Here is a 576716-nt window from a genome sequence, read left to right on the forward strand (position 1 = left end):
TGCCCTTCTCACTTCCTGAATGTTCGCTTCCTGGTTTTAAAGGTTTTCTATCTTTGAATTAAATTATTCTAGAACTATGCATTTTAATGTGGATGACTTTCTTTTCTTTACCTTTTGTGTGCCTCCAGCAGAGAATGTAGGTTCTACCTTTCCGATGTGCGACTCACTAACTTTGGACAAGTGATAGCTTCTCACATCTTCAACTTCACCGTCCATCGGTCAAGAACAGTACCTGTTCCTCCACCTGCACAGGGTGTCTGTGGAAATTCGGTCACGTAGCCGGGAGAACACACTTCCGGGGACCGGGGCTTGTGCTGCCGGCTGGCAGCAGAATGTCTCCAGCCCTTTCTCGGGTTCCGTTCCATTTCCTCCCACTGTTTTGCTTTTCTCATCCCTCACTTCATTTATTTGACACACCAGTAAAGAAGGGGTTCCACTAAAAACGAATGAGTTTTCCACCAAACTATACCACGGAAATTTATTTTTTTAGCTCTAATCATTGTAAATGGAACATTTTTAGAACAAGATTATTCATATCCAACTCTTTAAACTTAGTTTATTAAGTAGAATTTCTGTTTCCTTGATGATTTAGGACTTTCGTCACTCTAAATATACAATGCCTCTCCCCCAAGAGACTGTTGTCCATCACTCCACGTGGCCACCTGTACCGCCTCAATTACTTGTATACAAATCTGTTGGTGTACCTCTTCCTACCACCTAACCTAGGTTTTGTGGTCTTTCTCCCCAAATAATCCTTAGTCCCTGGAAGGCATCATTTTCCTAGAATTCTATGTCATAGTTCCTAGCACTATGAATTATTTAAGCCATAATGTAGTATGAGCTTGATAAGCGTTATTTGAATTGATAAAATTTAGGGATTACCAGAGAAATTATTCATCTCTAGGAGGGAAGGAAGAAAAAGGGTCCTTCCCACAAACCTGTTGCTTAACATACCTTTAATCTTCACAACAACTGGATGGAGAATGTAGTCTTGGTATGTCCATTTTAGAAATGAGGCCAGTGAGGTTCAGATAACTCCAATACCTGCCCGAGATCACACAGTTACTAGCAGAAGACATGTAACTTGAATCTGAACCTGTTTTATGCCAAAGTCCATCCTCTTCCTGCCACACCACATACACTCACTCTGACATGGAATGGGCTGCCTGCTTTTTGGTTTGAGATGATGTTCATAGGCTTTTACAATTTTTCTGCCCCTCCCTCAAAGTCACTTGTCACCTCTTTGCGACCATTTATAACATACCCTCTCCCACCCAGTATTTTGCTGTTCTGGTCTGTAATCAGCCTAGAAAATACTAACCATACTTGTTAGACTTGTTTAGAAATAAAAATTCTCAGTAACAACATAAGGAAATGAAGACAAATGGTATTCAAGCTGCACACTTGACCCCAACAGAACAGCAGTAGCTTCCTGGAGTGCCGGGTTGAGGCAATACCCAGGCTCGGCAGGAACGAGGACCCACAGGGAGTAGCAATGTCTGGCAGAGTTAAGAGAAGGGAAAGTGGTGCCACACTTCTGGGGCCTGGGGAGTTTTCAATGAGTAAATTGCAGGAAGGTTATTGTGTGGTCTTGGCACCGTCCATCTACATTCTCAAATGTGCTTTTGCTAACTCCTTTGTTCTTAGCTAGAGTCTATATAGTCAAGGAGGCTAGACAAATGACTTTTGGATGACTAAAATGTTAAGGATGGCCTTTTCTTCTCTCTCCCCCTTTAGTTTATTTTTCTTGGCCCATGCTCTGTGGTTGAGGTCTTCAGTTGGGCACCACCACCAACATCACCCACTGGCTTTATCTAAGTCACTGAAAACACATAAGGCTAAACAGATACAAATCTCCAGTATAGATTAGACAACCCCAGGTAAGTAAATTGACAAAGAACCAAATGACTACAGTCAGCATAAGGGATGTTTTTCCAGGAATATTAAGTGTGTGAAGATTTAAGCATACATGGTACCCCGACACCCACGGGACTACTGATACCAATTCTGAATACCACCCCTGCATCATTCTTTTCCACTGTCTGCAAGAGCTAGTGATGTTTCTTGGCCTCCTTGGCTACCATTTCTATCTTGGTTACCACTACTGCCCCATGTACATTCTCTTTCTTGCTTTCCCTTTCTCTCTGCCTTTCTTATTTCTTATCTTGTTGGATCTCTGTCATGTCATCTGAGCTTCTTGGCTTCTACATGAAATGACTGACCTTTTAAATACATCATGACCAAGTCAGAAGATTTCTTCCCTCCTGATTGGAGAACGAATCAAGCATAGCTCATCCACTGTAACCTTCATCCTTAACTACACTTGAAATGTGCAAAACTCACGGTTATTTCTTTTTGCAAGATCCATGTTCTTTTTGTCCTTTTGTATCTGACACTATTTCTGGTGCTCAAACACTAGACTCTGGATAACTGAGGTTGTGTTGCCCTCTATGAAGCCCACCTGCTCGAAGTCACTTTGTTGTTCCACACATGCGAGTCAGTGTATGCGTACATAATCCCTCCCAAGGGGTACCCAGTTAAGGCTCAACTCCCAAGTGGCCAACTCTAACAGTTTCCTTTCTCTCCCACTCTTCAACATATGCCTCAAAGGAAGGGAGATTTTTCTCATTAGAGCAGTAACCTCAATTCTACCAGAAGTGATTTATTTAAATCATTTGCCAAATTCCTTATGGCAAAACGTAGTGGGGTTTGGTCCAAATATTAATATTTCCTGATAGTGAAATTTGCTAGAGAATCATCCTAAAAATATGATTGCTCATGTTTTATCATCACTAGGAGATCCAAGTAATCAAGTGGAATCCTAATGAACATTATCATGTCACTATTCTGAGACCAAAATTACTGATGCTGCAAGTTTAATTAAACAGAATTGTGAAGGAAAGAAAAAATAACAGAAAAATAGGATCTGTCTAGTAAGAGTAAGGTTTTATTTTTATTTTATTGTGGTGGTTGTTATGTCACATACAAAGTTTTCTTTACTTATGCTTACCTATTGAAGAGAACCAACAGGAAAGAAGGGGAACTGGAAAATATATTGGTGAGGGGTGCCTGGGTGGCTCAGTCAGTTAAGTTTCTGACTCCCGACTCTTGATTTTGGCTCAGGGTATGATCTCAGTGTCCTGGGATCGAGCCCCACATCAGGCTCCATGCTCAGCAGGGAGTCTGCTTGTGATTCTCTCTCTCCCTCTTCCTCCGCCCTTCCTCGCCCACTCTCTTACTATCCCTCTCTCTAAAAGATAAATAAATAAATAAATCTTTAAAAAATATATATATTCGTGAAAGAAGGTTATTCATGGTATAAAAATGTCCAATATGGTATCTACTAGCCACATGTGGCTATTGAATACTCAAAATGTGGTTAACCGAATTTGAGATGTGCTAAAAGTGTAAAAAACTACATGGTATTTTGAGGACTTGGCAGGAAACAAAAGCATGTAAACTATCATGTTAATATCTTTTTGTATTGGTTACAAATTGAAAAGATAGTGTTTGGGGTACATCAATTTAAAGAAAAGCTATCATTAAAATTATTTTCACCTGTTTCTTTTAAAATGGCTAGTAAAAAATTTTAAATTATGTATATGGCTTACATTTGTGGCTCACATTACATTGTTTTTAGGCAGCACTTTAATAAGGTTTTATCTACTGGGATTAGGTTCAACCACAAGTAACAGAAAACTCCAAAATAACATGGGATTACCAAGATAAATGCGTATTGATTCCTTACACAATAGAACAAAGGTAGACAAGGCTGATAGGGCCTCTCCATATTCATCAGAGACTTGGCTTCCTTTTATCTTTATGTTAGGATATGAGAAGCATGTGGCCTCATGGTCCAAGATGGCGGCTAAAGCTCTAACCAGCATAACCACATTCCAGCCAACAGGAAGAAAAAGGAACCCAATAAAAACACCTTCCATGTGCAGCCTTCTAAAACCATTTTCTATTAGGTACCCTGATAAGTGAGAACCCACATTGGTCAAGATACTGGCACCCCTGCAAAATTTTGGAGGAAATCTAACCACTGTGATCTGGTACCATTTTAGTCATGAGGTCACCCACAAACATAAACAAAGAGCTGTACAGTGTAGTCTTTACTCCTAACATTCAAATATGCAGCTAAAAATCAGGAGTTATTTTTAGGATGACCATGTGTCCTAGTTAGCCAGAAAGCCTATTTTGTGTGTGTTGTCCTGGCACAATTATTAATAGCTCCCCCTTTCTCTCTCTCAAGTGTCCTAGTTTGGATGATAAATTATATGGTCACCCTTGTTATATTACCAAGAAGAAAAGAAAAAAACAGATGATGAGGTAGACAATTCAGTATTTGCTAGAGATTCTTGAGGAATCACTATAGAAATTCTTGGCAGTTGGGTGTTCCCTCAGTCCACCTCACGATTGCCCTGAAACTGTGCTTGTGGAGATTATTTGTGACCTCGTTGATAAATTAAAGGACGTTTGTCACTATTGTCTATTCATTGAGATATTCGTGACTTCATGTACTGAGCATTGTTTATCTGGGGACACAGAGATAAAATAGCATTTAAGACTCTTAGTTCTCATCCTCTTAAACCCATCTCCTATTACAGTGGAGTAATAGAAGTCTGAATTGTCTGGAATCTGGAACTATTGTTTTTCCTGCTGGATATCTGTTAAGTCTCTTTCTTTTTCTGGTTCCAGAATATTCTAGTCCCTTGTTTCCCAACATGTCTCCGATATATCACTAGTGCTTCAAGAAAGTGTCCTAGTCATAAATCGGAGGGGGAGCAAAGCATGAGAGACTGTGAACTCTGAGAAACAAAGTGAGGGTTTGGGAGGGGAGGGGGATGGGGGGAAGGGTGAGCCTGGTGGTGGGTATTAAGGAGCACTAGGTGTGGTGCATAACAATGAATCTTGGAACACTGAAAAAAGATAAAATTAAATTAAAAATGAAAGAAAGTGCCCTAGTCAAATTATATTTGCAAGTGCAGTGTGCTTAGAACCTCACAATGTATATTAGCATATTAAAAGCTCTGAGAAGTACTGCAATAGAAATTCCTTTTTAAATCTTGGAACTTGAACTTATTCTAGGGTTAACACCTGCTAATAGCTGATATAACATCTCTTTGGCACTGCTCTGTTAGTCCCAAAAATATGAAGTTGTTATAAATCTCTATCCATAGCTCCTCCCTCTACATTCAGCCTCCTGATGCTCACATTTGGGTTTTGTTTTTGTTTTTGTTTTTTTAATTTGTTTTTTTTTAAGATTTTATTTATTCATTTGACAGATGGAGGTCACAAGTAGGCAGAGAGGAAGGCAGAGAGAGAGGAGGAAGCAGGCTTCTGGCCGAGCAGAGAGCCTGATGTGGGGCTCGATCCCAGGAAGCTGGGAATGTGACCTGAGGTGAAGGCAGAGGCTTTAACCCACTGAGCCACCCAGGTGCCCCCACATTTGTTTTCTAAGAAGATGACAACCTGTATTTACCTCATTCCCCACACAAATTAAATGGGCATCTCTACTTGAGTAGAACCTCACTATCTCAAACTTCATTGTCTTGAACTTTATGACCTAAAATTTGAATTTGCTTTTGGTCCAAAATCACGTCTCCGTTCACACGCGTCAAGTTTTGGAGTAATACTGCCTGTACTAGATTTTCTGTTTCTTTTGTTGGTTGTTTCTTTGTTTTGGTTAGGTTTGGTTTTGGCAAGGATTGGTGTAGGAGTTTTGGAGCAGGCTGAATGGTCTTGTAACTTCATTCCAACTTCTGGAAAAAGTTCCTTTTTTGTGCAGTGTCGGTGAGATATTGTGCATTGCCAACGGCTCCTGGCAGTCTAGGCTTGAGCAACGTGGCCTGGGCTTTGCCAGTGAGCCTCGCACTGGGGACTTTGAATCTTGAGTTATCAGAACAGAGAAACATGGGGAAAAAAAAAAGAAGAACAGAGAAATACGAATGGTTACAATTCACTGACAGTGTAGCGGCAGTGATATCAGCACTGTTCCTTGACAACTGTGGCCCTGTCTTCGTCACGGCAGATGACTCTGATGCCTCCTAAAGTTTGACAACCACTGCATCAGGTTGTTCTTATTTATCAGCTGTTCCAGGAAGATTTCATTATTATCCTGTCCAAGACTTACTCTTCCTTTTCTAGAGTCTTATAACCCTTAAATCTCTATCAGTTGCTGAACCTATGCTATGTTGTTTTGCCAATACTTAAGTAGGTCCCTTACTTCTAAAACTAGGTTCTAAGCATCTGGAAGGCAAGATATAAATCACCATGACTTATCTAAAGTAATAACTCACTAAGGAATACATGAATATTTACAAATGACAAATTAATGACACCTGATATGTGAACAAATTAATTGCACCTGATATGTGAACGTTTCTATTTTCTAGAAAATAAACTTTAAATTAGTTCATCTCTATTCGAGAACTTCTAACACAATGATTCTCAAATTTGCTGTATTTTTTTTTATTTTTAAAGATTTTATTTATTTATTTATTTATTTGAGAGAGAATGAGGTGGGGGGAGGAGAGGGACAAGCAGACTCCCTGCTGAGTGCCCAGCCCCATGCTCCATTCTTAGCTCAGTCCCAGGACCCTGAGATCATCACCTGAGCCGAAGCCAAAAGTCAGATGCCTAGCCCACTGAGCCACCCATGTGCCCCCCCAAATCTGCAATATTTTAAAATCACTTAGAAAGTTATAACAAATACATATACTCAAGTTACAACTTCCAAGAATCTTATTTAATTGATTTGGGGTGCACCGATCTGGTCATTGTGATTCTCAAAAGTTCCTAAAAGATTCTGTTACAAGCAAGGTTGTGTTTCTGATTCTGATATTCAAGGTGTGGCTCAAACACCAGAAGCAACAGTTCACCTGGAGCTTCAGACAACAGTGCAACAAGATTCCCAGATGATTCCTATGTACGTTAAAGTATAAGAAGCACTTGGTCTAGAGCAGTAATGGCCAATAGAAACATAAGCCTGAGATATTGTGATTTATAAGAAATACATATTTGGTCATTCAAATGACCAAAATACATTTATCTGTATTTGGTCTTTGTCCACAGTTTCTGGCTGATAGATCCCACAACCATTGGCATTTCCTTGGCATTTCTAAGCAATAAGAGCAATGGGAGCATATTTTGTTATAATATGTGGTCTCTTGTCCTCAGTTCCTGAAATCCCTTCAGGCCTGTAAAGGTGAAATGGATGTCTTGTTACTCATAATAAGTTCTTTTCCAGAACAACTGGGTTTATATTAATGAGATGATTTGGGAAAACACCTACGAATGAAGGTTGGTTGCAGGAGAACTTCCAGTCTGACTGGATGATTTTTAGGGAAGGGAGATGGACTGTAGGTTGAATCAGTCACCATTGGCCAAAGATTTCATCAATCACACCCATGGAATAAATGCCTGTGTAATTAAGCCATCATACAAACCCAAGGGGAGGAGATTCAGGGAGGGTTTTCAGTTTGAAGAACCAGAATGTGCCACCTTGCCAGGCCCCAAACTCCACAGGGAGAGAAGCTCCTTCATTCGGGACTTTGACCTATGTATTTCTTCACCTTACTATTGATTTTTATCTTTCGATATCCTTTGCAACCAGTAATCTAGTGAGTTAATGGGTTTCCTGAGCTCTGTAAGATACCCTAACAAATTAATCAAACCTAAGAAAGGGATAGTGGAAACTTCTGATTTTTACAGCCAGTCAAGCACAGGTAACAAGGCAGGTTTGTGATGGGCATCTCAAGGGGATAGGGAGCAAGACAGTCTTGTGGGACTGACCCTAACCTGTGGAGTCTGATGCTTGCTACCTTTGAGTAGATAGTGTCATAACTGCATTGAATTGTAAGACCCCCAACTGGTGTCTTGAGAATTATTTGTTGGTATGGGGGAACCTCCCCCCCCCCACACACAACATACACACTTTAGAACTGGGTGCAGAACCCTTTTAAAGTCGTATCTGTAATTTCAGATCTTCTAGTAGCCATATTAGAAAAGCTTTCAAAAAGGAAAAAATAATTTTAAGAGTACATTTTCTATAATCCAACATATCTAAAATATTATCACTTCAGTAATTAATGTAAAATTTTCACTAAACTATTTTATAGGGCTTTTTTTTTCACTAAATTCCACTTAGTTTCCACTAAATTTAAAATTTCCACTAAGTTTAAATTTTTTTCCACTAAATCCAAGCGTATTTTACAATTTTAGCATGTCTCCAGTCAGTCCAGCCACATTTCAAGTGCTTCCAACCCACTTGTGGCTAATGGCTACCATGCTGAACAGTGCAGGTCTAGAGCTCATTCACTTTTCCATCTCTAACACCAACTACAGTTTGCCTTACAAGAGCTTCACGCTATAGTCAAAGGACCTTTCCAGGGTCCATCAATCCATTCACTTTCCTGTCTTCACAGTGCTGTCCCCAAAAGTCCTTCCTCTTCTCCCTCCTGGTCTAGGTTCTACCTTTTTTCCTTTTCTTTCTTTCTTTCTTTTTTTAATCTTTAAACCCAGTCCAGATCTATCGTTTCTGAGCAAAACCTTCTTAAAATGATTCCGGATTACACTGGTTAGTTTCTGCTCTAGGTTTTATAGGGTAAGAATTTACCTTCTTACCTACTAATGAAGATGGCAAAAGATGATTTTAGAAAACTAAATATGGGCTGCAATTAGAATTGGAAAACAACGATAAAAATAAAACACAGACCTCAGAAAGTTGATATTGGAAAACAATTTCCCAGTTGGGAGGAACAAACTTCCTAGGAGTGCTAAATCAAGCCACAGATTCTTCTCTGGGAAATCTTTCGCAGTTACTCTCGCATATCATTCCCCACCCCATACTACTAGAAATAAATGACTCATGCTCTACCTGAAGCGGAGACTCAGATGAAAGCAACAACTCCTCTTAATTGCTCCAAAACTGAACTGAGACAAAGATGAACTATTCAAAAATGACTTTATTAATAGTCTCAAAGAATAAAGCAAATCTATCAGAGTACAATGAATTTTGATAATATGACTTGTAAAAGTTAGCCTGTTTTCGGTAAGAGCAAGAACACCCCCTTCCCATGGGACAAGGATGGGGACTCAGGAGAGATCCTGCTAAGTTCCTCCCTTCCTTGCTCCTTTTCTTTCTCCACATAGTGAACACGATCTTTAGCCTACAAGCCTAGCACTTCCTAGACATCTTGATTTCTCTTGGCCTAGACCTGTACTATCCAATATGATAGCAATTCACTATACTGGCTATCGAAAACTTGAAATGTGGCCAACCAAACTGGGATGGACTGTAAGGGTAAAGAACATACCAGATTTTAAGACTGAGTACATGTATGAATTCACCAGTGCTATTGTAAAACATCACCATAAACCAAGTGGCATCAAACACCCATTTATTCTCTCACATGTCCGGGATGGAGAAGTTGTGGTGCAGCGTGGGTCAGACGAACTCCCTGCTTAGGGTCTCATAAAAGGCCAAAATCAAAGCATCAATAGGTCTGTATTCTTCTCTGGAGATGAATCTGCTTCCAGGAGCATTCCGATTGTTGGCCAGATTCAGTTCCTTAGGGTTGTAGGGGCGGGTCTCATTTCCTTCCTGGCTGTTAGAGAAGAGCCTCTTCCAGCTCCTGAAGACCCCCTGCATTCCTTGCCCCATTAGTCCTCTTCCATCTCTACACCAACCAGGGCATGCTTCTCATGATTTCAATTTCTCCAACTTCTTTTTCACCTCTTTTCTGGCTTTTAAGAATTCTTGTGATTAGATTGGCTCCACCCCAACAATCCTGGATAATCTCCCTATTTTAAAGTCTGTAAACTTGATTACCTCTGCAAAGTCCCCTTTGCTATGTTAATATAACATATTCACAGGTTCCAGAGATTAGAGCATGGGAGCCATTCTGCCTATCATAATTCAAGAAAAAAAAAAGTGGGGGGATATTTCATTAATACTTTTTATATTTCTCATATGTTGAAATTGCAGTATTTTAGATATTGAAGTTTAAATAAAATGTTATTGAAATTAATTTCACCTGTTTCTTTTTTACTTTTGAAACTATAGTATATTTGAAATTGCATGTATGGCTTGCATGCTGCCTTACATCAAACTTCTATTGGCCAGCACTAGTCTAAACCTAGAGAGAGGTTAAGTCCTCTTTACCATCTTCATAGACTGTGACCTGTTCTGTGGACTACCTCTTCCATAAGAAATGCTTCCCGGGATGCCTGGGTGGCTCAGTCAGTTGACTGGCTGCCTTATGCTCCAATCCTGGAGTCCGGAATCAAGCCCCCCATTGCACTGGGCTCCCTGCTCAGTGGGGAGTTTGCTTCTCCCTCTGCTCCTCACCATGCTTTCATCCCCTCTCTTTCTCTCAAATACATTTAAAAAAAAATCTTTAAAAAGAAGGAAGGAAATGCTTCCCTTACAATCATGTATGACCTTGCACTTTCAGAATTCTAACTACTTAAACATAAAATAGTGCAAAGCAAAAATCACAACTTTCATACAAGAGATACTCAAGTAGGGTGATAGAGTATGGAGATGCGGGTACAAGGGCTTATTTCCATATAAGGGAAGGACCCCAGGCCAAGCTGGACCTATAACCCTGGTGATTTCTGAGCTTGCCCCATGAGGGTAAGCTTTTATTCATCTTTTCATTTCTGGTTGTGGGCACATAGAGGGGTTCTTTGAGTGAATATTTGCTAATCCAGCTGAATCTAGATGTCAGCGATTGGCTAGTTAAAAGGGGGAAAAAAAGATGGGTTTTGGAAAATAGGTCAGCTATCCTCTCTTTCCTAATAATGACTAATACTTCCATGCTTTAACTGAGAGGATCAGCCTCCATTTAAACTATAAGCTGAACAATACTTAACGTTGCATCTTATGAGACAAGAGAGTGTGATGATGTTCAGAAAAAAAAAAAAAACCTCCTTTACCACATGATCACTCTAATTAACTGTTTTCATTATTGTGTGCTTCATTTGGCATTGGCCACGAAACCAAACCAGAATCTATGACTGTTTTCAAAATTGCATTTTAAAAAGCTTTTTTTGGATGTGCCACTTTGTCCGGTGTTTAGTTCTGATTTAACACAGTGCCAAAATGTTACTAGTGAATATGTGAGACCCCAACCACCCACCTCTGCACTTCATCTAGCCAGCAGGAAGCCCAGGATATCTGTGGGAGCTGAAGAGCAGCACAGAAAAAAGTGCAAATACCCCAATCTAATCCTCCAACCACAGGCAAGGTGAAAAACCTTCTCAGAGCTTTGCTTCTCAGTCTCTGGATCTGTAGCTGCTCCCAGTCCCAGGTGTGATCCTGCACAAGCTAGGTAAAATCACTTGACAATCTCGCCATCCAGTCCGCCCATCAGCTACTGAGCCAAGGATCCTCTGAGGACAGGCTTGCTGAGAAGCATAGGCTGCTGAGTGTTCCTCTCCTGCCAGACATAAACCCAAAGCAAGACAGAATTATGAGAAACCAGATTCATCTCACCCCATTGTCCTCCTCAGTCATCTTCCTGGCATGAAAGAAAAAGAAAGGCTGAATACCAATATAAAGATAATATAAACATTTTAAATAAAGTTTACTAATTGAAAGGACGGATAGATGAAGTGAGGCATTCTTCAAAATCTATTGTCATGCCTTTGTGGACTTTATTGCTTATCAGCATTTTTCCCCCTCAAGAAAAACAGAACAGCAACATTTGTTCAGAGAAAAAGCCAATTGTGTTGCTTCCTTTCTTATTACTTTTATTGTTTGAGGTTTCTTTTAGACTAGAATGTGGCATTGTGATTTTGAGATGGGGGAAAAAAAACAATCCCTTGTCTTTCAAACATAAGAATGTGATTGTATGCTATTGTTGCCAACAATGAGCTAAAGAGGTTAATGGATCACATAGCTGGCAAACAGCCATTTTTCCTCCCGCTCAATATATTAAACAATATACATTCTGTTGTTGCTGCTGAGCTTATGATTTTGTCCAAGTAGTTAGTAAATAACTTTACTTACATCTAAGTTATCTCTTTCTAGAACTCAGCAGCTTTGTCCTTCAGGCTGTATCCTGAAATTTAAACAAAGTGCACTTTGAGGTCTGAGCTCAGGAGCTTTAACAGTGATAGTAAGTCTGGGAAAGGGGGTGGGTTGGCTGTTCAGTGAGAATCTAAAAATATTGTGCCTTGTGAATTGCATCAGACCTTTCATTTTCAGATTGCCTGAATTAACAGAGTGAAATTACCATAATAAAAAGAAATGGATACTGGAGAAAGCACCGCTGTTCTTTCTAGTGTTGTTGCCAGTTATCATTCTGGCAGACCTCTAATTAAACGAACAATCCTCTCTACTGACCCCAGGTTGACTCAACTTTGCATTCTGTGACTGTCATTTGAAAACAGACAAGCCATCAGAACCAATAAAGTGATTCTCAACTAGGACTTTTTTGTGTTTCATTTGTACTATGCAATTAGCAAGAGATCTAACGCCTCAGTGGCCAAAGAAAGTGGGGGGGGGGATTTATTTTTGAAAGGAAACTTCAGAGAGAAGAAACTTTATCAATAAAAAAGGTATTAGTCTTCCGGGGACTTTTGGTTGGGTGGCCACAGGCACTGCGGGAGCGTACTAGAGTTGAGAGAAAAGCAGCAACACACTAGTTTGAGATCAGGTAGGATCCTTTCGATCTGGCAAGGAGCACAGTAAATAGCACCTAGAGTTCCCTAGCCGCTGTGTTGCTGGGTGCCAGGGGTAGGAGGGTCGCAGGCTGAGTTGGGAAGGCGAGTATGCCTCTAGGGTTTGGGATTTGGACTCGAAAAAAGGCTGAGCGGCGATCTCTGCTTCCCAGCTAGGCGGTGATCGCCCCCTGTGACTCCCGATGCACACAGCAGTCTGAGATCGGCCGCTCCCGCCGCCAGACCCGTCACAGCTTCCAGCTTTCTTGCCTGGCAACCTGGAGCCACACACGAGCTCCCTGGACACCTGTGTGTCCCAAGCTCCGCGTCTAGACCCCTTACTCCCAGAGAGACCGGTCTCAGCTCCTCAGGCACTGGGTCCTTCCGACTTCTAAGTTGCCAGGTTCTGTCACCTTGGTCACTTTCGTAGGTTCCCCAAGCTTCGACCTCAGTCGGCGGGGGAGCCCCGCGCGTCCTCCTCCCCACCGCCCTACTGGCCCGCGGCTCCGACGCCTGGGTGGGACGGGCGGCGGCTCAGCCGCAGGACCAGGGCCGCGGTGTAAATCCTCTCCTCCCGCTTCTCCGCCTAAGCCCTCCCCTCCGCCTGCAGCAAGCTGCTCGGCTGTGTGCGCCGCTCTCTCGGTTGAAGACACCTGCGCTTCCTTCCCCACCCTTCTCCGCCCCTTTCGCTGCGGTTTCTCACCGCCTTTGGGAGCTCGGGAGCGCCTGCTGGAGGAGGAGCAGGGGGAGGAGGCGGAGGGCGAGGAGTAGGGGCGGGGTGGGTGGGGAGAGAGCCGGGAGGGTGTGGACTGGCAGCCACTCTGCAGCTGGTCGCCGGGGACGGGGTTCCTCCCGCGCGCCCGAGTGATGGAGGGGAAGAGATTTGCTTAGACACACACACGCGCACACAGCTGGGCACGTCTCCGGGAGGCAGCTGCCGGCTCGGGCGCGCCGGGGGCCGGGCGGCGGCCGTGACAGCGCCAGCCGCCGGGAGCGGGGCTCCCGCACCGCTTGGCACCGGCGGCTCCGAGACCCAGGAAGGGAAGATCCCAGCTGCACTGACTGTTGCTCTTTTGGGCAGGTCCGGAGGGAGCAGGCTACCGGAGGAGCTGTCACAGAGGACACCGGAGGCTCTCCCCTCGGCGCTCGGAGTCCGGGGCCGCGCCGGTGCCCGCGTGGGGCGAGGAGGATGCGCACCTCCTCCCGCAGAGCCGCTGCGGGCCCGGGCACTGCGTGGACTCGGGCTCCGGCGGCTGTCCGTGCCGTGCCTGCGCCGCGGGAGCGCGCCCTGCCGCACCTGGTTCCAGCTTCCCGGGGAAGTGCAGGCAACGCGCCCTAAACTCCACTACTTCTCGCCCGCTTCCTCCCCCTTCCGGCTCCCCGCCTGGGACCTCGCCGCCGCCGCCGCCGCCGCCTGCTTGTGGGGCCCGCCCGCCTCTTACTCTCACGCGCGCACGCAGAGCGCGGTCGCTCGCTCCCTTTCACGCCGCCTCGCTCACCGCGGAGCCGGAGCCCGGGCTTCCGAAACTCCTGGACCCACTGACGCCGGGACTGAGGGAGCCGACCCCCGGCCCGGCGCGACCCTGCGCCCGCGCCCGCCGCCGCGCCCCGGACGGAGGTGAGCTGGTCCGCTGCCCGCCTCGCGGCGGGGAGGGGCTCGGGCGCAGCGGGCTGGGAGCTTGTAGATTTGGGGAGGAAACGGCCAGGGAGGGGACTCGCCCAAAGGAGACCTCCCAGTGGTGCCAGACGAAAGCACTTTTGGGGGCGCGGTTCTCCTAGGCGCTGCCTGGGGTAGACTTTTGAGACGTTCCCTAGGGCTCGGGGTTAAACTAGCGCGAGACGGGAAACGGCGGGGTGATTCCCGGGGTAAATTTGGAGAGTCGTCGGTGACAGTCAGTCAGTCTCTCAGCCGGCGCTGGGCGCTGCGCTCTGGGCTCTCTTTGAGGAAGAAAGGAAGGAAACACGCGTTAACTGCGCTCCGCAGAGTTTGGGGGCTCGCGCCCAGCCACTTCCCGGGGTGGCTGTGGGGCTGTCCCTTGGAGACGGCTCTGGGGACTTGGGGGGCTGTGAAGCCCGACGGAGGGCGGGCAGTGGCTCAGTTCACTTGCGGCTCTGGTGCGTTCTTTTCCCTAGCCGACTCCCATCCCTCGCCACCCCAGTCCCCCCGCAACCCTTTCCAAACACCCACCCCCCAAAACACACACGCGCGCGCGCGCGAGCTGTATGCAGTCGAGGGGACGCTCAGATTATTAAGAGGTGCGCGAGGTCTCGGTGGCTTCTGACTGCAGCGCAGGGACTCCTGCTCTTCGGACTTAGGCGTTCGCCTCGGTTTAGGGAAGCGGGGAAGGAGCGCCCAGACTCTCGTGGACGCCTCTACCTGGCGGTTCCAGGTACACATCGAGCAACCCTCAACTCCGGAGTCACTTCACCCTGGTGGACTCCGTTCTCCCGCTTTCCTCCTTGAGTGCTTTCAGGGCGCCCACCCAAGAGAACTGCCCCGATCCGTGGTTACCCCAGTGTTCAGCCGGTGGGTCGCTCTCTCTCTCTGCCCCCCTCCTTTTTTCCCTCCCCACCTCTCCTACTTTCCCTCCCTCCCTCCTAATACCGCCTTCTTCTTGGAAAACATTGGTCCCTTAAGGGGCGGTTTAATATTTGCAAAGTGCTTTATATCATATTACTTCGTGGATACATTTAATTGCACTGTAACCCTTCTCTGATTTATGTAAACTTAGTCTGATAAATAGCATACAGGGTCAGGTTAAGGGGTGAGCAAGGGTGGGTGGTGGTTCTTTCCGTAAAGGTGCTCCTTTCTCAACAGATTTGCCAGGAGTGCTTCAAGGGCGGTGCATCTGAAAGCTTTGCCTAGGAGTTGTGACAGATTTGAGGGCTTTGGACAAATGTATCCATTACAGTTTATTTCAAATTTGTTCAGTTTCTATTTCAAAGAAAAAGTTGAAGATTAGAAAAGAGATTACAAATTTGGGTATCAAACTATTTTAAAAAATGTTTTTATTGATGTCAATTATGTTGTAGCAGATTTTTTTTTTTTTTAATGACCTTAGTGGTTTTTCCAAATGAAGCTCTTAAAAGGAGACAGGAAAACAATACTACTTACCTTCCTCCCTTTGTTTGTTTACAAAGGGTCCCTGCTTGAAGTGGCTGAGTGAGCAGCAGAGTGGGATTTTTCACTTTTGGAGTGTGAAGTCGATCACCAGTGTACTGAGGGAGATGCCGGAAGATACTGCACACAATAAACATAATGATGGAAGGAAACTGCTGTTTAAATTTAACTACCTCTAGGGCAGAGTCTCAACAGTGACATTGAAAACTGCTCTCATCCCTTCCAAATTACTCTGGACAATTTTAGAAATAATTCTTTTTTTCAATTAGTAAAATGCATAGAAACATTGTTAATAATGTGAAATATTTTCAAATAGATGCCTAAATCGGGTTACATGGGAAATTGGGAGCATGTTATTTAATGGAGTTTCACAGAAGTACTAGGATCATGGTTTTTTAGCCTAAGCCAGACCTCATGGTTAGATTTTTAATATTGGGAGTTGCTGCCTTTTTGACATCTTTTGTGAGGAAGTGCTCCTTACAGTGTTTTGATTATGCTTTCATCATTGTCCTTACCATTTTGCAGGCATACACAGATGTTTTTGAATGAATAACCTTGTTACTCGCTGAATTTTCACTCATTCAAAAAGTATTTATTGAGCTCAGGAGCACACACACATGTGCAAAGCTAAGCTGGATGTTATTTTAAATAACAAGGAAGGATTTTCGGTAGAGGCAGGATGCTTACTCCTACACTGTGTAAAAAGAACTGCAAAGCAGTGGCTTACTTAGGGAAGAAGCATCTTGCCCAAAGTAGGTGGTCAACAAAGAGTTGTTGACTCAAAAATGATGCACAATGTTCTCAAGCCAACTTTGCTTTCACCCTAAATTCCACCATTATTCCTAACCCACCACATCATTTAGATATGACTCAACTTCAGAAAATTGATGCTGACTTTAATCTTCTTGCTCTTTGTCTGAATACTTTGGAGAAACATAACTATCCATGCACTGCTCTGGCTTTCTGTGTATGATTTCTGTGGAGCCCTGCCAGATCTGCATATGTCATTAGTATTCATTTATGAGTAAATGCAAATGTTCCTGTTGCATTGAAAAAGTGAACTCAAATTCATAGAACACAGCAAATATTTTGCTCCATTTCTCCTCTCTGTTTTTATAGTCTCAGAAACAGTAACAGCTCTTAAAAATGCAATCATCTGTCAAAGAACAGGTTAATAAAAAAAAAAAGAAGGTTATTTAAGATTGTTTAGAAAAAGGAAAACATCTATGGAAATTTTAGTTGAGGAGAATTTTCTTTGGCTCTCTTGACATGTCTGGCAGGATGGTCTTTTATTTTAGGGACGTTCATTCATGAATGAAATAACTCTCAAGATAACTTCCTAGTAAAGGGAGCTGGCAGAGGAGGGAATGCTTGCTAAAAATGATGCTAACAACTCTGGGAATAGAGTGTGAGCAGTACCACTAGGTTTGTGCCACTGAAATTATGTGAATCCTTGTATATTTTATTGGTCTTTATATGCATGGCTTTTTTTGGATTTCTTTGTAGTACTTTATTCAGATACTTTCACATTTTGCAGTTAGTGCAATCAAGTGAGGAGTTATTGTTTGGTAATGGAATTATAGTTTGTTTTCAGGAAAGATAAGTGGTTTGAAAGAAGAGAAGAAGTTGAGTTAAGAGACTAATTATTCATACCCCAGATTTATCTTCATTCAGGGTTTGTCCTTTTTTAATAGGGAGGGGGACTTCAAAAGTGAAATAACTAAACTTCTGACCTAAACTGCTACTATTTAGAAAAAACCTTACATTTTACTTCTTCTGCAAATTTAATATGAATTCTTTGAAACCAGCACGGGTGTAACTTTTCCCCTGCCAGAATCTACTTTAGTTATTGATAAATTTTGCTCACTCTAAAATCAGTATTTGTTTCTGGGAGTCACAATGTTATCTTAACCTTTACAGCAGAAGGACAATTAAAGCAAGTTATTTATAACTGCAATTAAAAATCACTGATCTAAGTCAGAGCAGCTAACACTTAACAAAAGTAGAAGCAAAAGATTATACCTGGAGATTAACATAAGGTATAGGCAGGATAAATGGACCTCTGTAGATCTCCTATGCAAGTTCCAATATCATGTCTTAATTAACATTTGGTACAATGGATTATTTTCCATTTTCTTGAAAAGTTTTATGAAAGAAAAGTATGTCAGTTTAAGAAATGGCTGAAGAGTTGGTTTGCCCATTTTGCCTAGATTGTGCATGGGAGGCGGGGAAGTTTTATATGTGTACACGTATGCTTTTGGAAACATACATGCATATATACTCATATATACATATGGAGTTTATCTTTATATATTGATTTATGTTTCTGTATATTTATGTGCTTTGTCAAATGACTTCAGATATAGGAAGAGAATCTCTTTTGTGGCATACGTAGTTTGTGAAGTCAGCATCATCTTGAAAATGGTACTTACAAATACTCAGATTCTTCGATGTTAAAAATTGGAGCGTATTCAACTTTTTTGAATGATTTATTTAAGAAGCTCTTATCATAATGTTTAATACGTGCCAGCCACTGTCCAAAGAACTCTCCTGGTACTAACTCACTTAATTCTGTGGCCACCCTGCTCTCCCCAGTTTGACAGAGGAAACTAAGTACGTAAAGTGGGTCTGCTTCTCATCCCCATTGAGAAGGTGAGGAAAGTGAGGTGCAGGGGGCCTCAGGAAATGCCTCCAGTGCACAGCTCCTACATGGCAGAGGCAGCACTCAAGGCCAGGCCGGCCACTACACTGTGCCACTGCTCTTGAACAGATATTTTTTTTTTTTTTTACTTAAATAAGGGGCCAAGTAGGGAGCAAGTCAAGTTGTAAAACAAACACATTCTAGCAACTGAGATTGATGACAATTATCAACCTTGAGTGAATTCTTAAGGAATTCATGTGGAAGGCAGTTGTCATAAAGCACCCACATAACCTGGGCCAGAGCAATAGCAGAGCAGGGCTATAACTTAATGTAGTTTTTAATGGACTCAATAATTTTCTTAGGTTCAGCTACTTTTGAATTAGGTAACTTAAGAACTGGTGCCATATTTAAGTAGTTTTAATAGCTCAGAGGATCTGGTACTGAATGTTTTATGCTTCCCATAATATCCTTATAATGTGAACTTCTTGTGTAGAGGTCAATGGTATGGGTTACTGTATGGTACTTGCCAAAGGAAGCAAAGTTTTTTATGAAGGTGTGAAATGAGACTTAATCTGTTCTGATGCACAGGATATACAAGTAGACATTCAATTAATGTTGACCACGTGAATTGAAACAGGGTATTCTACAAGTTGCTAGTCCAGAGGTTAAAAAAAACAAAAACAAAAACAAAAACAACCTTTTATTGCATAGTTGCAAGACTGTGATTTAATATTGAATAGACTTTTTCCTTCGTCATGATCTCAGGACATTACTGTGTATGAAACCCTGTGGAAGAATAATCTTTATGAGACTGAATGGCCCGAGATAGGAAGATGGCATAAGGACGGTGAAATAATAACTCATTAAAATATTTAAATTTAGAAGTTGACAAAAGGAAAACTGCCATAATTATACCCTTTATTAAAAAAAAACATATAAGACATAACGAGCATTAAGTAGTAGGATCTTTACACTGCGAATGAGGTAGCAGAACTGTCCTATCATAAATATTAACAATCTTACTTAACGTCTAGTTTGGAGAACTATTTATGAACATATTACCATGTCACTGTGATCTCTCTACTGTAGCGAACGCAAGTCAATGAAAAAAATCACAATGTTTCTGAATGTGCCTCAACATACATAAGGCATTTATTATAGTATAAGTACGGGAGTCCCACAGAGCTGGCTGAATTAGAAGTCCCTGCTTCATGGTTTATTAGCTGTGGGATCTTGGGCAAATGACTTAACCTTTCTATTTCTAGTAGTATTCTTTTTTTTTTTTTTTTAAAGATTTTATTTTTATTTATTTATTTGAGAGAGAGATCACAGGTAGATAGAGAGGCAGGCAGAGAGAGAGAGAGGGAAGCAGGCTTCCCGCCGAGCAGAGAGCCCGATGCGGGACTCGATCCCAGGACCTGAGATCATGACCTGAGCCGAAGGCAGCGGCTTAACCCACTGAGCCACCCAGGTGCCCCTCTAGTAGTATTCTTTTATATGGTTATGGAAATACCAATTCTAGATTTCCATATGATAGTATATGTAAAATGACTAGCATAGAGTCTCATACACGGTAAAGATTTAGGAAATAGTAATTGGTATTATGGTTATGATCATCACCTTTAACATCACCATAACATCACAGATGTTTAAGCATAATAGGCACATTATTCTGTATTTATCTGTTTATATGTATGTGTATTTTGTATGTTTGAATTGGTTGTTCTTCATTGTAAAAAAAAAAAAACATAGTTTCTATGAATTCTCTTACTGTTGAGGGAAAGGTAGAAAGAGAAGAAATTTGTGTGTCAGACTGGTTCTAAATAAAAGCCTGTATCAGGCACAGAAATTACAAGGCGGCTTTTGGGACAACTACTTCACTATTTTTTTCTTGCTGGACCCAGCTATACATTTTCACACAATTCTTTGGAAGATAGAACTTCTTCAACAGATACAGTTAATGGGGAAGAACAAAAGCCATTGAAAAGCATTGCAATATTTATATTTATCTTTATATCCAGTCCGAGTTGAAGTATTAGGATAAACAGAAATTTCTTTCACTTTTATACTTTCTTTTTTTTTTTTAAGATTTTATTTATTTATTTGACAGACAGATATCACAAGTAGGCAGAGAGGCAAGCAGAGAGAGAAAGGGGGAAGCAGGTTCCCTGCTGAGCAGAGAGCCCGAGCAGAGAGCCCAATGTGGGGCTCGATCCCAGGACCCTGAGATCATAACCTGAGCTGAAGGCAGAGGCTTTAACCCACTGAGCCACCCAGGCGCCCCTATACTTTCTTTTTTATAGTTTTATACCATATAGAATTTGTGGTTTAAAGTAAAAAGCTGTTTTCTAACTCTGGTCATTAGACTTGAGTAATTTAATTTAAAAGGTTGAGTTCAGTTTTATTCTTAAATTTTTTTTTTTAAGGTTTGTTTATTTGAGAGAGTGAGCGAGAACATGTGTGTGCATGCAGTGGGGCCCAAGGCAGAAGGATAGGGAGAGAGAGTGACTTTCAGGAAAATTCCCTGGTGAGCAGGAGACCAACAGACATAGGGCTCCATCCCTGGACCCGGAGATTGTGATCTGAGCTGAAACCAGGAGTCGGATGCTTAACCAACTGAGCCACCCAGGCATCCCATTGTTGTTTTTGTACCTTATTTAATTCAGATAGTTATCTGTCTCTAAAGCTTAGAAACTAATTTTCCCTTCATGTTTAGTTTGTCCTAATGAATATACCTATTTACCTCTTTATCTTTGGAAAAATAATAAATGATAATAGATAACAATTAATATTTACTATGTACCAAGCATTGTATAGGTCTGAACACATTTCATTCCTAGAAAGTGTTCAATAGGATATATGTTATCAGTATTTCCATTTCACAGATGAGAATATTGAGGCCCAGAGAAGTTCTAGAGCTGGAGGAGTGGAGCCCTGATCCAAACGCATGCCATCTGGCCTAGAGCGCTCACATGTGCCCACACCAACAGACTTCTCAGTAGCATTGAGCCCCAGAGCACCATCCCTGGATTTCTGGCCGTTGAAACTTATGCCTCCCTATTTCCCTGTGTTTTTCCTGCAATAAAAGAGGGATTTATTTTTAATAAAGTTTAATTTCTTGGCTTTGTCCTATCACACTGCTTTCCAGTGTCTATGCAACAGCCACTAAAGCAAAGAATGAGACCATATTAATTTTTAGTAAACTGTTGGATCTATTTTTAAATAGATTTAAATAGGTCTGCCAAGATCCTGCTAAATAGTTGCATCCGTGCTCTGTGTGCATTGATAGGGAACTGATACTCCATGCTACTGGAATTTCTTCATCTGGTGAGCCAGCTGCCTGTAGGCTGAACTTCCTAATTGCCTTACTTTTTCTGAGCTGAATGAAATAGTATAGTATCTAGGGCATTGGAAATGGGCTTTCTTCCCAGGACACAGTGTGGAGAAGTAGAAAGTCTTGAGACTGGGGAGCCACAGGGTTCCTGCAGATGTGGATGGTTCCTTTCTTTTAAGAATAGCCAGAAAAGATCCAGAGATCGACCATTCCACTATGCACCTGACTAAGTGCTTCTGAAGGGGAGGGATTATGCTGGGTTGGGTTATTGTTATCTTTATTTCCATGGTGTTTGCCACATGGTGAAATGGGGCAGACACAGGGCTTCTTCCTTTGGGCATTTCAGAACCTAGAAAACAGAGATGAGGGGTCCGGGCAGTGGGGCCGTGGGAGAGAGAAAACAAAACCGATGGGGGATGCATGAGGGATGATGGGCCAGTGTATAGATTGGTAGCTAGTGGGAGTCCTTCTTTCCACTTCATATTTATTCAGGTGTGGCTCTGGTTCTCTTCCCTCCATCTGCACTAAATGTGCAGTGCCCACTTCACCCTGATACCTAACTTTTTAAAGTGAAGAACATTATTGCCAGTTGTCCCGATAGCAGGATCCCGCATACTAGAAAATCCTAATAAATATCAGCTGTAATTATTGCCTGATTTTCTTCTGAACTTTAGGATAAAGTTCAAACTAGTTCAACACTCAAAGCTCTGTTTTTTGTTCAGTCGGGTGTTTATCTTATTCTCATACCCTGTCCACTCCGAGATGGGTGAGTGGGCAATGAAGGGTTACTATAGCAGCATTTCATTTTGGAATTGTTGAATTTTTTTTTTTTTAAGATTTTATTTTTTTATTTGACACAGAGAGGGAGAGAGAGAGCAAGTGAACAAGCAGGTGGAGTGGCAGGCAGAAGCAGGCTTCCTGCTTAGCAGAGACCAGGACATAGGACCCAAACAGGACCCTGGGATCATGACCTGAGCTGAAGGCAGATGCTTAACTGAGTGCCCCAGGCACCCTGGAAGTGCTGAATTCTATAAATACTAGCATCCCTTGAATAAGGAATTCCCAACAATAGGATCCAGGACTTGGAAATTTGTATGCACCATTACTTTCTTAATGTGACCTCTTGTCAAGTAGTGTTTATTATTTTGCTCATTGATGGCATTATTTATCCGGACACTCAAGAAAAGTGAGAAACCAAGAAGAATAGTTATAAGAATCATAGTAGGAATACAGGCACCTGGGGATCATCTTGTAATGCTCCTTCTTCTCCTCCAGTCTGTCACCAAGACATGCCAACTTGGCCTCCTGAACGCCTGCCTTTCCCAACGGCCCCAGTGGGCCTGCCTCAGTTCAGTCAGAACTTTTCATCTGAACCAGCCTCCTCACCAATCAGGTTCCTACTCCTTGTCAGGCTTTCTGCAGTTTTTCCCAAAGGCAAACCTGATCATGTCATCCCCCTGCTTAACCTGCAGCGTCTTTGCTTTTAGGGTAAATTTTGGACGAGTTCAACGTTCAAAGATCTTACTCTTCCAGAGTCCCAGCCTGGGTCTTCTCTCCCCTTTACTTCAACATGAAGTCCCTGCAATTTGGAGACTCCGGGGAATGGATAGAGCGTGCTCGTTCCCACACCGTCCTCTTGCACACACCACCCATCTGCCCAGAGTGCTCTCTACTTATCTACCTTCTCTTCCTCCCCGCTTCTTACTGTTTCCTTACTCTCTTCCTTCTTGCAGCCCACCCACCCCCACACAAACCAGGATGGGCTGGCTTTCTAGCATAAGTCTCTATACAGATCATCCTCCTCAAGTGTTGACTTGTCCGTTAGTGGCCTCCCCACATGCACGTGTGTTCACTCCCTCCACCGCAGTCAGTATCTGTATCTCAGTGCCTAGCATAGTGTCTGGAATATAGGCAGCACTAAATACATTTTTTAATTGGAGAAATCATCATCATCTCCTTCCCTCTTTCTTGATTTCTTCCACCTTTTTCTTACTCACTGCCTTACTTGATTTATTTTAGTACGCACTTACTGAGCAATGACTGTGTAACAGGCAGTGGGTTGGATGCTGAAGAGGTCAGTAACTCAGTCCTTACTCTCAAGGAATTTGCAAGTCCACGAGCAAATCCAGCTGGTAAACAAACAGGTGGTGTTTGGTGTGCTAGATGATGGAGAGAAGATACAGTGAGGACCCGGCATGAGGAAGAAGGTCCCTTCTGCCTGAGATCAAGGAAAACTTGCTTCCCACCTCCGTCCCATTTCCCCTCTTCTCCAGTGTTCTCAGTGTCCCTAAGTAGGCATCCATCTAGCAAGACTACTACTTTTGAGAAGTAGATTTAGGTCTCTCCATTTTTCCAATAATGGTCTATAGAGAACCAGGCAGCTTTAATTTTTATTTTCTTTCTATAAGACTAAGAATCTTCATGAAGTTCCATAATAGTCCATGAGCTCATTTTTGAGTTTTTCTTTTCTTTTCAAATTCTTTTAAATATATTTAATAATCGTATTATTTATTAATGATTTTTTCCTATAAAGCAAGATACTTTATGTTTAACCAATTATGAGTACCTACGTAATGTGAGATAAAAATTTCTCTTCTAAGATTTGAAATGAACATGAAATTAAATTCTTTCACTGTGACCAAATGGAAAACTCCATAAAGCCAAAAAATTAGCTGATAGCATATGATAACCACATTAGCATCTTACCTAGTTCTAAAAAACCAGAAATGGCTTTTTGACCAGTATATATATATGTATGTATATATGTGTGTGTGTAGGTATACACACACACACACACACACACACACACACATTTTTTTTGGAGTGGGCACAGAGGAAGGGGAGAAAGAGAGAATCTCAAGCATGCCCAGCACGAACCCAACGTGGGACTCGATCTCACAACCCTGAGATCATGACCTGAGTTGAAATCAAGAGTTGGACACTTAACTGACTGAGCCACCGAGGTGCCCCTCAACATATTTAATAGGAAACATTTTTAGATGTGTGTAGCTATTCCCCTGGTGAGTAACCAAATGTGCAAATAGAATAAGATTCCCTTCAAAAATACAAATATAACATTACCTTCAAAAGCATAACATAAAATATAATACACTATTCTCTAAAAATATCGATGCATATAATATAGTATTTAAGCTTTTTTAACTGACTTCTTTTAATATGGTATTATTTCTAAAATTAAAAACAAAAACAATATTAAATGTTACATTATTTGCTTCCCTGAAGTACATAAAAGGATTAACTGACATTCCCTGGTTGTAGAGACATTACATTCCCACTGTATGCCATAAAGCTGGAGAAAACCAGGTGCAATATAAAAGTAGAACCATGTTTGCTTTCAGTGATAGATTTACTTTGAAATTTTTATACTGTTGTAAGAATTTAACTATATTCTGTTTTAAACGTTACCTTGGCTAAGAGTATGTATTGTGTGCACATGCATGTATGTGGTATTCATTATGTTACCATGATAATATTCACACTAACTCATATGTGTGTACATATATCTGCATATATGTACACATACACAATAGTATATATACATACGTACATGTACACACACACACAACTTGATTACCAAATAATTCTGTTGCCTTGATAAAGGATACAATTTTACTCTTTCGCAAGTGTGAGGTTCTCCAGGTCCTCATTCCAGTACAATAACAATCAGCCATTTTTGGTCTGCAGGTGGTTGCCTAAATACATGTTCCAAAATATGTTTGAAGAGAAAATGTCAGAAAAACCGAATAAAGACGTATAATTGTTCTAAGAAGATGACCACAGAATTTACCATCCAAGCTGGGATACTTTCGAAAGCTAAACAAATATACTAATAATTATGCCGAGAGAGAGGGCTATTATAAGATGCCTACCTGTGGTTGCCCTGATGCTGCTATCCTGCGTCCAGTGAACTTACCATCTAGGGTAGACCGGCCCTGGGAGCCTGGGCCTGTGCCGTCATGGTTTACCCAGCACAGGGCTAGGGCACGCATTCTGACAGCATGTTACAGTGTTTGTGCTGGCGATTCCTCGAAATGAGAAGTGCGCTCGAAGAGGACTTTTTCTTCTTCAAGCAGACAGTCCAGTAGGTCTTAGCTCCTCGAGTTGGCAAAAGGGAGCCTGATATAGGAGGGAGTGTAGGCAGAGAAGGAAATGAGTTCTTTGTATGTGTGTTGCCGGGGGAACCTGTGGATGCTTACGTGAGGACAGAAGGCCCGTGTTCTCCCCGTTCCGTCATCACCAGTCTGCGGGTAGGGAGCATACCTCTGGCCCTGTTGTCTAAAACTTGCCACCACATATCCTCACTGGCTTCAGCCAGCTGGAGTGGGAAGCAAGTAACAATACCGTGATAATGGTGCTAAATCATCACTCGTGCGTTTGGCCGCTGTTTCTTGAGCACCTACTATATTCCAGGAATGTGTCGGCTGACTCAAAGACTTAGTTTGGCATATGACAGGTTGTTTAAGGATGGAGTGCAATTGTCATAGGAACCCATAAAAGCCAAAAGGTTTCAGAGGTCTCACCACAGTCCTTGTTTATCTTACTGGTTTTTCCCTTTGAATGAACCCTATTTCTTAAGGAGTTGAGTATCTATGTAGTGTGTTCTTTCTTCGATTGAGATGCTGATCACTTGACTTTTTAACATTTGGTTTCTTAGAAATATCTGGAGTAGCCTGTGTATTCTGAAGAAAGGAGGTAAGAATGTATGCCATGGAAAAGGGAGAATTTATTCTATTCCCACTGGACCGTGCATCCTCTACCCAAAGGAGGAAGGAGACCCAGGAAAAAAAAACACAATTTAGTGTCTTTTGCCTCCTATATTTCAAAAATACATTCTACTGGTTTTGCTTTTGCTCATTCTTTTCCACTGGGAAAGCTTTTTTTCTTCTTTTTCCCCTGTCTGGGATGAACAACCCAGTTATTAACTGTATTTAAATAATGTGCTGTATGCAGAAGAGTAGCTGCCAAATTCGTTGGGACCTATAACAAGGTAATTAATTATCCGGTAACACAAGGACTATTGGAGTGTTGGATATAAAACAGATGGTGGGAGAAGAAGGATGAGGCCGTCAGGATGCCGTGGGGGGTGTGATAAGTCTTTGAGCCTGTGTGGGGTAAAGCCACTTGTGCGCCAAGCCCCCTCGTTCTCCCTGCTGTGTGTTTCCCCATGGATCTTTCCACCACCCCATGCCTTCTCTCCTTCAGACCCCAGCTTCCCGTTCCCGCTGCCCCCACATCCATTTTCAATGTGAGGGGAAGAAAGGGGAGGTGAGGGTAGATGATCTTCTCCCTTTGGACCCTGGACACGATGCCAGCATCTGTGGCAGCTCCGGTACCTGTCCCACGCAGGGAGTTGGGCTGCCCTTACCTTTGTCCTGACGCTGCTTATAGACAGACAGATACAGAGCATTAAAGAGCTTTAGGCTCATTTCAAAGTCAGCTCAGATAAATTAGTATCACAAGCAAAAGCCATGACTTTTTTCATTTGTAAATTTTGAAGATGTAAACTGAAGTCAAACATTTTCCCAGAGAAAACCTTGTGGAGGGGCGCCTGGGTGGCTCAGTGGATTAAGCCGCTGCCTTCGGCTCAGGTCATGATCTCAGGGTCCTGGGATCGAGCCCCGCATCGGGCTCTCTGCTCCACAGGGAGCCTGCTTCCTCCTCTCTCTCTGCCTGCCTCTCTGCCTACTTGTGATCTCTCTCTGTCAAATAAATAAATAAAATCTTTAAAAAACAAAACAAAACAAAAAAAAACCTTGTGGAATATCATTGAAAAAAAATATAGAAGAAATAGTTACTATCCTCATTCACCTTGCAAAGTGGTATTCCTCTAATACATTTGTGAGAATTAGAAGGTACATTTAAACTGAACTCTACTGGATGGTAGAGATGATAGTGACTTCGCTATTGATGTTTTTCTTACAGATTACCATCATGATGTATTTTTAACTCTGAAAGTCATAGTACTTGTTGGTATTACAGAAGGGTGACATTTAGATTTCAGATATGAAAGGAACTATTTAATTGCAAACTTTATTACTCACGTGCTAAAGAAATACAGAATGACCCATTGAAGGTATTTTGACAATAAAGTTACTCATTCATCACAAAAACAGTGAGTTTCTGATCTGGGGAAGTCAGCAGTCACCTTGCCTATCCCACCCTCTCAATATCAAGCCCATCTTTTATCATTTAAAGTAGAGCTCCCTAAAATAGATTACACTGACAAGTAGTAATTACTGACAGCTGCATTTAATTAGCAAAGCAGATTCCTGCTCCTGACAATAAAGTATTATTACACGTTTAGCATTAGCACTGGCAATAGAAGAGGTGACTTTGCTAACACAGAGCTGGGAGACCTGTTTTCTTTATTTAAAAATACACACACACACACACAGTTTGGCTGGAATTGAGCTTGTGCTACCTGGGAGTGTCTGTGGTTACAAAAAGAAAAACAGCAACTGCAAAAGTGCTTTAAAAACAACAACAACCCGAAACCAGGCAGGTTGTAGAAGGAGTAAGAAGCAGTCTAGTCCCAACCACTGGCTCCCAGTCTGGAATAGCGTGTCATTGTTTGCGTCTGGGTTGGTGTGTATGTCTGGGAGTGGGCGAAGGCGTTCGGATGTCAGAGATAGACATAGAATTAATCCATGTAAATTAGTAATTTCTGATTACATTAAGACCCGGGTGTGTTTCTTTCTTTTCTTCTTAACCCGATACACAGCTCTAGCTTGTAGAGTATTTGAAAAGTATAGGCGATCAAATTCTGGGTTTTATTTACACTCTGGATTTTAAAGTTGACTGCACTTTCCATCCATCCTTCTGATCATATAGGCTTGTGTTTTATCTTTTACTCTCCCTGTTATTTCGCTGCCACTGCCCTGTCTTGCTCTCACCTGGAATTCTTACTAAGAACTTAGAAGGGTGAGACTCCAAACACTGCAGTAGGTTGTCAGTCTCTTGTACAGTACCACCTTCCCGACCTCACTAGTCCACACTGGAGAGCTGACTTCTGCTGGTGTTGAGGAGGACCCTGGAGAGCACCAGAACAAGTGCTCCTTGACTTTAATGACTTGTGCTGGTTTCATTATTTAAACTATCACTCGGGATGTAAACAGATGAGCTCATTGTGTTATTATCAGCAGAAACCAGTCCCAGGACATAACATATTTTCTCCCATTTGTGGAACCCAATTCTGAAAGTTGCTGGAGGTCCCAAGTCTGAAGTAAAAAGTGTGATGTTGCGTGTCTGGAAGGTGTTTTTTTATGAAATGGCCCAGTATGTTTCTACAATGCTGCTTTAAGTTATCTGGATGGCATTTATTTTTTTACGTTGTAAAAATAGACCCAGCATAATTTACTGCCATCTTGTAACTTGCCACTATAAATGCTATATTCCTAAAAACTTATGTATCCATGGCAATAAGAGGAAAAATGAATATGAATCAAGGGATCCTAAATTGATCCTCAAAAAAACTTCCATCCACAAACTGGTAGCAGACTTCCCAAACTTAATCTTTCTGGTTTTTCCTCCTCTCTCCCACTCACCCTCTAGTGGACATGAACTAAAGAATTGGGGGGGGGGGGCGGGGGGCGGCTGCAGCTAGAACAAGACAGTCTGCAGTGAGGTAAACAATGGGGATTGCACAAAGAATGGGGCCAAACCACTAGTTTGATACTTACCAATATGCACAAGAACACTGTGATCGCAGACTGTGTTCACATCCCCAGACTGGGCACTGGACCATCTTTGTTCACTAACACTACTTATTCTAACTAACAAAAGTATTTAAAAGAAAAAAAAAAAAAAAACAACCAAGAAAACTCAGGAGCCTATCTCTGTTTCAAGGGGATTTTGCAAAAAGTAAATTCTAAGAAGAAGCATTTGTGTGGATACTAAATATAGCTATGTAAGTGAGCATTTAGTTCAGACCCATTATGAGTTATTTTGATTATTAAACTGCAAAACTTCACTAACATTCTAAATTTAAAGCCCTACTGAATCTTGTAATATATTGGCATTTAAGTCCTATTAAGAATAGAGGTTTATTTTTATTTTGTGCTTTAGAAACCAACCAAGAATAGAGGATTATTCACTGAAAACAGTTTATCGGATTCAAGGACATTGACTGAAAAGAAGTATTGTGATCGTTGAAATTGCGTATGTTTGACAACTCAATGTTTCAACTATAAAACTTTCTAAAATTAGATCTATAAAATTGGAAACTCTACTGTGCATCTGCTCTAATTACTGTGCTAGTTCATAAATTAGTACTGAGGAATAAACGCTCAAATATTCTCTTTTAAGGATATCTTTGACTTTAAAATTGTCATTACTCAGAAACCCATATTCAGTCATTAGGCAGATACTTATTGAGGGCCTACTGTGTGCCATAGAGATGAACAAAACATAGTCTTCAGCCTTCATGGAGTCAGGTGAGAAAGCAAATTATTACACTACAATTAAGTTAAGACTAATTCATTGTCATTTCTTCCCTCCTATCAACTAGAATGTAAACTCCACTGACAACAAGAATTTTTATTCATCAGTCTGCCCTAAGTATGCCAGAATATTGCCTGGCACATAGTGGGTGCTCAATAAATACTTATTGAATGAAATCATAGTTATAGGAGATACTAAAGAAGAAGAGTAGAGGAACAAAAGGGAAAGGAGTAAGAAAGTACTAGTACTACCCTTGGGAAGTCAACCTTAAACTCAGTCTAGAAGCTCTAAATGGAAAATCATTTGAGTAAGTTTATAGGGACCTTACATACGTACTTAAAGGTGAGTGGGCTTTTTTTTTTTTCTTTTCATTTTGTTTTTATTGTTTTTTTTTCTTTGTGTCTTGAGACACGCCTAACATTCAAAGAAATACTACTTTGATAGCTAAAATCATAAACAAGCAATTTGAATCTTGGGAATCAGCAAAAAAAAAAACTCCTTGAGACCTTTCTTTCCATCCTTTTGTGGTATTTCACATGCACAACAGCCATATCTGAAAATCTATCTTCCTTCTCTTCTAACTCGTACTGAAACCATACTCTAGAACTAACCCACCTTGACAAAGAAATAACACTTTCATCATGTTTCTGTCCCACCATATTGTTGAGCCAGGTCCCCTAATGTCTATCAAAATTGATCTAGGGTACACATTTTTAAACTGAAACAGACTTTGTTATAAAGCCTAGGTTACGTTGTGGTTTAAATAGGTTCTTATTTTAACCATTGATCCATTGTACCGAGATAACCAACCCCATCAAGTTGACTTGTAGAATCCTTTCTGCTCCAAGCAATATGGACTGCAGTGGGATCATAAATCATCTGCAGAGGCTAAATTTAGTAAACCATTCATTCAGAAAGTGGAAGATTGGGCTGATGCATTCAAGGTTCATTCCCTACTGCAAGGCAACCCAAGGTTTGTTTTTTGGTTTTTTTTTTTTAAATCTTTGTTTAAATGTTTCTTTCTCCACATTATTGGCCTGGAACCCAGTGTAGACATTTCCTGAATATATAACAATCATTTCCTAGTTTCACAATACTTCATTGACTAGTCATATGACTAAAGTTGTCCTGTGCTCTAATGCTGCTTACGTTGGATGAGACACATTATCCGCAATTGGAATCACTGGAAAGCATAAGAGTGGTGATCCCATAGATTGGTATAAGTGAACAGAGGCTATAATGGGGGTTTGCTCAGGTGTGCAGATCTATTCCTGATCCATTTGAATGTACTTGAATACGTTGACTAAAAGTCTTCTTTCGAAATGTCACCAGACCAAGAGACTACTGGTAGACTCTGAGCATCCCAGTTGTCTCAACAATTGGAATAGGCTTTGGCTGGAGCAGGCAAAGGACACAAAAATAAGCCAATACCTGACAAACGATGCCTAAAATGCACAAAGAGATAGTTTTCCATGAAATACCCTCATTTTTTTCCTAAGAGAATTTATGTTGATGGGCAGATATCTGTAAGAAACTCGGGAGAATACTGAGCCTACATGATTAAATAATTTGGGGGGAAGGGTGTTCATTTTTTAAAACTGGGAGTCAAAGCCATCAAACTAATGTTGCATCAAAATGTTTTAGGTCCAAGGATTTTGTTCTATTGTGCTGTGATTAAATGTCAAAAGTCATGTGTAAATGATGAATAAAAGTGATGAGATGAAACCAGAAACCTATCCATGTTAGGAACCACTTGCCCCTCCAGGGCCAAGTTAGAAATGAAGGTTTTCAGAAAAGACATTCGAGGGAACACAGGTATAACTCTCTACCCTTGATCCAGAATCTTAGAAGCTTTTTGATTTTTCTCACCCAGGAATTTTATTGGGTGTCTCTGATACCAGGTAGCTGTTGTCTAAAGGGAACCAGAATGGGTAGGCATTTCAAGAAGGCATATTTTATGTGCAGTAATGACTATAGCAATGCACAGTAACTCTTCTATTAGGTGGGCTTTATCTCCTATAAACTCCTTGTTCTTCTGCTCTTCAAAACTCACACTTTCAGGACCTAAGAAAGGACAGGAAGAAGGCAGCGCTCCCCAGTGCTCCTGATTGAGTCCTCTCTATATGTCTTCGTTAAATCTCACCTCCTGGCTCAGCATCCCTTCAAAACAGCCTTCTAGATCTCATTAGCCCTAATATTAATATTGTCTTATTCTTCTGAGAACATTTGAAAATATCTTCTGTCCCAAATTAAGGTCCAAAGCCTGAAACCAGTTCTCCTTAATTTACCCTAAGCCCACCTGTAGCTTTGGACTCTGGATAATTTTGTATACTTTAGCTTTCTATTCATTGTGTAGACTTAATGTACAGAAGCAATAAGATTTGTGTTGCTTGAGCAGCCATCGTGTGCCACATCCTATATTAGACTCTTAACATGCATTCTCTGTTACCTTCACAATAACCCCAAAAGGTCTTTCATATTCCACTTTTTTTTTTGCCATTTTTTTTATTTGTTTATTTTCAGTGTAACAGTGTTCATTGTTTTTGCACCACACCCAGTGCTCCATGCAGTACGTGCCCTCCCTATTACCCACCACCTGGTTCCTCAACCTCCCACTCCTCCCCCCCTCCCCCCGCCCCTTCAAAACCCTCTGGTTGTTTTTCAGAGTCCATAGTCTCTCATGGTTCATCTCCCCTTCCAGTTTCCTTCAACTCCCTCTCCTCTCCATTTCCCCATGTCCACCGTGTTCTTTGTTATGCTCCACAAATAAGTGAGACCATATGATACTTGACTCTCTCTCCTTGACTTATTTCGCTCAGCATAATCTCTTCCAGTCCCGTCCATGTTGCTACAAAAGTTGGGTATTCATCCTTTCTGATGGAGGCATAATACTCCATCATGTATATGTACCACATCTTCCTTATCCATTCATCCGTTGAAGGGCATCTTGGTTCTTTCCACAGTTTGGCGACCGTGGCCATTGCTGCAATAAACATTGGGGTACAGATGGCTCTTCTTTTCACTACATCTGTATCTTTGGGGTAAATACCCAGCAGTGCAATTGCAGGGTCATAGGGAAGCTTTATTCTTAATTTCTTGAGGAATCTCCACACTGTTCTCCAAAGTGGCTGCACCAACTTGCATTCCCACCAACAGTGGAAGAGGGTTCCCCTTTCTCCACATCCTCTCCAACACACGTTGTTTCCTGCCTTGCTAATTTTGGCCATTCTAACTGGTGTCAGGTGGTATCTCAATGTGGTTTTAATTTGAATCTCCCTGATGGCTAGTGATTATGAACATTTTTTCATGTGTCTGATAGCCATTTGTATGTCTTCATTGGAGAAGTGTCTGTTCATATCTTCTGCCCATTTTTTGGACAGCGATATGTAGAAGAATGAAACTCGACCATTCTCTTACACCGTACACAAAGATAAACTCGAAATGGATAAAAGACCTCAACGTGAGACAGGAATCCATCAGAATACTAGAGGAGAACATAGGCAGTAACCTCTTCGATATCAGTCACAGCAACTTCTTTGAAGATATGTCTCCAAAGGCAAAGGAAACAAAAGCGAAAATGAACTTTGGGGACTTCATCAAGATCAAAAGCTTCTGCGCAGCAAAGGAAACAGTCGACAAAACAAAGAGGCAACCCACGGAATGGGAGAAGATATTTGCAAATGACAGTACAGACAAAAGGTTGATATCCAGGATCTACAAAGAACTCCTCAAACTCAACACACACAAAACAGATAATCATATCAAAAAATGGGCAGAACATATTCCACTTTTATAGAACGGGAATATCACCTTAAGTTGAATTGCTCAGAGTTGAGCAGCTAGGAAGAGGTAGAGATAGGAATTGAACTCCTGTCTGTATGAAAACTGCTTGGATTTCTGAAGATAAAATTTAAGTATTCCTGTTCTATTGGTACTTACTAACAATTGAATGATTTTTACCTGTACCCCCTTTACACACTTAATAGTCATCCAAATGGATGTCCTTAACCCTTTTATATGTATCATTATGTATGCATCATTATTTATCATTAAATATGTTCTTTTTCTCTAATCCCAACAACAGTCCTGCTTTATAGTTTTTTCCCCCTTGTACCTTCTAGGTAAAAGAGCTCCCCTTCATGCTGGTATATGACCTCTTATCTACATGTGTTAGTCAGGAGTAGACTAGTTTGTGCTGAGGTAATAAATCATACCAATTTCACACGTTGAACATTCATTTTTCCCTCCCACCACATTTCCGTTGCAGGCTGGAGGGCTCTGCTCCAAGGGGGTTGGATGCACTCTGGGACCTGGGCTGTCAGAGCACCATCTGTGAGGACCATTGCTGATCTTTTAATGCAGGGAAAAGAGATCACTGTGGAGGACGTGCTGGCTCTAGAAGCATTCCCCTAGAAGAGACACAAGTCCCTTGTATTCAAGTTGTTGGCCAGATCAATACCTATGGCCAACTCTGACATGAATGAGGCAAAAAAAAATACCACTCTCCCCAAGGAAGGAGAAGCAAATATTTGGCAAGCTTTATACTATCTATGGCATTAGCTATCAATGCTTGCCGTTTCTCAAAACTATGGGATATCTAGTCTTTTTAGTGGGTAAGTAGAAGCAAAACAAAACAAAACCTTCAGAGAGATTGAGACGTGTAGAAGGCAAGAAGAGAAATGTCTGCAAGGAATTTTCTCACGGGCTATCTCAGCAGCTTCTACAGAAATGACCTTCAGGATTCCTGTCCTTTCACAAATAGGTTTCTTCGCATTATTACTTTTGCTAAAATGGATTTGAGTCATTATCAATAGGGAATTTATATGCTTCACTGTTGCCTTTTGAATTTAGAATATATATTTAGAATTTGGAATCGTTTTCTCTGATGTCAGTTCTGTGGCTGATTTTTTTAATGTGTTATATGAGCAAATGTAGATTGTAACTATAAACACAGTGCAAGGGAAAAGTGGGCCCATCTGTCTTTTTCAAACTTGATTAGGGAAGGTTGTGCAGATAATACTTTTAGTGTGGTCTTAAAATTAAGGTTAAGTTTCTTTGAAATTAGTTGACTACCATAGATTTATTCACTTTGAGGGGTAGGATAAATCGAATTGAAAATCTATGCACATTCCCAAAGACACATTATGTTGCTACTTTAAAATGACGTTTATTTCTTCGTACCACAAGAAATACATTTGCAAGTATAGAGAGCTTTCCTTCTCAGACTTTGGTGGTAGAAATCTTGAAGTGGCTAGCAATTCTATTAGAAATTTTGGAATGGTTGGGGCGCCTGGGTGGCTCAGTGGGTTAAAGCCTCTGCCTTAGGCTCAGGTCATGATCCCAGGGTCCTGGGATCGAGCCCCCCGTCGGGCTCTCTGCTTGGTGGGGAGCCTGCTTCCTCCTCTCTCTCTGCCTGCCTCTCTCCCTACTTGTGATCTCTACCTGTCAAATAAATAAATAAATAAATCTTTAAAATAAATAAATTAAATATTTTTTAAAAATTTTGGAATGGCTAACAATTCTGTTACTAACAAGCATTGCACGTGATATCAGGGAATAGTCTATGTACTATTATTAAGCACTGTATAAATGAAAAAAGTTTTATTACATTAATCTAAATGGCATGGAGAAAAGTAAATTCAGTAGTGACTACAAGAAAAGAGTGCCTTTCTCATTTGTTGTAAGTCTGATTTTAAAAATTAATCTGAAAGACTGTTCTGTTAAGTCACAAATTTATTAAATTATTAAGTGACCAGCAAGTACCAGGCTAGTCTTGTTTTTCTCCAGCTCCCATCACCACGGGAAATATCTAAATGCCAGACAATCAAATAAGTAGTCAGATGCTGGGTTAATTGAGAAAGACTGGGAAAAGCCTTTAGTGGCTCTGTTGAAAAACTTTAAAGGAAAAGAAAACAGGAAATTCCAGGTGTATTTATGAAGCGGCTAATAGATCTTGACCTACAGAGAGCAGGAAACTGCAGAGGTCAGGCTGTTGTAGTTCCTGTGCTGGACCCTTTATGTTTTCAGTCTCCACAGTGCTCCTGGGTGGGAGTGGAAGGTTCCACAAAAAGGGAAAAAAAGAGGCTGCTAGCAGTTGGGTAGCTTGCCTGAAGTTTCTCTTAGTACATCCATGGAGTCAAAGTTCATCAAATTCATACGTCTATTCATTCCTTCAACAAATGCTTATTGACTACTTTCTAGGCTCTATTCTAGGTCCCGAGAATACTGCAGTGCCCAAGAGAAAAATCATCCTGTCCTAACGGAGTTGGTATTTCCACAATATTAATGGTTTTCTCTTTTGCTTGTTGCTATTGGAATGTTGTGGGATTTTTTTTTTTTTTTCAAATATTATGTGACCCTTTTCTCCTACACATAAGGCAGATGAAAGTAAAACTATTCTGTTGAACATGAGGATAAGGGACTGGGAGCCCTACCAGATCAGTGCCTCCCTTTCGTCCTTCCTCATGTCACACATACCTACTTAGAAAGTCCCCATGCCTTGAGATGGCTACCCCAGCAGGGCAGGTATCAGGGAGGGATGAAGGAAAAGGGTCCAGATGCTGAGGAAGCCTAAGTACTGGACTGAAAGAATAATCTTATGACATCATCGAATTGGTATTGGAATGAGTTTATTGGCAAGTGGTGGGCAGGATAAACTTGAGGGAATTAATGCAAGGCGAGAAGACCCAGTGGGAGGCTAGTTCGCTAGTCTGCCTGAACTAGTGAGATAGTGGTGGACGCTGGGTAGATTCGGAAGGATTTAGAGATGTAATGGATCAGCATATAAAGACTGATTTCGTGCATTACAGAGACATAGATTTGAGGGCAGCGTATAGGTTTAGGAATTAAGAGAAACCAGGTACACATAGCCTATGCTTAGCAGTCTGTAACTGTGGTCACATTCCTAATTTGACCAGAGCCTCAGTTTTCTCATCTGGAAAATGGGTATAATAAAACCTGTCTAACTGTGAATTAAAGATAATGCATATAAAGTCCCAAGAAAAATGCATTTGCCTACAAAGTACCTTTCCATCACCCAGCAATTTTTGTAAGATTTTTAGGAATGTCTTTTCTGTAGTCAAGAACAAGTTCTGTTATCTTTATTATTACTATTATTATCACGACCACCACTTCTTCCTCTCTAATAAAAGATTGGATGCAGTAAAGAACGGATTAAATCTGATGTGCCAGCTATTATTATGAAGAGTCAAAGAGATACGATTCTCATCCTGATTGGGATAATGGTGGAGCCATTAACAAAAAATTAGAATCAGGTGCTTACTGACATACATGTGTGCAAAGGAACTGAAGGAAGTGTGTTATTGCAATGCTTATGTAGTGACAAAGGCTGGAAAAACCTGAATTTCTATCATTAAAGGATGATCAAATAAATTATGCTCTATTCATACAATAGAAAACTCTTCAAAAATACTATAAAAATATGTAATGATTTCCAATACAGCTTTAAAGTATAAAAGGGTGTACACTCTCTCAAAGAATAACATTTAGCTTTCCCACATGATATTTATATTCAGGGTACTGAAAAAAGAGAAAAAGTAGAATAAACAATGAGCAAATGACATTGTTTTTTAACTAAGGCTTTTGAAGTGGCCTTCACAAAATATCAACATGGTCCAAACCATGGGTAAACTTTGAAAATAATAGCGAGAGCTGGTAACCAGAAGCTATACTCTATGAGTCAAATTTACAAAAAAACTTGAAGGGAAAGATCATTTTCTTAAGCATTATTTATCTATGGAATCACTCCTAGCAGTTAACATCTTTGAAGTCAAAAGAAAGGAGTTGATCTAACTCATACGTGTTGCATAATGGTGCGTGCAAATTGAATAATCCAAAAGAAATGTGTTAAGTTTAAGGAAATTAAACAGATTGAGTTCTCACTTTCTCTAAGAGCTTAGAATATATAACATCTTTAAAGACATACAAATACACATGTATCACATTTAATAGAATGTGCATAAACAAAGTTAAATGCGTATTTAAAATAAGTACTGTGGATGGTCACTGATTTAGGGGTTTTTTTGTTTGTGTTTTGCAAGCAAGTGTAATAAAGCAAAACAAAAAGACTATAGGATATATATATAGATATATATATAGATAGATAGATATATAGATAATAGGAAATGCCTAGGGGCGCCTGGGTGGCTCAGTGGGTTAAGCCTCTGCTTTCGGCTCAGGTCATGATCCCAGGGTTCTGAGATCAAGCCCCGCATCGGGCTCTCTGCTTGGCATGGAGCCTGCTTCCTCCTCTCTCTCTGCCTGCCTCTCTGTCTATTTGTGATCTCTGTCTGTCAAGTAAATAAATAAAATAAAATCTTAAAAAAAAAAGATAATAGGAAATGCCTAAATCTTGTTTCTCCTTGAGTTGATAGGAGCTGATAAAAGGGATGTTTTAGTCATTCTTAGAAAAAGATTATGGAGTTATAGTAGCTAACAGATACTGAGCACTTGCTGGGTCCAAGCATGATGCTGAGTGATTTACATGTTAGTTAAATCCTCATAACAACTTGATGTGGTAAGTGCTTCTATTTCCCCCAAGTGGTTCATTTACTTGCCCAACATCCCACAGGTAATAAGAGGTCAAGTGGGCATTTGAACCCAAGTCGACTGACACCAGATCTCTTACTTGTAACTAAGGTGCTGGATTCTCTAAACTGATGGTGCGACCTCCACGAGGCAGAGTGGTAGGATTTAGTTAGGTATGCAGAGCTAGAGGAAAAACCATTCAAGAGAACGGATTTGGGTATAGAAACAGGAAATAATGAGGTGCAGTTCGGTGGGCAGGTTCAGTGACCTATATTTTATTATTAAAATTTTGCTCAGGACAGCTATTTATTGTCTGGCAGTTATTATTATTTTTTTAATCTGCTTAGAGAGTCTGAGATTAGATTCCTGAGAGTGAGTGCGTGAGGGGAAAAAAACCTAAAAATTTGAACAGTGCAGTGATGGTAGATAGATAAATTATAAAAGCGATGCACATGGTTTTTGAAATCAATGAAGAAGAGATTGAAGTTGAGTTAAAGCATGGCTAAGAGTTTTTGCTAAGAAAATATGCACAATGCTTTTGGCTAGAGTAGTCCTTGCATTTTTTCCTAATTTCCTAATTGGTCACCTTATATTATGGGCCAGCCATGAAGTGGGCAGAATGTAGTTTACTCTCCAGGATGGGGAGTCATGATAGTGAGGTGTTAAATGGTGGAGATTAATGAGCCTTGGCAGATCAGGGTAGGGGAGCTTGGGTGGCATCTGCTCTCATGGCAGTGGGTTTAGCTCTCTCCAGTTATATGTGTAAGAGCTGATAGTTCAGACTTTCAAGTGGAGAGAAACTTCCTTCTTCTAAAACTGTATTCTGATTCCCCCACCCTCCAGCCCTCCTCTAGCCCCCATTATCCCTCTGTGGTTCCTTCATAGCCTTTGGACAACTTGTGAATTTTTGGTTGACCTGTGTTGGTGTCATTCTCCAAACAAACAAGCTCTGCAAGGACAGGCCCCATGTCACTTTCGGTCCCGAGTAGGTAGATGCATAATCTACCCCTGTTGGTCCTCTGTGAATATCTGCTGAGTGAACAGGTGGATGCATGAAATGTCTTTTCCATTATACTGGAATAATCAAAAACATCGCTTTATCTTACTCAGATATCATATCTATAGGTATTGCCCCAACCCTGAAGAAACAGTATTTTTCTAATTGTGTGTGTGTGTGTGTGTGTGTGTTTAAGATTTTATTTATTTATTTGACAGAGAGATAACAAGTAGGCAGAGAGGCAGGCAGGGGCCGGGGGGTCGGGGGGAGCAGGTCCCTGCTGAGCAGAGAGCCCAATGTGGGGCTCAGTTCCAGGACCCTAAGATCATGACCTGAGCCAAAAGACAGAGGCTTAAGCCACTGAGCCATCCAGGTGCCCCTATAATTGTGGTTTTGAGACTATTTTAGGGGCACCTGGGTGGCTCAGTGGGTTGGGCCTCTCCCTTCGGCTCAGGTCATGATCTCAGGGTCCTGAGATCGAGTCCCACATCTGGCTCTCTGCTCGGCAGGGAGCCTGCTTCCCCTCTCTCTGCCTGTCTTGTGATCTCTTTATGTCTGTTCAAATAAACAAATAAAAATCTTTAAAAAAAAAAAGGTCTATTTTAGAATTCCTTTGCGTTTCTGTTATCACTTTCTTTCTGGAGGGAGATCAGTAACTGGAACTACATGCTTCAGTTTACCCCAAGTGTGTTAAAGATTATTCTTGTGAGTAATGCCGGTTGAAGAGATTACTTGGAGAGGGAGATGTCACTTCTGCATACGAATGTGACACATCCTAAGGGCATTTCTTCAAGATTGACCTATGTGTTTTTACCAAAATGAAAATAAAATTATTTACATTCTTAGAATGCCTTAGCTTTTACAGAGATATTGGACATGAATTCCTCATTTGCCATTTCTACATTTTAAAGAAACCATGAATCAGGGAAATTAAATTACTTGCCCAAAGTCACCTCACTAATAATTGGAAAATCTAAGATGTTAAAGCGGATCATGGAATCAGACTTCAGCAAATTTCCCATTAAAACACACTGGAATAACTTGCTTTTGCAAGAAAAATCTCATTTTATTCCTCAAACTAGCTGTGTAACTGCTATGCAACTATTTCATTGCATTAGAACTAAATAAACAAAAAACCCAGTAACTCATGAAGTCACACCATCAGCTTTTTCTTATAAACCAATCTAAAATAGGAGCATATAAAATAATCTAACACATTTTTTATCTTCTCTAAAATATATATAAAAAAAAAATTCTTGCCTTTAAAAGCTTAGAAGTAACTGGTGCTGATGATTCCGTGACCTTGTTCATCGAGGAGAGCTTTATTTTTTTCCAGCAGCATTAACTACAGAACGCGTAAGTAATATTTATGGTGAATTTCTGTTAGCCAAATAATATAAATATTTGCTATGCATAATGTGGATTACTCTTACTCTGAGATCATCTGCTTTTATTATTATTTTTTCTTTTTGAATCAAGTTTTCACTTGAATACTTTTGGATATTTCTGGAATCATCTCCCTCTTCTCTACATTCCTGGTCCCCTTGGAATTAAAAAATCATCAATTTGATTTCAGTGCTCATCTGATATGTGACAGAATAAACAATACTGGATGTGTTCCAGGCCCACATTACATTTAATGCCATCCCTCCTCCAACAGATGGCCAATGCGGTGTGCGTTTTATGAGCATCCTTAGATCGGGGCTGCTTCCTGCATCATTGGCTTGTTGCAACTGGTAGCGATATGGTTGGAAGAGTTACTTCCAAAAGCAGATGACATTATGGTATAATTTATACAAATAATTATCTGTACACAGGCAAACTACTAAACTACAAAAAGTAATGTCTTTTGCCTTGAAAAAAAGGTGGAGTTATGGAAGGTCCTTGGGCACTGATGGCCCAACTCACTTTATATAACAATAAATTCAGTAATTGTTGATAGAAAAAAGTCCCATGCCTGCTTCCCATTTCTCTTGATGGCACTGCGGGGTTAGATTGCAGCGTGAATGAAAAGATGGTATGTTTTCAAAGCCTTGGCAGCCTGCAGTGACCTTCAGGAGAAATGAAATGCTCTGCTGGCTAGAGAAACAATTGAGCCGAAACCAGTGAGGCGCAGAAAACTCAGAGATAGACTTCCCAAATTAAAAGCTGTTAGCAACAGCCCAGACAAGAAGAGGGAGAAAATAATATTCTGTAAGGTGATTTTATGCAGAGATTTAAAAATGGGGGAGAAAACGAAGTGCAAATAAGAGTAAGTTTGTTTTTCATGTGCTAAAGAGCTTAGCATCCCCACGTTATCTAGATCATGGGCATATATAAGTCTAACCTGTTGAAAAGCGTGCAGAGAAAGAAAAGTCAGACCTTGTCATAAAACAGCATGAAAGAATTAGTAGCGGTCGTAATATTTTACAATCAAATTGTTTTCTCTGCATTTCTAAGCCACAGAGTATCAGTCAATGGACCACATATTTGTAGAAGCTGTTTGGCATATTTCTTATGAAATAGGAATACTAAATAAGTTGACTAAACCTGCTGGATGGTTAAGTTCTATGATTATTTGTGATTTATTTCTATTTTTTGAAAATGATTGTAACAAAGTTTCTGATAGCTTGTTGAAAAACTAAATCAGCTCCATAAATGCGTGTCTAGGATAGGTGGAAGACTAAAACTATCTTTCTTTTATATTCGTAGGGGATAAAGGGAGCTGTTGTGGACAATAAATAGAGAGCTGTGCCATATTATAATATTATGTGCAGCGGTTCCATTAATGCTTATACAGAATGCAAAATAGGTAGGAAATAACCCTAACCATGTTTGCATATTCTACACATGAAAATTTATATGCACAAATAAAAATGCTCTTATACCTACAAATGATCTATTGTTCATATATTGTCCGAGCCACATAGTATAGTTGTTAATTTTGCATGATTATTTGTTGTTTTAATTACAATGAAACCCAAAAGTGGGGAAAGGTGGAGTATAATAACATGAAATTAAGAATATCTTAATTTTAATCTTACTTGCAAAAGCTACACTTGTAAAATGTCTTGCAACTCTGAGAATCTCTTTCTGTGCTCATTATTTTTCAATGGTGAGCACTTATTCATTCCTCTTCACTGTTAGTGACCTACATTATATCTATGCCAAGCCTTCAATCTAAAATTTATGAGTGCTCAGCACAAATAAAAAAAAAAAATGGAGTTGTAAGCTTTCATGTTCACTTACTGTTTATCTTTGAAGAAAACTCATGTATATGAAAATTAAAAAGGGAAAGGATACTCACAGAGTTATTTTAGTATATCTTAATCTTTTTTTATCATATTCACTTAAAAATTTGATGAAGACTTTGTCTTTTCTCTAGGGAAAAAAGAGCATGCACACAAAAAATTTGTGTTGAATTTCAGAGGATTTTCCAACTCTATGAATTTCCAGGGACTCCTGGGACCCATGAAAGCAAATAAAAAGCTCACTTTATTTTTCTAGGAAATTACTCAAAATACTAATTTTTTTTTCCCTTTTCAGTTGAGACACATACGTGTGGACTTAAGCTAGTAAAATTGCTCTGTATCCAACTGCAGCAAGGCCATCTTGCTGAAATTAATCTATCTAATTGACTCAATTTAGGGATCATTTTTGTCTGCCTCTAAGGCAGTAGTTCTCCAACTACACCCTGGAGAAGGAATGTCAGCATCCCCTGAGAGCTCCATAGAAATGCACATTCCTGGGGCATCACCCCTGACTTACTGCATCAGAAACTTGGGGTAGGATCTAGCAATTCCCTTCCAGGCAATTCTGATGCAAGCTGCAGCTTATAAACCACTAGTCTAAAGAATTTCCTTATTTCTAATCTTCATAGCCAAGCATCTATTTTAAATTCCTTGATTGATACATAATTACATACAATAAAACGCACACAATTTAAGTGTGCATTTGGTGAGTTTTGACAAATCAATGGACTCATTATCCACCACTGCAATTAAGATACCATTTTTCCCCATCTCCCTAGCAAGTTCCCCCATGTTCCTTGCCAGGTAATCCCTGTCATCTTCTCCCCAGCAAGTTATTAATCTGATTTTTACCACTATTCATTAGTGTTGCCTATTCTAGAACTTCATATAAATGAAATCATACAATCCATATTTCCTCCACATAACTAAAAAAAATTTTCATCCAAGTTGCCTGGTGTATCAGCTCATTTCTTTTTATGCTGGGTAGTCTATTGTATGGATATACCACAATTACGTTTGTCCATTGGTCTATTGTTGGACGCTTGGGTTGTTTCCAGTTTATAGGGTTATTACAAATAAGGATGCTATAAACATTTTTTAACATGTATGTTTGTGGATGTATTTTTATTTATCATGGGTAAATAATACCTAGAAATGGAATTGACACCATGGTCACTGTATGGTTAATTTTATGAAACTGCCAACCTATTTTCCAGTGTGGTTGCGCTCCCATCGGATTAGAGTTTCAGTTGTTTTATCACATCATCATTAAGAGTTAGTATTGCCAGCTTTTTGTCTTATTTTTTTTTTTTTAATGGTTGGCCTGCTAATGACTATAAAGTGGTCTCTCACTGTGGTTTTAAATTTCATTTCCCTGATGACTTATGTTGAGCATCTTTTCATGTGTTTATTGGCTGTGAGTATATCTTATTTGATGAAGTGAATTCTTTCGGCCATTTTTAAGTGGGTTGATTTTCTTGTATTATTTAGTGTTCATATTTTTTTTCCTTTTTTCTTTTTTGCTTCTGGATATAGGTCATTTATCATGACACATATTAGAAGTATTTTCTTCCAGTCTGTGGCTTGCCTTCTTATTTTCTTTCTCTCTCTCTCTTTTTTTTTTTTTAAAGATTTTACTTATTCATTTGACAGAGAGAGATCACAAGTAGGCAGAGAGGCAGGCAGAGAGAGAGGGGGAAGCAGGCAACCCCTGAGCAGAAAAACCTACACAGTACTAGATCCCAGGACCCTGAGATCATGACCTGAGCCGAAGGCAGAGGCTTAACCCACTGAGCCACCCAGGCACCCTCCTTCTTATTTTCTTAATGATATCTTTTCAATACGAGAAATTCTAATTTTGACAAAGTCCAATTTATCAATTTTATCTTTTAAATTTTGTATATACTGTGTCTGGTCTAAGAAATCTTTGTCTCAAGGATCTTGTCCTGTGTTTTATTGTAGCAATTTCATAATTTTGGCTTTTGTATTTATAAATCATCCTGAATGTAATTTGTGTATGGTGTGAGGAACAGATCAAGGATCTTTTCCTTTCCCTCCAACTTGGCTATCTGGTTGTTTCAATGCATTTGTTAAAACTTGAGACAAATATCTGTTTGTTTGTTTGTTTGTTTTAATATTTTATTTTTTACTTGAGAGAGAAAGAGCAGGAGAGGGAGACCATGAGCAGGGTAGAGGCAGAGGGAGACCATGAAGGGGGGAGAGGCAGAGGGAGAGGAAGAAGTAGACTCCCTGCTGACCAATGTGGCGCTGGATGTGGGGCTCCAGCCCAGGACCTCAGGATCATGACCTGAGCCAAGGACAAATCCTTAACCAACTGCGCCACCCAAGTGCCCCGAAAAATATTTGTTTTTAACTTGAAAATAGTTTGCATTACCTTTCTTTTGAAAGCTTAAGACTCTTCTCCATTATTGTACATTTTTGCCCGAGGGTCCATTGGATAATGTTAGTTTGTAAACATTTTAACAAGAGGGTTCCTGGCTGGCCCAGTGGGAAGAGCATGTGACTTGATCTTGGGATCGTGAGTTCAAGCCCTATGTTGGGTGTACAGATTACTAAAAATAAATAAATAAATAAACCTATTAACAAGAGACCCAACTATTTCTGAGAAATTTAGTATTAGCCTAAATATTAGTTTGGCTCAAATTCACCTAGAGCAGGGAAAAGACAAAAATGTTCTATATAGAACCCTTCCTCATTGGAAAGGTAGATATAAAAGTAGCAGATAATGTGTTAATGGAGGACATTACTCAAGTAGCAAATTGGAAATACTACAGATTTTCAAAGCAGAATGCTGAATTGAAAGTAAAATGACTTACATGATGAAATACCAAGTAAATTATTCATTGGTTCAGTAATGACCAGAGAAAAATGTTTTGCTTAAGCTTTTTTCCCCAGTGGCAGCAATTTTTAAAATAGCTTTGTTTTTTTAATATTATAATAGAGACATAAGTTTATTCATAAAAAAGGGAAATTATAGAAAAGCATAAAGAGTAATTTAAATAAACAATAGTTCTTCTAGTGAGAAGTAACCAATCTTAACATATTGGTGTTCTATAGAACTACAAAGATAAAAATAGCAACCTAGGTATCATTTTTTTCCTTAAGATATTATAGATCCCTTTATGTCTTAGTAAATGAAGGTTAGAATTCTGTAAGATTCTATTATTTGGAAGTTCTATATCTTGGTGAACTATTTCTCTATAAATGTTTTTGCTGTTTTCTTTTTGAGTTTTGTTATTATAAACACTGCTGTGATTAATAGCCTAGTATGTATAATTTTGCATACTTGTCTAATTGTTTTATAAGGTAGTATTTATTTCAGTGAATAAAATTGGTTGTTGTGTTTCTTTGTTTATTTAATGTATTTCTTGAGCCTGAATATTTACTCTTGAGGACTTCAATGATAATCAGCATATTCAACTTACTGGAACATTTACAACTGAAACTAAAACCAGAAACTTGCCAAACTGTATTTGTGTTTTGTGGGGAATTTGAGGCCTTAAGTGAATTTATATATGTAGAAATAGGTGAAAAATTCACCAAACATTCCTATCATTGAAAATTGTGGGGAATATAATGTCATTAAATGAACATATATTAATCAATTCTTTATTGTATACAAGATGCTATTTAGATGGAAGTGGGCTGGGTGGAAAAAAAGATTTCATGGGTACCTAAGAGGAGAAAATGAACTTTGGTGAGCAAATAAAATAATGTCTTCCATAACAGGCATTTTTAAAGTTTCTGAAGCCTTTTATAATACAACTGAATTTGACAGCTTAAAATGCCATTTTAGGAGGAGTTCTTTAATCTAGAGTCCTTAAGTAACTTTAATTATTTGATTTCTTAGCTCCGGGAGACAAAAATCTAGGGTTCTAAATTTCTTTTGATACAAACTATGTCTCACTGATCATTAGCATACAGTGAAGGCAGATATTTCCTTCATCTACTGAACAGTTATTACAGATATTACAGAACAGATGTTATACTAAGCACCCTGGAGGACCTTGGCACCTGCCTGGGAATTTAAAAGTTGAAAGATATTTTAGATATAAGAATATTAGTCTGGATTTTAAGTCTAAGTCTTCTATAGAGACTATAACTTTAATGGTTTCCCCCAGCATTCCATTATGGGTTCACCATGTGAACCCTTTCTGCTGTGACATGTGAGAGGAAACAAGTTCATCGCCATATTCCGTGGACTCATCCATCTTTTTCTCTGCACATGACCCTTACGACCTTGATGAAAGGCATGTTCAAAAGTATAAATAAGTATAAAGAAGATCTTTTTCTTTAGATATGCTTTATGTTTATGAAGTAGAAATTGGAAAAGAGCCCTGGCAGGCAATATTTAGTGCCGACTTAATTCTCTGCTCAAAATGTGAAACAATCTTGGCCCAAAGACAAATGTAGGATGGTATTTTTCAGTGTTTTAGGTCTCGTATAAAAATAAAAATGTTTAACACAAAAGGCTATTTCAATGCTTTTAACCTGGGGTTACTATTTAATTCATTACATTGGGTGGGTATATTGGAAAAAAGTATTATCGATATGCTTTATTGACAAATAAACACCCAAATCGTAAGAAGTTTTCACCTATTACTGCTTCAATCTATGTCTTGGATAACTCTGTTTGTACTTTATTCAAGTTTCAGTTATTTTTAGCATACCACACTTTTAGGGATTTCATGTCCCCTGGTTCTTGCGTGTACTCTCTGAAAAGATTTCTTTAGTGTGGTCAATGAAACCATCTTCAACAGCATCCCCTAGGTTTCTTATAAAGAGCCAGCTTCTTTGGCTTTACCTTTTCTAAATCCGAATCTCTGGATGAGGAACTCGTGTCTTCTGTAATGTTAACCGCATCCTGGGTGAATGGGACATTAATAGCAATATTTGTTTACTTATTTATTTGTTTATTTAGCCTATCCATGTTTATAGCAGCCTTATCACAATGGCCAAGAGGTGGAAAGAACCCAGTGTTCATGGGCTGATGAATAGACAAAGAAAATGTGGTACATACATATAATGTAGGCTTGTTCACATTGGGACGTATAAAGCAAGGAAAGCCCATCACATGCTACCACATGGGTAACCTTGAGAGTACACTAAGGGAAAGAAGAGAATAAAAAGAGAAAATACTGTACGATTCCATTAATATAACGTTCCTAGAGTCGTCAGTTTCATAGAAAGAGCTGAATGCTGGATGCCAGTGCCTGGAGAAGGGAAACAGAACGTCCAACAAATACCGAGTCATGGGAATAACAGTGAGCTGGTTAAATCTGGAGACAAACCATTGTGATCCTCCGCACAGGTCCTTTGGGTTGCAAATGCTCTTTTAGCCAATAATACTGGTGGCGACAAAAAGAGTAGCACTATTTTTTACTTGCTAGCCATGGCCAGAGAATGTGGAAACATACTTTACCATCTTCAGTCATTGCCCAAATCTACAAGCCATTAGCTTTCCTGTTTAATGGTTGAGTCCACTAATTCGCAGGAAGTAAATTTGCTGCGTCTTGCTCAGTTTGGAAGCCAGTAGGTCTAGCTTAGGTATGACGGTGTATGAACACGTGAGACGGCATTTGTTGTTCTGAGCAAATTATCTTTTTAAAAAAGTCAAAGAACAAGAAGAAGAGCACTGGAGAGAGAGATGAAGAAACTAGCTTGAGGATCATCCCACGGAAGAATTCAGTTGAGTCAGAAACTGAGATGCGAGCAGAGAACCGCACTGTCAGCCACTTCTGTTCCATCTCACCTGTCCCCACCTGCAGCCGCCCGGAATGAGAGCCTCCCTTGTTACTTTCCAGTTCCTACACCATCATGCCTTAGCCACACCCACTGGCTTCCACACTGAACAAGACCGAGCAAGTTTCTCACTTTCTGCAAGTTAGTTGACTCAGCTGTTAAATTCGGCACTTTAAAGAGCAGTGCTTTGTGGGGCTGGTTCTCCTTTCTGCCTCCTACTTGCCCGTTAACATGATTCCCAGTCTGGAGGGAAGAACGCCCTTTACTGGTTTCACACTGTCTAACTGTCCGAGAACACCGGGTTATCAAGGTCAGCTGTGCCACAACTCTTGGGGAGCAGGAATATGTGTGTATAGATAAGGGTTTTTCCATCTCTGGGAAGCTGTCAGAGAAGCACCTCACCTACCATTTTATTCTCTTACGTCTCCTTCCCCGGGTCTTACTTCCTGGGACCATGTTCTGGGGCAATTCAGAGGGTCTGAGGCATTGCATAGTCACAACTCTAGTTAACAGTGAAAAAGCTATAGTCTCATACGTAAATGTTTAGTTCGCTGGATTACTTCCTGCTAGGCAAGTGAGTCAAACAAGGGCAAGAATAGCAAGAGACTTGTGCTTTAAATAGAATTTAATAAAATTCAGTGTACTTGGGGCACTTGGGTGGCTCAGTATTTAAGCCTCTGCCTTTGGCTCAGGTCATGATCTCAGGGTCCTGGGATCGAGTCCCATGTCGGACTCTCTGCTCAGCAGGGAGCCTGCTTCCCGCTCTCTTTCTGCCTGCCTCTCTGCCTACTTGTGATCTGTCTCTCTGTCTGTCGAATAAATAAATTAAAAATCTTAAAAATAAATAAATTCAATGTATTCTTAAGATATTCCTATGTTTATTATTACATAATTCTTCAAAATTTAAAAATTTGTAGTAGGCATTTACTATGATCATTTTTTCTATATTATTCTTGGAATAAAGAATATTTCTTATTTCTTCTCTGCAAGAAATGTCAGTGTCTAAAAATTTTCTTTTCAAATTAATGTATCTGCTTTCTAAGGCAATCATTTCTAAGTTCATTATATGACTCAGCTCATTAAATTTTTGACATCAGTCTTAATATTGCACATGGAATAATAACTGTTATAAATTAGAGTAATGTGGTATATAGTGATATAGTCAGAACTCTCAAACCACTTCAGTCAAAACCAACATGAAACTGGGAAATAAGAATATCTTTAAAAATAAATTTAAGTTCATCTCACGTTGGTATTAATTAAAATAGTATTCCAAATTTTCTTAGATATGTTGCTATCAATATTTTATTATCTATTAAAAGAAAGCAAATCACATCCCACTAGAAAATGCCAATTCATCTGCTTTTTAAATTTAAATGCAAATTATTTCCACCCGTTACCTTTATATTGAGAGAAGTCAAAGTAGAAATTACATATGTTATGCATTACTTTACACAGACTTCAATATCAAAATTATTTTTATCACTGTTCTCCAAAAACTTATTTCAGACCAACATCAATGAATCCAATTTTTATCCTAGTTTCTATATTACATTTTAATACAATAAAATTCTCAGACATTTATAAGAAGTTTTATGATAGTTCTTAGAAATCTCTATGTAATTTTCAATAGATTACTATGTGAAAAAAAAATGTAAGTGTACTCCGATAGATATATTCTGAATGTGGCATTCTGTGTTGCTCTCATAAGGGAGAGGAAAGTGTTTTTTATATATACCACTGGTATAATGAGTAATGACCTTGAGGATGTCCTAGCACACCTACACTGGGGAATGTCATGGGCCATAGTATAATAAGATTTTAGCAACCAAATTTTGGGATTTCCTCTCAGTACCCACAAAGCCTGGAAACTGCAGTTTGACAACAAAAAGCTGTGGCCTTCTATATCAACAGTAAAGGAGGTCCAATCCACATTTCGCAACTAATGACGTGGGAGGTCTTGCTTGAGAAGAATGTAATAAGATGCTCACGCTGCTCCTGTTAATGCAATTACACGAATTTCCCCCACGAGCCTCCACCAGATGCTGCTACGTCAGAATTGTGCTAGTAAGAACAGAGTTTCAAGAGGAATAAGGATATATTGAAATGGAAATAGACCCAAAGAAGCCATCTTACGTTCTCATGTGTGTTCCTTAAGTAGGGGATAGGCGTTTAGCACTTACAGCTTCTGTTGGTGATTGAGATTCTTAGCTAAATCAGAAATAGGTAGGATTTCCTACATTTCTCACTTTAGTGTGTTAAACTTGTTGGGTTCCTGGATTATAAAGCACTTAATAGTCTTCCACTGGTTTAACTTGGTTACCCAAATAGCATCTCTCAAATATAGCTATTTATGTAGTAACTACACCTGTGTCCGAGAGAGCACACGACACCTATCTCCTTTGTTTTCCTAACCTGTGAAATGTTGAAAATGTTTTTTAGTCTCTACTCATATTGATGGATAACAGTTCACAGCTAGAATATAGAAACAGAACACTCTGTTGAAAAATTATTACAAACATCATGTCAGGCACTAAAACACCAATATATTTCAATAATGCTGTAATACAGACTTAGCCCTGAGATTTATTCTAGGTCAAAACTATACAGTGTTTGTAATTTCATGATAAAACTCTGCCTCTGGAAAGTCCATATACTACTCATGACAGAAGTTTTACCTTAAACGGTCCCTGAATGAACCAGAAGGAAAAAAAAAAAAGTTAAACATTTCACCCTTAAAGAAAATGGGGGGGGGGGGTGTTGCATATTTTTTAAAAATCATAATTGTTTAAGAAATATATTTAGACTAAAAATCTCAGAAATTAATGTCCCTTCTTAGGGACAAAATGCAGTGGGAATTGCATAGGAACTGTGTGGCCTTGATTGAAACACTTTGACTTCCTAAGCTTAAATGTTTATTTCTGTGAATTTGATAAGCCAACCAGTTGATCTCTCAATTGCAGCATTATAGTCCCATGTATTGTATACTTCCTGGTTCTCAAGCCGTGATTGGTGGACTGCTGGGATCCTCAAGTCACTGTCAGGGAGTCTCTGAGGTCAAAACTTTCCATGATATGAAGGTGTTCCTTGTCCTTTTCACTGTACTGACATTTGTACTGATGGTACAACAGTCAGTGGGGAGTAATATTTCTGAGGCTTTAGCACACATCAGGGCAGTACCACGCAGCTGGCTAGTCTCCACTACCACACACTCACATTAAGAGATTAAGAGGGGGAGGCAGCTTTACTTAAGAATGTCCTTGATGAAGCAGCCGAAATTGTTAGTTATATTAAATCTCAGCCCTTGAGTATGGTTTTAATAGCTTGCGTGGCAAAATGGGAGTATGCATAAAGCTCTTCTGCTGCCTATCAGAGTACAAAAGGTTGTCTTAGGGGAATCTCATGTGGATTGTTTGATTTGCTAAACCAGCCACATTTTCCATGGAACATCGAGTTGACTTCAAAGAATGGCAGACAAACTACAGTTATTCATGTTTGGGTATTTCATAGCCATTTTCTCAAAAACCAACAAGATTCAATTAGGCTGCCACTTCAAAGAAAACAATTGACAGTACTTATAGCCAATGAAAAAAAAATTCAAGCTTTCAAGCAAAAGTACTGGAAAACTTGTATGTGTTGCTATTAGTGTGACAGCTTCCCAATTGGTAAAGGCTTCTCTGATGAAATAAGTGGTTATTTTTTGACAGTGAGATATGTCAACATTTGGTAGATATACAGAATTCAGTGCAATATTTTCCAAAAGACCAGTGTATAATGTTAAAATTTATGCCTGGTTAAAGGACTCAGGACATTCAGAGTGAAACATAGACCTATTTTTTTTGGAGGAGAGTGCAAAAGTTTGTTGATAAGGTTTGTGATTCCACAATCCAACTACATTTTAAGAACTATTACTTGTCAAGTTTTGGTGTAGTATTAAAAGAAAATGCCCACAATTACCTGAGAATGCTATGTGAGGCCTTATAGATAAGGTAGTTGGAATGGGAAGGAGTAATATATATATATAATTTTTATTTATATATATTTATATATATAATATATATTTTATAGAAATAACATAAATATAAATGTATTTATACTAATTTATATATAATTTTATATATTACAAATGTACATATTACAAATGTACATATACAATGTATATGTATATTACAAATATACATATACAATGTATATGTATATTACAAATATACATATACAATGTATATGTATATTACAAATATACATATTTGTATTTATACAAATGTATATTTATATAATTTATACAAATTTATACATATTTGTAATATATATGTTGTATATTACAAAGATGTATTAATAAAACTATATATACAAATATATATATTTGTAAAAATGTATAATAGCAAATCTCTTCATACAATTTTTTGAGCATACTTATCTTTTTTAAGAACGTTATTTACATTAACATTTAATGAGTTTATTATTTTTAAGTGAATATTTTCTTAAATCTCAGTTTTGATTCCTAATCTGGTAAATAGTGATATATATAATATGCATAAACAAAATTATCTGAGACCGCAAAGTTTAATAATTAACATAAACCATTAAGGCTGGCGTGGGGTAAGCTAGTCAAATCTAGAAGAGAGCTAAAATAGTCATTCTTTAGCCACTAGAGGGAGCTTTTATTTTATATAAATGTATAGTGTATAGGCATTAAACATTTACATGAAAAATAAATGCAAAAATTCTAGAATTGCAGCACTTAATATATACAACACAGAGCGTTGTGAGAAACCCCAGTTTTTGTGCTTTATTTCTACAGTAGCTGCTTCAACAAAGTGGAAGGATTTTTTTTTCTATAGCCAGAAGTTTTTCTATGCTGAGTATGCTTGAGAAAATTATGTTTACATTGAAGTAGACATTTAAGAAAACATCATGAAGTCTTAGTATATGATACCATATGGTTAGAAGTCATTAATTTCATTCCTCTTTCTAACTACTTCCTTATAAATAGCAGGAGTTGATGTGGTGCTTTCTTCTCACTGACCTTTGAGTAATTGCTAGTTGAGTGTAGGTCAGTCAGAAATACTCCTGACATATTGTATTTCTCCCAGAGACATCTGTATCAGTTACAGGGAAATGACGATGCATACGGAAGCAATGACTAAGTTCTGAATGATTTATTTCTTCTCTGGGGTTCACATAGAATCACACTGCAATTGCACAGTCATTCCTGTGGTGTTATGAACTCTCCTTCAATGACATCTATTTTTTACAATAATATTTATTATTTTTCTTTGTCTTCCCGAAGTCTCGGTATGGAGAACCACATTCTAATTCTTAAGAGATGGGTACAGGCATAACGAAAACCTGCTGGATAACTTTTGTAGGTATTTTAGAAATAATTGCGTGCAGTATTGCTTGTATTTAATAAGTAATCTTCAGTGCTCAGTGGTATGGTATAACTAAAGCTAGGTACATCCACATTTGCAGCAGCTGTGGTCTTCCAGATTCCCTGGAATTTTTTTCAGGTAAGGTATAATGTGCCCTGATACGGACAAAGGTGACGAAGTCCCTCGCAAGAAAAATTATTTTCATTTGGTACTTTTTTCTTCTTACAGAATGTCTTCATGTGTTCATTCAAGCCAGTGGTTCTTAATATATTGAGGTTTTTATGAAAAGAAAAAGAACAGAAAGAAAGAAAACTTTTAAAATCAGGTGAATGCTATGATCCCTCTGCCCCCAAAAATATGCAGTCACAAAATGCTAATTTTTTGCATATAATCTTGAAGGTTTTTAGATCTCCCAAAGTCCACAAGAAACCCCAGCTAAGAATTCTTGTTTAAATCAATAGGAAATCAGGGGCACCTGGGTAGCTCAGTCATTAAGCATCTGCCTTCTGCTCAGGTTATGATCCTAGGGTCCTGGGACTGAGCCCCACATTGGGCTCCTTGGTCAGCAGGAAGCCTGCTTCTCCCTCTCCCTCTTCCTATACTCGTGTTCCTTTTCTCGCTGTCTCTCTCTCTGTGTCAAATAAATAAATAAAATCTTTTTAAAAAATCAGTAGAAAATCAGCGAATATAGAATGTGATTGGTTTTATTTGTTTTGAGCGGGGAGGACAAGTATCTGGGACTAATAAGCATTAATCATCTTATTTATGTTGGAATCATTAAAAAGATCTTTGGATAGCCTGAAATACTTTTAGTAAAGTCTTCATAACTTATCTCTATTAAAAATGTTACAAAAGCTAGAGCTGAAAGCTGTTAAGACACCTGGTAACTCCACAATGCAGAAGGTCCACTCTGAGTTTTTTTCACAGATTTAAGAAAGTGACATTTTTAGAAAAGCCAAATTGAGTCAATCTTGGTTTTAACAACTTAAACTTTTCTGAGTGATTTAGAGCACACAGTTTCCAGGAACTAAATTGGTCTCGAGAATTAATCAGGAATAAACTATACAAGTTTAAGTTATATAAAGTATACTTATATAAAGTAAGCTTAGAACATTTTAAATACAGGCAAACCTAAATAGTAACATTAAAGTTCTTAATCCATATTCTCTCTGCAGCATTTTCACTTAGTTGAGAAAGGATTGGCATAATATATTGAAACTGTGAATAATGAAGACATAAATGATAACACTAGGAGATAAAGGATCAAAGATGCCCCCTAAGGATCCTATAAGAATGAAAAAGATGAGAGAGAAGAGTAGAAAATAACTTTTGTTCAGTAATTCCTGGCAGGTGTTGATAGTAAAAACTTACTCAGAAAATGGAATACTCATTTTTTTTTTCAAGAAAACAGACCCCAAATTTCTGCTCCCTGAACTTTTTATAAGGAATTTTCATTGTTCTTCATAGCTTTCTGGATGCCTTCACTTCTTTAACCTTGTATCTCTATATCTGAATTATTGCCATCAGTTTCATTAAGTAGCTGATGATTGATAGTTTAATTTTGTTTATATCATGGATATAGCTACAGTAAGGAAATGCAACAAGATAGGTAAATTCTATCATTAATAAATTTAAGCATGACCTTCCCTTAGTATTTCACATGTGCGGCTATGTTCCAGTGATCATGAAATAATTTTCTATGACTTTCAGCAACTTGAGGTGGTTGTTACCTTGATTCTGCTTTTTGAAGGTCATATTGATTGAAATAAGTGATTTTTCTGTCTCTGTCATGACTAATTGGTCCTAACAAATGTATTTAGGGGTATCTAGGGTCAGCACACAAAACTAAAGCATATCTCCTTTATACCTAAGGTTTGTAGGCTGCCATTTGGCAAGAATAATTTAACAACTTCCTGAGTAACTTCAAATATTTGCAAATCTTGGAGAGAAGAACGGCAGACAGTATGATTTGCAGCTTGGAGAGCAAGTGTAGTGAGTCATCAATGATATTCAAAGCCAACAAAGATCTGATGAATGCGTGCTGTGGTTTTAACATTGGAAATCAACGGTCAATTATCCAAAAGGCTATTTTTTCCTTAAAAAGCCTCTTTTAAGCCCTTGGTTGCCCTTCGATTCTTCTAAACTTGGCAGGCATATTTACGTGGTGATGACGAGCAGATAGTGGTGCATAGCAGGGCTGTGCCATGGTCCTGGGAGACCAATCCTTTTCTCTTAGAGAAACTGGTAAAATAGCCAAGGGCTCTGCCCTATGTCCAGGTTCAGGGGAGGGATGATAAGAGCTAAGGAGAGTATCAGTGTCGCCAAAATTGGGTTCAGGTCAAGGATCCAGCCCCAGGTAGAGAAATATCTTTAGTAAAGGCCAAAGTGAAGGTTTCTTAGGAAACCAAAGATTTACCGTATTTGGGAAAGAATGTGGGGTCAGGAGCCATGGTGCTGAGACAACAGGGAGAAAATTATGGCTTATTTGGGATATAGATGCCTTAAATGCACTCTAGTATCTAGGACACTGAGGCTGAATGCAGACCTTATTTACTGCTGGCAATGGGGCTTCTCAAAGTATGTATGCCTTGTTTGGCATTTACTCAGGTGAGCCGGGGCTACAGATTTTTGACAGTGGCTCTGTGACTGAAAAGACAAGGACCTCTTTTACCTAGGACACTTGAGCTTCCCAAGGGATGTTCATGTGTCCTGTGCCTGATCTTTAGAAATCAGTTAACTTCTCATGGAAAAAACAACAAAGATGTCAAGATGGTTTGTACTTATGCACATCATGCTAAAAATGAACTTACTAACAGATACAACTTTTTTTTTTGCAGAATCAACTCTTGAAGAAACCTGCTCATTATTTTTTAAAAACAACTTTTCCCGAGAAAGCATTGCTGTATCATAAAATCCATCCATTTGAAGTGTCAGTTTAAGTGGTTTTTAGTATATTCAGTGCTCTGCTCCCATTAAAGTCAATCCCATCCTCCTTTCCCTAACCCACCAGCCCTAGGCAACTACTAATCTATTTTCTGTCTATATAGATTTGTTTGTTCTGGACATTTCATACAAATGGAAGCATGTAATATGTGGTCTTTTATGACTAGCTTCTTTCACTCAGCATAATGTTTCAAAGTTCATCCGTGTGGTAGCACATATCCACATTTCATTCGTTTTTACTGCTGAATAATATTCTGTTTTATAAATATACCATTTTATTTATACATTCATCAGTTTTTTGGTATTAGGGTGGTTTCCACTTTCTGACTATTATGACTATCGTCTCTATGAATATTCATGTACTGGTTTGTGTATGGGCATGTGTTTTCATTTCTCTGGGGTACATACTTAGGAATGGAATTGTTATAGTAACTCTGTGTTTAATGTTTTAGGGCATTGCTAAATTGTTTTCCAAAGTACCTGTGCCATTTTATAATCCCACTGGTAACATATGAGGTCACCATTTCTATACATCATTGCTAACAGTTGTCCTCTGTCTTGTTTGTTTTTGGCCATCCTACTGGGGATAAAGTAGTATCTCATGGGTTCGAATTGCATTTTTTAAATTAATAATAATTTTGGGCATCTTTTCATGTGCTTTTTGGCCACTTATAGGTCTTTTGGGAGAGACATCTCTTCAAATCTTTAGACCATTTTAAAATTGGGGTATTTTTTATTATAATTTACTGTATATTTCTATTGTACTTTAAGCTGGTCTTCATATACTCTGATGCAAGTTCCTTTTTCAGATATATGATTTGCTTATTTTTTTCTGTGAGTTATAGTTTTACTCTCTCTCTCTCTTTTTTTTAAAGATTTATTTATTTATTTCTTTGACTGACAGAGGTCACAAGTAGGCAGAGAGGCAGGCAGAGAGAGAGAGACAGGGAAGCAGGCTCCCTGCTGAGCAGAGAGCCCGATGCAGGGCTCGATCCCAGGACTCTGGTATCATGACCTGAGCTGAAGGCAGAGGATTTAACCCACTGAGCCACCGAGGCGCCCCTAGTTTTACCCTCTTGATGATGTTCTTTGAAACACAATATAGTTTTTAATTCTGATTAAGTCCAATGTTTCTATTTTTTTTCTTTTATCACGTGCTTTTGGTAGCATACCTCAGAAACTACTGCCTAAAGCTACTGGTAATTTCTGTGTGTTAAGTCATTTTATATATGAAGTCATTTTCTATATTAACCCTTAGATTTTTAGCCTTGCATTATTTTACATTTTGCCACATTGTTGGCTATCGTTACCAGCAGATAATGACCATTTTTCTGGTGTTGGGTCATGGGAGTGGGAACAATATTCAGGAAGTGCATTTTTTTAGTGATCAGTTATTTCCTCGTGGTCACTGGCACTGAACTTGGAAAAGAACAGGGAAAAGCACAAAACATGTATTTCTTTCTTTGCCCCATTTAGAAATGTTAGTAGGCAGAATATGTTTCTCATCACTCTTGATAGATTTTAATTAATACCGAATAACCTTGAATGACCACAAACTACGTTATTACCAGAAAATTCAGCCATATCCCCCCAGATCATGTTGTTGGATACCATTATCTTGTAGGGAACAAAACTGTGTCCTCTGGGGTCACACTTCAAGGATGAATCCTGAGTCTCTTACTTATTAGCTGTGTGAGTTTGGGCAAGTTATAGCATGGTGTTTGAACTCTCATCCATAAAACGGTCATGACAATAGTTTCTACCTTGTAGAGTTGTGAGGACTAAATGAGATACAGGTTAACCAATTTGAACAGTGTCTGACATGTAATCTTTGCCCATTAGCGTTAAGTGGCAGTGATGATGTTACAGAATTGGTGTATCTGTGAAAAATTGACCAGAACAAATTCCGATACATCCTCTGTACTGCTGTTGAAATATTTCAGACAGAATGAAATATAACCTGAAAATATGAACAGCGCTAGGGGTGCACAGCTAAAACAGAAAGTTGTAATGCTCACTCATCTATTTTCTGTGTTTTTTAAAGAGTGTTTTGTCTTACGAGAATAAATTAAATCTTCTAATAGTAAGGAAATTGCCTCCATCAATCTTTGTTGTTTAATTTGTTTGAATTCTGAGCATTAAAATAACTCATTAATTAATCAGTTTTCTTGTACCCTAATGCTTTATGGCAATCCAAGATTTCTCAACTACTTTCAGTTGTTACAAATATACTAATACTTTATATATGACTGTCACAGGGGAGTTGGGTGTTCCATTATTGCATAAGGGGAAAGCCTTTATTTTATTTTATTTGAGAGAGAGAGAGAAAAAAGAGGGGGAGAAGCAGAGGGAGAGAGTGTCAGGTAGACTCTGCAGTCAGCCCAGAGCCCGATGTGGGGCTCAGTATCACAACCTTGAGATCAAGAACGAAGGCAAAACCAACAGCTGGACACTTAACTGAATGAGCCAGTCAGGTGCCCCAAGAGGAGAGCCTTTTTAAAACAATCCTATTAACTCCTTTTGTAGGGAAGATAATGCAGAGAAAAATTAATGTCAGTGTTCATAAAAGTGTGTTCCAGTTACCATTCCCAAAATAATGTGTCAGATCCCTTTGTATTCATTATCCTTATTACTCATTCTGGCAGTTTCAATTACACTGTCACTATTTTGTGAGATTAACTATTTTCTAGTACAAATACTGGGGTAGATGCTTTGTCTCCCAGTTAGACCGCCAGTCCCTGGAGGAAGGCACTAGCCCGACTTACTCTGTATTCCTAGTTTCTAACATGGTGCTTTGTTTATAGAAAGTATTCTATAGATTCCTACAGAACCACACAATTTTAAGATTTTTTTTTTTTAAAGATTTATTTATTTGACAGATAGAGATTACAAGTAGGCAGAGAGGCAGGCAGAGAGAGAAAGAGGAGGAAGCAGGCTCCCGGCTAAGCAGAGAACCTGATGCGGGGCTCGATCCCAGGACCCTGGGATCATGACCTGAGCCGAAGGCAGAGGCTTAACCCACTGAGCCACCCAGGCACCCCGCAATTTTAAAGCTCCAAGAGAAAGGCGTTTATTCAGAATGGGGTAAATTATATTATAGAGTATTACCATAATGTCTGGAAAAGAACGTGCTAACTATACACTGAGAGAACCAGTAAAAGTCTTGAAAGACACTTTTCCCCAGGAGCCCTACTTCCATTCCTTCCTCTGCAGCTTTAGTCTGGTTTCTTCTCCTCTTAGTTGTGTTGCTAACACACAGGTGCCTAAGGAGACTCTTGGCTTGAGAGCCCTTCCAGGGTGTCTCCACAGTACCTTGAACTTCCTCATTGCAGCACTATTCTCAGTTTTATAAGTGCTTATTTATTTATTTAAGATTTTTTTATTTATTTTTTGACAGAGAGAGAGAGAGATCACAAGTAGGCAGAGAGGCAGGCAGAGAGGAGGGGGAAGCAGGCTCCCTGCTGAGAAGAGAGCCCGATGCGGGGCTCGATCCCAGGACCCTGAGATGATGACCTGAGCCGAAGGCAGTGGCTTAACCCACTGAGCCACCCGGGCGCCCCTATAAGTGCTTATTTAATTGCCGGTTTCACCCTCTAAACCAGAGTCTGTGGAGGAAGGAAACCATTTTTGCCCTCTGCTGGTCATTGTGTTCTTCATGAGTGTCTAGCATGTAGAGGTGCCTGGTACAGAGTAATTCTTCAGGTTCTTGCCGAACGATTGAAGTAATTAGTCAGCGTCTAACTCTGCCACTGACTGGTTGTGTGGGCTTGGGGAAGTCAGGAGCCTCTCCAGGTCCAAGTTCATCGACCTCTAAAGTGATGGGGTTGGGCTTGATCAGAGTTGGAAATCAGGTGGTCTACTTGCTAATTCTGACCCAGAACAGCGGTTTTTTTTTTTTGTTTGTTTGTTTGTTTTGTTTTGTTTTGTTTTTAATTTCTCTCTTCTGTTCATTCGTTTCAGAGAACATGCCCTCCCATTTCGCCACACCCCCAAGGCATTTCAGCTTTTACCCTCCTGCCCCTGTAACCTGACCAGCTCCTGAGACATTCAAAATTGCCACCCCTGACCAGGGGACCATCTGTATGATCTAAAATCTGTATGACTCTAAAATTTTGATTCCATGATGTTTAGAAGAAATATGCAATTTCACCCTTCAGCCTGCATGTACTTGTCACAAGGAGCTTTTATTTACATTGCTTTGTTTTCTGGAGTGTCTTTTATTTTGGCTCTTTCCACCTGGGAACGCTTATGGATTCCAAAGCTTCTAAATCTTTGCTGTTCGCTCTGTTCTTTACTTCAACAGAAGTAATTATATGTATTTGTGTCTTCTCTCTGGATATTTTTATAGCACCACGCAAGGGAATTATCTTTGGGATGATAATGTTACTGCGGGAAAAAAAAATTACCTTCAAGAATAGATATGTGAATTTTAGAAGTTCCCTGTTGTTCATTTGACATGTATCAATTCTCTATTTTTCCTATGGATGACACCCTTATCTCTGTGCTTGTTACAGAGGTATATGAACACATTACAATTCTGAACGTGAACAGTCATATGTACAGACATGTGTACGTATGAACAAATTGCCATAGTAATTATTGTATCTAATTTTAAAAGAATTTCAATAATAATAATTTCATGTAATTAGCTATCCCTTAGGGTTATTTTTTCATCAGAGCAAAAGCAAATATAAAAACTGCAGATAATCCTCAGTGAATCTTTGCAGGATGTCTGGTTCACAGAGGTGTCCTTCTCTACATACTGCTGCTGAGTAGAATGAGGTCTGTTTGACCTGTACCCCTAGCTGCTAAAAATCGAGTAGAACGTAACAGGCTTCTGCTGAGTAAAAACATTAATGTAGCAGAGTAGTTTACAGATGGTAAGATGGACTGCTTTTAGTTTTGCTCTCAAAAAATATATAAGAAATCTATTTTTTTTTTTCCCATACTGAACAGAGCAGCAGACATTACATTGAGAAATATGTGGCCATTTGGCCTACTATTACTGCCTCTTTTAGAACATTCTGCATGGTTAGCTGCTTGGAGCATAGATTCACAATAGAAGCAACTTTCAAATCTAATAGAAACCCGTGGGACATACACGTGGGACTGTTCAAATAATTGAACTCCCTTCCACTTATGACTATCTTATTTGCCACTTGGCACAGGCCTGGAGATTGTACAAGCTGTGAAGGAGCCACTTGGATATGGTCTGGCGGTCCCCAAGCAATCATTCTAGCTTCCGTCACAGTAGACCTAGTTTATAGAGCACTAAGGAACACCGTCCTTAAGAATATTAAGGAAATAATTGCTCATACGTGAGTTCTGAGTAGTTTCCTTCCCTCCTGTATATTTTTCATGCTCATACACTGTTATTCTCAACGTGGTTATCTCAGGTGTTAGGATATTTATGGTCACTGGCTAAAAAGGACCTTATTCTATGACAGTTTGATGTTTAAAGCAGCGGTAGCTAGCCTTGGATTAAGTGTTTCTGCTCAGGAGAAGTTTTACTTACCTGATATGTCAGCAAATGTAGCAGAGTTAAATATTACAATAGTCAATACAGTTATTCTCTGTATTTGGCCAAATTCCCCTTGTCCTACTTCAAGCACCTAATCTGTCATGGGAGAAGGGAACTTAAGTTTTGAGGATTTATTCTGTGCCCGACAGTGCCTGTGACGGATGGCTACTCACTTAGGAACTTACTACCTTATGGATAAAAAGTTTTTGATTCATAAAAATGTCAGATTTGATGAAGGGGCGTTGCAAAAGGTTAATTATGATTCATATCCACTTTCCATCCATCTATTAATATATTTTACCTTATTTCCTTATGTTGTGAAGTATGTGTATGTGTGTGTGTCTGTGTGTGTGAGAAAACAAGAAAGAGGAAGTGAGAGGTGAGCGTGAGTACATACTCTTTCAGGATAATTCTTGTGCTTGGATGTAATTTAGTTCTGTTTTCAGGTACCTTGGGTTTAGAAAGAGTTCCTGGTGCCTTATTAATTAGTATGTAAATGATTATTTGTGAGATAATTATCTGTGTCCGCCATTAGTATGTAAATAATTATCTGTGAGATTAAGTTTCTCCATCCCGTAAGAAAACTATAATCCTTTAACACACAGACATGCTCACCGTCAGGTATTAGTTCAAAATTAAGAAAAAAGGAAAGATAAATAGAAGAATTAGACATTTAATCTTTGCAGGAATTTCCAAAAGGCTTTTTCACGTATTTCAGCCAGCATGATTGGACCATAATCAGTGAGTTAATAGTGCATAATCTTAAAACTATTTCAGAGTCATGAAGAAAGCTCTTTCTTTATCAGAAATGTATGTCTTTAAATAGATTAGATGTGGCGGAAAAGTTTCTATACCTTCAAACTTAGCAAGGTTAATTTTAGGAGTTCAAAGAGACATATCTAAAACTATTTCGTCCAGCTTTTTATCAACAGCTAGAGTGCTTACTGTGCATGCCAGCCAAATGTAGCAAGGCTCTGCTTGAATACTTCAAAGACAAGTTTGTAATATGGTCAAGTGTAAGCATGGTGCTGATTCTAATTTGCAGGGGTTTTTTCTGTATTGAGCTAAGGTCCACTTCCACGTGCCAGCGCTTTCCCCCCTAATGCTATCTCCTGGGCACGGGGAGCATTTGTCCCACTTGCAAACTGCCTTTCCCATGACTGCCTCTCCCTCCGTTCCCTCTCCATGACATACGATTGAGATCCAATGACAGCCTGGTCCTCTTTCTGGATGAAGATTCCCATCCAACTCTTTCCATAGTTTAAAATCTCTCCACAAGTTTGCGTCAAGCTTCGTAGAAGAGATGTTTGCCCTCATTGTTCTTGCTTCTTCACTTTAAATTCACTCCAGAAAGTGCCACAGTCTGGTTTCTTCTTTGCCTGAATTCTGCTGAAAAGTTCCTCTGTGGGGTTATTGATGATCTCCTGAGCACCAAATCCTGAATGTATTTAAGTCTCTCTGCCGTCTCTAGCCCTGTTGATTCCTGGAGGCTCTTCCTGCTTGTGAGGTCCTAAAAGTTCCTCTTCCATTTCCTCCTGCTTCTGACTGCATCACTTCAGGCTCCTTCATGAGTTCACCTTTTAAAGGTTAGGAGTTGTTTTCCAACATGGCATCCGTCATCTCTTCATGTTGTACACATACAGAGCAGTTCTATCTGCTGCACAGGTCATGGTCCATAGCCCGAGGTGTCACAAAACCATGTCACCAAGTTAGGTCTTGCTCCTAACTTTTGTAACTCAATTGCCCCATGAACTGCTTTCACTTAGGACCTCCTCATTCCTTGCCTGTTTTTCCACATCAATCTCCTGATTGTTCTTTATGTCCAATCCATGTCCTCATGATGGCAAGAGGTTCCAGAGCTTTCTGAAACAAAAACCAGTCAGCATCTGGAGTAGAAGATTTCAAGGACTCTTTTTTGTCTGGTGAGTACTTTTCAAACTCCTTAGTTTAGTGTATGAGGCGCTTCATGACTTGTTATTTCTCCAGTGTAACCTAAAGTCACTTTCCACCTTAAAGGGGAATTTCAGTCCCAGAGAATTCACTTCTGCTTCCTAAGCCCTTGAAGCTCTTTCTCACCTCTGGACCATATGCAGCTTCTTCTGCCTGAAACCCCCTTCTTTCAGGCACCTCTTACACAGCTCAGAGATCCCATTCCACTTGCCTCATGGTTTATTCTTCCAAGAACTCATTTAAACACCTCTTTGGTATGTTCCTGGAGTCCCAGTATATTCAGCATTTACCACACTGTGATTACCACCAAACTGTGAACTTAAGAGAGGAGTATGTCTTATGTGTATAACTCCCAACACTTTATAAAATAGGTTTTGCTCCTTAATTTAGGCCTATTCTTTCAGTCACTCAGTGAATTTTTTTTTTTTTTGAAATCTACTAAATTCTGTAATCGATGCTTGGCATATACTGATAAGCAAGATAAAAATGGACTAGCCCTAATGAAACTTAACAAACAACTGAACAGCCTCTTTATCCTTTTTAAAGATTGTTTATTCATCCCCTGTTCCCATATGCCAGGATCATTTAAAATCTTGATCTTGCTATAAACCACATTAGCTAGTCTCTCTGTGTTTTGTGCAGGTTTGTTCTATAGAACAAACTTGGGGTAGTTTGGGGTAGTAGGGACCTACTTCATGCTAACATGCATCTACTTTCATTCTCAAAGTAATTCTAAGAAATATTGTCAGTACTGTTAGCTCTTTGTGCGTGTGAGAAAATAGAAGCTTGCAGAATGTAAATCCCAGACTTGTCAAACCCAGAGTTTCAAACCCAGAGTTTCAAACCCAGACTTTCAAACCCAGAGCCCAAGAGCTTTACACTAAGCTGATCAAGAGGCTCTTTGTGTCTTCATTAAAAGCACTGGTAACAAATGGTGAATAAGAAAGAACTGAACTCTGAGCCCCCAGGGCTGATATTACAGATCTCCTTCCTAGTGACACCATACATTTATCAGACATTCCTGTCAATCTCCCTCTTAGGCAGCTCACCTTCCTTCATTCTGTCCACAAGAACGCTACAAAGGGCTCATGAAATGCCTTGCAGAAATCAGTATCCACCTCATCCAACGGCACTGCCTTTATCTATAAATCCAGTGCCCTCATCAAAGGGGGAAATGGGCCCAACACCAGGTTTCAAAAATATCTGTCCAATGAATGACTGACTTGACTTTCTTTCCTGTTCTTTGCATTATATCCACTAATGGCTTGGATCTACATAAATGCTTAGTGCAATTACCCTGTGGCAGAGCAGGTGGGACTGAGCCCCGCTACTAAAATGTATCAGTCAACCTTGCCTTGAACGGTGTGGTCTGAGAAGAGCCCGTTCACCAGAGGACAGAAAGAACTGCACCTGCAAAGAGGCCGAGTAGGGCTGATTCCCCAGAACAGGGCCCTGTTAGGTTCCTATCTGAAAGGGCAATCAGGAAGAATAGTGGGAAGAATTTTTTTTTTTCCCTTTTTATTTATTTTTTTTTCAGCGTAACAGTATTCATTCTTTTTGCACAACACCCAGTGCTCCATGCAAAACGTGCCCTCCCCATCACCCACCACCTGTTCCCCCAACCTCCCACCCCTGACCCTTCAAAACGGGAAGAATTTTTTAAATAATGGATTATTTACAACCTATTTTGGACAGTTTCCGCCATGGAGGTTAATGGTTTCTCTTTAAAAGAAAAAAAAATGAGTCACACAACTTGTAAAAAATACTATCTCCCTTTTTTTTTTTTAACTTTCTTAGGCGGATGTGACAGTACCAATACAAATGGCACCTAGTAATTGTGAAGTTGTAACTTTAGAAATAAAAAATGCATTCCCAATGAGCCTATGTTTCAAAAGAAAAATTTAGCATCGACTTTGATATACCATCTGGTATTCAAATCACTTTGAAAAAAAATTATTCATAGTAGTGTGAATTCTCCTAGGACAAGGCTGATGAGGAATAGGAGGGTGTGGAACTGAACAACCCTGAAGAAAATAAAATCCCTTTTGGCATTACCTCCATCTGTGTGATCTCTGTCGGGAGTCCAGTTTTAGGCTGATCCTGTTCAGAAGGGGCATAACTTACAGAAGAAATTTCAGAATAGGGCTTCTTCAGGTTTATTTATTTTTTATTATTGTTATTGTTGTTATTATTATTTACCTTGCTCCCTTTAAGCACTCTGAATTCTCCCTTCAAATCTAATTGACTACTGGTTATTCTGAGACTCCAAGAAAGAACAATGAATTGAACCACTGGACTTCTTCAGCCGGCAATACTGAAGGCAATAGCCATTTCATTTGGCACAGGGCACACTTTTGAAAACCCATCCTACAGAGTTCTCTGTGTCTTTTGAAAGATTACATTAGGGGCGCTGGGTAGTTCATTTGGTTAAGTGACTGCCTTCACCTCAGGCCATGATCCCAGGGTCTTAGGATCGAGCCCCACATTGGGCTCTTTGCTCAGCAGGGAGCCTGCTGCTCCCTCTCCCTCTACCTGCTTTTCCTTCTGCCTACCGCTCCCCCGGCTTGTGTGCTCTCTCCCGTGCTCACTCTCTCCTCTCTCTCTCTCTCTCTGATAGATAAATAAATAGAATCTTTTAAAAAAATAAATCAAAAGTTGCATTAACATATTAATTAGATTCTAAAAATATAATTACAGTTGAAGTTAAAAAAAAAACCCTGTGTATAATTTAACCTCTCTATAGTTTGACCATTTTCAAATAGTACATAAGTATGAAACTTATAGAAAAATGCCATCTATCATGGTACTATACTTCATTCACTCCTGAGGACAGAGAATACTTGTATAAGTTGATGTAGTCTTTTAGGCTTCCTTGTGTATCACTGTTATACAGAACGTGCGTATCACTGTTATAAAGAACATTCATCCCTTTTGTTTTCTGTTTGACATACAGTACTTGCTACCATACTGCCCACTGGACATTTTGTGCTTAAGTAACAACTGTTGTGGTCAAGAGAGTTACTTGAATGTAAGATGCTTAACTTTGATTTCAAAGTTCATAGGAAGAAAGTTTGGAAAATTGAAAGTAGGCCTTGTTTACTCTTTCTGATTTCAATTCTGTCCTTCTCTTAGGTAATGATACAAAGTATACAATTTGTACTTGTAGAACATGTTTGCAGATTCTTCCTGAGAATGAGATATATGACAAGTATAAATGTCCTCAGCTGACAAACTGAAACAAGGTTATGAATGGCTCAGGGTTTCATTATCTACAGATTTATAAGGAAACCAGCCTCCTGGAGTCGTTCCTCTACCGCTTACCTAAGAGGGAAACAAGATGCCACGAGCAGGGAAGAATTGTGGTGAATTAACTGCATCAGTGCTTACTCACTTGGGGCCATTTAAAAATAGGAAGAGGAAGGGGTGCCTGGCTGGCTCAGTTCATAGAGCATGTGACACTTGATTTCAGGGCTGTAAATTCAAGACCCATGTTGGGTGCACTTGAAAATAAAACCTTAAAAAAAATTGCTCAAAAATAGTAAGAAGATAATTGTTTGGTATCTTTCAATTTTAGGTCTTCAATTTTTAAAATAAATACCCAGAGTTAGTTGTTCTTATAGACATATAATATTTTCATGTTTCTTGGACTTACTGTCTACTTTGCTAATTTGGAAGCAGTTGCAGCATTTTTTTCCTACTCAAGGAAGATTTTATAAATAGTACTGATGGGTATCCAATATGTGTTATTTTTTAAATGGTGACTGAATTGTCTTTATACATGGAGTATATTTTTAGTGTAAAAATGACAATGCTGTATTATGATACTTTCCATGAAGTAGATTTTAAAATGTGCATATTCCAGGCTGAAACATACAAGATAACATGAAACAGAGAAACTCAGTCAATGGTTAAACATACTAGGCATCTGGAATATGAAGTTCACAAAGTACAGCCTGTGTTCTTAGGGAACTATGGATCTGTGCTATCAGAGCAAGTTAGGATGATTAATTAGTAGCTGACTAGGTCAGGGAAAAGCCCCAGGGTTAGGGCAATGACCTCCATCACTGGACAAAATACTTTTATTTAAATCCTTGGGTACAGGCTACATCTAATATCCCAATTGTTTTGGGGGATGGCAACCAAAAACAAGTGAAAATTCTGGAGAAGCATGGGGCTAGAAATAGTGTAGGTGCCCTCTTCTCCATGAAGTCTTTAGCAGTCTGTCCAGGTAAAGATCATTTATTCACTTGAACCCACAAAGCTCTTGGGTCTTTTGTTATATGTCTATGTATCTATATCTGTATATCCTTGTATCTGTTTGTCTGTCTGTCTCTGCAGGCCCCCTCAGGGCTCGAAGAGCAAGTGTGTCAAGAGACAGGAAGTGAATGATACCAGTTAGTCTTTTTCATTAGAGAAAGACAAGGTTTCAAAGAAAAAAAATTTTTTTTGTTAAGCCCTTAAATGTCCCTGTCTGCCTGCCTACCATGCCAATACACTTGGTGATATTTTTAGAACCACATTAAATTCTAAATATAATATAGTAGGGGTGGTTGATGGGACTTTCAATATATATAAAACAAAATAAAATATAGTATTGCATTGATTTTCTGATTTGCACTGTGGAGAAACACACCCAAGGAATTTTGCCACTCAGTAATTGCCTTTTGGTTACCTCCCTTAAGGAGTCTGTTTTTAGGGGTACCTGGGTGGCTCAATATGTTTAGTGCTAACCCTTGATTTCAGCTCAGGTCATGATCTCAGGGTTGTGAAATCATGCCCCATTGGCTCTGCACCACGGTGGAGCCTGCTTAAGATTCCCTCTCTCCCTCTGAACTCCCCCTTCTCTCTTGGCGAGGGGGATACACACACACACACACACACACACACACACACACACACACACACACATATATATGTATATATATTTATTTCTACAGTACATTGTTAATGGAGGAAAGGATTATTTTATTGAATGCTTTTTACCTGTTGCTTTCACTGGCATTATACATCACCTGCAGATATTTTCTTATAATTTAATGGATTAACTATGTATGTGCACTTGGCATATTATGTGTTTATAGAAATAGGTACAATAATTTCAGAATTTTTTAAAGCTACCCAGGAATAACTCATTTCTTCGTATTTATAGTGCATATGTAAGCATATATGTGTATGTTAAAATAACATCATCACACATGACTAGTTTGAGTAGGATAAAATTTCAAGGACTATTCCCTCCAAAGCTTTAAGGTGGGAGAAGATAAGAAACTGGACGAAGGGGAAATTTTCATCTTACTGCAGTGTATCACACAATTAGGTACTTTATGGGGGATTTTATGTCTCCTACTAAAATAGTCAGCATTGGACATTTTCAGAAATAGGATATTGGACTGATCAGATCATTGGTCAGTTTTGCTATGGTAATTTTTGTTTGCCTAAAGAGGGTGATGTTTGCTTGATTTGAAGACATGTCAGAAAAGAGAGAGCATCCTTTGTTTGGGCTAGCAACAGACATACTACAATATTTCTTACTTGTCAGTATGCTTCTTTTCCAAGTGCCCTGGTAGGTGATACTTAATGATGTGAGAAGAGGTTCATAGTATGTTACATGGACAAAAAACAGATTATAAAACAGTGTATAAATTCCATTTCCTATTTATACACACAGAGAAAAGCTCTATGTAGCAGAATTGTGGCTATGATCACAGTCTTTGGCATAGTTCAGAGGGAGGACCCAGTTTCAAATCCAGCTTCTCCACTTTTCAAACATGGAACCGTTGACCCTGAGCAAATTATTAAACATCTCTGTGCCTTAATTTCCTCATTTGCAAAATGGAGATACTGATTTTATATAATCTGTTCTAAATTATATATTTTATTTATTATATATTTATAATTTTATATGAATTATTTATTTTGTATTTAATTAAATTATATATTATATTTCATAATATATAATATATATTTAAACATTTTTTATTTTATGGATATAAGGCTGATGCAGAGTAAGTGCTCAATGTAGTTAAAATTATATTATTATTAATGTATAATATTAATAGTGCTTATCTCTGGATAATTGGGCTTAAACAGTTTTTATTTCTTCATTATAATTATATTCTCTAAATTCTCTAAAATGCACACGAATAAAGGCTAAATATGTTGTTTAAATGAGAGTTAAAAAAAGGCTAGTACAATAATTTATATTAGAAATCTTTAAGCATGACTCCAGTCATCTTTAATATCTTCTAAACAGAAACTACTGTTTCAGGCTAGTTGTTATTCCCTTTTTATCTTCTTCTTAGTGCATTAAAATTGGAATGTTACTAAGTTACTAAGATTTTAACAGCTCTGTAAAAATAAAGGTAATAGACAAAATGTAAGTAGTTTTTCTTCTCAATGTGTTATTTATAATAATATTAAGACAGACTTTTTATCATTTGTTATAACTTTTTAAGTTTCTTTCCAAAGTTATATTTTTCATTGAAAGTGAATCACAAGAAAATATGAAAAGCAAAGTTGTATGCTTGAGGAAAAAGAGTTTAGTAAGTCACTGTTTGAAATTCCAGGTTAGTCTATAAAAAGGAAGGATGGAAATTAACAATTTATCTTAGACATTTAATTGGGAAGAGGAACAAGCTTCTTCCCAGCAGAACTTAACATGCCCTATTTGCTCTCTTTTTATTTTATTATACAAATTAATCAATATAGTATGATATACTTGGCTAATAACCATTCAGATATTTACTAGCCAATCTCTCTTACAATGTAAAACTGGCATATGTATGAAAATGATGGGCAAATAGAATATTCTAGCATTTTAGAGAATGAGTCATGTAATAGCATGTATAGTTTAACTTGAGCTGCAGACCAATTTGAATTTTTGTCTTACGGGTATTTTTTCTCTCTTTTACCTCTTAATTTAATTTGATAAAATTTAGTAATTTTTCCCTCAAGTCTGCTGCTTGAGTGTGTCTATGAATGTGCGTGTATGTGCACATCACAGAAAAACACCTTGAAGATTTACTTTTTACTTCTACAAAAGAAGTTTATTCAGGCTGTAAACTCTTAGTATGGAATTTTGCTTTCCACCATTGATTATGGAAAATGTTACAGAGTTTTTTAACACTAACATTAAAGGAATTTCAGCTCTTTTTTTTCTTTTGCTCCAGTAGTAATAGCCCCAGATTTTAGGAGCTGAAAAATTCAGTGCCCCTTGGGTAATTGTTGAGGAGGTAACACAGTAGAAAGCTGATCACAGAATTTTCTGCTTCTAAGTTGTGACTGAGACTAGATGTCTTGGCTCAGGCTAGCTTTTCGACGCTTAGCACAGTTCTTTGGTAATGAATGATTTCACAACTGGTTTCTCATCATAAAAGAGGACACACTTAAAGAAGAGAAAACATTAAAAATATATGACTTGCAACAACTCTGCAATTAGCACGCAAAATACTGCCTTTGTAAAGTAATGGTTCAACATAGTGTAAAGGCTCCTGGAGTGTAACATCTTGAATGGATTTGTCAATGAAGAATTCATTGTTAATGTGACAGATGGAGTTGATATAGATTTGGTGTTAAACTTTAAAATTCTTTAATAAGTTGTAAGTTTCTCTTACATGGTGGGCCCAGCATTTTCTAGATAATGTTGTATGAGCACAGAATCCTTTTGTTATCACCTTTAAGGGTGGGTTTACACTTTTTGTTTTGTTTTTCTTGGCATTGAGTGTTTAAGACCAGGTTCCTGGTCAGTACCAAGGCAGACAATAATTAACTTCCAGGATTAGACGTGCAGAGAGAGAGATCATCCCCAAAGGCAGAATTGGTTGGGTCCTCATCAGCTTTTCCAATCCCAGAGACACATGCAGTATTATTTTAAGTAAGTTCTTGCTGTCTGTGTTTTCTGCCTAAATATTCCACCTGCTGCTGAAAACAACTGGGGCATCTTTTTGAAGAAATGATCCTTTTTTTTTTTTTTTTAAATCCTGAAACAGTTTCAGAGTGCATTTCTCAGGACAGGCAACAACCTGCACAAACTCTCTGGCTCATTCACTAGAGGACTTGTGAAGCTCTTTAGGAATTTTCAGGGAGTGTATTTTTCTTTACTACCTTCTTTTCCTTTTCCCCTAAAAACAGACTCAGTGTGTACAAAAGGGAGAGAATCCCATGGTTCTGTATCATAAACCCAGTAACTTTTTTTTTTTTAAAGATTTTATTTATTTATTTGACAGACAGAGATCACAAGCAGGCAGAGAGGCAGGCAGAGAGGGGAGGAAGCAGGCTCCCCGCTGAGCAGAGAGCCCGATGTGGGGCTCTATCCCAGGACTTTAGGATCATGACCTGAGCCGAAGGCAGAGGCTTTCACCTACTGAGCCACCCAGGCGCCCCTCAGTAACTTCTTTTTGTGAGCATACAGATGTAGGAAAAAGGCTTCTACAACATATTCAGCTGAATGAGTTGGAGTATAAACCAAAGCTGGTGTTTCTCACATTACATGAAAAACATAATAGCAAAGACATCTTAATTTATATATTACTTAAGAGTTAAAAAAAAAAAAACTTTCCTGAATATAATCCTATTTAATTTTTGTAGTTTCTCAAATAGTGTTTATATTGTGATTCCTATTTCATAGATGAGAAAATTAAACCTCCAAGAGGACTTGCAGGTGGTGAATGATGAACCAAGCCTGGAAATCACCCTTAAAACAAGGATACCATATAGGGCGCCTGGGTGGCTCAGTGGGTTAAGCCACTGCCTTCGGCTCAGGTCATGATCTCAGGGTCCTGGGATCGAGTCCCGCATCGGGCTCTCTGCTCGTCAGGGAGCCTGCTTCCTCCTCTCTCGCTGCCTGCCTCTCTGCCTGCTTGTGATCTCTCTCTGTCAAATAAATAAATAAAAATCTAAAAAAAAAAAAAAAACCAAGGATACCGTATATCTAATCTTTTTTTTTTCACTTTTTTTAAATTTCTTTTCAGCTTAACAGTATTCATTGTTTTTGCACCACACCCAGTGCTCCATGCAATATGTGCCCTCGCTCCCTATATCTAATCTTGATGCTGACTTTGTTTACAAAGAAGTCACAGTGACAACTCAAATCCGGACTAAACTTTAGAAGAGAGGAAAATTAGGGTTGGTATTTTAATAAGCAAAACCTTTTGCATTAATCAAAGACCGAATCTAGAATTTCATGTCAAAACAGCATTTGTATATATTAACTCGTAGCTTCAGCAGGAAAGATCGAGAATTCTCCTATTGCTTCTATTTTAGGAGTAAAACCACATTAACAGCTTAATTTGAGAAGTATATTTAAAAGCCCTGGAATTCTGACTAACATATTACATAAAACGTATCCCTGTTCCTAAAGGGGGTTAAGGAATGAAGCTTTATCCTCGTGAAACTTTTCGTGGAGAGATTCTTTTTCTTGTGACTTCACACGAGTGGTCTGTAAGAGATTAGCGGTAGCAAGTTCCATGAGTCACTCAGTGCTAAGGGTTCCCTGGTTCTTGCCTTCCATGATGGGAGCAAAGGGAATGAGAAAGGAGAGGAAAAGGAGGGAGGAGAGGAGAGAGAGAGGAAAAGAAAGCAAGCAAATCTGTAAGGAGAGAACGGTTCCAGGTGCGCCTCAGTGGGCCAAACCGAGCGTTCAGTACAGTGTATTAACATGGGCTTGAATAATTCAAATTTTGAGACCACAGGAAGAGGCTTTCCAGTGGGAGGGAAAGGCACCATAATTAAAGCTTCCCTGGCACATGGAAGCAGCTGTATCTTCCGGCCGACCGAGAAAATTGGACATGGCCTAATAGCCTAAGAGAACAGGGAGGCTGTGATGCAGCATTGTTTGCGAAGTGTTAGGTTTATTTTGGTGTTCTCCAGTTATAAAGTCAATTCTCTGGATACCAGCGTCTTTTACATATTAATGGCCTAACCCTTGGCATCTGGCAAGAATGCAGGATTCAACTCTTGAGACTGCTTGAAAAAGGAAGAGTGAGTTCAAAGACGCCAGTGGCCACGTATTAACATTTTTGAAAGCTGAGCTTTCAAAATAAACAAGAAGGCGGGATTTTTAAAGTATCAATATGCAATTCATTTTAGAAAGAGTATTTCTTCTCTTAATGTCTTCACATAAGGTACTCAGAGGTTTCAAAATGTTTATACACGCACGTACATACACAAGCATATAGTTGCTGAATATGCTGTTTTAAAAATAAAGATTATTTCTGTTATATACATTCCTTCCCATAACAAATCTAAACTTCCACCTCAACTCACTCGTTTAAAGCATTCAAGAATTTGAATGTTGATTTTAATTTATCCAAATGCCATGCTTCATCAGCACCTTGTTTGGGTTTTTTGTTGTTTTTTGTTTTGTTTTGTTTTGTTTTGTGTGTAGAAAGGGCCTATTTTTCCCCTCTAGTGCACTTCCTATTTGTAATTTCCTGTCCTCTGCCAGTGTCTTCAGCAAAGGAGGCTAATTGTCATGCTTGTTTTCTGGGGGTTGAATGCTGCACAGGGCCTATCTGAAATAAACAATTCAGTGAATTCCTGGAGGCCTTGCCAGACTGAGAAAAGCTAACATATTGTGGCATTCCCTTGGGGACTTCACACCATGTCTAGGCTAAAGAAGGTGGAAAAAAGAGGGGAGCGGAGATATCTTCTGTTTCCTCTTTCCCTTGCTGACAGCAGAGTTAAAAGCTTACCTCTTCCTTCACATTTGATTTCCCACTCCCCCACTCTCCTGACCGCCAGTGCACCTGAGAGCTCTTCTCCGGGTGGCTACAGGGGATTGGAAAACAGAAATGAAAGCAAGGAAGCTGAAGTCCACTGCTCCAGGGAGAAAAGAAGTTTATTTTTATCAAGCAATGTAAAAGCTGGCCAGAAAGCTTCTGTGTGTAGCCTTTCAGAGAAGGTTTTCATTACTTTCAGGACAACTTAAAACTTTCGTGATAAAACTGCATTATACGGGACTATCATTCCGAGAATTGGATCCAACACCATAGGACTCTATTAGCATACTTTGTAAAGTATAACTTCTATTTTAATTGAGGGGCCGTGTTATCCCTGTTAGTAGCTGTCTCAGTTTGACTGCTGACTGAAGATGGGGTAGTATAAAAGTAAGTGAAACACCCAGCTTCATTGGAAGTAGGGCCATGGCAGTGATGATGTGATTTGTTCCTTGGAGAAATGGTCCGCCCTATCTTAGCATACATTTCTTAGTCTGAATTTCCAAATTAGATGATACCTGACCTCTCATTTTCATGCTGAAAGTCTGTTCCTAAGAAGAACTTTGCCAAACCAATCAGACGACTGCCTTCCTGTGAGCATCACAAAGGGCCTCGGCATGTAACCACAGACCCATTGACCTGAAACTCCCACATTTACAGATTGCATTGTTAGTCTGATGAAGATGAGATGTTTTCTGACTTAATACTTACCAGTTTTTATGATTCCTAAAGGCTCTGTTTACAGCCGAAGGTGTCCTATTTTCCTTTTAGTGCTGAATTGTGAATAAGCAGATCAGATTGGCTTCAAAGACATACAAATGGAAATCAGATCTCTGAAGGCTCATCCTAAAGGCACGAGATGGAGTGTAATATTTACTGCCTTCAAAAATATCATACTTTGTACTTTTTGCAAATAATGGTAATGGAATAAACTTTAAATACGCCGTTTACAATGTGGAAGACAGAAGATGCAGGCAGAAATAATTTAATAATTTAACATTCAGAAAACTCCATGACAATGCAACTAGAAATGAGTCTGATTTGAGTCCAGTTTTACTAAATGGATTTGGATAACGTCCCCTGGCCCTGACTCCCTTCCCAGTAATGCACCCTGGGACCCCCTCCCTCTTCCTGGTGTAGGGGCAGCTAGCTCCCAAAAGTCAACTGTGACCGAAGTCTCCTTGGATCTGTTGAAAGGCTCCATATGCTGAGCCAGAGTCTCCTTTGAGACTCAGCTCACCATACCTCTGTTAAATCTTCCCAACTCCCTTGGTTACCTAATGTTGACCTGTATCATTACCTATATCCTGTGTATAGCATCCTGTTGCCCTCAGGAACAAGGGAAGAATCCTTAGTCTGAAGGTTAAAAGGCCCTTCCTGGGCTGGCCTCTGCTTGAGTTGCCTCAACTTTCTACCCTCCCTGCTCCATTCACCTCAAACAACTTTCCCCTTGCCCTGTCTTCATGTTCTCTTTCCTTCTGTGTGGAATACATTCTCCAACATCTAGCTCTTCCTCTGTCTCTCATGCACACACACATTTTTTTCCCTAGAGAACTCCCACTCTCCTCAGGGCTCTCATAGATATCATTTGCCTGAGAAGCCCTCCTGGACCAGTCGGGCTGCCCTTCTATACACTTTTCTAGTTTCAGGGCCGTGAGATTCTACTTTGGTCCTGCTTATCATTCTGAATTATCATTGCCTAAGTTATCATTACAAATTATCATCCCACTGTGTGGGAACTCTACCCTAGCTACTCCCTAATCTACCTGAGACTAAGGACCAGGATTTATTCACCACGGTGTACCTAACCACTTTCCCCAGTGTCTGGTACATAGTAATTTCTCATTAAATACTTGTTGAATGAATGAGAAAGCTGGAGTCAGCTTGTTGCAACTGTCTCCCAACGGAAAGGTGGCCCCCCTGCTCCCACCAGACCACTGCCCCACTTCAGGAGACATTTCCTATTCCTGAATCCTGCTCTGTCCCATCTCTTCAAGGTAAATTCTGCCACACAAGGCTATGCCTTGCCCATCACGAAGAGGTTCTCAGAAAGCAATGAAATGAGAACAGTAATCAAAATGTGGAAGCTGCCCAAAATGGAGACCACCCCCTTTTGGTGTTTTTATCATTTAAATCTATCTGCAATTGCAACAAAAATCTGGGACAGCTGAGTTACACTCCATCACTGACAGTCTACATTTAGAACCTTGTATAACACACAAGCACAGAGTCCACCTATTTTTTCCCTAAATAGAAAGAACAGGTTACAAAGTTGAAATTATGCGTCTGTTGCACTACCTCATATCACAATTTGCTGCTCCTTCTTTTCCCATGTTCCATGTTAAAAACAAGCACGACTTTCAGGCCATTTCCTGAACCTGTACTTCCCCATTTTAAAATCACTGCATATATACGCCTGCTTTTAGTTCAACACTGATACACGCCCAGCACACGCATCTCAGTATTGACATTGATGCTGATTTTTCTTGCTAAGAAATATGGATTTGGAATAATCCTGAAGTTTTAGCTCCAGATTTTCTTTGTCTAATTATGAAACTAAAGAAATAGATGATTTCTTGTCATTAGAATCTGTCTGGTGTTGATTACCCATCCTGTGGTGCACTGCCTGTTTCTCTAAATGGAATTGATGCAGTAAAGCAGAAACAGAATGAAAAGAAGTTATTCTTGTTGTAGGGCTCGAGTCTTTATTAAGCTTTGGAGGTTTTCCTGAGTGCTGAATTCTTGATAAACTGATCTTGTTAGCTGCATTCTGTCATTTGATGTGGAGAACACATTTCCATCTGGTTTTCAAGAAGGACCCTTTGAGATCTGCATGTGTGTATGAAGTTTTATGCGAAGAGAAAAGTATGTTTTTCTAGCTTTTGTCCTTTAAATGTAGATTCACTCAGAGGTTCTTATCCCTGCCTGTCTATTTCATCTCTACCTCAACTGTGTGTTTTTTCCTGCCCTCTCTGCCAACAGCCTTTACCATTCCAGTGAAAAATGGTACTCAGGAATCTGAATACAGCTGATGAACAATTAAAATGTTGGCCATTTGTTGTAAGAGTTTATGGTCTCATACTTTATGGGATTTTTTTTAAAGAATGCTGAAATATTGGTATTTTTAAAACGAATATAAAAAGGCCTCACATTCCTCCCAAGTAGTTAAATTCACCTCAATTTTTATTTTGAGTTTGTTTTATTTTACTATATATCAGGGAGAGATTTTTTTCCGTTCACTTTGGCTCAAACCTTGTAAGGCTGTTGAGTTCGTAAGCAAAATTATGCAGAAAACGCAACCCTTAGGCAGAGAAATTAGTAATAATGACAAGAAAAAGAATAATGCTTTAAATTGCCCATATTCAAATTCAAGAAGTAGAACTGAACAGCAAGGATTGCTATTGATTTTGATGTATTTTTTTATTACAGCACGGTGTGCATTTACGGAGCTATATAAATCTCCTAAGAATAATTGAGGAGCACATGTAAACCTGCCCCCTTTCCCCTCTGGGTCTCCTCCCTCCTGACTTAACCCCAGAGTCGGGAAGCAGCTGTCAGTCATGGGTGGCTGTGTTTGATCATCATTTGTTTCTCCTGCTAACCTGCCTGCCTGGGAGCCTATCCCCTGTGGCCTTAACCAAAATTAAGAAATGAGAGCCTCGATGCTGTCTCATCACTGATAATTAGGGTGACCTTTTCATGTTTGGGGGATTTAAAAATATATTTTAAAACATGAGAGTGGGAAAAAAAAAAAAAAGGTTTGTTCTTCTGTAATTAAAACTGTTACCTGGGCATGGCAGCCCTTAATGAAAGCTTCTTTGCCCCGGCAGGGATATAGAAATAAACTCCTGGAACTAACCCTTTTAAAACATCCTTGAATAATGTCCGCATTTGGCTTTTCCTGAAGTCAGTGAAATTTCCACATACGTACTCAAGCATGGAGCAGTTTAGAATGAATTCCCTTATCAAGAACTGTTCCCTCGTTCCTTTGCCTATGAGACATTTTGTGCAGCTAACATCCTAACCCAGGAATGTATCCGTTTATTCAGCAGATAGAAATGATAAAATTGCAACACCAGAAAGGAAAGGGAAATAAAAAAAACCTCTGAGATTTGCATTTATACAAATAGGGTTTTATTATTGTTCTAATTACTGTTACTCTTTCTATAACTGCTGGTGTAAGCAGCTGGGTATTTCCTATTGGAAAGAAGCAAAAGAAACATAATTCATTTCTCCCTTTTTCCTAGATCTGTTTATTACTTATCTACTATTGACAGTCAATACTCTTATTGATAATGTAACCCAAGAGAGCCATCTGGGTTACAGAATTTTTTAAAAGAGTTAAATCAAGAATTAAAAATTGATTATATATCATCCTTATTAGGGATGGAAGGACTTCTGCAAATATTTGCAACTTCCAGTTGAAAACTGTGAATCTTGTGGATTTCTTTGTATCTTTCTACTCGGTATTAAAACAAAATAGAACACCAAAAACATTCTGACTATCTACTTTCCCTTGACATAAAGGAAAATCAAATTGGGGGGAAAAAAAGCCCAAATAGATCTCTCTGATGTTCATTCTTTGCCACATGGACCCCTCCCTTTAGAGGGTAGCTCCTTTAACTGGAGATTTGTCCTAATGCAGCCAAAGGATCATAATGTCTTCCAACAATGTCTAAACTAACCCATACTGAACATCAATCCATTCCATTACTTCCTTATCTAAATAGAGGGATAGACAAAGAACAAGTGCTTCCTCCAAAGTGAGCTAAGTGCATCACATCAGAAGGAGGGAACAAATGCGTGTGCTTAGAAAATAGGCCTTTTTGTGCCCGTTAGACCCCAATCTTAGCTGTGGAAATTGCCCTATATTTTATGAAATTTGGGCTAAGTAGAAGAAACTTGAAAAAGTAGCGCTGGGGCACCTGGGTGGCTCAATGGGTTAAGCCTCTGCCTTCGGCTCAGGTCATGATCTCAGGGTCTTGGGATTGAGCCCTGCTGTGGGCTCTCTTGCTTCCTCCTCTCTCTCTGCCTACCTCTCTGCCTACTTGTGATCTCTCTCTCTGTCAAATAAATAAAATCTTAAAAAAAAAAAAAATAGTAGTGCTGAGGTCATTTGAGGTGTTTCACCTTGGGAGATTTTTTTCTTCCCTCTTTACCCTCACAGCTTTTGAAGATTTAGCTGGGGCAGATCATGGGCTCATTTACCCAAATGGAATTTGTACTAATACAGAAAGAGTGCTTTTTGCCCTTTAATGGCCTGCCAGAAGGGCACCCTTGTCTTGCATAAATGCATAAGTTACCCATCGGTTAAGATGGTACCGAACCCTTATTCTGTCACCGTGCCAATATTTAAACATGAATTCATTCAACTAACAGATACATATGGAACATTCTACATGTGGGGCATTAATTGTTAACATGACTTGCATCACAGCATACCATAGGATGGCCAAGGAAATGAGGACCCGGTAGGTCTACAGTTCTGATCCCAGCTCTGTCACTTTTGAGATGTGTAGTCTTCAGAAAATTGCTTAATTTCTCTATCTTTTGGTTTTGTAAGAGTACTGCAGTAACCGTGATAGGATGGAGGGTCTCCAGTCCCCCAGTCTGCCCTCTCTGCTACCTTTTCTTTCTTTTTGGTGATCTACCTTCCTAACCCTGTGAATTTTTGACTAGTCAGTAAATAATTCTCAGAAATAGTTTTCAGATGGTTATGGCATTATAACAATGGCCCAAAGCAAGGGCCATGGAAACAGGAAAGATGCCCAACCTGAGCTTCCACTAACGTTGAAAACTGATATCTAACCCAAAACCACAGATTCTTCTCTAGCCCAGAAGTCAGCAAACTATGGTCTTTGGGTCAGAGACCTGGAACCAGGTTTTATAAAACCATTTATCTTTTAAATAGTTGAAAAAAAATCAAAAGAAAAAGAACATATTGTGACACATGAAAACTATATGAAATTCAAATTTCAGTGTCTATAATAAGTAAAGACTTATTGGAACACAGCCAAACTTGTTTGTTCACGTAGGGGCTGTGGCTGCTTCCGTGCTCCAATGGCAGAGATGACTAGTTGCTGCAGAGTCCAGACAGTGACAAAACCTGAAGTATTTACTGTCTGGCCTTTTACAGAAAAAGTTTGCTGACACCTACCCTACTCTGTCAAAACCCTGACCTTGCTTCAGTTGGGAGCCACCTGGTTGTCATGGGCTCCCCATGTCCATGTGATGACAAAAGCATTCTCCCCCACGTGACTCAGTGAAATCATTCTCCTCAGTTTCTGTAACGTATTGTAAGCATCAGGTATCTGCAAGAGGGTGTTAAAGTTTAGTAGCATTATATAAGGCACTTGAGAGAACACTAGGCACAAAGAGACAATGTAAACTACGACTGTTGTTATTCTGATTTATTTATATAATTATATAAATATTGATTTGAAACACATTATGTGTAGTTCTGTACCCTTGTAGTCAGGGGACCAGTAGGTACAAAGATAACTCTGACACTTTCAAGGAGCTTCTACTTAAAAACATGGCTAATGAATAACAACAGATGGAAAGTAGAAGAGAGTATATAAAAGAGAGTATATAAAAAAATAGAGAATTGCAGATAAACTCATGAGACCTAGAAGGTAAGAGGAGAGGAAAGGTGAGATCAGGGAACTATTAGAAGGATCTATTTGAGCCGATCTTGTCCTTCATGGTGCTGCAACCACTCCCAAGGGCATAGTCTAAACCTTCTCATTACCAGTTGCTGCGTCCCTTTCATAATCCCATTTTCAAGTATTGCACCCCCAACTACTACCTGTCTTTCCATCTTGCCCCCTTTATTGTTCCATCTCCAGCAACTCACAGGAACCTACAATCTATTGATCCGCTATCTTCCCACTACCCCTCACCCTTAGCACAGCTTTAGTTCCCTCCTACCAGCTTAACTGTGTAGTCCTTCATTAAAATGACTCCCTTGCTTATACCCTCAAATCCATCAGTAACTAAATCCAGTGACATCTATGGGGGACTGCTCCCTCGCAGCCGAGCATTTCTGAAGAAAAACACACAGCCGTGCTGACTGGTCTCACTTTTAATTCATGATCCTTAACCTCAAGGGGTCATTAATGGTGCCCAGCAGCTGTGCTGTATTTTCTAGTCCATCCACCACCCTCCCTTCTGAAACCTCCACACATCCTCCATACTGTCTCTCAGCTGCTCTCCTTGCTTCTTATTTCATTAAAAATGGTAACAATCAGAAGAGAATTTCCAAAGAGTTCCACCAACAGAACCACCTGCTGCCAGCCTCTCTGCCCACATTCTCTGTTCCCCCATTACTCTGAGTGAACCCCCATGATCCTATCTGAGCCCACTGTTTGATCCCTTGATCCGATCCCTTGTACTTATTCATAAGCGCTGCTCTACCAATTCTCCCATCCTTATCCTGCACCATCAAAATGGCCTCTACTAGATCATTCCTACATGTGTAAACATATTGTTATTTCTCCCATATTTAATTTGTTTTTTCTTCACCCTACCTTCCATCTGGCTACAATCTAGATTTTCTGCTCTCCTTTAGGGCAGAACTTCTCCAAACAGTTGTCAGTACTCTATCTCCAGTTCTTCTCTCCTCTCTTGGAACCTCTCCAGTCAAGCTTTTGCCACATTGCTCCCCTGAAGCTGCTCTTTCAAGATCACCAGTAACTCCGTGTTGCACACACAGTGGTCAGTTCTCATTCTTCATCCAACTTGACCTTTCAGCATTTGACGCAGTTAATCCATTTTTCTTGGGAATGTTTTTTGTTTGTACTTGGCTTTCAGGAGACCATATTTTCTTAGGTTTCCGTCTCCCTCACTGGCTACTCTTTCTCAGTCTTGCTCATTCTCCATCATGTCCCCAGCCACTTAATCTGAAGTGCTCAGACATCAGACTCCAACTGTTTTCTCCTTTGATGTTTTTTTGCAGTCTTATGGCTTTAAATACCATCAATTTAGGATGATAATTCCCACCCAGACCTAGACTCAGGTAAAACAGATTGTACCACTTAGATTCTAATAACTAGGTCAAATTTAAAGATCCAAAAGGAATCCTGATTTTTCTATTAGTTCTCTATCAGCATTTTTTCCCATTTCAGTAGATGGTGATGTCATTCTTCTACTTACCCGACAGAAATGTCTTTCTCTCATCCTCCATATCTAAGCCATTAGGGTCACCTGTTGACACCATCTTCAAAATATATCTAACCACTTCACTCCTTCTCTGCCGTTATTACCTTTGTTCTTAATGCAGTGTTCTCTCACCTGCATTATTTCAATATCCTTCCTTTGCCCTTATTCCACTGTAGTTAATTCTCAGTGCAGCAGTCCTTTAAACCTTAAGTTTGACCATGTCACTACTCTTCTCAGAATCCTCTGATCGCTGGCCATTTTGCTTAGAGTAAACCTCAGATCCTTGCTGTAACTTGCAAGGCTGCTCTCACCCCTCTCCAACTCCTAGTAAGTCTCTGTACTTTCTCCAACTCTTAGTTCATGCCACCTTACAAGTCCTAAAATTCACATTGTGAGGCTTTTGCACTTGCTGTTTCCTGTACCTGGAATGTTCTTCCCACAGGCATCTAAATGCCCTTCTCCTTCTCTTTATTTGGCTTGTTGATCATATGTCATTCTGGTAATTGCACTATCCTATGGATTCTCCCAAGGGAGTCCCAGAGGTCCCTGTGGAAGTCCTACATGGATCCGTGGCTGAAAGCCGGGCTCTGGGTGAAACCCCCTGAGGCTTAGCAGTGAGTGATTACTATGGGGTAGAGAATGGAACAGCACTGCGGAGACTTTGATTTTCCATTCTAGCCATGTTAATACCTTCTTCACATCCTGTTAACATCCTCAACATCTGAAGCAAGACAAGAAAGGCCATACTTTTATATTTAGGATCATACCCTGCTCTTCAAAGCTTAAAAGCAGACGTGATGAGATTCAAAAGGAAGATGCTTCAAAGTTAAGTCTTGTCCAGATACAGGGCATAGAAAAACACCTTGAGCTTTCTACAGATCAGCTGTACACAGTGCCAAGGTGATCAGCCAATAATTTAACTGCATGCTAGAACAAGATCAACACTCCTCGGAGAGAGAAAACAGCCTCTAGAACTTCTCTCTTTTATCATGTCCCATATTTAGTAAACCAAAATTACTATGTGTGTTAGGGAACAGGCAAATGTGGCCTGTGGTAAAAAAGGAGAAGAAAAAAACTAAACAAAACAAAAACAAGAATGATTGAATAGAAACCTAACTCCTGATGACCCAGATATAGAGTTTATCAGACAAAGACTTTTAAGAACCTATGGTAGGGCACCTGGGTGGTTCAGCTGGTTAAGCACCCTGCTCTTGATTTCAGCTCAGGTCGTGATCTCTGTCTTCTGGGATCAAGTGCCCTGCATCATTCTCAATGCTCAGAGGGGAGTCCTCTTGAGGATTCTATCGTCCCTCTCCTTCTGCCCCTACCCTTGCGTGTGCTCTCTCTCTCTCTCTCTTTCTGTCCCCCAAATAAATATTAAAAAAAAGAAGCTATGATAAATATGTTCAAAAAATTAAAATATATTCAAGAAATATGGCATTAGTATGCATTCAAAATATGATTGGTCCAGTGGCTCACCAGAATTATCTGTGATCTAACACTCTGATATTTTCCTGCTTTTTTTTAATATGTTGGGAACCATTGATAGGCCACCAGGAAAGGTGGGAGATTGGGGAAAGGGAGGGCTTAACAGAACAAGGTCTTCTTATGAACAGGTGGGAATCAGTTGAGAGTGGAAAGTGTAGGATTCATCTTAGAAGGTGAGTAGTGAATTCTTCCTCTGAAGTGAGAGAAAAAGAGGAAAGTGACAAAAGATGTCTCTGAAGATAAATGTTCAGTTTAAGGTAGAAGACTACTTGGGACCTTGTACTGAATATGTACATTGCCTCCTGTTCTAGAGGAGGATATTATCTGCAGACAGTGAAGGGGCAAAATTTAGTGAAACTGAAAAAGAAAATTAGAATACAACTCAAGGAAAAGAGACAATGAGTCAGCAATATGTTAATTAGATTTTTGCTTTAATTTAAAGTTATAATTGGTTTTTTAAATATAAAATGTATGCATGTTAAAGTTAAGCCTCTCAAAGACCTGGATTAATTATATTTATAATTTAGATTATCTGTTCATCCAGGGAAATTATATTAAGAGCTATTTTACTTCTGTAGCTCTTTACCAGTTTAACTACTAATTTATTCTTTGTATACATCATCTCCCATATTTTATTTTAAGAGCTCTAAAAATTCTAGCAGAAGGGCACCAGGAAATGGCAGGCACTGGTGAGGAAATTTCCACTGTGAATTGTATTGAATGATAACCTCTGAGATTCCTTTCTGATTCTAATATTCTTCAATGAATTGTTTTAATAAGGCTACTTGGAACTCTTTTTCCTTAAATGCAGTATCTCAACTAAAATATATTCAATTTTTCTAATCCCAACTTTCTTTGTGATCATTGTTAATTCTTAACAACCCATTCTTGTTCATCTTGTTTAGATGTCATTTATATGGTTAACTCTTTCTCCCATCTAATGAGCATAAGCTTTTTAACTTCATGTTTAAGGATAAAAATGTTATGATAGAATCAAAGTTAAAATCTGAGAGCAGGGGCAAGCCTTAAAAATCAAACAGACTTCAACATTTTTCAGGAAGAAAAACTAAGATACAGACAGGCTAAGTGATTTGCCCAGGCTCCCACTGTATAGAACTTCCTTGGTCCCCATCTCTGTTGTGCATGAGGTCTCTTGCCTGTTTGTTAATTTAAGTGAATTTTTCTGCATCTGTTTAATTTCAAATATCTGATTTATTTCAGTACTGCAGGGATCGTGTTAGATGACCAAGAGCATGCATCAAATCGAACCAAGTGAAATTTTATAATTCAGCCTAGAAATTTAATTTATTTTAGCAGTTTCTTCTGAACACAAAGTCTAAAGATTGTTAAATAGACTTTAAAAACGTTTCTTAGATTTTTACTGAGAAAGTAATCAATAGAATCATAATGCTTTTAAATATTGGTGTAGATAAAATGTTTTCATTTGCAACAGACTAATTAACTCACTGATTTTATCATTATAACTTGACTTCTATTAGCAAAATGGCCACAGTCTGCCTCGTTAAGTGGCATTTGGGAAGTGCATCTTGTTTTTTGTTTTTGTTTTTGGGTTTTTTTTTTTTTTTTTGGTTTATTAATTTAGAATACAAGAGTCTTCAGCCTCATGTCAACTTTTCCTGACACGGTCTGCAGACCACACTGGTGCCAGACAGCTGTGGTGCCACCGTAGCAAATCTGATTAGAACTCAAACACTAAATAGTTTTTGGTTAAGCTGGATCAATATTAGAACTAGAAGAGGCCATTTGAGCATGAGCCCAGCGTTTTCTCCTTTCCTTGATTGACCATGGAAGTACAGATGATGGCCCAAAGTGACGGGACTGCCAGGTAAATATTAAGGTCATTATCAGGCCAATGAAAGGTTATGTGGCCATGTATGAGTCACTGTAGCCCTCTGGGTCTTGGTTTTGTCATCTGTAAACCGAGGGAATCAAATTCTATGATCTCTAAGGATCTCCCAGTCTAAAATTATATTAATGAACCTATAGTAGCCCCCGGGGTGTACTGATAACCAGAAATTATATGGAAAGCCGCCAAACAGCACACATAGCTAAATGGATTCTCATATATTTCATTATTATTTAATCTTCTTCTTTCTAAGGTTTCCAGCCTTGTTCTAATCACTGGAGAAAATTGAGTATGTGGGGAATAAGCTCAGGACGCCATATGGTGGAACTGAAAGGGAATATGACTGTTACTTTCTAAATTCATTGAGTGCAATGGTTTTTCTAATTTTATGGCTTAACCTTTGGGGATTCAATGAAAATTCTAAACTGTCCTTCCAAGAAATCACATAACCACTTGAATTTTGCTTTACCAGAAGCTCATGGATCCCTCTAGAGCCATCCATGTCTGCTTCCTTTGATTTGTCCCTGTTTTGATGCGTAGTATATAAATAATGGAATTTTTAGAGCAGTATCATGATGTGATAGAGCATGAGCTTTGGAATTGGACTTCCAAGCTCTGTTCCACAGAGCTGTGAGATACTAGATAAGATGGTTAATTACAGTGAGTCTATTTTCACCTATAAAATAGGAGGATAACTCCTTCTTCACAGGATTTGAGTTATAGAAGATAATAATAACATTGCCTAACACCATGATTGAAACACATGCCTGTGTTTCTATCCTCAATGCCTTACTCCCTCCTTAAATTATTTGAGCTAAAGTGTTATCAGTGGAGAATAAAATAATCCTTATCACACTAATAACTTTTTAACTACTGCCTTCAGTACTTGTTACCCAAATGAACGACTACAGTTGACCACTGAACAATATAGAGCTTAAGAGCATTAACCCCCATGCAGTCAAAATTCCACTCATAACTCTTGACTCCCCTAAAACTTAACTACTAATAGTCTACTGATGACCAGAAGCCTTACTGGAAACATAAACAGTTGGTTAACTGTATATTCTGTATATTATATGTATTATATACTATGTTCTTGAAGTAGAGAAAAGAAAATATTAAAATCATAAGGAAGAGAAGATACATTTGCAGTACTGTATTTTTTGAAAAGAGTTTGCATACACGTGGACATGCATAGTTCAAATCTGTTATTCTAGGTTCAACCATAATTGCATGCAATGGCCTAATCTCCAATTTCTGAATTGTCACTTGACAAAAAACTACCTGTGGGCATCCCTTAGTTTATACTTTGGGAAAAGGAAAATAATTGGTCAGAACAAAGCTTATGTTGTTTCAAGACAGTTTCTTTTTGTTTTTGTGTTAGAATGAAATTTGGGGCGGGTGGGGAGGGGATTGACAAAGGGTGAGAGAGAATCTTAAACAGGCTCCGCAGCCAGCGTGGAACCTGACTTGGGGCTCGATCTCACAACCCTGAGATCATAATCTGAACCGAAATCAAGAGTCAGACTGTTAACTGACTGAGCCTGCCAGGCACCCCTAGAATGAAATGTTTTTTAAAAAAGCTTTGAAGTGTTGCTTATAAAAATGTTAGGGAATTCAAACTGTTTCCATCCTTCCTATTTATTTTCTATTCCCCTGAGCATTGAGGAAGAGCAGCAAGGGCAGAAAGAAGCTGGGGCTGATCGGAACAGGCTTCCCTCTTTATCCTTTTCTCCATGAGTACTTCTCACTCCGAGAATAAGAACACATTCCATGTCAAATCCTTGCCTAGAGCATTGAGTGAGCCCACACATCTGGTTTGTGGGGGAGTGGAAAGCTGCATACAATGGCATTGAAGGCTACCTGAAAACTTGGAGGTGGTGTAAGTATCTGAACCACCCACAGACAACACTCAAGGTCAAAGAAGCAGGAGACCTCCTTCTCTCCCCCCAAATATAGTGACCGTGATTGAGGAAAGTGGACATTCATGATTGATTGTCTGGTAGAAAACTCAGGACCTGTATGTGTTTGCAAACTTAATGCTGTGTGTCTGTACACAAGGAGAGATGATGAAGTTCTGTGAAGTAGATATTTTTTTTTCCCTATTCATTAAATAAATGTGTCTGTAGAGACATGTATCATGAGAACTGGAGAAGGGGTGGTAAGTAATACACATAGTTCCAGGAGAGATGTCCAAGAAAGCCACATTTTCCGGAACTCTGAAGGAATACACTGAGATGGACCCTGACCAGAAGAGAAATTGCTTGTTCTGCCCAGCTTTATTTCCCACCATGCTACCTCCCAGGTCCTTGGGAATCCTCTGGTCTAATGGCGGCTTGGCCTCATTGGCTGTTTGGTTAGTTCTGTTGGTTCTCTAGATTGAGCAATTTGTTTCTTTGGTCAAACCCCTCCCTAATAAAAATAAATAAGTAATTAAATCTCCTGGCTCCAGAAGCTAGAATTACATCTGCTGCCCTGTTTCTAGAAAGGGGGTCTTTCCCTTGTCTTCTGTAGGTATCACTCTCTGCTCTGTCCTGTGGGATTGGGTGTCTGCTTCACTCTCCCTCACCTCAAGGCCCAGAGCCCCACCCTGAACGCAGTGCTTTCCGGACACTCTATTCTCAATATCCTGTATAACGGTGGGAAAGGGTGGGTGGTAAATTCATCTTAACTCTAGCTGTACATTACCCTTTGTTCTTCGGTGCTTATTGTTATGGAAAAGTAGAGACGACCCCATCTCAAGTTTTTAATCTTCCTAACAAAGCTGCTAGCTTAAGAGCAAATTTATCCCCTTTAAAAATAGTGCCAGTGCCTTTCTTACTGAGGTAGATAGCTGGATCATTATTGTAAGAATGACTTCATCATACTCATTTTTATTGCTTCCATTCTTATAATTATGAAATTATCCCCCAATGAATCTTCAGTTATTTAATTTTTTTCACTCTGCATCACACTTGCCATTTTTGAAATTTTGTGTCAAGATACACATGACTGTGGCTTTGGACCCAGGCTGCCATTTTTGTATAGAGGCAAGACAATGAAAATGAAAATAAGATTTGGGAGAGAGTGTTTTCTATAGACATGAGAACAACAGATACCAAAAAGTACATCTAGTAGGCAACTAGACATGTTTTTTGCAATTGAAACTGAATTTTCCCCCAGTTTATTTTAACTTTGAACTAATATTTGAGTATTGGGTATGGACAAGAAGCTTTGCTTGACCAAATACTTTAATAATTTCAAATATAGATTTTTTTTGTGTGTATCCTTTTGATAGCTTTTGATTAAAAAGATTGGAGCAAACATTTTCTTTGAGAAAAGCTAGTACTTGTGACCCATCAAATGTTCTTGGTGATGTGTCTGTGATGCAGAAAATACTGGACATGAATATTGACAAATTACTGTTCTCAAATCTGAATGATAAGTATCACTGTTGTTTTCTATTCCTCATAATTTTATGTACTTATGAGAATTTTTGGAAAGAAAACCCACACATTGCATTGTTAAAGGAAAATGACAATCAATAATTGTTTTTCTTACCTCTCTCATGAACAGACTTGACTTGTATATAGTTAGCTAATGCTTCTCCATTTAACTTAATTAAATAAGTTAATACTTAGGAAAATTTTGACTCCATTTATTTTAAAAAAATAACTATTAAACTCTTTTAGGTTCAATTTCTTACTAACCACTTTCTAATTTATGAACCTTATCCCTGAATTCAAGCCTTTTTCCTTTAGGCAAAGTTAGGGCATCAACAAACATGAGAGAAGGGATATTTCAGGTAAGTGAATTCACTGATACCTGAGATATTAAACACTTGTCTTTCCAATGGATAGCAATGGTGCCACCTTGGAGCTTGCTTTCTGCCTTCAAGATTGACAATGACTGTGGAATAAGGCAGAGTCCAAAGACGACAATTGGTTTCATCTCTAATCCATCCTCACAGTTTCCAATGAACTTGAGAGACTACCAGATGAAAATATGCATTTTTTATTTTGTTACTAATGTCAGAATAGTATCAATAAGCTGTCTCTTTATTCATTGGTCCCAACATAATATCAACATGGTCAGTCCTCTTATATTTTTCTACACAGCTCTCTTTTCAGTCTCCTTGACAATATTAAACCTGCACTTACCCCAGCCATCACATCCCAAATATGTTTTTCATCAGTGCCTATGTAGACAACCTTATTTCTTCAAAAAGAAAGTCAATTCTCCTTTATCTCCAACCCTTTCCTCTGTACTGATTCCTTCAAATCAATAGTTTAATATGGTTAAACCTTATTTGTGAATAGGGAGGGAGAGGAAGGATTAGGATATGACCAAGGTATGTGGATATGGCAGCTAGTAGTTGACAATGGCATTAACCTAAAGAATAGAAGATAGAAAGCAAATCTGAAAGTGAAGTGAGTGTGATGAGTTCAGATAGGGATCCTTAAGTACCCACGGGATATGTAGGTGAAGGTACCCATCAAGTGATTGAATATAAAGTCTATTTGCCAAACTTAGAATTAGGTTGAATGCATGTGCCACTGACTTATAAATAATAGTTTGCCCATAAGACTAAAAGAAATCACTTAGGGAGAGGATATAAAATGAGAAGAAATATGAACCAGAGATGGTATCCTGAAATATGCAAAGAATAGGAGGGCAGGGAAGAGATGTCCCCACAAAAGGTTAGAAGATACACTCAGGATAGATAAGAACCAGGAGAGACAGGTGTCACGAAAGTTGAGGAGCAAAGGGAGTAAGTGGTCCATCATGTTAACTGTATCTAGTATGATGAGAATTGGTCTGAAGGACATTGGTGACCTTGGCGAGAGATATGGCCAAGACTTTGGCCAGAAAAGTCAATGCTTTTGCTAGAACCCATTACCTTTTACTTCCTTAAAAAATCACCTCCTTTGTCTTTCTCATCGCTCTCCTTCAGTTCAGCTTTTCCTCTACTAGATCATCTCTATCAACGTGAGCTGACATCTCCAAACTTGACTCAGACTCTCCCTCCAGCAACTTCTCTCTGTTCCACTCTTACAACCTTACTACTTGAAAAAAGTCTTTATGCACGCTAAATCCACCATTTGCAATCCAGTTCACTTATTAACCCACTCCAGGCTGAATTCTGCAACATCACTACCCTAGCCTTCTACTTGAAAGAACTGCTTTGGTTGAGGTCTCCGGTGGTCTTCAGACAGCCAAAACCTATGGACATTTTTTAGGCCTCTCAGCAGAATCACATGTCATCAACCACTTTCTCCATTTGATACATTCTCTTTTACTGTGACACTACATTCTTTCTGCATTCTTCCTGCCTTAATAATAGTTTTTGCCTTGTTTTTCTTTGTTTTTCTTTTTCTCCCTTTGCCCAACTTTCCAGTGTTACATTTCCCCCAGATTCTATCCTGGACCCATTTCTCCTTGTTTTCTAAACTCTCCTCATAGGCACTCCCTTCTGTTCCCGAACTTTAAATATCTCTCATGGGCTGCACCTCTCAGATTGAGATCACCAGCCTACGCTTATCACTGAACATCTGATAACACACCTACTAAATGCAATGAAAAACATGAAAAACTCTTACAGTAGTAAAGTAGTAAAAAGAATGAAGAAAAAAAATACCACATGAGGAAACTGAGAGACAGAAAAATGTTAAAATGGCCAATAAATACATGAAAATATGTTCAACCTCATTAGTAGTAAAAATCAAGTTAAAACTCGATTCCATAGAGCAAATGAAAGTGAGTTATAATAGGTATTATTATAATAAGTAATGATGAAATGGACATTTTCATATAACATGGATGAGGAATAATACGGTACATTTAGAAATGCAGTTTATAAATATGCATCAAAATGCAGATTATTCTTGTCCTTTGATACAACATTACCACTTCTAGAAATGCATCCTGAAATAATTCCACAAATGCATGATATATAGACAGTGTTCTTCATCACAGAGTTTATAAGAGCAAAGGTCTGGAAGCAATCTAAATACCAATCAATAAAGAATGAGTTAAGTAAATTATGTATTATCTGTATGTGAGATTGCCGTATAATAATATGGCTCTTTTTATTTTTAGAAAAAGAGCAATAGTGGGGCGCCTGGGTGGCTCAGTGGGTTAAGGCCTCTGCCTTCGGCCCAGGTCATGATCTCAGGGTCCTGGGATCGAGTCCCGCGTCGTGCTCTCTGCTTGGCAGGGAGCCTGCTTTCCTCCTCTCTCCCTCTCTGTCTGCCTCTCTGCCTACTTGTGATTTCTCTCTGTCAAATAAATAAATTAATCTTTAAAAAAAAAAAAGAAAAAAGCAATAGTATATTAAGTAAAAAGCAGTTTTCAAAATAATATTAGTATTATGATTCTTTTAAAGAATATTTGTTTAGACATCCCTAAAAGAATCTGGAAAGAGACCCAGTGTAATATTGATAGTCTTTTTGGGTTGTGTTATTAAAAAAACCCTTTATATTCTTCTTTATGTGTTTCAGAGATTTTTGCACAATAGAAATTAGTAACTATAACATGTTATTAGCTTTTACCTCCTTAATTATAAAAATCTATCTCCCTGCAAATGAATATGGGTGTTACTCTTTAGTTCTTAATTACTGTTTTTTTACATTTCAGCTTTATTGAAGTATAATTAACATATAAAATTATAAGATATTAGAATGTATATCATTGTGGTTTGTTGTATGTATACATTGTGAAAGAATTCCCCCATCTATTTAATTAATACATCCATCACCAGATAGATGATAGATAGAGATATTTAATTCTACTCTCTTAGCAAGTTTCAGTTATGCAATACAGTGTTATCAACTGTAGTTACCACATTTTAATTAGATCTTCAGATGCTATTTATCTTTTTTTTTTTTTTAAAGATTTTATTTATTTGACAGATAGAGATCACAAGTAGAGAGAGAGGCAGGCAGAGAGAGAGGAGGAGGAAGCAGGCCGATGCAGGACTCGATCCCAGGACCCTGGGATCATGACCTGAGCGAAAGGCAGAGGCTTTAACCCACTGAGCCACCCAGGCGCCCCAGATGCTATTTATCTTATAAAGGAAAGTTTATACCGTTTACCAACCTCTCTGTATTTTTCCCACCCCCTGCCAGCTCTGGCAACCACTTTTCTACTCTCTGTTTGTAGGAGTTTGGTTTTGTTGTTGTTGTTGTTTGTTTGTTTGTTTTTTAAGATTCCATGTGTAGGTGATACTGCCCAGTATTCCCCCCCACCCTTTCTGGCTTATTTCACTTAGTTCATTACTTTTGACACTTGCTGTCTATGGGGTGGGAAGGAGACTATCTCTCCATAATCCATGTTCTGTGACCAGTTTTGCAAGTTGGCTAGGGGTGCTGTGCCCCCACACTCCATTAGTCCATCCCTAACGCAGTCAGGGCACTGTGGGTTTTGTGGCCCAGTAAACACTTTTATGGAAAAAAATCCAAACAAACAACCCTACTACACACAACTTCATTTTGAGACTTTCGTTATCAGCAAGTGTTTTCACTTTTCTTTTTCTGTTAGAAACCAGTGGTAGACACTTTAAAAGAAATGAGATTCCATCTAAAACAAGGTTGGCAAAAAGCTACCTGAAAATAACAAATCCCAAAGCTTTGAAGATTAGGAGATATGTTAGAAGTTCAAATAGCTTTTTTCTTATCTGGAGAATTGGTAATTCACTGTTTAACTAGCTAAGAAGAATGTTTTTAAACTAGATTTAATGAGAAAAAGAGAGTATATAAAATAAGAGTTCAAAGCATACTGAAATCTTTTTCTTTCCAAGTCTTTTTTATCTGTTTTTGACTATTAAGATGGAGGTAATAATTGTCTGAATTATAGTGATTAATAAAGATCTTGACGTATTTTACTAAAAAGTATGTCTAATAGGCCCATGGTCCTGAAAAATGATTCTAATTTAGATAATTGTTAAATACTTACCTACTAGAAAAAATATATATATTGTTTGAATATTTTGTAAAAATCTCAGTCACCTACAGCCCAACAGAAATATCCATTTTTTCACTCTTTATTTCCATACCTCCACTGGTGATAATTAAAAGAAAGCAAACTTACATAAGGCATTTACTGGAAACAATAACAACCTGATACCATTAAATATTCATTTGATCTCCTACACTCTCTACATTTTCAGCAATGCTACAAATAATATTCTGGTTATATTCATAGGCATAGTAAAATCTTTAGTTATCAAAGGATGATTACTTATATTTAGCATATTTTGAAAGGAGAAAGGTATTTTTGATAGCATTTCCCCAACGAAAACTTACCCGACAAAAAGAGATTCCTGAATCACTGTCAACCTGAAAATATAATAGTTTACCATCTCCTGTGCTTTCCAAGTATTGGAGTTTTCATATTCCTTGACTTTCATCCTCATTGTCAAGTAACTGCTGTTTTGCTCTTTCAGTCATTTTTAAGGTGAAGATATGTTTATGTTATGAAAAAATTAAATGTATTTGAGATATTAAAATACTGTTGCTTTTCATCTTAAAAGTGAGAGGAAACGTATTGGCACAACTTAATCAAAAATATGTGTGATGAGATAGTTTTAGAAGACATGATAGTAAACTGCTCCAGACACAAGAAACAGAGTTATTGAGTCTTAGAGCAGAGTTTTGTAGTTTGATTCATAGATCACATCTCATGGAAAGATTCTGTATGTGATCTGTGACCCAATGTTCTTAGAAATAATCTACAAAACAGGATGGTATAAAACAGACATTTTAAGTCTTTGCTTTCTTGTAAGGATCAGAAATACATTATATCCACTTAGTGGAATTTTATTAAAAGCAATATTCATTTTCTAGAGAAAGAAATTTCTGATAGGGAAATAATTGTATGAGGAGAGAACGTATAATAAACAATAAGTTCTATGAGGACGAAAAGTGTCTTCTCATTTTAACATCATGCCTGTACTACAGTTCTCACTAGCTGCAGGCCCAGTGAATGAATGTAGAGGCAGAAACACTTTCCTGCAGCGTTTGGACAAGGTTAGGAACCCTGGGAAAGGGAGAGGGAAGCTTTATCTTCTCCTTTACTTGAAAAGACCACTTGGTTAACAGATTTTATTTGAATTCCTGCCATGTGCAAACAGAAGGGTCTGTGGGGGCACAAAACTCCGAGAGATACACTTTGGCCTCATGGAATTAGTAGTCTGTGAGAGGAGACATGAGGCATATTTATAAAAAGCTGGCATTATAATGATGCCACGTGAGTATTAAAAGAATTATGTAAATAGTCATTAAATTTACTATATAGGGGCGCCTGGGTGGCTCAGTGGATTAAGCCGCTGCCTTCGGCTCAGGTCATGATCTCAGGGTCCTGGGATCGAGCCCCGCATCGGGCTCTCTGCTCCGCAGGGAGCCTGCTTCCTCCTCTCTCTCTCTCTGCCTTCCTCTCTGCCTACTTGTGATCTCTCTCTCTGTCAAATAAATAAATAAAAATCTTAAAAAAAAAAAAAATTTACTATATAGAAGTAGAGACTGACGGAAAAAGCAACCATGTTATCAATTATAGATACAGAGACGCATTCCCAAAAATGCTGCATGAGATGATTAATTGCTCATGTTTTTACTGCGTATAGGAAATGATTCTTATGTGACCTAGAACTGATGGCTAATTAGTCAATAACATATAGTAGTCGATCTGTGAAGGCTACTGAGGAGAATCTGGGAAGATGCAGGCTAATTTAAAGGTTCAAAGCAATGATAACAAGAACAGTAATATTAATAGTTAATGTCATCCTGCCAACGGATCAGACACTGTGATGTGACCCAGGCACGAACTACACAGTGAGAACATACCCTTACTGTCTCCAGATGAGATTCTGAGCCATAAAGGAATGAAGTTTCTTGCCTATAGCCTTGCCGTAAATATTTGTTTCTCACATCATCTCCACTTTAGACCCCGTGCCTTTATTAGTTTTATTGTCTCTACGATTTCATATAACAAGGACCCGGTGATTCGTTTGGAATCAAAGAGCCTTATCAAAGAGAAATCAATGTGGGTAGAACAGATCAGAGGCAAGAAGATCAAAAGTAGGAACCCCAGGCAGTTAAAGGAATATAGCAAGAGGTCACGACAGCCAACAGCTTTTAAATTGGGAAAATTGGGGCCCCTGGGTGACTCAGTGGGTTAAAGCCTCTGCCTTCAGCTCAGGTCATGATCCTAGGGTCCTGGGATCAAACCTTGCATCGGGCTCTCTGCTCGGCAGGGAGACTGCTTTCCCCTCTCTCTCTGTCTGCCTTTCTGCCTACTTGTGATCTCTGTCTGTCAAATAAATAAATAAATAAACCTTAAAAAAAAAATAATAAATTGGGGAAAACTGTCTGCCAGCAAGGACTGGGAGCCAGGGCAAGGAACCTGGGGAAACAGGGCTTCAATTACAGTCATAGGGCACTGGAAGTGTTCCCTGTCCCTAGATGTCCCCCCTACTGCCAAGGCTTGAGAACAAAACCCTGCATCTCACCCCTATACCCATGGCACAGCTACACCACCTTCCTCATTTTCCCTTCTTCCCTTTGACCTCCACCTCCCCTCAAACTCTTCATACAACATTGGGTGTCCTTGCTAGTGTTTGTCCCGTGCTGCTAATCATGCTGCCAGTGATGGTGGGCAGTTAAATGGAATCTTTTTTTTTTTTTCTTTTTAACCAGAATTCAAATTTTTGTGGAACTGGTTGGCACCCAGGATTTCAGCAGGGAATCTTGAGCCTTAAAGGTCTGAGTCAGGAGAGGAATCTTTATACACTGCCCCAGGGTCAAATCAGCTCTGCAAAGGAGGCTCCATGTGGGTGAAGGCAGTCATCCCCACACCATCTTTTACTTGTGAATAAGGAAAGACGGCTGGGAACCTCTCCATTTAATAGCTCATTGTTAAATTTATTGGAAGACAGACTCAAGATCGTTGTGTTTGGATTTGAAGTTCATAGTAACTTATTATTTATTTGTTTATTTATTTATTTGACAGAGCAAGACATAGCAAGAGAGGGAACACAAGCCAAGGGAGCAGTAGAGGGAGAAGCAGGCTTCCCGCTGAGCAGGGAGCCCGATGTAGGGCTCGATCCCAGGACCCTGGGATCACGACCTGAGCCAAAGGCAGACGCTTAACGACTGAGCTGCCCAGGCGCCCCTGAAGTTATAATAACTTATTTAAAAGAAATTCATATGTAAGACCTATACCAATAAAGAGATTAAAGATAAGCACAGAACATGGACCCAAGTTATTTAGTATCCAAAGGCTTGATAACAGAGATACAGGTTGCCTCAACCACATTCCTGTAAGTTTCCTGTCAGTTTTCACTCATTCCTGAGTTTCGTGTAGACTGTTACCTGACAGAAGCGGAGGTGTGTGAGCCACACTGTAAACCCGGAATCCCTGGGTTCAAATCCTCCCTCTGCCCTTTCCAAGCTACTCGACCTCCTTAAGACTCAGGGTCCTCATATGTAAATAGGGATGATAATAATAGTACCTACACCAAAGGGGTATCATATGGAGTAAATGAGTTATTTGTCAAGAGCTTAGAATAGTACCTAGCATTATCTAGCATGTTTTTTTTTTTTTTCAAAAATTTTTCTATTTTCCTAGGTCAAAACCTGTGATATGCCTTGACTTCTCGCTTTCCTCAGCCCACTGCCTCCATTCAACAGTCTCTGTCAATTCTACCCCCTAAACAGAACCTGACCCGGTCTACTTCTCTCTCTAGAAGAGACGCTACACTCCTCAACGTCGCTTGTCTTAGGATGGCTTTCTCCCTGGGCTCCGTCACCTCAGCCTAGCACCCCTGCCCCTCTGAATGCCAATCGACAAACTCAGGTGTGCAGTAGAGAGTACCCAGTTTTCCACAGCCCAGTATCATTACTGTTCTGAAACCACATTGAGCCTGCCAGGACGGTAAGAAATGGAAACACACTCATTTGGGAGGTTCAGGGTCTTCCACAGTCTCATACCATCTGGTGGGGGAGGAACAAACAGGGATTGTGTCCTTGCACCACAGTGACGGCCATGAGGCGCCCACTGCAGTGGTGAGTGTTGTTCTGCAGGCTCTGCTCCGTCCTTGCCACTCCTGGCCGGAGAAGTCTTTCCCAGCCTGCCTGTCCTGCCCCTCCATCTTCTCCAAGCAGACATTCTTTTTGTGGGGTGTTGCCTCTTCCCTAGGTAGTCTTTGTGAAGAGGACCAGTTTTCCATGACACAGAGCTCAAACCCTGTCTTCTCACTCTGGTCACCTTTTCCTCTCTTTCTTCTCTCCCTCTCGTCCACGGGACTGCCTTTCTTCTTCACATTTGTATTCAAAATATTTTGCCTGCGCCTCCACATTCTCTTCCTGTGACCTATGTCACACAGTCTCCCAACTGCCCCAAGGCAATTTTGGATCAGAAGAACCGAAGAGAACATTTCTGTTTCTCACCTTGCCATATGCCTCCCCTAAGGCAACGAGCAGAAGGTCTGCTCTCTGCTTACATGGAGAGAAAAAGAACTCCAGGGAGAGAGAATAGGTGGATACTTCAAATACCGTCTCACTGCACATTGCATATGCTGAACCACGGAGACTGGCTGCGAGACCCAAAGCACGAATTCAGTCATGTCATTACCCTGTAGGAACATGTCCGGTGGCTTCTAATTGTGTGGTGTTTTATGCCTAAACTTACAGACCTGGCTTTCCCGTTTGGACAAGTTCGCACAGGCCCGCTACCTTTTCCTCTTTCCTTTCCTATCACTCCCTCCCTCTTCCCCAGGGTCGGCCCATATTAAACTTTTATCCCTTGTGAGAAGAGATATGCCAGCTCCTTAGATTTAAGCTACAGCATTTGAATGTGTTTATACTTGAAAGTCCACCCACCCCAGACAAAATGGAACAAAACTCAGGAGGAGATGACTATTCTCTGGATGTTTGTTGAGCCATACAAGTATATGTGGCTCTTGAGCACTTGAAATATGCTACAGTCTGGGGGTGCCTGGGTGGCTCAGTGGGTTAGAGCCTCTGCCTTCTGCTCAGGTCATGATCCCAGGGTCCTGGGATTGAGCCCCGTATCGGGCTGTCTGCTCAGCAGGGAGTCTGCTTCCCTTCCTCTCTCTCTGCCTCTCTGCCTACTTGTAATCTCTGCCTGTCAAATAAATAAATAAAATCTTAAAAAAAAAAAAAAAAAGAAAAAGAAATATGCCACAGTCTGAATGGAAATGTGCTCTAACTTCAGGTTCCCAGGACTTAGTACCTAAAAAATCCAAAATATCTCATGAGTAACTTTTTTTTTTTTAAGATTTTATTTATTTATTTGACAGGCAGAGAGGCAGGCAGAGAGAAAGGAAGGGAAGCAGGCTCCCTGCTGAGCAGAGAGCCTGATGCGGGGCTCGATCCCGGGACCCTGAGATTATGACCTGAGCCGCAGGCAAGGTTTAACCCACTGAGCCACCCGGTGCCCCAATGAGTAACATTTTATGCTGAGCACAAGTTGAAATGATAGTATTTTGGATACATTGGGTTAAATAAAATAGATTATTAAAATTAGTTTCACCTGTTTCTTTTTACTTGTTTTTAATCAGGCTGTTGGAAAATTTAAAATTGCATCTGTGGCTCACTTGCCTTATATTTATCTTGACTCTGCTCTAGATTGTGACATGATGGAGAACAGCCTAGAATACGGAAGCTTATAAAGAGAGGATAGAGATTCTGCTCCCATCTTACCTGCTGAAGATCCAAAGATAATGGTGCTTTGACACACCTCAGACAGGGTCAACCTTAAGTTGGAGTGACTTTATAGGTGGATTACATTCTTTCCAAAAGAAAGCCCCCCCTTTCCATTTCTAAATATTTAGCTCACAAACTCACAGCATTCTAAAATTTTGATTAAGAATTCTATGTGTCCCTGCAATTACCGTCAAAAAATACAGTTTTCTCTTGCAGTCATCTAGAACTTACACTCATCCCCTTCCACAGGTGTTCAGGAAACGCATAAGGAAATAGTAATAACCCAGCTTTGACTCCCATGAATTCTATGCTCCTAGTCTCTGATGTGTGGCTTCCCTTCTGTGGGTCACTATAATTTCACACTCAGGCAGTCAGCTGAGGGAGGAACAGGACCACCTTAACCAACAGCTAATGAAAAATCCTCAGGGGTAAACTTGCACAAAATTGAATCAATGTATTAACTCTCAAACCTCTGCAAGTTGGCCAAGAAGCATATATATAAGAAATAATATGCACAAAGGCACAGAGAGACTCATAGTATTGGAACAGAGATGGATTTCCCAGAAACAATCTGAGCAACCCTTTGTCTTACAAATAAAGGATGTAAGATCTGGGGTAGTTAAATGAATTGTCAGTTAGGGGCAAAGCCGGAATTAGGTGCTAAGTATTCTTCTAGGTACTGAGATACAGCAGATACCAGTTACAGTGTCTTCCTGTTAAAACAACCCAATAGAAAGTTGGTTTGAAGAATGAAGGAAGGGCGTCAGGCTCACTCAGTCGGTGGAGTGTGACTCTTGATCTCAGGGCTGTAGGTTCAAGTCTTACGTTGGGTGTAGAATTACTCAAGAATAAAATCTTAAAAAAAAGAAAAAGACTAAAGGAAGTTCAGTGTCATGTAATGAGAATTCAGGCTGGCTTCAGGCAACTCTTGACTCATCTGAATTCACTGGGATCACTGTTTCTAGTTCTCGGTGCCACTTCCTTCGTTGTTGGCTCCATTATGGGAGCCTTTTCCATTACTGTCACAATGTAACAATCGGCAGTTTCTGAGGTTATGGGCTTTTGGGTACAAATCTAACACAAAAGAGAGTCCACTTTGCTTTTAGGATTAAAAACCGAAACAACTGAAAAATAAAGACTAGCCACTTGGAATTGATTCTCACAGCTCTGATTACCCAAGTTGGATCCTGTACTCAACCCTGAATCAATTAGTGTGGCCTGGAGATGGGATACTCTGACTGGCTTAAGCCAAACAGGGACCACTTCCAGAGTCAAGAATGGTGTCCAATCCATCCAAAATACATGCTGAGAATTTCGAGGTACTGTTAGGAAGAGGAAATGGGAAAATGATACTGGGAAGCAAACAAAATTTTAATAATCTGTTCGTTCAAGTGCTCGCAGTGGAGAGTTTTCTGATACCACTAAAATCCCCAGCCCTTTCCCTCTGACTGCAAGCAGAGTTAGTCCTCTTTTTTGCCTATTGTACATCTTGGGCTCACATACGAGATTTCATTTGAAGAAAGTGCTTCACTACTGAAATGCAGTTTTAAAACCACTTTCCCACATTAGTGCTACTGCAGTGGCAAAGTTACTCCCTTTTATACTTTTTGTACCTTACTCTTCTCTGATTCGAGAACTTATCCCTATTGCCATCATCCTCTTCCAGTGCTAACAGAATGGAATCAGAATGTCATGAAGGCATTTCTTGGAACCTTGGTCTTAATGCTGAAAATTCCATTTAACAGGCTCTCATCTCATGCTTCTGATATTTTACTGATAGTAGTCATTTCATAGACATTCTTTGCATTCCCTGCTCCATTTATTTACTCAAAACACTTGAGAAATATTTCTACCTCTCTAACACTTCTAAACACTCAACTTTAAGGTCATGAGTAAGCAGGTGAGATTCTCAACAGATGAGAGAATCTCCCAATGAGTTCCACTAATGTAGATACTAGGCAAATATATTATATGGCTGTCTTTCCAATAATCCACTTACTATCTTATATACCTTATAGTTTGAAATTAACACTTAAAGTAACAACAAGCCAAACTTAAACCCAAGAGAAGGCAAAAATGTCCCTTCCTTCATGCTAACGTTGACATTAAGTTTGTTATGATCATGTACTTGGTGAATTCTTATCTTTTTCTGCTAAATTTTTATCTCCTTCATCATCTAGTCAATGAAATGCAAAATGGAAAATATATTGCGTTCATTGTTTGTTTTGAAAGGATTCACATCTTAACATCATATTTATTTGTATTTAGTTTAGTTCCATCCCATTTCATCAAAATGATGTATTTGAATTATAAAAAAATTTATCCCTGGGGCACCTAGAGGGCTTAGTCACTTACGCATCAGTTCTGGTTGTGGGATTGAGCCCCGCGCTGTGCTCCCTGATCAGTGGGGAGTCTGCTTGAGATTCCCTCTCTCCCTCTCTCTCCCTCTCTCTCTGCTCTTCCCTCCACTTGGACACACTCTCTCTCTCAAATAAGTAAATTGATCTTCAAAAAAATACTTATTATCCCTAAAAAAATATTTTCTGAAAAGCATTTAGAGAATTCAGAATACTTCCCAAATTTCAGTCTTAAACAATGAATAATATTTCTATCCTAAGTTTTTGTGGAACGTACTATTATATAAATAATATGATTTCCTCACAAATTGAATAAGAATCATTAAAATCAGTGAGGATATAAAAATATTTCAGATTCATATGGATTTATTTTTATGTTAGTTATCTTTGTTTTTTATGGGGTACAGTATCCCCCTACAAATTTTCTAGAATACACTCTGTGGGAAATTTGTGTACATGGAATTTGGGGAAGTGTTTGAGAACAACGGCTCTAAGGAATTGAAGGAAGCAGAATTGGACAAAGGGTGACAACAGAGACCCCAGGTTGTCATGAGAGCTCTTAACCTAGATGGGTCCTCAGAGTTGTCCTAAATTGAGGGACGGGTCTTGGCCTTTGTATCCCATGTTGACCAGTCACTGGATATAAACCAGCTCTTGGGGAGGAAACATAACTTGGGTTGGGCAGTTGCCTTTAGTCAAGAGCAATACTAGGAGAAGGGTGCACCTCTGAGCTGCCTACAGTCAATACTCTTAGAAATTGAGGTAATGAAGACTTCAGTTCTGAAGGGGGCATTCACTTACTCTATGGTGCCCTCACCCTCATTGCCAAAAAGGAGCTTTAAGGAGTAGAACAACAAGAATATATTTAAAGAGTGACAAGGACTTCTGTTGCTGTTTTATACCTTGTTCACCCCTCAAACAAATTATTTCTTGTCACTTTGAATGCATGATTGAATAAAGTAAAAGGCGTTTGTTGATACAATGAAAGTACAAGTAATAGATGGTTGATAGAAGAAGAAAAACGTGTAAGAGTTTCCCTTGGGCCTCAAAGGTTAATTATTGATTAGCATGTATGTGCTAAAAGAATATTAATAAAAAAGCATAGGCGCAAGGCAGTAAATTTCTACAAGTTGACTTTTTTTTGGATATGTAATATATTTCTTAGGTAGGGAGGAAAGAGTAAATCACAAGGAAATTATTTCATGCATTTCACTGATTAAATGGGCTAGTCTTGACAAGACTCTGAAAAGCTGGGCAGCACTTTTTTTTTTTTTAATATATTTATTTATTTAACAAGGAGAGGACAAATAGGCGGAGAGGCAGGTAGAGAGAGAGGAAGGGAAAGCAGGCTCCCGCTGAGCAGAGAGCCCGACGTGGGCTTGATCCCAGGACCCTGAGATCATTCCCTGAGCCGAAGGCAGAGGTTTAACCCACTGAGCCACCCAGGTGCCCCAGCACTTTTGCTCTCAGCAGGGACCACCGAAAGTATCACAGACGTGCTCACATAGCATATACACAGAAAAACATTAAAAAACAAATCAGAGTAGATGTAAGATTGAATAAGCAATACTTTCAGCGAAAAACTTCTGTTTTGAGGCGGAAACAGCTGATAGTATGCTGCGGGCAATCCTTGCTTGGCACCGAACCGTTTTAACTGAAATTTGTGCATATCAGAGCTGTGGAAAGTGAGGATTGTCATGAGTTGTGTTATTATTCAGGTATGGCAATTTTTATTTTCCTACAAATTTGGTCCTTTTCAAAACTTTCTAAAAGTTTATTTATTTAAGTTATGATCCTTGCACCCGTGTGGGCCTCAAACTCACAGACCCTAGATCAAGAGTTTCATGCTCTTCCAACTGAGCGAGTCAGGTCCCCCAAAATATTTTTAAACTGTCTGAATCATTAGACATTAGCTTCATGAAAGAAGAGGCTCTTATTTTATCCCTATTTTTTATCCCTATTTACTGTATTATTTTATCCCTATTTACCCACTATTTTATCGTTACAGCCTAACACAGTTCCTGGCCCCATAGCAGGTGTTCAGTAAGTATTTGATGAATGCATGAACCACCAACCAGATGAAATAGTGCATAGCAATCTAGGGACCGTACAGTCTTTCCTCGGGCTGTCTGGTAAATATCTGAGTCATTTGCTGGGTGAATCTTGAAGAGCCAACAGAACTTTCTATAGTAAACTCTTAGTGCTTGCTTTCTTCCCTTTTTTTTTTTTTAAGATTTTATTCTTTATTTGACAGATAGAAATCATAAGTAGGCAGAGAGGCAGGCAGAAAGAGAGAGGAGGAAGCAGGCTCCCTGTCGAGCAGAGAGCCAGATGTGGGGCTTGATCCCAGGACCCTGAGACCATGACCTGAGCTGAAGACAGAGTCTTTAACCCACTGAGCCACCCAGGCACCCCTAGTGCTTTCTTTCTTTCTTTCTTTCTTTTTTTATTTGTTTATTTTCAGCGTAACAGTGTTCATTGTTTTTGCACCACACCCAGTGCTCCATGCAGTACGTGCCCTCCCTATTACCCACCACCTGGTTCCTCAACCTCCCACCCCCCCCCCCTTCCCGCCCCTTTAAAGCCCTCTGGTTGTTTTTCAGAGTCCATAGTCTCTCATGCTTCATCTCCCCTTCCAGTTTCCCTCAGCTCCCTCTCCTCTCCATCTCCCCATGCTTGCTTGCTTTCTTATGTAGAGATGCAGTTTTCATAGCAATCATTCATACTGTGGTATTCTAACCAAAGATTAGTTGCCCTTTCATTTTCAACTATTCACTGTGTATCTGGTTCCTAAAAAGGTCAGCATCTATATAAATATGTAATCGGTAAGACCCGTAGTGACTATTTCATATATGATTGTTTGTGAATACAACAAGCTTGGGGTTTTAGGTTTTTGTTTTTTGCTTTTAATTTAAGTAAACTCTACACCCAACATGGTGCTCAAACTCATGACCCTGAGATCGAGAGTTGCACGCTCTTCCAGGAGAACCATCCAGGTGCCCCAAGGTTAGGCTTTTAAATTCAGTTAGGAAAATAATTTTCTGTTCACTTCAAAAGAAAATAATAAAAATTAAAGTTTCTAACTCAGCTTCATGTTCACAGGCTATGCAATCCAGTATACAAAATAGAAAAAAATACAGATATTACATAAAGGATAGAAGTGCAAAATGGGATGGAGCAATGTTCAAGGACACTGGAAAAACTGAAGAATGATTAGAAAACAAAGTTTCTTCAATTTATTTTTAACTATCAAAATTTTAAACACGAGACAGTTTCTTTATAAAATATGTTCCAATATTTTGGAATCACTAAATTTGTATATTACAAACTGTTTATAGAAACTTTTATGCTTTCTTCAAAACTATACTTCTGTCCATCATTCCTTATTTTTCAGACTCAACTCAGAACTCAAGTTTCCTACTTTTCTTAGATGTACCTCTTGTTCTTGGTTTTTCTCTCTCTCATTTCTTTTTCTTTTTCTTTTTTTTTTTTTAAGATCTTATTTATTTGACAGACAGAGATCACAAGTAGGCAGAGAGAGGAAGGGAAGCAAGCTCCCTGCTGAACAGAGAGCCTGATGCAGGGTTTGATCCCAAGAACCTGGAATTATGACCTGAGCCAAAGGCAGAGGCTTTAATGCACTAAGCCACCCAGATGCCCCTCTCTCTCTCATTTCTGATGAAGGTACACAGTTTTGTTTTCATCAATAAGGAACAAGTAAGAAATAACCTAATAACATTGGTGGCTACTGGGGTAACTCTCTTTGCGTGAATTGCTGGTACTCTCGATTCAAACTGACACCATTACAAAATGACAGAGCACTCTTCCCAAGGTCCTATATGCCAAATTCATGACCATGGAAAAACTACTGTATTGAAGCAAGACTAACAATAGTAGAATGCTACCCTTAGGGTGGTATTTGGAAAGAAGAGAAAATAATAATCCACAGTTGTGTGAATTACCAATTCTGTGTTGGAGGCCAAGAAATAAAAGAACACATGACTCTATTTTAGGTAGGAACTCTGATTAAAAAGAAAAGAAAATTAGAAAAGACAATGTTGTTGAGTCTGTTCTTACTATTCTTATTCCCATGACAACAATAAATGAAAGCAGGCTGTAGTAGAAGATTGGAGTTCACTTTTTTAAAAAATTTATTTATTTATTTATTTTCAGCGTAACAGTATTCATTGTTTTTGCACCACACCCAGTGCTCCATGCAATAGGTGCCCTCCCTATCACCCACCACCTGGTTCCCCAACCTCCTACCCCCTGCCCCTTCAAAACCCTCAGGTTGTTTTTCAGAGTCCATAGTCTCTCATGGTTCATCTCCCCTTCCAATTTCCCTCAACTCCCTTCTCCTCTCCATCTCCCCATGTCCTCCATGTTCTTTGTTATGCTCCACAAATAAGTGAAACCATAGGATACTTGACTCTCTCTCCTTGACTTATTTCGCTCAGCATAATCTCTTCCAGTCCCATCCATGTTGCTACAAAAGTTGGGTATTCATCCTTTCTGATGGAGGCATAATACTCCATCATGTATATGTACCACATCTTCCTTATCCATTCGTCCGTTGTAGGGCATCTTGGTTCTTTCCACAGTTTGGCGACCGTGGCCATTGCTGCTATAAACGTTGGGGTACAGATGGCTCTTCTTCTCACTACATCTGTATCTTTGGGGTAAATACCCAGCAGTGCAATTGTAGGGTCATAGGGAAGCTCTGTTTTTAATTTCTTGAAGAATCTCCACACTGTTCTCCAAAGTGGCTGCACCAACTTGCATTCCCACCAACAGTGTAAGAGGGTTCCCCTTTCTCCACATCCTCTCCAACACGCGTTGTTTCCTGTCTTGCTAATTTTGGCCATTCTAACTGCTGTAAGGTGATATCTCAATGTGGTTTTAATTTGAATCTTCCTGATGGCTAGTGATGATGAGCATTTTTTCATGTGTCTGATAGCCATTTGTATGTCTTCATTGGAGAAGTGTCTGTTCATATCTTCTGCCCATTTTTTGAATGATTATCTGTTTTGTGTGTGTTGAGTTTGAGGAGTTCTTTATAAATCCTGGATATCAACCTTTTGTCTGTACTGTCATTTGCAAATATCTTCTCCCATTCCATGGGTTGCCTTTTTGTTTTGTTGACTGTTTCCTTTGCTGTGCAGAAGCATTTGATCTTGATGAAGTCCCAAAAGTTCATTTTCGCTTTTGTTTCCTTTGCCTTTGGAGATATATCTTGAAAGAAGTTGCTGTGGCTGATATTGAAGAGGTTACTGCCTATGTTCTCCTCTAGGATTCTGATGGATTCCTGTCTCACGTTGAGGTCTTTTATCCATTTCGAGCTTATCTTTGTGTACGGTGTAAGAGAATGGTCGAGTGTCATTCTTCTACATATAGCTGTCCAGTTTTCCCAGCACCATTTATTGAAGAGACTGTCTTTTTTCCATTGTATTTTTTTTCCTGTTTTGTCGAAGATTATTTGACCCTAGAGTTGAGGGTCCATATCTGGGCCCTCTACTCTGTTCCACTGGTCTATGTGTCTGTTTTTATGCCAGTACCACGCTGTCTTGGTGATCACAGCTTTGTAGTAAAGCTTGAAATCAGGTAACATGATGCTGCCAGTTTTGTTTTTGTTTTTCAGCATTTCCTTAGAAATTCGGGGTCTCTTCTGATTCCATACAAATTTTAGGATTATTTGCTCCAGCTCTTTGAAAAATACCCGTGGAATTTTGATCGGAATGGCATTAAAAGTATAGATTGCTCTAGGCAGTATAGACATTTTAACAATGTTTATTCTTCCGATCCAAGAGCTTGAAACGGTCTTCCATCTTTTTGTGTCTTCTTCAATTTCTTTCATGAGTGTTGTGTAGTTCCTCAAGTACAGATCCTTTACCTCTTTGGTTAGGTTTATTCCCAGGTATCTTATGGTTCTTGGTGCTATAGTAAATGGAATCAATTCTCTAATTTCCCTTTCTGTATTTTCATTGTTAGTGTATAAGAAAGCCACTGATTTCTGTACATTGACTTTGTATCCTGCCACATTACTGAATTGCTGTATGAGTTCTAGTAGTTTGGGGGTGGAGTTTTTGGGGTTTTCCATATAAAGAATCATGTCATCTGCGAAGAGAGAGAGTTTGACTTCTTCATTGCCAATTTGGATACATTTTATTTCTCTTTGTTGTCTGATTGCCATTGCTAGGACTTCTAATACTCTGTTGAACAAGAGTGGTGATAGTGGGCATCCTTGTTGTGTTCCTGATCTCAACGGGAAGACTGCAAGCTTTTTCCCATTGAGGATGATATTTGCTGTGGGTCTTTCATAGATAGATTTTATGAAGTTCAGGAATGTTCCCTCTATCCCTATACTTTGAAGCGTTTTCATCAGGAACGGATGCTGGTTTTTGTCAAATGCTTTTTCTGCATCAATTGAGAGGACCATGTGGTTCTTCTCTCTTCTCTTATTGATTTGTTCTATCACATTGATTGATTTGCGAATGTTGAACCAACCTTGCAACCCAGGGATGAATCCCACCTGGTCATGGTGGATAATCTTTTTAATGTGCTGCTGGATCCTGTTTGCTAGGATCTTGTTGAGAATCTTAGCTGAATCTGCTGCTACTGACTTTGGAGCACAGTTCAGGGATACAGGTCAACTTTTACAATGACTATAAGCCAAACTTTGAATTTTCACAAAGAAAATATTGTGCTCAACATTTCAACTAACATTTTTGTCTAAGCAATGCGATAGACATTTTAATATTCACTGTCTTACTTAATTTTGAAGACAACCTATGGACTATATTATGGAATATATTATTATCTCTATGGTATAAATCAAGTAAATGAGTTTTGGATGGTCCAGCTAGGCAGCTAGTAAGCGATATGGGAAGTGACTACTGCTAGGCTATGTGTTCTCCTACTCTCCCTGCCACGTTATGACTCCATTCTATGTTAAACTTTTTGTACAAGACCATCATTGGCAGAAGCTGTGATCCTCAGAAGCCAGTTTCAGAGAAGTGCTATTATTTTTTTAAAAACGAATTAATTGACTCGGGTTTTCTACTTACACTGTCAAATCATGGAAGCAACAGAACCTGTAGGAGCATTTGTTAAAACTTCCTTTCCTTGGGGCGCCTGGGTGGCTCAGCGGGTTAGAGCCTCTTCCTTCGGCTCAGGTCATGATCCCAGGGTCCTGGGATCGAGCCCTGCATCGGGCTCTCTGCTTGGCTGGGAGCCTGCTTCCTCCTCTCTCTCTCTCTCTGCCTGCCTCTCTGCCTACTTGCCTACTTGTAATCTCTATCTGTCAAATAAATAAATCTTTAAAAAACAAAAACAAAAAAAAAAAAACTTCCTTTCCTTTTCTAACCATGTCCCTTAAACCTCACTTTCTCTGAGTCCTCTCAGTTAAAACTTCTTCATAAAACCTTCTGCCATCCCTGGTCTTCTGCAGCTTTTTGTGTTTACGAAAAAGACACAGTTCTCCTAATCTTCCCCTTCTATATTTCTACCCATAATTTCAATTCTCTATCACTGTCAGCTTTCGTACTGATCATCGCAGAAGCCCAAAGAACCCAAGAACCCATCACACACTAGCTAGTAGGACCTTCCCAGGAGCATGCTGAGGGGAGGGTATGAGTGACTCGAGTGGACAGCCTGTACCAACTTCAACAAAAGCAGTGAGATAAAACAAAGCTGGGAGTACTCATATATTAACAGCTTTTCCCTAACAACAACAACAACAACAACAAAAAAACACAAAAAAAACCAAAACAAACAAACAAAAAAAACCACCTGGGAACAACCATAGGAGAGACCTCTTTAACAAATCCACTCTTTGCTTAGAAAAATAAGAATTATGTTGTGCTATTCAGTTCCACCTGAGTTTTAGCATTCCTGTTGAAGCTTCCCTTAAAGCTTTCCTTGATAACCAGTGAGTTATACCTCTGGGATGAATTTGTCCCTCTGGGATGAATTTGTCCAGCTTCTTCTAGAATGTCTTCTCTAGTTCTCATACTTGCTGTCACATCCAAAAATATTTTATCTGAGAAGTTAGAGAGAGGGGGATTTTCAAGTATGAGCTTCAGGTTTCCAGTATGAATTATCATATTAAAAAATGAAAGAACTGAGCTTTTATGAAGATTACAATTCTGTAGCAGTTAGGTATTTCAGAAGAGGCTGGATAAAACCACAAGATCTTGGCAGCATATAAAAAAAAAGTAAGCACGTACCTATCTCATGGGTCTGTGAGTCATTTGGAGTTGGCTAATCTAGGCCATGCTGGGCTGGGTGGCTATGATGATCTCAGCTGTTTGCTCCTGTGGCTTGGAATCAGCTGGGATTAGCCCAGGCTCTACTGGGGCAGCTTAGTTCTGTTCTCCATGCCTCCCATCCTCTTCCTGCCTGGGCAAGTTCTCACCGCGGTAGCAGAAGCACCAAAGAGCAAAGTCAATAGAGCGAGCATTGTTCAAGCCTTTGGTCACATCACATGCTCTCTAATGTTTCATTGATCAAAACAAGTCAAACGACCAAACCCAAAGACAGGGAGTAGGAAGAGACATTCTATGTCCTTATCAGGAGAGATTACAAAGGCACGTAGCAATGTACATGGATGCTGGAAGAGGTGAAGGCTTGGTGATGTTGATAAAGTCTATTTATCATTTATAAAAACCTGTTTTTCTTGAGTATCATTCTATGAAAAGCTGGGTAGTGTTCATTCTGGTAGTGTTAGCTCTAGATGAAGGCACCTTCCATTCATTCAAACATGCGTTCACTCATTGTTCAGTTATCGTGTAACACAGAGTTCTTTACACAAGTGCTATCTAATAGAAATATATTGTGGTCAATTTTCTAGTACCCACCTTTAAATAGGTAAGAATAAACAGGCAAAAATATATTTAATAATATATTTTAGTAAAATATATCTAAAATAGAAACATTTGACATGTAATCAACGTTGAAGTTAAGATATTTTATGTTCTTTTCCTTTTCCACAAAATCCTCAAAATCCAGTGTGTATTTCTTACAGCACATCTCAGTTTGGACTAGTTTTATTTCAAGTACTAAAGCTGCAAGTGACTAGTAAAGCTACAGACTATGTATTGAACTTGATGCTGAGGATACAAGATACAAGGACACAAGAAAGATACATGGATCTTTCAATCTAGAAAGGAGAATTAATATAAATGATGTCACCATTTTCTATCTTTCTGAGAAGCTCACATTTTAACTGACTGTTTTGGGGATATGACTATGTTTATACCCCTTGGATCTGGTCATGCCTCTATGTGGCAGTTTTTTCCCTATTCTAATAGTTCTCTATTCCACATCCTCAAACAATCTCCTTAGCCTAGTTTAGTTGGAGATATTTCAACATGCCTTTTTAAAATCTCTTATGAAAAGTCATCATTGTGCTTCAAAGTCTGGTCAAAAAAAAAAAAAAAGAAATATGTGGCTTTTTGCAAAATCAATATAGTGAAGGGATATTACCTGAGATCTTATTACTAGGTGGATAAATTTCCACATTATGACTCTACCTGATAAGAGCTGAGAATCCTTCATGATAGAAAAGTTGAATGGAAAAGTTATCTTTCTCAGTGGATATCTGCTTTAAAAAAAAATTAATAAGAAAAACTGGGTGGTTGTAGAGAGAATGTATAATAAAAGTAGATAAAAAAGGAAAACATTGCTTCAGAAGTAGTACAAGAAATAACAGAGGCAGAGCCTGGAGAAAATGAGAAGGACAGAAAAAGGAAACATTAATAGTGTTTATCTGTTCTTGACCCGATTAAGTATATAACTGCCTATAAGAACATTTTGACTTTTCCACACTAAAGTGTCCAAGCAAAGTTTATCAAAGAGGGTAATTTTTAGAAAGTAGTTATTGTCTTTTGAAGTTGTAGATAAAGGACCTGGCAAGAATAGGGAGATAAGATATTTTCTTCGTAGTTTACAACAGTCTGATATTTCTTTAAATATTTAGGCGTAACTCAAAGAACTAAAAGAGGTCTCTTCCAACTGCTACAGATCACCTCGTGATTTCTTTTCTCTTTTTTAATCCCATTCTGCTTATTACATGTCTTTTCAGTGATGATTCATGATTTTGATTATGTAGCCCATTGATATCCAAACCATTCTGGGTAGATGCCCTCATGCCTCTTTGTTCCTCTGGCAACATTGCAGGTCCTAGTGACGTTACTTGGCATAATGTTCTTGGGCAACCCAGGGCACCTTTGACTTTCATCAGTGATGTGATCAATACTTGTGTCCAAAAAGCAAGTGTCTTGGGTAGTTTGGGGTGATGATGCAGGGATTTTAAGCTCTGAGATGCTCTTTTCATAAGATATGACTGAAAACTACAGTATGGTCTGTGTTTTCATACTAGACACTTTAGAAAATGACTATAATTACATAGAGAAGGGAGTCCAGATTACATGGTGGGCTTTTTTTACACTTTAAATTACAAAAATATATTTGTGAGTCTGCTCCCGTTTTTCGTGAAGCATTTAAATTAGAACAACAACATTGTCTTATGTTTAGTGACAAAGGATGATTTCAATAATTGCAAGAAATATTTTTCATCACCAGTAGATGTCTACCGATGTATCTCCTCCCCGTTCCCCCCACATCTGACATTCTTGCTTTTAACATTGAAATATTGTGTGTCGTTTCTTTTCATTGTGATATTTTCAGATGGGAATTAAAAATAAATTGAAAAAAGCCATGCCTAGTAAACTTGGATGCCAAATTAGTGATTTATGAATTGGTGGTTTATGAATGGGGGGGGAAAAAAGGGCAACTCTAATGGGATGTACATCATGAGGTGGTACATCATGACCTCCCCCAGGTCAGAAAGTATGCAGGGACTTTGATTAGAATGAAAGAATAGGAAGCTGGTATCAGAGACATCATCATTAATTCAAACACAGAGAACGGAAGAGCTCCTAAGGTCACTTCAGTAAAGAATTAAAAAAAAAAAAAGTTGCTGGTGGAATGGGGAGTAAAGTAAGGACAGGGTGTGTGTGTGCATGTGTAAAAGTTTGAGAATTGACTTGAAACAATTTAATGAATTCAGAAAATAAAGTTGTCTGCTTGCAAATTAAGAATATTTATATTCTCATGGCTTAAAACAAAGAAGGCACACCATAACTATTTATTGGATGAACAAATGAATGTCATCCACTTAAATACATTTTAGTGACCGTGGTTTTACTTTTTTCTAGATATTAAATGCCTACGCCCAGAAAAGAGATCTAATAATTGGACAGCCTTTCAGATATGACCATTAGCATTCTGTCGCTACTGTCATTTCTCAGACAGGAAGGAGTCCCACCAACAGCAGAAATAGAGGCCTGAGCTGAATATAGGTGGCAAAATAGGGCCATGGTTCTCCTATCCTGGTTTCAAACCATAATTCCAGCCCCTTAACTGTGGCCTGAGAAGTACAAATGAGAGGAGATGAAGGTCTAATTCATATATCCTTATTATTTATACTGTATATCCCTCCCTCCCTAATGAAATCCCATGCCAGTTTTAGGTTCAGAGACATTCTGGATCTTCCTTTAGCAAACCCAAGCCACTGACATTTTCCTAGGAAAGATCTTTTCCAATCATCATATAAACGTAAGGTCTACATTTAAGATGTGGGAGAGTTTTACTCATCCAGTAAACAATCATCAAGCATCTTCTTTCTTGAAATAGATTTGTCTCCTTTAATTAGACCAATCCTCAGTATTTCTGTAGCAGTGAACTTTGTTTCCTCCATCATGATTATCTTTCCAAAGTTGCTAAGATATGATAAAAAGCTGAGAATTCAAAAGTCTGTATATAATTCTATATGTATATGTATTCTATGAGAAGCTGGCACAATATTAGAAAGTTTATATTCTGACAGCACTTAACGTTTTATTTCTCTGCTTCTCTTTCCTCTAACTACCTTCCCTGTTAATTAATACTTTATCTGATTGGCATGCAGGGTATTAATTGAAAATCTAGAGCTCAATAATGTAGAAAATGACCATCAGACTAGAAATGAGAGTTCAGATTAAGAAACAAATTTCCAAGTATGTGCATGTGTTCGTATGTGCACACACTCTTTTTTTTAAAAAAGATTTTATTTATTTATTTGACAGACAAAGATCACAAGTAGGCAGAGAAGCAGGCAGAGAGAGAGGGGGAAGCAGGCTCCCCGCCAAGCAGAGAGCCCAATGCAGGGCTCGATCTCAGGACCCCGAGATCATGACCTGAGCTGAAGGCAGAGGCTTTAACCACTGAGCCACCCAGGTGCCCCTGTGCACACACTCTTGCACCAGCATATATAGAAGGGACTTTCCCAGAAATTCCAGAATAATAAACTTTGGGCACTGGAGTTGCTTAGAAGGTTTACATTCAGTGATTCTCAACTGAGGTTGCATATTACAGTCCCCTGAGGAATTTACAAGACTCCTTTTTCCCACCTCAGAACAATTGACCCAGCTTCTTGAGGATGGGCCCTGCACATGGGTATTTTTTTTAAAAATCCATGTATGTTCGAATATGCAGCCAAGGTTTAAAAACCCCTGGTTTGGTCAGACCTCTTTTCATGTGGATAGACAAAATAAAAACCCTTTAGGTAGGAACTGTGTATGTCAGGTCATTAGAGACCGGATTAAAAGCCACATAACCAACGCCCATTTCAGAGAGATTTCCATAATAATCCAGCATTCATATCTTGTTAGTTTGGACTTGTTGGAACTTTCCCTTGAGAGCATTAACAGAAGGAATCATGCTTCTTAATTTTTTCCCCCTAAATACACTTGAGAAAAAAACCCACCATGCTGTGCAGTAGTATAAATTAACATATGAATTTCCTTTATTTCTCAGTGTCATTGACCTTGCCTTCCAACAAAAATATGTTAGTCTTTGATTGCTGTGAAGATTTTTGGAACACATTTATAACTTCCATTTTTTACAAGGCTGGAAGATATCTCAAATCATTTTAGCATAGGTAGACCCATTTTTAAACTTATCATATAAAGTATGTGTAGTTCACTTCCCAAGAAACATTCTAAGAGAACAGCACTGATAACATGGCTCATAGTTAGCAGGGTTAAGATAGAGATAGTTAAACATTTTCCTGTTCTTTGACATCTCTCTTTTCTGTATGGATATATCTGTTGAGCCCATCAAAGTCTAAAATATTTCAATTCCGCATAAAATTGCAGTACCAATTGTTATATGGCATATATTTTATATTGTGGAAAGATGGAAAAGCATATCTAAATGCATCATGCCTCTACTCAGAAGTAATGCAAATATCTTCTGTCTTGCCAGTTCTAGAAATAAATGAAAATGATAGTAGATAAAGACTAGATACATTTTTCTCTTCTGCACTCATGGAAAATCTTATGTGCAGTGATCATCATCATGCATTAAGCATCTGCTGTAAGCCAGACATTCTACTATGGGCAGAGGAATGTGGACGGCATCATCTATGCCCTCAACTCCTATCAATCAAAAGCAAGTAAATAAATACAGTTTAAAGTAGGAGGGAGGAAAGAATAAACATTTGACTAAGAAAAAACTTGTAAGTACAATATATTCAACAAATTATGAGTAGAGCTATGTACATGCACACAATTTTCAACTTATTATGTCTCCAATATTTACCTAATTAGATAGACTGAACATGTATGTCTGTGTCTGTTGTAAATTGTATATGATTTATACTAATTACCACCATAGTACAAGGAATTCATGAATAACAGGTTTTTTAATGATCACTTTTTTAAAAGACCTGAAAAAATGCCCATGGCAGAGGCACAGACTGAAGAAGATGCGTGTGTTAGAAGGAGCAGGACAGATGGCAGCTTATCATGAACCCCGGGATGCGCTTGGGGCATTTACCACCACTCACAATCTGAATTTCCTCATTATCAGCCTGAGAGTTACACTCAAGGAAATGACATCATTCTGGTCAGACGTCCAGGGGAATGAACTACCTGAACCACTCCACTATTGTGTCCAAAATATTGGTGTCCTTTGTGCTTTTCTTCTGCAGTGCCTCTTTCTGACCTGGCAGTCATAGGGGGAGCTCACCAGTAAACATGGATGGTTGTGAGAGAGATGCAATTCAGATCAAATGGAAGTCTGATGTTAGTCACCGTACAGTATGTCATTAGTTTTTGACGTAGTGTCCATGATTCATTGTTTGCCTATGTCACCCAGTGCTCCAGGCAATACGTACCAACTTGCATTCCCACCAACAGTGTAAGAGGGTTCCCCTGTTTCCACAGCCTCTCCAACATTTGTTGTTTCTTGTCTTGTTAGTTTTTGCCATTCTAACTGGTGTAAGGTGGTATCTCAAATGTGGTTTTGATTTGAATTTCCCTTATGGCTAATGATGTTGAACAATTTTTCATGTGTCTGTTAGCCATTTGTCTTCTTCTTCTTCTTCTTCTTCTTCTTCTTCTTCTTTTTTGAAGATTTTATTTATTTATTTGACACATAGGCAGAGCGGCAGGCAGAAGAAGAGGGAGAAGCAGGCTGTCCACTGAGCAGGCAGCCTGATGTGGGGCTTAATCCCAGGACCCTGGGATCATGACCTGAGCCAAAGGCAGCTGCTTAACCAACTGAGCCAACCAGGTGCTCCAGCCACTTGTCTGCTTTGCAGAAGTGCCTGTTAATGTGTTCTGCCCATTTTTTTACTTGATTGTTTTTCAGGTGTTGAGTTTGAGAAGTTCTTTACAGATCTTGGATACCAGCCCTTTATCTGTATCCTTTGTGTCGTTTGCAAGTATCTTCTCCCCTTCCATGAGTTGTCTCTTTGTTTTGTTGACTGCTTCCTTTGCTGTGCAGAAGATTTTATCTTGATGAAGTCCCAAAAGTTCATTTTTGCTCTTGTTTCCCTTGCCTTTGGAGATGTGTTTTGAAAGAAGTTGCTGTGGCTGATGTCGAAAAGGTTGCTGCATATGTTATCCTCTCAGTTTTTGATGGATTCTTGTCTCACTCATCCATTTAGAGTTTATTTTTGTGTATGGTGTAAGAGAATGGTTAGTTTCATTCTTCTATATGTAGCTGTCCAGTTTTCCCAGCACCAGTTATTGAGGAGACTGTCTTTTTTTCCATTGGATACTTTTTTCCTGATTTGTCAAAGATTATTTGACCATAGAGTTGAGGGTCCCTATCTGGGCTCTCTTTTCTGTTCCATTGATCTATGTGTCTGTTTTTATGCTAGTACAATGTTTCTTAGTGACCACAGATTTATAATGTAGCTTGAAATCAGGCAACATGATGCCTCCAACTTTGTTTCTCTTTTCAACATTTCCTTGGGGATTAGTGGTCTTTTCTCGTTCCAAAGAAATTTTAGGCTTTTTTGTTCCAGCACTTTGAAAAATGTCATTTGTATTTTGATTGTGATTATGTTGAAAGTATAGATTGCTCTGGGCAGCATAGACATTTTAACAATGTTTATTTTTCTAATCCATGAACATGGAATGTTTTTCCATCTTTTTGTGTCTTCTTCAATTTCCTTCATAAATATTCTGTAGTTTCTAGAGTATAGATCCTTTACCTCTTTGGTTAGGTTTATTCCAAGGTATCTTAGATCATCTAAGCAGAAAATCAACAAAGAAACAAGAGCTTTGAATGACACACTGAGCCAGCTGGACCGCGTAGATATATATAGAACGTTCCACCCTAAAACAACAAACACACATGGAACTTTCTCCAGAATAGACCACATACTGGATCACAAATCAGGTCCAAGTGATATCAAAAGATTGAGATTATTCCCTGTATATTCTCAGACCATAATGCTTTGAAACTGGAAGTCAATCACAAGAAAAAATTTGGAAGAAATTCAAACACTTGGAAGCTGAAGACCATCCTGCTTAAGAATGTTTGGTTCAACCAGGAAATCAAAGAACTTTAACAATTCATGGAAACCAAGGAGAATGAAAACACATCAGTCCAAAATCTATTGGATACTGCAAAGATGGTCCTAAGGGGGAAATACTTAGCCATCCAACCCTCACTCAAAAAAAATAGAAAAGTCCTGAATATACAAATTAACTTTACACCTTAAAGAACTGGAGAAAGAACAACAAATAAAGCCTAAGCCAGGCATAAGAAGAGAAATAATTAAGATTAGAACAAAGATCAATGAATTAGAAACTAGAAATACAGTAGAACAGATCAAAACTAGAAGCTGGTTCTTTGAAAGAATCAGTAAGATTGATAAACCACTGGCCAGACCTATCCAAAAGAAAAGAGAAAGGACCCAAATTAATAAAATTATGAATGAAAAGGGAGAGATCATGAGTAACACTATGAAAATAGAAACAATTATTAAAGAAATTATTATCAACAACTATATGCCAATAAGTTAAGCAACCTGGAAGAAATGGATGCCTTCCTGGAAACCTATAAACTACCAAGACTGAAACAGGAAGAAATTAACAACCTGAATAGACCAATAACCAGTAATGAGATTGAAGCAGTGATCAAAAAGCTCCCAAAAAAATCAGAGTCCAGGAAGTGATGGATTCCCTGGGGGAATTCTACCAAACATTCAAAGAAGGGTAATACCTATTCTTCTGAAGCTGTTTCAAAAAATAAAAATAGAAGGAAAACTTCCAAACTCATTCTATGAGACCAGCATTGCCTTGATCCCAAAACCAAGCAAAGAACCCATCAAGGAAGAGAATTACAGACAAATATCCCTGATGAATATGGATGCCAAAATTCTCAACAAGACCCTAATTAATAGGATCAAATATTATATTGAAAGGATTATCCATCAAGACCAGGTGAGATGTATCCCTGACATCCAAGGGTAGTTCAACATTCACAAATCAATCAATGTGACAGTACACATATAATAAGAGAAGAGACAAGAAACACATGGTCCTCCCAATTGATCCGGAAAAAGCATTTGACAAAATACAACATCCTTTCCTGATTAAAACTCTTCAGAGTATAGGGATAGAGGGACTATTCCTCAATTTCATAAAAACATCTATGAAAGGCCCACAGCAAATATAATTCTCATTGAGGAAAAGCTGAGAGCCTTTCCCTTAAGATCAGGAAATGACAAGGATGCCCACTCTTGCCCTGTTGTTCAACATAGTACTAGAAGTCCTAGCAACAGCAATCAGACAAGAAATAAAATGTATTCAAATTGGCAAAGAAGAAGTCAAACTCTCTCTCTTCATGGATGACATGATACTTTATGTGGAAACCCCAAAAGACTCCACTCCCAAACTACTAGAACTCATATTGCAATTCAGTAATGTGGCAGGATACAAAACCAATGCACAAAAATCAGTTGCTTTCCTGTGACTAACAGTGTGACTGTAGAAAGAGAAATTAAGGGATCAATTCCATTTATAATAGTACTAAAAACCTTGATCAACACTGCAACTCCTGATTCCTGGATTTTCTCTCCTTTACTCTCAAAGCTAGTGATGCCCAAACCATATTCCACAAAACTCTAGCATGCTGTGTAAGAATTGTTTTATGGGAGATGAATCTTCTCAAAAAGAAAACATTTTTACTGTCATCTAGCCATCCTCCTCCCTATTATAATACAATTATAGCTTCTCTGATCATATTACAGTTCTTTCTCCTTATAATGTCATTATTTCCAGATCTCCTTAGTGGAGGATTAGGAGTTTCCAAACTCTTCAGTCACTCTTCTTTTTTTTTGTTTGTTTAGTTGGTTTTTGTTTATTTATTTATTTTTTATTTTTTTATAAACATATAATGTATTTTTATCCCCAGAGGTACAGGTCTGTGAATCGCCAGGTTTACACACTTCACAGAACTCACCATAGCACATACGCTCCCAATGTCCATAACCCCACCCCCTTCTCCCTCCTCCCCTCCCCCCAGCAACTCTCAGTTTGTTTTGTGAGATGAAGAGTCACTTATGGTTTGTCTCCCTCCTGATCCCATCTTGTTTCATTTATTCTTCTCCTACCCCCCAAACCCCCCATTTGCTTCTTGACTTCCTCTTATCAGGGAGATCATATGATAGTTGTCTTTCTCTGATTGACTTATTTCACTAAGCATGATACCCTCTAGTTCCATCCACGTCGTCGCAAATAGCAAGATTTCATTTCTTTTGATGGCTGTGTAATATTCCATTGTGTATATATACCACATCTTCTTTATCCATTCATCTGTTGATGGACATCTAGGTTCTTTCCATAGTTTGGCTATTGTAGACATTGCTGCTATAAACATTCAGGTGCATGTGCCCCTTCAGATCACTACATTTGTATCTTTAGGGTAATCGTCAATCACTTATTGAGAACATCACAGCTGGTTGATCATCTTGGGATGATCACGGATGTCTTATATGTGGCTTTTACTTGTTTAATTTTCCTTGCTGTTATGGGGGTTCTAATCTTTGAGCTAGAGGTAGGTAAATAAACCTTTTTGCATTTTCATGCAAGAGTGAAAGGAAAACCTACATAAAGTATGCATAAATGGGCAATCTCATATTTTTTTAAGCACTCTAACAAACATCTTTATTCCATGTGTTTTTAAAAATTATACTACAGCAGTATAGAAAGACAATGACATCCTTTGGCCATCTCATACTCTTAACAGAAGAATCTATTTAAAAAAAATACAAAAGGCTTGTACTATAATTTTAGAACATGTATCAGTTTTCATGCAAAAGGACAAATCTAGTCAATCAATAAAGAAATGAACAAATAAGATGGAAATGTTTCTCAAGTGAAATACTTCACAGTTGAAAATCATTATTCCTTTATACAGGAAAGCAGTGAGCATAAGGTTCTCTCTTTCCATCATATAGTTAAGCTCACTTTTTATTTATTAAAGAGGAGCAAAATAAACAGTGCCACTTCAGCCTGTCCCTTGGGACTTCGGTTACAGGAAAAAAAAAAAAAAATCATGTCTGTACCCTGGTAGCATTTCTTATTTTGCTTGAAAAGCAGTTAAATATTAAATCATGAATCACTGCTTTCCTAAAATATCTTTTAATACCCTATAGGAAAAACTGTAAACTATCCTGCTCTCTGATTTTTTAGGACAACTATTTGTAGTCATTCTCAAAATGCATTCCATGAAGAATATTTCCTTTTCTTCTATTTCTTTCTTTTTTTAATATTTTTTACAAACTTCCTAAGAGATTCAATATCCTGAGAAAACTGGAAGATACTTATAACTGAACAACAGACCTATAGAAACCCAAAGGCAATTATCTCTTGTATAAATATCCCTTAGGCAAACTTCAACTAATTTTTAAGAAACAGGTCAATTCTGCTCAAGAATTTTTTTTCAGGTAGAAAATTCATATTGTCTACTCTTTTATGTCCTGGACTTTCCTCCTTCTAGATCCCCTCAATCCTAATTTTGTTTATCATTCCCTAACTTGGAAAACATTATCTAGCCACAGCTAATAGATCAGAAGCTTTGAGAAGCATGCATCCCTGTCTTCCTGTTTCATTGCTTTTGGGTTGCTCATGTGTATTCTCATTTTAGGCTACCCTATGAAATATTTCTCTTATTTTGGGTATTATCAGTTTATAACATAGTCTAAAATTTCATACCTATCTTTGAATCTCTGAAATTGTTTTTGCATTTTCACGTAAATATCCAATAACTAAGAATTAATTTGTACTTGTCGTAACTATTTTTCAAAATTAGTCTTGATTTCAGCTGTTAATTATTTAAAGTATCAAATTTTTGCGTGTATTTTTCAAAGGTAAAGACTTCTAAAGAAAAATATAAAATATTTGAAGAAATGACAGTGAAAATTGCAAACATGATATTTGAATACTTGTCCACATAACTCAGGGCTTATGTGAAGATTTTCCATGTGATTCAGAAGATCAGGTCCTTTCTAATTAATCTGCGCAAATTCCATAGAATTGTGATCAGAAGCAAGTTTTCTATTTTTCACTTCCATTATTCGCACATAATAAATTTTCCCTTATTCATTTTTAATATTATAGAAAAGTGATAAGTATCCATTGTGTGAGAGGATAAACTTCAACCTTTTTAAAAGGAATCAAGGTAGAAATATCTATAGCAATGTAATTGAATACTTTCTGAATCCCTCCTACTCACATAGCATTCTGCTGTAGGTTACAGAGAAACATGACACTTCTTATCGTCAGTGTACTTATAAGTAATACAGAAAATAAAATATACAAGAAAAAATAACAGTGTGGTTCATGGTTTAAGAGTTACGCAAAGTAATTATCCATTTAACAAATATTTATTGTTGTGCTAAGTGTTGGGTTTTTAAAAACATGAGTGTATTTAAAAACAGAAATGGTCACTGTCTTCCAGGGATATGAGGCCGGAGAGTTAGGTAGGGATTGGGTGATATGGCCTTGTTCTTTACCCTAAGAACAGTGGGAAGGCATTGAAGGTTTTTAAACAAGGGATTGATACTCCACTGTGTAATTTTAAAACATCACTTTAAATACCCCAAAGAGAAAATATTGGAGGGAAACAAAATGTGAGATGGGAGAAAGAAAAAAACCTAAGCAGCATTCCGGGCAACAATATCTTAGCGGTGGTGGTGATGGTGGTGGAGCAAGAGAGAGAATTTGGAGGTGATATAAAAAGAAAATGGACAAAGTAGGTAGATTTGAGAACTAGGAAATAAATCAAAAGGGCTTGATGATCAAATCCTGGGGCTGAAGGAGAAAAGAAGAATCAAATCTACTCTGAGTCTGTTTTAAAATGTTGAAGATCTTGGTTTTTGGCTTCTCCAATTGATGTTGATGATGCTATTTAAAAAAAAAAATAGGGAAACTAGAGGAAGCTGTTCTTGAGAGAAAGGTTTTTATGGATTTGGTTATGGATGGATTCGGTTTGCAGAGCCTTCAAGACATCTAAGTTGAGATGTCATCTAGTCAGTTAGAAATAAAAGTCTGGAGATAAAGAGGGGAAAAAATGTTAAGCTAAAGATTTGAGAGTCATAATGAAATGATAGCATCATATATCTTGGTGAGTGCTCTTATTAGTACATACAATGAAAAATAAAGTGGTTTACAGTAGGGTTCTCTCACTATGAATTAGAAAAACCTGGAAATGTATCATGGAGGAAGAGGGCTTGATCTCCTTAAAGAAAGAATAGAAATAAGAGAGAAGTAAATATGATTGAAATGGCAGAGCTGCAAAAACATAAATATATTGCAAAGTTCTTTTTGGTTGCACGTAACAGAGGATACCAACCCAGATTGGCTTAATAATAATAATTTTTTTTAAAGATTTTATTTATTTATTTGACAGAGAGAGATCACAAGTAGGCAGAGAGGCAGGCAGAGAGAGTGAGAGGGAAGCAGGCTTCCTGCCGAGCAGAGAGCCCGATGTGGGACTCGATCCCAGGACCCCGAGATCATGACCTGAGCCGAAGGCAGCGGCTTAAACCACTGAGCCACCCAGGCGCCCAATAATAATAATTTTTTAAGAAGAGTCTATAAATTCACACATAGCTGAGAAGTTCAGAGTATTCTACCCACAAGCAAAACTCTGTCCAAGGGTGAAACAACATGCTCTGATCCAGCTCCTCTTTTTCTATTTCTCAGCTGTTTGTTTGGTGTTGACATAAATTCCGGCAAGTTCTCTCATGGTCCCAAGATGGTTGCCAGTAGTTCCAAATGTTCAATGATCACACGCTTATGTCCAGCAAGAAAAGCGAAAGTTGTTTTTTACATAATAGGTCAGAGAAGACCCCAGAATGGAGATTATTAACCTCTTAAGGTCATGTGCTTATTCCTAATATTGTTGGTAACGATTGAGACACATAGATTATCTTAAGCTGCTTAGGGTGCACCTCTGCAGTGAAGACATATTCTCCTACTGAACCATGTGGAGTGTTAGGGAAGGAAGATAGGAAATCTAGATGAATCTGTATTTTACTATTAATTTAATCTATATTATGGGGAGACTTAAATGCCAATTTAAGGAGCTTGGACTTAATCCAATAGACCAAAAGGAGCTCTTATATTTTGAATGGAAGAGGGATCTGAAGAAATGTTTTAAGGAGCTAAATCTTAAAGTAATTATAGGACATCCTGGAATGTTTAAGAATAAAAAAGAAGAGAATCTGTTAAAGAGTCTACAGCAATAATCTAATAAAGAGATAGTAAAAGCTCAGACTGCGACTGAGTAAGAAATATTGTTGAAAAGAAGTAATGAAGTGTTAGATGAAACAGTATTTCAAACAAAGAATCCATAGGACGTCACAAGATAATAAGAATGAATTTTTTGATGGAATTTCAAACTCTTCCACTGAGATTTCAACTAGTGTGATAGCTTTGGCACTGAAACAAAGATGAGATCTTTTTATTATCCATGATACCGGACCCTCTTCCTCCAAACCCAGCTCTAGACTAGGCTTTCCGTTTCATTTTGGACTAATTAGTTACCATGATCCTGTGACCCATTATTCCCCACAAGTACAGCTTTCCTAGATAAAAAAGGAGGCAAATTCCAACCTTAACCAGCCTAATGAAGACTGTCCTTGCTCCACAGAATGAGAACTTGCAGATAATCGTGTGAAAAGATAGAAACCACTTCAATTATAGCAGTGGCATTTACTTTTTAACAAATGTATTTTCCACACTTTGTCAACCTGCAATGATTCTGTTAGCAAGCAACAGAAAACCCAGTAGTGTAAAACAAATAGAATTCTAGAAGAAACAGTAGTGTTGGTTCAGCTGCTCATCAACAGAAGACCTATATCTTTGCATTTTTCTGGGTGTTCATTGTGTTTTACATCATGATGATAAGATGACTGCTCTACCTGCAAATATCACATCCTTATCATTCAAGGCAAGCAGTTATGTGAAATAAGAGGGACAGGAATCGCTCATCAGTAAAGCAAATGTTTTTATTTAAATTCAGTTGGCTAACATAAAGTACATCATTAGTTTCAGATGTAGAGTTCAGTAATTCTTCAGTTGCATATGCTACCAATGCATGTGCCCTCCTTATGCCCATCATCCAGTTAGCCCATCCCTCCACCCACTTCCCCTCCAGCAGCCCTCAGTTTGTTTCCTATAGTTAAGAATCTCTCAGGGTTTGTTTCCCTCTCTGATAAAGCAAATTTTTCCCTGGATTTTTTACCCAGCATACTCCTTCTAGTTAATGGGCCAGAATGGAATCAGGTAACCATTCTTAGCAGTAGGGGGACTGGAAAAGTGAACCTTTTATTTGATTTTCTGTTCTCTATTTGTGAGACATAGCAACAAGGAAGAAAGTTGGGAATGGTGTCTGGGTGGCCGAACAGTAATGTCGTCTATGAAAAACTTGTTTTGTAGTGTACTCTGTGCTTACATGTGTATTACGCTCTTGTCACTGCGCATTTGACTTTGTATTTATCTGTATATGTTGCTTTCTCTACTCTTTAGGAGAATATTTGCACTGTCAATTCCAGTTTTAAAATGAGATGTTTTAGTCTCTTTTTCCATTAGCCCCTACCAATGTCTGCTTAACTTATTTAACAAACTGCTAGAATTTTGGTTTCCCTGAGGAGGCAACATATATTGACGAGAAAGATATTATTTTTGTTTATGTCTAATTATCCTGGCAAGCATTACACATGTGAGAGAAAATATAGCAAAAGTACCAGATGATTCCATTGGGATTTTGGAAAAGTATCATCACATTTTATCTTTTATGGGGTGGGAGAGAGGCTCATGTAAGGATGTATTTCCAAGAGAACTCATCAACCTTGACTTAGAAATTCAGCACCAAAACCTCGCATCTGCATATCAAAAATAAAATTACTAATACCACTTGATGCCATGTTTAGAAGAAATAGTCAATTAAAGCCACGTGAATTCAACCGGAGTCCTCTGCAGGCAGTAGCATCGTGCAATTCTGCCTTCACAATGACATGAAATTTTAAATGACAACTGTGCTAAATCAGGGAGCAGCAAACCCAGGCCAAGTTTAAATTTAGTAACACTGCCAGTTTACTGAAAATAACCTTCTCCATAGCAGATTCTCTATGAATTTCAGGTGACTGACTACTTATGTTTCTGTTCTGTGCAGAGAGAATCAGGTGCCCAGAGGCTCCGGCATTGGTGTCTCACCTTCTGCATGGCGTTTCTGGTGTCTGCTTCTGGGGTCTTGTTGGCCAGCCTTGAAATACATGGAAATTAGAGAATCCACTGCACATAGTCTTCTTGGAAATTTCCATCGTATCTGCTCAGAGCTTTCTGAATAAGCATACAGATTTGAAGGTAAGTGAATTTTGGAAGGAAATCACATTACTATGTACTCTTAGTCATATCAAAAGTGAATATTTAATATATTTAATAAAATATACAAAAGTTAAAAGCAGTTACTGAATATGGGGAAAATAGCCATCTCTGTACAGTTCCACAGCAAGAAGGGAAAGTAAAATGTAAACTTTAAAAGTTGTTACATGTCATATCAGTGGAAATAGAAGCAGGGTTCAATGGTAAACTTTGATAACTGATAATCAGTTTCACACAAAAAAATCATGGTAATCGTAGTGGGCTCTCAAATTGTAATGTGAATGACAGTCACATGGAGGGGGAAGAGGGTCTGTAATACAAATTCTGATTCCTGGGCATATTGCACAGAGAGTTAGATGCACTACATCTCAGATGTGACCCAGCAACCTGCATTTTATTTTTTCACACCAAATGATCCTGATGAAGGTGGGTCTTGGTCCTTTGGGAAATGCCGAAGTTGAAATTCAAAATGATATAATTCTAATTTTCCAAACTTTATATTAAATGGGGTTTTATGTTGTTTGTTTCTTTCAGTTACAAGAATAAATAAGGAAGGCACATTTAGCACAGAGGTGCTAAATTAGTGCTCCTTTTTTGATCCCCCAAATCAAATGGTTAGTGCTCTCTGTTACACCTTTTTCAAGCTCAGTATGATGGGCTAAGTCCCAGGAGTCCCTATCTTGCTTTCAGAGTGAGCATGTGCTCGTTGCGGTCTTTAGCTGGGTCTCTGTTTTCTGTAATGTTTTAATTTACTCAGATGTTTATACTTATTGGATCAATTCTAAGAACTATCTAAGAAGACATAATGAGTGAAGAGTTGGCTTCACTAAGGATTGGCTCAGCATTTCTTCATTTTTGAAGGTTTTTTCTTTTTTTCTTCATTTGGAAATCTCCACATTAGATTTTCAAGAGAACAGATCTGCTTAACACACCATTTAGCTACTCATTGTCCTTTGTAGATAAAAACTTCTAAATCATGTGATATTTTTATAGCAGGTTATATGCACATTTCTGGAATATCACTTTATTATATTTCTTTATCTCATTTAGCAATTCCATCTCTATTATGTACAGTTTAAAGTTTATGTAAAGTTTGCTTTTTTTGCTCCAGTGATAAAAGTGATTAGTAGAGGCAGATTCAGAACTGAAATTGTGATGGTTCCTTAAAGGTACAACATGATACTATTTCTTAGTGAAGCGTGAGATTTTTCATTAAAATCCTCCGATTGAATTTCAGGCTTATAGACATTTTTTTCTCTCTCAATTTTTGTGTGCATATGTTCATATTGTAAAGGGTTTCTTGTCAACAAAATATCAAATGGCAAAAATAAATCCTTAATTAAAAAAAGTATATCCTTGGGGCACCTGGGTGGCTCAGAGGGTTAAAGCCTCTGCCTTCAGTTCAGGTCATGATCCCAGGGTACTGGGATCGAGCCCCGCATCGGGCTCTCTCCTTGGTGGGAAGCCTGCTTCCTCCTCCTCTCTCTCTCTCTCTCTCTCTCTCTCTGCCTGCCTCTCTGCCTACTTGGGATCTCTCTCTGTCGAATAAATAGATAAAATCTTAAAAAAAAAAAGTATATCCCCATCGCGGCAATTAGCTACACATATTAGTTATTAGTATTACACAAAGAAAATGAATACAGACATGCATAGAACAAGGTAGCACTTTCTTCAAGTAATCTAGACAATTACAGAATTAGATTAACTGTAATAATGAATTTTCACATCCATTTGTTGTCAGTATTGTTCTCAATAGGCAATACTCTCACTGCCACATCTGATGATAAAATCCTAAAATTTATAGCACCCAAACTGTAAAATCCTCAAATAGGTACCATACAAGTTTAGGACTCAAAGAAGTTCTCAAGTAAGATTTAATAAAGCTTTTAGTGCAAATCTTCTGTAATACTTTTATTTCAGAGAAACATAGAAAATATTCTTCTGCCCTTTTTTTTTTCTTTTCCTTTTTCCTTTGCAGAGGAGCAGGTGGAAAGAGAATGAAATAGTGTCCCCAAGTGAGTCACGTTCGTTATCACAGGCATATTTTTCTGTTGTGACTCCCTAAAGAAAACTTACTATGTCGTTTCAGGGAACCTGAGTGAGACAGGCTCCATACTCAAGAGACAAATATACAACAAAAGAATAAATTACAGAAACTTTGTTAAAGAATAGAAGCATAAAGTTTTAGAGCAGAAATGGACCATTAAGTTCTTCCTAGTCTGGTTCCCTCATATATAATCGCACTTTTTTCTCTTCCAAGCTTGTTGTATGAAAGGTTAATACAGAGAAGTCAACATCAGTCTGGCAAGGTGTGACTTTTTAACAAGACAAATCTAGCAAATGTTTTTCAATAATGATTTCTTGGGTAAGGAAGGCTAGAAGGAAATTGTCATCCAAGATGAAGGCTGAAGAAGTGAAGAGAATACCTGAGTTCTTGTTAATATAATTCAACTTAAAATCGTTAATTACTTTCATTGTCAGTAGACAATCTTTCATGTCATTAATCTAAAAATGAAAACAGCCAAGTTAGGTCAACTTTCGTTTTTTGGTCAGCTTTTTTTTTTTTTTTAATTTTGTTTATTTATTTGACAGACAGAGATCACAAGTAGGCAGAGAGACAGGCAGAGAGAGAGGCAGAGACAGAGGCAGGGAAGCAGGCTCCCAGCCAAGCAGAGAGCCCAATGCGGGGCTCGATCCCAGGACCCTGGAATCATGACCTGACCGAAGGCAGAGGCTTTAACCCACTAAGCCACCCAGGCGCCCCTAGTTTTGGTCAGCTTTATATGGAACTCTGATAGTGAAGGAGGAAAAGAGCTAAAGTCAGATACAGCTTTAGAACAGTAGAGCCATCTGGGGCCATTTCGTATAGGAGAAAGGAGATTTACTGTGTAACAATCTCGGAAGAGAGTTAGTGTTATTATGAAACAGTATAATAATGATATTTGTGAGATACCTGAAAAGATTAAAATGTGTTTATTCTCAATTTAAGAAGTTGCTAAGTCATTAAAATTTATGTAGTAAAAGTATAATTATTGATGTGGGAAAATGTTCATAATACACTGTAAATGAAAGCAACAAGTTACAGACCGTGTTTTGATGTATTTTTATTTGAAAAATATTTATTATTTTTTATTATTTTTATTTTTATTATATTTATTTTTGTTATTCTCATTTTTATTTAAAAAGCGACAGATGCATAGGAAGAAAATTGGAATGATATATAGCAAAATACTATTAATGGTTATGTTCAACTGATAAATTGTGTTTGATTCTTATTGCTTCTCAGGGTATGTAAAACTTTTTCTAAATTATGTATTATTATGTAATTTAAAAATATTTTTCAAGGGTTGGGAAAATATTCAGTTATCTGGGAAATTTACTTTTATAGAACTATAAGGTAGTCCTGATAACCTTTGTTTAAAATAGCCATAAAGCAAAGCTCTTGCATCTTGTAGTTTAAACTGATGTAAATGTGAGGATAGTACTTCCAATAAGAGAAGATGATTCTTAGATATAACTCTTCATTTGTAGGTATTGCAAGACACTAAAATTTTCAAGTTTCTCTCTTCATTAAATACTGATAACTTCTAATTATGACAATTAATCCCTTAGAAATATCCTTTATTTCATGTATCAGATAATTCCAATGTGCTTTCAAGAATTTTTCCACCATAATAGCTTTCTCCATTTAGAGGATAATTTTATATGTTTGGTTACATTAGTGTTCATACGTCTTTGTTCTTTAAATCTCCAGTGTAACATACGGTTAGTCTCACCATTATTACCACCAGCTGCGGTTGGCCTATGATTTTGTACATTCTGTCTGAATCCAAAGTAATTAGCTCTTTAGTTTAATGACAATATTTGTTAATGGGTTTTTAGGGCCAAATTCTGCTGTTAGAGAGTGGGTGGTGTATTTGAAGATAGAATCTGGCCCTTATGTTTTAAGCATAAACTGTGTAATTTGATTTCAAAATGATGGTTTAGAGAGTTTGGGGTAAGAAAACTAAATCTACATTTATGTGAAGTTCTTCAATTTCAAGAAAGAGAAAATTAAAGTGACAATTTATGTAATTATGTGATGTAAATTAACAATAAACCCACTGAAAATTCTCTAGTACAGCTATCCTGCATGAGTCGCTCCATAGGTAGTTAGAATGAGACATGAAATAATAATTTTCAACTAGACATTTGGTAGATTTTTGTATGTCATAGGACGCACATTAAATTCTTTAGGTGCAATGAAACACTTTTGATCATTGTATCCTTTTTAGCTTTATTGAGAAATAATTGATACATAACATTATGTACATTTAAGGTGTACAACATGATGATTTGGTACACATATATACTGCAAAATGATTACCACAGTAAGATTAATTAACATATCCATCAGCTCACATAAGAGAGAAGAACTTAAATGTTCTCACCACACACAAAAATTGATCATTGTATTTTTGGAAGAGTTGGTGAAAGGAAAAGAACCCATGCCTGGTATTCTCTGGGGTTCAAGGTCAGGCTCAGCTTCCTGTCAATGGCATGACGTTAGAGAACTCTCTCTACCTTTCCTTGGGCTTCAGTTTCTTCATCGTAAAATAAGACCTTTGCAGTGGTCCCCCTTTTTTAAAAAAAAAAAATTATTTATTTATTTGACAAACAGAGATCACAAGTAGGCAGAGAGAGAGAGAGAGAGGAAGGGAAGCAGGCTCCCCACAGAGCAGAGAGCCCGATGCGGGGCTTGATCCCAGGACTCTGGGATCATGACCTGAGCTGAAGGCAGAGGCTTAACCCACTGAACCACCCAGGCGCCCCTGCAGTGGTCCCTTTTATCTCTAACTCACTTTATTAACTCTAACGTGCTTTATTTTTTTTTTAAGAAGTTTCTTTTTTTTTTAATTTTATTTATTTATTTGAAAGAGAGAGAGAGAGCACAAGCAGGGGGGAGCAACAGAGGGAGAGGGAGAAGCAGGCTCCCCGCTGTGCTGGGAGCCCGATGTGGGGCTCAATCCCAGGACCCTGAGATCATGACCTAAGGTGAAGGCAGATGCTTAAACCACTGAGTCACCCAGGCCCCCTATAACTTGCTTTAAAAGAGCACTTGGGTATGGCACAAGGAGGAGGGCAAGGAAGATGCAATTCGTTACTAACAAATCATTGAGTCTACTAAAAAGGCTTTTTGGAGACATTTTGACCTTTAGAACTCTCTTTCAATGACTTGGTACTTTTAGCCTAGATTGGGGATTTATGTGGCAGGGACGACAGGCTGCTCCTTTGGAAGTTCTCAAGGAGACCAGTTTTCACAAAAATTACAAAAAGAAACAAAACTCACCTGGTTACAGTTGAGATATGAAATAAGATGAAACAATTTTCATTGTTTGAAACAATGAAACAATGAATGAAATAAGATGAAACAATGAAATAAGATGCCTTAGGAGATCATGAATGTACTGTCATCATAGGAAAGAAAGTGGGTCCCAAGGCATATATGACCAGCCAAATTACCTTTCAAGTGTAAGAGCAAGAGGCAAATATTCTGAGCACAGAGGAGCTCAGGAACTGCTCTTATCAGTGAGCCTCCTGGGGCCACTGTTGGAGGACAGAGTCCATCAAACCAAGAGGTGACTGCAGGATAACCAATCCGATCGTGAGCATTAAACCCATGTCACCGTAAAACTAAATCTGAAATACGCATGTAGATGAGGGGGACAGAGCATACAAGTATAACGTCCTACAGAACTAAAGCAACCAACAAAAATTAGGAGGGCGCAACAGCAATAAGTTGGTGCATGTAATAAGTTGGCTTATTGCTTTATTCTCAATATCTAGGCATCGGTGGATATCCTTTAAACCTGACAAATCAAGTTATAGAAGTATTTAAGAGTCCAAAAAAAAAAAAAAAAAAAGACACTAAGAAAGTCATGCTGTTGTCCAACACAGGGCCACAAAGAATGGGGAAGAGGAAGAAGAAAAGAACTTCTCTGTACTCATCATAAGGAATGAAAAATATTCTAAAGATATAGAAGATCAAGGTTATTACATGAAGTTACAAACTTCATATGTAGGGCATTACATGAACTTACAAAGTTATAAATTAGAAGAAAATATGCACCCTATTAAATATGCTCAAGAAGCTACATATAAATATTAAACAAGGCAAACAGACCATATAATGATTTTCAAAACCTTTAACAGAACACTTAAATCTTATGAAAAAATATCCTGCCATATCCTTCATATTAATACATGGAAATACATTTATTTCTTTCAAAGAAATTATTTTTGATTAGATCACAGAGCAGAGCTAAATTCTCAGCTTGCATACAAGGATGGGTCCAAAACAAAGTTATTCAAAAATTTGAAAATGAAGGTAGGCAAATGCAATCTAAAGACATTAGGAGTTAGAATCCTAATATCAGAAAAGGTGAAATTTAGAAGAGCCTGGCTGGCTCAGTGAGTAAGAATGTGACCCTTGATCTTGGGCTTGTGGGTTCAAACTCCATGTTGGGTTTAGAGATTACTTAAAAACAAAATCTTTTAAAAAATATTTAGAAAATCCAAGGTGAAATTTAGGGCCAAAAAGCATTAATTAAGACAAAAGAGGAACTTTGTAGTTCCTCATATAATGAATGCTCATATAATGAATGTATACAATCGCAAATAATTAGTTTTCAGGGCTATCATAGGAGTTTGTTGAGCAAATAACCCTAACTTCTAAAAACATCCCAAGAAATAGCTATAGTCCACATTTGAGGTGCTGGACTAAGTCCACAAAGTCATCTTCCCTGTTATAAAGCAAAACACTTGCGTTGAAATTTATTTTCAAGAGAAAATATTTTTTTAAACATTTTATTTATTTGACAGACAGAAATCACAAGTAGACAGAGAGGCAGGCAGAGAGAAAGGAAGGGAAGCAGGCTCCCTGCTGAGCAGAGAGCCGAATGCAGGGCTTGATTCCAGGACCCTGGGATCAGGACCTGAGCCAAGGCAGAGGCTTTAACCCACTGAGCCACCCAGGTGCCCCAAGAGAAAATATTTTTCTCTTGACAAAACCACCTATTAACCAAAAATTAAGTACTTGCTAATGACCATAATTTTTTCATTATCAGCATAAGGGAGTTTCAAGTTGCTTGTCTTTGGGAGACAAACAAACCTGCTATAGCTTCCACTAAGACTGTAAATGTGTACATTAAACTTATTTGATTTGAAGAAAAGTGGACTGTTCATCTTCTTCCCACCCCAACAGGTATTCTTAACAGCCAGATATAATTTCAGAGTTTTTGCCATCGAGAGGTTTCTGCTGAGCAAAAATTTTCATTCCATTTAGGAATGCAGATTGTAATAGCTTCCCATCCTCCTCACAGCAGGTTTCCTGCCCTCATTCTGCAGACTCCTGAGTCCAGTAGGGCACATCTAGGTAACTTCAGTTCCAGGTTAACGCAGCCTCCAAGCATCGTCCCAGCAACACAACTGAGTTACCATGCAAAGCCGCTTAGCCTCACAAGTGAAATGGAATACAGTTAAACAGCTTTTCTAATGTAATACCTATTTATAATAAATGCAGAGTGGTTTATGATGGCAAACTTTGTAGAGCATGAAAAATTCTGTGGGGAAAAAAAAGCTAATTTTTTCTGACCTAAAATTGTGAAGAAAGGTCATGTATGCTAGCAGGCGACACCCCTATTAAAATAAAAAGAGAAAAATACTCAAAAATAAAAATGTAATACAGTGGCCTTTATGATCTATTAGTTCAGCAAAAAGATTTAAATGAAACGATTATATTTCAGAATACCATTTTATTCCTAAAGAGCAGAGTTTTTTTTTTCTAATTTACATAAATTTTCTCCTGTTTAATTTCTTTCTCTCCTACTAAGCCTCAACTATGTGGGCCAAAATTTCCTTACTTTTGTTGAGAAAGTAAAGATTGCTCCGTTCTCCTCTTTTGTCTGCTGATACCAGAATAACCACCTCTGTAATAAATGCAAGTTGAACTACGGAAACCACACATTACTAAGGTATTGGTCTTCTTCTTTGAATAAGAAAATTCTAGATGGCAGTTCCATCAAGTTGGCTAAAACCAAACAGATGAGAGGAGTGTCTGAGCCGATATTTTACAACCACAAACTGTTCTACCTCCATGCTCGTGCCCAGGTAATTCACTGTGCTCTTCTACTCCTTGCTCTTCTTTCGTGAGTAAGGTATATAAACACCAGGCCGTGACCACTATATTTTCCTCGTGTCTTGTCAACACTGCCAGCTTTAAAGACTGATTTTTTTATAACAAGGGAAGTAAATGTCCAGCCAAGCCCAGTATGAAATTTATAAACTACACTGGCTTGGAAAGTATTTGTTTTTTATGCATAGTACAGTGATTCCAGTGAGAATGACGCCCTGTAGCTGGACAGGTTATAATCCAATGCAAACTTCATTTCTTCTTGCATTCAACGAGCCTTTGGTTAATGACCACTAAGTACCAGGCTGTTTTAGGACTTAAGATGCATTAGTGAACAAAACGTGACATTTGCGGGGGGTGGGACATGCAGACAACACTAATGAATTGTAACAAGTGAGTGAATTATGTCACAGTATGTAGACTCCACAAAGGCCTGAAAAGAAGAAAAGAGAAGGTAAGACAGGCAGGGAGGTAATGACAGGACAGGGTGCAGGGCAGTGGGACCACATCTGATACTTGTGCATCAGGACCGGTGTTTCTCTATGTTCAGTCTGGCTGACTTAAAATCGGAGTACGTGGATTAGACTTGGAAGGTAGAATCATTCTTCGATGACTCTTCCAAATGTTCTTACGTTAATGACAAGCCTCCCTGCGTTGGTACTCACACTTGAGAGCTTTACCTTAGAGTTTAGCCAAACTAAAGCAGTCAACCTTGTGTGTTTCCTAAGTGTTAGCCTTGGAGTTCTTTGCGTGGTTTGTTACGGGCGAGCTAATTAACAAATGCCCTCCAGGTAATGCCGTGGAATTTCCAGGGGTCAAATGATGAAGAATATAAAATGGCATTAAATTTAATTTTTTTGTCTTTGGTCCTGAAAGTTTATGATTTATGGAGTAATTTTATTTTATTTTTTATTTTTTTATTTTTTTTTTACCAAATCACACGTTTATTTATGTAATTTGGGCTACACTGACATCATACAGGAAACACTGCTTATCTTTTTTTACGTTTTTTAAAATTGGGGCAAAATATCCATTATCTGAAAGTTACCATTTTAACCATTTTTAGACATAGAATTCAGTGGCACTAAGTACATTCACAGTGATGTGTAACAATCCCTACTGTTTATTTCTACAACATTTTCATCATCCAAAACAGAAACTGTACCCATTAAACAGAAACTCCTCATTCCTCCCTCCTCTAGCCCCTGACAACCACCATCCTCCCCTTTTGTCTATGGAGTAATTTTAAATTATGGTATCACTGTAACCATAATCCTTATCAGGGATGTTAAGCAATGCCACATTAGTTCGAAAAGATCCAACCATCAGGTAAAAATATATTAACTTTTAGAATTAATCCGGATTTTTGGAAGTATCTAGTTATGGACACTTGAGATAAGATTCTTACTTGAGTCTCAGAAAAATGAGGATTGAACTCTAAATTTGAGTGCATATTTAAATGAAATAACCTATAGGGGTGCCTGAGTGGCTCAGCCAGTTAAGAATTTGCCTGTGGCTCAGGTCATGATCCTGGGGTCCTGGGATCGAGTCCTGCATTGGGCTCCCTACTCAGAGGGGAATCCGCTTCTCCCTCTGCCTCTCCTCCAACCCCCCAGCTTATGCTCTTGCTCTCTCTCTGTCTTAAATAAATAAAAATCTTAAAAATAAATAAATAAATAGAAATGTAAAAAATTAAAGAAATAACGTATAGTCATTTTTAATTTATTCATATTGTGATCCCACTTTAAGAATTATTTTCATGTTGATTCTCATATACTATCAGTGCTAACTACCAGTGCTCTCACATCACAGCCTGTTGGAGCTGGAAGGGATCCCAGAAATTGTATTCCAACTGCTTACACTTTGCAGGTGTGAAAACAGAGTCCCAAAGAGGATACTTAATTCGTGCAGGCGAGATGGTATGTCCAGGAAGCCAGTTAGTGGAAGAACTGGGATCGGAATCCTCTTTTTAAAATCCAAATCAGGTATGTTTCCAGGTCCATCGCTCTACCTGAGATTTTCCAGTGCTTATTACTAAAATAATGTTTCCTTTAAAATAAGGAACACTGACCAACCATGCCTTTGAATTCCACAAAGTCATATTACCTGTAAGTGTGCCTGAGCTCCCAGAATGGCCTCCTATATTTGATAAGTGCTATACCACTACCAGAAGTGACTTAAAAAAAAAAAATTTAGAATAATCTTTTGAGAGTTTTTCTTTAAAAAAAAAAGTGAAATTATTTATAAAGTCTTGAAATTACTTACCTATTCATCAGTATATAGAGCACAAATGAAATGCAATTGTATTATTTTTCAATGAATTGTGGAAGGAAAAAGTTATAAATAGTAAAATGCTGAGTTTAGAAAACAGTATAAGTAGCATCTGGGCCCTAGGTCCCTTGGTGTCCCTAGGAAATGATACAGAATCATGTGAAAACTATGAACCCTCAGAAGGGAAAAATTATGTAACTGGTTGGAAAATAATTCCAGTAGATTTAATAGAGCAGCGCGGCAATATATTCAAAACACAATAAAAGCATTAAAAAATTCTTTCTGTTAAGCCCAGGGAGTTTCATGTGCAAAAAAAAAAAAAAAAAAAAAAAATTAAACAATTAAAGCAGTATCAGTTAATTTTCTAAGACAGCTTCTACTTTAAGCATTATAATACATCTTAAAATGTTGTACATTTGGTTCTTGTAAGTGGATTCTAAATTTGCTTGAAATGAAAGATATAACCATGGCTTTATATAATGACAAAATTGGGGGTTCTCAAGGCACAGAATAAAGTTTTCATAGGCATTTCCAGGCATATCATTTATTAAACCAATATAATTTAAATCTTAAGTGAATTAAAAAGTATGTAAAGCAGTAGGTACAAGGATCTAAATGATTGATGATGATGATTATGAAAAACAGCTGTAAATACCTAGGGTCCAGCAGACTTAATGAGTACTTGTGAACTTATCAAGGTTTTGATGGTTTTGTCTGATAGAGAATGAAGTTAATTGTACATTTTACCCAGTTTTTACTTGTTACAGTACACTTGTAAATCCCACAAGACTAAAAAACTAAAATCTGGATCTTCTATCTGTTCTGATATTCAAAACACAGTTCAGTTGAAGTCTTCTCTAATAGGTAAAGTTAATTGGAAATTATAATTTTGAAACTACATCTGGTTCGTATTAATGTGATGGCTGATTATTAGTATTCGAACATTAAGCATTTTAGACTAATTGTTTAATATTTTCAACAATAACAGAAAAGGATGTTTAAGAAAACACAAAGCTAATATATTTCAGATTACCAAAGAGGGAGGAAACTGTGAAAATAACTGATTTATGCTTATTTTTGATTGATTGGATTCATTTTGTCTGAAGCCTTTACTGATGTCCTTGGAAACGTCTATCCCTTTTTTCCTCTCCCCCTGCCATGAATATTTATCTGATTTAGAAGGCAGCACGTTTTTCGCATATTCTTTTCCCAAAGGAATGTGTGGTTTTTTTTCCATTTTTAATCACTTCTTAGATGAATTGTTCTCTGATAACCAAAGAAGTTAGTCGACCAGCTTTCCCTTCTATGTAAACCTAGGTGATCAGAGTGTCTTAGTTTGCCTCTTAAGGTGAATAAAATTGAATGCACCTTTGCCTTTCATTGTCTTTTCACACATTATGTAAATTGGTAAAAATAAAGTAATATGATTGAAAGTATGGTTTGACAGACAATATCATGTAATATAATATCCAAATACTTATAAGCTAGAAATAGTGCCTCGAGGCACCACATTTATTGTGAATGAGTATTTGCATTTACACATTTTTGCCCAGAGTTCAGACTTGCATAATAAATCACTTACTGTGGAAAGTAGAATTGTTTTCCAAAGGGTAACAAAGAAATACTGAATGCAGTTTCCTCCCACAAAGAGCTTTCAATCTAACTGGGGAAGTAAAAACATGGAGGCGAAAGAAGGAAGTCAGATTACACCAAATTAATAATAATTAGGAATTCTATATGGATTGAGATGGCCATTATAAATTCTCTTTCTGTATTTTATATGTAAATAGTTCAGTGCATACAAAAGCTTATGCCCAAAGTTGCATTCATCTGTATTTCCTAGGGATTTGAACTCAACACAGGCAAGTTAGGTGGTTGATTCCGAACAGGATCAAATAATGTCATCTCAGGCTAGGCCTAATCAAGGTATCCCATTTCTTCACGGTGTTCCGTGTGAATCCCAGCTCACTCCCAGCACATCAGGAGATGACATCATTCTTTTTAATACCTACTGAAAGACTCCATACCTTTCAACCAAACTTTCCTCTTTCCGAAAGTATCAGAATTTTCAACACTGGGGTTTTGAGTATTATTTGTTTTCTGAAGGAAATTATTCAAACCAATATATATCTGAGTCAGTGTCAAGGACATTTGTCACTGAAGCTAGAGCTGCTTACTTCTTCAGGTAACAAAATGAAAATATTCTTTCTGATTTTGTTTTGCACTTTGGCATTGAAAACCATCTCATTTTCACTGGGGGTGGGGTGGGAGTGGTCCCATTTTTGTCCCTGGTGAGTGGTGGGAGCCATCCATGAGTGGACTAAGAATATGTGAACTCTGGAATCAGATTGCCTAAATTTAAATCCCTAGTTCTGCTACTCACTATCTGTGTGACCTTGGACACCTTCAACTTGCTAAGTCCCAATTTCCTCTATGTAAAATGCAGATGATAACGTTGCCAACATCAGAGGATGCCTGGGGCTAAAGGAGATGAGTCATGGGAAGTACTGCCTAAGGCTCAATCGCTATAAACTAGTCACATTTCTACTATCCCACACGGCTTCTCTTGTTTTCTCAAAAATGAAATCTTGTCATGCAGCACTTTGAACCCTGACCGCTCCTTCATTTTCATTGTTTCCATAAACTTGGCAATGAAGAAACTATAAATATGTAACTTTATATCATCCTATAGCTGTCTACATATTATGTACATATATGTAAACATCTAGGAATTGTGAAAAGATTCAAGTAAGATCGTTTAATGGGATCTTTTTGCTCTCAGGATAGTGGTTGCTTTAAATCTGCAGCTTTGGAGCAGAATTTAAATGGCAACTCAATGACTTTGTCATCATAACCACATAAAAGGTCTGGCACGATGCGTAAATCCGTGCATATGGGCATGGTTGGCAAGCCCTTTGAGTTGAAACTGAACCCACCCAACAAGTTGTTTCATCAAACGGTGCCTGGAAATGTTTGCATTGTGTTGCATGGTGGTTGGCTTTCCAGCTAAACCCGTGAGTGGTGAATGTGCGCCGTCAGACAAGTGTGGGGTAGGAGACTGTGTCCCTCCAGATTGTTGAGCAGCTGGAGTGAGTCATGCTTAACTGACACTTGACAGCTGTCCATCAGCTTTTAATCATGAGAAAAGGTTGGTGAAGCGGCAGCTGCCTTCAGCTCCAGAGAACCAAAAGAGAAATCCAACTGCCCGAAGTACCATAGCTTCCCTCCCACCCACCACTGCTGGGGTGGGGGCAGGTGTGGGAGAGGGCTTTCACTGACTCAGGATCTCTCTCCAGCTAAAAAACAGCAACCTTCGGAATTCAGGAAATGAGCTCTTAGGAGCACTGCACTTTCTTTCCTTTTTTCATTTTCCTTTAGTTTCCTTTCCTTTTCCGCTTCCCTTTCCCTTCCCTTTCCTTCTTTCTTTTTCTTCTTTTTTTAAAATGGAAGATGTTTCTTTTCTCTGTTTCTGGATGCCCCTGAAGCTTTTCTGGGTCTGTTAAAGAGTTCATCGGTAACCATTTTGGCTGAATAGACTGGCCTGTGTGCACACATTAGCCAGTTCTCTAGCTCCATGTTTGTAGATAATGAGACAAAGGATGTGAGATGGGAGGATATACCTGTGCCTACTGTCGGGTGGATATGCTGAGGAATGGTACCTTCCTTTTAGCAAAGATTAAATGTATCAGTGGAATGCCTCCTGATCGACATCAGTGAAGGTTTGCTTACAATTGGGGGTCCACAGAGTGTGGGAAAAAAAAAATTGACAGTTTGCATCATAACCGAAGGTGCATGCCCCATAGGATGCTGGTTTTATTTGTGCCTCGTTGCACTGGGCTGTGCCAGACATTGTGAAGAGAACCACGGCAAGTTAACAAGTCGCATGGCTGCATGCATGATTTGATTTACTCCAGGGTCTAGCCAGTGCATTCAGCTTTATTTGTTAACCTAGCAGAACATTATTTATTAATGAGTTCTTCATGCTTTATTAAGCCTAATGTCAAAACACCTCTGTGGGACCCTACTAGGCATGTTTTCCCTTTGTGGTAAGACCTTCCAAAGAAAAATGAAAAAATATGCAGCAGTGCTCTGGTTAAAACCCAACAGATACCAGTTCAATTTCTCTTGAACCTCTCAGAGGCTATTTCGGGATCTTTGTGAAAGATCTGAAGCTAATGCAGGGTAGAAGTGAAATTAAGGAATTTCAGCTGTCAGTAATTAGAGTCCCTTCAAAACAAAGCAAAGCTTCTGTGGCCCCAGGAGATGAGTGGACTCTTTGGCAGGCAGAAGCTAACAAGTACAGTGGGGGGAGGGGGGTTGCACAGATCCAGTCTCTACAGTACTAATGAGAAATGTCAATTTGGGCAGATACCACAATAATTTGAAATGAGTAACAAAGTGAAATAACAGCATATCTGAGTCATAAGGGGAATGGGCACGATTCTGAAATATGCTAGGACTTTTGCAGTAGGAACTGGTAGGAAAGGAGAAGCTCCATGACCTCCATGACCAAGGAGGGCAACCATAGGGTATGACAGCATGGAAAAAAGCACGGACTCGTCAGCTTAGCATTGTCATGGTTTCTTAGAGGAGTGGTCACAGTAGAGCCAGATAGGTTATCACACTCAGGAAATCCAGGGAACTGGAGATACCAAAGAGTAGGTGAGTTGTGGTATCATGGTATGGGGCCTCAAGGACATACCATCAGTCACTTGTAGGAAGGACCAGAAAAGAAGCCAGCTGGGATTCAGGGTTCTAGGCAAGAAGATTGGTGTTCTCTGTCCTGAGTCTCTTAACAGAAAGCTACAGGACGGAAACCCAGGTGTTAAGAGAGGCAGGGAGGAATTACTTTAGCTCAGCGATCTGTGCGCAGTGCAAAGGACAGATGAGGTCTGTTTTTCCTGAGATCCGACAACAGTCATGCTAGATGCTGAGACTGAGGCTGGATCTACCCTCCCGCTGGACCCCAGGGATCCCTGCGCCGTGATGAGCTCCAGTGATTTCTGCTCTTGGCACCTGGGGAAGATGGGCTCAGATACAGTATCTGCAAAGAGAGTTTTGTGTCTTACAATTTTGCGGTCTGGCCCTCTAACGTTTATAATAACTTGAAGTGACCATAGCACACAGCTCATATTTCGTTACATAGATTTTGTTACTATTCTTTCTAATCCTTTCTGGCCCATAGTTAAGTAGTAATTATTGAGTTCTTTTCATGTGCTACTGGGAATAAAAACATGTCTCAGTGTCACATCCTTTCGGAAACTTAGGGCAGAGCGAGGGAATACACATGTACAAATGTGATGATATTATATGGTAAAAAGTTGTTAAGGTCATAAAGGGTAAGGACAGGCTGAGGAATTGTCACAGTTTGGAGGAAGCTAAGCAGTATGACAGCTCCATGCAATGTGGGATCCTGAATTGGATCCTGGACCAGAAAAGGTACATTACTAGAAAAACTGATGATACCCAAACAAACTCTAGGATTTAACCGTTAAGTATCGTAGTAGTATTAATTCCTTCATTTGCCAATATGGTTACGTGAGAGATTCGCATTCGAAGAATCTGATTAAAGGATATATTGGGAACTCCAGACTTTCTATAAGCCTACATTCATTTCAAATTGGAAGTTTAAAAATGGATACATCCTATAGGGAAGGAGTAGATTAATACATTCAGATGTTCCGAGAAGGAAAAAAGTTACTTCCAGTTGATAAGATAAATGTTCCTAAAGGGGCACCTGGACATCCGAGGATAAGACACGGACATTTCTGGGGAGAGAAAACAGGGTGGTGGGGCAAGACATGAGAATAGGAAGAGTCCTGGGAAAAAAGAAATAAATAAACCAATAAAAGCACCGCCATCAGTAAAATGAAGAACAGTACAGCCCATGAGGAAGGCTTGGGATTTAGTTACAGGCAAAGAAAGAGGCGGTCAAGTAGATAGAACAGGGAAGAAGCTTAGCGGGCAGCTTGATGGGGTTGAGTTCACCACATGGAAACTGAGGTTGTGAGGGAGGGACGGAGGTGGATCGGGAGGTCAGCGAGGTAAAATTGTGAAAGATTTTGCATTCCAGCCAAGGGGGTTCGCCTGATTCTCCCAGGCCACAAAGTAGCCCCGTGTTTCAGCTCGTGCCCCAGGAGACTATAAGTCCTTTACAACTGGAAGTGCATCTTCTCCTGAGATATCTGGGGACAAGCATATAGAGGAAATAGCCCAGACTGGCACATTATGAGGGAAAGGGAGGACGCTGCCAAGAAGGCTGGCATCTGCAGGCCGGAAGACAGACGCCTGGGAGAGGGACTGGAAGGACAGAACCGCTAACGGAAGAGCTCAGTAGACTGACTGTGGTGGGCCAGCCAAGGGAGTTAAAAACTCAAGGCAATGTATTTGGAGTTAACGACTGTTGCTTAAATGTTCAGAGATAGAGATAATCGAGAGTTCTTCAATCGAATTGCAAAAGTAAAGATGTCTCATTAGAAGACCCCCAAAATGTTGAACGATATGGAAAATGATGTGTAAAAGAGTTTGATCCAGTTAATGTACTTGTTAATAAGAAATCATAGACTGCCACTGCCACTTTTGTTTTTCCCACCAGGACCTGGAGCATGTGAAGTTGGTGTTGTGATTTTAGGGTTCAAGAGGAGGAGTGATAGATTAGAGGGGTACCCGTTGCTCTGGTAGTGTCGGTGAGAAAAGAGCCCCAAAACGTCAACAACGCCATGTACCTCCCTCCCCCTGCATATCCTAACCCAATGCCAGAAGCTCCCCATAGGGAAGACCCAGCAGAAGTTTGGAATATCCACTGGGACCATGATAATGATTTTGCAGAAGACCAGGCCTGCTGTCCTTGGAAGCAGCTCTGTGGCTCCTGGAGGGGAGACTCCTACTAATTCGATGTCTAACTCCTGTTAAGCCCCAGGGAAGCAAACAGCTTACCCGTTCACGAGGAGAACCTCCCTTGACACAGATAGGTTTGATCTGGGATCAGTGAGAGGCAGTTACAGACCATACCCACAGCCAGGCCTGAAATACTGAATTCCGGTTGCCAGTTCTCACGTAAAATCGCTCCAGAGTGTGACAATATGTCTTTCTAACATATTTCCCTTCAGACTGCAAAATAATGGGGGGGGGGGGGGGCATAACCTGTGCACATGTTACGTGAGGGTATCTTTTTCTCCCATTCATTATGTCTTAGATATTAGCAGTCGCCTTACATTATCTTTCAACTGTTTCCAAGCCTCTGAGCACTTTGCTCATTTGGATTCTGTTAGATTCTTCTAGCTTCGTCTGTTACACCACGTGTTTTCTGTACCACTACCGTGTCATAAATGGAAATACCTTTTTGGTCCTTCTGTGTAATCCAGAAACGAAAGCTGGTTTTTAGCACATTTCCTACTGACGTATATAAAGTTAAACCCTTGTCTTGGTAAATGAAGTCTTTATTTGCACAGCATGTAGCATAATATTAAGAAATATATTCATAAAACTCATTGAAAAAAGCTTCTAAAGTTAAAAGAAAAGACACTTAGATAGGGATCATATACAATGTTTGTGTGATTTATCTTTTTTTTTTAAGATTGTATTTATTTATTTGAGAGAGTGAGCGAGAGAGAGAGAGCATGAAATGGGGAAGGGCCAGAGGGAGAAGCAGACTCCCCGCTGAGCAGGGAGCCTGATGTGGGACTCGATCCCAGGACCCTGGGATCATGACCTGAGCCAAAGGCAGAAGCTTAATCAATTGAGCCAACCAGGTGTCCCTGTATAATTTATCTTTAATTTTACTATGGTGAAAGTGATTCTAGAATGGGTCTTAGGAGCCAGTGGCATCCTGGAAATCAAATTTGCAGATGGCATAAAAAACTGAGGAGTAACTCCTACCATGGAAGTTAGCGTTAAGACCAAGAAAGATCTCTATTGGCTATAACATTGGGCCAAATCTGGGAAAATAAAATGAAACGAGGATAACTGAAAAGTTCCATCTTCCCGTCAAAAGAAAAAAAATAAATAAATAAAGTGCCTTGGGAGGAACTTGAAAACACACATGAAAGATTCTAGCGTTCATTTAATTATTAAAAGTATGAGTTAGAGAGATGATATAATTGCCTCCCAAAAGCTCATATGACCTTGGATTCAATTTGTAATAAGAGTATTTGCAGAGCAAAGCAGATGACAGCCTCTCATCCTCTAGGTTTAACACACCCAAAGCCATGCCTGAGAGATGGCATGGTGCTTGGAGAGGGGTACTCTAACTGGACCAGAGACAATGTGCATTCAGAGCAGGGCACCCGGGACTGGGAAGAGCCAAGAAGTGCCCTGAAGGGGGTTGAGAACATTTATCTGGGAGGAAATAAAATACAGTAGAGAACCAAAAACAGTCTTGACTATTTGCATGCTGCATGGGGAATGTGGAGTAGAGGCATAGGACGGAACAAGGGGAAAAAGGTAGAGACACATGTTAGTCTTTTCTCAGTTTAAGTGCAAATTTTATAATTATTGCAGCTGAGATGCCTTCAGGTAACACGTCCCTGGAGTGGCGGAAACCCATCCTGGCTCACCATGAGTGCTGAGGGAGCTCAACCTAAATGGCGCCGGCCTGTGTGGTCATGGCGCCTGGTCTCTCTGAAGGGCCACAGCTCTTGGTACCTTCGAAATTGCATAGAGTTGGCTCAAGCCTTAAGGGAGTATGGTTCATCTTCTTAGGAATACATCAGAGCGTCCATTTGCCTTCTGGAAATGTAATGAAACATCAGTTTAACTTCTACAATAAGCCGTTCAACGCAGCCCCTCGTGAACCACTCCTGTCATATAGTTGGTATTCGCCTTGCTTTAGCTGGAGAGGTGTTGGTGGTTTTCTTGTCCATCATATTCTCAGCAACAAAAGTAGCTGCTGTGATGGCTAAAATAAGCTAAAATCCCTTAAGACATGAATTGTGATCACAAAATTTTTTTTTTGCATTTTGTTGTTCATTTTATTGAAGGCCCAAGACCTACAACAGGCTTTTACTTTCATATTAGGCTATGAAAATGTGGGACATACCAAGAGTGACACACAGAGGACTGGAGCTATGGAATCGCTTCTGCTTCCATAGAACTTTTGTTTCCTAATTTCAGTTTATAATTACTATTTGTAATGAATATTTTATCCAAGCATTTTAGCAACCTTTCTATTTTATTCCATCTGGTCTCCTCAGACACCATCTTGACATTTTTGCCACGGCTAATGTATCCCTTTTGCCACCTAGGCCTTTGACAGAAAAATCAGAGACCATCAACCACTTGGGCGTGATGACAAAATTCTATGAGAATGATAGGTTCTGTGGATTTTCAAGATAGGTCGAAAATTCTCTTTATACTATTCCTTGAGAATTACCTTGAAAGGAGGAAAAACCTTGAACTTCATGCTGCTGCTCTCCAACACAGTCACTCACCTTTGTTCCTACTTTCTCTTCTTCCTCTTCCCTTTCTTTTGCTTTTCCCCTCCTGATGCCCCATCAGTCAGTATTTGAAGTTATATTCTTCAGTGGATATTTCTAACCAACTTAAGTTCAAACTTGCATTCCAGTTTCCAGCATAGAGGATTTCAGAATAAAAACTGGAACAGGAACAATTTCTTTTCCTCGTCTGCGTGAGCAGCTTTCTTTTCATTATAATGAGTACCCAGAATTTGAATCCCAAATTATTGATTCCCGGACCACTTAGTGAGTTGGTGAAAAGAAAGACAATACTCAGTGGAAAGGCTGAGAATGCACAGGGAGAGAAAATGTGGGAAGAGGAAACAAAAAGGAAAAAATTGGCTCAGAAGAAGAAAACGTTTGAGAATTATACGTGGGGAACATATTTTAAAAAGAAAGTTATGAAAAAGAAGATAGACAAGTTTTTTTTTCTTCCATAATTAAAAAGGGAACTAGGAATGCATATTTTTAAAAATATTTAAAATATATAATTAATAATTCTCAAAGCAAAACAGTGCCCAGATTTAGTGTATGTTTAAAAAAAGTTGGTTTAATTGAATTGACTCAACTGCAGAGAATGTGTGGTTTCACTGAAAATGCAGAATGAAAGAAGGAACATGATACAGATTTCAGTTTGGCAATAATGACATGATTCTGAAAATCTGTGCAGCCCGCCTGATCTCCCTGCCCACGGTTCCAACTTACTGTAAATGGGCTAATTGATGTGCTCTCTTGTGGGTTTAAACCCCATCGTCCCTGTTTGCCCTTAGCTAAATCCATTGTATTCATTGCCCAGGAATATTTATTGAGCTTAGTGTAGGCCTGTAACCACCAAGTATGAACTTGGGACTCCTAACCTAAAGTTGGTGATTAGCAGAATTTATCAACTGACCGAGAACCTGACCCCAGGGCAGTGCTCACTTGGAAGCTTCCTGCCGTGCGTATACAACATAGGGGTTCCCCCAGTTTTCAGAAAGAACATGTTATCAGTGCCTTGACAGTGCACTTTTGAGGTAGGGAGGTTTTCAGTTGCTGTAATTCCTTTTTTTATACAAAGTCGCCATTATCTGTATTGTTCATTATGCCCTGTTTGGTTAGCTCTGAAGTGCTCAGTGATTCCCTACTTTTATGAATAGTATGTTTGGCCTATAACTTACAGTAGCTATACAACAAGACACGTTATATGTTGCAGTTCAAAGGAGGGTGGTTCCTGCAACCTCTTGCTAAAGTAGGTATTTGCACAAACTCCCCTTCAGAAATTACATAGTATAGTACAGTACAGCATAGCATATATAGTATAGAATGGTAAGCTATAAATATAATAATACTATACCGCTAGTATAATTTATTATACTATAATTATAATATAGTAATTATGATTACTATATTATAATTTTAATTATTATAATTATAGCATTATAGAATAGTACAATATAGTATAGTAATAATGTCATATAATGTGGTATGGTATAGGATTGTTATCACCAAGAGTGTTTTTTCCATTAGGAAGTGGAAACAGGTGACCTAGGTGAATGATGGGGTCTTTTCTTCCTCCCAAAAGGGCTGCCTAAACCACAGCTGGTTTTAAAAAACAAACAAAAAAAAAAGTAAGAGCCACTGAGTTATAACACAGCATAACCTGAGCAGATCTCAGGAGCCTGGACTTACTCAGAATGGTTGGCATAAAGCAGAGGGAGTGAGTTATCTTCACTATTACTGTCCTTAGGGGAGCCCACTAGGCTGTTCTAATGCAGCTCTTTGTGCCTCTGTATTTCTAATGAAGTGTTTTGAGACCCTATAGCAGAGATAATATTATTTTTGTTTTAATATCAACTGGTACCTTTTGTCTACAAGGCAAAGTGTTTCGTCTGTAATATTTATCACCTTGTCTCTGGTTTTGTTGTTGAAAACTACCTGAGTAGGTCCCCCCCCCACTTTTGATTAAGAAAATATTAGGGAGGAAGCAATAATACTAAATTGCAGAATAATGAAAGGGAAACTCTTGCAGCTAAACTTTAAGATACTCTGAGGGACTAAAAAAAAAAAAAAGCCACCAGTGCTGGGTAAGAAAAATGTGTGACAATGGAAATATGCAATATCATTTACTTGTCTGGCCACTGTGGAGGAGAATAAATTCTATAATCTTGCCCAAACCAGAGGGAAATGGGAATTGAATAGCAATAAATAACCTTCTTGGGAAGAGTTGACTGTGATATACTGTATCCTCCAGACTTTATGCAGGAAAATTTCCCATTGATTAGAGCATCAGACCCAAAGTGCACGGAAGACGAGATAATTTTTAATATACTTCGCAATGTCCTTTCCATTCTAGTGCCTCAGCCTCCTCAAACTTTATGAGTTGGGGAAGGGGGTTGGATGGAACTACGTATGCAACTCCAAAATTTTCAGCCTCTTTCAGGATTAAATAAATTCTATAGCTAATTTTTTTCTATGTCTTTTCATTAATATTCTTGTTCTGTTCAGAAGTCAGTCTTATACGTTTATTAATGTTATGTATTTAATAACATCTTAATTACTTTTATTTCACCAGTGTTTTAGAGTAACAAGCACTTTTCTGCATTAGCTTATTTGATCCTTACACTACTGCCGTGTTTTTAGAGAGGGTATTACTTTTCATTCAGAATTAGAGTGGTTATGTGACTTGCCCAGTCATATGTAGTGAGTAGGTGGCCAATCTGGGGCTCCGTATCAGGGTTTCTGCATCCCAATATTTAGCTGATAAGAATTTTGTCATATGAATTATTTAATTATTATTTAATTATTATATAATTATAATTTATATGATAGTTTCATTTCTGCTGAAATGTCTAGCTCCATCTTATTTTTATTACTGAGCCATATTGTAGACTACTAAAGTGCAACTTGCTTGTTTCATTCAAGCAGTTGCTCTTTTATTAAAAATTTGTGAGTATTTGAGCTTTGTGTATTGTGGGGGGAGAAAAACAGACATTAGAAATTGCCCCCAGGGAGTACACAGTCCAAAGGAAAAGCAGATAAACCCGTACACTCACTACAATACCAAAACCATTTGTAATACAATAAAAAATATATTGTCTTTGTTCCCACTTCTGACCATTCTGGAACAAAGCTCTTAAAACTGTTGGAGTTTTCTGGGTGACAGGACTGTCTCAGTGTCTGCTAATAATGACTAAGGGGGGAACAGGAAGCTAGAAAAACTAACCAAGTGACTCGATGGTTGGAATTTTCAGCCCCACCCTCCCAATGCCAAGGGAGGGGAAAGGGCCTGGAAACTCAGTTCCGTTCCAATGACCAGTCATTTAACTAATGATGCCTATGTATGAAATTTCAATTAAAACCTGAAACAAAGCTAAGAGAGCTTCTGGGTTGGTGAACACAGTGATATACTGTGAGGGGTAGCACGATGGGAGAGAGCAGCCTCCTCCCTCATCACCCTCCCATCTAGTGCCTTATTCATGTCTTCCATCTCGTTGTTCCTACATTGTGGAATAAGTCTTCCTGAGTTCTGTGAGTTACTGTAGTGAATACTGAACCTAGGGTGAGGGAACCCTTGAATTTGAAACCAAGTCAGACAGAAATGTGGGTAGCTTGGAGACCCAGAACTAGAGACATACCTTTGAAGTGAGGGCAGTCTTGTGGGACTGAGTCCTTAACCTGGGGCAGGGTTGCAGTGGCGGGGGGGGGGGGGGGGGGGGGGGGGGGGGGGGAGTGGGGTGTCTCTGCTAACTCTGGGTACTAATGCCAAAATTGAATTGAATTGTAGGATACCTAGTTGGTGTCAGATAATTGAAGAATTGATGATTGTTTGCAAACACCAGTGCTCACCATGTCCCCTACAAAATGCCCAGTGTGCCTCAGGCATGTCAGCGTGTCTGTGGCCAATGCAGTAATCTCTCCATCACTTTGCATGTTTGTTCCCACCATTTGTGCTGTGTACTTACCAGTAATGGCTAGTGTTTGTCCCCAAATTGTTTGTGCTAATCATATTCTATATACTTAAATATTTTAATTGAATATTTAGTAATCTTAGGAATATAAATGTGAAGTTCAAAAGTAGTTTCTGTGAGGAGCATTGGGGTGGTTCAGTGGCTTAAGCATCTGACTCTTGATTTCGGCTCAGGTCATGATCTCTGGGTCATAAGATTGAGCCCTGCTTCAGTGCAGAGTCTGCTTGTCTTTCTCCCTCTGTTCTTCTCCTCACTTGCACACACATTCTCTGTCTCTCTCTCTAAAATAAATAAATAAATAAATAAATAAATAAATAAATAAATTTTAAGAATGTAGTTTCTATGAAAACTTAGATGAACTCTTTAGGAAGACTCACTAAAGGTAAGTTGCAGAAAATCCTATCGAAGTGGACATGAGTAAGACAACTCTAAAAGACTGAAGAAAAAAATTAAAATCTTAAAAAAATTAAAATATAACAATTTCTAGAATATAAAATTACCCAAGAAATTATTCCAGAATATACATATAGAATCACTTTTAAAAAGCTAATAATGTAAATATGAGTTGTAGTAGAAAAACTAAATTTAAAAAATTAATCGGAAGACATCTCCACTCAAAATTCCTCACAAGTGTCTTCAAGGGTTTACTTTAAAGCAATGAAGTGAATTCGTAGATGAAATCTGGGTTGTGACCTACCGAGGAAGAAAATAAGGAACCAGTCACCAGACCCACATTCAGAAGGCCGTTATCCTCCTTTAAAAGATGATTTATGCATCTGCAGTTAAAATGAAATGTATAACGTGTGCTTTAATTGTCAAATCCATACCTTAGCCAAGTAATCAACCAACCATCAGTTTGGATTATAGAATGAGAGAATGAGCATACCTCAGCTTCATAACTCAAGTCTTCCTTCTGTTTTGGTTAAGAAATTGAAGTTATCACCTGTGAGCCTTGCATGTAATGTCAACATTTAAATTAATTGCAACACTACTTTGTCAATAGGGATTTATGACCCCAGTTTTCGTTTAGGAAGAGTTAATAAGTTCCTAGTCAGTAGATTACTCTCAGGTTGACTTTCAAAGAAGAGCATAACCCTCAAGTTTTTTCCTTCCCTTTCCCTCCCTAAAATAATTTATAAAATAGTAGAGCTGTCTGAATCCACCAAAGTCAGCTTCATTACCCTGCCTCCAGGCTAGCTTCTCCTCATTGTGCTAGACTGTTTAGAAATGTACTCTAGACGTATGATTTCCTAGGAGATGATTTTGTGATTTTGCTCATTAACGTATAAATGAACCTGACAACCAGCCTATTGAGATTTCTTTTTTTCTGTGCATCCAGTCTTCATCTCACCTACTGCTGGCTTTAAACTCTAATTTTTTTAATTTGCTCAAATATTCACTGACTACCTCCTATGTGCCAGGAGCCCTGTTCGCACTTGGAATACAATGGTCTCTACCTTCATGGTACTTAAATATTAGAGCTGGGAAGAGAGTCAGAAAATATCAATAAACATAAAGGATAAGTACATTACCTAGTGTATTAGAAGTACTATGCGTAGGGGGGATGGGATAAGAAACAGCAGGAGAATGGGGATCAGGAACACCACAAATTGGGAAATGAGTTGCAATTTTAAGTAACGTGGGCGAGGTACATTCACTGAGAAGGTGATGTTTGGGTGAAAAGATTTGAAGGTGAGGAATGTGGCCATGCCAAAGAAAAGAAAAGAGGGAGAGGTTGTTGCAGAGACTCAGGTGGGAGGTATCTAGCATGTTTGAATAGCAAGAAAGAAAGTGCCTGGATGTGTTCAGAGATAACTTATTAAAAGGACTGCCAGTCTAGCTACATGCTGAGAATAACTGGGCAGCAGAGAGGCCAGTGGTAAAAACAGAGAGACTACTAAGAGTCTATTGGAATAACCAGGCAAGAGATCATGGTTTCTCACTCCAAAGAGATGTAGGACAGACCGTGAAGAGTGGCCAGTTCTAGACATATTTAGAAGGTAGAACCACTAAGATTCTCTTAGCCTAAGTGGAAGAAAGGAGTCAAGGATGACTCCAAGGTTTTTTTGACCAAACAACTAGGAAATGAAAAAATTCCCATCAACTGAAACAGAACAGTTATTTTGAGGAACAGGGTGTGGTTGAAAGATAAAGTCTTATACTAGACATATTGAGTTGAGATGCTTATTCGACATCTAAATAGAAATGTCAAGTCAGGAATTGCCTTATGGATCTAAAGTTTAGAGAAAGAGTCATCAGCATATAAATTGCTCTGCTCTTAGAGGAGGTGGAGATGAGCCAGCCTTTCTCAACTAGAGTTTCACAAGAGAAGTAAGCTTTCATGCCTTAAAGATCCCTTGTATGTAAATAAATTAACTTCTATCCTGTGTATCAAAAATGGTACTGGCTACGTAGCATCCTTGAAAGAATGGAGTAATCTTTGTTTTGTATTTTGTGTTTGTTGTTCAGATGAGAAAGCCCAGTTGAGAAAGGCTTCTTGGGATATGTGAGCAAATTTAAGTTCTTTGTCTCTTTTTCAAGCAAATTTTCTTAATTCTCATTCTTTTTTTTAAAGATTTATTTAGTGAGAGAGAGTGAGAAAGAAAGAGCCTGAGTTAGGGGAGGGATGGAGGAAGAGGAAGAGAAGCAGACTCCTCACTGAGCTCAGAGCCAGATACAGTACGGGAGCTCATGGCCCTGAGATCATGACCTGAGCCAAAGCCAGGGATCAGATGCTCAACCAACTGAGCCACTCAGGTGCCCTTCTTAATTCTCATTCTTAAAATAATTGGGATCTTAAGATATTTGAGTCATTTTACAAAACTGTAGATAGAATACTGTCAACCAGTCCTTCCCAAAATGTGTCCAGTTTTAAACTGATGTTCATAAAAAGTGTGTGTGTTGTGGGAGTGTAGGGTAGGATGGGGGGGTAGGGATGATAGCTCAGATATGTATGGTGTTGAGGAAAATTAATTAAAACAAAGTCTTTCTATTGACCCAGAAATCCTCTCCAGAAGGGTAGTAGAAAAAGAAAACATGTTTGTTACTAAGCAAGCATTAAACCAAAATGTGATATGCATCACCAGCAATCCACTGAGAGGTTGCAAAGACAAAACATAGGCAAGCAGATACAACCCATTCCACACATGTTTTTAAGATCAGTTGGTCCTCAAATCAGAGGACTTGACAGCACTGTTTTTCACACAGAGTTTATCCTACCTTTAACTCGCAGCTATGTGAGCTTATTGGCTTTTTCCATGGGAAAAACATACCTCATATCTTATAACAGCAGGTAGCTTTGGAAATTCGCAAAATTGGAGCAAGTCACCCACCAAAGTTAAGTTCTACCCTCCCACAAAAATTGGAAGGTAGGGGCGCTGTCTCTTTTCAGATTTGCTTTTCAAAAAGATGGCTCCAATCTTCCTAGGTCATAACGCTGATAAAAGGCCCATCTAATTTTCAAGGCAATTTATACATATTTTAAAGAGAGAAGAAAGTGGGGCACTTGGGGGGCTCAGACACTGAAGCGTCTGTTCTTGATTTTCGCCTCAGGTCGTGATCTCAGGGTTGTGAGAACAAGCTCTGCATCCGATTCCTTGAGATTCTCTCTCTCCTTCTCCCTCTGACCCTCCCCCTGCCACATTCATGCTCTCCCTCTCTTTTCCTTCTCTCTCAAATAAATAAGTGCATCTTCTTAAAAAATAAAGAGAGAAGAAAGTACAATTATAAATTTTCTAAAGTAAACACTCTTTGGGGGAAAAAAGGATGGAAAGAAGTCTGTTTGCTAATTGTCAACAGGGAGAATTAAACCTTGTTTTTTATTTTTATTTGTCCTTATAATGGTGAGCTCTTGGTGTAAACTGAAAATAAACAGTCCTTTACTATAGGACTTCTCAGTACTTTTAATTTGCTTGCATGCATTATAAAACTCCAAGGGAAAAGTGTTTTGCAATATTTCAAAATGTCAGTTTCTCTATGGTCAAATCTACTTGACCATAGAACTTTTTTTTTTTAAATGAAGTATCTCATGGGAGCAGTATTCTTCAGATTAACACACAAGAAAATGCCATGCTGACCTAATGCAAACCTGACCAATTCCAGAAAGAGTAGGTGTATTTATTTTGTCATAATACCTGGCCCTCATTGCCAAACTTATGTTAGTTTTGCACTTGAATTTTTAATTTGTTGCTTGTCCTCCCTGTTTATTTTGGTGTATGCTATGTTGCTCTTTTCCCTGTCTTTGTGCATGCTATGATATTTTATGTTCCTATGCATGTGTTAGGCTAAAATATAAACGTTCTATATTCCTCTTTTACCACTGTGGTAATAATGGCATTAATATTTTATTATTTTAATATTTTTTACCCCACCAGTATTTCCTCAGTTCCACTTCTGGACAGTTACTTTGTATCTTAGAAGCACCCAGGCATCTATCTGAAATCACACCTGATGTTTTAAGTCCATAAAATATTTGTTAGTCTAAAAGCAACCCTTTATAGGCCAATTCACTGCTTGAGGGCACTAAGCCTTGCTGCTCCTGAAGAAAGGAGGCACAGCTGTATTTGTCATAGACAGGGTTTTTGGTGTCCTCAGGCATAGGGCACCATGAGAATTAGGGATATACCCCATAATTACCTCATTAATGCATTTCTTTTCTTTAAAATAAGAATTGTACCAAGTAGCTATTTTCATTAATCTCTAATTTCTACTAAATCTTTCTAAATCCCCATGATTTGCAAAGCAAAGTCCACAATAAATAGAGAATGCTTCCAAGTAAACTCAGTCATTTCTGTAATCTACTTAATTGTGCACTGAATTTTGTGCATTTTCAGAGCTATCCCTGGATGTCTTCATACAGCCTGACCTGTCACTTGTCATGTTAGCCTTGCTGGTGTGTGGAGGGAAAGGTGTGCTAATTGCCCCTTAAGTTACCTCCTGCCTTTCTCCATTAGCTCTGAGTGTTCCATAGAATGGAGAAGTCCCAACTCATTTCATCCCAAACTGGCTGGTTCCTGGCCAGCTGGTTGGAGCCCTGGGGCTTCCCTGCTGTCTCCTGTAGCTAAAATTATCTTGTCTTTTCAAGGCCACAACCACCAAAAAAAGAACCTTACACCTTTGCTACTTTGCCCTTCAAAAAAACTTTTCCTCCGTTTGTCCTTCCTTTCCTCTTGTTAAATATTTCTTTTTCATTTACAAATTTGCGGGGACTTTACTCTCTCCTTTCTATTGATACCAAATCCCCTCCTTTAAAACAAACTAACAAACAAACAAAAAACCTATCAGAACACCATTATACAGGCAACTTCAAAAAAAATACTCATATTGTAGTGTCCTGTCACCACACATACTAAAATCTGTCCCTAGTGACTGCCACTTTATAGATAGATACTCAATTCCATGGAATCTGGGGTCTTTTTGTGGTGTCTCAGCCTAGCTAAAAGGTGCTGGGAAAGATGCTAGTATTTGAGCTGTAGGCCGGGAAGGGAGATTTTCTAAAGGGCCACTCCCTACTTCTTTGGCTTTGTCATTGCAATTGCAAAATCTGCCATTTTAGAGTAAAAAGTAAGCACAAAGAAACAATACAGTAAAAGAAGTTACTTAAAGGAGGTACTGTCTTGTTCTGTCGCAAAAGCCCGGCTCAGTGGAAGGACAGATGGAGGAAAGATACTTATACTCCTTTGTTCACCCCACCTTAACCCCAACTGACAAGCTAAACATAGGAGATCCTAAAAACAAATTGGCCTGATCTAGGGACTAGAAAAGATCTCCTAACTATGCAACTTGGTTCTGCTAAATTTTGGCTCTGGAGGAATTAGGTCCAATTAAACCTGTTAATGTCATCGGAACAGTCATTCCTGAGTGGCTTTCTAAACTTATAATGACTTAAAACTTCCACATGGAAAGCAATGAAAAATGGAATCTAAATGTAAATGTTGTGTGTCCTGCTAACTTTTCCTGTGTCTCTCAGTGATGTCTCTTGAAATGATCATGATCATTTAATATGATTAAGGTGGAAGGAGCCGGTTTTTAGAAAATAAATTTTGTCAAGTCTTTCTCCCATTCAAATGCCCAGATTTAGTGTTCTAAGATGTCTAAATCAATTAAAATTAGAGGATTGATTTCTGAATTATTTGGCTTAAATGAGAACTTGTTCTTCTCAACATGATTCATCTCCCCGAAGAAGGTAAACCTTACATGTTTCAACAAATACATAAATACGCTTCTCTTTCTAAAATAGATACATGAAGTATTTAGGGACAGTATGAGTTTCTGGCATTTTTTTTTTTTTTGTGCCCATTCATCATTTGACTTCATAAATTAGATCTGAATGCCTGCGTGAGCTATGACCTAGCCATTCAGGCACCACTCACAATTCCTGAGTTGGGAAGCTGCCTTCCAGGAGTAGCTTTCTAATTTAGAGAACGGAGGACCTGTCCAAGGGAATCTATAAGCATAATCCAATATTGCTTATTGTTTGCATGAAGACATATATGGAGGAAATTTCACCTTAATAGAGATATCAGTTACTTAAGGATTTGTTGTCTCTTTGGGGTAATAATAATAATAATATGAGTGTTTGCTGTGTGCCAGGAACTTACCAAGGGCTTTATAATACTATCTCATTAACCCCCAAAACACTATTTAGGTGTTGCTATTTACCCTGTTATCTAGATAAAGAAATCATGGCACAGAGAAGTTAATAAAGAACTTGCATACGGTCAGCGCTGGGTTCACGTCCAGCAGAACGGTGACAGAGTCTGCCTTCTTAGCTCCATGTGACACTACCTCACACACATGCTTATTTCCCAGCCACTGCAGTCCCCCAGCCCTGAAGTCTGTCATGTAGGCTTTGTTTAAGAAATAACGTAATGAATATTAACTAATTCTTGGGTTTCATGAGGTTTTCCCTTTATCAACAACACCTTTGCTCAGCAGGACCATCTTGTGACTTGCTGTTTATGCTTCAAAATAGGATTCATATATCACCTCGTCTTTGAGGACTTCCCTGACTTTTCCACAGAGAGTCGTTTTCCTTCCTTACCAAAGCTCCTGTGACTCATACATGCACACATACATGTTCTCTCCCCCCCGCCCATATATCTGTATTTCTCTTTTAGCCTGTACCATACTACACAGGCATTGTTTGTTTATATGTCTGCTCCTCTAACAAAGCTGATTAAATTGGGAAGTGGGTACCTTTGATCTCCACTGTCCCACACATTAGTGATTCATAGGAGCTTGCTGGTTCAGTGTGTTTCATGGGTGGGCAAGCTGGAGATTAGTCACTTAGTCCTGGTTCCATTAATACTGCTGTGATGCTAGCAGATAGAATCTGGAAGAAAAAAAAAAAAAAGAAAAGAAAAGAAAGAAAAAAAGGAGATATATCCATTCTATCAGGTTAATTTTTTTTTTTAAAGGGAAGAAAAAACAACAACATATAATAATCTTCTGTGGAAACTATGGATATGGACAAAAAGTAATCAGATCATCTTCTGTGGCATAGAAGCTCATGATATAACCTTTTTAAAAAGATCTTTATTTATTTATTAGAGAGAGAGAGAGCAGGATTAGAGCAGAGGGAGAGTGACAAGCAGACTCCGTGCTCAGCATGGAGCCCCACGCGGGGCTGCGTCCCGATACCGTGAGATCATGGCCTGAGCCCAAATCCAGTTGGCCGCTTAACTGGCTGAACCACCTAAGCGCCCTTCGTGATATAACTTGTTAAAGAAGAACTGTGATAGCATTTATGTTTTATTGACATCGGAGTGATTTATCCTCTTTACTCTGTAATCCTAGGGTAAAAGCTATAACCCTGGGCCCAATTTTTCCCAAATTATAGAACTCTGAGGTTTCTAGCTGCATCACCTGCGGCCCTCCCTCCGAGCCTAGAGGCAGTCTCCTAAATCTTCAGAAATGGAATGTCATGCTTGCTGCTGCATAGCGTTCTTTTCATTAACACGTTATAATTCCAAGGTTGTAGGCTCTGACCTTGGAGTTCAATTTTGAATTTATCACTATTCAACTTCTTCCCCCCGCACCTAGCTGAAAGAAGTGGAGAAGTGATATGCTTTTTGTTTTCTTGTTTTTAAAGCGTAGGCCCAAATGAGTGGGATGTATCTTAGATAGACAGGCATTAGTTAGCCTTGTGTTCTTGCCACTTTGCAGTGGGATGTTGGGCGAGATGTTCGCCTGTCCGAGATAGTTCCCTCTTCTGTAGAATGGGATGATAAGAGGTGTCTAACTCTTACAGGTACTGGGAGGATTAAATTAGCTCATGCATGTAAATGCTCAGAACAGTGTCTGGCACGTGATCAGTACTTAAGGAGTATTTACAGTCATCACCACCAGGCCATGGAGAAATCTACGTGAATACATTAGATCTCAACAAAAGTTCCTTCCACAATTGTTCTAATACTGTGCCCTGCCCTTACTGAAGGTGAAAACATTTCTCTGAGTTTTAAAATCAATATCCAAAATAATATCCATTGTGTTGTTTAATACTCATTATGTTATTTCTTATGCTAAGGACTACATGGCAAACTTCAGTTTTGAATTTAGCACCCGAAACCTATTTTCTCTCTAGAAGAACATATTATCATTCCTAGAAGATAATGAAAATTACACGCCACCTTTTGCTTTGGGGAAGAATTTGCCCGCAGAATGCAAGGTTTCGAGACCTTTGGAAGGAACTTAAATTTAAGTGCCTCTTGCAAAGATACATGTGCTCTTATGATAACCAAATGGAAACAGAATTACATTTTGCTCACAGAAATTAAGGGGTCTATTCAGAGAGCATGCCTCAAAGATGGTCACAGGGGCCTAGAAGGGAGACGGGCTGGGGAACCACAGTGAGCAGGACCAAGCTTTTCCTCCAAAAATAGTCCCTGCCACACACATCCCAGAATAACTGTGAAACCCCAGGTTTTGATTGCCACAGGTCCTGGAGTGAGCGGGGGTTCGACAGAGGATTGCCATGGGTCCTGGAGTGAGTGGGGGTTTGATGGAGCAGGGTTGAGCGCTGAGGATTCCCCACTCTACCTAGGGCTGGCATGAAAGTGGAGATAAAAGCTCAGCCGTGAGCCAGCATCCGCTGTTTTATTTTCACAGCCACGCAGTTACTCACGACTGATTCTCATTGAATGTGGTTCTCATGTTGTCTTGCTCTGTCCCTAACGTGACATTGATTTCAGCGGGAATAAGTGCAGTTCGAGACTGCCTGTTTGGGGATCACTCTGACAAAAAACAAGACACCTATTGTCATAGGGGTGTTATGTGAGTTAATAACCAACAAGGCAGGATTGAAGGACAGTAATGATCAATTTTCAGGATATTTTCACCTTATCATAATTACTGCTTTGTAACTGAAAATAACATACAGAGGGGAAGCCAAAGAAAGATCACGTCAGAGTGTTTGTGGAATATATGTTTTGAAGAACTTCTTTTCAGGGGAAGAAAACACATCAGGTTGTATGCACTGGGATCCTTTTGTAAGTCCATGTTTTCCTTTGTCCCATATTTTCTATATTTAATGAAATTAGACCACTAGTAGGTCTGGACCAAGAGGATTTGTCAACAGTTGAAGTCATTTTCTCTTTGGCCACAGCTGCAGTTGGGGGTTATTCATGATGACCCCGTACTCAAAGGGCAGCAATAAAGTGACCTTTACCATCCAAGAATCTATTCAAACAACTAATATACATGTTAAGTGGAAACGGGACAGATGGCAATTTCAGCCCCAGAGTTCTTTGTCCTTGTTGGAGACTGGTATTCGGTTCTAGTCTAGATGATGCATTAGCTCCCAAAAAGTCGTATCTTCACCTCAGCAATGAACGTTCTAGGAGACCAAAGAGCTCCATACATGGTTTCATGTTAGAATAGCAACGAATATTTAATATCTCACAATATTTGGAGACATCTGCATGGAACAAATACAGAGAATTTGTTCAATCAGTAGGGCCTCATTTGTATGAGGAGGATGAAAAGAATCACATGTGGTGATGATTCCTTCACTTAGTTGACAAATATTTGTAAGGGGCTTTCTAAGTGCCAAGCACTATACTTGCTGATGAGGATGCCGGTGACCATAGTAGTTATGGTGTATTAACTACCTTCCAAACCCTGATGAAACAACTGAAAAACAATTAGTTTAAAGGCACACATGTATAAGGACAAAAGCAGGGAATATGAGACACTAGCAATAAATCATTTGAGTTGGAAAGTCATGTAGACATAGAAACTGATTTCGCAAGATCAAAAATGCTGAATCCTAAAACCAGCAGTGGGCAGAGGCTAGAAGCGATGCAGTTTCCACCAAACCCCTCCCAAAGGCTCAGGAAATGGCCTCTGTGTGTATCTCTGGAATTGGGATGTGAACATGAACTTCATAGAGGAAGATGGACTAAGAGCAACACCCTTAGTGTCCACCCTAAGTGGACACCCTCCAGATCCCCTCATTCATCCATGCAGTTGGAACCCTGAAGTTTTTTCCATGATTAGGGCAAAACAGAGAGTCAGTGGACTTGGGAACATTAGGAGGGAGAGAGAACAGCAGTACCACACTAAAAATAATGGATTTAAGTAAAAATCCACATATGGAATGTTGAGATCCGCAGCCTTGGTCCCTGGACTCAGCGGAACCCTGGCAATCAGAATTCTCCAAGGAAGCTATTTGATGAGTCTTTGGGGGAAGGGATTCCTTAAGGAAATAGCCCAGCCAGGTCATCCTGGAGTAATGAGTATGACTGACCAATTTCTGTATTCTCACAAGCTCTTCACTCATATTTGTGAGTAGACAACCATACATCCACACACATTTTATGGAAGGCATCTAATTTGACATACAGACCAAAAAACAAACAGTAATACCTTCCAGGAAACAGAGATGATATGAAGAGATAAGACAAGATTTTGCCTCATTTTAACGAGAAGAGTGTGCTTATAGAACAGGCCCTTTCAGAGAACAACTGAAAAAACATGCCTGGAAGTCAAAATTATAATCACAGATGTGAAAAACTAAAATAAAGGATTAGAAGGTGGTACTGGGGCATCTTCCCAGCAAATACAGCAAAAAGATTAAAGAGATGGACAATGGGAGAGAAGAGTTTTTTAAATTAGTCTAAGGATTCTACTTCTGAGTACTAAGAATTTCTCAGTATGAGAAAAAAATTTAAATGAAGGGGGAAAATCATCAAAGGAAAATTCTCAGAATTAACATGAGTTTCCCCACTGAGAGGGCCATGCAGTGCCCAGCACAGTGAATAAAAATAAACCACATTCACTGAGATGCTTTATAACACTGAAGACCAAAAAATCCTAAGAAATTCCAAAGCAAAAATATAGATTTCCTAGATTGGATAAAGTATCCATATATTATCAGACTGCTCAACAGCAATATTCGGTAGCTAGAAGACACTAATTGCCTTCAAAAATTAGAAGGAGAATCATTTCTAATCTAGGATCTATACCAAGCAGCCCTATTGATTATTTGTGAGGATAGATGTACGTCACAATATTATACTTTTAAATATACAAGATTCAGGAAACTCTACCTTACATGTACCTTTTGTAAAAAGCCTTTGGAGGATGTACTTCACCAAAGAAGAAAAAAAGTATGATACAAGGGATTTACAGAATCAGGAAACACAAGTAATGATCCAAAAGGGAACTTTGGAAATTCCAGGATATTTCTGTGCAGCAACTTGTTTAGAATGAAACCAGACAGAAGGCTCTAGAAGATTTCTCCAAAAAAGGAAAATTGACAGAATTCCTAATACACTTAAACACATGGAGAGATTTGCACAATTAGAAAAAGTTAGGATTGAAAGAATCAAACTATTGAAAACAAACTAAACAAGTTTACTCAGTCAGAGTCAGGATTTGTGTAAAGGGGGCCACAAAAATAGTATACTCCATGACTCAGCTGAGAATCCATAATGATCCATAGTAGTAATTCATGATAAAACTCAACAATCACTGTTGGTCTGCTTTGGGAGAATGGGCTCACAGACTGTTTGTGTGGTAAGAGTTTGTGTGGTCCATGTGGCAGGAGAGTGTGAAGGAGAACCAAAGACTTCTCTTCCAAGAGGGAACTCATTATTCAATGTTTTAAAACTAAAAATTCAAGAGAAAGTAATATAAGCATGATATTTACAAAACTACTCAAAAAACGCCAAAATAATCAGCTGGAAGAATTGAAGGTAGCTGTTTTAGAGGTGAAAATGGCGTTGGAGTACGTAGAGAGCGGCTGTCTTCCCTAACAAGCCCCATACACCCGTCTCTTTAAGATATGTTCATTTGTCACCTTGAAAAAATAAAGACCGAATTTTTAAAAAGAAAAAAAGAAAAACCAGCCTAGTCTTAGTTGTCTTGGAATTTACACCCTAAAGCGGGATAGGATACAATTATATAGATGTGTAACTACAACTACTAATTGTGCTAAATGCTATAACCTAAATTTCTTGTTTAACTTATGTGAACCCTGAAAGAATGGGAAGGTGCCCGTTCTAATGAGGTCTGTGCCAACCCCAGTAGTTGGTGAAAGGTCATTATGAGTAATGAATTTCAGGGAGGAGTAAGGAAGCATCCAATGTGGCATCTGTTGGGCTAGAGTCACTAACTGTGAGATGCCACCTGGAGCATTCTGTTTAATAATGGCAAGGCTAGCCACTGTGACCATGTAAAAGACAGTTCTCACCTGGAATAACCTTCACTATTTTCTCTGGAGGTTAACTTTATTGGCTCTAATAACAGAACAACAGGTTCTCTAGTAAGTGAACCTGTTAGGAGCTCTCTGACGAAAGTTCACCTGTTCTTACCGTAGCCCTTCCCTTTGCAGCCAGGAAAACGCAGGCTCTAGAGGTTTAGCAGTCTGCCCCGGGTCTCAAAACTATTGAATGCCAGAGCTAACGCAGGAACTCAGATCTCCAAGTTTTCTCATATAGAACTCTTCTCTATAATTATAGAAAAATGTATAGCTTGGCCTGATACAGAAGCTGAAATTAAATTAAACAAATTAAAGTAATTATCATGATGTTGCCCAACAATAGAAAACTTCATTTTCTTTGTTCAGTGGTAGAAGAAAACATTGCAAAAAACAATTACTTTTTCTATTTGAATTTTGCATTGTCATCTAAATTTAGTACCTGATACCCACTTAGGGATGATCAGTCTCTTATTTATAAAATAAATAATTTAAATTTTATATTCATCAGTGATTATATGAAAATCTAATGGTGATAACTTACTACAATATTTCCAAGGAATACTTATAAATGCTGCAATATGTATTTGACTTACACACATTCTCATCCTGTTTTAAATCGTGACTTTGCTTTTACTGTGGATACATATGTTGATAGTTTCAATCATACATAGAAAACATACTATTGTGTCTGATGCTAATGAAACATTATATAAAGAAGTATATGCTAATGAAACATATAAAGAAGTATCTTCCCTCCAGAAGAACCTTGTAATTTAAGACAGCATGTGCATATCACACACACACACACACACACACACACACACACACACACACACAGTCAGACCCCTGAGTTCCCTGAAAAAAGAATGCTTGTTTTACCAAACCAAGAAAGCTCTTTTTTTTTTTTTAATGTTTGCACTGCTGCACCAGGACTCAGCTTACTACAAGTTCCAAGGACAAGACTATTGTTACCAAGAGAGACTGTGGAAGTCTTCTTCTTCTTCTTCTTTTTTTTTTTTCTTCCTGTAGTAAGGAAACTTTGTAATAATTAGGTTAGCCATATGCTTTCTGACTCTGAGGTCTCATTAGAAAATTCCAAGAAATAGTCAGGATATCCCAAGGAACGTTTAAGGTTGTATTGACCCTGTGGTCATTGTCCACTCAGAACAGATTCTCAGTGATACAAAGGAAAATAGCACATTGATATGATGAGCATTAGACACAATGTTAGGCCACGTGGTATCTGTGAAATGTCCCTTCGGGAAGCAGGAAGGATCTATGATTTGGTGGATTTGGACAAACAATATTTTCGAATATATATTTTTGTGAATTTTACCATGTTCTCTCTGTCAGTCAGCTAGAAGGAGGGTTGGCACTCAAGTGTACGACCCCCCTGTCTGTGTTTACCTCCGTAATGTTCTGGAAAGATCAGGGAGCCCCCTGATGGATTACTGTTGGAAGATTGCATGACTTGAATTTGAACAGTTCTTCAAATCCAGTCCATATTTGACTGAAATATGCATATTTAATCTCTAGATTACTGAGGCAAACATAGCAAGAAGAGAAAAGATAACAAAATAGGATGACAGTGTAAGTATGACAGTGAATCATGTGGTTCAAAGCAAGGAAATGGGGGCGCCTGGGGCTCAGTGGGTTAAGCCGCTGCCTTCGGCTCAGGTCATGATCTCAGGGTCCTGGGATCGAGTCCCGCATCGGGCTCTCTGCTCAGGGGCGAGCCAGCTTCCCTCTCTCTCTCTCTGCCTGCCTCTCTGTCTACTTGTGATCTCTCTCTGTCAAATAAATAAATAAATAAAACTTAAAAAAAAAAAAAAAAAGCAAAGAAATGGAGTGTATTTTGTGTTACTATCCCAGATAGTTTAGCTCAGGACACTTGCTATGGGCTGGATTATATCCTTCAAAAATTCATAATTTGAAACCGTAGTCCCCGGTGTGACGGTATTTGGAGGTAGAACTTCTAGGAGGTAATTAAAGTTAAGTGAGGTCATAAGGTCATAAGGATTGCGGTCCTAATCCAGTAGGATCGGTGTCCTTCCAAGAAGAGAGAGAAAGATCTCTCTCTTTACATGTGTGTGCACCAGGAAAGACCATGTGGGCACACAGTAAGGAGATAGCTATCTGCGAGCGAGGAAGAGGTCTCGCCAGAACCTGACTGCTGGCACCATGATCTCAGACTTTCAGCAGCCAGAACTGTGCTACAACAAATTGCTTAAGCCACTCAGTCTATGGGATTTTGTTGCGGCATCCCGAGCTAAGACAACACCGCAGTAGTGGACTGGGCAGATTGGAATGTTGAAGCAAAGCCTGCATCAGGCCCAATGCAGGATCCCAAACCAGAGGTAGAGCAGAGTTTAGATCAGAGCAGGGATCAGAAGAAAGACAAGACTGAGACTGTGTGGGGACAGAGTCATCAACCAAGGAACACTGAACCAGGATTTGACATAGTGAGTAAGAGCTTTGGCTTTGGACTTAATTATATTAACTTTTTTCCTCTACCTTCTACAAGTTGCAAGACTTTAAGCAAGTTACTTAACTGCCTCATTCTAATTCCGGTACCTCACTACCCATCCTATAATGGAGATAATAATGCTTTTATCACATAGCCTCTGTGAGAATTAAATGATTAGTATTTGGCACAGTGTCTAGTACAGGCTAACATCTTGAATTGGTAACTATGTGTAGTAGCCAATGCCAGAGAATTTGAGGTCTAAACTGGTCTACATTCATTTGTTCATACTCCAAATATTTATTTCATACATACTATCTGCCAGGCAAGATTATAGGTACAAGAGGTGTAGCAGTGAGCAAATGGACAAAACAAAACAAGCAAACAAAGAACGCTCCACCCTCGTGGAGCTTACATCTTAGGGCGTTAATGAGTGTAATGGCAAGGACCTGAGCTTAAGCCCCCAACCATGTCCCACATACAAAAATGTCTTGTTCTGGGCAACTCACGCAGTTCCTGGTAATGGCTAAATGTATGTAAAAAGAGACAAAGGAAACATAGGCTGCCAAATAGCTTGTCACAGGTATGATAAATATTGCTCATTTCTTTTTCAAAAATGCATGAAGGACGCTTATTAACATGGCATCTTGCAAAAAGCTATTGTCACTCTTATTCTCTAAAAGCTTTTCTTCTCCTTCATCTCTCCCCTCTGGAAAGACAGGCTTTATATGAAGACAGCATTCTTGTCCTAGAAAGAAGTATACCTTGATCTTTCCATTATCCCATAATGTTTCATTTGCTTTCCTGAATCTTGTTTCTGAAGAAAAAAAAAAAAATCAGCCTTGCAAGAAGGAAAACAGATTTTTAAACAATTTAGGAAATTAAAGCTTCACAACGATACTTTCTGAAAGGGGCCCCTTTGTGTTGCCAGCGCCCCTTTCAACATTTATGGAAGTCTGTAGAAGACAGTTTGGGGAACCTCCTTAGTCTTGGGGTGTGTGATCTCCTTTTTATATTCATCTTTCCCTCTTGATTCAAAAGGCAAGCTAAAATGTGGAGATCTTGGCTGCATAAATAATTGTAGAGGGGATTTTATTTTGTTTAGTGGCCATTTACCATCCTATTTGTTGTGTTTTTCATTCTTTTGTTATTGGGCTGATTGGAAAATGGATTTGGTTACGATTCATAAGCCATTTCTCAGATCTAAAAAACCCATTATCCAAGACACTTCTCCACAGTAACAGCGTAGTAAAACAGGTTGTTCCTTTGTTGCTTTGGAAATATGCCTTATTTTCCTTTATTATTTTGAGGCACCCTGAGTTCATGTATACACAATCCAAAATCAAAATAGCTAAGGGAAGCGTCAAGATAAGCTGCCCATCGTTTTATGCCAAAATAAAAGGGAAAAGTAAGAGTAAGTGTTTTTGCAAAACTTCAACGAATACACAGTTGTGGTCGATAAAAAACCACTAGAAACAATGCTGAAAACAAATTGGACTTGGTCCAAAATTCTTTTCATGTTTAAAAAAGTTTAGGATTTCTTTTCTTCTTCCCATGTAAATGCGTACGTGTACCAGTTTTGCCCACAACAGAAAAGTAATGTTATTTCAGTTAAGTCTCCTTTGTTTGGTTTATCACATGGATTCATGGGAAGGTATGATTTTGGAGTTTGTTGCTTTTAATGCACACTTACAAATTAACAGGGCCAAATAAAGATAACCCTTCAAATAGCAAATAAACTCTTACTAAGAGAAATTCCTTTTTTATAACTAGAACACCTCTCACAGGACTAGGTCCTTTGTTAGTAAAATAAATTCTGGAAATGGATTTCAGAGTAAAGACCTCAGTATTTGCTTTTATTCTTGTGAGACCAATACAGTGCTGACAAAGAGTACTGTAAGGTATCACCATAGTTAGAAATAAAGCACATTTAAGAATGTTCTTTATTGCTTTTTGAGGGTTGGGTATTGCTGTCCTTAGCCATGCTACCATTTTACAAAACAGCACTAGGATGGTTAGATTCATCTTTAACCACTCTTTAAAAAGGTCAAACTGTTAGGAATATTAGAATGATTATAATATACCATCATTATGTCCCCATAGGTTTAAGTCTGAAATACGCTGACTCTAAGAGTAAAAGGATATATTTTTCCATTGCCCTTCATACCTTTATTATTTCCTGTAAAATAGTAACCCCATGTCAGAAGACTTAGCTATTTCAAGTGTTTGTTTTTTTTTTTAGATAAGAAATGTAAACACTATTTTGATTCACAGACTTGTTTCTTTAAATCTGGATGTTAAATTGTGTAATACCTCCTGTTCAAAACACAGTAAATTTGCATTACAAGGTCTGAGCACAGGAGGTGGGATGGAATAGGAAAATACAACGCTCGAGCCCTGGTGAAGGGATTACTTGTTAGAGAGGGAGAAGCAGATGCACACAGGTGACTGCAACAAAAATAACAAAAATGGGAAATTGCCAAACAGAAGGCTTAAAAGCAGGATTCTCAGCTCTGGCCGCACAACAGAATCATGCTGGAGCCACCAATTCTTGACGGTAACTAGCATGCAGGTTCAGACCACAGAAAAGAGTTGGTATGTAGAAATAAAAAGTAGATTTAAAACCCAGAGCTTCTCTCTGTGATTTAAAAAAAAAAAAAAAAACTGTACATATTCAACAATTATGCCTTTCTTTGTTTTGGTGGGAGGCGGGGGTAATGGGTAGATGTTTTATCATTTACCCTGGGTAAGCATTCAGGAAATGCTTTGTTACCAGTCTGACTCCATTTCCAGCTGAAACCCTGCAGAGTTTAGTTGAGTAATGTCTATACCTGAGAGTAGGCGTGCATGTATATATAATGCTCTGGGTGAATGAAAAGCAAAATTAGTTCTTTCAGAAATGTTCTCTTGGTTCTGATTAATGATAAAAATAAAAGCTGTAAGTTTCCACAAATGCTACAAGTGGCTTTTTCTTGCAATGTACCCATTTATATTTTCAGCAACATTGGTTCATCTCTCTTGAAAAAGTCCTTCATTCAAGGACCACCTTGCAACCATAGATCATTTATGCATAATTTGGTAGACGATAGACATTCGAAATTGCTGTGACAGGTGTTTTCACATTGTTTTTACTGATCTGATAAAAAGCATATTGCCAGAAAAGAGTGTGAAGAACTTAAATTCCTCAGAATGAATTTGAAGCACCCTTTTGAAATGAGAATTGCTATAAAGAAGCATTTTGGAAAGAGATGAAGGTGCGGTGGGGGGGGGGAGTCCTTGAAAGGAAAAAACAGTTCAGTAAAACAAATGTAACTCTTTGATGGGAACTATATGCACCAAGCTTTAATTTATTCATCATTGTTATTGTCCTTGAAATTGTTTGCTGCTATCATCCACATGATGGCCCCGGGAAGCCCCAAAGGGAGCTGATGAAAACAACTCCATGTTTATTCCTGGTTAACTATTACAATGTATTGCAGAATAAGAAATAAGAATTTACTAAAAAGACACATACTGAAGGCTGAAGGCTAAAAAATACAGAGAAAGACTCTTTGTTGTATATGATGGCCAGTCAGTGCCAACATTAATCCATAAAACCAGTGGTACCTATGTTAAGTAATTTATATGGGAATGAAAATTGTTTTATATAACTTTTGCTATGGAAAATAATATTCCGTAAGCTCATTGCATTTTTAATCTTGACTTAAGTGTTCCTGTGACACTTTTAGAAAAAATAAGAGTTCCACTTATCTCTTTGTAAGAGCTCCTTCTCTTCATTCTGTGTCCTTCCCCTCATACCCGCCGGCCCACACCCAACTCCATCCACCCACCCTCTTAGCCAAAGGCGTTTGTGAAAGATGGAAACACTTAGGTCATGCTGTTATTTGGTTGGGGTGTTCTTTATAAATGCCTCCTGTATTTCAGAGGTGGTTTGAGGAGGTCAGCTAATGCAATTTCACTTTGATTACTTATTTGAATTTTGGATGCAAAGAACCCTGAACCAATTCCCTGAATTTGTCATAATCATAATTTAGTTATCCACAGCTGCTTCATTAGATTTAAGGTCCTTTCAAGAGAATATTGATTATTACAGCTCTTGATTATCTAATAACAATATTCATAAGATGCCCTCTTCCTCCAGCTCCATTCCCCCGACTGACTAATAGGTCCTGATTTTAACTACTCTCCTTTTCCAGTCACAGCACCGCACCCCACCCCCCACAGAAGTTACCACATCATAATGACACAGCGATATAAAGCAAGACTTTCTGTTCTTTCAGATGTTATACATTATTCTCCATACATCCTTTCTGTCCCCTCTCAGTTTACCATTATGGTTGCCATCAGAAGTCTGTATCTTTTTTTTTTTTAAGATTTTATTTATTTATTTATTTGACAGAGAGAGATCACAAGTAGACAGAGAGGCAGGCAGAGAGAGAGAGAGAGGGAAGCAGGCTCCCTGCCGAGCAGAGAGCCCGATGCAGGACTCGATCCCAGGACCTGAGATCATGACCTGAGCCGAAGGCACTGGCTTAACCCACTGAGCCACCCAGGCGCCCCCAGAAGTCTGTATCTTAACGCAAACCCAAGCATGGCATTCCAGAGTCTAACACTCTTCTGTGGCTCCTATTACCCACTTTGTACTTTCTGTGTAGAGAGAAGTGGTATAAGAAAGCCCTTGGACCCAAGTGTGAAACTTGTTTTTCCAGCTCGATGACATAATCAAATGGGAACATTAACGTTAACACACACCAACTCAAATAAATTAATATATTTTTAAAAGTAGTTCTATTTAACAATGTGTGTTATCACCCAAAGGGAAAATGTGTATATTGTCATATATGAACTTTTCACTCAAAGGATTCATTAAACTGTTTAACAAAGTGTTTGAGAACATCTAGAATATTCCAAGCACTTGTCTAAGCAGCTAGAGATTCAACAGTAAACAAGATAGACATGGTCTTAGCCTTCATGGAGCTTCTACTCTGTTGGCCATCCAGGGAGATAAGAAGGCAGTGACATCACTGTATGACAGGGACTTAGTCTGGAGAGAATAGGATTCTACCGGATCTAAAGAAAAGACACCTAGAGAGAGAGAGAGTTGTCAGGGAAATCTTCATGAGGAAAGTGACCTCTAAGCTGAGTTCAAAAAAAAGAGGAGAAGTTAGCTGAGCTGATTGTTTTAAAGCAAGAACCTGACATACTCAGGGAATTGAAAGAAGCTCTAGATGAATGAATGAGCAAGAGTGGAGGAGAGACAGAAGAGGCCAGAGAGCAGTCATGCAGGGTCATAGAGGGACACAGGATGAAGGGCAGGTTGTTGCCTTGACGTACGTTGCTATCAAAGAGAAGTTTTCAGGAGGCAGAGCCTGCATTGCCAAAAAAGCAAGGATGATTTGATTTTGAAATCTATGATCTGGTAGGGAACCTGTAAGTTTAATGAAGAGGTAGCTAAATTTCTTGAGATTCCTTGACTAGTTTTCTAGAAAATTCTTTGACCTAGCTCCTGTTATATATTTATAATTAACTGACTACTGTTTCTGTAGCTCTTTTTCTCAACACATTTTGGATTGTATGCTTAAAACATATTTTATTGATGACTTAAAAGTTTCCTATTCTAATTACACACCTTTAATTTCTGGGTTTTTTTCAACCAGAAATTGATATAATTAAAAGTGTTGTGGTCTGCCAGGAAGAAGTACAAAATAGAAAATGTAACAGGCGAGGGCATTACACTTAGAGTCAATTCTGTGCAAGTTTAATTCCCTACGCTTGTCAAAAGTTGTTAAAACATTGCTTGCCTTTTTTGAATATAAAATGTGGGCAGACGTGTACTAATATATCAAAAAATGACACTTTGTCAAAGAGGGCTTTCATGGGAGAATGTTCTGAATAAAATGTTTTCTTTTACAAAGAACCCGACCTGTTTAACATTCCAAAGCAAACACAAAAGAACACAAAATGCCTGAACTTACTGCCAGTCACAACCATCAGTTTCATTTACCCTTTCATACTTTTTTTTTATATTCCAAAAATTGTTCCCCCAAAGAATTATCAGTTTTATTCCATGATAACCCTTATTTGAAGTAAAATGAAAGTAGCTTAGACCCTCCTCAAAATGGTTGCCTTTCAGACTTACTGGCACTTCCGATAGTATGAAGATGATACGGTTGGCTATGTCTACCGTTAGACTCAGTGTAATTTTATGTGAAGCAACAACTCCCTTATCTATTAGGAACACTTGCTGAGGCTAACTGTAGTTCACTCTTTGGCAGATGAAATACAGAATTAAAATCTCAAACTAGTTTTCAAGGTTTTTTTCCACAGTCATTGGAAAATCTTTTAACCTAGGGAAAGATGGTAGCCAGAAAAGAATGGAAAACAGATGGCATTTAAAGGCCTTAGCAAGATTGACAAAGCAGATGTGCCTGTATGTCTCCCTCTCCTCATTCCTCACATAGTAGTTCCCCGTTATGACTAATCTGTGATGGATCCAATGCTTTGGATCGTCTGAGGATTTCCAGAATTAAGATAATGGTGGATAGTTGGAATGTCAAACTGAAACTCAACAGATAATTGGTTTTGATCACAAACTCACATCGTCTTACTGAAATAGGAGGGGTGTCTCTATGGGTCACCCACATCCTTGGCAGAGAACGCACTAAGTCTAACTCTCGAGTGGGAATATCATTCATTGTTTAGGGTACCAGGGAGAAGGGCTGAAAGAAATAGAAACAGATGGCAGTTGAGGTAATTGAGATACGGTATAGCTTAAGGCATCCTGGAATGCCACATAATTGTACTAGTGTGAAAAGAAGAGAAACATTCTATGTGACTTCATTTCGCGTGGAAGCTGAGCCTGCCCAGAATTAAAATTCCTCAAGGGTGGGAGGGGATGCAAAAGGTTTGAGCTGATGTCAGAGAACGGCAGGAACAGATTCTGCCACTAGGAGGGTTCATTGGAGTGTAGGAGACCCAGACCAGGTTTTAATTAAATACTAGAAAATTCTGTGTAGATTGATATGAGAGAAGACTAATATTGGGAGCACCAGATTTTAAATCCTAATAGCTGAGCCAAATGTGTTGCCTTCGTCTTTTAATTAACTCGCACTATTATTGCAGGGGAGGGGTATTTTGCTGTGGTAGCAGGGGTGGTGGTAAGCATCTCACAACTGAAAATGCTTCCTTTGGCGCTCTGAGCTGGTGAGCTTGGACAGTGAGACACAGAGCTATGGAGTGCGGTTTTGCATCCTCCCCCATCACCACTAATTACACGGTCCTTGGCAGGTGCCTTAGACTCCCGAGGCCTCACTTTGTTCACCTGTAAAATGGGCCTAATGAAACCAGCTCATGAGGCATTTAGGTCAGTACCAACACCTATTTAGTAACTAATAGATGATAGCAATATCCTTAATAGACAGATTCGCACAGGTTAGCGCAGCACACCGAGGAGTAGGCTGCTCATGGATGCTCTTCCTCATTGCACCAGGAAACCCAGTTCAGTAGTTCTTGTGGGAGGTTAGAATTGCCTCCTATTCTGTACGCCAGGGAAAACTCGTCCTGCGTTACCACCTGCTCTCTCTGGGTTCCTTAGGTATATAAACTATGTTGTGTGTTTAAAAAGAAGTTAAGGTCAGAACATTTCCTTGAAAACACACTCTGGTTCCATGATCAGACAGACTCAAAGGGTTTTTTTTTTTGTTTTTTGTTTTGGTTTTTTTAACAAATTCTGATTTTCTTTTTTATTTTATTTATTTATTTGTCAGACAGAGAGATCACAAGTAGGCAGAGAAGCAGGCAGAGAGAGAGAGAGGAGGAAGCAGGCTCCCTGCTGGGCAGAGAGTCCGATGCGGAACTCGATCCCAGGACCCTGAGATCATGACCTTAGCCAAAGGCAGAGGCTTAACCCACTGAGACAGCCAGGCGCCCACGAAGGTTTTTTTTTTTTTTTAACACCGATTGTTGCACACTTAGGAATCATTGGCTAAAATCAGTGGTTCCTCCTAAATGTATTAAAGCCAGAATTGGTTTCTAAAATTTAGATCCCTTTAAAGTTAAAACAGTCATATCCTGGATGATATAGACTTTTATTACCTAAGAGGTTAAAGTACATATCATGTGTAACAAAGGAAATGGCAGTGACATGTCAATATTGGGTTCTACAACATATTAGCCATTCTAGATACCCTGCAGTCATACCTACCACCAATGGCTCATTATGAGTTACAACTCAAACCAACACAAAATGCAGAGGAACCCTGATTTATCTTAATATTAAAATTTTACAGCACTTTTTGAGCTATTTTATAAATTAATTAATTTCAAAATGGATGAAGCAGTAACATTGAGGTTCAGCTAATTATCTGTAAATTAAATATAAGCATTTAAAATAACCATTTTAATTAAATACAAGACTCAGGCAACTAATCATTAAAAGTGGAATTGGTGACTTGAGATTTATCATTCTGAAACTACTCGCACCACACTTCTAATGAATTCTTTCCTCTACTTAAATGAAAGACAAAATGTATCTCCCCAATGTGGCAGATAACCCTTTCTTGGGTCATTGTTGTCAATTTGGAATTGACTCAGAGCAAAAAAATTTGCTTTGCTACAGTCTCTTAGATACAAAACTGTAGTTACTATTTGCTAAACCATTTCCAACATGACATTTATTTTAGTTCTTGAAAAATCTAAGAAAAATCCTAGTAATTGTAATAGTGTTTATTGCAAAAAAAAATAGGAATATTTTGTAAGAAAAAAATTATGCTTTTCATAGAGGAGGCTCAGAGGAAGAAAAATCTGAATAACTTGTGATTTAATTTTTTAACTAAAATAATTTTTTACAACTTCAAGGATAATGAGGAATAATGCTTTGAATAGCTTCATTTTATATATAGTAACTATATACTTCAAGCTTTATATTTGTCAGAATGTAAAAATATATTGCTATGTTCAAATTTCTCTATGCAATTTGTATATGTTTAAAAAAAATAACCGTTGGCTAGTTTTTATAGTGCAATGTAACTAACACTTAGCATGAACCATGATGCATGGTTAAGTGCTTAATAAACATTTGTACGTTGAGTAAATGTATTGATAAGTTTTATAAAGTATCTTTTAAAAGATTCTCTTTTGAAACTATTTATTGTTATATGATACCTTCTACTTTATTCCAAATAATGAATAAAGCCAAAGTGCATCTCCTTAGCACTTTGAAGGCGGGATGTTGTTCTGCTCCCCTGCCTAATACTGCTTTTCTGTGTCCTGGAATTAGTATAGAAGTTAAAAATCCAAAAGAGAGCAGTGCCCCTGCTGGCTGAAAGAGAGTGATGTAAAGGCAAGTTAGCTTGTTTTGTTCTTTGTGCTAAATACCTGCAATTACTGATTGTCACATTTTTCTTCTGTTGTAAAAACTGAACTAATTGAAGGTACTACCCTTAGGGGATGAGTTCTGCAATGTAACGAATGTTGAGTGCCCTCTTGAGTTTAGCATTTTAATTATTCATAATTATAATGATTTCTGTTTATTTGGGAACTTTAGAAATAATTCTAGCTTCTCAAACAAATTGAGAAGCAGCGTGGTTGAGGCTTTGTTTTCCTCTGTCTCACGTTGATGTCAGCAGCCTATGAGCACGTGAGAGGTTCTCACAAGCAATACATCCAGTTTTCTGGCTAGTAAGTAGCCACTACCAATGTGTGCCATGTCCTGAAAACACCGAATGTACTTTTTTTACTAGTTCTCTGGTTTCTCTGGAACTGTTGGGGCAGTTTTGGGATAGTGAGGTGGAGAATGGGATTCAAGTGGAAGAACTAGACATAATGTATGAAAGTGTGTTAATCAGAGAAGAGATGACAAGAGATTTGGTAACCGGCAATTAGCCAAGTGTATACAATTTTAAAGTCTTTTTCTTGAAAAAGATGTGGTGGGTGCGGGGTGCCTGGATGGTATAGATGGTTAAGCATCTGACATTTGATCTCAACTCAGGTCATGATCTCAGGGTCCTGGGATCGAGCCCCACGTCGGGCTCCACACTCAGTGTGGGGTCTTCCTGGGATTCCCTCTCCTTATCCCTCTGCCCCTCCCCCCACACGCTCTTGCCCTCGCTCTCACTTTTTTTTTTTTTAAGATTTTATTTCTTTATTGACAGAGAGAGAGCACACAAGCACAAGGAGCAACAGAGGGGAGAGGGAGAAGTGGGCTCCCCACTGAGCAGGGAGCCTGATGCGAGGCTCAATCCCAAGACCCTAGGATCCCGACCTGAGCTGAAGGCAGATGCTTAACCAACTGAGTTACCAGGTGCCTCTCTTGTTCTCTCTCTAAAATAAATACATGTCTTTTTTTTTTTTAAGAAAAAAAGCAAAACTTTAAAAAAAAGTGTGTGTGTGTAAAAGATGAATATTCTGGCCATTTGGGACCAGAATAATCTTTATATCTACGATTAAATATATATTAGTGATAATGATGTATTGGGAGTGGACCCTGCAATCTATTTAGATGTCATATATATTCTTAATAATAGCCTGAGGGAAAAAATAATGAAATATTACTTAAAAAAAAAAGTTTGGCATTGCAAACCTGTTTCATTGCAGTCTGTTTCATTTTTTCATCTCCTTCTTTCTTTCTTTTTTAATCTAATACAACACTCCAGTTTTAAAGCCAAACATGTACTCTGCAGCTAGAGAATTCCTCAGGTCTCCTAGTATTCTATATTCAACTTAGGAAGAAGCAGCACGTGCTTAATATATTCAAGTAGTAGGAAAGAAAGGTAAAAGTGATTTGTATAGAGAATCATCATACGGCTCTAAAAGACAGTCTGGAGATACACAATGTGGGCGTCTTTAAGGAGAGTACGTTTAAGCTCTCTCACCTAAAAACTTCAAGAGTAGAAACAAGGTTCTGCTGCAGGAACATTATCTGAAAGTGCATGTGGGCAGTCCCCAACTTAGAAGTCCAACTCTGCTCCGAGGGAGTTAACAGTTCCATATTCCAGGATTAGGCTCAAAACGTAAGCTCTGCTGTTCATCAGCAAATTGTTTCATGAAGGCCCTGGAAGTACCCTTTAAAAAAGAAAGAAAGAAGGAAATCTGATCATCCAAAATATACTTCTTCCCATAACCTATTTTTACCCACTGCTACTGAGGAACAGCGATAAATAAATAAATTAATTAAATTAAATAAAACAAAATGAAAGACTAAATGGAAAATCACTTTTTCTCCGTCTCTACCCCCAGGTGCTAGCAAGCAGGGAACAAGCCGAAAGGACCGGAGGCAGGTGAGAGGAGACCATGGCACATCGACCAAGCAGATAATCATCGCGGGATCCTTGCGAAGTGTCTGAATGTAGGTATGTGTCCCGAGGACTAACATGCTCACAGTGATGGAACTTTCGGTCCTCCACCCCGTGGGTTACACATCTGCCATCTCATCAGCCTTTGGAAAAGCACTACTTGGCATGACATGGCCCTGTCCATGCAGACACACCACCTTTCAGAAACCCCCCAGTGGCTCTTCCATTAGAGGTCCTTCCTCCTCTCTGGGCTTCTCAAATGTTCTAAACAATGACTTTAAAGTGCCTCCTGTTCTCCAGTCTCAGTGATCCCATGTAGAAACCTTCCCACTGACACCAAACCTTATTTCCCGAACACAGAGCGTCTTTGTCCTTGCTGTTCGGCTATCTGAAATAACTTTCCCAAATCCTCCTTCCTGGTTTTAGTTCTGCTTTTCCTCTAAGACCTAAGTCAAGTCCCACCCACATCACAAAAAGCGTGCCTGCCGATTTTCCATCCCAGTTATGTCCTTCCTTCGAACCCGCCATAGAACGCGTAGTTATACTGCGCTCTGACATTTGACATCTTGTGTTATGTATGACTTTGTCTCTCCTTATGCATGTGCCCTGCGTCCTCAGTGTAACTATTTATTTCTGAAAAGGTGGGATCTGTTGAATTTTTTATACCAGAATCCAAGGTGAAGAGTAGTGGGCATGTAATGAGCTGCTCTGCCAGCAAGGGGACAAAGCAAGATGGTGAAGAACGCAGATCCGCAGTGAGACTGCCTGGGCCTGAGTCTGAGCTCCCACTCAGCCAGCTAGTAACTGGCCGTGGCAAGGTTCTTCAAAAAACTTTCTGTGCTTCAATTTCCTTATCTCTAAAATGGGAATAATCAATACATCCATCCCCTGGAGTTATGGTAAAGTTTAAACCAGTTAAATAAAAAGTGCTTTGAATAGTCTAATATGTATTCAAGGCTCAAAAATTGTTACCTAGTAATTACTGTGCATACATGTAATAGTCCATCGCAATTAAGGTTTTCAGGGATGTCATAAGGTAGAATGCGTTATTCCCATTCTAAAAGGAGGAAATCTATGGCTCTGAGAGGTCAGGTCATTGCCTAAAATCACAAGAAGAGGCAGAATGAGAGTCAGCTTGTCTGACCTTAAACCCTGCGTTGTTTCGCACTGCACATTGCCTCATATATGACTTACTGTTGCTAATGATGCAATGTATAGCTTAAACCAAATTATGCTGAGATTTCATTAGCCTTGGCCTTGAAAAATCTTTTCAATGTGCCATGTTTTAGTTGCCTATAAATACTTTTCTTATGGGCTAATCCAAATGTGGTGGAATTATAATTACCTTTTTTTGGGTTGTCTGTCTGGTTTGACTCAGAGGCTAAAATTCAACTCAACAAATATTTCTGTTCCCAGGCACTCAAGGAGAAGGTTAGAGAAACTACCAAATGGATCGTTTTTCCCTGGGGTATTTTATAATCTAGGTGACTCTAGTCATGGAAACAAAGCAAAACACCTCACACATTTTTAAACCTTTCTTTCCTAGGTCTCTTTGAGATTGGCTCTTCCATTCTCCTTTCCTCACCCCATGTCATAATAATGGTCTGGACACAGTACCACTGCCTATAAAAATAACACTTTGGGGTTTGGCTGAATGTGCCATTCGAAAGTAAACTCCAATACGTATAAGCTTTTAAATCATGTTATTCTATTTGAAATTATTTGGGAGAATTTTCAAAAAGTCCTGTTAAACTTGGCAGACTAGCCCCTCTTGGAGTATCTTTATTTTCTAGGAAATCAAGTCTAGTTCTTGTCACTGCCAAAAGTCCTTGGCTGCTGCTACTTCTTTGTGCATCTGTAGTACTTAGCACTGTGCTGGGATATAGTAGATGACTGATAAATCCTTGGTTCAATGAAGTGTTGCCATCCTGGTGATACAGTAATATACTCAGCTCTCCTGGCCCACCACTGGTTTACAGAGGAACTTCAGAGATCCTCTGGAGACCCAAAGGAGCTAGCTTTAGGTGAAGACTGAACAAGAAGGGATTGGAAGGACTAACATTTATGAGCACTTGCCTTATTCTAGGTTTTTTACTTTACATATACCATTTCATTTAACCATCAAAGTAACTCTATGAATTAGGTATTGTTATCCCCCATTTACCGACAAGGAAGCTAAAATTCAGGGTCTAACCAATATATGTAAAAAATCACACAACTAGTGAAAAGAACTTCCCACATAAGTCTAATCCAAAGACCAACAAATGGTGAAGTGTGATGGGGGCGAAGTGAGCCCAAATTCAGAGTCAGGATGGCGGTACTCTATTTGGACACGAGCTGCAAGTGACTCAGGCACATCAGGTAACTTCTTCATGCCTGTTTCCTCGTCTCATGTCACTTTATCATGAAGATCAAAACATTTGGTTTGTAAAATAGCCTTGAAATTATCATTGATGCTATAAACATAAGCTCTAGTTAATGCGTCTGGTAAAAATAGACACTGAAACAGTTTAGAAGCCCCCCGAGTGGTTTGATTGATACGCCAGGCAGTGAAAGGAAGCAAAGGCCAAAAACAGGCAAATGCCATGCCTTTTGTAGGGGTTTTGGAGGCAGACCTAGGAAAGACTGCTCTAGTACTAATGCCAGTCCAATGCTGTCAGTCTTCAGTCCCCGAGCGGCGGTTACCCTATAATATGTCATATCATGTTTTAAAATCTAAGTATAATGGCCACAATTACTAAACTGAATAGAGGGTTAAAGGACTGAATAGAGGATAAAACAGTGGAAATGAGGACTGTTGCATCAGGAGCTGTATACCTTGCGTAAAGCATGGTTGTTGTTAGGCTGCTTATCTGAAGGATTAAGAGTAATGCTGTCCTAGGGGCGCCTGGGTGGCTCTGTACCTTAAGCGTCTGCCTTCAGCTCAGGTCCTGATCCCAGGGTCCTGGGATCGAGCCCCACATCAGGCTCCCTGCAAGGCAGGAGCCTGCTTCTCGCTCTCCTCCCCACTTGCGCTCTCTCTCTCTTGCTATCTCTGTCACTATCTGTCTCTCTCTCTCAAATAAATAAATAAATAAAATCTTAAAAAAACAATAACAAAAACATAGTAATGCTGTCCTTAAACACTTGGTTCTCAAAGTACATGTGTGTATGGAACATCCCAGGGGCCTTAGTGGGAACCAGCCTGCTGCTTCTTGAAGTGATTCATCCAAAAGTTGTTCAGAGCAACTTACGACACTTCAGGTTGTGGCTGATGTCTGGTTTTGACCTTGTAAACATTGAGGGAAGTAAGGTATTTGGTGAGTTTTAAGCATGTGCTTCAGTTAAGTTACTGTGCTGGTAGAAACAGCTTAGTCTTATGAACTGTAAAGTGCTTTCTATTCTTGAGCATTTAATTGCATGTCTTCTGAGTTTAGATAAGTAGTCATTAATCTCAGCATCTGATCTAATCCATGATGGAAGAAAACTACCCAAATTTTTACTTTTCATTGTTTACGTATTAAGTTCCAGAAACCACCTACCAGATTTTTTTTTAATATTTTATTTATTTGACAGGAGAAATCACAACTAGGCAGAGAGGCAGGCAGAGAGAGAGAGGAGGAAGCAGGCTCCCCACGGAGCAGAGAGCCCGATGTGGGGCTCCATCCCAGGACCCTGGGATCATGACCTGAGCTGAAGGCAGAGGCTTTATCCCACTGAGCCACCCAGGCGCCCCCCAGATTTTTTTAAATTGTATTTTAACCTCAGTGACAACAGTGGCATACCTAACTGATACTTTAAACAATATTCAAGAAGCCAAAGAGAAATTAAGAAAGCACTTCTGGGAGTGTCTCTTGTTAAAGCCTGCCTAGAGAAGGCTTCCACTGCTGAGATGGAGAATCTGTGACCAGTCACTCAGTTTCATCTAACCAATTTCAACTGCCAAGGATTTCTAAAAACATAAGCCTATGACATAACACATTTGACCTTTAAGTAGCTGCCTTAATATTTGAATTTTATGTTATTGTTCGTAACTAAACATCTTGATGGTAGAATGGGTTGCTAGAATAATGATTGGAATAATCACAGCTAAGAGTCGTTGATTTGGGGAACACTTTTAGAGCATTGTCTCAAGTTATAAAGGTTTTGGGTTTTTTTTTTTTTTAAGATTTTATTTATTTATTTGACAGACAGAGATCACAAGTAGGCAGAGAGGCAGGCAGAGAGAGAGGAGGAAGCAGGCTCCCTGCTGAGCAGAGAGCCTGATGCGGGGCTGGATCCCAGGACCCTGGGATCATGATCTGAGCTGAAGGCAGAGGCTTTAACCCACTGAGCCACCCAGGTGCCCCTGTAAAGGTATTTGGTACACTGTAAGTCATTATACAAATATTATTTATAAGAATAACATTTATAATATCAAGTTATGTTTTTCTGCAAAGATGTGAAATATAATGGAGGGACATTTTCCTACTTTTACTTAAAAAGTACTCATGAACATAGGTTCTTTAACACAGGGCAGGATAGCACCTGAGAAAAGGCTCATAAGAATTATAATATCTACTGTGACAGTGTTTGTTCTATGCTAGACACTTTAAAATACATCACTTTGAATTTTTAGAATGTCCCTGCAAGATTTTGTTTTCTTCATATACCCACCTATACAATTGGGGCTCCGATCCATCAGTAAATAGATTAATAAACTGGTAAATGGTAGTTCCCCAAGTTAAAGATGCTTTAGACTGCTGTACTCTTACTCTTTAACTATTGGGGAAGCCGTCTTCCTCCATAGACAATAGGAAGTAAGGAGTCAAAAGAAAAGCTCTCAAAACAAAAATGATAATCATAGCTACCATTTATTAATGTGCCAGATGCGGGGGTAGGTGCCACAGGTGCCCTTGAATTCGTTAGCCTCATTAACAGCTCAAAAGGGGTTCATTCATATCAGGTTTTTCAAGTGAATTGGATATTAATATTTTCTTTTGCCTTGTGAGAATTTTGAGTTCAAAGGTATTGAGTCACATATCCAAGATGGCTCACCCAGTAAGCAGCAGAACAGAGTTGCCAACCCAGGTCTTGATGAGTTCCAAATCCATATTCTTTCTACAGAATATTATAAGCTAAAACACATTTCTGATTTATAAAATAAAGATTCTGCACTGCTACATACTGTTTTTTCTCTACCGTTTTTTTCCTCTAAATTTATTCTAAGAATGATTTTAGTTTGGTTTAGAAGTTACTGAGCTTTCTGTGGCTAAGGAATTTTCAGAAAATGAGTATTAATTCAATGAGTATGCACTACTTTGTGTTTATTGTAATGGTGCCCAAGTTTACATTAAAGTCATATTATAACATAAAATCTCATGTGATCAGCTTATATTTCATAATCTAGAATTTCGCTAAGAACTTAAATATGAAAATAGATTTATTAGGCTCACATACAGAAATTGCTGCTCTGGAATACCACAAGTTACCAGCACAACTGAGTAGCTTTCATGCTAATCTTGCAGGAAGCCTAGAGAGACATTTTGCATTCATTCATTAAACAAGTGTCTACTGATTGCTAACTATTTTCATAACTTCATGCCAGGGAGATTGGCAGATAATAAGAACACAAACACCCCTACCCTTAAAGAGTTTTACAAATTAATTAAGGAGAAAAGACTAGGAAACCATTAAGCAATGACAACTGAAGTTAAGCCATATTGCAACAGTGAAATAAATCATTTTAATAACAAAAATAAACAAACAAACAAAAAACAAAATAAACAGTGAGTGCTCCAATTTCATGACTGGAGGTGCTGACTATGGGTTGAAGTAGTGAAAAAGCCCTCATAGAAGGAAGGCAACTGGCTCGGCAGAGAGGATGGATGGTACCTGCCAAACAGGCGCTATGGTAGAAGTGGCCAAGCAGCAGGGGCATTTATTATCCTGTAGCTTTGTGCAGGGGTACTGGAAAAGATGAGATTAGAAAAGGAAGTAAGGCCACTTTACTTAGCCTTTGACTAAAGGCTTTGATTCTAGCTAAAGACTCTGGCCTTTGGCCTCCAGGTGATGGGAACTCATTGAAAATTTTTGAGCAGAAGAATGACATAATTAAAAGAGTGCTCTAAAAAAGATGAATTTGGCAGGAGTCAGCAGGATGGATTGGTAGGGAACAGGAGCAGAGAAACTACCACAGTAATTCAGTTCTAAGGTGATGAGGTTGTAGACAGAAGTGACAATGGGATAGAGGGAAAGAGTAAATGCAAGAGATGGTGCAAAGAAGGACAGGAGAGAAGGTGACGACGGTATGTGGGAGAGAAAGACACAAAATATACTAACTTTACATTCTGCTTGGGAACTTTTATAGTTCACAAAGTATATAGAGTTCACTGACATTATACATACTATTCATGGTCTGAGGTGCCACTGGGTGCCAGGAACATCTTGCTTTTATTCCCTGTAGCATTTCTTTTAGTAAAATCTGCAGTGAAATTCTGATTTCCAAGAGATAATAAATACAATTATAAAAATGCCTGGGAGAGTAATTGTAGCTTTATGTTGTACTACTCCTGCTACTGTGACTACTAACAGTAATGACTGCAGTTCTAGGATGGAAGCATAATTAGATGAGTAATGAAAACCAAACTAAACAATCATGTTTAACTTACCCCCAAAATTTCAGTTTCATAGTTCACCTGTTGTTGTTTTTTTTTTTGTTTTTGTTTTTGTTTTTGTTTTTTTACCAAATTGACTTTCAAAAAGTCATTGATTGATTGTCTGGAGTACATTATTCTCACAAATATGATTTATATTTATAATTATATTTATAATTATATATATTATATATAATATATAATTTATATATAATTATATTATATTTATAATTATATTGATATTATATTTATATATATGATTATAATGATATTTATATTATGATTAATATGATTCTCTAGCAGTTTAGAGCTTATTTGGTGCTTTCCTGTTAGGATTAATTCCATTGTCTTCAAAATGTCCTTATATAGTAATTGTTGTACTTTACAAATGGAAAAACTGAGCCATAAAGAAAGTGAATTAATGATTGATCCCAAATACTGTGAGAACTCAAGAACCTATCTTACCTGTGGGCCCACTGGACTAGAGAGATCAAATAAAACTAGAAAGACATCGATAATCTTTTTAGTTATCTAGGTTTAGTGAAATACCCAGTGCCAGGCAAATGTAGCCTTCTTACCTAGAACACACACACACACACACACACGTGCATGCACATGTACACACAACACACACACTCTCCATTGCATTACAATGATATATCTTAGTTGCTTCAAAAAGCAAGTATCATTTTAATATTACTTAGATGCTGTTTTTAATGCCTCGAGTAAAACATATTGTAGCTTCTAATATTAATTCATTCCCCACTTAGAATTGTTAAAAATATTTATGATCTGGTATAGAGCAAAGCATTTTGTTATCCATTTTCTCCAGCTTTGATATAAAAGCATTCTTCAGCTGTTTTCTAGGGATGGATGTTGTCAAAGTGTGATGGTAATTTATGTTGTCAGTCCATTAAGTTGATTTTATGGCAGCCAACACAACTATTGTCCATTTATGAGAAACCCGAGGACCACTCCGGGTCTCCACGAAGGCCGTTTGATACCTGCCCTCTCATATGGCTGACCTTGAGGGGAGTTGACTTTGGTAATTTATGGCAAACACCATCTAGAAAGACCTATTTGCAAGATTCACTGTCATTTAGTGCTAAATGATCATTGCTGAGTCCAGAGACAATCTGAGCTCCTGACAGAGCAATCCCATAAAAAATATTGCCTACCCACCCAGGTGTCCTTTCCAATTATCTGGAGTAGAAATTAATACTTTTAAAAGCTGCTAGTTTTTGAAAGGTTATTACAATTTATTCCAGCGGTTTCTTTTCCACATTATGATGAATTAGTTTATTACACCATTATTTTCCGTGTCAGCTTTTTAGAAGATTGAACCATAATGTTGAAACATTAGTGTGAATGGCAAACATACTACTTTACTGCTGAGTAATATATTTCTTTGAGAAAAATGTGCTCAGTTTTTAATAACAGGTAATTTTATGTTTATGTTCCCTAATGCTATTGTCAGGTGTTATTTATTTCTGTTTGGTAAGAACTGGAGAACTTTCTTTTAAAATGTTAATGGGGAGTTTGGACAGATTTTAGAGTCACAGTAAGAATATACTACTTCAAAGTAGAAAATATAAATTGCAAGTGTTTTTTTTTCCTGAAAGCTAATATTTTCTAAGGTTTTCTTGACACCAGTTTAATGTATGAAGACTTCCAGGGAGAGTGATACTACTCTCAATTTTTTCCTTAAATTCAGTTGGCGGGAGATTTTTTTGGTTCATTTTTCTAAAGTCTTAATGACTTCCGAGTTTTTCTTTAATAAAACTTCTTTATCTTAAATGATGTCTTTCTTCATAAATAATTTAGTGATAGTCTGTCATTTATAGGTATTTTGTAAATAATACTAATTAGCACTATGATGGAGATTTATTTTTTTCAGTCATTATTCTCTATTATATATTTACTAAAATAGTAGAGAAGTATGGGTAATTTTCTCTTTACCAGGTACTTAAAAAATACTCATTGTACCTGTCTGTGACAAAGATTGATGAGAAACATTCTACCGAGTGCCCAGTGGAGTATACCTTTATTCATAAAGCAAATATATTTTTAATGCTTATTATATGCCAAACATTACACAGCTGTTCATAGTTGGGACATGGCCAGAGCAACAGCTTAGAAATTCGGTCTTTTTTATTTCTGTTACAATTATTTTTATCCCTATAGTTTAAAAAAAAATACAACTCTGCAAAAATTCTGACTCTTGAGTAAACTGAGCAAATAGACAAATTCAGTAACAACTTGGAAGTTTTACATTTCTACCTCCAATCCAACAAATGCTTGCCAAAGGAAATACTGTTTTTTGTTTTCTCATCAAACACATTTGTTTCTTTAGCAAATGTTTTCAATATTGAAGTATTTATTTTTGTTGACATGACTGAAGCAAATGTTAGTTTTAGCGGAATTAAGATTCACAACATTCTTAAGTTTTTCCTACGTGCCTGAGAATTTCTTGATAATGGAGGAGATGGATAACAGGAAGTGCCAAAGTTTCTCCTTTTGGGGGGGAAGGGGTATGATTTTGGTGACGTATAACAGACATGCAGTCAAAAAGATGCACATGTAATAAGCATACAGCTCAGTGGGTTGTCGTGAAGTGAACATACCTACGTAATCAGTACTCAAAGCAAGAGACGGGGTGCCTGGTTGGCTTAGTGGGTTAAGCGTCTGCCTTCGGCTCAGGTCATGATCTCAGGTCCTGGGATCGAGCCCTGCATCGGGCTCTCTGCTCAGCAGGGAGCCTGCTTCCCCCCCCCCCTCTCTCTCTCTGCCTGCCTCTCTGCTTATTTGTGATCTCTGTCTGTCAAATAAATAAATAAAATCCTTAAAAAAAAAAAAAAAGCAAGAGACAGACATCACCCTCGTTTCAACATTTCCTCTCCCAGTTGATCACTCTCCAGCCCTCTCGTACCGTTCTTCCTACTGTTGACGTTAGGCTAGACAGTTTTTTGAAATTTGTATAAACAAAGTCATGATAAAATTATGACTTCTTTTGTTCAACATCGTGTTTTTGAGATTAATCCGTATGGTTTGCACGTGATTGTAGTTTGTTTTCGTCGCTACGTGGTGTAGTCCATATGTTTATTTGCCCAGTCTGCTACCGATGTTCACTGGATTGATTCCAGTACGGGGTCATTGCAAAAAACGAAAGCAAAACTGCTGTGTTAGCTTTTCCATCTGTGTCATTTGGTGAAAAATAAAAGCATCTCTGTTGGGTTTATTTCTTGGAGTATTGGGCCGGGCCTCAGGGTAGGTCCGGGTTCAGGTTTCGTAGATACGGCCAACCAGTTTTCCTGAGTCCTGGCCATCTCTTACACGTACTGGTTATTTTCCTTTGGACCTTAAGCTTAAAAATACTTGGGAGGACCAGGGTAAGTAATTTCTAGGTTTCCGTCAGGCCTGAAATACTGTAATTCAGTGCTTGTTTACAAAAGAGAACATTGGCATGGATTCGCACAAAAGGCAGAGAATGAGAATCTGCTATTTGGTTTTCCATTATATTTCTCGATTTGCATTTGCATCTGGATTTGACTGTTAATGAACCTGAGCATTCCCATGCGGTGCTAAATAATGAAATTACAGTATCTGGTACAGAAAAGCTGGAGAGTTTTCTGGTTCACCCAGTCATATTCCTCCACGTATGGAACATATTTCTTGCCAGGCTGATGGTAGTAACTGGCCAAATGCAAAACAGCACCACTCTTCACCGTTCCTGGTTATTTTCACCGGAGTAAAGTAGCACAGGGGTTGTGTGGATACCTCTCGAGAGGCATTTTCCACAAAACAAGTATTCAGTACATTTTGTTGAATGCACCCATTTTATTGGATGGGGTTGAGGAGGGGCACTTCAGGCTTTCATGTAATCTTGGCTCTGCCAGCTAACTTTGGCCAAATTGTTTATCTCTCTTAGGATCATTTTCTTCATCCGTAATTTGGAGAAAATAATGGCCCTGCCTCATAGGTCACTGTGAGGACAAAAGGACAGCGCAGGTGAAGCTCTGTGCACAGTGCCTGCACACGAGACTCAGTAGCTGTTAGGTGGTCTTGTAGTCTGTTTGTTTCTCTTCCTTCTTTTCTTTCTTTTTTTTTAAATAATGTTCTGTTTGTTTGTTTTTTTAATTTTATGATGGGTATTCTTCCAACTTCTGTCTAAAGATAGTAAAGATTCTGTTGCTCATGCTTCTAGAAAGTAGGCAGACATGCTATAAAGTCAATTGGAACTCGACCACTAGATTTTATCCTTTCTTGTATTAACGTTCCCACGAAAACTTTTGAGTCAAAAATATTTGACTCAGTTGCTCCACCACAAACAGGTCAGACACCACCCCTGGGCACACAAAGCTGACATGACTTGCAAGTCCTCGGGCAGTTCAAGTGCAGTCAGACACAGCATAAAATGGGAGGTTCAGACAGTACCAGTTGCACAGCAGGGCACTTCACTCCAGGAAGGCTTTCCGGAGGAAGTGACATTCCATTCACAGTTGACAGATGCACAGGAACTGACCAGGTAAGAGAGGAATAAGAATGTTGGGACAAAAACATACCAGGCAGTGGAAACAACATTAGAGAGACGAAGGTTTTCAGAAAGACTGAAGCTGAGAAGGCTAAGGTAGAGAGGGGAGGTGGGGGGGTAGGGAAGTATCAGGAAGAAAGAGGTAAGGCTAAAAAGGCAAGGAGGAACCAGTCCATTAAGGCCATATGAACTGGTCTTTGGACCTCGGACAATATCCTGAGGGTAACGAAAAGCTATTGAATGGTTTTAAATTTGAGTGTCAGACCAGACTTTGAATTTGTGTATCAAGATCACATTTGTATATTGGAAACACCATTGTTGGTGCACAGTGAAGAATGGATTGGATGGATAGGAGCCAGGTAGGAGGTAAAGAGAGTGAACAAGGTCGAGGGTAACCGTAGTCTGAGGTCTCCACAGTAGGAAGGGGAAAATAAAAATGATAAAAAGCATCACACTTGGAAATCTAGGATCATCCACATACACTTAGCTCGGACGATGGGATTGGATAGTCGTGGTAGTCACTGAAGGAAGCAATGCAGAAGGAAGAGAAAGGGGAGGAAAGATGGACATATTCCTCTGGGGCCTGTGAAGAGTGAAGCGCCTGTGTTATCTCAGTGCCAAAGGGCAGTAAGTACTGAGTAACCAGCTTTGAGTTCAGGAGAGAAATCTTAAATGAAGGCGGAACCAGCATGGGTAGTCGCAGCAGCCGGGCACGTAAGGCAGCTTCAACAGAGTGCAGAGAGAGAAGAGAGTGGCCTAGACCAAAGACCTGAGGAAAAGACATTCTGTAAGACAGAGACGGAAGGAGAGGAACCTCAAGGGACAAGGAGAGAGAAGAGCCACAGAAGTGGTGGGAAAATCTGAAGAGTGTGGGTATCATGATCACCAACAGGATAAAATGTTTCCAGAAGGGCGTGAATGGACATTAGTGTCAGATACTGCCAAGGATGTGAACTAAGCTGCGTACTGAGAAGTGTAACCACCTGATTTACTAGTAAGGGTATCTGTGGGGACTTCGCTAAGAAGAGGCTGGCTTTGAGCCAGTTAGGGTCCAAATAGTAAATGGAAACATAACTAAACGTTGAGGGAATTCCAGATGAATATGTTACTAAAGAGCACGTTACATGGCTTTATTAGTAAGACAGTTGCACTAAGCCCTATTAAATACATATTTTAAGACTTAAATGCCAGTACAAAATACAACAACTACAAAGTACATACCACTTTTGATCCTGCTTTTTTCTCTTCATGGGTGTGCATCACTGGTTGGACATTCACCTTTGCATTATAGAAGTGTTCTGTAGAAGAATTTTATGAATTTTATGCCCTAATAGAATCATTAGAAATTTGCCTTTTAATGAAACTCAGCAGCAATTTCCAAAGAAACAGGAATGAACAGGGTGAGGAAGAAATTCTCTTTGGATAAGTTCGTTTTGAACACTTTCTGTTCATGCTGGAAAGAATGGGGCATGGAAGGGTAGCATAGAGGAATTCCAAATGGAAAAACAATTCCTCGCATGTACATATATGCAGAGTCAAACTCAGAGAGAGGATAAACTCCAGGAGGAAAAGTCGGTGATTCATTATTGTGAGTTAAGAGGGGACATGTTATAAATCACAAGCAGGAAAAGCACAGTTCTGTTTTCCCTGGTCTGTTCCACTGTTGAAAATTAATTTTTCTCAGGACTTTTTTTTTTCCTGGTGGCTGTTATTTACAGTGTTGTCCACCCAGACCAGCTCATTCATTTACACAGGCCGTTCCTGTTGGGGCAGCAGGGTAAAGCATAGCGAATTCGTTTAGGGGATTGTAGGAGCTCTAGGTGGAAGCGCTGCTTGCCGTTCGATCTGTAAATGTAGGGTGTGTTTATCCTCACATTTCACACCAAACCCGAGCCCAGTTTAATACGTGAGATGCGTGTTTAAAGAGCTTTGGGAAGGATAGTGTTTGGGGAATTTTCCTTTAAAAATACCTAAGGTCACTTAGGCATGTGATATAATCGGCCCTTTCATAGTCATGGCACCTTCTCACAGTGGCTCAGTTGCTTAGAGGGTAGAGCTCAGGAGCCAGCTGTCTTGCGGGGCCCTGAAGGGCGCCCTTCACCCCTGTTTCCCACCTCCCCGGTGAATGTCCCCCTCTCTGGTCTGAGCCCATGGAGCTGGCAGGCACTGGACTGAGGGCTTCAGTACACTGGGGTCTCATTTATTCGCCAGACACACTGTGAGGGATCACTAGAATAATGTCCATTTTACCAAGAGGAAAGTCAGAACCTGAGAAATGAAGTAATTTGCCCAAGTATACAATGAATGGAACTAATACGAACTAATGGAACTAAAGAGTAGTATTTTTGTTTGGTGTGGCTTGGTTTTGTCTGTTTTTTGCTTTTGTTGTTTTGTTTTTTGTTTTTTCCGAAGTTGTTGCATAGAGTCCACTGCCTTGATTAGCAGAAGACGAATTATTTTGTCTTCTAATCCCACCACAAGCTTCACTTGGCTACCCTATCCTTTTTTTCTCTATTTTTTATATATATTTGTATCTTAATTCTGTCATTGTGGGCCATGTATCATTGAACAGAGGATGACAAAGAGATACTTTATTAAGTCACACAATAAAGCAGTATTAAAATTTAGTATCCTAACAAAAGAAAGCATAATAAATCAAGTCAAATATATTAGGGCTGAGCACAAGAGATATTATTCCACGAGCAAATTAGTATAAACTCATTCAACAAATACTTCCTGAGCACCTACTGCTCTCTAGGGGGTTCCCCCATGTGCTGGGTCAACAGCAGTGAACCAAAGAGATGGCCTGCCCTCCTGGAGCTCTCATTCTAGGTGGGGCTGGGGGGTTAGGGAGCAGACAGTTACATGGGTAACAAGGGCAACGGGGCAAGAGAAAGTAAAGGTAAGTAGGTAGGGGGTGCCAAGGGGATGGGCGGAAAAGGGTGTGTTCTTATGCACACAGTCACGGGAGACTTTTCAGGTGAGATCATGTTTGACAGAGGTCACAGGGAGCAAACCCTGGCCACCTATGGGTGAAGGGTATCTTAGGAAGAGGAAGCCTAACCAACAACTGCCTAAGAACTCACTAAGTATTTATGTGTCCCTACCCCTGCTTTCCTCCAGGGAAGGAGACCAGTGTAGCTGGAAGAGAGTAGGACAGGGGAAGGGAAACTTAGGAGTGGCAAACTCCTAAGTCAGATAGGCAGGGTAATGGGACAGGGTGGTCCGTTTTGTAGGGCATTGTAAGTCACTTCAGTAAGATTCAAATACAGGAAGCAACTCACCTTTACAAGTCATATTGCTTTAATACAGCCAATCCAAACTTTACCAGTTTGCCCCTCTTTTGTATTTCTTTTTAGTTATAAATAGTTCCAATTAGATTATTTGTCCTGAATCCAAAAAGAGCAGATCAGAAATCAAGCTGTCTCTACCTTCTCCTCCCCCAGGGCAGGAAGCAATAATTGATCATAGAGTTCTCTAGTCCACCCAGAAGGTCAGAGCCCGCCGAGAGATGAACCATTCCAGATATAGCCCTTAATATGTGGATCCTTCCACCCCTGCCCTTCTCCTCCCCCTACTTCATTAATAGACTAATGTCTAAGACCCGTGCCTCCAGCAGCTGGATTTGCCTTTGCTTCAGCTCGGTTCCCTGAGCCAGAAATTAAAGTGCCCTGAGAACCGTCCTGACCCTGTGTGCACTCCCTCCCCTTGGGTCCCCTGGGTAATTCCTCATTGCTCACCATCGCCCACTTGAAGGGACCTGAACAACAAAGAGCTAGAGGCAGAATAATCTTGACCTTTCCAGGTCTTGGCTTCCTCATTTGCAAAATGAGTCTGATCTTGCCCTGCCTGCAGGATTGTTGTGAGTATGGTGTAGTAGCTATTAATTAAGTGATGATGGCTGACTCCAGTTGAGTCCTTGCTCTGATAGAAGAGAAAGAGAGGAGGAAAGTGGATACCAGAAACTTGAAATAGAAGAAAGAGAGGTGAAAATTGCTTGGGTTTTGTATGTGGCTGAGCACAGAAGAGTTGACTAGAGTGAACTGAGACGGAATACACAGTCCAGGACAAAAGCTTGATGTCTCCATCAATATCATACCATGGGAGTCTGCCCAGTGGAGAGCATGAACAAGAAAGTGAACACCAGAGAATTCCTGCCATCAAGAGGGGGCAGAGTTTTCAACTGGTGGGTGGGAAGAATGAGTATATCAGTGAAAATAGAGAGACAGACAACATTTGGAAAATGAGGAAGTGTGACGGAATTCCAATAGAATATGTAAGTATTCCAACCTGTAGTCACTTAATGGGGGATTGTTGAACATGATCCAGTGGCTGTACTAAAGCAGGGCAAAGGCCAGAACCTGGCACCCCCCACCACCAGAGAACATACTCAAGAAGGTGCATATCAGCTGTAAGTACACTGACAAAGTGTAGACTAGGAGCCACAGGCTGGTATCTTAATGATAGTAGTCACCATGCTACCACTACCATAGACCTTGGGCAATAAGGTATGTTTTGATGGACTGGTTGGATAGAGCAACTGGAAATATTCAAGCAAATGTGTAGGACCTCAACCATGGTCTGGGAGGTCAGAGGCAAGACTTCTACTCCTTGTAAAGTGGAACAAGAGGGGTGTAGAGGAGGCTAGAATAACATGCAGCAAACTGAGGGGCATGGCAATGATAAGGCAGTTTCGGGCCAATTCAGTTAGTAAAAGCTGTGATCCAGTACATCAAGACAAGGCAGAAGCTGTGGAATCGCAATCAGAAACTGAGGCCAAAGTGCTTAGCAGTAAAGGGGCACCTGATCCCTCCAGGCTGAGAGGGGGACACACTGATCAAGGGGCAAGCTCCTTGCAAGTCCATCTGCATTTGGGAGTTGGGCCGCCTGAAGAAAGTGGATAGAAGCAGAGAAGGGAGCTAGCGCTAGTCCCCCTCACCTGACAGACTCCAAAAAATCCATTGTGCTGCAAGATGAAATTCAGAGAAGAAACATGAGGAAAGTAAATCTGTAAGTCGCTTGCTTGTGAGTTTCAAGCGCTTCCTTCTTTCTAAAAATCACGTATAGCCCATGTAGTTACCGAATTATTTTTCATTATCTAAAACTTAAACTCTAACTGGGCTTCAGTGGGGAATGATGCTCTTAGAAACTCAGAATTCTGGAGTTGAAAGTAAACATGAAGACTCTAGGTGTTTTAATCACAGTTCCTGAAGTCTTAGAGTGCTGTGTGCCGGGTAGATGTGTACACTGGGAGACACACAATTGGGCACTTGCAAAGACTGATTCTTTTTCTTTAAAAATAGAAACTCGTGTGCTAATATTGACAACTGAGACCAAAGTTTCCTTTTGGATAAATTAAAGAACATGAATTTGAACTTGCCAGATTACAGTTAACCCAGCCACAGAGAATAGGATCTAAAAGTGGAACAGAATGTGTTGAATTGGAAAAGAATGACCTTATAAACACTGGCACGAGAACTTATGTTTTTCTATTTTAATTTACAGTTTGCAAAGTGTTGATATAATTTTATACATTTTACATAATTTGATTGTAAGTGTCTTCTTGCAAAGGGGCTTTGAGTATATTGGAATTTATTGGGCAAATGCTTTTGCAGGAGTAAATGGTTACTCATCTACTTATTGGCTTCCAGAGAGAGGTTGTGCTGGTTCATTTAGGTGACTAGAATCCTGTCCACCAGAAAGCTAATCAACAAGATGGCCAGTTACATTCATGAGTATTTCTTTTAGAGGCATTTTATTTCAATCCCACAGATGGTGGCCGCAGCCCATTAGTTTCCGAGCCAAGCTTTTCCGTGTCCTATTGTACTTAGCAAAATTGCTATTGCAGCAACACGATTATTCCAAATTCAGTGAGACTCCGCAGGGCTAAAACAAAGCGATGTCATAACAATTTAATCCCAGCTCACCTTCCCCTTTACTGGATAAACAACCAAACACCTGCTGAATTCCGTTCCCCATAATGAGAACATCTGAGCAACAGAGATCAAAGAACACTGACATCTGATCTTAAAACCAATCCAGTGGAACCCCTTTTTGGAAAAGATTTTTATTACATGGTTTCAGATAGCTATTCTGTGGGTCAAATTATAGTACCCAGAATAAACAAGACCAAAAACTCCTGACTGGACATGGTTCATTTGTAAGGTCTGTACCTCATCATCGTTTTTAGGTGCTTCATGCTCTCTAAATCAGCCTTCATTTGAATGACTTGAAAAATGGTCATTTAAAATTTATAAGGGGCAAGAGAATATGTGTTTTCTGATTTTAAAAAAAGCAGTAAAAAATACAAGATGAAAAGCTATTAAATATGTTTATCTTCCCAGTTACACTAGAATCTCCACTTTCAAAATCAAGTAAAATACTCTGAGCTTTGAAAATATCCCACACACAAGTTTTCCAATGTAATTCACCTAAGACACCTCGAGTGTCCCTCCTGGGTTTTTTTTCTCCGTACTTATAATGAATAAATAAATCTGGCCACAAATAACAGTGCTTTCTTCCAGGTTTTTTTTTTTCTTTTAAAGATTTATTTATTGCTTTGAGAGAGGGAGAGAGAGTGTGTGTCCATGTGCAGGGAGAGAGACAGAAGGAGAGTGAGGAGGGAAGCAGACTCCCCACTGAGCAGGGAGCCCTAAGCTGGGCTCCATCTTGCGACCTTGAGATGAATACCTTATCCAAAACCAGGAGGCATGTGCTTAACCAACTGGCTGATCCACCTGGGCACCCCTCTTCCAGGGGTTTTGTTTTTTTTTTTTAAGATTTTATTTATTTATTTATTTGACAGTGAGAGAGAGAGATCACAGGTAGGCAGAGAGGCAGGCAGAGAGAGAGAGAGAGAGAGAGAGAGAGGGAAGCAGGCTCCCTGCCGAGCAGAGAGCCCGATGCGGGACTCGATCCCAGGACCCTGAGATCATGAACCGAGCCGAAGGCAGCGGCCCAACCCACTGAGCCACCCAGGCGCCCTCTTCCAGGGTTTTAATGTAATTACTGAATATGTTTCTCACACTCAGATGTTCTCTTCTTCTGCGGGTCTTTTTTTTTTTTTTTTTTTTTATTGCACTGTACACTGTAGAATGCAGGTCCCCTTATCTTCTCCTAATGAACCCAAATGTGTGTAAACTCCCATATTCCTTATAAAAACTTTTACGAATGAACCTGAAATGGGCTTTCTACTCCCCTCCTCCATCTAGGTCCACTTACAGCTTTCCCTGTACAGGTTCTCTATCTGTAACATGTCCTTGTTTAATTTCTTACATATGTAGTGAGTACTTATTTTGAGGTACTCAGTTGGAAGGGCTCCTAGATCTCCACACATTTGCTTATGAAACTGCCTGTGTTAGAAAACTGTAGGAAGGCAAACACAGAACAACAGTCACACTGTCCCTGGAGCCTAATGGAGCTGAATGTTGTTTTTATGTCAATGGTTGTGTGGACTGGGCTAAGTGACATCTAGATCTGTGTGAATCCTCTGGTGTGCGTAGACATCTGAAGCAGCTCATTGTACTGAAATTATCATTAAATTAATTCTGTTTACCTAATAATGATGAGCAAAGGCTAGTTTTCAACAAGAGTAATTGATGGCAGCCAAGAAAAACATAGTTAGCCATTCCCTACTCCCTGAAGAATATAAATTCTAGTCTCCAAAATAACCCTGGGCACATAGTACCCTGGGCGCATAGAACATTCTCCTGGCACTAGACGTCTCCTTTCTCTTCTAGCCAACGTATTCCTCTAGCCAGCAAAGGAGAACTGTATTTTAACCCTGTCTCTGTTTGATACTGGAAGGTGCAGAAGTACCAGGATTTTGAAGAATGCTTTATCTCCTTTGGGACTACCTTTGAATTATTTGATAAAATGGAACTATTTTTACATGTAATTTCAGGATGGTGATAGACCCCAGATACTAAACTCCTCTCAACCTAAGAATTGATGTCTGGGAAAAATGACTTTGTCATTTACCTAGAACTAAAATTCCAAATTCAAATCACTCTAGAAGCGATGTCTATATTTGTTTTTACATAAAATCATTCTGAAATTATGATGCCATGCACTGGGACAAAGGAGGATATATTTGCTGCAACAAAGAAAACCCAAGCAACAGAAGCTTAGATACACAACAACGAGGTTTATTTCCCACCATCCTAACCATCTGGAGTGACCAGTCCAGGTTAGTAGGGTGACTCTGTTCCCACAGGTCATTCCAAGACCTGGGTTCGACCTTCATGTTTTTTTCAACCATCTTCATCTTCATAATTGAAGGTGCTGGTACTCCAGCCCATGGAGGAGCGAAATGAAATGTAAGCAACTTTCTTTTAAGTAAGTTATTTGGAAGTGGCATCCATCACTTCCATCCTCATTCTCTTCATAAGATACCAGTCACATGGCCACATCTAGTGGCAAGGAAGGTTGGAAAACATAGTCTGTGGAGTCACCCAACTTCGCGTCTCTGGATAGCCAAATCTCCATGTGCTTGCAAAGTCCCTCCTGGTCTTTGATCCAGCAAAGTTGTGTACAACTTTTTCCATTAGGACCAGAGATATTTGTCATTTGCTGGTGACCTATAAACAGGTTGTCTGGCTTTACCCACAGACCCTCTGTATATGGTGTTGATGTAGGAATGGGACAGCTACAGTGAAACCCCCCCACTCAGAAAAGAAATAAGGCATCCCTGGTCCACACCAGGGCCCAAATGCCAAGGGGGGGACTTCAGAGACTTCCTGCCCTACTAAACTGGTCCCCTTGGGTAGACCCTAGAGGGCTCACTTGATCATCAACCTCCATGGCCTCTGACATTTGCCTCTGGGTGGTCTTCCCTTGTCCATTTTTCTCCTTAGCCACATCTGAGCTGAGATGGAATATCTTCTTTGGGGTCCAGTTTAGGGATCAAATGACCCCAGTCCTTCTTCTTTCTCTAATAATATGATTCTCTGAAAATTTAGTCAGGTTAGGCCAGTCTCTGCCATAAGAGAAGAACAACCGTTGGTTACTTTTTTGTTCTGTTTTGTTTTAAACGGTAGTCACTCTTTCACAGTGCTCACAGTTTGCTCTCTCAAATATCCTACTTCGAGGTCCTTGTATTGGTCATGAGGATAAGGCTCTACTATCAAGGAATGCTTCTTGTAGAACTATGGTTTAAACAGAAGAATTCTAAGCAGGAGCACCTGGGTTAGGTAATTTTTGTCATTTCTAATGGAAATGCTGTGGGTAATCTTATTTCCAGATCAGACATTCCTTCTATTGAAAATAATAGAGGCTTTGTACCCATTTTGTTAGCCAGGGTCTAGTAACGGTTCACTTCAGTGCAACCTTAAGAAGGTATACCTTCCCTTTGGTTGTCCTTTGTTTAAAGGTGATGAGGCATAATAATAACTCAGTTAAGACCACTTTCTACAAATTCTCTAAATTCAGCTATGGTCGAGTACGACGCTGTTGTCAGAAATGGTCAAGCCCAGAGCAGAGGGTTTGACTGGAGGCACTAATCCTGCGTCTGCTGAAGAAAGCCAGGGCCTTCCCATGGCACCCCCAGATGAGCATTTCCTCACACGTGCAATTTCCCAGGCAGCACAGGACTGACCTCTCACTTCTGCACCTGCTGTCGTCATTTGCTTTGGTGTCTTCGACCCTGCCTGCTGCCCATACCTGGCCCCTCCCGTTCGACCTCAGCTCTTTGGGCAGCCGTCGTTTCCTATCCATATAAACCACCCTGGCTGCGCTCTCTCCAGTCTCTCTCCTGATCGAGCAGGCTCTAGGTCTCCCTGTGAGCATTCTCATCTTTCTTATTCTCTGACTTGGGAATCTGCCTTTCCAAACCTACTATTGTTATTTGCTCTCAGCCTTGCCTAAACCAGGGTCCACATAGGCCAAGCCTGCAGCAGCAGCCACTGCACGTAGCTGATGAGACGAGAAGCACGCTAAGCCAGTTTTGAGAAAGTATTTTCCATTATAAAGAAACTCTGTTCCTGGAAGGATGGTGAAAGGTCAATATGAAGTGTCGTTTTGTGTCGTATTGTATTATTTTGCTTTGTTTTGTACTGTTCGGTTTTAGTGAGATAGTCTTTGGGCTGCGTGTGAGCCAGGACTGGATGGTGCCATCAGGAACAACCTAGAAGTACAAAGCCAAACTCTGGATCAGAACTTAAAGGAATATGGGCAGAATACCAGAACCAGAACATAGTTAGTATGGAAGGTGTGAGATCAGATTCAAAGGCAAGATTCTCAGGGTGAACTATGAGGGATGCCAAAAAGCGAAGTGTAAGTCAGAAACAAAGACCAAGAGAAAGAGGAGCTGGGATGAGGAAGAGGTGAGCAGAGAGAGTAATGTCCCTGAGCATCAGCCAAGCACGTGTGAAGGGTGCAGACTGTATGGGCACAGGTGAGACGCCTCCTGCTAAAGGCTCACACTCTTCAGTTCAGGTCCTGACTCGCAACAGAGTGGTGAGCCGGGAGACTCGGATCTACTGGACGACTGTTATATGTCAGGCACGGTCATAGGAGCTATTGCAAGGTTGCTCATTTGATTCTTTTTAACCCTTTGGATTCTTTTGATACCACTTTGAAGTAAATGTCAACTTAGCATTTTCTAGGTGAGGAGACTAAAGCATGGGTCAGATCCCACAGCCAGGAAGAACGCAGGCTAAGATCGTTGCCCAGATCTACCCGAGGACAGCAGTGTTGAATTTGCCAGTGAGCAGGGCTTGGAACGTATTTAAAACAGTCCATGGATTTTCTGAGCCTGCCAGATTCAGTTTCCGTTTCTCCACTTGTGTACTGTAGATGCGCTGAAGTGAGGACGATCTGGTCAGGGAGTTCTCTCGTCATGAAATGGTCATGTTTGGTCAGACCGTAGGAACTCTCAGAGAGTTTAATGTTCAGTCCGTGTCCCTTTCTCATTTTATCAAAGACACTCCAAGGTCAAAACAGATTTCTTTCTTTGTGATGTAAGAAAGAAGGCTTTTGTCTGACTTCAATTTTGTTTGTGAAATTGCAGCCCCTAACCAATGAGTAGTGGAAAATTACATTAGTAATGTCATCATCTCATTAAATATATTGGTCTAAGGCCACCCAAAAATGGCGAGAGGTCTTCAGTTCTACTCTGCTGGTGTTTGGGAACACTGCAGGCTTGTCTTTGCATTGTCCAAAACAGAATGAACATCTTGCAGGCTCAAAATACAGGACAGCAGCCTTCCTGACACTCCAATCACCCATCTTGTCGGGAGCCATTATGTGCCCGTCAGCTCAGGCCACAGAGTGGAGGGGGGCAGACACATTGCCCCTGGGAACACTTCCAGTGCATCTCCATTGCCTGCCAAACTCTGGCCTTGGAACAGCAGCGACGCTATAGCCCGAATCACCTCCTCTTCTGTCTTAGACATGGAAACAGTTCTGCAGAGAAACACAGATCTCAAAGAGGATCGAGGCGATGACTATCCCCAGTGATCTCCCCCTGAATGTAGCATATGTGTTGTAACAACGATAACCACTCTTTGGCCGTCAGACATTTATGGACTGTTTATTACATGCTGGGTATCCTTCTGCATGGATAGTAACTCATTTCATCTTTCCAACAGTCTGAGGAAGTAGGTCCTGTTGTTATGCCGCCATCAAGGGTGAGAAGACGAAGGCATAGACCCAGTGAGTAACTTGCCCAAGACCACACACCTGGTTTTCCCGTTTTAGCCCCCTTCCAGCGGCTACGAAAATGACAGCTACTTTAGAATGAGCACATGGAGAAGTGTGATCTCGGGAAACTCACGCGCCTAGCCCGTGCGGGTTAAGTCCCTACGCTCCTCCCTGTGGCCACCATCCCCGCCTGTGTCACTCCTGCTCCAAAAGCCTGACAGTTTTTCTCTGTGAATATATTTAGGAGACGAATCTGTGATAACAAGGCAGGGAATGACGAGTGAGATGGGAGGATTACTTTTACCTAAAAGCAGTTCAAAGGAAATGATACTGTTCTCTGCAGCCCTCATCTGTCCTGCTTCCTTGTCCCCAGCAAACAGACAGACAGCTAGGAAAGCTGGACTTGGGATGACTCTTTGCATGGAGTTCCTAAGACGAGATCACTTGAATGCCATTATTTTAGCACCTTTTCTGAGACTTTGAAATAGTTTTATTATACGGAAGACTTTCCCATATTGGCATTTACCATGATGTGATTTCACCTGCAAGGGCAAAAAAGTTTATCAGACTTATTGGTGATATAATTATTCATCTTGACAAATGTTTTTCAAAAACGGCCACATCGAAATTCCCTTTGCCTCCCAAGGTGTGCGTTACCTTCACCACCGGCAGCTCCTGCCCCTCCCTCCTGCCAGCGCCGCTCTTGCCCATGACACGTGACCACGTTCAGTGCTTGCGTGTGGAGTGGATTCTACAGAAAGAACGTCAATGGCATTCCTTCCTGATGTTATTCCGTTTGACCAGTTCCTTCCATTCGTGGCCAGTCCTAAACTCTTTTGGTTTTTTAATTCCTAGTGGCAACTACGCAATGTCTGTAAATGGCACATTCCTCACATCCTCTTCCGAACGTTCCAGACAGAGGTGGGAGGTTCGTCACCCTTGAAATAACCAGGCAGCGATGCTCAAAGAGAAAAGCTTAAGAAATAGGAATGATGAAGAGAGGAAGGCAGCGCACGGCTTGAAACATTGAAGGGGAGGACATTACGTCGTGAGAGAGAAAAGAGAGGCAACATGGAAACCAAGAAATCTCATGAACGTCACAGACAACCGGCTCTAGATAATGAAGATTAAAAATGTGGGATTAAAAAAATGAAGCTGGGAAATATTCATCTTTTTCAGATAATGTAAGGATCTGAGAACCAATTAGCATAGTCTGGCAGTCATTAGCATGACAAGCCTACAACACAGGAAGGACCATCCCAGGTAGAGTGGAGGTGGCAGAGGGGTGGGGCCCGGCTCTAGGAGCACAGGCGGTCCCTAACCAGTGGTGATGGGGCAGGAGCTCACGGGCAGGAAGGTCAAGCTCACCTTCCGGGCTTCACCTTCCAAATATCCTCTGCTTCCTTGGTACGTTCCAGCTGAGTTTCGTGCATTCGGTATTGTACACAGTGTTAAAATGAAAATTAAAACTGTCATCCCGGGGTGGCTGGTGCACATTTATAATTTATCGCTTTCCTTTATAGTTAAAAAAAACAACCAGGGAAATGCAGCTTACCCCTCACTCACAAACTCTCGGCACTACATAAAGCATGCTTGGGCCTCGTAGGACAGATATACTGCACACATTTAGCATATTTATTTCTCCCCTTATGGAACTTCTTCTTATCCCGGGTATGCTTAGCTTTAAATATATTCAGAGGCTATAAATATTACATGGAATTTTGAGATCTGAAAAATAACTTCTTCATCACTGATTTACTGATATGCTGCAGAACAAGTTTAGTATCTATATTTACATGATAAAAATTTTCAGTTAATACACGGGCTGTTTTTAGCCATCCATGGCAGTGCTATGATTACATTTCAATCCTTGAATAAAAAGGGAGGAAAAGGAATCAGTTGGGAATGATCCCAGGTTTCTGTCCTTGGTTCGTGAGTAAATGGAGAGTCTCTTAAGTTTGGGAAGGCAGGAAGAGACATGGTCTTCCAGTGGTAGAATCGGTGAGTACACTTTAATGAGGAAGTAAATTCCCTGTCCTTCTGATATTAGAATCATGTACCTCATGTATTTTCAAAATGCCATTTTGGTTCCCATGTGACTAAAAATAATAGCTACCATTTATAACCCAATCTGTTGCAGGCATTGCAACACTCCATGTCACTTAATCCTTATAACAACGTGGTGGGCACTTTTCTCCATTTTACAAATGAGGAAATTGAAACAGGGACGCTAGGTAACTTGCTAAAAAGCATGCAGTTAGTAAATGCAAAGAGCTACCAGGCTCTAAGCCTTGCACCTTCAGCTCTGCTCTACACAGCTTCCCATCTGGGAAATAGCAAGCATGCCATTTTTCACAGAAGAGTCACCCATCTTTCTAGTGGCTAAGTCCAAGAGCAGCCCTCTCCATCCTCCTCATTGTGCTACCCTGTCCACAGTGCTCTTCCAGACGCCCTGGGAGCAGATGTGAATGTGATCCCAGTGCCCTGTGTGAGGTCCGCAGCCAAGCATGGGTTGGGGGGGGGGGGGGCTTGCTTTCTAAATCTGCATTTGCCTTACAAAAGAATCTTAGAACATTGTAACCAACAAGAGTAGGCAGACCTTAGAGGTTTTCTAATTCAACTGAAACATCTAATGTGTCTCAGATTTCAGCCAGTCGTATTGACCCACCACTTTCATAATTATTTCATATACCATTTAAATAAACATTTTTACCTTAAATGTATTTTTTATGGAAAGAATTTTGACATCACTGTTATAAATGGAAAACTAGTATCACTTTCCACAAATTGAAGTTAATCATAAAAATACAGACAAAGCAAAAAAAAAAAAACAAAAAACAAACAAAAAAAAAACAGACAAAGCAAAGTAATGTTATTAAATTCTAGCCTGATGTTGCCCAAACTCTGAAATTGATAGCAGGGTCTTTTTTTTCTTGGTGCATCTTAGAAATTATTTGAGAGATACTGAAGACATTGTAGCATCACACGGAGACTTTTCTCCTTGAAGAAACGGGAGGATGAGAAAGAGGATTTAGAAGGAAATAACTCTTTTCTCCAGGTAGCTCAGTGTTCCTTAACTCTGTGTCTGTGCATTACTTACAGTCATCTTTAGCATAACCAGTGGTTTTGTGTTCATCATTTGGAACACTCTGGTCTTGTCTGTTCCCCACATTTTCCCAAAGAAGAAACTAAGATCCAGAAAGGCGAGATGATTTCTGTGTTCACGTATCTGGCACCCAGCCTTTAGTAGATGTCAGCACATGAAGGAATGAGCTATTTGGATGTATGTGGACTTTGGAATCAAATGTGGATTCTAATCCTGTCACTTATTGCCAGCACGATCAAAACCCAGCTGGTCTCTTGACTCCCAGCACTGTTCTTGTGGTGCTGCGTGCTGCCTCACAGGCTGAAGATGACACGTATCAAAGTTATAGAAAGTTGTAAAGACACATAAAGTTAAAAGAGCTGGATGTAGATTGTGCCACAGATTCCAAGTTCTGCCAGGGAAAACCTAGCATGGTGTTGAGAATCCTAGGTATATTAAATAAGTAACAGTATATGAATCTATAGACAGATGGGAGCCTTATATCCTTCATTCTGAATTCATCTTCAGTTTATGGGGCATCTTCTCTATTTACCCATATAGATCAGAATTAAAGATAATTGGGGGTGCCTGGGTGGCTCAGTTGGTTGAGCATCCTGACTCCTGGTGATCTCAGGGTCCTGAAACCAAGCCCCATGTTGGGCTCTGTGCTCAGCGGGGAGCCTGCTTGAGATTCTTTCTCTCCCTCTGTCCCTTCCCTGACTCACATGATCTCTCTCCCCCTCTCTTTCTCTCTCTCTCAAAATAAATGAAATCTTAAAAAAAAAAAAATAGTTTAATAGGATTACTCATGCTGGATTACCACCCAGAAGATGAAGCGGCCTACAGAAGTCTGCTCTGCCTGCCTCACCCATTTTTTTCCCCTTTGTGCCCCACGCCATTGGCCATTGGGAAGAGTTTTGAATCCAAATTCTTCACACCTTTCCAAATGCTTTTCCTACTTCCTTCAATATCCTGATCCACATTTGTCCAAGAGCAACCACCATAAACTATTACATTAATTCATTCCCAGTGGCCTCATTGTTCAACACAAAGCTCAGGGGTAATTGGAAACTAAAAATTTCAGTCACTGCAGCAAAGCACAAAAGGGGTGCTTCTCAGAAAAGAGCGGGGAGAAGATCCAGGCAGTGGGGCAAAACTTGTGCTGTTGGGCTGGATTGTGTTGCTCCTGGGAGAGTCCTCTCCCCACTGCCGTCTTTGGTGGCCTGCACAACCTGGCTCTGCATTTTAAGAGTGGAGCCTGCAAGAAATTTTCCTTTAAATTCCTACTCTGGATATTTATCAGAAGAGCCACATAGATGCGTCACCGACGGACTGTGAATTGTGGTATTTCCAGCCATTCAACCTCATAAGCGTGGGGCTTATGGGCGGGGGAATGCTAGGAAAGAAATTAAAGTATATATAGAATATCCCCAAATGGCTACTTGCTTATTCCAACCCAGTTTCTCCTAACCCTGGCTTCTACTTTTATTTATCTTTTGGTAAGATTTTATTTATTTATTTGACAGCAAAAGAGAGCAACAGCGAGAGCAGGAACATGAGCACGGGGAGTGGGAGAGGGAAAGCAGGCTTCCCTCCAAGAAGGTCTTCCCGCCAAGCAGGGAGCCCGATAAGGGGCTCGATCCCAGGACGCTGGGATCATGACCTGAGCGGAAGGCAAATACTTAACAACTGAGACACCCAGGTGTCCCCAGGCTTCTGCTTTTAAATTTATCTGACCTCTCCCACTGTCAAGACCCTCAGCCCTCTCTAGCATTCCATCATTTTAACCAGGAGTTGGCCTAACAGCAATTACAGACAAGATCTTATTAACCCAAATACATTCTGCTTCTAACTGTGCTGATACTATACAAGACCACCCCCCCCCTTTTTTTTGAAGAACAAAGGAAATTGGAAAAGTGAATTTGTGGAAAGAATAATTTTTTTTTAATTTCATTTATTTATTTGACAGACAGAGAGATCAGAAGCAGGCAGAGGCAGGCAGAGAGAGAGGGGAAAGCAGGCTCCCTGCCGAGCAAAGAGCCCGATGCGGGGCTCGATCCCAGGACCCTGAGACCATGACCTGAGCCGAAGGCAGAGGCTTAACCCACTGAGCCACCCAGGCGCCCCGGAAAGAATAATTTTTAAGTTTACTTCAGTAACTGAGGGCAATATGCCCTTTATCAGGTCAATGACTGTCCTGTCCCCAGTACATTGAATCTGCTCTGGATCAAAATAGTTGCTTAATAGGTACTTGTCAATTGAATTAATGCACATTTGGGCATATAATGAGCTTAGGAATCAGATGGGGATGTTTGCTGTCTTTCTTACTGCCACTTACTATGGTGTGACTTTAGCCAAGGTACCCAGCTCTCTGAGCCTCCATTTTCTTGTCTATAAAATATGAGTGGTACTTTTCAGATTAGGGATAACATGTGTAGAGCATCTATCCCAGTATTTGGCCCAAAGGAGGAACATAATAAATGGTAGCTAAGTGCATCTATGCTGTGTGCTTATTTGGGAGTTTTAAGGAAGTCTAAAAATGCCTTTTCCTTAAAGATTCAACTATTTTTAGTCAGTGCTACCAATAGGACATAGTATTGGATGCCAAAGGGAGTCATAAGCAGTGGGAAATGAGAAAAGTGGGAGAGATATCAGAGGAATAAAAGAATTAGATATAAAAGGCAGACAAATATAAAAGGCAGGAACAAAGTGACCGGCCAACAATGCCTGCCTCGTTAGCACTCAGGACAGAAGGACTTACCTCTCTGACTTCTCCTTAGAGCATCCACTCCCCCTCGACTACAGGAGAAATAAAACTTGGGGATTTTGAATGGTCAGCAAGAAAAAGTCTTATTTCTTGCCACTGTTTTGTGTTTCACTCTTTGGTATGACCAACTTACTCTTTGTTTGGTATATCAATTTAGCAGACATTTGCGGAGCAATACAAAGTCCAAAATGTAGTAGATGGCGCTCTAGTAATGAGACACTCAACATTTTTAACGAGGACTACAGACAGTCTTGTCTCTGAGACATCCATTGGTGTGCACTTCTATCGCTTTAACAAAAATAAGTGGCTTTCTCATATGCAATGATAATTTTCTCATATCCAAGAGTTAAAGCCAGCATGCTGTGACTTTCATACTTTGAAATTTTTAATGGGATATGTGAGAAGAAGGGAGAAATAGGAATTGTTTTCATTAAAAGAGAAAGTATCTTTTCCAGATAACCTACTGAAGAAGAGCTCATTCTCCAGTTTCTACTTTGGAAACAGCCATTATCCAGAAAGTCACTGAAATCAGATTGCTATGATGCATTATATTGTCATACCCACATAGCCAGTTAGGAGAAAAAAAATGCTTTGGTAACAGGTCCTCAGCAGAATATATTATGTTCTCTGAATGAATATGGTTGAGAAGGCAAAATATTGAAGATTGACATTTTCTCCAAAAGTAATTCTTCATGGAAAAAAACAGGGCTTTTGCCACTTCATAAATACCATTTGTGTAACTATTATCATTAAAAGAAGGAAAATGAGGCCAGAAAAATGTGGAGCTCGATATGAAAAATACCTCCATGTCTTACTCTGTGAAAATATCCAGAATGATTTTAAGTACTTGGATTATGCAGATGAAATGAGGCATTTTCTACAGTGACCTCCTTTTGAACTAAACAAGGCTTTTAAATTGCCATAAATTTCTTGAATTGTATTTTCAAGTGAGTGAGTCAGTCAGTGCCAAAACCATATAACAAGGACAATACATCACAGTAGCCAACGGCCAAACAAAGTGACCCCTTAAGGTGGAGCTGAGGATTTGAAATTAAGGCTCAGATCAGTTTGATACAACAGATAACGGTGAACTCTTGTGTATGAGGTGTGGTGAGAGAGATGAGGGGGATACGGAACAGTTCCTGGTCTTTGAGGTCTGTAGACAATCATAGTGCAAGTCAGGATTCAGTCATTCATTCAAACAGTAGTCCCTAGACCCTGACTACACATCAGTCTCTATTCTAGGTGCTGTAGATAAAGCAAAGACAAGTGTCCCTGACCTTGTATGAGACTAACATATAGAACGCTAGAATAACCGTGACTAACGTGGAGAAAAACAAAGCAGAGAAGGGGGAGATAGTCTTGGCTTCCGTGATAAATAAGGTATCCAGGGAAGTCTTCGTGGAGAAGATGGCATTTGAATGATGAGGGAGAGGAGTGAATTTCTAGGGTATCTGGGGACGATTATTCCAGGCAGGGGAAGGAAGGGCAAAGGAAAGAGTGTGGGAGCCAGGTGGACATGCAGAGGGCTCAGCGTGAGCAGGGAGCAGTGGGAGAATGTGCGAGCAGGTAGGTTTTCTGGTATTTGACCCACCTGTTCAGCTCAGGTACCATGGATTACTGGTGTAATCCATGGATTACAGCAGCCCCGTGCTGCTGCTCTCCGCCCTTAGCCTCCTATCCATGCCTTGGTTTTCCTCCGCCTCGGAAGTGCTGTGGTCATGCTGCCTGTGGCTCTGGGACACTGTCCCTCCCCCTCAAATCATCCATCCGTTTTCCCACCTGTCTTAATTTTTCGACATCCCCTCGCCAAAAAGAAAAAAAAAATCGAATGAAAAGGCTTGGGGGAGAGGGACAAGATCGGAGGGTTGGCTGGAGATTAAGCTGACCAAAGCGTAATGTAGATAAGAACAAGGAGGACAGGACAGGAAAAATGTCATTTAATACACAATCTTCTTAGCCCAGAACAAACTCAAAACTCAAGTCCTCCGAAGGCTCGCTGGTTCGAAAGGGAGCCTGAGTCTCAGGTGGTAAATGGAACGGGAGCCAAAAGTCCAGCATTTAGCTCGTCTTTCAGAACTAGCAAACCTAGCCTTGGTTCACAGTTGGTACACAGGCATACTTTGGTGCAGACCTTATTTAATATTTACAGAGCCTGTAGCCATTTACAAATCCGCCTTTTCTCCCTGGACCTGGCCAAAAGTCTTGTTTAAATTGGGCCAGGCTGTCTCCATTGCTTCGGGCCATAACACTGCTCTGTTTCCTGTTGCTCTTATATTATAGGTGGACAGCTTGGAAAATGCTCTGTTTGTGACCACTAGCACATTCTTAGAAAATGCCTGGTATTTGGCTGAATTTTGAATAGCTCTCTTTCTAACTACCTTGGCTAGCCAGCTACTGTGAGAATGAGAGGGTGATCTTTGTTCATTTCCAGCATTTACATGGCATAATAAAATATGTCAAACTTAACAGTAAGCCCTGTGTATAGATTGGCATCAAAAATTGATGTGTTGGGTGTCTGAAAACAGAAATCACATTTGCCAATAAATTTTAGTTCAAGAGCAAGCGATTAAATGAAGGGCATTTGTGAAAAGTTTGGCTGGGAATTCATAAAATCGTGCGACAAGAGTAGTTACAGAACAACTGTCTATACTATCTGTCTATACTAACTGTCATACACCTATATGGCCACTCCCCAGTCCTTACGCTCATTTTCTCTTGGCATTAGTTAGTGGACTAGTGTTTGAGAACCTCTGCCTTGGGATAGGAAGCTATGAGAATACTGAGAAGTGACTCATTAGTATGCAGAAGAAAATTTAAAAGCTAGGGCACAAATAAGATAAAGGCTCAAAACACTTATAAAGTAAAAATATAGAAAAAGTAAGCTGAAGGGACAAACAAAAAAAACCCACGAAATAGTAGTGGAAGAAATTTCCACATGGAAGCCACGCCACTCACTCCCTTGGCCTTGGTGAAAGGGCACATATTGGAATATCAAATATTCACAGGATTGAGGCCAAAGCTCATGGTGAGCAGTGGTAATAAATTTTACTAGTCAGAAAGAACAACATAGAGGAAAAAATGGCAGAGTAATTTTGCAGAAGTGAAATTTATGGATTTTGATGCATGAAAAGAAACTGAATTGGACAAAGATATTTGGTAGCTTTCTGACTTCTTAGGCTTCCAAGCAAACTTTAAAGTAGAATGTTAAAGTCTTTCAAAAGTCAGCTTCCTGAAAGATTAAAAAATTTTTTAATCTCATATTATTCCCCCCAGTTTCCAATCATCATGTAAAAATTATGTTCCCTAAGAACTTTAAGGACATTTTCTCTCCATTCGACATACTCTTTTAAACTACATCTCTCAAGAACTAGTATCTTACGTATTTTTATACTTGGAAAATTATTGCCAAAAGTGGGAAAATGCTTTACAGTTTTTTGCTTCCTAAATGTATAGGGAAAGTCACTAATTTTTTCAAAGTTTATCTCTGCAATATTTTAAGAACAAAGTGTGTATTTTCTACTTTGTTTCCTATTTAAGAAATTCTCTCTTCAAATATGGTCTACGTAAATTTCATTTACCCCCTCCTTCTTTTCCTCTTGATCACCTGTGTGGTAGATATTTGCATTCAATCGCTCCTGAAATGTATGGCAATTGGAACATTAAATGGTTTCCACCCCATTTCCAAAATTGCATGTGCAACTTTGATGCATCTGGAAAACTATGCATTCTCTGATGATGCCTGCCCAGTTTTTCCTGTGAAACATCTGTGTGCTGCGGTAGATTTTCCTATGGGCTGGCAATTACATAGGTAATTTCAGAAGTGCATTTGGAAAATTTGGTGATGACATTAAACTCTTCATTCATTGTGAAATGCTTTTAATAGTGAATAAAAGTTGTTTATCTCTCTCTCTGCAGAAAACTATCACAGAGCTGTCTAAGAGGATGTTTGGGGATGGTGAAAATATCTTTATATAAGCTGTCTGCTATGAAAGCTTACTCGTCACATTGAGCACTTGAAATGTCCTTAGGTCAACTGAGGAACTGAAGGTTTGATTTTATTTGATCATCATTATTTTAAATTTCAGTGGTATAGCCATTGAACAGCACAGAACAAACAGGTGTGGACTGTTGCCCATAGACCTCGTTCCGCTGAGACCAAACCTGTGTTTGCATTTTCACTTTGTGTGCACCTCAATTTTTTTCATTAGTAGAATGAGTGTATAGACTACGTGATCTCTAATGTTCTCTGTACCTCAAACTTGTCTCTCATGTGCATCTCAAAATATCGTACTCTTTGCACCCAGCTTTACTTTTATCAGAACCTTAACATCAAATGTAATAATATGAGCCTTTAATAGCATCAGGGAGAATGACCGTATACATGAGTTTCATACACAGCTTCAATGATCAACGTTATCACAACCACTTTTTACACAGATGGCAGAAAGTGTTCTTTTCTGAACAGCCTTGGAACAATTGCAGTTACATCAAAAGCCAGCCCTGGTGAAATCTTGTCCTGCAAGACTCACCTGATTCTCCCTCCCCCCTTCCCTCCCCTGCGGAGAGCTCCCCTTCAGCCACACCACTGATCCCTATGACAGCAATTAGAAGGCTTTACTTGTTTGGCATCCCTTCCTGGGCTAGACATAAGAGTCTTGTTGCAGGGGCGTGTCTCTATTGTCTTTGTATCCCCAGCTCCTGAAGGGGTGCCTGGCCAATCATGAGACCAATGTACCTGTGAAGATACTCAGCATTTCCTGAGAGTTTCCCATGACCAGACATTGTGCTACAAGATTTATATCCTCATTTGTCCTTGCAAAATCTATGTGGTACACACTGCAGCCTGTCCTTAATAAATTACATATTTATTAAGGGACAAAGAAGTCAGAAACTTAGCTTCTCCTTTTCTTGGAGTTTACCTTGCCCATTGCAAGAGGAAAAAAAATGATAATAATAATTGGTCAGCAGCCTTTTCTACAATGACAAGAAGTTAGCAGCCGTTTTTCTTCCCTGCAAAGCACAGATGACTACCTAACATTTGTAGCAACTAAGCGTTGAAAAAGCAATGCTCCTGTGAAGTGTGTAAACGTGACCTTTTCAACCACTATCTGCTTTCCATCACCATGGATGAAGTTGGTCCGTTCTAGAATTTTCCATAAGTCGAGCCCTATAGTATGTACTATTTGTGCCTGGCTTCTTTTTCTTTTGTATTGTCGTCGAATATATATAACATAAACCTTATCATGTTCACTGTTTTTAAGGGTACAGTTCTGTAGCACGAAGTACGTTCACACTGTGAAGCACCTATCCCCACTGTCACCTGTAGAACTTCTCCATCTTCCCCCGCTGAAGCTCTGTACCCATGAAACACCAGCTCCCCATTTTCTCCTCTCTCTAGTCCCCGGCAAACACCATTTACCTTCTGTCTCTACGGATTTTAGGTACTTCATGTGGGTGGAATTATACAATATTAGTCCTTTGGTGACTGACTGACTTCACGTGACGGAATGTCTTCCAGGTTCAGCCACGTTGTAGTGTGTGTCAGAATTTCCTTCCTTTTTAAGGCGAACGATATTCCCCTGCATGTCTAAGTCACAGTTTGCTATCTGTTCACCCATCAAGGAACACTGGTGTGCCTGGCTTCTTTCACTTAGCATAATGCTTTGAGATTCACGCATTTCGTTGCTTATATCTTGGTTGTCTCCCCCACGTAATTTTGATGGTTCTCCAATTCTGCTAACCAAATGAAGGCTAGAACATGTGGGGATATTTTTTTTCTCTTTAGCCAGTCAGATTGTTATGTGCCTCAACATTAAGAAATTTCTATGACTCTTGGGGCATGTTCCATGGCAGGGACACAGACTGGACCGGGGTAATGACTTACGCTGTGTAGCCCTGACCCCTGACAGCACTGATTTTCATGCCTTGTGTCACGAATTCCTCTTAATGAACCCTGTGCTAGATCACGATCCCCACCTTACCAAAGAGCAAGCCTCCGTCATAAAGGATTAAGCCACGATGTGTCGAAGGTCACACATCCAGCAGGTGGCAGAATTGTCACCTGAACCTAATTCTCTTGATCCAAGTCCAGAGCTCACAGCTGCCTGAGCACGTATCCGAGGGGCACAAGGCAGGCTCCTGGACAAAAATGAGCCCATCCACCAGCCTATCAAGATGCCTCAAATTCCTTGAGTAAATGGGCATCTTTGAGCCCTGAGAGTTCTGAAATCCTCTAGAAATGCCTTTCGAATGAACGGCCTTGGAGAGCCGCAGTTACCTCAACTCTGCCTGGTAGGAATCCTTTCAAAGTCATAAAAACAGCTGCCATTTTTTATTAAGATTATTTATTTATTTATTTGACAGACAGAGATCACAAGCAGGCAGAGAGGCAGGCAGAGAGAGAGGGGGGAAGCAGGCCCCCGCTGAGCAGAGAGCCCGATGTGGAGCTCAATCCCAGGACCCTGGGATCATGACCTGAGCTGAAGGCAGAGGCTTTAACCCACTGAGCCACTCAGGCGCCCCAACAGCTGCCATTTTTTGAACCTGTCCCACGCCCCCCACTCTGTGCCAGGATCCTATGCTCATGAGATACCTCACTTCATGCTCAGGATGATTCGGGGAAGGGTCGGCATTCTCCTCCCCACCTTACAGATGGATAAACTATTACACAGCAGGGAACTAGAGGAGCCTGTTCACCCCAAGACCGCAGGGCTGCGTAGCCGGCCCTTCTCACCGCCAGAGCTCCCTGCCTCCTCCCAACACCTCAGCTAAGGAGACCCTGAGCAGCAGGCAGGAGAGAGACAGGCAGGAGCGCTGGGGGCAAGAAGCCGGAAACAGGAGTCCGGTTGGACTTTTTGCCTAAGTCTGTCCAGGGATGCCTTGAATTACTAGTTATGAATGATTTGCTCTAAAAAAACTAATAAATGCCCCTCTGTTTTTTTTTTCCTCTCCCTCCACGCTCGATTCTTTCCTTGCGCAGAATGTGTACTCGGCACTTTTTTCTGGAAGTATCCAGGGAGTGTTTTTGCAATGTTCTCTCTTACTGAGTGCCCTAAGGATCTGCTGATATTAATCACAGTGAAGAAAGAACAAGAATATAAAATTCATGCTGCTCTTTGATTAAAGCTTCTTCGATGGGCTCGTACCTCAGAGCTGTGTTGTTTTAATGGCCTCCAACCGGTATGTTTGCTGAGAGGTCTCTGAGGGCTGTTTCCTCTTCCTCCTGCAGAGCCCAGCAGCTTGCATTGTACTTCAAAGGAGCACAGGGTAATTTGCCTATTTCTGCATTGGAGAGCCAGTCAAACAATACCAACGAGGCTATCCTGTGTTGACAAGACGTCAGCAGGAAAGGCCAGTCAGCTAGTCATCAAGTTGATGTATTTGAGACATTGGGCAGCCATTCCAGCTTGGCTTCCCTAACTGCTCCTTGTGTAGCCTGCGAATCAATGAATCCAGAGGAGTTCAATTTAGGTCCCACACATGCCATTTATTGTGTTAGACCCTTCAACAGGAATATGGGATAGAAGACTCCATTACTGAAATAAAATTCTACCTAATGACCAGTTTCCTCAGCATCCCCTGTGATCTAGACGATGCCCGAAATGGAGTGTCTTCTGATCTTACTAAATATTTAACAACTTTCACGAAGTGAGAGAATACTGGCTTTCTAGAATTTAATGATTCCTTTTTTGCCAAACTAAAATCAAGTTTTGTATGCTCAAAACTATTTTTGATAGATTGCCCTAAGTTTTAGAGCTGATTTTTTCAGAACACTCATTTTTAAATGAACTTTAGAATGCGCCTTTTAAATTGTAGGCATGGGTAAGGGAATTTCTACCAAGAAACATGAAGTTTCCAAATGGTATGTACTATTCTTAGTTGAAAGGGACATGTTAGATTGCTCTTGACTTATGATGCTGGAAAAGCTAAAACACTAATTCTTTCTAAAGATATTTCACCTTTTTATTTAAAAAGAAAAAGAAAAAGAAAATCATATAATTTATTGACCATATTCCATTCTGCATATTTAGTAGAATATCATATCTTCCAGAGAAAAATCAATTACCTTTTATTTACTTACCCCAGACTGACTTTAATGCCAATCTGAGATAAATAAACCTATATCTTGGCTGCCCCTCTTAAGAAATTTCCAGCAAAAGCAGCCACCCCAGCAAATTGCTTACACCACACAGCTAGAATCACCCCATGAACCAAGCTTTGAAATATTGCATCTTACTTGCTCGTTTTATAGAACATTTTCCTTACCACCATCAAGCAAGTCGCTGGAGAGAAATACACTAAATGACCCCAAAACAATGTAAATCTGAAAATCGATAGTTGATTTTTAATAATATGGTTCCTTTCTTTGTCTTTGTCTTCTGAAAGAGGAGAGACATCTCAATTACACTGTTTCAAATGTATCGAGAAAGAAGGATAATAAACTTAACTCTTTTGTGTTGTCCTTTTTGCCATTATCGGGGTTTATTTTTCATCAGCTGCTACATTTAGATTTTTTTTTAAAGATTTTATTTATTTATTTATTTGACAGAGAGAGAGAGAGAGATCAAAGGCAGGCAGAGAGGCAGGCAGAGAGAGAGGAGGAAGAAGGCTCCCTACTGAGCAGAGAGCCCGATGCGGAGCTCGATCCCAGGACCCTGGGATCATGACCTGAGCCGAAGGCAGAGGCTTTAACCCACTGAGCCACCCAGGCACCCCTAGATTTTTTTTTTTTAAAGATTTTTTATTTATGTATTTGACAGACAGAGATCACAAGTAGGCAGAGAGGCAGGCAGAGAGAGAGGGAGAAGCAGGCTCCCCGCTGAGCAGAGAGCCCGATGCGGGGCTCGATCCCAGGACCCTGGGACCATGACCCGAGCCGAAGGCAGAGGCGTTAACCCACTGAGCCACCCAGGCGCCCCTAGATTTTTTTTTTTTAAAGGTTAATCTTGGGCAAATCTGTTTACCAAACAACTGAGCCATAAGAATAAAAAAGTATAAGCTGGGACGCCTGGGTGGCTCAGTGGGTTAAGCCGCTGCCTTCGGCTCAGGTCATGATCTCAGGGTCCTGGGATCGAGTTCCGCATCAGGCTCCTTGCTCGGCAGGGAGCCTGCTTCTCTAGCTGCCTCTGCCTGCCACTCTGCCTGTTTGTGTGTACTCTCTCTCTCTCTCTGACAAATAAATAGATAAAATCGTTAAAAAAAAAAAGAAAAGAAAGAAAGTATAACCCAAAACCTTCTCAAAACTCATTTACATAAATCAAAATATCCGTCTGATATAGGAACACAGAAACAAACAAAAAACAACAATCTAACCCACTCTTTTAACCTTATATGTGGGTGGGCACCAGTGGTTTTGGTTAGTTCAAGCTTTTATAGAGTAAGGACAGTATGAACTTTTGGACTCAATCCCAGGTGATATAGCCTGGCCCGACCAGTGTAACCTGCATTCCCAGTTTCCTCGTTTCCTCTGGGCAGAAGGCAGTCTATCCTGTTCTGCACAATTTGGAGCTGGCATTGAAAGGGATAGCAGCTCTAAAACTCCTGGGTAGCACCAAGAGGATAAGAGTCTGAAGTATTAGGCCCACAGTGGCAAACCCAGTCATGGAATCAGACAAGAAAGCAGGGACAACAGTTGGAAAAAATCAAAGCTGGGGAGTTCAGAAAGCCTTGTGGGGATGACTTGAAGCCATGGGAGGAAGTTATTGGCGGCAAGCTTCATCTGATTGCAAGGGAGCTGTTTAGATCAGCTCTGACCACCTTAGAGAGTAGACGTGATGGTGACCATGTAAAGAGCAGAAGGGAGGCAGCTGGTATCCTTGTGTCATGCTCGAAAAAGAAACCCAGACTGCAGCAACAAATTCTCCCTGGTGCATTCTAGGAAGTTGTAAAAAAAAAAAATGGGGGGGGGGGATAAAGTGTTTGGAGACATCAAATGTCAACATATGCAAAGAGATATTTCATTTCTAAAGTAACATTTTGTACTTGCAAGTGAACGTGTCCCTTACAGAGTACGTGTGAGCCAAGGATCCGTGGCCAAAGAAAGACCCATTTGTCTAGGGAAAATGAGGGCTGGATTTCTGAGCGAGGTGTGAAGAAGGGTAAGGCCATGGATTAGCCCACTGAATGGTATGATGGATCTACGTGCTTCTGGTAAAATGTTAATTGCGTTCAGGGTGCCTGAGTGGCTCAGTTGTTGGGTGTCTGCTTTCAGCTCAGGTCGTGATCCCAGGGTCCTGGGATCAAATCCCTCTCCCCCCACGTGGGGCTCCCTGCTCTGCCGGAAGGCTGCTTCTCCCTCTCCCTCTCCCCTAGCTTGTGTTCCCTCTCTCACTGTGTCTCTGTCAAATAAATAAAATCTTTTTAAAAAATGTTAATTGTGTTCAAAAATTGACAGTTTGGCTGGAGAGAAGAACATGTGTTGGTAGAAAGAAGGAAATGGACCTTGAATATCAAGCTAAAAAATTTGGATTTGATTTAATTAGACAGCTATTAATTAATCTTTATTTTCATTTCTTTGATACTTTTTGAAGAATTTTTCTCTTGGATATAAACCTTGCTCTTTCACTTTTTTAAGGTAAACTTTAAATTACTTTTGGATATCCTAACTCTGAAATGAAGGAAGCTCAAGCCATTTAACCTTGGCTGACTTTCCTCATTTCCACAATGAAATTCTTGGGCTAGAGTAGTTCTTAGATCTCTTTCAATTTACAATTGTGAGTCTAAACAGTGTTTTAAAAAAACATACTGGGGGCGCCTGGGTGGCTCAGTGGTTTAAGTCTCTGCCTTTGGCTCAGGTCGTGATCTCAGGGTCCTGGGATCGAGCCCCGCATCGGGCTCTCTGCTCAGTGGGGAGGAGCCTGTTTCTCCCTCTCTCTCTGCCTGCCTCTCTGCCTACTTGTGACCTCTCTCTCTGTCAAATAAATAAATAAAAATATATTTTAAAAAAACATACTGTATATACTTGACACTGAAATAGGAAAAAAGTTGTTTTCACCCACTTAATGATTTAATTTCTAAAAATAGCTATCTGCAGATTGGAGTTTGGTGGACTAAATGTTATAATCTTGTGTAAAGGAGGATAATATGATCCACGAGTCATCCCTTTTTCTTTGGTTCTGTGCCCCACACTTTACTGTTCAACACACACTCTTCCAAAGGTGGGGGGTGTGCTGCTGGTGGAGGCCCAGTTGGCTGTATGTAGGTAATGTGTTTGTAACATATGTTAGCTAAAGTGTAGTTTCAATATCCTAGGTGATTTATTTTCTTCCAAGCTTATGTTAACAAGGATTGTCATGAATTTAAAGGGAAAACCAGAGAAATAAAGCACACAGGGCTAAAGATATTAGAAATAGCTTATGCCACAATCATTCCAAACTAAACATCACCTACCACCTTACTGAAGATGAAGACGAATTCCAGAGAGGATTTTCTAACAGGATGCAATAAATGTGCTTGCTCTCTGCCTCCCTCTGTCTCTGTCTCTGTCCCTCTCTTCTCATAATTCCCCAGAACTTCCGAAACACAGACCCACTCCATGGAGGTGGAGATTGTGTTATTCACAACTATATCCCCAGCCCCAGACAATCTTCCAAAAAGTAGGGGCTCACTCAATTGTGTGATGGGTGAAAGAAAGAAATGCTGTGAAATGTGAAATGCTGAAATGCTTAAGCACAACCCCAAAAGTCAGCCTCAAAGGAAGGCATGGATCCTGCCAAGGTGACTCCTGAGGGATCCAGGCAGTCAAGGCATGATTCCAAGAGCTCATCATACATTCTGGAAACGGTCAGTGGCAAGCTTGGCTAAGCAGAGGGGCAGAAGATCCCAGCTGGACCTTTCTTTCAGCATTACACAAACCAGGCTTATCCCCAGGGACAGGGCTGGGCTAGGGAAGAACCGAAATTCCCGGAGGGGAGGAAAGACATAAAAGCAAGCCCCGACATCTAGCACTCAGGCTGGCCTAGGACAGGACTTAACAGCCGGTAGAGGGTAGGATAAGTTCTCAGACAAAGATCTAACACTAAGTCATTGCCCATAACTGTATTCCCACTCCAAAAGGTTATTTTTAACATAAACTTAACATAAACAAATGTACAGATAAGCAAATAAATAAATAAATAAATAACAATTTCTTAAAAAATAAACCAATTTTTTTCCAAAGACTGTGGCAAATATCTTTAAGGAATGATATTATGATAATCCAGTAGTGGAGACCACCTTAGTATTCAAATTCAGCGATTGGTTTAAAAAAAAAAAAAATGGGATAGGGGCACCTGGGTGGCTCAGTGGGTTAAGGCCTCTGCCTTCGGCTTGGGTCATGATCCCAGGGTCCTGGGATCAAGCCCCACATCGGGCTCTCTGCTCCACGGGGAGCCTGCTTCCTTCTCTCTCTCTGCCTGCCTAGTTGTGATTTCTCTGTCAGATAAATAAAATATTTACCAAAAAAAAAAAAGAGAGATAATTTTGTACTACATAAAATGACTTGTAAATATTCTTTTATCATGTTATTAAGTGAGAAAATAAAGTAATAAATAATTAGTGTCCTATTTTTTCTATAAGAAGGAATTTTAGTTTGCCTACAAAGCAAAGAATTTCGGAAGATTTAAGCCAAGACATTATTAGTGGTTTTTGTTCAGTAACAGGATTACTTTTTTTGTTTATCTGGAATTCTGAATTTTTATACAATGCACATGTATGACTTCTAAAATTTTCAAAAGAGCAACAAAAATTTGTAAAAACTTAACGTGCAGTAAATTTGTCCTTCATGCACCAGCTTACAGAAAGTCATTGGAATGGACTGTCGTATGTCTTCCCAAGTCCTAAGAGATGGGCTGACACTCAGCTGTGTGTGTCTGTGTTTTCCGGAGTGAGCATTACCACAGAAGCCTCCAGCATAAATGTTTCCATCTCTGTTACATCTGAAGAACTTAGAACATTGTTATGTGGCATATAAACTGTTGGTCAAAGCAGTAATACAAAAATAATAAGAGTAGTTTTGCTTCAAGAAATCCAACTTAATTTAAAGTGACTGAATTCCAATTTATAAGCCTGAGGTCCATTAGAGTTTGAATGCTTTTTGTTTCCTTTCAAATATACATTAATATCTGGCTCAATGCTCATAGGGAAGCTATTCAGCACCAAAGGTGCAATTTTTCTTCCCGAATGCTAAAATCAATTTAGCTGTTTGGCTTGTACTAAACGGTGAGCTGTGGTCTCTGATGCCAAATTTCCCTCCAATTATAGGTGTACATTACTGGGACTACTGGGAAAAAAATATTAAAACCTCTCATTTTTAATTCTTAGAATTCAGCCCCCCCCAAAAAAGAACTAATCACTCAGAGAAGAAAATTATGACCTCCAGCTATAAATTTGTAAAACCAGTTGGATCACTGCTTGTCTTTTTAGAGATTTTATTACTTTATCTAAGAATATCCTTTTTTCTGTATAAAGTGTGATTTCTAGATTCTTTGCTGAAAAGAAACTTAGCATTTTGCATGTGACTGACTAAAAAGATTCTCAAAATATGACTTATAAATCATTAATGTCCCAGGAGTTTCTAAAACCATCTTCCAATTCAACTAAAAAAAAAAAAATAACCAAAATGTAATCACATAGAAAGGTAGTTTTGTTTTGTTTTGTTTTATTCAATAAATCCATTGTCCATTTAAAGCACCCATGGGTACACACACATACAGGCACGCTAACATTTCAAAAGCATTTTTTTAAAAATCACATAATCTTGGGGCGCCTGGGTAGCTCAGTGGGATAAACATGGTTTTTGGTTTTTGGCTCAGGTCATGATTTCAGGGTCCTGAGAATCAGCACTGCATCATGCACTGTTCTTGGCATGAGTCTGCTTGAGATTCTCTCTCTCCTTCTCCATCTGCCCCTCCCCCTGCTTGCTTGCTCTCTCTCTCTGGAATAAATACATAAAATCTTTTGAAAAAAAAATCACAAAATCTTAGAGACGAAGGGCATCAGGGTTAAAAGAACACTGACGTTGAAATCACAGAAAATTGATTTCAAGTCCCAGTTCAGTCAATTTCTATATGAATATAATAAGGCCAAATTACTTCATCTCTCTGAGCTTCAGTAAATAACCCCTACAGAGCAAGCTTGTAAAACATAGGGGAAAAAATTATGTAAAGACCATGTCATAATCACTAACAAATACTAAGTATTTAATAAATGCTAGTTGGAGGCTTATTGGTTTTTTACCTGTTTATTTGACTATACTGCAAGCTCTTTGAGGGCAGGAACTATATCCTCTTTGGACCCTCAACATTTTAGCACAATTTCTAACTTCTAGCAATTACTCAATAAATATTTATTGACTAAATTAATCAAACAATATAGTATCCTTCAAGGACTGAGTTTCCTCACTAAGATTATTTGTGACTTTATCATAACATAACATACTAGATCTTGCCATGTTTCCAGTCTCTCTTAAATGTTATAATTTCAGTATCATAAGTATCTTTTTTCTAAGCCTTTTGGACTCACTTTTCTCCAAGCTAGAGTACATTTTTGATGTCTAGTGTTCCCTCTTTGGGTTGCTGTGTAATCTCCCATGTTTTTCATTACTTCCTTAACGTTAAGTGGCTCCTTATTGAGCCAACTTAATTCCCATTTACAATTCTCCTGACTGCCTCCCCAGCTTTGGAAAATCCCATGGTGCTGCTTTTGAAGGACAGCTGTATTTTCTGGATAAGTCAGGAATCTATCAGTTTCTGCCATTTTATCAGAACAATATTTTTAATATACATCAAATGGTTACAGTCTCCCAGTGGTGGTGGTCTGACCACCATGCCAGTTTCACCATCTGTGTTAGGAAAACATTTGGCTGATGAATCCCTACGAAGTCACTTCTCTACTGGTCCATTTATCTTCACTCAGACACTTTGCATTCTACCTTTCTTTTTCGGTTTCTGGGTATCCATCCATTGTATACCTTTTCATGGGCTTTGTTAATCTCTTACTGCCTTTAGTGTATCTGTTCCTTTTGAATAAGATGAACTTATCAGTTACAACAGTATATATCATCTTTTCATTATAAACAACCCACAAATCTAAATGGTTTAATTTTTTTTTTCCCCTTGCAACCCAGCACAGACTGGAATTCTCTTCTGTTCCATTTGGCCTCAGTTTAGTACCAAGCAAAGAGACCAGCTACTATCTGGAACACAAACACTAGGCATTGTGGCAGAGGGCGAAAGACGTGTGGCACACAAACTCTTAAAGCTTTTACCCACAGAGGCAACGTATCAATTTCTGCTCATATTTCAATAGCCTGAGTGAGCCCTATACCATGCCTGTCTTAAAAGCGAGAGGGCAGTACCCTCCTACCACCAGTCTAAAAGAAAAACCAGAAATAACTGGTGAAGAGATTAATACCTGAGACATAGAACTTTCTACCAATGCATTCTGTCTTAGAATCTTTTCTGACCCACCAGAGCTCACATTTACTTACACATTTTAAAATCTCAAGTTCACTTAATTTATTAACCAGAATAGGAAGTTTTCTTGAATAGAAAAATGGAAACCAGCAGTCAAGATAATGGTAGTCACCCCATGTGATTGTCTTATTATATGCAGATTGTTTTTAATACAGTGAATTCTCATCCTTAAGAAATTAGTAGTTTGAGAATCACGAGTCTACTGGAGAGACATCAAACTCTTAAGACAAAACATGGGTCGCAGTCCTGTTTCTTCTTTGTATTTCCTGCCTAACTATACATCAGTTTCTTTCTATATATCATTTTTCCACTGAAAATTAGGCTTGCCTCCTATGACATGTGGGAATGACTAAGCCAGCAAGAATTGTATACTTGGCCCATCAAACCCTCAACAGTATCACAAAATCACCTGCTTAAAAGACTGGTAAATCTGGTCATATACAGAAAACCCATAACTAGAGGAATAAAGGAGTCCCCTTGCCACCAAGAGAAAGCCCTGTGAATGTTAACTTCAGCTTTAATTCCCTCTATGACCCGAGGCAAATCACTTAGTTGCTAGCTGTCCTCCTTTTCTGGTCCAAGGGTAATATTAACATACTTCTCTAGGATCTTGTGAGGCATAATACATAGAATTGGGAGCAAAGACATTTTTCATAATTTGAGACACTGTAGACATTTAATGTACTCTGGATTCCCAACAGTGTTGCTGTTTGAGGAGAATGTCTGGCCAGAGAGAGAAATGTCTGAAGCAAGGGGTATTTCAATAGGGCAGAGGTATCTGTTCCTGAATTCCCAATTAAGCAGAGTCATTTATCTATGTTGTGGATTATATCTGGGCTGCTTGATGTACTGATCTGGTCTTCCTCCTTTCTTTAGGCATTTTTCTGGCTTCTCTCCTAACCAGTTAGCAGAGGAGATAAAATTCAAATTAGTCCTTTTTGCCCAGTACAGTAACTCTAAGAAAAAGTTGGTTTGGAGAGCTGGTTATAAATAATACTGATGCTTTGGGTTTAGAGTTAGAATAATGACATATCTGTTTAGCATTTAACTCTTGGCCAAGTGCATTCACAGCATGCATAATCGTATTTTAGCTTTACTGTTACTCTGTAAGTTGGGCATCATCCTAATTTACAGAGGAGGAGACCGAGGTCCAAAGGATTCAGTGTGTTGCCAAAGCTGCCACATTAAGAAATGACAAACTCAATCCCAGACCTTCTGATTGTGCACAGAGTAATCCTTTGTTCCATTGTTCTAGGATATGCCTCTATTTTCTGGTAGAGACAGGTGCCACCCAGCTTTAAACCATAATCAGCTAGAAGCAACATAGAATAGGAAAGGAGGAAGTTGATTGAAGAAACAGAAAGGAACTAATCATTTGAAGCCAAATTTAAGATTCTTCTGCTTAGGAAGTTAAAGGAACTAACCATTGCTTCAAGACTAATTTTACTTTTATCAGTTATGTCATTCTACTGAGATAAAATTAATTTAGTTAATTAATCAGTTATTCTTCCCCAGAACATTCATCTAGAATGGGGAGGGAGAGATATTTTTAATTCCCAGTAAAAATGATGAGTTGATTTTTTTTATTATATTCAGTTAGCCTCTGTATAGTACATCATTAGTTTTTGATGTAGTGTTCAATGATATATTAGTTGCATATAGCACCCAGCGCTCATCACAGCACATGCCTTCCTTAACACCCATCACCCTGTTACCCCACCCCCTAACCCTCCTCCTCCTGAAACCCTCATTTTGTTTCCCAGGGTCCATAGTCTCTCATGGTTCATCTCCCTCTCTGATTTCTCCCCCTTCAGATTTCCCTCCCTTCCCCTATGGTCCTCCGTGCTATTGTTTATGATCCATATATGAGTGAAACCATATGATAATTGTCTTTCCCTGCTTGACTTACTTCACCTAGCATAATCCCCTCCACTTCCATCCATGTCAATGCAAATGGTGGGTATTTATCCTTTATGATGGCTGAGTAATACTCCATTGTATATATGGACCACATCTTCCATATCCATTCATCTGTTGAAGGGCATCTCGGCTCCTTCCACGGTTTAGCTACTGTGGACATTGCTACTATGAACATTGGGGTGCATGTGCTTCTTCATTTCACTACATCTGTATCTTTGGGTTAAATACCTTGTAGTGCACTTGTTGGGTGGTAGGGTAGCTCTATTTTTAACATCTTGAGGAACTTCCGTACTATTTTCCAGACTGACTGTACTAACTTAAATTCCCACCAACAGTATAAGAGGGTTCCCCTTTCTCCATATCCTCGCCAACATCTGTAGTTTCCTGTTTTGCTGATTTTTGCCATTCTGACGGGTGTAAGGTGTTATTCCATTGTGGTTTTGATTTGTATTTCCCTGATGGCTAGGGATGTTGAGCACGTTTTCATGTGTCTGTTATCCACTTGTATGTTTTCTTTGGAGAAGTGTCTGTTCATGTGTTCTGCCCATTTTTTGACTGGATGTTTTTTTGAGTGTTGAATTTGAGAAGTTCTTTATAGATCCTGGATATCAGCCCTTTATCTGTAATGTCATTTATAAATATCATCTCCCATTTTATGGGTTGCCTCTTTGTTTTGTTGACTGTTTCCTTTGCTGTGCAGAAGCTTTTGATCTTGATGAAGTCCCAAAAGTTGATTTTTGCTTTTGTTTCCCTTGCCTTTCGAGATGTGTCTTGAAAGAAGTTGCTGTGGCCGATGTCGAAGAGGTTACTGCCTTTGTTCTTCTCCATGATTTTGAGGGATTCCTGTCTCACATTGAGGTCGTTCATTCATTTAGAGTTTATCTTTGTGTGTGGTATAAGAGAATGGTCAATTTCATTCTTCTATATGTAGCTGTCTAATTTTCCCAGCAATCAGTTATTGAAAAGACTCTTTTTTCCATTGGATAGTTTTTCCTGATTTGTCAAAGACTAGTTGACCATAGAGTTGAGGGTCCATATCTGGGCCCTCTCTTCTGTTCCACTGGTCTATATGTCTGTTTTTATGACAATACAAGGCTGTCTTGGTGATCAAAGCTTTGTAGTATAGCTTAAAGTCAGGCACTGTGATGCTCCCAGCTATGTTTTTCTTTTTCAACATTCCCTTGGCAATTCAGGGTCTTTTCTGGTTCCGTACAAATTTTAGGATTGTTTGTTCCAGCTCTTTGGAAAATGCCAGTGGTATTTTAATAGGGATGGCATTGAAAGTGTAGATTGCTCTGGGCAAGATAAACATTTTAACAATGTTTATTCTTCCATTCCATGAAAATGGAATGTTTTTCCATCTTTTTGTGTCTTCCTGAATTTCTTTCATAAGTGTCCTGTAGTTTCTGGAGTATAGATCCTTTAGCTCTTTGGCTAGGTTTATTCCTAGATATCCGATGACTTGATTTCTTAATGATGCTATCAGCCAGTAACTAATTCCATTCCCCAACCCTCCCCCACCCCAAAATAATAGCGATAAGGAGAGTTGATTTTCATTCATTAATTATGCATTGATTTAATACTATTTGCCAAGAAGTTTTCATCTAACAAGTGGAGGGAGGGGGAAACAGATAAGTAAATGGATTCTTATAGTAAGTGCTGTCATATAACAAAGGATGGTACCAAACCCAGAAGGAAAGGTGAAGAAAACTTCTTGGAAAATGCAGCCGGTACGGTGAATTAAGCCATTGCTTAATCTCATGAAGTTAAAGTTACTTGGACCAATGGTGGGAGAAATGAAGCTCTAGTAAAGAAGGAGCTCAAATGACTCTGCATGGTAGGAGGATGGGAAAGAAGTTGGAAAGTGAAGGGGGATGGGCCAAAGAGGTAAGCATGGGTTGAGCCTTGAAAAACCTGGTATAGCCTGATAAAAATTATTCATTTTATTCTTAATGCTGTTGGAGACACTGATGATCTGACCAAATTAGAATGATGTGTGTGGGGGGCAAATGGATTTGAGCGCCTGGTGGTAGGTCTTTGGGCTGGCTCAGAAACATTCAAGGAGGTGGTTCTTGAAATTCAAACAAGAAACGGCCAGTGAAAAGAGGTTATGGTCTTCGCTGAATGGCATTTACCTCATACTGGAGCAAATCAGAAGCTAGAACTCAGCTTTTCTAATTCCTTGGCTGGTGGTTTTTTCTCTCATCCCACAGTGCCTTCCCATCTCTTTGGCATTTTCTTTCTTTAGAGAACTCTTTTCCTTTTGCAATGTGTGCTAAGATGCTAGAACATTTTCAAGGTAATCTCATTCTCTACTAGTACTAAATATTTATCATGGTGATATTAACATTCAGACACTTCCCACCAGCAATCCCATCCATGTGATCTTATTTGGTTTTCTTCTGAGAATGCCAGAACTATCTTTACTTCTATGGGTAAAAATAAAAATGCTGTAAATTTCTGTAACTAAATACTTTAAGCTTCAAGCTTTGACTTTTCTTTATATTAGAGTTTGTGGATAAAACAAAGCAGTTGTTTTATTTTATTCTTTAGTATCAAAAGATAACTGCTCAATGTTAATGAGAATTATAGGGCCAGTTCAACTGCAATGATATATGTTCAGAGCATAAAAGATCATACATCAGCATGACCTCCCTAACCTTCTCTGTACTAGCTGACAAACTGCTAGAAATAGCCCTTGGATCAGGTCACGGGCACACTAAAATACTTACCCTTCACCACAGAGTTCTGTTGAACCCTATCTATCATTTACCACCTTCAATCACAGAAGCCTTCTTCAATGCTAAACAGAATTTCAAACTGAAAATAAAAGGAGAGACAACTTCCTTTAAATAGTTCAACTTCTGATTTTATTTCACATCTCTTTGAACTTTTGAGATAATGGGGGGAAGATCACAGCTAGTTACACTATACGTTTTGCATTTGTAGAAGGATTCTGGTATAAGGGAAAGAAAGGGTTTTAGAGTCAGTGGGTTACCCCTTCCATAGAGGTTAGCATCTTATCACTGCTATAATGATAGGATGGATGTATAACATTACTCTTTTCCTAACAGCAGAACTAGACCCAGCTAATAAAGATTTGGTTAAGCTTTTTAAGAGAACAGTGTGATTAACTCAAGCTGTTCTAAGACTGCAGGGTTCATGTCATACATACTGCACACACTTCATCCCCATCTTCAAATAGACGTCGTCGCTCCTTGTTCTGAATGTGCCAATAAGAGACTTTTCCAGTCTATTTAGAAAATCAGGATTTTAAATAAATTATCTTCAAGGAAATAAAAACACTCTTTAACCACTCTAATAGTCATGTGTTATTTTCATATATTTTTCATGTGAGAGAGAAACATTTGGGAAAGCACAAAAATTAAAATGTAGCCTCATACAGGTGGTTGAACGTCATCGTTCAACCCATAGGAAGATTATTCCAAGCAGAAGGAACAGCAAATGCAAGAGCCCTGAGGTGAGAATAAGCTTGTCTTAGTTGAGGAACAGAAGAAAGAAGAAAGAGGTCAGCGTGGCTGGAGCAAATGAAGAGAAGAATTGGAAACAATGAGATGGGAAAGTCGACAGGTGCCCAGTTACGTAGAGTTTTATAGCCCAGGATGGAATCTGGATTTTTTTTTTTTAATTGGGTGTAGTAGAAAGAGTTTTGAGGATTATATGTGGGGAAATAGTTCAATTTAGTCCTTAGAAAAATCATTAAGATGGGGCACCTGGGTGGCTCAGTCGGTTAAGCATCTGCCTTCAGCTCAGGTCATGATCTCAGGCTCCTGGGATCCAGTCCCACATTGCGCTCCCTGCTCAGTGGGGAATCTGCTTCTCCCTTTCCCTCTGCCCTTCCCCCAGCTCATGCTCGCTCTCTCTCTCTCTCTCTCTCTCTCTTTCTTTCTCTCAAATACTATAGTTCCATGGGGAATGAAGACAGGGAGGTTATTGCGTCTGTCCAGGTGAGAGGTAGAGGGGAACTGGAGTAAACTCCGGTGGTAGGGATGTGAGAAGTCATTGGGCTCAGGGCACACAGATGTTACTTATACATCTGGATGTGGCCTGGGAGGGGAAAAGTGGAATTAAAATCGATGCATGTTTTTCCTAGGCTACTGAGCATTACTGCCATTAAGGAGGCCCTGAGAAGTTAAGAGGGTTGGGATCTAGAACTCAGTGGAAGAGATTGGTTTTCGATTGGCTCATGGACCGTCCATCCACTACAACATGTAGAAGACAAAATGCATGTGTAGCAATAGAAGCAGATTAGGGAAATAGTAGGAAGAAGCTCTATTTCCCAACTATTTACGATTATTTTTTTCTGTGAGGAAATAAGCACAAGTGGAGAGTAAATGAGGAGAGACAGAGTTGGAGATGTAAAGAAAGAAAAGATATGAAATAATCATCTTGGAGAAAAAGCTAATTTATAGAAAAGTGTGATCAGATTGTCTGGGAAGTGTCAAGTAGTCACTTTTGACACGTAGTCAGATTTTTTTAAGGTTTATTTATTTCAGAGACCATGTGAGCGGGGGAAGGGGGTGAGGGAGAGGGAATCCCAAGTAGACTCTGCACTGAGCACAGAGCCTGATGTGGGGCTGCATCTCATGCCCCTGAGGTCATGAGCTAAGCTGAAATCAAGAGTCAGATGCTTAACTGACCAAGCCCCTCCTGTGCCTACACAGTCAACTGTATTGGAAGTGAGACCAGTTAGCTTGTTGTGTAATTTTTCCAGTGATCAGCTCTATGGGTTCTGGCATAGACTAAGTAGATAGTTGTTGGATTTAGCCATGGGTATTAGGTTGCTACTGCTGCTATAACATAACACAAACTTATGTAACAAACCACAAACCAGTGGCTTTTAAACAACCCTAATGCCAGAGGTCACAAATCAAAAATGAGTCTCACCAGGCTAAATTCAGAATGTCAGTAGGGCTGCCTTTCTTCTGGAGACCCTCAGGGAAAACCCATTGCTTTGCCTTTTCTGGCTTCCTGAGCACATTTCTTGTCTTACTGCTCCTTTCACTCTTCAAAGCCAGCAACATGCTGCCGGCCCTCCTCTTCTCCCTCTTCGGCCTCCAGTGTGATCACCTGGGACAAGATAATCTTTCCATCTTGAGGTCCACTAATTAGCAACATCACTTACATCTGCAACTTTAATTCTCCTTTGCCATATGACCTAACAGATTCACACTTTCAGAGATTAGGCTGTGGACATCTTTGTGGAACCAATATTCTGCCTAACACTGTATCTGTCTTCTCCGGCCGTCATAACAAAATACCATAAACTAGGTATCTTCAACAACAGAAATTTGTTTTCTCACAGTTCTGGAAGCTGGAAGTCTGAGATCAGAGTGCCAGTGTGGTCAGTTTCTGGTGAGAACTCTTTAACTTGTAGACAACTGCCTTCTTGCTGTGTCTTCACATGGTGAGGATAGGGAGTAGTGCTCTCTGATGTCTCTTCTTATGAGGACACTAATTGTATGGGATCAGGGCCCCACCTTGTGACCTCGTTTTACCTTAGTTACCCCTTATAGGCCCCATCTCCAAATACAGGTGGGTTGGAGGTTAGGATTGCATCGTATGAATTAGAAGGGACATGATTCAATCTGGTGCATATACCTTGGAGTTTTGCAGGTGAAGAATGATAAAGAAAAGGTAAGAGAGTGAGAAGCTGTGTTTTCAAGGAATGCTTATAGCGCTGAACTATTGAACCCAAGCCGTAAGTAGACAGTGGGGGTTTCAAAAGGATGATTTAGAAGGGGACAAACTGGTAATATCCAGGGATGATGGCTCTCAAGGAGATCAGGAAATTTCTGGAGAAGGGAATTGGAATCAGTAAAATGGAAGGAAAGAAGTGATGGTCATAGAGCAGTAGATTTAAAAATGGGTTTCAGAGACTTAGAATTATTGGAAATGGCAAAGTTGATGAGTTTTGAAACTGAAGGACCCAAACAAATTCATCACAAGTCTTTTCCCCCTGAATAAGTCAGATACCTAGTATTGACCCAAGGAGACAGTTTTCCATTGTACAATAATAATGTACAATGTGATTAGTTTTGACATATGTATGTACCTGTGAAGCCGTCACCACAATCAAGATAATAAACATATCTATCACCCCTACAAGCACCCCTGGTGCTTTTTTTTTTTTTTTTTTTAATAAGTACCATTTACCCATTTTGAAAAGTAAGACCAATTTCACATTCTGTCCCTGGCTTTGACCTTTGAGAAGGAAGCTCCTCTTCCAGCCTCAGGTGGGCGGGGGGGGGGGGGGGGGCATTGGCAGATTTGTCACCAAGGGAAGCAGAGACCAGAACAGCGATGCAGAAGGCCGGTGCTCTGTGTGAGGAGGGTAGCCATTCTATTCGGGGGCTAGTCAATGGCTTCGAAAATTATGGGTACCTGCTTCCACTAAAGTGTGGCAGAGTCAGTTGGGATGCCTTCTGTGGTACCAAGGGAACATTCTGTATCTAAATTGGTAAGGATGTTTCTATTTTGAACCTAAAACTGTTTCATGGTTTATTTTGCAATACAAATGTGGGTCATCTCATTGCCGTCTTCATTGAAAGAGTCCTCTCTAGTGTACTCTGCCCAGAAAGCACTGAATTAGTTCTGCTCTATTGAAACCAGTACAAAATTGCCTGTGAAGTGCATGGTTTCCATGTCACGTTATTAAAATTTCATTAATTTCTTCCAGGTCTCTGCATATACTTTTTTCCAAGGTAGTACAAAATGACAGCTTACTGAATGCAAGAGGCCAGATCTGTATGTTCTCTGTAATTTGGAGGTGAATCTGAGTTGGATGAAAAAGCGACTGAACAAAATTGGAGAATAAATGGAATGGCACGGTTATGCGTTGCGAGGTCAATAATTAATTAAATGTAATGATTACAATAATATTATCAGATAATAAGGATTTGCCTTGTGCCTTTTGAAGGGAATTTAGAAACCAATTGCTGTTTTAACTAGAAACTACATCTTTTAAATATGTTGCTAAAATAATAAATGCCACTACGTTATGAATATGCAAATACAAGTTGCCGTGTTAAAAAATTCATCTGATTATTTCCGTGACACTTCTAATAGCCTCGCATGTCTCAGCCCACATCACACATTTGTCCACATTCTCACATCCATCCTTCCTGCTTCTTAATTTTCTGACCATCTTGCAAAGCCCAGCTTCTCCACAGAGACTTCCTTGACCATAAGACCCACACACCGTGCCTCTCAGATTTGCTTTTGGCCTAGGGTTAGTACCACTCTTCTCAAGTCAAATGGTCTCTACTGACTAGTTTTAACTTTTAACAATTTAACGTTTATAAGGACAAATTAGACCCTGCAGAACCAGGCCAGCCACAGGCACAGGGTCATGGTCAAAAGCAGGTTTGATTTTTTGATTTAGGGAAGAACTGAAACATGTTGCAACTTCCCATGGCCCCCTCCCCCCACCCCCCACCCCCCACCCCCCACTAGCATGAGACTCATTTAGTGATGGTGGTGGGTAAAGTGTCAGGGGAAGTAAAACAATATATAGACTCTAGGCCTTAGTCATATATTTCATAAACAATTTTAATTACTTTAGACAGATTAATTTAGAGTAGACTAAGGAGAAACAATACAACTCCTCAGTAAGCACTCATCCACCAAAAGGTCATCCAAAAAGGTGAATGTTCTGTAGGTAGATGGGATGTATGGAAATGCCATCACTAGAGAGCACCATTTCTGGGTCCCTGCCCTTAGGAAGCTGATGATAATTCCCGTTTGAGGAATGACGTGACACGTTGAGAGTTCCACTTATACTCTCTACAGTTTCTACTAAATGTAAGCTCCATCAGGGCAAAGACTATATCTGTATTGTGCGTTCCTTAATAATGAACCCAATACTTGCATATAGTAGTCACTAAATAAAATTCAATTAATGCAGAATTGCTCTTCAACATACAGGTGACAGACCATGAGGGGAAGGGGAGTCCGTATTTCTCAGACTGCAAATGTAGCAAACACTGCGGTAATTCAGCCTGTGCTCCAAATCTTTGAACAAGAAGCAGCTGTGGACACCACCCTCCCAGAGAGCGGGGTCTTCAGGGGTCCAGGGATATCCAGTCACACCAGGACACTGGCTGGGGAGGGATGGGGGCAGGGGCCGTGCTGCAGCCAGTAGGTGCTCAGGAGAACCAAGTCCAAGTTGAGGCTGGCCCGGAAGGTTTGCAGAGGAGAGCTGCTTAATCCCTGGCCCCACTGGACAGGCAAGTGGGGGTGAGTTTTCTCAGTCAAAACTGGCTCCCAAACTCAAGTCACAGTGGATCTAGAGGATTTTACTCTGAGTGAAGCAAGGGGCCCTTGATAGTCAGCAACTTTGTCTCTTGGTGTGAAAAAGTAATAAATACATACAAGCAAACACCTTCCACTTAAGCTTAAACCTCTAAAAGATGCAAAGGTTACTTCTATTGGGAGAGGAATAGAGACATGCTGTATACATTTTTTGATAGTTTTTTTGATGTATAATTGACATACAATAAACAGCTCATGTTGTAATGTACAATGCGATTAGTTTTGACATATGTATACCTGTGAAGCCATCACCACAATCGAGATAATGAACATATCTATCACCCCCTCTGTGCTGTTATTGATCTATTGCCTCGCAGCTCCAAATGCATCTTTGCCTGCTCCATGAAAATGGACTTGGGCCATTTTTGCAGCTGGCACCTTGTTTAGCTTCGTCGGTAGAGGGTGCTGGAGAGCTATCACAGGAGGAAAGGGTTTTGCTTCTGGATCCTGTTCCCAGCGCTGGGCCAGGCTTGGGCAGTGCCCAGCAGCCAGCAGCATCAGGCAGTCAGAAGCTTCCCCCGGCGCTCCCTTGGGCACATTCTTAGCTGAGTGCCTCCAGGAAGACACCTCCTATAGAAAGCTCGCCAGGCACCCCAGAGGATGGATCTCGGTCAGGTTGCACCAGAGCTGATACAGCAGTTTTCTTTGCTATCCAGTGAGCCAAAGCTGCCCCCTTTCCAGCAAGGTCTATATTTCAACCTTGGGAGGAGGGGGGTGGTGGTGCTGGGGCTTCCCCCCGATACTCAGTCTCAGCATATAGGTTAATAGTTGCTCCTTATATCTGCTGTTCCTATGGAGTTCTCTTTACCTCTTACTAGCCAGCCCTGGTTTCTCCAATCTCCTGGTTCTGTGTATTAAACTTTCTCTGTTTTACTTACTGCCTTACTCCCCTCTCCAGGTTAGACCTGGACTATCCACCCAACTATCTATCTGTCTGTCTGCCTGTCTGTCTATTATCTGTCTACCCTCCTCTGCATCTGTATACCTGTTATAGCTATACAACCTCCTAACCATCCCTTTTTGCTACTCCTGTTTCTCTCAGGCAAACGCCGATGTGCTTTCTGTCACTGTAGATTCGAGTTCATTTTCTAGAATTTTATATAGATGGAACCCAAAGATTTTTTCCTGTGTTTTTGTTTCTCCTATGCACTTGAGGAGTTTCCTATAAACCATAGGAGTTTCTCCTATAAACTTTACAACTGGAGGTCCGACACTTGGTCTAGGATGCTGTGAGTTGATACTTGTGTCTGGATCCAAGTTCTTTTTTGCGTATAGATATCCAGTTCTAGCATGGCTTACTGGAAAGATGATCATTTCTCCACAAAATTACCTTGTACCTTTGCCCAAAAGTAGCTATCCAGATGTATGTGAGTTTATTCTGGACTCTCTGTTCCATGGCTCTCTATGCCAGTACCACATGGTACGGTTGTAGAGTTCTATACGGTTAGTTAACAGAGTTTTATAATAAGTTTGCAAATCAGACAGTATTCGTCCTCTAACTTGTTCTAATTTTTCAGATTTGCTTTTGACTGTTGTAAGCCAGTGAATTCCCATATGAATTTTAGAATCCTCTCAGCAATTTCTACCCCCACAAAAAAGCATTCTGAGATTTTGACTGGGATGATGTTGAATTTATAAATCAATTTAAAGAGAATTGGCAGCTTGACAATACTGGGTTTTCCAACCCACGAGTATATTTCCCTGTTCATTACTGGGTCTTCTTTAATTTCCCTCAACAATGTTTTATAATTTTTGCTTTATAGGGTTGCATATCTTTTGTCAGATTTATTTCCTAAATATTTCAAATGTGTGTGCTATTGCAATGACATTGAATTACACTTTGATCACTGCTAGTATATAGAAATATAATGGATTTTTATGTATTGAACTTATATTCTGCAACCTCAGTAAATTCATTTTTTTTTTAGATTTTTTATTTATTTATTTGACAGAGAGAGATCACAAGTAGATAGAGAGGCAGGCAGAGAGAGAGAGAGGGAAGCAGGCTCCCTGCTGAGCAGAGAGCCCGATGCGGGACTCGATCCCAGGATCCCGAGATCATGACCTGAGCCGAAGGCAGCGGCTTAACCCACTGAGCCACCCAGGCGCCCCAGTAAATTCATTTTTTCTGGTAGCATTTTTATAGGTTCCATCAGTCTCCATAATTATGTCGTCTACAAGTAGAGACAATTCTACTTTTTCCTTTTTCTTTTTCTTGCTTTATTATCATCGCTAGAACTTCCCAAACAGTGATGAATAGGAAGGGTGAGAACAGACTTCCTTGTCTTCTTGATTTTAGGGGACAAGCACTAAATCTTTCATCATTAAGTATGACATTAGCTATTAGGTTTTTCATAGGGGAGCTTTATCAACTTGAGAAAATTCCCTTCACTTCCTCATTTTCTGGGAGTTTTCATCAGGAATGGATGTTGGATTTTGTCACATGCTTTTATAGTGTCTATTGAGGTGAACACACGGTTTTTCTTTCTTAGTCTACTACCATGGTAAATCACATTACTTCATTTTCAAATGTTAAAAGTTTTTCATTCTTAGGATAAACCCCACTTGGACATGAGGTCATTTTTTAAAAATATTTTGTTGTGTGTGTGTGTGTGTGTTTTTTTTTTTTTTCTCAAAAAAGGCAGAAATTGAAACTCAAGAGAAGGAAAAAAATGGGAAGAAAAATGTGGTGTTTTCTCTTTCATTCTTTACTCAATTTTAGTCAGTAATTTGGATATTGGGGAAGACTATAATTTATGTTTGCTGCCAATTACTTCTCACTATGATTTCCAACACAAGTCTCTTTGTGCAATTTCAAAGATGTGGTTAATGGAATTATTTTTAATATGCCATCTGCTAGTCTTCTAATTTTAGCACCAGTAACAGAAACTAAGATTTGGTAAAATATGTAACAACCTTATGGAATTTGTATCTTATTTGTAATTTTTCCACAATAGAAATAAGGTTCAAGTAGTTTTTCTGTGTTATTGTCTAAGAATAGCGGGTTGTATACTTTCTCAGAGCCTTATCTTCCTTTCCAACTTTTGCCATGGACCTGATATTTCGTAATTATCATGAACAAGTGAATTCTTGCATAAGCCTCAACTGTATTCAGGTATGAGCTTCAACTCTAAAGTAGCAAAGAATTTTTGTCAAAAGTTTCAATTTCATTCTAAGTGTTCTCCCGTACTGTTTGGACATCTCTTCTAGGCAGCCATTTTACCTAGAGTTGTCACACGTCGGGACAGCATTTTTTTTGTACTGAATAAAAGAGGTAGTTACAGGTAATCTGTTTAAAATGTGGGTATATGTCCATTATATATATAGCTTTGGCCATGCTGTTGTTCCTGGCAAAACACAAATAGAACATATTACAAATGGAGAAGGAGGAGTGCCTTTTATGCAAGTCTTTTTCGTTTATTCAGTTCAAGGAGCATTTGGGGAATGCCAGTTCCACACAGGGTTCTTTTGTTAATAGTATTTCTTAATTTGTTATCCCTCTCCTAAATGACGGTATTTTATCATTTCATTCGATAGGTCTATTCTAACAGAGAGATGGCGACTCTTAGATTAGTCATATGATGGATGATCACGTAATTTATTTCATTCAAGTAGGGCAAGTTTTTGCCTTTCTGGAAATCCCATTATCCTTAAAACTTTGCCCTATTTTCTTCTTTTCACAAAATTACCTCCTTAGCTTAATTACAAGTGTAGTGTTTTCCCACAGGCAATATAATATCTACTTACCCTAAACACCCCAAAGTCAAGAAAACTTAGAGTGTTAAGTAAAATTGATCTGTTCAGTTCAGATCGAAAACAACATTACAGCGCACTGGTTAATCAATGTAAATTTTGCTAATGCCATAAGGAGTCAAGTCCGTTTATAAAAGAATATGTGTGCAACCTATTTCATCAATCTGTCTCTTTCCTGCAGTGTTAACTTGATCTCACTAAGGTAGTTTTATAAGACAAATAAGAATATTTTCTCAAACTATTCTAGTTGGATAACATGAGATGTGTCCAGATGAGGAAGGAGACGTGTGCAGGATTGTACGGAAACATCTGTTGACATGGAAACCTGCCTCTGTTCAGGAATTTCAAACCTGAGCAGCTAGTTCTAACAGCAGATTTAAATGCTCTTCCTAAGGAAAATGGGGACAGTAGAGATCAGAAGAACAAGGGGTCCACCCTCTTCACCAAATTTAATTCTTGAAACGTACGTCTAAGCTGACAAAAATATTTCTTCACAGGGGAAAAATGTTACTGTGGTTACATTTCCCGATCAAATGAATGTAAATAAAAAGTATAATCCATATCATACACAGTGGCAAAGACACCACTAATAGAAACTTCGATCAGATAAAATAGCAAAATATTGCTACCCTTTGTGATCCGAAGGGGCATGTGCACCCGAATGTTTATAGCAGCAATGTCTACAATAGCCAAACTATGGAAAGAACCTAGATGTCCATCAACAGATGAATGGATAAAGAAGATGTGGTATATATACACAATGGAATACTATGCAGCCATCAAAAGAAATGAAATCTTGCCATTTGCAATGACATGGATGGAACTAGAGAGTATCATGCTTAGTGAAATAAGTCAATCGGAGAAAGACAACTATCATATGATCTCCCTGATATGAGGACGTGGAGATGCAACATGGGGGGCTAGGGGGGTAGGAGAAGAATAAATGAAAGAAGATGGGATCGGGAGGGAGACAAACCATAAGTGACTCTTAATCTCATAAAACAAACTGAGGGTTGCTGGGGGCAGGGGGGGTTGGGAGAGGGGAAGTAGGGTTATGGATATTTGGGAGGGTATGTGCTATGGTGAGTGCTGTGAAGTGTGTAAACCTGGTGATTCACAGACCCGTACTCCTGGGGATAAAAATACATTATATGTTTAAAAAATAAATAAAAATTTAAAAAAAAAATATATATATATATATATATTGCTATCCCTTGTATAAGCCAGAAGAGATGGACTACTTACGGGTCCCTCACGGATAAGGACAGCCCTACCTCGCGATACCAAACAACATCGCCTCAAGCAGCAATACCAGCTAACACATGCCTTAGTTAAAGTTTTACTCAAATTCCTTTGGCTTAGAATTCAGGAAGACTTTTGAGGGATCGTGTGGCTTTTTCAACTCCCCTAGAGCCATCCATAGACGTCTGGCTTGCTGCCTCCTTTTTCCTAGTGTATTTTTCCCCCTGCTAAGCAAAACTTTTCATTCCCAATTATCCTCTTAACCTTAAAATCACCTCAACATAATGTAGCCGCAGTTAACAGCTATGAGAGTGGTTCACACTTCACTGGGAGGCCGTAAAAAAAACTTCACGGGGTCTGAAGCACGGACTTTTTAGGCTTTTCCTATGGAGGTTTGTGGAGCTTTGAAAGTGCTCTTAGGAACTGAGGAGGTGAGAGGTATCACAGAGGACACATTCTGGCTGCAAAATCTGTCAGTTTTCAGTGACTGGATGGATGAAGGGTGCCAAAAACTGAGGTCTTCATTTGGCCTGCAGTGAGGAGAAGGATGTTCCAAGCCACAGAAATGTCCTGTGATGGACGCTTCATCCTCGGGGGATTTGAACCAAAAGTCTTCTCCTGTTCCTTTGCATTTGGCCCCGCATCCTAGTTCTTCAGAACTTTCTAAGGAAGGGTAAAGAAGTCAGGTCGGCCTTTGGGAGAGCTTCCATAGCTTTTCAAGACCACCGCCTGCATCGTGCGTGCCTAACAGCTGAACAAAGTCAAGTCAAGTGTCGGGATAAAATCGGCCCCGTTCAAGTGGTGTCAAGAGTGGCTCTTGAGAGGAGATGAAGTGTAGGATTCTGCAGGTTCCGAGAGAGTCTAGGGAACAAGGACCAATCCTGGGAAAACCCCAGACTGAACAAATTGGAGAAAATGCAGAGTAAAATGGCTACAGGGGACCCAACAAAACTGATGTAAACATTTACGAATGCTCAGAAAAGGAGATGATGCGCGTGAATTTGTAGCTTCTCAAGGAGTAGATTCAACCTGTAATTAGTCAACAGAGGTAAAAGGCAAGGAGTGTCCGTTTGCCTGGAAATCTGAATGCACCTCGTTCCTTAGCAGGTAGTACTTTTTCCAAATACACCACACGGACTAGGTATCAGAGGAAGGGAGTACAATTCTGTTTTGTCACTTGCTTGTCATAGGAATTTTAGAACTTATACAAATCTCTGTGGTTTAAGCATTTTTGAAACGCAAGTCAAATGCTTCTCTCCTTTGGATCTCAGGATTGTTTTAAATATCAAAGGGGATACAATGTGTAGGAGTATACTGGAAATTAGAGCCCTGGATAAGATGCTAAGAATATAGTCAATCAAGCAGTAGGGAATTGCTGACTGTTCTCTGAAGTCAGCTAGGTACTGTGGAATTACAGCTCGCAGATGCGAACACCCTCTGCGTTTTCATGAGTTGGGTTTTTTTTAATATATGTATCCTCCTACCATTTATATTATTTACTTATATTTTTTCTGTAAATCAGGTCACTTTTTGATTTCTTTTGTGATTATTTGTGCCTCACCCTAAAAGTAATATTCATTCTTTTTCAGAGGTTGGTGTGCTTCTTATATCATTGTAATACATATTAAAATAAATGCATGCTTATTTAAAAAATTTAAGTTCTCCCTATATCTTGGTTTCATACACATTGCTAGAGAAGAAAGCCTTAAAATTCAGGCAAGAAGTTAAAACTGGACGAAGTAAAAAATGGAAGCTATCAAAGCTTTTGGCAATTGTTATTTGATCCTTTTTCAAATATAAATCAGTCTCCTCCTAAAAAGTGCGGTATTGATTTTTAACTTACAGTGAGTTGGAATTTTATTTTGAAATGTCTTTACAATAACTAAGTCATCGGAAGTGTAGAGTTCCAAGAAAAATTTTTATTGAGGTTTTTAAAATTCTGTCTTGATCCAGCAACTTCTGTTCCCCAGAAGAAGGGCACGCTGTTGCAATCTATAGTTCAGAAGGGTGGGCTTTTCTGAAATGCATGCTTCCGAAGGCAGATTTTAAATTTCTTCACACCGTCCTAGCTGTCGTCCCCGAGGCTGGCATTATGATGTAATTTTAATGATAGAATTTAAAATAAGGTTATATTCTGTGACTATTTGGCACAGACATTCAATCCAAGAAACTGACGGTTCTAAATGGGGAAACCAAGACCATGAAAATCCATTCAAGCCCAAGTGCCTCACTCTTCCTTCCCAGGGTCTAATTACTACCATCAAGGTTTATTACCACTTTTCAAATTACCCAGGTCGGCACCACCCTCCATGACGACAGGATTCTTCCTAGGCACCTAAGGTGTACAGGGCCCATCCCTACCCTGCCCAAAATGTGTGGAACACCAGTCATCATGCTCCAGAGGGTGGGGTGGGGGAGATAAACAGTAACAAGCCCTGCAGATCTATGATCTGCTCCCATTTCAGCACGAATATAGTGGTTCCAAAACCAGCTTATGTGCCGAGAGAGTGCCTGATGTCCTGACGTAGGATGGGTTATGTGCAACCATCTCTAAGCTGGAAGTTCAATAATTTTACCAGGACAGTTAGGCAGTAAAGGAAATGCTGCAGTAAATACACAGTCTTTTTGACTGAAGGTATTTTTGGAGGCTTTGCTATTCCATTAGGCACTCTTAATCACTAAGATGGGGTGTTTCATCCCTCAAACTGATTTTGCCGCATACTTCTTTTTTAGGGAGTATCTGATGAGACCAGTGTCCCAAGGGATCACTGCTCTAAAAAGATACCATTGCTATTTGGGGATAATATAAAAATAATCCAATATGATACCGGAGGTTACCTCTTAATATATTTTTAAAACATGTTACTTTTGTGCTGTGGAATTGCCCTAGATAAATATATCGTAAACGTTTGTGAGTCTCTGCTTATTCAGCTTAATAACCTCTTTCTTTGTGGCTTCTGAATAATGTAAGAATTTGATTCATTATTTAGAAATCTGAGTAGCTACAGTAATGAGGTAGATATTACATTTAATCGAGACTGCCAAACTGCAGAGCCTGCCAATCTCGCACAGCATCAACCCTAACTGGATTTTCATACTCGCTTAAAAATAAAAGAAACAAAGAGAGAAAGAATTCACTTTCCAAAGTCAGAAAAAACACTTTGTCAATGGCTAGTGACCCTGGATGTGGCTTTTCGCTTACAGAAAGGCGCAGATTAATTGTTTTCAATCCAAATGCCAAGACTCTTAGCTAACATTTTAATTTTAAACAAATCTTACCCTCCATCTTGTCCACGAAACCCTACCTACAGAGCGATAAGGCTTGTAATGGCTGTCTGGCATGGTGTCAGCTTTAGAAGCCGTATACTATATATGTTTTGGGACTAAATATTTCTTCTTCCCATTGACTCTTGACCCCCTCAGAACAACTGTCGTCTCCTTCAAACACTTTGACTAAGTAAAAAGTCAATTGGCTGTAAGTGGTGATGAAGAAGATGTCATGTGATTAATGCTACAGTTTCGGCTATTGTGATTAGTCACAGGAAAAACAGTTAAACTTCCTCCCTGAGAAACATGGTATGTTAACAGCAAATGGCCTGCCTGAAGCCCAATAGGAAGAAAGAGTTGGGCAGTGTTAAAAGCTGCCTATTGATTTGTGCCCCGACTGAAAGCCATGCGCTGATGTAAATGAAAATGTGTCAAGAGTTGATATCGATTTTTTTTTAAATCAGACCATCTCTGGGGAAATACTGCTAGCCATACTACTGCTCTTGTCTATGAGTGAAATAAGGTTCCTTTCCACAAGACTACACATGTCCAGACATCAAATTTTCCTCTTTAACTGAGGTAGGGTGGGATGCTAGTCCATGGTCTGCAGTCTCTGCTTGGGGGGGAAAAAAAAAAGGCCCAGAGTCCCTATATCCAGGAATAAAATAAGAAAGAGAATATAAAGCTTAAGAGGGATGTGTACGTGGGAAGGTGTGGGGATCCATGCACACCTACGTACCGACTAGCCTGTTGGTATAGGGCTCAGAACATACACATAGGCTAAAGCTAGCAATTTTTACCCCGTGTGTCCCAAAAGAAATCATTTCTGAAGGATATGTTTATTTTTAGAAAATTCTATTCAAAGATAACCATAATATACGGTGGGAAGTGAAATCTATTAGCTTATAGACCATGAAGTTAGGGCTTTTCTTCACCTTCAGTTGGTAGAAAAACTAGCCACACACACACACATCCACACACACACACACACACACACACACACCCCAGCCCCATAGAAATAACTTCCTGAGCTGTGCTTTATTCATAGACCACAGTGCCTGTAAATATTGATGAACAATATAAGGAAAGGCCAAGACTCATAATAATCATGCAGCTTTGGGTCAGATCTGTGGGGGTTTCAGCTGCCCTTCATGATCCAGCTGGGGTAGGGCATGGACTCTACTATTGGGCAATTAAAATGGAAAATTAGTATGGAAGAAGAAAGAGGTCATCGTCTGCCAATATATGTGAACTATTTGAAATCAACTATTGGGATTAGAGAAAACCCTAATAAACTGATAAGGGAAAGGCCATTCCCTCCATGGTAGCTTAAAGAGCTAAATCCACTTAGTTTGATTCACTGGCTTTAGGCACACACTTGTGATTAAAAAAAAAAAAAAAAGAAAACCATCTTGCCAATTGATTAACTTTTGTTGATTACTCAATGACCTTTGAGATATTCTAAATTTTACGATCTATATACTTTGCCTTTGAGATTAAAGGGAAAACAATAATCTGAAATGGACCTTAGGGGAATGAGAATTACTGTCATGAGATCATTCTGTACTCAATGTCCTGCGTTAAAATTTAGGAATGTGTAGCAAAAATTTTCAGAAGACAGTTAATTACTCTGCTAGTAACATGATCTAAGTAGATGGGACTGTTCTGTTTGGGCCCCCTGTCTTAAAACAGTTAAAATAATCTCTAGCTCTTAAACCAGGTGGCTTGCTGGACCTGTAGTTTAAGAAACTGAGGCTTTTGGCGGAACGTCTGGGGTTTCCCTAAAGAGGCGACAAGGGCAGCCCTCTGTGCAGCTGGGAAAACCAGGGCAGACCCAGAGATCTTTGCCTGTGGTGGTTCGAGACCAGCTCTTGGCTCTTCTGCCTCCTGCCATTCCTGTTGTTGTCTTGTTATTTAACCTAGGACACACGTTTATTAAGTTCTCTCTGACAACACAGTGAGCTCAATAAAGACAGACCCCATGCATGGTAGTTCACTGGACTGCCAGCAACGGCTCACTTTATTACGACTCAAGGAATAAACTTACAAATACACACGCATGTGACAAAATACAGACACAGGTGTATCTATGCATGTATTTATTTAAATATTTGTGTAAAATGCAAGATGATCTAGCCATCCCTGTGACATTAAACTACCTAGCCGCTTTTCACATTTGAAATTAAAAAGCTATGTACATACCAGTGGCCTTACACAGTTACGCATTCTAGGATAAGCTCAAATCAACTCAGAAAATGTTACTCAGAATGAAAAATGTGCTTCCTTTCTTGTGATTTTATACAGCTGTTTAACATACACATTCACCAAGTAATTCTAGGATGCCTTTCTCTCATGCTCAGCAATGTAAATATCACTTTCCAATATATATACTTGAGACGATGAGGTAAAATGATTTGAGAATAGCTATAAAGTCTGGAAAAATAGATCATACTAATTTATTATCTATATCTGATATAATATCAATAAATCATTTATTATATGTTTGCCTCTTTTCAGATTTAGTGGCCTCCCAGTATTTTCAAATGTATTGTCTACAATGTATACATTTAACAAACTAATAGATCTTCTGATTTTGACTTCAGTTGCCAAATTAAAGGGTTTTGCTTCATTGATTTTTAAGTGTTAAGTTTCAGAGGAAAGAATTAGCATAAGGTTGTCACAGCCAAAACTTCCAGATTAAGCAAAAGATCGTAACTTTATCATACCACCTTGAATGTTTTAGTATGTTCTTCACTTACATAAAAATCTGAGTTAGACAGCATATGTTAATATTTGATTCCCATCCTTCCCTTTCAGAGACCATTTTTGCTTTGTCAAGCACTCCTGAAAAGGGCTGACAAGTAAATGTCTATATATAAGTCATGTATTTGTTTTTTGTTTGTAGAAAAGAAATAGAAAAAAATACACATGGATAAACCTAAAAATAAGAATGTATTATTTGCCAGTCCACAAAATTTTGGGTTCGCTGGGGATAGAATTAGCTTTAAAAATCTGTATTTAAATTTTGAGTGGGGAATTAAACGTCTGAGGTGGGAAACAGAAAAGAATGAGAACGTGTACTGTACTCTGATAAAAAGAAAACACATAAGGAAGGAAAGCTTAGGACATTTGCTTCCACTTTGGCATCCCCACAACTACTACCCCCAAAATATTTCTGATTACTTCTGTTCAAAGGGTACATGTTTTCCAGACAAGATCAGGAGCTTTCAGGGTGGCATATGGCTGTAGACCAGAGGGTACATATTTCCCAAGCACAAAATGCACTCCAAATATAGTTCTATGTGGAATTTTCAGATATTCACACCACAATATTTGACAAGACTAAATACAAACAAGAAATATGTAATCCAGTGCTTATAATTTGGACACATCTGAAAGTCTGTGGAAACGACCACGAATCACTATATACTATATAAAGGATGCTAAATATCCAGTAGTTCCTTTCCTAGTAATGCTTTGGGTCCTACATATGATTTAATGTTACTGGAAAAAAGTTTTTAAATGAGTTTTTCTTTTTACATGCCTTAGAACAGTAAATCAAATATACCCTAAAAATAAAGGTAACCTTTTCTTCTAAGGACATCTATGTAGGATCAAGCCTTTCAAAGATTCCTTTAACGAGTAATATACTGGTATTCACAATTTAACATGTTTATTCTGCATATTCTGCTAAATAGAGTTAAACAATCTAATATCCAGTTATGTATATATCTATATAGAGATATATATTTTTGTATCAATAAATAGTGACCTATTAATATGGTAGGCTAATTCAGGTGGTTAAAAACCTTAATCTTTTTACTCTGTATTACTCGGGAAGAAAAGTAATCAGGAAGCTAGATGGAGTTCTATTTTTCCCCCTTTTACTACACTAAAGAGATTGAGTTCAGTGAAGCATATTATGCCTTTCTCTATCAGGTGCATATTTACATTTGCATTGCTAAATTATTTACCATAAATACATTTTTAACTCTAGCAAACCTTAAAATAATAAAGTTCCATTTTCAGGCTTTATACAAACATGCAAATGTTAATGTTACTAAGGAATATACTTTAAATTGCAGAGCATTTTTATTCATTATTCTATTGCTCCTGCTGTGAGTCAGGTCTCCCAACAATTTTGGAATATTAGGGGGCCCCCTAGTGGCACCTGTATTCCTAGTAAATTTACAGACTCAAGAATAAAGTTAGTGCTTTACTAACTCCTTGGACCAATTCTCCTGCCTAAACATAATTTTGCTGACTTTTTGCCCCCAGTTTTTAACCCTAAGTGGACTTCTTTTCATGTCCCACACATGTTGTGTACATTTCTGGCATCAAAAATGTAATCATAATAATTCTCGTCTCCAGTTATTCCAATACACAACTGCTAAAATCTCTTCTCATTTTTTCTCATCTTATATAACCTTCCCAGTCATCTCAGAAGCCACTTAGAGATTCAACATGAAAAACATTTTTGTGGGAAATAAAATTCCTATATTAAATGATTAAAACACACATCCAACCCGAATAGTGTTTTATGTTATAGTGGTACAGAAGCATATCTTTATTCTACTTTCATCTAGCCAAAGGAAAAAAAAAATACAGAAAATGATGCCTAGACTACATTATCATTGTACTACTACATGTAACAGGTTTAGAGCTTTCTAATATTAAGTATGGTGAAGATTTGATGTTCGGCTGAAGAGTGATGTTCCCTTGGATCAAATGAGTCATTTGCAATAGTTCTAATGCCTTTCTAACCATATGCCCACAAAGCCTCTGTTCCAGTCTAGACAGATCCTCCTTGATAGGCAAGGGAAGGCTTCCTGGGGGTTATAATATTTGCACAGAATCTTAAAGGACGAGGTGAAATCAGTCTCAGAATTATGGAGAGCATTCCTCACAACGAACACAACTTCAACAGGAATATAGAGATGAAAATAGCATGGATTTTCCCTGAAACTATTATTAAAGTGATCAGTTTCACTGAAACACAGAGTGAGAGGTGGGATCACTGGAGGTGAGTCCAGAGATGGAGCAGGGCCAGCCAGTTATGGAAGGGTTTGGGGGCTATGCTAAGGAGTTGGAAATTTATCCTGAACACAGTGGAAAATATTGTGATATCATCAGGTTTGTTTTAGGAAGGGAGTCTAGGACGATAGTAGGGGATAGATTTGAGGAGGAATGAGATCTAAGTCAGAGTGAATATTTGGTCCGGGCAGGCAATGATGAAAGCTGGTGCAGTAAGTTGTAAAAGTGCTTCTGCAATAAAGTGAGGTCATTTCTGGGCCACTGATGCCCCAGGCAACGGTGGAATTAACTGGGATCTGAGCAAAGGCCCTAGCACCTCCCTGCCTCAGCTCAGCCGTCCATCAGTTTTGTCTTTGGTTATTCACCCCTTCCTCTTGGCAATACCGCTGCCTCCTGTTGTGTCTCTGAGAGTGAGCGCAAGTGAGCATCTGGTAGCCTTCAGCCCTAAGACAGACACAGGTTGTGTAGTCTAAATTGTACTACTGTGGAAGGTGTGAGGCATGGAAAAGGACGCAGTAAGAGTTGGATCACAGATTGTGCATAATGGTTAGATGTTAGATGTTGGGCATAAAAGATGAGAAACAGGCCAGAGGTGGGGGGCTGGGAAGACGGAAGCACTCATCACTGGTTTGTAGAGCCAATAAGAGAGAAGGAGCAAACGTGAACTCTATCAGTCTTGCAGGATGTGTAACAAATGGCCACATAGTTAGCAGCTTAAAACAGCACACATTTATTATCTCATCATTCCTTTGGATCAGGAGCCTGAGCATGGCTGAGCTGGGCTCGCCAGTGCTGCCTGGCTGCAATCAAGGTGCCAGCCAGAGCTCGGTTCTCCTCTGGAAGCTCACCTAGGAAAGTGTGAGCTTTCCTGACAATCTTATATAATGCAACAAAACCACAAGAATGCTGTCCCGTCATCTTCGCCATGTTCTTGTGGTTAGAAGCAAGTGATAGGTCCCACCCATACTCCGGTGGACGGGATTATACAATGGCACAAACATCAGGAACCAGGGATCATGGGAGCCACCCCAAGATGTCCATCATGTGAGCCTTTTATAAAGCTTAAAAATGTGAGATTTCTGGGTGTCTTTACTTCCAACTGTCAATTCAAGAAAATTCCATTGTAGTATAACTTTGACCAATATTACACTGGGTTAGGATGATGAGAAAAAGAATATATATCCTGGAAGTAGGTACTGTCAAACTGTGGGAAGGAATAACTCTATTCTTTCTGATCTTCAACCTCCACTCAGGAGGGGTTATGTCATACATCTAATAAAAATTTGGTCTTCGGGCTTTTGTATGCCTCTGAAAAACCTGTTTATTGTTTGGATGCTATAAATGACAAAATCTAGAAACTTCTCCTACGAAATGATGTTACACAGAATTGTTGCTAGTTGCTTCCTGTCCGCTCTGAAGTTTGGCTGATGTGAATATTTAGTGAAGCATTAGAACTGACTTTAATGCCTTTCTTTGGACACCTCTTTCTTGATCTTCCCCTCAAAAAAACCCATGACTTTTTGAAAAGAGACAATCCTAAAATGCCTTATATTGGGGCAACTGGGTGGCTCAGTGGGTTAAAGCCTCTGCCTTCGGCTCAGGTCATGATCCCAGGGTCCTGGGATCGAGCCCCGCATCGGGCTCTCTGCTCCATGGGGAGCCTGCTTCCTCCTCTCTCTCTGCCTGCCTCTCTGCCTTCTTGTGATTTCTCTTGGTCAAATAAATAAAATATTTTTTTAAAAGACACTTTTAAAAAGGCCTTATATTATATTTCTTCCAACTTCTAATTCTCTTTTCTTCCAAATACCTTCTGTACTCACCCTTCTCCATTCACATTTCTACCAAGGGTGATCTATGAAGCGTCATGTCTGGATAAATCAGCATCGGTCTCCTGCCTGCTCTCCTTACTCTAATATCTCCTCCCCTCTCTGTCACTGCTATTCCAGACTGAATTGTGCTTCTATATAAAAACTTCTAACAAGCAGTTTTTTCCAATCATTTGTGCTACTGCTCTGTTTCCTACACTACCATCTACATACACTTAAACGTCTGGCTTTTTCAAAGATCTGTCATCTAATACACCTTCCATTCAGTCTTACTTCCATACTTATACCAGGCAAGCTTGTTTCTGTTTCCTTAGCACTCATATTGTACTCCCAGCTTGGGTCATTCATAATCTATCATGCACGCTCTAAGTACAATGAATAGAGTTCAAACCACAGAGACTCCAGGTAAAGAATGAGGGAAAAGTCAGATGTATATAATAGAAAAAAGAAAGAAAGACAGAACAAATGTATAACATAACTTAGAAGGTAGTGGACAAGGCAGAGCCAGAAGGTTAGAAAAAATTGGGTATAATGAGCAAGGATGTTATGACATCCTAGAAGTCAAAACCAATCCCTAGAGTCAAGCCAGCTTGGTTAGCCTGGATGAATGTATGTATCAAGAGTCAAGATGAGCAGAATGGGGTAGACAAAAAGTATCCAAGAAAACAAAATCCCAGAGGATGTTCATGTGCGAGGATTTTCTCAGGCTCTGTAGGGACAGGGTAAGCAAAGAGGGTAGGCAGACACACATTCACCGGCTTGATAAGACAATAACTTGATAAGAGATGCAGTATTCTTCGGGAGACCCAGAATCTCCCATGACCCAGTGTACTTCCCATGCAGGCAGCTAGGTGCATCTGAAGATCATGATCTTTAAAGCCAGTCAGTCATGGGTTCAAATTCCTTTTCCATCATTTGTTAGCTGTGTGACCTTGGACTACACAAGGCAAGATTATTGAACTTCTTCAAGCCTTCATTCACTTATCAGCAAAATATGAATGATTATACCAATCTATGGTTTTATAAGGATCAAATATATCTATTAAGTATATGTACATATGAAATAGCTGACATCTAGCAAGTATATAACATTTATTTTTCTTTGCCTTCTGCCAGAACCAAAATGGCTACCGAATCACATCTGAGATCTGCAGGACCTTCTCTAAGCTCTTGCGATCCATTCAGCCAACCTCACACATTGTGCCATTTGTCACAGAATGCTCTGTGGGTTCTCTGAGTTTCAATTATTTAAGCTAATTTCCCCAGTGATATTATGAATTCCTTAAGGAGAGGCTTCCCACTGCTAAGCTCATTATAAAGACTCAGACAGCAGTTGCTATTACAGTGCATTTCAAGGTCCCTCTTCATTTGTTCATTCAGTCAACAACTATTTGATGAGCACCCACTATGTGTGATGCACTATGTGGGATTCGTTAACAAGAATAAAGGCTTGGCTTCCTGGAGCAAGGCATGGATTACATCACCACGGTATGGGTTAGATCTTAAAAACGGGAGAACCTGCGAGAGCGTCTTGTCCAACTCCCTAATTTTACAAAGGTACGATTGAGAATCAAAGAGAGGACACTTGACTTTTAATTTATTCTTCACTAACCACTTCTTTGCCTGTGAAGTCACTGTAGTTTTGAAAAATAAAGAGAAAACTCTAGGATTTTTTTTAACTGAGTCAGAGTTTGCAAGTCCCTTGTTTGCTGTCTGCCATCTCACTGTGTCAGTGAGCCCACTCCTCTCAGAACACTGCCAGCAAATGTGCGTGCCATAACCTGCACAGATCTACCAGAAAACTCTGGCTTCTTTGCTTTTACCCCAGTGTGCAGGAAAAAAAAAAAAAATCCATCACAGAAACAGAGGCAATTCCAGAAATATGCAAAGACATTTGCTACTTTCTTTGCTAAGGAGGGCCAAGATGGCGGCTCCCTCCAGTGGCCAATCTAGACCATCATTGATTAGTATGTTTGAAAAGACATATCTAAGCATTTATATAGACAGACACCTTTGAATCAGTAATATGGGACTGGCATCTGAAGACTTGGTGGCTTTAATCAAAGTGTTTGCTCAACTTTCTTCAATACTTCAATACTTGATCCACAAACTTATTTCAAGATTAGAATGCCAAGGTGAAGATTAACACCTCTCGTACAGTGGGGCTAATGAGGCACGACTTATTAATCCTCCAAGAAAATCTTAATTAGACATTGGAGCACCGCTTATTTCATTGTTAAATACTACCCAATCCCTGAAGAACTGGAAAACAAATAAGGACGAAAATAGAAAGTGCTGTTATAATTAGGCCCCCTGAAATGCAAGCAATGCTTATTTTCTTCCACATAGAAAGTATTCTTGACGTTTTTCCCCTAAATAACTCAGTATTAGCATTTGTAACAAAAATTTGACACATTCTTGAAATCGCTAGGCATGTGGACATTAGAGAAATAGCAGATTATGACTCAACAAACTCCGGTTTTATTGCTGATTTTCAGCTGCAAGCAATATTTATCATGTCCGGGTTAATTAGCAAAATGACTCATTATTTACTTCTTGTTCATTTAGTAGTTTCTTCCTAGTAAGAGACATTAGGGTTTCATAGTGCAAGTCCATGTCTTTTCAAACTGCTTCTTTTTATTTCATTCTCACTTTTTTCAGTCTGTCCATCATACCCAAAAGGGAAGTGGGGGGATGGGAGGAGCAGGGCTTCAACATAAGGCGATAGCAGACATTTACTCCCGCTTCCCAAACAAAATGGTGGAACATAGCATACCCATGGTAATATGCCTGAGTACCAAGTTTTCATGAGTAAGCTCATGATGAGAATAGAAAGCAAGAAAAGAGAAGAGAGAAGGAGAGCAGAAGGGAGGGAGAAGTCTTGGGACATTCATTTACCACTTTAGAATTAGTCTTCTTGCTGAGATCTAGGCGGGGAAAATGTTGGCATTTTACATACAATTACTTACAAAATAGTCTAATAAACCAGATTGTCAGATTGTGTCAATCACATCTAATCCACAACAAGCGAATAGTCTTACACAGATGGAAAATGCGTAAGATGCGCAGATCTCCTGTGTAAACAACCTCAGCTAAGATCTATTGATTAATTTTGTCTTACTTATCATTTTGTTTAAAAGCAGAGCCTACATTCTTTTCACCTTCTTTTTTGAAAGAGAAAAATCATTAATGTCTAAGCCTCACATTTCAAAAGCTTCAAGCTTTCACAGGTCTCCTAATCTTTAGCAGAAGGAGAATTGTACAAGTACAGGGTTCCCAAAAAATGTCAATAAATCTCTCCCCATTACTGGAGCTTCAGAAATATAGCAAGTGGACCCTCAGTATAAAGTTTTGGGGAGTCGATTTAGCAGTTATTCTGGTTATTGTTATATTAGATAAAATTATTGAGAGATTATTTTCTCTCCACTCATACTAAACCCTAAAAGTTGTTTCTCCTTGTTTTGAAGAGAATATTCTGGGAGCACCTGGGTGGCTCAGTTGCTTAATTCCTGTTTTTGGCTCAAGTCATGAATCTAAGAGTCATGAGATCCAGCCCCAAGTCAGGTTTTGTGCTGGGTGGGAAACTTGTTCAAGATTCTCTCCCTCCTCCAATAAAAAAAAGTGAATGGAATGGAAGGGAAGGGAAGGGAAGGGAAGGGAATAGAATAGAAGAGAATATTCTGAAGAATAAGAAATTAACTGGTAAGGATAAGGTCATAAGGTTGACCAATTGCTTCTTTCCACTCATGCCTCAAATAATACCTCTTGCCTTAACTATAATGAACAGGTGTTGTAATTCATAAGTGTCTTATACTAGTCATAAGAGTATCATAGGGGAAGCAATCAGAATATTTAGAAACAATGTAGGAGGCACATAGAGCCTCATCACTTCTTAGCTGTATGATGTTTGATTAGGTTAAGTTAACTTCTCTTACCAATCAACAAATAAATGCACAAAAGGGACCAGGACAAGAAAGAACAAAGGAAATCCATGAAAATCCATCACTGCTATTTTCCAACTATCCGAAGTCTCATATGCTCTTCTGCACAGATCAGGAGCAGCAAGATAAGCACTACCACCTTGGAAGGGTCATCTGAACAGGAAAGCAAGTTGTCATTTACTCTTGTAAATCCACATATGCTTAGATGCTACTGTCAGAAAAAAAAAATTAAAAAATTAATTTAATGCTTGACTAAGAAGAATGTTTTTTTTTTCGTTTCTTTTTTTTTCCATTTTATTTATTTTTTCAGCGTAACAGTATTCATTCTTTTTGCACAACACCCAGTGCTCCATGCAAAACGTGCCCTCCCCATTACCCACCACCTGTTCCCCCAACCTCCCACCCCTGACCCTTCAAAACCCTCAGGTTGTTTTTCAGAGTCCATAGTCTCTTATGGTTCGCCTCCCCTCCCCAATGTCCATAGCCCGCTCCCCCTCTCCCAATCCCACCTCCCCCCAGCAACCCCCAAAACATACTTCCCTATTGCTTCCCAACTTGCCTCCCCTTTCTGTGTGGTAAAGTCGAAATCTCGCTACTCTGAATCAGATGTATAGTCTAGTTTCAGATCATTAGATGTGCTTACCTTGTATTATTCATTCATTCACTGGACCAGTGTTCATCGACTCCTATGTGTCACAGGTCCTGCATGAAGCAGGCACAGTCTGCCTCGCACATGGCTTACATCTAGCAGGATCACTCACTTTCTCCTGCTGGAGCTCCTTCATCTGTGAGACGAGGGAAGTGGACATAATTCTCGCCACAGTCTCTTCCAGTTCTGATATTCTGAGTCTTTTTTCTCTCTATGGATTTTCTCCTTTTTTTAAAAGATCTTATTTATTTATTTGAGAGTGAGAGGAGAGTGCAAGAGAAAGAGCATGAGCAGGGGAGAGGGGCAGAGGGAGAGGGCCCTGCTGAGCAGAGAGCCCAGTACAGGGCTTGATCCCAGGACACCAGGATCACAACCTGAGCCAAAGGCAGCTGTCTAACTGACTGAGCCACCCGGCACCCTTCTCTCTATGGATTTTCATTCTTTATTCTTCTCCAAAGACTCAGAGTCTTCATGGTGATCTTTCCCTCTTCATTAAATTATAAAATATTTATGTGTGTATATATGTGTGTGTATACACATAAAGATGTCAGTACATATATACACATATATATATAGAATGTAATCTGTTTCCTAAATAGAATTCCTCCATTCCCTTCATGCATCACACATTTTTTGAGATTCACTGAGAAAAGACACTGTGCTGTTATTTGTGGAGGTATATATACACAGATAGACATGTTGAGCTGTCCCTGTCCTTATTTTGCAAAGAAGAGACAAATATATTCACAAATAATAAAATATCAGGATCCTCCCTTAGAAGAAAAAAATTATTTTGGTGGATAGGACCAGAGAAGGTTCTTAGAGACAATGGAGCTAGCTAACTAGAGCTTGTAAGAAGGTTAAGCAAAATGAAAGCTAAGAAGAAAATAGTCTGAGCAGAGGAAGAGAGAAAGGACAGAGTTTCTGAAAAAATTACTGGCCATGATGGACATTTCATGTGCAAAACATGAGAGATGAGATTCTTAGAAGACATTGAGGCCACTTGTGACTCACAATGCCAAGTTCAGGCGCTGGAACTGTATGGCCTTGGCTAGCACTGCCTAATGCAAGCCATAGATACATTTTTTAAAATTTAATTTTTCTTCAGTGTTCCAAGATTTATTGTTGATGCACCACACCCAGTATTCCATGCAATACATGCCCTCCTTAATACCTATCACCAGGCTCACCTAACCCCCCACCACTCTCCTCCCCTCCAAAACCCTCAGTTTGTTTCTCAGAGTCCACAGTCTCTCATAGTTCGTCTCCCCCTCTAATTTCCCCCAACTCACTTCTCTCCGTCTCCCAATGTCATCCATGTTATTCCTTACGCTCCACAAGTAAGTGAAACCATATGATACTTGACTCTCTCTGCTTGACTTACTTCACTCAGCATAATCTCCTCCAATCCCGCCCATGTTGATGCAGAAGTTGGGTATTCATCCTTTCTGATAGAGGCATAATACTCCGTAGTATATATGGACCACATCTTCCTTATCCATTCGTCCGTTGAAGGGCATTTTGGCTCCTCCCACAGTTTGGTGACTGTGGCCATTGCTGCTATGAACATTGGGGTACAGATGGCCCTTCTTTTCACTACATCTGTATCTTTGGGGTAAATACCCAGTAGTGCAATTGCAGGGTCATAGGGAAGCTCTGTTTTTAATTTCTTGAGGAATCTCCACACTGTTCTCCAAAGTGGCTGCACCAACTTGCATTCCCACCAGCAGTGCAAAAGATTCCCTTCCTCCACATCCTCTCCAACACTTGTTGTTTACTGTCCTGTTAATTTTGGCCATTCTAACTGGTGTAAGGTGGTATTTCAATGTGGTTTAGATTTGAATCTCATATATATAATTTTTAAACTTTAGTGGTCCCATTAAAAAAGAAAAAATGAACAGGAACAGGTAAAATTAATTTTAGTGACACATTTCCTTTTACCCAACACAAGCGAAATATCTTCTTTTTTTAAAAGATTTTATTTATTTATTCATGAGAGACAGAGACAGAGGCAGAGGCATAGGGAGAAGCAGGCTCCCATGGATTAGGGAGCCAGATGTGGGACTAGATCCCAGGACCCTAGGATCATGACCTGAGCCAAAGGCAGACACTTAACCCACTGAGCCATCTAGGTGCCCAAGGAAAATATCTTCTTAACACATAAACAAGAGAAAACATTATTAATGAGATATTTCATATTCTTTCTATACTATGCCTTTGAAACCCCTGGGTATTTAACATTTTCATCGCATCTCATGTTGTCTTTATGTCTCTTGACTGGTGACTATCATTCTGTGCAGTGTAGTTGCAGGCTTCTGGGAGGCACTGCTAGGTTTTGAGGTGGACAGTGGCTCAGTTAAAGCAATTTCTCAGTAGCTGAATAAAGTTTTAGTATGTAGAGTGGATACAAGATGGGGAGATGACCCTGTTGAAATTATCTAGGTTTGAAGTGATCAGGGAGGGACTATGGTGGTCCACTCGCAGATTACATAAGCTGAGAGAAAGGTAAAGTCTATGCAATCCAGTTGAAGGACACAGTAGTGATCAATGAGCTCATTCATACATTTAGAGAAAAAGCAGACATATTCGTCATCATCACCTGATTATCTTGCTTATCTAACTAGACCCAAGCTTCTGTTTTACAGATGTGGATCATACTTCTATTATTAATGAACTATGCCATCTTTGGGGGTATATATATAGAGAAAGATAGTTGTTTTTAAAGACAGTAACTTAGCAATAACATAGGGAAAGTGAACATTTATTTACGCAACAAAGAGCAAAAGCTTTGGGAACACGAGAGGGATATACAGTTCTGCCTGGAAGAATCCAGAAAAGATTCATGGGGAAGCAACATCTGAGCTGAATATTGAAAGATAAGTACAATTTCTGCAAGTGGAAATGGAGGAGTGGAAAGAAGAGCATAAGGAAAATTAGGAAGGTATCTGGCATGTCTTGGAAACAATAACTATTTGCCTAAGTTACGCTGCATGTCATAAGAAATGAAGCAGGAAAGGTGAAAGAGAAATCGGGTGTGGGGGAGGTCAACGTCTAGGTCAATGCACAGTGTTCCACTGTGCTGCACAGACCTGGAGCATCACCTGGGAGAGAAGCCACTTTAGACCCACAGATGTGTTGGGGAACATGGATTTAGCTTGAAAAAAAGACACAGGCGTCAGTTTTTAAGGGAGAAATATGAAGACAGTCGTTTGCACATTATAACTCAGAGTACTGACTTGGTGTCAGATGTAATGATCTGCCTTTTCACTGAAAGGTATTCGACATTTCACTAAATTGACCTTTTCTTGCCAATAGCAAACATAATTGCATTATAGTCTCTCTTCAAAGTTTGAGAGTAAGAGCTAGCCTTGTAAGGGGTACAGTGTATCTCTTAGCTTCTGCTGTTTGGCACTCAGTACTCCCTGCGAAGAAAGCTTCAGGGGAACATCACCACTGCTTTTTTTTTTTTTTTAAGCTACAGATGATGGAGAGATAGGCCTGTATTAGTTTTTCAGTGCTGTGTAACAAATGACTACACACAGTGACATAGAACAGCACCCATTTATAAGCTCACAGTTCCATAGATCAGGAGGGCAGGTGTAGGAGCGCCTGTGTGGCTCCATTGGCTGGGCATCCAACTTTTGATATCCGCTTTGGTCATCATCTCAGCATGGTGGCATCAAGCCCCATGTCAGGCTCTACTCTCAGTGTGATGTCTGCTTGGGATTCTTTCTCTCCTTCTCCCTCTCCCTCTCTCTCTGCCCCTACGCTCCACACTCAAGCACTCTCTCTCTCTCTCTCTCAAATAGAAATAAATAAATCCTTAAAGAAAATAAAGTTGCAGGTGGGTTCAACCGAAGTTTCTGTGGAAAGTCTCATAGGCTGGTATCACTCACTGATACCAGTTCATTGTGGTGGGCTGAATCTAGATCCTTGTGGTTGAAGGAGTGAGGTCACTTGCTCTTTCGGGTTGCTGGTCAGAAGTTGCTCTCAGTTCGGAGAGGCTGCTCTCCAAGTCCTTGCACCTTCCAGCTCCTAGCAGCATGTTGAACACTAAGCTACCAGCTAAAGAGAACTTCCTGCTTTCCAAGAGTTCCTCTGATTAGATTAGGCCCACCTAGATGATTTCCTTTTCTTAAGGTCAACTGATTAGCAACCTTAATTACAATCCACAAAATCTTTTTGCTCTGTATGATATGATCACAGAAATAACATCAGGAGCAGAGGTCAGGGGGGACATGAGAAATCCTTCCCTGCCTATAATGCCCTTTGCCATCTGTCAGAGCACATCCACATGAATCCATTTCCTTTTCTTTTTAAGTTGAAAGAAATTTTTGGCCACTTCACAAGATGAAACAAAGAGATAACACTTCTTTGAATGTCTATGAAGGGAGAGACTTTTCTGCTGGCTGAGTGATTAAGGAGGTGAGCAAGATACTTGTGTGAGTGTAAGGGGAAAGGGATAAAATAAAAGACACTTTCATTTCTGGCAGTATGGTCAAGTAGATGGTCTGTGTCACACTTGCTACTAAATAACTAAAGTCTATGGTGAAATAACTAAACTATATGTCCATCTCTATAAAACTAGAACTATATTTTTAAGGCTGCTTGAAAGTAAGGAATCAATAGAGTCCCAAAATGAGATAAAAATCAGGAAACATAATTGGCAAGTAAGTTCCAAAATGAGGATTACTCTGAGAATTTCTGCCAAACTGTAGGATCCTTAAGCATCCACTTTGATGGTTTTATGGGCTCAGCTGTGAGAAAAAAAGCAAAGGGCCTGGTCAGTGCAAGGAATCTAAACTGAAAACTCATAAAAATAGTATTCTAGAGGATTATACTGTCATTGAAAGAAAGAATTAAAAATAAAACCTAATTCCATAAGGAAATCAATTTGGACCCAGGATAAAAGGACAAAATTCCCTGGAGAGTCATAATCACAAATTTGTTCTCTCTTGAGTATGGGGTTCTCAATTCATCCTACATGTATGGTCCAAAAAACCTCTCAGAGGACCATGCCCTCGGGCAGCTGGCAGAAAGAAGAAAATTTGTAACTCCTTTGGAAAATTCAATCTCAACCCGGGCCTCAAAGAATACCAAAAAATAAACCTCCTTGGAAAACGAACAACCCAGAGTAAGAATCAGAACAAACAAAGAAATAAGATATTATGAGTAAAACAACCAACCCAAAGGTCTCAGATAATGAGATTTTTGACATTGAGTTTAAAATAGCTATGTTTAATGAAATTTACCAAAAGCTTGGAAATATGAGCAGGGAACAGGAAACCATAAAAAAATGACCAACCATCTTTCAACAATATTAGATTCTAGGAGTAATATATAATCATTGAAATTTAAAATGCAATTAATATACTATCCAAAGGATTAGATATAGTGAAGATAGTGGACTGGAAGAAAAAACAATGAGTACTGTTATGCTGAAAATAAATAAATAAATTTAAATAAATTTAAAAAAAAAGAAATAAACTAGAGGGACACTTGGATGGCTAAGTCAGTTATGCGTCTGACTCTTGATTTCGGCTCAGGTCATGATCCTCAGGGTCGTGAGATGGAGGCCTGCATCAGGCTCTGCACTCAATAGGGAGTCTACTTGAGATTCTCTCTCTCTCTCTAAATTAATAAATAAAAATCTTGAAAAAAAAAAAAGAAATGAACTAAAATTCTGTCCAAACAGGTAGAAAATTTAAGCAAAGGTCAAGGGTTATAGAGAGTAGAATGAGATGGTTTGACATAAATTGCATCAGCTTCAGAAGGCAGTAGAAATAACAGAAAAAAGGAATACTCAGTGAGATGATAATTCCTATTGTTTCCAAATTTATTGAAACATACAAATCCCAAGAACCAGGAAACCTAGTAAATCCCAAATCAGATAAATGAAAGTTTTCTTCTACACCAGGACCAACAGTAAAGCTACAGATCTCCAAAGTGAAAGAGAAGATCTTAAAAGCAGAGTGAAAAGAGACATTGCTTTGAAAGAACTGACAGCCTGATTGTCAACTTTGAATCAGCACCAAAAGAAACTGGAACACAGTGGTATAATACATTTACTAGAACGTGCTTCAAGAAAATAGCTACTTCCCTTGAATTCTATACCCAGACTTCCTTACAAAAATGAGCATGAATGATATGTAGAATTTAAGAAAGAAGGCAGAGGATCATAGGGGAAGAGAGGAAAAAAATGAAACAAGATGAAACCAGAGAGGGAGACAAAACATAAGAAACTTTTTTTTTTTATTTTTTACTTATTTATTTGAGACAGAGAGAGAGCATGAGACGGGGGAGGTTCAGAGAAAGAAGCAGACTCCCCACTGAGCAGGGAGCCCAATGCAGGACTCGATCCTGGGACCCCAAGATCATGACCTAAGCCGAAGGCTGTTGCTTAACCAACTGAGCCACCCAGGCGTCCCAAGAAACTTTTTTTTTTAATATTTTATTCATTTAGTTGACAGACAGAGATCACAAGTAGGCATAGAGGCAGGCAGTAAGAGAGAGGAGGAAGCAGGCTCCCCACTGAGCAAAGAGCCCAATGTGGGGCTCGATCTCAGGACCCTGGGATCATGACCTGAGCCAAAGGCAGAGGCTTTAACCCACTGAGCCACCCAGGCGCCTCCTAAGAAACTCTTAATCATAGGAAACAAACTGAAGGTTGCTGGAGAGGAGGGCGGTGGTATAACTGGGTGATGGATCTTGGGGAAAGTATGTTATAATGAGCACTGGTTATTACATAAGACTGATGAATCACAGACCTGTACCCCTGAAACAAATCATACATTATATGTTAATGAATTGAATTTAAATTTAAAAAATAAAATTGAAAATAAATCATTTTTAAATGAGCATGAAAAAAAGACATTCATAATCAAATGCAAAGCCAGTGAATGTTCACCTAAAGACTTTTCCTAAAAGCAATTCTGTTTCAAATAAAAGGCAATGATCCAACTGTTTACTGTATTAAACAGTAACAAAGGTAAAAGTGTCCAGTTGGTAGAAGGAAAATTCAGGCTAAGATGATAATCAGGCTAAAACTGAAATAAAATCACTGTTAAGAGCCCAGGCTTAGAAATAATAGGGTTCTTGACTCTGCCACTCGGGCAAGTTTCTTTAAATGGTTATGACAGTAACCAACTTCACAAAGCCATTGAAAGGAATCATATATGTTAAGTACTTAATACTTAACATACTAACTTAGTGTAACTGGCTACACTAAGTGCCCCATAAGTAATATCCACCACTATTACTCTTAATGATTATCCAAGAAAATTTTGGAACCTCTGGTTTGATTTACTAGTCCAAAAACAAACAGGATTCACCCACATGCTCGTGCAGACCCGTGACCTACCACATGGTGGGTGCTGACAGAGACTCTCTCCTTGACCAAACTCCAGTCAGGTTCCTTTGGGCCCTCTTCTCAGTGAGGCCTCAACCTTACTCTATAAGAACTGCAGACACAGCACAAGCAATTTCATCCACCCTCCCCACTACCATCACAGCACACCACACACACACACACACACACACACACACACACACGCACGCATGCATGCACAGAGTCTTGCACAAACTCTAGGCTGGCTTCAGACATCCTCAGGACCTGTCCCTAGGATAACCCCAGCCCTCCTTAACATGTCTGCCGACAACAGCTCACCACTGTTGAAGGAATTTACTGTTTATTCCAGCCAAAACCTGACGTAGGCCCATGAACTCCCTCTTAAAGCAGTGACTAGACAACTTATAATTATAAATTCTTTCTGTTGAACCTTTGAGATATAAATCCACCACCCAGAACTGTCTCCTTAAGGATCTGGAAAGGAACCTCCAGAGAGGCGGCTCTCGCTCTCTTGCCTCCCAAACCATGGGGGAGAGTAAGAGCCTAAATTGTTGGGCGCCTTGCTCCAGTTTGCAAAACTACTTCCTGTCCTGAAGATATAAGGAGTTTGTTCTTCCTCCAGATAAGCACCAGTTAACAAACCCGATGGCTTAATCACAATGACCCACCCCTTCCCGCTCAGTAATTGTTCACTTTCCCGACTCTACTGGAGGCCCCCTCCCTTCCCTGCCCGCTCCCTCATTCTCCCTTTTATTTGAAGCTCCCAGTCACCTCTCCCCCTCAGAGGTAAGTTCAGTTCTGTACTGAAGTCTCTCTCCTGCTGCAGTAGTAGTACTGAAAAAAATCTGTCTTGACCACTTTTAGCTAGTGTCCAGTTTTGTTTTTCTTTAAACCACTCAGTGACATCTCAGCACATTCCCCTAATCCCAGGGAAGTTGCTTGCCTCTTGGTGCTGACTGCTTCCCCAGCTATTTTCTTTATGTTCTGCAGTTGATTACTAGCCTAAGAGCCCCTTACTGAACACTAACCATCTTAAAACCCACTTAAAAAAAAAAAAAAAAAAGACTAATTTTGGATTAGAGAACATTTTAATAATTTGTTATTTTAAACTAAGTTTCAGTTCACTACTAATTCAACAGCTAACAAATCCTTCAGGAATTAGATCACCCTAAAGGAGTAAATATATAAAAGAAAGAAGTACTTTCTGTTTTTCCCTTTGGGAAGGAAAAATGGAGGAAGATATTTCTGCAATGAATATGAAATGTCACAATGTTTGTTTGCTTAATGGGAGGAACTTGTACTTCTGGCAAAAAGAAAATGAGATGCAAGAAGGCAGACTAAGGCAAAAAGTGGTTGAGTGGTTGCCTAGGGCTAGGGGGAGAGATGGGGAAGGGGGCTACTCAAGGGCAGTGTTTCTTTTCGGGGTGGGGAAAATATTGTAAAATTGCTTGTGGTGTGGTTGCACAAGTCTGAATATACTAAAATCCATTGTATTTATACTTTTAAATGGGTGGATTGCATGGTATGTGAATTATATCTCAATAAATTTGATAATAATTAAAAAGAATAGTGTCTGAAGATAAAAGAAATGTAGATAAATCTAAACAAACAATAATTGTGCAAAACAGTAATAGTGAAAATATTGTGCCATTTATAAGGGGTTGAGGAATCAGGCTAGAATGAAAATCCTGACCAAAAATACTAATTGGGAGAAGGTGATTGGACTTAGTGTTCTAAATTCACAATTGACATAATGATTATTATCCTCAGGAATTAGCGGGTTTATTTCCTCTTTTTCTATTCTTGATGAGTCTGCTATAATCTTTCTCCTACTGGGATATTTTTCTGAGAGGAATTGATGATCCAACCAGACAGACACAGGAAGGATATTAACACTTGTTCATCACAAACCACCTTATGTCTCTTTCCTTTTATCCCAGTCGTATTCTTTAACAAAAATTACTTTAGCACTCTTTCAAAACCTGTAACATCCAGTGATTAGATTTGCACTAGTGAGTGAACATCAGGTCTTGATACTAAAATTAATGCCACATCTTCATAAAAAGAGGATGAATTTTCCCAGCACAAATACTGAAGTTCAATGCAGCTGTATTTTATTTTGAACTCTGCCAGTCATTAGCTGGATGGACATGGGTACCATACCTGAACCAGGCATTGGCTTTCTCATCTATAGAATGGAGAATAAAGTAGGTATTGTCCCTCATGTCTTTGTTGTAAAAATCCAATAAAATAATGTTTAAACTATAACTTTAAAATCTGTAAAATGCCACACAAATGGATAGTAGTATTATGGATTGCACTTTTATGATGATTCAGTGGAGAATAGGAACTCTTTCTGTAAAGGTTTCAGAAGTTGTTCCCATTCAAATTTCTCTAAATTTTACATTAAACATGTTGAATTTTCTGAGTCTAACTTGGTAACTTAAACGTGTACATTCATATTTATGTATAATCAGTCTACTAATGGTTTAATTCTTCACTTAAAAGGTTTAATATTAAATCAGCACCATTTTCATATGGCAGTGTTACAGAGATTAAAAGAGGAAGAAGTCACTGCAGAGAAGAGATAATGAGAACGCCAATCAAATAAAAAATTTATGATACATTATATGTTAATAAAAAATTTTAAAAATTAATGATAAAAATACCACCATACTTCTAATTTATTGATGGCTTTAAAAGACATCATTTCTGGGGCACTTGGGTGGCCCAGTGGCTTAAGCTTCTGCCTTCAGCTCAGGTCATGATCTCAGGGTCCTGGGATCGAGCCCCGCATCAGGCTCTCTGCTCAGGAGAGATAAATAAAATAAAATAAAATAAAATCTTAAATAAATAAATGAAATCTTTTTCAAAAAGACATCATTTATTTGATCCTCACCAAAAACAAAACATTTATGAGAATGGAAATAAGATTTGAAAACTAACCTTCTGTCTGGTAGTGACTATTACATTTGATTTTCCTGGGCGGAAAGGCGGGGAGGTGATAAGTAGAACTAATATTACTATAAAACTGACCTTAGCTATGAAAAGCAGAGGGAAGAGCTTATCCAGTGAACTTCACCTTTTTAACAGAATGAGCCTAAATTACTGGAATGAGCTGCTTGGACCATGCTATATTAACTTAAATACCGGTATACTTGTTACCTCTCCAACTCACACTTCTCTGTATAAACACTAGATTAGAGAAGGAAAGATTCTACTTCTAAACTCACCAGCAGGACAATTTACTAAATTCCAACAACTATTTAATGAACCAGAAAGAAACTTTCAGGGGAAAACACTCTTCTTCCATAAACATTAGTTACATATAGCAATGAGATACTGAGATTAAGAGTAATCGGGATTCTATGCCAAAATACAATTCAGTTCCATCTCTTTCCTTAAGACATTATTCCACTAAATGAGACCCCTGAACAGAAGCAGAATTAACTGGCTCCTTTTAAGTTTGATCATTACAAATGCAAAATGAGTATCTTCCTTGCAGACAGAGAGCCAGAGGACTACTCAAGCTAACACAATAATGGTAGCTGCGTGTGATAAATTATGTATGCATGATATCAAAAGCTGAATGGAGGGAAGAAATGGAGAACCCATTTGAAAATCTGGAATTTGCTCAAAGCTGCTCCTGCAGTATTTCCCGGGAGGATAAGCACCAAACGCAGTGCAGTAATAAACTCCGCCGTTCTGTATAATTTATCAACTTTTTTCCTTTTCATTTCTAACATTGACCCTTCATGGTTAACTGACGAAACAAAGAGCTGAATAGCTTCCTCAGTCATTTGATAGAGCAATTATGAGCATCTTGACTGATACATTTTCTGCTTAATCTGCTAACAAATGGTGTCCATTTTCCTCTTAATCTACACCCTATCTCCACATTCGACTTGACACACGCAGAACACCGCTTCCATGCCCTTGTTCTTGTGACTCTTCATTTGTTTCTTTCTCATTACAGCTCTCTTATGTGATCATTATAATAGAAGAAAAGCGAATTCTTTATGACAATTTTCCTCAGCTGCCCTTGGCTAATTTTTTTCAAAATGTGATTCCTATGGGTTCTCTGACAGCTGGGCAAATTGAAAGCTAATCAGTAGAATCTTTCCTAAGTGTCCGTATCTTTTCAAAGAAATTTCGTGTCTTAGAATGAGAGGATTGTTTTTCACAAGAATAGGCAGTCTGATGTGCTGTAGCCATCTTGAAAGGGGTCAAGCTGTTTAAAACTAGGGAATAATAAGAAAAATTGAGATTTACCTCGGCACTAATTTCCCTCCCACTGCAATTGTTTTTATTTCCTTACCCATTAATCTGTCATTATAAGAATTCTCATCTAGCTAGTGCTCATTTGGTGGCATCCCTTAGAATAAGAGAACTTTAGACCCAGAAGGGATTGCTGACCTCATCATTTCAAAGCCCTTTCCTTCTTGGGTGAAAAAAACAAGATATGGGAGGTTAAAAGGTTGGCCAACAGTCACATAGCAGGTGCATAACTTAGTTTGAACTCCCTAGGTTGTTTTTGTTTGTTTGGTTGGTTTTTGTTTTTTGGGGTTTTTTTGTCTTGAAGGGAGGAGGGGATGGGGAGATAGTTTTCTGCCCATGAGAGGAGCAGGTGCCTATAGTCCTTAAGTCTCTCTTTTCCCATCTGTATGTTAGCGATGATGATATTGCCCTTTTCATCTCACAGGATTTACCCCCCGTACTGTTGTGTGTGCAAGTGTGTGTGTGTGTGTGAGAGAGAGAGAGAGAGAGAGAGAACATCATCCTTGTATGGCACTTGCCCCATTGTGGATGTTTTACTTAGGACTGTAAAGCTTTGTGTGTCCTGAAGGCAGACGCCATTTTCAGTATTGGGGACCCAGCAAAGATATGGGCCTCAGGGAAGGTCACAGACCTTAAAGAAGTAAAGGGAAGTGGAATTCCCAGCTGTGTAAGATGACCTAAAGATTGGTGTTCTTAGGTGATGGGGTTAAGGCAATGTCTGCCCCCTGAAGCCAAGCATCTGGAAAAAGAAGGAGGTGCCCCTGCAACGAGTTATGTCAACACACAAGTAATCTATTCTTTGAAGGCTGGCAGATCGGGCTGCAGCACTGTATAACTGTGTACATGATCTGTACAGCCCAGCGCAAAACGAAAATGTGGGGCCTCTTGTTCAGAAATTGAGGATCTCAGGACTGTGACCAGAGAGCATTGAAAGAAGCATGGGATCCTTCTGAGTACAGAGCCCCATACAGACGCACAAGTCACATACCCATGATGCTAGTGCTGTTTGGTCACAAGGACTGAATTTGGCCAAGTCTGGTCTAACTATGCTCAGTGAAGTCTTCACTCAGCAAAGGGTTTTGAGAAAAGGAGTCCTGTTAAAGGAAGAATAGTACCTTTTAGAGAGTGGTTTGCCCGTAGCAACTTGGATAGGAGGCAGGAACATTCCATTGGTAAAGTGGGTCTTAGGGCAAAGGGAGGAGTCCCTGAGGTCCAGCGGACCCTGTGCTCATGGGAACTTTCCTTCACTGCCATTTAAGAGGATCTGGGCTCTTGTTTAAGGGAAGATGCAGTTTCCTTGCACTTTCATCAAGAATTGGCCCTGACTACTAGAGGACCACAACAGGCATGGTCTGTGTGTCTCTTGTTCTCTATATTATTCCTGGTGTCTGCAGTGCCTGACACATGGTAGGTGCTCAGTAAACATTGTTGTTGACTAGTGACGTACGTGGTTATCTTAGTGTCAGAATTTAGTGGAGCCCTTCTGGCCTTAAAAGGAAGATCTGAGAGTCAAAGGAAAGAAGTATCTCTGATAATAAAAAGAGGAGAGGGGTTTTGTTTTGTTTTGTTTTGTTTTGTTTTGTTTTGTTTTGAAGATTATATTTATTTATTTGACAGAGAGAGACAGTGAGAGAGGGAACACAAGCAAGGGGAGCAGGAGAGGGAGAAGCAGGCTTCCCACCAAGCAGGGAGCCCGAAGTGGGGCTCGATCCCAGGACCCTGGGATCATGACCTGAGCCAAAGGCAGACGCTGAATGACTGAGCCACCCAGGTGCCCCGAGGAGAGTTTTGAAGCATGTTAATAATACTGCAATTTAAGAAAATGGTAGCCTGCCAAGCCTGGACAGCTTTTGGTATAATCTTGCATACAAACCAAATATAGATTATTTTATAGATTTGTTCAATATTTTTAAGATTTTTAAGACCTTCTGCTGTACTGTTCTTTCGTTATCAATGTTGCTATAAATAATAGCACTGTATTCTTTTTTAAGTTCTGTTTTTTAGCGAACACAGGCTGTGGCAGAAGCAGGGAGAAACTGGGAGGAGGCACTGAAAGCTGAGGAGAAAGACCTAGAAAAGTGAAAACAGAAAGGAGCCTCAGAAACGAAAATGGACCCCTACAGAGCGGCAGGAATATGAGGAAGCTAACAGAGAAGGGGAATGTGAGAGGGAGGCCCCCTCTCTTTCCCTGATTGCATCTGGTCCCACACTGCCCATGCAGCGGGCACTCAGGAAAGACCTGATTAATGACTGTGCTCAGGAAAATGAATGGAGTACGATCAGTGGTGTGCCGGTAAATACTTAACAGCCAGCTCTTGGGGAAGGGGAAGATTTCTAGTAATGGTCAGTTTCAGTTGTATAACTCCTTTCTCCCTCCATGTCCAGTGTTGAGCTACCAACATGAATTCACTGAATGTGAAATTAGGAAGAGATGCACAGTAGTATCTTCACTGTACAGATACAGTGGACTTAATCTCAAAGCATAGATAAGAGTAAAATGTAGTATGATAATTGGGAAATAATGGGGTTTTAAATATTTATTGCCTTTGTTTTAATTTATTTAGTAATGAATTCCTATAATGTAACTCTAAATCATGGCATTAACAACTGACTTGCCAAGTAAAAACCAGCCCCAGCACTCCAATGGATGGGCCATCCCTGGATGCTACTGATGTTATATAGAAAGAGATTTTCCAGTTCTTTTTTCTTTAAAGAAACTGAGAAAAGTAAAATATGAGACAGGATAAGAAAAGAAATATAAGTTATTTTCTGTGCTAAAGGTTGTAGATGGAGGCGTTGGGGGTTGTGTGGAGCTGCGGTGGAAAGAAGCATGGAGTCTTTCAAAACCAGGCAGGTGATAAGGACACATTAAAGTGTATTAAACTTGGGGCGCCTGGTGGCTCAGTGGGTTAAAGCCTCTGCCTTCGGCTCAGGTCATGATCTCAGGGTCCTGGATCGAGCCCCGCATCACGCTCTCTGCTCAGCGGGAAGCATGCTTCTCCAACCCCCCCTCCTCTCTCTCTCTCTCTCCGCCCACTTGTGATCTCTGTCTGTCAAATAAATAAGTAATATTTTTTTAAGTGCATTAAGCCTGAGGGCAACATGATCAAATTTCTGTTTGGAAAAACCACTCTGGCATCAGGATGGAGAACAAACTGAGGCAGGAACAAAAGTAATGGTGGGGAGACCATTACTCCCGTTTAGGAGCCCGTAATACTCTAAGGAAAAGAGAACATGGTTTGAAGCAAGGCCATCACAGATGACAATGCAGAGAAGTGGGTCAATTCTAGTAGTATTTTGGAGGTAGAATTTTACTGGCTGATTGAATGTTAAGGGCCAGATGGGGCCAAGAAGGAACTCCAAGGTCTTCAGTTTGGGAAACCCAGTGGGCAGAGAGTGTGCCATTCACTGAGATAGAAAGGGGAAGAACTGAGAAAGGTAGGATGGTATGAGGTGATAACGAGAGGTCACCAACAGATTTGACCAAGATCTTATGGAGACCAGACATAAGAATCTGAATCAAGCAGCAGTAAAAAGCAATGTTATTTTGATAGTCTGCTCTAAAATTTATCAAAAGGAAAGTCAGTTCTTAAATCACAGAGAGGACAAGTGAGTCTCCCATGATCTGGTTGGTTTAATGGTATGGGGAGGAACCTCCATACCTTTTTCCACAGTGACTGCTTCAGGTTGCGTTCCCACCAGGAAAGCATGAAGGTTCCTTTTTCTTCACATCCTTGCCCACACTTCTTGTTTCTTGCGGTTTTGATTTTAGCCATTCTGACAAGTGTGAGATGATATTTCGTGGTCCTTTTGATTTGCATTTCCCTGATGATGAGTGATATTGAGCATCTTTTCATGTGTCTGTTGGCCATCTGGATGTCTTCTTTGGGAAAAATGTTCATGTATTCTTTGCACTTTTTAACTGGATTATTTGGGGGTTTTGGTGTTGACATGTATAAGTTCTTTATCTATATGGGATATTAACCCCTTATTGGATATATTATTTGCAAATATCTTCTCCCACAGTGGGAGAAGTTGGATTCTTGTTTCATTGATGGTTTCCCTCACTGTGTAAAATCTTCATGGAGGTTCCTCAAAAAATTAAAAATAGAAGTACTGTATGATCCAATAATTCCACTACAGGGTATTTACCCAAAAAAAAAAAATGAAAACACTAATTTAGAAAGATATATGCACTCCTAGTTTATTGCAACATTATTTACAATAGCTAAGATATGGAAGCAACCGCAAGGTCCATTGGTAGACCGATGAGTAAAGAGGAGGTGGTATATATACACACACACAGTGGAAAATCACTCAGCCACAAAACGAGTGAAATAGTGCCATTTGCAAGGATGTGGATGGAGCTAGAAAGTGTAACGCTAAGTGAGAAACATCAGTCAGAGAAAGACAAATACCATGTGATTTCACTCATACGTGGAATTTAAGAAACAAAAGAAACAAAGAGGCAACCAAAACATAGATTCTTAAACATACAGAATAAAGTTGTGGTTACCAGAGGAAAGGTGGGCAGTGGGGGGAAATGGATGAAAAAGGTGATTAAGATTACACTTATCGGGGCGCCTGGGTGGCTCAGTGGGTTAAAGCCGCTGCCTTCGGCTCAGGTCGTGATCCCAGTGTCCTGGGATGGAGCCCCGCATTGGGCTCTCTGCTCAGCAAGGAGTCTGCTTCCTCCTCTCTCTCTGCCTGCCTCTCTGCCTACTTGTAATCTCTCTCTGTCAAATAAATAAAAAATATTTTTAAAAAAAGATTACACTTATCATCATGAGCACTGAGAAAGGAACTGTTGAATCACTATATTGTACACCTGAAACAAATATAACACTGTATATTAACTATACTGGGAGTAACTATACAAACAAATATTCTAAAATAGAGAAATAATCAATCAGGGACATTGTATGTTACAAATGACCTCACTTCTCCATCAGTCCAAGAAAAAAAAAATCTGAAAAGTCTATAAAGGAATAAAAAAAAAAAAGTCGTAAGGAACAGAGCAACCAAAAACAATAGAAGAAGCCGAAGTAAAAGAAATGGTATGGTGAGTATGAAAACCACTTTGTAAGGTTTTAAAAACATCATTTTCCCATAGGAACAGCACCTTTCATTTTCATCTTCATTATCATCACTTCTGAATATTTTCCCTTCGTTTTTCCCTGTTCAAAATATCCAAAAATGTCCCTGTCGCCTGCCCCCCTGCCGTGGGAATTCTTTTCCTCTTTTACTTTCTCTCAACTCCCCATCTTCTACATCAAGGCTCGGTGGCAGGTAATCTGGGTGGCGTTAAGGGGTTTTGTCGGCTCTCATCAATCAGTAAACAAGTTACCAGCCACATGCCCTTGGGTAAATGACCTGCTCACCTCTCTGCTCTTTGGTGTCCATCAGAAAAAAATAAAACAGATCATACTAAATGGTCCCGTCGTGTACCATGAGATGATAAATGTGAAAAAAAAGTAACAGCATATTGCTCAGTAAGTGTAGTTCCTGTCCACTTCATAAGGCTCCTGCTACGTGAGCTAATACTCAACAGACAGTTGTGATTTCCTCGGAATAATTCTGCTACGGGAGTTCAGTCGTTTTTAATGAACTTCACTGCTATTGTTTCTGTTGCTGTTTTTACGGCTACCAGGGGCTTGTGGTAACCATGTCTACAAGCTTTTGAGCAGCACTTGAACATATCTTTATTATTATTATTTTTGAGTTCCCTTATTTCTTTGTTTCAGCTTGGGAATCATTTCTCTCTTTGCTTAGTGCTGCTTTTAAGAAACAGCCAGATGTCTGTGCAATGTGTCGTTTCTGGCCACGTACTCTGTTATTTAGATACTCTGCTTTGTTCAGCTAAGATACGGTGACTATTAAAGCTTTAGTAATCTAGGGAAACTGTAATTGTACTGTTCTTGGCACACCAGATGAAAAACACTGAGAGATGAAAAACTGGAGATGAAGGAGGGCTTAAATGTCGCTGTAGGTCTTTAACCTTTATTTGATTCACAAAAGGAAATAATAAACTTTTTAAAAACTTTAATTTTATATAAATTGCCTATTACCAGTATGCTTTCTGTGATGAAAGATTATTAAGATATCCATTAAAGCTGGCATAGCTAAAGGGGAGGAACTTGGGGGTTGGAAGAGCGGTTAACTTTCTCCCGTTTAGCACTATTTTGGGTAAACCTTGGATGGTGTGACTTCTATTTGGCTTGTATGCTCTGACCAAGACGAGCAACTCCCAGCTTTTCACACCCCACCCTGGCGGATGCCGAGGCACGTCATGATGGTCTGGGAAACCAACGAGGCATCTTGCATGTTGGATCAACCAAGCACCTTTGGTCTTCCCCGAGCAGGGTTTATTCAGGGGCTGCTAGGATACTGTCTCTTAGTATATAGTCTGAGACTGACTACAAAACAGAATGAGATTTCACTTCCTGTGCCCTAGAGACCCTTATTAGAAACTCTTGGCTTGGACTCTTCATTTCTGAAAAATTCCAAGTGATTTCTGCCTAGTGCAGTAAGTGTTGAGTTTTTGTCTTTGTTTTTGTAACTCTTTGCTTTGCCATGCTTTGCCATCTCGCTTTGAAGAGAGAATATAGTGTTAGGATTCTAATAGTTAACAGTAGCTTCCATTAAAAGTTCTTTATATTGGGGTGCCTGGGTGGCTCAGTGGGTTAAGCCTCTGCCTTCGGCTCAGGTCATGATCCCAGGGTCCTGGGATCGAGCCCCACATCAGGCTCTCTGCTCAGTGGGGAGCCTGCTTCCCCCTCTCTCTGCCTACTTGTGATCTCTGTCTATCAAATAAGTAAATAAATAAAATCTTTTAAAAAAAAAGTTCTTCATATTAAAAAAGGTTTCTATTTCTCACAATCTAATTATATTGTTAGTGGGAATGCATTTATTTTATTCTCTTCCTCTTGAAAATGCTCTGCAAGTACAAATATATCAGCCTCCTGGTGATATTTGTCATGCTTCCTTTTTGTAAAGTCCCCAAATATTCATGAAGTTCTATCCCACATTGTCTTACTTAAGGCTTATGTCATAATAATCCTGTGAGATAGACATTACTATCTTCATTGCACAGATGAGGATACCAAAATTTGGAGAGTTTCCATTATAAAACTAAACCAAGATGTTACTCTGGGTCTTTGACTCCCAATTCAGTGGTCTTTGCACCTCACCGCGGACGACTCGTTCGCATTAGCTGAAAACTGTCGTTCTCCTCAACATCCTCAGCTGACAAGAGGATGCTTTGGAGGGTGCCATGGGCGGGTCATAAGGAGAAGAGGGGATGTAAACAAATGTTTGGAGATACCCCGGCAAGCCTATTTAAGGCGTCCAACGGAAGCTAGACTCGCAGTAGCAGCTTACCCCACGGAGCAAATCCTCCACGGTGACAGCTGGACTTCCCATAATGGGAGGGTCTGTAGGTGGAGAATTGGTGCTTTTGACAGTGAAAGATCCTCCCGGGTGGCGGAAAAAATAGTGGAGTCATATTCAGTAAGATTTCATAATCTACTGTTTACCCAATGGCATGTGCATCGCGGTAGAAGGTTCGATAGCTTGTTGTGATATTCTTGTCAATCTTGGGCTCCTTCCCCCATAGCCTTATAGCCCCAGTCATCCCCCACCACATGCAAATGTCTCCCCAGTGTTATCTCTAAGCCCAGCGATCACTCTTCATTCCTGTAATTATCTACACAGTGAACCTGACCCACTCCCACCCACTCATGGACAGTATATTGGGATTTCCCCCCAAATTGCCCATCCACCAGGATCACCCTCTCCGGGAAGTTATTAACAGGATCTGGAAGTCTTGAAGGAGGAAATGGGGGGAAGCCATTCTGGGCCCATGGGGAAGCTGACGGAAGCACAGAGATCAGAGCAAAGAGGTGTGAGAAGTAGTAAAGCAGCTGACGGGAAGGCCACCGAGGCGGGTGTTTGGGAGTGACAAGAAGGAAGGAGGCTGACCATCCAAGGTGGGCCCTCAGAGGAAAGGGCCTGTGCTTTCAAGAAGAGATCGGACTTGATCCAGCAAATAACCAAAAAACAGATGAGGGACAGAACAACCTGTATGAGAGGAATAATCAGACTCTACCAGCCATGGGAAATGCACCAAGAGAACATCCCCAAATGTTAAGAAATGAGGGAGACATTAAGTTCCTCCCTAAGACAAGGCAAGAAGAAATTAAGGAGAAAGAGTTTGCTAAACTCCGGTGACTCAAGGGGAAAAAAAAAAAGACAGTAGAAGATGACTATGACTAAGGTTTGTGTGTCATTCACTCTACTGTAAAAAAAAAAAAAAAAAGCAAACCATGATGCAAGACTAAAGCAGACCCATCCGGTTGGACTCTCTGAAGGTGGTGGCAGATGTGCGTTTTCTGAAGTTTCTGCTCTACCACAGAGACCCCGGAGCCTATGCAGCAAAGCAGAGCGATTCCAGGCTCACCACCCAGTTAGCCTTCTGGTACTTCTTGAGCCAGCGAGCACGGCTAGCCCATTGCTGGGCAATGGAGGGCTCGCTGCGGCGGGGGCTGCCCGGACCCCCACCACAGGAATGCAGAGGCGGTCAGAGATGACCGCACTGGGCCATTAGCCTGAGAGGCCCTGCCTCGGGGAACTGGGAAGTAGCCCCGGCCTTAGACACTGGGTGACCTGTAGCTGAAGACTGACTAGGGCGCCAGTGAGCTGGGGAACATGCCACAGAGCGTGAAGCAGGAGAGTGTGAGCACTCCCTTTCCGTAGTGGAGGAGGCCAGGTGACTTCCCCAGCCTTCCTCTGAGTGGCTGCTCTGTACGGAGCTGCTGACCCTCCCTAAGGCCACGGGACAGGCACATTTACCTTTACTCTTCTCATCTGTCCCATTTGTAGCTGGCCGTCTTCACCTACAGAATAGCTCTTTGTTCTCTGACCGTGAATACATGTGAAATTCATTCACACTAACAGAAGATGACATATAATCCCTTATGTTACTATCATAGCAATAAATCTGTGTCCGGTGATGTTCCTGGTAGAAGCCTTGCTTCATTTTCACCGTGGGCCTATGGAGTGGGGAGGTCAGAGCCTGTCCCCACTTTATAGATAGGGAAAGAGAGGCCCTGGGCATCAAAGCAGCCCCACGGACGATCCCAGAGCTACTGGAGGAAACTGTGACTAGGGGACTTGATGTTCGTTTTCTTTTCTCCGCCCTTGTGCTGCAACATTTGCATTTCAACAAGGATCAGACCCCCGTGCTAAAGGCCTGTGGCTCCAACTGCCAACTTCAACATTAGACATAAACCTGAGACACAAAATTGACTCTTTCGGGGCAGCCCTGAATCACACAGCGCAAGTGACTGCCTTTGCCTTCGCGTTACCTCCGTCAGTTGTGTGATCACGGGCAAGTCAGAGAAAACTGCCTGAGCTTCGCTTTACCTGTTCATAAAGTGGAAATAACCTCATCGGGTTTTCTTTTTATCATCATCATCATCGTTACACTAGTCACTGTACAGTATATCATTGGTTTTTAATGTAGTGTTCCATGATTCGTTGTTTGTATATAACACCCAGTGCTCCATGCAATACGTGCCCTCCTTAATATATTCATAGGGTTTTCTGAGAATTTCCTGAAATACCTCTTTTCCTTCTCTTCCCCATTTTACCTACACACAACACAGGATGTGCTCAGTCGGAACCAACGGGCTCACCCGGTGTCTGCAAAGACCCTTTCTATCAACTCCTCTCTGCTTTGGCTCTGGCCCTTCCTCTGTCCCCCTCAATTCCTGTGTCCAGCCACCCAGTCTTCCTTAGATTCTCAGACTTAGCCGAGCCTTCTTCCCCCTTGGTGTTTCTGTGCACGCTGGTTCCTTTGCCTGAAACCCACTGTGCCCTCGTCCTGTCCTCCTTGCTTCTCAGCCTCCGCTGTGAGACAAGGTGTCACTTCTTCAGGAAAGACCGAATCGCTTCCTCCTATTATTCTTCCTCATCACTTCCTATAATCTTCCTCTGGTAGTACAGCTTGTAAGCATATGTGAATCTGGTGCTTACTGGTTTAATATCCGTCTTCTCCGCTAGACCACAGACTCCCGTGTTGGCCACCTTCTTTTAAGCGCCTGGTAGAGAATCTAGCACATAGGCATGTTCCATTAATATTTGTTGACTGTTGGATAAATGCTTCTCTGACCTCTCTCCTTTGGGATTCCTTCCTAAACTCTCCTCACCAGATTATGCACTATATTCCACAGAAAAAGCATGCCCATGGAGCTCACCTCCCCCAACCATTTCTTTATTTTCTTTCCTCAACAATAATGTATATATTATCATGCATTAGGTTGCGTTCTCTGGTTGTTTTGCGATTTCTGCTCCTATTATTAGTTTTTCAAGGGCTAAAACTCTTCTAGGATCTTTTTTTGGAATCCTCTGTAAATCTAATAGAATCGCTGGAAATGTTCTTGGTGGTCGGTAATCTGGTGAGTGGATGAATAGACCAGAAAATCAATCCTAGTATATCTCTTTCCACATAGCAAACATGGAAATACCATTGCAAGAAAACCATTTCTACCCATGGCCCACTGCTGGAGTCCCTCTTCTCAGGTTACTATTTTGAGTTTCAGTAAGAAACAAACAATCTTATCTTGGAAGGGAGATTGGATTTACTTTGTAATAAGAAAGACTGAATTGGAAGCTTGCATTTTTTTCCCCCAAATTTAATAATAGAACTAGGAAAGCTTTACACTCCTCAGCCAGCCTTACTTCAGGAGTAAGAGTACAAAGCTTCCCGGTAAGCTTCTGTCCTGATGGAAGAGTGAAACCCATATCACCAAATCTGTGTGAATTCACTCAGAGCCAGCAGGGGGTCACACAGCAGGGGAATCTAGTCTGTGCATGTTTCCAGAATCAGTCAGTCCAATCCCGGACTGAGCAGAGGGGGCCAAGGGCAACATCAGGTTACTTGGAGCCACTGTCCTCCGACATATGAGGTCCTGATAGCTATCACTGATGACCTCGGAGAGTGAAGAGCTAGCTTTTGATCTCACCCCCTTCACGGTTGGAACAAAACAAAACAAAAAAATCCTGCAAGTAAATATATAGTATAATACATGCATTAGTTCCCTTTGACAATTGCCCAGCAGGTTCTTTCTAGTTAGTAACTTCCCCCTAGTTTAGCATTTGATTAGTATACCATTAGTATACCATGGACCAGAAAAAAGGAAGGCAAGTTTGGGTAAATACCTATTATTGAACATTGTCAAGGTCAGAATGGGATCTTTTCTCATTCTCATGATGCATCACTTAATCGCCTGTGTTGCCCCTCCATGGCTTTGTGACAAACCACAGAGCCTATTAGAGACAATTGTTGATGAGTCCCCTTCTCTCCCTGTCTCTCAGGCTGCAGAAGTCCTGAAGGTTGATGGAGGGCCATGCTATTCAAACAGCAGGCGTGGCTCAGACAGAAGCTGCTCGTGCTGGGAAGCCTTGCGGTTGGGAGTCTGCTGTATCTAGTCGCCAGAGTTGGGAGCTTGGATAGGTAGGTAATCAACACATATGTATGCCCGTTTCACTTCAAGTGTCTGTTGATTTAAACGTCCTTAGGACATAATCTTAAATCTATCCATTTTTTTCCTTCTCTCAAAATTCCCAAGAAACGGGCTTTCCTGCAGTATTGATTTTGATTTATTGAGCCTTTAAGGGCTCCAAGTTGCTCAAACCAAGGTGTTCGTCAAGATCCATTTGTATTCTGTGTGCCTTGACATTTGTCTTCAGAGAAGGGATAAAGCCGTATACAGTAAAAATGTCATTTATTAGAGCTCAGTGTGGTCTGTGTGCTTCTGGTTGTGGACCTCTAGCCATCGCAAAACAGTGATGTTGTATCTATTTATCTTCATTTTGCAGTTTATGAGTGAGCAATTCATGTGCCACCGTGAGAGTTAAGATTATGTTTGAGCCTGGAAAGGAGCTCATCAAGTTTGGAATCCATTGCCTTGGAAAGATGGCTGCAGGCTTGGGGAGTTTTAACTATGTAAATTAGATCTGGTTTCCAGGAGCTGAAAGTACCAGATGAGGAGGCCATCACTCAGGGTAATTGCCCAGAGAACAATGGAAAATCCAGGGAGAGGAAATTTACAGAACTAGCACTTGGCTGTAAATGAGCAAACCATTGAGAGGTACTAGACTTGCAGAAGTCCAGGCAAATATCAGCTGGCTTCCCACGGAGTACCTCTGGACTGTCTCATATTCGGTATGATTGGAAGAGACAGAAAAGTTAATTTCTGAAATGCAAAGCTCCCTTGTTTGTCCTTTAAAATGAATTATTGCACTGGAAAGACAGAAGTACATTCTCTATGAATTCAACTCCCATTTTCCATAAAAATCCAGCCACACTTACAATGAAAATATCTGCCTTACAGTTTTCCTTTTCTAATCTATAGGTCTTCTCACTAGGTTATTTAACAGATAATATTGCAGTGGATTTATTTTCCTTCAGCCAGTGTTAGTTTTGATTGATAAAGTGAATCCGTCTGATGCTTTTCAACTCAAAATTCCTAAGTGAACTTCCCACTCACTGGTTGCTAAGTATGGGAAATGGTATAATCCAGAGCTTGTCACTGACTTTAAGTAGTTCTCTAAAGTGGTACTTGGTTATTAGTGAAAAGCCTTGAGGTGGGCACCACTGTCCTATGTCCCTAATGAAACTTTTATGTCAAGTTCGTCCCCTACGCTTAGTTAGCTTCCAGTCATTTCCTTTTTTATTGAGTAATTGATCCAATGATTATTAGCACAGTAGTTATTTAGTTGAAGATTCTTTTCATTTTTTTTAAACTTTATTTATTTATTTGACAGAGAGAGATCACAAGTAGGCACAGAAGCAGGCAGAAAGAGAGAGGGAAGCAGGCTACCCCTGCTCCCTGCAGAGCAGAGACCCCAATGTGGAGCTCAATCCCAGGACCCTGAGATCATGACCTGAGCCGAAGGCAGAGGCTTAACCCACTGAGCCACCCAGGTGCCCTGATTCTTTTCATTTTTAACTTGGTGTCTGTTCTCTAATGGGATGACTTTGGGGCTTTCCCAAAACCTCTCATTTGAGAGTATGGACAAAATTACGTCTGAAATTGACACATACTTACTTACTTAGCCCTATCCTTTAGTAACTAAAGACCTGCTCTCTGGGTAAGGGGCTGAGCTCTCCCTTCCAGTCCAAAGATTCCATGTGTGTTTTTTTTTTTCCCCATATCTGAGGCCCATGCTCAGAATCTACTCTTCGGGAAATGGTAATAATATATTTTCTCCTATGGTGAGTTAGGAAATCAAAAAAGCAATTGCTCTGCAGGGTATGAGCTCCCAACATGGAAGGTAGAAAGAGGAAGGAAGGAAAGAAGGAACGGCCCTTTCTGGAAGTAGAGAAAGTCTTCCTGCCCTCACAGGACAGAAATGGTCTATTTCAAGCCTCTCTTGGCCAGAGTTCTGCAGAGAATTAAGTCCTTAGAGAAAAGGATTTGAATCCTTCCTCAATTCTCCCAGGGATGGTGCTAACATCATTCTAGACGCATCGGAGAGAAGTCCATCCTTTACATCCAGTGGATGCTGTAGGGAACTGGGGCTTAATTCTCAACCAGAACCCAAGAAGAGCTAAAAGATGAATTTGTCATATCCCCATGTCACAACTTAAAAAATATTTTTGACTATGTATGTGTTGCTACTTTTAAATCTTCCATGTAGAGCTCTAGCATATTTATCTTGTTAACAAATTTGTAAAAACAAAATTCATGTTAACCTAAAATATTAAATGTGGTGATTGCCGTTTTTATACGAGTCCATATTTTCATGTTGTCCACAATGAGCATGAATTGTTTCTAAAATCATAAAAAACAAACACCACAAACAAATAGTATATAAGTATATTCTTCCATAAGCCTTATGATGATAGATCGACGTCTAGACAGATGGGCAAACTTCTTTCCCTCAGTTCTGTAGAATGCTGTGGCATGACGAAGTTTTCCTCTTCTCCCTTTAATTATAAACATTCCAGAAGATGAGAATGGTACAAGAGGTCTCTCGGGAAAAGCAAGAAATAGCCTCATTAGCTAGAAGCTTCAGCTGGAGGATTGGCTTAGCAGCATTTTGACTAATCTTATACCCTTTAGCAAGAGGGCTGACATGCCTTTTCAGATAAACTTGGGGAAGTTATAATGAATTTCAGCTAGGTTCCAGACTGTTACCCAAAAGGAAACACCATATGCCACCCCTAGACATTGGCCATGCCAAATCAAGCCATAACTCTAATCTAATATCATTACGATTGTTATCATGCCTTTCTCTCTGAAAAAAGCAGTGGGGGTTGTTCATTATTTCGGGCAACACTGACGTGGAAATCCTCCTTTCTGGCTCCATCCACTGCATTCCTTCCTTCCTGTGCTTGAGTCCCTGATATCCTTGGGATTGGCAGTGAGGACTCACAGCTTCTGGCTCTGCCAAGGTCTGGTTGATCTCTGGTCAGGCGTGGGAGGTGAGAGACGGCACTTGGGGATGACAGTGGGTTTGTTCTCACATTCAGCAAAGTAAAACCATAATCCCGACCCCTTTAGACAGAAAGAGAGAGAGACAGAAGAAATACAGCATCTACCTAGCTGTCCCCAAGGCCCACGGCAGGCATTCTCATAGAATGAAAAGTTCAGCAAGTCCCAAGATTGGATTTTTGCAGGTTGATGATACAACTAGCTACAGGCCGAGACCAGGACCTCTAATCAGATTAGATCTCAGATTTCTAAGAGCCACATGAGTGCTGCTGAGCTGCAAAGAAGTCATACCCCACGGAACCCAAAAGACGTGGCCTCCTAGCCAGCCTTCGCCCTCCCAGCTGAAGATGCTCCTCTTCTGCCTTTCACGTTTCCTAAATGATGTTAACTGGTGAGCTGTTAAAAGGCTATTGGTATGGCTCATGTCACTTGCCTGTCCTCTACTGCGAACATAAGTACACGCTGTAGTCAATTAAGTACTTGACGAATAAAAATTTTAAGGAGCACTAATAAAAATAATCCCATCAATTATGTGTGCTCCATTTAATACAGGGTTGCTTAAAATAAAATTTCCCAAACATATGTTCATTATGGATTGCAGCAGGCTGGGAACCAGTGGTTTTATTTATGCATTTAAAGTTTTACTCCAACTAGGGAAGCAGAAAAATGACACGTTAGTCACCATGAGCTTCTAAAAGCCTCTGTGTGTTGCTTTCAGGCTACAGCCCATTTGCCCCATCGAAGGCCGATTCGGAGCCCGCAGCCAGGCCGAATTCCCTCTCCGAGCCCTGCAGTTTAAGCGTGGCCTGCTGCACGAGTTCCGGAAGGGCAACGCTTCCAAGGATCAGGTTCGCCTTCATGACCTGGTCCAGCAGCTCCCCAAGGCCATTATCATTGGGGTGAGGAAAGGAGGCACCAGGGCCCTGCTGGAGATGCTGAACCTCCATCCAGCTGTGGTCAAAGCCTCTCAAGAAATCCACTTTTTTGACAACGATGAGAATTATGCCAAGGGCATTGAGTGGTACAGGAAAAAGATGCCTTTTTCCTACCCACAGCAAATCACCATTGAAAAGAGCCCGGCATATTTTATCACGGAGGAGGTTCCGGAAAGGATTTACAAAATGAACTCATCCATCAAGTTGTTGATCATTGTCAGGGAGCCGACCACAAGAGCTATTTCTGATTACACTCAGGTGCTAGAGGGGAAGGAGAGGAAGAATAAAACTTACTACAAGTTCGAGAAGCTGGCAATCGACCCCAATACCTGCGAAGTGAACACAAAGTACAAGGCCGTGAGAACCAGCATCTACACCAAACATCTGGAACGGTGGTTGAAGTACTTTCCGATTGAGCAGTTTCACATCGTCGATGGAGATCGCCTCATCACGGAACCTCTGCCAGAACTTCAGCTCGTGGAGAAGTTCCTAAACCTTCCCCCAAGGATAAGTCAATACAATTTATATTTTAACGCCACCAGAGGGTTTTACTGTTTGCGATTTAACATTATCTTTAATAAGTGCCTGGCGGGCAGCAAGGGGCGCATTCATCCAGAGGTGGACCCCTCTGTCATTACCAAATTGCGCAAATTTTTTCACCCTTTCAATCAAAAATTTTACCAGATCACTGGGAGGACATTGAACTGGCCCTAAATAGTAAGTCCTATAACACTATGTGTTGTGGCTGGAGACACACAATGTCTCCTCTAGATTAAAATATGCACTTTTCTTAGACACAACTATCCAAGTCGTTTTTTTCACGTATCCTTGTACATACACAGTGTGTGACCAAATATAAGATCAATTCTTTTTCTATTGAAAGGTTACAAAAAATAACTTGCTGTCCAAGTAGTTGCATCTTTGAAGCTATTTACAAAAAGAAAAGATGGTGGTATTGGGGGAAAGTGACTTCAGCTCTTCTCAAAAAGCTTAGTCTTCCTTGGAGTCAGAATTTGTCACCCGCCATTTTCATAGAGTTAAGCCAAAAGATGACGTGTGAAAACGTACCAATGGCTGCGAAGCTTCGGGAAGTAGAGGACCCAGCTACGCATTCTTTTCTAAGGGAAATTCTTTTCTAAGGGAAAGCTGGCTCTGTAATCCAGCTACTGAGTCGGTGCCCTGAAAACAGAAAATACTGTTTTCTTACTATCTGAAAGAATGTCATATCTCCTAAAATTGACATCGTCCCAAAGTTCCTGTGGTGATTTTGCACTATTGTTTTCTCGTATAGACCATGGTGTCCCTTGTAGCATGTCAATCACACTTTGGAAAGTTAAAGTCCTTTTACTTCCATGTTCTGTGTCAACAAAGAGAAGTGTCGTGTACATAATGTATATTGTTGTAAATACTGGTTTCACACTAAGTAATTCTATTTTGTAAACTGAATATGGCTATTTAATTTATTGTGAAAATTAAATTTATCGTGGTATTTAAAAATGGAATGGATTAAAATTACTCTATGTGCAACCTTTTTTTTTTTTTTAATTCGTTTTGTTTGACACGCCCCCTGCTGGCTCCCCAAATCGAAGCTGTTCATGTGCGTATGAGCGCACTTGGAAAGATAACGCTTCTCCGCTGGATTTCCGTACCCTTGTGAAAACGTTTTTATGAAGTGAGGTTGAATATATTAAAAAAAAAAAAAAAAAAACTCAGCCATCTGGAAATCTAGTCATAGAGCCACCTCAAAGAATACTAGCTCTTCTGCTACAACTTTGTAACAATTACTTTACGTGCAATTGCTGCTGTGTCAGGAGAGAAATATTTTAACATAATCAAGGCATAGAAGAATCACAATTTTATTTGAACCTCTAATCAGAGTCAGACCAGTGGAGAAATTAAATAAAATAAGATTAGGAAACTTGTGTGTGGCCTCTGTACTGAAAGCTGCTGATGCTTCACAAATGAATACAAACTCTCAGAACTCCCTCTTTGAGATGAAAAAAAAAAAATCAGCCTGCTCAGAAATGATCAAATGCATAGTGCTGCTGTTACTAACATAAACATATGGCTTCTATTTCCATCCAGAGAAATTAATGCTGAATTGGGTGTGTGCTAACATCAGATAAACTGTATCATGCTTCAATATAATTCCAAAAACCCAGGAAAGAGGTGTGTCCACAGCAACACAAAGACGGATTTTTCCCAATCATGGCTTCTATCCGGTAGAAGATGTTTGAGGGAGTTTTTGTTCGACATCACATTGAGCGTGCCTAGAGAAATCAGCAAATTACAATGGGTTCCCTTTTGATTGTAATAAGTGTTGATTTTCTCCATGAGTTGTTTCTCCTGTCCAGTGACTTGATGGTGAACTTTCCTAAATAAATAGCCCTTTCCCCTCTGGTGTCGGTATATATTGCTTCTCAGGCTACAGCCTTAGTGATCATCTCTCCCGTTTCAATTAACAATGATGTCATTCTCTCAGCATGGAACAGGCGTACACCAGCACACGCTGACAGGCCAGCTTCTCCCTCACCATGCTGCGACTCTGGAGAGAGGGTCTCAGGTCTAGACACCAATCCCTTCTCCCTCAAGCCATGAATGAAATCAAACATAATGAATGTAGCATTAGATTTCCTTGTGCCTCAACCGTCAGCTAGCTCTGAATACTACATTCGAGGTCATAATCACATGCCATCATCAATTCTATTGGAACTCTTTCTAGATCACTGTGCAGCTCGTACCGTATTATAACAGTAACTGTGAAATTACGCCCCATTGAAACACAGGTGTTTCCAAAAGTCAGCCTGAGTATTCCACCCATAAAACTGATAAATGGCAGCCTTTTCCTAGGCAACGAGAGAAATTTTTCTAAAACAATGAATAGAAATTAATCAGTGATCATCTTTTATGTTCTACATTTTTCTTAAATTTTGCTGCTGTTACCAGCTCTGTTACTCAGTTTATTCAAAGATTCTATTTGACTTATACTGGCTTTTCTAATTGGTTATTTTTGGCCCAGTAAGCCAGCATTTCTTCACTATACTCAGAAAAAAAAGGGTCTGTGATTTCTAATAGTTCTGCTTCCTGAATAAGTTTGAGAATTGCTTTAAACCTCGGAGCCTCCCCTACAGGGACCTAAATCAGAAGGCCCGGACTGGGAGGATGTTTTGGAAATAGCTTTCACTGCACTGAAAAAAAAACAAAAAACAAAAAACCAGCCACAGCCACTGTTGACTGAGCAACATAGAAGTAAAAATCCTTTCACTTAGTAGCTTCCTTCCACTGGAGGTTTTAAACCTCCTTGTTTAGAAAAATGTTTCCTGTTGTCATCAAACAGGCAGCAGACCTCTAGAGAAATGCTCAGCTCATTACCTCAGCCCTACAGGGCTCTCTTGAGTAAGTCATTCCTTTTACATCATGAAATCTCTGTGTTCCTCCTGGAGGCTTGGTGGCACCATACGGCTTTGTGAAATAGTTCTAATTGCAAAGAGGAAAAAAAAAATGTTTAAGCAATGGTGAAGTTTCTGCTGGACCAAAAATGCTGAAATGACACCATTTTGAAACATAAGGAATTCTGATTACAAATACACAAACAGGAACTAGAGTCCCCAAGGATCAGAGAGGAAAAAAAGACCTACAGACCCAGAGGCACACATCCCCAGTTCCAAGCCTGTCCCTTACTCAACCTGAAATCACCTCACAGAAGCCCTCAGTTGATGAAAGCACTTGCTTCCCCTACTAACCTCACTGCCATACAGGGAACATCTAAGACATTAGGGTCCTTACTTGTGTATGAGAAAGCAATGGCATGTGAACCATCATAATCACATCTGATCTTAGACTTGGCACCTTTCATGTGGCGAGACCAGCAAGAACCCTCACTGATTGCTGCTAAGGCTGACAGGGCCTCGCGAGAGCACTGTTTGGGCGCCTCACCTGGTAGAAGGGCCCTGTGAGAAGCGTTACCCGGGGCCTGGGGGTGGGGGGGGGTGCGTGTTGCTGCTAAGGGAAGGTGGGAACCCAGGACAAGGGAAGTCCACATGCCAGCCCCGCCAGTAAGCTTTTGCTTTCTCCAATTAGCAGTTAGCCAAATTGGATTGCCTCCATAAGCCTGATTTGAGAATTTCCCAGGGATGGAGAATTTCCAATGATCGTAAATAGTATCTTCCTGCTGAAGTCTCTTGTACTCTTTTGGCACACTCAGCAGCCATTCTCTGCTCAGGAGAACAGTCCACAGTGTAAGCAAAAAAGAAAACTTCACCAAAAACATTCCCCCTAAAAATGACTAAGTACGGCAAAATCCTAGCAACTGGGACTAACAAGGTGAAAATACAGAATATCTTCAAGCAAACTCATTGCAATTATTCCCAAGTGGATGAGCTGCAAAACTGTCCTAACAATATATTGAAAAATATCTAATTGCTTCTGCTTTATGAAATAAAATCCCCTCAATTGGCATGATTTTTTTCCCTAAATTGGTGTTCCTCAAGTATTTCAAAACAGTCTGTTATCTTAAGCAGGTTCCTCAGGCCCTCTAACATCTGTTTATCAATTTTCATAGGAAGTCTTTAGAGCGAGGCCAAGGATGAAATTTAGGCCCAAATAGGGTCTAATCAAGGGTGCCTTACTACACATGTTACAAATACCAGTGCGAATGCACTGTCAAAGCTTTCTTTCCAATGACATTTTAGGGTACCTTTCAGGAATAAGAGTGCTGGTTCATAATAATTCAAAATGGGGTGGGGAGCAGGAGAGGCAGAACTGAGCTGACCACAGTATGCCCTCCCATAGAAAGCTCCTGACTGGTATCCCAAAGAACAAGTGTCTGTTATTTACAGGCAGCTCAGCTGAGAAGAAACACTCTTTCAGGTTCAACACGTTGGCAGGAGCAGGACTGGTACCTGACAGGCCTCCTTCTATCCCTTCTGAGTCCATGAACCATGTCAGTCTACCAGGTCTTGGGGAGCCGTTGGTGAAAGGGCTATTGTTTCTAAACACACATGCCACCCCCACTTTAAAAGCAGTCCGCCGTGAAGGGGAGGGCTTCCCCGTAGCCTGGTAACTTTACAAAGAGCTGGCTCGCCTCCAACATTTCCGAATGCACAGAATTCTGCTTCCCCTGTCCTTTTCAGACAGATGCAGCATTGCTGGCTTGGACGATGCAGGGAGGGAGCCGTGAGTCCAGGAATGTGGGCTGCCTTTAGAAGCTCGAGAAGGCAAGGAAATGGATTGCCCCCAGACCCTCCAGAAGGGAACACCTGCCAACACCTTAATTTTAGCCCAACGGAGCTTGTGCTGGATTGCTAGACCGACAGAAATGTCAGAACAAGTTTGTGTCTTTATAAACGACTGACTAGCAGTGATTTGGGACAGCGGCTGTAGAAAACAATCACAAAATAAGGAGAAGCAGAGTCCTATCCAAAGTGCTGGCATGTTTATATAGCTGATGCTCCTTCATCCTCACAGGGTGATGGAGCGGCAGGCATCAGTGCCAAAGGGCATTTCCAAACAAAGCAAGCAGAAGTCCTGAAGGACAGGGGTACCCTTGCAAGTTCCCAAGGGCAAATGCAGGCAGAGTGACCCTTGAGGGGACAATTCCCTGGTAATAAAAACTAGAGCAAATCTCATTCCTTCTGGGACACTTCCCGGGAAGCTCAAAGGGTACAAAAACAGCTTAATGGTAACTCGCAGAGAAGCTTATGACAAGGTATACATTATGTAACAGTATCTTTAACATTAAGGTTTGTGCACTAGAAGGAGAAAATATTTCCAGTCTTTTCACAAGTCCATAGAATTTAGCCTTGATCCAGAATATCTGAAGTCTTCAAAGCTCAGAGCCTGGAGACTTGGGTCTTTTTCAAATTGGTCCCAGGACCTCCTCCAAATGGCCTCAAAAATTATCCTGTAAAGAACACAAAGAGCTGAGATCCTTTCTCCTGGGATTAATGAAATTCAGAGGCACTTACTGATCACCTAATATGTTCCCAGCTTCTGAAAGATCTAGCAAAGAATTACTAAAGGTCACTAGGAAAAGCTAGCGTTTGAAGAGTGACCAGAAAGCCGCCCTCCAGAATTCCAGCCCGGGACCACTTGTCAAGAAGTCTCTAAATGGTTCTCTTTATTATTTATGTCTGCCTACTTCCTAAAAGGATTTGAGGTGGTGATTTTCTAATTAAAATTTGTTTCTAATCTCTTTCTAATCTTGTTTTATTGGCTGCATTTCATCCCTCTTGTACTTAATCAACCTTGAATAGTGACGTGTATTGAGTCTGTACAAAAATATGAATTAGCATTAAAATTTAAATGTACACACATTTATTACACATGTAATATGTATGGGCATATTTGTATTTGTAAGCTTGTTGAAAGAAGCTAATGATAATGGTTCATTATGGGAATAATCAAAACCATTCTTTTGTTAGCGATTACCTATCAAATTTGCACAGCTGCCTTTTAAAAATTCCATTCCAAAGGTGTCAGAGTCCAGCCAAACGAAGTGCATATGCATAAAGAAAAGAAAAACTCAATAAATTAATATTTCACATCAACTGATCTGGAAACAAATACTTTGATAAAAGAATACAACTTGCCTAATTAAAGCGTCGCTACATCGAATATAAGAAGTATTAATGGTAGAAAGACGCATGTTTTGCTAATTCGAGGATACGGCAGGTGCTCACTCAGGAAGAATTATTCACGCTACGACCGTGTGCATGTGCATGGACACACGTGTGCGTGGCTGTGATTCTCAGCGGCCCTGGAACAGTTTCCCCCCGTGTGATTATCGCGTTACTTTGGCCTGATTATCGCGTTACTTTGGCCTGATTATCGCGTTACTTTGGCCTGACCATCGCCATGAGTCTTCCACCTGAACTGTATCAAGTTTCCCTGAAAGCACAATTAAATTGAAAGATAAATTTAAGAACATGTTTACTTGGCATTATTATCTGTAGCTATTGTGTTTGAGGCACTAATGTAAAAAATGGCGTGAAATTCGTAGGGACACAGAACGTGGAATTGACCACTCCCTCGGGGGAGGGATGTCTTTGGGAACTCTGTGCTAAAGGTTCACACGGCAAAGGAGGCAAACGGTATTTGAGGGGAGTGGTCAGAATCACAAGCACAGAACAGCCCCAGCGCTTGGCTTTTCATCCGCGGCCCCCACAGGGGAAAGACTACAAAAGGAGTAGACACCCACTGAGTGTCATCTGTGTTTATACACACACACTAACCAGCTGAATGCAGCCACACAAACCCTTATTTTGAACAGTGTGTTAAATTGGCCAAATTATTGGTAACTAGGGGATCATCTTCAAAAAAGTCACTTTAACCTTTTCAAGTTCTCCTTCAAACAATGTCTTTGAAATATTTGGAGAAATAACCTAAAATTCTTTATGTGGGGACGCCTGGGTCGCTCAATGGGTTAAGCGTTTGCCTTCGGCTTCGGCTCAGGTCACGATCTCAAGGTCCTGGGATCGAGCCCCACATTGGGCTCCTTGCTCAGTGGGGAGCCTGCTTCTCCCTCTGCCTGCCACTCCCCCTGCTTGTGCTCTCTCTCTGCGACAAATATATAAATAAAAGCTTTAAATTTTTTTTAATTTTTTATGTAAAACTAATTATTTTTTAATCTCTTTGGCTGGCTCATGCCGAACATGGGTCCCAGCCTCTGCAAAGTGCTCTCAAAGCATTCCCAGAGGTCCTCAAGAATGTCTTAGCTCTGCTGACAAACAAGCCAGCCCACAACACAGTGCACCTGTCAGGTATGGCTGTCTCTCATTCAGCACCTCAGCCAACTTCGCTGGGCATTGTGGCTTGCCCGGGCATTGTGGCTTCCCCAGTCGGCTGGCCACACCCTCCACATCCTGGTGTATGAATGTATGTGAGGGGGTATCCTTCTAGTCTTCTGTTATACTGCCTTTTAGAAGTACCCAAACCTTCCTATGGAGATACCAACAAAGCATCTCTTCCCCTTCCAATGTTCAGAATCACCTGCTCCATAAGGCTAGGCTAGAGCAGAAGACAGATTTGGGGAATAGATACCATATTAAACTTAGAATCTATGATTGGTATTCAGTAAAGATTTATGGATTGAATGAATAAATTCTCTTTCATTATGATGATGGAGGCTTTACTGCTGGACTAAGTTTGGTTCTCTGCCAGGAGAGCAAATAGACCTCTGGTGGCAACCCACCAAACAGCAGTGGATGTGGCGGGCTTTTGCTGGGCTCCCAAATGCCCATTATATATTTAATGCACTGTACGATACAAATGCTAAGAACCAAGGGCTGCCTTCAAACTCTGTTCTCTACCTTCTCTTGCCAGGCACCAGTGAGACAGCTCTCTAAATGTTCTCTATTAAACTGTTAGGTTTTACATTTAATGAAGCACAAATTAAAATTGTGAATTTCAGACACAATAAACTAATTGCCACGTTCGTCATAGTAAACCATGCTCTGAGCATCATTGTTTAGGGCATTATATTATGAAAGGCGAGCAGCTCAGTTCGCTGGTGGTATAGAAATAGAGCTCTTTGGTTTTGTTTCCAAGGACACTTGATGTCTACCTTTTTGCATGTGAATGCATCTTAGTCTGGGAATGTGCAGACACAGTATAATGAGCAATATAATGGGTGAGACGTAGACAGTTCACGAGCCCCCAGAATAGTGGGGAATAACAGGGATCTACATATACACAATAACGCTCCTGCCTTCGAGGAGGAGAAATACTTCCTTTTATTTGCTTTGACATGTTTAGAAAGTCATTAGTAGATATTAATGAAATAATTATACTAATTGAACTAATTATTGAAAGCCCTGTATGCACAAGTAAAACAACCAAATGATAGATGATCCACTTAATTCTTTTTTTTTTAAGATATTATTTATTTATTTGAGAGAGAGAGAATGAGAAAGAGCATGAGAGGAGAGAGGTCGGTGGGGAGAAGCAGACTCCCTGCTGAGCAGGGAGCCCGATGTGGAACTTGTGGGAGCCTAGGACTTCAGGATCATGACCTGAGCCGAAGGCAGTCGCTTAACCAACTGAGCCACCCAGGTCCCTAGTCCATTTATTTCTGCTAATGGTAAAAACACTTGCAAATTGAGATTGTCATTCTACGAGTCTAGCTGATTCTCGCATTGCGGTTTGTTGGTTATATCATACAGACATGGGCATACCTTTGAGGAATATACTTTGGTGAATGAATAATTTTGGAAAATTCACCAACTAAAGAGGCTGCGACTGTGCAGAGAAGAAATGTCTTGACTTGACTTTCTACCCAAGTCAATAGAACCACACCTGTCAAGGCACAATGGGTAATATGGCTAACGCCGACCCTCTGGGCTGCTTATTTCAGTATCCCACAAGCAGTTTGGGAAGAGACTATAAAGAAATGGGTATGTCGGTTCCTATCCCTTGTGGTACAGACAGGCAGCCCAGGTGGAGAACCACTATTTTCTATCCTAACATGTACATGTTGACTTCATTGTCTTAATCAGTGCGGCGTAATTAAGAGAATGGTGTCTTTGACATTTCTTCTGTGTCAATAAGCAATTTTAGGACAAGGATTGTGTCATAGACACCTCCCCCTCCCGAGCAGGCCCGAGACTCAAACCAGAGTAAATGATTTTTTTTTAATTGTGAATGAAAAAAATTCAACTATTTAAATTACATAAAAAAATACCAAAAGATCACTGTTTGCTGAAAAGTAGCTTCTGACGCCCAAAGCCGTTCAGGAACCCCCAAATACAGACTCTCCGAGATACACGGATTTGGTGTAGGGCTCCTCACTTGCAGCAGGAGGTCAAAGAAGGGCCACGGGCTCCAAGCCTCGCATTGGCAAAGAGGTCAAAGTCAGACCAGCAGCATTACCTCCAAGGAGGAATAGACTGCAGTTCCTGAAAAATTCAGACGCATATCACATATTTTGACATATTTCATCTTTTAATACACCCGCACCTGCAAAACATGGTGGCAGGCCTCGTGACCTCTGAGAAGGGACGCCCCCATACATCTGGACCTAAACTCAGTCACAGCAGGATGGGCAGGATGGAGGGCGGGATCCCTGTAACATACTCCCAGGGCTTGACCTTGTCAATTTGTTCGGCAAACCAGAGCGTGGGACTCCCAGGTCTGCACCAGAACGCACGTTGGAACAGAACAAAGGCCTATGGGAGAAGCAGCACCGGAATACTAATCCCTATTCCTATGGAAATAGGCTTGGGCTTCGGTATTTTCTCTAGTTGGTCACACTTGGAGAGGAATTAAGCTTGAAAGATAACAGAACTTCAAAAGCCAAATTGAAAAGACCAGACCCGAGGCTGTGAAGGGCATTCCGGAGAGAGAGGGGTTTTACCTCAGCTTTCAGAGCAGGTTCTCCCTCCTCTTTGAACGTTTCTGACACTCGGAGTGTTGCTGAAGATTTTCCCAGCCGTGACATCGTTCATCAGGAAACCATGAAATAACAAAAAGCCGTTTCTAGGTAGAGCAGTGAGGATGTGAAAGTCAGAGTAAGTTGCTTCTTGTGCTGTTAATTCCAAGGGGAGCGTGTGTGCGCGTGCGCGCGTGTGTGTGTGTCTGTGTGTGTGGACATATGACTCTCTGTGTATGTTCTGCTTCTTGAGCCTAACAGTCATCTCTGAGAAAGCTCCCTGAGCCTTGCTTTTCTCACTGCAAAGACACCTTCTATGGCCAGCGGAACCAAGCCCCCCAACATGTAGCCCCCAGCGGTAAGCAGAGGTCTCAGCGGGTCCCCAGAAATGTGTCCCCATGCCCCACTGGCCACGGAGGGCAAACAATCTGAAGGGGAAATAAGAAGAGAAAGGAATAAAAGTAGGAGGGGGAGGGGGTCAATACACAAGTCAACACTTACATTCCTGCCTCCTTCCGGTTACTTCTTTTACCCAGAATCCTGTTGCCTGCATTTCCCTAGGGAACCTCTGCTGGCCTTTCGAGATTCAACTGAGAATCATTCCAATAACTCCTCTGTGCCAGACCTGGAACTAGGCACAAGGAACCTGAAAGTGCACAAGGCGAAATGAGGACCCTCGGGGGAGCTGTGTGCCAGGCTCTCAAGCAGGCCCCATGAACCATGTACCAGGAAAGCCATTATTCTAAGCTTAGCGTTTGGCACAAAGAATGCAACAGCGCACGATACAAGATGCCTGCCCACAAGGAGCTGAGCACCAGACTCAGCGCTGGGCACATGGGAAACAGCAGTGCACAACCGATCTACCCCTGAGGGGCTGCGAGCTGGCTGAGTCCTGAGCACGAGGAACTGGACGGTGCTCGACATTGGCGCCTGAGCCCAAGGAGCTGAAGACCAGGCTCACGAAGACTGGGCCCACGAAGCCCAACGGAGCAGAATGAGATGTGCTCACCTGGAGGGAACGGAGTCAGGCTCGGTGCTGAACCCCAGGATTGGAGATGTGTGCCAGCTTCTATACGGCGCCTGGCTGGCTCAGTCGGCTGAGCGTCCGCCTTCAGCTCAGGGCATGATCCCGGGGTCCTGGGATCGAGCCCCATGTCTGGTTCTCTGTTCAGCAGGGAGCCTGCTTCTCCCTCGTCCTCTGCTTGCCACTCTGCCTACTTGTGCTCTCTCTTACGCGCTCTCTCTCTGTCAAATAAATAAATAAAATCTTTTTTTAAAAAAATGAACAAGGCAATGTACAAGGCCATATGCCTATCCTCAAGGCATTGCCTTCCTTGAACTCCCTGACCTGATAAGGGCTTATATACCTCCCATTTATACCCTGATAAATGGCATCATTTCTGAGCAAAATATTTTCATGGTCTACTTCCCCTCCATGGACAGTAAGTGGATTTATAATTTCATTTATAATTTATTTGTCTTCATATCCCCAACACTAAGCACAGTGACCCCCAAAAAACAAAACCACTACCACCAGGGATGACACAGATGTGTGCGGCTGAGCATAATTACTACATTTCTGCTCAAAACAATTGTCAGTGGGGTTTTGGAAAAACAACTCTTTGGTATGTTTTTGTTAGTCTGTATGCTTTAGTGTGCATGAGTGATACTTGTCTGCGGTTCTCGCCTCGTGCTGTCTTTCTCTGGCTTACAGATCAGCCTCAAACTTGTTTCCAAAAACGAATCAGAAAATTTTCCTTCCTCTTCAGTAAATTAGAACAGGTATCAGCACATTTTTGCCATAACGGGTCGATAGTGACAGTAAATATTTTCGGCTTTGTTGTCCACATGGTCTCCTTTGCAACAATTCACCTTGTCCCCAAAGCAGCCGTAGACAGTGAGGAAACAAGCCGTGACTGAGTGTGACTGTCCAATGAAGCTTGATCTATAAAAACAGGTGGCAGTGAGCCCGATTTGATCTTGATCTGTGGGACTGGGCTTGGTGACACCTGGTTAGGAATAATTTACAGAGCATGTGAACCATATGGTCTTTGAAGGTTTGGTAGAAATGCGTCTGTATCTGATCTTGGCAGAAAAACTCTGGTGTTTCCCCAAGAAATAAGATCATAGGGCATCACGGGTTCATCTGTAGTCTCCCTGCCCCGGTTCTGGAATGACCCACTTCTCCAAGGAGCCAGCCCCAAACTCTCTTATTTATAGAGGCCTTACAGGGTATTTTAATGTGTGGTCGAGCTAGCTGCCCTTTGTAGTTCTACTTTTTTCATAATTTGTTACAGGATCTGCCCTGCCTCAACCAACCACAGAAGGAGGAGGCTAGCAGGATACCTGACTCCGCGGCAAACTGGGAGGGAAACAGGCAAACAGGGGCCGGGAGCAATCGGCTCAGCCCCGGCAAGCCAAACGTGGGGCTGGAAGCTTGAGTATGGCGATATTATAACCATGGGTGCTGGCATGTCTGGTCTAGGACGCTGAGTCTAACAGTGAGGGCAGGCTCTGGGGGCAGTGAATCCACGTGCAAGTGAAATCCTGAGGCTCACTCGTGCTGGGTGGACAGCAGGTAGCAAAGATCAGCCACCAGCAGGAGGCTGTCCCTGCAGCGGAAGACTGGCCTGGCAAGGACAAGGCAAAGGCCGAACAGTAGAGGTTCAGGGTCCCGAGACAGGGCCCCTGGCAGGGCCAGCGAAGGAGATGCCCTTGGCAGTGCTGTCAGGTCTCTGAGGAGTAGAGTGAGGCCCAAGATGAGTTACCAAGCCTGGGGCTTGGGACAGAGCTGCCAGGGACTCAGGTCGTTATCTCATGGGTGGTGGGATTAAGCCCCAAGCTGGGCTTCAGGCTGGGCAGAGAGTCAGCTTGAAGAGTCTCTCCCTCTGCCCCTCCCCTCACTTGTGCTCTCTCTCTGAGGTGAGTGAATGAATGAAAAAATAAATAAACAAATAAATAAATAAATAAATATTTTGGGGAAAAAAACCAAGGAGGACTTGTTTCACCACCATATTCTGTATACTACACTTGCACACTGCCAGACACTTTGCGTACATTAAGGGAAGAAAACGAACATTTTTTTTTTTTTGTTACCAGTGGTGTGTTGAGAAATGTTTAGCCACCAGCTCTTTTCAGGAGGATAGATGAAAGGGACGGGGTAGGGCAGAAGCCCTGATTTGCAGCATTTTCCAATATTTGTGGTACAAATACTTCCACCGAGATTTCAAGTCACCACCAAGTAGTCATTGAGTGCAGAGCTGGGAAGACAAGTGCAATGGAACATTGTTACATACCATTTCCCTCCTACAGATCCAAGGGATAGATGTGCATTGCCTCAGAGCATAGACAGATAATAACAAAATACAGTGAAATGATTAGAAAGTGATTTGTTTTGTGTATATTTCAATATAACTTTTTTTTCCCCACATCCATTATTTTTAATGCCCAGCGTTTATAATACAAGGGCCAGAGCTCTCTCCCCACCTCAAGTTTATAAGTTTTCGATTGGCTTGTGAGGCCAATAGGGATACTTCTTCTTGTCTAATTTGGTTTCTGGGAAGGCTTCATTCAGGTCCTCAATGGTTATCTGATCAAACGGAATTATGTTCCTTAGCTTCTCCAGCTGTTTTTCGTATTCCACAATCCTGGCCTTTGAGACAGACAAAAACTCAGCACAACTTTTCACATCTTCTTTTTCTTCAGCGTCCACCTGAACAGTGTATTTATCCTCTGGCACAGGAATCTTCAGGGCATTGAACTTCTTCTCAAAGTCATCTACCAAGCCAGCCTTCGCCACATTGGCCTTGTAGTAAGCCCAGTCGATAGTAGGGGGTTTCTCAGGGAGAGTAGCCAACTTGGAGGTAAGTGTCTCATTCCAAGATTTCAGGGAGGTAGCAATGGCCTTCTGGTTTCGGGGTATGATCTCCCCAAAAGCTACACAGTCAATGGTTTTTAGAGCAAGTTTTCGCCCAGCCGTCTTGAGATCCTTCACCGACCCCGGCCGCCCAGAGTCCACAGCAGCCAGGAACGGACTCAATATAACTTATTTTGTTGTAGGTTAACGCCTGTGTTTAATAACCAGCTCTCAACATTTCTGATCATTTATCCATCAGTTCCCGACAGCTGGTACAGGCCACGCGCAACACACCACTGAGTATTGCTTACTGTCCGCCCCGTGCCAGGATTGTCATTTGAGATACACTGTTTCATGAATCCTCACTGTGATCTTCTGAAATAGCGGCTGTTTTACTGATGAAGAAAAGGATCTCGGAACGCTTGAGCGACTTGCTTGGAAACTCGGAGCTCAACAATGGTTGTGTGAACCCCACCCTCCAAATCCTTATAATTCGATTATACCACACTGTCACTCAGATGGCAAACATTTGATTTTAAAGTGTTTTATTCTTTAAGAGAGCAGATTGCGTCCCACGGATGCCGAGGTCCACTGAATTCAGCGAGTCTGTGAACACGGATATGTGTGGAAGGTCATTGACACTGAGTCAGTTTGGTTTCAGAAAGTGTCATTACGCTGCATATGATGACCAGGTTAGGCAGAGAATGACCTGTGTCATCATCTAGAGGAGAATGATAGATCCCCGGCAAGCAGGCTTTCCAGAAACAGTGGGAATCACCTCAGGCTCCTCTTCTCATTTTCCTTTCCTTTCCCTAAATTCATTCCAGCCCACAAAATTCATTTAATTCTTTTTAATCAAGTCAATGTCTTACACAATGATCCTGAAGGTGAGTATCCAATAACATTTCAACCACTGTTTGCAACGAATTCACATTTGCTAGGGTTGTGATTTTTGTGATCAGTTATTTTTTCTCGTTAAAATATGATGGTGTTTAGGGGCGCCTGGGTGGCTCAGTGGATTAGGCCGCTGCCTTCGGCTCAGGTCATGATCTCGGGGTCCTGGGATCGGGTCCCGCATCGGGCTCTCTGCTCAGCAGGGAGCCTGCTTCCTCCTCTCTCTCTCTGCCTGCCTCTCTGCCTACTTGTGATCTCTGTCTGTCAAATAAATAAATAAAATCTAAAAAAAAAAAAAAATATGATGGTGTTTATTTTTTAATAAGCAACGTCACTGTAAAGTTACAATAGGAGACCCTAGGAACAAAATAACTTTAAAACGTGAATTCAATTATTTCTCGTGACAATCCTATGCAATAGGAACTATTATTATTCTAACTTCATAGTAAACTGGAATACAAAGAGATTAATAATTTATCCAGTAGCCTCTTATTTGTCTTAAGACAAACTCCAGAGTCCTTTTTGTTTTCAATCTCCATAATCTGGCCCCACATGCCATTTCAAAATTAGATCTCACTCCTAACTGATAATAGCATACATTTGGACCTGCCTCATCTGCTTCTTGCCTGTAAGCTTCAGTCCCACCACTGTCCCCAACCAAGATGCCCTCTTCCTTGCCCTTTGCCTATCTGGATCCTCCCATCACACAAAACTTTGCTCTGGTATTGGCTTTTCCATGGAGACATCTCTGACCATTCTCACCCAGTGACGCTCACAGCCCACTCTTGACCATAGTACCTTGTAACTTCTCTCAACATATTGCCTTAAATTGTCATTTAAATCTCCCTATCAAAATCTGTCCTCCAACAAGAATGCTAACGTGCTATAAATCATACCTCCACAGTGCCTAGCACAGTTCTAAGTAGGTAGTTATCCTCAATGCTTTTTGTTAAATAAGCTCTAGGCCCAGCATGGGGCTCAAACTCACGACCCCAAGACTGAGTGCACGCTCCTCTGACTGAGCCAGCCAGACAACCCCCTCAATGCCGTTTTCATTAATGTATTCTATGGCTTATGCAAGAGCTATTCTTTTCATCAAAAATGCACTCTGTTCTCAGACTCGCACGTCTCCGGCATGAAAATATTTATATGTCTGAAGATTGTATCCATCCTGGTAAAAAGAATTGGTGAGAGCAATCTATGAATCAGGATTATTTGCTACCTCAAACTCATATTGTTTTTACTTTATGTTTATATGCTATAAAAAATAAAATATTAGAAAAAAATTACCACTTGAAGCAAACAGATTAACGTAACATTGGCAAAACTCACAGCTTAGGCAAGAAAGGAGAAACTGGATATTTTTTCTTTTAAAATAATGCACAAGACCAAAGGGAAAGCGGGAGTAGAGGAAGTAGAAAGCCAAACTCTGCTGGAGTTATTTATAATAACTTCAAGGGTCCCTGAAGAAAGGTAAGTTGCAAAAGTTAAAATGAAGAACAAGAGGGTTTTTAAATGGCAGATTAATTTGAAAGTCTGGAAGACTGTTCAGGACAGTAACTCACAGCTTTTTGAATGTATTTAAATGAGGTGGAAACTGACAAAATGGAATTGTTTTAGAAAACTTGCCCCAAGCAGACAAAGAGCAGATGGGATGGAGGATGGCAGTGAACAGAGACCTACTTAACTCCAGTCTGGAAATGGACCATTAGGCTAAGGATGAGAAAGAAAAGGAAAAAAAAAAAAAAGTCTAACTCAAAATGAAAGAAATAAACAAGCTAGCTACTTTCAATGTATTTTACTTGAAACTGCTCTTTAGGGGATCAGAAGTACATCAAGTTCTGCAAGCAGGCAGGGGAAACCATCTTTGTGTTCCTCACAAGGCTCATTTGCTCATAAAACAAGAGAATGAACAAGACCGCAGCATCAACCGTTACTGGTCACGTGGTCAAAATTAGTGTTCACTCATTTTTAAAAGTCCTGATTGGCCAAAGTTATAGCACAACACTGAAACACCAAGGTGATTTAATTGGTGTGCTACCGGTCAGGAATTCAAGAGAAATTCTCAAGGAATTGAATCTAGGTCACAATAATAAAGATCCAGAGATGCTCTAGGTTCAGAAAATTGTAGACTGGCTGGTTTAACTCCTGTCCTAAAGAAAGTAGTGGGCTTTATTTTTAGGAACCCATTGGGAATACTAATGGACAAAGCTTCCCTTCGTTAAGGGGAACTAACCTGGTTGCTGGAAAATACGGCCTCTCACTAACAGAGGTAATACGAGATGTCGTTTCAAGGTAGTAGAGCTGAGGAAGACAAAAAGGAAAAGCCAACATCATAATTAGATTGCCACAAAGAGTACGAGAGCATCTCACACTCAGAGGAAAGGTACAAAGGTCAAAGTCAGCAAACCGCTGGTAATGACCCTGCCGGCACTCCTGTTAACCCTCAGAAGCAAGACGAAAAGATTCTGTAACCTCCGGTTCTTGGAAGGTTTGGGGTAGCAGGACCTTACATGTGAACTTATTATGTATGGAGGATCGGTTTTTATTAAATATAAATAATAGATTACAACTAGCTTTAAAGCCCATTATGGTGTGATAGACAATATAGTACTAAGACCCATGTAACAATGTAATAGACACTATGATACCAAGAACCGTGACTGAGAACTGAAAATTCAATCCAATACAGAGCATGGTAAGTTGGGGCCGTATTTTTTTTTTTAATATTTTATTTGTTTATTTGACAGAGATCACAAGTATGCAGAGAGGCAGGTAGAGAGAGGGGGAAACAGGTTCTCCGCTGAACAGAGCGCCCGATGCGGGGCTCGATCCCAGGACCCTGAGATCATGACCTGAGCAGAAGGCAGAGGCTTTAACCCACTGAGCCACCCAGGCGTGGGGCTGTATTTTATCTGCACTGCTTTCTGGAGAAGGCATACGCAGACAAAAGCACATACAGAGAAGCTTTGGAGCAAAAATAAGTGCCTTATATTTCTTGTCACAGACTTTCACTCTTGAAAAAAATACATTTTACTTGGAGCAGAACATCTGGCCAATTCAGTCCAACATTCCATCCGTCTTAGGAATGTTCCCAGGCAGCTGGAGTCATGACCTTCTTTACGTATTGACTCTCCATTTTGGTGTCACGGTATTATTATTCAAGGACATTTTTTAATTTTCTAGACTTTGACCCAGGATATACTACCCTAGATTTGTCAACATCACCAAACATTTATTAAGGAGACAAAACCAAAATGCACATGAACATGAACTAAAACAACAAAGTGGAATAAAATATCTACCAAATGAATGCTAAGGGAAACAAATATCAGGGAAAGAGGTAACACTGGTTTGGAAAAGTCAAGAAAGAATTTATAGAAAGTGAAGACATGAAATGAGTTTGAAAGTCCTGGAAGAAGTAAATAAATGGAGAAGAGAATATAGGCATCCAGGGAAAGGAAAATGTGTCAGCCAATCTCTAGAGGTTGTAATTCTCCTGGCTTGTCCAATCTAAATACAGTGTAGAATTCCTATAGCAGGTGTAATGAAAAATAAAGTTGGAAAGGCAATTAAAAGCAAAATGACATCATATTTTGAAAGTCAGGCTTAGCAATTTGTACTTAACCTGTGGATAAATGGATTGAAGATTTAGAAAGTTTGAAGGGAGATCTGTGAACAAGATGGGTCAAAAGGACGGAGGTGGAGAAATCAGTTAAGACTACTGCAATAATCCAAGCCAATCAAACCAAATTCATACACTGGTAACCCAAGGGCCCAGTCTGGCCCACAGCAGATTTTATTTAGACTATGTACTATTTTTTTAAATTGATATAATTGGCATATAACATTATGTAGGTTTAAGATGTACAAAGTTTGATTTGGTTCATTTATCTATTGAAGTATGATTACCACAATAGTGTTAGTTAACACCTCTATCGTGTCTCATAATTACCATTTCTTTTTTGTGGTGAGAACGTTTATGACCTAGTCTCTTAGCAACTTTGAAGTATATAATAGAGTATTGTTGACTATAATTATATTGTGCATTAATTCTCCAGAACTACTTCATCTTGTGGTTGCAAGTTTATACCCTTTGAACAAAATCTCCCAATTCCCCCACCCCTAGCCCCTGGCAATCACCATTCTAATTCTCTTTTTTATGAGTTCAGCTTTTTTTACATTCCATGTATAACTAGTATCATGTAGTATTTGTCTTTCCCTCTCTTGTTTCCCTTAGCATAATGCCTTCAAGGTCTATCCATATTGTCCCAAATACTTACATACATTTTTTAAAAATTCAAACAAAGAAGTGGCCAACATTAAAATGAAAACCTTTCCCACTAAAAACTGAATTTCCAACTTCTCCAGAAGAACTGTTCAAGACTGTCATGGTCCCTAGGGCCTAGGCACTGAATTTGGCAAACCAACCCCATCTTCTGTCAAACATACCCAAGAAAACCCAAATCCCACATTAAGTATAATCTGTACCTCATTGCCTAAAAGTTGATTTGCATTTGATTAGTTGATAATATGTTCAGTTTTGCAGACACTTAATTAAAATGCTTATTCATTTTAATTTCAAGTTTTGTTTTTAAAGTCAAAACCTTGGGGTACCTGGGTGGCTCAAGTCAGTTAAATGTCTGACTTCTGGGGCACCTGGGTGGCTTAGTGGGTTAAAGCCTCTGCCTTCGGCTCAGGTCATGATCTCAGGGTCCTGGGATCAAGCCCCAAATTGGGCTCTCTGCTCAGCAGGGAGCCTACTTCCTCCTCTCTCTCTGCCTGCTTCTCTGCCTACTTGTGATCTCTCTCTGTCAAATAAATCAATAAAATCTTTAAAAAGAAAAGTCTTCTTTAAAAAAAAAAAGAAGTGTCTGACTTCTACTCAGGTCATGATCTCAGGGTTCTGGGATGGAGCCCCAAGTCAGGTTCTGCACTCAGCGGGCAGTTTGTCCCTCTCCCTCTGCCCCTCCCTCTGCTTGTACAGGTGCTCAGCCTCTCTCAAATAAATAAATAATCTTAAAAAAAAAAAAAAGGAGGAATGACGCATTTCATTTAAGTAGGAAAACCAGAAAGAAAAAAGGAATAGAATGAATCATTTTATATGTGTTGAATTTGAGGTATTGGCAAGAAAAATCAAAAATGGTCCAAATATCCAACAGGCCATCTCTGACGCACAATGGGAGGTTGAAAGAGATGGGACCTAGGGATTTAGATTTTATAGTCGTTTACACAATGGAAACCACGGAGTCATTAAAAGTGAGCCTTGGAGAACATGAGGATTAGAAGGCTGAAGGCAATGGACGAGTCAGTGAAAGGGAGAAAAAGGCAAATGAAGCAATGTAATTGTCTGGGGTTCGGAAGCCAGGAGAAAACTGAGTTTCCGGGGGAACCCAGCTGAGCCCAGCGAGGCCCTTCACACACATTAGCTTATGTAAGCTACACGGCAGCCTTTTAAGATGGGGTGTTAATACCCATTGGACGGATAATACCAAAACATAGAGAGACTTTCTAATTAGCCCCAAATCACACAGCTAAGAAGCGGTGAATCTAGCACAGTGTTTCTCAACTGCGGGGGATTTTTTTCCCCCCTACAGAACACTGGGCAATGTCTGAACAATTTTGAGTTATTACAGCCTGGGGTGGGGGCTTGTGGGGAGAGGTCAGAGAGGGGACGGGGGTGGAATTGTTACTTTCGACCAGTGGACAGAGGTCAGGGATGGCGGCAACCATCCTAGAAAGCGCATGTCAGAGAAGAGCCGGCCCTCACCAAAGAACTACCCAACCCCAAATATCAATAGTGCTGCTGCCGAGAAGCATTATTTAGCATCTAGTCTCTGAAATATGGTGTATAATCTTTCCACAGCATCATTGTATCCACACCTCAACCAGGTTGCTCCCCTATTGCATAACATCAGCGTAAGGGAGCTTTGATGGAAGTTTCTGGAATATCTTTTCTGTGGAGTGCCCAAGACTGAATAAGAAACTCTGGGAGTAAGCCCCAACTATCGGTGCTTTGAAAATCCTTCCAGATGATTGTGTTACACTCTAAAGTTTGAGAACCACTCATCTTTTTTTTTTTTTAAATGTCTAATGAATGTGGTCATTTATAAACCACCACTGTCTGCTGAAAGCGTACCTTTTGAGAAAGTGCTGGCACCAAAAACTAGGGCAAGAGAGGAAGACAGAGCCCTGTTGCATGGGATGGCTGCAAAAATCCCACTGCAGAAAAAGAGGAACTCCACGGAAAAGATGCTTCTTAAGATGAGAAGATGAATTGCAAAACTCAAAAAGCATTTTTCCCACGTGCAAGTTGCAAGAGTGCCTTCTGGGCAAGGAAGGCAGAGCAGCACAAGTTAAAGAGGCCTGTGTCAGCCTGGCTTATGACTAGAGAGCACCCTGGCAAGTTCTGCAGAGGGGACAGCTCGGTCTGAAGGGCAGGAGTGAAGAGCTTGGCCTTGTAGACTGGAGGCCATTTGTAGAGCTAATGAAGGGGGTTGGGGAGTGAAGCTTCAGGCATGGAAATGCCTCCATTAGATATGCATTAAAAAATGGGACTTGGCAGTTTTGGAGGGTGCACTTCAGTGGGGTAAGAGGCTAGCAGAGTCGGGAGGATGCTCTTACAGCCATTTCTTTCAGCCGAGGTTTCCAAAACGGGAAGGCTGTACCCTGGGAGGGCTGTAGACTGATCCACTGCCGTAAGGGAAGGGACTCTCGGCACTTGTTGATAGGTATTTATTATATTGTCTTCTAAAACAATTAAGGCTCACTAGCATTTAATATATGAATTAATGTGAAGGCCTTCACTTTTTCTGCATGCCAACGGGCCGCAGTTACTGTAATAGAGGAGTAGAGAGAGTTCCATGACGAGCCCACGGGGCCCTCCTCATCTCACACACTTTAGACTGTAGACTGCACCCCACGAGGGCCCGGTCAAGTGCATTTATGACTTATGTTAGCTAATTTCAGCAAAACTAGCCCTGGAAGAGAACACATGGTTGAACACACGGTTTTTAAAAGATTCCTGCAAAGAGACCTCAGACTGCAGAGGATACGAGTAATTCAAGCCCGAGGAAATGGCACGGCCAGACTTCTTCTCCTAGCTGGAGCTCTCCCTCAGCCACACTGGAGGCCTAGATCTGGTGAGACGCTGGTCACAATAGTTTAAATTGCCCATAATACTTGAACTATTACTTTATAGCGATAAAGAAAGCCTTACCTAAATTGTAGGTTGTGCTTTGAGATGTTAGCTGTTGGTAGGGTGAAGTCCTGAAAACTAGGAAGATGTCTCAGGGATGAGAATGAGAAAATACATTGTTACTCACAACATGAATCGTCTCAGAAGCTTTACATTGAGCAGAAGAGGCCAGATGCAGGGAGGACGCCCTATTGGACTACTAAACTGCTATTTGACTACTACATAAAGTTCAAAACAAGTAAACATTGTCTGCGGTGGCAGAGGTCAGGGAGGTCAGGCTAGTGGTTATCCTTGGCAGTGGGGGAAGGGGGGCTGTGTGAAATAGAGGAGGCCACAGGAGAGCTTCTGGCTTCTAGTAATGTTCTATTTCCTGGACCTAATTTAAATCACACAGTCACACACCTATATTCACTTTGCAAAACTTCCTCAAGCTAGAAACTTAATGATTTGTCCTCTTTTCTCCATGCGTGTTAAATAAAACTAAATAAAAAATTTACATGCAAATTTTTTAATGTAAGAAGTTTAATGAAAGTAAATACATTTCTATAATTTGTGAGAAAATTGCTTCTGTGCTGTTACTAAATTCAACTTTTAAAAATTACTGCATCATTCATCTGTATCTAAAATTTATCTTTACAAATGTACAAAATGTTGGGCAAATGGTGCATGGAGTTCATTTCATCAAGTCTAAAAAATAATACACTGGGGAGATGGGATGGCTCCGTTTACCAGTGCACTCGGGCAGAGGTTGGTAAGAGTGAGCTCTCAGTGCACTGGGGATGAGGAGAGGGAATAGCGAGAAGAAATGACAAGGAGACAGGGTCTACAGGACTGATAACTGGCAGGATTGTGGGATGTGTAAAAGGGAAAAGAATCCCTGAGGGCTTCCAGGTTGAGGTGTGCGTGGGCTCTCAGGGGCTGATAAGTCCGGCTCCAGGAGAGGAAATCCAGGATGACAATAGGTGTGGAGAAGGTACTATAAGAATATGAAAGGTGCACAATTTTTTATTTCAATCCACAATCAAAGCCCCCATGCTATGTAGTCAGCACCAAAAAATAATTAATCTATTATTTTCAGAGGGCACACAAAGAAGTGTCACTCCTAAGAAGAAATCCTGACTAATTAACGTTATACACTATGGTTATCCGCTAAGTATCATTTACTTTTGAGAGAAAGTCTAGGAAAAATTACTCTAAAATTAAGTGCTGAACTTCTTTCTGTAGGTGTGGAAAACAGTGCACAGTATTGTATTATGAGGTCTATGGAAAAGGGCAGTGTAATTAATCCTCAATTATAGTCTTAAAATTAGGCTTCTTTTAAAACACCAAAGTCAAAGAAATGCATTTGTTTTTAATTGACATTTTAAGAATCGTTTTAAATTAGCATCATGAAAATGTTATGAGGACAAAAGTCATTTGCATTTCCCACAGAAGACCCCATTCTCAGTAACATGCAACAAGTGTGTCCTCTGTAACAAGACTTCACCTTGACTTGGCTCTTTTTTTTAATCCAAAAATCTTTAATTTCATTACAGATATTTATGCAGCTCCCAGGTACCTCGTTCTCTGAAAGATTAAATGACAAAAGAATGCCCTCTCCTTCCCGTCACACCGTGATAGACAGACTCGGTGGGGCAGGCGGGAAAGGACATGTCAGGCGACTCCTCTTGGTAGCCCGTGTTGCTCCTTTCACTACAGAAAAATTTATTCCATGAAGCTATGAAAAGCAGATGGAACCCCCTCAAATGTGTTGAAGAACAAGAAAAATAACCCCAAAGAAGAAAACACACACACACACACACACACACACACACACACACACACACACACAGAGGAGGAAAAAAGGGCAAAGTAGCTCTCACCTTTGACCCATCACTTTCTGCTGTGGTCTCTCACTCTTGTTTGAAGGGCTTGGTTTCTGCTGCATTCATCTTCTGTACCTGCCTGAAGTCCCCTTCCCTTTCCTCTTCCTGCCTCCACTTCCTCCTTTTTCTTTCTTTTCTCTTCCTTTCCTTCCTGTCCTCTGCTCATCACTGACTATAGGTCGTACCAAGCCGGCACGAGGGATACCAACAAGTTCATGGTGCCCACCCTCGAGGAGCTCGGAGTTTAGTAAGGCACTCATATTTTAATCAAGGAAAAGACATGCCTCTTACAATTTTTTGCCCACAAAGCATGTGGACTCTTTTGTTTGACCAAGAAACTATCAATATTTTGTGAAGTCTCCAAACCCTGATGGATTGGCATTCTAAAAAACAAAGGTCTTTTTGGACTGGCCTTCTAGAACAAATCCCCTTTCACAAAGGATTGAAAGGCAAAGAAAATCTGCTTTACTTTAGGATGATGTTTTCCCAAGGCTGGAAGTGATTTTTCAATACAATTATTTTTAGTGATACTGAAGCCTGCAGGAAACATTTCAGCATGCTATCCTAAAACCCCAGGCTCATAGGTATATAGTTTTTAAAATCCTAGTTATTTACCTCCTCTCTCCTCAATTTTTTTTTTTGTCATTCTAAGACTATCTCAGATAACAAATGACAGACACTAACAAGCATGTTTTCCTTTTTTTTTTTTTTTAAGATTTTATTCAATTATTTGAGAGAGAGAGAACACAGGAGCAAGAGAGAAGGAGCAGGGGGAGGGGCAAAGGGAGAAGAAGACCCCCCGCTGAGCAGGGAGCTCACCTTGGGGCTCAATCCCAGGACTCTGGGATCATGACCTGAGCCAAAAGCAGACACTTAACCGACTGAGCCATCCAGGAGCCCTGCATGCTTTCCTTCCAATGGGCCCTGCAACGTTCCTGGACTATGGTTTCCCTTCTTATTCCTCAATTAGCTATTAAGTTGAAAGACTTGGTTTTCCAGGCAAAAGCCAAGGATTTGGGGGGAGGTCACCTCGCTTTGGGATCTGGGGTCTATACGTGTTTCTTTCTTCATGCAGAGACCACGCTGGTGTTTGCAAGCTCCAAAGCTGAGGTTGAAGGCATCGAAATGGCTAACTGAACATCAGACGGTGCACCTGAGTGTCTTCCCTCGGGTTCTGGGGTGTAGCAAGTGCTCTGAGGCAGGGGGAGGATGGGACACCCCAGAGGACGCATCCACTCCCCAGCACACAGTAAGTGTCTTTCAATGGCACTCTCAAAAGAAATGGAACCACAGTCATTGTGCAGATAAAGCAGATTTTTGCCTAGTGGCCTGCTGTTAAAATGTAATCAGAGCTTTTCTTTAATGGACTGAAAATCCAAACCAATTAGAAAACTGTCCGACCCAAACTGTAGTTTAATTCAGACTATGAGAGAGGCTATTGTCTTTAATGTACTTCACCTCTCCCCCGAAACCAGCTCTGCTGCTTTTGAAAAGGTTATAGTTATGCCCATGCAGCAAAACCATAAATGGCTTGCCTGAAAGGGGCAGACATCAAAATGATACCCTGAATCCTTCCCCGCAGCAAGATGAAACCATAGACACGGAAGAAGCATGGCACTCCCTTTTCAGGCAAAAGATCTGAAGACGTGAGGAAAAAGAAACTTTAATAAATTGATATTTATTAAAATAATAATGAGGAGGTTCAGTTTCAGTATGTTTTATAGCCCCCTTTAGGAGGAAAGCACAAACCCCTGTATGTCCACACACAGAGAGAGAATCAGTCTCCACTTCCCGACAGGAGATGCGTGGATACCCTAGGACCGCCATGCATCCCCACGGCCTAGAAAATCAAACTGAGGGTACAGTGTATGTGAGCGGCAGGGATAGGAGCTCTGCAATCCTCCCTTTAAGGACATGATAAGATTGGGAAGAAATTAACTGTGGAAAAAAAAAATAGGGGTAGACTATATTAACCCAAATATTGCTTTCCTCAGCTGAATCAGCCGCCCCATCTGGTTACATGGAAATCCTGAGCAGACCGACAAAAAGACTAAAGCAACTGTTCTCTAATTGTATGTGGGAAGAAAATGTACAAGAACAGCTAAGGCAGGTTTTAAGACAGTGAACTTCCCAACGTTGTGGAGAGGAAACACGGGCGCAGTCACTATCACCGGCCTAGGTACGGCCTCATGGGCCATTCTTAACGCTGGTGGGCCAGCTGTTAATGGGTTGTCTCACAGTTCCAAATCCATCCCTTTTTCTTTTTTTAAGATTTTATTTATCTGACAGAGAGAGACACAGTGAGAGAGTGAACACAAGCAGGAATGGGAGAGGGAGAAGCAGGCTTCCCACTGAGCGGGAGCCTGATGCGGGGCTTGATCCCAGGACCTTGAGATTATGACCTGAGCCAAAGCCAGTGGCTTAATCCACTGAGCCACCCAGGTGCCCCTGCTTTGTGTCTCCGAAGCGGGTCCCTATAAACACATCTCCTTTGCTGGCTAGATATAGAGGCTTGGCCAACAGAGGGTACTAGAGAGACTCTGCAAGGGCCAGAATAGGAGGCTGGGATTTTCTTTTTTTTTTTTTTTTTTTTTTTTCTTTTTTTTTAACCTAGTGTCAGGTTTCCACTAGGCTATCAGGGGATTTGGCATGTGTGCCGAATACTTCTTAGTGTCCCTCCTGTGCACTCTCTCTCAGCCCAGGGATAGGTGCTGCTTTCTGTACTTAGTACTTCTTTACCTCTTGGAGTCTCTTTTTACCCCTTTTAGTTGTTAACTACTTTAGCAAGCTAGCAATTCTTCAAATTAAATCCCCCTTCCCATTGCTGGTGTAGGGGCGCCTGCGTGGTTTAGTCGATTAAGCATCTGCCTTCAGCTCAGGTCATGATCTGGGGTCCAGGGATCGAGTCCCTCATCGGGCTCCCTGCTTCTCCTTCTGCCTGCTGCTCCCCAAGCTTGTGGCTTGTGCCTTTCTCTCTCTCTCTCTCTGACAAATAAATAATAAAATCCTCAAAAAAAAAAAAAATTCTACCTCCATGAAGTTTCCATGGAAATAAGGTCCCCAACGGTTACCATGATCCAGGGTCTGGTACTTGTCTTTGCAGACTTAAAAACTCCAAAGATTATGGGGAACTTCAGGTATGCTTTCTCATTGGAAAGACATGGATTTAAATCTTAGTTCCTCCACTTCCTAGCTTTGTAATCAAGAGCAACTTGTATAATATCAATTCTACTTAGAGGAGATATTGCATTTATTCAAGAAAATGTGTTTATTGAGATCCTACCATGTATCAGGGGCTATTGTAGATATGAGGGATACAGATGAAAAGCCCTGCGCTCGAGGAGCTTATATTCTGGTAGGGGAAGACTGGCAGTAAATAAAAGCAACATGTGAAACACGGAGCATGCTCTGTGGCCCGAAATGCCATGGCGAAAGTCTACGCAGAGAAGGGCAATGGGAAGTGTTGGGAAGTTAGAAGCTTCAACAGAATCATAGAAAAAAGCCTCTTTGTGAATATGGGAGCCGATCTTGGACAGTGATGAGAGAATTCGCCACAAGGATCCCTGCAGGAAAGGCATTCCAGGTTAGGAATTATTTCCGAACATGTGGCTTCGGGAGTTCATGGACCAGTGACAGGAGCAGAACGAGTGAGGGAAAGAATCCTAGGAAGCAGGAACAGAAGGTAACAGCGGGAACCACTAGGCCTCCTCTGGACGGTGAGCTCCAGCAGAGAGAGCTCATCCCAGTCTCTTCTGAATGGCTTGCGCCTCCCGTGGTGTCCAGCTCACCGAAAGTGCCGACGGAATGATGGACAAATTATTTACTGTAGGGACACTCCTGGCACTGTGACGTGAGGTCAGAACATGAAGTTATTAATGGATAACATGGGATCCACCTCTCTAATGCACTGATGATGTCAGTCGGCTATCCGGGACTCTTCCTACCAGGTATCAAGGTAGTTAGGTAGCCAAATGAATCAAGAGAAAGCTGCTTAATCAGCGTGAAATAAGGTCTGAGAAAGCTAGGGAATCTTAGGGGATGTTACTGTCTTCCCTGCCCTGGTGATTTTACATACCAGAAGAGGCGTCAGAGTTCTTTGATCAAAGCAGGAAGTGAAATAAGCATACAACAGGGACCTTGTTAGTTGCCTCTTCAAGACTCATCCCCTCTCCCCATCCCATAGTTCCCAGCTAGCAGTTACAGAGGAGTTACCTGCTTCCGGGGAGGCTGAGTCCCCTTCGAGGCCCCTGCCCCAGGAGTGAATCACAATTGATCTAAAGCAATCCAGTAATCCCCACTCTCCTTGAAGGGACTACTTAACGCAAAAGCATGTGACACAATTCTGACTAACAGGACTCGACCTAGGACTATGGGAGGGAGAGGGGTGGGGGAATGGGCTTCCTGAGGAGCTTTTTCATTCAAACACTTTGCAGGAGGAGATGCTGGCTTTTCTGCTTCTGAATAGCGGTGAGTAACAGTTGGACTGATAACAGCTCTCCTGCCTCCAGGCGGGGACAAGCCTAGGGGTTAGAAGTCAATATGCTGAGCACGACAGACTGGAACATGGAAGGAGCTTGGCTCTTTGTTCACATTATTGAGCTGTTAATTAGTCAGCCTTGGAAATGTCCTAACTCTAGAACTCTCTCTGTTATATGGGATGATAAATTTGCTCATATTTCAAGCAATCTTGTATGGATCTCGTATTAGTTTGCTAGGGCTCTCATAATAATATTCTGCAGACTGTGTGGCTTAATCAACTGAAACGTTTTTTTCACAGTTCTGAAGTCTAGAATTCCGACATTGAGGTGTTGGCACATTTACGGAAGCCCGTCTCCTTAGCTTGTAGATGGCCACCTTCTGTGTCCTCATATGGGCATTCCTCTGCATGTGCGTGCCTGATGTCTCTTCCATTCCTTATAAGGACATCAGTCATATTGGATGAAATCACCATCTTTATGACTATATTTAACTGCAATTGCCTTTTTAGAAGTCCGGTCTCCAAAGGTAACCACATTTGGGTTAGAGCTTCAATTTGCTTAACAAATGATCAGGCAGGGCTAAGATTCCTTCCCTCCTTCCAGCCGGCCAGTTGTCTATGTGTTAGCAGTCCCCCCACGGTCACAAAATGACTGCAGCAGCTCCAGGTATCACATCACTATATAGCGTCTCCACAAGCAAGGCAAAGGAAAGGAAAAGATCTTTCCTTCCTCCCATATTTTTTTTAATATTTTATTTACTTATTTGTCAGAGAGAGAGCACAAGCAGGGGAGTGGCAGGCAGACAGAGAAGCAGGCTCCCCACTGAGTGGGGAGCCTGATGTGGTGCTCCATCCCAGGCTTCTGGAATCATGGCCTGAGCCAGACAGATGCTTTTTTTTTTTTTTTGTATTTTTTAAATTTAATTTTATTTTTTCACTGTTCCAAGATTCATTGTTTATGCACCACACCCAGTGCTCCATGCAATACGTGCCCTCCTTAATATCCACCACTGGGCTCCCCCAACCCCCCACCCCCTTTCCTCCAAAACCCTCAGTTTGTTTCTCAGAGTCCATAGTCTCTCATAGTTCGTCTCCCCCTCCGATTTCCCCCAGTTCACTTCTCCTCTCCTTCTCCCAATGTCCTCTGTGTTATTCCTTATGCTCCACAAGTAAGTGAAACCATACGATAATTGACTCTCTCTGCTTGACTTATTTCACTCAGCATAATCTCCTCCAATCCCATCCATGTTGATACAAAAGTTGGGTATTCATCCTTTCTGACGGAGGCATGATACTCCATTGTACATATGGACCATATCTTCTTTTTCCATTCCTCTGTTGAAGGGCATCTTGGCTCTTTCCACAGTTTGGCAACTATGGTCATTGCTGCTATGAACGTTGGGGTACAGATGGCCCTTCATTTCACTACATCTGTATCTTTGAGGTAAAAATACCCAGCAGTGCAATTTCAGGGTCATAATCATAAGGTAGCTCTAAATTAAAATTAGATTAAATTAAATTAAAATTTTTTCTTTTTTTAAGATTTTTATTTATTTATTTGACAGACAGAGATCACAAATAGGCAGACAGGCAGGAAGAGAGAGGGGAAGAGAAGCAGGCTCCCTGCTGAGCAGAGAGCCTGATGTGGGGCTCCATCCCAGGATCCTGGGATCATGACCTGAGCCGAAGGCAGAGGCTTTAACCCACTGAGCCACCCAAGGTGCCCCTCTATTTTTAATTTCTTAAGGAATCTCCACACTGTTTTCCAAAGTGGCTGCACCAACTTGCATTCTCACCACAGTGTAAGAGGGTTCCCCTTTCTCCACATCCTCTCCAACACACGTTGTTTACTCTCTTGTTGATTTTGGCCATTCTAACTGGTGCAAGGTGGTATCTCAATGTGGTTTTGATTTGAGTCTCCCTGATGGCTAATGATGATGAACATTTTTTCATGTGTCTGTTAGCCATTTGTATGTCTTCTTTGGAGAGTGTCTGTTCATGCAAAGACAGATACTTAACTGAGCCACCAAGAAATACCCCTTCCGTTTTATTTTAAGAATGAAGAAATAATTCCATAAAGTTTCCCCATTAGGTTTCTTCCTAGGCAGACTCCTGTCATACCCACCATCATGAGTTTAAATCGGCAGACTTCCCCTCAATAGTTTTCAGTAAATTAATGACTAAAACATATACGAAAAATAGACACTTTTAAAACAAGGAATCCATGAAGGAAAAGTAACTTTAAAAGGTTATTGTGGAGAAAAACATGAGAGGTCATTGATGTCCAAACGTTTCCTTTCCTCAGGAAATGTAAAGGATTTCAGCTAGTCATGACTCCAGAGTGCTATCCTCTCTAGAGAGACAAGAAGTAATGGTTCACAGAGATTAAGCCATTTGATCCTAGCCTGTTCTGTGCCTGGACAGTTATCTTGCACACTGACCATATGCTCAAAAACCACTATCTTTCCACATCATTAACTCATGACGCCACCAGAATTTCCTGAATAAATGCATTAATTAATCTAAGTGGAACGGAATAGGCACCCTTATTATCTTTTTTCTAAGAGAAAAGGACCAATCAACAATAAGCATTTAAATTAAACTCTATCAGCAAAATATACTTCCTTGATATCATACACATTCACATTATATACCCTGCAATTACCATTTGCTAATAGTAATTTAATTGTTTAATAAATAACACCAAGGAGAATAAACATTAGTGAAATGGTGAACACTTTATATGAGTCCTTCTAGTTTTGTTTCTCAAAGGCAACAATTACACTCAGCAATTTACAAAAGAACATTAAGCAAAGACCGAGAATGATAATGAAGAGTTAGTCGCATGGCTCTTGAAGATTGTATGGCCAAAGAAAATAGCTAAATCTAGAAGTGGTGTTTGGGGAGAAGACCAAAGTATAACAACACTTGTCAGGTGTTTTGAGTATGAGTTCCAATGTTAACGTCATTGGGTAGGACAAAAAATTGGTGAGGAAGAGAATACACAGAGATTGTACGCACACACCTGTCCTCATACCTTTAACCTGGCACCTCAGCATGGTGGCAGCTTGCAAGTGGTCTCTTTACGAGTTATCTACAGAGCAGGCATCGATCTCAAAGATTCTTGAGTGATATCCTGGAAATAAGGGTTTGGGTTTTCCTTTCTCTTTTTATTTATGTATTTATTTTCTATTTTTTTTAAGTGAATGGCTATGGCTTGTACCCACACACTGGTGAAGTGGACACAGCAATGAACATAGCTGATTCTCCATCTCAGACTGGAAAGGCCACTGTCCTAAGGAATTTTCCGGCCCATGTATTGGGGACATACAAACGGGACAAAGGAAAAAGAATGCCACAGGTATACAGAAACAGGAGTCAGAGTAGGGTTCAAGTTCAAGTCTTGGAGAATAAAGGGAAGGGTAGGTCTTAATCCAAGATTTCTCTGGAGTCCTCAGCAGTGATAGGTCTTTGCCGCAGTGCTCCACGGTCTTTGCCGCAGTGCTCCACAGTCCACAGAGCACCAAGTCTTCCCCACTTGCCTTCTGTTTTCTCTTCGTAGGAATTCACTTCTTCACTCTCTAATCTCTGATTCTTTTCTCCGTCTTGAGGCGTCTGCTCATGCATAACCGTAACTCATGTATAGTTTTATGATACTCGTGACCAAGCTCTATCTCAACCCCTTTCCATTTTATTTCTTTTCAGTGTTCCAAAGTTCATTGTTTATGCACCACACCTAGTGCTCCATGCAATACGTGCCCTCCTTAATACCCACCACCAGGCTCTCCCAAACCCCCAAAACCCTTAGTTTGTTTTTCAGAGTCCACAGTCTCTCATGGTCCGTCTCCCCCTCCGATTTCCCACCTCAACTCCTTTCACTTTCTTGCCCCATTGCTAACCCACTTATTCTCTTGGCACATCCCACATGAAATGCCCAAGAAAGATCATCTAATTGTCTCAGATTACCTTTTTGTGCCCAGGTGACTAATGCATACACCGACTTCCTTTGGGTCAAGTGCCCATCCTACTATGTAACCATTTACATGCAGGAGAGAGAAGGATCTATAGTATCAAGTACGACTGCCCAGGGCTCTTTCCTCCCCAGGTACTGAGGATGAGGTGCTTCCCTCAGGAATATCTGAAAGGTAGCCAAGAAGTGCGAATGGCATCTCTAATATAAAAAAAAAAAAAAAAAAAATATTTAAAAAAAAACCAAAACAAAACACTAAATCAGGAGAATTCAGTTGGAAGACATGCCCATAGGTAGCTCTTATCTTGTTGGCAGATCCTCGGTGAGTCAGTAAATTGCATAACCATCCCATATTTACTTTATGTAATATAATCACAGTCCATACTTCTTTCAATCTGAAAGTAAATGCCAGTAATTACGAGAGATACTTTTAGAGTGCACTGTAGTCATTCTGATGCAACCAGCTCTTTGAACCAAAACAACTCGAACAGTTAGAGACCCATGGAAATCTACAATCTTCTCTAACTCCCAGGAAATAAACTCCCTTTAGAACCCATGAATCATGACTAGCCATTCCATTGTTAATAAATTCTGTAGGAGACATTTCAAAATAGAGGGCAGTTATTATTTATTGTTTGTAATGAAGCCTACTGAGCCCAGAGGGACATTGTGAGGATCACTGTCAGATTTTGTAAAATGCCTTTTGGCTTTTCAATGGAAAGGTACTATATATGATAATAAAAGAAATAACAATAATATTCTTGCACAACCCTGACACTGAGTTCATCTTTGTCTTAAAAAATAAGAGAGTTCATCTTTAGGCCTTTTGGGGATTACCGAATTCAATTTGTTCTGAGGATGCTAAGGCAGATGAAAAAGACTGCTCATTATAAAATCACTTTCTCCAGTTCCTGTTCTGCTCAATACAGGTTGCTCCTAACGTCCGTTGATAGTGAAGAGTTGACCATCCTTTGTAAATACACAGTCGTACTCATTGGAATCTGAACCCTATAACACTTCCGTGGTGACAGAGAAAGAACTGCTTACAAAATAAGGCATCAGAAACTTTGCAAATATGCTTGGCCAGATGCACTCCTGGGCTGATGAGAGTCTCATAGACACACATGAGATAGAGACATGCAGAAGCAAGGAAAGGAGCTCTGTAGTGAGACTTTTTCAAGACTAGTACTTTAATCACACCTACATATGGGTTGTGCTTGCCTTGCTTTACCAAGCATTTTAGATACAGTAGTTCATTTGGTTCTCACTGGAAACCTTGGAGCTACGTAGAGAAATGAGGTGTGTCCAGCTGCCTTGCTCTGAGCCCTGTAAGACCCAAAGGTGCTCAGACGATATCCAGAAGACAACAGGGCCAGGGGGCAGGAAGAAGGTGCATGGATAGTTTCCTGCTGGAGACAAAAGGAAAGACACCACGGAAGCCCAGCCAGCCAGTGAACCTGGACACTAGTGTTCTCCTGTAGGTCCTGATGGAGATTTCCAACTGATTTTCCTTTAACCCCACACGGGCTGGGGTGAGGAAAAGGATGTATTTGTGAGGCAGTGAGATTTGAAGGGGGTGGATCATTTGGATCTTTCCTTTCCAAGCAGTTTTCAGGAACCAGCGGAGATTGAGATAATATAAGCCGCGGAGCTGGACAGAAGGCACCCTGAGGAAGCCAAGAATGAGGGGTCTTTAGAAATCCCAAATTCATGCCAGGGTTCCTGCGGTCAGCTCTCTATGACCAAGTATTACTCACATAATCAATGTGAAATTAATCCTCTCCAAACACACAAGCTATTTTGATCAAATCACAACAAGGAATCCAGGAAACGTCTCCAAAGGAGCTGGGCCAGCCTTGTCTCTTGAGATCCTCTGATCAATGCCTGCCTCTTATGAAATAATCACCCTTCTCTGGCTTTTTTGAATTCTCACTTTCAAAATTTCCAGGCTGTCTCAAATGTGGCAGCCTAGCAACTTTCTCCCTATAGAAAACTTCACTTTGTCATTCTGCCATTTCTAAATCCAATTTAGAACCGCTTTTCTAGTTTTTACAACTCTGGCTCGGTTTGCTCCTCCCTCCCTTTCCAAACGCATTTCTCCTTATCTTCATCAATCTGTCACCTCCAGCCCCGCCCCCTCACTCCACTTCTTGGCTTTTCAGGCAGTTACCGTTTGAATGAGAAGATTGAAAATCCCATTTATCACTTTTGAGAAGTCTCACAGAAACATATTGCTAAGCTTCCCTCACACCCGACAGAGACAGAGAGAGAGAGAGAGAAAGCGTGACACCTAAAAATGAATCTCTAGAGAGGGAGGATCCCTAAAATAGAGCAAAATAATAAATCGATGCTGTTCTGCTTTCTTATAAAATGAGATAACTTACAATGGAACTTTCCCTTTGCAGATGAGCTATTATCAGGGTGCTCGATACTGGAGAAATTCCACAGATTGCTAAATTCCCTTTAAAAAAAATAAAACCCCAAAAAAAGAGAGAAAGAAGGAAAAGAAGAAGAAAAAAGATAAAGAACGAAACTAAAATCTTTTCCAAAAAATAAAAATAAAATAAAATCGATGCTCCTCAGACCACTGCGATGAGCCACAACAAAATGGCTGCAAAGAGGAAGCCCCACTCTCTCAGTCACTTTCTCACTCCATACCAACACTGCCCAGGTCTATGTCACACCACTGAGAAGGCCGGGCAGTTCGAACATCTGTTCTAAGGCGCACCCCGTCAGAGCTGCTACCTCGGCTGACTCCTCTTCCTTCCTCCCACAGGCTTGACAGATGGATGTATCCCTGATAGCCCCAGGTTACATCCAAATGGCTGCCACAGCCACTTCCGGTGTAGCAAACACTGCTTTCCCCCCAGGGCAGCAAAACTGAGAGAACAGGAGAGGGATATACAGTGCTATAAACTGGGGAGCTGGGCTAGAGACCCAACATCTTCCCTGCGGGCAGCAACACCAGACGTTGGTGTCTTCATCCCGCCACACTCCTCCCACGAGTGACAACAGGCAATGAAATGCAGAGGAAAAGAGAAAGATATGCCCCTCAGGGTCTCTCCCAAATGCTGGCCAAGTGTTTATTTGAACTACCCTGTGGGTTGTGGGTGATGGAAGTGTGAGTTCCAAAGAAGACTGCCTGCTGTCATGTTAGGATCGTGACTGATTATCCCCGAGGCTCCTTTGTCTCCGGAGTGCGATGAAAAATTCCTCTCCTCAGGGATGGTTGTGTAAACTGGGAAATGCCGACTCCTGTGTCAGAGTCCTGTGGAAAGATGTGTTCTGCGAGCGGGCTTCCATTTCCCTCTGTAACTAGAAAGGAAAGAAAGGAAATTTCTAGCAAAGAAAAGAAAAGAAAGCTGCTACCAGGGAAAGAACTATCACCACACCAACGGTGTGGAGATGGGGTCTCCCCTTGCAGATGGTGGTTCACATAGTCTATGGATTAAACTGTGCTGCCATACATGCTCCAGGAGTCTTTCCTCCTGTGGACTCTCCTTGGTCTTCTTTCCTCATGGTCTTTTCTTACTCTACAATTCTCCAATTTTGCTTTTTTGCTCTAGGTTGGCCTAAGAGTCATTTCAAAGGGTGTCAGGTTGTGAGGATAGAAACAAATTTCATTCTAATTTATTTTTGTGTTTGAAAATTTTTTTAAATATATATATTTTTTAATTAGACAGAGATCACAAGTAGGCAGAGAGGCAGAGAGGCAGGCAGAGAGAGAGAGAGAGAGAGGGAAGCTGGCTCCCTACTGAGCAGAGAGCCCAAAGCGGGGCTCGATCCCAGGACCCTGAGATCATGACCTGAGCCAAAGGCAGAAGCTTTAACCCACTGAGCCACCCAGGAGCCCCGTGTTTGAAATTTAATATAAATGAAGTATGTGTGCGCCATCTTGAAAGAGACTGTGAAGAATCTCCTTCCAGTAAAGGTTCTGCTTCCTGGAGCTCTGTCGCCCCTGATGTGATCAGAGAAGGTGGTCCATTGTTATTGTCATTAAAATTTATTCAGAGGCTTGGCATGTCCCCTTCTGTGATGTGTCAATATTCTTGTCTTAGCCACTATCGAAACCGACTTAAAAACATTTAGGAGGCTGCGTGCTGCTCAACTTCCACGTCCCCCAGCGAAACACTTGTCCTCTACACCACCTTTCCCCTCTTGCCAACTGCTATTCCTGTTCCCATTTGGCTTTTCATTTCATTTTTCCCAATTCGAACATTTCCATTTGCTTTCTTCTGTCTCTCATTTCCCTGCTAATTCTCTGGAGGGGATGAGATTCTATCACCGTTATTGTTGTTTTCTTTTTTCTTCTAAAGACTGGAAGAGCGGAGCTGAAATATTTGGGAAATGACTAGTTCCATAAACATCAAGACAAAGGTAATCAGGGGAAACTGGTCCAGAAATTCTAACTCCTAGATAGTGGTCTATTTTTAGTGACTCGCATTAGATATGGGTGAAGATCCAAAATCCAAGTGCTCTTATTAATTATTCTTCTGGAGTTGAAATCATATCAGGTTTCTCAATTATACATTTATTAGAAAATAAATTATTCCACAATGATAACCAATTGATAAACATTATAATTCAGTAAGAAGTTCTCAATAGATTTCTGTAAGTGCCATAAGAATGAAACCCCAAGAACGAAAGTGGTTTAGTTTTGTTAGTAAGATAGAGCTCTCTCTTTTTTTTTTTAAATAAAAAAAGTAACATCGGCATGTTAGCTCAATGGTGTTTCTCTTTAAGCATGAAAGCACAAGAAAGCCCCACTGTTTCTGTTGTCTGAATCAGTGGCTAAAAAAGCTGGTTATAAGCTGCTTTGGTAGAGTTCAGTGGAGGTGATTTTTTGTTTTAGTGTGAGATTTGAAATGGTTACCCTCTCCAAGAAAAAGAGGGTATGCTTGCAAAAATGTAAATGCAGAGCCAAAGCCCGGCCTCGGAGAGGAGGAGCTGGAGCCCACAGGTGCCCCCCCCCCCGGCTGGTCTCCACTGTGTGAGCAGAGAGCAGAGCTGTAAGCAGACCGCAGGCCGGGAGCCAGCAGTTAAACGCAGCAGGCGGACGGTGACCTCGGCTGGGAGAAATGAGAAGTCTCTCTGGTGGAGAGCTGTGCTGTAGTGCTCTTCAAAGACCGTTGCCTTTCCAGAAGGAGCAGAGGGCGGGTGTTCTCAGACAGGAGTGAGCAGAAGAATCAGACCAACTGCTTAAAAATTCAGATCCCCCTCTGCACACCTGCAGACCCTTGGGGCCTGAGTATCTTTATTTTATATCATCGACACAAGCGATTCTGATGCGTCTACGCCAGGAGCCACAGTGTAAAGATCCCTGGCTGGGGCACAGCATCTATGACTATAGGACACAAAGATGGTGACAACTTAAGCGACAGGACTGCATATTTCTACTTAGGGATCTGGCTTCCTTTGAACCTTTTAAAACACACTGCTTACCCATGAAATTTTTTAGGGGCTATTTAATTAAGACAGTTCCATTTTCTGGTATTCTGACCTTTTGTCAGACTGTCTGTCGTGATTTGAGATGCTCTAAATATGATCTTCATTATTTTAAAAGATTTTATTTATTTGAGAGAGAGAGAATATGAAAGGGGGAGGGGCAAAGAGAAGCAGACTCGATGCTGAGCAAGGTGCCTGATGTGGGGCTCGATCCTAGGACCCTGAGAGCATGATCTGAGCCAAATGCAGATGCTTAACTGACTGAGCCACCCAGGCACCCCTATGACCCTCATTTTAGAAGAAACGATGCTCTCTGCTGTTACACCAGTTACTTATTTTTGTTGCTGTTCCATTCTGAAAAAGTAAAATTCACGTGAAGAGAGATACCAGGACACCTGACAAAAGGTTAAAGGTCTGCCTTCTGCTCAGATCATGACCTGGGATCCAGCCCGACATCAGGCTCCCTGCTCAGTGGGAAGCCTGCTTCTCCCTCTGCCACCCCCCATCCCACTCGTGCTCTCTTTCTCTCTGAAATAAATAACATCTTTAAAAAAGAGAGATACCCAATTCCTGTTTCTCTCAGTTACTTAGAAATAAAAAAATAATCTGAGCTATAATTCAGCCTAAACTATGATGAGCCTGCCTGATGGCCACTGATTGAAATGCCTGCACAGGACCTCGAAGGAGTAATTGTTCTCCCAAGGATTCGCTACATATAATGACTGCCATTTCCCGCCTGGTTTCTGCCACTCAGGAATGCTTGTCTTTATGGGTGTCCATTCTACCCATTGTTTTACTGTGGACCCCAGAGTCTAAAGATGGGTTTTACCATAGCACGAGAACACCGTCTTGCAATATACATTTTTTTGTGATAAGAAGGAGGAGGATATGAGAGGCACAAGATTTAGTAACTGCTAGAGACAAGAGAAACCAAAAGAAAGGAGAAAAAAAGGTTATATGGGAGTTATTTTAACCATATGCACCAGATTGGCAACATTTCTTAGGTTGTTCCTGGTGGGAGAGGCAGAAAGGATAGTGCTACTGCCTTCCAAAAATTTCATATTCTGCTATTGTCTGCAGGCCAAGGTGAAAGTCAGCTCTGAAAGAATCAGCTCTAAATCTAATAAGTGGCAAAGAAACTTAGATGGTTTCATAGAAAAGTAAGTTTTTTTTAAGACAGCCTGCAAAAAAAGTGCTGACCTAAAATCAGCAATTACAGGGTAATATTCGAGATATGCAAGAAAAGTATTGAATTTTAGGACTTTTCAGAAACACAGATACAAAAATATGAAAGCATCTATTTTAAATAATTTTTTAAATTTTTTAATAAATATATAATGTAGTATTAGCCCCAGGGGTACAGGTCTGTGAGTCGCCAGGTTTACACATTTCACAGCACTCACCATAGCACATACCCTTCCCAATGTCCATAATCCCACCACCCTCTCCCTACCCCCCTCCCCCCCAGCAACCCCCAGTTTGTTTTGTGAGATTAAGAGTCTCTTATGGTGAGTCTCCCTCCCGATCCCATCTTGTTTCATTTATTCTTTTCCTACCCCCCAAACCCTCCACATTGCATCTCCACTTCCTCATATCAGGGAGATCATATGATAGTTGTCTTTTTCCGATTGACTTATGAAAATATCTGTTTTTCAAGTGGATCATCAGTATATTATCACATCACTGGGAGATTTAAACACCGACATTAAACCTTGGAGATATGTAAACATTAATTAGAGATTTCTGCTACATTGGGTCTTTGGTCTTTTGGGGGAAGGCTTTTCTTATGCTCCATCTCCCTTGGCCACCCTCCGTAGCAACGGTATAGCTGAGGCGATTGGTGAGTGGAGAGAGCAGTGGTGAGAGTAACAAGAGAGATTAATCTGGGAGGGAATTAGTGTTTTTCCTCTTGGTAATCAGAGAATTGAAAGTGCACCCCACTTCCTACGTTTCTTACGGTTGCCATAGACACTGGCCCAGGGCTGATATTCCCTTTCATCCTCACGTTCTCTCTCCCTGAGCACACACAGACTATATCCCAAGGTTGATGCTGAGCCTATGCGCTAATCACTGACTAGGAAAAGTTGGATGGCATTAATTTCAAAGGTGCAGTGGTCTGAAAGATACAATGAGGAGTTAAGAAAATGCCAACGCCATCTCTCAGCCCCCTGGTCTCTGGATGGCGGGCCCATGAGCAGCCTCTTCTGGAGGCTACAGAACGGAACCCTTAAGGGAGGAGTAGGAGAGTAAATTTAAGGCAAGGAGGTTGAAGATGTAAGGAAGTTAATTAGGGATCCATTAGAGGGATGCTAGACAAATGCTGTAACAAATCACCTCGAAAACGTCAGGGGCTAGTTTTCTCACATCCAGTCCATTGCAGATTATCGTCATTGGCTGCAACTTGACCTTGTGCAGTAGTCCCCAGATCCAGGCTCTCTTGTGGCTCTGTGAATCCCTAAAACTACAGAACCCTCCCTTTCAGGTGGGAGTAAGAGAGCAGGGAAGGTGCACATTGATTTTCAAAAACCACCTGGAAGGTGACCTAAGTCTCTTATTCCACTGGTGAGAACTAGTCACATGGCCACATCTGGATGTGTGGAGGGCTGGGGGATACAGCTCCTGGCTGGACAGCCACCTCCCAGCGACAGCGCTACCCAGTCAAAGAGAGCTGAGTGCTGGGGAGCAGCTGGCCGTCTCTACCACACAGAGGTTTGAGAGGGGACGATAGATGGGACTGAACCAGAAACTAGTAACCAAAGAAGCAGAGAACATTGTGGGAACTAGGCAAGACAGTTAACTGAAGGGAATGCCATTTCCCTGGTGGCTTTTTATAACAAAGAGGTGATGCATGATTAAATTAATTACCATTGACCTTTTGGGGCAAGACTGACTACGAAATCAGGTATGATGAGGTTTAGGAGACACCGCTGGGTGTTCAGGCAGAATGTAATCAAGAACTAGTTCCAGGGTCTCCAAAGAACTTCTTTCCTGATTATAAAAGAGAAATAACTCTTGACTTGTCCATTTCCTGAAAAAAAAACTGGCGGTTTGCAGCAGCTGGAGTGCTTAAGGCTTTGGGGGCTAGAACCGGAAATGGCCACAGTCGAACCGGAAATGGCCACAGTCTAGATGAGAGGTGTCCAACAGAAATGTCTGCAATGAGAGAAATGTTCCACGTGTGCTGCCAAACACAGCAGCCACCAGCCCCGGGAGGCTACCGGGCACTTGAATGAGACCAATATGACTGCGGACCTGAATTTTAAATTTTAATTCTGAGAAATGTACATTTATAACGAACCACTTGTGGCCAGTATCCATGTCCTGCACAGCCTGGCTCTGTGGCTGGTGGTGGGGGGGCAGCTCGTGTGTTGTCTTCACTGGCCTCGCCTTTCTCCCACCACAAGTTTACTCAGGTGGCTCTGCACAGCCAGTTCAAGCAATTTTTCCTCTTTGTCGGCCATGGTTGATTAAACCTGGGGTGAGCACTATATCAACATAAGCCAGTCAGTGTCCTCACCTAGATGCTGGGCAAATGACAGAGAATCAGTCTCTCCGTGGGTGGGTTCAGGAGCTGCGGCTGGCCATGGTTCCTGCGGGGGGATAGGGAAGGCAGAAGAGGCCAGTCTTCAGAGAGAGAGATGACTGAGGCAGACTTGAAGAAAACAATGAGATGAGGAAGCCCTAATCCTCGCTCCTGTCCCCGCCACCCTTGATCCGGAAGTATTCCTATAACAGGACTGCCGCTGGCCCTTTTGTTTGTGACACACCCCTGAATTCTTTTAATAAACTTTTCTTTAGTAGAAGCCCCTGTTACTTATAGTAAAGTAGCCTTAACTGCTAAGAAGCATTTGGGGAAAGCACTCCTTGCTTGGGGAAAGCACTAGGTAGAAAGGAGGGGTTTGGCTGCCTAGCTACACAGCTACTGGACTCCCAGCAGACCCTCCCCAGGGAGGACACCCGAGGCAGGCTCACAGCACACCCCTGAGGTCGCCACAAATCCTGATCTGCCTCTCTCTGCCTCACACACGGGACTGTCGATCCTTTCAGCTCATGCAGACCTGAACAGGCTCTGAGGGCTGAGACAATCTTCCAAACTCGCAAATGACTGATTGCTAAGCAAGAAAAGCCAGAATGCCAACTTCTTAACGACCTACCTAGTAAATAATGGTGGTATTAAAAGTCTTTAATGACCTAACCTCATTTTTTTTAAGCCTTGATTTCCTCCCATGTATCCCACTTTCTGTTGCACACAGAGGCCATGAATTTTCCCTCTATTTCTTTGCTCCCACCATTAACTTAGCCTGGAATGTCTGACCTCCATCTCCACCTATCAGTTCTACCACTATTTTAGAGACCATTTCAAAGATCATCTCCTCCCACCCTTTTGGAGTCAGCAGTCTCCCATTTCTACTTTGTGACTCCTTGAGCACACAGTCTACACTGTTTTAGAATTATTTACGAATGGCTCAGAAGTTTAATACTCCAAAACTTTCATCAGACACAATTTTTTATTAAAGCAGTCTATAATTGCATTCACTTTTCTGGTAGCTACTTCAGATCTTCATCTCACACTGAGTTTTGTAATCAATTTAGACCTTAGATGTCATACTCCTTGAGGATTTTAGCCTAGAGTATGCTGGATGTCATCGGCAGGCTGGTGAGAAAGTAGAAAGGGGGAACCACACAGTAGGGAGCACAGGAAAGTTGGAGTCACTGCAAGGGTCTGAACATTGAACAGATCTATCGAATGGAAAACTGCAGCAGATAATTCTGGATGGCTCCAACAGCTGGAGTCACTTAGCTAACCACTCTGTAGTCCAGGGGCCCATTAAACTCGAGAAAAACCTAGCCAGCAGCCAACAGGATTTGGGGAAGGAGATCCAGGCCTGACCAGCTGAGAGTGGCGTTAAAGGCATGATGGGCTTTGGGGGCTCAGCAAGCAGATGAGGAGAGTAGAAGCACTAGCTTTGGAGCCAGAAAGACTGGAGTTCCTGTGTTGGTCCCACCTGTGATGAGACTTGACACAGTAATTTTGCCTCTGAGAGCCTCAGTTTTCTTATCTATAAAAGAACAGGAAAATATTCTTTTTTTTTTTTTTTTTTCCCCCACAGAACTGGGGTTGAGATTCCCTGAAGGAGTGAATGTTTGCCTGACTCACAGCTGATAGTGAGGGTGTCTTCACCTCCCGCACAGGCCAGGGCTTGGTGGCATGCAGGTGTCGATCCAGGCTGGATTCCTGGCAGAACCTACTCAGTATAAAGATCAGAAATCAAGAAAAGAATCAAGGCTGCTAGCCAGGTATGTGGTCTAAAACAGCGGGGGTTAGAAACGCAAATAGAAAACTTGGGTCAGAAGAACCATGGCAGTTCCCATCAGCTCCTGACTCATGACTACAGATCCACTGGACACTCAACTGGGTCCTTCACATGTGATTGCTTCGTCCCACAACACCAACCTCTCGAGCCTCTCTTGGCTTCCTTATTTCCTCCAAGACCACACTGTCCCGTGGCTTCCTGCTTGTCCAACTGCTCCTGCAGGCACCTCTTTGATCCTTTTATAAATATTGGTGCTCCTTGTCATTCTGTCTGTCTTCTCACTTTGCATGTTCTCTCCCTGTGCCTTCATTCTTGTAGATTTGACTGGTTTTCAACTCTTTGCTGCTGACTCCCAGACCTGCATCTCCAGCTACTGTCACAGCACAAAACCTTCAAGTTTCCAATAGAACCTTGAGATTAATTTATATTGAACTACAGTTATCCCTTTACCCTTGTGCCTGTGTCCCCCTGCTTTTCCTGAAGAACTGGAGCCCTCAGAAATGATTACTGAGCATCTGACGTCATCGCTGTAATCAATCCCATTATATTACCAGAGTATTAAAAATTGTGGATCATGACCTATTATTAGGACTAGAATTAACTTTGAGAGTCACAACTTGCTTCTTCAAGCATAGAAGAACATAGGCGGCTCAGTCGGTTAAGCATCCAACTCTTGATTTCAGTTCAGGTCGTGATCTCACAGTTGTGAGACAGAGCCCTGTGTTGGGCTCCACGCTGGGAGCGGAGCCTGCTTGATATTCTCTCTCCTTCTCTCTGCCTTTCCCTCTCCCCCTCTTAAAAAAACAAACAAAAAGAATGGAGGAGCATAGCATGGAGTAGAAATAGCAGAATGCCTGCCTCCCTAGTAAAAGCAAGTATTAAGATTTTTTTGTTTAGTGTATGGGCATTGGTCACAATTAACATTTTAATTTTCTTATAAGCTAATAGATATATCATAGACAAAAGTTGAGTACTGACTGGATTAGGCCACTATCTTTTTCCAAGAAACCCAAATCAAACTTTAGGAGGAAAGATTTAGGCATTATCTGGGTTCAACCACAAGCTCCCGTGCTGACTAGTGTGTTTTCTTGGACAAATTACTTCACCGTTCTATTTCTCAATTTTTTAAATCTGTAAAATGGTTATAAAAATACTAACACCTGGGCGTCTCGGTTGGTTAAGCATCTGCTTTTAGCTCAGGTCATGATCCCAGGGTCCTGGGATCGAGCCCCATGGCATGGGGCTCCCTGCTCAGTTGGGGATTCTGCTTCTCCCTCTACCCCTCCTCCCTGCTTGTGCTCTCTTTCTAATAAACTAAAATCTAAAATAATAATAGTAATAATAACTTCTCATGGGCCCATTGTGAAGATTAAATGAATATAGCTATTGCCTGACATGGATGAGTGCTTTTATAGTATTAACTACTCTTAAACAATGAAAATCTAAATAATTTATCAAAGATATTAAAAGCATGGAAATACGTGAGAGATAACCACATATAGGCTTATTTTATATCGCGTGGAAATGGACAAACTCATCAGATTATTTCATGTTTTTCATGACATGACAAAGACGGAAAAGGATAGTGTCTGCCACTGTGGGATAAAGGGAACAGTCCACTCTGGCTGGAGATGAGTGGCCAGATGTGACAGTGGCTTCTGGGCAGGAGTAAATGGCAGCCTCAGGGCCTGAAGGGATCAAGAGCTCTACACTCGGCCCTTCTTGGCACAAAGTGAGCAGCTCTGGACTCTAAGCCAAGAGGTGTATGACTTCTCCATGGCCACATTACCAGTTCAGGGTGGGCCTGTGATCTAGTTTGGCCTAGAAAGCTGATGAGAAAGATTTACAGCCCATTGTGTCTTTTTCTCTCCCACCAGATAAGAGAAAGGAAGGCCACTACCCACGCTGATGCTGGCCTTAGGATGGGGGGTAGCTTCATGGAAGGCAGAGAAAGTGAACAAAGGAACCTGGTCTCTCACCGAATGGCTGAGTTGCTGAATCAACCAGCCCTGAAGGGTGCCATTTTCTGGATTCCCTGTTTAGGGAGGGATAGTGAGTGCATTTCTTATTTAAACCATTTTTGAGTTAGGATTTCAGGTACACCCAACACAAAGCATCTTAACAGATTCAGTGTCTTGCTGTATTTTACAGATTTTCAAACACTGTAATTCATGAGATCTGGACTGGGAAATGCAAAGTGTCACACGTGACTTGAGTGATCAGTGTTATGGGCCACAGAACTCAGATCATTGCTAGGGTTTATATTTGGGTTCTCGGAGGAGGATCTTCTCAGATTCTCATTAACCCTTCCACGGCAAAGATTTCCAACTAGAGACTGCTCCGTCTTTATCTCATTTAGATTCTGGTTTTCTTTTTGGTGGACTCAGTGTCCTCCCACAGGTCTGGATCACTTCAGGGCATGAACCACTGGGACCTACAGAGTCACTGTCTGTGTAAACTGGCTCCTTGGCTAGCCCAGGGGGAGCTGCCTCCTGGAAATGCCATACCCGCTGTAGAAAGACTGAAGTTCGTGAAACTCAGTAACTGGGAGGACATGGAGTCCGTGCTGTCTAGATGGCCCATGACCAACTGTGCTTCCTCTGATGACGTGACCTTCTTGAAGGTATTACAGGTGCAGGACGGTGGCAGGCGGGAAGAAGTCAGCAGGGCAGGCACAGGGGGGCATCTTCGTAAGCTGCCTTAACCTCAGCCTGCTGCCTGGCATCAAATGTTTGGGCAAGAATGGAAGCTGAATCCATGGAAGGAGCAGCTGGAGAATTCCTGAGAACCCCCTTTATCACCACCATTTGGAAGCCTCTCCTAAATGACAGAGGACAGGAGACGGGTTCTGGCCCCAGCAAAGGCCCAGCAGGTGAATGTGTGCCAGAAAAGAGCAGTGCACCGAGTTTATATCCAACACCAAAGGGCAGCTGGAACCGTTAACAATGCAATTTTGAAGCAGAATTCACACTCTCCCTTTATTTGGAGGCAACTCTGGGTGACAAATGGCGGCACACACGTTTCCAGTCCTGCAATCACTTAAGAGTTCCTCCTTCTTCTTCTCCACCAACTGAATTTATCTGGAAGCGGCCCACTAAGGCATGAGGACTCCCGGTAGCAGCTAGTTCATTCTTACACTCTCCCTACTGCCTTTGTTTTTATTTTTAGTATTAGAAACATTAAAGAGCTTCAGAGCTCTGCAGACCACTGGGCTCCCCTTAGCCCATTAACGGACACTGCTCCACTCCTGACTCAACCCCTGGAATTTAGCATCCACACAGCACCTGCCCCTGGGGAAGGGTGACCGGGATAGGACAGGTTCTGGAAAACTTCACGAGGACCTCTGAATTGCATCACTTGAAGGTACAGACAGCATGATCCTCCGCCAATCCCAAGGCCAGTTCCAAATTTTTGACCCCGTAGTGTGTGATGCTTCTTCAAGGAAAACTTGTTAAAATATTAACTTTTCAGCCAGGGAATGGCCTTTTGTGCAGTTAATGGTAATGTCAGTCCCTAGAGATGAAGACACCATTACCTTTGGGTTTGCTGCCATTCATTTTGGAAAACTTCAGGGAATTATTTACACAAGGATAAGGCTAGCTAGTAACCATCCATTGTCCTCAGAGGTTAGTTTGAGGTCACCTTAAATCTGTGACAGATGTTACCGCCTAGGATTTTAAGGATTATAGAAAACAACGAACATCGATTGAGTGCAGAGTTAGTCACAATCTACTCGCAAAAAAAAAAAAAAAACAAAGAAGAAGAAGAAAAGGTTTTCAGTAAAAGGAAATTTGGGTGGTGGCCCTCTTTTACAGTTATTTAATATGAAATTATACTATCAATTAACATTGAATTATATTATCAATTAACAGCAATGCTTTTCTAGGCCATTTTTATCCCCTAACCAGTGAATTAAAACCCATTCATATTATAAGCATGTGCAATGGGTAGATACATTACTCTTTATTTTCCACTTAGAGATATTAATCGGTGTACAAAAAACTGTATATCTTCAAAGTATACAATTTGTTTTTTTGGTTTTTTTTTTTAAAGTTTTTATTTATTTACTTGACAAAGATCACAAGTAGGCAGAGAGGCAGGCAGAGAGAGAGGAAGGGAAGCAGGCTCCCTGCTGAGCAGAGAGCCCGATGCTGGGCTCGATCCTAGGACCCTGAGATCATGACCTGAGCAGAAGGCAGAGGCTTTAACCACTGAGCCACCCAGGCATTCCCAAAGTATACAATTTGATAAGTTTTAATCTATGTTCTATGCCTTGAATGGGAGGAGACTTTTCCAATTTCCTCCAAAAGCTTCCACTGCTTTAGGAATCTCACAGCACGGGAACTTAGAAGGGCTTGTGGAGGAAGGTGCAAGAATTCAATTGTTAGATATACACAGATCCCAGCACCAGACCATAAAAGTGCATATAACGGGAACTGAAGGGCAAGGAGACGAATACCAACCCTTCTTTGTCTGTGTTCTCTTCTTGGCCAACACGGCTCAGAGGAGCGTGCCACCTCCTCCATCTGGATGGCCGCACTGGGTGGCAGCAAAGGGCCCACAAGATGACGGGGTCCCCAACAAATCCACTGGACGTTAAGGCCAGGGTTCTCAGAGGCCTAACTGGACTGTCCACACAGCGGGAGGGCTGGTATTGCTTGGAGACAGGGCTTGGTTACGAGTCAGTAAGCATGGTGCTGCCTAGTGTGCCAGACAAAATCTTCCAAAAATTGCTGCCAAGACTTGCACTCCATTTTTGTCTTAAAGGTGACCTTGACATTCTACCCATTGTGTAGTGGGCTCTACATCCCCTGGCCTTGAATAGGGGTGCACTTTTGTGGTTGTCTCATGCAAGTTGCTGTAGAAGTGAAGAGAAAGGACTTCTGAAGCAAGATCATAAAAATGTTTTTTTGTTTTTTTTTTACTTTGTTCTCTTGATATGTTCATTCATAGAACGCAGCCACTATGCTATAAGAAACACCGAGCAGCCACAAGGAGAATCTCAAACTATCTCTTCACAAATAACTTACTTACAAGGGGAAAAATAAAAACCATATAGTGAAGAAACCCAGTGGACATTACCTTAACCAAGTTAACAAACCAGTTAACATGACCTCTAATGAGGATAATAGATATTATGTGTCTCCAGACATAATGCACTTGACAAAGACACAACATCACTTCAGTGGTATTTCTGCAAAAAAAAAAAAAAAAGAAAAGGAAAAAAAAAGAAATTTAATAACAAGAGACATCAGATAAACAAAGAAAAAGATGTTCTATAAAATAACTGTTCTGTACTCAAAAATGGCAAGATAAAGAAAGATAAAACAAGGCCAAAAGACTGTTTTGAATTAAAGGAAATGAAACAGGCATTTTAACTAACAGGATATGATCCTGGATTGCATCTTAAACTGGGGCAGGGAGGGATGAGGGAATAACTATAAAAATATTATTGGGATAGTTATAGAAATTTTAACATAGATGTTGGATTAGATAATAGCATTATACAACTATTGTTACCTCCTAATTTTGATAATTCTACTTTAGTTGTGTAAGGGAATTCTTAGTCCTTAGGAAATATAGATGGGAATGTTTCCAACCTACTCTTAAATGGTTCAGAAAAAGGAAAATGTATGTGGGAATAATCGGCAAATTTGGAAGAATGGTATATAGAAGTTTCTCATTATACCCTTGCAACTATTCTGGAAGTTTAAAATGATGTCAAAATACAAAGCTCTTCCTGGACACCCCCCCCCCCCCGGCCCCAAGACAAAAAGGACATAAATGTTTAGGGGATGGGGCTCATTTGGTCACAGGCAATACTTGCTTCTAGAAGCTTCTCTGAATCCCAACAACACTTACAAGCTGGTTGTGCTTTAGGAAACAATGGGTGATCGTCAGGGAATGGGGATAAACGACGGAGGATGTCCTGGATGCTGGACAGGAATCTGGACCAGCACGGGACTCCCAGAGCAAAGCGATCAGTGTGTGCAAGCTCTTCCTTTTGTGACACCGTGTGGCAATGAGGAGCTACTGCAGACTTGAGCGCCATCTCTGTTTGCCAGGATTAACCTCTGAACTCAGTCACCTCCCACAGCTGATGAACAATTTGGGAGAAAAGACCTTAATAAGGAGACATTATGTTTCCTATTAAATATAGTGGGTGAGTTTTCAAACGACAAAGTGGGGAGAAAAGAGAAGTCACAGCGTCTGTATCCTGAGTTCATAAGGTGAGGCCAGTCCTTAGCTTTGTCAGTTCCTGTCCAACAACTGTGTCGCAGCCTAAGCAAGTGCCAAGAAAAGATGATGAAAATACAGCTGGGTAAGTTCTCACGAATGGGAAAAATGCAACCGCAAAACAAATTATGTAACAGTCCCTTGGCATAATGTTGTGTTCTTGAAAAGTTATGAGTAAACTGAATTTGTAGAATTGAAATCATATTTTCATTGCACTGAGAAGCATTTAAAAAATATTATAGAATAACATTTTAAAATGTAAAAACATAGAAACTTTCTAGGTTTGTAAGCCAAATTTTCAGTCTCTGAAAAAATCACGTTTCTATAAAGGGCAGTCTTCCTGCAAAGTTGGATGTTTAGATAGAGACTAGTGATAAGTCATGTAAGCTTGACAGCAGAAATTCTGTGTTTTAAAATAGTGGAGCACATGATAGAAAATAAATGTGTGTATAGCTATTAAGATAATTTATTGATAAGACTGGTAAGTCTCTATAACTTTTAGTTTTTTATAATGCTTTATGTATTGTCAAGACTGTTTTGGTTATGAAGTGGAAAAGATCCAAATCATCTAGTTTAAGCAAGAAACAAAACAAAAAAGGAATTTATTGGCTTAAACAGCTGGGGAGTCCAAGAGGTGGTTCAAACTCTATGGCTAGATAGAGAAGCTCAAATATTTCCTTCCTTGTCCCCCCTTCGCTCCCTCCCTCCCTTGTTTTCTTCTGTCCTTCCTCCCTTCCTATCTATCATCTATCACTGTTCTATTTTCCTCTTTATTTCTCTCACTCTTTGTACAAACAGCCTTCTCCTTAATGCCAGGGAAGACAGCCAAGCGCAGATAGACTAAGTCTCTCGATCTGCTCTATCAGCAATGTCTGGGGTAATAGTCTGGTCCAATTCGGATCACAAGCACACCCCTGGGAGGGGAGGAGGGAAGCCATGTGACTTACAACCCGTCCAGGATCCTGGCTCAAGATGGGGGACGGAGTAGTAGGTTACAAGGTGTAGTTCACTTAAAGAACCAGAAGAAAAAGGGGAAAATGTGGTACATACAAAAACCATAGCTAAAACCCCCCATGTTTGATAAAGGCAGAGTTTTATAATGTAATTCTAATGGACCTAAACATAGGTAACCATATATCAAAAGCTCTTTAAGGTAAATACTGAACAAATGTATAAAGATCCATTATAATAGATTTAAAGAAGGCACAGTTTTATAAGAGCCAGAGATTTTTTAAAATATAATGGAGATTCGGTTAAACAAATCTTACTTTATTCATGAAATAGCTTTGCCATTTATTTATATGCAAATGTATTACTGAGAGGAAAAGGTAAAACAGTATACATGGGGGCACCTGGGTGGCTCAGCGGGTTAAAGCCTCTGCATTCGGCTCAGGTCATGATCCCAGGGTCCTGGGATCGAGCCCTGCATCCGGCTCTCTGCTTGGCTGGGAGCCTGCTTCCTCCTCTCTCTCTCTCTGCCTCTCTGCCTACTTGTAATCTCTGTCAAAAAAATAAATCTTTAAAAAAAAAAACCAAAAAAAAAACAGTATACATGTATAAAACAGTATATCAACAGTTTTATTTGATATAACTATTTTTTTATAATGTATTTTCTTCCTGCTTACATAGCTTTATGTGCATTTATAAAGTAGGACAGTATATACAACAAAATGTTACAAAGGACTATTTCAGGCCAGAAAGAGATGAATGATAGATGATTTTTTTTTTGGCCTGTTTATATTTTCTTATTTTTCTACAGAACTACATGTAAAACAAAGCTTAAATTCTATATAATTCAAAGTTTTATGCATCAACTTTAGTTGCAAGTGCTAATCCCTTTCAAACTAGCATGGGGCCTGGAGGCAGTCAGTTTCACAACAGGTAGGTGTCAGGCCTCACTCCTTTACCTGGTTAATTTGAGCAAAGTGATTTGGTCAATAAGAAATTGTAACTGTGCTGGGGCACCTGGGTGGCGCAGTCGGTTAAGCCCCTGCCTTTGGCTTAGGTCATGATCTGTAGGTCCTGGGATGGAGTCCACTTCGGGCTCCCAGCTCAGCGGGGACCCTGCTTCTCCCTCTCCCTCTTCCCCTGCTGTGCTGTCTCTCTCTCTCTCTCTCTCAAATAAATAAATAAAATCTTAGAAAGAAAGAAAAAGAAAAAAAAAGAGAGAGAGGGAGAGAAAGAAAGAAAGAAAGAGAATGAAGGAAGAAAGGAATAAATTGTAACTGTGCTGACAAGAAAGGATTGTCATACATCCCAGGGACTTTATATTATGATTATTATCAATAGCACAGTTCTTTTTTCTAACATGAACACTAATCAGAAAATTATGAAGTTGTCATTAAACATCTTTGACTTGAAAAATAGAATAATCATATTACATAAATGGCTTCAACATTTTTTTTCCAGCAGAATACATTCCAAACTCTTAGGGATCAAAATTCATAAAATGCACAAAAATTCACATTATAGAAATCATTCTAGGATCATAACCACGATATTAATAAAACAGCCTTGAAAGAATAGATAATTCAGAAAGAAAGGAGGAAGGAACAAAGAGGGAAGGAAAAATTTACTAGAATTTTGCTAGGTGCCAACTAAGTTCCTAGGGCAGGCACTTTTATAATCAGAAAATTCCATCATGGTTATTTTTTAATTATTTAATATACAATTTTAATATACTGAAGTCCAATTCGCAAATTAACTTTTGGCGAATCTACAATTTTAAGTTATTTCCTATTATCTCAAAATTTTAGTAGAATAATAATTAAATGAGGAAATAAAAGCAAGGTAAATAATTAACCCAGCTTCCATTCTACCTAGCCAATGAGTGTTTGCAAGTAATGTAACAGAAAGCAGTAAGTAATTAAGGAAATAATTTAGTGGGGAAAATGTGTTTAATAGAACAAAATGAGCTAAGCTAAATTCTGATAAATCTTTATTATAAAGATGCTGAATAATTTTTCCATTGGGAGTAGCAAAAATCTTTATTGCCTGTTATAAGTACTTGGAAAGTACTTGGAAATACAGTGTAGAGGGAAACTCAGCAAAATACAAAAACTGAATTATCTATTTGGTTATTTTCTTCTTTAGTTTCTATTAGTGTCCTAATAGCTTAAAGAAAGCATCAACATAAGAGAGTTGCGGTCGGCCAGATTTCAGTCATGCAACACACAGTTTATTCTTCAGTGACATAGGACTCATTCTGTCTTTATGATTTTATTAGTCAGGGTTCTCCAGAGAAACAGAATGAAGAAGATGTGTGTATCTATAACAGAGACTTATTTTGAGAAATTAGCTCTTGTAATCATGGAGGCTGGCATGCCCCAATTTTTTTTTTCAGCTTTCCACTTCTTTAATTCTCCATAAGGCACTGCTATTATATTATCATGTATGGACATGTGTGTGTGTGTGTATGTGTGTGTGCGTGCACTCATGCAAGCACACACATGCACATGTGTTTTACAAAAGTAAAAATGCTCTCATTATCCTGTGTTTGATATACGCACCCAAATATGTAGATAGAAATTAAATAAAGGCCACAAAAACTTCCCAAGGAAGATCATGAAGAAGAAAAATCCTCTCTTCCCCTGCGTCGCACAGCTGGCCTTTGAGGCACGCCAGCTAAGAAAAAGGTATTACCCGTGCTGATGTGAAGACTGGACCTTTCCCTCTTTGGGTTGCAGCTGAATTTCTATTGGCAATCCTAGCAAAATACGTAATTTCCCATCTGTTCTAAGCATGTCTTTTCTTCAGCCTTCTTTCAAACAATACCTTCACTCTCCCATTAGATATGAGGATGTGGAGATTTGGACAATGAGGGCCTGCTTGGGTAGCAGTCTCTTTCAATGACACGTTGACTACGCAGAGAGAGGGAAGGATATGGGAGAATGGCAGGGGATAAGGGTGAGACGGAAAGAAAATGGGTCTTCTAATGGGAGCCTAGAAGAGAACAAACTTTTCATAGTTGCTTCCGGTATCTCATGAAGGCCCAGGCTGCTACCATGGTGAGGGCAAACACTGGCCCCAGCACCAGAGCTATAGGGATCCCACTCGGGTCCCCTTCACTTCGATGTCCTATAGGCCCATTCTGCACCTGTAACTTGTGTTGTACTCTTAGGGACACGGCATAACCTGCCTTACCGAGGTTACAGGGTGGGTCGCAGGCTGGAGACCTAGGGAAGAGTTGCTGCTGTATTTCAAGTCCAAAGGCCATCCGGCTAGAGACCCAGGAGGAGTCTCTATATTGCAGCTCAAGTCTGAAGGCTATCTGCTGGCAGAGTTTCCCTTGCTCAGGAGGAAGTCAGTCTTTAATGCCATTAGAAACTTCAACTGATTGGATTAGGCCCACCCACATTATGGATGGAAATCTGCTTTCCTTAGCTGACTGATTCAAATGTTAATCCCATCTAGAAACACCCTCACAGAAAGGCCCAGAATAATGTTTAACCAAATATCTGGGCACCCTGTGGCCCAATTAAGTTGACACCGAAAACTAACCAGCATTCAGAAACATCCAGAATATTGTTTGGCCATATCTCGAAGCACTATGTCCAGCCAAAGGGACACCCAAATTAACCATCACAATGACAAAAGTTAGATCTGATGCCTGAAATAAACAGTAATTTTTCTTTAGTTCCTAAACAAATGGCTTAGTTTTTCATTGAATGTAAGAAAAATTAAGTTTTATAAGTTATTTTATGAAAAGAAAGGAAGACATTCAGGATAAGAGAAAACCATCAGAGTTACTTATATCAAGAGGCTAACGTCTGAAGTGGACACTTCTGGGGTCACCAGCATTTTGACCTTCTTCTTATGTTTGGGCAGTCTGCCACTCATGCGTTATGGAAGCCAAATTCTCATCTTCTACTGAAACGACACACTTGGCTCCCATTGGTTCCTGACAGCTAGAGCATATAACCTAAGAAACATTTATTGGATGTGCCTCCTCACGGCTTTTGTATTGAAGTAAACACACAGAGAAGGCAGAGAAAATGCATGACCATGAGACAGTGGCAGCTGACTCCAAGGTCTTGAGCTGCTATCGGCGATGCTAGCAACGGACAGTTTCCAATGCCCACTGAGGAAGCAACATCGTGACCAGACCCCTCTCATGAAGATATTGAGCTATGTTTCATCATCTGTCTTACTGGTTGATTCCTGTCAATTTTTCAAGCCTGTCCTCTGGCTTTCCCACCAACTTTGTGAACCACCTATACCCTTCTAATGCATTTCTTTTTGTTTATTGTAATCAGAATTGGCAACCAAGAACCCTGACCAATGTAATCCCCTTGTCTAGGCAATTTCAAAGGAAATTGTTTTGATATATTTTATAGAGTAGCTACAGCATAAGTGGGGGTATTCTGATGCACTACAAAGCCTGGATTAATTTTAGAACATAATGGTGTGTACATTTACATCAGTCATCCAAAATCTGCAGACATATAAGACAAGATTCCCACCTGTTGTGCACTAACTTGTGTTCCCTCAAAATTCTGAAGCCCTAACTCCTAGAAATTCTAAATGCAACTGTATTTGGAGCGAGGGCCTTTAGAGAGGTGACTGAGTTAAAATGGGGCTGTTAGGGTTGGTCCTAATCCAATATGACTGGTGTCCTTACAAAAGAAGAGGATGTTAGGACTTGGACAAAACTAAAGGATGATCATGTGAGGACACAGCAAGAAGGAAGCCATCTGCAAGCCAAAGAGAGAGGCTGCAAAGAAACCAAACCTGCCAACATCTTAATCTTGGACTTCCACCCTCCAAAACTGTGAAAAAATAAATTTCTATTGTTTAAGCCATCCAGTCCATGGTATCTCGTTATGGCAGTTCTAGTAAACTAATATTACATGCCCTGAAGTATCTTACAATTTTGTAAAGAGAGAGAAGCATGAATAAGAAAAAAATACAGATGCTAAGATATAAATTGCACATGGCATGGTGGAGGATTAAAGAGAGAGGGAAGAAGGGCTAGGAAAACGCTATGTGAATTTAGATATTATTTGTCTTATTTTTAAGCAGAATCTTTTCTTGAGCAAACCCTATATAAATACTGGTTGCTTAAGCTTAAGAAAAATGAAAATATGTTTGGCTAATTAATATGCCATCACAAATGGGGGTGCCTGGGTGGCTCAGTGGATTAAGCCACTGCCTTCGGCACAGGTCATGATCTCAGGGTCCTGGGATCGAGTCCCGCATCGGGCTCTCTGCTAGGCAGGGAGCCTGCATCCCTCTCTCTCTCTCTGCCTGCTTCTCTGCCTACTTGTGATCTCTCTCTGTCAAATAAATAAATAAAATCTTTAAAAAAAATATGCCATCATAAATGAAATGCAATAAGAGCAAATTATAAAGCAACCAATGGAGGGAAAAGAAGGAAAAAAATATCCAAAACACCAAAAACCAAGCCTTAACATCCTATTTTTAAAGTTCTGTCTGATGAATTTTTTTAACATATCAATATACCAACAAATGTAAATATGTATTATATCAACAGATAAACTATAAATCTAGTATCAACTTACTCCTGTAAAGCAAGGGGGCAAAATCTGATACTAGGCCATCAGCTGTGAACATCCTATGAAGCAAATCTGCCACTAGGTCAACTAAGACCAGAATTTATAGGGATAGTTTAATGCTTCAGAAAATGAGACTTCACTGTAGAGAAAAGGAAAGCACTAAACAATGCAGTCTCTGCCATTATGCCCACTCAGGTGGAGGTCCCTGCAATGTTAAGGGAAGTGTGGTAATCTCTTGGGGCACGGCAATGTAAAATTTGGATGAAAAAGGTCATAGGTCCACTATAGCTCAATGGAACTAGAAAAAAGGGAAAAAAAAGGTCAGTTAAGAAAAGAGCAAGAGAAGGTGAAGAGAAAGTCAGTTGGCATAATCTAACCTTCACTGCTCCTACATAATATCTGTTCTAGATTGTTAGCATTCCCTGTCCAGGTTCATAGGAAAAAAGATACTGAATTTTCAATAATTTGTGGTTCTATTTAAGTGCTTTTGTTTAATACCTCAACTTCTTTGTATTCACATCAGCACAAATGGGATAAAAGTGTATCAGTTTTCCTCTGCTAACTACCAATCGGATGCAGTTTCTCAATTAAATCCATCTGGAGCTAATATGCAGTTTTCTAGGAATTTTCACATTTCTCCCTCAAGATGGCAAAGAAGAATCTAGAATTCACCCTAAGCTGGATATATCTGTGGGTTCACGGTGAAAGGAAACATTTCTCAGTGCTAACAACACTTCATATTGGTCACAAACTCTGGAGCCATGGAGGTTTTATCCCCTCTTGCAAGCTAATTAAGTTAATTCATTAGTTTCACGGACTCTGGCTACCTCAGGAGATTCTTGGATTGGACCCAAAGTACTTCACTTCCCACAGCACGGTAAGCTGTATGAGCATCAAGTTGCATGAGCTGCAACATCAACTGGTGTCTGTTGCTTTTGCCCGCTAAGTCCCAGAAAGAACACATAATGGACCCAGAGGACAATGTGCACACACAGTGGGTTGTACAGCAAAAGAGAAACCCAGGACTAACGGCCCAGATTTCTTAGCAGGCAACCAGAAGCCAGTCTCTCCTACCCTGAGAGTGACTAGTTAGTACTGACACATTAGATAGGATATGGTCACCATCCTGGTTAGGCATCCATTGCAACGAGCTTTAGAAACTGCGCAGTCTCAGGAGACAGAGAAGCCTTGCCATCTAGCATATTCAGCAAGAATGTCCACGTGGGACACTCGCCAAGAACATGCAGGGGCAGCCCCTTCTAACAATCCGCCCCACGAATTCTTCACAGAACTGACATTTTCACATGAATATACAACCCTGTTGACCACTCTGATTAATCTGACTGGCAGAGGCTTCCTTCAATTTGTCTCATACAGCATTTAATTAAGGCCCTGTCACCAATAGCCAAGTGGCAGGATGAGACTAATCTGTCATATTGACCTCAATCATGTCCCTAGGTTCCTGGAATCTCGTATACCATCAGCATTTACCTTAGAAGGCCACTGGCTTTCTCCTTATGGCTCTGATTTGACCTTCCTGTCTGCTCTGGGGCATTAATCCAAGTTCAGCTGATGTATTGAGGATGGTCCAAAATCTGCCTTCTAGAGCAATTCTAGTATCTAGAACAACTCAGGCCAGTGAGTTGAGGCAGATCTGCCTTCTAAGGCTCAGGTGGCATCACTGATCACTCTAGCTAAACTCAGGGACAGATTTCTTACCATCTTTTCTGACTAACTGACTCATATCATCAGGATAACAGAGTGCATGTAAATAAGTCCATTCTTCCTCTGGGGAGTTCCTCCAAGTAACGAAGGGTGGCTCTGTTTTAGAGAGATCTCCGCTGTCACCTGGAGCCTACGCAATCTATTAGAGTGTCCCTAAGTACCTGAAAATCTCTTATGACTACTGCTAGGGTACAAGTTACTGTGATCTTGGAAGCAGTAAAATTAATGTCTGGCTTCCATACCGTTAAGAACAGTCCTGGGAGTGAACAGGGTATCCCCAGAAAGAAAGTGTTGATTACAGTTTTGGGGGATCTCTAGCGAGATCACTCTACGTCTCAAAGGACAGGTCAGGTTGACAGTGTCTCTGACATGGTGAAGAAGTACCCCTCGCCAGCAGGAAAGTTATACAAGAAAGATACTGTCTAGCTATCTGTCTGTAAACCTACTTCCTGGTTGGTGCTCCTGGATGGTGCAGTCAGTTTAGCGTCTGACTCCTGGTTTTATCTCAGGTCATGATTTCAGGGTTGTAAGATTGAGCCCCACATCTCTGGAGTCTGCTTGAGATTCTCTCTCCCTCTCCCACTGCCCCTTTCCCCCCATAAAATAAATAAATCTTTAAAAACAACAACAGCAGCAACAACTCTATTTCCTGGTATTCAGCCTGAAATCCCTTGTTTCCTCCTCATTAACAGGCAATACACTGAAGGGCCATTTAATTCCCAGTTGATTATACAACCTGGTCAGATGTTTGCCACCAGTTCCCATAGACTTCCCTCAACTTCCATTGGTTGACAAGGCTCTTATCTTTCCATGTTTAGAATGTTATGTCTTTCTCAGCATCCTAACCTCATCACCAAAAACTAAAGAAATGAGAAGGGTCTGAGATTTTATCCCATTTGCAAGCTAACGAGCTAGCCAACCAGTTTCACAGATGCTAGTATAAGACACAAGACTCCTGTGCTAAAGACAAAGATAATTTATTATTCACAACCATAGCAGTGACCAGAGTATAAGTATTATTTTTTTGTGCTGCCAAGCCTCAGTTTTCCTACACTTGTCGTACATTGCATTATGAGAGATGAATCCTGAATTCAGAAAAATTGAATCTTGTCTAATCTTTTATAAAGCAAGCCCTACCTTTGCTCCAGAAGAAGCCATTTTCTCTATCTTCCAAAGCTGTCCTCTACACAAACATCTTTGAATAGACTGTTTGGAAGAAGGACATTTAGTACCTCCACTCTCAAGATATTCAAAAACCCACAGAAAGCTAGCTCTCAACAGAGATCTGTAATTTCTTAGTGGAAATTACCAGAAGCCAATAACCTCTAATTCCTATTTCACAAGAGGTAGGATTGTACTCAACTGCATTTAACAAAATCTTAACTACAATGGTTTAACCAAATGTTTGTTTTGAATTGGGTTCTTTTTCCCCCTGCAGGTAACCAGAAGTCTAGAGGTGGACAGTACAGGCGTAGTACAGATATAAATGAAGTCTTCAAGGACCCAGGTCCCTATCCTCCTGCTTCACCATCTTCATCATTTGGCTTTCCACTTAATGGTTCCAACAAGCATACTCCCCCTCCATTTATAGAATGCTGGTGCTCAGTTGAAAGAAGTAATTATCACATTTGAAGGAAAGTTAAAAATTTTGACATAGGAAAAATGAAGAATTAAGATATACATGCAGGGTGACTGGGAGACACCAGCACGTAGATTTTTCCCAGACACAGAATGGTCTAGAATTTTACTAGAAAATTTGTTTAAGTGGATCAAAGTTAATACTTTGTTTTAAGGGACAGGAACAAAACATTGATCGGGTAACAGGCTAACAGGGGTTACTTGAAAAGTTCAATGTAACTGAATAATTCAGTAAATAAGTTACGATTCAAAAATATGTTTTTAGGGCTCCTGAGTGGCTCAGTCAATTAAGGGTCTCAAGAGTGAGTCTTGATTTCGGCTCAGGTCAGAAGAGTCTGCTTAAGAGTCCCTCTTCCTCTGCCCCTACCCCCTACCTCCTCCCCCACCCACCATGGGCACACACATTCTCTCTCAAATAAATAAATCTTAAAAAACAAAAAACAAAAAGTGTGGTTTTTTAAAAAAAATATTTTATTTATTTATTTGACACAGAGAAAGAGATCACAAGCAGTCAGACAGTCAGGCAGAGAGAGGGAGGAAGCAGTCTCCCTGCTGAGTAGAGAGCCCAATGCGGGGCTCGATCCCAGAACCCCGGGATCACGACCCGAGCCGAAGGCAGAGGCCTTAACTCACTGAGCCACCCAGGTGTCCCCAAAAATGTGTTTTTAATAAAATTTGGAAGTTTTAAATTTTATTACACAAATTCACAGTTCAAATAGCACTGTAATCTTTGTTCAGTGCTACTGTTCAGATGACTGATTTATGGCTTATAGTACTGGGTAAAAATAGGAATCACACTTCTGAGGAAATCAGAATTCAGCCTGAGGCTGGTTTAGCTTGTGACAATACCCTAGTGTTAGTTATTATATTTCTCCACTTTCTGTATTACCTTATGGAATTGCTACATAGAATTTAACACCAAGAAACCTAAATTTCCTTAGAGTAGAAACAAGCTACTATGAACAATTCCTTTATAGTAACTAAAAATTAGACTATTTGCTGTAGTTAGTATCAGGGTTTCATTTTTAGCATAAGCTGAGGCAATTGGTTTCTAAATAGTTTCTGACTACTCAGTCGGTTCTATACAGTCTAAATAACCCATTTATGTTTAACAGATCCTCTCACTGAATAATCCCAAAGCACTAAACATCTTCGAGATTATAAACTCATATAGACGGAGAAGAAAAATCATTTAAGAATAGACAGTCCTCCTCAATTATGCATTCTATGAATTAACATGTTCTCAACTTGTTCCCTTCCCCTGTATACTGTCTAAAACTCTTTTATCTAATGGTAAAAAGGGTTGATAGAGACGAGTCTGAATATGGTAAATGAAATTAGAACTTGTCATTTGGTTTCAATAACTGTATGTTAGCTCTGATAATCTAAAGTTCATTATAGATGTTTAGGCACATAATTCTCTTGGCCTGCTCCTATCACCAGTAAGATATCCTTCCCTAATGTCAGTTTCTAAGGGTAAAATAATTGCTTCTAATAGTTTAAAATTATTAAATAAGGGCGCCTGGAAGACTCAGTCATTAAGCAACTGCTGCCTTCAGCTCAGGTCAGGATCCCAGGGATCTGGGACGGAGTCCTGCTTTAGGGCTCCCTGCTCAGCAGGGAGTCTGCTTTTCCCTCTCCCTCTGCCCCTCCCCTGGCTTGTACCTTCTGTCTCTGGCAAATAAATAAAATATTTTAAAAAAATAAGTAAAATTATTAAATAATAAATGACAAGTTCCTCAGCAATCAAAATATGCCCAGGCCCTTCTCACATGTTCAAGGTTAGCTACTGTGGATGCAAACAATAATTATTATTACTAATATTGTAACAATAATCATAACAATTCCTTATATTTACATGGTTTTCCTTGTTTAAAAACAATTCCATATTTTGAGTCACTCAATATTCATATGAGAAAATATTCTTCAAATAAGACTGCCTCATTTTACACATAAGACAATTCAGACCAAAAAAAGTTTAAGTGACTTGTCCCATGTCATAGGCATAAAGATACAATTATATCCCAGACAGACATAGTCCCTCCTCTTGTTAAACTATTCTAATGAGAAGTTCAGAGGAGTTGTGAGCAACCTTAACATGGTATTGAGCTAGAGTGGTACGAGTCCCCAGGACAGACAACATGAAGGACAAAGAAACAGACCTGTGGGCAGAGTGGCACCCAGAGGCAGGGAAATTCTCCTGAAGTAAATAAAATCTCATTTCGGACTTCACTGTGTTTGCTCTGAGAATATTAGTTTCTTCTCAGAATCTATCAAGTTGATTTGGGACTTCATAGAGTAAAACTGTGAAAGTCAATACCTCCTAATTAACTTTAAGCCAGTGTTTCTCACAGGACTGCTGTGGTACCAAACACATCAGTTACATGGGGTGCTTGTTAAAAGACCTGGCAGGAGCGGCGGAGGGGAAGAGGCTACTTCAGACCTAAACTTCTTGGGGTGAGATCCAAGAAAATTGCTGCTTTAACTATAAATACCTTGGGGATTTTGAAGTCAAACAGCAAAATAAAGATATTTTTGGTAGTGGCTCCAATGGCTCCTGCTTCCTGCTTCAAGAAGACTCCTCTCCTCCCTTTTTTTGGATGGGTATGGAAGAGAGTGTGTATTTGGCTATTTAGGAAAAATTATAAAAGTTATGGTTGGGATAGGAGTACTATATTGCAAGCTGTCAGTACCCCCCCCCCCCCACCCTTCGCATGCAATGTGGTTGGCTTGGAATAGGTGCTTGATAAATGTTTGTTGACTTGATCAGACACAGGTATTTTTAACTTCCATGAGTTTTGAAAGTGCTTTCTTTTAGTTTTCTGCTCCAGTCTTGCAGTGTCCAGCCAGCATTAGTAGTGTAATGGAGAAAGGGTGTGTGGATTTGGGGGAAAGACTGAATGAATTCAAACCCCTGATCCTCAACAGTTGAGAGGACCAGGTTCCTTAATCTGCCCCCATTTATAAAGAAGTAATAGAAATAACACATCCCAGAGTTTGGGAGAGTCTTAAATGAATTAACAGGTATCTATCATATATAGATATCAATGAAAATACTTTAAGTGCAAATGCTCAGAACGGCGCTTTACGCCCCAATGCAAATGCGTTCTATAATTATTCAAACCCAGGCAATACACTTTACAACTCCTTATCTGTAACAGGTCCCCTTAACAGGTCAGAATCTCGGAGCAATTACCAGCAAAAAAATGAAAGAACAAACGAACAAACGAGAAACCTGAAGCGACCCGGCCCAGGCACCGTGAGCTGCACCCTAGCGCGTTCGAAGAGGCCGGAAGGGGTGCAGTAGTGGTCTCTCCCCGCCTGGTTTGCGGCACGTGGTCCGCTCGGGCGGGAGCTTCGCGACATTGGGGGAGGGGAGCGGCGTGGGACGACACGGAGGGGGTCTCGGCGGCCAAGGCTACGGTTGGGAAGACGCCACTGCGCAGGCTCCGGATAGGCGCAACCACCGCGCGAAGATCCAGAGGGGGGGAGCGTTCACTCTGCTCTGCGCTCCTTCTATCTACTTGCGGAGCAACAGACTAACCATTTCTTTCGTTTCACGACTGCAGCTGGCGTCGCCCTCTGCAAGTGCTCATCGACATAAGGCCTCTTATCTCAAGACTGAAGAGACTCATTTTCTAGTCGGATCCCTCTGTCCCCTGTAAAGGCCACAGTGGACACGTCCCACCTCCCCTCGGCCTCCAGAGGTGGTTTGGCTGCCCCCTCCCCCTCCCCAGTGTCGCGAGTTGGCGCCGCTGCCACCCCCCGCTCCGAGCTCTCGGCCCCTCGGCCGGGCGGTACCGAGTCCTCCCGGCGTCCCCTACTCTCCTCCCTCCGGCCAGCCCTTCCCTGCGGGACTGCCACCCCCACCTTCGCTCCAGCCCTTTTCTCTCCCCGCCGAGCCGCGGCGGCAGCAGCAGCAGGAGGAGGAGCCGGAGCCGGGAGGCGGCGGTGGCCGGGGAGCCCATGGCGTACAGTCAGGGAGGCGGCAAGAAGAAAGTCTGCTACTACTATGATGGTGAGAGGCCCAGCCAGCAGGAGGCTGGGTGGGCAGGGCTGGGGATCCAGGCCCGGAGCCGCGCCGGCTTCCGCGGCCGCCGACGCGAGTGGGCGCCGGTGCTGAGGGGTGGGAAGGAGGAGGGACCGGTGTCTGGCCGCATCTTAACCCATTCCCGACCCGACGCCATCAGGGGGAGCCCCTCCGCGGCGAGCGGCCCCCGCGGGTCCTGCGGCGGGAGCCAGGTGGACGCCCCCTTTTCTCTCCTGCCGCTCTCCCTTCTGCAGTACGGTCCGCCGCCCCGAGGGCGGCCGCCTGTGGGACGGTGCCGGCCTACCCCGCCTTCGTGGAGGTGGCCAAGGGGATGGCCTGCCCTCTCCCTTTTGCTCGCCACTTACTGGGGCGGAGGTGTGGGGTGCCCTGCTTCGGCTCCGACCCCTCCCCCCCCCCATCAAAATATCTACCCCGGCCCGGACTTCACACAAAGCCCCGCGGCCGCGAGAGCCCCGCCCCCAACTCCCTCTTCCCCCTCCCCCCCGTCACAGTTCGCTCCCGCCCCGCCCCTCCCTTCCTCTCGGTCTCCGGCTGGCCGGCTGCCTCTGCTCCTTTCTCCGCCTCCAGCTTCAGCCGGGACCCCTCGACCGGATCGGTCCTGGCGAGCAGTTACCGAGGGTGGGGGCCTACGTCCGCCTTGGGACACACTGACTCTGCGGGTTCGCCCGGGCTCCATCACTCTCCTTTGTTCGCCGGGTTCTTTGAGCGCCACTTTCTCAGGATTCAAATGAAAAGGCTTCACTTCCTCGATAAAAAATGGGGTTTTCGAGTTTGAGGTAGTTAGTCTTCGCGGGAAATGTGACGGTGTTAGGGAAACGTGGAGCTGTTACTGCTTGTGTCGCAAATCAGTCTCGATGGGTCCTGGCTTGCCTCTGTGAGAGGCGGTTACCACCCACTTCTTTGTTGCTCTTTGTTCGATCAGGAAATAGACCCTACTTTGGAGGTTTAGGAGAGCATGGGCATCTTGTTTGTGAAAGCTGTTGCTAGGTGTTGGGAGTTTTGGTGTAGGAAAACTTTAAGGAGTAATGCAGAAGTACTGAATAATCAGGTAAGCTTGAGCTTGCGGTGCAGAAATTATGAAAGATAATGTAATTCTAGGGGTTCTCTGATTTGAAAGTTGAGCAGTAACATTAAATCTCTTGAATCCTGTTTCCTGTGGAAATGCAGTAGTAACCTGTTTTTGCAGATTTCACAAAGACATTAATTTGGTAAATAGTTTTTACTGGGTTACTCTCGAGAGAAGGTTTTCGAAAATTTTTCTAAGAACCTAGGCTCAATGACCTGCAAGTCCTATTTGGTCTGTTTGAAGCAATACACATCTTGGAAGATGTTTCCTACATATGGTGTATTATCTCTATATTACAAAACCTTAGGTGGAAAGACCTTAGAGGTCTAGGTCAGAGTAAATCTGATTTTAATTTGAAAATGGCCATACCATATTACTTCAGTTAACAAAGATGAATCTTTTAATGCCTGACTGTAAAATGAGCACCTGTGTCATTTGTGGAAGAACCTAAAATCAGACAGAAGAAATCTGAATTGTTTGGTATTTAATGGCGGTACTAAATAGTTTACAGCTATATTTTAAAAATATTTTTTGAGAGCACTACATACATGTGTAATATAAATCACAATTATGCCGTCCTGGAGGACTAAAGAGTACATTTTAATATGAATTATATTTGGTAAAGTCATTCTTTTAAGTTCTCATGCATATTTTGAGACTGGTAAAATCCAAGCCCTGCATTCCCTGACCAAATTGAAAAGTAAATAACTGGATGTTTGAGTTAATTTTTTAAAAAGATGCTGTTCTTAATGTTTAGAGACTTGTTCTTGTCAGGTTGGGGTAAAAGAAAGGTTAAGAAGTTGGGGAGTCTGGTGCTAGGGCTCTTCCTACAGCTGTTGGTTGCTGTTGATAGTGATAGGCTCTGATGAAGTAAGCTGCTTGTAACTTGTTGTTACCAGACTTGAATTGTAGAACCCAGGGGGTACACTTAAGTAGTAGTTTTATGAATAGCTGTTTGTTTCTGGGCCTCTTTATGATGAGCCTTTGCTGAGGGAATGGAATGCCTAGGGCAGGAAATGGACTTGATAGGTAGAGTGGAAATATCCAAGTCCAGTGATTGTCACTTAATACTTAACTCTAGACCATTCAGATGCTTTATGGATGGCCAGCAGTAAATCTTTCATTGGATTTCTTTGGAAATCTTTCATTAGGTTATATGCCTTTTGTCTAAGGCTCATGCCTCATTTTCAGAATGGAATTCTTAGTTGTTTTCATTTGGACTATTCTTTGGGTTTCGGGGGGCTAATAAAATTGTTTTGTAGAAATTATTAAATGGGTTGGGTATCATTATGCCAATTATTAGTATGTTATAGTATATATACCTAACTGAACAATTCTAAAAGCTTACATTTTCATTACCTAAAAAAACCCTGTTTTGTCATCTTAAAAAGGGAGTGGTATTTTTTCTTTTTGGCGGGGGTGGGGAGGAGTAGATGTAAGTAAAGCAGTTTCTGCACCAAACAATTTGGAGATTTGAAGGTAAACAATGTGGATTGGGTTAGAACTAAAAATCTGCTAGCCTAGGGCACCTGGGTGACTCAGTTGGTTAAGTGGCTGCCTTCCCCTAAGTACATGATCCCAGGGTCCTGGGATGGAGTCCCACCCACATCTGGCTCCCTGCTCAGCAGGGAGCCTGCTTTTCCCTCTGCCTGTCTTTTCCTCTGCTGTACTCTCTGTCAAATAAATAAATAAATAAAATCTTTTAAAAAGGTAAAATAAAAACCTGCTAGCTTACTAAATTATTTTGTTTTAACTTGATAAAGTAGGAAAAGGTTAAATACAGGAATGAAATAGTGGGTTCTGTAACCATCCTACCTTTAGGCTTAGTGGGACCATTAGGCATACTCTTGGCACCACAGAATATTTAGCAAATGAAAGGAACGTCTAAAGACATGTATTCTTCTCTGCATGCTTTAACAGTGTGCAGTATTAAACTCTTTAGATGACTGGAATGCTGGTTCCAGCTGAACCTTCCGGCCTTGATGGATGGGGAGGTATCCTTAAATCTTTGAGGAAAGTAAGAGAAGTTCACTTTTCTTACTTGTAGATATTTAACCTATATCCCCACAAAGTTTTCAAAAATTTATTTGAAAATCTTGGTCATCTTTTATATATTGCACGATTATTGGTACTCTGTAAAATGATATGCCTAGTGGCTGAGATACCTTCTGACTATAAAATGATGTGAATTCTGTACTTAAATGTAAGTGGCAAACCAACTGTCTTAGTCCCATATTACAGTACTCAAAATTGTAATATTTTATCTAGGGGGTGCCTGGGTGGAGTAGTCCCTTAAGTGTCAGACTCCTGAATTCAGCTCAGGTCGTGATCCTCAGGGCCTTGATGGAGCCCTGCATCTGGCTCTGTGCTTATTAGCACACAGTCTGCTGGAGATTGTCCCTCTCCCTCTGGCCCTTCTTTGCTCCTTTCGTGCTCTCTCTCACACATAAATAAAATCTTTATTAAAAAATAATTTAATATTTTATCTAGAAATGTTAAGTGTACTTTATTTTGAATTAAGCTTTAGGCCAATCACATTTAGTGCCTGTTTTATAATGTATACAATATAGGGTTGTATATAAACATAATTTACATAATTGTACAGATATTGCTCTGTGCTCTTGTTTTTTCCTCTTTGGATAGAGTGCATCAAAATGTTTGGAAACCAGGGGCGCCTGGGTGGCTCAGTGGGTTAAGCCGCTGCCTTCGGCTCAGGTCATGATCTCAGGGTCCTGGGATCGAGTCCTGCATCGGTCTCTCTGCTCAGCAGCAAGCCTGCTTCCCTCTCTCTCTCTCTGCCTGCCTCTCTGTCTACTTGTGATCTCTCTCTGTCAAATAAATAAATAAAATTTAGAAAAAAAAATGTTTGGAAACCAGTGGTGCAGTGAAAAACACTCAACACTATTCAAAGAATATAAAAGTTACCAAGATCATACCTCCCAGTATACCCGTAGTTTAGGAGATTATAAGAATTTATTTGGCAGCCAACTAATTGACAGATTTTCTTAGACCTTTATTTGTAACAGCGGTGCCAAAGTCTTTTGATAGATAGCCTATAATAAAATTGCTTGTGTTCTTAGCTGTAGTGTAAATATCATCCATAAAATAGGTATCATTTCGTCCAAAATAGGTAATTAGCAAATCAGAGTGCTGAATGAATTACAGCAGCAGGTCATAAATACCGGAATTTTAAGATTTTATTTATTTGAGAGAGCGCGAGCAAGCAAGTGGGGCAGAAGGAGCAGAGGGAGAGGGACAAGTAGATTCCACACTGAGCACAGAGTCCTTTGTGCCAATAGTCTTAATCACCATCATTGTTTAAACATAGGGTGTAATTCTCAAATAAAAGAGCTTTTCTTATATTTGGGTCCTCTTCCTCAGCTATACTTCACTGTTCATTTCCTTCAGATTTCACCTAATCAGACTTTTCCCCTGTTACCTTAGTGCTGATTATTGCTTTTCTCCTTACCATTTGTACTGTTATCCTATTTCTAACACGAAATTTTGTCCTCTTCACTAGCATATAAGTTTGAGGACAGAGTCTGTTTTGCTTACAACTGTATCTCTACCATCTAACTAAAAATAAAAGATTTTTTGAATTATTGGTAAATAAATGATTTGTACCTTATCTTTATGGATCGAGCACTTTTATATACACTCTCTGCTCCTTACAACCACTCTGAGTTACAGACAGGTAGGATCAGTGGCATTTTGTCTGTTTTACAGATGAAAATAGATTAGTATCTCTGTTTGACCTCAGTCCACTCCTTATCCTTTACCATACTGACTGGTTTTAATGTTCAAGAAGAGGTCAGTATCTTGCACCTAAAGATTTTTCTTCTTTCTTTTGGTGACACAAGAGTGGAACTCCTTCCACTGATATAAAAAAGAAGTATTAAGTAATTATTTTTTTCCTAACAAAAACTTGTAAATGCTTCAGTTGACAAATGCTTAAGGAAGTAGATGGAGCTGGTAACCTCTTAGGGAATGATAATAGCATTGAAACACAGATGAGATCAGATTTAGAAGTTAAAGTATAAAGGGGCACCTGGGTGCCTCAGTTGATTGTGTCTGCCTTGTGGCTCAGGGTCCTGGGATCAAGTCCCACATCGGACTCCCTGCTCAGCGGAGAGCCTGCTTTTCCCTCTCCCCCACCCCTGCTCGTGCTTTCTCTTGCTATCTTTCAAATAAATAAAATATTTTTTAAAAAGTTAGAAGTATAAGGATGTTTGTGCTGGCTAATAAGATTTACTCTAATAAGTTAGTTTATACTTGGTCATGAAATCAACTTCGGGTTTATCTTTGAGGAAAGTAAGTGGGGATTAAAGTCCCTACTGTGTGCCAGGTAGACAAAAGATTATTTAAGTCCTAAGAAGGAAATAAACTGTATGCTAGATAGTAAGAGTGGGGACCTTTGTAGTGTGTTCAAGACAAGGAAGGCCTGAAGGAAAAGAATGGGCCAGCCTTCAAAGAGTTGTCCTGTAAGATACTGCAAACTACAAAGGCCACGTAGTTAGGATTTGGCACATTAAACAAAAAGGAAGACATGGGGAACAATGGGATGCCAGGCTAAGTAAAGGGCCAGACCACAAAAACTTTGTAGTAAGAGATTTCAACTTGGTTCAGGGAGTAGAAAACCACTGAAGGATTTTTAAATAGAACTCCGGTGGAGAAAGGATGGTGAAGAGTGATGCATGTTGGTCCACATAGAATACAATGGTTGTGGCCAACAGACATTGACACACTGAGGTGAGGTTTTGGGAGTACAACAGATAGAACTTGCTGATGGATTAGAAATGGAACTGCAGGTGGTTGATGGTGGTACAGAATAAAGGGTGACAGCTCCTCTCAAGTTTAAGGATTGAACAGTTAGGTGACTTATTGCAGAGAGAAGAGGATTTTTAGGGCATCACGCTTGTTCACTGACTAATCCAGCACCTGATAGTGTGGCGCACAACAGTCTCTTAATTTGTTAAATGAATGAATGAACGTGAAAAACTCTGATAGTTAAAGATTGGTGCAGAGTGGCTCTGCAGTAGGAATACAGTCCAGGACAGTGGTGTTACGGAAGCCAGTGGCCAGAGTGTTTAAGCTGGTAGTGGACCAAGTAAGTAATGTGTGGAAGGTAAAAAGAATACTATAGCGTTTTCTTGCTTCCTTGGGTCCCCCCCCCCTTTCTGGATAATTTTTGTAGTCTGCTTATCTTTTAAGGGGAAAGGCACATTTTACAATCTTAAAATTCAGAATTATCTGAAAGTGGGAAGAAAAATCTGTAACTCATTTGGAATTGAAAGCTTAATCTGAATTCATATTTATAGTCTTCTGCTTACTGTGAATATTCACACATTTTTGCTGCAAAAATATTAATGTTTGATTATAGAACCCTGTGCAGACCCCAGGGTACCACTTAATATACAGCAGATGTAACATACTACATTTATAAAACCTGAAAAAAAACTTAAAATACATCTAGTTCCAAGTACTTTGGATAAGATAGTATAGACCTTAGTAGCCATTTCATTCTGATAGCTTCTTTTGAAGAGTGAGCAATTTCTAAAATTTTGCAGGTACCTAATTCTCTATGATAACTAATTCACATTGACAGTTAAAGTTTGTTGTATTCGAGGAACCACCTTGCGCTAATTTTTCTGGATGTATTTGCTTCATTGGTAATGCATTTTTGTGTATTTTGATAAAAATCAAGATAACATTTAAAATGCCCAACTTACCTTACTAACCATTTAAATCGTGAATGGAATGTATAGGTTCTTAAACTAAGAAAAGAAATTTAAGAAGTGGATAGCTACAGAGCAGCTTGTAGAGAATTTTGAGATACGGGATTAAGCCAGAAAATGTTGGGAGAGGTTTCTTTTATAACCCCCTTATATTTTGAGGGAATTCTTGATAAATGAAATAGCACTTATCTTTGGCTTGGCTCCTCTTATGGACACGTGTCATTTAGGAAATGCATATATTTTTGATGGGCCTGGGACCATTAATTATAGCAGAGAAACTTGTTGAAAGCTGTATATATTCATACAAAATTTGAAGACTCAATTGGTTTTTAAAAAAATGAGTTACTTTCATGAATTGAATAGGTAGTTATATTCATTTTCTCTAAAAGAACAAAGATCCTAAACCTTGATTAAAATATTTGTATTACATATTGCGTCCTTTTCTTACTAGGCTTTCGCTTTCCTAGTATCTATCAAGATTATCTGCATTGCTCTGCATGTGTTTGCATCTAGCTCTTCTGGCTTGCTCCTTAGGTTACTTTGGCAGTGTTACCTGACTCAGCTGCATCTCACCTTTCTTCACTATAGGAACAATAGTAATAATACCTACATCATAGGGTTAATTGAGAAGATAAACAGATAATACATGTAAAGTGCTTAGAGTAGAATCTTCTAGTGAACACTCAGTAAATATTAATTACTGCTGCTGCTGTTCTTTTTTTTTTTTTTTTTAAACAGGCTTGCTGAGAAATTCCAACTGTAGTCTCCCTTCTGTAGGTTGTCATCTTTCATATTCTATTATTTGTGGCTTCCCACTGGATTCTCAGTATGTCTATAACTAGAATATTTGGTCTTAAAGTGTAGTAGATATTAGAGACATTCCCTGTTACTAGTAAATCTTACACAGGGGTATTTGGAAGTTCTGTGAAGATAGTTTCTTTATTCCAACTCTTGTGATTTCTTCTGGTAGTAATGATAACTTAGAAATACCTCCCTGGCATTAACTTGGGTACATGATGCCTTGTAATTCTAGTGGGCTTTCTATACCTTAAGAATTTGAAACCCGCTGCTTTCAAGGAACTATGTGTAGTGCCATCCATGTAGAGAGGAGCTTTGCAGCCGATCCTCTTACAGGTCGCTTGTTTCACCCATAGCCTCTGGACTGCGGTAAATGCAGGGGAATGTATTGTCTTAGTCTTGCCATTGGCTCTTGTTTTGAGAAAGGTGGCTTTCCCTTAAAATGTATATATTGTTTTCAGAAGAGAGTTTGTGTTGGAAATGAAGAATTAAGTAAATTAGTGGTATACCAACAAACTCAAGCAGTGATGATAATTAGAAATAGGTAAGTTATGAAATAGGAATATTCATCCTGGACTATTATCAAATATATGGAAGAGAGGGAAACAGTTTTGAGTTCTCAGTTTCTATTAAACAAAAAAAAAAAAAGGGGTGTATTTAGGCAGGATTTTGAAAGATTTTTTTTGATCCTGATGGTGGGGAGATGACATTCTTTATACCTCACTTTTATATCAACTTGTAGTGAAAGGATTAATATCAAGTCATTAAAATCAGCTTGACCTAATAAAATCTTGGAATTACTTGTTTAAAGACTAGAATTAATACTAATGGTAATTTCTAATTTAATACAGGTTGTTGCAGAAAGTGCTTGTTACATTTAAAAAACAGTATATTTTTAAGGGTTTCCTTAATATTACTTTATAAAAGCACAGGGTCTTTACCTAAAAGTATTGATTTCATTGAAATTCGATAGATGAAAATTTGGTTTAAAACAGTAGTATATAAGATGTCATAGAAAGATAGGCTGGCAGTTATAACTTTTAATCTTGAAGAATGAGACAAAATATCCTTACTATCTTAAATGTCATGAGTGTGTCTTACCAGAGCAAAACTTTATTTAGGATCTAAGTTTCATTTACCAAAAATTTCCTCTAAAGACTGTGATGGATGTGTGGAATGTTTTAACCCCCATAATTCCAACTGTAAAGAATTTCTGGGATGCCAGTAAATGTTCAAGAAACAATATTTGCTCAAAAATTTTTAAATAGCAACAAGTGAAACTCAGAATTTACTTTAGGCATCTGAATTTGCCCATAAATATGAAAAAATTTATCAATTTAAGTAACTAAAACTACTTTTGTAAGTGTCTATAGAGTATTTTATTAGGGTTAATACGAAATTTTGGTAAACTGAAAATCAGAAAAGCTTGCTTGCTTTAATTTATAAATAAACATATATATTAATGGAGTTATCACATGTAAATGTGTACACAGTATCTTGGTTTTCTAATACAGTTTGAAAGTTGAAAAATCTAAAATCATTTAAGGTTTTAAATCTTATTTAGGTGGTAAGTGCCTTCTAATGATGGCTATACATAAATTTAAATTGTTGTGAAGATGCTCTTATCTGTATTGTTCAGTTTGTGTTTTTTCTATTTTAGGTGATATTGGAAATTATTATTATGGACAGGGTCATCCCATGAAACCTCATAGAATCCGCATGACCCATAACTTGCTGCTAAATTATGGCTTATATAGAAAAATGGAAATATATGTGAGTATACCTTTTGATAAATACACAGCAGTGTTTTTTTTTCTTAATCTGCTTTGAAACTTGTTTCTTGCTGCTTTTGAAGTGCATGTAGCACATGATATTTTCTGGAAGAAAACAAAATCCTCTTTTTGTTTTACTCTTCAGAGGAAACTGAGAGTGTGGAAGCTATGACCTCTCTTGTCCCTCTTCCTCAACCATTTTTAAAGTTTCTCATACCCCATCTTTTCACATTCTAGAGAACCAGCTCAGTTTAGCATACTAAATATCTTTGTTAAAGTAGTGGTTGACCTGGCTGTGCTGCTGAAGAGTTGACCTGGGTAGTTATTACGAGAAAGAACTATGTAGAAAGTTCTACAGATACTTACTGGCATATAGGACAGTGTGTTAGTGATCATGCACAGTACAGCTAACATTTAGGATACAACCGCCTTAAATGTTTTTGCACTGATGGAATTATATATTAACTTTGGGATGGATAATGGATATTGGTGGGGAGACCTTAGCTTCCCTGTTTTGTTTTTTTGTTTTGTTTTGTTTTGCTTTGTTTTTAAACACAAGAGAAAAGACTCGAAGCAGTTAACAATACTGAGTGTCTATGAGTTACTTTCTTTCAAATATAAACATTTACAGAAGAGGAGTTGGATAAATCTTCCTGGAAACCTGGGAGAAGTATGTCATAAATGAAATTGAGCTCTTGGGAACAAGAATAATTAGGATAGGCAAAGGAAAGGAAGAGTGATTGTGGTCAAAGACTTATAATTGAGAATGAATTTCATTCTCACTGGATATAGAACAGGTTTATGATGGGAAAAGTGAAAGTAGTTTCTGAACACAGATTCAACTTTGTAAGTGTTGATTTCTACTAAAATAGTAGGAGTAATATATAGTTGGAGTCAGACCTGTGTAATGCTTTTAAAGGAGTAGGAATTGGCTTTGAAATTGATTAGTTTTCTAAAACAAACGTATAAATTTGGATTAGCTTTGGAATTTATTTTGTTCTGGCAGACCTAGTTCTTTTGAGAGGACTGTTAGGGGAAATCGTATACTTTGTGTTGGTAACTCTGATATAACCAGTTGTAGTTCCACAATTCTGACTTATGTTTTTCTTCACAGAGGCCCCATAAAGCCACTGCTGAAGAAATGACAAAGTACCACAGTGATGAGTACATCAAATTTCTACGTTCAATAAGACCAGATAACATGTCTGAGTATAGTAAGCAGATGCAGAGATGTACGTTTCTGTGTTAAAAGTATATATTAGTATTTATAAGTATAAATGACTATTTTTAGAAGCATATAATTAGAGTTATCCAAATCTAGGTATTCTGCCTGATCTAAAATACTTTTTTAAATTAGTTGTTGGTTTGAAAAGTCAGTGTAAAAATATTAAAGCTACTTTATCTTTAAAAAAATTTTTTTTAAGATTTTATTTATTTATTTGACAGATAAGAGAGAGTACAAGCAAAGGGAGCAGCAGGCAGTTCCTGCTGAGCAGGAAGCCTTGATGCAGGGCTCCATCCTAGGACCCTGAGATCATGACCTGAGCTGAAGGCAGATGCTTAACCAACTGAGCCACCTAGGTGCGCCCCATAGAGCTATTTTAAATAACAACAACAACAAAAGGGGTGCTTCCTCTGCTCAGTTGGTTAAGCTTCTGACTCTTGATTTCACTTTAGGTCATGATCCTCAGGGTCTTGAGATGTAGAGCCCTGCATCAGGCTCTGCACTCAGCACAGAGTCCACTTGAGATTTTCTCTTTCCCTCAAATAAATAAAGAAATAAAATCTTTAAAAAAACCGAAATCTACCTGAAGCCTATTGGTCTGCCAAACTGCCAAAAAGCTATTTGGATGTTCCTCTGTTCTTTGTTTTTGTCCCTTTTTAACTTTGGGATAATGGATATTGGTGAGGAGACCTTACTTGCCTGCTTTAAAAAATAAATAAATAAATAAATAAATAAATAATAATTCAGTTGACCTTAGCCTGGTATACATATTTCTCATTTTCTATTTGTGTGCTTTAGTTAATGTGGACTGTAATATATAATCTGTTCCTTCCCTTTGTGAGTGAAGCTTTTGATTTTCTTCTATATGTATTATTTTATATAGATAAAAAGTATTTTATTATTAGCAGTGGTTGGCTAGAAAGTGGAATGCGAAGTGTCATACTAAAATGTTTGGAACAAGAGTTTTTTGAAAGCTTGATATTAAAGTTCATTCTCATCAGTGTTTCTGTTCTGTGGAGTAAACTATAGTCTTCAGTGATGATTTTTTTAAAAAGAACAATTTTAATAATACTGAAGTGTAGTTGCTAGACATTGTTAACATTTATAGAACTTTGTATGCATTTCTACTATAGATTATTTCATTTACTCAGTAAAATGCTATAATGTAAATAGAACATATTATTTGTCCCTGGTTTTTTGATGGAGAATCAGGCTTAGAGTAAAAGTTACGGGTAGACTGGGCAAATGAATTAACAGGATTGATTTACTACATAATTATATTAAGATTATGATTATATCTGAGCAGTAAGAAACTCAAATGCATTGTTATAGTGCTAATAAATTATGAGTATACAAGGTTGTGTAAACTAATTATCCTTATTTTTTTAAATGTTGTAATTGGGGGTGGGAAGAGGCTGAGAATGGGTCATGTACATAAGTCCTTTTATCCTGTCAGTACTAAGGAACTAAATATATTGTGATGTGTCATGGATCTGTATGTGTTGTTTCCTTGTGCTTTATATACCCCTTCTTTCTCTGTCTTGGCTGTTATGAACCTAGTTAATTCTTACCATCCTTTAAGATTGGGTAGGCAACCAGCTGCTTTATTTTTTTTTTTAGTACTCATTAAAATACATTTCAAAGTTAATGGATGTTCTGTGCATTGAGGAATTTTTTAGAGAAAGTGAATCCTAAAAGGATTAAAGGTGCTTAAATTTTTTAGAATCCTGATTAATTTATTGTACATTTAAGGAGAAATGCCTTAAATTTAAGTGCATGTTTTAATTAAATAAATGCCTTTTATATTTTGATGGCTATTAATTTTTTTAGTAATAGAGCAAAGATGTTTTACAAATAATCCTGGTAAGGTTTGGTGGTGGTCTTTCGTACGTAACACTTCAATTACCTTGGGTAAAATGACAAATTATTTTTAAATATCAAAGTTTAGATTTCTTCTATGATGTGTGTTCAGTGGTTGAAAGAAGTAGTTTTTGGAAGGAAACCTTTAATTCATAGAGTGGATTCTAACTGAAATCCGTCTTTCACAGTTAATGTTGGAGAGGATTGTCCAGTATTTGATGGACTCTTTGAGTTTTGTCAGCTCTCAACTGGTGGTTCAGTTGGTAAGTGTCCTGATTCAGTTCTAAAAGTTGATTTGAATTTGGTATGTAACTTTTGGGTTATTTGTTTAAAGCCGAAGTTTCTAGCGGTAGTGAATTTTGAAAACAAAATTTTGAATTTTGAAAGCAAAAAGTAGTCTGTATGTTTATAGTAGTACAGTTGTCTTTAAAAATCCACGTTTGGGGCACCTGACTGGCTCAGTTGGTAGAGAACGTGCCTTGATCTGGGAGTTGTGAGATCAAACCTCACACTGGGCATAGAGCTCACTTTAAAAAAAATAAATAAATAAAAGTAATTACCTTCTTTCTTTAAAAATAAATAAACCCCATGCTTTATGATCGTAGTAACTTGAACTTTTTGTTTCTTATTTTTGTTGTATTTTCATATAGAGATTTCTCTCCTCTATCTCTCTTGTAGCTACCAGTTTCTGTATATACTCTTATTTAAATCAGAACACAGCTGTAGGATAACATTTAAGAAAAAACTGTTGTCGGTGTCCCAGATGATGAGCCTTATCTTTTTGTAATTTTAAACTCTTTTACTTGTACATGGCATTCTCTTTCCTGTAGGGCTTTTGTCTAGTTATATTAATTTTTTTTTATCTTAAACTTTCGAGTCTACCCTGTCTTGTCTTTTAGCTGGGGCTGTGAAGTTAAATCGACAACAGACTGATATGGCTGTTAACTGGGCTGGAGGGTTACATCATGCTAAGAAATCAGAAGCATCAGGATTCTGTTACGTTAATGATATCGTACTTGCCATCCTTGAATTACTAAAGTAAGTTAATTTATGTTGATATGGTATGAAAAAATTTTAATTAAAACCATAGAAATCTGTAACTTCTAAAAAATATCAAGGAAACAATGTAGGTTAAAAATAGTTCAGAGATGAGCCGCCTTCATTACAAACCATTGTAGAAGTACAGGACATTTCCCCATTCCTTGGATTAATAAGAATGAGAAATGCATATACGTGTTTAAAATTCCCATTAAATATCTTTTTAAAAAAGACCAAAAATAGTTTGGGGATTTAAATTTTGAGTTACATTTTCAACTAATGAAAGATGACAGGACCCTGAAAGTTTATGTTCTAACATTTTATAAGTTTTAACTTTTGAAGGCAAAAATTTGAAACCTTGTGTTAAAGGAAATTTGTTCATGGAATGAGTCTAGCTAATTGCCTAGTTTCCACATGGAATGAGGCTTTGTTCTCTACTAATGGATGTAATTGTCTCTAAGTAACTAAAGGAATTAGATGTAAAGTTATCCTTGACTGCAGTTTGAGAGAGAGATCCATAGAGGGACTTAAAAATTGGGAAATTTACAGGTTTTTTTTTTCTTTGTTTTTTTAAACCATGATCAGTTGTAACATGTCTTAGCAGATGCCACTTCAGATTGTAGTGAATTAGTTTTTCTCAGTATCAAAAATGTTCTTGCCTGTAGTAATTCCACGCACACTTTAGAGGCTGCTTTTTCAGTCATTTAAAATTTGGTATTGACTCCTCAGATAAAGAACTAAAATGTTTCAGTTAACTCATTCAGAGCCAAGGAAAACCACTTGAAATTATTTGCCTTCGTTTTTAATCCCCTGTTGATTTTGGTTCTTGTGTCTTCATCTCTGGGCAGTGGTTTTGCTCACGTGCTTATAGCCTTAAATAAGTTTTAATTTAATTTGTATAGACAAATTTCTTTAACTGGTATGCACAGTCTTAATTTAATTGACTGTTGATAAGCCAACAATCAATTAAATTATAAACCACTTAGTTGACTGACAGCTTTTTTAAAATTATTTTTGAGAAGAAAGTCTATTATAATGAGACATTCTTCTTTTTTCCCCATAACTTTGCTGAATGCTTCTTTCCTGTGTTGAGAATATTCTAATGAGTGCTTAGTTTGATTATGTCAGATTATATTATTTTCTTTTAATGTAGTGGTATCATTGTATAATAAACACACAAAGCTCTGCCATTTAATTTAGTAGCAAAATAATCCTCAGTTCACCATGCCGTGAAAGTATGACATTCAAAGTTCATTTCATTTTCTCTGTTTTTGACATGGGTATGTACTGGTAAAAAAAGGTCACAGTATAGGGATATACATGACTCCTAAAATACATTTGAGCTATAACTGTATCACAACAATTTGTAGTGCTCCAGGCAGCACTAGGAAATGATGAGAGTACCAGATGTGCTTTCTGTCACAACTACTCTACTTTGCAGTTGAAAGCATAAAAGAAGCCATAGATAATTTGTAAACAAATAAACATGGCCATGTTTCAGTAACACTTTATTTATGGACACTGAAATTTGCATTCCCTTGTCACATATGAAATATTCTTGTTTTAATTTTGCTTTTCAGTGGTTTAAAAGTGTAAAAACTGTTCTTAGCTCAAGGCTTTACAAAAAGACTTTGTTGGTCAGATTTGGGCTATAAAATAGATCACCAACCATTGTTTTATAACACTGAAAATTTACTAGAGCGATGTTTTAAAGTAATAATCCTGTAAGTACAGGATAGTCTTCAGTTGTTAATATATAGAAACATGTAGTATGTTTTTAAAACCTGGAGAATTGGATAGATTTCACAGGGAGAGTAAATACATTTTCTTACCTAGAGTGGGGCTAAAGGAAGGACTTAAAGATGTAAGGGCCAAACTTGTAACTTTAGATGTTTGAATGATCTCTTAGGCTGGAAATAAAGGAAGAAAGGGGATGAACATTCTGAAATACAGGAGCTCAAAAATGGATTTTCTGCACCCATGGTGGTTCTTTCATCTTTTAAAAGCTTTTAGAAACTTAACTGATGGCATTGTTTTCAGGTATCATCAGAGAGTGTTATATATTGATATTGATATCCATCATGGTGATGGTGTTGAAGAAGCTTTTTATACGACAGATCGTGTAATGACTGTATCATTCCATAAATATGGGGAATACTTTCCCGGAACAGGAGACTTAAGGGTAAGACTGAATTTCTGTCTGAATAAGTATTGTGATATGAAAATTAGGAGAACAGAGGAAGCTAATAATCATATCTAAACTAATACTGTTCTTCAGTCATTCATTTGAAACTTGTATGCAGAATTGAGTCATTTTATATGCTATATAACATTTGCTAGAATTCACTTTTGTTAACCAAAAGCAAAAATTTAGTGAGAACTGAGAGAACTTTCTTTTGCTCAGCCATAAATAATTTCTTTGGTTGAGCAATTATTTTGGACATCCCTGAAGCACGAAGTTTTCTAGATGTTTATTTGCATCTTTAAAACCTACTTGATAGTAGCCAACATTGCTGTTGCTTGTAAAAATTGGGGGAAGAAAATAACTTTTTTTAGGTTCTTGCCCTCCTTCTATGATGAGTCTTGATTTAACAGGCCTAATTTTAATCTCTTTTTTCTTAGGCTTCTGAAATTTGTAGTCTATATCATTTGGAAAGAGAAAGAATACTATAGCTTATCCTGCCTGCCTGTTACATTGAGTTCATTTATTTCTTTTATACTTCTGTTACCTTCTTTAATTTAGTGCTTTTTTTAATCTTATGAATGTGAAAACCACTGGTCAAATCTTGTTTGTACAAAGTTCCTTAGGTTTTTACAAACACAAAACAAAAACAAAAAAAACAAAGCTCCTGAAGTTTTTTGCTTTGCTGGTTTTTCTTAAACCAAACTACGTGCATGTTGAAATTTAGTCATAAATTTAAATAGTCGTTTTAAATTCAGCCTGGATTATATGGGGGAATTTCTCTTGTCATGGCATTCAGTATTCTAAGTTCTTTTATTAAGGTTATATTTCATATCTCTGGTATGTAGTTAGAGCTGTATAACAACCAAATGAAGAGTGGCCTTATTATATGTGAGTTTTTTTATTTGACCACAAGATGGTGCTCTTTCAGTAAGAGTTGTGATGGGGAAATCTTTTTTTACTTATAAATGGATAGAAGGTCAGTTGTTTATTGGAGTTTAAATTATGTGGCTTTTAAAATTGCAAATACATATTTTCAGTTCCATGCCTTTTAGCTCCTTCAGTGCCTTTCCCTCTTGGTCTTAACTTTACATACAGTGATTCTCAGTGTATGACTTTAAAACCAGCAGTATCGCTGGGAACATCCTGTCAGGCCTCTGAAAGTGATTCTGCACACTAACGTTTGAGAACCACTACTCTAAACGGGTAGAATTCCTTGGTCTACAGCCATTGTACTCAGTGGAAATTCAGCAAAGACTCTTCCTAGTTTTAAGCTTAAAGGTGGTCTCTTTTCAGTATAATCCTAATATAATGTCAGAATTAGTAAAACGTGGCCTCTGTTCATTTCTGACAATATTCTTAGGATTGATTGAAGTTGTTAGAAAGTATTGGAGAATGGGTGTTTTTTAAAGATTTCAGAATGATTTTGAATTTCTCTTTTACTCACTAAAGATTTTATACTTACTGTGTGAAATTTCATCATAATAATTTCCCTTTGGTTATTACAAAGGTGTCCCCAAAATTTTGTAAGGAGATCAATGTCAGTCATTATGCATGGAGTTACATTTGGAATTTCATAAAACTTGTGTGTATCTTTGATGTTAATTTAATAAACATTCCTTTTTTTTTTTTTTTAAAGATTTTACTTATTTATTTAACAGAGATCACAAGTAGGCAGAGAGAGGAGGAAGCAGGCTTCCCGCAAAGCAAAGAGCCCAATGCCGAGCTTGATCCAGGACCCTGGGATCACGACCTGAGCCGAAGGCAGAGGCTTAACATACTGAGCCACCCAGGCGCTCCTAAACATTCCCTTTTCTACCCGCCAGTTCGTTTTAAATTAGAAAAGAAAGCTACTTTGAGTTTAGGTCATTGATAAAACTGCTTGGCTTTATTAGAGCAGGAGTCTAAGGGAAAAAAGGGTATGATAAAGGAGCAGTTAAGAGTAAGAACTAGAGGGATGCCTGGGTGGCTCAGTTGGTCAAGCGGCTGCCTTCAGCTCAGGTCATGATCCTAGCGTCCTGGGATGGAGTCCCATATCGGGCTCCTTGCTCGGCAGGGAGCCTGCTTCTCCCTCTGCCTCTGCCTGCCTCTCTGCCTACTTGTGATCTTTCTCTCTCTGACAAATAAATAAATAAAATCTTTTAAAAAAAAAAAAGTAAGAACTAGAAGGGGTAAATCTGGGTGCAACAAGGGCAACAGCTGAGGGGCCAGCTGAGGTGCTGACCAGCTTTCTGTATTCTGAAATCTTAATGTCTAAGTATATTCCACAGTTTCGTTTTTAGAGCAGGATTTTAGGGATTCACCATGCTTTAGTTTATCCACATCTGAATGGTTTATATTTAGTTATATATAAACATTTAGATTTCTTCAGGAAAAATTGTTGGGGGAGATAAGTTAATTCACTTTTTCTTCATTGGAAGTTGGATCATGGAAACTCTAATATTGAAGGATAAACTCTGCTTTTTTAAAATGAATCAAACTCAGATCGTTATATGAGAGTTAAAGGGAGACTTGTATGAAAGCAGTAGTAGTCCTAAAGATTTCATGTACACTGAGACATAATTTAAAACACATTAAGAATCAGTTACCACCAATTCTTTGGTGTTAAAGAACAATTTTGTCGCAATTTTTGTGCTGTACCATTTCTTCTAGGAATTATGTGTGTGTGCACTCAGGTACATTTACACACATCCATCTACACATGCATGATGAATGATGCAAATAGTATATGTAGTGTGTGGGTGTATGTATATTTTCTAAGTGTATATCTTGCTGAACCCAACTCTCAGTTTCTTTTGCTGCTTTGGGAAGTATTAATGCCTAGAGTGGTTTTAATTCAACAAGTAGAAACAAAATTTATTTCAAGCCCAATTAAAGAGCAGATTTTGGTGCTTTAGTCTGCAGTTGTCAAAACTTGAGGGAAGTTGGAGCTTTTCTTTCATCATGAATAAACTTATACCAGAACGTGAGCCACAAGAAGGATTCTGCGTTACAGAGACAATGATCCTGTGTGATTCTTTTGCTCAGAGTATTTATTTTCTGCGGTTTTACTCATAATGTTGTCTTACATATTCTGTTCATGATTTATTTCTTGGTCTAATGTAATATTGCCTTTAATTGTTAAATTTCTTTTCTCCCCGAAATAGCTATTACAGATTAATTGGAATTGGTTCTGTTCAGCTTAATAAAACAATCCATTAATAATGGAATCTGCACTTCTGTATTTAAACTAAAAGATGAATTCAGAATTGGATATTGTTACCTAGTTTTTTAATCTTGTAAAAAATTCCTTAATAAGCATGTCAAGCATTTTTACTCTAAGAGCTGTTTAATTGTGTATTTTAGGATATTGGTGCAGGAAAAGGCAAATACTATGCTGTCAATTTTCCAATGAGAGATGGTATAGATGATGAATCCTATGGGCAGATATTTAAGCCTGTAAGTATTTTTATTTTCAAAATCAAAATGGAGTTTTGTGAAATAATTTTACAATATTGACATCTGTTGTCTTGTACATAGATTATCTCAAAGGTGATGGAGATGTATCAGCCTAGTGCTGTGGTGCTACAGTGTGGTGCAGACTCACTCTCTGGTGATAGGCTTGGTTGCTTCAATCTGACAGTCAAAGGTAAGTGGTTTAATGGGTGATAGTCCCAGGAACGTGTTTTCTTTTTTTCCTCTCCAAGAACTTCCCATTAAAGTTAATCATTATAATTTTTTGCCTCTACTGTATTAACACAGAATCACACGTTTTGTATTTTTCATTGGTTTTTGTTGGATATATATATGCATTTGGAATGCTGTTTCAGTAAATTAGGTTTTTTAAATTTTGTTGTTAAATTCATATGTGAATTGTTTTATAAAGCTTCTTGCAGTCCCAGCCAAGGCAGCCATTTTCATTGTTTTTCATTGCTCCTTTTGGTGTTTATCTTTCTCCAGATAACAAGCAAACTTTCTTTTATTTTTGTTTTTGTTTTTATTTTATTTTATTTTTAATCTCTGCTCCTAACATAGAGGGTTCAAACTCAAAACCCCGAGATCAAGAGTTGCATGTTTCTCAGGGCATCTGTCTGGCTCAGGAGGTTGAGCATGCGACTCTCGATTTCAGGTCAGGTCGTGGGATGGAGCCCTGCGCTGGGCTCTGTGCTTAGTATGGAGTCTGCTTGAGATTCTCCCTCTCCCCCAGTTCATGTTCTCTCTCAAATAAATAAAATCTTCAAAAAAAAAAAAAAAAGTTGCACGCTCCTTCAACTGAGCCAGCGAGGTGTCCCAAAACTTTATTACTTTCAATTTTAGCTTTGTATATTCAGTTCCTATCATGGAAGAAGAGGGATTTAGCTCTTTTTCACCACTTTGTCCCCAATACATGCATACACCCTTCCAGTATCTTCATTTTTATACCTTAAATCTGGTAATTATACTAGAATTTTTGTGTGGCTTTCAGTGTTTACAGCGCCATCAACATTAAAGCACTTTTCAGCTTATCAGATTTTTTTATTGTATACCTTGTTTTTCTTGCCTCATTTTTGTTTTCTCTTTACTCATTATTAAATCACCGGTATCTAAATAGCTTCAAATGTTCAGTTGCATCAAGTATTCCATCATTTTTACCTTTTTGAAGAATAGCCTTCTGAGCTATTACTGTTTGGACGAGTATCTCCTATAGACTTGGTGGAAAAAGTGCTCTTCGTTTCTCTTTTATATGCCTTCCCTCCCCCATTGCTCTTTCCTCTGTCTTCCTCTAAATTTTTGTCTTATTTTGTTAGAGCACAGTCTCAGGTAGCTTTCTGAGAAAAGATGTGTGGGGGATTAGGAGTATAGCACCAAAATTTAAATTTGATCCATTGTTGAAATTAACATGCGACTTAAGTCCAGACCAAAGTGAAAGTTCACCGTCATGGAATGAACTTCTAGGGTATAAGAATAAATCCTAAATTTTATTTAATAAGTTCTTAAAATTTATATTATGGGGATCAGTAATGATGAATATTGTACATAATTTTGTAGTTGTTTTCCTTCTGAATTTTCAGTTGACAAATGGATGTTCCTGCATTGAATTACCTCTTAAGATGTGAAGAATTCTCAAATAGAACTTTTTAAAAATGACTTGGCTTAAGTGGAATTAAATACCTAAATCTAGATATTAAAGTCTTTTATTTCATGTTGCTATTGCTTCTATACCAGTTAGCATTAGAATTAATGGTACAATCTGTTCTACTTTTATTAGGTTGAACCATACAAACTTGATTGTCCCTTTTCTTGGTAGGTCAGTAGCGGTCAAATAGCAGTTTCGTATTGTTGAACTTAATGTGTTGATAACCATCTGTTCGCTTCAAAATGGATATGATCTTCCTAATGTACAAAATGGGTATTAACGGTCCGTTTTCATGTCCTAGCACTTTGAAAATGCTTTGTTTTCATACTTAAAAGTTTTAACATTCATAATCATAAACTGAGTGTTTTACTTTTATAGTAATTTATGTTTCTACTGTTAGAATTTCAGTTATATAAAGCGCTAAGGATATTTTCAATCCCAGATCTTTAACTTGATTCTAAGTTTTTTCCATTGCCAGCTTCAATTTAGATTTCTCAGGGCTTTTTAAAGTCCGTTACCTCTTGTCCATCTCTTTTCTACCTTACTTTAGGTTATTACTGTGTGTTCTCTGCCATTCTTCATTTTTTATAGGTTTCGGTTTTATTCCTTAAAAAATACCATTATAGTCATTTTTATCAGGTTTTAAGGAGAAGGAAAAGTGTTTTTGTTTAGCCAGCTAGCTGTCTTTACTCAGAAGTCTATGAGTTAACTTTTTATTTTGTCTTTAAAAATTAACTAAAGTGTGGGGCGCCTGGGTGGCTCAGTCATTAAGTGTCTGCCTTCGGCTCAGGTCATGATCCCAGGGCCCTGGATCGAGCCCCACATGGGGCTCTCTGCTCAGCAGGAAGCCTGCTTCTCCCTCTCCAACTCCCCCTGCTTGAATCTCTCTCCCTGTCAAATAATTAAAAAAAAAAAAAAATCTTAAAAAAAAAAATACTAAAGTGGTTTTTTTATCTATTATAAGAAGCTCATGTTTTTCTAGTAGCGGTAATAGAAATTGGGTTATGAATTTTATATTGCAACCATCGAATACTCAATGGAAATGCTCACAAATATACAATTACATGAAAAAATCATTAAATCTTACTAGTCAGAAGGAATTACAATGAAATACTTTAAAAACGCTCTTTGGATAATGGAGTTTTAAACAGTTTCGTCTTTGTACTTTTTGATTTTTTCCAAATATTCTTCAGTAAGCATGGATTTCTTCTATAATTAAAGGGTGTTTTTCTTTAAAGATTGATTTGTATGCCTGAATGATAGATAACATCATTAATACTGGTAACTAACTTAAAACTAATTATTAAACAATTACATTTATCCAAAGAAAATATTTTGCTTTAGTATTAGGTGTACTTTCCATTTAAATTTCTACACATAGATATTTGTTGAAGTATTTCTTAATAGCAGTAGAGAGTAATTTTATAATCTTAAGTAAGTTAAGAAAATTATTCATAGGATGCTACCTGAAGATAACTTACAGTTAAACTTTGTTGTATAGCTTTTCATGATTTGTCTGCATTATGTTTATATGGAAAAGTGGTAAAATTTAGATTATTCATAGGGTTTTTTTTAAAGATTTTATTTATTTATTTGACAGAGAGAGATCACAAGCAGGCCAAGAGGCAGGCAGAGAGAGAGGAAGGGAAGCAGGCTCCCTGCTGAGCAGAGAGCCCAATGCGGGACTCGATCCCAGGACCCTGAGATCATGACCTGAGCCGAAGGCAGAGGTTTAACCCACTGAGCCACCCAGGTGCCCCGTTCATGGTTCTTTAAAGATTTTATTTATTTATTTGACAGAGAGACAGCAAGAGAGGGAACACAAGCAGGGGGAGTGGGAGAGGGAGAACCAGGCTTCCCGCTGAAGAGGGAGCCAATGCAGGGCTTGATCCCAGGACCCTGGGATCATGACCTGAGCCGAAGGCAGACGCTTAACAATTCAGCCACCCAGGCACCCTATGATTGTTCATGTTTCATTGTAACCTTTTTTCCCCATGTAATGTCACATCAACATAGAATCTTCATCCACATAATGTCTTCCTATGTTAATAAAAATAGCTGTTCTGTTCATATTTTTTATGTTAATTTAGTTGTATAATTCGCTTTCCTATTAGGGACGCTTGTTAAAATAGCCACTTATATCTTACTGTGTTCTATATATCATTGTGTGAAGGATATTTAAATAAAAATTTTAGACTAGAAATTTCTTGAAATTTTTACATACTCTTTAAATACTTAGAAAAGCCATTTGGGTTGAGTAAAATCTGTTGTTTGCATTCATTATCTTTTTAAAACTTACTTGTCAAACTGTCAACAATATTTAAATTTGTTGTTACCCAAATCTTTTTTTTTGTCTCAGGTCATGCTAAATGTGTAGAAGTTGTGAAAACTTTTAATTTACCATTACTGATGCTTGGGGGAGGTGGATACACAATTCGTAATGTTGCTCGGTGTTGGACATACGAGACTGCAGTTGCCCTTGATTGTGAGATTCCCAATGGTAAGTCGTCATACTGTGATGTCTGTATGGTATGAAACTGTCATTGTATACAAATGGACAGATTATTGCAAACCATGTAAGTAGGAGAGCAGTCACTTTTAAAAGTTTTCTTAGGGACTATTTCACAGCTTGAATCTAGATTTTGTGCATGGGTTTGTGTGAAATTGAGTTTTTAATATGTTACTTTATTTCATTGTTTTTAATAGAATTGCCATATAATGATTACTTTGAGTATTTTGGCCCGGACTTCAAACTGCATATTAGTCCTTCAAACATGACAAACCAGAACACTCCAGAATATATGGAAAAGATAAAGTAAGAGATCATTGAATTGATTTGATAAACATTTTATTTTTATATATCAGATATTTCCTTTGTCTTTTTCAAAACCCTTTGAAACCTTAAGATCACTGGTTATTTTTTTCTGAGATAATGAAAATGTATGTGCTTCATTGCTCAAAAATACTTTCATTTTCTTTTAAAATGGATTTTTAAATTTCAAAGGGCACTGTAAATTATATACTTCTTTGCCTTACTTGAAAATGAAATTTTCCTTTTCGAAACATTTTGGTAAACTTTATCTCCAAGAGCAAAGTGTTTAGAGGGCTGTTGTACACAGACCCAAGTTTGTGTCCTCTCTCTGACACAACTAGGTCTGTGACATTTGGCAGGCTAATTTGCCTTTAGGCTTACATTTTCTCCTCATTGAAATGGGGGATGAAATAGTACTTATGTTGAAAATTTTGAGTGTTAGGTGAGTTAATGATAGTCTGTGAAGTGATCTTGCTTTTATTTTATTATTTTAACTCAACGGTTAAGTCAGAGAAATGATGAAATTTTTGCTTAATGTTTCCTCTTACATTTAAGAGGAACTTGAAAAGAATATTGTCTAATGAATTTGCATATGTAATTTAGACAGCGTTTATTTGAAAATTTACGCATGTTACCTCATGCACCTGGCGTCCAGATGCAAGCTATTCCAGAAGATGCTGTTCATGAAGACAGTGGAGATGAAGATGGAGAGGATCCAGACAAGAGAATTTCTAGTAAGATAATGCCTTGATGTGTGCTGTTACATTCTTCTGATTTGTTAAAAATAGCACTACAAATTAAAGATTTTGGTGGTCCAGGAACTTCACTCTGGGTCATGTTCCATGAGGACACTATTATTATTGTCCTTTTTTCCCATTTTTAATCTTACATAGATTTGACTTTTGTTTTTTTGTGTGGTTTTTTTGTTGTTGTTGTTAAGAGAGAGAGCACAAGCAGGGGTAGCTGTAGGCAGAGGGAGAGGGAGAAGCAGGCTCCTCACAGAGCAGGGAGCCTAATGTGGGGTTCAGTCCCAGGACCCTGGGATCATGACATAATCCAGAGGCAGACACTTAACCGACTAAGCCACGCAGCACCCTTCTTGTGTCTTAAAGCCTCATTTGAGTGTCAGTGTTTTTAGTTCATGTGACTCTATGTATATGATCAAGGAGCACCTAGGTTCCTCAGTCGGTTAAGCATCTGACTCTTGATAAGGGCTCAGGTCATGATTTCAGGGTAATGAGATCGAGCCCCGCATTGGACCCTGCACTGGTATTTCGGAGTGAATTGGAAAGTTATGCCATTTATCCAAATGAGAATGAGTTCAGTAACATTAAGCACCTTCTGTTTGATTCTCTTGCTTAATATCAGTTGCTAGAGTTGTAGCATAATATGGTATATGTTGTGGTATAGACCTTTTAACATACTTGGTATTAATGATATCTTTAATGTTACTGTCTACATCTCCTTTTAGCTCTGAAATAAATGGTCACTCCTTAGATAAAGATAGTATCCCCCCCTCCTATTAGTTAAACATAGTTTTTCCCTCCAAATTTTTTTTGGTGAGTTCCCCAAATGTTTTTCATGCTTCTTTGAATTACTTCTTCCTAGATAAAATCTAAAATTTCATTATTGAACAAACCATGCATTCAGTTCTAATCTTAGGATTATTAAGCATCTGTACCCTGTACTTTTAGATGTGGAAATTGGTTGGTACATTTGTATATGAGTGTGTTACAACAATTATAAAACCTGTGACTGCCTTGTCAACTTTTATTAAAATTTTTATATAATCAGTTAGAGCATCAGACAAACGAATAGCTTGTGATGAAGAATTCTCAGATTCTGAGGATGAAGGAGAAGGAGGACGTAGAAATGTGGCTGATCATAAGAAAGGAGCAAAGAAAGCTAGAATTGAAGAAGACAAGAAAGAAACAGAGGACAAAAAAGCAGGTCAGATTTATTTTCCGGTAAAAGTATTTTAATTGTAAGTTTTTAAAATGAGCTTCACTGCAATTTTTTAATGAAATCCTGAAGTCAGTTGTGCAAGTATTAAAGGGTGATTATGACTTTTTTCCATGTGGTAAATGGGCTTACGTTACCTGCTCTCTTAATGTTAATAGTCACATTTGCTCTCATAGAAAACCTTACTGTCTCTTGCTGACACAGGCACAGGACAGCAGATGTCGCACTGTGATACAGATGGGGTAAAGACGACGTGCTTACAGATCCATTTGTAGTCTTTGAGCAGAGTTCAAATTCTGAGATAGCTTTTAACTACCTAACCTTTATTTGATAGGAATAAGACACAAAAATCGAGTTATCCTTAGACCGAGTTTCAACATTGTGAAAAAGCTGAGAGAGAGTACACTTGGCTCAGAAATTGTGATGAAAACATAAAAACTCTGAGGAAAGATAGGAAGGTGGAAGCTGGGTTGGAGGGGGGAGGTATAATACTTTGATGTCATAACTTAAAAATGCTGGTAGCTTATCTTTTGACAAAATGACTTTTGTCATTTTGTCAGTAAATTTTGTCAATTTACTACCAGAATCTCTTACCTCTTACCTAAGTTCCCAGAGTATTCATACATGCCTTGGTCATTTTATTTAACATACATTGTAATGCCTCATAATAGGATTTTATGTACTTCCATGCTAGGTTGAGCTGCTCGTGGCCAGGGAACACAGTATCTTAAATATCTATATTCTTAACATTGGTGCGTTCCTTGATGGAATGGATACCAGATACCTGATACCTGCATACAAGTAATGGTGATGAACTTGAGTTTTAGTTGACTGTTAATTTTGACCCTATTGCACGTGGAAAACTCATAGACATACTTGGCCAGCATCCTTTTCCTTATATCTGTCAACATTGAGGTTTCATGAATAAGCTGGCTGTCATGTTCCTTTTTTTTTTTCTTTTTTGCTAGAGCGGTTAGATTCCCCAGCATATCTGACACTTGCAGTTCTATTCTTTTACTCGTGATTCACTCCTCTGTAGGCTACCCACCATTCTCTAACTTTTAAATTCTAACTTTGAATGTATCACAATGATGGCTCCAGTCCGCTCTTACGTACCGACTGACATCCAGAAATTCCACTCACGTTTGAGGTAAGGAGGGCTTAGCTTTAGCTACATTGTTTTCTAGTATTTTTAGTTCTTTCACCATCAGTACGTACTAGCTCACTTTTGAAGTTTTCTTCTCGTTTTAAAAATCTTTAGCTTTTTTGTGCTTTTTTTCCCCTCAAATGGGAAAGCACCTTCACTAGGGTGCTCCTTGTATCATTGCGCTTCTAGCTAAAAATGAGAGTACCTTTTGATTTGGCTAATGACCTCGTAGTAGATTAATCTCTTAGTGTTTGGCTCCTCAAAACTTTTGCTGCTGATAATGATAATTTTTAAGAATTTGTTTTATGGTGGGCGCTTCTTATAAGGTCTTCCATTTGTCTTAAACTGCCGTGTCTTACACGTAAAGAAATATTACTACCGAAAACTTAAAATCTGTAAATCAAAACCTGAAGTTGGGGCTATTTCTTTTTTCTTCCTCCATTTCTCAGTTCCATTTTGGCACTTTGAATTACTAAGTTTACATATCCCAAGTTAAGCCAGTAGTCCAAAAAAAGTCATAGTATCCTTATTGTCACACACGTTTGTATTGTCAGAGCAGTCCCCTGAAGTGTCTGTGTAGCATGCTGAGTAACAATGTTTTATAATCAGGTATCTTTATTGTCGGGTCATTGCTTCAGAACTTTGGTTCATATGCTGCTTTGAAGAAATTCAGCACATTCGGGCTAATTTGTTTTAGTAGTCTTGAGTTTGTAGTGTTAGTATTACTATTTTATTGATTTTTATTAGAATTGTAAAGTTTCAGGACATACAGTGAGGGTTAAAAGTGAGTGGTGGAAGCAATAGGATTTAGCCTCTACTGTGCCTCTGAGCTTATCTTACCTAATTCTCCTGTCTTCTAACAGTACGTCATTCCCAGTGGTCTTTCACTTCTTCCTCCTAATCTCTTTGTTCTGTGTTGGGGCGCCTGGGTGGTTCAGTCTCTGTGGAGTGTCTGCCTTTGGCTTAGGTCATGATTCCAGGCTCTCCCTCTGCCTCCCTCCCTCCCTCTTTCTCCCTCTCTCATGAATAAATAAATAAAATCTTTTTAAAAAAAATTCTGGCTTGCCTCAAAGTCCTTTTAAGTTTTCCTTCTGTTCAGGATGCTTAATCCCTTTTCCCACCCAAAGCTATTCATTTTTAGGACACCTCTCAGATGTCTCTCTCTGTAATAGCCTTTCCCAGCCTCCCTCAGTGCTGTGCCTCTATCTGTAGGCTGAGCTTCTCCACAACCCGTGCCCAGCTGTAATACTGCAGTATGAGTGAAACAGGACTTCCAAAGGGCAGGACCTGGGTTGTTACATTGACCCTTGAACTTAGCAAAGCTTCTGTAGTTAACTGAATTCATGAATACTGTTTGTATATGACAGCTTTTTATATTGTAAGGAAAGTATATTTTTGAATGTATATATTTTGTTTTTTAAAATAGGCTTTAAACGCTTCCCAATTTTTTTTTTTTTTTTAGATGTTAAGGAAGAAGATAAATCTAAGGACAGTAGTGGTGAAAAAACAGATACCAAAGGGTAAATTATAGTCCTTGTCTAGTAATTTTTATATACTATAAAACTAATAAATATATTTACTTTGGGTGTATGTTTTGGGAAGTGCCGGACTGAACTTGCCGGAGAGCATCAGTAAGTTGTATGAGGCGTTCTAAATTTTCGTCCATATTTGCGGATAAGGTAATACATGCCATCTTAACCATCCAGTTTATTTGTTCATCTGTTACTTATGTAGCTTGCCTTAAAAAATGATAAAGACTATAATAATACTGTATAACTGAACATAAATTAGTTTGTACTCTTGTACATAATGTATTTGAGACATTTTGCTAATACCTTCATGTGATCTTTTCATGGTTCTTTTAATTTCCATATATGAATTTTTTTAGTGTTGGGAGGTAGATAAATTTAAACATAGGGCTAACATAACACAATTCATAATGCAGTTATGTTTAGCAGAATCATAATTGAGGTTTTTATAATCATAAAGCATATAAATACTGGACCACGTAGAGATTCTAAAAATCCCTGGAAAGATTAAGGGAGTCAGTACTCCAAAAACAAGGCATTATCATGTGTTTCTGGGCATGACCCTGTAGGACCCTAATATTCTATGTTGCCTCTTTTAACAGAGCCAAATCAGAACAGCTCAGCAACCCTTGAATTTGAGTGTCTCACCAATTTCAGAAACCATAAAAGAGAAAATATTGGGAAGAAAAATTTTTTCTTTTTGAAGACTTCTGGCTTCATTTTATACTACTTTGGCATGGACTGTATTTATTTTCAAAATGGCTTTTTTTTTTTGTTTTTGTTTTTCTTGGCAAGTTTTATTGTGAGTTTTCTAATTATGAAGCAAAATTTCTTTTCTCCACCATGCTTTATGTGATAGTATTTAAAATTGATGTGAGTTATTATGTCAAAAACTGATCTATTAAAGAAGTAATTGGCCTTTCTGAGCTGATTTTTTCCATCTTTTGTAATTATCTTTATTAAAAAATTGTACTTGGATTGTCTTTTGTCTGTTTATTACAACATGAAATCCTTTTTGGGGGGCTTAATACCATGACTTTCTGTACAATTAGGATATATTAGGAGTGAAAGATAACTGACTACAACTTCAAGGACATCCATTCACTGTTCAGGAAAGAGTATTTTACAGTACTTATTTCTTAATGCAATAGCAGTTCCGCTGTCTTGGTTTTTATAGTTTGGCCAGTCACCAGTGAAGATTGGCACCTCTTTGTAATAATTTATCTCTAAATTAATAATATAAGCTATGCGATTGAAATCAGGAATTATATTTGAGCTGAACCAAAGATTCCTAAAAACTGGAAATGAAAATTCTGAATTGAAAGAAGAAATCCTAATCGGAGAAGGAAACTGTCTTCCATACTGAGCGATATGTGACTTCGCTGCCAACCGCACTATGTATGAAGTAGACAAGGAATTGTATGGCTGTGTTTGACCAGAATTTTCCTGTATTCATATTAACTCTGTCTAAAATAAAACCTATTTAGACAAAACCTGGTCCTTTTACTGCATTTTGCACAGCATCCAGGTTCCACTATTGCACACAAGTTTCCAAACCAAGGAAATAACAATTAGTTTATTTTTCCGTTTATTGAGTATTTGTTCATTTTAATGCCTTGAAATGCCTGCAACTGAAGGCAATGGAGGAACGCCTGCAGCCTGCATCGTGGTGGCAGAAAGCAGACAAGCGGGTAATTTATACTTACTCTAGGATATGCAACAGAAAAAATACCGTTTTAGGAACTTGTCAAAATGAGTAAAATTGCCTTCTTGCCAGACCTAAAGTGATTGTTTTGAAATAAAAATCATAAAATTCTAGAAGATGATGTGGAAGATGTTTCTCTGTAAGCCCCTGTGTTGAGAAATACTTCAGACATTCACAGAAGCACCCGATTTAGGTAATGAACAGCCATGGACCGATTCAGATTTAACTTTGTTTCACTTTTGCCATATTTGCTTTAAGTGTTGTTTTTTTTTTTTCCTTTAAATATATTATACCAGGTTGAAGACATCTTTATACACTTTGCCATTTAGCTCCCCTTTCCCACTTTGCAGAAGTAACTGTTTCTCTGAAGTTTGTGGATCATCTCTCCATGCTTTTACTCTTGCTGCAAATCCAGCATCTGAGCCTTGATGACATTAGGTATTAACTCAGTCCTTCATTAAGGGACTAAGCTAATGTGTTTAGTGTTCATAGATCACAGAAAGTATCACATACATATACTTCTGTAACTTGGTTCTTACATTGTGATTAACGGCGTTGAGAAAGTGTAGTTCATTTTAATTGCTGTGTATTACTGTTCTATTGTAAGGACACACCAAACATGTTTCAGTGCTATAATGAACCTCTTTGGGCACATTTACGTTTTGTTTTCCTATTACAAATAGCCTATATAACTGAAGCTTCAGGGGAATTGTGAAACATGCACATTCAGCCCAAGTAACTTGGTACAACCTCCAGACAACTGTGGAAAGAACAAAGGGCCTGTTTACAATAGCAGTAACAATTTCTAGAAATGAAAGTGTAGAGAAGTTCTGGTATTTAATGAGAAAGATCAGAGTAACTAGGTAAATACCAGTGTACATTTGGAAATTAATAATGGATAAATATTTCAGATTGGTGAGGGAAGAAAAGAGGGTTATTCCTAAAGGAGTGTTGGGATAATGGGTAGTCAAATGGGAAAAGTTTCATACCTTCCACTAGAAATTTAAATTGGAAAGAATATGAGACCCTAAGTACTAGGAACTGTTTAAGAGACTTAAAAGAGTAATTAGAGTAGAGAAAATCTGTCTCCAAACTACGGGAGAAACGATACATTTGACCAAAAAAATTGAGGCTGACAAAACAGCTCGAAGTTGAGGGAAATGACATGGCAGGGGGCAGGTGCAGAATTAGAGCTTGGCCGCAGTTTCAAAGGCTAATATCTGAAGCTAGTAGAGGAAGACTGGAAAAGTGCATGAAGGATGCGAATACTGGGAAAGAAAAGAAAAATAGTTTCTAAATAGAAAAAGATCTTGGGGCTGCCTGGGTGGCTCAGTGGGTTAAAGCCTCTGCTTTCGGCTCAGGTCATGATCCCAGGGTCCTGGGATCCAGCCCCAGGTCTGGCTCTGCTCAGCGGGGAGCCTGCTTCCTCCTCTCTGCCTGCCTCTGCCTACTTGGTGATCTCTGTCATAAATAAAATCGTTAAACACAGAAAGGTCTTAAACAACACTTAGGAAATGCAAATTAAAAATCTATGAAGATAATTTTTTAATTTTTTGACCTTATTTTTTAAACCTATTGTAAATTTGAAAAACATTGGCAAGAGGATGAGGAAATTCTCATACACTGTAGTAGAGAGTGAGAGTCACTATAACCTATAATGACTTAATTTAACATCTTATATCAAAATTACAAATAAATCTGGAGTGCCCTGGGTGGCACAGTCAGTTAAGTGACTGACTAGGTTTTGGCTGAGCTCATGATCTCAGGGTTGTGAGACAGAGCCCTGTGCTCTCCCTTTCCCCCGCTCTCGCTCATGCATACATCTTTTTTAAAAATTAAAAATATGATTCAAAATTCCATTTTGAGAAATATACTTGTGCAAATGACTTTCAGAAGTTATTATGCAACATTGTTTGAAATAAAAAGATTTAAAGGACTTAGATGTAGAGGAGTTGAGGGATAAGTTCCGAAAGAATACAGCCATAGCAAGTATGAGCAGTACGTAGTACCTGTGGAAAGATCTCAAGATCTACCATTAAAAGAAAGGAGGAGGCGGAATACATGCCATACTACCTTTTTTGAGTGCAAAAAGAAAAAGATAAAATTGATGGTAATATCTAGCAAAGATGATAATGAAATGGAGCCCTGGCTGCTTTCATGGCGATTTGAACGTTGCACCAAGTGAACATTATACAAAAATACTGATTAAAAAACAAGCAGATAATTTCTAGGCAAAGGGATAGAAATTTTACACAACCTTACAGCTTCCTTTTCCATGTCTCAAATTATCTTTTGGAATGACTTGCAGATTCATACAGTTCAGTTGCTGGGACAATAGGGACTATCTTAGTTTCATTTCTTTGAAGAAGAAGGAAGGTTTGCCATGTGGCTAAAAGCCATCGAGCCTAAGGCATTGAGCCCAAGATGAGATTATATAAACCATCTGGGAGAATCGTGTTCCTGATCAGGATAGAGTAGCTATCAACTATCACTAGCATTTCATTTTTTAAATACGCACTTTGAAAACCAAGACCTCAACTCAGGGAAAAACAAAACAAAAACGGTCCTTTAGGGGTGCCTGGGTGGCTCAGTGGTTTAAGCCGCTGCCTTCGGCTTGGGTCATGATCTCAGGGTCCTGGGATCGAGTCCCACATCGGGCTTTCTGCTCAGCGGGGAGCCTGCTTCCCCTCTCTCTGCCTGCCTCTCTGCCTACTTGTGATCTCTCTCTGTCAAATAAATACATAAAATCTTTAAAAAAAAAAAAAAAGTCCTTTAATTTAATGAAGATGTTGCTTTGTTCATAATTTTTCACATTTCCTCATGACATAGGTGAGTGCTTGTTCCAAGTCAGCATTGGTACTGTTTAAGTGCCAATAAGTACTATAATATAATTAATCTTTGTCCTTCTACCGAAGCCACTAGCATTCTGTCAATAGAGGAGAGTTTTTGAAGTTCTTGCATTGAAGTAATTTACCTGCAACTTCTGGTTCCAGTGCCTTAGTAAAAATCTTCCTGAAGCTTCTCTCTTCTCTGGGATTCATAACATTTCTTAACTTACATGGTGATCTAAATGACATAGGTTTTCAAGTTTTAAATAAAAACTTTGATCTGTGTGCTATCACAAGTAATGCATTTCAAAGTGTACGATCTTTTTCTTCACCATAATCGTGTGTTTACTAACCTCTCTGTGCCTCCATTCCTTTTTACTTTAAATGAGGAAGATGATAGTCATTCTTATGTCATAGGATTATTGCATACTTACATACTTGTAAGTATGTAATACTTGATACATACTTAATGTTCAATAAGTGTTGTCTGCTGCTGTTAAGAAAGCCTGGCTAGCTCAGTCCATAGAGCATGTGATTGGGTTTCGGGTCATGAGTTCGGGCCCCACGGTGGGTGTAGAGATTAAAGAAATACAGGAATCAATAAATGTCAGCTGCTATTGTTACCATGTCAGGTAAAGAGTGATAGATGGCGTCGAAATGATTCAGAAGGAGAGTCTTAGATCTTCAGGTATTTATTTATTCATTTATTTATTTTTAAAGGATTTTATTTATTTCAGAGAGATTGGGTGGAGGTGCAGAAAGAGAGAGGCAGAAGCAGTCTCCCAGCTGAGCAGGGAGCCAAATGCAGGACTCCATCCCAGGACTGAGCCGAAAGGCAGACACCCAACCAACTGAGCCACCCAGGTGCCCTTCAGGTATCCTTTAAACATCACATGGGTTGCCTTTGAGCCTTTTGGTGCAGTCTGATGCTTTTTAAAACTCCTAGGTCATGGTGGATAGAGAAACAATCTTTTGAGAACTGATTTTAGCAAGAAAGCTAGTAAGATTTGGCAAATTTAGGAGGATCTTAATGCCCCTGCAATTTACTTAAGGATAATCTGTCAAGCAAAATTGTTGTGAATGGGTTATAGAAAAAATAGGACTTACGTTGTTATTGGCTGTTCACGTGAGTAGCAATGTTAATGTGAAGAGATGATGCTCTGGAGAGTCACAGTATTCACAACTGCAGAACAATTGCTGCATTTCCTCACCACACCACAAGATGGCATATTTCCATTGTTTAAATGCACTTCTATTTGTGCATTTTCTCCTGTAATCACTTGGTCCATTTAACAAGCAGAGTAACACATACTAACAGACTTTTTTGGATGCAGCATTGGATTCAATACTATTTGAATTAAGCTATAATTTGGGCTCATTTGGGCTTTTCTTTAAGTAAAACAATTATAACACTAATTCCTGAACTTTCTGTCCATAACACACAAGAGAATGTATTTGGTAGTAAATCATGACTTCTCTCATAAAAACTAGAACAGAAATGAATGTTAGAAGGAGAAGAATTTTCTGTTTTTCATGGAGGTTTATTCATTTAATATACAAAATAGAAAAGGATAATTGAAATCTATTTGTAGGAAATGTAGCCTAGTACAGTGAAGGTAATATGCAGGGGACGGGGCATTGGATTCTTGTTCTACAACTTCTGCTCTGAACTGTGTACCTAACCTCTTTGATCTTTGGTACTTTACAGAGTGATGATTAGGATCATTAATAAATTCTGGTGGAAATCAACATTTCAAGGTGACCTCCAATCAGGCGGTCTATACGTATTGGCTGATGTATAGGCAAGTATAGATAGGCATTCTCAAGTTAAAAGAGGAAACGTGAGAATTCCTTGGGCTTAACAGATACCAGCGAAATGTCACGATGGCCTGGTAAACAATAAACTGAATGATTTAAAGAGACAAGAATTTATCCCTTTGCCTTTTAAAACGGTACTTATGCTATGTTTTAAGTGGGAAAGACTTCAAAAATCTCATTATTCTGCAGGATAGCAGGAAAGTTCAAACTTTCTTGCCTTTGACTAGTTTGCAAGTGAGATTGAGATGCTCAAAGATACCGTTGTGTGCTCCAGTGGTGACCAACAGCCCTCTAGATGCAAGAATGGGAGCTCTCATCTCAGTATTTCAGGAGTTAGCCTCTTCTAACTGCTAACTGCTACCTCCTCACATTGCAGTAGGATCTGCCTCAAGTGGAAATACAGTATTTTCCTGGAAAAGACTTTCTCTACAATCCATAGTCCAAACCATTATTAGCTCTTATCTTCCCTATCCATCAAATGCAAATAAAACTTCTTTTTGGTGAAGTAAAAGAAGAAGGCGTTATCTTCAGGCACATTTATTTGTATAGTTTAATATTTACATGCAATAGACTTAGGTGTGATTTTTGTGTTATTCACTTCAGTGGTGAATACCCTTTTAAGATCTGTTTGAAAATAAAATTAACATAAATCTTTAGGTAAATGGTAAGGCATTGGGCTTTCTGAATGACCATTCTACCATGCTTCTACCATTAATTATAACATGATTAAAGTAAGGAGGGATTGCCTAGTAAAAATGAAGAGAACATTAAAAAAAAAAATACAGGAATAGCAGATGTAAGAAGCAGCCACTACCCCGACCACTGAGACTACCCATAGAAGAGCCTCTCGAGCTGCCTGGCTAGGTACAGGTGAAACGACTAGCTGCTGGGTGCTGCTGATCGTACACTACAGGGGCCAAGTGCTAGAGAGCTGACTGGTGATTCAGGAGCCAAGAGCTAGAAGAGTTGCCCAGGCTCTGGCCATTAGGTGCTGGAGAAGCCCTGCACCTGCAAAGACCGCTAAGAGCGCATCAGAACCAGAAAAGCTAGGGCACCCTCTGGCGTCCTCTACTGACAGAGCTTAGTATTGCGCCAACTGGCAGAAGAGAAATATTTAAAAAGCTTGAATTCTCACACTGCAGTGCAGCGGTATGTTTGGAGCTGAGAGGCAAATACACAGATAACTGTCTGTTCCCCTTTCCAGAGCACTCTTTGGTGTTAGCTGGTGGAGTAGGAAATAATCAACCGTTATCTGTGGACTCAGGTTGCCCAACGAGTCACTTTGGCCTTGCCCTCCATTCCTTAGATGTAAATCCCTTTCTTTTTTTGTTTTTTTTTTTGGGTTTTTTCCCTGCACGACTACCAAGCATCTCTTTCAGCCTCTCTCACCCCCAATTGATTTCCTCTTTATTGCCTTTTGAACCGTTGCTGGCAATTGCCTAATAGGATTCCTGTGTCTAGGAGTATTGAGTTATGAGGGCAGGTTAAAATAATGAGGGGCGCCTGGGTGGCTCAGTGGGTTAGCCTCTGCCTTTCGCTCAGGTCATGATCCCAGAGTCCTGGGATCGAGCCCCGCATTGGGCTCTCTGCTTGTCAGGGAGCCTGTTTCCTCCTCTCTCTCTCTCTCTGCCTGCCTCTCTCCCTACTTGTGATCTCTATCTGTCAAATAAATAAATAAAATCTTAAAAAAAAATAAAATAATGAACCTGTCTAGTCTTGGGGTATGAGCACTAGGACGATAAGCTTGTTGAACTTTACTTAGAGAACATCGGGAACTCTAGAACAACACTTGTTTTAGACACTTGCTGGAATCAGGCATTGGAGCAGATTGTGTCTACTTAAGCTTGATGAAACTAGACAAAGTAGTAGAAAGGCCACTGAAACTGGGATCCATCGTTTACTATCTTTGTGACTTTGGGCAAGTTTTCTAAACTCTCTGAGCCTCAGTTTCCTCCTCTATAAAATGGGTATAATATCAATTTCAGATGGATATAAAGATTAAATGAGATATGACTCTATCTTTGGTCCTTCCCAAAGCTCTCCTAGTATATCAAAAAGGAACAAAAATAAATCCAGAAGGGGAATGTAAGAGGATACTATAGCAGAGAAGAGAAATGATCATTTTTGGAAAGTTATAGACAAGTAATAACTGAAACCTTCTCTTGCAATGGTGAAAGCCAGGAGGCAGTCAGTTCCCTGCCAGAACTTCCGAGAGGCTTAGAATGGGAGGCATCATGAACGCTGCAGTGCCGATTAGAGGTGAAAATGGGAAGATTGGTTGATGTCTTTAAGAGAAGTGATTAGATCCCTAGATTACCTTTCTCTGCCCTGAGAAGCCTGGCAGGCACCCCTCCCCCACCCCAATTAGTAGAGGCTTGCCCTCTGTAGAAATTGAACCAGATTGTTTCTGGGCTCAGAAACACCGGAGGTGAGGTGACACACTGAGAAAAGGAAAGCCTTCATACCAAACGGAGACCCTACTGAGGGTAAATCTCTTTGTGGACTCATAATTATTTTTTTTAGATTTTATTTTTTTTATTTTTTTTTTTTAAAGATTTTATTTATTTGACAGATAGAGATCACAAGTAGGGAGAGAGGCAGGCAGAGAGAGAGAGAGAGAGAGAGGAGGAAGCAGGCTCCCCGCCAAGCAGAGAGCCCGATGCGGGACTCGATCCCAGGACCCCGAGATCATGACCTGAGCTGAAGGCAGCAGCTTAAACCACTGAGCCACCCAGGCGCCCCTTAGATTTTATTTTTAAGTAATCTCTACAACACTCAGTGTGGGTCTTGAATCCACAACACTGAGTTCAGATGTCCCATACTTCACTGATTGAGCCAGCCAGGTGCCCCATGAAGTCGTAATTCTTGAGTTCACCGAGCTTCATGGGTTCGTAGATTCATATATTCATCAAATTTGGGAATTATTTGGAGAGATTAATAAAACTGACAAACTTTTACCTAGGCTAAGAAAAAGAAAGGACAAGTAAATAACTACCATCAGCAGTGGAAGTGGAGATATTACTTCCAACCTTACAGAAACAAAGTGATAGAAGAGACTACATGAAGAATTGTGGGCCAGCAATTAGATCAGCTAGATGAAATGGAGAAATTCTTAGAGACACTCAAATTACCAAATGACTCAAAAAGAAACAGAAAAGTCTCAATAGACCTAGAACAATTGAAGTTCTTTAATAAAACCTCCCAACAAAGAAAAGTCCAGGACCAGATGGCGTCCCTGGTGAATTCTATCCATTATTTAAAGGGTTAACACCAATCCTCAAACTCTTCCAAAATCCTAGGTGAGGAAGGAACACTTGCTAACTCATTTGATGAGGCCAGTCTTTCCCTGATACCAAAGCCAGATGAAGATGCCCCAAGGAAAAAACTATAGACCAACTTCTCTTATGTATATATGACACATTACTCAGACATAAAAAGGAACGAAATACTGATACCTACTACAGCACAGACAAACCTTGAAAACATTACACTATGTTAAAGAAGCCAGAGACAGAAAGTCACCTGTTTTATGACTGCATCTATATAAAATATTCAGAACAGTTCAATTTTTTTTTTTTTTTAGATTTTATTTATTTATTTGAGAGAGAGACCTAGAGCAGGAGCAGAGTGGGCATGGGGGGCAGGAAGAGCAGAGGGAAAGGGAGAGGAGGCAGCCCAACTCCCCAGCTCAAGGCTTGATCCCAGGACCCTGAGATCATGACCTGAGCTGAAGGTAGATGCTTAACTGACTGAGCGGCCCAGGTGCCCATTTTTATGTTACTTATTATTTAATACTTAAATTCTATCCTACAGATCAGAACAAAATTTGGCAATTAAGGTTAATCTGTGATTTCTGGATTCACTTAGTTTTTCAATACTGTACCAATGTAGAGATTCATTGTTGCTCGAATATACTTTTAAAAATTAAATACATCATGATTTGGAAACTTGCGCATCTTGTCACAGGCTAAAATAACCTTGTCTCCAAACACTTGCAGGTACAAAAATAAATAACAAAACTATACATGGGGTTTGAAAACAAGAGTTAGTGAATGAAGACATGAAAGTCCTTTTTTTAAAAAATCATTTTATTTATTTATTTGACAGAGAAAGAAAGATCACAAGTAGGCAGAGAGGTAGGCAGAGAGAGAGGGGGAAGCAGGCTCCCTGCTGAGTGGAAAGCCCAATGTGGGGCTCGATCCCAGGACCCTGAGATCATGACCCGAGCCACCCAGGTGCCCCAGATATGAAGGTACTTTGAAAGCAAGCTGCAAGGTTTTGATGACAACATTTTGACTGTTATGCATCATCATCCCCAGAGATATTGGCTCCAGGGTGCCTTAACTATACAGGGAAAACACGGCTGAGGAGAAGGAAAAGGCTCATCCCTTTTCCTTCTTTGATCAGAAGTGTGAAGACTAACTAACCTTCTTGTGTCTTGCTCTCCAAGAGAGGGTGCTGCTTGTAAATATGAAGAATGTGCGAAACTGTAAATTTTTATAAGTGGTTTTAAGCCTGATTTAAAAAAACTGTAGGCAAACACGATAAAATTAGTTCCAAGATGTTCATTGTAGTGTTGTTTATAATACAACCTAAATAGTCATTCTTGTAAATTTCTGTAAGGAATTATAGTTTATTAATTCCCTGGAATATTTATTATTTCATCAAAAGAATGATCTAAACCTATATTCTTGACATGGAAATATGTTTAGAGATATTAATTAGTGAGGGGGAGCAGGTTACATAACAGATACATAATGTCACTACATTTTTGTTCAAGTGATAAATACACAGGTACAGAGGACAAACGTCAAAATATTAACAGTGATTGTTTCTGTATGATGGGATTGATGTGGTTTTTAATTTCTTCTGTTTATTTCTATTTTTGAACTTATCTACAATGAAAATATATATTAGTTTGATAAAATAGTTTCTTAAAACAACTCACTGACCACAAAATGTGATTAATTTCACTTTCTATCACTGAAATATTGTTAACATTTTCTAGCTTTCAGATAATGGGGGGAAAACTAGAGGTAAAAAAAGAATCTCCACAGAGAAGCAAACTTTGAGATTCCCTTTGTTTTGTTTTCAACTAGAATCTTTTTTTTTTTTTAAGATTTTATTTATTTATTTGACAGAGATCACAAGTAGGCAGGGGTTGGGGGAAGCAGGCTTCCCGCTGAGCAGGGAGCCTGATGTGGGGCTCGATCCCAGGATCCTGAGATCATGACCTGAGCCGAAGGCAGAGGCTTAACTGTCAGAGCCACCCAGGCGCCCCTTCAACTAGAATCTTAAAGGAATATGAAAGAACACGTATGGAAAGCCCGAACTTGTTGAGCCGGCGTGATGAAGACTTGCCACAGAATAAAGTGACCTGCTCTTTGGGGAGGCTGCAGACAGGGACTGCCCTCCAGTTAGTTGATCTGAATTTCATTTAGGACAAGTCAAAAATCCCTAACAAAGCCCAGGATCCACATTTAAACCCATGTCTCCCCTAGTCTGTTCTGCGGACTCTAGTTCCATGGTATATTAGCACTTGATAAAACAAGAAAAATGTCCCACGCTCAAACAGTTTGGGGAAGCCTTTAAACGTCGACAAATTTATTTTCAGGAGCTCCTGCACAGAGCCTGGAATGTGAAGCTGTGCTTGGTGATCTCCGGACAGGTATCATGTCCACAGGTCTTTAACCAGTCAGTGTCTTCTGAGATTCCTTGTGGGGGAAAAAAAAAATTGTCCTGTGGTCAATAAAGTAGAGAAATATGTGTCAGTGGGCTAGATAGCTTCTCATGTAAATCTTTCTTCTTCATTTCCTGTATTCAATCCACTAACATTCGTTTGTTTCTCCCTTCACTGTCTTTTTCAAATGTGTCCATTTAAAATCATATACTAACATTGAGCTTCTCTTAAATATAAGCATTTTGGGCCCCCTGGGTGGTTCAGTGGGTTAAAGCCTCTGCCTTCAGCTCAGGTCATGATCTCAGGGTCCTGGGATGAGCCCTGCATTGGACTCTCTGCTCAGTGGGGAGCCTGCTTCCCCCCACCCCCCTGCCTGTTTCTCTGCCTACTTGTGATCTCTGTCTGTCAAATAAATAAATAAAATCTTAAAAAAAAAATACTAGGCATTTAATATGGTGAGCACTGTGTATTACACAAGACTGATGAATCAAAGACCTGTACCTCTGAAACAAATAATACATGTTAATTTTAAAAATGCTAGGCATTTAAAGAGCTTTATAATTAAATTTTTAAAACAATTACAAATGCTAACTTCACATCTGTTTTCTAAGTGGAGAAACGGAAGTGTAGAGAGATTGGGTCCATGGGCCCCTAAGGGACTGAGCTTTGCTTCAAGTCCTTGAAGTACCTGCTTTACCCAGAAGCACATTTCGGTTCTCCTTCAATGACCTTCCTCGGTTTCCCCATGGACAATAGCAACAGTGTGTGTTCCTTCCCTCCAGTCTCCCAGCCCTGTCCTGTCCCCGCCGCCAGGCTAATTTCTCTCCCACACACGTACCCCGAAGGTCAAGGGCCCCAAGAACTTGTGCTTCAATCCGGCAGGGGAGGGACCTGTGAGTTTTCAGCAACATCACAGAATTTACCTGTGCGAAAAATTTTTCTGCTGCCGTTAAAAGTGTCAAGGAAAAAGAAAAGTTTATAAATTATCGAAAGAAGGTGAGGCTGCTCTAACTTCAAGAGTATTTGAATGTGAGGCGGGTGGAATCTGGAGAGGGGCAGGGGATGGAGAAGGAGGAGCTAATGGTCCAGCTCTCGCCTGATTTCCCTCTGCTGCCCCCCTACACACCATGGAGAGGTGGGTCCTTTTCCAACGCACAGGAGACCGAGTCTGGGAAACCTACCAACAATCCATGATGGAAACTGGAAAAGGAAACTGATGTTTTGATTAAGCAAATATTTGAAATTATTTCATTCCAAAGAAAATATCCCAATTAAAGTGCCAAGCATTCAGTGTTCACAAACAGAAAACAGATGCAACATGTGTTCAGTTTGAAAGTGACTTGGGAATAACTCTCCTGAAACTGAGTGTGGACATATTTAAACAATATAATTCACAACAGAGCTCTAGAGGGGTTCCTAAGAGGAGACAAAGGAGTCCTACAGACACACATTTAGCTATCCCTAGAGTACGGGCATGTACCAATTGTAATAAATATATGTCTGCTATTGAGCTCGGCAATTTCCACATGCTTTTTAAGTGACTGCATTACTGATTAAATAAGACACTAAAATCTTTTTTAGGAATGTACATAGTGGTAATGTTTTAAAACCAAATTCTAAAAATATTTAAACAGTGGAAAAATGTTTTTTTCTACTTCTCAGGTTCAATATTTTCCTAAAAAAAATTTTCTGTTTCCTGATTTGGAAAATGAACTTGGAACCAAGACTTATTTCTCTTAGAAAGGAAACTTCAATACAATGTTGTCATTCTTTGATCCTTTTAGAAAAATGAGGCTTATTAGTCTTCAGAAAACAAAATTCTCTGTTAATTTCTTGCATTCTTTTGCATATATGTAGGACTGTTTTTGGAGGGCAAAATAACATCACAGTTAAAAATAATTGCTATCAGGATTGCTAAATTTTAGTCAGTCTTCCATCGAAGTGAATAAAAAGTTTTAGCAGTTCCATAAAATGCTCCCATGTATTTCTAAGCAGAAGGTTGATGGTGGATACCAAATTGTAATATTATGCAGTTAATACTGTCATCAGTATTTTGTATGTATTTTTTTGTTTTCCTTTTTTAACAAATGAGATTTCTCACATTTTTTAATGTGCTGTTTTAGCAACAGTTCTCACATTCAAAATAAATTTACAAAGAATCGACTCAACAAATATATATTGAATGCTCACTATGTACAAAACATTATACTGTGTTATTATGAACTTCCCATTTGAATTAAACTTGTATGTTGGTTAACTTATGTGTTAATTTCATAGACTGATGGTTAGAAGCAAGTTGAAAATTTCCTTTTATTCTAGTTCCTCACTAACCTACTCTGTATGATTGACTGATTGATTCTGTACCTGTATAGTCCTGATTAATGAAAAGAGTGGGTTTAATGTGGTGTTATACATCCAATGAAATTGAAAATTATTAATCCTGTTAAAAATGTGGAATAAGATTAAACATTAAATAACATTGGAAATATATAGATATAGTAGGCAATTTAAGATCATATAAACATATGTGAACATCTAAGACATGATAGATTACACTATTTGCCCCAATTCCCTCCATCCCCCTTTCCCGTTGGCATATCCATGCTCTGTGTGGCGCCATTTTGCAATGCTCTCCCACAGTAGACATACTTCTTATGGACTCTAATTTACATTGTGTTTGATCTCTACCTTCAGCTTAGTCACGTGAATTGCCTTGGACAATAGAATAAGGCAGAAGTGATAGTGTGTTAGCTCCAGAATGAAGCCTTAAGAGATTTTGCATAGTCCACTTTCCCCCTTGTGTTCCTGCCATCCATGAAAAAGATAAGCCCAGGGCTAGCCAGACGCTGGAAAAAGGAATTTAGACATGTGGAGATGAGCTGCCCCTGTTAAAGCAACCTAGCCAAACTCCGCCTAGAGCAAGAGCTCCCAGCCAACCTACAGCTGGAGACCAGCTCCTGTTGGTTCTAGTAGTTTGCCAGAGCTGCCATAACTCAATGCCAGGGACCATGGGGCTTAAACAAGAGACGTATATTTTTTCACAGTTCTGGAGTCTAGAAGTCTGAGATCAAGATGGGTTGATAGATTTGGTTCCTTCTGAGGCTTCTCCTCTTGTCTTGTAGGTTGGTCATCTTCATGTTCACATAACATTCTCTCCCTAGGCATGTCTGTGTCCAAATTTCCTCTTCTTGTAAGGACACCGGTTACACTGGATTAGGCCCACCATAATGACCCAATTTTAACTTAATTACTTCTTTAAAGAGCGTTTCTCCAAATGCAGTCATATTCTGAGGTACTAGGGGTTAGAACTTCAACATACGAATTTTGAGAGGATGCAATTCAGCTCATAATGTCAACCAAACTCAGCCTAGATCAGGGAATCCTTAAGTGTCAAAGAGATTCATTAGGTATAATAGCATTTTAAGGCAGTCAATTTTGTTGTGCTTTGTTACAAAACATTACAGCTAGCATGAAAAAAATTTTAAAAAATTGTGTGGTGATGAGATTTTGAATAACTAAAAAATTCTTTAACTTTATTGCTACATATTCTTTTAAATTGGCTATACCTTTTTTTCTGTGTGTAAAATAATACTTCTCCCTTGTTATAAAAACATGTGGTAATATATAAGAAATATATAAGAAAATGTGGTAATATATAAAATACAAAATCAAGAATCAGTTGTAATGTGCCCCCTTTCCCCATGCATGGTAGAAAACCAACATTAAATACCTTTTAATTACTTTCCTATCTACAAACACACACACACACCAATACATATTTTTACATATATAACTATACATATTTTTATAATAAAGATATCATATTTTATATATTTTAAATATCTTTTATTTTTTAAATAAAAAATTTTCCAAGGAAAGTGTTCTGTTAATATAGAGCTATACCATAATTTTAATGACTACCTAGTATACCATTTTATCAATTACTGTAATTTACTAATTTTTTATTGGCCATTATTTAGATTGCATTCATTTTTATGATTATTTTTTCCATTAAAAAAAAGATGCAGTAGTGTTTCTTTCTATAATGCTGTGAGATTTGGGGTTAAAAAAATAAAATACATGTGGGGATGATTACTAACTCTAGTTTACTGTAGGTTTTTCTGCCAATTTTACATAGATGGCTCTAACAAAGTGTAAAGATGATAATGTATTTGGACTCAGTATAAAGGTTGGTGAATTGAACTCAGGATAATGATAACAGCGGAGATGATGGTTTCATTTTGAAACGTTAATTCCTTCAGTGTCTACTGAGTTGCCTACGAAGTGTGTTGACGCTAGCTGACACACATGTGGTTTCAGATGTCTTTCTGTTGAACAGAGGGCGCACACAAGGATGTGTCTAGGTGATCCTAAGAACTTAAAAAAATCAATCCAACCTTTAATCCACAAGGTTGCCTATGGGATGATGAAGGAAGTTCAGTGTAAGTCTTGGCAAGAAAGAGGTTTCTACTTTTATAATGAATAAATTGTTCTTAAGAGCAATGCTTTTAAGCTATCCCTAGAGTACGGGCATGTACCAATTGTAATAAATATATGTTTCTTTCTGTATAAGAAAAAAGTAAAATTCTCATTTTCCCAACATCAGGATACATTTAACAACCCTCAACATCATTCTAAGGAAGAGCCTCCAGGGCAAATGTTTTCTGTGAAGTTTCTGAGGTGGTTATTTTCTCCCCGGAGCTTTGGCCGCTCCATCAACTGTGGGTCTGGTTTCTTTCCTGCCTTCTGTCACCCCCATCTCGGTGGGCCAGACCATAAACAGGAAGTCCACATTGACCATGCAAGGACACCCTCTACTGTCCACTCTCCCGAGGCTGGCTTCACCGGCGCCATTTGTTCTGTCTTTCCGGGGAGCCCATGTTGGTTTTGACTCGATGCCAGAGAATCTTTATTTCTGGAAAATGTGGTGGTGACGTTCTTGTGTAATTTCTCCTCCAGAATGCAAGACCACTCACCGTCTCGAGTAATGTACTTCACAGAGGCATTTTTGTCTACAAAACTGGGAACCTCATGGGAGGAAACAAATTTTTATCTGAATGCACTGTTTCGATTGAGGTTAGTGTGATCCAGAAATTGTATAAAATCCATGCCGACTTATTTTCTTCACCTCCATCAGTAAATTTAGAAACCACAGATTAGTGTAACTATATCAACTCTTATTTACTGCTTTTAGCAATGCTATGTGCTTTCGATATCAGGCTCCTAGGAAGCAAATACTCACACTGTCAGATCGTGTAAATGACAAGTGTATTGGCCACATCCTTCTTTACCTCCGGATATACACCTGGTCAAAGTGCTGAGATGCAGAAGTACGTGGCTGGGGACCAACAGGCATATATATTTTCATTCAAGATCACAAAAATCTGAGCCAAGCTGGACATCAGATTTTGTAGGATTTGTATGTGTGGTTTGTTAAGAGACTAAATATGGGAAGTGGAAGATAAACTAGAGTCATAATAATATTAATAATAACAATGGGAACAACGACGGTAATCACGACGACAGCTAGAGTTTATTGGAAACTTTCTATTTCCCAGGATCATGCTAAACACACTATATGCTTACTTTGTTTCTCTCCCCAACAACATTATCAAGGCAAATACTATTCTTACCATTATTAGTCTATTTTTGAGATGAGATGACTGGGGTGCAAAGAGATTACTTGGCTTTCATCATTTTAAGAGTAGAAAGTGAGAGAACTGAGATTGTTTCCCCAGATCCTGGACTCTTAATTATTGCCCCCACACTACTGGTGAGCCCTTATCTTTCACTGTTCTTTTCAGCACTGTGCAAGCTATTATTACTTTATAATAAGATAATTCTATAAACACTTAAGGAGGGACAAGGCTATCAGGGTTTCTTATTTGAAGAGGACCATCACCGCAGGGAGTTCAAACCCAGGCCTGCCAATGGGCTTTACTACACCCATTACAGCCACTGCCGCATTTCCATGTCCAGATCTTTCTAAACTCATGATGAGAGAGGGCTTTGAAGGAATCACTTCGGGACTTTTGCACAGAGTTTCCTATGGGCAAAGTGTACTATATGTGCGGAGGGTGCTCTCTCTCTCTCTGTGGCATAGGTTAGGGTTAGGGTTCGGGTTCGGGTTCGGCTTAGATTTAGGATTAGGACTAGGGTTGGGGCCTGGCGGTGTGGGGGTGCTTGCAGTGCCCCCTCTCTCTCTCTCTGTCTGCTTCTCAGATCATTAATAGTGACTTCATTATCCATCCCTTATGCATAAATATGCCCACCGCTGCTCTTCCTATACCGACTCCTAAATCTCCCTTTCCTCCTTCGCTCGTCCCGACCTGGCTCATTCTACAAATGTCCCTGGTGCCAGCTGCGGCCTCATCCACCTTCGCATCCAGCCTTCTGGATTAAGAGTCTTACCTTCGCTCCCCAGATGATGCGTGCTGTGATCCAGGCCACCAGGAAGCTGGAGGGAGAAGACAAGAGACACCTTGTCACTGTTCCACCTGCTCTTTCAGGAAGCTGCTGTCTTAGGAGCTCGGCGAGAGAGCTCACCAGTCACGAGGGAGTGCACGGCGTCTGTCACAGCTGCAATGAAACTTCAGAGTGATGAATAGCTTCAACATGCCTTACCGAGGCCGTGTCCACACTCAACCAAATGCTCGCTGGTTCTTACAAGTTGTGAAACTGACAGAGCATCTCGGGTAGGCATTGCCTGGCCCAGTAATTAAATGGATCTCAGACCTTCTCATTAGGGCCAGTAAGGTCTGTTATACCTTGTGTTTTCTTTAACTGCAGAGGAGTCTTTCAAAATTCATTATCATTTGTCCCTCTGTGAATCTGGGCAGCAATCCACTACAGGTCCAAATTCTATGTTCATAACCCAAAGCTTTCAGTAGGAATTGACTCTTCCCCTGTTGAGGGCCAAGAGTGCACAGGCAGATGGGCTTGGCTACCGGACATTAGAACTAATACAGTGAATGAAGAAGGAATTCCAAAGTCATGGCCTCTCGCCCCTGGCCTAGATTTGCTCACGTATCTATAGTCAGGCACAGAGGTTTTGAATTTTAAAATGTTGTAAGAGGAATCCTCTGGAAACCCAAAAATGCAACGATTCCTTTTTCTCTCTCTTTTGAAGAATCATTAATAACCATTTCCTTAATAAATGGGTAAACGGTTTTTCTATTGATTTCTTATATATACCATTGTCCTAAATATGGGGTTTCATTTTTCTTTTTACTTAATACTTTGATGTAGTACATAACACGTTCACCTGGTTCAAAAATAAAAGGTACAAAACGCATGCACTCTCTCTCCTACTTTGGTTCCCTAGCTTTCCCTTAGGATCATGGCTAACCATTCTTTTCAGTCCTTTGTATTGTTGCAGAGTTTTTTGCGCATAGAAAGGCAATTACTAATACACATGAACACACATACATAATCTTTAAGAACAAATAAGGCAGCATTCCGCCACTCATCGGCCTAGTCATCCAACAAAGGGAGGCATCATACTGTGTCTAAGGACATGGACTGTGAAGTCAGACAGACCCGAGTTTGAATTCTAGCCCCCCCACTTTCGAGTCATTTAACGGATGAAGTTACTAAACCTCTCTGTGCCTTCATTTCCTCAGCATCAAAATGAGGAAAAGAATGTCCACCTACAGCTGTGTGACAATTAAATGCAAAGAAACATATGAAACCGCCAATCATCGTGCCCACCACGTAATTAGTTTCCAGTCTTATTATCCTATATTGACAGGTACCTGTGATGTGCTATGCACTCAAGATGCGTAACTCAGCATCCCTGCCCTTATGGAGTTTGCAAATAACAGGGAGGATGGGACTTCGTTACATTTAATTTTTTTCATAGAGGAAAAACAGCTAAGGAATCAAACAGGCAAGCCACAGAGTAGGAGAAAATATCTGTAAAGCGTATCTGACAAAGGACTTTGACCCAGAATTTATAAAGAACCCTTACAGGGTTCCTGGGTGGCCCAGTTGTTAAGTGTCTGCCTTGGGCTCAGGTCATGTTCCGAGGTCCTGGGATCGAGCCCCGCATCGGGCTCCCTGCTTGGGCGGAAGCCTGCTTCTCCCTCTCCCCCTCCCCCTGCTTGTGCTTCCTCTCTCACTTTGTCTCTCTCTGTCAAATAAATAAAAAATAAAATTAAATAAAAAGAATTAAGAAGTCCAATGCTGCTTCATTGGTTTTCTTTTAAAAAACTAACTAAATAAATAAAAGTAAAGAACTCTTACAACTGAATAAGACGAACAACCCAAATTTAAAGATGGGCCAGGCACATAGGCATTTCAGGGAGGCAGCTATACAGATGGCTAGCAGACACGATGAAAAGTAGCCCACTTTTTTACACGTCACGAGGGATGTGCAAGTGAAGACTGCAGTGACATACCACCACACCCACTGGTGTGGCTAACGTTAAAGATGACCAAGGGCTAGTAGCACGTCAGCAACGGGAACCCTCATGCGGCGACGGTGGGAAACAGTTTGGCATTTTCCCAAGACCCAGCAATCCCCCTCCTAGATATTTACCAAAGAAAAGCGAACACACAGGTCCACACACAGAATTGTATGCAAATGTTCGCAGCAGCACTGTTCATAGGAATAAAAAGAGCAAAAGCCATTCAGATGTCTGTCTTCTAGCACATTTTGTGATAGAGCTTTTTAAAAGGGAACAAAACGCTGATACAAACAGCATGGATGAACCTCAGAAACTTGATCCTAATTGAAAGCCATATACAAAGACATCATACCCTATGATTCCACTTATATGAAATTCTAAAACAGGCAAAATTATAAACACAAGAAGACGAGAGGCTGCCTTTGGCCAGAGTTTGGAGGATGGGGTCAACTTCCAAGGGGCACAAAAAAAAAAATTGGGTGGAATAATAGAAATGTTTTCGATCTTGACTGTGATGGTGATTATACAGTTGTATGCATCTGTCAAAATTTATCAACTACGGGGGTGCCTGGGTGGCTCAGTGGGTTAAGCCTCTGCCTTCGACTCGGGTCATGATCTCAGGGTCCTGGGATCAACCCCACACCGAGCTCTCTGCTCAGCGGGGAGCCTGCTTCTCTCTCTCTACCTGCCTCTCTGCCTACTTGTGATCTCTGCCAAATAAATAAATAAAATATATTTTTTTAAATTCAACTATGCACTTACAATGGGTGAATTTTATTATGTGTAAATTATAGCTCAACAAAAAGGAGAGGGACAAAAGAGCCTTACAGCAGGCATGAGAGAAATAAGCCTTATGGAAATCGAGAAGAAAAAATTGGCTCAATGACTTAAAAAGTTGTTACTGAGGAAGTGGCGTATGTGAGCTGACTCTGGAAGGAAGAGCGAAGTGTAGACACCGTATTGTTTTTACGGGAATAGTCCAGATGATGGGAACAGTGTCCGCGTGGAACAGGAGCATGGGGGACTGTTGAGGGAGTACCTAAGACCCCAACTTGATTCAAATTGAAATTGTGTGACTGAGGAGCAGAGGAGAGAGATGAGATTGGAGACAGAGGTTGGGGCCCCAAATCCTGCCGTGTTGTGAATGGAAGGGAAGGAGATTGGACTTAATTTGGCAAAAAGAATACATACATAAAATAAAGGTTTTGAGCAGTAGCAAAAAGAGTGTCACGAGTTGTTGGCAATATAACTTGATTTGTGCCTTTCAATCAGGAGGCAATTAATTATGGTTTGTGGACCAAATGCAGCCCACTGCCTCTTGTCAGTAACGTTATATTGGAATAAGCCATGCTCATTCTCTTAGGTAGTTTCTAGAGAAAGTTTGCTGACCTCTACTCTACTTTGGATGAACCAACCTGTCAGACTCTTTGGAAAGTGAAAAACCTCTCTTCTCCTCAAAACAGCTTGGATTAACAGAGACTTTAAAAGATTTTATTTATTTATTTGACAGATATAGATCACAAGTAGGCAGAGAGAAGAGAGAGAGAGGAGGAAGCAGGCTCCTAGCCGAGCAGAGAGCCCCATGCGGGACTCCATCCCAGGACCCTGGGATCATGACCGAAGGCAGAGGCTTTAACCCACTGAGCCACCCAGGCGCCCCTAACAGAGAATTTATACTTTTACCTTCTTGTCAAAATTCTTGTATGAATTTCTTTAACTTAGATATAGAAGCTTGTGACCTGAAATATAGGCACGGATTGCTCATTTTAGTAGGATTACATTATATGTATTCTTTCGTGACTAGTATTTTTTACCTAACAGTATGCTTGTAAGATCCATTCAAGTTGGTGAACAGATGTGTGGTTTGTTCATTTTCATTGTATTATAGTACTCCACTACACAAATATGCCACAATGTGCTTATCCTTATCACATTTACGTAACATATAAGTGACATTACTAAATATATTCGTATAGTCTGGTGCACATAGTGATTGTGTCTTTAGGATATGTATTTAGGAATGGAACTGCTGCAGTCATAGCTTATGTATGTGTTCAACTATATTAATAAATGTCACTTTTTTTTTTAAAGATTTTATTTGTTCATTTGACAGAGACACAGCGAGAGCGGGAACACAAGCAGGTGGAGTGGAAGAGGGAGAAGCAGGCTTCCTGCGGAGGAGGAAGCCTGAAGCAGGGCTCAATGCCAGGATGCTGGGATCATTACTGACAAAAGGCAGATGCTCAACAACTGAGTCACCCAGGCGCCCCAATAAATGTCACATTTTTAAAGTAATTTTTGTGGGTGAATTGTGTCCCCCAAAGAGATATGTTGAAGTGCTAATTCCTGGTACCTGTGAATGTAACCTTATTTGAAAATTGGGTCTTTACAGATGTGATCAAGTTAAGACAAGGTCGTAATGGATTAGGGTGGATGCTAAAGCGTTGTCTAGTGTCCTTATAAAGAGAGAGTGATGTGGAGACGAGCAGACACACCCAGAGGGAAGTCAGCAAAGTGAAGACAGGTAGAAGATGAGAGACGCAGCTACATTGCTGGCAACCACAAGAAACTAGCAAAGACATAGAAAGATTCCTCTCTAGAGCCTTCAGGAGGAGCCTGGCCCTGCTGACACCTTGATCTTGGACTTCTAGTCTCGAGAACGATGAGAAAATAATGTTATTTTAAACCACTCCAATGTGATAATTTGATACAGCATCACTAGGAAATGAAAACAGTGATTGTACTGATCCTATTCTCAACAGCATTTATGAGTATTTCTTTTCTCGTGTATCTTCATCAACAATTGATAGTATCAGACTTTTCCATGTTGTAATTAAGAGCATATAGGATTGGTACAGGAATAAAAATTATACCAATGGACCAGAAAAGAGGGCTCAGAAACAGGTTCTCACATATATTAGCACAAGATTTATTATGAAAATGTACTTCATAGCAAGGGGGAATATAGGTGGGCTTTTTTAGGAAATAAGGCTGACACAATTAGATATCCTCATGGGGGAAAAATGCAATTGGACTCCAAGTTCACACCATAAACAAAAATCAATTCTAGGTAGATTAAAGATTTAAAGACTTAAAGAGGGGAGGCCACAACACAAACCTTTTAGAAAATGACATAAAGAGTATCTTCACAAGTTGGGGTAAGCAAGAAATAAATTCACAAATTTTACTACTTTAAAATTAATAGTTTCTTGTGGCACCAGGGTGGCTCAGTCAGTTAAGAGTCTGCCTTCGGCTCAGGTCATGATCCCAGTGTCCTGAGATTGAGTTCTGCATTGGGCTCCCTGCTCAGAAAGGAGTCTGCTTCTCCATCTCAAATAAATAAATAAAATATTAAAAAAAATAATAGTTTCTTAAAGAAATAAAAAAAATAAAATTAATAGTTTCAGAATTTTATTTCTGGCCAAGACAATGTAACAGGTACCAGATTTAACCTCTCTCTGGAAACAACTTAAATATTGGGTGAAACATATGAAATAATGGTTTCCAGATATCAGACAGCAGAGTGATCCATGAGAGACAGAAAGCAAACGTTGCTCTGGCTAAATTGTGTCCTCCACACCCACAAATTCATATGTTGAAGTCTAAACCTCTATGACTCTCTGAACATGACTGTATTTGAAGTTAGGGCCTTTGTTTAAAGGGGGTGTTAGATTAAAATGAAGCAAGTAGTGTAGGCCCTAATTTAATATGACTTGTCCTTAGAAGAAGAGAAAATTGGAACCTATCAAGAGAAACCAGGGTTGTGCATACACACAATAAAGGAAAAAGACTATGTGAGGACACAGCAAGAAGGCAACTATCCATAAGCCAAGAAGAGATGCCTGAAGAGAACCCTATCAGCATCTCGATTTGGACTTCTAACCTTCTGAATTATGAGAAAATAAATTTAAGCTGTTCAAGCCACCCAATCTGTGGTATTTTGTTAAGGCAGCCTAGCAAATTAATATAACCATAATTGCCCCTACTTACTTCCTAGAGGGAGTTTTTAAGCCACGGCCCAGGGAAGGGCAAACACAAGTGGAGTTCAGCCGTCTCCCTGAGTTGAAAAGATGGAGCAGGCAGTGACAAGAGGTCAGGTGACTAGAGTTCATAGGACAGAGCATATATGTACACGTATATGTGTATAAAGAGAAAGCCTCAGAGATCTACACCAACTTTTCAGCTCCGTACAGATCAGCATATGCTTGTGAGGAAATCCCTGAGATCAGAGAAAGAACTGTCCAACAGAAGCAGAGAGAATAACACTTGGAGCTCAGACAGGGGCAGAAATAGTTTGTGTTTCTTTCAGCCAGACTAGAAAACCATGTAATTTACGCAGCATCAGGTAAAGTTCTCAGAAAGGCATCACCACAGTAATGGCCAAAATCAACCCCAGACTACTGGCTGCTTGGTGTCATCTAACAAAATTTGAAAAACAAACCTTGAAAGATCAAGTTTTTTCCATAAACTACATCTCAGAGCAAAGCTTAAGATTGTTTATCGGAACAAAAAGATCTAGTCTCTAAAGAGGTACAGTTCATAATGTCTGGCAAGCAAGAAAATAAAATAAAATAAAAAAGAAGATACAAAATGAAAAGAAAAATTAATCATGGAGACACACCCATAAACTATACAGATAAGAAAATTAGATATATAGACAAGCGATTAAAACCATTATTATTACCATGTTCCACATGTCTACCGTGGCAGAAACAGGATTGAACATGTTTTGTGAGGACATCAAAGATATGAAAAAGATGCAAGTAGAACTTCTAGAGATGAAAAAAAAATAATGTCTTAGTTGAAAAAAATACTGGGTGGGAGTAAGAGCAGATTAAACACTGCGGATGAAAACATTAGTAAATGAGACAAGCAATAGAAGTTATTCAAAATGAAATATAGAGGAAGAGTGGGAAAAAATGAGAATTTTACTGTATTGTAGGACTGCGTTAAGTGGTCTAATAGACCCATAATGATAGTCTCTGAAGGAGCAGAGTGAGAGTAGAAACAATAATTAATAAAATGACTACAGTAAATTTACATTTGAGAAAAACTGTAAGCCCACATCCAAGAAGTTCAATAAATCTCTAGAGAAAAAAAATGAGGGAAATGAATTCACCAAGGAATATAATAAACAGATTGATTACAACCAGTGATAAAGATAAAAATCTTGGGGTGCCTGGGTGGCTCAGAGGGTTAAGCCTCTGCCTTCGGCTCGGGTCGTGATCTCAGGGTTTTGGAATCGAGCCCCACCCACATCGGGCTCTCTGTTCAGTGGGGAGCCTGCTTCCCTTCCTCTCTCTCTGCCTGCTTGTGATTGCTCTCTCTGTGTCAAATAAATAAATAAAATCTTTAAAAAAAAGATAAAAATATTAAAAACAGCTACAGAAAGAAGGCACATTAAATTTACAGAGAAACAAAGATGAGAATGACAGTAGACATCTCGCTGGAAGCAATGCAAGCCAGGAGAGAATGAAGCAGCATCTTTAAAACATGGAAAGAAAAACTGTCTACCTAGAATTCTATACCCAGCAAAGATACCTTTTAAAACAAAGGCTGAATACTTTTTTCAGACACTAAATTAAAAAAAAAAAAAAGTCTATTTCTTTAAAAACTAACAGAAACAGAATGGAGAAAATATTTAGAATACAAAGAATAACAACAAAATTCCTGGTATCCAGAATGTTAAATACTAATACAAATCAATAAGGAAAATGGCCAGAAGACCTGAATAGGCTCTTTAAAATAAGAAGAAATCAAATGGTTGATAAATACATGATAGATATCAAAATCTATAAGTAGCCTGAGAATTACAAATCACAACCATATGATTAAACACCTATCTGATTGGAGAAAAATGTAAAAGTCCATACTTTATCATCCTTTTTCTGATTTGTATAAAGAGAAAAAATTTTTAAATATTTTTATATTCAATAAAAATAGATTTTTATTTCCACCCCAATATAATGATAACAATGTATTGAGATGATAGAAGTGTTTACATAATATGCCTATAAACTGATTTTCTTATTAGTGAGTTGCCAGATGTTCTTAATTAGAACAGATAAACTAGAATATTGGATAAATTAAATTACATTACCTTTTATTAATAATGTTAACAATCATGAAGCTAAAATATTGAAAAAATATCCTTAATCTAGTCATTAAATTCAAAAGAATTGTTATAGAAATGTTATTTAATTAATTTAATAAGTAATACTTGATTTTATGATTAATTATTAATTTAATTTAATGAGCAGAGAGAAGCAGACTGTGGTGAGTGCATCTTACCAAAAATAAGTGCTTTTTTTAAGAAAAGATTTTATTTCTTTATTCATGAGAGACACACACAGAGAGAGGCAGAGGCAGAGGAAGGGAGAAGCAGGCTCTCCAAGGAGAAGGGAGCCCGATTCGGGGCTCCATCCCAGGACCCTGGGATCATGAACTGAGCCGAAGGCAAACGCCTAACCACCTGAGCCACTCAGGCGCCCCCAAAATAACTGCTTTTATGTTTGAAAAGGAGAAAAGGAAAGAAATATTCTCTTCAGGATCAGAAAACCATCTGCTCTTCATTTCTTTTTCCCCTTTTGTGCTTCTGGAAGCGCTTAGGACATAGAAAGTTTGTTGGATATTTGATGTGCCATGGCCTTAGCTGGCTACCAGACTCAGCTGTGTGGGCCATCATGTCCGAGCGAGGTGGTTGTGTTAGAATTTAGGGTCCCCATCTGAGGCTGGACAGCCTTTGAGGGGAGGAGCCACCCCCTCTTTGCACTCCCAAAGCTAGCTCTCTATTTTCATCATAAGTGGCTACCAAACCACTTCTGGGGTCTCTGTTTGCTGAAAACAAACAACTCTGGCCATTCTTAGCTTCAAAGATGGAGGCATGTTCAGAGGTGGGCCGTGATCACTTACCTCTGCATCAACGCCTCCTGCCATTCGCCTTGATCCGGGCTGTCATTTCCCCTCAGTAAGAAAGGTCAAGGTGAACAGCAGGCAGCGATGCAATCACGGGGGGCCCACTTTTGTCTTGGCAGGATTCTTAATTACCATCTCAGAGTGTCAAATAGGTCATGTGGAAAATGGGAGAGTAATCATTCACCCACGTCCTACGCGTCAGCCAACCTGAACTAACGCTGGTCCTGACTCCAGGCCTTTGGACCTAGCGTTCTCCTGAGGGGCCAGCTCCCCAGCAGGCTTCAGGATTGCACTTGGGATCCCCTCCCCCGAGAAGGCAAGTCTGCCCTGTTGCTCCCCACCCTCCGCTGTAGTTGGGGGTGGAGAGCCACAAGTGGGGTTCTTCCAGAGCTCTGAGCACCCCGAGGGCAGAGATGGCATCTACTTTACTTTGGTGCCTTATTATGACTTGTAATGTCTGAAAATGGTATATTGAATACCATATCTCTCCAGGGCTTCAAAGGAAATAGCAAACATAAACTGTAAAACCTACCACCTGTCACAGAGTCTGTGCTCACGCTTTCTTCTCTCTCCCCCCAACCCTTGCCAGTGCTCTCTTCTCAGGTGCTTTGCTCGACCTTCCTCCCTCGTGTGAGAGGTGATTTCAGGGGAATCTGCTGAGCAGGGCGGCTTTCCGGAGGAATTCAGATAGGATTCAGCTGGGAAATATATATTTTAGGAATCGTTTCAACTTGCACTAGTTGTGAGAGGATATGGGCTCATCCCCGAGGACATCATATAGAGTGATAAGTGATGACCTCACTTTCTGGGGAAATTTAGAGTAAATGAGCTTTACATTAATTAGGTGATAACTGTGTTTTGGTGTGGTCTGAAACTCAATAAACACATTATTGAAAACTGATCATTACAAATTACAACAATAATAGATGTTGAGATTCACCGTGAATAGTATAGATTCTGTTCAATACAAGGCAAAGAAAAATTTTAAAGTGCAAATTCAGTTCCAGTGGAAGTTAAACTTTACTCGCAGAAATTATTTAAATGTAAATACCTGGGGTAGATTGGATCACATGTAAAGACTATTTTGACCACGAGAGGGAGCTCATACTTTAAAAAATGTTCGGAACAACCTCATTGTCCCAACAGGGGCCACTGTGGGTTTTGAAATCAGATGCCTTTGCCCTGATTTTTCCGGGGTGGGAGGGGCGGAGGGGGAGGGGGAGGTGTCTAAGGCTACTATCCTTTCAGAGGGATGAATAAGGAACAAAAATTGTTATACCAATGTAAATATATTAGAAGTGAGCAAAAAATGTTCAGAAGAATAATCCGTGATCATACATTCATTAATTTATGGATTCAATGTTGTTTTTTTCTCCCAGAACATAAAGTATTTTTTAAGGATACTTTCTTTAAGAAAAAAAAACCACACACACACACACACACACACAATTTCCTTCAAAAGTGAAAGCTGTGGAATTATTTGTTTTGTTTTCACTTATTCAGGGAATGGGGGAATTTGTGTTAATGATTTTATTATTACATGTATGTGAAACAAGTAATGTTTCCGGGTCATATCAATATTTGGAATGTTCTTAAATCTATTCTCTTTACCTTGTTCTCACTACTAAAGCCTTGGCTTAAGGATTTGTTCTTCCCTGGATTTCCCTGCTTCCCCCCCCCCCCTTCCTTTTATTTATTTTTGAGATTTTATTTATTTGAGAGATAGAAAGAGATCACAAAGGGGAGGTGGCAGAGAAAGCAGCCGACTCCCCACTGAGCAGGGAGCCTGAATCAGGGCTGGATCCCAGAGCCCTGAGATCATGACCTGAGCTGAAGGCAGACGCTTAACAGACTGAGCCACCCAGGTGCCCTTTCATGATGACTCCTTTATTGGTCTCCCTATCTCCACTGAACAACCCTGTCTCGTGTCTCCCAAATGCAATTGACTTTTTAAATCAATTTTAGATTCATTTTCATGAAATGTGTTTTTGATCACATCACCTTTCTGCTGTAGTCGTTCCCTATTTCTACAAAACAAAGCCACACATGGCATTCAAGATCCAATGCAATATTACCTCCTCTTCAGGCCCACCAGCTCCAGACTGCAATAATTCTTTCCGTCTCTTTTTTTTGAGTTCTCATGGCGCTTTTTTTCTGTACTGACCTTTATTTGATAGTTGCTTGCGAGCCTATCTTACCTGTAAGTCAACTCCCTTAAAGGCATTAATCCTTGCTCAGAAACTAGAAAGCAAGCTTTACCTTAAAATGGTGTTGAAGGTCTGCCAAGAGAACCAGATTGGGGAGACATTCTGAGGTGGAACTGGTGGAACCTGGTATTCTGGTTGTCTATTGCTACCTCAAAATGCGAAATGTAGTGGCTTTAATAATTTATTATTACCTCTCAAGATTCTGAGGGTGATTAGACCCGTCTTCTGGGTGGTTTTGACTTAGAGTCTCAAATGCAATTGCAGTCAGAAGGGAGCCGATGGCTTCCTCATTTACGTGACGAGGATGGCCGAAATCACCAGGGGCTGGCCACACATTTGCTGTCTTCCCGTGGTTCCTGCATGTGTGTCCCTTCCTCAAAGAATGGTGGGCTCAGGTTAGACTCCTTATCCTGTGACTTACTTTCCCCCAGAACGAGCATTTCTTTTTTTTTTTTTCCATTTTATTTATTTTTTCAGCGTAACAGTATTCATTCTTTTTGCACAACACCCAGTGCTCCATGCAAAACGTGCCCTCCCCATTACCCACCACCTGTTCCCCCAACCTCCCACCCCTGACCCTTCAAAACCCTCAGGTTGTTTTTCAGAGTCCATAGTCTCTTATGGTTCGCCTCCCCTCCCCAATGTCCATAGCCCGCTCCCCCTCTCCCAATCCCACCTCCCCCCAGCAACCCCCAGTTTGTTTTGTGAGATTAAGAGTCATTTATGGTTTATCTCCCTCCCAATCCCATCTTGTTTCATTTATTCTTCTCCTATCCCCCTACCCCCCCATGTTGCTTCTCCATGTCCTCATATCAGGGAGATCACTTCAAAAGACCTAAGTGGAAGCAGCAAGGCTTCTCGTGACTGAACCCCGAAAGTCACACAGGATCATTTCCTCCACAGTGGCAGCCCATAGTCGGCATGGAAAGGGACTGCACGAGAGCACAGTACTGGCTGGTTCTTCAGGCGGCCATCTTTGAAGCCTAGCTACCTCACCTGCTAACATTTCCAGTGTGGGGAAAGCCTTTATTTGGGGTGTGGAAGGTGGAAGCTTGAAGACAGACCACTCAGAAGAATTGGAAAAGCTCAGGGTGAAAACAAAAATTGCAAGACAGAGAGGTGGTCCGTCAATATTGCTTAATACATCCACAAATCCTTTCATACTCTTCTCATCAGGAGGAGCTTCTATGTTCCCTCCCCCTGAACCTGGGCAGGGGTTCCTGACTGTTTGGTCTGAGTATAGCAGCAGTGATGCTGTGTAACACCTAAGGCAAGGTCGAAAAAGGATGACCATGAGCTTCCATCATCCTTGCTGAAATTCTTGCGCCTAAAACCTTCAGCTTGGGTACAAGCAGTTGACTTTGTCAGGCCTGTGCTTCGAGGAAGCCTGGCTTAGTTTCTGAGGGACACTGAGTATACCGTCATCTGTGGATGTCATACAGCGTGGGGGATGGGGATTCCCATTTACTCACTCTGGAGAGACGTCTAAATTCTCAAATGCTCAACAAGGCCACAGGAGTTGCTTGGGGGGCATTGGGGTCCCTAATGACCCTTGCAAAATGAGACTGAAGGCTGGCTTACGATGTCGAGTGGGCAAGTATAAAGTCGTGGGCATCCATCCAGTAACTGTGGACACTCTGCTTTTCACTTCCATCGGAGGCTACGTGTTCAGTGCCTCGTTCTTTTTTTAGTTCAGCCTTCGATGCTCCACCCGCCCCCACCACTCTGTCCCCCGACCTCCACCCAAACCTCACTGAAAAGTTAAAGAGCTGACATAGGCCATATATGGGTGAAAAGCCTGGCAGGAAAGGGTATGGTCAGGTTTGAGTAAAGCTAAGGTTGGAGGGAGGCCAGTAGCCAGGGCACCCGCATGGATCCTCCTGTCTTTCTGCCCCGCTCTGCAGCACAGTAGAACATTCTTAGTGGGAAACAACATCCACTGACCTCATTCCCAGAGAATCAGCAACAACATCCAGTTGTCTTTGAGAAGTAAAGAAGACATTGAGAGACAGGACAGTCAGCGAGAGGGCCACGGCCGGGCACTCCGTCAGCCGTCCCAGTGGGGCCTGGCGCCTGGGATGACCAAAGGTGCTGGCGGGAAGGACAAGCCCACAGCCGCGGACAGGCTGGGGGACCGCAGCCAAAGCAGGGGCAGCGGGACGCGAGAGCCCGGCTGTATCCCTGCTTCTCTTCTCCACCAACTTTTGGGCCCCCTTTTCTGAAACAAGGCTCAAGGAGGACGCAGGGGGGTGGCGGTGGGGGGTGTGGGTAAGGCAGAAGCCCCCCCGAGAGCAGAGGATGCAGGTTTGTACTTGCAGCGGGGAGGACGTGGGTGACCCTGGGGGCAACCGAGATTGGGGGTACAGAGACCTTCTTGCCAAACCCATTCCCAGGCTTTCTGACTCTCTAGGAACAGATAGAGAGAGGGAGAGAGAGAGGGGGAGAGAGAGAGAGAAGAGAGAGAGAGAGAGAATGTCCTGGCCAATTTCCTGTAATTCACCAGGGAGCCCGGCCCCGGCAGGCCGGCCGCCCTCGGAAACGACCCAGGCAGGAGGGAAAAGGACAAGCTGGAGGAAACGCCGGCTGGGAAACTCCAAAGGGTCCCGCGGCTCTGCTCACGCGCAAAGCGCTTCCGCGCAGGAAGCAAGCAAAGCGCAAACAGGATCCCAGCGAGGTCGCTCGCTTCGGAGGCGAGAGACAGAGGCGGAGGGAGGGGCGGCGGTGGGACTGTGCAGAGCCGGTCCCGGCCGCCTCCCAGCCCCGGGGACGCCCCGCCCGCCGCCCCCTGCAGACCAGCCTCTCCGCCTGCGGGCCGGGCGACTGTGGATTCTCAACACACCCAGATCTCAGAATATTCTCACAAATTCTTTTTTTTTTTCTTTTGATTCTTGCAAATTCTTAAATGTATTCAGTAAGTTTCCTTTTTATGAAAATGTCATTCCCTGACCAGATGGCACTGAGTCTCAGAGTACCCTTTTCAGTGCCCTTCGGCTTTATGAACTTTAATAGCCAACTTTCTGCTTGTGGTATTTTTGGCTGAACAATGGATAACCAGAACTTTGTCATGGACTGTTTTGCTCAATACTTGACTTTTCTAGAGACAATTTGAGGACCGAGAGGTGTGAAAGAGTATTAGCGTGGTGTTACTATATGGGATTATTTTTTTCCTCTTGGGTGGTATTTCCCATGTTTCATGAAAAGCAATACCTTTCTTTTGACTTCATTTTGTTCATTCTTTACAGAACTCCAGTGAGGCAGAATTCATTAACCAAAAATTGTGTGTGTGTGTGTGTGTGTGTGTGTGTGTGTGTGTGGGAGTGGAGGTGTCAAATGCATTGATTAAAAAAAATACCACTAGGGCTCCTGGCTGACTCAGTCAGAAGACCATGTGATTCTTGATCTTGGGGTTGTGAGTTTGAGCCCAAAGTTGGCTGTAGAAACTACTTAAAAATAAAAACTTAAAAAAAAAATTCTCTCCTAAGGACTTTTTTAGGTGGATTCAGCTATTCTGTCTCCGCTGATAACTACTGCCTTCTCTGGCAGTTTCTACTCCGTGGGCTATGACAGCCAAGTCACACTACCCCATTTCAGCTCAGGGGTCACCGGTGTGGCGTTAGGAGGGACGGTGGGAACACTTTATGCAACAAAGAGCCTGGGATGGGGGAGGAAAGGGAAGGGGCAGTTGGGCCTGTTCGACAGGTGATCTTGTAGCTAGGGAATTTACAGGCTGCTTCCCGGCAGGGTGCAACACAATGATCTCTCTACAGAGGCCCCTAGCATTCCACAGAGAAGGCCAGCTCTCTTGCCATTTTTCTTTATACATTTCTTTCCCCCACTTGAGACTCTAACTTTAATTTCTTTTCTGGAAACAATCACCTGGCAAGGATTAGTCCTAGCTATCACTGGGGAGTCACTTGACACAGCTGGGTTGTACAGTGGCAGAAATGTGTCTTTTAAATGGAGTATCCTGAAATGATTCATGGGGGATTCAGTGAGCTATTTGTGCTAGAAGCCTTTGTTGCCTAGCTGTTGGTCAAGGCATGCTTTTTCAAAGCGGTAAAAGTTACAATGGAAATGTAAACCAATTTAAAATCTATCACTTATAAAATGGGTATATATGCATATGTGTTTAAGGCAGCTGCCTAAGAGAGACTCACTTTTAATGTGTCAAATGTGACCGCATTCCCTTTTTTAAATGCCGATATCTGTCTTCATTGGAGTTTCCTAATACAGATCTCCCTCAACTTCATATGGGATTCATTCTAATAAACCCAAAGTAAGTCAAAAACATCGTTAATTTGAAATGCTTTTAATACACCCAACATACTGAACATCATAGCTTAGCCTAGCTGACCTTAAATGTGCTCCGAACACTTATATTTGCCTACTGTTAGGCAAAGTCATCTACACGATGCTTTTATAATAAATATCGAATATCACATGTAATTTATTGAATACTGAACTGAAAGTGAAAACAGAATGGGAAGGGGTAGCATCATTTCACCCTTAAAGCACAGCCGTACTCTGGGATTATTCAGGCCAAAGGATATTGCGTTGACTATTTTTGACTTGGTATTCGTTTCTAATCTACTGCAAAGATGCACTGACAAATGGGGAAACATGTATCCACGAGACTATTCCTTGGAGCACTGTTTGTTTATGAGAAACAACTAAGCTGTCAATCAAAAGGGGAGTATCAGCTATGGTAACAGGATGGAATAGTGTACAGATGTAAAAAGAGATGGAAAATGAATCTCTATACACTCCCATGAGAAGATCTGTGGGACAGGTCATCAATGAACTAAATATTAAGACATAATCACTAAAAGGACAAAATGAAAAATTGAACCTAATTAGGGATTGAGTTGATGGCACATCCCCTCAGAAACAAAATATTTCTTTTTTTTTTTTAAGATTTTATTTATTTATTTGAGAGAGAGAGCGTGCGCACAAGCAAGGGGAGAGGTAAGCAGAAGGAGACAGAGAAGGACTCCCCACTGAGCAAGGAGCCCAACAGAGGGCCTGATGCCAAGAGCCTCAGATCATGACGTGAGCAGAAGGTAGATGCTTAACTGACAGAGCCACCCAGGTGCCCGAGGGGAGGAAATCTTTCAAGTGATTTTAAAACATGGGAATCGACTATAGTTCCCAACCAGGATATATCCTTAGAACAAAAGGAACTGGGGGAAAAAAAAAAAAAAACCCTAAAAAACTTCAAATATTTCCAGTACTTATATAGTTGCTATTGTTATTCTGTGACTTTTGTCTGTGTTTTGTGAGGTTAAAAACAAATGAGTAATGACGTAGGTGTCATTGAGAACCAGGACTGAGAGTATGAAAGGAGATGTAGATACAAGACTGACAAGATCAAAGAAAACCCATGCAGTCATGAGCTAGAATTTGCAGTGGGAACATTAGTGTAAATGTGTGATGCTTTCTCTACATCCATCCATCTACCTGCCCATCTGCCTACCTACCTATCATCTGTCGTCCATCCAGCTCGAATCTTCTAGCTTTGTTCTCTGAAGAGGCCTGGGAACCATGAGCAAGCCCTGAGGAATGGACATCCCCACCACACTGATTATGAGCTCCTCAGAGCTGGGGCCCCTCTGACAAATACACAGCTCCTCGTCTAGGTCAAGAAATTCTCAAGGTGAACCTCTAATGGCTGATCATGCCTGAAAATGCTACTGACCACTCCTATGATTGTATCAGAAGGAGTCAGGGGCCCACTGGCAGGGCCTTCCGCTCGGTTATCCATAAAAATAATACTTGCAGTAAGCTGAAGCCCGTCTGCTACATTGAAATCTGTGAGTTTATAATGAGTTTATCAAGACAGAAGTTCCTGGGAACTGAGGTCAGGGTGGCAGGGACCAATCCCAAGGGCAGGTAAAGGATGGTCCAGGTGGTTAAGGACAATGGGGTGACTGCCTCACTGATAGCCACAGGTAGCAGAGCAGGAGTCCAGGATGGGCCCTGGCACAGCCGCCTGTGCCCTCCCTCTGTGCCCTGTGCCCTCCCCCTTCCCGCCCCTGGCATCGGGAGACTGTTAGGAGCCTGGGTGTGCCAAGCTACTGGCTGGCCAGTGGACAGGAGGCCGACGGGGGCACTGTGGCATTGTCGTGCAGAGAAGACTGATGAAGGCAGGAAGCCGCAGGTAGCTCTGGCCATCACATGTTCCTGATGCTCTGACCCCGGAGATTGTACCCAGGAGTTTTAACATGTAGGAAATGAAGTCAGTTACCCTGAGAGTCTCATATTATGGTGGAAGAAATCTAAACTCGGGCTTTTATTATGAAAATCAATCAATTTTATTAGAAATCAAGATAGTTTTTCGCTCTCTTATTTCCAGTAGAAAATTTGGCTGAAAACGAAGATCCTCTGCGGCCATCTTGCTGGGATTCATATCCGAGAAGGGGTTTTTATTATCAGTTGAAACTCTCCACAGTCACCAATAATTCCTCTTCACTTCTGCTCTCCAAGAGCTAAGTAAGTGACTCAGCTCAGTTTGGGTTTAAATTGTAGATGCTGTCGGTCCATCTGTGGGGGGTATGTTTGAGCAGAGACTGGGGCTGAGCTTATTTGGCTCCCGAGGCCTGAGGCTTTTCCTGACTGAAGTGCAATGATTGAATTTATGTGTTTTTTGACTGCAGGCTTATTTCCTGGTTTCTCAGATTTAAAGAAACTATTTGACATAATAAACTTCCTTGTTCTCGTGATTGAATCTATGGTGGTAATTAAAAAAAATAACACCATCTCTCCCTCTTCTTCCTCTCTCCATGTGTACCCCCTGGCCCCCTAATGAAGTAAATCTTCCAACACCTGGCCTCACCTCAGACGGAACGCATGAGTATGTTGAACACCGTCTTAAGGAAGGTATATAAAGTCCTTATCTTATGTAGGGGAATGTAAAGCACATTAAAACATTTTTATTATTTGATTAAGATATTCAATTTGACTTGTATCTAGCCATGTGCTTTATTATTATACTGGTGACTGCATCTTAAAAAACAAAACAAAACAGGGTTCTGGAATGCCATTTTGGCATACATGTTTGATTGCATGAATGGTGTATGGAACTGAAATTCTGGCTCATTTCCCCTAAACTTGCACTGACTATGCATGGTTTCCTGAAACTGAGCAAGGCCGATTTTTGATGTCTGCTAGTGGTTCGTATTTACACAAAGCTGAGGAGATTGCTGAAATGGTCGTACACTGGGAAGGCTTTATAAGAAAGATGATTTTTTAAAATTAATTTTATTTTTTATTAACATTTAATGTATTATTAGCCCCAGGGGTACAGGTCTGTGAATCACCAGGTTTACACACTTCACAGCACTCACCATAGCACGTCCTCCCCAGTGTCCATAACCCCACCCCCCGGCAACCCTGTTTGTTTTGTGAGATTAAGAGTCTCTTATGGTTTGTCTCCCTCCTGATCCCATCTTGTTTCATTTATTCTTTTCCTACCCCCAGACGCCCCAAGTTGTATCTCATCTTCCTCATATCAGAGAGATCATATGATAGTTGTCTTTCTCCGACTGACTTATTTCACTAAGCATAATACCCTCTAGTTCCATCCATATCATTGCAAATGGCAAGATTTCATTTCTTTTGATGGCTGCATAGTATTCCATTGTATATATACCATCTCTTCTGTTGATGGACATCCCGGTTCTTTCCATAGTTTGGCTATTGTGGACATTGCTGTTATAAACATTAGGGTGCATGTGCCCCTTCGGATCCCTACATTTGTATCTTTAGGGTAAATCCCCAGTAGTGCAATTGCTGGGTCGTAGCGTAGCTCTATTTTCAACTTTTTGAGGAACCTCCATGCTGTTTTCCAGAGTGGTTGAACCAGCTTGCATTCCCACCAACAGTGGAGGAGGGTTCCCCTTTCTCCTCATCCTCACCAGAATCTGTTATTTCCTGACTTGTTAATTTCAGCCATTCTGACTTGTGTGAGGTGGTATCTCATTGTGGTTTTGATTTGTATTTCCCTGATGCCGAGTGATGTGGAGCACTTTTTCATGTGTCTGTTGGCCATCTGGATGTCTTCTTTGCAGAAATGTCTGTTCATGTCTTCTGCCCATTTCTTGATTGGATTATTTGTTCTTCCGGTGTTGAGTTTGATAAGTTCTTTATAGATTTTGGATACTAGCCCTTTATCTGATATGTTGTTTGCAAATATCTTCTCCCATTCTGTCAGTTGTTTTTTGGTTTTGTTAACTATTTCCTTTGCCATAAAAGAATTTTTATTATTCAATTAAAATATTCAATTTGACTTGTATCTAGCCATGTGCTTTATTATTATACTGGTAACTGCATCTTAAAAAACAAAACAAAGCAGGATTCTGGAATGCCATTTTGGCATACATGTTTGATTGCATGAATGGTGTATGGAACTGAAATTCTGGCTCATTTCCCCTAAACTTGCACTGGCTATGCATGGTTTCCTGAAACTGAGCAGGGCCGATTTTTGATGTCTGCTAGTGGTTCATATTTACACAAAGCTGAGGAGATTGCTGAAATGGTCATACACTGGGAAGCTTTATAAGAAAGAAGACTTATGAGAAGTGTTCAATGAAGGAAAAGAACAGACAGGTGGAGAGGAGAAGCCAGAGTGAAGTTTGGAGAAGAGCAGAGGCGAGGCATTGCAAGAATAGGTGTCAAGTGACCAGGAGGGTAAGTGCGATTTACTGGCTAGAACAGAGACATCTTGTCTGTGCAGCAAGGCAAAGGGATGTTGTTCGAGGAAGTGGCATTTGGTAATGAGCCTTAAACTCATGATGAGAGGCTCTAATTTAAACCAGCAGAAAGGGCGCCTGGGTGGCTCAGTGGGTTAAGCTGCTGCCTTCGGCTCAGGTCATGATCTCAGGGTCCTGGGATGGAGTCCCGCATCGGGCTCTCTGCTCAGCAGGGAGTCTGCTTCCCTCTCTCTCTCTCTCTCTCTGCCTGCCTCTCTATCTACTTGTGATCTCTCTCTGTCAAATAAATAAATAACATCTTTAAAAAAAATAAAAATAAACCAGTGGAAAACTTGCAACTTGAATCTGTGGAATGATTCAATTGTGGCTGTTGGTAAGTTCCTGAGTGAGGAATGATGTCATTAAAGAGGACATGAAAAAGATCACTCTTAGTCTCTAAAATCTGGAGGAAAGGAGCCCAAAGGACTTAAGGAGTCCACCATGAGGGACAATGGACCATGACTTGGGTCAGGGGGTAGCAAGGGAAGGGTTCAAATCAGTGTATGCAGGGAAAGAACAACTGTGAGAGGGCAAATTCAGGATTAGAGGTGAGGCAGAGAAATATTTTGGTTGAAGGGAAGGCCGAGGTAACAAGTCGGGAGAATGTGAGGGAAGGAAAACCACTGGCAGCAGCGGAGGAGGTGGGAGGGCAGAGGGGCCGCTGCGGTAAGGAATGATCTCTGCTGTAGAACATGCCATGCGATAGCTTTCTGAGGGGTCAAAGTTGGCAGAAAGTTGTGGTGCATGAATCCAGTTGTTGATGTTCAGAGACCATGTGTAAATTCTATGTGGATTACAGAAGAGAATTCTCAGGAGGTTGTTTGTTGGGGTATTGACTGTTGCTGGTTTGGCCCACAAGCGTGTCATTCAGCAGTTGGTGGTTGCTTCCAGAGAGTCAGTTCCTGGACCTGGGAAGGCGCACTTGGAGAATTGTAAGGATCACAGTATGAGAACACGGGGCAGTGGGCGGGGGGGGGGGGGGGGGGGGATGTAGGTGAAACTGGGAAAGCAGGGAGATTAACACAGAGTTTAACACAGAGTGAGTGTAGATGCCAGTGTCCGGACGTTTAGTGTTACTCAATGAGCACTGAAGAATCAGTGACGGTTTTTCAAGTCAGGGAATGACATGGTCAAATGTACATGTCAGAAAAACCTGGAGTGCCTGGGAGGCTCAGTGGGTTAAGCCTTTGCCTTCGGCTCAGGTCATGATCTCGGGGTCCTGGGATGGAGCCCCATGTCAGGCTCCCTGCTCAGTGGGGAGTCTGCTTGATTCTCTCTCTCTTCTGCCTCTGCCTCACCCCCTGCTCATGGGCTCGAGCTCTCTGTCTCTCGGTTTCTCTCAAATAAATAAATAAAATATTGAATTAAGAAAAGGAAAGAAAAGAGAAGAGAACAGAAAATCCTGCTGGCATTGGTAAGGATGGCAGATTGCAAGGAGGAGATAGTAAAAGCGAGACCACTGCCTAGAAGGGGATTATTTAAAGAATGGCCAGAAATCCCATTTGCCAGGAAATACTAGTTAAGAGAATGCCAAGTTTGGGACAAGTCAACAATATGGGCTAAATTCCCATGATTTTTAGACTTAGTGCTATGCTATATATTGTACAGTTTAGAACACTTAGGGTCATAAGACAGTTGGGGTTTATTTACTCTAGAAATTGCAAAGAAGGAAGCAAAAAAACATTTGAGTGAAAAGAACCTTAAATGGAGAAGGGATCAAGAGTATTGTGAATAAGGGGTGCCTGGGTGGCTCAGTGGGTTAAGCCTCTGCCTTCGGCTCGGGTCATGGTCCCAGGGTTCTGGGATCAAGCCCCACATCGGGCTCTCTGCTCAGCGGGAAGCCTGCTTCCTCCTCTCTCTCTCTGCCTGCCTCTCCAACTACTTGAGATCTCTGTCTGTCAAATAAAAAAAAAAAAAAAAAAAAAAGATTATTGTGAATAAGACATACATTCTGGGAACTGCCTGCCTGGCTCAGGGTTCAGCCAGAGAGGCAGGGACACTTAAATATGTATGTATGTACAAAGAGAACTGGTTTCCACAATTGCAGGGGCTGGCCAAGCAAGCCTGATGCCTGTCAGACAGGCAGGGGGAAAGAGAAGGTCAGGAGCCATCTGGGAATCCATGAACTTGAGCCTGAGCTGAAGCTGGGAGTCTCCAAGCTTCAAGAAGGGCCAAGTCACTCTTGAAAGGGCTTCTCCTTGTCTCAGTCAGACCCAGCCACGATGATAGCCCTTTTTGATTAACGCAAAATCAGCTGACTTGGGACTTTAATTATATCTGCATAATCCCTCAGTGGCAGAACCTAGATTAGTGCTTGATTGAATAATGATGTGTGCACACTACAAAACGGCCCCTGTCTGCTTGCTCCTTCCAGCTTTCATGGTGAATACCCTTGTAGCCCGCCCGATCCAGAACTGCGTTAGACAGGGAATTTGCACGCAGAGTTCAGCCTAGCTACCCCGACAGATCACAAAGCCATGAGCTGTCATTCTAAGGCAACTTTTCGGTGGAGAACGCTATTCTCGAGACAGTTAGAGCTGGGAATGCAAATTATATTCCTTCTGCTTTTAATAGCCACGAGGCTTCCGTGTCTCCATGCAATACGGCTGGACTTCACTGCTCTTCAAGGAGAACGTTTTCTTTCAGAAAATGTTAGCATTTTTGTTACATTTTCTTCTGTGTTAAATAATGTACACATTCATTTTAATAAAGTAGAGTAAATATCTATAATTCAAATAAGGAATATTCATATTTTAAAGCCAAACCTAAAATCGGGACACCTGGACTTTCCAAGAAAAGTCAAAAGACTTTTATTTTCTTCCACGGCTTAGCAGCTAATTAGTTTAGTCTTCTTGGCCAACTCCTTTAGCCCAAAACCCACCCCTGAGTTTTCTCATGGGTATCATGAGGTAGCTGACTCCAAGGTCTTTTAAGATCTAGAAGTCTATCGGCCACATTCATAAAACAAATAATAAATTGTTTCTTAAAAATTGTCTGTTTGATATTATTGACTAAATTGCTAATAAAGAAGTCAACTCAGGGGCGCCTGGGTGGCTCAGCAGGTTAAAGCCTCTGCCTTCGGCTCAGGTCATGATCCCAGGGTTCTGGGATCGAGCCCCACATCGGGCTCTCTGCTTAGCGGGGAGTCTGCTTCCCCCTCTCTCTCTGCCTGCCTCTCTGCCTACTTGTGATCTCTGTCTGTCAAATAAATAAATAAAATCTAAAAAAAAAAAAAAAAGAAGTCAACTCAAATAATCCAAAATCTCCTACTAAGTTAGCAGCACTATTTATTGTTTTTTTATGTCTGTAACATTCTAGAAATCTGTATTTCACCATGGACTTATCAATCTCCTACAGGTTAATCTCCTTAGGGCAGTTTCCGGATGCTTCCGACCTCACAGGATGGGAAATGTGAACTATAGTGGGTTCTCTCTGTCAAGACGGAGCTGAGAGTCATTATACACCATGTAGTAGCTACGGAGTAAGAGAAGCCCATCATGGCAGTTCCTAAGTTCTAGACTACTAGACGTCACAGACCTGATCATTGCCTGGCAGACAGACGTGAAGACCATTTACTGTTTATTGTAGTGACATTCTGGGATGAACTTTTCCTGATTCGTTTCAGGATCACAATACTACAAATTCATCAGCGCTATTTCCCCAGAGAGAATGAAGACGTCCAAAAGAAGCTTCGCAGTCCTTATTTCCTTTCACGTGAATAATTTTTGTCCCCCCACGAGGCTATCTGTCCATCAGGGGTTGTGATCATCACTGTGTTCCCAGGATGAGGCTCCAGGACAGGCTTTCCTGAGAACAATCAGAGATCTGAGTGTTTTGAGGCAAAGTCTATCAAACTGTTACTCCCACTTTCAATGGGAAGAAACATGAATGAGCCCCAAATAGTGTTAATTTCTCATTCTTTTCAAAAGCAGTCTTTTTGTTTTGTTTTGTTTTCTGACAAAGAAAATGAATGTAAAATACCACATCAGGCAACCTACTAAAGACCTCTAATGACTAAGACAATGTAACCCAGGAGACAGCAGGAGACTGCTGGAGGAAGAGAAAGGAGGAGGGAGGGGTGGGGTCTAGGACTGCCTCCTACTCAGTAGACACCCCCCACCTGCTCTCCGAAATCTACATATTGCTACCTTCAGGCCGACAGGACTTCTTATTGGAGAACTGGAAATAGATACTCATGCAGTCCTCACCTTACATTTCTAGAGCAATTCATTCACTCAACAAACACTCACTGTGCCTGTACTCTACACCAGGCATATCAGGGAAATAGCCGTGAATCCAGGAACACATTTTGTAGTTGATTCTCTTATACTGTGTCTTTTCTCAGGCCCTGCATGATCTGAGTAGGAATAGATATTGGAAATATGAGATATTTTTGCCTCCTAGCATAAAGTCAGAATCTGAACAAAAGCACAAAATCTGATTACCCTGATGCTTTTATTTTTTTATTTTCATAGGAGAAACTAATGCTTATTACTTCTTTCTAGATCTCCCGTCAGGCATTTTACAGTTTGTCCAAAATTATACTTGGCCAGAAAAACAAACAAACAAACAACAAAGGACGCCTGGGTGACTCACTCGGTTAAGCATCTGCCTTCGCTCAGGTCATGATCCTAGGGTCCTGGGATCGAGTTCTACATTCGGCTTCTTGCTCAGCAGGGAGTCTGCTTCTCTCTCTGCCTGCCACTCCCCCCCCCCCCCCCCCCCCCCCGCTTATGGTCTCTCTCTCTGACAAATAAATAAATAAAACCTAAAGTAAACAAACCAAAAAACCCCCCACAAAACAAAAAGAATCTTCGTATAGGTAGCCAGCAAACCTTGTTTACTTGTTCATATAGGTAACAAGCAAAGCCTTCAAGAAGAATCCAGTAATGGTGTGATTTCTTGATGTCAAAATTTCCCTTTGGCCTTCAAGAATTGATTCTGTTTAAAAGTGTATAACTACCTTAGAAGAGGCCTTGTCTTTTAAATAGATAGACTTAAATATTTACAGATGAAATAATGTGATGACCGGCATTTTCATCAAAATAGCTTTGGGGCAGAGAAGGTATGTGAGGGTACAGATGAAACAGGATTAACCAGGAGTTGATCATTGTGAAAACTCGCTGATGCACACATGCATTCCTTTTACTATTTCATTTACTTTAGATCTGTTTGAAAATGCCCATGGTAAAACACTTTTTAAACTATCGTATGCTGTAATACATAGATTATATATAATAATGCATGATGTATGATATACAATATGTCTAATATGTAACATATAGACTATTGCATGACTTTCTTGATTGCTTGCAATCAGCATGTGAAGGACAGATGAATTCAATCTACCGAGTAAAAACACTCCCTGCCACGATAATCCTTCAACAGTGTTTCCAACCCTCTGAATGAACACACCCGTGCGATTTTAAGAGTCAGATCAATGGTCTTTATAACAGTATGTCATGTGCGAGAGCCTTGAGGATGATCGTCTGGAAAAAAATCGGAGAACTAAAAAAAGACAAAGAGAAAAGGAGAAAGGAAAGAAAAACCTGTAAGATCTCAGCTGTTTAACTAATTTGAGAAGAAAATAAACAAAAGTGTTTCAAGAGCCAAGTTGAACATTTGGTGTCCATGAAGAAATGAAAACACTCTGTGAATTGAGATCGTAGATACAAGACAAACAATGTTACTTACCAAATGGAAAATTGGGACTGTGAGTTTTCACACTGCAGGTTTTGTGAGTGCTCTCCCTTGATGAACTCACAGGCCATATGTTTAATAAAAGTATTTATGTCAAGTGATTCCATAAACCCAGAGTATATGAAGAACCGTGGCTGAGGAGACAGTGTCTGTGCAATAACACATACCTGATCGGAAAGTTTCAGTAATAATCAGGGCTGATGTTTTAGAACATCTGGACTTCTGGTACCTTGCATTCATTCAACAAATATTTACTGGATCCTGACTATGCTCCACACACTGTTTTGGGAGCTAGAAAAACAGAAACAACTAAGCAAAGTTTTTGCCCTGTCCTGAAGCTTTTATTCTAATGGAAAAGATCAGACAATAAACATAATAAAAGTTAGAGTTGGAAGTGTTACAGAAGCAGAAACAGGCAGTAGGGAGTACAGGAGTTGGAGGGATGGATGTGGTCGTTTTTAAGAAATATACTCCAGTAAGAGCTCAGCGAAGAAGAGAGGTATGAGGAAGCCACACAGAAACGTGCTGGGGGGAAGGATTCCCAGTGGAGTGCAGCAAGTACAAAGGTCCTGAGGTCTGGGGTGTCAGAGAAGCACCAAGGAGGCTAGTGTGCCGGGGTCAGGGTGAGCACGGGGAAGGAGTGGGAGACGAGGGGGAGATGAGATGAGACCATGACACAGCTCTGACAAGTTCCCTCCATCCCTTACGGGGATCTCTGCAGTAAGGACTGCCCATCTGAGTGGTCATGGGCTGGTAGAAAATGATGAAGCTTCTGTGCTCCTGCCTTGGTCGCTGGTGGGGGCCACTGAGAAAAGAGCATGAGCTCACTGGAAGGCTGGGGTGGGCCCTACTGAACCAGGAGCAGGTGGCTCTCAGTGCAGCCCCCTCCCCACAGCGGAGCAGTGACAGCTTTCTTGAAGAGAGATCTGAGCAGCTCACATCCTTTCAGACATAAGCAGAGGTTAATTTCAGCAAATAAAATAAAATGTCCAAGTTAACAGAGTAGCTCCAAATTCAAGTCACATTGAAAACTCTACCTCTCCCTTGGCTAAGGCCTGCTTTAGGCTTGGAGGCCTTCAGGGGAGGAGATGAGGGAGCACAGCTGGCTTCTCTCTCCCTTGCCCGCCTCAGCCTGAGGGGAGAAGGGGTTAGAAGAAAGAAGTGTCCATTCCAGTGGAGTTGGGGACCCCTAGGTCTAGCGAGCATTCAGCACTGATGGTCTCAGAAGCAGGGAGAGGGAGGCACCTGCTTCAGGCACAGAATTTAAGGGGGCATCCAGAAACTCAATAACCAAGATAGATATTTTAACGGAATTAAAAAAAAATATAAATTTTTATTTATTTATTTTTATTTATTTGAGAGAAAGAGAGAGAGTGCACAAACAGGGGGACCTGCAGAGAGGGAGCAGCAGAGGGCGAGGGAGCAGCAGACACCCCCCTGAGCAGGGAGCTGGATGCGGACTTGATCCCAGGAACCTGGAATCATGACCTGAGCAGAAGGCAGGCACTTAACCGACTGAGCCACCCAGGCGCCTCCAGAAAGTTTTAAATAAAAAATAATGCAAGCACCCTGGGATGAGCTGCTATCACATTTTCCCCAGGTGGCCTAGGAGCTGCTGAAGCTTATCATGACGGTCTCTAATCATGGGGAATGATGTGTAGTTCTGCAACTCGGCCTTGCCTGCCAATCCAGACTTCTGTGAGTGAGGCCTGCCTTAACCTCGGCAACCTGGCGTGCCTCTCCTTCCTCAGGATCCAACTCAAGGGTCTCCTACTCCTCCAAGCCTTCCTTGACTACAGTTACAGACTAAAAGGGTATGTTTCCTGAAGTTCCCAGGTTGAAGCTCTAAATTCCAAAGTGAGGGCCTTAGGACGGGTGGCCTTTGGAAGGTGATTAGGTCACAAGACTGGCACCCTCCTTCATGGGTGGGATTAGTGCCTTTGTAAGAAAAGATACGAGAGAGCTTACGTCTTCCTCACCACCAGAGCAGGAAACTGAGAAGAAAGCCATCACCAGACACCAGATCTGCTGGCCCTCTGACTTCCCGGCTGTGGTGTTGTATTATAGGAGCAGAGTTAAGATGGTGCCCCAACTGGGAAGGATTTCCGCACCCTCCAGTGTGGCGCCCTTGTTTGCGACATTTGTACAGTCCCAGCCAACGGTGATCTCCTCTCAATCGCGAACACCTTACCTGTGTTTCCTAGTGCTTGGCAGAGGACCCGGCTCTTCACAGATCCCTTAGATTTTTCTCGCAGCAATACTTTGCACATCGCTGTTTCTTCTTTGGAACTATGTAAACTCTTTCACTGTACCAATGTACCATAGTTTGTTAAAAGTCACCCTAAGGTGGTTACTTGTTTTTCCATCTTTTGCTATAAAAATAATGCTGCCTTATTATATATTATATATATATAATATATTATATAGAGAGAGTGTATAAAAATAATACACTCTTGATGTATCCATATCCCTTTGCACTTGAATTGGGTTTTTGATCGAGAATTCAGTGACAAGGGAGAATCACATTCGAGATTCTGTTCAAGCTTTATGTTTTGCTAAGAGATCGTAAGCTTTTAAATTCTCACTATATAGCACTCTTCTTAACTTTTCTTTCTTTCTTTCTTTTTTTTTGCTTATTCCTAACTCAGAACTCATTGTTTAAATCCCAAAATAGCTTTGACATATACAAATATGAATCGTCTCTTTATCCGATTTTTTGATGAGGACACACTACAAACCCCAGCATAAGATCAACGAAAGAAAGAAGAGAAAGCACAAAGTTCCACAACTTTTTGACACCAAGGTGTCCCCCGTTGAGTGGCTCTTCTGGGACAGAGCAACTAATGGAGCTTCCATTAGTTTTACGATTTAAGATTTAAGAAGATGGAAGCACATGAAAACAGTTACATAGAAAAAAAATCAAGAAAAGTTAAAAGAATTTTTAGGATAACAAAATGCAGCAAAAACACAAGTTTAGAAACATCTTTGAAATTCAAACTAGATTTCTTGTTATTTTGGAGTGGTTGAAGGCAGATGGGAAGAACCACCCATGTCAGACACCAACAAATCACAACCCCCCAACTCTGTTGCTGTTTTGTAAGGGACAGTGTGTGTGTGTGTGTGTGTGTGTTTAAGAATACAATGTTCAAGGGGTGCCTGGGTGGCTCAGTGGGTTAAAGCCTCTGCCTTCAGCTCAGGTCATGATCCCAGGGTCCTGGGATCGAGTCCCACATCGGGCTCTCTGCTCAGCAGGGAGCCTGCTTCCCTTCCTCTCTCTGCCAGCCTCTCTGTCTACTTGTAATCTCTGTCAAATAAATAAAAAAAATCTTAAAAAAAAAAAAGAATAGTGTTCAAAAAGAAAAAAACCAGACTAACCATTTATAAACACATCTTCCCAAGTTTTAAGAATTTTCTGACAAATCCTTGATGGCATCTCAGAATCTCAAAGTCCCCAAGAACACACTGATTAGCTGAAGGCTGACCTCAGAGGTGACTCATTCACTAGGCTGAGTGTTTGCAATGCCCTTGGCAAACGGATGAAAAGGAACGTTGGAACTCTCATTCTGCCCTCCTCTGGGAATTCGCCCCTCCATTGACTTGAAAAATGCAACCCCGACGAAGACTCATCTTCGGAGATCACTCACTGATTTTTCTCTAGTTTCGGACCGTGCCAAGCAAAGGGGTCGGGTGGACTGCTGGGTTTCACCTGGAAGAAAAATTTCTCCCTGAAGCAGCACCTTCCCCTCCCTGCCCCGCCTCCCCACCCCGCCTTCAGATGCACAAACATGGTCTGATGGGCTTATTCCACTCTGCTTAACCTAACCCTTCATCAGGAGCTAGGGTGACATCAAGAGAGCTGCTACACTCCTTTATGGGCAAGGCACCCCAAAGCCCAGAGGTCCTCAGCTGGAGGCGTGGCTGGGAGCCTGTTTGCACGCGAGCACACACCACTTGGGCTCATCCACGGGTGCTCTTGGACTCGGCCTCTTTCGCTGGGAAGATGCAGAATAGATTCCTGCCTTCTTCCTGCTTCTCTTATCATCTCTCCCACCCTCATTTTGTCTTTTGGTGACCTTTGACTCCAGCCCCTCCAGTCTGATACACTGGACCAAATATTAGCTTTGCAGTCAAACAGATTAAGAATTAATCTGGCTCTTCACTGAGATGGTATGTGATCCCGGACACATAATTACATTGCCTAGGAGAGTTCCTTCCTATTTCCTCTTGTCCTACCTGAAACCCAAAGAAGCCCTCACAAAAAAAAAAAGACCTGAAGCTTGCATATTCATAAGGATAGTCCAAAATGCTATATAAGACACTCATACAGAGACTACCTTCCAAGCAATGCGGGAACAAAAATAGGAAGGATATTTTTGTTGCATATATTTTTAAACTTCTAGTGTTTGAACCATATATTACCCATTCAACAAAGGTGTAATAAAAAATAAATAAGAAATACATCTGCAAGAAAAAATTACCTTGTGTAAATCAAATCTTTCCCACAGATAAACACTCATAGGTTTATTTTGTTTAATGTTGACTAGTCTTGACAAATGAGTTTTTTTCTTAAAATGGCCATAAATATTAAATACGATGAATTATATCTGCATTATGGTATAAGGCAATACATAAAGACTGTATTACTTCTGTTCTCCTTTCTTAGTCCATCCACTGAGTCACAAAAATCTCCCGAGTGAAACGTTAACATTTGTAAAGCACTTTGAAGTTTAGAAAGGCCTTCATATGCTCGGTCTGATGAAGCTCTTCCAGCCACAGAAGCAGCCAGAGCAGGCCTAATTCTTCCCGTCCCAGCTGAGGAAATGAGTTCCGATTTATTCAAGGTCACAGAACAAGCGAGCAGCGAGCGGCGGAAGTGGGATTTGAATCCAGTTCTCCTGGCTCGGCATGGATGCCATGATGTTTCCTCCCATTTCGGGGCAGAATTCATACGTGAAATGCTTAAATTTAGCTTGAGAGACTGGAAAGAGAAAAGTTAAGACTTAAATTACTATTCTGTGGACGACACCATCATAATTCAAACATGCCGCATTTTACATTTTGCAGCTTCCATTTCTCTATTCTTAGATTTCCAGGAGGTTGCCCAAGGGTGCTGGACACCGTCTCTGACTCCAAAATGTGTAGCGTGTCCCTCCTTTGAAAGGAGTTCAGAGCAGAGAGCTGGAAATAGTTGGTCGGGATGCAAAAAGAAAAGCCACCTTTCTCTTACTCTGCAGAGCGTGATGAGCTCGGATTAATACCCGAAGATGGGAAGACATGCAGCGTAGCACCCTCAGGAAGGACTGTGCCTACATATTTGGTTTAATTTAAGGGAAAATGGTAAATTGGACTTTTATGTGTGTAACAGATTATGAAAAAAATGTACAGAAAAGGAAAATTTCACCGAGTTTTTTTTTTTTTCCACTCCCACAAGCAATTCTCTTTTTAGCAGCCACTAGAGAAAGCTAAACCCTTATTTTTATCTCTTCACTGTTCCATTTTGTCTTGTCATCATCTTTTGGTTGAATACAATGGAGTTTTCCAGTGAGGGAGTCCTTTGTTATGTATAAATCTAACTGCAGAGATTAAACACACGTACGCACACGTACACACATGTACACACGTACACACATGTACACACGTGCACACGAACTATTTATTATGCCATGTGGCAGTTATTAAAGGATTTTGAAATCAGAAAGCCTGGCTCAAGCCCTGTGTGGCACTTCCTACCTGTGAAATTTTGGGCAACTAACTCAAACTTTCTGAAGACTCACTTCCTGTCTTAGAATCATGGGGACAATCAAGAAAGATAATAAGTTTAAAGCAAGAGCATACTTCTTGAAATAAAGCATTCCTTGGTTCCTCATCTGTTCAAGGGATACTTAGCTCCTCTGCTGTGCCAGCTCTGAAGCCAGCCCTGAACACAGCCCTGGAGACATAGCAGGAACCAGTCACCAATCCCAGCCCCAGGAAGCTTACATTCTCTGAGGAGAGACAGACGATAACAAATAAGATAAAAGTTTGGAGTAGCCATAAAAATACTGGGGTGAGAGGAGAGAATGTTAAAGGTGCAATTTCAAGCAAATTGTTTAGGGAAGACTGTGGTAAGAAAGAATAAGATTAATAAATGTTAGTTAAAATTATTATATTTATATTATATATAATTATATATGCATATATCTTTAATATAAATATATATGAATATATATTTATATACATTTACATATTTTATATAATTATATTATATATGTTATAATTATTATATTATATATTATATAACATATCATACTTGTAATTGTCTGTGAGTAGACCAACTAATCTCACACTACAAAGGCAAATGTAGAAGGTAATCATACATACGCGTTCAGGGAGGTCACACTCACCCTGCTTCTCTGAAAATAGTGTAATAACCTAGAACTTTTCTACGGTCCCCTATTATTAAACACTTGGTTTACATACACTTTTATAATATATCTGGTATAAAGGTTATAGTAATGTTATGATCAAAACCAGTCTGAAGCTATCAAAATAAATATAAGGTAGATCTACTCCTTTTTTAAAAAATGCTTTCTGAAGGGGGGTGAAGTTCCCATCGAAGCATTTGTCACACCCAGAGAAAACAGGCCTCTGTGCCCTTGGTGACTGTCAGAAAATAGAGTGTTTATCCAGATCCCTTCTGTGATGATGACCCCACTTAGCTCTTCCCTTAATTTCTTACCTTCTGGTGTTTCTCTTTCTCCTTTTCCCCTTCTTCTTTACCTTCTCTCAGATTCCTCCTTCTGGCCCTCTCCTCCTTTTTTCAGCCCTCCTCTCTCTGTAAGTTCCTTGGAGAAGAGGAGGCATTTTATCACCAAGAGAGAACATCTCAGACCATGGAGAACAGGAATCCCTCCAATTCTTTACCCTGGGCAGCTTGAATCATCAGAAAGCTTGGCTCAAATCTCCAATGGCAAAGAAGGAAAAATGGCACCATGCGACCGCTGTGTGGCCCCAGGTACCTCGACCTCTCTGAATCTGTTTCCTCAATAAAACACAGCTTTATCTTCTGCTCAAAGCTTGTTTTATGGCATTGCAAGGCCGCAGCTGCTGAGTGGTGTAAATTAATGAAGTCTTGAAGGATTATGGTCATCTCAATCCATGTTCCAAAAATACATTAGTAACTTTCTTTTTTAAGTGTGTGGTGTACCACAGGCCCTACAACTGAGTTGTTATTACCTCCCTTGGCAGTGTTCTCAGCAGTTTTCTCTTTGAGCCGGATCCTTCCCTTTTGTCCTTCCCAGTGTCTCAGTCTAAAATGAGCTCTGCTGGGGCACCTGGGTGGCTCAGTCCATTAAGCCTCTGCCTTCAGCTCAGGTCATGATCCCAGGGTCCTGGGATCCAGCCCCATGTCCGGCTCCCTGCAGCGGGCAGCCTGCCTCTCCCACTTCCTCTGCCTGCCACTCCCCCTGCTGGTGCTTGCTCTCTCTCGCAAATAAAAAAAATACAATAAAATCTAAAAAAAAAAAAAATTAAAAAAATTAAAAAATGAACTTTACCTTTTCTGGTGTCTTGGGGTTACTGAAGCAGCAGGTCCTTTCTTCCCGCCCTAAACACCGGTGCTTGGGTCTGGGCTTGTGTCCTCTGAGCGTTGTCTTTCGTGGCCAGGTGTTGAGAGAGCCAGAGGAGGGATGTGGGCTGGACTTGGGCGAGGATGGGGGGGGGGGGGGCTCCTTTCCCACACCATATGGCCTCCAAGGACCGGCATTCGATTTTCATTTAATTGAAATTCTTGTAGAAGATCATTGACAATAGCATTAGCAGTCAGCAGCTCTTTTCATCGTCTGGATAAACCCGGTCTGTTTTTTGTGCAGATGTTGTCTTGCTCCCGGGGCAGCTGTGAGTGCGTGAACTCCTCATCAGTGACGTGGACACTACCCAAATAGCAATCAACACAGAAACTTTAGAAAATTACCAACAGATTACAGCTTCTGTCTGCCAGCACCTCCAATGCCAGCTAGCTGGGGGCTTTTTTTGGTTTGGGTTTGTTTTTTGTGTGTGTGTTTCTGTGGGGTTTTTGGGTACTGGAACAGGTTGTGATTTATAGGAAGCCTTTGTGGAGGCGAATGAACATACGGGACTCGCCCCCAATTAACAAGCTTGGACAAGCGAGGGCACAGACATGATGTATTTGCAAGGATAAACAACAACCGAGAAAACTAGGGATCCTTTTCTCCCTTGCTCTTACCTTAATCATCTGGGACAAATTTAATACAACCCCATCGTAGTGCTCTGTGTTGTGCGGAACGCCGAAGAAGTAGGGGACACATCCTGCCTATCAAGGGATAGATGATAGAAACAGACCAGGATTATTCAGGAACCTATCAAGGGCAGGTGTAAGGAGGTTGGATCACAACATGACCATAGAATGAGTCACCTTCCAGGATAGAAAATAGTAATAATAATAAAGCTGCCAGTTTCTCTTCACATAAGCTTCTACCTACTTTGAAATCCAAAGGACAGGAGGGATGTACCATCTCAGATGCAAAAGGAAATACCCTCGTCTTACCCCTGCTTCTGCTACGCAGGCTCTCAGTTACCCACCCAAGAGCTCCTCCAGCTGGCCCTCAGTGACCGCTGTCCCCTATATTTTATAGGTTCCCCAAAGAATTTCTCCTTTTGTGAGGCCACCTCAACCATGATCCCATACAATTAAAATGATGATGTGGAAAACCAGGAAGAGCGCTGCAGGGTAAAACAGCTCCTGGCAAATCCCTAGAGCTTTCTGCTGCCCAAGGGCTCCAGACCTGGGCTTCTCCCCTGCGGTCTCTGCCACCTTCTACCTCAGGCAGACGGCTACTTTTTTTTCTTTTTTTAAAGTAACACTATTGCTATTTAAACAGCTAAAAGATATCTAGTCTGTCTTATGTCCTTCCTTCGGATGCATGTTTCAGCTCTTTCCAAAAAACTCAGTCTCCTGTGAAGCATGAATTTTTAATAACTTAGATGATTTTAATGATTTAATTATTTAGATCTGTTTTAGCTGATTTTAGCTGAATGATGTGTCCTGGTAATAATGTGAATTTAGATCTAACAGGTCAACTTTTATTTCAACCCTATGGAGTTTGGAAAGAGCCCTAGAAACCAACAAGGAACCAAATGTCTCAAGAAGTCTGGCAAGTTCCTCCACTTCCATTTTCCCATCTGTCAGCAGGATGCCATTTAGGGCCACATAGCTTCCCTGTCGCACAAGTTTCAGAAACATGGTTCATCTCACGGTTCGGCAAAGGCAGCCTGTCTGTAATAGGACGAGGGGTGGGAAAATGAAATGATCTTTAAAATCCCTTTGAGCTAAAATTTAATTATGATGTCAGTGTGGTACTCCAATTTTTCTCTAAAATTTCCTCACATTTGCTTTTCAAATATCATTTTACCAATTTTTTTCAAACATATGTTCTGGACTAAATTTGGTTTAAAAATATTTTGAATTTAAGTTCGTGTGCTACTTTAAAGAAAATGAAATAGTAAATATAAAAAAAATTAATGAGTTTTAAAACTTTATGAACCCCCCACAAATCAAAATCCTGTAACTCATAATAGCATGTCGTAGAGATAATCTACACAGTGATTTTTTTTCCTTTTTTAATTTTATATTTTTATTTAAATTCAAATGATTAACATGCAATGTATTATTGGTTTCAGAGGTAGAGGTCAGTGATTCATCAGTCTTATATAACACCAGTGCTCATTACATCACTGCCTTCCTTAATGTCCATCACCCAGTTATCCCATCCCCCCACCTCCTCTCCAACAACCCTCAGTTTGCTTCCTATGATTAAGAGTCTCTTATGGTTTGTCTCCCTCTCTGATTTCGTCTTGTTTTATTTTTACCTACCTTCCCTTATGATCCTCTCTTTTGTTTCTTGAATTCCACATATCAGCAAGATCATATGATAATTGTCTTTCTCTGATTGGCTGATTTTACTTAACATAATACCCTGGTTCTAAACACGTCATTGCAAAAGGCAAGATTTCATTTTTTGACTGCTGAGTAGTATTCCATTGTATATAGATACCCCACCTTCTTTATCCATTCATCTGTCAATGGACATCTGGGCTATTTCCGTAGTTTGGCTGTTGTGAACATTGTCGCTATAAACATTGGGATACCTGTGCCCCTTTGGATCACTATATTTGTATCTTTGGGGTAAATATCCTGTAGTGCAATTGCTGGGTCATAGGGTAGCTCTATTTTCAACTTTTTGAGGAACCTCCATACTGTTTTCCAGAGTGGTTGCACCAGCTTGCATCCCCACCAACAGTGTAAGAGGGTTCTCCTTTCTCTGTATCCTCGCCAACATCTGTCATTTCCTGACTTGTTAATTTTAGCCATTCTGACCAGTGTGAGTTGGTATCTCATTGCGGTTTTGATTTGTATTTCCTGAATGCCAAATGATATGGAGCATTTTTTATTGTGTGTATCGGCCATTTGTATGTCTTCTTTGGAGAAACATCTGTTCCACTCTTGATTGGATTATTTGTTCTTCGAGTGTTGAGTTTGATAAGTCCTTTATAGATTTTGGGATACTAATCCTTTATCTGATAAGACATTTGCACAGCAAAGGAATGAGTGGACAAAACCAAAGGACAACCCAGGGAATGGGGGAAGATACCTATACAGTGATTTAAATCGAGATTGCTAACAAATTTAAATAGCTTATGGAGGTCAAACACTGTTGCCTTCCACTGGAAGTCATATGGAATATTCTCAGGGCAGAAACATCACCTTAAACACCACGTACTCTGGAGTGGCCTTCCCTAGGAGGATCATTGGCCTTGGAACCCAAATAAGGGAGTTTAATGACTGAATCATTAACAAGAAACCCTTGATGAAATGATTCTCCCTGTTAGGTGGTCCTAATAGTGTTAGAATCCAGTTCTTTTCCTTTAGTTAGTAGCATATTTATGTCAAATCACTATACCTCATATCAAACCAAAAGCACACAGGGACGCTTCAAAGTTTATTAAAACCATGTTGACTGAAATCAAGTAGCTTTTCTTTACTTTGCAATTCCCAGATCAATAGTATCTTACCGTGCAATGTGCCAGGAAATCTACAAACTCAAAGCATAGCGTTTCCTGCTATAAATTAAGCCCATTTCCTTATTGTTCCCAACCAAATGCTTAATTATCACTCTCCTCTTTCACAATCCCTCCATAGAATTCAAGACTCTTTGGTCTTCCTCTACTTTTCCATCTCTAGAAAAGGACACTGTTTTAAAACATCCACCATTTTAATGACTCATCTGAAATCTACATCTAATTTGAAAGCTAGGTAGAACACTCTCTGTCATGCCTGACTGCTCACAGTGCACCAGGCACTGTTCACGATACTGTGTGTAATTACCTCATTGAATCCTCACACCAACTCGAAGAGGTAGTTCTGTTATTCTCATTCTACAGGTGAGGAACCAGAGGCACTGAGAGGTTAAGTATATGGCCCAAGGTCACACTATTGGAAATAAGCAGAGAAGAATCTGGGCTCTTAACCACTGTTTTACCTGACTCATCCTTACATTGAGCTTACTTGTTTGGTAGCCAACTTTCTAAACGCTGATGATCCCATATACCTAATTGCCTTCAGAACATTCTTCTGGTAAGTAGAATTTTTGCAAGACTAAAAACTTGCTTGCTCATGGAACTCATTCAAGTCATCAGGGAAAGAAATGATGCTCTAAACATGTCTAGTCCTGTGCCCTCCCCTCCCAGACTACTCCCACTCTACTTTTTCATTTGTTTGTTTTGCAATGGTACCTTTGATATTCAACTCCTTCTTCATAGTGAATACATTGAATTTCACTTTAATGACCAAATACTGTCTGTGCAGCATTTAAAAAGGAACTAAAAATGTAGAGATTACTACATAGAGAACTAGGGAAAATTTTAGATTAGTACTGGTAGTTAAAAGTAAAAAATAAAAAAAAAGATAAAATGAAAAATATTGAAATGATACTTTTGTTCTGAATTTTGCAGAAGACAGGCTAAAAATCTTCCTTAGGAACATTTTCTACAGGCCATATTCGTGTCAACCATTACATGGTTAAATAAATGTGTATTTTCAGATGATTGGGGCAAAGCTATAACTTCAAAGCAACAGAAATAAAAACAAAGTGAAACCGTAGAACACTAAAACCCCGATTTCCAATAAGTCTAAATTTTAGTCCTTGATCTACCAAGGAGTGCCCTTGGCCTTGCAACTGAGATTCAGTACATACAGATGACCTCTCCGTGTCACTGGTGTGCTTTCCTTGGCTCCCTTCTACCCTATCAGTTGACCGGGTTTCCACTCATCCAGTCATAGATGTTCTTGCAAAGGCCACTAAAGATAAAGGCTTTTATCACAGCTAATCTTTTCCCAAGGCAAATAGTATTCAGGGTGAAAAGAAAGTTCCTGGCTAATTTATGTTGCTTAGAAAACCAAAACAGATAAAGGAATCGCCTTTAAAAATCACCACCACACTGTAATATAATCAGGAACTGGGTAAATTCAACAATAGCAGGAAGTCAAATAGGCTGACCTTTCCCAAGTTGTTTTAAAACTGACATGTGAGTGGAAGTTACTGGTGTGGTTTTGTTGCAGCTTCTGTTTTCCTAAGGAATTTGGAATCTAAGCAGGGAAGTAGCCTGTTCTTCAGGAGCAGAATAAGAAAGAACACACCCATCCTTGGGGGGATGGGGGCGATTATTCTAGCCGGAATCCAACTGCCCCAAAGATACAAATGAAATCACCAACCAGCAACTTAAACAAGCAATATTATTTATCTCTTACTATGATCTGCACAGTTCCAAACAGGGCAGAGTTCGAGCGGAGCCAGGATGCAACGGGAATATTGGAATGCCCAGAGTGAAAAAAAATGGTCTCTTCTCTCAAGAAGTTTATAGCCTAATTCAGGATTGTTGTATTTTAAATATGTTGGAAAGTATTTAATTTTCTGCATCATCATTTGTCATTTTTTAAATTATTTCTGTAGTGTCAACATAAATTGTGATTCCTGAATTTTCTAACACGCTACCAAAATACTATAGAACTACAAATTACAAAATATGTTGTACATTGTGTTGTCTTTTCATATAAATACTTAACAAGTCACCAAGAAGTAGGGGCCATCGGTAAGCCATGTTTTTAGCTGGGTTTATAAAATATGGTGACTAGAACCCTGTCCCAGTGTGTTCAGTGGACTTAATCAATTTATACTTACATGTCAAAAAGTCATGCCCCCAAGTGAAACATGGCCAATACATTTCTAGCAACCAATACTAGAAGCAGAACCCCATGGTCATTTATTCCTTGGATTGTGTCTTTACCCAGAATTGTGCTGTGTTTGAAATTTTCGACTTTCAACCTGTCATCGAATTATCTTCTACTGGTCTAGCTTTACTGCCCTTGCTTCCATTACTACCCCCCGGAGTCCTCAGGGGTCCTGCTGATTTCCCATCAATTCTTCTGGATTCCCGTCCAGGATCGCGTGGTCCATAACCTTCAATCTCTCACACCACATTCCACATTCTTTTGTCCTTCTCCCACACCTGGCCTCTCCTGTCCTTCTCCCACACCCGTGCTCTCCAGCCTTGGTCTTAGATCACTTCATTATCTGTTTTATCTGTATCTGAGTCTGCAGAGAAAAGTCTCATCACTATGTTGAGGGCAGGGTTGCAAACTCGTATTTTTTTTAACTAAGCTATTCTACTTGTTCTTTTTTTTTTTAAGATTTTATTTATTTATTTGACAGAGAGAGAGATCACAAGTAGGCAGAGAGAGAGGAGGAAGCAGGCTCCCCACGGAGCAGAGAGCCCGATGTGGGGCTCGATCCCAGGACCCTGAGATCATGACCTGAGCTGAAGGCGGCGGCTTAATCCACTGAGCCACCCAGGTGCCCCTATTCTACTTGTTCTTAACTTCTCTTACTCATTTCTGACAGAAATGCTGCCAGACTTCTGATTCTCTTCAAGCCTTCTTTCTTTTCCCCAAAACTCACATCAGTGTATGACCTTGCCTCATCTTTCACATAAAAAATCGAAGCCATCAGGGTTGACCCTTCTCGATTTCTCCTTACTGCAGCTCACCAATATTTGCAGGCTATCTTTTTTTTTTTTTTTTTTTAAGTTCTATTTATTTATTTGAGAGAGAGAGAGAGAGCAGGAGTGGAGTGAGAGGCAGAGAGAGAGAGGGAGAGAGAGATTCCCAAGCAGACTTCTTGCTGAACCTGGAGCTCAATGTGGGCCTCGATCATGGGATCCCAGATCATGACCCAAGCTAAAACCAACAGTCAGAAGTTCAACGGACTGAGCCACCCAGGTTCCTCTTGCAGGATGTCTTCACTCTTCCAGCCCAGTATAAAAGCCACTCCTTTGCATGGCCATCCTGGGTCATTCTCTCCCAATACAGGTAGTCAGTCCTCTGTTTCCTGCTCTCCAGTCACAGGATGAATATAATCACTATCAAAATTGATACTTTTTAGGGATAGATTTCAAATTTCCTGCTGTCTACTGAATAAACATATTTTATTACTAAATTACTAAATAAATATACTAAAATAAATATATTTTAACTTCTAGCTCAGAAAATGTAGCCTATAATACTTATAATACTTATGGGTTAACTTTTTAAAACAGGTAATACATTCACACTGTACAAAATTTGAAAGGTACAATGAGAAACCCAGTGAACATTATTCTACTCCTGGAACTAGATATCCAGTTTCTTGTGTATTTCACTAAAGATAATCTCTGGCACATGTAAGCAATTAAGTATGTTCTCCCCACCCACATTTTTTTATACATAGATACTATCATATTATACACACTGTTATACACCCATCACTTAACAGTGGATACCAGAAATTATTCCAAGTCAGTATATAAAGTATTACCTCTTTCTATTTTACAGATGCATGGTTTGGTAGACTACAGATGGTCACAAGTTCTTTGCCCCTCTTCTACTTAAAGAGATGGAATCTATTTCCCTCCCCTTGTATCTGGCCTGCCCTTGTAACTTATTTCGTAAATAGAATGAGGTAGAAGTGTATGACTTCTGAGGCTGGGCCTTAAGCAATCTTCAGCTTTACGCCCTGGGAACACTCCCTTCTGGAAGCTAGCCATCACCCTGGAAGAACACCAAGCTGTGAGGAGAGGCCACATAGATGAGAGTTTATGCCTACGCACTATGGTCCACAATCCCAGCTGATTTTACCAACTGCCGGCCCTGTGACTGAGCCATCTTGGACACTCCAGTGTAACTGAATCTTCAGATAACTGCAACCCCAAACGGCATCACCTCGAACCTTCTTAGCTAAGTCTAGTCTCCCACAGAATTTTGAGAAAAAGTCAATAATTGTTGACTTAAAACAATAAACTGTTTTAAGCCCCTATGTTTAGGGGAGTTTGTGAATAGCAATAAATAGGGAAAGCACATAGTACTCCATCATATGGATGTGCTCGAGTTTACATAATCCAAACTCTATTGATGGACATTCAGGTTGCTTTTTCCTTTGCTCCTTTTTTTGTTATTACAGATAATGCTGCAGTTAATCACAAGGCATGCATGTCATTTTGCTGGTGTGCGTGTATCTGTGGGATGAGTCCCTAAAGGCTGAACTGCTGGCTATAAGAGAACATGCATTTACAGCATTGATAGAGATTTCAAAATTGCTATCTGCGGAGCTTTTACTCACTTTTTTTTTAAAAGATTTTATTTATTTATTTGATAGACAGAGATCACAAGTAGGCAGAGAGGCAGGCAGAGAGATAGAGGAAGGGAAGCAGGCTCTCCACTGAGCCGAGAGCCCGATGCGGGGCTCCATCCCAGGACGCTGGGATCATGACCTGAGCCGAAGGCAGAGGCTTTAACCCACTGAGCCACCCAGGTACCCCAAGCTTTTACTAACTTAAACAGCTAGCAATAATATATGAAAGTCACTATTCTCCCACATCCTTACTAACACTGTGTTATCAGACTTTTTTATTTTTGTTAAATCTAATAAGCAAGAAATGATCTCATTTCAAAATGTAGTTCCATTTTTATAAATGAAGTTGAACATGTTGTAATATATTTTAGAGTCATTTATATTTTCTCTTAAGTGACCAGTCCCTGTCCCTTGCTCAGATTCATTGGGATGTTGTTTTCTCAAGAAACTTTTAAAAATTCTTCCAGGAATATAACCCTTTATTTATAATAGAGGCATTAAAAAGGCGCCCAGCTGGCTCAGTTGGTAGAGCATGTGACTTTTGATCTTAGGATCATGAGTTCAAGTCCCATGTTGGGTGTAAGGCTTACTTTAAAAAAGTAAATAACCGGTTCCTGGGGGGCCCAGGTCATGGTCCCAGGCTCCTGGGATCCAGCCTGGCTCACTGCTCAGTGGGAAGTCTGCTTCTCCCTCACCCCCCCCCCCCCCGCTTATGTCCCCTCTCTCACTGTGTCTCTCTCTGTGTCAAATAAATAAATAAATAAATAATCTTAAATAGTCTTAAATAAATAAATAAATACATTAAATATGAACAGTAAATATGTCTTAAATAAATAAATGAATACATTAAATATAACAGTAAATATTTTTTCCCGTTTGTCATTTATCTTTGATGTCAGTTAGAATTTTGTGGTCAAATTTGTTACAGAGGAGTAGGGTCTTTCCCCATTCTGATAGTTAGAAATGCTGCCTTATACTCTCCAATACTTCTTTTTCACATTTTAATTTTAATTGTTTTTAGCATTGAAATCTCCTCTCAGATATGCATCTACTACTTTTTTTTTTTTCTTTCCAGGTGGCTTTCTGTTGTATTTCACAATCTATTTACAAGACTTGCTTGTAGCCCTTGTATTCCTGAGGGACAGGAAACTTGGTCTCTTAATGATCGTAATCCTGAAAACCTAGCGTCACAGCTCGTACATAGGAGACTCAAACTGATAACAATTTGAGAGAAACTGGTTCTGCATGGAATTCCACAGATAAAACCACTCTTTTCTCTTTTCTGACATCATCTGGGAGGATTTTGTTGAGAAAGAACAAACAAGCTTCATTTTGAACACCCACCCACGCTGAAAACACGAGGATGTAAGTCTGGGTGACATGGGAATACTTCTGAGTCTCTCTCTTCTCTAACATCATTTACCCATTCACCAGGAGTGACTGCTATTTCTTCTAACACTAATCAATTAATATTACAAATACCAAACACTTATTTATCATCCTGCACACACAGACATCTGTCTACCAGAGGTCTGGAATGTTGGTGGGTGGGTAGATACTTTAACCTTATCCAACCTCTATACAATAATTAATTTTAATTGCTTTTCACACTGGTTACATGATCTCCTAACTTCTTGGTAGTAGTATATCTCTGTAGAGAAACTGATTAAGAAAAGAAAAAAAAAAAACTGCTAGGAAACTCTTAAAAAACTAGATGTGAAATATGTTTTAAACATTCTGTAAACAAATATAAAAAAATACTTAAACCAAAGGAAACATGTTGCTTTCATTGCTTTGCTTTGGGTGCAGCCTCTGTATCTCCCAAGGAATGTCCCTGCCTTAAACTCTACTCCTCAACAGACACTACCAGCTTCTGTAAATCACCTTCAGATTTATCTGATGATCAAACCTCTTCACCACCTGGTCACCGCTCTAACTCTGGCATTCCAAATGACTACCATGTTTAATGGTTCTTTGTAATCTCTGTGATCGGAGAATGCACGGAGGCGAGCACGTGTGCACGCAAACAGATTCTATCTTGCTTCTTCTCCTGCCTGGGTGCTTCAGGCAAAAGAGGAAATGTCTTAGCAATAAAGATATGGTGAGAAACTTTAAAAAACCACTGAACAATTATTACTTGAGATGAGCTGCGGTTGAGAGGAACCAGAAAGGATGACACGAAGACGTTCTCTCTTCCCAAGTGTGGCCACTTCCCTGTTCACAGAAATATTACAAATAATGATTAAAACATTTATTTAATCCCCCTTAAATGAATCAGGTACCCCTTTTTTCCTGGGCAAACTGTATTTACTCACTAGCTTTCCCTTGTGTTTCGCAAAAGACTGCGGTAAAAACGTTCTCCTGCAGCAGTTAAGTTTAGTTGGTGTACTACTCTAACTAAAATTTTGGCTGCTAGCTTTTATGCTAGATGTACACATTTCACATAGTGGCTGAACATATAAGAAACATATATATCTTTACATTTAAATATATATGGCTTAATAACACTTTTTCAACGTGCTATCCTCATAGCAGATTATTATATTTATTCAGAATATATGAAGCCATCTATTTGAAATAATCTCCAGTAAAGCTGGTTAAAATACAGCACATCCATTTGTAGAGCTGTATTCCTCTCCACCCCTTATACCACTGCCCCTTTAAAAAGAAAGAATGGGGGGCGCCTGGGTGGCTCAGTGGGTTAAGCTGCTGCCTTCGGCTCAGGTCATGATCTCAGGGTCCTGGAATCGAGTCCCGCATCGGGCTCTCTGCTCAGCAGGGAGCCTGCTTCTCCCTCTCTCTCTCTCTCTCTCTCTGCCTGCCTCTCTGCCTACTTGTGATCTCTCTCTGCCAAATAAATGAATAAAATCTTTAAAAAAAAAAAAAAAAGAAAGAATGGAATTCTTACAAAGGGAAAAGGGAAATAAAGTACAGTAGATTCCCAAGAGCATAATGCCCTAAGAAGATAACATAAACAGAATCTGATGAGTCCATCTCAAATGATTTTACTGAATTGATTATGTCTCAATGATTTTGGAATATTGATAATAATTTATATAGCGAAAATATACTAAATATTAAATGATACATGGGCATCTGGGTGGCTCAGTGGGTTAAAGCCTCTGCCTTCAGCTCAGGTCATGATCCCAGAATCCTAGGATTGAGCCCCACGTCTGGTTTTCTGCTCAGCGGGGATGCCTGCTCCCCCCTCTCTTTCTGTTTGCCTCTCTGCCTACTTGTGATCTCTCTCTCTGTCAAAATAAATAAATAAAATCTTTAAAAAATACTCTTTAAATATTAAATGATACAATATTCTACAATAAAAATAGTATTTACCATACTACTTGATCATATGATTACTTAATCAGAAAAAAATCACAAAAAATAATTTAATCACAAAAAAATTACTTAACATATGATCATATGGGTGCCTATATAAATACACCCATTTATGGGGCGCCTGGGTGGCTCAGTGGATTAAGCCGCTGCCTTCGGCCTTGGGCTCAGGTCATGATCTCAGGGTCCTGGGATCAAGCCCCGCATCGGGCTCTCTGCTCCGCAGGGAGCCTGCTTCCTCCTCTCTCTCTGCCTGCCTCTCTGCCGACTTGTGATCTCTCTCTCTGTCAAATGAATGAATAAAATCTTAAAAAAATAAAAATAAAAAAAAATAAATACACCCATTTATAACATGTCGGGGCATAACAGCTCCAGGTTCTTTGAAGAACATTGCTTGATAAAGAGCAATGAAGACAGAGGAGCTGATGGAATTTCTTCCACCTCCTTCCCCTATCGCTGCCTTTGTAATCCCCACAAAATAGTTTATTCTTGTTTTCAATTTGAAGTCTTCTTTTAATCAAGAATATAGCATACTCAACATATATTGTAGTGATTTAGAGATGGTCCAAATTTGACACTTCTCCCAGAGGTGGTGTCCATCCACGTCTTCCATTCCCAGAGTCCAAATGGGCTCTGTGACTATTTTGACCAATAAAAGTACAGCGGAAGTGCGCTGTGCCAGTTTCTGAGACTAGGCTATAAGAGACTGGCAGTGTCTACTTCCTGTCCCTTGGAACACTCTCTTGAAACTCCACCGCTGGGAGAAGCAGGCAGCCATGCGGTAAGTCTGACTATCCTGAGACAGCCATGAGTACAGAGAGTACCTGCTAGGTGTCCGCTGGCGCGCACATCCCAGCCAGGCACCAAGACCAGTGTCAAGGAACCATTTTAGGCCTTCTAATCCTAGCAAACACCTCATGAAGAAGAATGAAGATCCCAGAAGAATGAAGAATGAAGATGGCCCCAATCTAGCTATCCCAGCAGTCTCCAACGATTCAAGCAACCCCAGCTGGTGGCCCCAAACACGTATGGGAGACAAGCTGTCCCTGCTGTGTCTGCTCTAATCCCTGACCCACAGAATCGTCATGGATGCGATCATTATTTTGATTCTGGTGATGGTTTCAGAGGTGTGTACATATGTGTGCGTATATATATGCAGTGAACTGTGCATCAATTATATATCAATAAAGCTTTAAAAATAAGTTGTTGTTCTTTTATACCACTGAGTTTCAGGTGGCTTATAATCTGACAGTAGATAACCTAAATATGTATCTTCTGTATTTTATTTTTCCTACTATGCTAAAAAATGCTATTAAAATATAAACTTGACATACAAATTTAAAGATATTGCTAAATTAAAGAAATTGCTAATAAAGCATTGTTTTTATAATATTTGATTTGTTTTCATCTAATGTCTGTAGTCAAGGCTATATGATAATTAAATTTGTTCAACATTAAAAAAAAATCACATAATAGATTAGTAGTAGTAGTATTGGTATTATTTTGTGACTTGTGATTTTCCCACCAGAACAGATTGTATGCATGCTTATATCCACATATGAAATGTTTCTAGACTGTAGTCCTTTCCCTAGAACATATGAGGTGTTCAACAAATGTTTGCTAAAATAAAAAATGAAGTATGGCAGATTCTTAAGTAGAAATGTGTCCTTTAAAAAGAAATCTTTGGGACACCTGGGTGGCTCAGTTGGTTAAGCCGCTGCCTTCGGCTCAGGTCATGATCCCAGCGTCCTGGGATCGAGTCCCACATCAAGCTCCGTGCTTGGCGGGGAGCCTGCTTCTCTCTCTGTCTCTGCCTGCCACTCTGTCTGCCTGTGCTCGCTCTCGCTCTCTCTCTCTCTCTGACAAATAAATAAATAAAATCTTTATTAAAAAAAAAAAGAAATCTTTATCTAAAGTACCTTAATTAAAACATATTGCAAATGATTTCAGCAGAGTATCTAAGGTAGATTATTCAATATTGAACCAAAAAGTGCAGATACTAGGAAATAAATAATAGCAAACATACCTAGTAATTGGAACTCTTTCTACTCTCAGCTTTACACAGGAGAACACCGAGGCCAGACAGATAAAGGAGTGCACCTACCATTATAAAACGTTTGCACGAGGCAGAGCCAGATTGTGACTCCCAACACCTAAGTGCCTAATCATTACTTCATTCTTGTACTTTCATTAGGAAATAACAATAGAATCACAAATCTCATCAATAAGGTTGATAAAAGAACAAAAAAGAAAGAAATGCCAGTAATCTTTATTCTGCTTCTTTCTTCTTTATCAGGTCAGGTGTGCCCAATGATTATTGTTATAACTACATGTTATGAAAAATTAATGAGTGGTAAAACAAATTAAAGATTTTCACACAAACAGTCTTTAGAAAAGTCAACTTTCAGTCAAACTACCCTCATTTAACCAAATCTAAAACCTCATTCAACCATTGTTCTCTATAATCTTAGGAAGCATTTGGAAGATACCATATTTCCCAAAGACTTCAAGGAGAAATAAAGGATGTGACAAAATTGAAAATAGAGAACTTTATTTTTTTTAATATTTTATTTATTTGACAGAGAGAAATCACAAGCAGGCAGAGAGAGAGGAGGAAGCAGGCTCTCTGCGGAGCAGAGAGCCCTATGCGGGGATCGATCCCAGGACCCTGAGATCATGACCTGAGCCGAAGGCAGAGGCTTTAACCCACTGAGCCACCCAGGCGCCCCGAAAATAGAGAACTTTTGTTTGAAAGTTTTAATATTAAAAATAGCACATATTCATATTTAAACCCGATTTTAAATATATATTATATATTTGTAACAAATACATATCACCATATAATATTTGTGTATTTATAAAACATATCAAATCATGCATAAATATGAACTTGTGCTCTATTATTAATTTTATATATAAATTTTTATGTATGAAATATGTACTTATTACTTGCAAATATACTTTTGATAACAAAATTGGAATTCAGAACAGAAACATGCTTTACAAACAACTAGTTTAAACAAAACCTTTTTTAAATATATATTTTTTAAGATTTTATTTATTTATTTGTCAGAGAGCACAAGCAGGGGCGGTAGGGTCCGGTGGGAGTCCAGTCCCAGGCGTCTCGCTGAGCAGGGAGCCCAATGTGGGGCTCGATCCCAGGACTCTGGGATCATGACCTGAGCCGCAGGGAGATACTTAGCCCACTGAGCCACCCAGGCGTTCCTTAACAAGTCTTCTTGATCTAAACAAACAAAAGAATCCTGCATTTTCTCAATAAAAACGCTTATTTTGTGTTCTAAGTCTCAAGAATTACGGCAGAAATGTTTCAGAAGAAATAGTCCTCATTTGATATTACCATGACTATATTTTTTCCGGATTGTATATTAAGTTTATCTTTGTTCACTAAGCGTTAAGCATGAAAAGATCTTTGTGCTCTGTGTAAGAATGCTAAAAAAATGTAGATTTTCTCAAGAGATTTGAATAATAACTTTCATTATTGTTCAGAGGAAACTCGGGTATTTGCATATTTTTGGTTTGTTTTAAATAAATTCATCATTGGAATTCTGATGTTTCACTTATAGATTGCATAGAATTTTATGTTTAGAAGCTCTATACCAATAAGGTATTAAAAAAAGGCTAAGATTCTCATTTAAAAGTTTTCAAAATTCTTAGCAATAACTTATGCTTTTAAAGATTTTATTTTTTAAAATTTATTTATTTGTCAGAGAGAGAGCACAACCAGGGAGAGCAGCAGGCAAAGAGAGAAGCAGGCTCCCTGCCGAGCAAGGACCGCCCCCCCCCCCAACTTAGGACTGGATCCCAGGATCCTGAGATCATGACCTGAGTCCAAGGCAGACACTTAACAGACTGAGCCATCCAGGTATCCCAATAATTTATGCTTTTTAAAAATCAGGAAGCATATGAGAAAAGGAAAATAAGACATTCTTTGTACTATTGTAATCCAATTCATGAACTAGTTAGCACACTAAAGACAGAGGAAAATGACCCTTGTGAGATAATGCATTTTTCTAGTTAATAATTAATATTTTGTAATATGAGCTGACCAGGTCTACAGGCTCCTTTTTCTTTACCATTTCAGCAAGTGTCTTCAAATCTATTAAAATGTTATCTATCCTGGATGATCTATTGCCTCATCCAATGCTTGCCAATTTTTCAAAAACATTAAAATAAGTAGCTCTAGTTGGTAGTTTGCTTAGAAAAGCGTAATTCCTTATGTTCACTTAAATTCAATGTCTTCAAAACTTCTTCACAAAAGTTGTTAATTAATCCTGCCATGGGAGCCTCTGTGCTATCCAATGAGTATAATTTTTCTTTAAAAATTACCAATTTCACTGGCACATACCCCAGGATAGAAGTTTTAGTATTTCGCTGGAATTAGTGAAATTAGTAATGCCTGTTCACCAACATGTTCTCTTTAATGCAGGGCTTGATCGAGTGCCAGCACGGAAGTCTGCATAACTGGTGATTTCTGAGTCTTCTCAAACTCGTACATTTCCAGACATTTTTTTCTTACTACATGGGTAAGGTGCTGTGTTGAGAGATTTTGATGACATTTAAATATGATTATACAGCAGTAATTAGAGGGTAAGAAAAAAATGCCTCCTATTTCTTTGAAATTGTATAAACAGACGGCTTCTCAGCATGAAACCCCAACTAAAATTAGGGTTGTGCCAACACTTAAATGCATAAGCCCATTTCATTTGAGTAAACTAAATATTGAGTTTCATCTATCTTTTAGCACATTCTCAAGTAGCATCTTAATAAAATTAAACTGATTTCATTTATTGAATTCTATAACTTTAGAGCATAATCTAACACAAGCCAATCTGAGGCTCATTTATATTATTTATGTTAAATAAGTTTAAATCTATGAACATATAACGCTACTAATCAAATACCATCATTGGTTACCTCTGAAGGTATTAGGGAATCAACTCATTATTCTGAAAATTAATAAATAAAGGGAAAGAATTAAGCCAATTTTCTGCCTTTCCATTAAGAAAGGAAAACCAAACGGTTGATGAAGGAAACTTTCTCTTCATAGAAATAACTGAACAAATAAATAAAAAGGATCGACAATTAGAATAACACCATTTGGTAATTCTATATTAGTTAATGGATTTAAGCAAAAATCAATGGCTTTAAACATCACAAAAAGAGAAATGACTGAACATTGTGTGCCTCCTGATAGAAATACAACATCACCTGTGATACAGTCCTTTGAATCTGAATCTGATCAACTTCTAGATCTATTAATCAATTTACAGAAAATACTAGAAATATAGGAAAGACAAAGTGATGTGTTACATGACGGCATGAGGTGCAACCAGCAAAATTCATACTCTGGACACTTAATGAACAAATAACTCGATTTCTTGTACAAATAAATTGCAAGGGAAAACAGAGATGGATAAATTCAGACATAACATCATATAGTGTTTTTAGAATCTTTGTGGCCCAGAATCTTTCCTATCAACTCACTAATAATTAAGATGGCAATATAATCTACCTTTCTAATTTTTAAGCTATAATTTCTAAGGTAACAATAACAACAATAATAAAATTCTCAAGCTAGAAAGCAGTTTCTTTTCCATTGAGGGAAGAGCAAAGCAAGCCTGTAAAATCCTTTACATCCTCAGGTAGAGACAATCTTTCCATTCTTACCAAGGGTCCTGTATTAGTTTCCTGCAGCTGCCATAACAAAGTACCACAAACTGGGTGGTTAAAACAACAGATATTTCTTTTCTCTGAATTCTGGAGGCTGAAAATCCAAAATCAAGGTGCCGATAGATTTGGGGTCTTCTGGGGCCTCTCTCTTTGGCTTGCAGTTTGCAGATAGCTACTTTCTCATTAGGGCTTCACATGATCTCTTCTCTCCCTGCGTGTGAACCCCTGGTATCTCTCAGTGTGGACAATCTAAGGACACCAGTCATGTTGGATTACCCTAACCCTTTATTTGAATTGAATTTGAATTTAATACAGTCACATTCTAAAGTCCTGGGAGTTAATGCTTCGACATGAATGGGGGAGGGAGAGGACACAGTTCAACCTGCAACAAGGCCATTCAGAATCTCACCGTATTTACTGATAACTCCAATGCCATTATTAACTGCTTGAAATGGTTTGAAATTGAGAAAAACACTTTAATGTGGGCTCAAAAGCTAAAGCTCATGAAATTAATCCCATAAGCTACACTTTGCAAAGTCTGTACGCAACATTCCTCTTCACTCCTTGACTCTCAGATTTTGTTTCTTCAGAGCTGTGCACTCCATGCGGTGGCCACACGGGACAGGAGAGCACTTGAAATGCTCCAAACTGAGGTGTGTTCTAAGTATAAAATACACTGGGTTCCACAGACTTGGTAAGAAAAAAAAAAAGTAAAATATCTCAGTAAGTTTCATGATGATTACATATTGAAGATTTTGGATAATTAATTTCATGTTTGTTCTTACTTTTCAAAATGATTACTAAAAAAGTTTAAAATTACATGTGTCTTTCATTATATTTCTATTGGATGGTGATTTCCAAAACATGGGTTTACCATTTGACCTAAGTCTTGCTTTGAGAGCTTTCTTACATTTCCAATTTAGAACTCTCCCCAACAATCCCTTTCCTTTTCTCACCCCTACACAGGTATAGAATTGTAGCATGGTATCTAGTCCTTAACTTAATTTCAAACCTAAGGAACAGCATCCCATTTGGTAGGAAGACAACCTGTAAGGCTAACAATGAATTCAATCAAAATGCGTTGTATTGAAATCCTATGGGACAAGTAGTCCTGTTGTCTTTCAGCTTTCTCAGAAATGAGAGAAGTTGTAATTAATAGCAATTGACAAAGGTATTTATTTTTCACTTACCAGTAGTATTTAAAGTCTTATGTTCTAATTTTATCAGAACACTATTACTGGGAGTATCAGGATTCCTAGAAATTTCGCAGTAATTATTTTATGTATTTACAACTGTTAGATCTTATGATGGAGTAGTTTGTTTTGCTTTAAAGTTGCTATTGAGGAGCAGGCACTTGGCTGGGTCAGTCCATAAAGCATGTGACTCTTGATCTTGGGGTTGTTAAGTTCCAGCCCCAGGTTGGCTGAAGATTACTTAAAAACAAATGAAGTTGCTGTTAAGCAGTTGAGAGGAAATGTAGATAGAAGTATTTCAGGGATCAGTAATTTATCACTCTTTTCAGGTACATAAAATCTAGTTAACATTCACATCTTTTTAAGGTATTTATTTTCCATTTTAAAAACAGCACTGTTGGATGTAATTTAAAGGAGTGCTGAAAGTTGACTCCCCAGCAAGGACTGGAATCTTTACAGATTGAAAGCATGTTAAAATTCATGTTTGCTACACTCTGTTCTAAGCACTTTCATATGGCTGGGAAGTAGAAAGAGAAAAAAATGCTCAATACAGCAGTGAATGATTAAAGGAAAAATAAAAGCAAACAGCCCCGATACTAAACCATTTTTAAAATTTTCAAAGCAAGCTTAGTTATGTTAAACTACATCCCCTTTCCAAAGTATATGAATGCAAAAAGGACCCTTTCCCCAAATTTTTAATTGCAAAATTTTATTGTTTATATACATGAGAGGAAAATGTAGATACACTGCATTGTTTCTTAAACATATTATCAAGCCCTATCATTAAAATGTTTAGCTGACTTGTTAACATAGACCTCACCTTCAATGGATATAATTATATATCCTAAGTATAATATCAAGCATACCTTCCAAATCTCTTAAGCTGAGTAATTGTTATACTTACCATCAACACTTAAGATTTTAAGTTTTTCTCTAAAATTTGCATTTTAAAATTAAATTTGTAAAAAATCCTGTTTTAGCAAGCTTGATTATATCAATTGGAAAACCTTTATTTTACAAGCAATAGTAATTGAATCAAATGATAATTATAATCCAGAGGAAGTATTTTATAACCATAGCAAATGCCATTATACATACTGCCAATACAGATTTAATAGACAATACTGAACTGTACAAGAGTTATTTATTTTTCCTTAATCTCAAAGCTATTGTTAGTAATACAAAAAGCCATATTAACATTTTTCCATTAGAAAACAATGTGATGTACAAAACTTTGGATGAAAAGATATATGTCAAATTTCATTTAAGCACTTGGTGGAAAATCCACCACTCCATCAATACCACCCAAAGTGTTTTAGGCAATTAAAATCAAAATAATGCATCTTAATTCCAGCTGTTAAAAAAACAAGCCTAGCAATATAGTTGGCTACACAGTATTTTGACTACTCACGAGTTAATTTCTAAAATCCAGTTTTTTTTTTTTTTTTTGGAGTCCTCCCACACAGTAGGTCCTATACTCAGCCAAGCAGATTATTTGAGAAAAAAGTTGGTGAGGTTGGAAAGACCCCATAAAGCAGTCCTTTGGTTACCAGATCTGACTTTTAACTTTCAAACATCCTTCAAGATCAATACTCCCTAACTAAAAGTACATTCTTTTCCAAATGCTATTTTTATTAGTGGAGAGGGTATTTGGTAAGGAGAGGACATGAACTATTATTTATGATCCATTATTCCAATTAATAGCACATGTCAAAAGCTAATTTATTTTTCTAAGGAGTTTTAAGGTTTGGTGCTTATTACAAATGTGGTTCACTGACTCACCGTGAACCCTACAAGGCATACTGCTTAAAAACAGCAAGCAGGTGTGTGTATTTACCTTTGCATTTAATGAAGTAATGGTATTTGATACACACCTTTATCTTCAAATTCATTTCAGGATCCAGTGAAGAAAAAAAAAAAATAAATCCAGTTATGGGGTGGTAAGAGCAAAGTTGAGAACTAGTAAGGATTATTACTATATAAGAAAGTATTATTCTCTATCTTTTCCTTTGAGTAACAAGATACTAACACACTACTTTCATTTAAAAAAACTGCAACTATTGAATTGAGGCAAGTACTGGAGGCCCATAAACTGACAGTGTTGCCTATTCGTCACCATTACTTCTTTACATAAGCCTGTTTCCTAAGGTATAACACATATAATCTAAGCAGTATTTGGAAATTAGCCAAGCACTAAGCAATTACAATGGCAGGTAAGACACCATCAGTTTTTGAAACACATTTGACCACTTTTGTGGCCCATCTGCAGTTTGGATTAAATAGACTCTCACTCAAGTTTCTGGACTTGCGTGACCAAAAAATGTATTTTGTGAAATTTTCACATGACATTTAAAAAGTCATCGGGTCACACCACTTTTGTATTAAATGATTCATTCTGACATGCTCCATAACTATGATAAAAGTAACTGTTGACTTTTTAAATGAGAACTCAAGGTCAATGCAAGTAAATGGTAACAGACATGGAACGTCCTAAAATCCTTCTGTATGCAATCTGACCTGCTGATTATGAATTTTCAGTTTGGAAACTTCAGATTAAAAACCACAAGAAAATTTACTCTTGATGGCATGCAAGATGTTCCTCAAAATTACCCTCACGACCTAGAAGTCTCAGTATTTTATCAGAACATAAATAAACACAACAGATTTGTACATTTTATTCACATTTATTTTTCGCTTTTAGTGTGCTCACAGAAAATTAGAACACCTTAAGCAGGAGTTTAATAGCAATTTTTGTAAGCAAAGTTACATTCCATCTCTAAGTCAAATTGGTCAAAGCTTCTCCAGTATTTACAAAACATGATAGACAAGATGCTACACAAAACCATTGCATCTGAAGATTTTTTCCTTTATTCTCAAAGACGACTGGAAAAGAAAGCATTGTCTGCTGTAATCAAAAACATACCACAGTATAAACAGTAACCATTCCACTTATCACAGCTTGGTTGAGTTTAAAATTTGTGTTTAAAAGGTCCAAGATGACTGCAGTTTTACAAAAATGGGCAGGGTGGAAAGTTGCAAACTTCATGTGCTTCTGGATATCAAGATTTGTTTTTATACAATAGTCACAGTTAAAAACACCCTGCTGGTAATACATAATTACACTTTATTAAGGTCATAAACCAGCAATAAACAATAAAGCCTATACAACTTGTAGTTCTACTTAATCACTGACTGGTACAGCTAACATGAGATAAGTGAAAAGTTCCTATGGTTTAAATGAACTCCTAAGACTATGATCTTTTTAAAAATCTGGGTATTGGTGTTTTTTTTTTTCCTCTCTTTCCTTCTTAATCAAGACTTGTAGTGTTGTAAACCTGCCTCACAAAATACATCGTAATAACTTTTCTTTAAAAAAAAAAACCAAAAACAAAAACTAAGCCTTTACACCATCATTTCTAGTGGTACATTATTCTTGGCAATGTTACGCACCACTTCGATTTCCCCATCGTGGCCCCTATCACTTCATTTGATATCCCTTTTGACCCACCCATCTCCTTCATATATGGGCATGTCCATAGATTGACAAAGAAAGTTTACATTTTTGAATAAAGATGCAAAGTATGCAAAAAACATTAATACTGATGCAAAAAATAAAAACAAAAGAGAAACAAGGCAGAGGAAGGTGGTTAAGCTCTCCTCGGCCTGTTGGAATGGTGGTAACAGAATGATTTGAGATGGGATCTGTGGGGAAGGAGGGGGGAACAAAATTTGCTGCTTTAAAAAAAAGTAAAATAAAAAAAGACATCTTTAAAATCAATCCCTGGTTGTAGACAAGTTCTCCAAAACCAGTACCTGGCACCACTCCAACAAACAAACGGGGGGAGAAAAGTTCTTCGATTATCTCAAAAATCGGGCCCTCTTACTCTGCCGCCTCCGCCGGGGGGGCTTCCGGACTGCACTCGGGCTGGGCCTCCTGTGAGGGGGCTGCGCAGGCTGACGAGGCTGCCGCTGCCGCCGCCTCTTCCGCGGGCGCCGCCTCCTGCTCGGGGGGCGCACTGGGCCCGGTGGCTGAGGGCGCCTCGCAGGCAGCGGCGCTGGCCCCGGCCTCCTCGACCTTCTCCTCGGCCTTGCTGGGCTCCTCGGGGGCCTTGGCCTCCTCGCTGGCGGGCGGCTTCTCGGGCGCGACGGCGGCCTCCTCGGGCTTGGCCTCCTGCGGGTCGCCGCCCGCCGCCACCTCCTCACCGGCCGCGGCTTCCTCGCCCGCCGCCGCCGCCTGCTCCCCGGACGCCGCGCCCGCCTCTGCTGCGGCTGGAGCGGCGCCCCCGGCGGCCTCGTCCTTGCCGCCTTCGGCGGAGGCGCCGGCTGCGCCCTCGGCCTCCCCGCCCTCTCCCGCTTCCTTCTTGTTCTTCTTGAAGGAGAAGCCGCTCAGCTTGAAAGACTTCTTGAAGGAAAAGCGCTTCTTTTTTTTTTTCGGGGTCTCGTTGCTGGGCGAGGGCGTGGCCCCGTCCTCGGCCTTGGGCGAAGACGTCGAGGAGGCGGCCGACGCGGCCTCCCCCTCCGCGGCCGAGGGCGAGCCCGGCTCGGCGGCCTCGCCCTCCGCGGGCGCCTCCTTCTCAGTGGGGCTGGCCCCGGCCTCGGGGGCGGCGGCGGCCGGCTCTTCCTTCTCGGCCGCGGCGGGCGACGCCGCCCCGCTCCCGGCGGCCGCGGGCTCCTCCTTGTCAGCGGCCGGGGCGCTGCCGTTGGCCTGCAGCTCCTCCTTGGCGCCCGGCTCGGCGGCCGCGGGAGAGGCGTCGCCGTTTACCTTCACGTGGCCATTTTCCTGCGGGGCAGAGAAGGCGGGAGTATCACTGAAGCGGCCCGGGCGCCGCCATTGCCGCCCCCACCCCTGGGCCGGGAGGGACCAGTTACCCCCCTGAGCGCCTCTGGCTTTGGGAGTCCCTCCATCGCCTTACGGGGGGAACCGGGGTTGCCTGCCTAGACAAGAGCTCTCCGAAGAAACGGAGCAGTGCAGTTGGGGCCGCCCTCAAGAACCAGCAATAGCCTCGACCACTCAACAAATGCCCTTCGGATTTAGACGTGCCGAGCCCCGGACTGGAAAGCAAGGGATAACCCATTCCTGCCTCCGCCTCACGGGGTCTGCAAGAAGAGAGCCACGTAACACACAATACACACCAGACGCCCCTTGGGAGAAGGCACAGAGCCAGAGCCCTACACAGCCCTCTTTTCCCTAAACCGTGAGCGGCTCTGCAAGACACCAAGAACTCCCAGGGGCATCACAGCGCTCCAGCCAGAAGCGCCACGGCTGCGCGCGCAAAGACCCTGCGCCCCCCCGCCAAGGGCTTGCGGTCGCCAGGGGGCGCTGCGCCTCCACGGCGCGGAGCTGGGCGCGGGCGGGCCGGCGGGCGGGCGCGGAGGGGCGGGGCCGCAGGGCCACCCCGCCCTGCCCAGCCCGGGCCTGCCCGCCGGCCGAGGCGCCCCCGAGCCGGGATCGCTCAGCCCAGAGTCCACAAACAAAGCTCAGGTGGTTTCCAGGCGTTCTGGTCCGAGCAAAACCAACAAGGCTGGGGGAAACCCTTTATTTCTGAGGTCTTGCCTCGGCTTCCACGCCCACCTTCGCCTGCGATTCTGTGAAGCCGGGGCGCGCCACGGCGGCTCATTTTGCATTTTTAACGGGTTCAGAGTCTCCTGGCAGAGCTCGCCTTCCCCATTAGGTTAGAGTAGGCGAAGCTACACGGCCTCTACTCTAGGAAAAGAGGCGTGGTGGGTGCCCAGTGTTTGCGAAGCAGCCACCCATGGCCGACCTCTCGCGCCCACCCGACCGTGGCCATCTGCCTGGGTCCGGGCAGCTCTGGGGTGGCCTCCCGCAGTGGTCCAGGCGCCGCCACGCACACGAACAATCCCGACCGAAATACACGAATTGCCTCTTACTGACCATCTGGTCAGGTTCTCTTCAAGGACCCACCGAGTCTTCCCACCTCAGGGATACCATTTACAAGTCGGAGGGTTGTGTAATTCCACAGACAGCGGACGAATAAAGATGTAGAACTGTGGGAAAGCCCCACGGAAAGATACTGAAACCTTTCAGCCCAGCTCCAGCCAGCCAGCTACCTTTCCAAGAACCCGGGGCACGCCGCCTCAGCATACAATAAGACAGCCTTTCCCTCCTTGCCTTTCTCCACCACCATTCCCATTCTCCCCCATCATGCCCCCCCATCACACCAGCTCAGAAATGCTGAAAGCGACCCAATCTCGACAACAAACACGAGAGCCACCCAAACACCTTTGTGCCCACCAAACACAAATGCAACCTGACTGGGAGGGAGGGGGGTTAGCACCTAGCTAGTCACGTTTTGCCAAGCTCCAAACACGCCATTTTAGACAATTTATCACTTCTTTCCTCTTGTCTACACAAGAATTTGCCAGGATTCTCCGAGAACCACTCCTCTGGGGTGGAGGAGAAGACACCCCCCCCCACCTCCTATGAGAAATTGACAATTTAGGCTATCGCTTTCCATTCAACTTTCAGACTGGAATCTGGCCACGCTCCTCTCTACGCCGAATGCGCCTAGGGCGCGACCGGGAGGGGAGGAGAAGCGTCGGGACTGGAGAAAAGACACCAACGAAATGACCACAAACACAGGTAGAATTTACCTGCCCATTCGCTTTGGAAGGCGACGAGGCCACAGCCGCCTCCCCGGGCCTCTCCGCGGTGGCTTCTCCCTTCGCAGCGGTCTTGGAGAACTGGGCACCCATGCTGGCTTCTTCAACAAAGAAACTCAACAGATCCAAGGGGGGAACAAAGAGCCTCCGGTTGGTGTAACGACGGGGAGAGCGGCAGCAGCAGCGGCGGCGGCAGCAGCAGCGGCGGCGGCAGCAGCACACACACCGGAGGGAGGGGGGAGTGGGGGTGGTGAAGAGGACAGAACAGAACCGATTAAATACACTCCGGATAAAAAAATTTAAGTCGAAGAGATAAAAAAGCAGCAGCGCAGGAGGGAGGGAAAAAGGGAGGAAAAGTCGAGCACAAAAAAAGGAGCCCAAGTGTAGTTTAAAAAAAAAAGAAGTAATAAAAAAATCCCAGATTTGTAGCCGCACTGTAGACAAGAGGAAAATGGAGAAATCTCCCTGGTTGCTAATAAGATGCGGGGTCCAACGCCCAAGTGCACAGATGAATGGGCTCGCGGGCGCTGACGCGGCCCCCGCGCGCGCCGGCCAATCCGCGCACCGCACACAAAGCAGGGGGCGGAGCCTGCGCGCCCGGCGAACAATGGAGCCGCGCTTTGCAAATGGTTTGAAAATCAGCCTCAGACCGAGAATTAATGTCCTCCAAATAAATAAATCAATTAAAAAATACATGCCTCTCGCCTCCCTCTGCTTGAAAATAATAATGCATCACTTGATTGGCTTGCTTTGTTTGGAATTAATTAACGCGGGAGGGGGGTACTTGTGGATGGGGGCGGAGAAAGCGTTAACTTGACTCGCTTTGACTCTTGTCGGTCTATATCCGTGTCTGTCTCTCTCCACTCGCTCCCCTCCCCCATCTTCCCTGTGTGTTTATGTGTATGTGTGTGTATGCGAGTGTTAAAGACAATGGTTGGGATTTGTATGCAGCATGTTTTCTTTCTCCGTGTTCCATACTGGTTTCACAGATACTCCACAGGGTTTGTTTTTTTAACGGTTGCAAATGTTAAATCGCTCCAGATTGAAAGGTATTTAAACCACGAAGATCGAATTTCATCAAACCACATCTCGAGTTAGAATTAGGTCTGTAGGCCAGATGTGGAAAATGCAAAAGCGGCAAGGAGCCTAAGCCACAGTCCCTACCCTATCCCACATTGGCATGAAATAAAATATTTCAATATTGGCCTGCGAAGTTCATCGAATTCCTCCCACCCCAGACTATTCCCAATGAGTGATTCCCCCCTCCAATATAAAGTGAGGGCCATGTACAAAAAATCATAACAGTTTGCATTTTATCACTATAAGAAATGACAATTTTCCTCTATGGTGAAACGAGACACAGCCTCTGCGTATACGAATCCATATATACGGTTAGGATGCAATTCGCGTAGATACGAATCGTTTTTCAGCCTACTGCCAGGATCGGAGGGACTCTTTCCGAACATGTGTAAGTATGCATGCAAGCGAGTATGCTCCTGGAAGGGAGGGAGGCAGCAGCGATGAAATTTGAAACAACCGGATTGACGACCACAGTTCTAAGGAGAAACTGCATGTTGAGAAATAGCAAGAAGATCTTCTGAACGCTCCAAGTCTAGCTGGGGTTGGAGAAAAAGCTTCCACAGGGGGACACAGAGTACCCCCCATCGCACCCCTTGCCACGGAAGTACCAGACTTATTTGTGTGTGAAAGGCAAGGCACTGATTTAAAGAAGGGGAGGAGGCCGTTAAAAATCAAGGGTACAGCCTAATAAACATTCTCCTACCGCCTACATTTTTGCTCCCAAAGTTTTCTCTCGTTTCCACATTAGACCCTTTTCTCGTTTACATTTAGTAATCCTGAAATGAATAATCTTTCGCTTTTGGAAGTGAGAAGCAGTCGAGAGAATGGCTCATTTCTCCTGGTGTTGGATCTGAATTCTCAAGCAGTTTTATTTTCTGCTTATTGCAGGGAAATGGGTCACACTTTGAGTGAAAAAGATGGTTGGTTCAAGCCAGTAACTCTTTGTTCAAGTATTGCTTTGCAAATCACCAAGCTGTACATCGTTACACGAAGCTTCGTCTCCTCACTGTCCACTGCCTTCAGATGCATCATGCGATCTCGAAGTCATATTCCCCAGAGCTGATGGAGAGACTTTTCCGTAGAAGTGTGTCCTGCCAAACATATTATCACCCTTAAGGGAGCCCGCGGGCCTGGCCCAAGACCCCAGCCGCGGAGGTGGACGCGAATCCCTTATATTAGCGGAGTTCCAACTTGAAAAGCCAGCTGGGCTGATCCAAAAACCACCATCCCGGCGACTCTCAAAAGCTCATTTAAGGCTGTTGATTCCCCCCACCCCCAACGCGAATCCTGCCCCTTCCTCTGCATCCCCCTCCTGGTTTTAACTTGGGGTGATTGCTAGCTCGCTTTCGGATTTTCTCGCAGACGCGTCCCCAGCCCTCCATTTGGGGGCTGCTTTTATTGCTCCTTTGTTACGAGACTGCCGTGTAGCGCCCCCCGCCCCTTGCTTTCTCGAATGCCTATTTGCCTGGTATCGGCCGGTCTCCCTGGCAACGGCCACGAAAGATTCGGAGTCCTGGACTGGGGCGGGCGGTGGGGGGGAGGGGAAAGGGGCGGAGCCGGCGGGGGTGCAGGGAGAGGTGGAGGGGAAAGAGATGCTGCTGAGCGAGAGACAGCGAGACAGCGAAGCAGATGGCTGCGCGAGGGGGCGGGGTCCAGGCGGAGCGCGGGGGGACCCCAAGCGTCGGGGGCGCGAGGGAACCAATCAATTCCCGCAGCAGCTGCGGGGCTAGAAAACAAGTGTAGACGCAAAGATTCGCTCCCCACGAGCTGTCCCTAGTTGGCCGTAGAAAACGTGATTTCCTTTCGATAACGAAAGCTCATTTACAGAGTAGGTTGGAAAGCCCGCGGTCCCCAGTAACTGATGGGGGAAGAGGTTTGCGGCTGTCGGGGGCGCTGAGCGCTGGGGCAGTTTCTCCCAACCTCTCTCTGCGTGGGACCAACCGGGGGAAAGCCACGAATGGGGGAGATGGGTGAAGGCCGAGAATGGGGTGAGGAAGGAAGGGGCTGAGATATGGGAAGAGGCCGTTCTGCCCCGGCAACTACATAATGGCAGGGAAGGACCGCCAAGACTGGAACCAGTACAAGTTGTACAGCGTGAGTATATAGTTCCTCGGGAGTTTGGTGCTCTCGCACCCAGAGCTAAAGGTTTTGAATAAAAGGCTAAACATATAAATATGATTAGTTATGCAAATGTTGTTTAAGGAGTCAAGAATTCACAGCGAACAAGTAAAACAGGCAATGCCTGTGCCCAACTCACCAAGAGGAAACGCATTTATTTTTTATTTGTATTCTTTTCACCATGCACTGAGGTTTCTAAGATGATGGTAATCCGTATATGAGTCTCTCTAGTAAAAGAACTATTTATGTAGAATACCTCAAAGTCATTTTTTCCTTAAAATTTTAGCCCTGGAAGGAATTTTTAGAGAGATTGACATAAATTCCTGAGGGCCTACTGTGTGCCTCACATACTGATCCAAATAAGACTTGTTTTCACACCAGTGAACAAGACAGATGCAGTTCCTAGCCTCAGGGAGCTCATATTTTAGGAGTCATCTGGTTTCATTCTCTCACCAGATGAAAAACCAGGCCCAGGAAAGTCACCAGACTTTGTCAGATGGTAGAGGTTTGAAGGGAGCTCACCCCCTTGATGATTCCAAGGTCCCAGCTTCTTCCGCTAGCTCCCGGTGCTGTCTAACCCTCACCTGAAGGCACATACCACTGGGTAGGTCCCTTCATCCGTTCCTGATTTTTTTTTTTTTAATGTATTTCTCCTGTTAAGTACCAGAAGAGGGCTAGACATCAGCTGATACCAAAAGCACATGGGCACAGTCTTTCCTCTCCTGTATTTTCCACTTCATATTCTATCCTAAAACTTTTTAGAATGTGGAAAAAAAGAACAACAGACAAGATGGACTGTGTGCTAAAACAAACAAGAGGCCAGAAAAAAGATGAGGACCACTGTTCAAGATTCCTAAATAAATAAGCCTTGATCATCTGAAAGCATTCAATTTAGATTCATTCATCATTCACGGAATATGAGATCCTACCATGTTTATGGCATTGTGTTCCATTTTTCATCCTAGATTTTATATTACTGGAACTTTAATTCCACAGAAATTGATGAGTTTGGGATTTAGGGTATAATAAAACAGACATAGCCCCTCATACATTCAACAGATATTTATTGAGTTCCTATCATGCGCTGGGCATTCGGAACATATCAGCGAGCAAAAGAGACAAGAAATCTTTATGGAATTTACATTCTAGAGTGGAGAGAAAAACAAAAATTAGTAAGTATAAATAGGCAAATTACATGGAATGTTAGAAGCATGTACGTGTGAGGAGGGGGGAACTGGAGCAAAGTAAGGGAGATGGCAGAACTCAACACAAAGCACAAATGGATCCATAGTTGTAAGTGGTCACGTGTGCTTTGAAGGAAAATGCCAGGTGCTCTAAGATAGTCTAATTAAGTTAGGAGGGTTTAAGAAGGCCCCCCCTTTAAAAATTTTATTTATTTATTTGAGAGAGGGAGAGTGTGTGAGTGGAGAGGTCGGAAGAAGAGCAGACTCCCTGCCGAAAAGGGAGCCCTATGTGGGACTCGATCCTAGGCCTCCAGGATCATGACCTGAGCCCAAGGCATTTGCTCAACCAACTGAGCCACCCAGGCGCCCCAAAGAAGCAGTGACATTTAAGTAAAAACCTAAGAGAAAACAGGCATTAGTCAAGTACAGAGGTTGAGGGTTATGTTCAGGTGGAGGAAATAGCAGTGTGCCTGAGGAGGGAAGGGTTCCAATGGGCTTGGGAGGAAGCAGGAGAGATGTGTTGGGACACATTTTGACATGCCTATAAAACACCCTAGTGGAAAAGTTAAATGTGCAGTTATAAGAGTCTGGAGCTCAAAGACTGGTTTGAAAAATAAATATATATAGATTTGTGACCATTCCATATATACATATTTTCTGAAGCCAAGAATATGCAAAAGACAAAAGAATGCAGAGTCACACCCTGCGTGTCTTCTGCTTTACAAGGCTAGCTAGAGATTTGTCAATTCTACCTCAAAAGAGCTGAAGAAATAGAATAAAATAATGTAACATAAAATAATACAAATTTTAAAATGAATAAGAAAAGGAGATTGGGTAGAAAAGCAGTCTGGGTGGCAAAGAAGACTGAGAAGGAACCCCCAAGGAGTAGATGGAAAACTAGGAAAATGTGGTGTCAAGAAAATCAGTGGAGATCGGTTTCAAAGAGAAGTGGTTAGTTTTATAAAATGCTGTTGGGAAGTCAAGTAAAATGAAGACTGAAAAGTTGCCATTGTATTTTGCTGGTTTTCGAACAGCATTCTGTATACAGAATATGAAAGTTACTAGGTACAGACTCGAGAGCCGTTTTACAGTACGTGGAGAGTGGAATCCAGAATTAGTATTGAGGAGTAAAGAAGAAGACGGCCGCATAAATGGCCCTTTCTCTATGAAGCTTGACTGGGTAGAAGTGTGTGAAAACCTAGGTGTAACTAGAAAAGGATGGAATAATACTTTTTTTGTTTTGGGTTGTGTTGCCTTGAATGGAAGATATTAGAGCAAAGTTGCTCTGCTCTGGAAATTAATCCAGTAGAGAGGAAATGCTATAGATATAAGCAAGAAAAGGAGTGATGAACAGGATGAGGTCCCTAAGAATCTAGGGGGGAATGGAGATATAGGGTGCATACTGAGAAATTGGCTTTGGAGAGACCCTGTTGCTTTCCTATAAAGGATGGCTACAGATCTACTAGAGAGAATGAGAGCATTCCCTTCTGATGGTTTCTGTTTGTTCTTTTTTTTTTTTTAAGACTTTATTTAATTATTTGGCAGAGAGAGAGAGATAGGCAAGTAGACAGAGAGGCAGGCAGAGAGAGAGGGGGAAACAGGCTCCCCACAGAACAGAGAGCCGGATGTGGGGCTCCATCCCAGGACCCTAGATCAGTACCCAAGCTGAAGGCAGAGGCTTAACCCACCGAGCCACCCGGGACCCCCGGTTTCTGTTTTTTCTTGAAATCATAGGCTAAGAGCCAGGGAGCGTGGAAGTTTCATTGTATAACAGAAGTTACGGAATGAGGATTGGGAAACATAGGATTGAGATTTGGGAGTACAGTAAGACTTCAGAACAATCATGAACACCCATCTGAGATTAATCAATCCCACGGATATTTACTCAGCATATCAATGTTAATCTCTCATAGGAAGTTTTAACTGAATAATAGTATCCATTACAATTCTTCAAATCACCAGCCATTCACTTTCTCAACCTTTATCTAAGTTGTGCTGCACCTATACAGTCAATATCTGCACGAAAGTATAGATTAAAATGGCTCTGCACTCATAATGCTCCCTCTTGGTTAGCCTGTATGCTTTCATTACAGATGTGTATAAGCATAATGAGAAAGGCAAGAGACTTACCACGTGCCTGGCCCTGCACTGTGTGAGCCTGTGCTAGGCCCGTGTTTTCCTCTTACTGCAAACCCCATGGACTCATGCCATTATCCCCATTTTGCACTGGATACTTGGAAATCGATGCTCAACGAAGTTTGAAGAGTGAAATACAACTAGGGTGTGAGCTTGTCCGTTGAGGGCTGTCTGATTTTAGGAATCTAATAAGGTCTCCAGTGATTGTGACAAAGCGGTGGGATCTCATATTGTATATAGTAGGAGCTTTATTGATTTTTTAATTGGTACCATATACTGAAATTTTCTTTAACTTTAGACTTCGCTTTAGTATTCCTTATTAACTGTGCAATGGCATTGAAATGGAAAGATTCTTTCATAGTTAGGAAACATCAGAGTCACTGTTTATCTGTTCTGGAATCTCAAGGACTAACACCTGTACAATAGGAAAGAAGTTTCTGGAATGTTGGATGCCCTCCAGATATATAGGTGATTGCTACAAAGCCACTATAAGCATGAGTCTATTTTTAGTCACTGCTCTTCAGGTATATCAATTGAATTAGCAAAAGTTTTTATATTTGAAAAGGTTACCAAGGGGTGGTATACATTTTAGATTAAGAAGGGTAAACAAAAAGCAGGAAAAAAATAAATTTTAAAGAAAAAGTTTTCTCCAGGAATTCTCAATCTAAGCTTTTCTACAGTAGCATTTCCTAGACTTTGTCATATTTACCCTCCAGGGACAGGCTGAAAACTTTCCATATCAGCTCTTAAAGGAACTGAGTTGGGGGAGGGAGGTAATTCCCCTCCCATCTTTTTTTTCCAGAGATAACAGGCGAGTAAATAAAGATGAGCAATTACAGTTTAACATTAAAAGGATCAGTTCCTAGTCTTACAGAATTACCTAATTCACTGGCTGAGCAGAAGTGAGGATACAAAATTCATACAGAAAAAAGTTGACTTTTGGGGGTGATAGCATAGCAACCATGCAAAAGATAAGTTTCATTAATATTTGGAAGTCATATGTACTTTCTGATATTAAATACTAGATTAACTTCCTGGCTAGAATGAGATACTTGATGTGTGTTTCTTGAAATTAAAGTATAAAATTATATCAAACATGTATTTTTATTCCAAAAGATAATGTAGTTAAAAAAAAAAAAGAATATGTTAAGCTTTAGAAATCGCTTGTTGCAGTCGATAAATCGACACGTTTTTATGAAGCTGCTGCTAAACCAGACCTCACTGAGGCCTGCCCCGGTGTGAGGGAATTTCTAGTGCATTCAGTGTTCTGTTAGGCTTTCTGATGGGCTGACTGGGAAGGACATGATATTGCTTTACTTAATAGAGAGTTATTAAGTGTTTACTTTACACCAGGCACTGGGTGATAGTGCTCTGCCTTCTATGCCTCATTAAAGCCCTGCAGGTAGAAACCATTGCTTCCCTTGTATTCCCAAACCAAGCCTTTCAGGCGTTGTGTAACAGGCTCAAGTTCTGCAGCTCAGTAGTGGTCTGGGCTGGGTTCTGGATCTCGCTCATGGTAGTTCCAAAGCCTGTGGCCCTGTTTCCCTAGCTACCATGCTGCCTGAGAGAGAAGAAGAATTTTATGGGATGTTTCCAGTTCTCTTGGAGGCTACCAAAATGCCCAAGAGACACTAAAAATTAACCAAAGGATATGAAAGTGTGTTTATGTATTGTGAGAGAAGTATCTAAGGCCACCCCTGTAAAATGAGAATTAAACATTTAAAGACACACACACACACACACACACACACACACACACACACAAACACGAGCTCGCCCATAGAATCTGACCAACGAGATTCTTGAGCCTGGATACATGTTCAGTAACTTTATCCCGAATACAGTCACTGCAAATTAGATTTTGTGTAATTGAATGAAAAAGTGGTTAGGGGGCACCTGGGTGGCTCAGTGGGTTAAAGCCTCTGCCTTCAGCTCAGATGATGATCCCAGGGTCCTGGGATCGAGGCCCTCATCGCGCTTTCTGCTCAGCGGGGAGCCTGCTTCTCCCTCTCTCTCTGTCTGCCTCTCTGCTACTTGTGATCTCTGTCTGTCAAATAAATAAATAAAAATCTTAAAAATAAAAGTGGTTAGGTTGCACCCAGAACTTACCTCTACCTTCCCTGGGGACAAAAGTGTGAGTGCTGTCTCGGGTGAAGTGAAGTCACTTGGAATGCAGGTCAAAGAGTGTGTGGAACTATAGGGAGGAAGTTACACTTGGGAAGGAAGTCCAGATGTGAGACGTGGCCAAGAGGTGCAATTAGGGATGAGGAGGTGCAGACCTTCACAGTGCCACTGTGAGACGGTAAGGATGCCTGGGAAGAAAGAGGATCTCAGCAGTACCTGTAGGGGCAATGACAGTGGGGCATTCTTCCACTAAGGCTACAGCTGGAATTAGGTTTACATTTTGGTGGTCGGTATAAATACTCGTTGGTTTTTAAATTTAAAGCAATATTGCATGTATTTTTTTTTCATTTAATACCTACAGTAAATTCAAATATCAATTAAATTAATCTCCAATTATAAGAGAGTTAAGTAATTTGCTTGAAGTCCTAAATGTAGCTGCCCAGAGCAGCCAGTATCTGGCAGTTGGCTGGGATAGGCAGACATTCTCATTGCCCTGTCCTGTCTCGGCCCTGGTGTAGCCTGTTTTCCACTCTCATGCCATTCTGATATTCAATAATAAGATAGTCACGGCACGTTTCTAATCGATTTTGGGTTTCATTCTCATTACTTCGAATACTGCTTCTATGCCAGCGACACTACGATCAGCATTTCTTGTCCTGACTGCCAGCCCAAATCCCAGATCTGTATCTTCTGCTGCTCACTGATTGGGGCGTTGCTGTGTTCGTATTTCTAAGCACTGCCTCAAACTGAGGTTATCATTATCCCATCCAAGTTAGCATCACCTTCTGAAAGAATTTTATTAGGTTTCCCGGAGATGTTTTGGACTTTCCTCTCCCTCTTTTTCCAGACTAAGAACAGAACCAAATAGAAGACCTTGTCAGAGTTCAGTATGGCTAAATGCTCTGCTATCAATTAGAAATAAAAACTAGAACAATAAAACTACCCAACAAACCAAAAGCTTCGAGCTTTTGCATGTTTGGTCTGCCTACAAACCTCTTTCCAGTTTCACCATCTTTCTTTCTTGGATGGGTGATCCTTATGTTGCCTCTTCTCCCTCTCAAATTCCCATTGATTTGACTTTGCTAAATACACAAATAATCCAGTAGCAAGGAGAGGACTGGAGTTCTCACTGCATGATTTACTACAGCCCAGAACAGCCCATGGATCATCCTTGTCAAATCATGCTGATTTTTTTTTCTCTCAAACATCTCTGGTATTTTCCCCCTTCTCAGTGCCAAACTGAAATCAAGGTTCTTGTTGCTTTCTGTCTGAATCACCTCCAAGGTACTCTGTCTCTGCTCCAGAGCATTCTCTGCCACAGACATCTCCCCTGGAACTCCCCTGATCGAAGACCGACTTTCAGTTGCCTGGGATCTAATCCCCCCATGCCCGACTTCCAAGATTCTTTATAATCTGTCTCTGTAATCTCTAAGCAGAAGGTTAGTTAGGTTAGGTTACTGAGTGGCAATATATTAAACGCTTCCTTAAAATTGTATTATCTGCCTCCTGGTAAAGAACCAGTAATTACAAGTTTTTAGCATAGCCCCATTAAGTATAGTTTATAGAGAGAAGAATGAAGAACTTTGAGATATTTCATAATTTAAGACAATTGAGGAAGCCAGTTTTCCACCAGCTTCTTTTCTTAGGGGCTGAAAAGGAGAAGGTTTCAAGGGAGATGTTGGCTGATTTCCCTTTCTGCTGAGGAGAGAGCACTGACTTTGAACTTTTTATGTCCTTTTCCAGTCTTATGTGTTTGACCCAACCACAGCAATAATTGCCCCAGAAGGGGCAAAATGTTCCCATAAGAGGCAGAGAAGAAAAAAACAGCATTTAGTAAGTAATAGACACTTCCTCCTGATTGTATAGATAAGACAAGTTTTTCCTTCTTGATCAAAATACTTTTACATGTTCTTAACGTTTCATTTTCTCACACTAACGCTTTTCCTGCCTGGGTCTTTTGTTTTTTTCCACTGTACAGTCCTAAGTGATTCGAATGAGTTTAAACCATACAGTGCCCGTTAATTGACTAAAACAGGTAGTAATATTCCCTACATTTGTTTTGTACTCTTTTCACCAGATGCAAACAAATCTGCAACTTTTTGAATTTATAAGATCTGTATTATTATAATTGTGATGTTTTGAGAGTATCCCATAATAAGCAAAGAATTGTTATATTTTAGACATTGTCAATACTTTTTGAAAAGAATTTGATTTTCACTTTATCTTCTTTTTACCGTTATGATCAAAAGATTCGTTCAGTTTTGTGGGGGGAAACAGTAAAAAATTGACATGATATAGGCAAACATCTACTTGTAGTGTTTTTTCCATATTTTTTTCACTTAATTCCTATTTAAGAACTTAGTATTAAGCCCCTAATGAATCTCAGAACTATTTCATGAAGCGTATTAAAAGATAGTTTTTGTCATCGTATGGTCATATATATATCTGTGGGTGTGTGTATATAATATATTGAATAGTATATCTACTATATCTGTATATATACTATATATATTATTTATCTATTATGTATGTTATATATTCCAATATAACTATTAGAGTCTGTGGCTATGCGTAAACAATACAGTGTGAAGTTGAGAACATTGATTTCCATTGTCATTTTATCAGCACTCCTCGGAACAAGCAATTATCCTTGGAAATGATCACTTAATCAGAATAGCCAGCAGACCAATACCAATCTTCAAATCAGTTGGGGAAACATTTCTCTTTGGGATGGACCTCACAAGGCACATGAGAAACTCTGTCTCCATACTTTATAACTGGACTTTACGATGACGATTTTTATTACTATAAACCGTATCACCCACTTTGATCACTCACTTTAATAACACTAATGCCTTCTAGGTACATTAAGCATTTCACTATTCAATTAACTTTCAAAATACAGGTTTATTCACAGTGCTTTTGGGTGTTTCTAAAATTAATACTTGTCTTCAGAGAATTTACCACTCCCAGGGGGAGACAGCTGTGGGTAGTGGGACAGCGGTATTTCAGGACAAGAGTTCAATTTCAGGTTCAGACAGGTGGCAGCTATGTTGTGACCTTACATGCTGATTCAGGTTTCCTGAGCCTGAGTTTCCTCCTTTGTGAGATGTGGATAAAAATTCATTTCTAAAGAGTTGTTAAGATAATGTATTATTGGGGGACCTGGGTGGCTCTGTTGGTTAAGCTTCTGACTTGGGCCCAGGTCTGTTCTCAGGATCATGGGATGGAGCTCCTCATGGGGCTCTGCATTCAGTGGGGAGTCTGCCCATCTCCCTGCCTCCCGCACCCCTGGCTTGTTCTCTTTCTCTCTTTATCAAATAAATATATAAATCTTGCTTTAAAAAAAAAGAGAATGTGTTATTGTTGTTTAAGGTGTGTTGCGTAAGAAGTTTTCTGTTGGGATTTGAATGAAAATAGGCAGGAGATAAGTTGAGTGTTCTGATATAACTCAGGGGAATAGCCTGGGGCCGCACTTAGTAAACACTCAATAAACGTGGGGCTTTTCCTTTTATCTTGGAATAAGAGGGATTTGATGAAAACCTCTGAGTAGATTTGGAAGCCAAAGAAACAAGCAAAAATCTATCAACAGAACTGATTCTTAAATACTTATTTGTAAAGTAAGGCTTTTCAGTGAATCCATTCCTTGGGCAGAATTCCTGAAGCAATTCTGAGAGAAGCTGACCAGAGCCTTCTAGAAGGCCCTAGAAGGCCTGTAACAGAATGGGTGATTCTATGTGAGGAGTTGTGTTTTTCTTCCAGCAAGCCAACAGCTCTCATGAAGCAAGTGGAATTATATTTCTTAATTACTGTCAATTTTAATTAACATTTAGACTTCTACATGATTAAGCAAATGCTGTATCCCCACATTTTGCTTTTCTTCTATCTTTTCTTAATCTATGCTTTTCCTTAAATATCCTAAAAACCAGAGTTATAAGTATGTGTTTGTCTTCCCTCCATGGACATTTCCTCTGGGCCTTAGTTGGGAAAGCCAGCAAAGAGAGTCAGGGTAAAGACAATTAGAAAAATCTGGACTTTTAAAAAATCCCACCGTTCTCATAGAGAGTCCAGAAAGAGTAATGAGCTTTCTTCAGGTTCTCTCTCTCTCTCTCTCTTTTTTTCCTTAGTGCTAATTAAAAATCTTGTTAACAGCAGTCTGTTAATTTATTTGTACCCTGGGTTTCTTTGGGCAACATTTTGTTATCTGTATGCAAATTTTATTTTTACAGGTTTTGCTTTCTTCTTTAATTTTGAAAAGATATTAAAAAGATAATTTATAACAGTTGTAATCCTCATAGTTATTGTCATCATGATTATAAAATATGAAATATGCGATTACCTCAGGAGGCAGGACTGTGTCTAGTGTAGCAATGAGGAGTTCTGGAATCAAATACACTAATTTTGGGTCCAAGCTCTGTGAGGTTTACATTGGTATCATTTCATTTTTTTATTTGTTTAAAAGATTTTATTTATTTGTCAGAGAGAGTGCACATAAACAGGGAGAGTGGCAGGCAGAGGGAAAAGCAGTCTCCCTGCTGAGCAAGGAGCCAAGGAGCCTGAAGCCAGATTCAATCCCAGGACCTTGGGATCATGACCTGAGCCAAAGGCAAATGCTGAACCAACGGAGCCACCCAAGCATCCCGGCAGTATGATCATTCCAGTGATGGGACAGATAGCAAGGCCTGGAAAAGTGAAGCAGTTTTTCCCTAGATCACGCTGCAAAAAGTGGCAAAAAGTGGTCTCAAAGGCTTGGTAACTGTGTATAAACATGCCCGTTCCCTTACAGAGCAAGAACCTTGGAATGTCATAGAAGGGCGGACATCACTTTCAAATCGTGTGCTCACTGTTGCAGAGGTAGCATTATCACGTGATTCAAGGTTGGTGTCCAGCCCAGGGCACGGCTACTCGGACAGTGTCCTTTGGCAGTGGCAGCTGGGAGTGCTCGTTTCCTCTAGGAAGAAATAGGGACTTTGAGATTAGGCCTTTATCAAAAGACAGTTTTAAAAAGTTGGCTTTGTGTGTATTTAGAATGGATCCAGAAAGATTCTCTTGTAACACTTTTCAGTGCTTCTGCATTAGCTTAAACCTATAAAAACTAGAGGTATCTACATAAAAGTGAAAAATAAGGAAAAGCAATAAACATGTAACAAAAGAAAACTCTAGACTTTGAGGCGTTGTAACTGCTGGTTTGTTATATGACCCAGGAGTTCTGGGTAAGGTGGGAGCTATGTTAGTGAAAATACTACACAGTGGTAATGCCTATTTTATCCATAGTAGTTTTTAATGAGAGGGACGCCGTGGTGGCCCAGTCGATTAAGGGGCTGCCTTTGGCTCATGTCGTGATCCCAGGGTTCTGGGATCGAGTCTTACCTTAAACTCCTGGCTCAGCAGGAAGCCCGCTTCTCCCTCTGCCAGCTGCTTGTCCTCGCTTGCTCTTTCTCCCTCTCTGACAAACAAATAAATTTTAAAAATCTTAAAAAAAAAGGTTTTTAGTGAGAAACAATATACATGCTTGTTATAATTTAAAAAAATGACACAAAAGAATATAGTATAACTAAAAAATATTCCCTTTCATTATTCCTCTACCCTTTATTAACATGTCACGATATATCTTTCTGGACTTTTCTTCTATTTGTTTTCATGCTCACACACAGATATGTACATGGGTTTTACAAGTGCAGTGAATGAAATTATTCCGTAAGGTCCACGTATTCTATTTTGTAGCTTCTTTTAAAAGCTTCGTATCTTGAAGATTCCCCCTAAGAGTACATAACAGAAAAACCTCGTTCTTGTTAACTTCCACGTCGTGTTTCAGAGTTCATCTAGAACTATTAAAATTTATTTACTCATTCCCCCTATGGATGCCTATTTAGGTTGTTTTAAATTTTTTTTGCTCTTACTTCATTAATATTCATATAATTTGTCCAGATGTGTAGATATTTTTGCCAGATTGTCAGAGTAATATTGCTTGATCAAAGGTTATGATTATTCATCAGAAGCCGTAACGTATTGATGGGTGTTCCTGAATTGACCTACAAAATGTGGTTGTTTATAGTCCAATGAACAGTGATGAAATGCCTGTTTTCCCATTTTCTTGTCAAAACTGCATAATCAGTTGTTCAGTTTTCTGTAATCTGATGGGAAATCGCTAGCAAGGTCAGTATTTTTTCACATTTTGATCGTTTTTTTCTTTTGCTCATTTTTACTCATTTACCTCATTTAACTACTTATATTGCATTATTTGTCTTTTTGTTATTGATTTGAAGGAGCTTTTTAGTCTTTAATATTAAAGTAATTCCCCCTTTCTTCCTTTCTTTTTTCAAGATTTATTTACTTATTTATTTGACAGAGAGAGACAGACAGGGAAAGAGGGAACACAAGCAAGGGCAGTGGGAGAGGGAGAAGCAGGTTTCCTGGGGAGCAGGGAGCTTGATGGGGGAACTCAATGCCAGGCTCTGTCCCTGGACCCTGGGATCATGACCTGAGCTGAAGGCAGATGCCTAACGACTGAAGCACCCAGGTGTCCCAATTCCCCCTTTCTGTTCCATGTTGCAAAGACTTTCTTCCAGTCTGTCACTTCCTTTAACTTTATGTGCTCTTTTGTTGAGCAGAAAAGTTTAGTTTCTGTCCGTTGTTTCCCTATGGCTTCGGGGTTTTCTGTCTTATTTAAGAATGACTTTGCTGCCTTAAAAGTTCATTATATTTTCCTCATTTTTGTTACAATTTTTTAAATGTTATGATGATTCATTCAATTGGAACTTATTTTGAAATGTAACGTGAGGTAGGGCTCCCACTTGATTTTTTTCTCCCCTTCTACCACAATTAATTTGGAATGCTCTCTTTGATGTTCTCCTGAAACCATGGGTCTGTCGCTGGATTGGTTCTTCTGTTCGACTAAACTATCTTCCTATTTATACACCAAGAGATCTTTGTTTACTTGGGGTAACTTTGTAATGTATTTTGATTATCTGGTAGGGAAAGTTATCCTTTCTTCTTCTTTGTTTTAAAAAGGAAATTTTCTTAGTCATTTATTCTTCCACGTGAAATTTAGGGTCAAACTTTTTTATTTATATATTTTTTAAAATTTTATTTTGACAGAGAGAGCAGGAACACAAGTATGCAGAGCAGCAGGCAGAGGAAGAGGGAGAGGCAGGTTCCCTGCTAAGCAGGGAGTCCGAGGCGGGGCTCAATCCCAGCACCCTGGGATCATGACCTGAGCCACCCAGGCACCCCAGGGTCAACCTTTTAATTCCAGAAACATTTTCTCTCTGAGTATTTGATGGGATCATGCTGAATTAAAAATCAATTTGTATAAAATTAACATCTTCATAGTGTTGAGTTTACCCTTTAGGAACATCAGATGTCTCTGTTTTCAGGTCTCTTACATTCTGAGGTATAGATATAAAGCCGTGTTCATTATATGTTGTGTAAGTTATTCCTTGATAATCTATTGTTTTATCTCCTATTGTCTTATTTGTTTTTACTGAGTTATCATTGACATACAAACATGATGATTCAATATTTGTATACACTACAAAATGATCACCATAATAAGTCTAGTATACACTACAAATTGATCACCGTCATAAATCCTGTTCCCATGTCTCACCGTACATAGTTATGACATTTTTTGTGTGTGATGAAGTCATTTAAGATTTAGTCTCTTAATGTATTATTAACGATAGCCAGCATGCTGTACATTATATCCCCTGTTGTTTTTAAATGGGTTACTACATCTGTGCCGCAAGTAAGAGCAGGTCCCAGAAATAGTGGGTGATCTGCCTAAGTTTAACTGGTTAATAACAGAATAAAGATGAGAAACCACATCTTCTTCTGACTCTCTACTTCCGCAACAAATCAGCTTCTTCCTACAGTCCCATTCTTGTCACTCTTTCTGAGGTTAACTTCATGTTGAATAATGAATCTGAGTGAAAGAAGTATCCCATAATAATTCCATAAATTCTTGAATCACAGGCCATTGGAAGAATAGACTCTTATATGGTTAAAATTTCTCACATTTGATTCGTGTTCAAAATGAGTGATATGTATGCTGATAGAGTTTTTGGAGACTTATTTTTAACCTGCTATTTCTTTAAAGGATTCACATAAGTGAAATCTCAGCAAAACTTAAATATTAATTGCAAGCTTCACCTACAAAATAAAGTTTTAAATGTCATCCCATCCATAAAATTGAAAGCCATTATAATTACAATTAAGCTTAGCCTTTGTCTTTTATTTACTGTGGTTGCAAAGCAGAGTTGTTTGATCCGCTGTCGACACATGATAAACTGATGGGAGTTCTAGCAGTTCTCAGGACACTGACTCATCAAGTTCTTTGATGTTAGGACAAATCTGCAAATTTCAGTAAGTAAATACATTATCAGCATTATTTACCAAAACCTAAAGTAAAGGCAATAAATGGATAGACCCTGGCTTAGGGATGCATCCTAAGAATTTCTACAGGTGGGTAGTCAGGAGGAGTGCCTGATGCATTGTGCCCCTTGATTATGCAAAGGTCTCTAGACATTTTTTTTTTTTAAAGTAAGTAGGTGTGTATGCTAATTCCACATTGCAGAAAAGCTCTGAAAGATTTAGCTACCTCTGTCATGTTTCTCACTTAAGCACAGTGCCTCAGGTACGATGCTCGTGATGCCAGTCAGATGAGAACAAATGTAAAAATTAAAAAAAAATGAGATACATAGTGCAGTCGGCTCATTTAAATGTTAATCCAAAAAATGCTAATGCAGTCAAAAAAAGATTTAGTAGATGATGAAAACACAGGCTTGCTCTAAACACAAATAAGATAGGAAAGGCACTGACTGAATGGATCAAAGATGAGGGGAGGTGGGTTGCATGGAACAGAGGCCAGCTGAAGAGGCAAAGATCACAAAGTAAAGAAGACATGGTTTGTCTTAACTCAGGAGGCATCTGAATTTCCAGTACTTGCGGAGATTGTCATCAAACGCTTGAGAAAGTCTACATGCCTTACTGAAGCGGGACGTGAGGATGAGGATTTTGACACCCTTATTTTCCGGCTGGTTCCTACCTCAATAATGAGTCAGGTGTGAACCCTCCGTGACACCTCTTGGTGTTCAGAAGCCAAGTGGAGTCTCCCACGAGTAAATGATGGGACTTGGCGAAGTCTTGTGTTTTAATGAAATCTTTACGTCACCATTCGCAGGAGTCTCACAGCATGTTTTTTGGCTCTTACTGTTGGTGTGTGCCGGCCCTTCTCTGCTGAAATGGGAAGACGTGGTGCAGAAGGTGATCCAGCACATGAAATATGACTCCTGTTCTTTCTTTTGCTGTCGTCCATCCAGTTCCTCTCGACAGAAAATGTATTATTTTTAAAAATGGAATGTTTTCATTTTAAAAGTGAAAATGTCTAAAAGCATTATATGTAGACTTCAATATCCCTACTCTCAATATCTCTCCTTTGGTATCTCTACTCTTTGTCCCTTGTTCCCACGGCTGCACACACAGAGCCCTTGGCTCAGTCAGGTAAGCCTCCACTCTTGCACGTGGCAGCTTCCCCTGAAGTGAGAGTAGTTGGGATCTGCTGCCCAGACAGGAGCTGGAAGCAGTCATCCCAGGTTATCAGTGTGCCAGCTTTTCGCTGGGGAATTGGTGCTTCTTTAGCTGACTCGTATCTTCTTTCCTGAAGAACATTTGGAAGGGAGCTTTGCGTCATGTAACTTGCCTGGTTGGCAATTTTGTTTTTTTCTTAGCCAAGAAGCAAGGGGCTCATCAAACCAAATTTGAACCTTCAGCTCCACTTGGAAAATCATGGTGGTTGGTGTAAGAATCAGCAAAGTCTTTGAAGTTCTTTGTCATGCCAGGCAAATTACACTTTGGTTTGTAACTGCCATGTGAGTTTCTTTTTGAATTGCTTGGTGTCCTGGGCACAGAGTTCCCAATGCTCCTTAGCCAGCATCATGGGTATTTTTGTGTTATAATTACATGTGAAGTTTCATCTTCCTCTCACTAGGTATATTTCATCTTTCATCTGACTAAGCCAAGAGAGCACCAACCAAGTCTTGAGCAAGATAAATTCAGGTTACACAAGAATTAAGTGATTATTGAGAAAGAAGCATTTTGTTCCCCTCATACTGTGTTTTTATATCCAGTAAAACAGCAGCAGTGGAGATTCTTATAATCAAATAAGATAGAAATTACTAAAAACTTGAGTCGGGGCATCTGGGTGGCTCAGTGGGTGAAGGCCTCTGCCTTCGGCTCAGGTCATGATCCCAGGGTCCTGGGATCCAGCCCCACATCGGGCTCTCTGCTCAGCGGGGAGCCTGCTTCCTCCTCTCTCTGCCTGCCTCTCTGCCTACTTGTGATCTCTGTCTGTCAAATAAATAAAATCTTTAAAAAAACAAACAAACCAACTTGAGTCTTTTTTAAACAGTACCAATAAATAGAAATGGATATTCATTAATCAATCAACATAGACTTCTTGAATGCCTCCGAGTTTAAGGATTTTGAAGTACTGCTTTTAGACTCTGTAGTGATGGCAACAGTACTTCCTAGAAACCGGAAGGGGGTAGCGTTCTTACTGAGCCAGATTCAGGTATAGTTAGTTTTGGGGATCATTCCTTAGACAGAGTTAGCTAACCTCGCCCACCCCTGCTCTTGGTCACTGGCCTCACATACTAAAACACTGAATTCTGTTACATTCACGGAAAATAGAATGGGAGGTACTCACGAACTTTTAAGTGGAAGTGCTATCATTGAAACTCATGCAGTGTGCCCTGACAGTGTGTGATCATCAACTAAAATAAAGAATTAGAATTCTTCTGTGAAATTAAGAAAAACTGTAAGTTAAGTATGGGTATGTGTGGTAAGAACTGCCCTGTCCGTTAATTGCGATATGATTGTTTTTAATATTTTATTTATCTATTTGACAGAGAGAGAGAGAGAGAGAGAGAGATCACAAGTAGGCAGAGAGGCAGGCAGAGAGAGAGAGGGGGAAGCAGGCTCCCTGCTGAGCAGAGAGCCCGATGTGGGGCTCGATCCCAGGACCCTGAGATCATGACCTGAGCCGAAGGCAGAGGCTTACACTGAGCCACCCAGGCACCCCGATTTTTTTTTTTAAATCCATTCATTTGACAGAGAGAGAGAGAGATCACAAGTAGGTAGAGAGGCAGGCGGGGGTGGGGGTGGGGGTGGGGGGAAGGAGACTCCCCGCTGAGCAGAGAGCCTGACAGGGGGCCAGATTCCAGGACCCTGAGACCATGAGCTGAGCTGAAGGCAGAGGCTTAGCCCACTGAGCCACCCAGGCACCCCGATTTGTTTTTTTTTTAAATGCTTTTATTCCCTTTCTTGACCCACTATAGCCCTGGTTAAGTCGGCCTGGGGTAACTTCATCCTGTGTTGAGGTTTTTTTTTGTTTTTTTTTTTCCAGATTCTCCACAATTCTGGCACAATTCTCCATATCAAGAGTCAGCAACATTTTTATGAAAAGGATCAGATATTTTAGATTTTGCAGATATATTAGTTTCCTAAGCTGCCTTAATAAAATACCACAAAACAAGTAAAATTTATTTCTTTTGCTGGTCCAAAACAATAGATATTTACTCTCTTACAGAGTAAGGAGGCTCCGACAGGGAAACCATTCCATGCCTTTTTCAAGCTTCTGGTGGTTGCTGGTAATCCTTGGTATTCCGGGGCTAGTAGATGTCTCATTCCAGTCTCAGCCTCTGTCTCCACATGAATTCTTTCCTTCTGTGTATCTGTGTCCTCTCTTTATAAGGACACCAGCCATTGGATTTAGGGCCTGCCCTATCCCAGTATGACCTCATCTAAACTTAATTTCATCTACAAAGACCCTGATTCCAAATAAGGTCATATTCTGAGGTTCTGGGTAGACATGGATTTGGGGGAGATATTGTTCCACCACTACAGAGGGCCGTGTGGTGGTCCCTGTTAGAATTCCTCAACCCCACGGTAGCACCAAAGCAGCCATAGACAATATATCGATGAATGAGTGGACTGTGTTCCAATAAAATTTTATTTATGGATACCAAAATTTGAATTATATGTGACTTTCACATGTTATGAAATGTTGTTCTTTAAAAATTTTTATCCAATAATTTAAAAGACCATTCTTAGTTTGTGGATCCTACAAAAACAGTGAAGGGATGAGGTGGGGAACAGCTAGATTTCACCCCCGGGTCATAGTTTGCCAATATCTGATGTCCGGTGTCGGTGGGCAGACAGAGGTAACTCTAGGGTAATTTTTCCTCCTTCTACTCATAAGCTAAAGAGCCAAATTTCAGAAAACCTGTTCGTGATTTGCATCCAGCAATCTTTGTTAGATAGCTTTGTGTTTCAGCAGAGAGGAAACCAGGCTGATCAGTAATGATGCCTGTTTGGCAGCATCATTCCTGCTGTGCCTGCCAAAATTTTGGTGAGGATTTTGTTGTCAAGATTAAGCGGTGATGCAGGCTTAAATGAAGAACATGACCTGGAGTCCTTATGTCGAAGGATTAGAACATTCCCCTCGTGGACTCATAGTCTTCCCTCTGCCAAATGTCTGAGTATACTTTTGAGGTGATTTTAAATTAAAGGCATTTGCGACTCAATACTACATAGCATTCTGATGAGATGTTGTCAATCCCCAGATACCCATTCAAGGCCAGATATTAGATAATACTCCGCACATCTGCATTATCTTCTAATGCTAAGAGTTACTAAGTTATCCACGAGCAAAATAAATCTAAACTTTCTGATTTATCGTGCATATTGTTTTTAACCAGGTTTTTATGCTACATTTTTTGACATCGTGGAAGATTGTGATTGTGTATATGCTCTTTCTGATTACAAAGCCAATGCATAATCTTTAAGGAAAATGTAAATGGTGCCAAAATGAGTAATATAAAGAGTGAAAGTTTCCTATAATCCCAATTCCCAGAGATAATTTCTGAGATATTGGTATTTATTTTTCCAAAAATTTCCACCCCATGTTATTGTGAAAGCAAGTGAAAAAGTACACTGAACAGATATTTTCCATGGTTTAAAGAGATTTAGGGACAAAACATGTGAACATAAAGAACAAAATATGATTAGGTATATAGATAGTCCCCAACTAACAACGGTTTGATTTCCGATTTTTTGTCTTTGTGATGGTGCAAAAGGAGTATGCATTCGGTGGAAACCGTACTTTGAGTTTTGAATGTTGATCTTTTCCCAAGCTACGAGAAGCAGTACCATACTTTTTCATTATACTGGGCAGTGACAACTAGCCACCGCTCCCAGTCAGCTATGTGATCATGAGGGCAAACAACTGAAACACTTAGAATTGCTCTGTACCAATCCAGTCTTCCTGTTTTTTCACTTTCAGTATGGTAGTCAATCGATTACATGAGATATTCAACAATTATTATAAAGCAGGCTTTGTGTTGATTCTGTCCGACTGTAGGCTAATAGAAATGTTCTGAGCATGCTTAAGATAAGCTAGACTAAACTGTGATGTTCGGTAGGTTAGGTGTGTTAAATGCAGCTTAGGATACTGTCTTAATATGGATTTATCAGGAGGTAACCCTGGGGGAATAGAGGAAGAGATGTAAATACCTAATTATGCATTGAACTCATAGTATGCTGATAACAGGATACAAAAAGTCATATTTCCTGATCTTTAGGGATATATCTTTTGTTTGGTTTCCAATAGGCAGAGAATGACCCAATATAAATAATAACTTACATATGTATATAGTTAAGTCATGCTATTCAGAAACTTACTATGCCTTGGGGCTGGCAATGAGTCTTTACTCTGTTACAGAGACTCTCAACAGATATCAACTTTCTTCAATAGCATTAACATTTTAATGAGTTTTTACCATCAATAACACAAAACCAGTAGAGGTTTTATCCAACTGGGAATTGAGAAGATCCTGTGACCTTCAGTTGGATTTAGGGAGAAGTTGATTACCAGGATCACAAGTGGATTTCAATGATAACTGTGCGGTATATGCGCTTAGTGGCCCAGAACAGAATGGCTGAATTATCACCATTTTTTAATGACATGGAAATCTTGTATACAAAAGTGGATAGATAATCCTCCACTTCTACACAAAAGTGGATAATCTTAACACTTATGATATACCTACAAGTTGCCAACATACTCTAGTACTAGTGTCCTAGGGAATGATATGGGCTTAGGAATCAGGCAGAACTGGGTATGAATTCCGATTTTATTCTCATTATCTGTGGGGCCATAAGTTACTTAAGCTAAATTTGAATTTCCTTATCTGCAAAATGGGAATAAGCAGTACCCACTTTGTAGGATTGTCGCAAAGATTAGTGTTAATGTGAGTGTAAAACACCCAGCCGGTGTCTCACACTTAGAAGGAGCTCAAAAAATGTCATTTCTTTTTTATTTCTTCTATGGGAGAGGTTTTTAGATGATCCAATCCAGCTTTCTTACTTAATAGGAAGAAATTGGATTCAGAAGGCTTATTGCTCTTAGGTTCCTCAGGTGGTTGGTGGCAGGCCCAGAAGAGTAATTTTGACACTTGGATCCTTACCCCAGTCTTCAACATTCATTCACTCATTCATTTATTCATACTTTATTCATCATTTATTATGCAGCCATTAAATTCCAGGTCTTGTGCTGACTCTTGAGAATATAAAGAAGAATAAAATACAGACTGTCTTGAGAAGCTTACAATCTAATGGAAAACAAATGCATAAACAGATAAATTATTGTCCAGTTTGTTAGAGGCTGTAATGGAATTATTTGATACATATTTATTAAAAATGGATGAAATAGGGGTCTGACTTAGCTTTGGGGAAACATGAAGGCTTCATAAAGGTGGTGTGATATTTGAATCTAGCCTGGAAACATGTACTGAAGATTTGAAAAGCAGTTCAGTGTGTGTGTGTGTATCTGTGTGTGTGTGTGTGTGTGTGTGTTGTGTGTGTGTGAGAGAGAGAGAATGTGTTTGGGAGGGTGATGATAGTTGGAGCTGGTGGAAAAAACAGCCACTGCAGAAGTTACAATGGTGTTAAAGAGTGTGGCATATTCGTGGCAGCTTGGAGAGTTTAATGTGGTTGAGGTAGCCGGAAGAGTTGAGACCGGAGGATGCCACAGGAAAGTTCCCATACTGTCGCACCTCTTTTTCTACTGAAATGCAGCTGTGCATTTTCTGGTAGCTGAAGTACTAATAAAAGTCAAATGTACCTAAGGGGATACATGAGTTTTTGTGATAAATCCCAGTGGGATGTTTGAAATAAAACATGGTCCAACTTCAAATTAACAGGACTAAAATAAACATTTGGAATCCAAGCTGAACAAAGAAATTCTGTGTAATGGTTGACTTACAGACAGTAGGCATTGAGTAAATACTGGTTAAATATTTTTATATAGTGGTCCAGTTACTTCAGAGTTACTTTTGATATGAAACTTCAGAACAAGACAATAATTACCCAGAGCACCTGGGTGGCTCAGTGGGTTAAAGTCTCTGCCTTCAACTCAGGTCATGATCTCAGGATCCTGGGATGGAGCCCCGCATCAGGCTCTCTGCTCAGCAGGGAGCCTGCTTCCCTTCCCCTCTCTCTGCCTGCCTCTCTGCCTGCTTGTGATCTCTGTCGAATAAATAAATAAAATCTTTTTAAAAAAAGACAATAATTACCCAATTCTCTAAAGAACAATAAAACTTTATTGGCTTGTATGATGGTATTATTTATTGTATGTATTGTATAGTGGTTATTAATTGATCACTACAGTTTGAATAATGTAATTTGGCTCTTTTTTTGTGGGGCTTAATCCAGATAAGTTTGCTTTTGATGGTTACTAATTGGGCAAAGGTCATAACTTTGTGTCCTTATTTAATTACATTGTATTTCCATGTTCAGTTGAAGTTATGTGTCTCTTGTGTTCAGCATTTTACTACATTTATGCATACCTTAGGTGAATAAATAGTCCCTATTTTTTATTTTGTTGAGATGATTTATGGAATTTTTTTGTATGTGTGTGATTAAAAAAATTCTACCATGTGTCTCTTTTCAGTGCAATTTAAATTAGATCATCTTTGGAAGAATGCTGTTTGCAGTATGTTATTCTAGGCCTGATATCCTAACATATTCCACATTTTTCCACATTTCTTCATATTTTGTTGATTCAGTGATTTGTTACTTCTCAGTTTCTCATGGAGTTATCGCTGTGGCATATTTATAGTATAGTATAGAATTTACTCAACAAATCTTGTAACTCTGTTGATATAATTCCGAATATGATCTGATTATAGAAACTTTAGGCTTTGTTTTGTTGGAGAGATTTCTTATTTACATTCTCTAATGTGTAACAGTCAGGATCATCCACAATTCAGAAATAAGAAAATCTTGGTAGGCTTGATAGGGAGCTGTTCAGAACTTCGCTATTTGAGGGGCAGGGGTAGGTGAGGAGTGAATGAGGAGGTTGCAGTGAAGAGTGAATTTGAGGGTTTAGTTGAGAGAAATGGTAGGTAAGGGGGCCTCTGCTAAATTGCTGCAGTTGATTTTTTTCTTAGAAATTTATCCAGGACCCCTGGGTGGCTCAGTTGGTTAAGCGGCTGCCTTCGGCTCAGGTCATGTTCCCATTGTCCTGGGATCGAGTCCCACATCGGCTCTGTGCTCAGCGGGGAGCCTGCTTCTCTCTCTGTCTCTGCCTGCCACTCTGCCTGCCTGTGCTCGCTCGCTCTCTCTCTCTGACAAATAAATAAATAAAAATCTTAAAAAAAAAATTAACCAAACTACTGTTTACCTCTTGGGTCATCTTTAATAACTCTAAGTCTTATAGGATTTCCTTGGTCCCTTGACTTATTAGTCAAGTAACTTTTTCAGATAAAATGATAACTGCATACAAATATAGCATTTTAAAGTCTTAGAGGTCTTTTGAAAATAGGAGTAGTTATTTCCTAAACAAGTCACTGAAGAGATGTTTCTAGAAATTTCTGTAGCTATGGCAACCACTTTAGGACAAAGTATCCGTTAGCTTTTGCGACATTAAAAAACACTCCAAGATTTAGTGGCTTAAGAAAATAACATTATTTCTCGTGTTTGCGGTGGGATGATCGAGGATGGACTCGCCCACTCCCATGTCTGGGGTGCTATCTGGGTGGGTTGGATGATCGAAGTGGCTGGGGCCTTTCTCCATGTGGCATCACCCAGGAGGCTGGTATGGACTTGTTCATAAGGTCCTAGCAGCAAAAGAGGGCAAGTCCCAATGTGCCTTTTCCCTATCTGCTTGAGTCACATCTTCTAATACCTTGTTGGTCAAAGCAGATCATACAGCAAAGTGCAGATTCAAGGGTTGAAAACGCAGACTCCACCTCTTGGTGGGAAAAACAACAAAAGGGCTCACATACAGTGCTTAAGAGAAGTTGTCATTTTGAAATCGATCCCAACCAGTCACTGTAGAAATTAGTCTAGATGTTCAATAAGAGATTATAGCAGTGAGCACAACGTGTGTGTGGCTTCAAAAGTTATCGCACTTGTGTACAATGTTTGCTACAAACTAAGTCTGTAAAATTTAGGGAAAAAAGCTACCTATTTAGAAGGCTGAATTTAAGAAGGAAAATGAGAAAATCCACTAACATTTCTATGTTATTTCACAGTTTGCAAAGCACGTTCACATATATTGCTTTTTAAAAGATCTTTCAAGCGTTTTTAGAGGTAGGTATTAGATCATTAACCTCATTTAATAGATGTGTAAACTCATGCACATATACATGTTAGGAAACTCACCCACAATCACTTACCTAATCAGAGAAATGGGTTTTGAACTTAGCTTTTTGGGTGTTAAAGCTGGTACCCATGTTTCCACATTGTACCTAGGAGTCCTGGGATGCCCCGTTGTTCAGATAATGCAGCGAGGGACAATCAAAGGAAATTATTAAAGATCTCAGCAGTTTTGGGGCACCTGGATGGCTCAGTGGGTTAAAGCCTCTGCCTTCAGCTCAGGTCATGATCTCAGGGTCCTGGGATGGAGCCCCGCATCGGGCTCTCTGCTCCGCAGGGAGTCCGCTTCCTCCTCTCTCTCTGCCTCTCTCTCTGCCTGCCTCTCTGCCTACGTGTGAGCTCTGTCAAATGAATAAATAAAATCTTAAAAAAAAAAAGATCTCTGCAGTTTTTAAGCCATGCTACTTATCCATCATGATGTCATTCAGTGAAAAGTCTGAAGATCTGTAATTCTTTTTTTTAGGGAGAAGTTCTATATAAATAATACACTCATTAAGAACTTGGTGTTCTCTCTATTGTTCATTTCTGGAGTTCGTTAATACCTGTATTCAGTTATTTCCACATTACACTTATATGTTAACTGAATTTTACAAGAATTGCTGAATTTTACACTTTTTTCTGGATCTTAAATATTAGTAATGCCTGGATCCATTTTACTGTAAGAAAGTGTTTTATCCTATATATACACATATATACACATATACAGGCACACATATATACTAAAATTACATTTATACATATGTGTGTGAACATATGTACATACATATATAGCTTCTTATCTTTTAGTTTATATTGCACAGTCATGGGTCTGCAACAGAACTTGTAGACTTTTCATGCTTCTGATACATAGCATCAGAGAGAAGGAGGTCCCCAATGGCTTCTTCAGTGACAGATCAGCCTTCCGTAAGCCTGCCTGGACACACAATAACGAAAGAATATTTATCCTTTCTCATGTGCTTTTCACTGAGATTACCTCATGCATAGACTAGTGACCCTGACCATGGTGTAATGTCCAGCCAGCATCCAACACCTTCCTCCACACAGTAGGTCACCTTGATGGAATGACCCAAAGAAGTTCTAACGATTGAATCCCCCTGAGCCTTCAGGGACACTAGTTAACCTTGAGCTAGCTGTGTAAATTTTCTCAGCCTCTTAATTTACTTTACATGCTTTGTGGGACTTCAAATGAAGTCATGCAGGTAAAAATCATTTATAAACCTCTATAAGATACAAAAGCATGAACTATTAATATAAACACTCCTCCTCAACCAAGTACCAATAAGTGGGGCCAGCATAATTATTTTAAACTCTTAATTATTAAGTTTATAAAAATTCAAGCATTTTTGAACCACACTCTGTATCTCTCTTATATCTTTAAGATTAATAGGACTTGAGAAATATTCCAAGTTTGGGAATAATCACAACTGCTCTTGATTGCATGAAGCCAGGAACACAGGCTAGCGGTGAAATTTTTGTCATTAACTTCCCATCCCCATCCCTGGGCCTTACCCCAAAAAAGGATGAAGAGGACCTGTAGAATCTCCTCAGGGCTCTGTTCAAGAGGCGGTTAACATTCCTACCCAAGCTTTTTCTGGGTGCTCCCCTCCCACTGCTGAGTACTTGGACCCTGCCTCACCCTTGGCCTGCATTCTGTTGGTGAGCCCTAATTATATTCATGGCCTTGGCTTTCAGGCCGAGGTAACCTTTATGACCAATTTATGGGCTATTTTCCAAGAAATTTCCTAGTGTTTTACAGGGACTTTATTTACTTTCATAAGACCTCATCAATGTATTCATTATAAAGAACCACATCGGTTTACTTTTCTACTCTTTCCTTTACACCGCCACCTCTATAGGCAATTACATGGCAGGCAGAGGCTTCCCGCAGAGAAAAGATGTCTCCTTATTCAGGGGAAGCAATTTCTGCCTCATGTGTTACTTCGACTGTCATAACATTCTCAGGCATGAACTTCACTCTCTTGATTAATATTTATAGCCTGCTCTTTAGGTACCTGTAATGTCAGTGCCTGTGGGGGTGGGAAGCTCAGTACATGGCAGGCGGGAGAGTGGATACAGTCTGTTAACCCATGGAGAGACCAGGGTCATTGAAAGGTTCCACTGTCAGAGGAAGTCCTGGGACTAATTCTGCCTACTCCGAGCAGTTAATTGCAGGTGGCCTGACCCACTGGACGTGGGGCAGTATCTTGATGTAATATCTACTTGCCCCTCTTTCGCTCTGTGACTTTGAGGAGTTCCCTGACGTTTGATACCTCTATTTCCCCAACTTTAATGAAGGACTGTCTCCGTGGAAGCTGTTAGAAAGAGGACAAGGGGCATGCCTGTGGAGCAGCCTGTAAGACAGTCTTCTGTTCTCAGGAAGGTCAAAATGAGAGTATTTTCCTCCCCCTGGAAAGAAGAGACTTCTAGGATGAACTTGGCAGTTAGAGACACTGGAAAGGCAGGTCTGCGCCCTTCCCTCTGTTGGCTCTCGGAGACTACCCGTTGCTGGAACAACACAACAATACTGCAGATCTCTAGTAGATCATGATACAAGATCTGGGCAGACTTGAAGATCAAAGGATAAAAAAATGCTTGAATGTCTGCTTGGATTGAGAACTGCTCATGAACCATTTACATACGCTTTTCTAGTCTTTTCCTTAAGTGAGCAGGTGATTTTTGAAGAATTCCCTTGTGCTTTGTATCAGTTTTCATGGGTTATTAATTCACTATTATTTATTCAGTCAACACATATTCTTGGAGAATCTAGTATGTTTAAGATATCATAGAATGCTATCCAAAATTTAGAATTCTGGTCGAATGCTGCCTTCTGCGTGATTTTTTTTTTTTTTTTTGATACCCTCAGTCGCAGATGATTTTTCTTTGTGCTGGTTTCCTACTTTCTAACTTTCTTATTGTACTACTGTGTGAGGATAAATATTAATGTTATTTGTGTACATGTTTATTTCCTATACTATGATTCCTATTTTTCAAAGACCTAATCTGTACATGCCCTTGAACTTTACAGATAACTCAGTAAAAATGTCATAGAAGATGTAGAAAAATACCAGTAGTATAAGACAACATATGCTGTTGTTTGAGCAGAGGAGTGGCACAGATAATTAATGTTCAGGGACTTAGGAGAAGGTGAACTGGTGAGGAGGGACAGCCGCTTGGAAGTAGGCAGGGTGGTAATGAGTGGGGGGCAGAGTGAAGGCACTTCGGGTAGAGAAAACATTAGCATATGGCACAAGTGGAAAAGAATCCATCTTTGGGGAGCCCGGGGACGGTGAGAGACAGCGAATATGGGAGTCTCCTCCCACTAGAGGATGGCACGTTGCCAGTGTGAAGCTAAGGCCATGAGATTCTTCTGAGGCTGGCTACTAAAAAATGCGTAAGTGAGTGACAAGACCAAAGAGATACTTTAGGAAGATTTCTCCCGTAACGGTAGGCAAGGTAGCGTGCGAACGTCGCAGTGGAGAGAATGAGAAGTAGTTACCAGTGCAAGAGCGTGGGAGCCCCTTGGCTCAGGGATGAAGGCACGAGGCAGTGGGACTAGAGCAGAAGTGTGGGGGGGGGCACGCAAGATTACAAAGAGCAAGGATCAGTCGGAGGGTGTGACTGAGTAGAGGAGAAGGAAAACGGTGGAATGAAAACTGGTTCCAATGTTTTGTGTTTGGATGATTTGGAAAACAGTGATATCATTTATAATAATCCGCAAAGCCGTTTTGGAGGGAAGCTAATGCTTTGGGCTTTAGACTGTTTAGCTTGAGGAAGGCACTGGAATGTATGGGCGCAGAGAGGGCAGGTGTTCCAAGTTCAGGACTGGAGCTTAGGAGAGGGGTCAGAGGTAAGGAAGTAAATGCAGATAATGTCTTCCAGCCACTTGCTTTTGTTATAAGCTCTTTGATGGCAGGACCAAATCCTACTTGTTTTTGCTGTCTACCTTTGCCTGTAAAGTGCCTGGTGCATAGCAGGCATTTTGTGAATCGTGTCTCTGGAAAGCTACCTAGAATTGTAAGCAGTTCACGCTACTTGGGTTTGTGTCCGAGGCACAAAGAAAGCACTTAAATGTGGAATTCACAGACCCATAAAATAATTTAGGTAACAGTCTCAGTCTTCTCCCTCTCCTGGAAAAAGCTTTATTAGTACAAGTTCTCAAGGTAAGTTTTATAACTTATTTTATTTTATTTTATTTTATTTTAAAGACATTTTAGTTCAGCTGGTGTAGCTCCGCAGTGAGCTTCTCCCCTCCCAGCCTGGGAGCACGGGAGCCATGCATCTTTCCCCCTCTCCGAGGAGGGAAGAAGTCAGTTCTCAGAGGTGCTGGACCGGTGCCTGGTTGCTCCTGGAGAACCGTGCAGCGGCCAGCGCAGCCGCACGCCTGGTTACATGCTGACCAAGTCCCTTTCTGTGCCCTGATTTCTCAGCCGGTAGACACTGAGGCACCAGGATGTTGTAGGCATTGGAAAGGCTCTCTATCCTATAAATATGACCTCCCTGAGTTGCTCCCCTCCTCCTTGCTGTAGCCGAACCTACGGCCTACACTGTCACGCTGCACAGAGAGACTACACTTCAGAGAGAGACTCGCACGGCCCGCCAAGCTGCCCAGCAAGAAAAGAAGGTGGGATGGTAGGAAAGGGCCTTTTTCAGTTGGGCTGCAATGGCTGGAGGACGCGTGGCCCAGCAGCAGAGCCCTGAATTAGGACACAGCAGGAAGCCTGCTACTTCCTAGCTGTTTGACGCTTTTCAAGCTGTTCTCTCACTCTGGGCCTCCATTTCCTCTTTGCAAAATGAGGGGCTCCAACCAGATGATCCGGGAAGCCTCTCTGCTCTCCTGATAATATGTTTTTTTTTTAAAAAGTGTATGGGATGAAGGGCGCCTGTGTGGGCATCTACCTTCAGCTCAGGTTATGATCCCAGGGTCCTGGGATCGAGTCCTGTGTCCGGCTCTTTGCCCAGAGGGGAGCCTGGTCTCCGTCTCCCAGTGACTGACGCTCCTCCTGTACTTGGGTGCTCTCTCTCTTTCTGTGAAATAAGTAAATAAAATCTTTCTAAAAAATTTTATGGAATGAAAGAAAGTCAACACTTTAAATTGGTCTTAATACCACTGGAGTACTGGGCAATGTCTAGGTCATAGATAACCACTTCTCTATGCTTTTTAAAATACTTTGGGAAGAATAAAGAAATAGTAAAGTTCAGAGGGTAAAAACTGACCTTAAACTGATCCGTTAAATTCAGGAAACTACAACCTTGAACTAGGGTTCATAAACGGTCCAGACCCAGAATTTTGAGGAGGTGACCACTTCCAGGCTGTACTTGTGATTGACTCTGGCCTTGAACGTGCGAGGGCTACCAGCCTGAAGGGGGCTGCCTTGCAGCCTGGAGGCAGACTGGCTTTTGAGGACCCTCTTCCCTCCAGCTCTGCATCTGGTTCTTAGGGGCTGAGCTTTCAGTTACCACCGTGAGTGAGAAATGGAGTCCACGTAGACACTTGGCAAGGGTTGGCATCTGTACGGTCATGTGCGTTGCTCGTGCTGAAATCCCACAATGTCGCCAGGCAGTTTAATTCTGTGGTAGAACCAACTTGAATAATTAAACAAAGCAAAGATTTGACAACACTGTACTTGTGGTACAACACAGCTGTGATTCCGTGAGCTCCGCGGGGAGAAGGAGTTGGGGGCATCTGTCACAGCAAAAGCATGCTTTGTAACAAATAACAATTTAACAGACATCCAATGTGCCGCAGAACAGAGGCTATAAAGAACATGGTCTGTCAGGAGTGAATGGGTCATGGCGTCTGTTTGGGGGGTGTTAGTGGGGGAGTTCACGTCTGCTCGGTCACGGGCATCTTAGGAAATGAATTTCCCTCCCAGGGTGGGTCACCACATGTTACCCTCCTTCTATAAACACGAACTAACTGGTTTATGGATGATCAGTGAGTAGACAGCTGGGGGAAAAAGATCACTCTTTGGAACTAAACATTTGATACCTTTTCTGTGTGTTTGCGATAACCCTAAAAATTGAGAAAAGATTCTTTGCCTAATGAGATGTAACAGAAGTTTGTATGTTTGAAAGAATTTCTTCCCTGCTGCCTTTTCCTATTGGGTAAGGATTTAACAAAATAAAAGTGATTCATAGGAAGTAACTAATTTTCTGATGCTCGAATCTGAGATCTCGTTGCAAAAGGATTCTCTTTTATTTTATCTGAATGTGATGGCTCTTTGTGTTCCCAAGCAGTACAGGGGATGCTTTTCAATGGTTGTTTCCTCCCCAGTCACATTCAGTTCTGCAGAAGCCATTTGTATAGCGAGCATGATCTGTGCAGCAAGCGAATGCCGGAGCCCGCTAAGCACTGGAACGATTCTATGGCGCTGTATCTCCATGGAGCAGAAATGAGCTCGGATCTTAATGTTAAATACCTTGGAACTGTGGGGCTCAGCTACATAAATATCAGCATGGGATTCTAAAAAGCAGTCATATTAATATGTGATGTGCATGCTCTGCCTGCAGAAATCTCTATGAAAAGTTAAGTTACTGTCATGGTTTTGTTTTGTAATTAATATGACTGCAATCATGGTTGTTTTCTAAAACAAAAAAAGTCAATGTTAAGAATTCAATTTTTTCTCATTGCAACATAGGCAATTCATGTAGTTTAAGATCACAATAAACTTCTGAAAGGACAGGTTTTCAGTATTATGGAAGATGAGTGAAAAATATGAAATATTGATTTTTTCTTAAAACTCTTTAAAATCTTCCTTTTGACCTGAGCTGTCTTGTGTTGATTTTTTTTTTTTTTCCCCTCCTGTGTCCATTTAGTTTCCCTGTCTTGACTTCTGTTTCCTCTTTTGGAGACCTCCCCCCACTCCTTGTCTGCTGTGAATCCACACCTCTTTTTCTTTGTTCTCCATCATGCAATGTCTTCATCCTCGTCTGATGACCACAGTACCAGCCAAGTATCTGCCCATCGCTCTGGTTCCTCCTCCATCAGACTTGGGTGTCTCTGAGGCACAACTGCTACCTGATGGTTGGTGTACGAACCCAAGTCATTTTCTGCAGAAAGCTCTCTTTCCTCAGTTCCTCCCCTCGGCTCCCTACTCATAACACTGCCCTATGTTCTCACCTGGGCAATCCCAGAACCGGGCATTCCTGTGCCTCCGAAGGGCCCTACTGTTCTGAGTTATCCCATACGTATAATTTCACTTGCTCCCTCAATGTGAAGTTTCTCAAGTTTGATCACTACAAAACATTTCAGAACAAAAATCTCCTTACCTTCTGGTGCGTTTGCAACCCACTTTTCTTCAAATTCTTTCATCAGATTTTTCTCATGTTGAGCTTTACCTTTAATTTATCTATACCTAATTTGGGGAACAAAGCTCCCAGGCTCCCATTACTTCAGTTTCTTCATTGTGTGTTACATGTACTTGTTCTGTGAAGCCTTGCCCATTGTCAGTCACATCCCTCCCACAGGCCAACTGCCAAATTCAAGCTCCATCATTTACTAGCTGATTCCTGTTGTGCGGGAAACAAACTCTCTGAGCCTCAATATCTTCATCTTCAGATGATAACAGTAGACCTTACTTGATTAAGACGGTTGTGAGGACTCAATGAGTGAACGCACAGAAAGTTCTTAGAATGGGTCCGAATAGGGTAAGTACTACTTATTCCCACACATTCCATGTTTCACTGGTCTTCACGGTCTGAGTCTATGTCTCTCCCCAGTCTTCTTTCCTTTTCATCATCTTTTCTTTTCCCTTCTTTTCATGAGGATTGAACGCAAGATTCTGCAGATAAAAGTTGCTCAACAGATATTTGTGAATATAGTCTATACAGTTGGTGAGACAGTGTGGATTTGGAACTTGTCTCTTAGTTGTCTGAGAACAGAACAGGGTCCAGCATATGTCTTATATTGTGTGCTTGGCCCCTATAAGAGGGCCTGACATACGGTAAATGCTGAAAATTACCTATAAATGTTTGAATAAATGAATGGATGAAATGAATTGTCAGACTCTTCCAAATTTAATTTAGGAACTATAAAAATGATATATAAAGTATATAATATATATCCACATATAAAATAGGCATACATACAATATATAGTGTATTTGTTAAGTGTATATTATAGACCTATATACATCTTATATATATATATATATTTTGAAAATTAAAAAAAGATAAAACATACACAATCCCATAACTGAAAATATCTCTTTGGTATATGTTCATATTTTGGGGGGTATTTCCCTCACATGTATGTATAGATTTTTTTTTAAATGTATACATTAAAAAATAATGAAATTGGATCATGTTGTACCTAATATTTTGTTTATTTTCCACCGTGGAGTAAACTAGGTGTCTCCTTTATACAAAACACCAAAAGTGGGTTACAAAGGCCATCAGATTTTTGTTTTATTCCTCCTTTCAACACATCTGCTCTTTCGGTCCAACTTTCTTACCCATACCGTGTCTACTTGGAAATGTTATAATTTAGAATACAATTTCTAAGGTGGGAGGTCTAACTTATACCAGAGCATTTTAGCATTACAGAAAATATGCTTAATAGTTTTCCCTCACTCCACTACTTTGATTTTCCTTTTAGCTCAATTTTAATCTATTTTATTTTACATGGATTTATAGCTGAAATTCCCCATTGACTTTAGAGCAAACACGAAATTAAGGATTTAGGAACAGAGCATACAGGTGGCGCACAGTTTAGTAGTTGTTTTCAAGGAGATCAAAGCATTTTGTTTTCTATTTAACAACTGTACCGTTCAGCTGTATGGGGGTGCGGAGCATCTCACAACCAGCTCTTTCTCCCTCTTAGAGGTGTAAGAGAAATTGAGGACAGCTGCTTCTTCCAAATTCCATTTTTGTTTACAAAGGACTCTCAATTTTAAAGGTCAGTATAATGTCAAAATGGGTGAACAAAAGGGCATAACAATTGACAGAAAAATGACAGTGATTTAACCTAGAAGCCATCTATTTGCGTTGTAAATAGGATAGAAGTGATAGAGAGTGTGTTGAATCAAAGGAACAGTTTGGGCCCCATTGAGGAGATCCTCAGGTGGTAAGTCCCGCAGGGAGCACCCAGCCTTGTGTGCCCCCAGGTTGTCTGTAAGCCATCGTTGCTTTCACAAATATTTTTGAACCACCACCCTCTTCTCATTGTCATAGAAATGAAAACACAAGGGGAAAAACAAAAAAGCAACATGAATCCCAGTTTCAGGTTTATGAGTTATAGATAAGAAGTTATACGTAAAGGACCGTTTTGTGTTTTGTTTTAAAACAGCAAGATTTTTGTTCCTCTTGATTTGTTGAAACAGCATAACAAGTAAATGTTTAACAAGAGCTCAAGGCATAAGGGATGAATTTCAAGGTATAAGTGAAATTCACATACATGTCCAATTTATAGGTTTAACTGAGCTTTGAGTCTGGAGAGTAAGGGGGTAGAATGAGGAGTAAAGGTAATAAAATTGATGTGCCTAATAAAGAGTGATTGGGGTAATTTAATGATGCTCAGGGTAAACAACAATATTCAATGAAATGACAAAGATAATTAAACCTGCAGAAATGGACAATTTCTAAAAGGTCCCTCCACTAACCCACAGCTTTAACCAAAAAAAAATTGCAATCAATATACCAAAGTGTCCTCCTAATAGTTTTGAATAACTGTGGCCTGTTTTCTTAGTCTAATGGTTAATATCATGCCCAGGTCAGAAATATTTCACTCTTCCAGAAGTTCTGTGAAAGGAGTCTCTACAGCTACTAGTAGAAAAGTACGTTTTTGTGACACTAAATTTTAATATGCTTGGAATTTGTCTTCTAAATGTGTACTGTGTTTGAGAAGGACCATCTGAAAACACATTGCCGCTTCAGTTGTCAGTTTCATTTCTCCCTGCCTTTTAAATCTCCTTTAGGCTTATGTAACACCAATAGAATGGAATGATTACTAACGTATTTACTTTGTAAAGATACTAATTTCCAACAGACTTTTCACATATCAGAAGGTCCTTGGAAATCAAACCTTATCTGACTCTCTTTTTCTTTCTCCCCACCCTCTGGCCCCTGTTTGATAGAACTTATAAAGCAAATTGTTTCAATGACCTTGAACATTTTGTTCACATACTTTGAAAAAAAGCAAGGGTGGAAAATGAGGTTTTTCCAGGTACTGTATTACAAAAGAAAAAGGGTCCCTGTTAGTCCAGGTTCTATATAATACTTCTCAGGCTTCCAATTTGTGAATGCACAGATAACTAGAATATTAAAGCTAGGTAGAAAGACTTTTAATGATAACATCAACATCCTTTGATTTATTAGAATTAAAAGATATTTAAGGGGTGCCTGGCTGACTCAGTCAACAGAACACATGACTCTTGACCTCAAGGCTGTGGGTTTGAGCCCCATGCTGGGTGTAGAGATTACTTAAAAAAAATAAAATCTTAAAAAAAAAGGTATCATGACGTGAGCGGAAGGCAGTTGCTCAACCAACTGAGCCACCCATACCACCCCCGCAGAAAGATATTTAAGAGATCATCACTTAGTCTGCTCTGAATCTAAACAAATATCATTTTTTCTTGGTATAAATATCATATAGAAGTTCAATGCAAACATTTATGAAAAATGACAAATATGTCCGTGCACTCTATCCACCTTACGTATAAAACATTATCCTAAGACAGTTTAGTTTTGTCTGTTTTTTCAACTTGATATAAATGGGGATCATAAGTGCCACCAACAGAATTTAAGTTCTGATCGTTCCACAGTTCTTACCAACATTTGATATCCCGGAACTTTTTATATATATATTTTTTTATAGTTGACACACAATGTTAGTTTAGTTTTAGTTTTAGTTTCAAAATTAGTTTCAGGTGTGCAACTTAGTGATTTGACAAGTTTATGCCTTCTGCTATGTTCACCGCAAGTATAGTTATGCTCTGTCCTGTTGCATCACTATTACAATATCATTGACTGTCTTCCTCATGCTGTGCCTCTTATTCCCTGGGACTTATTCATTCCACAGCTGGAAGCATGTATCTGTTTCCCTCCCTTTGACCCATTTTGCGGAGCCCCCCACCCCCCGATAACAGAGAACTTAAAAATTTTGCTTCTCTGGTGTTTGGAAAAGGTATCTTGTGGATTTAATTTTCATTTCCATGATAACTGACAAGATTGAACATCTTGGAACATCTTTAATATTTTTTCATTTTCCTTTCAATTATACCATTTTTTTTGGTTGGGTTGTTTATATTCTCTTCCTCCTCCCTCGGGGAGAGAGAGAGAAAGAGAGAGAGAGCAGGTGCATGCTTGTGCTTGAGCCAGGGGAAGGGCAGAGGGAGAGAAAGGATCTTAAGCAGGGTCCGTGCTCAGCGTGAAGCTGACACAGGGCTTGATCCCACAACGCTGAGATCATGACCTGAGCCAAGACCAAGAGTCAGATGCTTAACCAACTGAGCCACCCAGGTACCCCTGTTCATACTCTTAAAATATATAGAAAATTTTCAAACGTTTAGATGCTAACCCTTTGTCAATTATATTTTGTAAATATATATTTTCTCAGTTAAACTTATGGTGAGAAAATATATTTCAAGAAGAATGCAACTATCGTCTCAGTTTATGACTTGCCTTTTAGTTCTCTTCACAGTGTCTTTTGATAAACAGATATTCTTGATTTTAATGATGTCAATTTATAATTTTTTATAATACTGTTTAACATGACATTAAAGATTCATGTTTAGGAAATCTTGGCCTACGCCAAGATCACATGTTCTCATCTAGAAGTTTGACTGTTTCAGCTTTCATGTTTTGGTCTATAACACATTTTGGAATTTTTTTGGCACTAGAGTGTGAGGAAGTTGGGTTTCCTATTTTTTTTTCCTATATTGATACCCAAATGACCCAGCACAGTTGTTGAAAACATTTTCCACTGAATTGCAGTGACAACTTTGTCATAAATCAGGTTATTGTATGTGTGTGTCTTGTGTGCCATTCTGTTCTATTAACATATTTGTATCCTTTCTATGTACTTTTTGATAGGTAGTATTTCTAAAACATAGCTATATCAATCCTCTTCTTTATAGTTTGCACATTTTTATGTCTTCCCTAACTGAAAGTAATAAGATGTATTCACGTATCGTCTCCTGAAAGCTTTATGGTTTTAGCTTTCAAAATTTTTAAAACTTTTAGAATTTAAGTATTTAATCAACTTGCTACTGATTTTTGAGGCTAGTTTGAAGTACAAATCTAATTCTGTTTTATTCCACATATATTCCAGTTGTCACTACATTACTTGTGAAGAGCCCCTTTTTTCTTCTTTGAGCTGCTATTGTAGCTCTGTCCCAGATTACATTTCCATATATTGGTGGGTTTGTTTCTCAACTATGTTTTGTTTATTGGTCTATCTGTCTGTTCTTGTATTAGGACCAGACCACCTTAAGTACTATAGTTTTAAGACTTACAATATTTTACTTCTTTCACGAGTATCTTGACAAATTTTGGTCATTTACAGTTCCATGTGAATTTAGAAAAAATTTGTCAATTCCACAAAAATCCTTATTTGGGTTTATTTTGCATCTATAAACTAATTGAGTAAGAATTTTCATTTCTATAATACTAAATTTTCTTATCGATGTATATGGTGTATCTCTGAATATTTTTTAAGGATTTTCTTAAATGTCTTATATAATTTTATGCATGGGGTATTATAATTTATTTGATAGATTACATATAGATAACAGGTTTTTGTTATTATTACAAATAATATATTCTTTACTATTTTAATCATGAAGTCTAACATATATATGTCATCTAACACACAGAAATATATGTTGTCTAGCACATAAATATGTATATAAAAGACACATGTATGTACAGTTCTACACATTACTTTGCAGTGAACACCCATGTTAATAGCACTCAGGTCAGACAATAGGATATTTCCAGCCCTATGGCAAATATTCCAAGTTGCAACCTCCAGGACCAGCCCCAGAGGTAACCACTACTTTTCAAATAATTAGAAAATAGAAAAAGAAAAATAATTTTCTTTTAGTTTTAACACCTAGATATGCCATCTTAAATAATGTAGTTTAGTCTTGCTCTTTCTGAACTTCATATGAATAGACTCTTTACTATATGCATTCTCTGTTGTGTTTCTTTTATTCAATATTATGTTTGTGTGATTCGTCCAGACTGTGATGATATCTTTTTAAAAAACAAGATTCTTAACACTTTGTTTCTGGAGTTTAGAAATTCAAGTGATTTTGTATAGATTTTAGATAGAAAACGATGATTTTCGGACTTTAGACAACAGGCAGTGCTGAACTGTGACCCCGGAGAGAAGGAAAAAAAAATGCGGAGGGCCCCCTAGATGCTGGTTTGCTGTGGAGAGAGAACCTGAACGGCCTGGCAGACTCCTTGAATTCAGGATACCGAGCTCTGAATTCCAAGGTGCTGGGGCTGCTAGAAGTCTCAAGGCAGAGCGTGAAGATTAAAGAGCTGAAGACACCTCTGGAGTTCTGCAGAAGTTCTCAAGTCTGCAGCTGGGTAAGGACCATCACCGCTGTGCAAGGAAACTCGGAGGTCAGAGAAAGACCTTCAGAGAAAGATCAAGCAGACAATCCCCAAACTTCACACAGGGTGAGAATGGCCTGTGTTCCTACCACTCAAAGTGGAAAGAGCTCTTAACACACAAGGTATCAGTAGAATCCTCACTGGGGATGTTACTTGGTGGGATATTAGTGTAGACCAACAGGACGTTCAATCAGTCCCCCCTCTGAAAGCAAGGTTCTAAGGGATCCGACTGTTTCCAAGTAACTTAACCATGTCCCAGAGCGAGAAAGAATATTAGTTGCCCTTCAGTTTGCCTCTACAGTCAACCTAGGAAGTTTTTTGACCTCTTCCTTTTCTTGCATCCCTGTTTTTTTGGAATCTCAAATCTTCCTCTTAATTTACTCCCTTGTTTTGGTAGCACTCACTCTTTACTTTAGTAGCCTTTTTTTTTTTTTTTCTTTTTGTACTCTCTACACCTGTTGGGGGGCTTGAACTCACAACCCCGAGATCAAGAGTCACATGCTCCACTGACTGAGCCAGCCAGGAAGCCCTTTTCAGTAGCTTCTTTTATTATTTATTTAATAATGTGCTCTCTGCCATTTTATATAAGCTTTCCTTTTTTCCTTTTTTTAGTATATGTGCTGCCGAAGCGAGCACCCTTTTTTCCTTTTTTTAAAAGATTTTATTTATTTATTTGGTAGAGAGATAGAGAGCGCAAGTAGGCAGAGTGGCAGGCAGAAGGAGAGGGGGAAGCAGGCTCCCTGCTCAGCAGGACTCAATCCCAGGACCCTGGGATCATGACCTGAGCTGAAGGCAGCTGCTTAACTGACTAAGCCACCAAGGCGCCCCATTATCTGAGCTTTCTTTTCAGAATTTCTTTTATTCAGATATTAATCTCCTGGATTGATCCTCAAAGTATCTTATCTTTTCTCCACTATTTTCCACCCACTTCTCTTTTTGTTGTACTTTCTTGGAGATTTTCTCAGCTCTATCTTCCAATCCTCCTCTTTTTTTGCTTTATTTTATTTTTCCACATACATTTTTAAATTTCCAGAGCTCTTTTTTTGAAAGTACTTTCCTTCCTTCCTTTCTTTCTCTCTTTCTCCATCCTTCCATCCCTATCTTCCTCCCTTCCTTCCTGTCTAGTTTTTTTTTTTTTTTTAATCTTTTTATTTGTTCTGCTTCCTGCATTTTCCACCTTTGTGCTGTTTTTTCCCGCCTATATCTTGTTAGGGGCTTTAACCAAATGTCTGACTAGCAAACAAATCCTTGACTATTTATTCATATTATGAGTGAAGCACTACAAAGCTAATTAGAATATGGGGACATGGGTCTCACCATTATGACTTCTGCACTAGAATCCTAGTAGGTGCTCCACAACAAACTTATTTCAGAGAATTTCTTTTTTCATTACTAGCTTGCTAAGGTGAAATTAAAAAAAAAAACTGGGACAGATTTTGTATTTCAACAAAGTTTTCTTGTCATGATTGAAATCATCCTATGCTCTTTAGCCTTCAATGTATCAGTGTAGTTTCCTAAGGGTAGGGTTTCTAGGAGTCGCATTTCAGAAGGGCTTTGCTGCCCTTCTCCAAGGAAAAGCTAGAATTTCTACTCTTTAAGAAAAGGGTGGGAATGTCCACGAGGCTGCTCATGCTGCCAGTGTTTAGGGCTGGCACTGCCCTCTCTTTGCTCTATGCCGTGCAGAAGTTATGATTTTCCTTTTCAAAAACAAAGATTTGGCCAAGAAAAGCTGTGGCATACTTCAAGGAGTCAACTAAGTTTGTTGTTATTCTTACATATTTTGTGTTGAATACAAGCTTTGCTCCGTACACAGCCCATATGGAATCAAATCTCCTTAGGGTAGGTAAGGCATTGCATGTGAAACATGTTAGGGGTAAGAAAGGGTATTTATAAAATGTTTTTTCCATGAGCCCCTCCTCTGTGGTTTCGCTACTTTCCTTACCACAGCATAGTTTTCCTCCCACTCTTTATCGTCACATGGCAATCAAAAGACCAAGACGTTTTTTTCTTTCTGCAGTTCTGTGCCCTTCTACATACTTCCCCAAAGAAGAAGGAAGAGTCAGAGGTCTGTTCCAGTCGTTCATATTAGCTGTGAAAGTGTGTCTGAGTTGTGTGATATGCCAAAAGACACTAGGTAAGATTCTTCCTTAAGCATCAAGCTAAGGAATTTTACATGGAAGTCTACGAAGTTATTGGTAGGGTAAAAAAAAAAAAAAAGAGAGAGAGAGAGACAGCCTTAAGATGTAACAGGAGAGGCCTGCACCCGAGAACCAAGCCAGGAGGTTCCAGGCTCACACTGGTCACTGGCCAGTCATCGGCCCCCCCTGAGCCTTAGTCTCTGCATATATAAAAATATAAAATAAGGAGGGTTGACTTCACTAGATCATCCCCATGGTCTTTTCCGGCTCTGACATTCTTTTGTGCTCAGAGCAATATCAACCCTAGACAATATTCAGTAAGACATTTGCAATTCATTATCTAATTGTGAGCTTCATAAATATTACAATATTCCAGAACCGAATATTTTTCCTCTTCACTACAAACACTGTTCTGTTTTTAACTATATGAAACAGAAGCCTTCCTGGAGAACCCTAAAATGTCCCCCATAGTAGGCACAAAATGACTCCCCTTGAGAAGCCCGTGACCTAATCCCCAAAACTTGTTACTGTGTCATCTTACGTAACAAAAGGACTTTGTAGATGGGAGGACGTTAAGGATCTCTAGCTGGAGAGGTTGTCCGGGCTTATCTGCGTGGACTCAATCGAATCACAAAGGTATGTGGAAGAGAGGAGCAGAAGACGTCAGAGTGATGTGATGTAAGAAATGAACCTGCTCTCCCCGGCTTTGAAGACGAATGAAGGGAGCCATCAGCCAAGGAATGTGGGCAGCCTCTACAAGCTGGAAAAGACAAGGAAATGGATTTTTCCCTGGGACCTCCAGAGGAAATGCAGCTCTACTAAGTCTTTGGTTTTAGCTCTGTGAAACACTTTCAGTTTTCTAACCTCCAGAGCTATGAGATAATACTATCAGTTCTGTCTCAAGCCACTGCGTGATTGATTATTTGTTGCAGCAACAATAGGAAACCAATACAATTCATCACCTCTGGCCTTTATTATATTTTATATAATATTATATATTTATTTTTTATTTATATTTATATTATTTTATTATATTTATATTATTATATTGATCAAATTTTTAAAAAATTTATTTATTTGAGAGAGAAAGAGCACACATGCATGTGAGCAGAGGGGAGGGGCAGAAGGAGAGGGAGAAGCAGGGTCTCAGCTCAGTAGGGAGCCTCATGTGGGGCTTGATCCCAGGACCCTGAGATCATGACCCGAGGTGAAGGCAGAGGCTTAACCCACTGATCCACCCAGGCGCCCCTATATTGAGCAAATGTACTTTAGGCTTTAATGTATACCTCTGTGTGTGGTTCCTGTGTGCTAGCAAACACAATTTCATTCTGCCTTAAGAATCCAGAATTATGCCATCTTACTTGTTTATATTATAGCTAAAGGAATAATTAGAAAATTGATTAATTATGCTTCTATGTACCATTAGATTCCTAAATTTAATTATACCCCGGGACTATGTTTTATTCTTTGAATTCATAGAATATTGGATCTGGAGAGAACCATAAATATGGATAAATAAAAATAAACATAGTTATTGATTTAATGGTAGTAAATATAAATATAATTAAATTTATTAAAAAATTTATAAATACATTTAATCATAGTTAATATAAGTATAAATAAATCTAGTTGCCTATAACACTAAGATTAAAATTGAGGACTGCTGGCTTCCAGTCTAGGGTTTGTCCCACGACACCATATTCTTTCCAACTGGAAGTGTTAGGACATGACAGTATTTAATAAATCTGTCCTCTTAGTGTGAAATATGAAGGAGTGTGAAATTCAAATGTGCCTTGGGTAGTTCAACTCATTTTCACTGGAGAAACAGTATAGCACTGTGGTTCGGATCCGGGACCCCAAAGGGTATATATATATATATATATATATATATATAGGACTGTATAAGCAAATTCCATCTCCAGTATTTCCCAGCAAGGGGACCCTAGACGAGTTATTTAACCTCTCCACGCCTCCATTTCTTTATCTGTAAAACAGAGATGCGAACTGTACCAAACTCATAGGGCTATGGAAGACTTAAAAGTACAATACTAACTGTAAATCTCCTAGAAAAAGGCCTGGACCACATTTACTACCAAATCATTATGAGCGATTAGATTATTAACATCAGGCTGTATAATAAAGACACACTATTTTAGTTAAACGAAAGAACGACTTTTTATTAATATTACTATTATTACTATTTGTTCCTGCAGTGTTTCTTAGCTACCTCTTGTGGTGAAGGCATGAACCCTGAATCCTAAAACAAGGCCCATGGTTCAGGTAAATTGCCCTATAGACTGAAAATCTTGTCCTCTTCCGGGCCATCAGACATTTTGCGGACAATTAGCTCACGACTATCATGAGGGCTCTTGCTAATTACAGTCACATTAATACCAAAGAGCTGTACAATGGCTGCTTTTATACTGTCATTTCTGCAAGCTGCTTTGTTCCAAGGACGAAGCAGCTGAGGGACTGTTTCGTTTCTGCCATAATGCTGAGCATGGGTCTCTGATAGACTTGCTTAGGCTGGCAAACTTTCTGAGCAGAAGTGCTAGATTTGTATACATCTTCGAGAAGGGGGCAGCTCAAGGCTAAAGGGAGCTAGGAAAGAAACAGGAAGTGAAAAAGTAGAACGGAAAGACATAGGTAGATAGAGGAAGAAAAAAGAGGAAGGAGGAAAGAGGGAGCCATGAAAGGACATGAAGATCAATGAAACCACTTAAATGGAGAAGAAGAGTTGAAGAGGCAAACCAGAGACGCTCCAGGCAGAAGGATTTTCTATGAAGTGTTTCTGAAGCCAGATCCGTGCTTCTCAGATTGGAATGGGCATCCGAATCCACTGGGGGACTGGTTAAAACAACTTTCCAAGTCCTATCTGCAGAGATCCTGATCTAGTTGGTCAGAGAGGAACCTAATGCAAATTCTAACAAGCCCAGAGGGGACGGGGAGCAGCTGGTCTGAGGAAACTTTGAATACCTCTGGGTTAAACTGTATTCACACAAAATAAATGGAATAGTTCTTGGCCTTTTAAAATATTGAGCTATATTTTATATATAGTAAATTGTACAGATTTTAATGGTCTTAGTTTCCTGGCATAAACAGTTCCCTATTCAGTCATATAAAGATTTACCTGTTCCCATATATACTGTTTCCGTCAAGGATGATAGGAGACTTTACTGAATACAGTTCTAGTGTCCTAGAATGATAAAATGAACTTCAGTAAGTTTTTTACCTTTTTGAAGAAAAAATATATATTCTATAACCTGGAGTTATATGCCACAGAACTAGAAACACCTACATTACTTTGATTACTCCAGGAATATTTCCGGGCTCGTGTGAGCTATGGCCCATTGACTATCTCTTATTTCTTATTCCATTTGAAAGGAGGAAATTTGGGCATGTGATATTGAATTATCTCCCATTCTTTGAATTAGCAATTCACTGGGTTTATATAATACGTGATCTGAGATAGGGGTCAAGGAAGCAATTGAGACTGAAATCCTTTAGTGCCGCTTCCCAAACTTCCATGTGCATCTGAACGGCTAGAATCTTGTTACAAATGCAGGTTCTGGTTCAGGGAGTCAGGGGTGGGGTTCAAAATTCTGCATGTGTAACAAGCTCCCAAACGGAATTGATGTGGCCGGTCCATGGATCCCATTCTCAGTAGTAAGGCCCTGTCCGATGTGAGTAGGTGGTTCTCCAAGCTACTTTAGTAAGGAGCAGAATACATAGATCGGGGGCTTGTTAGACCATGGAGGTTTTGGCCTCCACACCTGAGTATCTGATCAATAAGAGTGGGGCCTGAGGATTTGCATTTTTTAGAAGATTTTATGTATTTATTTGACAGAGAAAGAGAGATCACAAGTAGGCAGGCAGAAGAGAGGAGGAAGCAGGCTCCCTGCTGAGCAGAGAGCCCAGTGCGGAGCTTGATCCCAAGACTCTGAGATCATGACCTGAGCCAAAGGCAGAGGCTTAACCCACTGAGCCACCCAGGCGCCCTAGGGATTTGCATTTCTAAATTCTCAGATGATGCTGAGGAAAGTGCAGGGAACGCACTCGCACTGGGACCCCTAGCGACCTATTGACCTTCCCTGTCCTTTTGCGGACGCTGATGGACCTGCCAGCAATGGGCACTGCCAGCTGATAACATCTACCCCCAAATGGCTCTGACATAGTCATCAGTGGTCTCTCCGTTGGTCTCAAATCCACTGGGCTCCTCTCAGGCTTCACATTACTTGGCCTCTCAGTGGCTTCTGTCTCTGGGTTCTCCCCTCTTGATCCTCTCATCTCTCTTGGTTGCAGTAATAGAATTTTCTTTGTTTGCTTCCTACCTTTCTCAGACTCTGTTCTAGTTCAGACTCTTGCGTAAATTTCTCTTTTTATCCCTCCCTGTGCTTTAGCCTCACTATTGGGCCTTAGTTCAGCTCTTATCATCTGCCACCTAGACCATGTCAGTACTTGTCTAATAAATCCCTGTGCCTTGGCCAAGTCTCCAAGCCAACCTTCCTACCTCTACCAGAAGGTTCTTTATAAAATGCAGGAGTGATGATAGTCTCACCCTGTTTAAAACCATTGGTGGCTTCCTGTTCGCACTGCGATGCATTCCAAACTCTTCAGCCTGGCTAACACGGCTTTCTGTAATCTGGCCCTTATCTACCCTTTCTCTCACCACACCTGCTTTGGAATTTTACTTAAAAACAACCAATTCCCATAGAAGGCACATGATTTCATGCCTCCATACCTCTGTTCATGCTCCTTTCTCTTCCAGAATTCTTTCCTCTCCATTCTTCCCAACCTGCTTACCCAGCAGACACCTCAAATATCATGTGCTCCTCTTCTTGAACCCTATTGTGACCAACCCGGGAAGCAGGGACCTCTTTCTTCTTGTACCCACACGTTATGATGACATCAGTAATACCAGATTATAAAGCTCTCGAGAACAAAAAGTGTTATTTTTTCAGCTCTGTGTCCCTTGTGCTTTCCTCAGTGCCTGATACATCACGTGCTTGTGTTCTGAACAAACGAATGAATAGAGATTGAGGGAGAAACAACAGATAAAGAAAGACCTTCGGTGACTGCGTTAGTTCCCTGAATCTGCTTAACAAACAGACCACAGAACAACAGAAATGTGTCCTCTCCAAGTCCTGGAGGCCAGAAGCCTCAAATCAAGGTGTTGGCAGGGCTGTACTCTCTAGAGACTTTGAAGAGAGATTTGCTCCCTTCCTTTCCCAGACACTGTGGTTTCCAGCTGTTCCTTGGCTTGTGGCTGTATCACTCCAATCTCTGCCCCCATTTTCTCCTCTTCTCTTCGGTCTTTCTCTCTCTCTTTTTTTAATTTTAAGTAGGTGTCACCCCAATGTAGGGCTTGAACTCATGACCCTGAGATCAAGGGTCGCATGCTCTACCAAGGAGCCAGCCAGGAGCTCCCATTTCCTGTCTTTTCTAAGGACACTTACCATTGTATTTAGGCCCCATCTGGATAGTCCAGGATGATCTCGTCTTGAGATCCTTAACTTAATTCCATCTGCAAAGGCCCCTTTTCCAAGTAAGGTCTCATCACAGGTTCTGGTGACTAGGACGTAGATGTATCTTGTTGGGAGACACATGCAGCCCACTGCAGTGACGCGGAGAAAAGCAAGGATGGTGTCCATAAATAGAAATTGGAAAGAGACAGCTAATCCTCATCTTCCCTCTGGATCCCATGTAATAACAACAGATAGTAGGAGAAGAAGTAGAAGAAGAAGATGGTAGACATGTACCGTGTACTCTGCTTCTCTAGTTGTCTTCAAGTCAGTTATCATCCAGAGTCATTTTTCTTAAAAAAAGAAAAAAAAAATCACCGTGTGTGTGTGTGTGTGTGTGTGTGTGTGTGTGTGTGTGTGTGTTGGGTGGCGGGCTTCCAAGCACCAAGGATATTCTCCTTTTTGCCTAAACCATACCAAATCCTTCTCCTTGTGCTTGAAAAAATGAAGCAGAAGAATGTCAGCTACTGGTCTTTGAAAAGTGATACTTTCTGAACTGATTTTGGTGTTTTTGTCATTTCACATTTGTCCTGGAGGAGAGGAAGCTATTTCACTCCCTGGTGCCGTACCTGGTCTTTGCCACCATTAGCACTTAACCACTTCTTTTTTTTTTTTTTTTAAAGATTTTATTTATTTATTTGACAGACAGAGACCCCAAATAGGCAGAGAGAGAGGCAGAGAGAGAGAGGCAGAGAGAGAGAGGAAGGGAAGCAGGCTCTCTGCCGAGCAGAGAGCCCAATGTGGGGCTCGATCCCAGGACCCTGGGATCATGACCCGAGCCGAAGTCAGAGGCTTTAACCCACTGAGCCACCCAGGCGCCCCAGCACTTAACCACTTCTCATGAAAGTGTTAATTGGTATTGGACGAGAAGTAGGGCTGGGAGAGGCAGCTGTGGAAATTGTGAGGGCCGGAGACTGGGCAAAGGCAGGGGGAGGCTGTTCCAGTTTCCAGCCCAGCCACCTACCCTCAAGTTTGCACATGACACCCCAGCACCGAAGCCAGGGTTTCCAGAGTGGACAGATTTCATTTCCATCAGGGACTGACTGACAATCGCCAAGATCAAACCTTTCCTTCTGACTTTAGAGCTGACGTCTGAAGGCTCTCTCATCTAGTGTACAACGAGGGGCAAGCTCAGGAGAGTTGGGTAAAATGAGAGACCGTAGGACAAGGCATCCATAGGGTTACACGTCCCCTTATTTTTCTACAAGACAGGGGAACACAGGAGACTGTGATTTGTCAAACCCTCCAACAAAACAAAACAGGTCTGTTGTTAATACAGACAAATGGTTACAGCTGCAGAAAAGTTTCCACAAGAAATCTCTCAGGCCTCCCTGGTCATTTTGCTGTTTTGTGATCACTTTTCCAGGATTCTTTTTTTTTCCGTCAGTGTTTCTTCCCATTAACTATCTGTTTTGTGCTGCAAGCTCCCCTCTGGGCGATGGGCTAGTGACGGTGTTCCTTTCCTGCGGGATTTTAATGTTCCACTGGGTTCCACCAGTATGTATGTGCAAGCTGACACCATGGCTTCAGCAGGGAGAGTAAATGGTTTGGTTATGGAGTCTGTTAGAGGAACTGCTGTGAGCCCTCCTCCCTGTACCCCGATTCTCAACATTCGGATCGAGATACCAGCTACCCTTCAAAGCGTGCCCTTGAACGGCTGTGTGACAAAGGAAACTGGCAAAGCTCAAAAGCCGGGCAGTCATCCTGCTCAAACTCTGGCCAGGTATGTTGAGAGTTTTCCAAATGTTTGCCTATATTTTGGTGAACTGGAGTGTTCTAAGCTGGCTGCAAAAGTGAGAAATCTGCTCTGAGAGAACCAGTGTTCGATCCTTTAAGGCTGAAATTTCAACCTCAAGCGAAACTCGGGCATCCAAAGGCAATTCAAAACAGAAAGAAGAAAGTTCTATGTGACATTTCTGGGATCGAAACTGATGAGTTATAAATTTTCACTGTTGATACTTGTCCTGTCTTCCTCTTTTGCCAGTATATATTTATCTCTTCGGGCATAATACCGTGTTACAGTAAAACTGCTTTCATTTTGACTGCATTTGTGGTGCTCGGACATGGAAAGGTTGGTGTTTACTTTTGAACTTACAACAAAGAGTTTTCAAAGAATGGCGTACCAGATTGTGACATAAATGCTTAACCCACGCAAGGAAAAAGGGATCTCTGAGCCTTTGAAAAACACTTTGCCAGCACAGAGATAATTAGAATATAAATAATTCTGAAACTGAAATGACAAAGCATTCATATCTAAAAGCAGTGTCCAGAGTTTTTCTACTTGGCAAATTTTACGGCCTTGCAGAATTATTCACTATAAATCAAGGTCATAAAAATGGAGCTTAAATATAAAGTAATTTTCACAATACTTTATAATGTGTCTGTCCACTTATTCAGATGGACATCTATTTAAATTAGTAAGTCATAACACATAAAATTTTAAAGTTACATTTATTTATATGCATTTTAAGCTATAATCCTACAGATTTTATGTTATATTTCAAGAAAAAGAGAAAAAATAAACATGAGAAATTAAATGTTTTATGCATTTTTCATTATAAAGTATTACAGGTTTATTGTTAAAAATCAAGGAAATACAGAAAACTCTAAAAAACCCCAAGAAAACCACTTAAAATTGTACCACTTAATAATAACCTCGCTGACCTTTTTAGTATCACTTTCAGCCCTTTTGTCTGTATGTTATCTTTTTAAAAAATAAATGAAGATCAACTAATGTGCCAAGTCAATCCAAAGGATTTAGCAATGCTGCTGGAACAACTGAGTATCCATATAAAAGAAACAAATGAACTTTGATCCATATCTCACTCCATACATAAAAAATTAACTTGAGATAGATCATAGATCTAAACTTAAGATCAGGGTGCCTAGGTGGCTCACTGCCTTCGGCTCAGGTCATGATCCCGGAGTCCTGGGATGGAGTCTCATATTAGGCTTCCCCTGCTCTGCAGGGAGCCTGCTTCTGCCTCTCCTTCTGCTTGTGCTCGCTCTCTCTCTCTGTGTCAAATGAATAAAATCTTAAATAAAATAAACTTAAGATCAGAAACATAAAGCTACAAGGAGAATATCTTTATGTTTTTGGGAGTAGGCAGAGATATCATGCAAAGAACACATGAAGCATTAACCACAAGAGAAAAAAAAGAGATTACATTGGATTGTGCAATTTTTTCTGCTCATTCGAAGACACCATTCATAAATGCCTAGACAAGTCCTAAACCGGGGGAAAAAATATTCTCAGCCCATACATATCTACTAAAATTCTTAAAAATCATTAATAAAAGGACAAATCCATTTAAAAATGAGTATATTATTTATTACTGTATAATGAATTTCTCTAAAAATTACTCTAAAACTTAATTTAAAACAACAAATATTGGGGCGCTTGGGTAGCTCAGTCAGTTGGGCGTCTGCTGAAGCTCGGGTTGGAGGGGGGTGGTCCTGGGATCCCTCAGCGGAGAGCCTGCTTCTCCCTCCCCCTCTTTGTGTTCCCTCATGCTCACTCTTTCTCTCTTTCTCTCAAATAAAGAAATAAATCTTTAAAAAATAAACAACAAATATTTATTATCTCCTACTTTCTGAGGATCAGGAATTTGGGGACAAATCAACTGGGTGGCTCTGGTTTGGTGTCACTCATGAGGCTGTGGCTGAGGTACCAGCTGGGGCTGCGTTCAGCTGAAGGTCTGACCGGAGCCGGAGGATCCCTTTCCGAAGAGATGACTTACTCATGTGGCTTTTGGAGGGAGGCCTCAGTCTCTCACTACGTGGGCTTCTTTCTAGAATGCTTGAATGTCCTCATGATATGGCAGCCTCTAGAGTGAGCCATCCAAGAAAGAGAGCAAGGAAGAACTCATGATACCCTTACGTTCTAATTTAGACATCCACACCACCACTTCTGCCATAGTTTATTTATTAAAAGCAACTCACTAAGTACAGCCCATATTTAAGGTGAGGGAAATTAGGCTCCACTTTTGAATGGAGGGATATCAGTTAGTTTTTGTGTATATTTAAAGCCACCACATAAATTAATTAATGGGCAATATGTATAAGAAGAAAAGTGGCTGCTTCATTAGTCAGCAAATTAATGCAAATCAAATCCACTATGAGGTATTACTTCAACCCATTAGGGTGGCTAAAATGAAAAAGATTGACAGCACCAAATGTTGGAGAGGATGTGGAGCAACTGGACCTCTCATCGCGGCTGGTGAGAATGTAACATAATACAAGCATCTTGGTGAATTGTTTAGCAGTGTCTTCTAAAGTTAACTTTACACTTACTCCATTTCTGGTATTTTCCCAAGAGAGAGAAAAACATATGTCCACAAAACCTTAGATGTGGCAGTATTTATATTTGCTTTATTTATAAACACTTAAAACTAGAAACAGTCCAGTGTTTATTGACAGGGAAGAGGAAAAACAAACTTATACAATGGAATACTAACCAAACGGTCAGATTATACAATGAAATATTAATGAGCCATACAAAAGAATGAACTAAAACAGTCAATAACAAGAATGAATCTCGAAGCTTCGTGATCTGATGATTAAGCAAAAGAAGCCAGATCCAAAAAAGTAAATTTTGTATAATTCCATTTACATGAAGTCCAAGAACAAGCAAAACTAATCTATAGAGAAATGAGAAAAAGTTTGCCTTGTCAGGATGGAGGAAGAGAATCAATTGGAAAGAGGCAAGAAGGGACTTTGTGGGCATGATGAAAATGTTCTAATTCTTGTTTTGGATGGTAGTTACACAAGTGTACATGATTTCCCAACCTCCAGAAACTGAACACCAGGATCCATTCATTTTATTGTATGTTAATAATACTGTAATAAAGAATAAAAATGAAAATTACATAGAGTTTTATTTACTGCTTCTTTGACTCAATATTACATTGTGAGTGTTTTCTGGTGCCCTTCAGTACTTTTTGAAAAAGCATTTTGATGGTTACATGTTGTTTCATGATATAAAATATATTAAAATTGAATTTATAAGTATTAAGATTAATGCCAAATTTTATAAAAAGCACTGATGAATTTTCTTTTATCTCTAAATATCTTTATTTTTTTATTTTTAAAAAATTTAAAAAATTTTATTTTTTTTCAGTGTTCCAAAATTCATTGTTTATGCACCACACCCAGTGCTCCATGCAATACATGCCCTCCATAATACCCACCTCCAGGCTCACCCAACCCTCCCCCCAGCCCCCTCCCCTCCAAAACCCTTAGTTTGTATTTTATTTTGTGCGCATTTGTGATTATAGGGACATTATATTTGAGCTTTTATATCAAGGAATTCTGGTGTTTTTGATTAAGCAATGAGGATTAAAGGTCTTTCATTGTTAGATGTTTCCTTCTGGACCTTCTCCCCTCCCTCTTTCCCTTCCTCCCTTCCTCCCTTTCTTCTTTAGCTTCATTCCTTCTTTCCAGCTTTCCTTCCTCCCCCTTTTCCTCCCTCCCTCCCTCTTCCTTTCTCTTTTGTGTTTCTCCCTCCTCCCCATCTCCTACTTATTGTATTTCACCCAACTTTTTATTTTGCAAAAATTCAATTCTACAGAAAAATAAGATGAAAGTAGAGTTTAATGACTACCTTATATATCCGTCACCTAGGTTCTCTAGTTCTTAATATTTTGCCACATTTGTGTTCTGTGTGTGTGTGTGTGTGTGTGCATGCATACACATTTTAAGTTGTACATGTATCATGTGTGTGGAAACAAGGGTAATAACCTACAAATCACAATAAAAAAGGTTACTTTCAATAAATTTAACACTCATGCAAAAATGTAAAATATAGAGTGCATATTCAAACTTGCTAAATTATCACCAACTGTCCTTTATACTTTTTTTGACCCAGGATGCCAACAAAGATAGTGCATTGCATTTGGTTATTTCCTTTATCTACTTTAACTCAGTCTAGAATGATCCCTCTATCTTTTTTGTGTCTGACATGCATTGATATTTTGAAGGGTCCAAAACAACTGTCTTGTAGAGTGTTTCACAATCTGGATTTGTCCTCATGATTAAGTTCAGGTTGCATATTTTGGGCAAGAATGCTGCATGAGTGATGTGTATTATGTGTTACATTATATAATGTCACTGTTATTTTACCGGTGAAGTTAAGTTTGATCCCCTGGTTAGGATATTTTTACCAGATCACCATCTTTCTCTTTGGAACTGAAAAATCATTTGCGGGGTGATCATATGACTACCCTGTCTTCCAGTACTCTTCATCCAATAATTTTAACATTTACAAATGATCCTTACCTGACCCAGTTATTATAGTGATGGTTGCAAAATGATTTCAAATTCAGTCCTGTTTTTCACATTTACTAGCTGGCATTCTTCTGTACAACAGTGTTTTTCCTTTTTCCTCTTTCTCTATTTTAGTATCACGGATTCTATTTTTTTTTTTTCAATTTCTTTCCTAAAACAAAACCAGGTGCATCCTCTTACAAATGACTCGAATTATTTACATTATAAGGAATGAAATTTTATATTTAGGCCAAAAGAAATTCAGTCTTAAATATAAGAAGAATTTAGAGAACTTTATTTACTAGGTCTGTCAGCATAAATGATGATATATATATCCATATATACCAAGATATGTGACTGTACATAAATATGGATACATATATGTATATATATGTATACATATATATGTATACATACAGAGAGAGACACATATTTTTCTCTGATTTAAAAATAATATATGTCCATTGCAAAGATTTTAGGAAAGATAGAAAAGTACAAAGAGGGAAAGCATATACTTTATCCCAATATCCAGATATAACTAATATTAAAATTTTGCTATGTATTTGTGGTTGGCTTCCAAGATGGTATCCTCCATCTTGGATCCTCATCTCCTGATGTTCATGGCCTTGTGTAACCTCCTTAAATACGGAATAAAGTTGATCTGTGTGAGCATTAAAATAATTTGAAAGTGATTATGTGTGATTTCCAAGTGTAAGGCATTAAAGGAATTACAGCTTCTGTAATTTGTTCCCTCTAAAGGAATCCAGCCATCCTGTTTGAAGATAGTCAGGTATCTCTGGAGAGGCCCATGGGGAGAGGAACTGAAGACTTCTACTCACAGCCAGTATCAACTGGCCATCCATGTGAGTGAGCCACCTTGGAACTGGGTCCTCTAGTCCTGGTCAGACCTTCAGATGACCATAGCCCCAGCTAACATCTGCTTGCAACCTCATGAGAAAACTTAGGCAAGAACTGCCAAACTAAGTTACTCCTAAATTTCCAACCTATAAAAACCATGAGAGATAATAAATGATTATTGTTTTTAGCCATAAAATTTTGGGGCGATTCGTTACACAACAGTAGATGAATAATAGAATATTCCCCCAGTTTTATTTTTTCATTCAACAAATGTTCATTGAACATTTGCTACATCAGTCAGGGTTGAACCAGAGAAACAGAATCCGAAGGGAAAATACATACGTGGTGTGTGTTGGGATGTGTGTATTTATTATAAGAAATGGACCTACATAGGCCATCGTGGGTCACTAAGCAAACCCGAAGTCCATGGGGCAGGCAGAAAGGAAAGATCATGACCAGGCTGGAGACCCATGAGCTTAGGCTTGTCCATAGGCAGCAGTCACTCAGGAAGAAAGATCCAGAAGGAAGGAAGAACAGTTGCATATTCAGCTGCTGTTTTTGAAGTCTTGTGGCTCAGAGAAGGTCTAAGCTTTCTCTTTAAGGCCTTCCAACTGACTAAGCCAGGCCCATAAGGGTAGTTCTTCCTTGCATTAATAGAGGGGGAATTCTGGGGTCTATAGTTAAGCCTAGCCATTTTACAAAGCCAACACCCTTGGTATGTACTAGGCTTGGTTCTAGGTCCTTGCAATACATTAATAAGTAAAACAGACAAAATGACTGTCCTAATGGAACATATCTTAGTGGGACAAAAGATATAAAACACAAAAAAATCAACACATTAAAAAAAAAAACCCTTAAACGAACTTATCAACAAATAATAAATACAATATCTGAAAGTGAGAAGTGTTAAAAAAGAAAATGAGATAGTGGGATATGAGGTGATTAGAGAGTGAGATATGGGGAGACTAGTGAGTGGAATATGGGGAGACTAGATGGTGGGATGTGGGGAGACCAGATATTAGGATATGGGGTGAGAGTTCACTAAGGTAGTCAGGAAAGACTTCTTGGAAGAGATGACATTTCAGCAGAGACCAAACAAGGCAAAATTACTATCCAGCCATTTGAAGAACAGAGGAAGAGTCCCCCTGTGGAGAAAAGCAAGTACAAAAGCTCTGAAGTGGAAATGAGGTAGACTTTTTCAGAGGACAGCCAGGAGGCTGGATGGAACCAGTGGGAGAGGAGTGGAGGGTGAGCTCAAAGAGCTAACAGCGAGCGGGGTCAGGACATTTATTCTGAGCGCTGTGGGAAACCACTGAAGGTTTAGAACAGAGAAATAACACGATCTGACCTACAATTTCAAAGGAACCAAGAACTGAACAAGGAGAGCTGTTAGCAGGCCATTGCTGGAACCCGGGTAAGAGATGATGGTGACTTGGACCAAGACTTCTGAAGCACAGAAATTTTGAATGTGTTCTGTAGTCAGACAGTTTTGAAAGAGTAGGAACTTATATAGCCAGACTCTTTCAATCCTAATATTTGCTTTCTTCTAATGCTAGTGAAGGTTCTTCAGAGAAGGTTCTTCAGAGGACCTTCCATACTGTCTTTCGTAGTGGTTGATCCCATTTATATCCTCACCAACAGTGCATGAGAGTTCCCTTTTCTCTGCATTCTTGTCAACACTTACTGTTCTCCATGAGAGCCAATTAACAGGTGTGAGGATATCTATATAACTCTATATAGAGAGGTATGTATCTCTAGACTTGTATATAGATCTCCATATGTGTCTGTATATGGCGGCAGCAGGATTTATAATGAGGAACTGGCTCCCATGATTATAAAGGCTGGGAAATCCCGGGATCAGCTGTCTGCAAGCTGGAGACCCAGGAAAGCCAGTGGTATGATTCAGCCTCAGTCTGAAGGCCTGAGAACCAGGGTTGCTGAGGGTATAAATTCAGTCCCGAGGTCAGAAAAGATGAGGTGAGGTGTTCCAAATCAATTAGTGAGGCAGGATAAAAGGAAAAAATTCCTCCTTCCTTTGCCTTTTGTTCTACTTGGGTCCTCAAAGGATTGGAAAAGACCCACCCACATAGGGAGGGTGTTTTATTGCGTCCACTGGTGAAATGCTGTTCTCCAGAAACTACCCACATAGATACACCCAGAAATAGTGTTTAATCTGAGCACTCTCTGGACAGTCAAGCTGACCCATAAAATGAACCATCACAGCTGGTTTCTCCATATTATCACCCAGTGTTGGTTAACCTGCTACTTTTGACTAATTTTACTTACACAGATTCATTTAGCATAAGCCATGCACACAATATTCTATATCAATTCTGTGTCTTTCTTCCATGCCTTATACAATTTTTAGAAGGACTTTAAAAAATCTTCATGCTGTTTTCTGCATCGATTAATACATTTAAGACATCAATACAGAGCTAGGATAATTGGCTCAAGAAATCATCCATAAAATTTTAACAGTCTTCAAAGAAAGCAATTTTATTGTTTGTTATCTATTGATTAATAGCTGTGCCTTGCACTTGGACTAGGGTTTTCTTCTCATTTTTGAATACTTTCAGGTCATGTATCTCACATGATCTCCACAACGTCCCTGAAGGTGAGCGAGACAAGATGCTACATAACAAAATGGACCAAGGTTGAAGGAGACCTGGTTCATTGTGAGTCTACTAGCTATAAGACTTGGAGTAGAAGGTTCGAGGATGGGAAAGACTGTTTCGATGTTAAGAAGTTGTCAAGCTTGTAGGGAAGAACAATATGTGAACAGATAGTTATGAGAGAGGATTAGATGTGATAAGTCATGTTATGAACAGCAGACAGCGATGGGTTTGGGGAACACAAAGGCGGAAATATCAGATAGAGCAAAGGCACAGAATATGCCTACAATACCTCACCAGAGAGCCCATGACAGTGTTCTTGGCATGTATTTGCAATGAAAAGTTAGGCCAGTGGAAAGTTATGAATGTAAGTAACAAAAGTAATGTCTGAGTCTGCCTCCAATAATATTTCTCTGAAACTAAGCATGGAAGATATTATTTTACTCATGGAAAAAAAAAAGCTTTTTTGGAAAATGTTAACCTTTCCAAGGCATCAATGAAACTATGAATTCTCTGTGGCTGAAAATTTTCCTCAGGATTATAAATGACATTGAAAAATATTGGATTTTGGAGAGGATCAAAATCTTTTAATACTTGAAATATGTTTATTACTGACCCTGAGAGTCTGTGAGGTTGCGCACAGTAGAGCAGGACAGGAGATAAAACAATGACGGAATAGTAGAGACCCTTCCACTAAGTGACCGAGTACAGGATAAGGCCTGAGCACACATTTCTGGCCCTGAAGTGGCAGGGCATTGTGGACGCAGACCGGTGGAGCCACAGGGCCTGCCCTTCTGGGAGTCACCTTGGCTCTTACAGACACCACTAGACTCAGACTCCTGGGGCAGGGTCTGTGTGTTGGGGGTCGGCAGTCGGGTCACCTTCCAGAAAGGCAGAGATAAGGGCTAGCTCTGTCCTTGCTGTGTCGGGGGCGATGAAACCAGTGGTCATTTACTTGACATATTTATCTTTTAGGAGACATTTTCTTCCAACTGTAGCTAAATATTATTGTCAGTAAGTCAGGATACTTCTGTCACAAAAGGCTAGAAACCTCTCTCTTAGCATGATGGTTCTTCTGTTGTTTTATAAAGTGTTTTATGGGGCAGGGGGAGTAATATCATTGTTTTCTTGGAATGACCCCCCCAGGAGTAATCCTATTAAAGCAATGTATGTGTGTGTGTGTGTGTGTGTGTGTGTGTGTATATATGTGTATATATATATATATATATATATATATATATATATATATATATATATACAGGCATGTATATATGTATACATGTATAGAAATTCCACTGCAATAAAACCCATTAGATTGCAGATTTCTAAACGATGAAACTTTTTGACAGCCTTTTTTTATTTCAAGCACTCTTTCCTTTAACGGTCTTTGACCTCCTCCTACATGCTTAGATTTTCTTAGACCTCAAAGTATATAATAGATTATTTTGAACATCTGAAAAGAAATACCATTATTCTTTTTATTTTATCTTATTTTATTCAAGTTTGTTCATTTTTACTAATCTCCACACCCATCGTGAGGCTCAAATTCACAACCCTGAGATCAAGAGTCGCATGCCCTTCCAACTGAGCCAACCAGGCACCCCAAAATTATAATTATTCTCCAAACTATCAGCAGACAAAAAATAGGGAACTATTTAGGACTTCAAGGGAATGTTTTATCCTATTTTTTTTTTTTATGTAAAGGACCTAGATAATACATGTAGATAATTGCAAAATAGGATTAAACTGGATGAGTAAAGAAAGAAATCTTTCTGTTTCATGTGTATATTATCTTGATTCAGATTTGTAAGCCTTCACATTGTCAATAAAAAGAATTACTCTCTTAAGGTTTCTTTATGCGAAGAAGATGACTCCCAGGAATTGGCAGGATGCATGGTGGTCTGCTGGAGGAATGAATGGAACTACACCATCCCTCTGCTGAGTGTCTGTGAGGGACTGTAACATACACACAGAAAAACAACTGGCTTCAAAGCCTACAAAGCAACAAAATAATTTGCGGGCTCCCCATTTCTTGGGGTCAACATAGATTCACATCAGCGTTTTACACTGCCCAATCAGATTTGCATCACCATGTATTTGCAATTGTCATCAGACAATAACTCTATGGCACCGTAGTGTTTCAATCATAAAAAAAAAATTAAAGCAATTTTTATATGTCTTGTTTACTAAAGTAGAAAACCTATTATAAATCTTTAAAGAAATTTTCAACACTAAGTTTGAAACAAGAAAGGATTCCATTTGAATTCATCTGAAGTTTTCATTATTTAGGGCTAGGTATTGATACATCTGAAATGAAATCCAATAGCTAAAAGCATAAAGTATTTAGGAATTACCAGAACCATTTCCTGAAATTCTGAATACATTTAAAATTTCAAAGTTAGCATATCATGGAATTTAAACTAACCACCTTTCTGCTCCTAAATTGATTATACAAGCAGGCGTGATCAAATGATCATATGGATTTATGCTTTTAATAATGTATATATATATATATATATATATATATATATATATACATGCTGATGTTGTTTTAAACTGTTATTAATGTTAATTCACTCAACAAGCAAGGTCCCAAATACCTGGAAGAATATTATTTGTCTGGTTTTGTAATATCCATCACCAAGGAAATTTAGCCAAGCATCCCACTTCTAGATTTAGTGTGGATGGCAGTTTGGGCAGGAAGAAGGATATAATTTATAGATTGGGGAACAATCAAAGTAAGAAAATTTTATCTTATTTTTTTAATGACTTTATTTATTTGACCGAGAGAGAGAGAGAGATGGAGAGGGAACACAAGCAGGGGCAGAAGGAGAGGGAGAAACAGGCTCCCTGCAGAGCAAGGAGCCCAATATGGGGCTTGGTCCCAGGACCCTGGGACCATGACCTGAGCCGAAGGCAGTTGCACAACAACTGAGCCACCCAGGTGCCCCAAAGTAAGAAAATTAAAAAAAAAAAGAATTTTAAGTAGGGTGCCCTGGGTGGCTCAATTGGTAATTGGTTAAGCATCTGCCTTTGGCTCAGGTCATGATCTCAGGGTCCTGGGATTGAGCTCCAAGGTGGGCTCTCTGCTCAGCAGGAAGTCTGCTTCTCCCTCTCCCTCTGCCTGCCATTCTGCCTGCTTGTGCTGTCTCTGTCAAAAAAGTGTTCCTTCCTTCTTCTTCTTCTTCTTTTTTTAAGATTTATTTATTCACTTTAGAGAGAGAGAGCACATGAAGAGGGAAAGAGGGAGAGGGAGAGAAAGACTCTCAAGCAGGCTCCTTGCTGAGCTGCAAGCCCGACGCTGGGCTTGATCTCACAACACTGAGATCATGACTTGAGTGGAAACCAAGAGTTGGCTGCTCAACCAACTGAGTCACTCAGGTGCCCCAGGGTTCCTTTTTATAAGCTAGATCATAATTGCAAATATTAAGAAGACATGCATGGAGCCGAGGGGTCTTCCACGTAGGAAAACCATTTTCTTCCAGTGATTAACTCAATATCACCAGGCAGTACCCCTTTGGGTCTAGTTTCCTTCTGTGTGAAATGAAGGTTTGCAATGGCTAATTGTAAAGGTCCTCTTTTTACTTTATGATTCTATAAAAACAATTACCTCTGAATTTCCTTTTAAAATAAGATATATGGGATGTTTGGGATCTTTTAGTGTAAGAAACTAAGAAAATAAGAATCAGAAAGATATAAGTAGAAGTTAACGAGATATATACTTTCATGGTAAAATTCTCATTCAAGATTAGGTAAAATGAAAATCCCAGCATTGGTATGTGCATGTGTGGAATATATATATGTATATGTATATATATATATATTTTTTTTTAAATACATTAACATGCTATTGTGCCAGCCCTAACAAAATGAGTTTTCAAGCAATAGTCTTCACTAAAGAAAAAATTAATCATCAGTTTGGGTCTGTGTGGGCACTGTGTAGGCAAGACTCTCAACTTCCAGGAAAATTTCTGTCTTTATAGAAAGAGATTTTCCAGTTACCTTTTGAATTATTTCCCTAAAAACACGACTTGCCTGATGACAGAAGTGGCATGTGGCTGCACCCACTTTTGCCAAAATTGCAAGCAGAAGTTGATAGGAAAGAGAAAGAAGGTGTGTATGGTGGGACAGGGGACACAGTGAGTCCAAAGTTGTTGCAGAAAATTGTCAGGTTGACCAGATCTCCATGAGGTCTATGAATTATTGACACCTGGAATGGGTTGAACTGAGTCCCTCCCAAATTCATATGTTGAAGTTCTATCTCCTAGTACCTCAGGATATGTCTTCATATGGAGACAGGGTCTTATAGAAGTAATCCACTTAAAATTAGTCCATTATATAACTGGTGTTTTTATAAAAAGGAGAGATATGGAAACAGATACAAGTATAGGAAGAATGCCATGTGAACATGAAGACAGCCATCTGTATGCCAAGGAGTGAGGCTCAGAGCAGACCCTTCCCTCATAGTCCTCAGAAGGAACCAATCCTGCTGATATCTTGATTTGGGATTTCCAGGCTCCTGAACTGTGAGATAATATGTTTCTTTTTTTAAGCAACCCATTTTGTGGTACTTTGTTCAGCGGCAAACTGATATATAACACCTAACTTCAATACATTTAAGGAATAAGCAAGCAGAAAAATTCTGATTGTATTGGAGTCATCCCACAATAAGTAAAGTGAAGTTTATTTTGTTTGTTTGAAATGAAATTTGTTATCTTTTTTTTTGTGGTTTTATGTGTAATCAAAAGATTTCTTTAGCTGAAAAACAATTATACATACACACACACCTACACGCATATATATGCATTCATATATACTCATACGTATGTTGTTAAAAATGTTAAACTAAACAGAAATATAGAATGCAAAATGAAAGCCATTTTTTCACTCCTCTTTCCTGAGTTTTAATTACCTCCCTGTGGTTAGCTGTTTAATCTAGCATTGTGTTTGTATAGTGCTGGATTCCTAATATTACACCGTACAAACATGAATATGGTTCCAGCCTGATACAGGAGTTCTGCTCAAACAGGACCTTTAGAGTCCATACTGTGGGATCGTGTTATAAGTGAGTTCTTATACTTCTATCATCTCAACACCATCAAGAAGCTATAAAATAGGCCTAGTATTTTAAAAACACCCTATAATAGTTCTACATGTTTAGAATTTAGAAGAGTATCAACCAAGGAAGAATTCTTTTAAAAGTCAACTACCAGCTGTGTTTTTTCTGGCTTTGTTTTGTTTACTATATAAACTATTTTATAGTTAAGAAAAAAAACAAATGACTCCATCTTGTTAAAGCTTTTTTCTAGGAACCAATAATAATTATCTGCCTTCTCTGAAGTTTGAGTCAGTTATAGCATCTTAATACACCCTTTTTATGGAGAACTCAAGAAACCAGTAGCTTGCTTACCTGAAATGATAGACTAGGACTTCAGCCATAAAGGTCTCTGAATAGACTACCTGAATGATACCAAATCCACACAAGAAAGCTTGTACCTTTCCCAATAGACATGCCCCCCGAGTCCTTAATTTGTGTCTGTGGACTCATGTTCCTATATAGCTCCAACAACTTCTCTTGAGTCCAAAGTAGAGTAAAAGTCCTAAGAAGGAGGCAACATTTTACTCTTTATATTCACAATGACAAGAACTAAAAAGGAAAGTTTAAACTCTCTGTGGCTAGAAAGGCACCAAAAATTGTAAAATACTACAGTAAGTTGAAAACAATTGCCTGGAGTCATTTAATAAGACAGTGCTTAGGTCTTGAGGTCATTCTTACATCAGAGTTTGATGTAATCAATCAATCAATGATTGATGCTCTCAAGTGCTCCTGAGTCATTTTGAAAAAAACTTTTATTGCGGTCAATGTGCCCTATTTAAGGTGGTAGAAAATTGTGTAATAACTGAAGAATGATTTCTGCCTAAAATTGTTCAAACATTAAAAGGATTTGGCGCATATGGAATAAAGATTTGGTTCTGAAAAATTTTGCTCTGTGGATATTGAGGTTCATTACTATCCCAATTAAAGTGTTGCATTTGCTAAGATGTCTGCATTGATGATTGTACCTTTATTTATTGGACCTCGTAAGATAGAACATTTATTCCATTGGCTGAAAGTAAATTATGAAATAATAGCTAAAGATTTGTAGTACTCTTCCTTATTTAGGCAAGTTGAAAGCTACATTGTGTCAGAATGAAGGAAGCCCTACAGTCTCAGCATAGGGGTGGTTCATAAAGATGGATGGACCTCAAAGGAAGAGACCTCATTAAAATGCATGCTTCCCAAAGCACGATAAAAGGCGAAGCAAGAGACCATAAACAAGATGGTATATTTTCGGCAATTTTACAGGTCTCTTCTTTTCCTCAGCATCATATCAACTGGTACATTGTTATTCAAATTATATTCAAATAGTCCAATAACGTCAATTTAGGGTTAAAAAACAATTAAAACCCGAGAGCATATCAGATGGAATTTTCGGTATTATAAGCAAAGGAAGGCAAAGTCTATAACACTGGACTAAGAAATGGTGTCATTAAATTCACACCAAGTTCTGAACAATGGGCTTATGCTTGCATGCTCTTCGGTGATGCCTCTATAATCCGTCTTACTGTGAGGTTCCGTGCACTGGGCTGACAAAAGAGAACAGCTCATTTATAACAGTATGGTAGGCAGAGGTCTTTCAAAGTGCAAAGATACCATCTTTCCTTACCAAGGAGCAATTGCTTTGCACATATGTGCTACAAATACCAAGCACAGGGAACTTGGTTTTTAATTACAAAGTAAAATATCATTCCAAAATTGCATAATTGGCGGTTGCCTTTTGCAATGCAATGAACATAAGGGAACCTGACATTCAATGTTTGATGCGGTGCCATGACATTTTCCGAGATTTTATTTTATGCTGCTTTTAAGCTGCAAACTATGTTAAATTTAAATTCCTTGGGGGGTAATAGAGTGATACAGAATTCAAGAACCTAACTCTGATGTTGGAATGCCTGTACTCACAGATTGTACAGTTCAGATTTTAGGGAAAAAAAAAAGTAATTATAGAAATAGAGACATACTGGCTTCTTTATTCTCTCCTTACAGTAGTTACTTTTTTTTTTTTTTTTTTTTGAATATAGAGACCATTTAGTCAGGGAGGGATATCTCTAGCTTTCCCTTTGAGGAAAGGGAAAGCTAGCAGAGTGGAGGAAAAGACAGTGGCAGTCAGTATCCAACACATTTGAATGTGCAGGCCACGGAAATTGAGACACCCGTGTCCGTGTATTCCTGAGTGTCGCCGTGTTGCTGGCAGGGACAGTAGCAGGACTGATGCTGCCCTAATTCTCTCTGTTCCAGAAGGTGCCTATTGGAGTTTATGTTATTTGCTCAGCAGGGTTCAAGAGCACTGCAGATGATGGCATCACCCTGATAAATTGGAGGATAATGAACATTAATTTGCCCCTTTCCTACACCTGCATTTTCTACCCAGCACTCCTTTTGTGCCTTATTTCACAAAGATCTCCGACATTTTGAAGGATAGAGAACCCAAATCTTGAAGCTGAAAGGGACTTCAAGAGGTCATCTGTTCTGTCACTGAAAGATCAAAGGGCTGATAGGTGTTGAATTTTCTTCCTCATAATAATGTAACAGAAGAAAATACATTCTTAATGATAAAAATTAAAAAAAAAAATCTTGGGTTAACTCATTTATTCCTTCCCACTGAGAAATGTGGAAAAAAGCCTTCCTGGGTAGATAAAATGCAGCTTGAATACTTCATTAATTCTGAATGCTTAATGGTCATATTAAAATGAGTATCGTCAGGAATGCTGAGAATGAACTGGAACCGAAGATGGTGGTTCACAGCCCTCCCAAGCCAGTTTCTTCATTTTCCTAAACATTCGTGCTTTACACTCAGTCACATTTTAGAGTGATTTCCTCTGCTCCAAACAGACTTTTGTTGTTGTTGTCTCAGTGTTACTATTTTAATGATCCACATAACAGAAGTAGGACCATTTAAACACACAAACAACCTAACTATTCCAGCATTTTCCTTGGTCTTAGAAACACTGTAAGCAGAGCGTGGCTGAGACTGTCTCAGTCTCCCTGAGAAATACTCAAGGCCAACACTCTAATTTTCCCCCTTTCTTGAATACTATAATGAGGATTTAGTATTTATTTAAAATATAAAGTTATTTTTGTCCCTGATATTACCAATAATGTTTATGGTATTTTTAAAGCAATATATCTATAAGGCATTTATGAAGAAGTATTTCTATTTGCTTTTCATAAGGAGTTAAAAGGTTTTCTCAGAATCAATCAGCTTTAGGACTAGAATACCAGAGCTACTTTCTATTCCAAGTTTCTTTTTGCCCTGTAGCTCTGGATACCATGAAAAAGAATTAATCTGCCTCTCAACAAAAAAATTCCCTTTTATATATTTTCTTAAATGTCATGCTTTGGAAACAAAGGGGCATCCAAGTTAAGTCAATGATACCATGAATATAGGTTGGGTTAATTTGAAGGCTTCTAATTCAACAAGTGGTTCTACTTTTAAAAATTATGAGTGCTACTTTAATTGGGTTGAAGACCAAAGTAATTGATTTGATTATGTGTAGAAGTGACTTGAAGTAATTTTGTAGATGGACAATTTGAAATTATGTAAAATTCTTTGGCCTAGGGGAACCTGGGTGGCTCAGTGCGTTAAGCCTCTGCCTTTGGCTTGGGTTATGATCTCAGGGTCCTGAATCCTGCTCAGCATCGGGCTGCATCGGGGCTCTCTGCTCGGTGGGGAGCCTGCTTTCCCCCTCTCTCTCTGCCTGCCTCTGCTATTTGTGGTATCTTCTCTGTGTCAAATAACTAAACAAAATCTTTAAAAAAATTCTTTGGCCTATATTTATTTTCCAAGAGTGGTTGCTAATTCAGCGAAACATCTATGAAGGATAAAACAGAGAGAGAGAACATCAGATTAGTGAGGAGTGAAGAATCTGAGGTTGAAAATGAAAGTTTTAGGAGATGTTATAATCCCAGTTATGGTTCTTTCTGATGTCAAAATGCAGAAATGAGATGTTTTAGCAAAGGAGAAAATATAATTATCAATAGAGAACAAATATATGTATTTGTAGTCAGGATCGAAAACATTTCTTTCACTAAATGATTGACTGCTTTAATTTGCATTAAAAAGCTAAATTTAGCCATTAGATAAAAGTAGCAACTTCATTTTACTCAATGCATACTCATGAAGCTTTTTCAATAGTGATAATTTATAGTGCCTTAGCCCAACTGAAAATGTAAGGAGAGACTCTCATCTTCTGAAATTCAACCACAACCACCACAACAAAATCTATCTGAAGAGATAAACCCATTTAGAAAAGACCACATCAATTGAAATGGAGTGCAAACAGCAGACATAATAGATTTTGGTATTCACAGTAGATGGCTATAGGAATTCTGAACCAATTTTATTCCCTTATGTTTACAGTAGGAAAGGCCCATAGTCCTTAGTTTTAATTCCTTATTCACGGTTCTTGGTACATATTCCAAAATATTTGTCGAATTTCTAATAAAGGAATGAATGCCACTTAATTGGATAACAATTCAAACTAGTTTTATTGGCCCGATTTAGGGTCTGATTCTCTTTATGCCACTTATAGTATTAGGAAATGTACAAGCAATACACTCTCACGATTCTAATGTAGGCTTATATACATAAAACATATAATATAAAAAGCTGAGTCATCCTACCTGAAATGGTTTTCAAAGATTCAGTATGGCTCAAATGTCTTTGACCTCTGAGACACCCAGTACAGCTAAAAATGATACAGTTTAGTGAGTGAATAGTAACTGTTTGTAGACTATCCAGAGCAAGGTTGATACAGAGATTTCAAAAATCTATTGCCTTGTTTTTAAGTTTCACATCAATAGTCCATGAGTACACTTTGATTCCAACAGACAGCTGAATATTTGGGAGTAAATCAATCTTTCTTCAGTTCCCAGAACATTCTTGCCTTCCCTTTTGCCTGTCCATACTTTCGGAGCCAATCCAAAATGTCACCATCCATGGACCTGTCCATGAGACCTTTAAAATTGAACCTCAATATTATAATCTTTGTTGAGCTTTAATATTATTTATTGTACCTTTCTTATGCCACTTTCTATATTCTGCTTTTTTTCCGGTATAATTTGTTAGACTGCTGTTATTATAAGCTTCTTGTCAACTTTTACTTATTTTTGTATCCCACTGTGCTTATTAGCATAGTGTTCTGCATATAGAAATTACCTAATAAATATTGGTCAACCAGAGTCAACTGCTGTCTTCCTGTCAACCTTAAGGTGCAATTTAGAATTTTCTTAGGGTCAGAAGCTAAGTTATCTGCCTATTAACTTCCTACTCCACAGTAATAACATATATTCGAAAACAGAAAGATGGAGCTCACCTTGGTGCTTTGTTAAGAACTTTAAAATTAGATGGAATAGCTAACATTTATTTAGATTTTACTACGTATCAAGCATGAGAAGGTACCTGTGCCAGGACTTTCATAATCATGATCTCATTTATGTCTCATTATAATTTGTGAAATAGGTAATAGTATTCCCCTCATTGAGACCTAGATTCATTAAATAATTTGCTTAATGCTATTCAGCTCATTCGTGGCAAAACAATGGCTTTAACCCATGCACTTAACTACTGATTTTATTGTACATATTGATGTGCCCAAGCAAGTCAAGAAATAGGAACTGCTAAGTTCTAAGAGTTCTTAGTGCATGGCCAAGCAACAGATCATTTTGATTACTGATGCTTTTTTTCTAACCAAATATTATAAGTTCAGTGATACATATGTAATACAAGGTACTTAGAGGTCTTGTGGCCATACGGAACCAGCTTCTGAATATGGCATTTATGGAAACATGATACTTCAATCTAAATTTTAGCCCAAGAATTATGTTTCATTTATATCAAGTGCTATAATTTACAAATTATTTTCTTTTATATTTTCTCCTTGGATATCTACAATCACTGAGTTCATAAGCTATATACTATGTGGTTTTACTGTAGAGGATTTGGATTTGAGAAAGGTTAGGTAAATTCCATCAAATCACACAACAAGTTTTTAAGAATTAATTCTTTTTGTTACACTATTCTGATTCTAGAATATTTCAACATGTATTAATATCTAAGTATGTTTGTGTATTCTTTCAGGATTCCACTGAACGACCAGAAATACATGTGTATAATTTGCTGATAATGATAATAATAATAGCAGCTTTACTATTTTGCACAGATGGGGCACATGAATTATCATGAAACCAGGACACCTTGAAAATGACAAATGCCAGGGCACCTGGGGGGCTCAGTTGATTAAACTTAACTGCCTTCAACTCAGGTCATAATCCTGGAATCCTAGGATGGAGTCACGCATTGGGAAATCCCTGCACAGTGGGGAGTCTTCTCCCTCTGACCCTACCCCCTCTCATGTCATGCTCTCTTTCTCAAATAAATAAATAAAATCTTAAAAAAAAAAAAGAATGACAAATGCAAAACTAATGGAAAGCAGAGACAAGAAGCATAAATTGGGACCCTCCGAGGCAAACTGAGACACGTGATCTCCCAATTTAAATAGCACCTATCTTGTGCTAGGTCCAACTCTAAACATTTTGCGTGAATTAACTCAATTCTCAAACCTCAAACCTTCTGAGTTAGGAATTCCCTTCATTTTCCAGATGAGCATTTTACGAAAGTGCCCAAGGTCCTACAGCATTTGCGGATTCTTTCCACGGCACTGTGCTCTATTGAATCTCTTTCCTTGCCAAATACAAGCAAAGGGAGAGCAAAGGCCAAGAAGATATAGAACCTGAGAACAGGCAGGCGATGGTTATTAGAACTTAGTGGCTGAAAGAGATGACTAGCTATTTTCTAATGCTAATAGCAGAGCTGGGAGGATAGAAGTTTGTGGGAAGCAATGGCAATTAATTAAAGAAGCATATCTACTATACCCAACAATCTTGCTGATTACTCTTTTCTTATTGCCCACTTACACACATGAGGTCCATCCAGTGCTTTTGATGTACTTGGTAGTCTTGGAAAATTATTGGGAGATCTGTGAACAATCAGCCAGCTGGAGCCTTTAGGAGATGATTTTTGTATGTGTCTAGGTGAAATGAGCAAACGAGTCAGGATTAATTTGTTAGCATTAAGTGGATCCAACCTGGGATGCATCCCAACTTCACGTTGTGGAAAAATCTCAAGCTTGTTCTGCCTCTACTAAAACTAATTTTTTTTTTCCCCCTAAGCATGTGTCATCTGTGTGAAGTCCTGGGCCATTTCTTTAAGTACATTTCTTTTCTTCTCTGCTCCATCCCCTCTTAAATTTGTTGAGAGAAGGTCTTCAGCATTCCACTTGACTTGTCAGGCAGTACATAAAAGCAAAGACTGGAGATCTACAAGTGAAAAGAAGTATTTCAACAAACAATGCCTGGTACTTTCAATCTGATCACTTTACAAACAAGTGAATGCTTTCTCTATTGTACAAATGACCTCATCAAGGAAAGTAGATTAAGCTGGGGATCACTGGCTCAGAACTATCTTCCACCACTCCTCCCAGTCACATGCCTATTCTCCTTCGCCCTACTCTTCCCTTAAAAAAACAAGGGCAACTGTAAATACCGTTCATTATTTTTTTAAAAAGAGGGTAAATATTTATATCTTAAATAGTTAAAAGTAAATAATGCTTTGTTAAGTGTGATAAATTGCAGTCACACCAACTTTAAAGCAACCTCTGATTTTGGACAGGCATTATACTAGAACCCCTTCTATAACTTACTTCTCACAATATTCTAGGCAGTACTTTCCCATTTTATGCATAAGATAATCAAGGGTCCGAGAGATTACATAACTTGCTTCAGGTCAACAGTAATCTCTTCAAGAGATAAATGTTACCTTGGTTTCTACCAAAATATTTTTTAAAAATTAAAAAAATGCACAAGAATATTTGCACTTTTCTCTAATAATATATCATATGATACCACTTTTGTGGACTTACTAAATACTAGTTATTATGCTAAGTACTTTCCATACATGTTTGTATATTAGCTTTATCATAACCTTAGGGAATAGTCACTATTATCTTCATTTTACAGATGATAAAATGGTAGCTAAATAATTTAAGCCAAGTGGTAATTATGTAGCAGAGCCGGAATTCAAACCCAGATTTGCATAATAGCATCAAGAGATCTTAGTTATACTGAATTGTTTTTAATAGTGCAAGTGGAGTCCTTTCATAAAGCATTGATTTTGCAATGCATTGATAGTCTTTTGCAACTTTTGGTTACATACATTTTTTTTTTCTCTTCCCACAAAATTAGATATAGGCTGATGACCTGAAATTTTCTGTCCAAGATTCTTTTTTTTTCTTTTTTAAATATTTTATTTATTTGACAGAGAGAAATCCCAACTAGGCAGAGAGGCAGGCAGAGAGAGAGGAGGAAGCAGGCTCCCTGCAGAGCAGAGAGCCCGATGTGGGGCTCGATCCCAGGACCCTGGGATCATGACCTGAGCCGAAGGCAGAGGCTTTAACCCACTGAGCCACCCAGGCGCCCCCTCTCCAGGATTCTTAAATAGTTCTGCCATATGACAATTTTTTCCTTACTGTGTAGACTCAAAAAGTTTTTAAAGTATCTGAAATAGTGATTTTTAAAAAAGCTTTTACTTATTTAAGAGAGTGAGTGAGACTGTGCTCCAGTGAGGGAGTGTGGGGTAGGGGTAGGGGCAGAGAATCTCTAGCAGACTCCACACTGAGCAGAGCCTGGCACGCACGGGACTTGATCTCATAACCCTGAGATCATGACCTGAGCTGAAACCAAGAGTTGGAGACTCAACCAACTGAGCCACCCAGGTGCCCCTGAAACAGTGATTTTAGAAATCAACTCTTTTGTTGTACCCTGAGTTTTCGCGTCCAAGAGACCACCAAGGAGCCAACACCAATGTAAACATGAGGGTTTATATGACAAGCTTAAGCTTGGGCCCAAGTATACCCGACACAGCAGAGCAGGGACTTGGACCCCGAGCGTGGTTAAGGCAGGGGTATTTATGGGTTCCTGTTACTAAAGCAGGGTGGGGATTCCTGGAACCAAAGCAGGTGGGGGGTCTCTGGAACCAAAGCAGGGCGGGGCTTACTAAAGCAGGGTGGGGAAAGTTCAGCCCCTGGGCACAGGGGTCTGAGATGGCTGCCGGAGCTAAGATGGCTGTACTTATGTTAAGGCTAAACCTGAGGTGGGATGGCCTTGATTTTTCTCAGCCTCCACACTTTCAATTGAATGAAGAAAATGACACACAGAAGAGTGTGTGTCTGTCACCATTTTGTAGGTTCTGAATGGTTTCTATAACTTGTTTTATGGTGTAATAAGAATAATAGTAGTAGTAATAATAATAGTAATAACAATAATGTCATTAGAACCACTGGCGCTTGTGGAGAGCTTAACTGCATTACGTGGTTCTTTACAGGTTCCTTCTTTAGTAGCTCACTTAAACCTCTCAGTAACACTGTGATTTTGGTAAACTGAGGCCAGTCTAGGTCAGACTGGGGCCTCATAACCTCCACGCTACGAAGTTTCTACAGACCACCCTCAGCTCTCGGTTATAGCTTTTCCCTCCCCGTTAGCAAGGGGCCCTTCTACCAGCATATTGATGCCTGGCTCATCCACGAGGGCCCGTTCTGATCTGTAGCTGAAGAGATCAGAAGGCCCCCGTGCTGCTAGACTGGCTTTTATGGTATCTGCTTGTTTCGGAGACGCTTCTCCCCATCTGCACCTCTTGCTTGTTCCCTTGTTGCTTTGGCCCTCCTCCTAGCAGGTGCAGGCCTCTGGGGATGGACTGCGAGCTCTTGCACACTTCTAGTAGCCTCTGAGCACTGACTGGTTAAAGTTATAGCCACTTTCACCATTCACTGCTGGATGAAGAGCCTATTGTACAATAAACAAACAAACATCATGCATTTACATATATGCATATTTGAGATATGTATATATATTTACACATATACATATATATATATAATCTAGGATGATAATTAGCAATGACCATTCTTTTTTTTTTTTTTAAGATTTTATTTATTTATTTGACAGAGAGAGACCCAGTGACAGAGGGCAGTGGGAGAGGGAGAAGCAGGCTTCCCACCAAGTAGGGAGCTCAATGTGGGGCTCGATCCCAGGACCCTGGGATCGTGTCCTGAGCCAAAGGCAGACACTTAAGGACTGAGCCACCCAGGTACCCCAGCAATGACCAGTTCTAAGTGAAGCGCTGATCCTTAGAGTAAATTTATATATATTCAATATGTTTTTGTTTATACATTTTATTTATAAATATTTAATACGTTTAATGTACAAAATAGAAATCATTTTGATTTTCTCCTTTTTTGGAAAAATGGCCTCTTGCATCCAGTGAGTCAGAATATACTGTAGGATGTTACCAAACTAAAAGATAATTTCTTCTTCAGAGTCAATTTCTTGAAAAAAAAAAAAAAAGAATTGCTCTTTTGCAGGTGTGTAACTTCTGCAGAATGGATCTTCTGCTGACTACAGCCACATCCTTGATCTCCGCTGCCAAACTTGATTAATGAGAGCTCTACTGGTGAAGAATCTTGGCCTTAAGATCTATTTAGCCATTTTTAAAAATTAGTAAGGATGACTATGGTTCCTTCAATTATGTTTCCAGGTGAAACCTTACCATTTGTGGAAACCCAAGAAAACAAATGTTCAGCCATCTCAGGAAATTCAAACCAAGCTCATCTATGAGAAAGCATTTTAAAGGTAATTGCTATCTTAAAATTGTTTAATAAAGAAAGATCATTATTTGTCATTTCTAAATCCCTCCAAAAATCAGCTAAGTGGAAAGAAACTGAAGGCATTTGCTGCTGAATCAGAATCTAATTTAGGAAATTCAAACTGATCTCAAGTTGCCTGGGGCAAAGGTGAAGAGGGGAAGAGATAGATAATAAAAATCTAGCAGGCAATTTCTGCAAGGTTTTTGGTCAATAAATCTCAACTCTTAAATCTCAGCCCCGACCTGGAAGAAACATCCAATGAAATGTGCCAACGTTGTGTATTGTTGAGAACTATCATCAGGTCACGCACGGTTCAGAAGGAAATTGATGGAAGACCACTAGGTTCCTTTTAGTGAGGATTTCAGAGACATTTAACGAAAATGAATTCTCTTCTGTCTGGTTAACACTGATAACTTGTGAAAAGGAAAAGCCATCCATCCTGCTATTATTAAAAGTTGAGAATCTGGAAATTGCACATACTGATGAGGACACAGATGTTTTCTGGGGGCACAAGGCAGTTGTACTGATAGGTGGAATTACACAGAAAATGGCATTTTTAGTGGAGTATTTCATGTTATCGGTGTACTTGAGAGGACTGCAGTAAGACAGTTCCCAAATGTGAAGTTCAAGAGAAATTTATATGCTCCCTAGCTAATAAACCCAGAATGACTGAGAATATTCATGTGAAGAGAAACCCACCTTGCTGATAAATAGAGTTTCCCAAATCTTCATTTAGAGAGTGGGTGTGTTCTCCAAGAATTCTGACGGGAATGTGATGATGTCATGAGACTGAAGTCAACTCATGGGTGACATCTGTCTGGGCTAGGGATGCATTAAGGGCAGGAGCTCTTCGGAATCCAGACCTACCTCCCAGTTTCTCTGGCCAGTAACCAGGAGTAACTGCTCCTAAATGAAATGTCGATTGCCTTGGACTAAATTTATCCTGGAGATAATTGTATATTACCACCAGTTTAGTGGAGATTTCCTTGGGAAACTTTCCAACTCTATTTTCTCTAATTTGTTCCTCACCAGTATTTTATCTAAACCCCAACCAGCAAGAAAGCGCGGGATATATTACAAGCTCTATTCTTTTTCATTAGTTCTAGTCTTCTTAAATCTCAGCCCCGACCTGGAAGAAACATCCAATGAAATGTGCCAATGTTGTGTATTGATGTTATGATGACATAAATCATTATATTAATTAATTTCTTAGGAGTCTGGTCAAGGTGAATCCACGAAGGCAGAAATGAGAAATTTCAAACTATTGTCAATGTTTCAAAACAACGGATAGAAATCGTAGGCTTATCATCAATAGGGTTATGTGAGCCAGTCATTCTAGCTAAAGGTTCTTTACGAGAATTCTGTCACATCATAGGGCAGCTACATTGGTTATTGCTCAGTGGTTCTAGCAATTATGTTTTAGATTAACAGATGATTAAATGCAATTTGGACAAAGTGTTTTAAAATTTAAAGTGTATGGCTGGGTGTAAAAAGAAAACAATGACAGGAATCCTTCTTGTAAACAGGATGGAAATCACTGCTGTCTGAACAGATACCCTGTGGTTGAATTAGTAAAGCCAAGTCCCTTGACCTCTAAAGCTGAAGATTGTACTGTGTATTACTTTTTTCGTTAAAGGGGTTCCTATTTACTGTCCTGTTTCTTTAAAGACAAGGAAGAGCAAATAATTTAGAATTTGGGGGGAGGTGGGGGGAAAGTCTCAGCAGCATAGAATCCCATTTTTGAGTTAAACAGGAAGTGAAGTTGAAAGACCAATCTATCACTGGTGATCTAAGAAGAAAGAGGCGGTGAAGAAAAAAAACATCTAGAAGCTCAGGTATGAATCTAGAACAGTCTAAAAATTTACTCTGGACTCTTCTATCAGAGTATAATATGCACTCTAGGGCAGGATTTCTCAACCTTGGCACTATTACTTCGAGCTGGACAGTTTGCTGTGAGGGCTATTGGGTGCTTTGCCGGGTGCGTGAGCAGCTGCGCTGGGTTCTGTCTACTAGCTGTCGGGAGCATTCCCCAAGAGGTGGCAAGCACGTGTCTTCAACTTGCCAAGTGTCAGGAGGGGACAAGGTATGAAATTTCTCTGGTTAAAAACCAAGGGGCTAAGGTTTTGGGAGGATTAGGGCACCATTCTCCAACAAAATATTTTTTTCTGGTGTGTATTGATGTATTACTATGCCTGCAAGTGTTGGAGAAACCCATTAATTAAGTATGTGATTCGAAGATGTTAAGAGTCTATTTACAGCTATCAGCTGGCTTTGACTGATGCAAATAACACAGGTTCTTATTTCACAAAAGTCAAAGATGTCAAATGATACAGAATTCATTATCAGTCATTACTTCTACCCTCTTCCAGATTAGCTGGCAAATATGCCATTTAAAGGATTAAGGGCACATTTCTCTAGGGTTAGCTGCCTTTATATTTTATTCTTCTTCTTCTTTTTTTTTTTTAAAGATTTTTATTTATTTGACAGACAGAGATCACAAGTAGACAGAGAGGCAGGCAGAGAGAGAGAGGAGGAAGCAGGCTCCCTGCTGAGCAGAGAGCCTGATACGGGGCTCAGTCATGACCTGAGCCCAAGGCAGAGGCTTTAACCCACTGAGCCACCCAGGTGCCCCTATATTTTATTCTTCTTAATCACCTAACAAAATTAAAGAGGAAATGTATCTTATCCTTTGACTTATTTTAAAGCAACGTCTTATACAAATGGTTTTTAATTCAGTACATTGTTTTGATTGTTATCATTTTTAGCAATTTTTATAATTCTTTCCTTAGACGTCTGCTAGAAAAAAATTCAGTATATAAAAGATAAAAACAGGATCTTACTATTATGCTTGTCTATACGGTGAAATTTATAGTATTTGCTTATTATAAAGTCAATCATGTTAACAGAATGTTCCTATGAACACCGGTATTTGAAATCAAGAGTTGGAAAAGATATTGTTGAATCACTACATTGTATACCTGAGAACAATACAACACTGTATGTTAACTATACTGGAATTAAAATAAAAAACTTAGGGGAAAAAAGAAAAGATTTTAAAAAATGAGGAGTTAGGAAAGAGTTGTAGGATTATAGTAGTTTAACCATCCAATTAATTTCTGTATTTTTATTTGAAAAATAAAATTGATTAAAGAAAAGCTACAATTCATACCAATAGGGGTTAGGATCTGGATTTATAAATTTAGCTACATGGATAGAAGCTGTCTTGAATAAAAAGGAAAAAAAAATTAGAGCTCTACCTAATCAGTAAATAATGAGTTTGCAGTAAATTTGAATGTCTATATAGAGATGGTAAGTTCGTGTGTTGGTGACTTCTTATTCAGTATAGAACATACTTCAGCATAGTGTAGATTTTCTTTTTAAATTATAATTTTTATATATAGTTGAATGTATTTTTACTGTTTTTACATATTTTATTTGCTTATTTGAAAGCATATTTTTATAATGAAATTTGAACTAAACGTTTATGAACCCTTGAGTCATTTCCTAGAAATTGTGGGAAGGGCAGTTTGAAAACCCAGCCCTCCTTTCCCTTTCCTTTCTTTTTTTCTTTTTTTACTTTTTATTTCCCTCCCTTCCTCCCTCTTTCCCTTCCTCCTCTTTCTTTGCTTAAATGCCAATGATCTGTGAGTCAAAACTGCAAAACCTTTTATCATCTGTGCCTGATGGTTTTCTTAGCATCTAATACGTATAAAATAGACTGTCTCTCTCTTTTTTTAAGATTTTATTTTTAAGTAATTTCCACACCCAACGTGGGGCCCAAATTTTCAATCCCAAGATCAAGAGTTGCACACTCCACTGACTGAGCCAGCCCGGTGCCCCTAACTTTTATTTTTTGTTTTTTGTTTTTTTTTCTAACTTTTTTTTTAAAATAATGAATTAAAAGCCTTGTATTTTAGCTGTTGTGAAGGAAATTCATACCATCTATACTTTGTTTTTTTCCATATGTGTAACAATTTTTTTTTTAACTTCTCTTTAACTTTTTAAAAAATTTACTAAAGGGGTTCTTGGGTGGCTCAGCCGGTTAAGTGTTTGATTTTGGGTCAGGTCATGATCTCAGGGTCCTGGGATGGAGCCCCATGTCTGCTCCACCCCCAGCAGGGAGTCTGCTTGTCCCTTTGCCCCTTCCTCTGCTGTGCTCTCTCTTTCTCATTCTCTCTCAAATAAATACATAATATCTTTTTAAAAAAATTACTTCAAACTTATAGAAAAGTTGAAAGAAGAGTTTAAAGTACTTTCATATCTCATGGACTTATGTAGACACAATGCCTAAAACTTCAGTGAACATTTCCTAAAAACAAAGATACTCTCCTTTTGATCCTAAATCATCTTCCAAATCAGGAAATGGATACAATGCTACCTTGCAACCTACAGCCACCCTTCAAATTTTGACAGTTACTCTAAGAGTGTCTTTTTCCTTTCTGGCCCAGAAAGATGTATTGAACTTATTATTATTATTTTTTTCAACCACTTTTTAGTCCCCTTTAATCTGGAGCATTTCCTTAGTCTTTCCCTATGATTCATGATCTTGACAGATTAAAGAGTATAGATGTTTCATTTGATAGATGTCCCCACCTCAACCTGGGCCTTTATGAAGTTTTCTTATAATCAGATTCAGATCACCCATGCTTGGTAGAAAGACCTTAAAAATGATGCTGTGTTCTTCCCAAGTTGATTACACGATGGAAGCACAAGGCAACCACACATCCCCACACCTGGGGATGCCAACTTTGACAACCTGGTCAAGTGGCCAGCTTTCTCCACCTTAAAATTACCATCTTCTTCTTTTGTAGGTGACAAAGATTTTATGTTGACTTCGGAATTATGCCAACAGCCTCAAACTCATTAAGCCTGCATTGACCAGGCTTAGCATTCTTCCCTGAATCCTGCCTACACTAATAATCACTTATATGCTATCAAATGGTGATTTTCTATTTCTATCACTTATTAGTTGGTTTTCTACTATTGGATAGATCATCTTCTCCTCCTTAATTTATTCATTCAATCATTTATATCAGTATAGATTGATGGGTTCCTATTTTATTCAATGGATTGTGATCTATTACTATCATTATTTATTCTGGTTCTCAAAGTTTTCCAAATTAGGCCAGTAGGAACCCTTATAAACTGACTCTCATGTCTCTTTGACATTGTTTACATCATTCTTTGAGCATTTCCTTTCCTTCTGGTACAACAAGATAATCCAAACTCATTTTGTGTCTTCCTTACCAAGTACTGAAATCAATTATTTATTTAAGGAGTTCCTTCTGGTAGACACTGTTATTTGGAAACCAAAATGTGTTCTCGAAGTGTTCATTGCTACTGGAATGTCACTGCTTCTAGACTCTCTTGGAAAACAGAGCTGAAATTCTATATGTATGTACATACAGATACATATATGTATATTTATACACATAAATCTATGTCTGTCTATCTATCTATCTATCTATATGGCTATTTACTTATCATCCATCTATCTAAAACTATGAGTTCACACCAATATTTCTACTTCCAGTTCATAATCTTAAGGCTATTTCTAGATTTCCTCTTTCTTTCACTTTCTTTAATAATGAGGAACCTTGCTGTCATGACTGACAAAATAGTTCTATTTTCTCAAAATGATTGTGTATAGTAATCTTCCTATCATGCTTTGTTCCTCTTTCACCGTCTCAAAGGAAAGGGAAGAGAAGGGAAAAGAAGGAAAGAGACGGAAGGGAAGAACTAGAGACGAGGGAAGGGAAGAGAAAGGGAAGGGAAGAGAAGGAAATGAAAAGTACAACTGTGCTTTTCAATTAACTCGGCAAATATGGCCCGGAACATTCACTATAGGTCATTTGCTAATCATTTCCCCTGTTTTTGAATTTCTCTCTGGCTGCAGGTTTGGTGGAATGGTCAGTAATCTGTGTAGCTGCTGTTTCCAGATTTTAGCCCCCTTCTTCCTTCCTCTTCTGTTCTGCCACGGCCATTGACTTATTTCTTGCTTGAATTGCTTTCATTGGCTCCTAAATGTTCTCAGTCTTGTTCCCCTCAAGATCTTCTTCCACATAAATGCCAGAGTGATCCCTTTATTTTTTTTTTTTTTTAAGATTTTATTTATTTATTTGACAGAGAGAGATCACAAGTAGGCAGAGAGGCAGGCAGAGAGAGTGAGAGGGAAGCAGGCTCCCCGCCGAGCAGAGAGCCTGATGTGGGACTCGATCCCAGGACCCTGAGATCATGACCTGAGCCGAAGGCAGTGGCTTAAACCACTGAGCCACCCAGGCGCCCCAGAGTGATCCCTTTAAAACACAAAGCTGAGTAGAACATTCTACTGCTTTCAGATGTGACAATGGCTTCCTATTGCTTTGGAAGCCTTAATGTGATTTATGAGGACTTTTGTCACTTGATGGATTTTTGTTTTCTTTCCAGATCCATCTCTAATCACTTCACTGAACTTTCTGTGTCAGTTACCAGAGGGGCTTGTATGTATACAAAAGAAGTCATGTTTCTTGGGAAGCTGCAGTTAAAGAGTATTGTTGAATCACTGTGTTGTAAAAACAAAAACAAAAACAAAGCACTATGTGTGGCTTTTGTTTTTGTTTTGTTTTATTTGATTCCAGACTTTCTGGATTTGAATTCTCTTTTATTGCCTGCTTAGGCATGTGTTCCTATGACCCCGTTACTAGTGTTGTACCCAAACTTAGTGATACAAAAAAAAAAAAAAAAAAAATAACCATTTTAAGGCCACAAATTTTATTAGTCTGGATACAGAAAAGGGCGAGTATGGACTGTTCTTCCATGCTGGGTCTGGAAGATTCACTTCCTTTGTTTTAAGATTTATTTATTTATTTATTGGCAAGAGGTGGCAGAGAGGGGGAAAGAGAGAGAGAGAGACTCAAGCAGACCCCACGCTGAGCCTGATGCAGGGCTCCATCTCTCAACACTTAGAAATCATGACCTGAGCTTTTGAAACCAAGAGTTGGACACTTAACCAACTGAAATACCCAGGCACCCCCCGAAAATCCACTTCTAAGATGACTTCTTACATATCTATCTGATGTCTGGGCTGGGATGGCTGAAGAATGAGCTCAGTTGGGACTATCTGCCGGAGGATTCTATGTGGCTGCTCCAGCCTGACAGTCACCAGACTGTGGGATATCTTCTTAGCGGTTCAGGGATCCAACACGTGTGTTTCAGCAAACCAGGCGGCAGTTGCTTGGCTTCTTAGCACCTGGCCTTGGAAGTCACATTTCACGGTGCTCTCTTGGTCAAAACAAGATTCATGGGAAGGGGACATATGTCCTTTCACTGTTTTAAACCTGCCACACCTTGAAGATTGCTTACTATTTCTGTGTTCATTTTTCTTGTCTGTAAAGTGGAAATACCAGAAGGATGAGTTAAATGAGATATTATATACAAAGTAGCTGATATCCAGTAAATGACTGATAAATATAAAATACCTCTGGTTTGCAGTGACATTTCAGTCTGATCTTGGTTACTCTTACTCATTATCTGTTGAAGGCGTGAGCAGGTCAGCACTTCAGGAAATCTTCTCTCATTCTTCAAGCTGACTTAGGGACACTCCAGATTCCTTGACCTCTCCAGAGCTTTATAAAGCATATTTATGTGTTTGTCTCCCCTACTAGCCTGAGACCTCTAGGGCAAAGACAGTTAATATATTATTTCTAGCATACATCCTAGTGTCCGGGACATAGTATTTGCTTAACAAATGCTTGACAAATGCACATCTTCAGGGTCCTGAAACCTTGAGACATGGTGACTGTGTATCCTGATTTGCCTGGAACATTCTTTGTTTATGTCTGCTTTTGTGGCATAATTATTAATATTATGTACTCTCAAAAGGCTTCCATCTTGGATAATTAATTATGAGGTATCTACTCAAAGAGCATTCTAGAGTCTCAATAATGTTGGTAAGCCCTCCTATCACAGGAGGGGTGCTTATGGGTAACACTACAGCCTGGGAAACTCATCTCTTACCAAGGAGGTGGGGAAGCTGTTGAGGGAAATATCCTTTATGATGTCCCAGTGAGCCAGCTTATAGTGCTGAATCACTGGCAGCATTTCCCAAAAGGGAATTAAGAAACTATTTCCCATTGACTCAAAGGGTGTGGGGCTGTCACTGGTCCGTCCTGACTAGAAAGGCATCACCTGGTTAGCTTTGACTTTTTTTTTTTTAAGATTTTATTTATTTGACAGAGAGAGATCACAAGTAGGCAGAGAGGCAGGCAGAGAGAGAGAGAGAGAGAGAGGAGGAAGCAGGCTCCCTGCTGAGCAGAGAGCCCCATGCGGGACATGATCCCAGGACCCTGAGATCATGACCTGAGCTGAAGGCAGAGGCTTAACCCACTGAGCCACCCAGGCGCTCCTAGCTTTGACTTTTATTGAAAATGTAGCTTAGGTCCACTCTGAAATCCAATTCCCTGTTGTTCCCCAAGGGTCTTTGGGGGTTACTCTATAGATATTATCCGGCTGGTGAGTGCTCTTGGGTTGTACTACGGAGGAGTCTGAAATGGGACCAAATTGAATTAGGACTGGACTGTAAATGAACTAATGCTCTGATGTCTGACATTTGCGCTTACCTGGCCAAACAGGTTTCAAAGATACGGGAAATCAGGCCATGGGATCACTCAAGAAAGAAGTTTGAACGAATGTGTCATCAGCTTGGACAGTCCTGCCAATTGCCATTTCGGGAAGTGAACGGGGACTTTTTTTTTTTTTTTTTTCCCTTTTGGCTGGTCTTCCTCATTTTTCAAAGCCCAGTGTAAATCCTGCTTTGTCCAAGAAACTTTCCTGGGTTGCCACAGATGGCCTCACCTTCCTTTGACCTCTGCTTCTCCCCAACTTCCAAGCAAGCCTTTTTTGAAAAAAAATTGCTTATCTGGCCATTTTTCTTTGATGGTACAGAAGGTACAGAATGTAATGTCATTCCGTAAAGAACAGAACACTTCTGTGTGTCAAGCCCTGTGCCAAGTGCTTTGCAATAATCATTTTTCTATCTGTTACGACTAGGTAAGTATGGTAACCTGTGTCTTATGGGTAAGGAAACACAGATAACATTGTATTGTTATTTATGTTATTAGCATGACATCACCCCTAACTTGTAAGTTAGGTGTGTTAGACATCACCGCCTAACTTGTAAGTTTCTCCAGAAATATCAACAGGTTTCTAACTTAGGATTTTAATCCCCCCACCCCATATTGTAGGAACTCAAAAGAGCAAATTGTTGATGTCAAGGACTGATACTACTTTCTATCTACTCCATGAAGACAGGACTTGAAACATAAATGCACAGAAGTGCTCCACAGGCCATCTTTAAAGTCCTGGAAACCTCCTACAAAGCCAGGGAAATTAAGCGTGAAGAGAAGGAATAGTAACTATATGGGACTTGCCATTTTGAGCGTCCATTGAGTTCACTTTTGAAACACAGGAAGCTTTGTTCAGCATTTGTTTAAAAAGAGGAAGAAAATGTTTAAAATGTTAAGCATATTGTGACTATTTGAATATTCTCTGGTTGATTTCCTGTATTACATCTTTGAAAGCATTCTGATTTTCATGTGTATTCCAGCACCGAGCGGCATTTCCTGTCTCAGTTTTAAAAAAAATGGGATTTGACTCCTAACGGGAAGCATCAGTATCAGGATCTGCTGCAGTGACAGAGACGTTGAGGCAGTGACTCGACCGGGGAAACACATCTGAATTTTGATCTTAGAATAAGCCGTACACACTGAAGACGTCTATAAATGTGTATAAAGAAGTATGAGTACCTTATCATAATTTGACATATGATTTTTATTGTCAAGACTATTTCCCTTTAAAGTTCTTTAACTCTTGCCTTGAAGAGTTGGCCAAAGATAATTTTTGAGTTTTTTCGTTTTGCATACCCAAATTGTCAGATATTATTGTGTGAAGAGGCCATTCAAGGCAGAATCATGAAAATTACAGATGGAAAAATTAGGTCATTTTCTCTCTTCTTTTCCAATACATGCTCTTTCCTCATAAATTACTCTCAATATTTTTCTGTGCTCATTTAGAATTACTTGCGTGATGGGGGCCATTACCGATTCCCCTGGGAGATTATTCTGCAGAATAATGGGACTCGCTGCAGGTATATTTTTTCCCTGATTTTCAACCTAAAATCTCTTTTGTTCAATTTCATTCATTACTCCTTGGACCACCAATATAGTTTCTCACAGAAGGTTGCAAGGTGCTCTGTTTCAGAAGAAATGGAATCCTCTGCCAAGTCCATTAAGGAAAAAAGAAAAAAGCGTATGGAGTCTCATGTCAATCAATCATAGCTACAGAGGAGCATTTTGAAGAGAAAATTCTTGGGCCTTAGTTGCTCAGCAGTAATCAGCCCTCTTGTATTTCAGATTCAGTCGGGTGATTTTTTAAAAATTTTTTTTCTTAGATTTTATTTATTTATTTGAGAGAGAGACAGAGAGAGCACAAGAGCATGAGCATGGGGAGGAACAGAGGGAGAGGAAAAAGCAGACTCCCCGTTGAGCCCCCAATGGGGGGCTCCATCCAGGGACTCCAGAAGCTGAAGGCAGATGCTTAACCAGTGGAGCCACCCAAGTACCCCAATGATTTTTTGATTTTTTTTTTTCCCCCAAAGAACTGAAGGAATTCTGGTTTCCAAAAGGTTTGAGGGGCTTATGGGTGTGCGTACCTGTATGTCTTGTGTGTGAGTTGCATGGAAAAAATAAAAATATATTGAAAACTTCCTCTGGCCCTGTGTTCCTTTTAACTTTTAAATTTCATGCTTGTTCCCTCTCTCATCCTTTCTGATCATTGAGGTAGCAAGAAGAAGAGGAAGTTCTCCATCTATACTTTCCTACCTTTCAACACAGAATACCGAAAATAATTAGGGAGAACTGTCTCCACTCGCATTTGATTTGCATAAGCCTGTGTTATTTATTGCACGGTTATTGACATGGCATAAGGGGATATTATGATAGTAAACATTCTTGAACATAATTACAGAACTGGATTAGAAAAGGTTCCTAAGTATCTTTTAAGGTAGATGTAAAAAATATCAGGCCCCTTCTTTTAGGTATATACCAGGCCTCTCATCTATGGGTAAATGAATGAAATAAGGGACCTGATCTGTTTGGTCCCAGGGTTTCTAGAATTTGTTCCCTATTGAGTTAGACTTGTATCAGTATGTTCGGTTAGGCCTCATGTTCCAGGTATAACCAGGGCCTTTCCAATTTGCTGTATCCCAGAAACACTGACCTCAGGGCTTGATCTGTGTTTTATTGGTTCCTTTATGTCACTGGCTGAGTCTGGTGCCTGGCAAACATCAGATACTTTGTTGGATAATTGAATAGTGAATCATGTACCAATTAGAAAAAAACAGTGAGAGGAGTCACGTATCCAGTATTTTTGACACCCAGCACTCATCACTTTTAATTCCCCCAGATAAAAAATGTACTTCAGAACAATTGTGATACAAAATGACTAATAGTAGTCAGAATAGAAACAAAGATAACAAAATGTAATATATATAATCATGCAAATAAATAATTAAAATAAAAAATGCTACACAACAAAAATATTTTAGCTATATGTATGTAATTTCGTATACAATACACTAATGATTTCTTGAGAAAAGGAAAAATATTTTATTTTGTTCCATTATTTCCAGAGGCAGAGTTAAAGTGACTCAGGTTTTCCTGCTCTTCATAATCATTGTTTGTTTGTTTTTTGGAAAAATCTATTGTTTTAAACATATGAAGCTGAAATACCCCAGGGGTTGGTAACACTGACTGCCCCTCAGGCAAGCTCAAAGGATTCCAAACCATTTTTGAACTTGTTCTAAAAACAAATGTGGGGAGTTAAGTCCCTGGGTGTACAGATAAGAGATCTTTCATTTAATTTCTACATAGAATATAGTGTTTATTAAAGACTGGTATTTGAAGACTACGTATGTATCATTAAAAGTCAACAATCACCACAGCAATCATTTAGAACTTGGGCCCGCTCAATATTTTGGGTGGGAGGGGTATTTTATCCCTGACATTGTTTAGGGTCGACAGAGCATGGGGAAAATAAAAAGCCACATGCCTTTGAGTTCGTTATTTGTTTTAGTCTATTATTTAAAATTTTTCTTCTTATTTTTAATTTTTTTTTTTTTTTTTTTTTTTTTTTTTTTTTTTTTTAAAGATTTTATTTATTTATTTGACAGACAGAGATCACAAATAGGCAGAGAGGCAGGCAGAGAGAGAGGAGGAAGCAGGCTCTCTGCTGAGCAGAGAGCCCGATGTGGGATTCGATCCCAGGACCCTGAGATCATGACCTGAGCCGAAGGCAGAGGCTTTAACCCACTGAGCCACCCAGGCACCCCTTATTTTTAATTTTTAAAGTTTTCTCTGGACAATGATGAATTGCTTATGCTGGGGACAAACCACAGCCATTGCCCTTTGCTGGGTACACCACTGGGGAAGAGCTTAATTTTGCTTTGAATACAATTTTAGGGAAAAAAAAAAAAACCCTGTTAAATCAAGTTATCCACTATGGATTGGCTTCAACCGTTTGTAGGTTCCCAATAAATATTTTTTGGATGCCTAAGTAAGAGAGAGGGTGGAAGATGGGTGAAATCCCTCAGAAGGGGTCTGCGGTCAGTCAGCGTGTAGCCAAGCATTAGGCCCCCAGGGACAGAAGAGTGAGGACATCAGCAATTTAGAAAGGGAAGTGAGCAGTAGAACAAAGAACTGATGTTACGTTCTGTTGGTGATCATCTTGAACGGGCGGTGGGAAGAGCAGAAGGAAGTCAGTTTTTCTAGGCTTAACTTCCCATCGTATTCTTTTAATTTCTACCTTTGACCAGGGTTAGCCATACATGTTTTCCCCTTTCTGTTGCCCAGTTCCTGAGAAGACCCCTCCCATTCTTCCTCCTGGGGCTTATCTGCTTCTGTCAGGCAATGCCCTAGTGAAAAATGTGCAAAACAGTGAAATGCTAAAGTGCCTCTCTGGGTCACCAGGAGATTTGTATGCCCCGTGCATGGTGCCAGTAGGGAGGACTCTGCATTCAATTCTCGCTGACTTTCTTCTCTTCTCAGGTTCTGTTTGCTCTCGCTGACTTAAGAGTTGGCCGGGAAACCCCCACCATCCTTTGTGGGCATTTGATACACTTCCCCTTCAGCTGGAGTGAGGGTAACCAAGAAGTACAATTCTTTGAGATGGTCCTTAGCCATTCTGCTTTATTAAGATAAGTCTCATACAAATATACGAGAATTCCCTGTATCATGGTTTTTTTTTTTTTTTTTTAAGATTTTATTTATTTGACAGAGAGATCACATACAGGCAGAGAGGCAGACAGAGAGAGAGGGGGAAGCAGGCTCCCTGCTGAGCAGAGAGCCCGACATTGGGCTCCATCCCAGGACCCTGAAACCATGACCTGAGCCGAAGGCAGAGGCTCAACCCACTGAGCCACCCAGGCGTCCCTATCATGTTTGATTTTAACCCCTCTATCAATTACTCTTTTATCAAAAACAGAATTTCAACATACCCAGTAGGATGGCTACTATAAAAAACAAAGCAAAAGCAAAACCAGAAAATAACAAGTGTTGGCAAGAATGTGGAGAAGTTGGAATCCTTGGGGACCGTTGGTGAGAATGTAAAATGGTGCAGCCACTACAGAAAATAGTGTGGCGCGTCCTCGAAAATATTATAAGCCAGCAATCCCACTTCTGGGCATATACCCAAACAAACTGAAAGCAGGTTCTCGAGGAGATATGAACACCCGTGTATATAGCTGTTTTATTCTTAATAACCAAGAGGTTGAAGCTGTAAGTATCCACTGATGGACAAATGGACAAACAGAATGTAATATAAACATACAATGAAATATTAGACAACCTTAAAAAGGAACGGCATTCTGTCACATGCTACCCCATGGATGAACCTTGAGGACACAACACTAAGTGAAATAAGACAATCACAAAAGGACAAATATTATTACATAATTTCATTTACATAGGATACCTAAAATAGCCAAATTCATAGAGACAGAAAGTAGAATGATGATTGCCAGGAGCTGGGGGAAGAAGGAAATGGAGAGACGTTATTTAATAGGTATAAAATTTCAGTTTGGGGGGCACCTGGATGGCTCAGTGGGTTCAAGCCTCTGCCTTCGGCTCAGGTCATGATCCCAGGGTCCTGGGATGGAGCCCAATGTCGGGCTCTCTGCTCAGCAGGGAGCCTGCTTCCTCCTCTCTCTCTGCCTGCCTCTCTGCCTACTTGTGATCTCTGTCTGTCAAATAAATAAATAAAATCTTAAAAAAATAGATAAAAGTATTAAAAAAATTTCAGTTTGGGAAGATGAAAAAGTTTTAGAGATGGATGGTGGTGATGACTGCATAATCATATTAATGTACTTAATGCCACTGAACCACACACTTGAAAATGGTTAACATGCAATTTAGCTCTTGTATAGTAATGCGATTATACTTAACACTACTGAACTATGTCCTTAAAAATGGTTAAGATGAGGGTGCCTGGGTGGCTCAGTGGGTTAAAGCCTCTGCCTTTCGCTCAGGTCATGATCCCAGGGTCCTCTGCTTGGCAGGGAGCCTGCTTCCTCCTCTCTCTCTCTCTGCCTGCCTCTCTCCCTACTTGTGATCTCTGTCTGTCAAATAAATAAATAAAATCTTTAAAAAAAATGGTTAAGATGATAAAGCTAACGTTCTGTGTGTTTTAGCACAATCAAGAGAGAGAGAGAGAGAGAGAGAATCTGATAAAAGTTATGTAATTTAATCCCAGAAAACCACATGGGAAAAATAATTATGTGTATTTTACCCCAATAAAAGATAATTTTATCTAAATTATCTAAAAGATAATTTTAGAAGTAGAATTCCAAGTTTGATTGTTATATGTCACTCTGAATATGAAATTAAAAAGGGCTATTTTGGGGGAGTTTGAATCTGATGACATGAATGGCAAGTTTGGATGCTTCACAGTGGGTGGGGTTCTGCTAGGATAAGGAGTTGATTGGTGCCACCTTAGTCTTTCCAGGTCAAAAGACCAACAGAAGAGCAAATCAGAAAAGGCAATGGGCACCACTGTCTCATGGGACGGTTATGCTCTGAGATTGAGAGTTAACATCTTAAACTCATCTCTATTGTATTTAATGATCAGATTGTTCACTTTTGCTCCTGTTGTATCTTAGGTGAGGTTGCTCACACAAAATTATTTTTGCAAAATGAAATAAATGAGACTAAACACAATCAATGTTATGTGAAGTAAGAGCAAAGTTTTAAAGAACAGAGGCCTTCGAAAACTGTAATGTGATATTCATCTTTTGACATTTAGGTTACCAGCCCAGAGGTGGCAGGGGTTCTTTGTAAAAGAAAGCCATGATTACCATGGAGACTGTTTGCTGCGAAGCGAGAGCAAAAATGATGCTTTGATTTAAGCCTTTCCTCTCCAAGGCTCACATGTACAATATTTTCTACTCACAATATACTAACAAACTAGGAAGGAATGGCTGTTATTATCCCCACTTTATAGAAGGTAAAACTGAGGCACAGAGAAATCATTTGAGTTTGAGGCAGTGACTCATTGGTAGGGATAGAAGTAGTAAACAGCATTCTTCTTCCTGACCTAGGGGACTGCTGGATATAAATGGTTTGTCTTCTATTCTGTTGATCCTGCTCAACTAAGCTATACCCCAAAGTCCCCAAACATGGCAACAGTTGGCTTTCAAAGTAGAGGAGCCACACAAAGAGATCTGGTCTCTGCGGGTCCCCGCAGAGATAAGTAAATACATGGATGACAGTAACATAACTTCAGTGTTGGTTGGAGAACCTCAATTTCTCTGTCATTTTTTTCCTACTGTTTCTAACTTAACTTGAACAGGGAAAAGAGAAAATCGGAATTTCAGTGAACTCCATTTTCTTGGTTCGGAAGCCATGAGCTCCAGCTAAGTGCCACCCTGAATAAGTGGGTCCGCTGTGCTCAGGGAGAGACCACCTCCTGACCAAGAGATGCAGTTTCGCCACATGCAGATGGAGGGTTTCAGAAGTCCTCAGCTGGAGCAGCTAAATATGACTGTGACAACACAATCCCACAGACAAAGGTCAGACCTATTTTAATATCTGAGTGAGGCTGTGACTCTGGGACAAGGCCCTTCTTGTCTGATTTCCTGCTATTTTGAGAGATTCACAAGCCTACATCTCTTTCATCTGGGAGTACATAGCCACATCCCCCCTTCAGATTTGTTTGTGAGTTAAAATATTTCCCATCCTCAATACTCTTGGAGTGTCTTCTTACAGCCAGAGAATTCCTCAGGCTGTGAGCCTGGGGGAGTGCCTGGGAGGGAAAATCCGGCCAAGCTTGGAATGCAAACCCCTGGGGAGGAATCCCAGTGCAGCAGGAAATGGGGTTGCTGTTGGTCAGGGTGGTCCCACTGAGGCTCCCAGTCAATAGGTCAGCCGGGGGCTGACTTCTCCAAGAGATGATGGTGCCCCGGAAGGCATCCGCATGCCTTCGTTGGCTTGCCCTGTACTGCCTGCTGAAGTTAAGATTTCGTGTCATCATTCTAGAATCCAGAAAGAGTCAGCACGAAAGATGCTCTCTTGGTTTCTTCTTAACACAAAGGCTCAAGTTTGGGAATTACCGATCCATTGGATTGCTTGCCCTCGTACGTAGGGGTCCTTTCTCCAAAGTGAATGCTACGTTATAGAAGCCTGCTTAGGCAGTCCTCGCATACCCTGCAGTTTTTGAGTTTGCTAGTTCTCTCCTTGTTCTTGTCACTTTATCTACTGTGGAAACAGTTCACATAACTTTCTCTGGATTGTTTAATACCCCAGGTTGGTAAGAAGAACTTGAGAAGTGGAGCCAAGCCAGCCCTCAGGGAATCTACCTAGAGTAATGATAAGGATAAGTTCAGACTTTCTGACTCTATACTCCTTGCCCGGCACTGGGCAAAAGCTTTATATATATGATCTAATTTAATCTACATAAGAGTCCTGTGAGATCATTTTACAGAAGACAAAACGAAGTTTAGGGAAGATAGGGAATTAGTTTGTGGATGGAACTAAGATTCCATCTCAGATCTTTAAGCAGCTATAGATAGAGCAGTTCTGCTGAGATTTTGAAAATAAATATTGGATCTTCCTGATGTCATGGACTTTGCGGATATGATAGAATTAAATATTTTTCTAAATTTTCTCCTCTCTCTCTCTCTCTCTCTCTGGTTCATTTTAAAGAAAATGTCCCTGAAGTCAGTGAGGAACTCTGGTGAGTTGCCCTTTTCATTTGCTTTTAAGAGGAAATGTGAACTTTGTGATTGTTTCACACATTCTTGCCGCTTCCCTAAATTAAAGGAAAAAAAAACCCCACAAAAGCATGGCTGTGATGTATGTTTTTATATCAAAAGGTCAAAAATCAAAGATCCTTTACCTTGCCATGAGGAAATAGTAGGAAGAGGGCATCATCACAAAATTACCAGGAGCTGTGTAAATAAATAAATAAATAAATAGGGGCATTTTGAGGGGGATGGAGAGAAGGAATTAATTTTTTTTTCTGAATTCTGATCCAAATTTGATGTTTTCAGAAGTAACAATCCAGCCAAAGATAGGCATTTGGATTTGGTTGTATCAACACTCCACCCCTGAGGTAAAATTAAGGACTGATTACCATCTCCACCTCCTCCTCTTCCAAGGTCAAGCGAACAACAGAATGCAATATTTTTACTATGGGCTATGTCTACATCCAAGAGCCACGTGGAGAGTTAAGCCAATTAACCAAAATTTCAGGCCAAAGAAAAAGTAATTTGCTCTAATTATCTGGTAAAAGTGTTTGGAAACCTGAATTATTTACACAAATTCTTATCTTGGCTTGGTTAAAAACAGAGTGACTGTGTTTAGGTCATTTCAGTTGTTCAAGGTTTTTTAGTTACTAGACCTAGCTATTCAAATGTCAGGAGAGGTAGCCTCAAAATCCACAGGGAGAGAAGGGCTGAGGTCCGAAATTTGGTTTTTATGTCACTTCCAGTGCTGGGGAGGATGTAAGCAGGGCTTCTCCGAGTCAACTGCATATGAAAATCACCTGAGGGGCTTTTAAAAGCACACTTGGTCCCATCTAAGGCCATCAACACGAGATGTCTCGGAATGAAGCTTAGGTTGGGATATTTTCTCAGAGCTCCTAGTGACTTGAAAGCATCCATGGTTAAGAATCGTTTGATTCATCCCGAATATCCTCATGCCCATGGTGGGAAGTATTAAAAAGATGGAGGATACTTTAGCTCAGTTGCCCAAATGGTCCTTAGACATTGGCATTTTAAGAATACTAACAATAGATGAAGCAAAATGACAGTGTAGACTTACTTTTTGGCCTTTTTCACTAGTGTTGTGGCCTCCTCTATCAGTGGAAAATAAAATATGCTTTAGAGTTTTCACAGCTAGTGATAGAAGCAGGTTCTAAAATATAAAAGTTCCTTCAGAAAAATGAAAAAGAAGAGTTTCTATGTTCTGAAAAGAGAAGAACAACATTGACCAAAAAATTGTACTTTAAAATTATTCAGGAATCATTTTCACAAAGTCCTTTCACTTTACACTTGACTCTGCACAAGCTCAGTTATCTACCTATTTGATATCTTCAAATAGGTGGTGATTCTCAAACTTTAACGTGCTTCCAACGTGCTTATTTATCTTTCCCAAAAGGGAAAGATCCCTTTCCAAAGGGATCTTGGTAAAATCCAAATTGCTGGACCCCTTCTTGGGATTTCTGGTGTGAGATCCAATAGTGGCATTTCTAGTGAGTTTCCAGGTGAAGCTGGTCCTGGTGTCTCCAGCTGGACTCCAAGATCTAATTTACTGTTCACCTGTTTGTACTCACTGACCTTTGTCCTGCATTTTTCTTTAAGCGCTTCTTTCCAGTTTATCTCTTGACTCAGGCAAAAGACTGTCCAGCATAGCGTCTGTGATGGAAACTGAAACGAGCCCTCCAGCAATCACCACAGCCTGCATGAAGAACTCTGGGGCCAACACCACCCAGACCAGTTTGAACTTAACCCCTAACTTCTGTCTCCACAGATGGATCACTGAGTGACCCATAGAATGACCCACAGTTATGGTCACTTAGTCATAACAGTAAAATCTGCGCCCAAGGAGGAGCTCAAGCCTCATTTACATAACAGAGTGTTGGGGGGGCACGTCTCCTTAAGGGGCACATGCCACCTCATGCCCACCTCTACATGTGATGACAGGGCTCCCGATCTAAATATTCATCCCAACCCTAAATAAAAGGACCCCACTCACGCTTGCTCCTGGAGTCACAGCTTTGGAAGTTATTCCCCATGATCTCTTCATTTGCTACAAATAAAGTGTCCTTTGTGTGACTGCTCACGTGGTGTGGTTTCTACCTATGAGTCACCAAGCAGCGGACTCAGATTGGGTCAGTTACTTGGAAACATAGCAAACTAATGCAGAACTTGAACTGGTCTCCCAAAAAAGCTCATTATAAGTGTGTGAGGACTAATGTGAATATTTAATTTAGTATTATTTTGTTTCATTCCAAAATGGATTTGAACAATCTTTAAGAGTACGCACAATAGATCACATTTTTAAAATAAATAAAGGTAAGAAAATTTGGGTAAGAAGTAAGATTTAAGTAGCAAAATTCAAATAGCACATACACATAGAAATGAATTATTTTAAAAAGGTAAAGAGAGGGATGCCTGGGTGGCTCAGTTGGTTAAGCATCTGCCTTAAGCTTAGGTTATGATCCTGGGGTCCTCAGATCGAGTCCTGAATCGGGCTCCCTGTTAGGCAGGGAGCCTGCTTCTCCCTCTGCCTCTGCCTGCCCCTCTGTCTGCTTGTGCTCTCTCTCTGACAAAGAAATAAATAAAATCTTAAAAAAAAAAAAAAAGGGAATGTATTTTGTTATTTATCAAAATTATCATTCATTTCAAATTCAATTTCAATATTATTCATTTCAAAATTATTATTTATCTAAATGTCCTTATTCATATATTTCTAAATACAATTTTGATAAATCATATATATCTAAGTCTTCTTATTTCTGAATTGCTTGGACTCTTAAGTATTATAATATTTAGCTATTCTGAAAGGAAGTAAAAATGGAAAGTTGCTTGGCCAGTTCTAGCGATACCAGTCAATGATGTGAGATTCTATCCTGTTCTTCCTTACGTGTATGGATTCCAAACAGAATACAGTGAAATGGAACGAATGGTGACAAGTCTGGTTTATTTAATAAAGCCATGTATAGTTGATAACTAAGCTGAAAACATTATTTGGAAGCCTGACATTTTTAGACTTCTGATCTGCACGGGAACACAAAGTCAAGAGCAGTAGTAAGTGTAAGCAAATGAAGCAGGTCAGATGGAGACTGAGATACCCAGACATGGCACCCTGTCTAACAGGGACATCGATGACCCCACCCCAAGCTAGACAGTTGATTTATTGAGGAAAAACCAGGACTTAGATTTTTATACAGGATATCATGAATTTTAAATGTTGACACCAAATTCGATTAAAAAATTAGTATGTGAGTCAAGCAAAACACCTGTGGGCCAGATTAGGCCTTGCTAATCCATGAACTCCAGCCTTCAGAGATTAATTTTACCTGGTTAATTACCAACTCCTCATTGTACTCAGGGCAGACTTCTACCCAGGCAGCTAATCGAAGTGGAGCCAAAACTTTGCTGACTCCTATTTGCACGTTTTTTCTTTAATCTACTGTTTCTCAAAGTGTGGTCCCAAATCACACCATCATCGTCTGGAAACTTGTTGGAAATGCACAGTAGGTTTGCCAACCCCCCCACCCCCCAAACAGGCATATTTCAGATGACCCACTCCGGCTCTACTGAATCACGAACTCCGGGAATGGAGCCAGAAATCTGTTTTAACAAGCCCCTCCATGTGATTCCGATGCCCACTAAACCTTTGAGGGCCCCAATTTACTTGGAGAGAATTTAAGGCAGCCTCATTAAACCAAAACAGATCTACTGGGTTGGTAATAAGATGAATTCCTTACCAGCTATCCAGGACCAGAGCTCACTGGTTATGTGACATTCCAAATGGTGCCGGGTATTTTTACCCTGTTCATAGATACTTTGACATGTCTCTTTTAAAAAGATAAAATTCCAAAGTAGCACAGAGAGTCTCATTTAAGAAGTTTGCTAAAGAACAGCTGTCAGTTTAGAGACTGATGTCAATGGTCACGGACGCATTCGTGCCAATTTCCGCAGTTGTTGTGGCTGGGATCCGTTGAAGATCTTCTCGCCGCCTCTCCCACCCACAGTGCAACCCTTGAGTATTTTTTGAGGATCAATAGAACACGATGTAGATACAGGTATAGATCCTCGCAACTACTCTTGTAACGGGAAAATAGCTCCAAATATACAAATACGAGTCAAGATACGTTTACAGGAGGATTCTTACTCTGGTGAAAAAGAATTCAATCTTAAATCAGTGTGTTTACCAATATCTAGATGTGTGGCAACAACTATCAACATTTCAAGGCAATAGTGAAATCTGAGTATTTGAACATGCTATTTTCTTCCATATACATGACGTCTTGTAGGTAGTATGGAGCGGTATAAGACGCATTGCTGGGGCACTTAAAAAGGTTGGTTTTCTTGCCTGTTCTGATCCATGCCTGTGCCTTGGATTGGTCATTTGTGACTTTCTCTTTTCTCCATCTGTAAAATAAAGGACTTGTACTAAATGGTCTCTGAGAGCTTTTCAGCTCTGAAAACATTCTATGATATTAAAGGCTTAGTGTCATGTGGGTTATGAGTCTTAGCTGAAGCTTCCTTAGTTGTTTGGTTATCGGTGGATTGTGTGTATTCACATGCATTCCTTTTAAATCACATGCTATGAGCTCATTTACTTGAACTTTTATAGCAATACTTAAGCATTTATATATTGCTTTTCATCTTCAAAGCACTTAGCATCCTTATGAATCCTTCCAGCAACACTTTGGGGGTAACTAAGTATTATTAAAACAGGAAGAAAAGTTAAAGAGGAGGGGAGTGAGAGGGACACGTGGCACACACACACACATACACACACACACACACACACACACACACACACACACACACACACACTCTGGGTGGGACTGGGAGAGCCAGTGGGAGGATAGAGTTTAAGTCACTTAGTGATTTGCCTCTGGCGAAAGGAAGGGACTATACCAGGATGGTACAGTTAAAAATTAAAAAAAAAAAAAAAATTATACTAGGGCCAGAATGAAAATGGATTCCCTGTTTCATATTAGACCTGGGTATCAAAACTTCCTTCCTCTAAACATTCTTAAGGGTTTAGAATCCTCCCAGCTCGACTCTCGGATTTTCTCTAATCTTTTCGGATGAAGGCATTTTGATGTTGTCTGCCTTTTTGGAGGGTAGAGACCACATCTTGCACAAGTACAGTGTTCGGTTTATAACTGAAATTTTCTTTTGGTGGTAATGTCATGGGTCCTTTCCTATTTTAAGCTGATCTAACCAAAATCAGGAGGAAATACACCTGCTGTCAGAAAGTGAAGATTTCTAGTGCAAGGAAACAGCAAATCCATGGAGTGTATGCTTTTGGTCGCTAGCTTCTAGGTTTGTAGCATTGCATTTTCTCTGTAGATTTCCAGAGAGTAATGCCTTTTAAAATAATGCTGAACACATGTTGAACTTGGGTAACCTTTACTCTTTGAATGAAAATGCAACTCTGAGCAGGGTGTATAATCAGAGACCAAATAATAAAACCATTGCTAAAAATTTTAAGTGTCGTTAAAGGATGCATAACTCTGTCACTGGAAGAGTGGTGTGATTGGAGTGAGAGCAGAGGGATGGCAGGGAGACAAGGGCACGGGGAGGAAAGGAGGACAAGCTCTCTGGAGAAGACTCGGGTCCCTGCAGAAGAATTTCGCTACCGCCCCGGTGTCCTCCAGACATGTTCCACGATAAGAAGGCTAGTCCTGGGAGATAAATGTCAAAAGTACCCGTACGAATGCTGCTCTGCTTAGAAATGAGATTACACTGGACACAAGGCGATGCATTTTACTTTAAAAATGAATTCAGACTCTTGGTTGTTCTGCTTTAATCCAAGAATTAATTTCTTTGTGAATTCCTAATTCACTGTATCACAATTTTTTTTAAAGATTTTATTTATTTATTTGACAGAGAGAGATCACAAGTAGATAGAGAGGCAGGCAGAGAGAGAGAGAGGAGGAAGCAGGCTCCCTGCTGAGCAGAGAGCCCGATGCGGGACTCAATCCCAGGACCCTGAGATCATGACCTGAGCCGAAGGCAGCGGTTTAACCCACTGAGCCATCCAGGCGCCCCTCACTGTATCACAATTTTAAAAGTGCTTCATGGTCATAGAAACTTGTGAAATTTCTGTTTAAGCTATACTTACATATGAGGTTATATGTGCTGATAAAAACACAACAAAACAAACCAACCCCCTTCTCCCACCCAAACCCTCAAACAACCTGAAGCTAGTTATCCATATTTAATGATTGGCTGTAAAAATAAAGCTTGGCTGAATCGTGTTTTTAAGTCGGACAGTCTCCTGGCAACTATTTTAGAGTGTCTGCCTTGGGACTTCTTGTAATGGCCCTGCTCACATGGTTGTAAAAGTATGCAGTGGCTTCAGAAAATATTTTCCTTTTTTCATATTTGTTGGCTCACCAAGTTTTGGTTTCCAAAAGTACTACAGTTTGCTATCAGATGAGGAGACAAGGTTGAGGACGTGGCTGAGAGAGCGTTTCTCACCGCGCTGCTCCTGTGCCCCCATTTCCCTGAGGTCCCAGCAGGCCTTGTGCCTGGTGCTCATCTCAGCAGGCTCTGAGATGTGATGGTTTCTATTCACACGGGACTGATTGGCCTTGGAGGGGGCTCTCTCGGGCTAATCTACCTATGAGAGACTTGTTTACGGAGAGTGATTTGTAGTCTGGAATAGAGATAGACCGTTGTTGAAATTGGACCACTACAACTAAGTCCTGGGCTGTTTTGTCTGGGCGGTGGAAAACGGTCTTACCTTCCTTAGTCCTCAGAAGATCTTCTGCTTTACACCGTGGTGAGGTGCTCGAAACTTCTTAGTTTTCATTTCTTGTTGTTTCTTTTTTTTTTTTAAAGATTTTTTTATTTATTTATTTGACAGAGAGAGATCACAAGTAGGCAGAGAGGTAGGCAGAGAGGCAGGCCGAGAGAAAGGAGGAAGCAGGCTCCCCGCGGAGCAGAGAGCCCGATGCGGGGCTCGATCCCAGGACCCTGAGATCATGACCCGAGCCGAAGGCAGCGGCTTAATCCACTGAGTCACCCAGGCGCCCCTTTCTTGTTGTTTCTTGACATGGCAACTGTCCAGGTGGAGGTGATTTCTCTGTGTTCCGCACCTCTGCTTCTTAATGACTTACTACATAACGATCGGTATTTTGATGAACGGTATATAATATCTTATTTACTGTATTAAAGATTTTTAAGAAGGAATCACTATTACCCTAGTTCTCTTTGTGCCTATAAGGTTGCCTTGCACACTGTAGAGAATCAAGACATACAGCTTATCTATTCCATTTATTCATTTATTCAATGAACATTTATTGCCAGGCCTTCTTCCTTCCCACCCCCTGCTCACTTAATAGCTCCTAGAAGGTGCGTGGGTAGTGATCTGATTAGAAAAAAGACACACTCCTAGTGTTTAAAATATTTTGTGTCATGGATCTGCAATAACTTTCAAAGAAACACAACACGACCTTCCTTCGATATGGCCATCAAGTGTGAAACCATATGGTTGGAAATAGATTAACCAGTATGGCTTTTGCCAAAACAAAGGAATGCAATATGCTATTATTTCTTCAGATGCCATAGGAAATATATCAGAATACCAAACTATAAATTGCTATATCCCCAAATTCTTCTCACGTACTTACTCTAAAGAAGGTACCAGGAAATAGTGCTCAGGGCCTATATATTTCAAATGCATTAGAACATGCTTCACTGGGATTTTGCTTAGCAACATTGTGAGGTGCAATATTGATTTAGCCCACACCATTTCTCCAGAGTGAGTTTTAAAAAAGGAAAAAAAAAAAAGAATAAAAATGTCTAAGGCTCTGCTTATACTAATCTCAAGTAGACTCTGAAAACTAACTTAAGTAACTTGATTTCCTATTCTGTTTAACTCCGCTGACCCTTTAAATGATCTATTCTTTTTGTGCTAAAATTTTTTGATGAGATAATATTATTTCATGGTCCTAAAACTGAGAGGTATAAAAACATCTGAGATCAGATGAGACTGGCCAGGTTCAGGGTGATATGGCCATAGACAGAAAGGTATAAAAACTACTCAGAGATAATTCTCCTACCCTTTTTCCTTATGTCCCTGCTCCCTCCCACAATTGCTATCTTTTTTTTCACTAAATAATATTCCTTTATGTTGTGCATTAAGGTTTTTTCATTCTCTTTTATAGCTACAGAATATTTAGTTGTATGGCTGTATCATATTTAATGTAACCAGCCTTAAATTGGTATAAATTTGGGTTGTTTCCAATAGTATTTTGCCGCTGTAAATAATGATTCAATGAACATGTTTATAGAAATGCAATTTTGCAGATAAGCAAGTATATTGGTCAAATAAATCATCAAAAGTAGAATTATTGGGAGAATTTCTGTGTACACTTATTAATTTGTTAATATTGACAAATTGTTTTCATAGAGACTTCCAAATTTACATTCCTAATAGCAGAGACTGGCTGTTTCCTCATAGGAATATTTTTAAACCTTTGAACTTTTGCCAGTCTTTTAGATGAAAAATAATATCCAAGTATAATTTTAATTTTTGTCACTCTTATAATGAGTGAGGTCACATACTCTTTGTATGTATGACTCACTTATTTTTCCACTTTTTGAATACTATCTTCATATAATTTTCCCATTTTTGGTGTCATTCTTTTTATTATTGATTTTTGTTAGCTCTTTGCATATTAGGAAAATTAGTAATTTGCAGTTTAAGTTGAAAAAATTATTTTTTCCAGTTTGTTAGATCCTGCTTGTGTGTGTGTGTGTAAGTAGATGTTTCAAAATTTCTTTTAACTGTTTTTGGACTTACCAACTCTTTCTTTCATGGCCTCTAAATTTTCACTCATCTTTAGAAAAGCCTTCAGTACTCCAAAGTTAAAAAAGATTCTCTTTCTCTTCTAAATATTCAACATTTTAATTTTTTATATTTAAATCTCTGATCCATTTGAAGTTTATCTTGGTGTACAGAATCAGCTATAGATCAATGAGTTATCCTTCAACATAATCAGGAAAACTAAACATCTTCTATAGTTTGATATAACAGAATCCAAGAAATGAATGGCTCAGATTTGTAGTCTACAATGATTACTCAAACAAAAATACTTTCACTTTATATTATCTGTATATCTTCCAACTTTCTCAAACTCAGGATTCCAACCTTGAATTAACAAAGAGGAGTACTTTCTTGTGAAGCAAGCCCAATAAATCATCATTAGTGCAATTGAGCATATACTGAATGCCTTTAAAGGTCCATAGCACTAGGTAATAAATTATTTGGTTTGAGTTCTACATTCAAATTTTAAGAGTCTAATATGATGGCAAGATCAAGAATCACCTAAAAGTGAATAGAGACCAGATATTGAGTTGGATACAGAAAATCTATGTCATTCTAGTTTAAATGGGATATAAGGGTCCAAAGGATAGCATAATCCATAGATGGAAGGTTCTAGTTTTAACTTCAAATTTATTAGTTTAACTTCAAATTTATCATAGTTTAACTTCAGATTTACTGAGGACATAAATTTTGACAATACTTCTGGCTGGAAGTGCCTACAGGACTAAGAGAAACAGTGATATGAAGTAGACCCATAGTAGAATGAGCTTCTTGAAACCCCTGGTCAGAGGACACAAAACAGGTGTAAAGTGTTGACAGAATTTGCCATCACTTTTAAAGGCAAATAAAATCAAGTGTGGAAACCAAGTGTGAAAGAGCCCATATGTTCTAAGATAAGACTATACAGTGGAGTTGTTGCTGGAATCCTCTATCTCAGACCAGATAACAGGCACTTGAAGACGACCAGGCCAACAAGAACAGATGAAAAAAGACAAACCCCACTCAATCCCCAACTCCACACCACCTAGTTCACATCAGGAGGGATGGCTCCTGGTCATTATGGTCAGTAACGACCACAATGAGTGAAAGTTTCACGGGCTATTAGTAACCTGTCAGTTGCCCTTAGCATTAAGGAAAAATTAATTGGACAAACCTGTAGCCATCCAGTAAATTGCTTTGGGGGATGTTCTAAATATCCCAGTAAAATATGCCGTGTAGATAGTTACATTTGTCATTTAAGAAATACTGAGAAGCTACTGGACTGAGAGAATACCGCCATGGTTTTGGACTGGAGGTCAAAGAGCTACTTCATTGTACAAACCTGAGAAAATCACTTATCCTTTTTGGTTTTGCATTCTAAATTATCCAGCTTTGGTCTAATAATGGATAACTATAAAATCTCTGTGGATTACAATAACAAAGACTAAACAGAGTCTGATTCTTATGTTCTCAGCATGTGAGGAGATGGATCAGATGCATGTCTACTTCAAGTATCCTTTTTGTTCCACGCTGGAAGAGCTGTCCTCTCCAGAAACTGTCCCATCTATGACACTGTGGCAAAGAGAAAAGAATAGGGAGTTGGCAAAACCACATGAAGACTGTTAAAGCTTCTGCTTGCCCATGGAGTGTGCAATGTCCCCTCACATGCCAATGGCCAAACAAAGCACATGGCCAAGACCAATGTCAATAAGGTAGAGATATGCACCTCTTTTGTACAAGGCATGTTATATGGCAGTGGGTGGAATTCATTAATCCTTTCATAGGAAAAGAATATTGGGAACAATGAGATAATCTATCCTAAATTCATAACTTTATCACTGCTTCTTGAGTATGTAACACAATACACTATCTGATATTCAGGTACTAAATGGGGGAACTTTAAGTTGCTTCCCTTTAAGAGCTCCATCATCCTTTCTGAGCTGGAGTTCTATGATTCTGGAAAACAGTTGTTTCAGTTTGTTGTCAGAAGAAAGGAATGCTGTCTCTGGACTCCAATTACCTAATGGTAGGGCTTTGCATTCTATCTCTGCTCCTGTGAGTGCCTAGGATATGATGAATGACCAGTATAGCTGGTTATAGTTAATTAGATATCTCGTTTTACCAGGTGGCGAGTGATGGGAGTTTGGATTTGTACCTAAGGTTGTTGAATTCTCTAAGCACAAATCTTCCTGCATGTTTGGGTCTAAATTTCCCAAATTCATTTGGCAATACAATACTTTTAAACATAGACTATCATGATAGAACAGCAACTGGAGCTCATGAGAAATAGAACTGGATTAACAGAAATCATAAAAGGGTCTGAAGAAAAAGTTAATTGCAGTTAGAAACTACCAACGTTGCATTTATATACAAATACCCAATTGATGTTGAAAAACATTACAAATACATGCTCAAATTATAAAATGAGGTATGACCATAGTCTAGTGATAGTAACAGAAGGCAGAGTGTGGCACCAGCTGCTGTCACCTGTGGACAGATGGTGGACCTCACATCACATGGTCTGTGTTCTATCATCCCACCAGTGACTCCTTGACATTCTTGCCACACTGCTTTTAAAGAAAATTAATACAAACAAATAAAGATAGCTACCCCTGTGTTTGATATTCTTCTCATATATGTTCTAGAGTAATTTGAGAGGAAATATTGCTAATGCTTAGATTTGTTTTGCTTTTCTCTGTAGAAAACCCATTAATATCTCACAGAACACTAGCAGGGTTTCACTTTGTTAAAAGATAAAGTGAGGCATATTTTAAAATTTCAGAATTTATTTGAGCCCACGTTGATTTAAATTGGGCAGCTTTAAACCAGAAGTGGTTAGGAGTAGTCTACTAATAGGTGCTAGGAGTATGAGTTTTATAGAGAAGACAGGGAAGCAAAGTGAGGAAATGATTTGGTTAAGTTGTTGTTTTAGCTGGGAAAGTCTACTTCGCAGTTTGGGACTGGTTTTCCTTAGGTTTTGATTTCTTTCTTTTTTTTTTTTAATATTTTATTTATTTATTTGACAGAGAGAGAGGTCACAAGTAGGCAGAGAAGCAGGCAGAGAGAGAGGGAGAAACAGGCTCCCCACTGAGCAGAGAGCCCGATGTGGGGCTTGATCCCAGGACTCTGAGATCATGACCTGAGCCGAAGGCAGAGGCTTAAACCACTGAGCCACCCAGGCGCCCCAGGTTTTGATTTTGTAACCCTGAAGTAGTTACAGGCTACAGTTCTGGTTTGCTTACCCAGGCTGCTAAGGCATAATAACCACCTCAGTCCAAATGCCTCCTTGTTTGATTAATTTAACAACTTTAAGCCTTTGTTTGAGAAAAAAACAAACCAACCAACCCTGAAAATCATTAAGTTTTAGTCAATCAACAACTGATTAATTAAAACCTTCAACTAGTGATTTTTGAAACCTATGGGCCCAGTCCTGGGTGCAGGCTTGAAAGAATGACAAAGACCACTTGGGATCCAACGTGGTTTTGGATTCTTGTACTTGGCACATTCTACTGAATATTATTTACATTGTATGACTCCCACTTTGGATTCTTTCCTTGTTGAGGGACTGTGATTCCTTACATATCGTTGGTGCATAAGAGATGTTGATAAGAACTGAATTGAATTCTATCTATCTTGAAAGGAAATGCAATCTGGTTGGTTAAAAAAGATTTGTACACCTAAGACATTCAGAGAGATGTTTTTAATAAAATACATGGGTAGGCTAAATGTTTTAGTTACTAAATGATCCTTCAGGGAATTTCATCCTGAATGGGACCTACAGGGACTGAGAGTCATAGAAGAGAGTCACAAAGGAGAAGAAAAGTCAATTTTAGGTAAGCAGAACAGTAGTGCTAAAATTTTACAAAGTTTATTCTAGTTCAGTCGATCTTGTACCTTTAATTCTACAGATAGATACTTCCATGTTCAGAAAAAAGACACTCATCTTTAACCAACTACTGGACTTTTCTGGCCTGTCTTGTTTTTGAATATGGCCCCCAGTAGTTCTCATTTCCCGATATTCTTACCCTTGTATTCCCTTCTCAGATGGAATAGAACCATATAAACAATAACATACAGTGTAAACAATAGAATATTGAAAAAGTGATGGTTTTTGAGGCCAAGTCACAAAAGATATTATGGCTTCACTCCCTCTGAAGGCAGCTGGCTGCCATATTGTCTGGACTCTCAAGCAGTCTTATGGAAGAGGTCTGCATGGTGAATAAATGAGGCTACTTGCCAATAATGAGGCATGTGAATGGGCTGTTTTGGAAGTGAACTTTGAGCCCACAAACTCTTCAGACTACTGCCGGCTCATCAACATTTTAACTGCAACCTTTGAGAGATTCTGAGCCCAAATCAGCCAGATTTTTGACTCTCACAAACTGAATAAGATAACGAATATTTACTATAGTTTTAAGATTCTAAGTTTGGGGTAATTTTATTATTTATCAACAGGTAATTAATATACCTACTGATACAAATGCCAAAAATACCAAGATCCCTGAGGATCTGGTGTTAAAATACATATTCTATAAAATAAGGCAGATCTTTCTTGGTCTTAACAAATTTCATGCCATTTCTTGCCAATCAAGTGCTTTGTCCCTTTGGATCTCCTTCCTTGTTCCAATTTTGACCATATATATACCTGGAATCTTTTGTCTGCATTCTTTATCTAGCACACTCTTTATCAGACTTCAAGACCAGGTTACAGAAACCTATCACTGGAGGTTGAGTTTATGTGACTAAAGAACCCCAATTAGCAATGACTTAAACAGAAGCCGTTGTTGCAGTTGTTGTCCTTTGTGTAAAAGAATACTGGAGGGAGGGGCCCTGGGTGTCTCAGTGGGTTAAAGCCTCTGCCTTCAGCTCAGGTCATGATCTCAGGGTCCTGGGATCCAGCCGCGCATCGGACTCTCTGCTCAGTGGGGAGCTTGCTTCTCTCTCTGCCTGCCTCTCTGCCTACGTGTGATATCTCTCTCTCTCTCTCTGTCAAATAAATAAATAAAAATCTTAAAAAAAAAAAAAAGAATACCGGAGGTAGTCCATTCATATAGTGGATATGTTACAAAAAACTCTGTAGACACTGTTTCTTCGGGCTTACTGCTCTGATTGTGGGTCCCTTGCTCAAAGTCTAAGATGTCGGCCAGAGCACCAGTCTTCATAACTGATTCCAGGTAGCAAAATGGAAGTTGGGGGCATCTGGGTGGCTCAGTGGGTTAAGCTTCTGCTTTCGGCTCAGGTCATGATCTCAGGGTCCTGGGACTGAGCCCCACATCGGGCTTTCTGCTCGGCAGGGAATCCACTTCCCTCCTTCTCTCTGCCTGCCTCTCTGCCTACTTGTGATCTCCCTCTCTGTCAAATAAATAAACAAAATCTTAAAAAAAAGGGGGGGCAAGTTGGAAGAAAAGAGGGATGAACTATGTGCATTAGCTGTTCTAAAATAGTGTTGAAGTTGCCTCTCAACATTTCTCTTATATATCACTGGCCATGAACTAGTCACAGGGTCCCACCTCATCTACAGGGGAGGCTGGGAAATGACTGGTCTATTCTGACTGACCCCTATGCCCAGCTAAAATTTGGGAATTCTATTGTAACTGGAGAGGCGGGCAGGTTCACACTGGTACGGATGTTACAGTGGAGAAGATAACAGTAGCCTCAGTCATATCTTCTCTGTGTCCCTTGTAGTTCTTTGCATCCTCCCCAGGGTTCCTATCAGCTTTTAAATGCCTCATTGGGAGGACTTATTTGCTTTTAACAATCACAGGAAATTAATACGTTCTCACTAAATGTGATTTGAATGATTGCATAACTAAATAAATGCTGTGTGGCCCAGGGTTTTGAGTCTGCCTTCCTATTTCTTGGAACTTAGCAGAAGTCTTTATTTCTTTTTTTTTTAACTAATTAATTTATTTTTAAGTAATCTCTAACCCATATGGGGCTTGAACTCACAACCTGGAGATCAAGAATTGCATGCTCTTCCAATTGAGTCAGCCGGACATCCCCATTAGTCTTTATTTCTGTAAAAATTCCCAAGAAGAGGGGCGCCTGGTCGGCTCAGTGGGTTAAAGCCTCTGCCTTTGGCTCGGGTCATGATCCCAGGATCCTGGGATAGAGCCCCACATTGCTTAGCAGGGAGCCTGCTTCCTCCTCTCTCTCTCTCTCTGCCTGCCTCTCTGCCTACTTGTGATCTCTCTCTGTCAAATAAATAAACAAAATCTTAAAAAAAAAAAATTCCCAAGAACAGCCCTACACAATGCCTCACTCTTGACTAGTCAATCATTAATCCAAGACCTTGTTTATAGTGAACTTCCCAGGACATTTGCTTTTGACTGGACAGAATTCTTTAATCTTGATGTAAGACAAAATATCATAGCAAGGGTCCATTGTGCTAAATCATATTACTTTGGTCATATTTGATCACAAAAATAGAATTCAGAATGTGAACTTCATCTGAGAAAAGATGGTGCAAAACTACAAGATTCTCATAAGCTGTTAGAAGCATGTTAAGTAGGTATAACTGTTTAGGATAACAGTGGTAATATATGGGAATCACTATAAAAATGTTCTTTCCCTTTGACCCAGTCATTCCAATCCTGGAAATTCATTGTAAAACAAATAATTCAATAGAATAAAAATCCAATAAAAATAAAAATAAAAAATAGAATAAAAATAGAATAAAAATAAAAAAAAAGAATAAAAATAGAATAAAAATTCAATAGAATAAAAAATTCAATAGAATAAAAATAGAATAAAAAAAAATAGAATAGAACTAGGATGTTCCTCGCTGTATTATTCATAGCGCAGCTGTAATCAACTGTTAGCAAATAACCTAAGTATTCAATATTAGGGAATTGGTTTAGTAATGCATGGTGCTTTGATACAATAAAAAATTTAAGGTAATTATGGAATCATGGCAAAACGGTCATGATATTTTGCTAAGCAAAAGAGAAAGAAGGAATATGAAAGGACATGTTCACTGTGATTACAACCATGCAAATATGTGTATTGAGAAAAACCACAATAGAACAAAAAAAAATGAGATTAGTCTGGTGGTGAAATTTTCTTTGGAAAAAAATTTCCTTTGATATTCTTCTTCTTCTTCTTCTTTTTTTAAAGTTTATTTATTCCAGAGTGTGTGTGTGTGTATGAGAGAGAGAGAGAAAGGAGAGAGGGGATGGGGGAGGGGCAGGGAGAGAGAGAGAGAGAGAGAGAGAATCCTAAGCAGACTCCCCATTGAGTGTGAAGCCCAGCTTGGGGCTCGATCCTGCAACCCTGAGATCATGACCTGAGCTAAAACCAAGAATTGGATGCTTAACTGACTGAGTCACCTGACTGATGCCCCTCCTTTGATATTCTTTTGTAGTTTTAACATAAACATGTGATAGAAAATTCTGTGCAAGTAATAGCTGAATCCTGTAATGAGCTTGTGGGTGGCATACCACCCACTAAAGGGTGACATGACTGAAAGCCTGTGATGTGTTTCTGGTGTCTGGAACAAGGTTACACTGAGAAATCATTTGACCATTTCTCTGGACATTATGCTTTTAAATTTCTCCTACAATTCCAGCTCCGTCCTTCCATCTGATGAAGAACAGATGAGGGTTATGAAATGAACCATTAGTTAATACTTGCCCTCTCTTCTTTAGAAATAAATTGTTTAAGTCAACTTTAATTTTTTTTTTAATTTTTTTTTAAGATTTTATTTATTTATTTGACAGACAGAGATTACAAGTAGGCAGAGAGGCAGGCAGAGAGAGATAGGAGGAAGCAGGCTCCCTGTTGAGCAGAGAGCCCGATGCGGGGCTCGATCCCAGGACCCTGGGATCATGACCCAAGCCGAAGGCAGCGGCTTAATCCACTGAGCCACCCAGGCGCCCCTTAAGTCAACTTTAGAGCTCATAGCTTGTAGCCCTCCATGGAGGGGCTATTAATCTAGAGACAATTTTTTTAGGGGGGTTAACTTGAGCAGAATTATTTTCTTTCTTTTATACCAATTATGAGGTAACCCTTTCTCTTGTGACCATTTCACTAAAGAGTGACTAGGATAAAAGATCTATCTAGTTTGATATTATTCTAAAAGTTGGTGGGATTGTAGAATTCTGCCAGAAATTGAGAAGTTGATTGCCTGAAGGCAGGTAGATGACCTCTCAAGATGTTCTCCTTTCTCCAATATGACTTACAATTCACAGAGATAGGGAATGTTGTTTTTAGGACATACAGTTGCATCGCATGACTTTTTAAAATAACAATTTATTCAGGGACGCCTGGGTGACTCAGTGGGTTACACCTCTGCTTTCCGCTCAGGTCATGATCTCAGGGTTCTGGGATCGAGTCCCGCATAGGGCTCTCTGCTCAGCGGGGAGTCTGCTTCCCCTCTCTCTCTGCCTGTCTCTCTCTGTCTACTTGTGATCTCTCTCTCTGTCAAATAAATAAATAAAATCTTAAAAAAAATTTATTCAGATATAATTTAGATACATGAAGCTCACATCTTTTTTTTTTTTTTTTAAAGATTTATTTATTTATTTATTTGGCAGAGAGAGATCACAAGTTGGCAGAGAGGCAGGCAGAGAGAGAGAGAGAGAGGGAAGCAGGCTCCCTGCTGAGCAGAGAGCCCGATGTGGGACTCGATCCCAGGACCCTGAGATCATGACCTGAGCCGAAGGCAGCGGCTTAACCCACTGAGCCACCCAGGCGCCCGAAGCTCACATCTTTTAAAGTGTACAATTCAGGGGGCGCCTGGGTGGCTCAGTGGTTTAGGCCTCTGCCTTCGGCTCAGGTCATGGTCTCAGGGTCCTGGGATCGAGCCCCACATCGGGCTCTCTGCTCAGTGGGGAGCCTGTTTCTCCCTCTCTCTCTGCCTGCCTCTCTGCCTACTTGTCCTACCTACCTGCCTACTTGACCTCTCTCTCTGTCAAATAAATGAATAAAATATTAAAAAAAAATAAAGTGTATAATTCAGTGGATTTTAGTCTATTTACAGAATTGCACAATCATTATCGCTGTGAATTTAAAACACTTTTTTCACCCACAAAGAAATCCCATACTTATTAGTAGTCACTCCTCATTCTTCCCCATCCTCATCCCTGGCAACCACTTAACTAATTTTCTATCTCTCTGGAATGGCTACGGGCTATGTGAACACTGGTATAGGCCCTGGATGGATTATACATGTATTTATATTTATAGTCAATATACGCATATATACACATACATGCACACACATCCATTTCTGTACATATATATGTATGTATACATGTAGAGTCACTTCATTAACATAAACCCAGGTGTGGTTGAAAGAGGTTTGTTATGAATATCAAGGCACCTTTATCATCCTTATCACTTAGGAAATTCCAAAGGGTTTGGAGCCCTGCACCAGAACCAGCGTGAAGACCAAATATATATTTCTTATTAAAAAAAAAAAACAAAACCACCTGGGTTCAAATCTCTGGCAAGTCACTTAACAGCTTTGCTCCTCTGTTTTCCCATTTTTAAGATGGGGATGATAATAGGACCCACACCTCAGGGTTGATAAGGTTAGAGGCAGAGAGCAGAGAACAGTGCCTGATACCCAGTAAGGTGATTTACATGGGAACCATTCTTACAGAGGATACAACGTTTCTCTACCGGCTCAATTATTTGATCAGTTGTTGAAAGTAACTATTGGCTCTGAGAGTGGTTTCCTATTTGAGGAACTCAGCTCAAGCTCAGTCAGTGAGCCACACTTTCTCTCTGCTTCACTCTCTGTCGTGATCTTGATGGCCTCATGATTCCTGCTTTATTGCCTTTTCTGCGGTGTTCTCTGGGTTTCGCCATCACTCCATCAACCCCCAGCTCTTACTCTCTGTAACCTGTGACAAAATCTGTCAGTTTCAACAAGTCTGAATAGAACAGAGTGTCTTTGTAGAGTACAACGTCAGCCCTGGTCCTGAGCCAGCCTAGGGTGGCAGGGACACACGTCACAGAGCCTGGCCACACACACACACACACACACACACACACGCATGCACCCCCCCCCCCCCACAACCCCACCCATGCACGTGCATGCACACACATATTGCACACCCTCCCCTGCAAAACGCAGAGAGGTATGAGCTTGGCGAAAACTCTGTGGCTTCCAAAAAGAGGGAGGTATAATTTTTAGGCATCGTGCATGGAATGTCCAAAACACTGTCTTGAGAAAGGTAGGATACAATTTTTTACAACACAAAGCAGTGGGAGAAAAATTAGAAGAAATATACAACTTAAAAAAAATTTTGATTTAGGCAGTGAATCAATGATATTTTTCCTTTCTAACGTATAGTATAATCAAATTAACTTTCATGTGCAGGTACTACTTCATACAATGTACTTTACAGTTTATGAAGTCTAAATAAAGTATTCTTTAAAATGTAGCCATTTCTCAGGCACCTGGGTGACTCAGTCCCTTAAGCGTCTGCCTTCAGCTCAGGTCATGATCTCAGGGTCCTGGGACGGAGTCCCCCATTGGGCTCCCTGCTCAGGGGGGAGTCTGCTTCTCCCTCTGCCTCTCCCCTGACCTGCTTGTGCTCTCTCTCTTTCACGCCCTTTCCCTATCTCTCAAAATAAATAAATAAAATCTTTAAAAAATAACAAAATGTAGCCCCTTCTCTATGGAGATGCAAATTATGCACAAGAAAAGCAGTATGATAAGAATCACTTAGAAAATTTAGGTTGGGGATTTTACAATTGAGGAAAAAATATTTTAGATCAGATTGATTGTGTTGTCCAGTCCCTTCCTCTTTGCTTACTAATACAATTATAGCGTCTTCACCACACTTATTTCCATGAGCATGGAGACCATGTAAAAGTCTCTGGTTCACCCTGTTCTGGATGTGCTGACTCTTAAAACAGAGTTCAAAACAAAACAAAACAAAACAAAACAAAACAAAATTAACTACTTAGAGAAATCAATGTCGTAGGGCCCTCTGGTTTATTTTCCAGCTGTTTTCTGTTAACCTTGACTCTGAGAATTTTTTCCCTAAATACTTTATGTATCAAGGCAGGATGCAGGTCAGTGGGGAGTTGTACTTTGGATGTGAAGATGTTGAAGCACAGAGCATGAAAAGAGAACAGGATTATTCCAGCAAATTGCAAATGGGTGACTGTTCACAATTTTCAATTCTCTCTCATTCTCCTATACTTTTCTTTTCCTCCCTCCCCTTTTGCTTTTATCAAACTTTCACGTACTCTCTGTTCTGCCCCCATCCAAAAGATTTGTGTTTCTGGAGTAATTCTAAACCTCTATGAGTGGCATCCCTTTTAAAGTCCTGGGATCACGGAAGCAATTAATTAAAAACAGCGGGCTCTTACCTGATGTCTTCAGGATGACTTTTAATTATGCGAAATGCCCTACTTTTCCTAATGAGGATGTTCTGGAAACCTGAACATGGCTTTCCCACACTGCACTTGCAGACAAACCCTGTGTCCAGCAGGACTGCTGCTGCCTGCCAGACCAAATCCTTTCTCTGTGACAAAGCCTGCCATTGTGTCCCCCATGCAGCCCCACTGATCTTTTCCAAAGGGCTTTTTAGAACATGTGCACATTTATTTCCATTCCCTGATGTGCTGGACGTAATAATAGCCAAAGAACCATGGTAACTTGCCTGGCCTCGACGCTGTCTACTGTTCTCTGAAAGCCATATCTGGCAGCTGGACTTCTGTGTGTGTGTGTGTGTATGCGTGTCTAGCTGGGGGATGGTAATCTCTGGTCCTTTTGTTGGAGGGTGAGGGAGGAATAAAGAGCTTGAAGAAGTGACAAGGTGTCAGTGTCCTCCTAACTCAGCTGTTCAGGGGCTTAATCCCAGCCCACAACTGGATGTCCAAGGGATTGAAGGAGAACGTCCCTCCTGGCTCATTTCCAACCGTTTCTAAAGGCACTTGAGAAAGTTCCATGTGAATTTTTTTTTTAATGTAGCACCTGCTCTAACAATCCCAAGGCAACTTTTTTCTTCTCTATTATACTGTACATCTGTTATTTTGCTGACATGGAAGCCAGCATAACAATTAGATTCATTACTTGCCCTCTAAACTGATTCCAGCCAAGCTGAAAGACCTCAGTGTACTCTTCCAGTACTCATCCAATAAGAGAACAAATTTTAAAATCCTGTCTATAAAGTTTTTTTCCTGTTAGACCAGTGACATGTCATTCATATAAGCTTGTTTCATTTCAAGGTGGTGATGAGATGAAATTAGAAAGCCTGAATGATGGGTTAGACAATAAGAGGTGGCTGGGAATCATTTTCACTCTCTTAGGCAAAAGCAATTCTGGGAAGGTACTTTATAAAAATCCTTAAATTTTCTACCTGCAGTACGATTTTAACAAATGAAGACCTTGATGGGATGACAGTTACTTTCCCCCCCACTTCTTCCAAATAACAAAAACAAAGAGGTAAGTTCTTCTCTAGAGCTATTTGTTTTCCCCTTAGAATTAAAACAATTCTACTTTATTGTACTGGTTAGGGTGGGGATGGGTAAGGAAGGAAAGCAATTTGCAAACACTCTTCCACGTTGAGGCACACATCCCAGTTCGGCCCTAGCCACTCTGTGAGGTTGTGTGTGTAGCAGAGTCTCACTAAACACGTCTTCGGAGAGAAAGAAAACAAATAAACTGGTTAAGGGGGCTCTCTGGTTGGAGGTGCTAAGCCTTCAAAAGAGATGCTCAGAGTAGAGATGAAGAAAGTACTTATCTCCAGTGGGAACTTTAAATTGACAGGATCAACTTAAACACCAACCACAGCCAGGTTATGGGGTGCAGATTCTAACTTAGAAATGATTTTGGCTTTAAAAGTTTGCTTCTAAGGGCTTTAAAAAAACTGATGAAGCTTTTTTTCCTGTGGAAATATTGTTACACCTAAACTCCACACAAGTATAACCGAGAACCTATACGTTCAAAGAATTATGCTGGTAAATGCAGGGAATATAGATGAATAAGGGAGAAGTTTCTTGAGATGTTTAAACTAACTGCAAAAGATAGAGGTAGAAAAGAGTAGGCCCATGCCCTATACCTCTATTTCAGGGCAAAACAAGGTTAAGTCCCACAGTCAACATGTCTTTGAAAAAATATCTTGGGCTTCAGAACACAGAAAATGTACTGTTTTTTGGAGAGTCAGGGAGGATTTCATGGAGAATGTGGTACCATATATGTTTCCTTGAAGAATGTTTCCTTGAAGAAGTACCCCATGGAAGGGGTACTCCAAGTTCAGTTAACAAGATGAGTTAAGGCTGGAAATTTCAAGCTGTGTTATATTTTCTAACTAACCCAGAGAGATCCAACATATGAGTCTAACTTTAACAGTACTCTGCTCTCTCTCTCTCTCTCTCTCTATGCATACATATATATATATATATATACATATGCATATACATACATATATATGTACCTATGAATAGTAACCTGAAACACCATCATAAATATCATTTCTCTGTGAAATAATCTATCAGATCATCAATAGAAGAGAGAATGTTAAAAAGAATGAGTTGTTCTTTAGACTTCTGGGGCAACTTCTAGGGTACTTAGCTAATGTAGGTATGAATGTTTGAAATTTGAAATTGGGGACTTATTTACAAAGCTTTGAAGTATTTATTTTTCATTATTTCTTTAAAAAAATAGCTATTGAGCACCTAAGACATAAGGCACTGGAGATACAACAATGAACAAAGCAAAATCCTCACTGTCCTGGAGCTAAAGTTCTAACTGTAAGAGATGATAAACAAATGAACAGGTAGATATATAATGTCAGACGTTGATAAGATCGATGGAGAAAAATTAATTAATAGGAAGAAAAGAATAGTATTTTATATAGATGGTTGAGGAGGAGGTGGGAGAAGGAGAAGGAGAGGGAGAAGGAGAAGAAGAAGAAGAAGAGGCATTCAAACAGACACTAGAAGGAAGTGAAGAAACAAACCATGCAAAGATTTGGAGGGAGAGGATACCAAGTAACAGGAACAAGAAGGGCAAAGGCCCTGAGGCAAGAATGTGGCGAGTGTGAGGAACAACTTGGAGACCTGTAAGGCTTGATAAGAGTGAGCCAGCGGGAGAGGATTTGGGATTGAGGTTTGAGCATTTGGGAGATGGGAGTAGGATAAGCCTTTAAGTCACTGGAAGAATTTGGCGTTTACTTTTACGGCAATAGAGACATTGTTTAAAGAGAGGAGCACCGTGTTCTGATTTCTGTTTACGTAGAAGCAGATGACTTGGGCCAAGGCAGTGGTGGCAGAGTGAACAAAGGACAGAGTCTGGAATATTTTGAAGAAAGATCCAACAGCATTTAGGGATGAATTAGAAGTACATAGTGAGAGAAAAAAGAGTCAAGAATAACTCGGTGGTTTTCGATTTAAGCACCAGGAAGGAAGGAGGATAGGAAGGGGACAGTAGGGAAGCCATAAATCAAAGCTGCATTCCAACTCCAAAGTAGGCTCCCAAATTTCCTAGACACTCTGTGCGAGGTGGTAGTTTTTCCAAAAAGGAACAGTAGTCAGACCCCCACACAGCACACATCCATGTGCTCAAAACCCACAGTTCTCAAGGAGCCAAAGCAGAAAAGGCCTTCCTACAAAGCTTAACTCATGTTGGAGGAGGGCAGATGGATTTTGAATTTTCAGTTATCTCACACACTGGGGGTTTACAACCCATAAACTTTTATTTATAGGAACTTTATTTTCTTGTGGCAGAAGAGAGAGATAATAAACAAATGAGTAAGTAAATGTATGATATGTCAGGTGTTACAAAGCTGCTGGAGATCTCTGCTCAGCTAGTCCCATATACTCTGGAATTAGAAAACATTCCTTTTTCACAACTGAATTAACATCTAGACTGAGCTGTCCCATAGCTACAGAATGCGACCTACACGTATGAGCCACATATGCATTAAGAAGGAAACAGAAACAGCTGGAAGCCAATTTAATAGTAGAATTTTACCTGACATATCCTAAACATTACCATTTTGACATGTAATTAAAATAAAATTATAACTTTACATATTCTTTCTCATGCCATATCTTCCAAACCCACTGTGCATTTAATACTTGGAGTGTGGATCTTATACTGCATTTTTAACTCAGACAAAGGGCCAGTAGCAACATCTGGCTAGTGCCTGCCATCTTGGATGCATTTAGATTTAGATAGTCCACTGTCTTGGGGCCAATTTGAGGCCACTTCTTCCACGTTTAGAAACTGCATCAACCCTTCTTGGACCTTGATAAGATTGTGTGTAAAAAATTTTACATTTATAAAGTTTAGATATTGTGTTGTGAGTCCAAGTTACGGGCCAATTGAAGGTCACTAAAAAAACAACCCAATGGGAGCAATGCATTCCCTTCCCCAACTTTTCTGCTTGGGGAATATATCTTTCATACTAGAGAAAGGAGGAAGTCTTACTTTGGGGTTCGTGTGTGTGTGTGTATACATTTGTATGCATGTGTGTTTGTGTGTGCACGCTCACTTGTGTGTTTATGTACCTCTGTGTTCTGTGAAAGATGGTTGGCCTTGTTATTGAATGGAAGTCAGAATGCCATCGAAGAATCAGTAAGATTCCTGGCCCTGGGACATGGCAGAGCACAGCTTCCTGATTGCCATCTCAGTGGGAAGAGACCAGCTTAATTATCTATGATAAATAAAAGTTATCTGTACATTGCTGAAGTATATGGGGATATATCCTCCTGAAGGAGAATGAATCTTGAAGCTCCATAACTATAATCATTAGCTATAAAAAAGTATTTGTGGACAAGAATAATTTTTTGTTATGGCACAGAGGATATTTATTACAATGGAATTGTTAGCCTTAAAAACAAACAAGCTCATAATGATGAGTTTGAGGGGGAATGCTAAACACAGGATCTAGAAAAGGATGGAAGGAAGTGGTGAGGAAAAACCCAGATGTGAGAAGGTATTCAGAAAGGGAAGTGAAAAGACAAGGCAAACATCCCCTCTGTGCTGTTTCGCTGGAGGTCAGCTCTACCGTAGTGCCTTACCACACACAGGGGAGCCCGCGGTTCCCTTGACACCCACCCCTTATGCCAGACGGGGCACGATAGGAGGGAATGCCCAGGAGCTTATTTCTCATGCGTTGCACCAACCATAAGGTCATGAAGCTGTGGACATCTTTTTACTGCAAATGTCGTGAAATGTATCAGTCTTGCTAATTAGGTAATCAAACTGCTCAAGTAAGGGGAGCAAACGTTAGGGGCCTATTCTCTGCCAGCTGCTTTATACATGTCATGTCACCGAGCTGTACTTTACTTTTGTTTGTTTTAGAAGTTCTTAATTGCACAGATGATAAACGAATACATGCTCATTGCAAGAAGGTATATGAACCCAATTTACACATGAGTCCACTGAGATTCAGGGACACTGAGCCATTTGGTTGGTGGATAGAAACTGGATTGGAAACTAAGCTTTACCTTCTTATCATAAGTCTCCTGAACGACTTAGGTAAGCTTTGGGCATTTTGGTGGGGAGCAAAAGAAGGGGATGGGGGGGTGCCTGGGCAGCTCAGTGGGTTAAGTCTCTGCCTTCGCCTCAGGTCATGGTCTCAGGATCCTGGGATGGAGCCCCACATTGGGCTCTCTACTCAATGGGGAGCCTGCTTCCCCTTTCTCTCTGCCTGCCTCTCTGCCTATTTGTGATCTCTGTCAAATAAATAAATAAAATTAAAACAAAAAAAGAAGAAAGGGATGGAATGAGAGCTCCTTTTGTAGAACAGAGAAAATGGGACAATGTGAGGCAAGGCGAAGGGTCTTGGGAGGGAATGGAAATGCCACAGAAATACCTGTGCGAATGGTCAGTCTTCTCTCTCTTGCCTTCTTTGTGTGTGTGTCTTGGTCACAATCTTTGTCTTGTGGATCTAAATGGGTTAACAGAAGGGACCTTCTAAAACTGTGAAGTAGTAAATGGTAATAATGCTCATAATACTGCAGAGTGGTTGACCTTTGTCAGAGTGAGAGCAAATGTGGAGGCTTCTGGGTAAGGGGCAGTGTGTAATGGATATTTCGGGGAGGCGGCGGAGGAAAAAACACCCCAAAATATTGAGAAGGAGGCTGGGAATTGCTAAAGATACACCTCCCATATTCACCCGTGTCACCCCGGTGCTGACCATTTATGTTTCCATTTGTTCGCCAGAGTTGCCCTGAGGGCTCCTCCAATCGGACACGAGGCCTTGACGCTGGCAGGAACACGTTGGACACAATGATTCCCATCCTGGAATGATGGGTCCAGCCGCCAGGACAGGAAGGGCTCCAGCGCCGCTGAGAAGCTTCTCTGGGAAGCAGGCTCTCGGCCTGGAAGGCGGGTCCTGTAGAACCTAGATCACTGGCTGCACCGCCAGAGTGAGTACGTGCAAATCATTCACACCAGGAAAACCCAGGATGCTTTTAAAAAGAAACAGGTGATCCCTTTTAAAACAAAACAATACAGTCCAAGATAAGTCAACAGAGCTGCCGAAAGAGTACAATGAGGGGAGTAGTTATTTATCTTTGCTTTACTAAGAAATTCCAACAAAGAGTTTCTTTGAATCTGGAACTGTCTCAGGGCTCTTCAGCATATGCTCAGAGATGAGGAGCCACTTGATTACGAGCCAGATGGAAACAGCCCGCGATGCGATGTTGGGATTCACTGCGAAAAGATCATCCGTCCACTGAGAAGATAAAGGATTTCTGGAAAGACAAGGCAGCCAGTGGGGGCAGTAACAGGGCGATATGCAACAATAAAACGTCCATCAAGTTTCAGTCCCTTGTTCTTTATTGAAAAGAGGTTATTTTCAACCTGGGTACCTGTACACATGAGGATATGTTTATGTCAAGCTGGAAGAATTCTGAAAAACTAACTGTAATGTAAAGTTTCCTCTGCGTTCAAATCTACAGCCCCTCTTTAGGATTCTTGATGTACTTCATATGTATTTAATGTACTTAATATGTACTTAAAATGTATTTAATAACAGCCTCACAGACTGTAGCAGAGATTTTTGACCACTGGAATTCGAACCAGTTCCTCTGATTTTAAGCTACTCTCTTCTGTTTTCTGCCCTGTGTTACTCCTTTGTTTTTGAAGAAATATGGTGGATCAGATCTCAAAATGCTGCCCCTGAATTGGGACAGTCCATGTGGTCAAGTAGGAAAAGACTCTAAATGAAAGTAGGAAACGCTCCCGTTTTGTCCCAACTTTACCACTATCCAGGTTTAAAAAAAAAAAAAAAAAGCTTATATTTCTTTTTAATTAAAATAGAGCATGGGCTTTTATAATTTCTAATGACCTGAAATAGTTTCAAGATTTTGCTAGTTGACTGTTTCAGATGCTATTTTTAGGTGACTGTGAATTACTCAATATTTATATCTGAGCATAGAGTTCTCTCCCTTCCCAAAAGGTTCCCGAGGAAATCCAGTTGTAATGGACAAATAGTAGCAGAGGTGGATTTCTAGTTTCCTTTCTTTTTTTTTTCTTTCTTGGCATTCTGCCTGATTTCTTAAGCTCATTCGGATTCCTTTGAAGCTATGTTTATTGTCCTTGCTGCCATGGAACACTAATCATGAACCTTATGATTATTTCACTGGGAAAAAAATAAGTCTATTGCACACCTGTATGCCTTCTACAACTTCTCTGATGAGACTCTTAGCAAACATGACCACATTTTTCAAGGCTCTTCAAGGCTCCAAGCCTTGATCTGTGATGTTCCCTCTCCTGGTTATTCTCTACAACCCTTTCCAGCCTTTCAAACCAGGCTCAAATATCACTTCCTCTGCAAAACCTGCCAGAGAACTTCCATTTTTGCATTCATCACATTGCGCTGTAATTGTTTATTTACACATCTGTTTCCTCAACTGGACTCAGAGCTCCCTGAGGTCGGAAATCTTCTCTTGTCCAACTTTGCAGCTTCCTGTTGGCGGCAGGGAAGTCCAGAGGCAGAAAGGTGGCCCACCCCAAACAAGTATGTGACCCCTCAGCAAAGGAGTTTTCCTGCCTTCACGTCTGCCCCTCTTCTCCCTTGCTGGGTCTTAATTATCTTATCTACTTCTAATTCCTGTTATCTGACAGCTTGATTTACTTTGTAATACAGCTGAAAAAATTTTAAACAAGGTAGAGGGTTTAATAAGAAAAGAATTTATGTATTCCTAGGCTTAAGTAGAGCTGTCTTTGGAAGATCCTAAATAAATGTATATTTAAGAAGTGATACAACGCTAACAATATTTGGCTTTTGCTATGGACTAGGTATTGTCCTGTGCAGTTTATAGGTATTTACTCATTTAATTCCCCCATTCGGGAGCAGAAACTGCTATTATTCCCAGTGAATATAGGAAAACCGAGGCTCAGAAAGTTTTAAGTAACTAGCACAGATTACACAATTTGCAAGCAGCGCTGTCCGTATTCAAAGGTGATATGACAGGAAAAAACCAATTTATTTCTCACTTTGAATTATCCTCAGGATTTCATCAATAGAAGTTACGCATGCTAATTTAATACTGAAGGAGCACGGATCACGTACGGTTTGGGTTTCGTATACAGGTTGATGGGTGGTGTTTTTTTCCCTTTACAAATCTACATTCTATGGGCCTTTGGGCAAACATCACTCAGGGGTTGCTGTGCCCTTCACATCTCTGGGAACACTGACAGCAGGAGGCAAAGAGCTGAGCAGCATGTGGGTCTGTCTTCTATGACACATGGGCCCAAAGCAGCACCTCAAAGCCCTGAATGATGCAAAAAAGTGTGGAATTAGCAAATTTCAAGTCCTCATTTTAACGTGGGTTGTGCAACCCACAATATAGCCTGTCCATGATTTCTGAACTGACTGACTGAAGCTTTTCTAGGATCCTGAGTTCTAGATCCTTGGGCAGAGTGGGTCTTGTTGTGGAGAAAAGGCAAGAAGAAAGTTTCCTTCCTCTTTCTTGCAACCCTGGGTCAGCTTCCTTAAGGAGTTCTTGCTGTTCACAGTCTCTTTCGTCTTTCTTCCACTTCTAAATCTCCACTCCTGGGGCGCCTGGGTGGCTCAGTTGGTTAAGCCTTTGCCTTAGGCTCAAGCCCTGATCCCAGGGTCCTCAGACTGAGTCCTGAATCCGGCTTCCTGCTCAGCAGGGAGCCTGCTTCTCCCTCTGCCTGCCTCTCTCTCTCCCTCTCACCTTCTCTAACAAATAAGTAAAATCTTAAAAAAAAAAAAAAAAATTCTCCACTCCTATTTCATGTTACTATCACCAGATTGTCCCAGTGTCTCCTTTTCCCCCTCCATAACATGAGGGTAATAGTAGTAAGCGTCTGGCAAGGGAGAAACAGGGAGGCACAGGGTGCAGGGGCTGGAGGGGAGCCTAAGGAAGACAGGACGAGTTGGAGACACCGGCGGAAAAGCTCGAAAGATGAATATGAGTAAATGAGTGATGGGTGGGGGAAAGCTGGGCTATTTTAAGTAGGGTTCCTGACCTAAAAGAGAATAAGGCTGGGCTGCTTCCAAAGCTCTACACCCTCTGAAGCTGAAAGCAGAACATGCAGATCCTGTTCTGATGCAAGTGGAGGACGCCCAAAGGGCTGCCGGGGTAGGCTGGGGGGAAGAAGAGCTGGCCGTAGCTCTCATTCTCAGCTAACCGCCGGACTGTCATGGCTGCTACACAGACATTCTGAATGGGCCCTGGTATAATGCCACTACTACTCTCTGCACATTTGAATCATTCGTTGGATATTTTTCTACGATGATCATAGATTCTAACCTGTGCATGTGTTTGTCTCATATTGAACTCAGGAGAGGAATGGTTGGGCACACTAGCCCAGATAAAAAAGAATGACCCTGAGTCACCCTTAGGAGGGGCAATGTTGGCTAATTTGTCACTATCCCGAGGAGACTTTCCCTGCAGTAAAATTGTAACCTAGACGTAAGAGGGACCTGAGAGAGTCATATAATCCTTTTCCCGGCAGATAAGGAGATTAAAGCCCAGGTAGTGATTTGAGGGCTCGAGTAATGGAGATGTTTCCATCCCCAGCTTAAAATTTGCCCTTAATTGACCAGTTCAACTGGTCAACTTGTCAAAGAGATAAATCTGTTTTAAAATACAAGAATTTTTTTTCTGAGTGGAATGAATTTTAAAGACTTATAATCTCCTATCCTTGCTTTGTAAACAGTGAAGGACATGGACACATGCTTCGCAGATGGCTTTGTGTTCCTTCAGTGAAAGGGATTTTCTAAATGACCATCTTCAGGCCAAACAGGCTGGGGAAGACAAAACCGACTACACCAGCTACACTGTTCATCTCATTGGCATCCACTCAGAATGGAGGATCATCACTGTGCAGGAAAGATAGATGGGGATGGCCTCAGGCACAGACACAGTGTACTGTGGTTGCATTTGAGATGGATGGAAAAGCCCATTGGACCAACATGACCTTGGATATATAAAGCCCCCAGAGATGCATCCTTCTAAATGAGCTAAACTTTGCAAATGGAACCATCTCTAGAACATTAATGCACTGTAGCTCTATCAACCCCTCACACCTTAGTGTGACTTTGTTGAAAGTAGACAACGAGAAGCAACCCTATTGAGAAAAGGGCAGCTGGAGTAGGGAGATGATGCAAATGCTCTGTCCTCTCAAGGGCATCTCAAAGAAGGACCTTATTATTTTGGAAGAGAAAGCAAGATTGAGGGGAAAAGGATATTGGAGAATGATAATGGCAAAATTTTACTTCACTATTTCGTTAAGAGAAAGGTAGGATCACTGAGCTAGACAGAAACAGACACCTTATACATATATATTTGTTTTTAGTATCCCTTTTTCCTTTTTCTTATTATTCTTCTTGGGGGGCCCAAGTCAGCATTTTCTAAGGAAAATCCCCGAATCCCAGGTGACCAAAAGCTTGGCTCTCGCTGAAAACATGCATAAAGAAAGTTAGTTATCAGCTCTATCTAAAGAACAAAGACAGTTGTTGGGGCTCCTTTCTATAGAAAAGGTGGGAAAATTTCCCCTATTTTGAATAGAGATGCTTAAAAACACCTTTATGGAGATATAATTAAATACAAGGTAACCATTTAAAGTACATTTGGGTTTTAGTATGCTCTTATTCATTTTTAAAAATTGTGGTAAGTTATACATGACCTAATATTCACCATTTTAACCGTTTTTAAATATACGCTGAACAGAGAGATTTAAAATTACTTTTTTACAGAAGAATCTTGTGACTTAACTCTTGCTCATAATATGAATCTGAAAATAAATCTATGGGATATAAAAAAAATCCGTTAAAAACACTCACTGAAATGGATTCTTCTGTAAATGAGCAGCAAATCATTAATGGGTCTTAAGAGACTCCCATCAGCAGCAGCCAGGTGTCTTGTGGTTCCTGGGGGCCTTCTAGATCCCAGACTCCCTCAGGATTGTCTTCCCAGAAACACTGCTCCAGGGTCATTACCACAAAGAAATAAGTGTTCAGAAGGTGAGGGTTTCTCATCGCTTCGCGAGAACCCTGGCTTATTAGAATGTTGAGGAAGCTCTCTGGACGATTCGGAGTGGTTCTGGCTAAGAGCTGCTCTGTCAAGGGGTTCTATGACTCAGATTGTTGATGGCCATTGACAACCATCACCTGAGGTTTGTTTCAAGAATGCACAGTTGCATAATTTTTATGTGTTGTCCAAGTTTTTGGCTCAGAATTATAATAGCTAACAACTCCGGAGCACTGCCCAGTTACTGTCCCAAGTGCTTAACACATACCATCTCCTTGAATTCTTGCAACAAATCTGAGAGGAAGATGCTCTTACTGTCTCCTCTATACAGCCCAGGAAACGGAAGTCACTTGCCAGCTGAGTGTTACGTCATATGGCTGGTAAGTGGTAGAACCAGGACCTCAGCCTGGGCCCGCTCTTCCTGGCCCCACCAAGATGCTGAGCCAGAAGGACAGAGTCCAAGTGAGATCCTTGGTCACTCCTCCCAAGCACATGCTGTGGAAAATTCTGTAACATCAAGAGGTGTATCAGGAAAGGTCTGAGCCAAGATGGCCCTGAAATGTTGTTGTTCCAGCCTTCCAGTGGCTTTCAATCCAGGGAGAAAGAATAATATGTATTAACTATATACATAGCTAATATAATAATAATTATATATATAGTCATATATAGTTATATATATAGTTATATATATAGTTAATATAATAACTATATACATAGTTAATATAATAATAGTTATTATATAGAACTCCAACGAGTTCTATAATACAGCTACCAATAAGGTAAATGGGGAGAAATTTTTACAATTAAAATTCTTAACAACTGTCTGAATTTTTGTCCCAGATATAAGGACATACAATTAAAAACAGACCAAGGTAAAAGGATATACAATATGAAAATCTTTTTTTTAAAGCTTCTTTTGTAACTTCTGAGACCTTCCACTGTAGTAGCTGCTGAGAGAGGAGACCTTCAGGGTTCTTTAGTAGGTCTGAGAAAACAATGCTTGTTCCACACCCCAGAGCAAACACACTGGCCCTCCAGTCACCATTGTAATGAGTCTGTTTACTCGGAACTTTTGAAGCGGAGTTTACAGGGAAGCTAACCGCAGCCAGCTTCACTTTAGGGCTGTGTGCGCCTCTCTAGGAGAGATGTCAATTGTTGCTTTGTAAACTGTATCAACTTCTTGACAAAATGGCGGTCTGCTGTCGGTGTGGACACAGGATGAATCATGTAACTCAAGAAAGGTAGATGTATTTGCCAAAGCAAACCTTCCGGGAGCTGAACAAGCCTGCAAATACAGCTTTTGTTCCCTTCATCCCTCACATCAGCGAAGTACATGACGCTCAAGGAACATACAAATCCTTTTTAGTTCCCCAAACCTCTATACAATTTTCTAAATTGCCCTTTTTTTATACATCGTTTGCCTCTACCTTTAAAAAGTGCTGAAGCATAAATGCTATTCTAAACTATGTCACTTGTAAAAATACTTTTAAAATGATTTTTGTTGTCAAAAGTAAAGTAAAAAAGTGATGTGTGTGGGGCAGGGAGGACAGTGGGGGTAGGGAGGTGGGGGTTATGTTATTTAATTATGGATTTAGAAGCCAGGGATGGAAAAGAAAAAATCAGTGCAGGATAGATAGTAAGTTTTAACCTCACATGGTTACACTAGCAGAACATAAACATTAGTGTTTTTCAAAATATGGGCTTCAGACAGCCTGCTTCAAAATTTCTTTAAAAAAACAAATGAACAAACAAACAAACCATCTAGGACCACCTGAAATTAACTCCGAGAATAAACTAATCATCCGCGTTTTTAAAAGCAGCTTTCTATCATTTAGTAGGGGATTGTAGTCTTTCTCTTCTTTTCTGATGGTAAATGTCGTGCTGGAACAAGCCACAGTTCCCAGCAGCCAGGATTTTCCCCACTGACTGTCCTGGCCGGCACAGTGGGACTCCTAACCTTTTGTGTTCTACGCACCCCACTGGGAGTCTGGTGAGCCTATGGAGCCTTTATTAGAATAACGCTTACAAATGAATAAACACCTACCATTTACATTGACATGAATGGAACTGGAGGGTATTATGTTAAGTGAAATAAGTCAGTCAGAGAAAGACAATTATCATATGGTTTCACTCATATGTGGAATATAAGAAATAACCCAGAGGATCATAGGGGAAGGGAGGGAAAACTGAATGGGAAGAAATCAGGGAGGGAGACAAACCAGGACAGACTCTTGATTCTGGGAAACAAGCTGATAATTGCTGGAAGGGAGGTGGATGGGGGTATGGGGTAGCTGGCTGATGGACGTTAAGGAAAGCAGGTGATGTGATGAGCACTGGGTGTTTTATGCAACTAATGAATCACTGAACACTAATCAGAAGCCAATGATATATGTTAACTAACTGAATTTAAATTAAAAAAAAACACATAGGATTACCAAGAAAATAAATTATATTGAAATGCAGTCGTCAAAGAAAAAATGTCATACCTGCTTTTTAAAATGGATACAGAAAAGAATAATACTTAGTGGTAGCTGTAATAATTATCAAACTTTCAAAGCAATGATAAGCATAAATGTAATTTCGATGTCTTTAACAACTGATGTATCTAGGATTCTATTAATGATTTCTGTGTCTATTATTGGTATTGCTAATATGACTGGTTTATTTCCATGCAAAGTAGAAGGAAATGCTAAATGTTAGTTAGACATTAGGGAAAATAAAGATGTGACTTTTTTCCTTATCTGATTTCATGAGCTCCCTGAATTCAAACCCTGAATTTGGGTACAGCTTAAATTCGAATCCCAGCTGAAGATTTCTTTTCTAGAAAGAGGTAGATGGTAGTCACGTGAAAACTTTTCTTGCTTCCCAGTGAAAATATGTCACTCCTAAGACATTTCTTCCTAATGAATTAGAGGAGAAAAAACTACTACATACAGTGCATGGCACACAAAAGTGTTACTCTTATTTGCCTTGGGATTGTGTTGGGTGCTTGACTTCTTATAGACCTCTTAGCTGCCCACCTTACAGACACATGTTTGTTGGGAGATTTGAACACCATGGGGCGCTTTTCCTCTTGGACCATTATTTTTCAAGATCCTTGGAACAAGCTGATGCCTCTACAGCTTCCCACACGGAGTTGGGAAGGATGAAACAAGATTGCTTACATTATGCTAATTGAAGCTTGGTCCTTAGCTCTAGAGCTGAGGTGTCTGAAATAGGAGTGTGAAAATCAACCATACATGCATTGATTTTTAAAGCCTTCTCCATAGTCCTGTCATATTGGGATTCATACCAAAGGGCCTTGACTACTGGTGCCTCACCACGTGATGGTGAATGAAGTGGTGAGAGCCCAGAGGATCCATCTGGCAGATGAGCCTTGGGTCTGCCACACTCAACCCCCATCATGGTGCAGAGTTGCTGAGTGAATGTGGGTCCCTCAGTATGACCTCTGCTGTTCCACTGGAAGTGACCGTCAATGGCCTCTTGATAGTGGAGTAGTTGCTCACCCTGGCAGGTGAAGGCACACTGAATTAGGATGCGACAGACTGCCCCCACTTCTTCATCTAGAACCAAGAGAGTTCTATTAGGCGATCTTTCCTATAGTGGTTGAATTAGTTTGCTAGGGCTGCTGTAACAATGTACCATAGACCAGGGTCCTTAAACAATGGAAATTTATTTCCTCACAGGTTTGGAAGCTGAAAGTCTGACATCAAGGTGTTAGCAGGGTTGGTTCACTCTGAGAGCTGCAAGGGAAGAAGGGTGCATTCCAGGCCTCTCTCTCTCTGGCCCGTAGATGGCTGTCTTCTCCCCATGTGTCTTCGTGTCCTCTGCCCTCTATGCATGTCTCTGTGTTCAAACTTTCCATCTTTATAAGGACACCAGTCATACTGGTTTAGGGCTCACTTCAGTGGCCTCAGTCTGACTCAGTTACCCCTGTAAAGACCTTATCTCCATATGAGGTCATAGCCCAAGGTACATGGGGTTAGGACTTTAACATATGAATATTGGGAAGGGGGGTGAGGGTAAGTTATTCAGCCCCACAATAGCCATCTTTCAGATCTCCTTTATGTCCGATGAGCTTCGATACTAGACAAGTGTTCAGCTCCCCTGTAGGTGTACCAGTCTGAGCCTCTGGTTACTGAAGCACCAAGAGGACAGTCACTCTCTGTCCTCGGCAGCTCTTTGTGGCATCCAGAGGAGACTCATTCCTCACTCCACAGAGAAGAGGCTAGAAGAAGGTGACTTTCTCCTTTGGGAAATCACAGACAGAGCAGCCAGGAGTGCAGCAGCCCTCGTTGCCAAAGGCAAACTGAGAGAAAACTTTCCCTGTGACAAATCCAATAAAAGCTCAATTCAGACTCTGTGCTGGGGGAGAGGCAGATGACTAATGAGTCATTTTCCCAGCCCAGGGGAGGATCAGAATCCCACCTGACCCACACCCCTTCAGCCCCACCTTGAACACACAGACCTAAGCAACTCTCAGGAAAGCGTCATCATGGAGCCCCACACCAGCTTTCACTTGCTAACCCCGGATTTTAGCAGGAGATTGCTGGGTGTTCTGTGAGATAATTGAAACTAAAAAGAATGAAACCAAGTGCCAAAGCCTGCAAGTGTCATCTATAAAACGAAAAGAGAAAGAAACAGCTGAATATCTAAAGTAAAATACGTTCTATCTAATGTAAAACAATTCTAAAATAGTTTTTAAGAAGAATTCTAATGAGGAAATGTCTTTTAATTGCCAAGGAATTCTGTACCATTGATAGGATATAATCATAAAATTTTATGGTGATTCCTATTTCATTAATGTTTCCTTGTTTATTTACCATGGTAGATACATGCCACAATTTTATGAAATCCGGATAGTTAAAAATTATCTAGAATTATATTATGCTACAATGAGATAAAAGCAGTTTTAAATTGATTTGAGCTGTCAATTTTCAACTTCTAAACTTTTTTTTAAGATTTTATTTATTTATTTGACAGAGAGAGAGAGAGATCACAAGTAGGCTGAGAGGCAGGCAGAGAGAGAGGAAGGGAAGCAGGCTCCCTGCTGAGATGAGAGCCAGATGTGGGACTCCATCCCAGGACCCTGAGATCATGACCCGAGCTGAAGGCAGAGGCTTAATCCACTGAGCCACCCAAGCGCCCCTCACCTTCTAAACTTTTACATTGAAATAGACCTAACAGTCCACGTTAAGCATGCCAAATTTTTCTCCCACCAAAAAAACCCCTGTTCCTGTTCTCTATGACATGCTTCTTTAACTGACTTTTTGTCTAAACTGAGTTCAGTGATTTGTTCACAGACTCTGTGGAATCTGAAGTTCATCTTGATCTATTTCTTTTCTAAGCTCTTGTCCTTGTGTTGGCTTTGAGGAGTATTTTTCATATAACCTTCATGCTTTGGTTTTATGTCACTCATAGAAAAGGTACCTGCAATTTACATGTCCAGTAGTCTCTTTTTCATAGCATTCTAATATTAACCTGTTAAGTCTTCTGCGACTCTGCTTTGCTTGTTAACCACTCCCGTTCTTGTCTGACCTAGGTACCTAGATCTTAAGCTCCTCAGGGAAGGGAGCTTGTCTCTTGGTATTTTGTAACGTGTTCTAGACACTTCTTACCAGACTCTGAGTAATCATAATATGCAAACTGGGGTAATTAGATTATGAATCTGTGAATGGCAGTATATCTGCAGATAACATTCTACAGCTAGGTTAGGGTGTGGTCTAGCAGCACAGATAGCCAGAGATGGGTAAAATGATGAAGTAAAGATGAAGTTGGAAATACACTTACTAAAAGGGTAAGGGAAACCGAACCTCTTGCAATGTGGCTATAAATACCAATGAGAAGTCAAAGGTAGATGGTCAGGCCCTGGAGAAGACTTGTACTTTAAAAAGTGTGCCAAATGGGCTAAATAGGAAAATACAAAAGCCCATGACTACTCATTTTGGGCTTTTTGGAAACCAGAAAAGAAAAACCATTCCTCAGGTACAGAAAACCAATGAATATTTGAAAAACGTGGTGGTAATACACTGTCTCACTTGGAAACTGAGCTGATTAGTCTGTGACCCAAATGAACTTTTTTCCTCTTTCTATATTGTTATGGCTATAATTGCCACGTCTCCTAGATGCTTGGAAAGTGACAAGTTAGAAACAGAAATTTGAAGACACTCCTTCTCTGACATCAGGTTCACTTCTGGTCCCTTCCTCATGGGCATCATTAAATCAACTGAATAGCTATCTTTAAAATCCCCATTAGGTTTCTGGGGACCAATATTTATAAATATTAAAATCACCTCCATTCTTTTTCAAAAACAAAGTAAGACAAATTAATAGAAAATTCTCTAAAATTGGGAAGGATACAGAGTTAAGGCTTTTTAAAAACAATAGTGTTTATGAGACTAAGAAAGCCCTCCCCATGGAACCCTGGTTACTACCTTGGGGCTATTGCTGCAATCATCCCCTGGGAATGTAGTATGGAGTGGCAGGGCTGGGGGAGGGGGTTTTTGTCCCATCCCCATTGCCCTGGAGTAGTGAGTATAAAGGAGCTGTCCAGACATGGAGCTGGGATGCTAGGGCAAAGAGAGCTAGGCAGCACGCCATTTAACTTGTAAGTGTCCTGAGTCTCAGTCTCTCCTGGGGCTCTCACGCTCATGAGGAACTAAGGGGGGTGTCAGGACAGGGTCCAACGAGGCTATGACCTGTGTTGACTCAGGCAACAGCAGAGTTAGGGACTCCACACAGTACAACAGAACCTCCTGCAGAGGAATGCTTGCAGCCTCTCTCTGCCAAGGTCTCAGAATCATCTCTCCCTGGAGGAACCAACAGGCACAAGAGGACACAAAGGTGACAAAGTGAAGAATGATATCTTTTCAGCTTTCCTGGCAAGCTTTCTGAGGTGACAGGGTTGGATGAGATTCACTAAGCAAGTCTGGCAAATCTATATGATGCTGGGCCCTTAGGGGCTTTAGGCCAGTTTTTAAAGTTGTTTAAAATAAAGTAGAATTAGTGTAGGGTGTTATAAATGAAATGTTTGTATTCCTCTAAATTCATATGTTGAAATCCTAATTTCCAATAGAATGGTGTTGGGGGGTGGGGGCCTTTGGGAGGTGATTAGGTCATGAGAGCAGAGTCCTCTTGAATGGAATTAGAGCTCTGTGGAGGAGAGAGCTTGCTTCCTCTCTCTGCTCTCTGTCACAGAAGGATGTATATATGAAGACAGCCATCTGCAAATCGGGACAGGCTCTCACCAGACATCAGATCTTCTGGTGCCTTGACCTTGGACGTCCTAGCCTGAAGAAATAGCCTGAAAAACATGTAAGAAATAAATGTCTGTTGTTTAAGTCACCCAGTCTCTGGTATTTTGGTTATAGCAGCCCAAATGGACCAGGACATAGGGTATGCCAAGAACCCTGTGGAAAAGTGTTCAGTTATATTTTTGAGCCGTTCAAGAAAAGTTAAGAAACTAGCTCTGGTTGAAGTAATGAATTACAAAAACAAACAAAACAAAAACCCCCACAAAACAACTAGCTCAGTATCTTTAAGGACAAAAGGAACATGATATAGTATTAAAATTGGAATAAAGACTTAAACTAGGAAAACCTTAATTTAATATCTTTCTGATTTATTATCTTTGTATGAATCCTACCTATCATCTAAAAATGTCCTTCATAAATTAATCAGAAAATTTATATTCTGGAAACATTATATAGAATTGGTTATTCTGTCATTGTTTCTGACTCTGTGTGTATGTGTGAGTTTGATGTAAATATATGTAATATGTACATATACATTACATATATGTGTGTGTATATATGCTTGTGTGTATGTGTATATATATATATACACACTCACACTAGACACACACTCACACATATTTATAAACACACACTATATATATGGTAGAGTTCACAGTATGCATCTATTTAACAATTTAACATCAGGAATGTCACACAAATGGAATTGTTTTTCCTAACTATAATCAGGGTTTGTCCTCTTACATCAAATATTACCAATTTAAAATTTTTTCTTGCTAGCTTTATGGTTGTTCGTTACACAATTCATTTCTTATAAAACAAGCTGTAGAACTTAGTGTTATTCTATGTTCTTAAAGTAAAATCTAAGCAAATGTAGTTTAAAGTACTCAGTTATAATTGATAAAATTGAGATTAAACCACTAATCTCAGGCAACCAAATAGAAATAATTAAAATTAGAGATATTTCAAGATATATTACCAACCACAGTTTTTTAAGACAAAACTTTCACAATTT

The 576716-nt window shown here is 40.0% G+C and overlaps 4 protein-coding genes and 1 non-coding gene across 6 annotated transcripts; 3 read left to right on the plus strand and 2 right to left on the minus strand.

Moving 5' to 3' along the window:
* The first annotated feature begins 13512 nt into the window (after positions 1–13512).
* HS3ST5 (heparan sulfate-glucosamine 3-sulfotransferase 5) lies at positions 13513–281072 on the plus strand. 2 transcript variants are annotated; one of them, XM_046004062.1, is made up of 5 exons: positions 13513–14290; positions 126860–127050; positions 177311–177423; positions 274427–274565; positions 278270–281072. In XM_046004062.1, the coding sequence occupies exons 4-5, from the start codon at positions 274459–274461 to the stop codon at positions 279198–279200; spliced, it is 1038 nt and encodes a 345-aa protein (XP_045860018.1). In that variant the 5' UTR covers positions 13513–14290; positions 126860–127050; positions 177311–177423; positions 274427–274458; the 3' UTR covers positions 279201–281072. The 2 variants fall into 2 exon arrangements, with proteins under 2 accessions (XP_045860018.1, XP_045860019.1); XM_046004063.1 differs by having other exon boundaries at positions 177311–177419.
* An 11232-nt stretch (positions 281073–292304) lies between these two features.
* On the minus strand, positions 292305–327924 carry LOC123942092 (ATP synthase subunit d, mitochondrial-like). Its single transcript, XM_046006043.1, has 3 exons — positions 327735–327924; positions 313771–313992; positions 292305–292896 (listed from the first exon to the last, which is right to left on the minus strand). Exons 1-3 carry the CDS (start codon positions 327922–327924, stop codon positions 292346–292348), a joined length of 963 nt encoding a protein of 320 aa, XP_045861999.1. The 3' UTR covers positions 292305–292345.
* A 13770-nt stretch (positions 327925–341694) lies between these two features.
* On the plus strand, positions 341695–371752 carry HDAC2 (histone deacetylase 2). Its single transcript, XM_046005910.1, has 14 exons — positions 341695–342005; positions 351298–351410; positions 352524–352641; positions 354683–354757; positions 355394–355532; positions 357573–357714; positions 361060–361152; positions 361234–361342; positions 365169–365309; positions 365516–365624; positions 366225–366355; positions 367416–367571; positions 370193–370250; positions 370862–371752. The coding sequence occupies exons 1-14, from the start codon at positions 341954–341956 to the stop codon at positions 370890–370892; spliced, it is 1467 nt and encodes a 488-aa protein (XP_045861866.1). The 5' UTR covers positions 341695–341953; the 3' UTR covers positions 370893–371752.
* Positions 371753–430493: 58741 nt separating this feature from the next.
* On the plus strand, positions 430494–430566 carry TRNAK-UUU. Its single transcript has one exon. It is a non-coding gene; the product is annotated as a tRNA-Lys (tRNA).
* A 12308-nt stretch (positions 430567–442874) lies between these two features.
* Positions 442875–447339, minus strand: MARCKS (myristoylated alanine rich protein kinase C substrate). The gene is made up of 2 exons (XM_046006387.1): positions 446819–447339; positions 442875–444986 (listed from the first exon to the last, which is right to left on the minus strand). Exons 1-2 carry the CDS (start codon positions 446918–446920, stop codon positions 444087–444089), a joined length of 1002 nt encoding a protein of 333 aa, XP_045862343.1. The 5' UTR covers positions 446921–447339; the 3' UTR covers positions 442875–444086.
* Between the last annotated feature and the right edge of the window lie 129377 nt (positions 447340–576716).

This window comes from Meles meles, chromosome 5, assembly GCF_922984935.1.
Source record: "Meles meles chromosome 5, mMelMel3.1 paternal haplotype, whole genome shotgun sequence".
NCBI lineage: Eukaryota > Metazoa > Chordata > Mammalia > Carnivora > Mustelidae > Meles > Meles meles.

Bases quoted from the DNA above. Each gene is read 5' to 3' on its own strand.
- LOC123942092 (XM_046006043.1), bottom strand. From the start codon at position 327,924: ATGGCGCTCAAGTCTGCAGTAGCTCCTCATTGCCACACGGTGTCACAA. The intron at 313,993-327,734 runs GTAAGTGTTGTT...CTGTTCTCTCAG, and splicing joins TCCTAAAGCACAACCAGCTT to TTTTGCTGCCCTGGGGGGAA. The intron at 292,897-313,770 runs GTATGGAGTGAG...CAACAAAATAAG, and splicing joins CATAGACCTGGGCAGTGTTG to TTATATTGAGTCCGTTCCTG.
- MARCKS (XM_046006387.1), bottom strand. From the start codon at position 446,920: ATGGGTGCCCAGTTCTCCAAGACCGCTGCGAAGGGAGAAGCCACCGCG. The intron at 444,987-446,818 runs GTAAATTCTACC...TCTGCCCCGCAG, and splicing joins CTTCCAAAGCGAATGGGCAG to GAAAATGGCCACGTGAAGGT.
- HDAC2 (XM_046005910.1), top strand. From the start codon at position 341,954: ATGGCGTACAGTCAGGGAGGCGGCAAGAAGAAAGTCTGCTACTACTAT. The intron at 352,642-354,682 runs GTACGTTTCTGT...CGTCTTTCACAG, and splicing joins TAGTAAGCAGATGCAGAGAT to TTAATGTTGGAGAGGATTGT. The intron at 357,715-361,059 runs GTAAGACTGAAT...TGTGTATTTTAG, and splicing joins CCGGAACAGGAGACTTAAGG to GATATTGGTGCAGGAAAAGG.
- HS3ST5 (XM_046004062.1), top strand. From the start codon at position 274,459: ATGCTATTCAAACAGCAGGCGTGGCTCAGACAGAAGCTGCTCGTGCTG. The intron at 274,566-278,269 runs GTAGGTAATCAA...TGTTGCTTTCAG, and splicing joins AGAGTTGGGAGCTTGGATAG to GCTACAGCCCATTTGCCCCA.